The sequence below is a fragment of the Eubalaena glacialis genome, chromosome 2, assembly GCF_028564815.1.
Source record: "Eubalaena glacialis isolate mEubGla1 chromosome 2, mEubGla1.1.hap2.+ XY, whole genome shotgun sequence".
NCBI lineage: Eukaryota > Metazoa > Chordata > Mammalia > Artiodactyla > Balaenidae > Eubalaena > Eubalaena glacialis.
This window is the reverse complement of record NC_083717.1, coordinates 162,522,901-163,062,679: the sequence shown is the minus strand read 5'-3', so window position 1 is coordinate 163,062,679 and position 539,779 is coordinate 162,522,901. Positions and strand designations below refer to the sequence as shown.

Here is a 539,779-nt window from a genome sequence, read left to right as displayed (position 1 = left end):
TATTTCCTTCTGCTTTATATTGCCAGGATCAGGGATGAATCTCTTTTCTCCCTTTGTAAATGCTGGCTCCCCAGCCTCTCCTCTTCCGCCACTTCCCCTCCTGCCAGGTTCCACTGGCCTCCTCTATAGAGCTGAGCAAAAGCTCCTGTTACATTCTGCCTGTGGGCCTTGCTCGTCTCACCTGCAAAATGGGGATGGTACTCCCTAGCAGAGGTTAAATATTTTTAGGCCATTAAAGAGATAATTCCCAAGATGAGAGTTAAGAATAATTTAAATTTAGAGATTCTCAAGTGGGAGGAACAGTTGATTTTTTTTTTAATTTAAAAAATTGTTTTAAAATTTGTAAATATTTTTGAAAATTTAACAGCTTTACTGAGATATAATTCACATACCATACTACTCACAGTTTAAATATATAATTGTATATTTAAAATGTACAACTCAATGGTTTTCAGTATATTTACAGAGCTGTACAACCATTACCACAATCAATTTTAGCACATTTTCATGATCCCCAAAAGAAACTATACTCATTAGCAATCACTCCCCATTTCCTTCCACCCCAACCCCTGCCCTAGGCAACCAATAATCTACTTTCTGTTTCCATAGATTGGCTTATACTGGACATTTTTTATATGGAATCCTACAAGATGTGGTCTTCATAATTGATTTTGTTGTATCTTACACCTAGCATAATAAATTTTAAGGCCAGAGCTAATTTTTTAATTTTCACTTACTTATATAGCCCCTGCCTTGTACTAAAAGGACTTAAGATGGCTCTTCAAGCTAATATTCCTAGGTCCATCCAGATTTCCAGTACAAATCTTTATACTCTAAATCTAGGTACTGGAAAATGGCTTGGTGGCTAGACCCAGGTTGATGGTGAGTAGATCAATCATCCCAGTTTGCCTGGGGCAAAGGGCGTTCCAGGGACATGGACTTCCAGTGCTAAAACTAGTACAGTCCTGGGCAAACCAGGAAGAATCGGTCACTCCCATGGAATGAGTCAGAGGGCCTGGTATTCCTTCTCCCTCTCCCAGGAATCTAGGAGCTTGTGCCTCTACCACTTAGAGGGCAGGAAAGAGGAGCATGGCTCCGTGAAAGCGAAAGCGAGAAAAGGTTCAGAATTTGTACCTTGACCCTTGAACAGGGTGGGGTTAGGGGGAACCAACCTCTCTGCAGTCTGAAATCCGCTTGTAACTTACAGTCAATCCACCTTTATGCAGTTCCTCTGTATCCACGGTTTGACATCCCTGTATTCAACCAATGGGGATCATATAGTACTGTAATATTTACTGGAAAAATTCCGCATGTAAGTGGACCCAAGCAGTGCAAACCTGTGTTGTTTGAGGGTCAATTGTACTTGGTATCTCTGTTGCTATCACTATTACATATAACAGCAGGAATGACAGCTACTATTTATTGTGCACTTACTGTGTACCAGATACTTGATAGGGACTTAATACATGTAACCACTAATTTTGACAACACCCCCAAGTTAAATATTGTCAACACCACTTCACACGTGAGGAAACAGTCTCTGAGAGATTTCTGTGACAACAGAAACTACATAGCATTGCAAAACCAGAATCCATTCTTGTCTGTTCCAAAAGTCACACTTTTTCGGGACTTCCCTGGTGGTCCAGTGGGTAAGACTTTGCGCTCCCAATGCAGGGGGCCCAGGTTTGATACCTGGTCAGGGAACTAGATCCCGCATGTCGCAACTAAGAGTTTGCATGCTGCAACTTAGGAGTCCACATGCCGCAACTAAAGATCCTGCATGCCGCAACGAAGATCCTGCGTGCCGCAACTAAGACCCGGCGCAGCCTAAATAAATAAATAAATAGTAAAACAAAAAAAAATAACCAGACCTCGTAAGAAAAAAGAAATGTGAAGCCCTAATTTGTTAATTTGTTGGGCAGATACTACTAGGTCCCGGGTTTAAAAAAAAAAAAAAAGGTCACACTTTTTCAAATAAATCATATGCCTTCTCCTGTCCCCAATTTTTAAAAAGAGCAAATAATGACCCAAATGGTCTTTACATATTTCTTGATCTTTTTGAAAGGACTTTCTTGCACACCAGCTCATTTTATCCACACATCCTCCCCATAAAGTGAGACATTATTATCCTCCAGTTATACCTGTAAGGAAGTTGAGGCATCCAGCAGACTTCTGGCTTGCCTAACCTGAGGCGGGAATTAGCATGGGGTTTCTTGTTTTGATTAAAGATTCCTTGGGCAGCCTTCAAAGTAAACAAGTAAGCCCATCTGACCCCAGGGGAGGTGGAAGTATTCAAGCCACTGTCACCACAGCAAGTCAGAATCCAAGGTGGGTGGGCTAGGCAAGGCTGGGCACGCAGAGTTGAAGGGCAGTTCCCACTGCGGGGAAGGAAGACCCTGAGCTCAGGTGGTTGTGTGTCAACCATGGCACCTCTTCCCAAGCGTGTCAGGAACCTGTGAGAGTCAGGCTTGGTGGCCCAGTCCCTGTTGGCCACCGATCTCCGGGGGCTTTGCAGAGGTCAGAGGTCAGAGCGGGGCTTCCCAGCGCGGCAACTGTGATTCCCTGCTCACCCCAACCCTGAGCCCAGCCCTGGAAAAAGTATACCTGAGGCTGCCCGGTCAGCAGGTGTGTGTAAGGGGGTGAGCCAACCCCTCTTGTTGTTCTGAAGCACTGACAAGTCTTTGATGACATCTGTATCTCTGACACAGACCAGGTAAGCAGGGTAAAAGTATCAGCCCCATTTTACACTCAAGATAAGCCAAGGCAGAAAAGAGAGCATCTACCTGCTGTGTCTTCAGATGGGAACTGCCCAGATGCCGCCTGCACAGGTGCCAGCCAGCCTGATTTCCTGCTTCTTCTCCCTGGCCTTGGCCCGAGGGCTGGGCAGAGGCTGTGGGGGGCTGCCAGCAGGGAAGGAGGAAGGCCCTGGGAGCAGTGGTGTCCTGAGGCCCTTCCAGACACAAGTGGCCCTCCACCCTTGCTGCTCCTTGTCACTTGACACCCATTCCCTTTCTTTCTCAAGTCTGTCCTGACCATTCATTTTCAAGTGATTTAATGGTGGGAAGGCAGGTGGTGTGACTGACTCTGCTACCTCTGACAGCAGGTGGATGAGGATGGAGTGGCCCCCTTCCTTCAGATGGTCTGGGGAGGCAGAGGCAGGGCTGTGAAGCTCTGGTGCCACTGCCGATTTACTAAGTACCCCATACTGTCTGCCAGGCACCGTGCTAATGGCTTTACCTACGTGATCTCATTTAATCCCTGCAGTAACCTGTGAAGTTAGTATTAATGCTGTTATCCGCATTTTGTAGAAGGAAACTGAGGTACTGAGAGGTTAAAGATAAGGCCAAGGCTACAGTTACTAAGTAGCAGGGCCAGGCCTGCTTACCTCTTACGGAATACAACTGCAACTTGCACTGCAAAAAACAAATGTGATTTTTTTTTTTTTTTTTTGGTGGGGGTAGTTTTTTTGGCCTCGCCGTGCGGGATCTTAGTTCCCTGACCAGGGATCGAACCCGTGCCCCCTGCATTGGGAGCACAGAGTCTTAACCACTGGACTGTCAGGGAAGTCCCCCAAATGTGATTTTTTTAAAGGGAGACCAGAGCCAGTTACCTGCAGTGTTGTGCTGGAGCCTGCTCATGCTGTCTCTCAAGAACCAACTGTAAAATTCCCAAGATTTTTGTGCCCCAGTTGTTAAACATGGCCTTTATTAAGAATTAAATTATATATGTAAAACGAAATAAATTTTAGGTTTGGGAGAATGTAAATTGGTGCAGCCATTATGGAAAACAGTATGATGATTTCTCAAAAAACTGAAAATAGAACTACCATATGATCCAGCAATTCCACTCCTAGGTATTTATCTGAAAAAAAAGAAAAATGAAAATACTAATTCAAAAAGATACATGCACCCCAATGTTCAGAGCAGCAATATTTACAATAGCTAAGATTTGGAAGCCACCTAAGTATTCCTCAACAGTTGAATGTATAAAGAAGATATGGGTTTTTTTTTTTTTAGAAGTCGATTTATTTTTTATTGAGGTATAATTGACATATAACTTTATATTAGTTTCAGGTGTTCAACATAACGATTTGATATTTGTATACACTGCACAATGATCATCACAATAAGTCTAATTACCATTTGTCACCATACAAAGTTACAAAAATTTTTTTCTTGTGATGAGAACTTTTAAGATTTACTCTCTTAGAACTTTAAAATATGCAATACAATATTATTAACTACAGTCACCATGCTATACATTATATTCCCATGACATACTTATTTTATAACTAGAAGTTCGTACCTCTTGACCCTCTAAGAAGATGTGGTATTTAAATACAATGGATTCCTTCTCAGCCATAGAAAAGAATGAAATTTTTCCATTTGCAACAATGTGGATAGACTTGGAGGGTATTATGCTTAGTGAAAAAAGACAAATACTGTATGATATCACTTATATATGGAATCTAAAAAATAAACTAACTAGTGACTATAACAAAAAAAGAAACAGACTCACAGATATAGAGAACAAATTAGAGATTACCAGTGGGGAGAGGGAAGGAGAGAGAGGCAATATAGGAGTAGGGAATTAAGAGATACAAACTACTATGTATAAAATAAATAGGCTACAAGGATATATTGTAGAGCACAGGGATTATAGCCAATATTTTATAATAATATAAATAGAGTATAATCTTTAAAAATTGTGAATCATTTTGTTGTACACCTGAAATTTATATAATATTGTAACACATCAACTATACTTCAATAAAAATAAATAAATAAATAATGGCATTTACATTACACTAAAAAAATTATAAGTTTTAAAGTAATAAATACCCAAACTTATCAGTTCCTAACTGTACTACATTGTGCTTTTACCTATGCTTTCAAGTCTATTTACATCTATTATGTACGTATGGTGGAAATACTGTATAATATTATATTACTTAGAATCTCTTCCTAATTCCAGGTTCAACAACATCTCATTAAAAGCTTGAAATTAGACATGGTGGAAGTACTTACACCACAGAAATTAGCAAACACTACAAATCAACCCTCACCCCCAGAACAAGTTGTTAAACATTTACCAGCACGTGTGTCTGCAGAAGCTGCCATGTAGGAACAGTGAACCCAGCATAGGTGGCCTAGGGTTAGATACATTCACCAGTAAAGCCAGTAGGTGAATGAGGGCAGAGAATATGTGGGGTACCCCTAAGAGACAGCCAGACTCTAGAGATTCTCCATTTACCAGGGAATGTGTGTGAAAAAGATTTGATGCCCCAAAAGTATGTCGCTTCCATCACCTCCCCTGAGGTGCACTATGAAGATTTCTTTTAATTTCCCCTGGTAATAGACAGTAACACAATCATAGTAGGGGACTTTAACACTTCACTTTCACCAATGGACAGATCATCCAAAATGAAAATAAATAAGGAAACACAAGCTTTAAATGATACATTAAACAAGATGGACTTAATTGATATTTATAGGACATTCCATCCAAAAAAACAGAATACACTTTCTTCTCAAGTGCTCATGGAACATTCTCCAGGATAGATCATATCTTGGGTCACAAATCAAGCCTTGGTAAATTTAAGAAAATTGAAATCGTATCAAGTATCTTTTCCTACCACAATGCTATGAGACTAGATATCAATTACAGGAAAAAATCTGTAAAAAATACAAACACATGGAGGCTAAACAATACACTACTAAATAACCAAGAGATCACTGAAGAAATCAAAGAGGAAATCAAAAAATACCTAGAAACAAATAACAATGAAAACACAATGACCCAAAACCCATGGGATGCAGCAAAAGCAGTTCTAAGAGGGAAGTTTATAGCAATACAATCCTACCTCAAGAAACAAGAAACATCTCAAATAAACAACCCAGCCTTACACCTAAAGCAGTAAGAGAAAGAAGAACAAAAAACCCCCAAAGTTAGCAGAATGAAAGAAATCATAAAGATCAGATCAAAAATAAATGAAAAAGAAATGAAGTAAATGATAGCAAGATCAATAAAACTAATAGGTGGTTCTTTGAGAAGATAAACGAAATTGATAAACCATTAGCCAGACTCATCAGGAAAAAAAGGGAGAAGACTCAAATCAGTAGAATTAGAAATGAAAAAGGAGAAGTAACAACTGATACTGAAGAAATACAAAGAATCATGCGAGATTACTACAAGCCAAAATATGCCAGTAAAATGGACAACCTGGAAGAAATGGACAAATTCTTAGAAAAGCACAACCTTCTGAGACTGAACCAGAAAGAAATAGAATATATAAACAGACCAATCACAAGCACTGAAATTGAAACTGTGATTAAAAATCTTCCAACAAACAAAAACCCAAGACCAGATGGCTTCACAGGCGAATTCTATCAAACATTTAGAGAAGAGCTAACACCTATCCTTCTCAAACTCTTCCAAAATACTGTAGAGGGAGGAACACTCCCCAACTCATTCTACGAGGCCACGATCACCCTGATACCAAAAGCAGACAAAGATGTCACAAAGAAAGAAAACTACAGGCCAATATCACTGATGAACATAGATGCAAAAATCCTCAACAAAATACTAGCAAACAGAATCCAATAGTACATTAAAAGGATCATACACCATGATCAAGTGGGGTTTATCCCAGGAATGCAAGGATTCTTCAATATACGCAAATCAATCAATGTGATAAACCATATTAACAAATTGAAGGAGAAAAACCATATGATCATCTCAATAGACGCAGAGAAAGCTTTCGACAAAATTCAACACCCATTTATGATAAAAACCCTCCAGAAAGTAGGCATAGAGGGAACTTACCTCAACATAATAAAGGCCATATATGACAAACCCACGGCCAACATCGTTCTCAATGGTGAAAAACTGAAACCATTTCCACTAAGATCAGGAACAAGACAAGGTTGCCCACTCTCACCACTATTATTCAACATAGTTTTGGAAGTTTTAGCCACAGCAATCAGAGAAGAAAAAGAAATAAAAGGAATCCAAATTGGAAAAGAAGAAGTAAAGCTGTCACTGTTTGCAGATGACATGATACTATACATAGAGAATCCTAAAGATGCTACTAGAAAACTACTAGAGCTAATCAATGAATTTGGTAAGGTTGCAGGATACAAAATTAATGCACAGAAATCTCTTGCATTCTTATACACTAACGATGAAAAGTCTGAAAGAGAAATTAAGGAAACACTCCCATTTACCATTGCAACAAAAAGAATAAAATACCTAGGGATAAACCTACCTAAGGAGACAAAAGACCTGTAGGCACAAAACTATAAGACACTGATTAAAGAAATTAAAGATTATACAAACAGATGGAGAGATATACCATGTTCTTGGATTGGAAGAATCAACACTGTGAAAATGACTATACTACCCAAAGCAATCTACAGATTCAATGCAATCCCTATCAAACTACCAATGGCATTTTTCACAGAACTAGAACAAAAAATTTCATAATTTGTATGGAAACACAAAAGACCCCGAATAGCCAAAGCAATCCTGAGAAAGAAAAAGAGCTGGAGGAATCAGGCTCCCTAACTTCAGACTATACTACGAAGCTACAGTAATCAAGACAGTATGGTACTGGCACAAAAACAGAAATGTAGATCAATGGAACAGGATAGAAAGCCCAGAGATAAACCGACACGCATATGGTCACCGTATCTTTGAAAAAGGAGGCAAGAATATACAATGGAGAAAAGACAGCCTCTTCAATAAGTGGTGCTGGGAAAACTGGACAGCTACATGTAAAAGAATGAAATTAGAACACTCCCTAACACCATACACAAAAACAAACTCAAAATGGATTAGAGACCTAAATGTAAGACCAGACACTATAAAACTTTTAGATGAAAACATAGGAAGAACACTCTATGACATAAATCACAGCAAGATCCTTTTTGACCCACCTACTAGAGAAATGGAAATAAAAACAAAAATAAACAAATGAGACCTAATGAAACTTAAAAGCTTTTGTACATTAAAGGAAACCATAAACAAGACGAAAAGACAGCCCTCAGAATGGGAGAAAATATTTGCAATGAAGCAACTGACAAAGGATTAATCTCCAAAATATACAAGCAGCTCATGCAGCTCAGTATCAAAAAAACAAACAACCCAATCCAAAAATGGGCAGAAGACCTAAATAGACATTTCTCCAAAGAAGATATACAGACTGCCAACAAACACATGAAAGAATGCTCAACATCACTAATCATTAGAGAAATGCAAATCAAAACTACAATGAGGTATCACCTCACACCAGTCAGAATGGCCATCGTCAAAAAATCTACAAACAATAAATGCTGGAGAGGGTGTGGAGAAAAGGGAACCCTCTTGCACTGTTGGTGGGAATGTAAATTGATACAGCTACTATGGAGAACAATATGGAGGTTCCTTAAAAAACTAAAAATAGAACTACCATATGACCCAGCAATCCCACTACTGGGCATATACCCTGAGAAAACCATAATTCAAAAAGAGTCATGTACCACAATGTTCATTGCAGCACTATTTACAATGGCCAGGACATGGAAGTAACCTAAGTGTCCATCGACAGATGAATGGATAAAGAAGATGTGGCACATATATACAATGGAATATTACTCAGCCATAAAAAGAAACGAAACTGAGTTATTTGTAGTGAGGTGGATGGACCTAGAGTCTGTCATACAGAGTGAAGTAAGTCAGAAAGAGAAAAACAAATACCATATGCTAACACATATATATGGAATCTAAAAAAAAAAAAAAAAACAATGGTCATGAAGAACCTAGGGGCAGGATGGGAATAAAGATGCAGACCTAGTAGAGAATGGACTTGAGGACACAGGAGGGAGAAGGGTAAGCTGGGACGAAGTGAGAGAGTGGCATGTACATATATACACTACCAAACGTAAAACCGATAGCTAGTGGGAAGCAGCTGCATAGCACAGGGAGATCAGCTTGGTGCTTTGTGACCACCTAGAGGGGTGGGATAGGGAGGGTGGGAGGGAGGGAGATGCAAGAGTGAAGAGATATGGGGATATATGTATATGTATAGCTGATTCACTTTGTTATAAAGCAGAAACTAACACACCATTGTAAAGCAATTATACTCCAATAAAGATGTTAAAAAAAAAAAAAGAGTCATGTACCACAATGTTCATTGCAGCTCTATTTACAATAGCCAGGACATGGAAAAAACCTAAGTGTCCATTGACAGATGAATGGATAAAGAAGGTGTGGCACATATATACAATGGAATATTACTCAGCCATAAAAAGAAACAAGATTGAGTTATTTGTAGTGATGTGGATGGACCTAGAGTCTGTCATACAGAGTGAAGTATGTCAGAAACAGAAAAACAAATACTATATGCTAACACATATATATGGAATCTTAAAAAAAAAAAATGGTTATGAAGAACCTAGGGGAGAACCTACCAAATGTAAAATAGATAGCTAGTGGGAAGCACTCACATAGCACAGGGAGATCAGCTCGGTGCTTTGTGACCACCTAGAGGGGTGGGATAGGGAGGGTGGGAGGGAGACTCAAGAGGGAGGAGATATGGGGATATATGTATATGTATAGCTGATTCACTATGTTATAAAGCAGAAACTAACACACCATCGTAAAGCAATTACATTCCAATAAAGATGTTAAAAAAAAAAAAAGAATATTAACAGAACCGTTATTTGCAATAGCCCAAAACTGGAACAACCCGAAAGTCCACCTACAGCAGAAGGGATAAACACGTGTGGTACGTTCATACAATGAAATAGTATGCAGTGACAAGAATGAATAAACTTCCAAGTCACACAACATGTGGCTGAATCTCACGAACATGATCTTGACTGAAAGAAGCCAGACACAAAAGAAGTATACACTACATGATTCCATTTATATAAAGTTCAAAGATAAATAGGCAAAATGAATGTAAGGTGTTAGAAGTCAGGATGGTAGTTACCTTTAGGGGGGCATTGTGACTAGAAGGGAGTATGAGGGGACTTCTGGGGTGCTGAGAACCTTCTGTTTCTTGACCTGAGTCCTGGCTACACAAGTGCTCGTTTTGCAAAAGTTCATAAGGTTATATTCTTATGATTTGTTCACTTCTTTGAAGTATGCAGTTAGTTAATAAAAAATTTACTTAAAAAAACCCAAAAAATCAATCAATCCAATGCTTGCACCTAGAATCACCATGACTTTGGTAACTATAAACACAGATGGATGTAGGTATGTAGTTTTAGTGACTCAAATGCCTTAAGCATTGTTGCTGCCTGTTGCATGATTTTTCTGAAACGGTGAGCTCTTGGTAAAGTGCTGAAAAATAAAGCACACTCTTCCTGCAATTGTTGTGATTGTTGTATTTCTGATTGTTATACAAAGGGGCTTTTTTTTCTGCATAAACATCCAGCGGGGCATACAAGAAGCTGTGGAACACAGGGTGGTTCTTTGACGTGCAGGGCTGTCCTGTCCATTGCAGACCTACTAGCATCCCCCCACCCACCCTGCCGTCTGTGAAATGGGTATGATGGCAGTATCTAGCTTGTAAGACTGTTGTAAAGATTAAATAAATTCTTTTCAATAAAGTGCTTGGAAGAGAGCCTGGCACACAGTGAGCACAAAGCAAGTGTTTAAATATTATTTTTGTCCTTCTGACCACTCCCACCCATTAAATGCCAGTGGTGCTGTTAATCATCATAGCAATCAAAAATACCCTCACAGGTGTCTAAACAACCCCTAGGAGGTGACACTGCCCATAATGAACCATGGCTTTAAACCCACCAGATGACCAGGGCTCACAAGAAGTAGCACAAGAAGTAGCAGCAGCATCCACTCATTCATTCATTCATTCGTTCACTCACCAAATATGTGTTAAGGACTACTTTCTTCCAGGTCCCACCCTCAAGTTGCCACCAGGCTGAGTGGGAAGACCAAGATGTCCACAAATAATGACAACGCAGGATGGAAGTGTTTACATAGACCAGCAAACTGTCTATCGGAGATTCTAGCCTCCTGTAGAGGGCTGTGGTCAGCCTTCAGTTTGTTTTAATTTTTTATTTAGTAACCAGTATTTGAAAAGGAGAAGATTTCACATAAAAAGCAAGACTTCCTGCTTCTCTTTAAAAATCCAAAGCTTTGTACAGGCTGGGCCTGCATTTACAAGGTCGGGGGCTCTGCGTATACCACAGTCTCCAGCTGGCCCTCATTTACCTTCCCTGTCTTGAAGACCCTGGAGCTTGGGGCCACTGTCACAGATCTGTCTGCTGGTAACTATGGGGACCCTGAGGAAAACGGAAAGCCTCCAGGATGAGCAGGTGAGTGAGCCTTGAACCCTCAGCGGGAGGCAAATAAAGAGGGAAAGGAACTGTCACTGGAGGAGGAAACGGTGCTCTGAAAGCAGGGGCATGCCTGCGGACCAGTCGCTAAGACATGGAGGCATGTGGCAGAGCCCTCGGGCCCACTGCAGCAGAGGGAGGCCTGGGACCAGCTGGAGTCAGGCCAGCACTTGGAAGTTCCGAGGTCTGAGACCAGCCTGCTGTCTTTCTCTGCGTCCTTGTTTGACAGAGGTGCGAGGTCAAAATCCGAGTCAGTGCCTGGGCTGAGGTGCTGCCAGACACTGCTCACCTTGTCCTTGCACCTGGGCCTACCCGTCACACGTCTGGGGTTGGGGCTTGGGAGATGAACAAGAAGCATGAAGAAAGTGGCAGGGGGCTTCCCTGGTGGTGCAGTGGTTGAGAATCCGCCTGCCAATGCAGGGGACACGGGTTCGAGCCCTGGTCTGGGAAGATCCCACATGCCGCGGAGCTACTGGGCCCGTGAGCCACAACTACTGAGCCTGCGCGTCTGGAGCCTGTGCTCTGCAACAAGAGAGGCCGCGATAGTGAGAGGCCCGCGCACCGCGATGAAGAGTGGCCCCCGATCGCCGCAACGAGAGAAAGCCCTCGCACAGAAACGAAGACCCAACACGGCCAAAAATAAATAAATAAATAAATAAATTTTAAAAAGAAAAAAAAAAAAAAGTGGCAGGAACAGTGTGGTCCTTAGGGCCCCTGCAGGGCTGGCCTGGCCTGGCATGACTGAAGGGTCAGAGACACCTCCTCCCACATCTCTAAAATACACCATTAGAGATTCACATCCCCTAGCTCGGCGCTTCTCAAACTTTTCTGTGCACACCAATCACCTGGGGGAGCTTGTGAAAATGCAGATTCTGATTTAGCAGGTCTGAGGTGGAGCCTGAGAGTTTGCCTTTCAAACAACCCACCAGGGATGCTGTTCTGCGAGTCCAGAATCACACTTGGAGACTGGATCGGGGTTTCTCAACAGCCCCACTACTGATACTGTGGGCCGGGTAACTCCTTGTTGTGGGCCCGTCCTGTACATTGTAGGATGCTGAGCAGGATCCCTGGCCTCCACCCGCTAGATGCCAGTACCAGCCCCCTAGCTGTGACGACAAAAAATGTCTCCAGATACTGCCGCATGTCCCCTGCGTGAGGGACAAAATCGCCCTTGGTTGAGAACCACTGCCCTGGAGTCTGGAGAAACTCTTAAAATGTAAGAGTTTATATGTCTATGGGCTTTGCTGGAATTTAGAGAGCCTTCAAGGTACCGAGCAGGGCAGACTGCATAATCTGTGGGTCCAGTACAAAATTAAAATGTGGGAGCCCCTGTTCAAAGAGCAGGAAAAATGTGCCACTAAAGGTACTAGAATATAAAGGTTTTGCCCTTGAAATATTTTTATTACTTGTAGAATCTATGAGGGGTAATAGAGATATATGAGTAACAACATAAACTCACAAATTGTAAAAACGTATTTTTGGTAACTTATTTTACATAATTCAATATGTAATAATAGTTCATTAGTGTTAGATCTTGATTGATTATAAAAATTTTCTGGCTTGCTTTTCTGCAAATTCATTTATTAGGTCATAAAAATGTATAATTTTAGCAACTTTATTTTCAGTCAGTATAATGGAGAGTGATGTTAGTTGCTCTTGGCAAATGTAAGATTGCAATATTTTCAATAATTTTTTAATTTTGAGACGGAGCTTTCTGCTGATGCAACTGTTACTGAAGCTGTTAAGAGTATTTTATGGGCTGTGAATACATTTCTGATGAATTATTTCAAAATATAAATTATAGTACATTTAGAGCTGAAGATTCTCATGGAAAAATTTTTCTAGGCAGATTTAATTCTTCATACAAATCAGTTTCATTCAAGTCTGAATTTGATTTTAAATGTAAACTTACACAATGGCCTTTTAATGTTTCTTCTGACATTTCCTGTATCTTGAGGTCATATAAGAAACTGAAAGTGGCTTCATCTTTTGTATATAATTTAAAACACCTATTTCTTCATTCTTTCATTGTATCTTCAATTACAAGAAACATTAATTTTGAAATTGTCTTGCTTGTTAATGATTGGTTTAATCCAAGCTTCATATGAATACAGTGTTCTTTTTCATTGAATGAGACAATTCAATTTAAATCTAATTCTTCTTTCTAAGCCTGTGAATACTTGCTTTGCAATTTTTCAGTAGTCTTTAAAGAGTCTAAACTCCTTGAAGAATTCTAATAATTCCCTGATATGCTCTATTACAATGTCTATATATATGTTTTTATTCTGTAATAATTTACTGACAAAGTCTACTGCCTGAAGGCCAGGAATTCCCGTCTGGGAGCTCAGATCCAAGAGTTATTTTTTGTATGGACACTGCAAGGATGGGCTCCAGGGACACAAGTAGGCCTCCCAGTGGGGTATCTAGTGCTGCCTTCCTGTAGAGCCCCTCCCCGCTCCTGTGGTTGCTGCTGCCACCACTCTCACTGCCACCAATCTGGGCCCAGGTCTGGCCCAGCGACATTGGAGCCCAGTGGTGCCCCAGACTGTGCCAGGCATGCATGTGCACGTGAGGCCACTAGGCCCATTGTTTTGTGTTCCTGTTGCCTACCCACCTGTTGTCTTGTCTCATGTGTGCTCCATTGATCCACTGGATTTCACTTACAAAACACTTATCTATTTCAAAGGTTAAATTATTAAGAATTTCAAAATGGAGACAGAAGAAAAGCATTAACCAAGGCAGATTTTGGGAGTTCCCTGGTGGCCTAGTGGTTAGGATTCCAGGCTTTCACTACTGGGGCCTGGGTTCAATCCCTGGCTGGGGAACTGAGATCCTGCAAGCTGCATGGCACGGCCAAAAAACCAAAAAACCAAGGCAGATTTAATGCTCTTTTGGAGCATAGGACCTGGTATAATCACACAGGTGGCACACCCAGGAAGCCTACCCCACAAAGGGTAGTGATAGGTAGTGAATGAAAGGGGGCTTAGTGAGAGCAGTTACTAGCAGAATCCATGGGCCTCTCAGAGGCAGCAGGAGGGCATATGGAAAGGAGAGCTAGAAGACTCTGAGGGCAAACGAGATGTTTTGTTTTGTGTCTTTTTAATTTATTTTATTTTTGGCTTAGTTGGGTCTTTGTTGCTGCATGCGGGCTTTCTCTAGTTGCCGTGAGCAGGGGCTACTCTTCGTTGTGGTGCGCGGGCTTCTCATTGTGGTGGCTTCTCTTGTTGTGGAGCACGGGCTCTAGGCGCGCGGGCTTCAGTAGTTGTGGCGCACGGGCTCAGTAGTTGTGACTTGCAGGCTCTAGAGCGCAGGCTCAGTAGTTGTGGCGCATGGGCTTAGTTGCTCCGCAGCGTGTGGGGTCTTCCCGGACCAGGACTTGAACCCGTGTCCCCTGCACTGGCAGGCGAATTCTTAACCACTGCCCCACCAGGGAAGTCCTGAGATGTTGATTTTAGAATCTACACATAAGCATCCCCTGCACAGCTCCATGGAAGCAGGCTGCTCTGGTGGGGACAGGAGTCCCTGGGAGAAAGCATGTCCATGGGGACTGCTGGTTCCCACAGTTACTCAGGGAGAGACCCTCCAGGTTCAAGGCCCCCTTCCTCTGCCCTCTGACTTCCTGCACTTTCTCTATTTGCTGCTCTCACACCATTCCTTTTCCCGACTTCACTCCAACTTTTCTCCAGCTCTTCCTTCTCTGTCCTGCTCTCCTTTGTAAATGTGTCTGGGGGCAGGCCTAGATCTTCCTTGGTGGTAAGAAATACTTCCAGAGAAAGATTAATTTCAGAAAGATGAAAACTTTTTCCCTGAGGCTGAAAATAAATGGAAAAAATATGACAAAGGGAAACCAGCCTCAAAATGTAAATACCTTTTAAGGCTTCGGTGAAATCCAAGCTGCCAGCCTCTCAGCAGCTTGCAGGGAATGTCACCACAGCTTCTGTAGTAACCGCCCCAGAACAAGCAGGGGTCTTGGGCTGAGAAGAACAATCACAGCAGACAGAATCTGCTCGGCTAACAGAACGTCCCGGCGCCGGCAATGCCAGTGACACTTCGGGGCCGCCACTGCTAATAAATTACACATGTGCTCAAGGTCTCAGTAAGAGAGCGTGTTCACAATCACAAATCTGTGAGGCAGAAATCAATACCCTGCTTTAGTGATGGGAAATGGGGAATCAGAGAAGTCAAGTAACAAGTTCAAAGTCACCCAGCCAGTAATTGTCAGAAGCAGGATTCAAACTACGGTCTACCTGACTCCAAGTCCAATGCACACCGTCAAATAATACGTCTTTGTCCCAAAGCTGCCCTTAAGCAGATTAGCACAGTCAGCAAAGTGTATCTTTCACCACATCTTTTTAGGCCTCCTGGTCTCACCTTTTGGGTCGTCGTTGACCTGACTCAGCCACCCACTTCTTCCGACTGGCAGTGGCAGAATTTCAGGCATGGTAACATGCCCATGGAGAGAGATGTCCTCCGGTTGGCATACCTCTCTGGTCCCTCATTCACTTATTCCAAAGGGCAAGATCAGCTTTGTCTGAGCCTCTGGGCTCCGTGTACAAAACACATGGTTTATGGATATGGTGCCTACATTATTCCTACTGTTTCTCAAAGCCTGACTCCTTTGCTGAAAGCAAAATTCAGGCATTAAGTTTTTCCCATTTTCCAAATGGAGAGGCTGAGTGTAAAGCTGCAAGAAGGAGGAATATCCATGGAGTACCGTGTGGGCATGGTATCGGGGAGGTGCTCATAGGAATGCCTGTTCTGTGCCCTTTCTTTCTGTCTGAAATGAGTCACTGCAATTCCAGTCTCTTGAGGCACTGAGCGGGGCTCTCCTGGGGACCCTGACAGCTGACTCTCTCTCGGCCTGTCCATCGGAACAGCGTCTCCAGGGCTTTGCTCAACAGTTTTGTGAGCCAGCCAAATCGCCGTCCATGCCTACCTCCCGCTCAGCTCTCTGAATGCTGGCGATCCACAGGCAACATCTGCTCCAGAGGCTTAATTCAGCCTTTGGAAGGTTTCCCTTCTGAAATCTCTGGCCTGGCACCACTCCCAGCCCCAGTCATCAAAGAGCTGCTGCATTGCTGTGGCTTTTCCAGCAATGGCTTTGTATGGTCGAGGGAGCGGCTTTGATCTCCATGGAGCTGGGAAGGGCTGGGGATGGAGGAAGGAGGCCAGAGATGAGAAGGCAGGAAGGCCTGCACACACTTGCTCAGGACCTTCCACCCAGCACCTGCAGGCTCTGCACAACCCCGAGGACTCAACAGATGTGACTTACACTTTCACAATTCAACTTTGATACTAACCTTCAGGCATAAACAGTTGTCAGTTCTAGCAGTATATCGTGGAATTTGGAGTTAAGAAGGATGTCTCTGAATGCACCGTTTTATCTTTCGGAGTTAAGAAGTACCTATGAATGCACTTTTCCATCCAGTTATGGGACATTTCAGTATTTTGTAATCATATTAACAAAGACACTCTGTCTACAGTACTGCTCTCTGGGTTCCCCAGCTTCACAGATTATTCTGAAGTATTGCTCTGTAATATGGCTTGGAAGAGGACAAGGCTTTTGTGACAAGTGATGACATAGATACTCAAAAACAAGAAGTAATTTGACAGAAGTCACAGGAATTTTGCAGAGAAAACCACATCATGAACAATCCAATGACCTCAAACAATTAACTAACGCAGGGTCCCAACATCCCCATGGTCTCTCTGGTCTCAGAGCCCTGCAGAAGGTCCTCTAGACCCCTCTACCCGGCCCCAGCACCAAGAGCCCTCCTGTCCTTTCCCAGTGGGCCCCTCGGTAGCATTTGTGGAAGCAATGAGTGTTCACTTTGTGAACCATCTCTTAGGCTTCTCCCGACCATAGCAGTCCTGCAGCGTGCCTCAGGCTCCACCCTCTGACTCTAGACGTCCAGATGTGCAGTCCTCCCCAGAACCACTCAGAGCCAAGGCTCTCGCAACCCCCGACCCTCGCCCCACCCTAACCCTCATAAGACTGACCCTCTCAGGACTTGTTGGGTTCAGGAACAGGATTAGATGAAAGCCCATCACCACTGACTGATCATTTTCTGCAAGTCTTCCAGGGGGCCAAGGGCCCCTCCTGGGCTCTTATACTCCCACCCTAGAGGCCTCATCCCTCTCTCCCTGAAGCTAGCATCATTGGTTGGAAAATTGAACACCAATAAGATTCCTGAGTGCTTCTTTCCCATGGCAGGAACTCAGGCTCAAATGGAAGCTGAGGGGATACCAGCTCACTCCTTCCTTTTGGGCTGTCCTTAACATCATCAGAACATCTCCATGGGTACCACATCTCTTCTTTTGTGCTCTTATGGACTTTCTTGACACTTATAAGCCTTCAGACTTTTTATTAGGCCATTGCTTCAGTTAGTATTACCTTTAAAAGATATCAAACTGTGGCTTAAACACACTCAAGATGGCTGCTGTAGCTCCAGCCATCCCATCCATATTCAGGCAGTAAGAAGATGGGCTAGGACATATACCTGGAGAAAACTATAATTTGAAAAGATAAATGCACCGCAATGTTCATAGCAGCACTTTTTACAATAGCCAAGACATGGAAGCAACATAAGTGTCCATCAACAGATGAATGGATAAAGAAGATGTGGTACATATACACAGTGGAATATTACTCAGCCATAAAAAAGAATGAAATAATGCCATTTGCAGCAACATGGATGGACACAGAGATTATCATATTAAGTAAGTCAGAAAGAGAAAGACAAATACCATATGATATCACTTATATGTGGAATCTAAAAAAATGACACAAATGAACTTATTTATGAAACAGAAACAGACCCACAGACATGAAAAACACACTTATGGTTACCAAAGGGGAAAGAGGTAGGGGAGGGATAAATTAGGAGTTTGGGATTAGCAGATACAAACAACTATATATAAAATAAACAAGGTCCTACTGTATAACACTAGGAACTATGAACCCTGTAATAAACCATAATGGAAAAGAATATGAAAAAGAATAGATACATATATGCATAACTGAATCACTTTGCTGTACACCAGAAACTAACACAACATTGTAAATCAACTATTCTTCAATAAATAAATAAATAAGAAGACAGGCCAGGAGAAAAGAGGTGTTTTCCTGGAAGCCCCACCCAACCACTTCCAATTACATCTCATTGCCCACTTTTATTTGCAAGGAAGACTGGAAAGCAGTACTTCAGCTGGGCACATTTCTATTCTTAATAAAATCAATCCGGGTTCTATATTAAGCAAGACGATAAGAATGGATATTGGGTAAGCAATTAGCAATATCTGCCCTGCTATTTTTATACCTTATCTTTCTTGTCACTGTTGGGCTAGATGTGTTTTGGAAGTCAGAATTCCTTGGATTTTATAAAGGTGATATGGAGCTTATACTGCGTGTTATATAATACCCCCACTGGGGTCTGGTACAGCACTATGTAGCCCACACATTAACTTTTCCATAGTGAAATGTTTGATCAGTCACATTAAGTGTGATAAATAAAACTATAAATGGCCTCACATCAGCCCAGGTCAGATTTCATCACCTAACCAGTTTTTATAGCCAAACTTAGTGGAAAATTCAATTTTTAGAATTTCTGGGATTTTGCAGTTATGAGTGAGGAATTGTGGCCCTGTATCCTCATTTTACTTAGGGAGAGAGCAAGGCTCTTCTTCCTTAGAGAAGTTAAGTAACTCACTCAAGGTCACACAGCTGTAAGTGCGATAGCCAAAACTGGAATATGGGTTTTCTAACTCTAAGGTGAGCACATAGGGAAAAGAGGCCTATGGGAAGCTGACTTTTTATGATGATGCCCGGAGCCACGTTGAAACAACACAGGAGTGCCTGCTTAGATTGAGGTCTGCTTCGGGGAGGTAATATTTAAAGCGAAGGTTTATAAACACATTTTAAGCGCACTGTGGATGAGCTTAATTTAAAAAGAAACCACCTGTTATATACTCCAAACAGTCCAAATGACAAGACTTCTAATTTATTTCTTATAAAGTTCAAAGAGCCTATTCTTTACTATTATTTATATAAAATAATACATTTTTTATGTTACATGTACATGGTACAAAATTCAAAAGGTACCAAGGTGAGAAGTAAAACCAGTCTCCCACCACTTCTTCGCAGAGACAGTTGCAGTGACTTTCTTGTGTACCTTTCCAGAGGTAGCTCCTAATTTAGAAATTACCAGATATTATCAGTGGTTGCCTCTGAATCATGGGATTAGAAGTGTTTCCTGTTCTTTGTTTGTTATACCTTTATACTGTTGAGATTTTGTGCCAATTATTTAACCCCATGGAGCCTCAGTTTCATCCTTGGTAAAAGAGATGTAATATTGTCTGTATAGTGCATGTATCAATATAATGCACTTATCCCAGTGTCCAGCCCAGAGCAGGCACCCAAGCCCTTTCCCTTCGGGTTTTGGATCAGACCAAAACACAGCCAGGCTCAGACCCTAAGTGCATCGGTGTGTGCTGGCTGCTGACCACATTTTTCCCCTGGGTACCTCACCTTTGTGTAGGGGTGAAGAAAGCGGATGAGATTTCAGGGAGGGCGGGGCACAAAACCTTTCCAGGGTTCTCGTCCACCTCCTCCCGTCCTCCTCCCCCTTTATCTCCAGGCAAAGCACTCTTGGGCTCACAACTCCGCTCCAAGACGGGAGGCCTAGGAGCCTTCCAGGCAGATCCAGGGTCTTGCCTTTGCAGGGTTAAGGCAGCCAAAAATTGTGTCACCACTCTCCTATAAATGAGAGGGACAGGATTGGCTACATAATTTTTTTTTTTTTTTTTTTTTTTGGGCTGCGTTGGGTCTTCGCAGCATGTGGGATCTTCCCGGACCAGGGCTCAAACCCATGTCCCCTGCATTGGCAGGCAGATTCTTAACCACTGAGCTGCCAGGGAAGCCCCTGGCTACATAATTTGCAGGGCCCAGAGCAAAGATAAAAATCTGGGGGCCCTTGGTCAAAAATTAAGAATTTCAAGTTGAAAACAGTAAACCATTAAACTAAGGGCAGAGTTATACTAAATGTGGGACCCTGGGAGACTGCACAGTTCTCATGTCCAGGAAGCTGGCCCTGGATGGGACCGAGATAGGCTCTGTCCCCCCAGGAATGTCCTCTGTAGGCCACTCTCCCTGCCACTTGGGGAAGGCATTCACCAGCATTGCTTCCTCTCCATTCTACACCTGAGAGGATTTGCAAGAAGACTCAGACCTCAGAAAAGATACTCAGGGTTCTCATGGAGGTCGTGTCCACCTACCCAGACAGCCAGCCACATGCCCACACAGAGCTTGCTGTGTTTGCTCTGTTTTGCACAGTTTGATCTCTTTGCCATCCTGAAGGTCTCAAGCTGACATTGCCCAACATAGTCTATACATGTGTTTGAACATGAGCGCCTTTAGGTAGAGCAAGCCCGTTCTCACACAGCCACGGGCCCTCCGCTCTGCACTGCAAGCACCTGCTCTAAGGATTCAATTATCTGGACGGTATCCGATCATTTTTTTTTTTAAACGGAAGGCCTTACACCTCATGAGTCGTTTTCAGTCAGATCTTCTCTGGGAGGCATGAGGAAGGTATTCTCCCACAACTGGTTCCCCCTCCAGGACCGTTAGTCTTTGAACATCTTTGCAGAGATAGCATGGCTTTGAGCTGATCTGGATTTCAACCCTGGTTCCACTAATTAGCCAGGGTTATAGGACTTTTCTCTCTTGTAAACCAGAGCTCACTTCTGCTGATTCATTGATATGCATCAAACATCTTTAAAACACCCATATCCCTAGCTAAATTATCGTCTATCCTTGAAAAGAAATACTATGCAACTATTAATATGAATGAGGAAGCTCTTTATGTAATGATAGGAAACATCTCTAATTTATACTATGTAAAAAGGTCAAGATGTGCTTGTAGTATACCAATTTTAGTTTTCTAAAACAATGTGGGTTAAACAGACATATATCTGATGTTACACTCATCATCTCTGGAAACATGCACAAGAAAGCAATTTTGGTGCCACTGAGTGGGAAACTGGGAGACAGGAGTCTCAGGTAGACCTCCTTCTCACTGTATATTCTTATACCGTCTGAATTTTTTTTTACCACTTGTACGTTTTCCTGTCTAAAAATAAAAAATTTAATACAATAAAAAGTAAAAAAAAAAACAAAAAAGTCCACATCCTTTATCCCAGTAATTCCACTTCTGTAACTCTATCCAAATGAACTAATTGAAAATATAGACCAAATGACTGGCACAATCACTGGCACATTTATAATAGTGAAACATTAGAGATAAACAATGTCTAATAGGGGAGCGTTTAAATAAACGATGGTAAAAATAAGTGATGGAATTTTATTCAGACAGTAGACGTTTACATAAAACATCTGATGCCAGTGTATAGTGTTTATGACATAAGGTTAAACAAAAGAAGGGTGGTGTTTATTTATCAAACATTATGTAACTTTGGTATGTGCTGGCACTCTTTTTAGTGTTTACAAATAATTAGCTAGTTTACACCTCAAACAACTCTATGTGGTAAATGCTAATATTATCCTCATCTTACAAATGAGGTAACAGGGATAAGAGGTGGAGTGCTTTCTTTGCTCACGGTCAGACATCAGATGAGGGGCAGAGCCAGGATTCAAGCCCGGGCCGAGGGCCCCAGAGTCCACCCTCTGACCACTCCGCTTCACTGCTCTCTAGACGTGTATACACACACAAACACGCACACACAGACACACACACGCGCGCATCAACAAAATTGTGTGTCTGCACGGTATGCTCTCACTACATCTTGTAAAGCCTAGAAAAAGTGTTACAAGGAGTTATGGCAAATGTTATCGATGATTACCTCTGGATAATGGAAGTAAAAGTGGTTTTTTTCCTTCTTTATACTTTTTTTCTACTTTAGGGAATGTCTGCACAGATTCATTTTATCAGCAGAAAAGAAAAGAGAAAAAGAAATCGGATTCCCTTAAAACTCCTTCCCACGGACCCCAGGTTTTTCTGGAAACAGCTCTTATGCCTCCCCAGACATCTCCACCTGGGATAAATGGTGTTTCTGGCCCATCCTGCTCACTGCCCCAGTGTGGCCATCATCAAGGTAAGACAATCTAGTTTGTCTGTTAGGGTCCAGGCAGGGTCTGACCAGCGCCAAGAGCAGAGGGCCCATTCCCCGACTCTACCCCTCTTTCCTCAGAGCAACTTCAGATTATGTTGACTCTACCAGATCAGCTGAGACTCCAGCCTCTCTCATGCCAGCCCAGTTCAGGCAGCGTCCTGGACTTAGGCAGCTGCTGTGCTGAATCCAGGTACAAGACTCTACACGTATCCTAATCAATTTCTTGAAACTCAGTCCAGAATCACAGCTCCCTTGGTACCCAGTAAAGTCTGCTGCTCTGTTTCTCAAAGGTGCCAAACCTGCTCCACCTTGGGGTCTTCCCCCAGGTCCTCCCCACCATGGTTCCTTTTTGCACAGATGTCACTTCTTCAGAGACACCTGCCCTGACCATTCAACCTGAAGTGGCCCTCTCCTTTTATCCCACTTTATTTTTTATAGCACTTCTGTGAAATCATCTTTTTAATTTGTTTACTTCTTTATGCCCATTCTCTCCACTAGGATGTAAGCTCCAAGAGAGCGGGATCTTGTCTGCTTTACCTCACGTACTGCCTGGCACGTGGAAGGACCTCAATAAATATACATTGAATGGATGGATGGATGGATGGATGAATGAACAAATGAATGAATGGAGTTTGTCAGTGCTGATGTGAGCTTTAAAGGGTTTTCCAAGCCCGTCTCACCACTTGCTAGCTGTGTGACCTTGGGCATTTTGCTTAGCCCCTCTAAAACTGCTTCCTCATCTGTCTACTGGGGACTGTAATAATCCCCACTTCTCCAGAACTATGACCATTAACTAAAAAGTAAAAATTATGTGACAGGGTGAAAAGTTCCTGGCATAGAAATCTAGTTACAATTACTTTTATTATCTCTCTGCCCAGATTAGTGTCATCTTTGATCACCCCGTCTACAACCAAGTTGTGGATAAAACCCTTGAACAGCATTCGGGAGGGCACTGCCACTAGAGATGACAGCAGAAGGCTGGAGTCTGACCGGGAACACGCTTCCCCATCCCATCCACAAAGGGTGTCCAGCACCTTGCCTTTGATTGCCAGTGTTGCCCTGATCTGCCAACCTAGTCAAGAAAAGGAAATGAAAGCACCCTGGTTCTGTTTTTGGTGATCCTTCTTTTCCTTTTGAGGCTCACAGACCATTTGTTGGCTGACCTCACCCAGGGCTGATGTCAAGTTCACTTTTTGCCCTGGGCTGGGCCGGGTCGTGTTGCCTGGCAACAGAACACCTGCGTGTCCTAGCCTGATCCCCTGGGCTGCCCAGGGCTCTGGCCTCTGGCTGTACCAAAGCAAGGAGGACAGGCTCCGGGGGTTGCTGGTTTGCTCTGTGGGGGAGAAGCTAAGGGGTGCAGTGATGGAGAGAAGAAGACAGAGGAGGGAAGCCACTTATGATTTCCCAAAACACTAGGCACAAAGTGCCTGAGATGCTCAGTATTTGGAATCTGTTCTTTAAAAACAGTTCCTCTGTGTGCTTCCTTGAGTATACGGCAAGTGCTCCTTGAATGGACATGTTCTCAGCTGTCATCTTAGGGAGACTTCCTTGGGGAGAAGGAGACTCTAGTTCCTGCAGCCACTTGAGAAGAGGGCCACACGGGCTGAGCTAGGAGGTTTGGGAGGTAAGGCTGAAGTAGAGCTGTGTGACAGGGAGCTCTGGGGGTGGGGAGGTGGGTACCCACCTGGAGTGCCCCACAAGTGGATGGGGAGAGTGGATGAGCTAGGGGTGGAAGGATGGAAAGCTTCTCTTCTCCCTACACACTTGGGCCTGGCTCACTCCCATTCGTCTTTTTTTTTTAATTTTTTTTAATTTATTTTTTATTGAAGTATAGTTGAATTACAATGTTGTATTAATTACTGCTGTACAGCAAAGTGACTCAGTTATACATATATATATATTTTTTTATATTCTTTTCCATTATGGTTTATCACAGGATATTGAATTTAGTTCCCTGTGCTATACAGTAGGTCCATGTTGTTTATCCATTCTGTATACACCAGATTGCATCTGCTAATCCCAAACTCCCACTCCTGCCCTCTCCCACCCTCCTTCCCCTTGACAACCACCAGTTTATTCTCCACGTCTCTGATTTTGTTTCTGTTTCATAGATAGCTTCATTTGTATCATATTTTAGAGTCCACATATAAGTGATATCATATGGTATTTGTCTCTGACTTACTTCACTTAGTATGATAATCTCTAGTTGCATCCATGTTGCTGCAAATGGCATTATTTTGTTCTTTTTTATGGCTGAGTAGTATTCCGTTCATCTTTTATGTCTCTGTTTCAACGTCACTTTCTCAGGGAAGCCTTCCCTTCCCCCAGACTAGGGTAGATCCCCCTTCTCTTCCCTCTCATAGCCCACACTCTTTATTCACAGCCCTTATCCCTTGTTGCAACGTGCACCTGTCTCTCCCTCCACCCCAGCCACGAACACCGTAAGCTCTGTGAGGGCAGCGGCCACCTCTGCCTGTTCACTGCCAGTCCCAGCACCTCACCCCGTGCCTGCACACGGAAGGCACTCAAGAGCATGGAGTATCAGATGAAGGAGTAAACGAATGGAAGAAGGGACAAACAGAACAGGAGGGCACTTGCAGAGGCCCTGCTGCCCTGGTCATTTGCCTCAGCCTGCCTGGCCTTCCTGGTCGGATACAGAGGGCTTGGGAACACAGGCAGGCTGACGTTCTGTTTCCTATGCCCGGGAAGGGGAAGCCAGCGTTTCCCAAAGATTCTTGTTGTCACTGCTCCACCTGCATAATGAATAACAGCCACTCTTCCCCAAGGATGAAGTCATTTCCCTGGGATCAACATAAAACCCACAGGAAGGAAACTAGCATTCATTGCACACCTACTATGTGCCAAGCCGTTGGGTATCTTACTTGACTCTCAAAACAGCTCTGCAAAGCAAACAATTTCTGTTTTAACCGAGGCTCAGAGATGTTCAATAATTTGTCATGTTCATAAAAAAAGATCTGAAATTTGGACAGTTGTGTGAGTGGCCCTGAAGCCCATACCAAGCCTCGGTGGAGGATGGTGTCATGGTGAGCCTTAGCCCTGAGTGCTGCTGGGAGTGCCCGTGGCTGCCTCTCCCTGCTTGCCTCTCAAAGACCAAGGCGATGATGGGGAGAGCCTCCCCAAAAAGGAGGAAAGAGGGGGCAGAGTATGAATAGAGAAATGAGACCAAGTATGCATCAAGTGTCCATTTATTCCTCAAACCTTTTGAGTATCGTTGTCAGGCACAGGAGTTTGGGGACAAAATGTCATAAAATACAGGCCCTTTCCTCACAGAGGTCATTATCTAGTGGGTAAACCGAATAAGAAAATCAGACATTACACTTTAGCAAAATTGATGTTATTAGATCACTCATTCTAATTTTTTAAATACTTGAAGTTCTCTACAATAAAATGTTTAAAAATACGTATTGTAGCTCCATTCAAATGCAGTGTTCAGGGTGTGGAGAAAGCCCGGTAGAGGGGTGTCCAACCCAGACTGAAGGGCCAATCAGGGAAGGTGTCATTGAGGAGAGGACATCTGAGCTGAGTTTTGCTAGACAAGAAGGAATTCGTGAGGCGAAGGGGCAAGAAACAAGTATTGCTGGCAAAGGGCACATGCAGAGAGACGCCGAAGCATGAAATGGCATGGCCTGCTGAGAGAATTGTAGGTACCAGTCAATTCCTATGGCCAAAATGAGGAAGGCATTTTCTTTAAATTCCCTTGTAGAACTGTCCCTCAAGTGCATTTGACACCCCTCGGGTTTTAGGGGTTTGGTGTGGTGTTTTTGGTCCTGGTTTCTCACTTTAGAGGACAGCACCAGAACCACCAGCAGGGACTTCCCTGGTGATGCAGTGGTTAAGAATCCGCCTGCCAATGCAGGGGACACAGGTTGGATTCCTGGTCTGGGAAGATGCCACATGCCACGGAGCAACTAAGCCTGTGCGCCACAACTACTGAGCCTGTGTGCCACAACTACTGAAGCCCACGCGCCTAGAGCCCGTACTGCACTGAGAAGCCGGCGCACCACAACGAAGAGTAGCCCCCGCTCGCCACAACTAGAGAAAGCCCGCCCGCAGCAACGAAGACCCAACACAGCCCAAAAAAAAACAAAAAAAAAATCACCAGCAGATGAACAGAGGAGGGGCACCACCTGGTGGCCAGAGTGTGGAGCGTTCCCTCCTCAAAACTTGCCTTCAGTAAACACAACAATCCTGCCTGCCATCAGCTCTATTAAAGAGCTGAGCATCAGGGAAATCCTCTGATCTCCAGGAACAAAAGGCAAAATAAGTAGAGGGCAATGTTTCCAAATGGAGCCGAGGAACTGAAATCCAAGTTAGAGGCATAAAGGAAATTAGCCAAAAGAAAGCTTGGATTTGCTTGTCATTTCATCCAAATTCAGTAACCATATAGTGATACTATATTTGTGGAGTGTTTTTGTTTTTTTTTTAATATTTTCTGCTTTTCTGGCCTTTAAACTGATTTTTTTAATTAAAAAAAATTTTTTTTGGCTGCACCACTCATCATGTGGGATCTTAGTTCCCAGCCAGGGACTGAATCCGCATCCCCTGCGTTAGAAGTGCAGAGTCCCAACCACTGGACCACCAAGGAAGTCCCTATTTGTGGAGCGTTTACCATGTGCCAGCGACATGGGTACACTGTGCTATGTGCTGAACATATTTCCTCTCATTTAATTCTCAGCAACAACCTTATAAAGGAGATACTACTATACCTATTTTATAGTGAACAAAGGGCAGTTCAGAGAGGTTGACTAACTCTCCCAGGATCACACAGCCAGGACACAGACAAGCTGGGATTTGAACCCAGGTTTGTGGACTCAGAAGCTCATGCTCTCAACCATTGGGTTAGACGCCTGAGGGATATGGCCATTAAACAGGTCCAAAGAAGAACTCATCATATTGGCCCCAAACTTCTTCCTCTTCCTCCTGCATTCCCCATCCCAGCAAATGGCACGACCCTCTGCCCATCCAGTTGCCTAAGCCAGCATCCTGAGAGTTTTGACCCCACACCTAATCACTCACCAATTTATGATGCTCATAAATATCTTTAACATTTTTCTATTCTCTCTGTCTTCACCGCTGCTGCCTTAGTCCAGCAGCCAGGGCCATCTCTTGCCTGATTTGATGTTCTCCCAGCAGTCTCTCTCCTTCCCAGCAGTCTATAATCATCTCTCCCATTATAGACTCCATGACAATAGGGCTCCACCACTATAATCCCAGTGCATAGCACACAGTAGGGAACTCAGTCAATATTTGAATGACTGAAGATAGCCTGGAATCATTATTTCCATTTCGCCAATGTTACAGGCTGAATCGTGTCCCCTCAAAACTCATATATTGCAGTCCTAACCCCCAGGACTTCAGAATGTGACTGGAAATTGGACCTTTAAAGAGGTAATTAAGTTAAAGTGGGGTCATTAGGGTGGGCCCTAATCCAGTATGACTGGAGTCCTCATAAGAAGAGATTAGTCCACAGAAAACACCGACAGAGGGATGACCATGTGAGGACACAGCAAAAAGGCGGTCGTCTACAAGCTGAGGAGAGAGACCTCAGAAGAAACCAAATCTGCTGACACCCTGATCTTGGTCTTCTAGCCCCCAGAGTGTGAGACAATAAAGTTCTGTTGTTTAAGCCATCCAGTCTGTGGTATTTTGTATAGCAGCCCAAGCAAACTAATATAGTCAAGAAAGGAAATCATTCTCAGAGAGGTAGAAGGACTTAGCCAACACTGGATAGTAAGTAGTAATAACTAATTAGTAATACACTCAATAGTAATGTTAATCACATTCTGTCTTGTGATCACTTTTTTATGTTGTTTACCAACTCTTATAACTGACTGATCTCTTGTATTATTTAACTTCTTGAATATTTGGGTACTGTTACTTCAACTGGCACCCAGGACCAGGACGGTCTTACCCTTCTCAGTATTCCCAGACTTCCTAGCTCAGCTTGGTGCTTTTTAACAATAACTTTTCAATGCATTCTTTGTTCTGTGTGATTGATTGCCACATTTGGATGGGTAACAAGGAGCTTAGTGGAAGATTCCTGATCCTCAAGAGAAACATGCAAAAAAGGGGCCACCATTTCCAGTAGTGGAATATGACTCATCTCTGAATCTCCAAATACAAACATCAGGATGACTGTCTCAGACATTGTGGAAGGCAGTGATGCACAATGTTTGGTGTTAGAATTTCCATCTTTTGAAAAAGGAGTGTGTGTGTGTGTGTGTGTGTGTGTGTGTGTGTGTGTTGCCAGATAGTGGGGGAAAAGGCCTGTGGGAACAGGAGCTATACCTTCAGAGTAGCCCCTCTGAAAACAGAAAGGGCCTAAGGCACTGTGCAGGCAGGTGGCTTCCTGCCAGAGACAGACGACCCAGCAAGAGAGGCAGAGACCGAAGACAAGTCTGGCTCCTGAGCAGTAGCCCCTCTTTTGAGTAGACCTATAAACATTTCATAGTCAAAATACCCAGGGGGCCCCCAGGGCCTGGCCATACTCAGGAATGAGGACACTTCTCCAGTATCATACAAAATGGAATGAGTATGGCCCTTCCAGAAGTGAGAGAAAACCCCACTAGATTAATTGTAAGACTCCCTCTAGATTTCCTTGCTGACGCACCTCCATGGTTTAGTGCAGGTTGGGGTCTCCTGTCCCACAGGACAGTCCTCAAACATGAATATCACCTGCTTAAGATACTTAACTCTAAAGATTCATCCAAGTGGCCTAATAGCTCAAAATATCTTGGCAAGGCCAGTTTCATGGGACATACGGTGGGCAAAGTAGCACCAGTTAGACCCCGTTCCCTCTCGTTGATGCGTTCAGCAGGAGGGCCCGCAATGTACCAGGCCCTAAGCAGTTGTAAGCAGCAACAGACACGGACCTGTCCTCCCATAACTTATAAGTCCCTGCCACCTACACACCAAGCTGTGTAACTGAGCTGGTGGGCTTTGGGTGATTATTTATCTACAGGTAATTTTTTTCCTTCTTATTTTTTAATTTCCCACTCTGATGAACATATATTATTTCAATAAAGTATGAAAGAGAACACTTTACGTTTAATAAATATTACCTGTACCTGCTGGCTTGGTTCATAAATTTCTTCTTAAGGCCTTAGTCTCAAGCACTGGGAACGGTTACACTTTACACTGTGTATTACCCTGTGTCTAATCAGGAGACAGGAACCACGCAGTAATTTAAACAGAGGAAGCTTAATATTAAAAGTTACTAAGCTATGAAAAGGGAGTAAATAAAAAGATATAAAGAGAACGCTCAAAGGTTCCCTAAGGCTGAGGGAGAGTCCTCAAGGAAGGACAACTGGGAAGGGGAGCCCCTGCCTCATTGGAGAGGGTGTGGTTACAGCCCGCTGGGTTGCAGAGAAGAAGTCTGGGGCAGAGCTGCTTCGCAGTTGTTGGGCGAACAGGAAACAATCGTCACGGGCACAGGTGTACAGAGGCTGGTGAGAGGGAGTAGGGGGACAGTACAGGCTCAAGGCTCAGAGCACATGGTGTCCGCCTCAGGAAGGCACGGGAAAGCGGTCAGCGGGCCTGGGCCAGGGCTGCGAGGTTGCCAAGGGACTGCTCTGAGTATGCAGGTGGAGCAGGGGGGGCCACAGGATAGTCCCACACACCTGCACCACTCACTATGGAGCAGGAGGAAGAAAAAGCAAAAAGCACAGCACACAGGAACCAAGAAGAGAAGCCTCCTTCCTCCGGCAAGGACCCTGCAGGTCGCTCTGCTGGCAAACCTTAGCACTGTGTTCACTGTTAAGTAGAAAATGCTTATAGACCATTATCCCAGAGCAAGTACTGATGGGTGAATCTGGAGGTATAAGGCAATAAATTCATAACCAGCACAAGCTGTTATCAGTAATTAGAATAAGGGTTGCCAAGTTTTTTCTATAAAGAGCCTGATAGTAAATACTTTAAGCTTTCTGAGTCATATGATCTGTCAAAACTGTTCAATTCTGTCATTGTTGCATGAAAAACAGCATAGACAATAAGTCAACAAATAAGCCTGGCTTGTTCCAATAAATCTTGATTTACAAAAATGCCTAGTGGTTTTGACCCACAGATCATCATTTACCAACTCCTGATTTAGAACTTTACATTGAATCATCTCTGTTCTGTGAATGGGATTACATTGAAAGGAAGGGGGATGAATGCACAGAGCTGAGGTGGGTGGTGGAGACTAAGAAAAAGGAATTTAAACGGAGATAATGTCTATGTTATATTTTTTTGGTCCAAATTAGATGAGTGCTATGTACTGAGTGTTTGTGTCCCCCCCCACCACCAAATTCATACATTGAAACCCTAACCCCCAATGTGATGATGTTTGGAGATGGGGCCTGTGGGAGGTAATTAGGTCATGAGGACAGAGCCCTCATGATGGGATTAGCATCCTTATAGGAAAAGACAGGAGAGAGCTTGCCCTCCACCATGTGAAGATACACCAAGATGGTCATCTGGAAACCAGGAAGTGGGTCCTTACCAGACACCGGATCTGCCAGTATCTTGATCTTCCCAGTCTCCAGAATTGTGAGAAATAAATGTTTGTTTTTTAAACCACTCAGTCTATGGTAATTTGTGATAGCAGCCCAAACTGACTAAGACAGTGAGCTATTATATTAAAGGATCTAACGGGGTACTTAATAAATTATTATCTCTAAGGGTCTTTGCAAGACAAAATAACAGTCCATATTGTGCCTTCTTTTCAGGAAGCTGAGACTCAGAGAGGTTAAGACACTTGCCTCAAATCACAGAGCCTGGCTGAGCCAGAATTTGAATGATTAATCTGTCTGACTCTTAAACCCACCATGTCTACTACCCCACTCATAAGGGACAGGTGGGTGTTCCCAAACTGGGCTGCTTTAATAAAGTTGGATTTAACACCCTTGATCTTTGGCAGGCTGGGATTCCCGATCTGGAGGAAATCAATGCTTAACCTGTGTGAAGCCCATCTCCTGAAATGTCCAAGGCACATAGAGATGAGAGGTGAGAGATATCTGACTGTTCAATGGCACCCCATGGATTGCCAAGTCAGTTTTGCTGAATTGGCTGGCTAGGTCACTGTCTTATTTTAGGGCCCCCTTCCGATGACCGCTGCTTCCACGACCCTCCCAGATGAAGAATCGTTTCTTAATCAAGGATGGAACATTTGTTGGGCTTTCCCTTAAAATCTTGCAGACACTACACGTATCCTTATTCTGATCACACCTATTAGATGAGCTTTATCAAAATAAATAGTAACAATTTTATCACTGTTTACTGAAATGTGTTGGTCTAGGTACTTCGCATATAGTCTTTCCAGTTCTGACAACAACCCTGAAAGGTACCTAATACCGTCTCTATTTAATGACAAAGATGACATTTACATAGCAGACATTATTAATCCTTGAGGTAGGCAATTTAGTGGGATCTTCTGTAAAGAAGGGAAAACCGAAGTAAAGAGGTTTGAAGAGGTTGACTTGCCCACCCCACTTATCTCCATCTGAATCCACATCTCTCCAGATGTTCAATTTGGTGTAGAAATATAATACATGGGACCCACTTCAGGGTTAGACAGAGCCAGGTCCAAATCCCAGCCCCATTTCTTACTGGCCATCTGACCAATTGCTCCTTTTCTCTATTGAGAGCAATTCATGGCATTTCTGCATGTCTTGTAAAGGCTTTTATTCTGGACTACTTTTCAAGGATGTTTGTGCAGCAAACATCCTTGGAAGACAGAGATAGAGTCTCCCTCCATGTCAGGGGGAAAATTTGTTTTCTCCCAGGATAATAAAGATAATGTCTCCCTCTGGGGAAAAGTTTAAACAGGTTTGCTAGCAGTCCCCTTTAAAAGGGTAGGATCTACTAAGCTAATTAGGGTCACTCAGCTGTGACACAAACCCATTATATGTAAAATATCTATCTCAGCCCACCTCTCCATTGCCCCACGGGACTTGGGGAGCAAGGGGGACCAACAAGAACATAAACCTCATGCTGCCTGCTGTACCATGAGTAACAAAGTCCTTTGTTTCTGCCCCACGAGTTTCACATCTTCTGCCAGCATCAATGAACCGGTGGCAGGCTAACTTGTTAGCATGTAAGTAGGATAAAATCTCAAGTCCTTCACAGTCTTTAACACTCTCATCCAAATGTCAAAAGAGTCAGTAACTCTCACTTTCTCGTCTCCCGCTGCACCTCAGCCTCCTGTGGTTTGGCATCAGCTCCTAGGACAATACTGAAACTATTTTTGCCGACGTCACCAAAGACCCTCTCACTGCCAGTTTCAGTGGGTATTTGATTCTGGCAAAATCTTTCTGGACCTCTGCAGCCTTAACACTAGGGGCACACCATCCTTCTGAAGTGCTCTATCATTAGATTCCACGAGACCACACTTGCCTGCCTGTCCTTATTCATCCCTTTCATGGGCTCCTCTTCCTTTAGCAGCCCCATCAATGCCCTGCCCACCTCCCTATTGCTCCGCTTGCCCTCCCTGGATGATCTCACTCACACTCCTGGTTTTAGGATCCTCAAATATGGTGATGACGTGCTAAACTCTAGCTCCAGTCCAGACCTGTGACACAACTTACCCAGCCACCTGCTGAGGGGCTCCACCTCAAAGTCAAGTGATCCTAAAAGGAACCCATCCTTCCTTGGCCCTCCACACCACCCAATCCTCCTTCTTGGACCCACACTCTCAGTTTGTGGTACACCCAGCCACCTCATCGCTCCAGGAAGTCATCCTTGCCCCTTCACCACTCCTCACACCCCAGAGCCAAGCTCCCTTTGAGTATTGCTTCTTTTACTCTCTATTTCAGGAATCTGTTCACCCTTACCTCCCACCAGACCCAGGCCTCCTACTGTTGTTCCCCCTCAGGTCCCAATCCTTCCTGCCTTGGGTGACTGTAGTGTCCATCTAACTGGGTTTCCTGCCCCCCTTTGGCCCTCCTATAGCCCTCACCCCATGGTTGCCAGAGTTATGTTCCTAAAGTATAAGCCAAATCATGTCATTTCCCTGCTTTAAGCCTTTCACTTGCTCCTCACTGCCTATCTGACAATGTCCAGGTTATTAAGGACAGAGTTCACAGTGCTCTCTAAATGTTATGTCCCACCCACGCTCCAACCCCCTCCCTTAAATATTCCTTCCATCTGTCTGCTGTGGCCACTACCACTCAAAGTGGAAGAGGTGGGGAGGAGGTATCTCAAAATAGCACTCATTACCTAGTACTGATTGGTTTTAATTTGTATTGTCTGGAACCAGGAAGTCCTAAAATGTTGCATTAAGCAGTAGGCACACATCTTCTGCTTGCCTCAAACCTATCTGAATGTGTTTGGTTGGTTTTTCTTAAAAAAATAAAGTCATGGTTTGGATCAGGAGCCAGAGTTCTACCAAATTATTGCTCTCAAGTTTGTTTGCTTCTCAGGGTCGCCTTGAGAAGGAATGAGCTATTCCTTCATTCTACCTAGTTAAGGTGCTGCTAGAACAGGGTTTGTTGATGAGAGAGAATATATACATCCCTCCCCCCCCCTCCTTTGCCCTATAAGCAAGCAAATCAACACCCTTGAGCGTCCACCAGGAGGCGCCCGTGGGGGGCCCGTCGAAAGACCTGCGGTACCTTCACGATTGGAGAGGCGGCGGTGGATGCAGCAGCGATGGAACCCGGCTTGCTTCCTTTTTTAAGAATCAGTGTGAAGGAAGGGAGCAGAGCTGCGTTATTTTAGGGAGACCTTGTCGCACTCCCCCTCCCGCGGGTAGGTAGCGTCTGGGGTGTGCGCGGGCCCCATGGAGAGACGCTGGCGTTGGCTGCGGTGGCAGCTGGGGCTCCTATCGCGGCTGCGGCCGGCAGTAATCCGACCCCGCCGACGCAGGGACTGAAGAGGCGCAAGCGAAAGCGGCAAGCTGCGAACAAAAGCCCGCCGCGCGGGACGAACGGTAAGCTAACCGGCCGGGGGACCCGGGAGCGGACGGGCTCGCTGAGCTCCAGTAGCCCAGCTGGATACGGTGGGGGGACTCGGAGGACATCTGGGGGCAGGTGGGTGTCCGAGCCTAGACTGAGGTGGATGGCGCTTTTAGCATGGACTTAAGAGGGGATTAGGTGCATCTGGGAGGACCCAAGCTCCTTCACCATCCCTAGCAAACACCCGGTGGGGGGGGGGGGACGGGGTAAGGCGGGCACAGCTCCTAGCAAGCCCTGTCCAAGAGGCAAGAGCAAGAATCGATCACCCGTCCCAGGGAGGTCTTTTCGGACTGAGGTATTTCTCTGCGCCCTTCCATCACCCCTGGGCCCCGCGCCTGGGTCTCCTTTGGCAAATGGAAATCAACCATAAACTTCTTCCCTAGGCAAATGGGGTCTTCACAGCAGTGCACTCTGGGGATGAACAGACCTCTTCCTTTTTGTTCCTGCAAAGCTGCATCCCCGATCGCCCGCCTAAGCTACAAACAAATACGCTAATCCTCCCGGGAATCCTCCAGAGCCTCTCTGGTCGGCTACTGCCTCTGCACCTCGATCTTTTCATTTTAACTCGCAACAGGGAGGAGATGCATCTAACGGGCCAGACGCCCAGGGGAGCTTGGCCACAGGCCTCCGCCCAGCACTCCGGCGCTGAGGGAGACTGAGGCTGCTCTCTGTGCACCCTCCCGCCCGCTGGGGTTTCAGGGCATCGGTATTATGATTTACATTCCACCGGGCCTCTGAGCCTAATCCCAAAGCGGATTAAGTTTGGGGGGGGCGGTGAATATGAACGGGGAGGGGGAAACTGCTTTCAAATGTATTCTTCGATGTCCTCCCTTGTCATCCGCAGAGCCTCCACAAAGGGACAGGGCTCAGCCATGGTGGATCCCGTGCCTGTAGAGGAGAAGGCGGGAGCCGAGCCCGGAGGCTCCGGAGGGGACGAAGCCGCCGCGTCCGTGCCCCCTGACTCCCAGGGCGCCCCGCAGCCCGCGGCGTCTTCGGCCTCGGCCTCCGCCGCGGTGCCCCGCAAGGCTGAAGTCCCGTGCGCAGCAGAAGGCGGGCGGCGGGAGCAGTCCCCGCTGCTGCACCTCGACCTCTTCAACTTCGACTGTCCGGAGGCCGAGGGCAGCCGCTACGTACTGACCAGCCCCCGCTCGCTAGAGGCCTGCGCCCGCTGCGCCGTTAAACCTGTGGAGCTGCTGCCACGGGCCCTGGCGGACCTGGTGCGCGAGGCCCCCGGCCGCTCTATGCGAGTGGCCACTGGCCTGTACGAGGCTTACGAGGCGGAGCGGAGCGCCAAGCTGCAGCAGTGCCGGGCAGAGCGCGAGCGCATCGTGCGCGAGGAGAAGCGGCGCCTCTTCACGCCTTTGGGCCCCGCGGCCGCCGCGTCCTCGGCCCCGAGCGCGGGCAGCAGCAGCAGCTGCAGCAGCGCCAGCCTCCCGGCCTCGCCCGCACCGCGCGCCGCCCGCAAGTCCTCCTCCAGCCCGTCCCCGGCCCGGCCCCAACCTACGCCCGCGGGGTCGCGGGCAGGTAGGAAGAGCCACTCACTAGACTCCCTGTCCCGCCGGCGGGAGGGCGCCCTGAGCTCCGAGTCAGGCGCGTCATCGTCGTCCTACAGCGGTGAGAGCCTGCGGGAGCTGCACTGGCCGCCGCGGGCCTCGGCCAGGAACAGCTGCCCGGCGGGGTCGGCGTCCTCTGCTCCCAACCCTCTGGGCCGCCCATCCGCCCTGGCCCTGGCTCCCCTCACCGGCCGCAGCTTCAGCCTCGGCGACCTGAGCCACTCGCCGCAGACGGCTCAGCACGTGGAACGCATCGTGCGCCAAGTGCGCGCCGAGCGGGGTCTGCGCGCGGTGCCGGAGCGCGACCGGAAGATCGCGGCGCTGATGCTGGCGCGGCACCAGGAGGAGCGCCTGTTGCTGGAGCAGCGCGCCGCGGCCCACGGCCAGTGGGAGGAGCAGCGCGTCCGCGCCGAGCAGCGGCGGGAGCGCGAGGAGCGCGAGAAGCAGCGCGCCCTGGAGCAGGGCCGCCGAGCCTGGGCTGCGCAGGTGGAGGAGCGGCGCGGCCGCCGGGGCCGCGAGGAGCACGAGGAGGCGCGGCGGCGGCAGCGGCAGTGCGAGCGCAGCGAGGAGCGGCGGCGGGAGCTGGCCGAGCGCCAGGGACTGCTGCGGCGGGAGCGCGCGGAGCGCACGGCCCGGGAGGACCGACTCCGCAAGCTGCAGCAGGAACAGAACCTGAAGCAGCGAGAGGAGGGGCTGCAGGAAGTGCGCGAGCGGGCCGAGCAGGTGCGCAGGGAGCGCGCTCAGCGCGCGGCCCACGCCAAGCAGAGTCAGGAGGGCCAGTTGCAGCGAGAGAAGCGGGAGCTAAGCCGGGCGGAGCGGGCGCGCCACGAGGCGTTGCTGCAAGGCCGGGCCCGGCTGGAGCGCCAGGAGCGCGAGGGCCTGCGGAGCTCCCTGGAGGCCAGCTTGGGCCGCGCGCAGGAGAACTACGAGCAGTTGGTGGAGCAGCGCACCCGGGAGCTGCGCGAGCGGGCCCGGCGGGAGGAGCTGCAGGGCCGGCGGGCCAAGGAGGCGGCCGAGCGCAAAGGGCGCGAGCATCAGGCACACCTGGAGGCTCTGGCCCGGGTGGGCGAGCGGCGGCTGCAGCACGCGGCGCAGGCGGCCGAGGAGGCGGTGCAGCAGAAGGCGCGGCGCGTGGGCCAGAGCCGGATGGAGAAGGAGCGGGCCCAGCGCGCCAACAAGGAGAAGGTGGAGAGGGACGAAGACTGCCGCCGGCGGGAGCTGCTCCAAGCCATCGGTCGCAAGCTGGAGCGCAGCGAGCAGCTGTCTCGGGACCGGCGCAGCGCGCTGGAGAGCGCCCGCTCCACAGCCCGGGCCTCCTTCCACGTGCGCGAGAAGGTACGCCAGGAGACCAACACGCGCTCCTTCGATCGCATGGTTCGCGAGGCCCAGCTGCACGCCAGCCTGGACCGTAAATGACCGCCGCCGTGCGCTGGCCAGAGTGCCATGCTCAGCCCCGCGGGGCCTCTTTTGGCCATTTTGACCAGACCGTGGGAGTCCCCAGTCTGGGCGCGGCACCGCAGCGTCGCCAGGCTTCTGACCAATGACGCAATGAGAGGACCGACGTGTGAGACCTTTCAGTTCGCCGCCTTTGTTTTTAAAAACTGACTTCGTTTGGAAATGACATAGCACAGTCTTTGACCACATCCAACCTTGGTGGCTCCCGCACCGGTCCTTGCCAAGGTTCCCATTGTGTCTGTTGAGTTGGAAAAGAAAAGTGCTGGGAGAAAGGGTCTGGGTCGAGGCTGGGGAAGGGGAGGGCAAGGAGACAGTGCAGAGGTGACTGCCCCCTCCTGCAGTAGTCACCCCAGGCATCTTTCACATACTGGTGTCTGAGGCGACTGCGGGAACTGCAGCGGACGAGGCATCTCCTTGGCTCCCCTCCCTCTTTTAACATATGGCAAGTTGCACAAAGCTCGGAGGCCTTGCAGAAAAGCACAGCTCTTCCAAGGTATTAGGCCACACTCAAGTGACCCAAAAGCTATTGATTTTTGTGTGCTAGACTTTTAATCTGCCTCTCGCGCAAATTCTGGTCTTACTTCTGACAGGTTTTCCCTTTATTCCCCTAGGTTTTCTAGTTAGACAATCATCTGCAAATAATGATCAATTTGGGTTTTTTCCCCCTCATTCTCCCAAGTGACACAAGAAATCAGTTGGTTTGGTGATGCTGTGTTGCTTTAGTGGGAGCCCCCAGCCCCTCGGGGGAGGCGGGTTCCTTAGGCAACAGTGTTTCCCCCGATTGAGCTTTCCTGCAGGGTATTTTCAGGGGAGGCAGTGTCTGATGGCCACCTCCCAATGTGGAGCCCACTCCTCGCAGACAGCAGCCATGCCTTAAGAAGCAGAGCTACCTTATGTGCCTGCCCAGGCCAATTCTGCCTCAACCTCCAGCCCTGGATGCAGTCCCAAGAGTGGGCCCCAGAGAGTCTGGGGTGTCGGATTCCCTCTGTGAAGGAATCATCACAACTGCTCTGAGGGCAATTACTTTACTGTGGTGGCAGAAGAGCTGGAATTGCCTCTTTGCTGTGAGGGTCGTGCTCACTACGGTTGGCAGTGTATCTTCATCTCCTCTCCTTCCCCACGTGAGGAAAAAGAGAATCTCCCTCTGACATTCCTGTGTCCCTCTCCCCTACAACTGAAAGTATTTAGTCAATCTCTCTGTGCCTCACCTTTCCTATCGGCCAGATGGGGCCATCAGTACTCTTCTCCTGGTACCTCAAGATCTCCCGGATCCAAAGCACCGCCTCAGTATTACTTGTTGGTCTTCTTTGTGCCTTTCTTGACCTGGAGTTGGGAGGCAGGAGGGCTGCAGTTGGCCTAGTTTGTTTCTGGGAATATGGATTCCTGGCATAGGAAGGGGCAGTGCGTCAGGGACAGATGGTCATTTAGCCTCTGGGGGAAAATGCACGCAAGACCAGGCCACTTTCTGGTCCAAAAAGTCCCATTCAGTTGTCTTCAGGCAACTTTAACCTTTAGAGTGCTTCCCTTCCAGGAAGCCGAAATCAGCCCCCAGCCATGTCCACCCAAGGACTCTACCTTCATCAAGGAAGGTGGGAAGTAAAACATTTCTTTTTACATTAAGTCAGGATCAAGAAATAACAGTTACCAAAAAAAAAAGAAAAGAAGAATCAGGGTAGAGAACTACTCTACTAGACATATTTCATGTATATTCTGTTGGGCAGAATTGTCCCTAAAGTGTCTGGTGTTATACACACACACACACACACACATTCTGTTAGCCCCACCCCCCCTGCAATCAAATGCCAGCAGGTACAGGAGTATTGTGTAGAAGGAAGCAGTGCTTAGGTGTTACACTTCAGATGATGTGAAACCAGAAAAGGAGCTGTGCCAATGCTTACTTCTTGAATGGGTGAATTTTTCCTTAAATTTTCATGTTGGTAACCAGGTTGTCAGTGAGCTATAATAATCGGCCTTGTCTGTGAGTCAGGGGCATTTAACTAAAAATGTTAATGTGATACTGGTTCTTACCTTGTGGTTCCTGATTTGATAGAGGGGCCTTTGAGACCTTAATAGAAAGTTCCACCTAAAACTACTTCCTTCCAAAGTATATGCATTCATTTGAGAAGGACACAATCTGCTTTTTTGGATAAGGCGCTGAAAGGTACATAGGTGATCTTCCTCGGCCCTTTAGTCAGTTTGTTTTCTGACTTATGAGTGACTTTGGGTAGATCACCTCTCTGTGCCTCGGTTTCCCCACCTGTAGAATGGGGATCATGATTTCTGCCCTCCTCACACAAACACTGTGAGGATGAATCAGAATCAAAGTGGTGCTCTCAGTTCTAAGACTTTGGAACGGCAGGTGCAATCACTGTAAACAGGAAGGATCATGTGACTGCACTATGCCTAGAGTGTAATGTACCATCGTGACCTAGTACAGAAAGGAATCTTCTGGAAAAGCACATTGTGGATCATAATGCCACATGTGATGCGAAGGCCCAGGTCTGAATGTCACCAAATTAGACGTTTGCACTTAGAGAAAAGCACAGTGTAAAGGAAAAAAACTTTGGATCCTTTAAATATATGTATATAGCTAAGTAGAATTCAAGCAAAAACAGAAGCCAAACTTGGTAATAGTAAAGAAAGGTTCTTCCAAGTGTCAGACCATCTTCTAGAATGTAGAGCATCTCTGTATTCTAGGATAAGTGGTCATGTTGCTCTTTGAGGAGGAGCAATTTCCAGGATCCTTTTTTGTGCCCTTTATTTATAGTCTTCTCTTTGAAGTGATGCCAGAGAGGAGGAGTGTTTCTTATTCTGAAATGCAGCAAGAGAAAATCAGAGGGGTGGGGGCGGTGGGGATGATGGACGGAGAAAGTCTTACTTCTCCTGATGTGAACATTCTCACAAGTGCCCAGAATTTGTCTCCACGCACCACGCTGGAACTTCTTACCATCCAGGAAAATGCAGCCTTGACATGACCCCAGGCCTTCACATTTACCCCTTGGAACATCCCCTTGCTCAGAACAGAGGGAACGTGAAGTGGGATGAAGAGGAATGGAAAGGGTTGGAAAAAGCTTTCGTTTGGTTCATTACCAAGGAAACAAGCAAGACAAAACCATTTCAGATGGAATCATCGGTGAAGCTAGCCCAGTGTCCTGCTCGGGCAATGACCAGTGCCTACACCACATCTGGACAGGAAGATGGAAGTTTCCTTTCAGAAGCACACAGACTGTGAGTCTTCAGTGGAAGCAGTAAGCAGGATTTTCCTAAGGCAAAGAGTCTGTAGGGGAGTGAAGGCATGTGAGAATGCCGTTTGTGTTCAGGCCATTCTGTAAAGCCTACCACTTATCATCCCCCTTCCTTTAAAAAGTCCACTGAAACAGAGGAGTGATCAACTCTACATAAGGGCCTGTATCTTATTTACCATTGAATCCCCTGCAGCCCATGGTTTAGCACCTCGTATGCGGTAAGCACGTAAATACTGGATGGAGAGAGGGATAGACGATGGATGGATGATGGACAAAGAATGGTAACCAGAGGACATCTCTATAGAATGGATTGAATGGAGGCCTCGATTCATTTGTCAAATTAGTATTGAGCTGTACACCAGGCATTGCTCTTGGTGCTGGGGAGACTGAGTCTCTCTGACCCTTGACCCTGGAGAACATCTGTGCTGCAATGTCATGAGATGAGCAGATACCTCTGTTTCCCCATTGGGCTTAACTACCTTCCCATCCTGGTATCCAACCACAGGCAAACCTGATGGTCCTTCAAGCACTGATTTCAAGGCTTTTCAGTTTCACGGGGACACGCAATCCGCCAACCAACCATCATCTAGTCACTGTTGTTCTCTTTCCCTCAGAGGAGCCTTGATTAATCAGGTCAAATTCATAAGGTCATGTACTTAATCAGCTTTAAATTACAGTAAAAAGAGAGAGAGATTAATTACCTTCAAGGGCATTATCTGTGTTGCCTTTAACAGAGGCAGCGTAAATAATGATCGTCAACGTAGAGAACCAAGCCTCAGGCCGTGCAGAGTCCCAGATCACCAAAACAGGGTACCACCTCCATCATTCGACTGTTCTTGCTGAGACAAGCACCTCCACACTTCAGAAGCATTTCCAGCTTTAAAGTCCCAACAGAAAGAGACTTCTGATTAGTACCAAATTGATAAGAACGTTTAGTGAACCAGAATATCCCATTTCTTAAAGCTTCCAGGTGATTGAGCTTACCCCCAGGTTGCTCCGTAGACTTGCCTTTTTCCACTGTTTGACTGCATCTCTACCCTGCATGTCCCAGGAAAACGTTAGGCACAGGAGCATAAGGAAATCTGGCATTTCTCAACACAGCCTGGAAAGGGGCTGTCAGAGACCCAACAGACAAGTCTCTGTTCTAGAAATGTTACTTAGGCCTTAGATATGACACACTGGCTTTGGGTATCCGATGCAGCACCTGCAGCATTACTCCTGATCACACGCTTCGGTTACGTGACTCTACGCAAGAGCACTTCGTCTGCTCACATACGTGCTCTGTTCCACGGAGCTCTGGTGCTCTGGACACACACCTCCTCCCAGCCCCTCATACTCTCCCTGGTGCTGCTTTGGCTTCACATAGGTCGGGGCTGGGACAGAGGGTGCGGTTATTAGCAGGTGTTAGGATATAGAAGTGGAGGCGGTTTCTTTCTGAGGAGCACTGGTAATCACTGTTCGCAGTATTGTTACTTCCTGATTCATCAAATGCCGTCATGTCAGTATTTGAGCACAAAAACCTAGTCTGCAGTGATTTTTAAATTAGCTGCCGCTTTGAAGTGTTCATGCCTTTCTTCCTCTCCACTAGTACAGTATTGATGGCATGTTTTTTGTGTCAGACACTTGAACAATCCACAGGACTGTCAGAAAGATGATCCATCTCTACTCCTGTGTTGGAGTGTACACGTGCATGCACACACACGCTCCTACCCACCCCAGCATCAGCGTTCTTGCAGAGGGAGGGGACGTGTAGCCATCTCATTCTTTCAGAGAAGGGTAAGCTCTGGGAACAATGAGCTGCCCCCTGGTGGGGGTCCAATGATTCCACCTATACCTCCAGTTCCAAGGCTGCTTCAATCTCTGGCTTGTGAGCATGGTATCCATATTTCCCAATTCCACCACTGAGCCACATGGGTGACAAAGGATTTTCATGTTGCCACTACACCTCTTCCCCCTACTTAGTGTGAGAGACTGACTGGGAAATGGAATTTAGATGCCAAAATGTTGACATTTGGAACATCTCAGTGTGACAGAATGATTGATATCTACAGAATTCTGAACGTCCGGTCTGTGTGGCTACCATACCTTCAAGGCAAAGTTTTTGGCAAAGGAACAAGCTTTGTTGACTTATTCAAACTATTACCTACTATTCCACAGGCCCCTCCTGTCATCTGTAAAATGAGGACAATAAATCCTACTTGGTAGAGAGTTCCTAAATAGAGTTAATGCTTGGAAAGCAGCACAGTCCTTGGCAAATAGCACTCAATTTGTGGATACCGTTATTCTGAACTTGGGAAGGTGGCAAAGGAAGGAATGGGGTAGGTTGAACCTTAGCCAGGTGGTACTGGTGGACCCCAGGCTCAGATAGCAGCCCTTTGCAGTTGTGTGTATCCCTTGCTGTGTGGCAATCCCTCAACCATTCCAAAGGAAGGGGCTCTAGAATAATGGGTCCCCAGTAATGTGTCATAGTCTGGGGCTGGGGGGTGGGATTACCATGTTTACCAAATATTTGGCAATAAAATTGATGTGCGATGATAATTTTTGAAATTTTATTTTAAGACTTGACTAAAATGACAAAATGTTTTTAAATTTACATCTCTTTCTTGGGGAAAAGAGGGTGTGCTGCTGTCCTGGTTAGACTCAAATGCTTTGGTAGCATCTTTAGCAGAACCAAGTAGAAGAGGGTGTGGGAGAACCACTGTTCTGGGGTGCTCTGGTAATGCAGGATGTGGTACCTGGCAGGAATTCTGAGATATGCAGCCATCTCTGCTATGGCCCCATGGGCATGAGGAAGAGGGTCTGGGACAAGCCCAACCCGGGAGAGCGCTGATGGGCTCACTGTGGGAACCGATGTTGGACCAGGAAGGAGAGAGGTGGGTGTGCATTAGCATTGCTTCATCCTCAACAAATGACATTCTCTGATGAGGCACAGAAAATGCCCCCATCTTCTTCCCTGCCCCCCAACCCTGCACACAGTTGCATGGAGGTTAGCTGCAGGACTGGATCTGCAGAAGTCCATTCCCCACTCTGGATGTACATCAATGCACAGAGATGCTGAACAAGCCTCCTGGCCCGTGCTGGCCTGCACTGTGCATCGGGAAGTGAGGACCACAGGTGAGGCGAGCTGCTAGGAGCTCTCCTGCATTGTCACCTTTCTTCTGCCCTTGGATGCCCTAGAGGGAGGCCCCAGTGGACCTTAGAGGCCTCCTGAGCCCTCATCAAAATCATAGAGTAGGCAGAGCATGCCTCCCAAGAACATCTGCTTGTTTGAAGAGAACCCACAGGGTGAGCAAAACACATAGCCAAAGGAAAAAATTTGCTAATGTTGTGATTGCAGGGGTAATGATAGCTAACGCACGCTAAGCACTTATACTGGGCAGCCGACTGCTTTTTGGTTTTGGTTTTTTTTTTTTTTTTTAAGCACTTAATCCTCACAAGGGCTTTAGGAGGAAAGTACATTATTATTCCCATTTTACAAATGAGAAAATTGAGGCACCGGGTTTAAGTGACTTGCCCAAGGTCACACAGCTAGTGTTGGGCAGAACTGGGCTTGGGGAATTGAGTTTAAGTGGGCTTAACTTCAGCTGATACACATGTCACTTACTAGACCAGCCCTTCCTGCCTCTTGAGATTCACAGCAAAAGGATATTAGGAGTGGAGCAGTTTAATTGTTTGATCCAGGCTCAGCCAAAAGCTCTGGCCTTACGTTTCATAGTCTGCCTCGGTTGCCATATGTGGGTCAAGAATTCTGCCTGGGCTCCTACTTCCTGCAGCCACTAAAATAAGTGGAAACAAATGACAGGGAGGGAGGAAAGTGAGCTTCTTTGGGAAAGGAAAGGGCTGAATTATGAAGGGTCATTAAAATAAGTAAGAGCATCATTATGTCCAAGAAAGGAGAAAATGCAGTGAGAGTGGAGGAAAAAAGGAAGGGAATCAAAAAAGGGAGAGGCTGGGGCATACTAGGAGGAAGCCAGAGACAGAAAAATTCAGCTGGGATCTATATCTTGTGAGTCTGAGCACAGCTAAATAAATCAGTGCCTCAACAGAGGAACAACAGGCCCACCACTGGAGCCGCCTTAAGGCAGCTGAAGCAAGACTCAGGGAGGAGAAAGGAGAGAGCAGGTGCCTTAGACACTGATAGTTGCTATAGGTCCCAGTTCAAAATTGTTCATAGTCTAGATGTGTCAGATCTACAAAGATAAGGCTAGGCAAGCCATCTCTAAAGGGCTTTCCAAAAGTCGCCAAACTTCTAGCAAAAAGAAAGTACAAGTAACGAAAACATACATAATTTCTTGTGCTGGTGATTAAGCCAGTTACAAAATCCTTGGAATCCATTCGAAGGTACTTTTGAGATACCCCTTCTCTATGTGGGCCCAGAACAGATATAGTTTCTACCTCAAGTAGCAGAAAAAGTAAACAAAGCTCAAGGCAAAGACAGTATGCTTTGTAACGTTGAGGACATGATGGGTAGCAGTATTTGGAAGGTGAAGAATTGAAATGTACACAGAGCACTAGAATGTAGAATGATTTAGAAGGCAATAGATCATATTTATTAGGCAAGAGAAAATCTATTATTGATTTTCTTTAATGTTCTTATCATCTAATCCCAATGAAAGATGCCAGATTGCCCTGAAGCTTTCAGTTTGGCTGAACAGTATGAAACCATTGATATTCAACTGTTTTTTGCCCTACGAAGCAACGAACAGCGGGATGACTTGTGCCCTAAATGGGCTGTCTGAAGCACCTACCGGAACTGGAGGTGGGGGTTGTGGGTGTGGGTAGAGGGCCAGATGGCTGGGGCATCCAGGTCTCATGCAGAGAGAGATGTCCCTTAAGGAGCTGGCACAGGCAGGTCAAGGGCAGCCTGCTGGCCTGCATAGGCAAAGGGCAGCTTTTCTGCCTGCAGGAAGCGTAAATTTACATCAGCACGTCTAAATGGGAATCCATTTGGTCTCCCCGCACAGATTGGGCTGCACGGCCCTTCATTTTCTTAAAATCTGCAAACTTTTCTGCAGAGGCTGTGGCCTCCTGGCTGACTGCACGCTCCCAGGAGTCCTGCAGGGAGCAAGTTGATCAGCACTGCTGCCTGCCCAGAATACCAAACAGCAAACAGCAGTGCAGGGCTCCCAGTCCTCTGCTGCAGCCGGCTACCCCGGCACAAGCTCCACCCTCCAGGAGCCCTTTCTCTCTCTCCATTGTCGCTTTTCTACAAGCCCACTTGTTTCCAGGTGGCAGAAATACGTCTGCAATCCAGCAATATATTTCTAAAACCTTCTCCATGACAACACAGGGCCGTGAGCAGACTGCCAGATCCGAGCAGCCAGAGAACTGCCCTGGGAGCAACGGTATAAAGACAGCACAGGACAGCTGGGGATGCTAAAAGTCTGCCTTAGCAGTGTTGCAGTTTGGGGATAACACTCCCCATCTTCTGGGGAAGCAGTTAGCCCGTGTCTCCAGATGCCCAACAATGATAATTCATAAACCCTGATGTTAGCACAGAAGCCAAATAGTCCAGGGAAGCTTGGACGTCTTTTCTTCTTGAAAGATCTTTTGCAGCAGAACAAGAAGAGAGAAATGCAGCAAAGAAGGACCTGGGTTTTTTAATGGGTTGCCAGTGTTTTGTGATTGTACAAATTCTTTATACATCTCAAGTGCCATCCAGATGGTATGTCTCACAGATGTCGCCTCCCCACACCCGCCCAAATCACCCCTAGCCCCAGACAATCTCACAGTGGCCAGAGCCTAAGAACCAAAATCTCTACTTTCCCTCCCCAATATTGAATGACATTAACCTTGGGGCAGAATGCCAGGCACAGCAGAGATGGCTCCTCAAGACCCAGCATCCACAAAGAAGCTTCCTAGGAGCTTGTTGTCAGGAGTATGGAGGTCATCAAACAAGGGAGAAAGCCAGAGGAGCAAGGCAGGGACATATCTGTGAGTTGGAAACAGGGGTGAAGACAGAAGCCAAACCAGATGGCACCGATTCTCCTTCCCAACTCTGCCCTTCAATCTAGCTTCTTTATGGCTAAACCAGAGGCAGGACCTCCAGACCTCAGGGTATCCTTTAGTGAGGAGCCAGGTGCTTTCCCTGCTACACTCACACTGCACCCTTCCCCAGCCTGCACCCCACCTGTTTAAGCAAAGCGCTCTCCAATGGTGTGGTGGTTTAATAGTTTGGCTTCAAAACAAGGGGTACCAAACCTCTGAACTCCGATCTGGGTTCAGAAGGACATACTCATGTCAGAGGCATTGAAATCAGACCATTTGCCACCAGTCAGGGCATCAAGCAAACCCAAACTCAGGGAACCTTGAGCCACCTACCCCCATTCTCCTGGGGTTTTCAAATAGGATCAGGGCTCCCTCCACCTCCGTTCTTCTGATGGGGTCAGTGCTGAGCTCCTGCTCTGCGGTCAACACCAGCCCTCGCTGCAGGGCAGGGGAGTGGACGTCTGCTCTGGGTTGTTTCCTGTGGTCATTTACTCTCTACACAGAGAGTGAGTTGACAAGGGGGTGCCACAGGCATGTCAGCTTTGGCTCTGGGGTAGTTTACGGCTACGGCTACTCTGTGTCATTAAGTATGTTATTTTTATCTCCTAAATTACAGGACTGGCAACAAAACTCGCAGTGCCCAGTGCAAACTGAAAATGCATGGCCTTTCATTCAAATATTATTAACAATTTCCAGACGGCTACAGTAGAACATTCAACAAAGCACAGGACCCTTCTACAGGGCCCCGTGAGCTGCACAAGATCTACCCCCATGAAGCCAGGTCTGCCAAATCGCTATCCTTGGTAGAAGAAGCTGTAGCCACACACCAGGAGATAACACTTCTGGAGTTTTATTTTATTTTATTTTAATTTTTGGCTGTGTTGGGTCTTCGCTGCCGTGCGTGGGCTTTCTCTAGTTGCGGCGAGCGGGGGCTACTCTTCGTTGCGGTGCGCGGGCTTCTCGTTGCGGTGGCTTCTCTTGTTGCGATACGTGGGCCCTAGATAGCGCGGGCTTCAGTAGTTATGGCTCTAGGGCTCAGCAGTTATGGCTTGCAGGCTCTAGGGTGCACTGGCTTCAGTAATTGTGGCGCACGGGCTTAGTTGCTCCACAGCATGTGGGATCTTCCCGGACCAGGGATCGAACCTGTGTCCCCTGCATTGGCAGATGGATTCATAGCCACTGTGCCACCAGGGAAGTCCATTTCAGGAGTTTTAAACTTTAAGAATGATAAGGACTTTTACAGTTGCAAAACTAGACTCAGAGAAAAGAAATTCAGACATCCTATTTTGTTGTTTTCCTTTATCTAATTCCCATTCAGATCTTTCCCTACACATGAGTACAAGGGTTAGGGAGTGTTTTTCTGGGCCCATCAGATGTGGGTGGTAGGACACAGCCTTTGCCAAGGTGGAAGAACCTGGTTTCTGCCCATTTCATTAACAATCAGCCTTTTTTACAAAATTATGCAGTGGTTAAAACTGTAGTCAGACAACCTGGCCTTCAGATCACCTTGAGCAAATTATATAATTTCCCTGAGCCTCAGTTTCCTCATCTGTAAAGTAGAGACAGTAATGGTACCTACCTCACAGGTGGTCGTAAGAACTAAATGAGATAAAAAGTGAAGAGAGAAGAGCACAGTGCCTGGCACGTAATATGAGTGCAATAAATAGCTTTTAGGATTAATCTCATCATTATTTTTTTTATTTTTTATTTTTTTTTAAGATTTAATTTTATTTATTTTTGGCTGCGTTGGGTCTTTGTTGCTGCACACGGGCTTTCTCTAGTTGAGCGGTGGCTTCTCTTGTTGCAGAGCACGGGCTCCAGGCATGCAGGCTCAGTAGTTGTGGCGCACGGGCTTAGTTGCTCCGCAGCATGTGGGATCTTCCCGGACCAGGGATCGAACCCATGTCCCCTGCATTGGCAGGCGGATTCTTATCCACTGCGCCACCAGGGAAGTCCCCTCATTTTTTTTAAGTAGGTGCTTCTAAAAGATGAGCTCTGTTGAAACAGAGGTAACCATGAGCTGAACTATTTCTCTTAACCTCACTCTCAGGGAGAAAGTGCTAGAAGGGATACAGAGAGACTGGCTGGAGGTGTCCATGTTCAACCCAAATTGTCTACCCTAACAGCCCATTAGGGTGGGATCATGGACCCTCAACTAACTTCCTGAGGTTTCTCCCCCAAAGCTCAGTTAAGGCAGTTCTCTTGCCAACTCACAGACAAAATTAAGTCAAAGCATAAAACTGCTTTAATTTTAGATTCCCACCCCCACCATGAGGTTTTTCTTAAGACTTTGGTGTGTGCTTCTGGATATCTAAACTAGAATGTAGACTAAAATGGCAACCGTTTAAAACCAACGTATAGTGAGTATTTTAAAATTTAAGACCACAAAGATTCATGACTTCCACATGATTTGTCACCTGAACATATTTAAGTAAGGTGAACATGAACTTTGGAACAGTGACCTTGCATCAACATTAGCTTATGTGAACTAATCCCAGGCCCTAGGGGATTCCCCTGCTTGATGACTTATTTGAGGGTGGCCTCCCCTCCGACCCCTCCTCACCCTGTGCTCCACTAGGGAGGAAATCTGAGCATGGCCCATCAGGGGATGAGCCCTAGGAAGCTCAGCCCTTCGTATCCCTCCACAAACATGTGTGATTCTGGCTCAAACACCAGGAACAATTAAACCACCATCATCTCCTTGTCATGGTCAAGGACAAGTCTGAGACAAATGTGGGGTCTGAATGCCCCGCTCTGAGGCAGTACTCCCCTTCTTCTCAAAAGCTCTTTTTTAGGCTAAAAAGAGTTTGCTCTGGGGCAAACTCAACCCCTTAAAGACTTGCTTACACCCCAGGCTGGGGCTCACGAGACCCACGGAGCCGTCAGGAAAGCTGACATTATTTCTGAGCCTCCTGGGCTGCGGGATCACAATAGTGCATGTGTGGAAGTTTGGGAATGTGGATGATGCTGTGCGTTTGATCCCCAAAGCCAAGGCTGATGGACAGTGAGGCAGGCCAACTGTGCTCTTCCGAACCCTCAGGTCGCAATGAAAGCCGCGGTCCACGCAAAGCACCCCAAAGAAAGTCTGGCAAAAGAGAAGGAAGCGCTAATAAAAAGCAGCAGCATCTAACTGCTGCCAAGGCCAGTGCTCTTGGGAACTGTCTTCAAGGAAATGCTGGCGGGAGGCCGGAGCCCCAGCTTTCAGAGTCAGCTTCCAAGGCCTTGGTCCATTGGATGGTGCATAGTTCCCTCCATACAGTGACCAGAGAAATCCGCCAGGGCTGCCCTGCCCCAGATTTGTAAACAGGCCTCCATAGCTGTCTATAAATTGAAAACAAATTACAAAAGAGTTTGCATACCTTTTCCAATTAAATTTGATGTATGGATTTTTCCCCTTTTTACTAAGAGACTATTTTTGCCCAGTTTTTCAAGGCAAAAATAATCTAGTGAAACCTAATCAAAATGCTCCCAGGTCTCATATTAGGGTGGAGCTTTCCTGATAACAGGGGTCTTATGGTAATGTACCCCATGGACTGGGGTCCAGCACTGGGCTGCACTTAGGCCATAGTTAACAAGCTCCCTGGGGAGCACTTCTCTCCGGAACCTAGACTGGCTGACTGGAGGTGGAAGAAAGCCCTGGGTGTGTTTGGAGGAAGGGAGAGAAGAGTGGAGATTGTTTTTCAGGTTTTGCTTGGGATTAAGCAGTGGAAGTGTTTAAGATCCCTTTAAGCAAGAACCAAGGCAGTTTGCAAGCGAGTGGCACTACCATTGATCTAATCAACATTCACTTAATTCTGACTGTATTCCAGATCCTGAGAACAGAGGGCAGGTGAGATCGTGGTCCCTGCCTTAAAGCTCTGCCAGTCAGGTAGGGTTGCAAATAAGCCAATAAGTTTTTATAAGACCCTGTGATGTGTGTGCTCCAGTGAGGGCACGGGTGAGAGCTCACAGGAAGTGCTGGTCCTGGGAGCAGCAGAGACGGCTTCCTAGAGAAGTGACGTCTAAGCTGAGACCGGAGGGATGAGTAGAAGGCTGAGAAGAGGCTTGTTTTTCTCTTGCATGATATTCCATAGGCAGGCAAATGGTCCAGACTGGGTAGACAGCCCACAGCACGAGGTCATCCAGGGCGTGGCGTCCTTCTATCTTACTTTGCCATCTTCTATGGCATTTTCCTCGCTTGCATAATCAAAGCTAACTCACCAACACTGCTTCCATATTCCAGGGAAAGAGAGAACGTGGAAGACAAACAATTTCCTCTTGTGGGAGTTGCATGCATCACTTTTGCTTCCATCTCACTGGCCAGAACTTAGTCATATGGTCACTTTTTGGCTACAAAAGAGGCCGGAGAATATAATCTCTGGCTAAGTTGCCATGTCTCAAGCTAAAACTAAGAGGGAAAAAGGGGGGAATGGACACTAGTGGACAATTAGAAGTCTTTGTCACAGTGGGAGAGAGAATGGTCTTTGCATGTGTGCCCTTGTCAAGGGCAAGAGGTAAAAGAGAGTACAGTGGACTTGGGGAGGAATATGCCATACACTATACTAAGTACATTATCTACATGATTTCATTTAAACCTCATAATCCTACAAATAAAAAGTGTTACCATTTTAATTTTAAAGGAGAGGAAAGTGAAGGTCAGAGAGGTTGGGTGATTTTCGCAAGGTCACACAGCTGTAAAGGTGAAGCCAAGATATTGATCTAGGTCCACCCGGCTCCAGACCTGCTGGTCTCTCCATGAGGCTACAGTGCCTCTCTGTGAAGCCACCTAGAAGGTAGAGGAGGCTATGGGAGACTCCAGGAGTCACTGGCTGAATGGTGCCAGTGGTGGGGCACTGCAAGGAATGAGTGAAGACTAGGAGGCAGGGAGGGGACTGGCAACAGTTGGCAAGTGAATCCAAGAAGGCACATCTGATAAAGCCAACTATGTCTGAGTCTAAGAGAATCAGTGTTTAGATTCTGCTTTGAGATCAAATTATCCCTAGTAGTTGAATTCTAGAATCTCAAGGCACTCAGATATAAGGATCTTGTTCCTCAAACTGATCAACAGGATAGTTTTGAATGATCATCCACAGACGTCTAGTCCTATCCCACTCAAAGCAGGAGCCCCTCCTGCAGCAAGCCTGGTGGTTGCTCATCATTGGCAACTCAAAGACTTTCAGGGCAGGGGAGCTCACCACCTCCAGCCAGTGTCTCTGTCAGAAAACTCTGGGTACCCTAAGCCCCTTCTGAATGGTCCAGCTGAGGCGGAGATGGATTCTACACAGCTGTAGAGGTTGGGTGAGGCCCAGCTATCTGCTGGTGCATTTAATCCATCAGTCCACTGATTGAAGAGTTCAGGGAGTCCAAGGCCAAGGTTATGTGAATCTCTACACAGGACATTTCTCTTCACTATGCTTGTCCTAGGGCCTTATGAGACAGAGATCCTGGACTATCTGATTTCTGATGGCTTTTCTGACCTCCATGAATGTTAGGCATGTTCATTAATCCTTTTACCCGTAGCCTCACAATCACAACCTTGAAGAAAAATCGCTTTGAAATTTGCAACAGATTTGGCCTATGAATAATTCAGCATGGCTCTGACTCAGGGGAAGTATTCAGTTTCTGAAGCTTCTTAACCTACAGGAGACAGTAGATAGGATGCTGCAGGGATGCGTCTGCTTAGATTGTAGTGAATGGATGGGAGGAAGGATGGAGGGAAGGAAAGATAAAAGGAAGGAGGACAGGGAGGGTGGGAGGGAGTGAAGGGGGAAGGGAAGTTAGATAGAAAACAAATTTCCTTCTTCAAGCAGTCTTAGAAGCTCCCAAGAACTTCAGCTCATGTTGGGGAACAGGCACTGGGGGAAGAATTGTGGTCAGGCTGTGGTGCCAGGCCAACCTGCCTCGAGAGCAGCTACAGGAGAGTAACCATTGAGTGTGGAGCTTGTCCAAAATGGAACCAAACTTGAACCCAGGTAGGAACCCGGCACCAGCGTGCAGAGCTCCTCCCTGGAATGCCCAAGCCTGTGGGACCATCCCCCATCCTCCTATTTTGTCATGGCTTTGTCTCCAGACTAGAAGAGATAGAAGGAAATAGATGGGGACTTGGCTGAGTTTCAGCCCTGGTTCTACTTTTCATGACAGTAGGACCTCAGGCGGGTCACTAATGTGTGGTGTCATCAGGGTAACTTTATCTGGCTAAGGATGACCGTTATCTGGCCAGAGACCCTCCCACTTCCATCACAGGTGGGGTCTCAGCTTACTATCTTGGAATTCTTTTGCTTTTTAAATAAATGCATTTTTTACTATTCACCTCCCACTCCAAGGAGGTGAAGTGGATAGAATTTTTTTTTTTTTAAATCCTATCCTATCACAGGTCAAACAAATGCAAACTCTTTACTACTGAAGCTCATTTGCCCTGGTGGACCAGGTTGCCCCATGTAAGGGACTCCCTAATGCAGGCTGAGGGCTCACTTAAGAAGCCTATTTTTTTCTCCTGTATCCCCAAACTACTTAACACTGCCATAGAAAGGAAAGGTGAGTCCCAGGAAAAGCATGCCAAGGAAAAGTGAGCAAGAATTTCTGTCCAAGATCCAGACAGCAGGTCCAATCCACACACCTCAGGCTCACTCAGGGAGGGAAGTCCCCAGGCGTGGAGAAGAGCCCAAAGAGGCACCCTTCCCCATCTTGTGGGCCTAGAGTGATGCCTCCTTCCCCAGGCCCTGGATCACCCCTGATATCATCCTGTTCCTTGGGGATGGGAGGAGAGGGTGGGCAGGGCTAGGAAGAGTGAGATTTCAAGCTTCTCTTGGAGCCAGCAGTCTCTGATCTCTGTTTCTTCATCTTTAAAATGGAAACTGTAAGAGCACCAGCCCTGTTTCTTCATGGGCTGAGGCAATGGGGGTGAAGGTATCAACAGCGAGGAGCCTCACAATACTGGCTGTCATTGTGGGGCCGCCAGTCCCCATTTCAGGAAGCCCTCGCTGGACTGGAGATAGACCACGAGCATACTCCGGCTGCAGCAGGTTCCTTGGAGGGACGCACACTGTGTATGAAATATAGTCCCTGCCTGCAAGTTGCCTAAATGCTTGTCGGGAGCAGAACATACTCCTGCAATACCCTGAGGACCCGCCCTGCAATGGTAGACAAACTGGTGCAGGGTCTTTGCTGCAGGTTGATGATTGTATGCAGTTAGCATGCTTGTTCTAGCATCTGAGTCCCATGGCCTCCCTCCAATCGGGCTCCTGGCATCCTCCACACCTTGGTGGAGTCACCAGGACTCCCAGCCTGGTCCTTTACTCAGTAGTTCCAAAACCCTTTCAGGACCTAATCCACCCTGGGAAAGAGGTTCATATCAGCCTGGTCCAGATGTCAGTGCATTGTTTACAATGGAAAAGCAGCCCCTCATTTGCACAGAGCCCACATCCTTCCGAGAAGGCATAAATCCACGTAAGGGACCCGGTGAGAGACCGGAAGTTTTCCTCATAAAAAGAGTGAAACCAGAGGGTACTGGGCAGCCTCACGAGGCATCATCTATTACTCCATCACAGTTGCATGGTGACTGCATCCTATGCCCTTCTCATCCACAGTCTGTTTCTCGCTGGGTATCTTGGGAACCCTCACTCTCCTGACAGTCCGTTGCCTCTCTTTTTTCTGTCCTCCATGAACCGTTCTGCCAAGAAAATAAGTTAAATCACAGTTTTTCTGGTGCTGTTCGCACATTGGACATGGACCTCCTTAGTAAGACTCACGGTGAGCCAAACCCCCAAGAACTGCCCCACCCTCGCAGGCTGCCAGCCCCAGGGAGCAGCAGTTCCTTCCGTGATTGGCTGCACTGCGGTCACTGTCCCAAGGACCAGCTCTATTTTTCAGGAGAGACTTCATCCCCACAGCCAAGGAACTTACTAGCAAACAATCTCTTAGGCCCTGATTCTCGACATTTTTAAACTCATAATCCACAAAGATTCAAGCAAGCTTTACTACTATCCGTGGTTTGAAGGACAAAATGCTGGAAGATGACAATGACGATGACGATGTTTAAATTCTATTAGAACATTGGGTGTATTTTCAAACTCTGCCGCCCCCAGTCCACGTGCTGACACCCTACCGCCTCCCAGAAGGAGGCTCCCTTCTACTCCCCACGTTGCTGTAAATTACTGTTTGGGGGTCACCTCTTCAAATGGACCTTCTCACTTGTGCTGCAGGAATCAACTCTACAAGCGTTGGGAGTGCCAGGCTCTATGCTGGTATCGCCAGCCTGTTTGTGGGTGGGCGGGGGGTGGGGAGAGGCAGAGTTTCAGATGGAATAGCCCAAAATTCAATAGTGAAAGAGTGTTGGTTTTTTTTTTCTGTGTTGGAGTTCTGAGAGTGGATCTGGAGGTGAGGGGTGGCATCTCACGGAATGTAGGAAGATCTTTTCAGCTGTAGAAGGAAAGATAAGGACCCTCTGCAGGGAGCCAAGGGAATACTGGAGAAGGCTGTCTGGTGCACCTGGCTGGACAAGGTGGTGCCGCAAACGGAGAGGTAAGGGTTGGGTGGGGTGACCCAAAATAAATAAAAACCCCTCTCCTCGGTTCCTTTCACACCTTTGAAAAGGTGACTCAACCTGGCCACTCCTGGGCTCCGCCTCTACAGTCTATGCAAAGAGCGGCTTTTTCCCAGTTTCCTGCGGAGGACCTAATGGTCTCTTTGCTGCGGTGCTGGGAGGGCAGGTGGAGCATCTCCGGGAGTTTTCTCATTATTAATTATCCCATGAAGCCTCCAAGGCTTTGTCTCTGCTGCGAGTGAGAAAAATGAGCCGTGAGCATCCCCAACACTGTGTGAGTCATGGGGAAGAGTGAGGCTATTTTCCCATGGGTTGTTTTCCTGGGTGGAGCCACCCTCCTGTACCAGTGTGCGCTGTGGGGAGCTGGGAAGGCTGACTGCCGCTCATCTGGCCCGAGTAGGTGAGAAGATAAGGTCCTCAGGTGCCACAGCAGTAGCCACGGGGAGGAGAGAAGCCAGGGAGTGGGGTTGGGTGAGGCTGCAGAGGGGGCTCACAGGGAGGGGCAGCGGCAGCAACGCCCCTCATGGAGTGGATCAAAATGGGGCATGGTGGTAGGGGAACCTCACAGGTGTTCCTTCTTCTCCTGGAGGCTGGAAATCAGCGGATGATCAAAGTAAAAACTTTCAACTCTCATCTCAGATTTTTATGCTTTTTTTTTTTTAAGGTCAGAGATTTGCAAGCATTGAAAAACTCTAGGCCATGGAATAATAATCTTAGAGGATAGCCTGGGATGCAACCTTGTAAGGAGGTTAACACTGGTGAGATTGGAAACCTGTCCCTGGGAACCTACAGGAAGTGGTCTCTAGTTCTCTGTCTCCCCTTTGTCCTCTCCTGGAATGCTGGTTCTGAGCATATCAGCCTTGTTCTCAGTCTTTCTGGCAGGTTCCTCCTCTTGTTGGGGTGCCCCAGGATCAAACCTTTGTCCTGACCTTCACTCACTCCCTTGATGGTCTCAACTAGTTTCACAGTTTTAAATACCAGCAGGATGGGATGACTCCCAAATTTATGTCTCCATCCCAGCCTCTCTCCCAGCACCAGGCTTAAATATCCAATTACCTTCCTGATACATCCACTTGGATGTCTAGCAGACATCTCACATTCAATATATCTAACATGGGAACACCTGATCCTTTCCCCTAAACCTCCTCTACCTGCAGCCTTCCACATCTTAACTAATGGTGACTCCATTCTTCCCACTGCCCAAGCCAAAATCTTGGCGTCATCTTGACTCCTTTTCCTCTCCCACTCCATATCCAATTTGTTAGGAAATCCTTTGGATTTTCCCTTGCAAATAGATATAGAATCTGACTGCTTCTCACTGCCTCCATTCTCATCATCCTGGTCCAAGCCACTGTCATTCCTTATCTGGATTTCTGTAAGTGCGTCCTAACAAGTCTTCCTGTTTCTACATGGTCTAGTCTCAATACAGTACCAGGTGGTCATTTGAAACGTAAGTCTGATCATGCCGCCCCTCAGCTCAGCCTCCTGAGATGGCTCCCATCTCTCTCCCAGGAAAAGCCAAAGTTCTCACATGGCCCACAAGGCCCTGCATGATCTGGTCCTGTCAGTTCTCTAACTTCACCTCCTACTGCTACTGTCCCCTTGCTCACCCCACTCCGGCCACACTGGCCTCCTTGCGATTCCTCTAACACCTGGGCACGTTCCCACCCCAGGCTCTTTGCGGTAGCCATTCTGTTGCCTGGAATGCTTCCCCCAAGATATTCCAATTCCCTCACCACCTTCAATCCCATCTTCAAATTTCGCCTTCTCAGTAAGGCTTGTTTTGGACTGAACTGTGTCCCCCGCCCTGCCCCTGAGTTCATATGTTGAAGCTTTAACCCCCAATGTGATGGTATTTAGAGATAAGGCCTAAAAAAGAGGTAATAAAGATTAAGTGACATGACGAGGGTGGGGCCTTAATCCAATAGGGCTGGTGTCCTTTTAAAAAGAGGCAGAGACACCAGAGATCTCTTTCCTTGCACACACAAAGAGGTCACGTAAGCACGCAGAGAGATGGCGGCCACCTACAAGGAGAAAGAAGAGGCCTCAGAATGAAACCTAACTTGCCTGCACCTTGATCATGGACTTCCCAGGATCCGGAGCTGTGAGAAATAAATTTCTGTGGTTTAAGCCACCTGATCTGTGGCATTTTGTTATGGCAGCCCTAGCAGATTGATCCTGTTTCTCTATTACTATTGCAATCTGCCCACCCTTCCTTCCTGGGGCTCCCAAACTCCCTTACCTTGTTCTACTTGTCCTATTTACCATAGCCCTTAGTGCATTTTAATAAATTATATAATTTATTTTTCTCTTATATTTACTGTTTACTGTCTGTCTCCCCTGCTAGAGCATAAGCTCCATGAGGGCAGGAACTTTTGTCTGTTTCATTTACCAGTGTATCCAAGTGTCTGGAATAGTGCCTAGTGAAACCGAAACTGTGCAACTCAGATTGGGACTTGAACCCATGGTAGGGACTCGGACCCAGCCAAAACCCAGATTGGGACTTGAACCCATGGTCTTCTAAGGAATTTTTTATATATATATATAAGTTTATTTATTTATTTATTTATTTTTGGCTGTGTTAGGTCTTCGTTGCTGTGCGCGGGCTTTCTCTAGTTGCGGAGAGCGGGGGCTACTCTTGCTGTGGTACGCGGGCTTCTCATTGCGGTGGCTTCTCTTGTTACGGAGCACAGGCTCTAGGTGCGCAGGCTTCAGCAGTTGTGGCTCGTGGGCTCTAGAGTGCAGGATCAGTAGTTGTGGCGCACGGGCTTAGTTGCTCCACGGCATGTGGGATCTTCCGGGACCAGGGCTCAAACCTGTGTCCCCTGCATTGGCAGGAGGATTCTTAACCACTGCGCCACCAGGGAAGCCCAACCCATGGTCTTTTAACTGAGATTATACACCTGGTCTCAGGACTTAATGAAGCTCAGGTTCTTGATGTCTCATCACAGAAAGAATTCACTGAGAGACAAAGTGATAGGTAAGAAGTGGATTAATTTAGAGAGAAACACTCTCCACAGAGTGTGGGCCATCTCAGAAGGCGAGAGCAGCACCTGGGTGTGGGGTTGTCAGTTTTTATAAGGGTGGGTAATTTCATAGGCTAATGAGTGGGAGGAATATCCCAGCTATTTTGGGGAAGGGGTGGGGATTTCCAAGAATTGGGCCGTCACCCACTTTTCGACCTTTAGTAGTCAGCCTTGGAACTGTCATGGCGCCTGTGGGTGTGTCATTTAGCTTGCTCAAGGTTAGTGGAAGTCACCATCCACCATCTTGGGCCTAGTTGGTTCTAACCAGTTTATGTCATGTCCTCAGGCTAAGTCATTCTTTTAAAGGTCGTGCCCTGCCCCCTTCCCTCCTGTTGCACTAGTACATAAGGGATATTCACCAAGTCTTCGTCAAATGAAGGGATGAGTCACCTTTTTTGAAGGCGCAAAAGAAACCAGGGAACCAAGGAGAGGGTTTTTTATTTATCTTGGGTTTGCTTGTCTCTAAAGAGAAAGCAACCCAACCTGGCCGGGGTGGGGTGGGGGGGCGCGTGCGCAGATGTGCTGGGCAGGTGTGGCCGTGGCCTCCGGCACCCAGAGGGACAAATGAGGCTCAAAAGGCTCAAGCATGGCCACTTGGCTGGTGCTGTCCTAGACTGAGAGTCATGCAGATGGGAGGAGCCGTCACCCACTTTGTTTAAAGAAGGAGCCAACATTCTCCAGTGGAAGCAGGAAGACAGTCCAAGCACACAGCATGTGCAAAGGCACCGAGGCATGAAGCCGTCTGGGAATACAGATTTGCAAGGAGTATGAGTGGAGGAGAGTGAAAGCAAAGCAGAGAGTCCAGAGAAGACGCGGTCATGAGGACAAGGAATGTCAGGTTCAGGCACTTGAGCTTTATTCTGTCAGGAATCAGGGACCACTATAGGACTTAAGGCAGAGAAGCAGCCTGATAGGATTTACTTGCTAGAAAGATCACTTGGGCAGTAGCTGGACTGCCCTGCACTCCCTGAGTGCAGAACACGAGTCTTTGTTAACCGATAACAGTCAGAGCTACCACCAAGCCTCCCTTGCAACCTCAGGGAGGGAAACCTAAACCCCACTCCAACCCCCTCTACTCAGAGTGAGACAACCCACATAGCTGGGCTCTGTCTTTCTTTGGCTCTTAGCAAGAGAGGGACTTATCTATAGGCAAATACCACTCAAAACACTCTAGCCTCAGTCTTTTCCTTAAAACACGCCCATCAGGCTGTTGCCATGACAACCATCGCTGACCCAGCCTTCAGGAAGCTATTGGAGTCCCGAGAGGATGTGGTCCTGCTGCTGCCTCTGCTCATCAACCCCTCAACAATGCTCGCCCAGTGTTGCAACGGTCCCGCTGGCTGCAGTTCACACACACCCCCACAACCCCCTCCCCCCTCCCACTCCTCTGCATCTGTCCTGTGCACATATTCTTCCCACTCACCTCTGTACTGGTGGATTTCCTGACCAATCACAGATCCAATTCTTCCCACCTACAACAATGATTCAGCCAAGAGGTGGGCATATGACCTGAGCTGCAGGACCAATTCATTCCTTGGGATGAGTACAGGGAACCTCAAAAAAGGAGCTCCCCTTCCTCTAGGGTGCCAAGCTGGGGCTGGCAGCGGCCATGCCCTCTCCCAGATGTTTGCAGTGGGAAAGCGAGGTCAACACACAAATAGAAGCAAAGATAAGCAGAAAAGAGAACCAACATCCCGGTGGCAGAGTCTCCAGTTCTAGGCCCTAAGCCCTGGTTCCTGTCACTCATGCTTTGATTGAGTCCTTCCCAGCCTCCAAAGCCAATATGTTCTGTCACAGGAACCAGAATTGTCCCAGATGGGCCCTCCCTCTTTCCAAGTGAATTCTTCTCAGTCACCGCCCATCCACCTCTTTGCCCCATCTGAAGAAATCCCCTCCCTCTCTGTGCCTTAATTTGCATAGCTCTACAATGGAGACAATTCATCTTGTTCCCAACCTCCCTTCATTCTAAGAACTGTTAGTGGAACAAGAGGAGACAGAAAAGGCTTGGAAGGCTCGGAAACTCAGGAATATGTCACAGGATTCAGGAAATGACAGAAATGGTTCATGCTGAAGAGAGGTGGAGGGACAGAAAGGGCCCAACCCTGCCAAGCTGGCCTGAGCGGGGTGACAAAACTGTGGGCCTGGCACTGGGCGTGTGGGATGCTCCTGGCATCCCAGCCACTGCCAGGCTGCTGCCAGCGAAGAAGGCATCCGGTTGCCACACAGGGTGAGAGGACAGCACGGCCCGCAGCTTTCCTCACCTTCCCAAGGATGTCCCGCTCACATTAGGCTTCAGTTCCTCAGCCCTGACCCAGAGGCTTTACCCTGAATACCAAGGGAACAAGTTCCTCTGCGTGTGTGAGTGTGTGTGAAGGACAGGGAGAGACTTTCAAACAAGCAGCGTAGAAATGCTGAATCCGAGGCAGAGAGCATGCGCAAGACCATCACAATTCACTCAAGGAGCGTTCACGCGGTCCTTCCTAAGTGCGGAGGTGGCCCTCTCACCTCAACACAACACCTGTTTGCAACGGTTTACAGTTCCCAAAGGTCTCCCTTACTTCAGCTCTCTGGATCCTCTGAACAACCTCTGAGGTAGTAAGGGCAGACATTACAGCTACAGTTACTAGTGAGGAATGTACACTGACAACTGAGGAATCCAGCGCCTAGAAACGTTAAGTAATTTGCCCAAGTCACACAACTTATATCTGGTGAAACCTCAACTCCGCCACGGGACTCCATTGCTCTGTTCTACATCCTGGAGGCTGGAGCTGTGTGTCCCGAGACACTAGCATATACGTCACTGAGCAAGCGAAACTTTCCCCGCCAGCCCTCTGGGCAGGCAGAGTGGTGGTATGGGCAGTGCTAAGTGACGGGGCTTCACAGACACTCCAGAAAAACATCTGCCCCAAAATAGCTCAAGTAGAGATCCATGGTTTAGGATAAGCACCACAGCCTCCATTAACCCCATCAGCTCATAGCTGGTTACCTATGGGGCTAATATTCTGAGTCATGAACACCTTCCTATTTGACAATGGGTCTGATATTCAGGACCAGCGTCCCCAGACAGAATGCGGTAGGATAAGCAGGTTGGTGTTTTGTTTTGTCTCCTTTTGGGAGGCTCTGAGCTGCTGGGACTCCCCCCGACCTCCACAATGTCGCTTACCGTGAAGGGTACCGACCACTGGCTGCTCATCAGCATCCACATTCACCTTTTTCCTGGTGCTCAGCCAGGCTACGTTTCCCAGACTCCCCTGCAGGGGAATGTAGCCGTGTGATAGTTTCAGCCAATTAAATGAGGACAGAGGTGCTCTGAGCCACTTCCAGGCCCAATGAAAAGGCGTTAGGGATGGCTGGAGACTATGACACCAGGGCAACTTTGGAAGCCTTGGGTTGATAGCGAAAAATTGGCCGCTATGCTGTTTCCTGAATGACATATACAGGACTCTCCACAGTCAACCTGCACAAACAACCAGGCTTTGTCTCTTGTTCCCTGTCATCTCCCCAGCACCAGAGCAGGGCTTGGCACATAGTACATACCATCCAACATAAGACATCATTAAATATAGGGCACACCATTATTTCATGTACCACTAAGAAGTAAAGGGTGGGGACTTCCCTGGTGGTGCAGTGGGTAAGAATCCACCTGCTAATGCAGGGGACACGAATTTGATCCCTGGTCCGGGAAGATCCCACGTGCTGCGGAGCAACTAAGCCCGTGCGCCACAACTACTGAGCTCACGTGCCTAGAGCCCGTGCTCCACAATGAGGGAAGCCACCGCAGTGAGAAGCCCGCACACTGCAACAAAGAGTAGCCCCTGCTCACTGCTGCAACTAGAGAGAGCCCGTGCGCAGCAACGAAGACCCAACGCAGCCAAAAATAAATAAATAAATAAAAGAAATAAAGGGTGTTGTCAAACTATGACACTATACTTGCACTCGGAATTTTTTAAATTACATTTATTTACTTGGTTGCACCGGGTCTTAGTTGTGGGATGCAAACTCTTAGTTGCATCATGCATGTGGGATCTAGTTCCCTGACCAGGGATCGAACCCTGGCCCCCTGCCTCGGGAGTCTGGAGTCTTAACACTGCGCCACCAGGGAAGTCCCCCCACAATTTTTATTTTACACTTATTGAAAGAGCTTTTTTAGATTTGGTTAGTCATAGGTTTTCATAAGATATCACTCTTGTGCATAATAAAATGGGAAATAGAAGTGAAATAAGTGAGCTAAGGCATTTCTAGAACTTCTCATCCCAAATCTGACTCCTCTCCCTTTGACTAAAAGTGACGATGACCACATTTTTCTCACACAATGCCATTTTCTGAGGCATCAAGAGTGTCAGTGATGCAGCATTTCTCAAAAGAATCTGTAAAAGAACTAAGTGTCATAGGTGCTGGGTTCTTAAGCCGGTTTTACAGTTGTGTGGATCAGCTCTATCTCAAGCACTGCCAAACAAGTCTGATTCACCACCTCTCCGGCAACCATCTGATTCTTATCTGTTAAGTGCACCTCCATGAGTATTTCGGGATTTTTTTTTCACCAAACTGTTGATGCGCATTCAGCACATTTTGATGCTGGGACTTCTGATGCCCGCAAAGGCAATGACAACCTCATCAAGACTGCTGTACGGCCAGCAGCAATCAAAAGCTGCCATCGACTTAAGATACATCCCAATTTCAGGGATTTTGAGTTGGGGTGCGTGTGTCATAGAATTTTAAAGAATATGATTGTAGACTCTCAATAAATATTTGTTGAATGAATGAGTAGATGAATTCTAGTTCCCAGTCTGACTGAAAAAAATGCCTTGACTTTCTTAGGAAAAGGTCTTCAGACTTTGGGATCACACAACAAGCCTGATAAAGCTAAGGTGATTATGTTCTTTTCTTGCAAATAACAGAAAACCCAAGCAAAATGACCTAAACGATAAGGAAAGATACATCAGCTCACATAACGAGGAGTCCTGAAATAGGCAGATCTAGTGTCAGTTAACTCAGTGACAACTCAGCAGGCACCAAGGCTCCTTGCCATCTTTCTGCTCAGTTACCCTAGGCACGCTGGCTTGGGCCTCAGGTCAGCTACCCCCATGGTCACAAGTTGGCTGCCTTAGTTCTAGGTGTCATATCCAGCCATGAAATGTCCAGTGGAGGAAAAGGGACTGTATCTTCACTATGACTCTCTTTGAAAGTGAGAAAACCTGTCCCCCAGCAGACTTCTCATCTCATTGGCCAGCCTGGCCCACACCTAAAGCAGTCTCCAGCAGAGAAGTGTGGTCACCAGAATTCAAGAAGCGTGTTTTTAAAAAATTTTTATTTTATAATGGAGTATAGTTGATTAACAATGTCGTGTTAATTATTTTATAATGGAGTATAGTTGATTAACAATGTCGTGTTAGCAAAGTGATTCAGTTATACATACACAAGTATCTATTCCTTTTTCAAATTCTCTTCCCATTTAGGTTATTACAGAATACTGAGCAGAGTTCCCTGTGCTACGCAGTAGGTCCTTGTTGGCTACCTATTTTATTTTTTAATAAATTTATTTATTTATTTTTGGCTGCTTTGCGTCTTTGTTGCTGCACACCGGCTTTCTCTAGCTGCGGTGAGCAGGGGCTACTCTTCATTGTGGTGCGCGGGCTTCTCATTGCGGTGGCTTCTCTTGTTGTGGAGCACGGACTTTAGGCACGTGGGCTTCAGTAGTTGTGGCTCGCAGGCTTAGTTGCTCCACGGCATATGGGATCTTCCCAGACCAGTGCTTGAACCCGTGTCCCCTGCATTGGCAGGAGGATTCTTAACGACTGCACCACCAGGGAAGTCCCTGATATCTATTTTGAATATAGCAGTGTGTACATGTCAATCCCAAACTCCAAATCTATCCCTCTCCCACAAGAAGGATTTTGAGAGCATCTAATTTCACATCCTCATTTAATCAAGGGAGGTCAGATGGCTTGCCCCTCTCTCAGGATTAATCACTGGCTTTACAGGAACACACGGGCCTCTAGATTCCCAGCCCAGGGCCTTCCCATTGGCTGCTTACTCCCACCCTGAGAGGATTCTTCTGTTCCAGATGACACTGGGCTGGGGAGAGGGAAGGGCAAAGGAAGGTGAAGGTCAGGAGACGGCCAGCCTGGAAGTGGTTGGAGACAGCAAGAAAAGGCCTCGCTGCTTTGCAAAGCCCTTAGGATGAGAAGCTCTGACCCTCAGGACCTCCTATACTGGACTAGCCAGACTTTCAGGAAGGAAGAATTCTAGGGAGACTGTCAGTTACCAAGCCCCTGAATCAATCCCTTAAGAACCCTTGATAGAAAATATCTGTGTGGAGACTCGGGGCCTAGAACATAGAGGAGCTCAGTATATTCGTTGAAGGAAGGAAGGGAGGGAGGAAGCTCACTGAAAATAATTTACATGTAACAATTTACATCTTTACACATAATATTTTACATACTAATATTCCACATTAATGTTTACATATGCTAGAAAGAACACTGGCCATGAACTCAAATACCTGAAACTCCACTTAGAAGCTGTGTGACCTTGGGGTTCATTTTTCTGTAAATCAAGGAGAGGGATGTTGTGAGGACAAAAAAGAGAAATCAGTGTGAAAGTGCATCGTTCACAATAGACTGAATACATGTTGGCTGTAGCAGAGACTTTTGTTTCATATCTTAAAGGGGAGAACAGCTGGGAGACTCACACCAATAATGCGGAACCTCGGCCTTGTCACAAAGCCCTCCCTTTTCTTTGAGAGCCTCAGTTCACTTTCCCACTGGAATTTGCTGGCCCAGCTCAGAGCATGCTGCCATCTGCCGGGGAGAAGGAGGAGGTGAACACCAAAGCATCCCTCAACACAAAGCCACCACAAGGAGCAACCTGGAAAAAGGGAAGCATAGGGACCCAACTTCCACTCAGCTGTGACTCTCTTACACTTTAAGAAGGGCAAGGTCCTCACCCTTGGACAGCAATTTATAAGAAAAATAAGATGTCTACCCTTTTTTTTTTTTTAAAGTAAGTGATAGGATATTATTCATCCTTAACAGGGAAGAAAATTCCTACACATGCTACAACATGGATGAATCTTGAGGACATTATGCTAAGTGAAATAAGCCATCACAAAAAAGACAAATATTGTACGGTTCGACTTACACGAGGTAACTAAAGTCATCACATTCATAGAAACAGGAAGTAGAATGGTGGTTGCCAGAGGCTGGGGGGGAGGGGAAATGGAGTGTTGTTTAATGGGTGTAGAGGACTTCTCTGGTGGTCCAGTGATTAAGACTCCAGGCTTCCACTGCGGGGGGCACAGGTTCGATCCCTGGTCAGGGAACTAAGATCCCACATACTGCATGGCACAGCCAAAAAAAAAGGGATGTAGAGTTTCAGTTTTGCAAGATGAAGAGTTCTCGAGATTCGTTGTACAACAATGTGAATATACTTAACACTATTGAACTATACACTTAAAATGGTTAAAATGGTAACTTTTATATATATGTTTTTTAATTAATTAATTTATTTTTGGCTGCATGTGTCTTCGTTGCTGCGTGCAGGCTTCTCATCGCAGTGGCTTCTCTTGTTGCGGAGCACGGGCTCTAGGCACGCAGGCTTCAGTAGCTGTGGCTCGCAGGCTCTAGAGCGCAGGCTCAGTATTTGTGGCGCACGGGCTTAGTTGCTCCATGGCATGTGGGATCTTCTCAGACCAGGGATCGAACCCGTGTTCCCTGCACTGGGAGGTGGATTCTTAACCACTGTGCCACTAGGGAAGTCCCCAAAATGGAAACTTTTATGTTATGTATATTTTACCACAATTAAAAAAAAAACAACAGTAAGTGACAGGGATAATAAGCACATAGTAGGTGCTTGACTTCATGCACTAGAATCATAATAAATATTTGTTGAAGAAAGATAGGAAGAAGTGATGCTGACAGGTGATCTAGATACCAGGGTGAACATGAGAACAGACATCTTCCCTTTCCCAGGACAGCCTTCCAAGTGACCTTCTCCTTGGGGTGATAAATCAGTTATCCTTCCTGTTCTCATCTCAACCCTAAACTTTCCTCTCCTCATCCCTTCTGATAAGAGCATGGCTCCAAGTTCAACCTAAGCTGGAACGTCACCCCTGAGAACTGTATCTTCCTGGTCAGTGCTGTCGGTGGCAGCCATGTCTTTGTTGATTCCATGGCTGCAAGTTCTCAGATCATAGAAATTCAAAACTACAAGGGCTCTGAGCAGCCTCGTGAGATTTAAGAGATTTATGTCCTATCTAATAAAAATATATAAGTATAAAAAACTTTTAAACCAGTGGCTTATCAAAAGCTCCAGAACAGGAAGCAGTGAGACAACACTAACGACCCCCACCCCGTGGGGAGCAGCAGGCGGAGTGTGGGACAAGTTCCTCCCCTCAGCGCCCTGTGATGGGGCCACTGCCCTGCAAGAGGAAAGGCTCTCCTGTGGTCAGTGTCACTCCAAGGCCCATCGGTCCTAGTTTTTGCCAGGATAACAGGGCAGGTTGAGTCTGTTCATAGCAGGACTCTCGGCCCAGAGGTAGGTGTCAGATCCTCCAGGGCAAGCAAGGCAGAGAACCTGAGCCCCAAACTCACTGAGCTGGCTCTGCAACTGCCCGGACAGCTCCTGGAGCCCCTGTGGCCGATCACTGGCCTTTTAGCAGCCCTGACTCACAACAACTTCGCTGCCTGATTGTCAAGGGTCACACAGAGGGAAAGCCAAAGGACACACAGAATGCTGGACTGCATTGAAACATTTGGTGGCAGTTGCAGGTAGAATTCATCACAAGGGGATGGAGTTTATTAAGACCCTCCCGCCCCCAGGATTTCTGGGCTTGGAGTGCTTCCTGAACTTCCCCTGAACAACTTTAACCCAGCAGGATGGAGAGGGAAGCTCATTTCTGGGCCAGAGGAGCTGGTAGCAATGAGTGGAAGCCCAAGTCTAGGGAAGAGAAGGGGAGATGCGATGTGCAAAGAGTCAGGAGGACCAAACCTGGGGCGCTACACCGCACCCGTCCACACCCACGTGGATGTTTGAACAACCAGTTTCTCCCAGTTGCTTTGGATGTCTGGGACCACTCCGGACCTCTATTTCTAAGCGGCAAGAACAAAAGGATACCACTGTATCCTCTCCCAAAGCCTTGCAAAGGACACCCCTTCACCTCTGCTCCCGGGTGTGGGATGAGATAAGAGAAGTCAGCATCTTTCCCCCCAACAGTCAAAGCCATAGGGTTTCTGATCTTGGGAAGCCCTTGCTGCATCCTGGGGGTCTGAGTGGCTTCATCCTGGCTTAACGCAGAAGCACAAGGATCCCCAGGGACTGCTGGCTTTTACCCGAGGGCTCCTTTGTTTGGTGGGTTTAATAACTACTTCCAATTAGACCAAATCTGACCCACCCTGGGCTCGAGCAAGTTTCAGTTTCATCTTCATCATTCACTGTGGGCTCCAAATCTCATGTGGATGGTACCCAAGCACCCACAGGCTGCCCAGGTCATGCTGGGCTGGGTGAGATAGGAATGGATGGGGGCAAGAATTACACCCCTCCAGGGACAAATACAGGCAGTGGATCCTTCCCAGGGCCTGGGAGCTGGGGAGTAGATCAGAACACAAGTGTTTTACACTTTACAGATCTCTTGCCTCACCCATTAACATTTCACTGGGGAAAAGCACTAAAGCTAAGATGACCATGGAAATACCATCCAAACTGGGACCCTTGTGATAGCAAAAGGGGGAGTCATTAATAATTATGCTGGGAAACAACATATAAAGGGCTACGATATAGATCATCCATTCCCCAGTGAAGGAACAGATCCAATAGGAGGAGAACCCAGTCATCACCATTTCTCTCCCTCCCTTACATGATTACAAAACAAAAGCATAAACCTCTCCTCCTCAGAGCAGATAGAACTGTCAGTTTCCAATAGGGACACCAAAACTAGCAAGCCATCAAACTAGGTACCCTTTGCCTGCCTGAGGCTCTTCCCGTGGGCGCAGTCAGCTCTGTCCCTTTGGTCCGTGCTCAAATCAGAAGAAAATCTGGCTGGTAGTCCTTGTTACAAGGGGACAGCCAGGACCTCAGGGCGAGAACACAGATTTTTCAGTTAATTATTGAGAAGCCACTCCCTGGAGGTGCAGCAATGGGGAGTACTTCCTCATAGGGAGGGAAACGTGTGTGCAAATGAGCACAAGCAGGCAATTCCATAATTCCACATTCAGCCTGCAGGGGGCAACATCTCTCTAGCAATGACCACAGTGCAAGCGACACTGCAGGAAACACTTTTAATCGGCCAAGGAATAGGGTTTTGTTTTTGTAAAAAATCAGATCCATATATTTCCAGTAAGTAATTTTCACCCCTACATATTTTCACATAGAGATGTTACTCTTTTTCTATTTACAGTCCTAGGTACAGAGTAAGTTTTTAACAAATAAATACTTATGGACTGATCAGTTGGTTGAAGACTTGCCTGAGGCGTGGAAAGTACAGGGTGAAATAAGAGGAAAGAAATTAGAGATTGGTGAATGTGCGTGAGAAAGCACTTTCCTCTCTGGTTAATAGCTTGCCCAGGCGGGGAAGTGCGTTTGAAAATTTCAGAAAGATCTCTCTCCAAGAACAAACCATTATTAATTTAATTCTTTAAAAACAGAAAATAAAATAGTAATCTTGGTTTCTAAAGCTTCCTCATTTTAAAGTCCATCCTACATACATGTTAGATCAATGAGTTCCAGGTTTATTCAGGTTTCTACACGTTTAAAGCTTTTACATTTAGACTCATGCCTTTCAGATGCATTGATTCTGAAGCACCTCCACCCCTATTCCCACCTAGGCTCGTAAGAGACTGGCTGAGGCCATCCAAGTCCGCCCACCGCTGAGAAGGGACTGATGAGGCTCATTTCACCAGGCAGTCCTGACCGCAGAGCAGGGCAGCCTGCCTGGCCTTGGCTGGCCCAGCCGTAGACACGCCCATGTTTTGAGTCAGTAACATTCCTTTTCCCACAGAACAGGCTGCAGGCCCCTGCCCTGCAGCCATCTGTCCAGCTCTCAGACTGGGCTCCATTGTCCAAGCAGCAGAAGATCAGCACCTTTAATACTACCCGTGCCCCTGAGCACCCTGACCCCAGGGAGACCCCTTTTCTGGAGAGACCAACAGACTCAGGCAGTTTCGGAGGGAAGGCCTGGAGGGAGAGGAGCCAGCCAGACAGTCTGTCCATGGGTGAGGGACACACAGTCCTTAGCACCCTGGAGGGCAGTGTCTCCCAAAAAAGCTGCGAACAGATGTTTCAGCTTCGCCTCTGATGACCCTGGGCCAACCAATGGCCCCCCATCTTCCAGGGCTCGTGGTCACATTGTTTCACTGGGTAAAGCCTCTGCAGGAGAGGAGGCAGCAAGGTGACCGAAGGAGGGGCAGCTGGGAGGGAGACCTCTGGGGTCCCGCAGCCAGCAGGGCCACGGCAGCCAGAGGGAGCCGCCTCCCTGCCCAGCCAGGAGTCGAGATAATGCAGGAGCCCGGCCGCCTTCTTCCACTCCCTGACTTGCTGCCTGTCTTCTGGGAGAGACCTCAGTTTCGCTGCTGGCCACAGCTCCCACCCGCCCAGGGCCCTCGGTACGCGCACCAGGAGGAGGAATGTCGGGGCCACATCTTCCCCGGAGGGCGCGGAGGCTGCAGGTGGGCGAGTCCCCCTGAGGAGGGCAGTGAGCGGGTGGTCCCACAGCCAGGGTCCGGCCCCAGGAACAGTGTGTCTGGCCAGGGTGGTAGGCCACGGGCCCAGAAGCGGCTGTGCCAGGTCCCTTTCTTCCCTGCCCCGCGGTGTGGTCAAAGAGCGGCCTTGACCGAGGAACGCCTGTGGATCTCAGAAGCAAAGAGGGTTGGGAAGCCCTGGGAAGCAAGTGTCAAGGAGGGGAGGGCGGCAGAGTCACAGAGAAGTACAGCGGGCACGACAGAAGGTGGTGGGCCCTGCCCACCCCACTCCCCGGCCAGAAAAGTCTCTCTGTACCGCCAGGCCCCATCCTTGCTTTACCATGACAACCAGGAGGCACCCAGCTTGGGCCTGACCTGACCCAAGGGTAGGGTCTGGGGTGAGGGTGAAGGAGGTGGCACCTTTGAGGGTGAGGCTGGCCCCCACGTGGAGCGCTGGCAGAGAGGAGCCACATAGAGTCAGGCCTCCCCCTCCCACTCCCTCCTGCCCCCAGTGAGGAAGGACCTGGGGGGCGGGGAGGAGCGCCCATCACTTTCCCCCCGGGGGAAGCGCAGAGGGGGCTCCAGGCTGGGTCGCCATGATGTGGTAGATGGATTCGCGGAAGCGCTGGTCCCGGCTGAGCCGCTGGGCCACCTCCTTCAGCTCCTCCATGCTGTTGGCTTCCAGCTGGGAGGTCATGAAGGACTGGGACGGCTTCACTGGGGATACGGTGGCCCCACGGGCCGGCCGTGAACAGCCCTCCCTCCACTGGGGCACAGCCCTGTCCCCCACCCCAGCCCCCCTCCCTCGCACCCCATCCTCCAGCCCCTCCCGGTCCATGGGCTCCCATGACCCTGGGAGAAGCCCAAGGCTGGGGAAGCCGGCTCGGGTCACACTCAGGGCTGGGCCAGCCCCTCTCCCTCCCCGCCCTGCCCTCTTCCTGCCTTGTCACTGACAGCCCGTGAGTGACCGTCCCACCCGCCAGGGCCCGGGGACAGCCACACCCACCGTCATTCCAGGAGGTGCTGGACCGGCGCCGGTGGAAGCGGCAGCTCTTGATGCGGCGAGTGGCCGCCTTGTGGATGTACACGGAGTTTTTCATGATGACCGGCATCTTGGCCTCCAGCTCCGCATTCCGGATGCACTCTTCAAAGAACCCTGCGGCCGCAGTTCCACTGCACCCTCCCCTCCTGCCCGCCCCTCCCCTCCCCAGGATCCTGGTGGGGTCGAGAGGGAAATACACTGACCCCCATCCCTTTGGAGACCTGAGTCACCTGCCAAAGCGGGCAGAACTTCAGGCTTTCCCCCCACCCCGGATCCAAGAGCCAAAGGCAGCCACGCCCAGGAGATGCCCATCAACACCTATGGGTCACCTAGTGCACACCAGGCCCCAAGTGGCGCTCCAGCCCCAGGCCGGGCTCCGCAGGTCCTGGGCGCCTGGGCAGAGCTCGAGGGCTGGGCCGGCAGCGGGGGCAGGGCTTACTCTTCAGGTGGCTCACGTCAGCCCGCATCCTCTCCTCCTTCTCCTTGTTCCGCACCTTGGAGTTGAGCCCTTGTTCCAGGCTCCGCAAGGCCCCCTCTGCCTCCCGCAGACGCCTCTCCAGGTCCACGCGGACCTTCACCTCAGCCTGAGGGGAGAGGCGAGGAGAGGGAAATGGGTCCTGGCGGGGCAGCTACCATCCCTTGGAAGCCTTCCCTGATCACCCCTGGCTCAGCGGGCTTTCTCGCCTCCAGGCTTAGATGGAAGTTACCGCATCCTGCTTCTTGTCTTATGCCCTCCACCCGATGGCCTGGACTCAGCCCCTGCACGGGACAGGTGTCTCCAATGATGCCCCACCGCAGGTCAGGCTCAGGGCTTCCCGTCGTGGTGGTTGCACTGCCTGCTCCTGGCTGGTCAGGTTGGCAGGGCTCATTCGGGAAGTTGCCCGGTGAGGGCAGGGATGTGAGGGAAGTGTCGCCTCCAGGTGAGGGGAGGGCCCTGAGCACCACACGCTCCCAGTGGCCCAGCACCTTGAGCTCGCGCTCCGCCTGCTGCTTCTCCGCTGTCAGTTCCTGCAGCGAGTTCTGCAGCGCCTGGGACTGGCTGGAATAGAACTCCCGCTCCTCCTCCAGGGCCCGTGAGCGCTCCTCGTTCTCCTTCATCCTGCCCCGGGGAGAGGTGCTCACTCAGGGCCCACTCACCAACGGGGCTTCCCGTGGGAGGGCGGCCCCTCTTAGGGACCTGGGAGACCCTGCTTCGTGAGCCCCAGAACTGGCTGGGTCCTGTCTCCCAGGTGGTGATGGGGGTAATGTGGTCAGGGAGAGGAGTCCTGGGTCCACGTCTCGCTAGTTCTGTGGGCTCGGGGAGGTCCTCCAACCCCTCCAAGGCTCAGTTTCCTCATCTGTAAAAAGGGGCTGAGAGGACCTGCCCAGCCTGTCACAAAGCTCTGTTAGACGGGCCTAATGACTGTCTGGATGGGTCACACCATTGCAAGAGACAATTATCAAGTCAGCTTAGGATAGTGAAGGATTGCTTCCCATTTACCTGGTGGGGAAACTGAGTCCTAGCCAAAAGGAAGTGAGTGACCCATTTGATCAAGGCCAACTAGAACCCAAGAGCCCAGGTGTCCAGTTCACGGAGAGTTACCCCTGTGGACTCAGGGGTTTAGGGCTCCCTCACCGCTTCTCCGCCAGGAGCTTCTCCTCTAAGAGCTGCTGCATCTTCTCCTCTATCTGCCTCAGGTTGCTATGGAGACCCCCACTGGGAGGGGGCTGCTCGCTCTGATTGGCCAGTGTCTGCAGCTGGTTCTCATTCTCCTCCAGCATTTCCAGGGTTTTCTTCTTCTCTATGGAGAGTTCCTGGCATGGAGGGAGGGGAAGAAGAGAAAGAGCCTAAGTCAGGTTCTCCGCCATGGCTGCCCTCACCTGGATTTCAATTCCGGGAGGTGAGGCCCTCCTCACTCAGTCCTCTGAGGGACACCTGAAATGTCTTCATTCTTCCCTGAGGTAAAAGGCCAGCGAGGATCTCCTTCCTCCCACTGAGGCAAGGCTACTCCTCCACTGAGGAAGTCAGGGAGGAGCCCAGCTCGTGGCAGTGGACGTGGATGGGGCACCTACTACAATGGGGACCCAAGGCTCAAGGGCATCATGAGCTTCTGGGGTCCTAGTTCCTCCAGGAACAAGTGAGGGAGTGTGCTGGGCTTGTGTGAAAAACACCCGACAGGAACCAGCTCAAGAGCAGACTTAGACATTCTCCCCACTTATCAGACTGGGATCTTGCACTACTCAGAAATTCTGGAGTTGAAACTACCCATGAGAACGACCTCCTGTGGTAAGACAGGGAAAGATAAACAAATAAAGGCACCACAAAGCTGCAGTCAGTCAAGGGGGAATAGAAGCCTTGTAATCTGCAAGGCAGTTCATGAATCTGGTAACCATCACGGATCTCCCACAATATGCCAGGCTCACTCGAGGTGCTGGGTTTAGAGAGAACTTAAGATGCAATCTAGTGAAGCTCACTGTTTGGAAAACACAACCTCATGTGTCAAGTGCATTAACAGATGTACAAAGTGCCGTGGGGACCCAGAGCTCAGAGCAAATCCCTCCTTAGAAGAGTCGGGGAAGCTTGACTACGGTGATGTTTGAGCTGAGACTTAGAAGGATGAAAGTGTTCTCTAGGCAGAGAAGAGGTGAGAGCACATTCTGGGTAAAAGGAGCAGTGCGGGCAAAGGTGTGGAGGATGGAGGTCACGGCTTCCTCGGGGCACGTGTGCTCAGTGGTTTGAAGTAGATGTGGAGATGTCATTGTGCCGGGTGTGGAGGGGCAGCAGAGGGAGAGGGGACAAGAGGGTAGCAGAGGCTGGGGCCAGAGTGTGCACCTGGACGCCATGCTAAAGAGTTGGCACTTTGTCCTTGACACATGCCACCTCCTCCTCCTCCCTCACTGTTTCTGTGGTATCAAATGGAGGTGATCTGGCAGTGGATTTTCCCTCACGCTCAGTTTCACCAGGGAACAGCTAAGTGAATAAGCCACAAGAAGGAAGTGGTGGGTGGCCGTGCAGCCCACCCTAATCGATCCTCCATCGAGTATAAAAATATAAGCACTGAAGAAGGTGGATTTCCTAAGGCCACGGTCATAGCCAGGGCAAGCTTGAATTTGTCCTTCTGGGTCCTGCTTTGAGCCTCAAGTGTCAGCTGGAGTTCCCAATGGTCCACAGAGAAGAAACCCTTTAGATCAGCTCCCCTTCGTGCTCCGTTTCCCTTGCAGATAACTCTCTGGGGCAACACTGTTAGAAAAAACTGTATCACGTGGCCCAACCAACCATGGCTCCCTCCAGGCAGCCAGCCCACCAGTGGCCCCTCACCTCCAGTGTCTGCTGTAAGGACTCCGTGAGGTGCCTCAGCTCCTTTTTCTCTTGCTCCACACCCTTGAGGCATCTTGCAGTCAGTTCTAGCTCCCTGCAGGGACAGAGGGCTGGGTATGGCAGTGCCCACCCCTCCCAGGCCCCTTTGTGGCTTCTGCTTCACAGAAGCCTATACGGCTTCCCTATACGGCTCAGAGGGCTCTTTGGAAGGCCAGCCCCTCACATGGCTGGGTGCTGCCAGCAGCTGTAGGAGCCCAGGGCTGAACGGAGGAGATCCCGGCCAAGTGGGGCTGAAGTCACTTGCTCCAGGTGCACATGAATCTGTCAAAATAAACCCAGGGCCACCCCGAGGGCACAAGGGAGTACTGGAGAAACAAAGGCCTCACCCTGTCTTCCCTGGACAGTCCTTGCTACAATCTACTCACTCTGACATGGGACATGGCTGAGGCCCTTCTCTGGTGACAAACTCCTTGCTGCTGTCTTAACAAGCCTGGGTCCCCTTGGGCCTTTACACCCGGTTTCCCTTCCTCCTGCTTGTGATGCCTTTTCCTTCTCCCACCAATTTTCCAGCTCCTACCACCCTTCAAGTCCCAGCTCAATCTAACCTCTGTTGAAGCCCACAAGGATCACACATATATCTTAATTCCTATAAAACAGGGGGTCTGTGCTATGCCCTTGAGCACCTGTTTGTACATTATTGTAAACATTGTTGATGTTTCCTGGGTGTGAGTCTGGTTTTCCCAACCAGATCCTCAAGGGAGAGGGCTTATCTTCCATTCCAGGGTCTGGCACAATTCTGGAAGTGAGCAGGTGCTTGGCTATTAGTTGATGAGAGTCTCTGAGCTTCTCCCTCCCCAAAACACATGTCTAATGACTTTCTTTTATAAGGTTGTTTCAAGAACACTCTTTCTGGGCTATCATTGATAATCAGTAGTGATGATGGTGCTGGTGATGATAATGATGGCGATGATGATGGCGATAGTGACAACCAGCACCATCAACAGTAACCAGAGCAGTTGTCTCCAGATTCATGGATAGGCTACATAGAATGACCTGGAGGGACTTCCCTCATGGCGCAGTGGTTAAGAACCCGCCTGTCAATGCAGGGGACACGGGTTTGATCCCCGGTCCGGGAAGACCCCACATGCCGTGGAGCACCTAAGCCCGTGTTCCTCAACAAGAGAAGCCACTGCAATGAGAAGCCCGTGCACCGCAATGAAGAGTAGCCTCCGCTCGCCTCAACTAGAGAAAGCCCGCGAGCAGCAATGAATAACCAACGCAGAAAAAAAAAAAAGGAAAAGAAAAAATAATGATCTGGAGAACTTTTTAAAGTACAGTAAGTACCCTACATACGAACCTTCAAGTTGCAAACTTTCAAAGATGTGGACACACATTCGCATGTCCAGTCACGTAAGTTAGTTTACATGTCTGGCGTACATTGTCACGTGCGTGCATCCTCTACAAATGGTTGTGCTTTTGTGTACTTTACTGTACAGTACTGTATAGAGTACAGAGTACAGTATCTTTATCTCAAGCCCAGGAAAGAGCTACTACCCACACATCACTGGATCGTTTTTTCAAGAGGGTAGATAGAATTGAATCCAGCAAGGAACCAGAACCTGTGCCATCAGCGTCAGGTGTGAGTTAAATTGCAGCTTGTCCTCCGTCTCCTATTGCTGACGGTCCTTCAGCTCTACCATCTCCCACCTCCTCTCCCTCCTCCAGTCAGTAACTCTTCTTGCCTGTTCACTTGATGCCAGCCCCTGTATGTCAGCTGTTGTACTGTACTACTGTACTTTTCAAGGTACTATGCTGTAAGATCAAAAAAGTTTTCTTTATTTTTTGTGTTTGTTTTTTATGTATTATTTGTGTGAAAAGTATTATAAACCTATTACAGTACAGTACTATACAGCCGATTGGGTCAGTTGGGTACCTAGGCTAAATTTGTTGGACTTACAAACAAATTGGACTTAGGAACAAGCTCTTGGAATGGAACTCGTTCATGTGTAGGGGACTAACTGTATAGATTTCTGGGTCCTACCTTCAGCAGATTCTAATCCTCTTAGATGATTATAATATACAACTGGGTTTGCAAACCATACACAGACTAAAGATCCCAAGGGACAGACGTCATTAGCCAGAATGTGTAGAGACTGTGCAGGAAAGACAGGGAATGTTGGGGATTTTGGCCAATGGCACCTCCAGACCAGCCTGACCTGTCTGCCCCGGGTAAGGGAGGTTTGACCGAGGCAGGAGGGGGTCGTCGCTCGTGGGGATTTCTGATTGCACCTGCCCATGCCTCATGCTCCAGGGTGCAGAAGTGGCCCACTGGTGTGGGGTCTACAGCTTTTTCTGGGCACACCCCAAGGCCTGGAGCATTGGGAGGACAGATCCAAACCAAGTCATCAAGCAGTGAGGATCTCCTGGGGGGAGGCCTCTCCAGCCTAACGGGAAACATGGGTCCTACGTGTCCTAGCCTGGGTGCACCTTCCCCCCACCCCCCGCCCCCAGGCACCACCACCACCTCTTGATCTGCTCCTGCTCCATCTTCAGCTCCTGTACCACCTCCTCAAACTGCTGCTTCTCGGCCTCCAGCACCTGGTTCAGGCGCTCAAGCTCCTAAAGAGAATCAGAGAGGAAGAATAGAGTCACAGGCAGCAAAGGGCTCCTGAGGTCAGGAAGCCCCACTCTAACCCAGGGGACCCTCTGGGGTTTAGCACAGTCTGCACCAGACTTGGAATTAAACCCTGAGGAGCCCTGGTCCCATTCAGGGACACACAGTCTCAACGAAACCGAGATCTGTGATGAACTGGGCTCACTTAAAACACACTTAGAATATATATACATACGTGTGTGTGTGTGTGTGTATAGAAATGAATCACTTTGCTGTACACCTGAAACTAACACAACATTGTAAATCAACCATACTACAATAAAAATTTCAAAAATATATAAATAAAAAATAAAACAAAACAAAACAAGAACACACTTAGCATGCTGAGGCAAGGTTTAGAAATGATCCCAACATTATTTCCTATGACAGGATGTGATGATAATTCTAGATGTCTGCTGCACTGGGCAACTCCAGTCACTCACACCCTAAGGCGTGTTGGCTGGCCCCCAAGCCCTGGAGGGAAACGTGTGTGTGTATATTTCCATTAAAGATCCCTGGAGTGGCATCTGTTAGACGTGGCAAAGGAAAGCTATTCCCAATCCCAGAGTCAGAGAGTAAAGCCTTTTTCCTCAAGGCATCCGGGAAACAATGAGCACAGGTGGCTACAGCTTCCCCTGGACTCACCTCCAAGGGAACAGGATAGCCAGAAAGCCCAAGACAAGCTGGCCCAGGGAACCAGACCAGTCCCTTCAGGATTGCCAGAGAGCTCAAGTGTTTTCCCAGCAAGCAGGTGCCCCCCGGGGTTCTGTTTTCCTGGGACTCGGTGGCAGGTGGTATTGAGGGGTGCACTTCAAGCGAAGGGTGGTTAGAAGCATTTTGTGACAACTGTTTTGTTCTTCCACATTTTACGCTGTGGGAGGATATTATTTCTAGATCCACTTTCTCTCTCATCTTCTAGCTCCAAGTTACGCCCTCATTCTTCACCCAGGGCCTTTGTTCTCAAGGATAATGGAAACCCCACCAGGGAGTGGGGCTGCCTGTAGGGAGAAGTTGCCCTTGGCTTTGAGGAGAATCAGAGAAGGAATAAAACCCGAAGGAAAGGGAAGAGTCCGATTAGTGACCCTGGGGTCACTAAAACTAATGTTTTCAAAGAATGTTCAATGACATGGAAAACTGCTGAAGGTACAGTGTTAATGAAGGTAAAATGAAAGGTATCATGAAACAGGCTATAAAACTGAATATCTGATGTGATCCTATTATGTTTAAGATATATATAAGAATATTATATAGGAAAAAAGACCAAGGAAAAACACCAAAAAGTTGACAGTAGGGGCTTCCCTGGTGGCGCAGTGGTTAGGAATCCACCTGTCAATGCAGGGGACACGGGTTCGAGCCCTGGTCCAGGAAGATCCCATATGCTGCGGAGCAGCTAAGCCCGTGCGCCACAACTACTGAGCCTGCGCTCTAGAGCCCACAAGCCACAACTACTGAGCCTGCGCTCTGGAGCCCGCGAGTCACAACTACTGAAGCCCGTGGGCCTAGAGCCCGTGCTCCGCAACAAGAGAAGCCACCACAGTGAGAAGCCTGTGCACGCAACGAAGAGCAGCCCCTGCTCGATGCAACTAGAGAAAGCCCATGTGCAGCAATGAAGACCCAACACAGCCAAAAATAAATAAATAAAATAAATTTAAAAAAAAAAGTTGACAGTAATTACCGATCAGTTGTGGGGTTAAGGATAAAATATGTTTTCTTCTTCATGTTTCCCAAATTTTCTACAAAGATCACGATTTCTACCATTAGGGGTTAAAGTTCTATATTAAAGAGGAAAAAGAAAGAAAATCTCCTTCCTGGTTGCTCCCTTCCTTTCCACCTTCCATTTCATCTGGATGATTCTTAAATGAAGCTGATGTCCAGGTGGAGCCTAAGAATGCTGATTGGAGTGGAACACACAACCTGTAAAGCTGAAGCAGCCAGAATTTTCTGTTCATGCAGCCCAAGACGGCATGAGTGTTTGAGGCACCGCTGCCATGACTGAGGTCAGCTAAGACCCCCTGCAGCTGAAGACTTTCTCCACTACATCATGCTTGTGCTTCTGACTTGCACCTGACTTAAGTTGCCAAAGTATGAGGTTGGAAAGAAGGCACTAGACAGCAAATTCCAGCTCCATGGAAGGAAGAGCTTCCAAATAGTGGAGCAATAATGCAAAGGATACCTCCAGAGGTAGTGAGCTGCCCATGCCAGAATCAGGATCAGCATCCATCAGGGAGGTCGGCAAAGAGCCTCACCTTGAAAGGGTCAGTCCTTTCCAGCTCCAAGAGTCTGACTTCTGACTGGGAGCACCCCGCATGGCAGGAACCCTGCCTGACTGGCCCTGGGCATTTCTGATTTCCCGTGTGCCTGCCCACATGCAAGGCTGAGCTCTCACAGTTCAACCAGAAAAGGGAAGGTAGGCAGGCTGCCCTCCTCCAGGGGATAAGAGTGATGATAAGGGAGCCAGGGACACCTGAGGGACCTGCACCCAAGGAACGGAATTGTCTTCTGACCCCAGGGCAGAAGAGCCCAGGATGGCTCCCTTTGAACTCTTAGCTCATACCCCAAGAGTTCCCCGCCCTTTCTGCCAAGTGGGGGATGTCAGAGCTGCACCATCACACAGTGCGTATCTGCACAGGCCTTACCGGTCCACATAGCACTCCCTGGCTTCTATTTCACTGAGCCCCTCAGCAACCTGGGAGCTAGCCAGGCACAGCCATGGCTCTTACTGGAGCATCACAGAGCCGAATTTGTCCTAGGTCACACACTCAGTGATAGACTGGTACCAGACCCTGAGTCTCCTTTTAAACCAGACTGCCTCTTAGAGACCAGAGAATCTTCAACTTCTCACTGGGCCATTGTACCAAATGCCTTTCTAAGTGGCCCAAGCAAGGTACTCCCAGACCATCTCTGTGACCTGGAGTGGAGATGGGAAAGGTGAAGGGGGCAGGTGGATCCATAATATAGATGAAAAAGTTAATGAAGGAAAACCCTTAACAGAATGACTCAGTGAGTTCTATTCCCAATCTAGAGCACACAGCTGACACTGGAATGAGAACCTGAGCACATCCTCTCCCTCCTGCCAGCCCAGAGCAGCCTTCACCAAGGTGGACCCAAGCTGGACCCAAGTGAGTCTTGCTCACATTTTGTACCCAAAACCCAGGAAGTTCACAGCTGGCAGGTCTCCTTCCTTCAGCGTGCTATGGCTTTAAGCAATGTCTGTGAGCAGTGGGTCTCTGCTGGCCTCATTTCCTGGCTAAAGACCTAGATAGAGTGTCTAAATTTTCCTCGGGCTGACTGCTGTCCCAGATTTAGTCTCTCTGATGGATAAGTCTGTCTCTCTCTGTCAGCGGCTGTGTCTGTCACTCCATCCCATCCCCTGGCTTCCTAAATTACCTGCTTTTAAGTTGCTGACAATCCACCAGAAGTCTCACTTTTCAAAATGTACAGAACTGTAGGAAGAAAATGCCAAAATTCTAATGTGGGAAGAACCCAGATGACAGCCCGGACCCAGAGCCCCACATACTGCTGGCGGGGAGAAGGCTCAATGCCGTCATGATGCCAATCCTCAGATCCATGCAATCCTAATACAAATCCTCAATAGATTTTCTTTTTTGTTTGTTTGGGTTTGGGTTGTTTGTTTGTTTGTTTTATAATTGACAAAATGATACTGAAGTCCAGCTGGAAGAAAAATTGGGCAAGAATATCTGATAAATTTTTGGAAGAAGAAAAATGAGGGCGGATTGTCCTACTGGACTAAAATCAAGATGTAATGTAAAATTATAAGAATCAAAAATATTCATTCATCGAGTCATTCCACAACATTTATCGTGCACCCATCCTGGGCCAGAGGTGCTCTGCCAGGCCCCGGGAGGGTTTGGGTTGCTACAGGGCCATGATGCTTCTTGACTGTCGGGCCCGTTTCCGAGCCCAGTGATGGGTGGTTGGAAAGGGTGAGGAGTTTGCAAGAGTCAAGTCGGAGAGGCAGGCACTGAGCCCAGGCTGATGGACCCAGCCCTGGATTTGCCTGGGAGAGACAAGGAACAGGCACCAGGCAAAGAGAAGGGGACCAAATCAGGCCCTCCCTCTGCAGGCACCTCAGGGTATGCCACTCTGGGGCTTGGGGCTCAGGCAGTTCAAGTGCAGGATGGGCTAATTAATGATCGTAACACTAACAAACGTAGATGTTCATTAAGCACGTACTATGTGCTAAGCACTTTCTATGTAACACCTCACTGCATCCTCAAAACATCCCTGATAAGATGGGTTCTATTATTATCCCCATTTTTCACATGAGACTATTAATGTTCAGAGAGGTTAGGTAACTTTCCCAAGGTCACACAGCCAGAAGCAGTGAAGGTCCATTCCAGACACAGGCAGCCTGACTCCAAGTCAGCACCACTAACCACTACCCTACCCTGCCCTTCAGGGGTGGTCGTGATTTCTCAGAACAGGCAAGGCCCAATGCTGCATGGAGATCCCAAACGGCATGGACTTCAGCAGCCCCCGTCTTCAAATGAGGCAAGGGTCTCCTTCACGCCACAGCCTGCCCCCAGCCAATGCTTGGCCTCCTTAGAACTTGTATGTTGACATTTAGAGGATGAAGGAACCTCTCATATCATCCAACCCAATCACCTTTATGGTGCCAGAAGCCCCACTATGGATGAGAAAGGCCACCGCGGCCTCCTGTGAATATCACCAGTGACAAGCAGCTCACTACCTCCTGACACAGCTTATAAAATTTTTGAATGGCTCTTTCTCTAGAAAGTGATTACCCACCCTTTTTATCTTCCTCCCCCGGGACTGGCAAGGAGAAATACACTTCTTGCCAAGAAGCAACAGCAAGTCCCAAGCACTGTCATCTCATTGGCCTCCCTGCTCTGCCCGTCTGATTTCCCAGCAAGTTGTCTGGGTGCCCATCTCCCCTACACCACTCCCTGATGCCAGGAACACAAGCCAGCACACTGTGGCTGTGAAAGGGCCCACAGAGCGGGAGGCGGCGGGGAACAGCCTCGACGTGCCCCTACCTCTCTCTGCTCCCTCTGAAGGCAGAGTTCTTCAGTCTCTTCCATCAGTTTGTCTGCCAAAGCAAGCACACACACTCACGAAAAGCTCACTCCAGATCCAGTCCTGAGGGGTCAGTGCCTGCGATCACCTCCATCACCCCCAGCTCCCCCCAAGGAAGAGGTCGGCACTGCCGTGCCCAGGCCAGACAGAGGGGGTGGGGCAGCTCCCGGGGATGGAAGCCCCATGCTGGCCTGAGCTGCTACACTCCTGTCCCGGCACTGTCTCTGCTTTGTGCGTTCATAAGACAATGGCAGCTCAGCTTTGGAAGCTCAAGTGGGTCTCTGCACCCCTGGGGTGCTGTTAACCTCTGTGCTGGTGTCTGGCTCGTGAGGCGGGGCAGGTCCTGGGGGCAGAGGGTGTCTGGAGCAGGCAGAGGGGAACCAGTGCTGGGGCCCCACTTGTCTAAGGAAGCAGCAGGGGAGAGGGTCCCAGGCAAAGGACCGACCTCCCAGGCTCACCTTCTTCTTTCTCAAACAGAGCGTGCCTACCAGCCAGTCAGGAACATAGGGGCCTAGAACCTTAAAGTGGGCTGGGGGTCAGAACTGGGACCAAGTCCAGACCTTTGGGGCCCTGGGCAGGATAACATCAATTCCATTTGTGGGACCCTTACTGCATGCCTGACACAAGTGCTTCCAGGCATTTTCTTATTTAACCTGACCCTCATACCACCTCTAAAAGCTAGGAACAAAAATGTCTCCATTTTAAGGATAAGGAAACTGAAACTTAGGCTGAGCTGCCTAAAGATACACACAGCTGATGGATAAATGACAAAGCTGGGTCCAGAGGCCAGGCTCCTAACCACCAGGCTCTCCTGCCTCCTGTCCTGCTGGCCCAGAGGACATGTATCACGCCATAGAGCCCTCCAGGCTCCGAGCCAGTCTCTGGCTCCTCATAGCCTGCTAAGCCCCACCCAAGACACGCTCTCTCAGTCCTGCATCAAGCCCTGGGCTGCAGCCCCCGGCCCTGAAATGCTACCGTCAGGGAGCCTCAGTTTCCAGCCCATCCCTCAGCCAACCTAAATACTCCTGCTTCTCCTTGGCCAGCTGCAGCCCCTGGGCCTCTAGGCTTTTGATCATGGCTTCTCCCAGCTGGGCATTCTTCCAAGTCCTGGGGAGGGAGGGCAGATGGGACAGGAGAGAAGAGGAAGAAACACAAAATCGTTAAAACAGAAGAGTGGAGGAGAAAGAGAATGTGCATGGCGTGTACTCGCCATTCTTTCTCCTCCAGAATTCCAGCTCTCATTCACCGCGGCACCTGCGGCTCTGGGCACGCCACCAGCATCGATCAGCTACAGTCCCCGGAGGCCGGCCCAGGCTGCAAAGTGGGCCACCGTGGGCTGGGCCAACAGAACTTTGGGAGCAGGGAAGAGATTGCTTCCTGGGCTGCTTTCTACACCATTGAATGCCCGCCACCTGGCACAAGGCCTGGCACGGGACAGGCACTCAGCATTATTTGTGGAACTAAAAGCACGACCCAGCATGAATAGGCAGGTGCTGGGACAGGGGTTCGTGCGCAAATGGATACTGCTGGGCTGGAGGTTTCTGTGATCTGGATTCTAATGTACCAAGCACCAGCTCTGGTCTGAGCTAGGGTTAATTATGGGCCTGGGGAGATGAGACGGGTGTCAGGAGGCAGCCAAATCCTCCTAGCGATGCTGGATTTGCTCCTGAGAGTTGGAGACAAACGGTGTCCACGTCTGCCACCTGTGACACTAGACAAGCAAACTCACTTTGCTCAAAGCTCACTTAGGAGACCCCCCGAAGATGCTCGAAACCTGGTCTGTCTCCTCTCCCCACAATAACCAGCTCCCACAGCCCTTGTCTTCCCCACCCTGCCCTCTCCTAGGGTGCTTAGTGCCCACCGGGATCCCAGCAGAGAGGCAGGGAGATCAGGGTCGGCACAGCCCACACCCTTTCCCCTTCTGGACCCTCAGGCTGACCCCTCCTGCCCGTGCGCACTTACACCTTCCCAGACTCCTGCAGCATCTCCAGCCACTGGGTCTGCTCAAACTCCGACTCGGCAGCCAGCAAGATGTTCCCCTGCCAGGAAGAGGAGCCATGGTTGTGCCTGAGAGGAGGCCACCTTGAGGACCACGGAGGCCACGGCCAGGCCTCTGCAGGCCCTGTTCTGCTCTCCCACCCGACATCCCCAAGTCACTGACACTCTTCCCAGGCCAGCCCACTGGAGGGGTTGCCCCTAGGGAGCCTGGGGTCCCAGAGAAGCTGCTCTGCCCCTGCTGAGCCCAGGCCAAGGGGAGAGCCTTACTCACGTGGAAATCCTGGTGGGAGATTTTCATGGCATAGGGCATGCTGGGCTCTTCCTTAGCCTCCACCAGGCAGCCCCCCAGAGGGATGACACCCTGAGAAAGAATCAGAAGAGGCGCCCACCCCCCCGCCCAGCCCAGGTCACTCAAGGCCTCTGGGAGCCCTCAGCCATAGCCAGGTGTTGCCCAGGGCCCGAGAGGAAGCCAGACCAGAACTTTCCTAGAGGGGGCACTGGAGGGCGGGGACCCAGGCCAGGAGGGGGCCAGGGTGGCTTGTGCCCCCAGAAGGACTTGTTTTCCAGACTCCCTGTTAGACCAGAGCAGGACAACAGATGGTACCCTACCCTCAGAGGAAACCAGCCCCCGTTGTCCCCCCTGGGCCCTCCCCCGCTGTGGCCCTGGGGAGAGGCCCCCTCACCTTAGGATGTATATTGAAGTATTTATTGGTTTCAAAGCTCTTTTTTTCACTCTCAGAGTAGTAAAGAAGAAAGCTCTCTTTGATGATGAAAAACCTATAGCAGGTGGTGGGGAAAGAGGGGCAACAAGGAGAGAAAGGGTGAGGTTTCTCGGGACGACAAGAGTGACCTTGAGGGGCCCACACTCACATGGGGATCCCTTGGGGACACCAGCTCAGACTCATCCTCACCAACTCATGTGCCACATCTGGGCAAAGGCCTCAGCTGGTCAGTCACCCACCACCAGGCAGCCCAACCCTTGCACCAGTGGAAGTGGGCACAAGTGGCCTTCAGTGGCTTCCACAACTGGCTCCTCCAGCCCCCTGAGCCGCCACACAGGGGGTATCTGTGGTCCTTCCCCTCAGGTACCTTCAGCCCCGTGAGCCATCACCTTGGTCCCTTAGGGTCTACCCCAGGAGAGGCAGAAGGAGGGCAAGAAGACACAGGATCCCAAGGTGGGTCTTTTGACAAGTGGTCCTGAAGACTGGCAATCAGATGGGATGTGGGTACCAGGCTGGTGAGGCCAGGCCTGCCGCCTACATGTGACACCTGCATTGCCTTTGGGCTCAGCTGCTCCACAGCCTCCTTCTGGGATTTGGGTCTAACTTAGGATCTCTGGGCCCTTGGTGCTTTCTGACTTTGATGCCCACAGGTGGAGCACTGGACCCACCCTGGGGACTCTCACAGGACTAGTGCTTGGAGCTGACTAGGATAAGACACCAGGTGCCCTCCAGGGGAAGGTCCAGTTGGAACTGAGAGCCCCGAGGCTCTGGGACACTCAGAGTGGCTGGCTCCTTCCTCCCAGGGCCCCTGCTAATGTCACTGTTGGAGCCATGGGACTTGTGGGGGAGCCAGAAACAGCGCTCAGATGGGCTCATGACAGCCAACAGCACGACTCTCCCCGGCTCTGTGTTCAGTGACACCGTATTGGTAGCTGATATCAGTCACACTGTGAGTATTTACACCATGAAAATCATCAAATGCTACAAAGCGGTGCTCCCCCCCATCCCACTCCCAAGAGCGTCAGTTGTTAAATATTTATCAGCACATCACTGGTTGGATACACCCTCTTGGGAGGGGCTTGAAAAGTTGCTGGTGAATCTCTGAAGGTGCCACCAGCCATGGGACCCTTCCTGAGGCCACAGCTACAGCGGGAGGGTCGCTGGGATGGCTGACAGCTGCCGTCTCACCTCCCCTAGGAAAGCTCAGCTCTGTCCTCTGCTGTGCGCCTCACCCCAACCATGTTCTTTACTTGCACCGACCCTCTCTGCCCAGCCAGATACTGAGGGGAGCTGTGGACCTCAGAGGTGACATCCTGCTGATGCCAACTCTTCCCCCAGTGGAGGAAGAACACACGAATACCACCCTCTGCAGAACTGCAGGCACCTCCTGGGCCCCCCAGCACCTGACCCCTGCCCACCTTCCTGGCTTTCCCACCACTTCTGCCCTTCAGCCTCTCTGCTCCAGGCGAGCACTGAGCTCACTGCCTTACTACGTTTTGCATGACCCTGCGAAGGAGATTGTGCAGCTCTCCCAGGAGTGCCCACCCTCTCTCTCCATCTGGCTGAACCTGCCTCACCCTTGGTGACCAGCCCAGCCCACACTGCCGTTGGAGCTCCCCCTGCACTTGCTGACTGGCCATGCACTTGGCACTTGGCACTCCATAGCCACACTCCGTGTGCTCATCTTGTCTGGAGGGGACACTGGGCTCCTAGAGGGCGGGCCATGGTCCCTCAGTCCTGTGGGACGAGAGAGATGTCCCCAGACAGTTGCAAGGGAAATTCACAGAGTAGTTAAGAACACAGACCTGCCACTTCTCAGCTGCGGGGCCTTGGGCAAGTAAGCTCACCTCTCTGAGCGTCAGCGTATTCACCTGCAGGATGAGGGTGATAACGCCGACCTCGTCTGGTTATCGTGAGGATCAAGTGAGATTGTGCTCATCACTCCGCCAATTCACAGAAGACCCGGGACAGGGCTGAGTGACGCATTCCCAAGGTCCCATTACCCACAGGAAAATGGGAGGCAGCCGCCTCCTGGGGACCCTTCTCCTCCCTTTTCAATGGCTTCTGAAATACTGCTATGGACCGAACTGTGTTCCCCCAGATTCATATGTTGAAGCCCTAACCCCCAATGTGACTGTATCTGGAGACAGGGTCTTTGGGCGGTAATTAAGGTTAAACGAGGTCGAGAAGTAGGGCCATAATCCAACATGACTGTGGCCTTCCAGGAGGAAGCATTTGCTCTCCCACTCTGCCACTTGAGAACAAAGTGAGAAGGCAGCCGTCTGCAAGCCAGGAAGAGGGTCCTTACCAGAACCTGCCTATGTCAGCACCTGATCTCAGACCTCCAGCCTCCAAGAACAGCGAGAAAATAAATTTCTGTTGTTTAGCAGAAGGGTTTAACAGTTTGACTGTTTACTCAGTTTGTGGTATTTGCCTGAGCTGAGTAAGATAAATACCGTCGTGCCTTCCCGATACTTCTGGAGCATCTTCTTCACTCAGAGCAAAGCACTGTGTCAGGGATGGGTGCGGGCGGCAGGCAGAAGGTCACTAGACACACGGGCAGGGAGAGAACGGGGCTCTGGAGGCAACCAATCTCCATCCCTCAAGCCACAGCCTCAAGCAAGCTCCCAGCCTCACTGAGTCTGTCCTTCAAAGCTCCTCTATAAAATGAGGGTGCAAATATCTGTCTCTTGGGGCTGCTATGAAGATACATTCATTGATTCAGCAAAGAATCGCTGCACTCCCACCTATGCCAGACAATGTTCTGGGTGTTGGGGATAGAGTTGTGGACAAGAGACATGCAAATATCTGTCCCCATAGAGATTATACTTGAGTGAGTGTGTGTAGCGGGAAGGCAGATGGTAAATAAGTAAGAAAGAAATGCCATGTACTAGACGTCGATAAATGCTATGGAGGAAAATAAAGCAGGGTAAGTCACGGGGTGAGGGGTGAGTCAAGGAGGTTTTGATATTAAACAGAATGGTCAGGAAGAGCTGAAGGTAATATTTGCGGAGAGGTTAGTGTTCCAGGCAGAGGAACTGCGGGTGCAAAGGCCCTGGGGTCGGAAGTGTGCCTGGCTCTGGAAGGAACTGAGGCTGCAGCATGGCTGCAGCAGAGGGACCCAGGTAGAAAGCAGATTGTGTAAGAGCCTGTTGGTTACTGTAATAACATTAATGATAAAGCTAATGTTTACTTAGCACTTATCCCAAGCCATGCCTTATTCCAAGCAGTTACCTCTTAATTCATTTAATACTATTATCCTATGAGGCAGGTGTCTGCATTTCTATGGGCAGAAATGAAGCAGAAAGGTGACACAACCTGCTGAAAGTCAGACTGCTAGTTGTTAGAGGCTGGTTTTTCCTCTAAGAGGGACAGCCACTGAGGGTTTTGAGAGGGGTGACATGATCTGACTCACACTGCAAAAGGTTCAGCCTGGCTGCTGGGCTGAGAACAGATTGTTGGTGGGGTGTGTCGGGGAGGGGGGGAGGCACGGGGATCCATTAGTGGCCACAAGAGGGGCAAGAAAGGATCCGGTGGATAAAGGCACATAAAGTCCTCTGCACTTGTCTGCCACACAGGATGTGTCCCCAGATGTCACGGCCCTCCTCCCCTTGCCCTCTGAAGGAGGGCACAGAGAGGCAGGGGAAGACAGATGTCCAGGGTAGCCTTTGTTCCACGCCAGCCAGACTTCAGCAGGCCTCAGGGCCCCCGTGGCTGCAGGGGTTGTGAAGGGCCCATGCGCCACGCATGCCAAGACTGGCCCTGTTGTAGCTGCTCTCGGTTTGGTTTGGGTACGGGTGAGGGTCACAGGGAGGGGAGCCGGCACGGACCTGGAGGAGGAGGGCGACTCCCTGGATGGCAAGGAAGAGGATGGCCCAAGAAAGGGCATATTTGGCAAGCACACTTCGAGGACCCAAAGGGCTGGCTTTGCTTATAACCCCGCCTCAGTGCCTGCCCGCTGCTCCAGCAGATGACTCTCAGCTTCACCTCAGCAGGTGGGGACCCAGGGCCTGAGTGCCCCTGCACAGAAGGACACTTCCTCTTCCTGCCCCTTTCTCCGAAGTCCCCTTACTCCCAGGCCTCTCATTCTGACTGCAAGCCAGGGGCCGCCTCCTTCTGGGCCCTGCAGAGTTGGGGTGGCTGAGTAAGGGCCAGAGATAGTCACTGATTACTTAGCTGTTCTCATGTACTGGCTTCCATGTAGAACGTACATATCAGTATTTGATCCATCTAACAATCCTGGAAGGTAGGGCTTTTTGTTCCCATTTTACAGATGAGGAAACTGAGGCTTAGAGGTGAAGTAACACATGCAAGGTCACACAGCCAGGGCAGAGGTGGAGCTGGGACTGGAACCCAAAGACAACAGCCCCTGCTTCTACACCCACACCACACTGTCTTGGGAGCTTCCCTGGTCTTCGTGCCAGCACCTGGGCAGGAAACAGATGGGCCAAAGGCAGTAGGTGTTAAGGCTGGGGTAGCCAAGGGTCAGAGCTCTGCCACTTACCAGCAGTGTGACCAGGGCAAGTCCCCTGATCTCTCTAGGTCTCAGGTCCCCCAGAGTAACTCGAGGATAATAATAGTACGTACATCTCTTAGAGTTGTCGGGATAATGAAATGAGTTTGTTCACATAAAGACTTCAAACATTGTGAGACACATGGTAAATATTCCTTAAGTGTTTACTTTTATTACTACTATTTTACTTATTATTATTAGGTTCAATGTCTGCCGCAGCCTCCCCTGACCTCCTTTCCCATTTGTGCTCACAAAAGCTCCTACTGGCGGGAGCTCTTGGCTCCAGCCCAGCTGGCCAGCTCGCTGTGCTCCAAACACACAGCACTCTCCTGCATTTGCCCCTCCCTCCTGTCCAAGGCCCACCCCTCTATCCAGGCCAACTTGAGTCTTGGGTGAAGCTTTGTCTCCAGCCCTAGCCCTCAGGGCCTCCCTGTCCAGCCCACTGTGCTGTGGTGAAGCCCAGAGAGTGTGCGTGAGTCTGTGTCTGGGGGGTCAGTGTCTACCCTGGCTGCCTCTTCTCTCTGGTTTTATAGAATTTAAGTATTCTCACCTCTAGATTAAGGAGCATTTATGAGGTACCAAGACACTCATTTTTCTAAGTGTTTTATTGACATTATCTCATTTAAATCTCTCATAACAATTCTAAGAGATGGGGGTGTTTGTTTTTCCATTTCACTGGTGAGGAAACTGAGGCACAGAAAGATTCAGCAACTAGCAAAGGGCAAATTGGGAACTCAGCTCTGTCTGCCTGTTACTGAACCAGGTTCGTTTGCCTGACGCACAGAGGCCGAGGTTTGCAGCAGAGAAAGGGGCATCTGTGTAGTGGCTAGTAGCTCCTGTTATATATATATTAATACCACATTGGAAGTTAAAACCTACTGAGAGAAAATTAGACAACTTGGCTCCAACAAGGGTCATCAAGAGGACCTGGATTCGATCTCTTGGGAAATATCTTCTTATGGATCCCATCAGGAATAAGGTCTATATTTGAGGGATTACTTAAACCGTCATTTTTTGTGTGCTTGCTAGGACTTATACTCCTTCTTGCTAAAACTCTGTACTTGCTCTTTGCCACGCATCCTTAAGCCCCAAGTTCTAATCCATAGGATGATCACTCAACATAAAGACCCAGACCACCACCCCACCCCACCCCCGCCAAAAAAAAAAAAAAAGACAAGACCCAGACCCAAAGCCTTGGTCCCATATTTGCAATCAAATGCAAAACAATTCCATTCCTCAAATCCTCTGTAGGCCTTCGCCCCTTAACAGCAGAAAGTAGGCCTCTTCCCTCAAGATTGAGGAATTGGATGCCCCATAGGGTTAAAAACCCATAACAGAAACTGGTGACTAACAAACTCTTGAGCTTGTCTTACAGAACAGCAGATAAGGGAACGGCTTCTTTAAAACCCCTCTGCTTGTAACACAACAAAACCTGCTGAAACCAACCCAGCGGATCCCAGTCTGCACAGAATAGACTTGCTTGTCCCATAGGTGACCTTTTGACGTCACAGCCCCAAATTCCCCCGCGGTTCATACCAAACTCACCTGGAATTTGCACATGCGTCCCATGAAGAAGTCTGTAACTCAGATACGCCTGCGCAGAACACCAATTCCCTCACCTCCTTCCCTCCAATCACCTCTCCCCACGCCTCAGACCACCTTGCTTGTTTATACCATAAATACCCCAAGCTCCTCGCCTTCGGGGAGACGAATTTGAGATTTATTCTCCCATCTCCTCACTTGGCTGCCTTGTGAATAAAACTTCTCTGCTGTAAACCTGGGTGGCTCAGTGCTTGGCTTGCTGTGCGTCGGGCAAACAAACCTGGTTGGGTAACATGCTGACAGACCTCAGGTTCTCAACTGCTGTGCTCTCTGATGCCTGGCCCCCTCATCACTGCACTTGTCTCTCCTCATCGCTTCAGACCTGGCATTGTTGTTTGTCTTCTTAGAGCTTCTCTCTGCAAAGCGACTGTAAGCTCCTGGCCGGCTCAGGTCAGCGTGAATGAATCACCTGGTACAGCCTGGGCCCTGGGGCTTGATGATTTCCTGCCCTCAGGGAGCAAATGCAGGAGCGAGAGTTGTATAAATCAATAATTTGAGAACTACTCAATGCTAATCAAGCTCCTCGTTTGTGCCAGGCACTGTTTTAGTAACATCAGAATGTTTGTTAACTACTCACTCCTCACGTGAGCTAGATGAGGTAAGTGGAGAACAGAGAGGTTAAGTAACATACCCCAGGTTACACAGCTGGTAAGTGGGGAGCTGGGATCATTACAAAGCACCAGGGTACCCTGTGACATTGTAAGTTTGTATGAGACACCGGAAGAGTACAGACCAGTGAGGAACAAATGGTTTGGGTGTCCAGCCAAGGGAGTGGCAAGTGAGAGGAGGTGACAACTGAGCAGGGTTTGGAAGAATGAATAGGAGTGTCTAGGAAACTGAGAAGAGGAAAGGGGAGATGCATTCCAGACAGAAGGAACAGCAGATGCAACGAACAGTGTGTTCGAGGTTATCGGAATATGTCTGGCATTACTGGCAGGTAAGTGCCAAAGGGGTGGGCAGTGGTGTGGGGGGAGGGAGAGTATGGGGTGAGTCGAGGTCAAAGAGAGAAGTGGGGACCAGACCAGGGTGGGGCGTGTGGTCCTTGTGAGAAGGTGGGGCTGCTTCTTGCAGATGAGGGGAGCTGCCAGTGGGTTTCAAACAGGGCACTTGTGAGGTCAAATTGCAGTTGTAGACATGGAGACGGTGGCTTTGAGGGCTCCACACCCGGGCAAAGGCGCAGATTAGAGTTATTGGTTATAACAGAGTTATTGGTTATTGCTGATAGGAATCAGCAGGGCTTGTTGAATAGACAAGAGTGGGGAGAGCAGAGTCTGGGATGACATGAGGGCCAGGACACTAGCTTAGGTGACAGGGTGGACACAGGTGCAATCCAAGCTGAACTAGTGAACTTTCCTAAGCTATGCCTCCACCTTTACTCCCCTCCTCAGTGCTCTGAAGGTGACAAGGGCTCAAGCAGAGCTTGATAGCTAACATAGGCCTCACAGTCGATCCAGCTGGAAGTGAGGGAAAAAATGTTACTTAGACCCACAGGTACCTTCTAGGCTGGGTGGGTCCTGGCAAAGAAAGGCCCATCTACTCTGCCGAGCTCCTTAATGTTTGGAGATGCAAAAGCCAAGTGTGGGCATACGGGCTGGAAAGGGCTTTGCATCACAGAGTGAGAGAAACTTGGAGTTGGGGGAAATCCTGGAGGGCGGTGGGGAGGAGGGGTGATGGGAGAATGCAGAGGAGAGAGGATGCAGGGAAGATGCAAGAGCCCGGGTCCTACAGGGTCAAGAGACAGCAGTGAACAATCCCAGCTCTGATGGTAGTGAGATGCGGTGCCTGGAAAGCTCGAGAAACTAGGGAGCTGACCCTCAACTAGGTGCTTGCACCTCTGGGATTTAAATGCCTCCTCCACCCTGCTCTTTGCCAAACCTTCCCCTCAGCACAGTCTACTAGACCCCCAAAGACCTTGTGTGGAGGCTGGTGCATCTGTGTGACGGGGGGGATGGGCGTGAAGAGGGAGGAACGAGCCGGGGTCCATATCTGCTAGTGCAACAAGAAGCATCTACACTGGTCAGCCAATTCATCCACAGACAAGGAAACAAGAGTTTAGAGCCCCTCGGGGATTAGCAGAAACCCCGTGCAGGCTTTACACTTCCTCAAGTCTTCCTGTGGGACGAGACCTTGGGCCAGACATCTCACTCTCAAGAGGGCAGCCAGAGCCCAGCGGACATGCGAGCTGCCCAAGGGTTACATTTCACGGGAAGGCGGGATACCCAGCCTGGCTGCCCCTTCTTCCCTGGGCACAAACGTCCAGAACAGAACTAGCACACAGGCTCCCCCATCCCTGAGCCCCTCAGGCACTGAGAACGGGGGTGTGGGGTTTGAAGCCAGGTAAACCCTAGAGCCAGGGAAGGACAGCTTATCAGAAGTGTCCCTTTCAGAGGTGGCAGAAGGAAGGTAGAAATGACACAGCCCTCAGTGCGTGTCCCTTTTCATTCTGTCCGGGTGGCCTTCTATGCTCAGGGGATGCTCATCTTGGCCTCTGCCACTTGCCTGGCTCTAGGTCTGAGATGACAGGACAGGAGGAATCCTGCCTGTGAAGTACTGATACATGGGTGATGACAAGTTAGGGTTTATGCAGAGATCATCAAGTCCAAGGGGCTCCAAAAAATGTGAGCAGGATTCTTCAAACAACATAGCAAAGACAAGCTTACTAGGTCAAGCAGATAACAGTGCAGAGGCACTGGGTGAAGTGGGAGGGAGCCTTGGAGCCCCACCTTCTCTCCCCACCCCCCTGTGGTAGAGTCGAGGCACTTGTAGAATCACCATGGAACAGAGTTTAAAAGCCACAATTTGATCCATTTCCATTCTGTGGATGAGACACTGCCAGCCAGTGAGATGTGACACAGCCATGCCTCGGCCTGAGTCACGCGGCTGGTCACCGGCAGAGCTGGGACTGAACTCAGAGGTCCTGCCTCTAAGCATGGGTTCACCTGCCACCATGGCCACAGCTGCTCTCAAAAGAAACGGTTTTGTATTTCCAAGTCTTGGACATAAGGAAGTTGAATTGCCTGAAAGGGTTCTTGCTTGAGTTCTGGCCCCCATTTTCAAACAGGCCATCAACAGCCTCTAATGCCAGCTCCTTGGGAGCACGGGGAGAGGAAGAAGTGTGTCTTGTTTGCACAACCAACTCATTTAACTTTGGTGCAGGCGAATCATCACAGGATCGCAGTGAAGCCTGAAATAATAGGTGTTAATTTCATCTTACAGCTGTGCTGCGATCCGGAGAGTGTACCCATCTCCTCAAGCTAAGGACTCAGTGACCTCGATGCCACCACCTCAGAAGGGGCAGGGTGCGATGGACAGAGGGATCTGGGGAGATCCCTCAGCTGCCACCTAGCCACTGCCTACCACCAAATGCCGTCCTTCTAAAAGAAGTTCGGAGAACACAAGCTGATTATAAAAAGAGGGGCCTGCAGGCACCCTCCAGCTGGGATAGAACAAGCAGAAATGCTGCAGCTGTGCTGGGGGGACACCTCCCAGTCAGCTGTGAGAAACGCTACGTGAGCCAGAAAGTGAGACCAAATCCCAGTGTCACTAGCGTGAGGCAGAGCCTAGTGCGTGGAGGTGATATGCTAGCTCTTCCCCTCAGCCCTTTGGGACAGCTCAGTATCGCAGTGTCACCTTTAGGAAGCGGTGCTCAGAGCCAAAGGTGAAACTCCCGGACCCAAATCTCTGTGTGAAGAAAGTCTCCCCAAGTCTTTTTGGTATGATGACCACCAACTGCACAGGTCATCTTTCCACACCTGCGCAGGTTGTGGCCTGAGATTTGGGAAATTAGGCCACTGTTTCCATGGTTTCCCTGGCACTTAGTGGACACCGTGAGTCTCAGCTCCCTGAGGCAGGACCCACCGATGTTCCACAAGAGTGAGCTGCTGCTGGGCTGGGCTCAAGGCCCACTGGTCACCTTACACCTGGGGGGCTGGGGGAGGAGGGACGGGAGTGTAGACGCTTCTGCTGCAGGAAGGAATGGGCTGGGCCCGCCTCATCAGGAGCTCCAGCCTTGGGAGGTGTTGCGGGGGATTTGGGAGAGGGACTGGAATGCCGGGGAAAGCATGAAGCCCTGAGAGAGAGCTGGCCTGTCTGCTGGACCAGCCCTACCACGGGGCTGACACCAGCCAAGGCAGAGATGCTCTACTCCCTTCCTCCTTGTCTCTCAGCACCCGCATCTCCACTGCTCACAGGTTAGGGGGAGGACAGAGTCATCCACCTTGCCCTCTAGACACCTCTTCCAGATCCTCTTATCTCTGCTAAGGAATGTTTTTGATCCCTTTCTCTTTTTGTTGTTCATGGGAAAAAAGCTGACCCTTCAGCTCAAAGGCACCTTCCCACCCCGGGAAGGGCAGGACTGCTGGGGCACCAGGAGCTGGAGGCACAGCCCTGAAACAGACCCTGAGCGGAAGAGGTTTTACAGAACCCAGGAGGCCACAGCCGCTCCCATCCTGCTCGTTCGTTATTTATGTTATTTATGTGGCTCGGGAACCTTTCCAGGGCCCCTCCTCTTAGCTGCCCCCTCCCAGGGAATCGATCGCCCTAATGGCAAGGCTCTGCAGTGGCGGGCTTGAGCTGCCCCTTCCCAGGCCTTCCTGTGGCTGCTAATTAGCTGGAGGCCAGAGACTCCACTTCACAAATGGGGAAATGGGACCCAGGGGCCCCTGCTGGGCATTGAAAGGGAGCTAAGCTTAGCATCATGCCTCCCCCATCCCAGACCCTCTCTGGCTGGCTGTTGCTGATCCAAGGCTAAATCATGTGTGTGTGTGTGTGTGTGTGTGTGTGTGTCTGGTGTGTTCCCAGAACTGTGAACATGGACAGAGGCCTAGGGTGGGCAGGGGGAATGTTAGTTCTTTCCTGAGTCTCAGGGGAAGGGGAGTCTTTTCACAGTGGCAACTCTAGAATTCCCACAAAGGAAGGGAACAGAAGTGACAGTCTCCTTGGAAGGGGGCTGGAGGGCTTGACTTTGCAGGGCATGTACGCTGTTCTGACTTGGATTGGACGGTTTCTGAGTGGCTGTAGGGGTTACTGGTGGAGATTCTTGGGGTGGGGGCACTACAGCTCTCCAAGGCCCCCCTGGCTCCATCACTGTGCTTTTAGCTGGAGCTTTTGTCCCCAACACCTCCCAGCCCTGGAATCAACTGTGGCTGCAGGGGCCAGGTCCCCACACCTGTGGGTGAGGGGGGCTAGGGGACAGAACCTGAGGGTTGCAGACCCCTAGCATTTACTAGGGATGCAATCAGGTGAAAATGCCTGGAAAGAGACATCTTGGATGTCCGGAGGTAATACCAAGGACAGCAGCCAGACCCAGTGGAGGAGTGTGGGCTGCCTGGAGCAGCTGAGGTAGAAGTGGTGATGGGGCACTCTGCTAATGGTTCTTAAATTTATAAGCAGCCTTCCCACCACCACTCGGGTGCCCTGGTAGAGACAAGCTTGCTCCTGGCGCTCGGGAACTGCAGCTCAGACAGCACAGCCCTGGAAACCCCTCACAAGATGCTCTCCATGCTGCCCCAGGCCTCCATTCAGGGGATCAGAGATAAGTTGAACTTTGGAGGAACTCAAGGAGCCTACATCCCATTAAACCCTAGAGTGAAATCCAGCAGAACTAACAAAAGTATGCAAAACCGGGTATGTAAAATGTGAAACACCATCTACAGCTCCGTTTGTTCTGTGGTCTTGCAGACATATTAAATTATTCATCAAAACAGAACATCAGAACCAACCACTACCATGTCTCCGTGAACTGTGTTCCTGGGAACATATGAAGCCCCCCCCCTGCTCAGGGGCAGACTCATAGTGTGGGTTGGGAAGGGGCATCTAGACACAATCCTAGTTTCCTGGGCAGGATCATGCCTCCAGGGAGGGGCCGATCAGGGTCTAAGTTCACTAGGCCATTCCATAGCAAACCTCAGAACTGAGATGGCCTTGAAGGTGAAAGCTGTCCAGAACGTGTCCCATTGCTCCTGAAACCAGCATTGGGAGCTTCCTGCAAATTCAGGGCTGTGAACTCCCCCTTCCTCCAATACCTTCCAGGCTCATTTATGAGTGGAAAGTAGCTACTGATGTCTGGGGAGTGTGGCCTCTGAGTTGGGACCAGGAAGCTGATGCTGAAAGACCCAGGCTGCTCTGACCTTGCCAACCACCCCTTCCAAGGGATCCATCCTTCTAACAGGACCAGTCCATCCTTTCCCCCACTTTCCTCAGTCTCTGCCCCATCTCCCTTGAAATATACGCATTTCAAGGGGCAGTTGGAGGGGTTCCCAGCATCACTCCTCCAGGGGTGGGCACAGAGCCTTCTAGGCCCTTCTTCCTTCTCCTGGCCGGTGCCTTTCAGAAGCTCTCTCAGTGTATGTACCAGTTGGGGGTAGGCGGAAGTGGGGGGTGGGATGTAGGACACCCACGTCCCAGCTTAAGCGCACTTCTAGAAGCCTGGAGCAGGGGAGTTGTGAAGATTCTGGAACCGCAGTGGGGCTCCCAGGAGGCTATCTTTGGCTGGAGACAGGGCTTCTTCCTCCGCAGCACAGTATGGCCCAATCTGACCCAGCTGGGCTCCTACCACGGCCACCATCTCTTCAGCCCACACCCACTCTCCCCAACCCGACTTAAATCCGTTCCGCAGGGAACTCAGCGGTCCCACCCCAGCTCGACCAGCCTCGGGCAGAGATGACCCAGCCCAGGCTGGGATCCACATCTTCCAGGAGGAGCCAGCGTATAGTGAAATGGGGCGAGGCCAAGGTCACAAAGGAAGGCAGAGGTAGGACGGTAATGAAGGGTTTGGTAGGGGGTCCTTCGGCCCTGGCTCCCTCCCCCGGCGGTCCTCACCGGGCGCGGCAGGGGCACTCACCGTCGGGACCACTTGGCCGACGGCCTCCCGAAGGGCCGCTTCCACAGCACACCATAGAGCTGCACTTTGGTGCTGATGTCCAGCGCGTCCGAGTCAGCCTGCTCCAGAGACGGCGAGGGCGACACCGAGTTGGACTTGGACGTGAACATCCTGCTTCAGCGGGGCTGCCCCAGCCGGGCCCACCCGCTCCCCGGGGCCGGCACGGACGCGCAGCTCCGGGAGAGGGCGGGCGCGGCGGGAGGCTGCGGGGCGGCGGCGTCGGCGGGCGCCTCCGGGCGTCGTCGGGGCGCGTCGCAGCCGGCGGAGACGCGGGGCGGCCCCGACCGAGGGCTGCTGCGTTAAAGCGCGCCGGGCCCGGAGCGCTGCGGCAACTGGCGAGGGGCGCGCAGCCTGCGGCTCGGGCTGCGGGCTGCGCCGGGCCAGGCGGGAACTCGGCGGGGAGGGAGGCTCAGCCTCCAGCCAGCAGCATCGCCCACCCCCCTCCCTGATACAGCCCCAATTCTGGTGGCCCCGATTGGCTGGGAGGGGCAGGTGAGCTGGCTGGAGGCCGGCCGCGAGCGCCAATCAGTGCGGTCGCCGGCGGGAGGGCCGGACTCCGTGCGTCCGGAAGGTCCCGGCGGGTCGCCCGGCCCCGAGACGAGGCCCCAGCACCTCCCCACCCCCACCCCGCGTGCCCATTTCTCCCCCGGGCTCCCGCTCGGTTGCAGCGCCCACATCGAAACCGGGAACACGTCTGCTTTGTGACGGGCTTGGAGTCACCCCTGCAGATCCCTGCTCGCTCTGGGTGGGGGAGAGCAGATGATCGGGCTTGGAATCCCACCTCAGTCCTTACATGACTCCGTGAAGCTGCGGTGAGCCTCAGTTTTCTCTCCTGTAGAGCGGAGACGCCTGTCCCTTCTCGGGCAGGGCGGGGGCCAGGTAAGACTTCAGCCAGTGCCCGAGCGCCCGCCCCGAGAGGAGGCTCCATCGGGGCTGTCAGCCCCTCCCCGCCTGCTCTGCTGGGTCTCGCTTTGTACCACCGCTGCCGCGCCCGGATCGGATTTCTTTTCCCAGAACTTGGCTGCCTGCGTCGGCATTTGGCACTCAGTGCCAATCCCGAACGGTCAGTGCAGCTAGTGTCCGTGATTTATCTGCACGCCTGGCCCGTGCTCCCTGGGGCCTGGCGCTCCATCCACTTCCGCTCCTCTCGGCGCCTCTAGGTGACCGTCTCACTTTCCGGCGGGTGCAGACGTCTGTCCTGCCCCTGGGGACCGCCCGCGGAGAGGCTCTGTTAGCATCGCTGCGTGCAGGCACCGCTCCAAAGGCAGGGAAGTGAGTCTGCTCGGAGAGGCAGCCGGCTGGACCATGCTGCAGTCATCCTACTCTTGGCCGCGGAGTTGCAGGCCATCTCTGGACAGTCAGGATTCTTCCGCGCACTTGGGAAAACCACTTACCCCCTCAGGGGCTCTGATGCCTCAGCTGTAAGATAAAGAAGTCAGATTGGAGCAGAAGTTTGCAAATAGGTAGCCTGAGTGCCAAATCACTTTATAGATAGACGTTATTAATTTGACCAAGTAAAAGTAAAAAAGTGAGGTATAATTAAAATATGACAAAACGCACAGATCTCAGGTATTTATTTGATGAAGTTAATTTGATGAATGTAGTATACAAGTCACCACCACCCAAAGCAAGACGCAGAACATCTCCATCGCCCCAGAAAGTTCCCTCATGCTCCTGCTAGTCAACTTCCCATCCTCACTCTGACCCAGGCAAACCACCTTCAGACTCTTATCAACATTGGCACACCTTTTTAAAAGTTTAAAATTTTAATGTCTAAAATGGCATTCTCTACAGAGCAACCATCCCCTGTAGTCCTTTGCTAAGCCTGCTTCGCTCACTATTACCTGCCTGGCTTCTCCTTTCAGGCATTTGAATTTGTGATCCTCACTAGATGCTCCTCCAAGGCCTTCCCAGGCCTAACACGTCATGAGTCTAGTTAAGAAGGGGCTTAATAAAGGGCTTCCACACCCTGGCACCCTTCCCATAACCAAGTCTTGGGTTCCCAAGCCCAGGCAACATCCTCTTGTTTCTCACTGTCCAAAGGGGCCCACCTGAATTCCCTTGTGCCCCTCGTGGCTCATGTTTCCCTGCAGAACATCTCAGGCACAGCTTTAACACAGGGGCCAGGGCCTGGGTCCACCAGGTGGGAAGAGACAGGACTAGGAAGATGATGAGAGCCCGTGGAGAGCCTACAAAGTGGACGTTTCATACTTTGGGGGGTTATTTTTGACACATGTTTTCATGCTTGGAAAACTTCCCACTTTAGGAGTTTTGTTTTTTTCCAGATGGAAGCTAGAAAACTTGGGTCACAAGCTTGTGGTGTGGAGTTCACTGGTTGGGGCACCAGGACAGGACTAAGTTGCAGGTGACAAACATGAGGAAAGAGAATGCACAGCCATGAGGAAAGAGAATGCACAGTTTCTCAAGGGTAAGTACCGGAGGCATCTGACTTGCTTTGGGGGTCAGCTGTGGCAGTAAGGTTGTGTTCCCAACGCAGCCAGCAGCATTTGACTGGCCGCATGGACAGTCACAGGCAGCTGGGCTCCTGGCAGCACACACATGGCAGCATCAACAGCCTCCCCGTCAGGCTGCTTCTGCCGCATGGTTCTGGATAGCATTCCTGGAAGCTTCACCCCAGGTCAGCCCTGGTTCTTTAGCCCTGCCAATGTCCTTTTAATAAATTAATTCCTCTTCTGCTTAATCAGGTCAGTACCAGTTTTAGCTGCTTGTGATGAAGGACTGGGGATGAGCCATAGGTGGTAGAAAGGCAGGATGCCTGGAATCATTTTTAAGGAAGTCCTTCCCAAGGAGAAGGGCTGGGTGAGCCCAGATGGTTCCTGTTTCTTCCGTGGAAGAAATAGAGCACAAGTTCCTTCAGCAGCAAAGAGAAAGCAATCTTTGCCCATCCCTTCTGCAGACAGGACATCTGAACAGACCTTAGCTACTGGTAGTTAAGGAGAGGTGGAAAGACTGCCCTGAGACAAACAGCATGAGTTTGATGGTCCACTAGGTACTTAAGTGGCTTCTGCTTCCCTCAACTAACCAGTCCAGATCATGCTAAGTCAGCCTTGGGAGACGCCGTTTCTGCTTCCATTCTCTGCTGCAGTTGGTGGGAGTGCTGAATGCCTGGCAGATAGTTCTGCAGAAGACAAAGCAAGCTGGGTGCCAATCCACTGCCCCAGCCCAAGTGTGGGCCAGGGCTGCCCGATCTTACCGGGAAGTAAGTCGGGGTGGAAACTCAGGGACCTAGTGCTCTACAGGCTCAAATACAGAGATGGTGTTCTGAATATATGATTTACATCTTATCTATTTCATTTCATTTTTGAAACAGCCCCGATGAGGTGTGTGTTACTTTTAGTTTTCCAGATGAAAAAAATGAAGTTCAAAAAAATTGTCTACCTAAGGTCACCCAGCTGGTCATTTCCTGCAACATGATAGACCCTCAGATACGTGTTGAATGAGGGAAAGGCAGGATGGAGATACTTGATTTTGTCTGAATCCTAAGCCCACACCTGTCACACCGCAGCACACTGCCGAGTGAGGTGCAGTCTGGGAAAGTGCTGGACCTTTCTTTCAGTCTCTCCCCTTTTTTCTAGTAATTTCTCTCAATTGCCAACTCACCTAAGGCTCCAAGTTCCCGCAGAATTGAAGAGAAAACTCCTCTTACACTGTAAAATTCCAGCCTCTCAGCTGTGTTCAGGGATAGACTCCTAATAATGAACACACATTTTCTGATAGTTTCTGTTTTTTCGCCAGCTTTCCTGAGATATGACTGACAAATAAAAATTGTATATATTTAGTATACAATATGATTTTTTGAAGATGTACAATATGATGGTTTAATATACACATGCATTGGGCAATGCTTACCACAATCAAGTTAGTTAATACATCCATCAGCTCACAGAGTTACTGTTTTTGTGTGTGTGTGGTGAGAACACTTAAGATCTGCTCTGTTGGAAACAGACTCACAGACACAGAGAACAGACTTATGGTTGCCAAGGGGGGGGATGAGAGAGGGGTGGATTGGGAGTTTGGGATTAGCAGATGCAAACTATTATATGTAGGATGTGTAAACAACAAGGTCCTACTGTATAGTGCAGGGAACTATATTCAATATCCTGTGATAAACCATAATGGAGAAGAATATGAAAAAGAATGTACATATATGTATAACTGAATCACTTTGCTGTACAGCAGAAATTAACACAACATTGTAAATCAACTATACATCAATAAAATAAATATTTTAAAAAAGATCTACTCTGTTGGCAAATTTCAAGTATACAATACAGTATTATTAAGTGTACAGTAGATCTCCAGGACTTATTCATCTTATAACTGAAAGTTTCTACCCTTTGACCAACATCTCCCCATTTCTCCCACCTTCCAGCCCTTGGCAACCACTGTTCTACTGTCTGGTTCTATGAATTTGACTTTTTTAGATTCCACAGATAAGTGAAATCATACAGTATTTGTCTTTCTGTGTCTGACTTATTTCACTTAGCATAATGTCCTCCAGGTTCATCCACGTTGCTGCAAATGGCAGAATTTCCTTCTTTTTTATGGTAAAATAATATTCCAGTGTGTGTGTGTGTGTATGTGTGTATGAAATGTTCTTTTTCCATTCAGCCATCAACAGACACTTTCAGTTGTTTCCGTATCTTGACTATTGTAAATAATGCTGCAATGAACATGGGAATGCAGATAGCTCTTTAATACACTGATTTCATTTCCTTTGGATATATATTCCAGAAGTGGAATTGCTGGATCATATGGTAGTTCTATTTTTAAGTTTTTGAGGAACCTCCATACTGCATTCCATAGTGACTGTACCAATTTACATTCCCACCAACAGTGTGCAAGGGTTCCCTTTTCTCTACATCCTCACAAATACTCATCTCTTGTCTTAATGAGAATAGCCATCCTAACAGGTGTGAAGTGCTATCTCATTGTGGTTTTGATTTGCATTTCCCTGATGATTAGTGATGCTGAACACCTTTTCATGTACCTGTTGGCCATCTGTATTTCTTCTTTAGAAATATGTCTATTCAGGTCCCTTGCCCATTTTTTAATCAGGTTGCTTTTTTGCTATTGAGTTGTATGAGTTCCTTACATATTTTGGATGTTAACTCTTTATCAGATAAATGGTTTGTAAATCGTTTCTCCCATTCCATAGTTGTTTTTTTTTTTTTTCCATTTTGTTGATTGTTTCCTTTACTGTGAAAAAGAACATACATTTTCATAATGTTGCTTTTATCCATAATCTGCAGGCTCATGTGATGGTCATCATTGTTCCATGAAACAGGTATTAGCATGGCTGTTGTATTGACCAGCCCATGGTAGTTAAATGTGTGAGTGCCGACAGGGATCCAGCTCTCTGATCTTACACTTCAGCCACAGCGAGCCAGACATAGAGTCTTACTTAACCCACTCCAGCCAGGGATGGGCAGAAAGACATCCTCAGACAGGAAACAGTGACAAGGGTCTCCCTGGAGTCACATCCTGATTGGGCCTCAAAAGCTCCCAGCAACCTGGACAAAAGTAGCTCTTCCCATAGTGCCATCTCCTCAGCCCCCAGCCCTCTCTGTCCCTGACCCCACCCTCAGGCAAGCAGGCCAGGCTGATGCCAAGTGAAGGACCCAGGAACACTTCTACTCCAGGTCCCCTGAGCTGTCCCGGTGCCCGTGTCAGTCTGATGGCTGGGCCCAGCACAAGTATGCCTATAGGGCCAAGAAGCAGAAGAAACAGAAAAGATCTGGGCTTCAGGCCAGGCCTTGCTATAGTATCAAATCTCTTCCATAGAAGCTCTTTTCCTCCTCCAACCCTAATTCCATCATTCAGGCTCCTGCCCTGGATTCCACAGGGTATGGAACCAATTCAGCTGAAACTACACTCTCCTCTTGGTTCCTGTGGACCTTTGCCCATCCTTCCATCCTAGCACGTGTCTGTCTGCCTTGTTTGGAGTTTTCTCTCTGTGTATGTCCCTTCCAGACTGTCAGCTCCTTGAAGAGAGGGTCCAGGGCGTGTAGTAGGCGCTCAGCAAATGCTTACTGAACTGATTTGTCTTCACTTGGCCCCTGTTCAGACGCCGCAGTTTCTTGTTTCAATTTGCCAACTGAGTGGAGACTGACTTCTCAGGCCCTCAGCTGACCCTCATCTACAAAACAGAATCTGCGGGGTGGCTGAGAATGGCCATGAAACAATCTTTAGATGGCAGGCTTGTCACCTGCTTTTAGCGTCAAAGTGGGTTTCATTCCAGGTTCTGCCATTAGCTGCATGAACTGAGGACAATCACTGGACTTCTCTGGGCTTCCCAGCTTGCTTCATGTAGTCAGTCCTCTTCCACTTGTACCACTGAAAAGCCTTTTCAAATGACTCCCCACTTACAGCAGGATCCCCGAAGGAATCTCAGCTTGTCACCCTCACTCACATGATCTTCTCAAGACTCAAAGGTGATCGTATGAGCCTCCTGTTTAAAACCCTTGAATGGGTCTCCATTCCTTCAACTTCAGCTGCCAGCTCCTGACCTTTGACTAATACCCTCCACAATCTGGTCCCAACTTATTGTCAGGGTCAGCCCCTGTCACCTTATCCCACATTCTCTGCTCCAGCCACACCAGTTCTAATATTCTGAGGAGCTACCATGCGCTTTCACGTCTTCTTTTCACTTGTTCTCTCGGTCTAGAATGTTTTTCTTAACTTCCCCAAATTCTACTTCAAGATTCAGCTCAAATGACTCTTCTTTTGTGAAGCCCTTTCTGATGCCATCCCTTCTGAGGACTGAAACACTTACCTCTTTTTATCGAATTGTATTCCACTTTGACTGCATTTCCTATGACCAGGGGTAGGTCTCAGACGCCTATACTAAGGGGCAGGGCTTGGCTGCCCGCAGGGGAACCCGAGGAGGAAGGGAGGGGGGTAAATGGCACCACGGGTAAGGTCAAAGCCAGCAGCCGAAGGACGAAGGGGATGGGGGAGCCAAAGGAGAGCATGTGTGGGTGCAGACCGACTGCCCTGTCCCCGGGCAAATCCCCATTCTAAACGTCTTGAGACCGAGAGGCCATTGCACTAAACTAGATAGTTCTGTTCTCGTCAGCAGGGTCAGCCTCTTGCTAGGCTTCTACCCTCTCTGCCAAACAACTGCTCACACTCAAGGTTGCCAATGTGATGTATTTCTGGGGGTGGCCAAGGATCTCCTGCCCTGCCAGCCTTTTCACTGCACTGATGCGGCCTCTTGGTACCCAACAGCATTGCTGAGGACAACATGCTGCTCAGAAACACCGAAGGTACAAAGGGCTCCCCCTCGTGGGTGATGTGTGGATTTAAATGTAAACATTAATTTGGCTTCTAAGAACAAGTATTGAATATAATATTTTATTAGGGGATGGGGGGCGGTGTTCAATCTGACCAAAAAGCCCATAGCCATTTGTTGTCACAATCTCATACACTCCCAGAACGTCTGAGGGAGAGCCAGGATGCTGGTTCCTCCTCTAGAACAGAGCCAGCAGTTCATGGGACCAGGTGCCAGGGGCTTGGGTACCAGTGGTAGCTCCATCTTGACTCAATGAAAAGACCTTGGGCAAGTTACTTTGAAACGTTTGTGACTTCATATATATCATATATGATTATTTGATACATGAAGGGCCCCTTCATATATCAAAAGGGGCCCTTCCAACTCTCAGCATCACGTTATCCTTGGACTCTTTCTTCTAGGTCCAGTAGCATGTTCTTTTCTGATTTCTCAAAGTACTGAGCAGGGGAAAGGTGGAGACAGAAGAGGAGAAGGTAACACAGTTCTACTCACATTCCCAGTCCCACCCCACCGTCAGCGCAGGGGAAGACCCATTGCACACGGGCTGGAGGGGTGGAGGAAACAAAAGGTGGAGGGTGGAGGCTCTGCTGAGACAGTGGTAACAAAGGAAGATGGTGGGCAGGACACTTCCTGATCCAGGGCAAGTCCCTTTAAGTAAATCAGAGAGTTGGGGAGGGAGAAGCGAAGAGAGAAGGAAGATGGGGCACCCGTCCCAGGCCGGGTCAGGTCCTCTGAATATAACCAACACCGATGTTCAGAAGTGCAAGGAGGGAGTCCTTGGGCCCCAGCCAGGAAGTGGGGAAGACAAGCGGGGATGAGGGAGGGAAAGTCACCAAGCCCCACCTTGAGGTGCCAGCAGAGCCACCAGAGTGCAGACTTCTACCTCCACAAGGCATCGTGTTGTGACAGGAGCTGAGGCCAGCTGGACTGCACCCGGGAGTGGCAGTTGAGGCAGGGATTACAAAGACCCTGGCTGGGCCCAATTACCTGTAGGATTTCAAATCTGGAAGCTTCGAAGTCATCTAGGGAGCCAGCATGTCTTGCACACCAGCTCTCACCTCCCCTGTCCTCCAGCCGTGGCCCCTCCTAGGCAGAGTCCTGCTTCTTGTGCCACCAGGCCTCTGCCCTCGCAGGTCCTCTCTTCCCCACCTTCACTAGCTCATTCTGCTCCGCCTTTGAGTTCAGCACAGGTGCTGTCTCCCTCTGATGTTCTCCCTGAAGCCCACCCTGGGCTCCTTGCCCCCAGGTGTTCTCTGAGCGCCCAGCATTGCCTCGGCAACTGTTTCTTTGTTCAAATGCCTCACTGAAGCATGAGGTCTTTAAGGACTGGAACTGACCCTTATTGCCTTCTGTGCACTCAGCTCTGAGGAGTGCCTGGTCCATAGGAAGGGCTGTTAACCCTGCTGAAGGAAGAGGTGGGTTAGTGGAGGAGAGGTGGGGGGCTCAGTCTACTTCCTGTTCCACCCACTGGAGAATATGGTGTCCATACCCTCCTGCACCTGACAGCCCTTGAAGTATCTGGTGATGGTTATCAAATTCTGTCCCCAAGAGCATTCCAGACATAAGTAAACAATCCAGTCCCTTCTATACCGCCTCCAAGGCCCTGGCTTCCCATCCCCTCTCCACTGGGCTCCCTCCTCTGACGGCTCTAGAATTTGTCAGGATCCCTTTATGAATGAGGCAACCAGATTGGGACACATGCTTTCACTCATGTCCTTATCCAAAATTTACAGAAATGGGCAATGGCTATCATTGCAAAAGAAATCAGTAGCTAAGCCAGAAAGGAGATCCAGGTTTTCTGATCCCTAAATCAGTCACATAGTACCTTACTAACATTAGTTAGTACTGGATTAGTAACCTGAACCCAGTTAATTGCCCACCTATATGCTCAGTCTCCTGCCCTGACTCCCCGCCCCTTTGCTAACTCCCAAGCAGCCCTGGCTTCCGTGTGAGACAAAGGCGGAGCTACACATAACGCCAGCAGCTGATTCTGCCACGAATCAGGGCAGAAGCTGGTGGGGGAAAAGGAGGGGAGAGCACAGATCAGGAAAAAAGTGCCCCCTCAGGGCAGACCAGTTCATTTAACAATATATTTTTTGAGAACCTAGCTCCCTGGAGCTTATATTTCAGCAGGGAAGAGGGACAAAGCAAGGACATATATTATAAAGCAGATTAAAAGGGGATCAGTGCTACAGAAAAAGAAATAGCAGGGTAAAGAACACTGGGGTGGGGGCGAGCAGATTACAGTTTTAAATACGGTGGTCACAGGAGGCCTAATTGAAGGAGACTGGACCAAGACCTGGAGGAGGTGAGGGAGCTGGAGGGGGGGCATTCTCGACATGGAGCGACCAGAGTGGGACACAAAGCAGGCTCATTTCCTACATCATAAAAACTACACTGCAGGATGCAGCTCTAGCTTGTAAGAATTAGAAATTAAACAGAATAAGGATTGTTGGCTATTTTGGCTAAAACTGTATATAGACATATGTATAAATATGTATATATATATACATATATCTATATACATTTTGATCTCAGGGCAGTAGGATGAAAGGGCTGTTACTTAATAATGCTGGCTTCCGAAGATTTCACAACCACTGCTTAAGGCAAAAGAGGGAAGAGGCACTTCACCTGAAAGCTTCCGTAAGAGATGGCAGGAATCATAAATACCATGTCCTTTTGGCCTATTTTCTTATTTATGAGGAAAGGTTTTCAGGCAACATGTAACACTCTGGGCACAATCTTTGTAACTAGCTGTAGCACACGTGATACATATAGAAAGTCAGCACAAAGTAGACCAGTAATAATGAAATCTAATGAATAAACATAAGCTATACAGTTAAATGATACATTGCTATACAGAGCGTTTATCGGTATATCAGTTAAAAAATGAGATCTAGTACTAAAGTCTACAGAGGGAGAAAACACCTATAAAATTCACAAATTGCACTTCTATTGAAATCTCTATTTCCAGAGTCAGTTGTTCATAGCGTCTACACACTCATATTAGTAACTGTGCCCTTTGAAATGCACCCACTGTGACGGATCTATTGGCCTGCTTCTCTTTTCTGGGATTAGATGGCTACCTTCATAAATAATATTTGCTAACAACAATGGCCATGGAAAAAAACTGTCAATAAACTGCTATCTTTTGGGGCAGATGGTGTATTGAGTGCTTAATCTCCCCTCCTCCTTTCCTTCCCTCCTTCCCTAAAGGATGTACATATAGACACATCTTTCCACTGCCCCTCAAAACTTTTCATTACCTTTTCTGATGTTCGAATGTGGGAACAGTCTGGTCATCAAACAGAAAAAGAAAACTGCCAAGAGGATAAGTAATGAACCACTCACATAAGGTATGCACTAATAAAAATTTAATATCATAAAATAAATCAGAAAACAGCAAAAACATTTTTTTAAACCATTCACAATTAAAGTGGAAAGAGACAAAATTATAAGGCAGCCATCCATGGAATGATTTCATGTTTACAAAGGATCCAGAAAAGGGGACATTTAAAATCACTGTTCAGGCTACTGAACCAGGGGAACTGCAGTGTTGTCCCACGAGACTTCCAACTTGGTAGCAGATGCTATGAGAAAACAGATCAAAGCCAATCTCCTTCTGTTAGGCTGGGCATATCTAGAAAATTCCTAATGGTTGTCTAGCCCTTTCATGCAAGTCACACATTTCCCTCAGGTCTCCTCAGGTGAATCTAGATGTCTCAGGTACAAAGGAGCTACATCACTAGTTTTAATTTCATAGCATCTCCAACAGTGCTCTTTGGGTTATGTGGACCATTCTGTATTGAGCAGAAGTTTTGTAATGTAAGGAAGGTACCCCTGTGGAACACCTACAGAGAGTTCTCGCCTTGCCCTACAGCAGTTTTGGATGAATCTGGTCATTATTCTCAGTCTCCCAAGGGGCTCGGGGGCCCCATAGACAGGAACGTTCTTTGGGGGCTTGTGCTGTTGACATACATACAGTTCCCATGTTCAGTACCTAGCTACCGTGTGTCTGAGAGGCTGGCATGTCCTCCGAGTTCTAATCCTTGAAAAAGAGAAAAACCAGGCAGTGACACTTAGAAATAGGCCGGTAAAAAACACAATTACATTTTCTCCTTTCTACACAGAACTGACCACTCAAAACAGCCGCCTCTCTCATTTTTCTAATGATTCAAAATACAGGAACAGACTTGGCTGTTTTGAATAGGGAAATAAAAAGGTGACGAGGGGAAGAGAGAACACATAGCCTCTGTAGGTGGTACTGTTTCCAACTCTCTACACTCCAGTGCAGAACCTTTGCCTAAAAAATGAAATCTGGCAATAGCATGCACAGGAAAGCCATCAGACCTGGAACATCGCTACTTTGGGGATATGGGAACCGACAAGCAATTTGCTGGCGAACAAGTGATGGGAATGCATCAGTAGTGTTTTTCAACTTAATTTGCCATTTAGGAGAGCACTTGAAATCTGAAGAAAGTCTATCCCTACCGAGGAAAGGGAGTCAAATTGCAATTCAGATTCACTTTGGTTATGAGGAAGGAAGGACCATGCTTTTCATCATCAATTGCATCTCTTTGGTAGCCAATAATTCAATCTGTAATCACGGCGGCAACTTAAGTATTGCCAAGGTTTTCAAATGTGTGAGAGCATTAAGGCATCCACATCGAAGGAGGCAGTTTTAAACAAGAGGAAAATGGAACTGAAATGTGCCAATAAGTGACCATCAGTGTGACCTATCCTGGGACACTGCCCACCATGAGCAAGTTCTTCCCCCGTGAAGGAGGCCTCTGCCACGCTGCTCGGTTCCTTGCTGCCTGGAGATGCATTTGAGCCCTGTAAGATTAGTATGGCTATTTCTGCCTGCTGACCAGGAGGGAAATAAGTGGTTCCTAGGCAGCAGCTTTAAAATCTGGGAAAGCCCATAGCTCTTGAGAGCTGATAGGCCGTGAAAGGTTTGCTTGTTAATGTGAGGTCCAGAGGGGAAGGCAAATTTGGAAGTTAGATGGTCTGATCCTTGCCAGAGTTCAAGGCCCTACCCAGCAAGATATTCTAGCCAAACTTTTCAGTGTGATGGCAAGGCACTGCTGAAAGAGGCTTTGGCCAGCAGAACAAATTTCTGATCATTGCACACAACAATATGATAGAAAGTGCCACTATCCAAACCGAACCAGACACTAAAATGAGCTATTTACTTAACAAAGTAAATTTCCAGGGAGAATCAAGGCAACCATGTCATTTTGAAGGACCAGATGAAACCCTATGACTCTCCTAAGACAGAGTTGTTATCAGGAAAGTCACTTAGACTTTCATACTGTACCTTCTGTTGGTTTTAATGTTGTACACAGTGGCTGCCAGCCACTATCCAGAACCAGATCCTGTTTATGCTACTTTGGTCTACAGCCAGCAGAGGGCTCTCAAGTTCTTTTTCCCCAGCTGCTGACCCAGTAACAAATCTAGGAAGGAAATAAAGATATCCTGGGCATGCTGGCTTACGTGTCATATAAAATGTTTTACAAACTCCTAAATCCAATGCCCTGACGAAAATAGTCTTGGTTCCCCCTTTCTGTAACGTGTTTTGAAATGGTACAGAAAATCAAAATAAATTAACAATATATTATATACTTATTTGATAACACAAGGTTTACAGGGATTTTGGCAAATATGGAAAAATTATCCTAGTTTGCTTAACACTTTTACTATCTCAATTGTTTAAATTACCAGAATATTAGTGATTGTGTCATCTCACATATGAGGAAGTGATATTTTAAGGGCTTAATAAAGCTGCATTTGACACAAAGGTAACTTCACTGAAAGGAATAAAGAACAGACACGATACTGTCTTCATCATCACAGTTCAAGAAGTGGTTGTCCTGATGAGAGAACTCAACTCACAAATATTAACATCACCACCAGCAGTAAGCAGCAAATTGTAGGGAGGAAGGGCTGGAGGGAAAAGTTAGGAGAAAAGCATGGAAAAGATGAAGAGACAAAAGACATGATTTTAATAAGCTTTAAATCAACAGGCAAACACTTCCCATTTATGATACATCTTGACTTTCTGCACTGCTACAGGTGCTCATGTGACGCTGACCTAGCAGTCCCCAAGCGGCACCAAGTATTTTGCCAGAGGGACTGCTGGTCTGCTAAGATAAATACTTAAAGAGACAAAATAAGGACAACATAGGTTTTGGTAATCTTACTTTTAAAAAGGTTACTACAAAGATGTCAGTAACTATCCGAATTCACTTAAAATTTAACACCCCTTAATTTCCAAAGATACTTTGGGATCTGACTGTTCCTGAAGGAAAGCCTATGCCTAAGGAAAGCCTACCTACTAGAACTTGGCTCCTCTATAAAGAATGTGCTGTACAGGCAGCTACTCTACACAAAGGGGAACTTGAAAAGAAATGTTTTATAAAACACTAGTTGCCTCTTTAAAAGCTAGTCCACCTCTGTTCCTCCATTTGATGGAATGGCAGGCTCTCTTTAAAGAGACAAGTGCAGAAGGAGGTGTTTAAAAGACTCTCCAGACATACCCTCTTCAGTGGATCTCTCTCTCAAGTATAAAGTCAGCTTTCCATGTGTCTTGCCGTCCTTCTCCTGACTCTAGCCCCAAATGAACTACTTATCTTTAGCATCTAAGACAGTGGGCATTATGACCTTCATTCAAGGCATAGATGTGGCATAGATGCTAAAGCACCAGTCGTACACGGTGAGAACCATGTTAAAAATCAATGGATTAAAGTGGCAGAGCCTCTAAACTAGGAAAGAGATTTAGCTTAATTACAGAACACTGTACTTTCAAAATTATTTCATTATGAGTATGAAGTTCTCCACTTTTCCTTAAAACTAAATTCCATCTTCCCTGAGAATAGGGTTAAGGGAAACAACAAAGCTCAAAATGCCAAGGGCCCTTGAAAAGACAACACAACGGAATGTCTGTATCCTTCGCAGTGTGTTGTTTCTACTCAAAAAGCTTTCCATTACTCCAGGTTTTCATCTCACCTCCCTCCAGAATCTTTAGGGTTACGGGTGGAGATGCGCAAGGCGAGACAAGAGACTGAGGAAGTGCGCAGCTGTCACGTGCCGGCTGTTCTCACTGGATGGAAAACGGCCATGGCCTGAGGCTGGACCCTCAACAGTTAATGCTGGTGTCCTACTGACAGAATGAGCGGGATGAGGCAACCCAGAACCAGGGCTGCCACCTCCAGGCGGCTGAGGCCTCTCCCTCCAGCGGGGTCGGGTTTGTGGCTGTGCCCCATTCCGCCCACCTCAGGGAGGACGTGTACTGTGGCAACATAAAGAAATGTCCCAGCAGAGAAAAGCATGGCCACTCCAGTGGCATTGACCTCTGAAAGGGCTTCTTTACTGCTCTGTGAAGTAAGATAAAGAGAGAAGAAAAATTAAGTCAAGTAAAATTCAGAGGCAGGAAGAAGTCCCAATAAAAAAATACCCAATATTCATAACTCGTGTTATCTGGGGCACTGGGGACATCCTGCGATCAGAACGATCTTGTTATTTATGAGAAGCTTCCAAATAAGGGTTTAAGACTATTGGTGATGTATACAATTACTTTTTCAAACAAACTTCAAGTCTGGTTGAACAGGTTTGGCCTATATTATTAAGATGGAATCAACAGCATTAATGCAGATATCAAAGTTTATATATTCATTCATTTATTCTACTAATGTTAACAAATATGCCATACGCACCAGGCTCTAGGCCAGTGCCTGAGATACAGTGGTAATCGAGACACAGTACCTGCCTTCACAGAGCCTAGAAATATCTCATAAGCTAATCTTTATACAATTCATTTCAATTTTTTTAATGAAAAAAGTGGACCTACTAAGACAATTAATTGAAAATTTAAGAACATGCCATAAATGTAATATGTAACTCCATGCCTCCAAAATTATCATACCTTCCTCTCAAAAGTTCTAAAAACTTATATTGATCAATGCAGTAATAAATAGGGTAATATTTATTTATTTAGGCTGCACTGGGTCTTAGTTGCAGCATGCGAGCTCTTTTAGTTGCGGCATGCATGCAGGATCTAGTCCCCTGGCCAGGGATCGACCCCGGGCCCCCTGCATTGCCAGTGTGGAGTCTTACTCACTGGACCACCAGGGAAGTCCCAATAGGGTAATATTTAAAAGGGAACTACGTATTGCTCATTGACTAAAAGAAGATAAAGCTCACAATCAGGTGTTAGCAATCCAGATCAACTAACCCTTGATTAACAGGAACTTAACCATTCTTTAACCATCTCATTTCTCGTATGTTCCTTTCAATACAAATTTTACTATATCACATACGAATTGAATGACGCTCAGAAGAATCAGTGACCTTCAGAGACAGTGGGGGAAAGTGGTTTCCAGGAACTAGCTCTGAGTTGGTTTGGTTCTAAGATTTTCCTCCTGTTGCCTGCCAATTGATATTCAAGAAAAATGGGTAAGGCTGCTGCTAAGAACTGCAGCCCTAGTGGACAAAATTATAAAGCATGGAAAGGTCCAACTGGAGCAACAGAGCAGAATGCCCGGGCTCTGAGGTGACAAGCGACACATGCCACTTCAGGTCTGGAGCTACGTTCAGTGCAATGACGAAGACCTGGGTACGTAACATGCAGTGATATGAGAGCTGGGAGTAGAAGAATCTGAGTCTTAGCTGAATACAGAGATCTCTGCTCATCCCTTACTGCTCTCAAAGCTGCTGCAAGCTTGTCCCTCACACTTCCTGTGCCTACTGAAACATTAAATACATTCTGTTGTGACTTATTATGTATCTGTCAAATAAAATTAGCATGTCTGATAAGGTTTAAGTTGTATTATTTTAAAGATCATATGTTTGTGCAAGTATTTTTGGAACTGATGGGGAAGAAGTTTTCGAATTAAATGAATAAGGAAATGCTCTAAATTTATGAAGAGGATTGACTTGGAATTAAGATGTACACTTTGTACAGGTTTTTAATTCGAATTTTATCTTTAGTTTGAGGGGGTAATTTAACTGAAAAATTCAATATAAGAGACTATACCTTCTAGTAGATCACAAAGAATTAGATACTTGTCGAGATAAGCTAGGAATGAGTCAGACTTACCTTACTTAGTCCTAAGTATGTCACCATGGCCATAACTGGTGCTGCCAGTGCAAAGACCAGTAAGTGCTTTCTGATTCGATTCCGCTCGAGGCCTGCATGCATTAAGAAGGAAACCAGGCCAAAAGCAGCTGGTGCCTGGAAAAGAAAAACTATCCCTTATTACTCTGGAAGTTTGGATTGCTTCTACATTATGAAGTACCTATCATTTGACTGAATTCTCATACAAGAAAACTAGGCATAATAGTAAGTCTGGGCTTTGCCTTTTAGGAAGTAATGTTCTAAGCTAGAAAATATCCCATTTGTGTGTGTGTGTGCGTGTGTGTGTGTCTGTGTAATAGTTAAGAAAAGAGTATAAAGAAAGGAAGAATATTTATGAACAAAAATTACTACGAAATGTAGAAATCTGTAGAGGACTTAACAGTTTGTGTATATGACCATAAAAAAATAAAACCCCTTCAAGTATAAGGTTAAGAAAATGGTAGCAAAAGACCCAGCTATGAACAGACTTATTCAATTCTCTAAAATGAACAGCAATTACAAAAATAACTAAAAATACTTTCCATTCCAGAAAAACAGAATGACCAAAGAGAAATTTTAATTATAAATGTAGTCAATACCAAATCTTACACCAAAATTTTGCTTACCTTATGTAGCATTATTGCCACAAACACAATTAACTGGACACTAGTTTGTGAAGTAGAAGCTGCTGCTCCCAAAGCAACACCGTCAGCTGAATTTGGAAAAAGTGAAACATAAAACACTGTAACTATAAATAACAACTATAATAGTGTGGTGAGTGGCTGTGTGGGCTTTAGAGTCAGATAGAGCTGGACTGGACTCTGGGACGGTTACTTAACCTTTCTGAACCTTAGCCTTCTCATTTCTACAATGGGTTCAATAAAGTATGTATTCCTAGGGTTTTCATGAGGTAACATATGTGAAGAGCTTAGCATAGGTGCTATTCAATATTCAATTTGTCAGTTATTGTTGCTGTTGTTGGAAAAGTATGATGCTCAAAAATCTACTGATTAATCAATCAAACTGTAATAACAGAAATATCAAAGAATTTCAAAGGAAGCATCTCTGCATCTTGCAGATGAAGAAACAAAATAAAGACACCGCGACTTGGCATAGATGATTTATACGTAATGAGTAAATAGTGGTTGAAATGGATGAATTTTTTGTTAGAAAAGCATGTTTTACTAGAAAGTCCAGATAAGAGTGTTTCACCTTTCACATGCTTTTGTCATGTACAGAGCCCTACCACTGGGACTAGTTTTGGTTATGATTCTAAGGCATGCCCTGTCAGCAATGCTGAGACTTCGACACTCTACAGCCTACCTCTGCCCCACCTGGCACTTGGGTAGATACCCAGCACCAGGGCTACTGAGTACAAAAGTGAGCAGGCTCTTATGCAGATGAGATCCTACGGCAGAGGTCAGCAAAGTTTTTGTTAAAGGGATAGATAGGAAGTATCTTAGCCTTCGTGAGCCATTTGGTCTCTTGCAACTACTCAACTCTACCATTGTGTGAAAGCAGCCACAGATAACACGTAAACAAGTGGCCATGGCTGTGTTCCCATACAACTTTACTAAGGACACTGAAATTTGAATTTCATGTATTTTTCATGTGCCACAAATTATTTTCATCCATTAAGAAATACAGAACCATTCTTATTGCAACCCCAACACTGAGTATGCCAGGGTTCATGCTTCTGTTGGAGGACTTCATTAAGCAACCCTTTCCCCAAAAGGCCAGCCCTAGAGTATTTCATGTGGATGGTCCCTGTGTGACAGAAAAGAAAGGGGTTCCACTGCAATCTGACCCTACCTGCAGCATGGACGACCAGACCCAGCGTGGTGGTGATTTTGGAATTGCTAGGCCTTGCTGCTTCTGGATCTGAAGTAAAAATAAGCAAGTCAGCCATGAAGCAACATGAAGCAGAAACTATTAGAACATTCACCTGCGGCTGCAGGAAGTCTTTGAAAGCTCTTAAAGTAGAAGATTATTATTTTCCTCACTATTGTCTTTTTTCTTCTGCTTCAAACACTTGGAAGCTTCCCCTGTCCTGAAGAGGTGGGCAGGTGGAAACTCTTCATTTGACCCAGCCTTCCCTGAATAGACAAGATGTCACCCCAAACCGCCTCACACCTCTTAACGCTTCACCTCTCCAAGGAAAGTGCTCTGTGGCGTCTGACCACTTCTCTCTAGACCAATCTCATTGTCATTGCCTACCCCCTCCCCTTCCCCAGCCTCCTGCAACTTTATCTGTATTCTAACATCAAAACGTCGTTCACATTTGCCTTTCTCCATTTTATTGCCACCATCCTAACCTAAATTTTCATCAACTCAAACCTAAATTAGCAGTAGGCTCCCATCTGGTTGTCTCCCCTTACTCTCATTTCTCCCTAGCCTAATTCATCTTACACATCCTTGTCGGATTCATCTTTCTGAATCACCACCCTTGTGATGGGTCAGTTAAGAATCTGCTGCTTTTCAAATTCAGTCCAAACTGCTCTATTAAGTAGGTCTTGAGCCCTCTATCAACTGGTATCATCTTTTTTTTTTAAAAATAAATTTATTTATTTATTTATTTATTTTTGGCTGCATTGGGTCTTTGTTGCTGCTCACGGGCTTTCTCTAGTTGCGAGAGCAGGGACTACTCTTCATTGCAGTGTGCAGGCTTCTCACTGTGGTGGCTTCTCTTTGTTGCAAAGCACAGGCTCTAGGCATGCGGGTTTCAGTAGTTGTGGCTCGCAGGCTCAGTAGTGGTGGCTCGTGGGCTCTAGAGCGCAGGCTCAGTAGCTGTGGCGCACGGGCTTAGTTGCTCTGTGGCATGTGGGATCTTCCCAGACCAGGGCTCGAACCCGTGTCCCCTGCATTGGCAGGCAGATTCTTAACCACTGCGCCACCAGGGAAGTCCTCAACTGGTATCATCTTATTTCTTACTGTCCAGTCCAGTTAAACCAGTTTCTTTAACACCCTCTAACAAAACTGTCTCATTCTCCTTTCCCCAAATCTCCTCACCCCTAATTCTTGGCATGTACTAAATTGCCCAGCTCATCAATCCAAAACCAAGACATTGTTCAAAGTCTTAATTCTAGGACCGCTTACTATGAGAAAGAATCAAAGATTAATTCCAGCTTAGAACAACTCTCCCCTTGTCTAGAAATGTACAGCTCTATGCACAGTCTCTACATGCTACTTCAAGGTTTCTTCTGTATTCCACCTTAGATATACAAAACTGTTTTCACTTAAATATGTCCCTCCCAATTGACTGTGAACTATACAGAATTAAATTTTATACTTCTTTCCATTTTTTTATTTGTCTTATAGAATGTAGCATAGCACTGGTCACCCAACAGTTGCTTAATAAATCCTTGTTGGAGATTTAAAAAAGTATTTATCTGTATTACAGGTATTATAAGAAATATTTAAACAAGTAAATAATGTCCAAACAATGTAAAGTTCAAAGACATGGACATCAAAATGCCCGGTGAAATGACAGATGGACATTAGTCAAGTAAATTGCAAGGAATTTAATCTTTTGAGGGGTCTAGCCCACTGAAGGAATGGTTTACAATGGAAAGAGCATGCACAAGTAACGTATCTTTATCTTTTTACTAACAAAATTTATCTTCTAATTAAAATACTTCAAGAAGGGAAGCTAAAGCCCCTAATCACTCTGAGACAACACATATTTCAATATCACCCCAAACTGGGAAGAACGATCATATTACACTGTGTGACAAGCTTGTTTTGGTTTTTCTTTACACAGTCTTGTGGTCTAATTATAAGTAGCATCTTAAAAAAAATTAGAGGTTTTAAAATTAAAACACAATTTCTATAAATCTATAGGAAAAGACTCTGCTTCAGAATAAATTTAATAAACGAATTAACTTTTACTGATAATAATACCTAAAACCCTGCAGGTAATAGGTAAAGCGAGGTCATCAGATACATGAAAACCAGCAAAAACAGTGACCTCTAAGACAAAACAGGAGGAAAAATAAACACATACTACATTTAATTCTTTGTATGGGGCTACAGGACATTAATGCACCTATAAATGCATTTTAAATTTAAACTGACAAGAATCGCAAGAAAAATGTCATAAAGGCCACTGTGGACAACTATGTAATGTAGCTGGAGTCAGATTCCATCCAACAGAGGGTGCTTCTCATTTGCTGTTTGGAATAAAGCACATAAGTAAAACCTTTTACTCCAAAATCTATTTCCTAAAATAAGACTTGGTTAGTTAAAAAAAAAAAAAAAGTTGCAAGAATAGTTCAAAAAGCAATCATATACCCTTTTCCCAGAATGACTAATTGTCTAACATTTTGCCCCATTTGCTTTATCATTTGGGCTTATGCTCTCTTGTTCTCTATCTACACTACACAAATACACATATTTGTGTATATCTTTTTTTCTGTACCATTTAAGAGTAAATTGAATACATCGTAACTCTTTATACTTAGATACTTCAGTGTGTATTTCTGATGATAAAGGATATTTTCTTACACAATCACAGTAAAGTTATCCACTTCAGTAAATTTAACATTGATATTTTTTTCTACTCTCTCTTGCATATTCTAATTTGTCAATTGCCCAAGAATGTATTTCAGGGCATTTTTCCTTTTCCCGGAAGGATCCAGTCTAAGATCGTATGTTGCACCTAGTTGTATCTCTTTAGTCTCCTTTAATCTGAGACATTTTCTCTGCCTTTGACTTTTGTGACATTGATATCTCTGAAGAATACATTTCCTTCCCTGCGCCTTTCTTGTTTTTTAACAGAGTGGTCCTTCCTTTTGGATTTGTCTGATGTGTCCTTAGATGATGCATTCTTGGATGGAATACTACATAGGTGATGCTCCTCAGGCTATCACATCTAGAGGCACAGGATGTACATCTGCTGCTCACTGGTGGTGTGAATTCTGGATTATATATTGGATATTGTAAATGTTATCTTGTGGATACTATGGATTCTATTATATTCCTCCAAAGAGTGTTGATTTTTTGCTTTGCTTTACATAACTTGATTTGGCTCAAACTGCAAACTCTGTCTTCTGGGCAGCTGCCTAAATCTCAGTTTAGTTCTTTTATGTTTAGCTGAGCTGTCTAGAGTCTGCCCAAGAAAGCATGGTTCAGGGCTTAGCCAGAGACTTGGGCAGTTTATACATAGAATTTGGGGCTGAGTTTCTCTGTCTCTCTCCTTTCTAAGATTCTCCCCTCACTTTCCAGGGGCTGGGTACCTTGAACTCTGTCCTCCAGTTCCTTAGGCCAGAAAGACTGTGTCTTCTATCAGTTAGTTACCCCACAGGCACTGACTGCTAAAAGTAGTAAAAATAGGTTCCAAGTGTAGACTCCCTTCCAGAATTTGCCTCCTTTAGGTCACTTACTCTCCAATGTCTTCAGATAGTGGTTTTCAAAATTCTGTCCAAAGTTTACAGTTATCTGTACAGAGGCTGGTCTGGTAGGAACTTTCTGCCCACACTGAAAGCAGAACACCAGTGACATTAATTTTGATCATCTGATCAAGGTATTTTCTGATTTCTTCATTTAGTTACTTTTTTTTCCCTTGCAACTAATAAGCAAATCAAAATATACCCCCTAGATTTAACATTCATTGATGATTCTGGCCTGAGCCAATTTTTACTATGAAGGTTGCAAAGATGATTGTCCAACTCCAACTGCTTCCACATTTACCAACTGGCATTTAGCATTCTGCTGGAAGCAAATGCCCTCCCTTCTCCTTTTATCTTTCTCCCATGTGGATGTGCCCATTGATTCCCATTTTTTCAATGATTTATGCTTTATTGCTGTTCTTAATTATCTTGGTGCACAAACTGTCTGAGATCTGGCCAAGGGAAGCCCCTTCAAGCTGGTTCCTATATCCTGTGACATATTTCCATCTTCTTTGAGGACTAGATGTTCCAAGCTCATTTTATCCTTACCCTGTCCTGTCCTAGAATCAGCCATTTCTCTGAAGAGCCGTGATATGCTCATTGCTAGTGGGGTGTCTTTACTTCTAGGCCCTCTCTGCACACAGAACTAAGACATACATACATGTATACATAGACACACATGTATATATGCACACATACACATACAAGTTTTAGAAATCATGATTCCAATAGCTCCGATTCCAACCCATCCCTGTAGGGGTTCTTTCTTGCTTTCCCTCATTCCCTATTTGCATGTCCCTTCTTCCTCAGTGAGGACTCTGGTTCCACCAACAGCAACACATTTACTCATTTGCTCAATCTTGTAACATATCTAAACTAGTTTCAGAACTGTTTTGCCCACACCATTACAAAAAGCAAAGCCTACTAAAAAGAGTTCAGTACTGTTTATGCTTCTTCCCCAACTCTACTCACCACTAAAGGTATATAGTCAAATACTACATTCATAAGTTACTTGAATTAGTTTTTTCTACATCCCCTTCAGTGTAACTGTGTTATTCATTTGAAGTACAGTTCATCTGTTTCAGTTAGCTCCCCCATCCTTTGTTGATTTCATTTTATTTTTCGAATATGGAAAATATTAACATATTTCCCGAAGTCAAAACTATATCAAAAAGGCATGCCCGGGGAAGTGTCATGCCTTCCCCAAACCCTTCTACCTTATCCCACCCATGCCCTCACTCCTACAAGTAATCAACTTTGTTTTCTAGCTGATCCTTCTTATGTTTCTTTTTTGTAAAGATAAGCAAATATATACACGTATACTTGTTTCCCCTTCTTTTTTACACAAAACATAATATATGATGTATAATAATTTATTTTTGCTTTTTTTTTTTCCACTGAACAGTATTTCCTGGAAATCTCTCCTTATTGGTTCAGAGAGATCTGATTCCTTATTCTATTTCATGGCTACATAGAACTCCATTACATGGACACACCACACTACACTCAACCAATCTGCTGACTGGACATTGAAGTGTTTTTACAATGATAAACAATGCTGCACTGATTAGTCTTGTGCATATGTATTTTCATATTGGAGCCGATTCATCAGAACAGATTCCTAGAAGTGGGATTTTGGGGCTGAAGGGTAAATTCTCCTCTACAGGGGCTGTACCACTATGCACACCCACAGCAACAGATGAGAGTGTCTGTTTCATCACAGCTTTGCCAACAGAGTATACTGTCAAGGTTTTGAATTTTTGCCTATCTGACAGGTGAGAAATGGCTTCTCAGTGGAATTTTGATTTGCAGTCTTCTTATTTTAAGTGCAAGGAACATCTTTTCATATGTTTAAAGACCATTTTTATATCTTTTTATGAACTATCTGTTCATGTCTTTTGCCTGCTTTTCTACAGATTTTTTTGGTAGACCAGGGATTGTTAACCTGGGGTCTAATAGGAGAACACGGGGAGAATGCAGGGGGTGTCTGTGACCTTAACTTAAAAAAAAATGTATTTTTACTTGTACTAACCTCTAACTGAACTTTAGCATTTCCTTTAATTATAAATATAGACAATAAACTACAAGTAATAGTAGCACTACCTTTACCAATAGAATTCAGATAATTTCATATTATTTTATAGTTATAAGATATCATATTATCACTTTCACTCATCACTACTTTATTTATTTATTTATTTTTATAGATACAGATTTCACTATATTTAAAACTCAGTACTTGGTAAGGCCCTTACAATGTCCTTTACGCTGCAAACTATATAAAGGAAAATTTTAACTGCGTAAATGAGTTTAACATATTGACGCTGTAGAACAAAATGAAGTAAACTTAAACATTTATCACCCTCTTTCATCACTACTTTAAATTAAGGGCTTATAGAAGTGCTGCCACGTTGCATGATTACAGTCTTCCTGTTTGTAGATGCTCATGTGACGGAGCTGGGCAACTAACAGGCAACTCTACACCTAACAGTCATCAGCCACAAAACAGTAGAAGTCATGGGATCTCTTGCTGGTGACCAAGATATCTATGCTGCTTTCTAGCAGTTCCTATCTGCAAAATTCTCTGTCAATGTATTTGAAAAGAAATATCTGTAAACCCTTATGTCCATTATAACCCTTTCAAATGTATTTATATCAAAAAAGTTTATATCACGATGGCATCAAAGTTGTATCATGGATCAGAATCCTTTTTTATTTAATATAAACCATAACAAAGATATTGATCTAACCAAAGATGAATTCACTGATCTCAACACAAAAAAGTTACTATGACTGGAATTAACTTTAAAAGTCTTGGAGAATTCTAGTTGTCCTTGAAAGAAGCTTATCTTTCCCTGGAAAGCAAGCTACAAATGTGTTCAAGTATATTTGTAATAAAATATCTTTGTGAATCAGGCTCTTCTACACTAGTAACCATCAAAACAAAAACCCAAATCAACTGGATGTTCAACTTGACACTCTGTTGCCTTGTTAAAGCCCATCTCAGAATTTAATGTTCTTAGTCAAGCTACTCAACAATAGCTGTTATACTGATGTCCTAAACAATTAAATTTAACTCTAACTTGCTTATGATTTAAATATATTATCTCATTATTTAATGCACTGATAAAGAAGACATACATTACTATATCACAAATTTGTTTTAATGTTTTAGTAACTGTATTAAATTGATTTTCTCTGTAATCCTATACTGTGCTTTATGCATTTTAAAACATTATTCCAATAAAAGGTCCACAGGCTTTAGACTGCTGAAAGGCTCCATGGCACTAAAAGGGTTAAGAACTTCTGCCCTAGACCTCCATCAAATGAGCTTTAAAATAACCAGGGTAATAATCCAATAAACATTCCCTTGTGCCACATGTCACAACCCACTAGCTTTCTCAAATGAATGAAATGCTCACCAGAACCTGAGAAAGTTTTAGCACTAAATAAGACCACTGATACATATTGAATTATTCAATCATTTGTGATCACCTAAAATGCAAATGTTTTGCATTGCCCAGAAAACCTTGGAGCTACTTACCATCAGTAGAATGCACATGGGAGCTGCCAATCTGGTCCACCAGCAACATGAAAACAAAGCCCAGTACGAGGGAAACACCGATGTAGGCATGCAGCTGTGTGTGGTCATGGCTGTGCTCATGTTCGTGGGCAACCGGTATTTCTGCTTTGTCTGATGCAATCACATTCTGTGTTTGACTTGCTTGGTGGTGTTTCCCTAGAGCAGAATGAACCGTAAAGAGAAAATGTGTTTTCCCCCTCAAAACATCTTCATGTAGAAGCTTCCATTCTTTCGTATTTCAAGCTCTACAGATTTTACTGCAAAGACATTCACTTCCTATATTATAATCTAGCCAATCATAAACTCCCTTAACTTAAAGTTCATGATGAAAAAATTCCCAAGGGTCCTCTGCTTTTGGCATGCAGAGCTTTTAACTGCCTATTATTCCCAAAACCTAGGAAGTGGAAGCAAATCACCAAGCAAGAAAGCAGTCATTCCCAAGGGATATCATCCCCAAATCTTCCTTTCGGGCTAGAGAAATTCACACCAATCTTACCAGAAACCACAGTAAGGTTTATTTTGATGAAAATAGGCAAATGAAGAACAGTAACAGTGAAAATAATTACAATCAAATTTATCTAGTTTTACACTTAGGTTGATATAAAAATTGCAAATAAAGGGCAAACTGAGTATAAAACACTTTTAGCTTTAAAAATCTCAGGGGACAATCACTAATTAGAAACCAAAAGGGCAGAGCAGTTTAAAAGAGACATTTCCTTCTAGAAAGACGATTGTTCTAGAAATATGATTGTTCTAGAAATATGATTGTTGGGATACTCTGAATTACAGTAAATGACACCTGGCTAAGTAATACTGCTAGTTTATTATACTCATGTATTTGACACTCAAAACATAAACACTTCAAGGCCAGAATCCTGATCTTTGCTGTGTTTCATAAATACAGGCTAACACACTAAACACATTTATTGTTTATAATTAGATTAAGCATTTTAATCTTTGACCAAAGAAATTACATAAGTCTGTTGCAATATTTTAGAGCCTGCCTTAATTCTTTAAAAGTCATTTTTGAGAAGCACAAAGCACATACCATCTTAAGATAATAAAAACTCATGTATTTTTCTAATTCTTGAAAGATTTTTTGTTTGTTTACACAGCTTTTTCTTTTTTCTTAAACCTTTTTAAAAAATGTGGTAAAATACACATTACATAAAATTTACTTACCATTTTAACCATTTTTAAGCATACAATTCTGTGGCTTTAAGTACACTCACATCATTGTACAACAATCATCCATCTCTAAAACTTTTTCATCTTCCCAAAGTAATTTTTTAATCTTAAGATTTTTTTCCCTAATAGTGATTTCATTTACTTGTTTTAAAATGTCTAAATCTCTCTTTTTTTTTTAAAATCAACTTTATTGAGGTATAACTCACAAATGTAAAAACTCTAGTAACTACCACCAAGGTCAAGATATGGAACAGTACTTTAAAATATCAGAAAAGTTCCCTTGTGCGTCCCTGGAGTCAATATGTCACTCTTGGTCCCAAGCAGGCACTGAAGAGCTTTTTGTCCCCAGAGCTTTCCCTGTTCTAGGATTTCATATAAATGGAATTATGCAATATATACTCTTTTGCATAAGGATTCTTTTGTTCAGCATAATATTTTGAGAGTTATCTAACTCTGCATGTATCAGTAGTTTGGTCCTCTTTTTTGTTGAGTAGTGTTCCATTGTATGGCCATATCACAACTTGTTTATCCATTCAGCTGTTGATAGACATTTAGGTAATTTCCAATTTTGGTCCATTATAAATAAAGCTGCTATGAGCATTCAGGTACAAGTCTTTCTGTGGATACACATTTCCTTTTCCCTTGGGTAAATACCTAGGATCAGAACTGATGGGTGTATGTATGTTTAACGTTATAAAAAAAAACTGTCAAACTGTTCTCCGAAGTGGTTGTACCATTTTACATATCCAACAGCAATGTCTGAGAGTACTAGTTGCTCCATTCCATTGTCAACATTTGATATTGTGAGGCTTTAAATTTTTAACCATTTTTACATAGGTGATCATGTCATCTGCAAACAGATAGTTTTACTTCTTGCCAATCTTTATGCCTTTTCTTTCTTTTTCTGGCCTTACTGCAGACTAGCATCTGGCCAAGACCCCAAGTACAATGAATGTTAAGTACAAGTGGTTGAGGGGAGACAGCCATGTTTTGTTCCCAGTGTTAGGCATCTTATCTGTAGGTTTTTCAAATACACCCTTTCTCAGTAAGGAAGTTCTTTCCTAGTTTGCTGAGAATTTTTTTTTTTATATAAATAGGAGTTTAATTTTGTCAAATGTTTATGCTTTTCTGTACCTGTTAAGGATGATCAAATGGTTTTTCTACTTTATTCGATTAAGATAATAAATTAAAATGGTTTCTGGATATTAATCCAACCCCTGATTTGCATTCCTAGGATAGACTCCAATTGGTCAAAATGTATTATCCTGTCTATATATTGCTGGATTCAATTTGCTAATATTTGGTAAAGTACTGTGCCATCTACATTCATGAGGGATATCTGTCTGCAACATTTTTTCTTGTAACGTCTCTGTTTGAGTTACACTGGCATCTTAAAATGAGACGGAGTGCTCCTCCAAGAGACAGTCAGAAAAAAACTTCCTCCAGCCCCAAAATTTCCATTTTATTAATTTAAACAAGTTCTACGAGTATCAGCAGTTAATGTTAATGGTGCTAATGTTAAGCAGTTTTTGAAATTGCTGACATGAGACTTATGACAATGTTTTTTAAACTTTTAAGGACATGATCCCTAGTAAAAAATAAATTTTACATCATGATCTAGTAAACATACACACAGATGAAAAACTAAATAAAAAGTTGCAAAAAATAATACTTAGCCTTACAATGGTTACAATGCACTATTCTATTTCTTCATCTGTCTTGTCCCTCCTTTGTGCTCTTCTTAAATGCCAGTCACAAGTCCAACTTACTAAATTTATTTCAAGATCCAGAGTTGCTACCTTCAGTTTGGAAGCACTGCTGGAGGTAAAGAGAGACTTTCAGAGGAAGAAATGGATGATTTTAGAATAAAAGGTATTTCCTGGAAATCAGAAGCCTACGTTGCAGTGATCAATTAAAGAGAACTGAACACTAGACAGGTCTAGGAGGAAAAGGTGGGCAGACAGAATGTGCCTACCCTGTCCTTCATGCAAGCAAAATTATTGTTAGCAGTAAGGATTTTAAGCCAGAGAACTTACTGAAAGCTCAGAGATGAAAAATAATTAAGTTTATGAGAGAAGCAGTCTAAGAATTTTGATCAGTAGTGTTGGACAATTAAAATGTAGCCTCATGGTAAAAGGAGGGTGTTCAATGTGTGAAAAATCATTGAGCTATATACTGCCAATATGTGTACTTTCTTGTGTGTATGACATATACTTTTTTGTATGCAATATTTCAATAAAAAATTAATAAACTCAAAATGCAGTACCCTGATGACCAATACTGAGATGGCAGAACTCATTACTTTTCAAGTAGGTCTCTGTGCGCTGGGAGAATAGCTTAGCATGGCCTCAAGAATGTAAAATAAATAAACGAAGTAAAACACTTGACTTTCTCTAAAGACAAGGCAATTTTTGGTATGCTTCTGTTTTAATATACAAAACCAATTCTTCATATTTATAGATGTAAAGAAACTACACATGTGAAGTCAGTCATAAATTTTGGTAACTACAATTTTCAACACTATTTAGAAAGATGCTATTGGAAAGGATTTGAATGATTATCTTTTCATAAGGTACCCACTAAATATTTAACAAAATGGGCTCCTGTCTCTGCCTTTGCTTAGACTCTGCAGGAGTTAATGAATCCATGGGCCTTCCATGCTGCTTCTCCTGGATAACACCTTGTCTTTCAAGACTCAGCTCATAAGTCCCTTCCTCCTTGAGATTTTCTGTGTCCTCCTCTAGTCATGTATACACAGCACAGTAGTACGTGTCTACCATAGGTTTTATATCACTATACCATAATTCAGATAGCAGCAAACTGCAGGACAAAGGCTCATGCCTAGCTTTGTAAATAAAATTTGCACTGGAACACAGCCATGCTCATTTGTTCATGGACTGTCTGTGGTTGCTTTCATGCTATGACAGCAGAGTTGAGTAACTGCAACAGAAACCATATGGCCCACAAAGCCTAAAATATTTACTATCTGGCCCTTTACAGAAAAAGTTTGCCAACCCCTGCTGTCACTGACTGTTAATTTATTCATTTTCCATCGGCTGTGAATTCTTGAAGGCAGGGGCTATACTGTATATCTATGAACGGATAACAATCAATATAAGGCCATAAATTGAGTAGATACTCAACAAATTGATGTTGAAGGCAAAAAAATGGCCTTCACTTCTGTATTTTTTTAATGTGGCATTTCATCTCAAAAGTTATGCAATTAATTACTTCCTAAGCAAAAAGATTTTTTTAAATGGAAATAAAATACAATCTTTTAGTTGTATGTTTTAAGATAATTACGCACATGCTTCTTTATAAATCCAGACTTGATAGGTAACAGATGTACATGCTAAATTAGGTGAAAGGTTATGCTAAAGCGAGCTTAGGTACAAAGGTGGGTTAACACCTTATTAAAGGGTGCTAGTCATACTATTATTTGTGAACAGTTACATAATAATTTTTAAAGATAATTACTTTTGGGGTGTCCATAGTTCTGAAACTAAATGTCAAGCCTAATTACAACTTTCAAAGGGTGGGCAAAATTATTTCCCTTCATAAGGTATAACTATATCAGAATTTTAAAATTTAGATGAGTATAAGATCCTTCTATATCTTATCCTAACAATGCTTTCTTTATCTAAATAATTTTGGAACTCTTGGTACAGCATTTCAGAGTCAAGTTTATGAATCACAATAAAACTGTCATACTTTCTAGTATCACCAGCTTTTGATCTAAAATAACATTGAATAAACAGGTCACCTATCATATCAAACAGATTGGCATTGAATAAGTTGTATATTTCTCCAAACCTAAACTACTTTCAAGGAAAATTCTGCTGCCACTGATGATTCTCATCTAAGTGTGCTGCATACTCTGGAGGTAAATTAAAGAAAGAGTTCCAACATTTTTTGAGCATTCACTGATACAAGTACATAATTTCCTGACGTTCCCATTTTGAAGGCGTTAACACCTAATTTTATGTAAAATTGTGGCAAATAAGTAAAATGTCAGCAACATTATTTTATATATATATATATATTCACATACATATATATATATGGCTTGAAATAAGTGTGCTGTTGATTGAAGCTTTCCATAAAAGATCTGAATACTTATACTTAAGTGGAATTTAACTTTATATAAAAACATGAAATATTTACTGGATTATATACAATGAATGGTAGGCATTATTGGTTTTATTTGCAAGCATTAGCCAAAACAAAACAAAAAAAACTTTTTAAAGTGAGTGATAATCCCATGATCTTATTAGTACATAAACAGATTAGTAATGGGATCCAGATATTCAGTATTAACACATCCGTCCTTCCTTCTACTCTAGGACATGAAACTCAACCTAGCAAAAACTGAGATCTCAAAACCCAGCTATTTACTATTTACAATAGCCAAGACATGGAAACAACCTACATGTCCATCAACAGATGAATGTATAAAGAAGATGTAGTGTATATATACAATGGAGTACTACTCAGCCATAAAAAAGAATGAAATAATGCCATTTGTAGCAACATGGATGACCTAGAGAGTATCATACTAAGTGAAGTGAGTCAGAAAGAGAAAGACAAATATCAATACCATATGGTATCACTTACATGTGGAATCTAAAATATGACACAAATGAACTTATCTACGAAACAGAAACAGACTCACAGACATAGAGAACAGACTTGTGGTTGCCAAGGGGGAGGGGGGTGGGCAAGGGATGGATTGGGAGTTTGGGATTAGCAGATGCAAACTATTATATATAGAATGGATAAACAACAAGGTCCTACTGTATAGCACAGGGAACTATATTCAATATCCTATAATAAACTATAATGGAAAAGAATATGAAAAAGAATGTATATATATGTATAACTGAATCACTTTGCCGCACAGCAGAAATTAACATCACATTGTAAATCAACTATACTTAAATAAAATAAAAATTTTTTAAAAACCAAGCTATTTAACTAAAATACATTATGTTGTGGACATGTGTTACTCATTCTTGAAAGAACTTTCAGGTTGTTATCGTTGTGTCTGTTTTACTCAGGGCACTGGTTGGTAATTCATTAGCTGAGACATGTTCCACGTCACATTCCCCACTGCAAAGTATATAAACCCAGTATTATCATTGGATATTGCTCATCAGACATATATTTCTCGTGCCACTAACAGAGTGTTCAGCAAATCATTATGGGCTTAATTCTTTCCCTAGATATTCATATAGGAATCCTTCCAGTAAGTTCCATCAGTATAGTATGTAGCCTTTCTATGACACAGATACATACGTTAAATTAAATATAATAGAACCAATTTACCCTCTGAACAGATTTGTTGGAATTCCTTCTTCAGATTAACATGTACAAAGGACAAAGCATTCTAAGAATCAAACCTTCAGGTAATTTGGTATTTTTGTTGTTTTTTTTTTGAGGTGATCCCCAGTTTTGATTTTTTATATTTTTGGCCTTTACTGGTTGTTTTAAATTTCTTAACTTCTACTCACACCTTATAACCTTCACAGATTTTTACTATATACTTTTCTTTTTCTGGCAAAGACAGACAGTTCTCTACACTTGACGTGTTTTCAGTAATAGGGTGGTGTAGCTTTTAATAATGATGCATTCTGTTTCTCATGTAAAACAGAAAACTGACCATAGTCAAATGTATAAAGCTGATGTTTTAAAGGGATGTTAGTGAATCTCTTATCAAAATACTACCATGTTTCTGAAAGACAAGAATCTCATTACAAGGTAGGAAACTTAGATTTCTTTAGCAGATAAACAGTGTTTTGGTAATGTGAAATTCCTTACAAAGTCCACCATGTAGCAGAGTGTCATTAAAAGTGTAGGCTTCACAGAAACTAACACACCATTGTAAAGCAATTATACTCCAATAAAGATGTTAAAAAAAAAAAAAAAAAGTGTAGTCTTCCAAGTAAGACAGCCTGTGTTCAAATCCTGGTCCTGACGCTTACTGGCTGAGTTCCTTGGGCAAATTATTTAACCTCTTTGTGGCTCAAAAGCCTCATCTACAAAATAGTATCCACCTCAGAGGGTTGCTGTGATGATCAGGCAATATATTCACACAATACCTTGTATGTGGTTAAGTGCTCACTGAATATTTAGGAACACAGTTGCACATTTAATGGAATTAATTTGGGAGATTTATTTTTAAACATCTTATATGAAATAGTTGGCCTGATTATCTGGTCAGATACAATACTGAACAATAAAACAATGCTGAGGGGGAAGGGAGAGGAAGGGGCAGGGAAAAAGCAGAGACTAGACATTTTAGCAGACAGAATAAGAGGTAGATGAGATAGGTTGTATTAGTCCAGGATCATCCATGTTTCAGAATCCTGAAAGTAAAGTATAACAAGAGCCTTAAAGAGCTCCATTTTTATTAATGAATGATAGGATAAAAGTTAATTAAATATAATAGCAGATTTAACCCTCTACTTTAAGTGTAGAGCAAAATGACAGAGAAAGCCATAAAATGATAACTGTATCTCTCTAAAGAATCTGACACATGGCATTCTTGGAGAAATAAGTGGGATAATCTATACTGAACCATTTCTGACCACAACAGTTTCAATGATCATCCAGTTATGAGCACATCACATTTATATTTAGGTCTTTGACCAACAGTCTGCCTTCCTAAACATATCAATTCTCATGTTCCAAAGAATTATGGTGGTTTCAAACATTAGCTCCACAGTAAACAAGCACTGCAGTACTCAATAAACTATGTTCTCAAAACTTCTGTTTCTATAGAAAGATGGTTTTCTCACATGAACGCTGATAATCATCTAAGGCCAGTGATTTTAGAGCTATAAATACAGAAGAGTATGTGAGAGGCTCCTTTTTACATTAATTCATATTTAATAATGCTTATTAAAGTGTCAGAGCACTTAGTTAACATGGTACACTGAGCTCTGAAAAAATATGTTAATTATCATAATTATAAGGTTCACAGAAGAACTAAACCATAGGCTGTAGTTACATGTAAATAAACTCCTTTTTCAAAGTTTGGAGAAAAGTTGGTTTGATGTACAATAAAGAAAGAGTGGAAAAGGGTGGAGGGAGAAAAAGATAAAGTAGCAGAAACTAAAGTGATGTGACTTATCAGTATAGAGAGAGATGAGGAAAATTTGGAGATAGCTTAGTTTAAAACTAACATCATGGTCGAGCTACCTCAAAATTTAATAAAGTGGAATATTAACATTTTACTTTTTAAAAAGAATGATGGGGACTTCTGGTGCTGGCCAAGGTGGAGTAAACCCACTATAGTCTCAATCACACACTGATTACGACAAAAACTCTGGACAAAACACACAAAATACAACTACCTGAAGACTATAAAGAGTAATCAATAGCAAGAGGAGAGAGGGCAGCAAAAACTTCAAAAGAAACCCTGTCCTTCTAGCAGAGGACCAGGAAGAGGGACTGCTGAGAGGTGTTGGTGTGGAGGGAAGCCCTCCCCTTTTTTTTCCTTTTACCCTCCCTCTCTTTTCTTTCCCAGCCCTACCTTGAAGGCAGCCCCAGCTGCAGAACTTCATGGCAGTAACAACAGCAGTTACAACTCCAAGAAATACACCATCTTTCTGGCAGCAGTATCTAGGAAAAGGGCCCCAGTGGTCTGAAGAGTATGGGGGGAAAACAGGTTATTCTGTTCTCTTTTCTCCTGCCACTTTGCCCTGACAGCAGCTCAAGTTACATGGAGCTTCTCAAATTTCTAAATACTAGAATATCGGAAATTGACATTTTAAAAGTAACATTTACAATTGCATAAAAATATGAAATATTTAGGTATAAATCTAACAAAATATTTGCAGATCTGTATGCTAAAAACTACAATACTGATGAAAGAAATCAAAGAAGACCTAAATAAATGGAGAGATACATTGTGTTCATGGATTGGAAGGCACAATATTCTTAAGATGTCAATTCTCCCCAAATTAATCTATAGATTCAATTCGATATCAATCAGGATCCCAGCATGATTTTTTTTGTAGATACTGACAAGCTGACTCTAAATTTTTATAGAAAGGCAAAGGAACTAGTTTAACCAAAACAATTTTGAAAAATAAGAACAAAGTTAGAAGGACTTCACAATCTAATTTCAAAATCTGCTATAAAGATATAGTCATCAAGACAAATGTAGTATTGGCAAAGGATAGACAAATAGATCAATGGAACAGAACAGAGAATCCAGAAATAGACCAACACAAACATGGTCAATTGATTTTTGACAAAGATGCAAAGACAATTCAATAGAGATAGTCTTTTCAACAAACGGTGTTGGAACTATTGGACATCCATCCATATGCAAAAAATGAAGGACTTCCCTGGTGGTGCAGTAGTTAAGAATCCGCCTGCCAATGCAGGGGACACGGGTTCGAGCCCTGGCCCAGGAAGATTCCACATGCCGCAGAGCAACTAAGCCTGTGCGCCACAACTACTGAGCCTGTGCGCTCTAGAGCTCACGAGCCACAACTGCTGAAGCCCGTGCACCTAGAGCCCGTGCTGCTCAACAAGAGAAGCCACCGCAATGAGAAGCCCGTGCACAGCAACAGAGTAGACCCCGCTCATGCAACTAGAGAAAGCCCGCGTGCAGCAACAAAGACCCAATGCAGCCAAAAATAAAAAATATAAATAAATAGATAAATTTATTTTTTAAAAAAATGAACCTTTACATTGTGTTCAAAATTAACTCAAAATGGATCATAGACCTAAGTATAAAACCTAAAATTATAAAACTTCTAGAGGAAAACAAAAGAGAAAATCTTTGTGAACTTGGGTTTAGCAAAAGGTTTTTAAATATGACACCAAAAGCACAATTCATGAAAGAAAGAACTGATAAATTCACTTCATCAAAATTTAAAACTACGCTGTGAAAGATACTGTTAAGAGAATGAAGCCACAGACTAGGAGAAAATATTTGCAAATCACGTATCTCAGTAAAGGACTTGTATCCAGAATACATGAAGAACTCTCCAAACTCAATAATAAGAAAACTCAATTTAAAATATGGACAAATGATTGTATACCATCAAAGAAGATACAGCAATGGCAATCAAGCACATGAAAAGATGTTCAACGTCATTTGCCATTAGGAAATTGCAAATCAAAACCACATTGAGATACCACTACCCACCTATTAGAGTGACTAAAATAAAAAACTAAAACAAAATAGACAACATCAAGTGTTGGGAAGGGAATCAACTGGAACTCTCACACATTACTGAGGGGAATACAAAATAGTACCAGCACTTTGGAAACAAGTTTGGCAATTTCTTATGAAGGTAAACACACACTTACCATATAACCCGGCAATTCCACCTGTCAAAAGAAATAAAAATTCATGTTCGCACAAAGACCTGTACACAAATGTTTATAGTTACTTTACTGATAATCACCAACACTGGAAACAACCCATATGTCTTTCAACTGGTGAAGGAATAAACAAACTATGGTTCATCCAAACAATGGTTCATCCAAACAATGGCACACTACTCAGAAATAAAAAGGTACAAACCATTGATACACAGAACAACGTGATGACTCTCAACCTCATTATGCTAACTGAAAGAAGTCAGACCCAAAGGCTACAAGATTACATGTATATGACATTCAGAAAAGGCAAAACTATAGAGAGAGAGAAGAGATCAGAGGTTGCCCCAGGTTGGGGGAAAGGTTTGACTACAAAAGGGGATGAGGGTGACGGGACTGTTCTGCATTTTGACTTTATGCATTTGGCAAAATGCAGTCATTCACGCCAAAAAGAGTGAATGTAAAATATATAAATGAAAATAATTTTTAAAGTTTTTTTTTTTTCTGTTTTTTGGCAAGGCTGGGCGGCTTGTGGGATCTTAGTTCCCCGACCAGGGATCGAACCCACACCCCCTGCAGTGAAAGCACGGAGTCTTAACCACTGGACCGCCAGGGAAGTCCCTTAAAAGATTTTTTAATGATGGCTTAGGGCAGGAGAATAATCTATGGTGAAAAGGTTAAAGAGACCAGAATGCTTATTTTTGAAAAAACAGGTTTATACAGCACATTCATTTTCAAATGAATCCACAAAATTATTTTAGGACAAAACCAGGAAAACTGTTAAAATAAAGGAAAGCAACCCAACACATAGTAGCTACATTTAACTTTAAAACTATACCTGAAATATGGTATGTAAATTATCTCATAAACTGTTATTAAAAAACAAACAAACAAAAACTAAATCTGAACAGTTCTTTCCTCTACCCCAGTGTTTCCCAAACTTGTCTAATAAGAATCATTTGACAACTTGTTAAAATTAGACATTCCCAGGTCCCTTCCCTGGAAATTCTGATTCAGTAGTCTAGGTTGGGGGCCAGGAAACTACATTTTTAAAATGCACCCCTCCCTCAAGGAACTTTTATTATCAGACAAGTTTAGGAAATAACTGCCACCCATAATTCTTAGCACAAAGACAAGCAAAACAAATTTTAATTGTCTATTTAATCATAGTCTGAATGTTTCCTAGGATATCAGGATAGTAATGATCACATCCAGAAAAATTCAAGATGATCCACTAGAATATGAAAGGACTTTAAATCTCATATTCCAAAATTTTCTATTTAAGGAGCGCGTTTTATAATGTACAGAGTAAATCAGTACAGTAGCACATGTATATCTTTTTTCCCAATAGAATATATGATCAAAAAAGGGTGAAAACCACTGCTCTAAGGCTCCTGATTTATTATTTTTTCCCCCTAAGGCTGACCAATCCTCAGCTTCTGTCCTGTTTTGCAATAAAACCTCCACAATCCTCACTCTTTACCATTATGCCCATATTCATACCTTAGGCATAAGAGCATCATCAATCTGGATAAAAGACACAGTTCTTTTCCTCTACTGAGACCTGAAAGACTATTATACCGTAACTAGTAAGAAATTTGGAAGGTGTTTACCTCTTTATACTATTCTTAAAGTCCAACAGACTCTTGGCATTTGAAGATTCAGTTCACCAATTTAACATTTGTGGTCTCAGTCCTTCACAGGTATCTGTGAAGTTTCATGACAAGTAGGAATCTGATTTTGCTGAATCACAAATTTGAATCAAGTATGCCTTCCAGCTGGTGTGAAGGACCAAATCATTTAGCAGATGAGTGAACCAAGCTGACACTGCTCAGCATTTTCTCTTATACAGCTATACTGTTCTCTGCTTGTCAGGAAAGGTCTCTTTAATTTTTTAGTTATCCTTTACTACAGAGGTCCTCACTACAAAGTTTACCATAAAGCGTCCTTGAATCCAAATGTGTTTATCTATATATTTTTTTAATTAAAAAACACTAAAAATACAATCATTATCATGTAGGATCTTGGAAGTTTTTGCATGGACATTAAAAAATGACTGTCATACTTATAAAGCCCGGAATTCATGCATTATTGCAAATAAATCTTAAGTGGTATTCATGGATTGAGGCATTCAATCACAAACTGCTATTGATGTGTTTATTGTCAAAGACGTCAAAAGATATGTTTTGGCATATATTCTATGGCAAACATGAACCGTGTTCAGAAAAAAATAACACTAAGCTTCTCCTTTCAGCCCTCCACATCAATAACGTATCTCAAAGGCCTGTCTCTCTTTCTCACCCTCAAGAAAATCTTCATAAAGTGCATGTACTCCTTCAGGCACGATGACAGCAAGGGCAGTTCCACAGAGAAGGCCAGCACCCAAAACAGTCACCAGCTTTAGTCGCTCCTGGAAAGAAAACATAAGCTGTTGAAAAGATTGATGAATGAACGGGGTAAAGTTTCTGAAGTATCTGCAATGACGACTGTGAGCTGCTTATCTGTGAGGCCAAAATCTACAATGGCCACTGAACATGAAAAAGCGTCAGCTTCACGAATAATAATGCCAATTAAAACAAGGAGATGCCACTTTTAAGTTTACCAGATTGGCAATGATGTGGGAACACTTGTCTACTACCCACAATAGGGAGAAATGAGCATACTTGTCTAACACGAAGAAATGTGAATTGCTGCAACCTACCTGGACCCCAATTTGGCAATTTAGATGTAAAGCCTCAAAAATGTGAATTCTTTGATCCAGCGATTTCACTTCTAGAAATTTATCCTAAGAAAGAAAGAACTATGCAAAGATGACCACTGTACATATTAAGAATGCAAACCTGAAAATAACCTAAATGTCCAAGAAAGGAGACTAGCTAATAAACTTTAATACTTCATCACAGTAGCACAAGACTCAGCAATTAAAAATTATGATACAGGTCTATTCATGGATATAGAAAGTCATGATGTACTGTTATGCGGAAAAAGCTGGTGGCCAATAATATGCATTGATAATCTCATAATTCTTTTGAAAAGGTATACATACAAGTAGAACAAGTATAAATTACCCATTAACAAATTTTTTACTTTATAGATTATAAACATAATGTGTAATATATAATTTACAACACATTTTTAAAATTTATTTATTATTATTATTTTTTTGCTGTGTTGAGTCTTGGTTGCTGCATGCAGGCTTTCTCTAGTTGCAGCAAGTGGGGGCTACTCTTTCTTGCAGTGCGCGGGCTTCTCATTGCGGTGGCTTCTCTTGTTGCAGAGCATGGGCTCTAGGCGCACGGGCTTCAGTAGTTGTGGCACACAGGCTCAGTAGTTGTGGCTCACGGGCTCTAGAGCACAGGCTCAGTAGTTGTGGCGCACGGGCTTAATTGCTCAGCGGCATGTGGGATCTTCCCAGACCAGGGATCGAACCCGTGTCCCCTGCATTGGCAGGCGGATTGTTAACCACTGCACCACCAGTGAAGTCCCCATATTCAGTTTGATGCTAAAATGTCCTATAGCTTTTTAAAAAACACTTGACTAAGGTTGACATACTAGAGCTATAGATATTTAATGCATACAACTTTATGTGTTTGGAAATAAGTATACATCTGTGAAACCATCATCACAATCAATGCCATAAATGATCTATGGTTTTAATCCACTTAATCCCAGTTTTTTCTTTTCACTCAGATTTCTTTAAGAGACAGTATCCTGACATACAAGATACAAAAGATTAAGTTTCAAAATTTCTTGAAGCGGTGATGTACCCTATATGGCTTCCTGAAGTCTTAGCAGTATGAAAAATGATCTTTAAAACTACAGGAGGGTGGACTTCCCTGGTGGCGCAGTGGTTGGGAATCTGCCTGCCAATGCAGGGGACACGGGTTCTAGCCCTGGTCCGGGAAGATCTCACATGCCATGGAGCAACTAAGCCCGTGAGCCACAACTACTGAGGCCCGCGCACCTAGAGCCCCTGCTCCGCAGCAAGAGAAGACACTGCAATGAGAAGTCCGCACACCACAACGAAGAGTACCCCCTGCTCGCCACAACTAGAGAAAGCTTGTGCGCAGCAACGAAGACCCAACGCAGCCAAAAATAAAATAAAAAACAAACAAACAAAAAAAACCCTACAAGAGGGCATTTATGTTGCTTAGGAAAAAGTTTTAATAATTTAATAGTATATCATGTACTTAACTTTTCTGTTTTAGTTTCTTTTATGAGGTTAGCAAAAATAACAATGGTTGTATTAGTTGATATACTACTGAACTTGCAACTGTGAAGCTGTGGGAATATATATGTACAAGTACTGCCTCTATAGGAAAATGGGTTTTTAGCTGAAAGGCTGGTTGAAACATTACCCCCTCCTTGTTTGGGAACAAAGAAGGGATCTATACCTATTGTGTATCTATTGAAAATGGGGGAACTACAGTTGCAATGTCAGCACCAGCTAATACTTGCCCTATAGCAAGAGGGAAATCCCCTTAGCACCTACGCCAGGTCACCCCTTCATACATTCAGGATAGCCATTAACTACTTATAAACTGAGAGTGTTCTGAATGCATCCAGTGGTTGGGGCACTGGCTTGGGAGGCAGAACTGACTCCATGTTCAAATTAGTTAACAAGTTAGCACCTCAACTCTTCTTATTTTTTAATTAATTAATTAATCAATTAATTTTTCGGCTGCGTTGGGTCTTCGTTGCTGTATGCAGTCTTTCTCTAGTTGCAGTGAGCAGGGACTACTCTTTGTTGCAGTGCACGGGCTTCTCATTGCGGTGGCTTCTCCTGTTGGGGAGCACGGGCTCTAGGTGTGCAGGCTTCAGTAGTTGTGGCACGTGGGCTCAGTAGTTGTGGCTCGCTGGCTCTAGAGCGCAGGCTTAGTAGTTGTGGCGCACAGGCTTAGTTGCTCTGTGGCATGTGGGATCTCCCTGGACCAGGGCTTGAACCTGTGTCCTATGCATTGACAGGCGGATTCTTAACCACTGAACCACCAGGGAAGTCCCTCAACTTTTCTTCTGTAAAATAATATTTCTATATGTCTTGTGAAGATAGAGGAGTCAATAGGAGAAAGTGGCCGAAGCATTTTGGAAAAATGACACCAGACAACTGGTGTTACTATTTTAATGCTCAATACTGAGCTATTCTAAGAGTCTTTGTCTTTTCCAAGTTACTAAACTCACCAAAGTACTGCTAATCACAGCATTCATTTGAGACAAACTGTCAGAGCATGGAGAACACAAGATGGAAAAACAGCTCTATTCTGTGTAGAAGGTGACATGGTAATTAGTCTTTTCATCATTCTCTCTAAACAATTCATAAAAGTCACCTTTGTTTAAAAAAAATCATGAATGTCAAGTTTTACTGCTAAGGAAGGACAAAAATGAGGGTAAAACTGAACTGGACTGAGCATACCGTTTCATTTGAAGGCCTTGGTTTCAGAACTCCACAATTCATACTAATGAATAAATTACTAGGAAAGAAGATTGTCCTGTCAGCATTTTGACTATGCTCTACTCTGGGAAATGGAAATGAAAGATACCCCAGATTTGCAAATTAAGGGAAGATGAGAAGAGAGGAAAGGGATGTATGTACCGAAAAGAGAAAGAGCTACTTGCCCTCAAGAATTACTTGGGTTACCAGTAACCCAAGTTACACCTGTAACCCAGTTACAGGTGTTACTCCCAAGAGCACTCGCCAATAAACTTCCTGCATGCAAATCTTCTCAGAGTCTGTTTTCTGGGGAACCCAACCTAAGACACTGACAAAGCGCTTGTATTTGAAATATAAAGAATGAATACAACTCAATAAGAGACAAAATTAAAATTAAAAAATAAAAACCGGTAAAACACTGAACAGATACTTCACAAAAGATATACGAATGGCCAGGAAGCCCATGAAAAGGTGCTCAACATCATTTAAGCATCATGAAAGTGCAAATTTAAACTACAGTGAGATACCTCTTCACACCCACTAGAACGGCTAAAATTAAAAAGACTGACAACACTAAATGATGGCAAGGATATAGAGCAACTGGAACTCTCATACATTGTTGGTGAGAGCATAAAATGGTACAACCACTTTGGAAAACTGGTCATCTCCTATAAGGTTAAACCAGCAATTCCACTTTTGGGTATTTACCAAGAGAAATGAAAGCATATGGACCCACCAAAATTTGTATAAGAATGCTCATAGAAGCTTTATCCATAATAGCCATAATCTGAATCAGATGTACAGCAATAGCAGAATGGATAAACAAACTGTGGTATACTTACACAATGGAATACTAATCAGTAACAAAAAGGAAAAAAATGACTGCTTCATACAGCAACATGAATCTCAAAAACATCAGCCCGATGTTTGAAAGGCCTTACACAAAGAGAGCATGTACTGAGTCCATTTATATGAAGCTTAAAAGCAGGCCAAACTATCTATGGCAATAGAAATCAGAACAGCGGCTGCTTCTGGCAGGAGGGTTACACAGTGGCAGAAAAGACTAACTGGAAAATGGCACCAGGTTATTTCTTTAGGATGATGGAAGTGTTCTAAATCTTGATTGGGATGTGAGTTACATTTATATACATTTGTCACATTTCAGCAAACTATATTAAGATCTGTACCTTTTACTCTATAAAATTATCTGGAGAGTAATTTACTCAGCCAGGACCTCTGAAAGGATTCATTTCAGAACTATTCAATTTTAACAAGGCGTCTTCATGGCAGTTTTTCGAAATCAAGGTCAGAGGTCTATGAAGAATACCAAAAACCACTTTCAAAATGTTTTCTTGGGGAATTCCCTGGTGGCCTAGTGGTTAGGATTCTGGGCTTTCACTGCCATGGCCTGGGTTCAATCCCTGGTTGGGGAACTGAGATCCTGCAAGCTACGTGCTGTGGCTGAAAAAAAAATTCTTTTTTTCTTAATCTAATTTGTCATTCAGATAGTCCTTAAAAATCATTCACCAGAATTTTATGTAAAAAACTGCATGCAGAAACCAGTGGTGTTTACAATTGTGGATCAATCCACAAATTCACAAGGCACTTACCAGGTGCTTCATTATATTCTACACTGGAGTCACATGAAGCACTAGATTGAGACAAGTTTTAAAAGCAGGAGCAGAAGAGTTTTTGAGGCTTGCATACCACAAAATTAAGCTGCTGAAATAGTACCATTTAAGAGAACTGAGGGATACATACCATCCAGAATAACTATGGACACTACAAAAAAAACAAAAACAAAAACTTCAAATCTATAAAGTAAAAAATAAGTCTCCTAAAATGCTGCCTTTTAAGTTTTAAGTAATTTAAAATAATCTAATATTTTTAGATATTCTTGTTTCCAAGATGAAATTACTTATAATTCCATTCACTTATTTACATGGACCAGATTTCTGAACATTATCTATCACAACAGATTTTATAAGAATTTCCCAAAGGCCCAAGCTAGAAAACAGTCAAATCTCCATGTGTAGCTAATATCATTACAAAAAAATTATGGTAAATCTTTAAAGTACATAGTCATGAAATTACACTTCTTCATTAATCATGTATGAACAATTAAATGCTCTCAGCTGAAGGAATGTGAACGGGAGCCTGGTCCAAATTTTTAGAAAGACAGTAAAAATTTTTATTAATCTTTAGACACATACTTTTGAAAGTGTGATACTAGCTACCAAAGTTATCAACATGGAATCCAAGTTTAAGAACTGGAAGAAATTTAAGAAATGATCCTCGCTCTATGAAGATGGAGAATCAAAAGCCAAAAATGAGGGATGATTTGACCAAGACCACACAGCTAGGCTAGTTAGTGTAGAGGCATGATTAGATTTGACATCGTACTCTGCTGCCCTGTGCATTCCAAGACAATGTCCCTCATATGGCACAAGACATAAATCCATTATATAAAATTTACCTCTAAAAAAAAAGATAAAATCCAATCACACAACCTCTTTAAATAGTGTGTCAGAAAAATCCCTTAGCAACATCAAGAGGAAAACCAAAATTACAATTAGTTATAATTGTTCTCTGTTGACATTTTCTAAAGGTCTGTGGCAAAATGAGAAATAAGGACAATGTAATGAGCTTTTCATAACATTTTATTTCTTCAATGTAGAGGACTATTCTGTACTCTAAGATTATGTCCTACATACTCTTTTAAAATGTCCTTTCTTTTAAGAAATGATGGTGACAATAGTTTTTGTTTTTTAGTGTCCTTACTTGGCAAAATTAAAGCAGGCAATCCTTTATCAATTCTCCTTAATTTCAAATATATTACTGACCTGTGAAATCCAAAAGCCTGGAAAACCCTGATCTACAACAGTGTAAGCATGAGATCTGTATTACAATACCATTTAAAAAGTCAGAAAAAAAAGAATTTGAGAATTTGTAAAAAAGAGATCATTGAGGTAAACTTGAGTAAATCATCTAGCTTTGTAATATTTCCTCTGAGGAAAGGCAGTGTGAGGTAAAATTACTGTATTATGTTTTCAGTCTATTTTGAAATTAAAGCACATTTATTTACCAAATGAAGTTAAACTAAGTTAACTAAATTAAGCAAACCTATGTTTGTTCCTGGAACTCCTTACCCCAAAACTGTAAGTTCTATGAAGGCAGAAACTTTTTTTTTTTTTTTTTATGAAACTCTCTAGGAGTTAAGCCAGCATTTTATTTATTTATTTATTTTTGGCTGTGTTGGGTCTTCGTTTCTGTGCGAAGGCTTTCTCTAGTTGCAGTGAGCGGGGGCCACTCTTCATCGCGGTGCGCAGGCCTCTCACTATCGCGGCCTCTCTTGCTGTGGAGCACAGGCTCCAGACGCGCAGGCTCAGTAGTTGTGGCTCACGGGCCTAGTTGCTCCGCGGCATATGGGATCCTCCCAGACCAGGGCGCGAACCCGCGTCCCCTGCATTGGCAGGCAGACTCTCAACCACTGCGCCACCATGGAAGCCCAGAAACTTTTGTTTTTAATTTCCTGCTGAATACTCAGTTTATAGAACAGTATCTGGCACATAACAGATTCTCCCCTAAACATATACTAAGAGAATGAATTAAATGCCCAGCATCATGCAAGGCACTGGGGACTTGGTACCTGCCACTCCACTGGCCTTTAATATCAACAAATATACGAATGCACTGGAACCTCTTTAGAATACTTGTGCTGGGAAATAGGCCTAACAAGTCCCTTAAAAGCATAACCATATCTAGAATTTTCAGTGGTTATTTGATTCAGAATTTATCCTTTGGCTCAAGGGGTATTAAAGTACATATAATGAAGAACCATAATAGGATTCCATCATAGAAAATGTGAGGCAATGCTGTCATCTGTCTCATTCATGCAAATACCTTAAATGACAACTGTTTTATTTCCAAGGAGCTCAAAACCTTGTTTCAATCTTCAGCACTGTTTCAATCACTGTTCAGTCGCTGTTTCAATCTTCAGCAAAGCGATATAAAGATTATTTATTCTACATAACTTTCATCAGCTTGATAAATGTGTACTAACTTTCTTACAGCAACCTAATTATAGAGGCAACACTTGTGATTGAAAAAAAAAATCAATAGTCAAAAAAATAAGCATAATTGTCATGGGTTATAGTTTCAGTTTTTCTTAAAAAAATTTTTTTAACTACCTGAATCATTTTAGACTCAATCTTACTTATTTCAAGCACTTGAGATGTGGCTCCATGTTATTTGTACAGCTGTATTCTTTCACACAACTTCACAACTTGGTATTTAATCTCAAAACTATGTACATGTCAAAGTTAAAATGCTGACATTTTGCTTATGGTTCCCTCCTTTGCTTATGGTAAATCACTAAAAGGGTGTATTTAAATGAAGAACTACAAATTCCAAGTGTTGGTCCAAGATGAAAAGAGTTCCCAAAGCAATAGTTTCTGGTGGAGAAATGAAATATTTGCTCAAGAGAGGCATGAACTGTGCAATGCCATTCATTTTATGGTATCTCATTTTACAATTTCACATCTGTAGCCTGACTAAGCCAAAGGATTGACCAGAAATATTAATTAAAACAACAGTTTGTATTCAATGCCATTAGCTATCAGTGCAGTGCAAAGCTTTGAAGTCAGTTTAGTTTTCTTGGCAGACACCAAGGTAGTTAAATGGTTTTTCTTTCCTTGCTCATAGAAACAGTCAATAAATTGTTTGGTTCAACTAAACACATGCTGATAATTTTAAAAGCTTTTAATACTGAAGATTGTTTATTTCAATCTCCCTTATACCATGTTCATGTTAGTTCTGAAAGCATCAACTATAGTTTCCTAAAAAATCAAAGATGCATCTCATGTTATGAGACTGATCCCTTCAAAGCTCCAGGCACTGAAGAGATGAAATATCATAGGGCACAAAGTAACTCTTGTTCAAGCAACAAAGGCTTTCTCCATATTCTTACAAATAAGCCTGCTTCAAGGAGATACTTCCTAATGTCAATTTAACTACTACATTATCTGCTGCTAAGTGTCAGTAACAGATAACGAAGAAAACTCAAATATGAACTTGATTCTTCAAGTCCTTACAACTGAGGCAAGATGCCAAAAAGCTTCCTGCCTCTAGGTAGTGGCTCTGTGATACTGAGCAAGTTCAATATCCTTCAGGGCTGCCACTACTACTGCGATCATGTAGGAGTATGATGTTAGCACATTTAGCACAGAGTAGCTGTCATTATTACTTATCTTCAGCCTCATCAGTAGCATGCAATAAATGTTTCTAAGCCCCTCCTCCACAAGAATCACAAAACAAAACCCAGATACTTGGACAGAAGTTCAAGTGAACAATGCTACCACAGTTGCCATTACGCCAGTGGCATATAGGTGTCCCCTTTCCTAATTCATTTGACATAGAGGTAAGAACAAGCAATACTTTATTGATGCCACTTCCTTCAATCTTGGAAAACAAGACTAACTTGTCTTTTTGTATAAGAGTCCTTTCTAAAAATAAAAGGAAATCTCATAAGATTGTTCGATGTGACTACAAAAACAAACAAAAACCCGTTGATGCATGGGAAAGACCTGGGAAAACACTGGCAATGAAATATTATATTATTAATACATAAGAAGTTTGATTGAACTGAGAAAATTAAAATAATAAACTACATTTTCTCTATCAAATTAGCAAAGTTTTAAAAATTAAAAATGATAGTACTCAGTGTTTGTGAGAACACAGTGTCATTTGCATTTGTTGAAAAAAAATGCGTTTAAAAAAACTGGTAATATAGATTGAGAACCTTCTTGAAGGTGTTTACACTCCTTAATCCTGTCATTCGACCCCTGAGGAAATAATCTGAAATATGGTCATAGCATTAGACACAAAAATATTCATTCAACACTATTATCATAGCAAAAACTTGAAAACAAATTAAATGCATAGTAAGAATTTCTGTATATAAAATAACTGAACGTAATGAAGACATTAAAAAGTGCCTATAGGGGACTTCCCTGGTGGCGCAGTGGTTAAGAATCTGCCTGCCAAGGCAGGGGACACGGGTTCGAGCCCTGGTCCGGGAAGATCCCACATGCCGTGGAGCAACGAAGCCCGTGCGCCACAACTACGGAGCCTGCACTCTACAGCCCACGAGCCACAACTACTGAGCCCACGTGCCACAACTACTGAAGCCCGCAGCGCCTAGATCCTGTGCTCCAGAACAGAGAAGCCACCGCAATGAGAAGCCTGCGCACCGCAACTAAGAGTAGCCCCCACTTGCGGCAACTAGAGAAAGCGTGCACGCAGCAACGAAGACCCAATACAGCCAAAAAAAAACACGTGCCTATAGGGAATTCCCTGGTGGTCCAGTGGTTAGGACTTGGCACTTTCATTGCCAAGGGCCCAGGTTCAATCCCTGGATCCCACAAGCCACGCAGCATGCCCCCTGCCCCAAAAAAGTGCTTAGAACATGTTTTTAATAATAAAGGAAAATGTTTATAATTACCAGGTAAAAGAACGGGAAATGTAAATTTATACATATACCACATAATCCACCATATTAAAAATGCAAACAAATAGAAAAAAAAATGAAAAGAAACAAAAATGTTACTAGTGATTCTCACTGGACAGTGGGATAATGGATGATTTTATTTTCCTTTTACACATTATCATATTTTTTAAATTTGCCACAAAGAATCCCTATTATATAGCCAGGCTTAAAAAATTTTTTTTGTTCATTTAATTAGAGGCTATATAAACAGTGGCTTTGAACTTAGTAAACCTTGAGGCTCAGTTTCCTCATCTATAAACAGGATAAGAATTCTTCCCTTTCAATGTTACTGTTAAAATCAGTGCAGAACTTGACACATGAGTTGATACTGTAGCTACTGTTATTATTAATTATTATACTGTGGTGGGATTAGAGAGCACAGTGCCCTTAATACGCACGTAGAGATGTTTTCCCCTTTACCAAGCGGTTCTAAACACGTAGTAACACTTCAAATTACTACAAAACACTTAGGTTTTGTAGTAATTTGAAATGTTTTTCAATCTCCCCCCTTGTTGTCATACTGTGACTTATTTCCTCTACTTGTTGCCCCACCCCTTCTAGTTTGCTCTTTCTACTTTACAGAGAGCTTAGAAATCAGACAGTCCAGCCCAGAGGATTGAGACTGGCATTTCAAAACATAGGGGTTTTTTTGGTTTTGTTTTGTTTCGTTTTTGGCTGTGTTGGGTTTTTGTTACTGCACGCGGGCTTTCTCTAGTTGCAGCGAGCGGGGGCTACTCTTCATTGCAGTGCACAGGTTTCTCATTGCGGTGGCTTCTCTTGTTGTGGAGCACGGGCTCTAGGCACACGGGCTTCAGTAGTTGCAGCACATGGGCTCAGTAGTTGCGGCACGTGCGCCGTAGAGCACAGGCTCAGTAGTTGTGGCACACGGGCTTAGTTGCTCCGTGGCATGTGGGATCTTCCCGGACCAGGGATCGAACCCATGTCCCCTGCATTGGCAGGCAGATTCTTAACCACTGCGCCACCAGGGAAGTCCAAAACACAGGTTTTTTGACCCACACAGTGACACAATAATATTTGAATTAGTAGCCAAAGTATAAAATTTAGAAGATTCATATAAAAATCCAGATTTCCAACTTCTGAAAAGTAGGAAGATTTGGCAACAGCAGAGCTGGTGTCATCAAATGGCACATGCTCTTCTGTGCCACAGTTGACCACGGTTCTCACGACTCCCTTAGACTCCCAGGCACTGACACTGGAGGTTAGCTGCCACACATCATGACACTTGGACCATTTTATCTTCCTCCAGGCCTGATTCACTGCTCAGCCTCAATATTTATATGATTTTATGACCCATTACCTAGCTGTATTAGTCAGGGTTCAGTCAAGAAATGGAAATCATAAAGTAATTTGAACCAGAAAAATTTAATACAAAGAGTAACTATAAAAGGGGACTGGAATAATGAGAAATTAGCCAGTAAGAAAGAACTCTAAAGAACATAAGAACTGCAGCTAAAAGGAGCAGTGACTACCTAGGACCAAAATAAGATCTGCTCAAAGAAGAGGTCTCATAAGGGTTGAGATCCAAACTCTGCTGGAGAGGGCATGGCTGGGGCTCAATGAACAGCAGTAAAAGGTCTGGGACCAATTCCGAGGTATATGTGTGGTGGTGGGGTTTCCCTAGACCAAGCAATGCTTGGACACCAGTAGGGTGTCCCACAATTCAGTTCAATTCTAACACTACCCGGAAATAGCATCAGGTCCTACAAGACTGGCCCCCTGCCATTTCAGATGCCAGTTCCAAGTCCAGGTTGTTACCAGTGTTTCTGACCAACTAGCTATAGATCGGAGGTTCCTTGGGTTCAATTAATTGAACAGAACTCAGAAAAACATTTTACCTACTAGATTACCTGTTTATCATAAAAGAATATAACTCAAGAACAGCCAGATATAAGAGATTCATAGGCAAGGTATGGGGAAAGGTCACGGAGCTTCCATGCTCTCTGAGCATGCAACTCTCCCAGCACCTCCATGTGTTCACCAAACCAGATCTCCAAACCCTATCCTTTGGGGTTTTATGGAGGCTTCATTACATAGGCATGATTGATTAAATCACTGGCTACTGACGATTCATTCGACCTCCATCCCCTTTCCCCTCCCTAGTGGGACTGTTAAGTTCCAACCCTTGGAATCATGTGGTTGGTTCTCCAGGTGACAAGCCCCCATCCTTAGGTTACCTAGTGGCTTTCCAAAAGTCACCTTATTCACATAGTAAGACACCTTTATGGCTCTTATCATTTAGGAAATTCCAAGGGTTTTAGGAACTCTGCCAGGAAAAGGAGGAAAAGCAAATACATACTTCTTATTATAAATCACAATATCATAAGCAGAGAAGTTTCTGTGGTGCCACACTGGAAATCTGCACTCTAGGGTATTGGGAAAACGGTTCATGGGAAAGTGTCTCACCAGAGAGACTCTCCTATAAAACCACCCAAGACGGGGTTGCCAGTGGGAACTACTGACTGCTGGGTGCTGGAGAAGCTGTGTGTTCAGCAGAAGGGGCTTTGAAAGCCACCTGCAGTGCAGAAGCTGGACACTGGTGAGGCTGGCTGTGCTACAGGAATCAAGTCGCCTAGGAGGCCTGCTGAGCAAGCCTGCCAGAACCAAGAGGGAAAACCCCTTCTTCTTACAACTTCTCTCTAGTATCCTCTACTGACAAAGCTTAACATTGTGCCAGCTGGCAAAGGAAAAATATTTAAAGGGCCCACATCCATTTTTGCAGCGTAGCTAATGAAGAGTGAATTTGGAGCTGAGAGGCAATAAATTGATAACTGGCACACCAGCTTACTAAAATTACATAAAAAGATACACAGGAGCCAAGTGAGAGCCAAGAACAGTAGAGAGCAAGTAAAATGCTTGCTCTTAATGCTATCTATTCAGCTAATCAGAGACTTTTCCGGTCCTTTAGATTGCTGAGGCTTCTGGATGGACAAGTTCTACATAACAGAGGTGCTATCAATATTCTTTTCCTTCACCTCTATTAATAATAATATTCACTAAGTACTTACTAAGCCAGGCACGTTCAATTATAATCACCTTACACATATTAACTCATTTAATCCTCACAATAATCCTGTAAGGTAGATACTTCTATTATCCCCACTTTGTACAACAGAGGCAGCGAAAGTTCAAGTAATTTGTCCAGGCTCACAAAGCCAGCAAATGGCAGAGCCACGATCTGAACCTACACAGTCTAGCTCCAGAATCTATACTCTTAAGCACCATGCTAAACTGCTTCTCTATAAAACCTATTTCATTGTTTCATCTTTTGCTTTTAGCACCTGTCTTCTTTCCCCAACTTGCCTTTGTCAAATGCATAAAGAATTAATGAAAGGAACATACAAAACAAGGTGCAGAAGCTAGGGTATAATTTTTTGGTTAATAGAAAATTGACCTCCAGATAAATACAGGGTTCACAATCAATTGTTTAATGTAATTATCTAGTAGTTAACCCCAAGACCCTGTCCCTTAAAAATCCATATAATCAGGGCAGAGGAATTTGCAGACCAACTAATACCTGCTTCTATTGCAATGAAGTTAGACATTGAATATTAGTATTACAGGAGAATTGAGATTTTTATAATTCCATCATAAGTTTTAAGAACTACCAGTAGTCATGGTTAGCATTACTACTTATTACTTGGAATTCCAAACTGAGCTACACAGGCTCTTAAACTTCACTGTCATTCAACAAAGTCTCACATCTGAATTCTTCAATGAGAGGCGAGGTTAAGACTGTCATACAGAAGCATTCTGAATCCATTTCAGGTCTTCTTCCCTCAAAAAGGATGTCAATTCTTGAAGAGCACAATTTAGAATTGACTAAACTATGAAGATATCGAGATATCGAGTGTGACGTTAATCTTGGATAGTTTAAAATGAGAACTGCTTCAGCTTCCAATTTGGCAGGTGCTAATTTAAAGGGCATCTAAGACATATTCAGTCTTTCTTATAGGTTTCAATGGTATTCAGAAATTGTTTACCTCAGTAGTTTTTGTTTTTGTTTTTGTTTTTTAATATTTCTTTTTTGGCTGTGTTGAGTCTTCATTTCTGTGCGAGGGCTTTCTCTAGTTGCGGCAAGCGGGGGCCACTCTTCATCGTGGTGCGCAGGCCTCTTCACTATCGCAGCCTCTCTTGTTGCGGAGCACAGGCTCCAGACGCACAGGCTCAGTAGTTGTGGCTCACAGGCCTAGTTGCTCTGCGGCATGTGGGATCTTCCCAGACCCGGGCTCGAACCCGTGTCCCCTGCACTGGCAGGCAGATTCTCAACCACTGCTCCACCAGGGAAGCCCAACAAATTCGTTCTTTAGACACAAACCTTTGATTTGGTGGTAACTCAAAGAGTCAAAGAGATTTATTATGAATGAGTCAGTTATTATCATTAGACACAAAATAAAAACTTTAACACATGAAAAACAAAACAAAGCTTAAAATGAGAATAAGTATAATGAAAAAAAGAAAGTTAACTACTAAGAAAAATACTATAAAGCAGGGAGACCAAAGGAAAAGCCCTGGCCTCTCCAAATGAAACATTCATGGTGAACAGGAATGCCAACCCCTAAACAAGACTTTTTGGATTCCAAATTGCTGAGAAGTTTCATGATTTGGGGTGGGGGGGGGAGTTTACCCCTTAATAGAAGTCTGTTCCAAAATAAAAGGTTTAAAAATTATAATTTAGAACAAAGTTATAAAAATGAAAATCTTAAAAAAGTTTTCACAATCAGTACTGAGAATAATCCTCAGTGTTTTTTAAAGTTCTTATTATGTTCTAGATACAGTGTTAAGCCCTGTGCTTATGTTATTTCCTTACATCCTCACAACAATCCTATAAAGTCATTTAAGACAAGAAGAGTTGGATGTTAAACAGCTTGCTCAAGCAGTGACACTGATTTTGACCTACACTACCCGTCTCAGACAGTTCCTTTTGAAATTAGTGCATTACTAATTACCTTAAAAACTTTATAGGGACTTCCCTGGTGGCCCAGTGGCTAAGAATCCGCCTGCCAATGCAGGGGACACGGGTTCCATCTCTGGTCCAGGAAGATCCCACATGCCGAAGAGCAACTAAGCCCGTGTGCCACAACTACTGAGGCTGCACTCTAGAGCCCACGAGCCACAACTATTGAGCCCACGCTCTGCAACTACTGAAGCCCATGCGCCTAGAGCCCGTGCTCCGCAACAAGAGAAGCCACCGCAATGAGAAGCCCGCGCACTGCAACAAAGAGTAGCCCCCGCTCACCACAACTAGAGAAAGCCCACACGCAGGAATGCAGCCAAAGCCCAATGCAGCCAAAAATAAATAAACTTCTAAAAAAAAAAAAAAACTTTATTGAAGTAAGAATAGCACTACTTTCATCTGCATATCTATGGATCTATACTGTTTCAACACATGAAAAATGTGGCATTATAATCCAAACTGGTCTGTAACAAGAAAAGTACAAAATGAGAGAAAGCCTTCAAAAAGTTTTATAGCAATATGATATTTACAATTATAGGAGTAATTGTATGTCTGTTAAATCTCACAATACTGCCTTTGGGCTTGTATTTTGTATGCTTTTTTTAAAAAAATTATTTGTTTTATTTTTGGCTGTGTTGGGTCTTCGTTGCTGTGCACAGGCTTTCTCTAGTTGCGGCGAGCGGGTGTTACTCTTCGTTGCGGTGCACGGGCTTCTCACTGCGGTGGCTTCTCTTGTTGCGGAGCACGGGCTCTAGGCGTGCGGGCTTCAGTAGTTGTGGCACGCAGGCTCAGTAGTTGTGGTGCACGGGCTTAGCTGCTCTGGGCGTGTGGGATCTTCCCAGACCAAGGCTCGAACCCGTGTCACCTGCATTGGCAGGCAGATTCTTAACCACTGCACCACCAGGGAAGCCCTGTATGCCTTTTTTCCACTTCATTTTCTTAGTATTTCATTTCCACAAGTATATTGCTCTGCAATGGAATGGAAGTTAAACAAAAACTGGCATGCACCAGAGAATTTGAGGAGTGCTGCCCTAGAGCTCTGGTGCAAACACTTTGCTTTCCCAGCTCTGTGACAAAGAGGAGACGTGCTCAGGTAAATGACAATCCTCAGACCATCAATATAAAATCTCACTCTGGCCATCATTTATATCTGAACTTCATTCCTCAGTCAGAGCTCCTGATACGCTGGGTTTATCCTAGGTAATGTTAAGTTGCAGGCTCTCAACCTACTTATGTAGCATTTTCATTTAGAGTCAAAGAAAACTGCTCATTAACAACTGAATCTTAAAAACACAATATAGTGCTAAACTAGTGTGTCCAACTCTTTTATCCGACAAAACCTCATTTGTGTAAAGCATGTTTTGGCTGCCTTTTACAAGTTTAATTTTTCTCCTGCCCGTATGCTGAAGAAGAAAGCATCTTGATTATCAGTCACTTATAAATGCATTTGAGAATCAGAGATTTTGTTCCTTTGTTTTAGAAGTCATTTAGGCATAAGGAAGTTACAAAAGCATCAAGAAAGTTGGTTGGGGGGCAAGGCAGTGGAGAAAGTGACAAAAAAATCAATGCCACACAAACCTCTTGATGATCAGATATGGCAGCTAGACACCACTGCTACAGCAATTTCAGACTACTTGATTTTAACTCATTTCTAAATACTAATCCTGCCATAATTAATGGCTTTATTGATCTTTTATTCCTGCTTTGAGAAATTCTGAAGAAAAAAGTTTTGCATGACAAAGCAGACAGATTAAGAACATGAATAAAAAGCGTTATCTTTTCATATAAATGAAAGCGAACTGCAAAATAAATTAGGTTTATCGGTCCTTTTATTTATAATAACTCCAGTCCCCAAGAAAAGCTAGACTTCCTTAAAAAGAAAAGTTGTTTAGCCAATGTAGGAGTTTGGGGAACTATTCTCTAAGGGTAGAAACTGTGCTTCCTAGTCTCCACGAATGAAGTTTATTTTTTACACATTTATCACCTCACTAGTTTCGCAATACATTGATCTATAATAATAGTATAATTTGTCTAGAAAAAAATGCTAATTCCTAGGAGATAAAAATCACCAGTTGAGGGGCTTCCCTGGTGGCGCAGTGGTTAAGAATCTGCCTGCCAATGCAGGGGACACGGGTTCAAGCCCTGGTCTGGGAAGATTGCACATGCCGTGGAGCAACTAAGCCCGTGAGCCACAACTACTGAGCCTGAGCGTCTGGAGCCTGTGCTCCGCAACGGGAGAGGCCGCGACAGTGAGAGGCCCGCGCACCGCGATGAAGAGCGGCCCCCGCTTGCCGCAACTAGAGAAAGCCCTCGCACAGAAACGAAGACCCAACACAGCCAAAAATAAATAAATAAATTTAAAAAAAAAAAAAGAAAAAAAAAATCACCAGTTGAATTCTAAAATGTCTTTGACTAAGTTATACATAACTTTTATTTTTGTCCTAACAGCTCAAAATGCAGTTACTGCTGTAATAATGAACAGATATTATGAATGATGATTTATAGCATTTCAAGACCTGCATCTGGAAAAAAACCATTCGATCATCCACTTAGAAAGCCATAAGTGACATATCATACTAATTATCTTTATTAATAGCCTAGTTAATTACACCACTCATGTACACATTTCCTTCAGAGAGAAAAGAAGATAGCGTATACCTGCATATTGCAAAAATCACGCAAGACAGTTTGAGAAAATACTGAAACTGGAAAAGGTCTAAGAATTTTATAGAAATAAAAAGTTCTATCAGTTCTTCATTTGAATTAATTATAACTCTTGATAAATGTTATCTCAATAAGTTTTAAAATATACAAACCAACTTAAACTTCACAAATGTCAGCCCTAATAATATCAACTCAATTCTACTGTAGTTATAAGAAAATATGATTTATGCCAGAGGAGAGATAGCAGGCTCACAAAGGACTGGGCAGGCAGGTAGCCCAAACGAGTGAAGTAGGCTTCACAGCCAAGAAGGACCATGACAATCTATCACTAACTCAGCTCTAGCCAACTGTTACCTTGAGGAATAAGACAAAAACCAATAACAATAAAATTAACATTCTGCTAATCTAATAAAGTAAGTCTATGGGCTAGATTTGGTACATGGGCTACCAGTTTGCTACCTCTGCCACAAGGGACAGAGTGGCTAAGAACTGCTCTGAGTCAGAAAAACTGAGATTGAAAAAACGGCTCTGACTCTAACACACTTCATGAACTCGTCCAAGTTACATGATCTAAGTGTTAGTCTCCTCATCTGTACCTCACTGGGTTTTTAAAATGAAATTAGGTAATGTATATGTTCAATCATTAGATGCTGAAAGGAACGGATAAAAAAAGGAAACAGAAAAGGAGCAGCAGCAATTCAAGTCCCCCTTCTATCTGGCTGTGGGCTTTATTTCTCAAACTCATAATGCCTAGTTCCGCCTTCTTTCTCACCCACAGGTTATTTTCTTTACCAGCAATAAATGCCTCCTCTTTCCTCAGGTTTCAAGGCCTACCTCACACCTCACCTATACCTTTCCTTTATATCAATACTTCAGGCCATTCTCCACTCCCCTTTTCTTTGAAAGCACTTTCAGGACTGGCAGTGAAACTATCTTACTGCTGAACCCCAAGGTATACTCAAGAAATCCTGAATGTAGTAGTTTTTCTCCCTCAATCTTTGAGCGCTATGCATGTTGTGAACTCCTTATGACAACCTGAAGAACCTATCTGCACTTTCATCGAACAATGTTTTCATCATTCTTCCCTGTTAATGTTTGTCCAAGTAATGATAAAGAATCAAAGAAATTAAACAAAATGTCAAACCATAGTAACAAAAAAATTCATTTCTAAACAAACATTTGAAAACAACTTCAAAAACCCATTCAATGTTCTCCTTCTTGAAAAGGAAATGTGACTTAAGAACAATCTAATTTAGTGTTTTTCTTACTTCATTCTTATTACAGGTATCCAAAAAAATACCTTTCCCCAAAAAGCTATGCTTGATTTTCTCAAAAAGAGAAGTTACATTGATTTCAACTCATATGGACAAACAACATTCTCCATTTATATTTTGATTGCAATCCAGAATCTTGATTCTTTGGAACTTCTGGGTATCAAAAGAACATTATGGTGCCTCTCTCCCATAAAATGCACAGAGTCCCAAATTTTGGTATGCAATTTCAGCGAGTTCAGAGTATTCCAGAATCTTCAGTGGATCCACCCACCCCCGTTAAGAACTCAAGTGATGAAGAGGAGGTTTGTTTCTATTATTACATGTTATGCATCTTTCGAAAAGATAGTCTTCCTTAATAAGACCTTTAGCTCTGATATTAACTGGGGAAGCAGCTTCCCTTTACAACTGTCACTACTTCCCAGCTGCCATCCTGACAGCTAACAGAAAATTGAGAACTTCTTACCTCCGAGAAATTAACAGCCAAAGGAATGATTCCAGCCACGTAACATCCCACCAACATAGCCAGAGACAGCAGACTAATGGAGATGAAATCATCCATTCTGCCCTCCTTTATTCACCCACAACCAGACTACAAATTCTCGAGGCTTCGAAGGGTGCTTAGGTTCTTAAACGCGTGTGGTTGTTCAAAGATAACAAGTGGACTTTCAGTTCTTTGGTCCTCCCCACCGGCAGATGTGTTCACGAGGCACTTTTCTCTTGAACGTACCTGGAAACAGCCCCTTTTTGCTGATACTAGCACCAGAGAGAACGTTCAGCAATTTTAGGTCCCTGCCCGTAAATTTTCCGATACCAGTCACTGGATTCCCGTGGGTTAACAGATGAGAAAAGTCAATGGGAAAATATGCGAGTGAGCGATTTCTTCAGTCGTCGGAATAAGGGTAGCACAATGGGCCTACTTCCTCCACCAACAGCGTTCCAGACGGCAGCAGAAAAGGACGAAAACCCAAGCGAACTTGTTCGTTCTTCCAGCGGCCCTATCTCCCTGGGGCCGCCCCGCCTGTGATCCTCCCAGGTCTGGGACCAGCCCACCAATCCCGGCAAACTCTCTTCCGAGTCTAGAATGAGGAAAGGAGTCCTGCAGATGTCTAACGATGGGCCTTAGGGGTTCAGCAGCGAAGCTGATACAAAGCTGTCTCTGCCCTATACCCAGTGCTGCCCATGTTACTCCACTCCGCTGGGCCTTGACCCGGAGCCACCGATACTACAGCTGCCATGGCCGCCAAGTGGCACCTCTTCATTACTCCACTTCCGGATTGCCTTACCACCCCCTCCTTTAGAAGGGTACTTCCGGGTTACAACTGACCTATGCCCCGGGAATTCTTATACTGCCGCCATTTTTGAGTGGGGCCATTGAAAGATGACTTGTATCACCCTCTATACCAGTGATCAATTTAGCCGCATGCATAATAACGAGAGTACGGAAGACAGCGTCTTGAAAAAAAAATGATTCTTTTTCAAGTTCCGATACATTCCCCGTGGGTCTCGTCGCCCTTTTCCAAGATGGCTGAAACAGAGTCAGTATCTGCTCTAGCTGCCGGAAATATGTTAGTCTCTATGGTCCGAAAGGTTCTTTCGCGGTGTCTTTCTGACGACTTCCGGCGGCTCCTCTCGCGGGCATTGGCTGTTGGCTGCGTTGCGGCCAAACTCGTGTGCTGCGGCGGAGTCGGCGGCGGAGTCGGCAGCGGAGTCGGCAACGGCTGCAGCGAGAGTTTGGCGCGATGGTGAGAAAGGCCTAACCGGCTCCCCGAGCCCCCAGCCCCCAGGGTGACCCTAGCCCATACATCTTCTCCCCACCCAGTCCAGCGCGAGCATGCTGCTGCTCGGCCCTCCGGCATGTGGGTCGACCCTTCCCCTTCCCGCCGCGGAGACGCTGGGCCTGGCGGTAGGCCCCGGAGCCAGGGTCCGCCCTGCGGTCGCGCGCCCGCCGGCTGGCTCGGGCAAGGCGTGCGGTGCGGAGGATGCGCTTTCTCCGGATTGCTGCTTGGTAGAGGCAGGCGTGGGGAGGCTGCCCTTTCCCTCCAAACTCTCTAGCTTCCTGTGGGAACAATGGCCGAGGGATGTATGACAATCCTGTCCCAAAGCTGACAGATTGAGTCTACTGCACCCAGCATGTGGGCCAGGAGGGGTCGTCGTTGCTTTGTAGCGTGCTCTCTCAGCTATTCGCTTTTGTTTTTCTGTGCTCTGCCTTTTTGGAAAAATATGTAATATTTTTCCTTTTCTCTAAGACCTCCAGAGGCCTGGTTTGGTGTGGGTTTTTTGGGGGTTTTTTTGTTTTTTTCAGCCCTTAATCCTGTGCTTATCGTTATTTATATTCTCTTGGGGCTGGAGGCTGAAAAGATAGGTTCAGCGGAAGGTCCAGGTTCCTTAGAATCTGACCGGGTTGGTAGTGGAGTGGGTGGGAAGGGTTGTTGGTGGTTTTTTGTTTTTTGCTTGTGTGTGTGTATTTTGTAATCCGCAAAAAGGAGACGCTCACAGGGATTCTGAGGAGTCATGGTTACTTCCACACTTCAATTTTCGTTTTCTGGTTGCTGCAGTTATTAACAGATTATGCAGCTATTGTTAACAAGGAACTTTTTTCAGGTTGTCCTCTTCTGAATTTCAATGTTTGACCCAACATAATCTCCCAAAGAGGACTAGGAATTAGAAGACTGGGTCTCCAGTTTCCGTTTTGTTATAACTAGCAATGTGACCTTGGGCAAGTCGTTTCATCTCTGAGTTTCCTTCTTTCTCTGCCTTTTATGTCACTATTTGGTATTATATTAAAATGCTTAGATCAAAATCTGGGAAAATGACAGCAGTTAATATCAACAACCCATTCTCGTTGAACAAATATCAGTGATAATTCCTTATCATTTCAGATAGAATTAAAAATTGGAATTTGTATTTAAAGTGAACAATTGTTGGTTCAAAAGTCTTAAGTACTTTTGCTTTACTGAAGATACCAGCTTCAATTTCTTTTTTTTTTTCTTTTTGGTAGTTGGGGAGAAGCATTTGAAGCTAAAGAGCCAATGTTATGCACTGTAGTATTTCTGCAGCAGTAGAATGACTATTCTTAGGGTTCATGTTTGTGAGACTTTAAAAAAGTTAACAAAGCCAGATTAACTATTCATTAGAGTGAATCAAAGCCACTTGGTAATCAGAATAAGGATTTTATTAAGGTAATTCTGCATAAATTTTATTTTTCTGATTTAGGTTTCACAATGTTATCTTCCTATTGTGGCAAATATAAATATATATGTTTGCCTATATGTACTTATGTTTTGTATGTGTGTGTGTGTGTGTGTATGTGTATATACATATATATATATGGAACTGGTCATTCCCCTGAGAAAGAGTACCCTAAGGAAAGCCAGGACCAAATCTGTCCAGAAGAAGGAGAAAATTGATAGGGCAAATATATTTGGATTTTTAGTAAAACGAAAGGGTTCCAAAAATGGCTCCAATAAGAAGAAAGTGACCAAAATTGGTTTGAGAGGTATTACGATCTTAAACTGGTGACAGAAGGGCACTGCCACTTAAGAATAATAAGCATTTTGACTACAGTTCTGTAAATTTAGTCATTTCTTGTTCTTAATTTTTAAGCCTTGTCTTTGGGCAGTAAGTACTGAAAACAGTAAACTTCGCTCAGGTTCACTTTAAGGGTAGATATAAAAAGCATACTGTATAGCCATTTCCATATCTTTACTCTCTTAAGTGACTTAATCCTTTATTTTGCATTAGAATAAGAACAAAATTAATATAGTAGCAACTGGTATGGCTAGTGTATGGGGCAGGCCCTTTTGCAGGAATGCTAATGTAGTTTATAAATTAATTTTCTTCTCAACATATGACCTATTGAAACTACTGGTGACTTATAAAAACTTATAAATAACAAGTAATCTAATATACTGCTTTCTTTAGCTTTTACTCACTATTTAAGAAAGGCCTTGATTGTGTTCAGGTCGTTATAGGTGAGAATTACTTTTCATCTCTTGTCATCAAGTTCTGTTTTATTTCAAATCCTCAAACTTTTAATCAGAATGACTCAGTTCTTGATGGGGAGGGAGGAGTACGATAAATTCCTTTGTTTTTCATATTTTGTTCAAAGTACTATTTTGGGGGTGATTTATTCAGAAAGTCTAGGCATCAGCTATTTCAGTTGCAGATTGTTGGTGGTTAAAAATTCTGATCATTTCAAAACAGTTTGGTTCCTGTAATTAGGAGATTTTGTTTTTTACCCAAAAATAATAGTACAGCAGAAGAGAAGAGAAAAATATGAATAGTTTGATTTAGGATTGGGTTTACAGTGAGGTTACATCATACTTGAATTTAATTAATAAGCCTTAACACACTTGGCAAAAAATTAGAAGGGGTTGTACCCTCAACAGACCAGTGTTCTGGAGGCATTTTTGGTTGTCACACCTTGGCCAGGAGAGGGGAGTGCAGGTACTACTGGTATTTAGTGGGACTAGACCAGGGATACTGCCGAACATCCTGCAATGCACAGGACAGCCTCTGCAACAAGGAATCTTCCAGCCCCAAATGTAATAGTGCCAAGGTTGAGAAACCCTGAAATAGACCCACTAACAAAAACGTGCTCCCCAGTGAGGGTGAGATGGAAGATAAAAGTCTATCTGCTGTTCTTTAGGCCTGTGCACATCTCCTACCATGTGATCCTCTAGCTATTTTGTGTGATTCTAGAGTTTAAAAATACATTATTTTGGTACAACATAGCCCCTTAAGGTGAGTCATCTACTAGGTGAATAATTTAATGGATTTTCTAGGGTAATGTTAACTATATATACTAATTTTATATTGCCAATTTATCTTACGCCTTAATGCTTGAATCTAATCCCTGGATAAGATGTGACTTCACTGTTGTGCTAAAGTTAGAAAAAGAACATAGATTGATGCAGTGCTTGCAGTCATTATAGTGTCTTCCTTTTTCTCTCCTTTCATCAGCCCATATCTGTTTTTATTAGGGACTTAGTAGAGCTAGAGCTAGAAAGTGACCAATGGAGATAGAACACCTAAGCAGGTTTATAATCTGGCTAGGAAGATAGGTGCAAAAGAGAAAAAACAGTACAGGGTAGCTTATGCTGAGTACTTGCAGTCAGTAAGTGCAATAAAAGTTTGAGAAAGCACTCATTAAGGACTGGGAGGCTAAGAGAGACCTTACAGAAGGTAATGCAGCTTCTGGTGCTACACTTGGGCAAAGGCATAAGTATTGTAGAAGGAGCACCCTGATTAATAGTGTTTTAATAACCAATGATCATTTGTCATGAATGGAGATTCTATCTCATACTATGAATTTCTCAAATATGAGTTGGAAACTTATATTGAAATCACTTTTCCCTCCACAGTCTCACACCATTTTGCTGGTACAGCCTACCAAGAGACCAGAAGGCAGAACTTATGCTGACTATGAATCTGTGAATGAATGCATGGAAGGTAAGTTTAAACACTAGTCGAGGGGTAGAAATCTTTGAGTTTGTTTTGGGGGTGGGGAGGTGTTGGGGGGTGGGGGGGGCCGGGCTGTAGAGACTCCCCACTCCCACGCTAGCGTCCACACCGGCTTGTTGACGCTGGCCCGGGGTGAGAGTGGTAGGTGCTGCAACTCTCAGGTGTCTTGGGTTTGTTTTTTCTCCAGATTTCTTGCATTGTTAATTTGAGCAAGGAAAGTAGATATTTAGGACCGTATTTGTTGAATATTTGAAATATAAATTATATATACTGTCTTTTTCTGTTGCAAATATTACTTTACTTTTTTTTAATAAAGCTCATTATATAATGACTTTCCCAAGCCTCTGATTGTTATGTAAATGTTCTGTTATTTGTTATGTTATTTTGTTACTGTGTTATGTAAATATTTTACAGGTATTCCTTATATATTGTGGTTAAACTCAAGCACTGTAGAGTTGTTAAGGCAGGCCTGAGGAACCTAATAGTGCCTACAGAACCTAATGGTCTGCTTATTAAACAAATAAATGTTAAAAGCTAGTCCATCAGAATGTTAAAAAGTAAAAAATTAGCTCAGTGAATAAAGGCAGATGGAACCAAATCAGTATACTTTCCTGTACATTTGATAAGCTGGCACCACCCTGAAGGGAAGTGTTAGCCCTCAGTAAACCATTAGATGAGAGCACATAGATTGGATCATCACAAATTGGATTCATCTTTACATTTAATCATTACATCAAGTAAACCACCCTGCACCCTGTCTAGCAAATTGCACATTCTTCACTTCTTCCTATAAAGATTTTATAGTCCGTGTTTTTGCTGCGGGCATGTCCCTGAATTTGTTGATTATCTGAAACTAACAGGGTTAGACTTAAAATCTCTTCATTTAAAACCAACAATGGGTAGACCTGTGGGGGGAAAAAAGCTACTTGTAGTAATTAGAGACAGCTTCTAAGCTTTCCTGATCCTGCCATCAGATTCTGCTCTAGAAGAGCAAGGCTCTTGTTCTTTTCTCAGGTCCCTTCCTCTGCTGATATCCTTACTTGCCATTAAGGTAGACTTTGTACATACACTGTCTTTTTAATGAATACACTTTATTTCTAGAGCAGTTTTAGGTTTAAAGAAAAATTGAACAGGAAGTACAGAGAGTTCCCATATACTTCTCCCTAAACCCAGTTTCCCCTATTAATAAATCTTGCATTGGTATGGTACATTGGTTACAGTTGATGAACCAGTATTGATACATTATTATCAAAGTCCATAGTTTACATTAGGGTTCATTCTTTGTGTTGTGCAGTTCCGTGGGTTTTGCCAAATGCATAATGTCATGTATCTACCATTACAGTATCATATAAAATAGGCTCACTGTCCTAAAAATCCCCTGTGCTCCACCTGTTCATCCCTCTTCACCCCATCCCTGCCGCCTGGCAACCACTGGTCTCCTTGCTGCCTCCATTGTTTTTGCCTTGTCATAGAATTGGAATCATTGCCATATGTAGCCCTTTCAGACTGGCTTTTTTCACTTAGCAGTATGTATTTAAGGTTCTTCTATGTCTTTTTGTGGCTTGATAGCTCTTTTTTTTTTCTTTCTTTTAAAATTAGAAATGGTGGTTTATTTTCCATTTTAAAAGTTAAAATGGAAATACTGGAATCAGTTCTCACATGGTGGTTGCCAAATGGTAATTTTCTTTGTTATAGTAGTTAATATTCCTCTGGAATACAGAGCTTTCCCTCCCCGCATCCCTTTTTTAAAATTAATAGATTTGGGCTTCCCTGGTGGCGCAGTCGTTGGGAGTCCGCCTGCCAATGCAGGGGACACGGGTTCGAGCCCTGGTCCGGGAAGATCCCACATGCCGCGGAGCAACTAAGCCTGTGCGCCACAACTACTGAGCCTGCGCACCTAGAGCCCGTGCTCCGCAACAAGAGAGGCCACCGCAGTGAGAGGCCCGCGCACCCCAACGAGGAGTGGCCCCTGCTCGCTGCAACTAGAGAAAGCCCGCGCGCGGCAACGAAGACCCACCGCAGCCAAAAACAAAAACAAAAAAACAAACAAAATTAATAGATTTAGTTTTTTTAGAGTAGTTTCAGGTTTACAGGAAAATTGGTTAGAAAGTACAGTTCTATCATACCGCTGCTTCCTTCCCACCCCCTCCCAGTTTTCCCTATTATTTACATCCTGTATTAGTTTGACACGTTTGTTCCAATTGTAGAATCAATACTGATACATTATTAACTAAAGTCTGTAGTTTACATTAATGTTTGCTTTGAACATTCTGTGGATTTTGACATGTGTAATGACCATTTACTACCCTAAAAATCCCCTGTGCTCCACCTACTCATCCATCTCTCCCCCCAAACCTCTGGCAACCACTGATCTTTATAATATCTCCATAGTTTCACCTTTTCCAGAATGTTGTATGGTTGGAATTATAATATGTAGCTTTTTCAGATCGGCTCTTTCACCTAGCAATATGCTTTTAAGGTTTTTCCATGCTTTTCGTGGCCTGATAGCTCGTTTCATTTTATTGCTGAATAATAGTCCATTGTATGGATATAGCATAGTTTGGTTATCCATCACCTATTGAAGGATATCTTGGTTGCTTCCAAGCTTTGGCAATGAATAAAGCTGCTATAAACATTACTGTGTAGGTTTTTGTGTGGACCTGAGCTTTCATCTCCTTTGGGTAAATACTGAGGAGTATGATTGTTGGATCCTATAGTAAGGCTTTATTTAGCTTCGTAAGAAACTGACAGTCTGTCTTCAGATGTGGCTATATCATTTTGCATTCTCACCAGCAGTGAATGAGAGATCCTGTGGCAGCATTTGGTATTGTCAGTGTTTGGGATTTTTTTGCCATTCTAATAGATGTATAGTGATATCTCATTATTTTAATTTGCAATTTCCTCATGTCGTGATGTTGGGCATCTTTTCGTAACGCTTGTTTTCCTTCTGTATATCTTCTCTGGTGAGGTGTCTATTCAGATCTTTTGCCCATTTTTTTAATTGAGTTGTTTGTTTTCTTATTGTTGAATTTTAGGAGTTCTTTGTATATTTTTGATAACAGTCCTTTATCAGATATATGTTTTGCAAAGATTTTCTCCTAGTGTGTGGCATGTCTTTTCACTTTCTTGATAGTGTCCTTTGACATACAAAAGGTTTAAATTTTGATGAAGTCCAACTTATCTAAGAAGCCATTGCCTTATCCAAAGTCAAAAAGATTTGTGTCTATATTTTCTTCCAAGAGTTTTATAGTTTTGACTCTTACATTTAAGTCTCGGGGCCATTTTGAGTGAATATTTATGCATGGTGTGAGATGGATCCAAGTTCTTTCTTTTGCATGTGAATGTACAGTTGTCCTAGCACCGTTTGTTAATAAAACTACTCTTTGTCCATTGGATTGTCTTGGTCTCTTTGTCGAAAAGCAGTTGACCGTAGATGTGAGGGTTTATTTGTGGACTTTTGCTTCTATTCCATTAATCTGTGTGCCTGTCTTTATGCATAAGCAGTACCACACTGTCTTGATTACTGTAGTTTTGGAATAAGTTTTGGGATCAGGAAGTGTGAGTCTTCCAACTTTGTTCTTTTTCAATATTGTTTTGACTATCCTAGACCCCTGTATTTCTGTATCAAATTTAGGATCAGCTTCTCAGTTTCTGCAAAAGTACCTCAGATTTTGATATGGATTGCGTTAAATTTATAGATCATTTGGGGGAGTATGACCATCTTGATATTGAGTCACCCATTCCATGAACATGAGATAGCATTCCATTTATTTAAATCTTTACTTTCAGTGACATTTTATAGTTTTCAGTGTGTGTCTTGCGTCTTTTTTATTAAATTTACTCATAAGAATTCTTTTTTGATGCTATTTATTTCATTTTCAGATTATTTATTGTTGGGATATAGAAATATTGATTTTTGTATATTGACCTTATATCATGCAATCTTGCTGCACTCATTTATTAGTTCTAATAGTTTGTGTTTTGTAGTTTCCTTAAGATATTCTGTATATAAGATCGTGTCATTTGTGAATAGAGATAGGTACACTTCTTCCTTTCCAATCTGAATGCTTGTTATTTCTTTTCCTTGCCAAATCAACCTGACTAGAACCTCCAATACAATGTTGAATAAGAGGCAAGAGTGGATATTCTAGTGTTCTTCTAATCTGAGTGGGAAAGCATTCAGTCTTTCACCGCTAAGTATGATGGTAACTGTGGGTCAGTGCTACAATGAAATTTCCTTCATTGTAAAAGGTTTTTACTTCCTTTCCATTTCACCCTTTCTATGAAGGAACTTATGAGTGATGTTTCTGATCACAGTGTGTGTACCAGTACCAATCAAAAACCCTTACTAAGATGGCTTTTGACAACTCTGTGGTTGAATATTACTTTTTCTTAGGAAATTTATGAAGTCAATTTAGAGGTACATGAAGACCTGTATGTACAGGATAGAACATATTTATTTATTGAAAAACCTGCTACGACACACACTGTCGGAATTCCCCGGCGATCCAGTGGTTAGGACACTGCGCTTCCACGGCAGGGGGCCCGGGTTCAATCCCTGGTCAGGGAACTAAGTGCCACAAGCTGTGCGCGGTGCAGCCAAAAAAAAAAAAAGTTTTATTATTAAGGCACAAGATACCAACATTCTGGTGAATTTATAAAATTTTTAAAAATTTGCTAGTGGCAACAGTGAAAACAAAAGTGATCAACTTTTCTTTTCCCAGCCCAATTTTATAAAAATAAATATTATGATATTAGCATATAACACTACTCATATCTAAAGTTCATACAATTGTAAGATCTTGGTTTTCCCCTCCCTCTTAGGTGTTTGTAAAATGTATGAAGAACATCTGAAGAGAATGAATCCCAACAGCCCCTCTATCACATATGATATCAGTCAGTTATTTGACTTCATTGATGACCTGGCAGACCTCAGCTGCCTTGTGTAAGTATTAGCCGCCATATCTCTTAAATTGTATTTTTCTGTTTGTTTGTTTGAGGCAATTTATGGTACTGGGAACTCACTCTGCCTGACACTGATCGTTGTGTTTTGCTTACTATGTATTAATTAATATTTCTTCTGCATGTGGCTCATAAATTAAGTTGTCAACATAAAGCTAAAGGCACAGGAAAATCTTAAGAACTTTGCTCATTGATGCAGTTAGTATGCATCAACTTTGAACTGAGAACTTTGTTCCTTAAACTTAATAATCTTTTTCTTAGTTTTTTTTTTTCCCATTATAGTCTTTATCCTAAAGCAGTTGGCTTTGGATTAAAACTAAGATTATTCTGTTTTCATGACATTATTTTTAGAATGTAAATATATGTAGGACTGAAATGGAATTTAATTTTAATTCCACCCAGTGTTAATCAAGTATATTTTGGCATGTTAGAATGAGATTTTTTTTTTTATAGACCCTTATGTTTTCTATTCGCAGAGGTTTGTCAAATTAAAAATTTTTTCCTAACATATTATGCTTGTTATAATTTATTTCAATAATTACTTATCACCACTATTATTAAGGAGCAAGTGAGTCTGTAATACTTACTCAGTCTCCTCAACATTTTGGGACAAGAGCCTGAGGATAAGTACAGCTAATTTTAAAGAGGAAAATGGAAGTACCTTACAATGAGATCTTCAGTCACCAGATGCCTTAATGTTTATTACATGCCAGACACTGTGCTAGAAGAAAAAAATATTTTTCAGTGGTGAAAAACATATAGGTCCTACTCTGAGGCACTTCCTGGATCACAACTGGAGCCAAGCCTGGACTTGCTGTCTCACCAAAGATTGCTGGTGAAAATAAGCATCTTCTTGCAATTTTTGAGTTTTGTTTTCTGCATCTCTTCATTGTGTTTCAGTTAAGCCATTTCATTTTGTTCACTCAGAACATTCAAGTGATCCAGTTCTGGTCTTTAATGAAATGTGTTTATAATTTTATTATTTTAATATAAAAACTCAGAAAACTGTTGAGGCCAATAGAGCTATATATATTATGCTATGTTGGTTTGTAATGACTATAGTTGATCTGTTTATTGCCTGATGCACACAGAGACACATACATATTCATTTAACAAATATTTATTAAGTGCCAACTATGTACCATGTGTGTTCTAGGCACTGGGGATTGAGCAGTGAATAAATTAAGTTAAAAGGAACCCTGTGAAGCTGCAGAATAAGTGAGGGGGAGAGTAGAGGGAGATGAATTTGGTGGGGCAGAGAGGGTGATATCCTAGAAGCCAATTCAAAAGTACTTCATATTATTGGTAGGTCAAATTAATGAGGACTGAGAACTGACTCTTGGTTTAGCCGTGTGGAAGTCTTTGGTGACTTCCAGAGCAGTTTTGGTAGTGTGACAGGAGTAAAATCTTTATATATTCCAGTGAGTTTAAGTTAATGAGAAGAGAGAAATTGTAGGCAGCCAACACAGACAACTTTTTTGAAGAATGTAGCTCAGAAGGAGGGCAGAGAAATGGGGTTATAGCTAGAGAAAGGAATACCTTTTTTTTCGCTTTAATTTTGTTTTTAAGCTGAGAGAAATAATGGTAAGTTTGCAGGCTGTTGGGATGATGTAGTAGAGAGGGAAAAATTGATGGCTTTAGGTAGGATCTTGGACAGTACATTAATAGTAAAGTAGGAAGGATGGGCAGATATGGTGGAAGCTTGGGGAAGTTGTTTTCTAATTGCTTTAGTTACCTCAGGAAGATAGGAAGAAGGACGCCATTTGAAATTAAGGGTGAGGGAGGAGGTGTCGGAGGCTTGTGAAAAGAGGTAAGAAATTATCTAGGAGGGTGAAGGGATTAGGGAATGTGTGGTTTAAGAGGTACTTGATAATGAATTTAAAGTTAAATTAATCATGTGATAATAGTTTTTTCCTAGTCACTCTTAACCTGAATGGTTACAGGTGAGTCTCTACAGGTAGAGAATTAGCAGAGATTTTGCTAACAGTTGAGGATGTATGCAAGGGACTGAATGACCATGTAGGGGTTGGGATGGGGTGGGGACAGGTAGGATCAATTAATTACAGGTCACAGTGGGGTCAAAGGATTGTTGAAGGTGGGGTATTAGGAAGTAGTGATGAGAGAACAAGGTGCTTGAAATTGGGAGATTGAAGTTGCTGGTAATGAGAAGGTATAGGGATCTGGCCAAGGAAGGGCAGGAGATGAGATCATTGGAGGAGAGGAGTTCAAGGAACTGAGAGGCCCAGATGTTGGCAGGATCATCTAGTGGATATGAAATCACCAATAATGTGTTTATTTACTTTCTAGAATTTGAGAACAGGGAGCTTTGTTTTTGTTCACTGCTCTATCCCCAGTGCCTAGAATAGTATTTGGCACATAGTTGATATTGAGTAAATATTGGTTGTTAGAATACATGTCATCAATATAATATGATTTGAGGCATAGCTTTTTAAAATTATTGGTAATCTTCCTTTTCTCTCATTTGCATTACAGAGCTATAGTCAGAAATGATAGGTTGGTCTAAATAAAAGTGAAAGAATCTAATATGACTTCTTTCATGCTAAATTTTGCAGTGTCTTATATTCTCAGAAATCTTGGAAGTTATTTATCTGATTAAGCTGTGGGTATTTTATTTTATTTTATTTTTACACTGTGATGGAGGGTTTTGTTTGTTTTTTGTTTTTGTTTTTTAATATATCTTTGTTTTAGGTGTATTTGGGGAAATAGTCACACTTGAACTTAAACATTGGATGTTTCAGTTGGAACTTAAAATTTTAACAGAGCTAGTGTGCACATTCTCACTTCATTCTTTAAATGAATTGTTGATTTTATTTTAAAAATTAATGGCTGTTTTTCTGATTCTATAAAAATCACTTATTGAGACATTGGGTATCTAATCCTGATGGATTGGGATGTGGCACTCATTCGCAACAGATGGGGAATTACTTACAACCTTGGGAGGTTATGGTTAAGATCTAACTGGAGTTTTAGGATTAGACATAGCTGAGTTTGAATCCTGGCTCTGTCATTTGCTAGCTCCCTTGGGCAAGTTAGCTTAATACTGCTGAACCTCAGACTGCTTATTTGTAAAATTTAGATACATCTACCTCACAGGACTACTGGTGAGGATGCAGTGCTTACTTAGCACAACAGTATCGGGTAGATGGCAGGAACTCCCTTTTTAACTAGGTTGACTTCAGGCAGGGTTTCATTTTTAATTACAGTGAGTAGGTTGGTTCTTTAAAATTTGCCACAAGTAGAATGATAGTTTCAAATTTCACAAGTGAGTTAAATTGTACTGTTAACGAATAAAGAGGTGTTATGTTGGTTTTTTGACAGTGAAAGTTACACAGAGTAAAATAGTAGCTTTTATAGGGACATACTACAGGTATGTCATTAGTGATAGAACATAACATTTCTAACTTTGTGGCGTTAAGTGTAAACCAGAAACTACGTCTAGCATGCTAAAATGATTTCTAATACTTGTATTATTAAAGCAAAACAGAGGAAAGACATCTTTAATTATATATATTATATACAATTATATATATTACAGTAATTAATTATTATAGATAATTTTTTCTATGCTGTAGTAGTTCAGGTAGTATAAAAGAGAGATTAATGGTAATCTATAGTTTTTACTTGTCTGAAAAACTGTAAACTGTAGCTACTTATGTTTCTATCTCTAATGTTGAACTTTTGGCCTTTGAAAACTTTCAGAATCGAATTTGGATTTAGAACCATTTTGCCCATATGACTTTGTTATTTGAATGTTCCAGAGAAATAAGATTTCCAAAATTGCTTCCAAAGAGGTCACCTATTACCATGGCATTTCCTATGACAGCACATCCTGCCCCTCTCCTTAATCAGGGATTGTGACTTGGCCTGTTATTCCTCAGACCAAGAATTGAGTTCATTTTTGGTTTGTAATTGTTGTGTACTCGTTGCTTGTATTAAGTTTAAATGGCAAGACATTTTTTATTATTTATTCTTAAACCAGTAGAGGAAGAATGGAATAAGTAAGATACTTTGTTGACATAATTAAACCCAAAACAAACTGACCATGCATTAATAGTAAAATTTATTCATGAAGGATTTGTATTTCATATATTTGAAATCAGAGTACAAATTTCTTCACAGTTCTGTGATCTGTTAGGTGGGTTTTTTTGTTTTTTGTTGTTTCGGTTTTTTTTCTTTTTTAAATAGGCTTTTTTTAAGATTAAGATAACAGTCTTTTGGCCTTTCAAGATGAGGGCTTTTCTTGTTTGCTTAGAGACAGAGGGATATTTTTATCCTTAGTTATTGTAATAAGGAAGGTACTCCTTCCTAATCAGGAAGACAGCTTGATATCAGTGAAGACCCCAGCTGATTTCCCTGCTCAGATCCACAGCTTCTGTTCTTGCATAAACCTGCACTTATTTTTATTCTTTTTTGGCCACGCTGTAGGGCATGTGGGATCTTAGTTCCCTGACCAGGGATCAAACTCGCACCCCATGCATTGGGAGCGTGGAGTCTTAGCCACTGGACCACCACTTTAGGAAGTCCCTAAACCTGCACTTACTGATCATAACAGTAGGCTAAAAGATTTATCTGTGCCAACAGCTAGGGATTTTATTAATGTACTTAACATTTAATTGTCTCATTTTCAAGTGTCAGTTAACAGCCATCAACATACAGCTTTCCATAAAGAAGGCATTATTAACTATTTCTTAAGTTGGAAAATAGCATGCAAGTTGATGGATTCTAAAGTGATCTTGGTGGGGGGAATGATCTAAATAAGCCTGTCCCACCCAGATATTATAGTTCTGAAAAATTCTTTTCCTTTTTTATTTCTGTTCCAGTGTTAATATAAATATTGTAGTCTAGTCTGCCCTACCTTGGAGTAGACTAGATTAGCACTTATTTAATCAGGACGTATGAACAGAGGATAGTCAAAGAAAATTGGTTTACTTTTTAGAGTATTTCTCATTGTAACAAAAGGACATTAGTAAAAAACCAAATGTTTTGTAAAAGTAGAAACCTTATGCATTTTTAATAAACCAGATTCTGACCTTACCATTCAGGGGAAGGATATGATAATGGTGTAAAGCATTCCTACTTTGGAATTTGTTTCTCTTCAAAAATTGGGTCGTAGGTTTCTAGCTTAGTGGTTCACAGTAAGGACTCTGGTCAGGAATGTTTAAGCTTTCACTCCTTGCCTGAAGTCACTTAGCTAATAAGTTACTGAACTTTTTTGAGCCTTGGTTTCCTCCTTTATAAAACAAGGATAATAATTTTATCTACTCACAGCGTTGTAAACAGGATTAAGTGAGTTGATTCAGATGAGTGCCTAAAGCAATACCTAGCAGTTGGCAACTTCTTAATAGGTATTTACTATCATTTGTATTTATATGTATATAATTTTTTGCTGAGAAGCTAAAAAATGAGACTTCTGGGTAAAATGAAACAATAATTGATAAATTAGATATTTCATTTTTCTAGGGCATCCCTAAGGGTTTTTTGTTGTTTTTTTTTTTAAGGCAAGTTGCATCCTTCGCCTCTCTTGAATGCCATGCGGTGTTTCCACCAGATGGTGCACATGGCTTTGAAACACTGTGATGTGCCTTGTATTTGTGCAATCTCTGCTTACTTATTGTCTGCTTTTTTTATACTATAGCTTTAGTTTTTTTTAACTCCAAAAAAATGAATTTATTGCTTAACCAGCTAGATTTCAGTTGTAGGTCAGCTGGAATGTTTCTGTTTTTTGAGTCCTCTAAAGATACCTTGAGTGATTTGGCTATTAAGTTGATGCCTTATACTCCCAAAACCCTGGAATCCTATTGGAGCTTCATTGCTAATGCTACTCCTTGTACTCCAGACCCTTCCCAGCCTCTAGCATTGTTTATATTAAAAAGCAAATCCTAAAATATTGGATATATATAAAAGTATTTCCTTCTGTTAATACTTTTCAGGGAAGAAATCTTTTTGGCAGTAACATGTTAAAGGTTTTTTTTTTTTAAGTTGATTCAATGTAAATTTAGCAAATTTGAATTCGTGTTCAATTTTTGTTTTTTAATCACTAAAAGAACCATAAAAATAGTAACTATGTAGGAGAAAGAACACATGGTTTCTGGTCATACTTTGTCAAGAAGTAGATGTGTAACATTACACATTTAACTTAAGATCTCTAGGCCTTGGTTTCTTTTTCTGCTGTAAGATGGTACTAGGTGATCTAAACTTCATATCGCTTAAAATTCAAGTTATGTAATCAGCTCTTTTATGTTTTCATTAAGTTCATGTGTGAACATGTGCACATCTGTGCCATCATTGGGCAGTTATGATTTCAGGTTTTAAAAACATGACAGTAATTGACCATTGTAACTTTGCTTATTACCTTTCTGTTCCTCAGTTACCGAGCTGATACCCAGACATACCAGCCTTATAACAAAGACTGGATTAAAGAGAAGATCTACGTGCTCCTTCGTCGACAGGCCCAACAGGCCGGGAAATAGTTGAGTTTGGAAGCGTTAGGGGGATGGGGGTGGGCTTGGAACACAGGTGTGTACAGTGTGCTGTAGTAGAAGTTTTGTATTATAGTAATCCTGTTTCCATTTTGGTACACTCTAGCCAGGATTGAATGTATTAGATAAATATGAGGATCTTGTTCAATCTGAAACCCCCTTTGCCCCCTTCTCTCCACTCCTTTTTTTTTTTACTTAAACATTTTTATGATGATTTAGATGGAAGTTGGTTTTTGTCAGTTAATGTTGGTTCCAGTCCTTCAGACTGTTCATATCTGCTTTACAACATTCACTGTACTAACCCTTCTTCAAATCAGGGTGGGGGTGGTGACGCGGTTTAGTTATGTCATCAAGACGAAGTCGTAGTGAAAAACAAATAAATGTCCTTTAGTTATATTTTCCCCCTGAGTGATTTTTTTTTTTGGTCTCTGAACTGAATTGGATTTTCTTGCCAAAGCATTATCAGTTTCTAAACCAGTAGCCTGCTACACAGTGAATTTGAAGAAAACCTATATATGTGCTGAGTATGTTTTGCTGTGGCTTATATGAAGCTAAAGAGCTGTAAGTGAATCTCAGTTGTATCTCCAAGGTTTGTACCTACTGTTGATGCAAACATTATGAAGCTCTTTCTGGGGACATAGCTTATCTACAACAGCAGCCAGGTTAATTCCTTAGCTTTGGTGATGTACTTCTTCTGGAAGGTCCTTGTGCCTTCTCATAGCCTTCAGCAGTTGAATGCTGATTACCACCCCTGTATAGAAGCTATGAGGATGAGGGAAAGACCACAGAAAAGTACAAGATAATCTTGGTTTTAGTGTAAAGATTGTGGTCACATTGTGACTTGAAATGCACTACATTGTACCTCCAGTCATATATGAGAACATTCCCTGATTCTACTATTATCACACTTCACCAATAGCTAGTAATATCTTTACACACTATAAGATTGGCAGTTTTTTTGGAGGCTTCATGACTGGCCTTATATTTCCCTTGTCCCCGCCCTCACTTCCACATTAGAGCTTTAACTGTTTTGATTTATGCAGAATGAAATTATATGTGTAGCTGTAGTTAATATTTCACTGTGAATCAGCTAATTTTTAAAGCTAAAATGTTCTCAGGAAAAAATATAGATCCAAAAGTAAGTCAGATTGGGCTTCCCTGGTGGCACAGTGGTTAAGAATCCACCTGCCAGTGCGGGGGACACGGGTTCAAGCCCTGGTCCAGGAAGATCCCACATGTTTCGGAGCAACTAAGCCCATGCGCCACAACTCTGAAGCCCTCGCACCTAGAGCCCATGCTCTGCAACAAGAGAAGCCACCACAATGAGAAGCCCGCGCACCTCAGCAAAGAGTAGCCCCCGCTCGCTGCAACTAGATAGAGAAAGCCCACGTGCAGCAATGAAGACCCAACACAGCCAAAAATAAATTTAAAAATTTTTAAAAACCCAACAGATTAGACACTGCAGAATAAAAGTGTAATGAACTTGAAGTTAGAGCAATAGAAACTTAAACACTGAAGCATAGAAAGAAATTGGAAAAAAAAAAGCTTCAGTGACCTGTAAGATAATGACAAATTGTCTAAAATGTATAATTGAGAGTCTCAGGAAAAAGGAGGATGTGGAGAGAACAAAATGTTGAAGAAATAATGCCAGAAATTTTCAAATTTGATGACAACTCTAAACTCAGATTCACAAAGCTCAACTAACGCTAAGTATGATCAATAAAACACACACATATCATAATTAAATAGCTAAAAACTAGTGATAAAGAAAAAATCTAAACAATAAATGCTGGAGAGGGTGTGGAGAAAAGGGAACCCTCTTGCACTGTTGGTGGGAATGTAAATTGATATAGCCACTATGGAGAACAGTATGGAGGTTCCTTAAAAAGTAAAAATAGAACTACCATATGACCCAGCGATCCCACTACTGGGCATATACCCTGAGAAAATCATAATTCAAAAAGTCATGTACCACAGTGTTCATTGCAGCACTATTTACAATAGCCAGGACATGGAAGCAACCTAAGTGTCCATCGACAGATGAATGGATAAAGAAGATGTGGCACATATATACAATGGAATATTACTCAGCCATAAAAAGAAATGAAATTGAGTTATTTATAGTGAGGTGGATGGACCTAGAGTCTGTCATACAGAGTGAAGTAAGAGAAAAACAAATACCGTATGCTAACACATATATATGGAATCTTAAAAATAAATAAACAAATAAATAAATGGTTCTGATGAACCTAGAGGCAGGGTAGGAGTAAAGATGCAGACATAGAGAATGGACTTGAGGACACCGGGAGAGGGAAGGGTAAGCTGGGACGAAGTGAGAGAGTAGCATTGACGCATGTACACTACCAAATGTAAAATAGATAGCTAGTGGAAAGCAGCTGCATAGCACAGGGAGATCAGCTTGGTGCTTTGTGACCACCTAGAGGGGTGGGAGGGAGACGCAAGAGGGAGGGGATATGGGGATATATGTATACATACAGCTGATTCACTTTGTTATGCAACAGAAACTAACAACAGTGTAAAGCAATTATACTCCAATAAAGATGTTAAAAAAAAGACAAAAACAAAATCTTAGCAGCCAGAGGAAAAACGCAGATTACATATAGAGGAACAAACATAAGAATGACAGTAGAATTCTCATCTGAAACTATACAAGCCAAAAGAATGGAATGACATTTTTTTGATGCTAAGAGAAAAAACTGTCAACCTAAAATTGTATATTCATTGGACATATCATTCAAAAATAAAGGCAAAATAAAAGATTCTTCAGACAAACAATCTGTGATAATTGGTTGCTAGCATACTTGTACTACAAGAAATGTTAAAGGAAGTTCCTCAGGCAGAAGGAAAATAAAAACAGAAACTTGGATCTACACAACAACATGAGAAGCACCAGAAATGGTAAATATGTGGGCAAATACAATAGACTTTTTTCTCGTTTTTAAATTTTCTAGTAGATAATTTACTGTTTAAAGATGTACTGTGTGTTTATAACATCTAGAATTAAATAATTGTGTAAAGGACAGTAGGGCGAAATGGAATTACATGCTTGAGAGATTTTTAACACCAACATGAAGTGGTATAATTGAAGATGTACTGTGAAAAGTGAAAGATACTGTAAACCTGAGTGCAATCACTTAAAAAAAAACCACCCTCAATTCAAAAGAAGGCAGGATAATGTGGAAGCCTGGAGTTGGAGGGGTTGCCATGGTAAAGCTAACTCCCTCTCACCCACATGCATTTGTTGTGGAGTATCTACTCTGTTCCAGGACCCGCAGAACAAACAACAGGTGGTCAAATAGATAACAAATAGCAAAATGGTAGATTTAGATCCCATCATACTGGTAATTACATTAAATGTAAATGGTCTTAGCCCTTAAATAAAAAGATTGGGAATGTCAGACTAGATGAATAAAGTAAGACACAACTATATGCTAAACCCACTTTAAATATAAAAATATAAAAACAGGTTAAAAGTAAAAAGATGGGGAAAAAATATGCCATGCAAACACTAAGCTTAAGAAACTGACAGATATAGTCAGTATCAGACAAAAGCAGACTTCATAATGAGGGATGTTGTATAATCATAAAAGGGTAAATTTACTAAGAGACATAATCTTAAATATGCCACTCAATAATGGAACTCAAAATATATGGAGTGAAAAACTTTTCGGGAGATTCTGATGTGCTAGCACTACCTCTCATTCTGAATGTTGCATACCTCTTGCACCTAAATCTGCACCTAAAATGCAGATTTAGGTCAGTGGACTTTGACATTCTGCATTTTTAACAAACTTCCAGGTGCCTACACATTGAGAGGCAAGATATCCTACACCACACTGCTTTCCAGGAGATAACATAGGAAAGTGCCTGGTGTGTATTAGATGTACAGTAAATAGTGAATCTGACTAAACATTGGGAAGTACATAGTTGACTACGAAAATGAACAAAGAATGATCTTAGGCAGTATAAATCTCACCATCTAGTAGAGGGTAGATAAGAGCATAACTTTAGTACAAGAAACAATATAAAATTGTTATGGGAGGGAATTCTAGGGTGGGGGAGGGGAGAGTTAAGGTGACAAGGGATCACAGGTAACAAGCATACTATCAGAAGGCTAACTGGGGACTTGCCTGGTGGCGTAGTGGTTGGGAGTCTGCCCGCCAGTGCAGGGGACACGGGTTCGAGCCCTGGTCCGGGAAGATCCCACATGCCGCGAAGCAACTAAGCCCGTGCGCCACAACTACTGAGTCTGCACTCTAGAGCCCGCGAGCCACAACTACTGAAGCCTACGTGCCACAACTGCTGAAGCCTGCACGCCTAGAGCCTGTGCTCCACAACAAGAGAAACCACCGCAACGAGAAGCCCGTGCACCGCAACGAAGAGTAGCCCCCGCTTACCGCAACTAGAGAAAGCCCGCGCGCAGCAACGAAGACCCAACGCAGCCAAAAATAAATAAAAAAATAAAATAAATTTTAAAAAAAAAGGCTAACTGAGCTCTGGACTAGACACAAAGGCAAGTGGAAGATGGGCTAAGAGATAAGGAGGGGCTGAGAGACTGAAATCAAAAGGACAATTGGGAGATGGAGAAGTTGGAAGAAGCTAGTTGATGGTCTGAGGGGAATTTCAGTGAAAGAAAACAGAGGATGATAATTTCTTAGTGATTCACTTTCCTGTCTCTTCCACTACATAGTTTGACCTGTAAGCCTGAGCTAAGAAAGATATTTTACCTTTGGAGAAAATAGTAATCCCTTCAGCTACATTTAGAGGTCCTGTGTCAATTTACCTAGCATACTCCTTTCTGTTTTGTAATTCAGTGCTTCAACAGGATGTTCAATTTAAGGCATATTGTGAAGAGCTTGGTTTTAAAAGCCTCTTCTGTGCCAGAGGTAACTTTATGCTTTTCAAGAGAGTAGGGAGAAGGCTAATGAGAACTGATTACGTCACGTAACTGAGATGGGCCCTGTGTCCTTGTCAACAGATGTTTGAATTTAAGGTCTCTGGACTGTAATTTAAGAGATATGGGGTAGATCATGGTTTCTTCCTCAGAAGCCTGAGGTTGGAGGGGTTGCCATGGTGATGCTAACTCCTACCTTCACTTACTAGCATTTGTGGTGGAGTATCTCCTCTGTTCCAAGACCCACCCAGGCTTGGTCAACTATATTGCCCCCTAGTCTTTGAGGGAAAGAGTATGTTTGAGTCTTTTAGTACTGCTTCAGGATGAACAGTTTGAAGAGCACCAGACAATGCTGGGCCCCTTCTCTCCAAAGTCCTGGCCATTGATTGCAGAGATTGCTTTGTCCTTGACACTGTCCGTGAACACAGAAGCCTGTTAGAAGCATGGTCACCTGCTTCCTTTCACCTACAAAGCAATTCCAGAAAGGATTACCATAATCTTCCCAATGATTAAGCAAATCCCAGTGGGAGGGACTTCCCTGGTGGTCCAGTGGGTAAGACTCTACACTCCCGATGCAGGGGGCCCAGGTTCAATCCCAGGTTGGGAAACTAAATCCCACATGCATGCCTCAACTAAGAATTTGCATGCCGCAACAAAAGATCCCGTGTGCCACAACTAAGACCTGGCACAGCCTAAATTAAATAAATAAATAAATAATTTTAAAATCCCAATGGGAAGTGGCAGTTGTACTGACAGAAGGGGAGTTAGCCTCATTCTCCCTTCAGAGGAGTGTTACAAAAGGATTTGAAGGTACAGGTACTAATGAGGGCAAATGCTCTTTAGCATGAGGTCTTGATACAACGCTAAGGGATTTAAGACAGAAAGCCTTGATACCCCAGTATTTGGTAGCTTCTCTGAGCCAGGCCCTCTGGGTCTATTCAAGTACTTGGATTGAGAAATTACATCTTTCCTTCATGTAAAAGGCTGATGATCACTACTTACACAGCAGAGCATTTGAGGCCTATGTGACCTGTACATGAACAGTGACCATCTCTGTAATATTGCCCAGTAATTCCTGCAACTGACCATCCTAGATAGGGGGACTCTGCAGTTTGTATAAAAGATTCTGTAGCAGTGCTTCAAGGGACCACCCAACATTGAGCCGGTGTTGGTATCAGCATGGAGCATGCTGTCCTGAGAGCCCATGCCTAGGACGGTCACTCAGGCTCCCCACGTGGACAGAGTCTTCGCCCCACTGGGCTCTGACAGCCGCCACCTGACTACCCTCTGCACAGACATCTCCCCACTTAGCTCTGATTCCCACCTAGGCCACTCATGGAGAGGCCCCTCTCACGCTGCTCTTCCACAAAGATGATTTCGCATGGTAAACACATGACCAGCTGCCCTAATAGCTGTCATGCTGTTTACATCCCATTTTTAGTGCCATTTTTAGTGTTTAACTTAATCCTCAAGATAAATGTGGAGCTCAGTAAGTAATAACTGTTACTACAAAACAAACTCCTAGAGTTTTGTGCACTTTTCTCTCTATATATATGTTATAGTTTAATAAAATGTATTCCCCAGAAATATTTAATACTGTTACTAAAACAATACTTCCAGAAAGAAGTCTAAAAAATTCACGTTACCATGAAGTTATCCCTGTACCTTAGTAGAGGCCTGGGACCCTATGGCAGCCAATCAGACAAAGAATCTGGTTCACCTCCCAACACTTCTTGGTTCTCTAATGGGCTGTCCTTGCAGCACTGGGAAATGCCAAAAGGTCTGATAAAAATGTGAGGGCTGCTGTTTAACTTCTCTTTTAGCGTATTTCAAGAAATGTTTTAAACATACTAGAGTTGCTAAGACATCGGTGATGATCCTGGTGTGGGCACAATCTTGCTTTGCTTTGATCTTTTTCCTTTGCATTTGACACATTATTCCTTGAGGGATGAAGGGTAAAGGAGATGGGAGTGCAGGAGCCTCCTTTGCTCACTAGTATACAATTCCATCAGTGTTAAGGAGTTGTTGTGAAGTTCCTTAGGTTTGTTAATGGTATTGTGCTTATTTTTTTTTAATTGTTATCTTTTGGAGCATGTACTGAAATATTTACAGATAAAATGATGTAATATCTATGATTTTTTTCAAAATAATCCAGTGGAATTATGTAGAAGAAATAAGGTTAGTCATAATTTAATAATTGTTGAAACTGGGAGATGGGCATTAATCGCTTTGCTTTTTTATATGCCTGAAATTTCCCATAATGAAAAGCTTAAAAGAAAATTGATAACACAGTTACAATCTTGCCACTACTGTGCTGGCGGGCTATAGGTAGCTGTAATGCTGATCGTTTGTGAGGCTGGCAATGAGCACTCGTCCCTTACCCCTGTGTAGTGCTTGGCCATTTACAGCACCTCATGTTCACTACTCCATTCCACCTGCCCAGCTCCCTCCTTGAAACCTGAGCTCAGAAGAGGGCATGCTGAATTCTTAAAGCAGGACATATTTGGGTCACAAAAGAAGGCTTTGCTCTGTACATTTTGGCCACTGTGGCAGGAGGAGCATACAAGGAAGCCTAGCCAGCTATGCTGTGTCAGGCTGGCGTTCCCGCAAGCCCAGGAGCAGCTTGGGATGTTGGGAGCCACTGAAGCTGCATTTCTGACACGTGTTAATGAGCTTTGCTCAGGGATGTAAACAGAGTCAGCCCTTCAAACTAAATTCTGGTGGAATTTAACAACCTTTGCTTAACCATCTCCCTAGACTGCTTCTGGGTGGACACAGAGTGTCAATCTAAAAGGGGGCATTTCCCACCTCTGACAGCTTTCCAACACCAGTTTTTAAAAAGCTGCCAACTACACCCAGCCTGAGTGTGGGTATTTGCATTTGACACATTGTTCCTGTTAGAGGAAAGCAAATGTGTTTTCTGAATACCCAATTTCAAGCTTCTTGACTGCCTCCATAATCTTCCCCAGTCTGGCTGGGAGTAAGCTGTCATACAGGGGACGCTGGAGAATCATGCTGGGAGTCAGAAGGACTCATTAGGCTGACACTTGACAGCTGATTTTTGTCATGCTAATTTTAGACCATTCCTATTCAAGGACCACCAGGTCCCAAGGCAGTTGTGGTCACTGCCTATTTGCCAAATTAGGTCTTTCTCTAGCCGAGTAAATAGACTTTGAGTACATGTAGCTGCGTCCCTCAGTTACATGGTCAGAGCCAAGGAGGCCAATGACAGAGATGAACTCATGTAGACAGGTTAACATCTCTCTTCCCTAAGACTAGCCGCTCCTCTTGAAAACACATGCCAGTAATTCAAAACCAAACTCATCACCCTTCCCCTTGACCCCATCCAAAGCAGCATTTCCTGTCTTGAATAGGACTGCCAGCCAGCCAGTCATTCAAGCCTGAGACCCGAGTACGATTTATTTCTCCCTCTTTCTCATTTTGTATATCCTATCAGTCAGCAAGTCTTGCTTTTCTTTTGTCTCCCTGCCTTCATTCATCATTTCCACTACTATGTGCCAGACACAGTGTTAACGTCTGGGGATACAATGATGAATAAGGTAGTCCTATGTGATCCCTGCTTTCAGTTCTTATATGTTCTCCTATTTGGGCCCTAATCACCATTCCCAGTGCCCTAGGTCTGCCCTAAGTCAGCTGTCAGCTGACTCACTCCAAGTTTCCTAACTTGCCTGCCTAAGTGTGACTCTGCATCTGTTAGTCAGTTGTCTTCTTTCTTGTTACAGATGACAAAAACCCACCTGAATTACCTTAGGCAAAACTAGAGGAGGTGTCGTTTATTGACTTGTATAACCTAACTACGAGGATGGCCGGAGCACAAGTGAATCTCAGGGTCAGATTCAACCAGAAACATGGACAATCAGGAAAGCCTACTATTTCCAGTCTCTGCTTCCCTTTCAGTGTCAGCTTCATTCTTGCCACAGACCAGCTTCTACTTGGTGGGGACCATGGCTGTCCACAGTCTTCAAGCTTCACCACTTTAGAAAGATTTCTTCTTTCTGGTTGAGTGCACAAATCCCAAGGAAATGTTCAGGTTGCCCCAGTTTGGGTCACCTAGCCTAAGGAAGAGGCGGGGTCTGTGTGGTAGACAGCCCCTGAGATGGTCCCCCATGATCCCACCTCCTGGTAGTCGTGCCCTTGAGTAAACCCCTGCTCTTAAGTGAGGGCTGGACTTATTAATGACGCTCTTCTAATAAAAAGGATACAGCTGAAGTGATGGACTCTCACTTATATTAAGTTATGAAAAGGCTGTGGCTGCCATCTTAGGCACACTCTCTCGCTCTCTCTTAGGCTGTTCACTTGGGGGGCAGCCAGCTGCCATGTTGTGAGACAGCCCTGTGGAGAAGCCCTCATGAGTGGGCTTGGAAGCAGATCATCAGAGGCCTGCCAGCAGCCATGTGAGTGAGCTTGGAAGTGAATTCTCTAGGCCTGGTTGAGCTTTGAGATGCTTGCAGCCCTGGCTGACGCCCTGACTGCAACCTCATGATGTCTCTGAGCCAGAACCGTCAGCTAATCCGTTCCTGGATCCCAGATCTACAGAAACTGTGAGATAATAAATATGAGTTGTTTTCAGTCACTAAATTGTGAGGTAATTTGTTACACAGCAATAGATAACTAATACAGTCTCTAACAAAATGGAAGCCTCTATTCAAGCCACAAGAGAAGGCGCATTTCCCAGGAAACGGAGGGGGCCGTTCTGCTGATAAAAGAACAGCTTCTACCACTACTCTCTCCTAGTCTATCCTCTTTCTTGCTGTGGAAGAGAGATTTTTCTATAATTAAAGTCACTTTCCTGCTTAAGATTCTTAAAGCTGTCTATGACTCTTAAAATAAAACCCAAGGTTTTAGCCTGATGCCCAAGGCTTTTTATGATGAGCACCTTGCCACCTGTCAAACTTAGCTCCCACCACACTTCTTAAAGTCCCTTGAGTACACCACGTGACCTCTGGCTTGCCTTTGCACAAGCCCTTCCTCTTATGGTCATGTCCACAAGGCCCACACACTCTAACCCCTAATCTCAGGTTAAGGTTTGACTCAGTATCACCACCTCCAGGAAGCCTTCCCTGATCACCTGATCGCTCCAATCCTCTATCTTCTGAGCTCTAGTAGCATCCTCTGTCATGGTTCTTAATCCCACTGTGTGGAATTGTTGGTGTGATTATCCACCTCCCTCGATATTCTCTGCTCTTTGAAGGAGGAACCAAATCTTTCGTATTGGAATCCCTAGTTCCTTCTAAATAATATCAATAGGCTCTCAAGATGTTTGTTGATTAATTAATCAATTAGCTAATTACTTGAGTTATGGTATCAAGGAGTTACTCTCACCTGCACTTGCCTATTAATCTGGTTCCATTATAAAAGAGTGTGGGCCTTGGGGGTCAACTTCATTTTATTACCTCAACTAGGGTTCATAAATGAATGAAATAGACATGATCCCAATCCATGATACCTTCATGATGCTTACAGTCAAAAGTAAAAACTAGTGTGGTTACGGCGATTTCCCTGGAGGTCCAGTGGTTAAGATTCCACACTTCCCCTTCAGGGCACAGGCTCGATCCCTGGTCGGGGAACTAACATCCTGCGTGGCGCTTGGCACGGCAAAAAAAAAGCAAAACACACACACACACACAAAAACTAATGTGGTGACTATTATAAAGGAAACCATTAGGGTTTTTTTGAGAGAGAATAATCTTTTGAGTTATTTGAGCTTGCAGAGGCAGAGGCCCCAATAAGCCTTGACATTAAGCTGAGATTTGAAAAATGAGAAGGAGCCAGCCAGCCAGAGTGGGGCAGAAGCATGTTACAGGCAGAGGATCTGCTGTGCAAAGGCCCTAAGCGGGGAAGAGGTTGGTACATTTGAGGAATTCAAAGAAGACTGGCGCAGTGACGGCAACGGGGAGCAGAACAAAATGAGGAGGGACAGGTAGGCAGGGGGCAGAGCTCAAGACTCCAGCTCACCACACAGGAAAGCCCAGTACGGAGGCACCCGCCCGGCTATGCGGTTCTTTCATTCTGGCCAAGGGCGTCTCCCGCGAGGCCTTGCACTCACTACTGCCTCTGCCCGAATGCTCTTTCCCAGGCAATCCTCTCCTAGCACTCAGGTCTTGCATCAGTGCCAATTCCTGCCCCATCTGAAGTTAGCCCTTACCTTCCTAGTAACTCAGTCACATAGGCACCATTTACTTTCTGCATAACACCTTTTAGTATCTCAGAATAATCTGGTACATCTTGTGGGTTACTTTTTTTTCTCTCCCTCTAGAATATATGCTCCATATCAGGACCTTGTAGGTATTGCTCACTGCTATATCCCCTGTGCCTAGAGCACTGCTTGGTATGTAGTAGTAGGTGAGTATTTATTGTTCATTCAGTTAGCCAACAGTTTTTTAATGTCTGTCATGTGCCAGACCTAATGCCTTGTTCCAAGACAAAACAGACATGTTTCCACCAGGAACCCTGACTCAGGGCCGGCTTCTCAGGTGTGCAATGTGTGCAGTTCAGGGTGTTGTGCTTAGAAGGGCCCCATGCTGCTGTGATTGCTTTGAAATTCTTAATAGTTTATGCATTAGGTGACCCATATTTTCATTTTGCACCAAATCCTGCAAATTATGTAGCCAGCCGTACCCTAAAGATAACTCCAGAAATCTCCTCAGCACATTCAGATTTGAAAACAGTTTAGGGACAAATCAGTAGATTCTGCACATCACTGTTAATAATTTTGACAAGACTGCCTTGTATATTTAACGCTCTGTAAAGCGTGAGTGATTTACAGAGATAGTGTGGCTCAAGAATATAATTCTGGGAGCCAGACATCCTTGGAGTCCTGGTCCTGCCATTTCCTAGCTGTGTGACTTTGAGCGACTCACATAACATCTGCTAACCTTGATTTCCTCGTTACAGATGGAGATAATGATAATGTCTACCCCCACAGAGCTGGCTTGAGAATTAAATGAAATAATACTTAAAACCCTTAGGTCCGGTTCTGCATGTCCTGAAAAGCAGGTTCAGTGGCCCAGCTGCCCACTCCCTTCTTTGCTCCCCCTCCTTTTGGCTCCTCCCGCTCTCCTATATAGTCCCAGGTGGAAAATCTGGGTCAATGTGAGTGACTGCTAAGTGAGAAGAATACTGAGGAGAAAAACCAAGGAATTATAGCCTTTAGGGAAGCAATAATATTTTACTTAAAAATTGCTTGAGCGGGGGGCTTCCCTGGTGGCGCAGTGGTTGAGAATCTGCCTGCCAATGCAGGGGACACGGGTTCGAGCCCTGGTCTGGGAGGATCCCACATGCCGCGGAGCAACTGGGCCCGTGAGCCACAACTACTGAGCCTGCGCATCTGGAGCCTGTGCTCCCCAACAAGAGAGGCCGCGACAGTGAGAGGCCCGCGCACGGCGATGAAGAGTGGCCCCCACTCGCTGCAACTAGAGAAAGCCCTCGCACAGAAACGAAGACCCAACACAGCCAAATAAATAAATTAATTAATTAATTAAAAAAATAATTGCTTGAGCGAAGACTTTGTAGATGTTTGCAATTTGTATGCAAATACTAAAGACTCCAACACCCTGAGCCGGGACATGGCCCTGGGCAGAAACTTCAAGAAGACCACGGCTTGGACCACAGAGAAACCTTCGTCAGTTTCTCTCTGCTGCCAGTTTAAACTAAAACCTTAGATAATCGCAAAGCTGCCGTTTTCACTGCCGTAGCCTTTAATATATTCAGTAGTATATAAGGCAGTTTTCTAACAAGGTAGGTGCATCCCCGTCTGTATTTACTGCATCATCTCTGCTGTATTATCCTTGTTCTCACATTCATTGTCTGTTTAATCAGGCACTGATTTGGCATTAACTTGCAAATGCTGGGTCTCCCGTGCCTGGTGAAAAAGTATTTTCACTGGTCAAACCTCACCTGATTCCTTGAAAACCCAAATCAATAGCCAGTTTAGAAGAGAAAGCTGAGAAAAAATTGACATGCACCCCAAACCCTGCTTTCTAAGGCTAAAGACTCTCAGAACTGAGAGAACAGAAGCTTTATTGCACTCATTCAGTCATTCAACAAACATTTATTGAACACCTACCATGTGCTAGGTGTTTACCAGGTGCTGTGGATATGTCTTTATCTTCCTGCAGTTTGCATTCTAGTGGGAATGTAGAATACAACCCTGATTCAAGGTAAAAGGGGGAAATATGGACGCTCAGGGAACCTTTAGGAAGACCCCTCCCCCAGTGGCTAGGGATGGAGGTGGAGAATCTCAGGGAAGCTCCCAGCATTCTTGCCCACGAATTACATCCATTTGTCCATCTCTCAGATCCGGGCCTGCCAGGACTCCTCTGTCTGCAAAGTCATCAAGCCTGACATGTACTGATCTTGAATACATGCCCCCTTTTGGAGTCCTGGGGACCCTGGACCAGGGCTGAGGCTAAGGTTGGAGTCAAGGCCTTCCTAAGGAGACCCGTTTGCTTCCCACCGAGCTACACATTCATTCGTTCATTCATCCACGGTTATTGAGCACATCCTCTGCGTCAAGCTCTGGGCGTCCAGCTGCAAACGAGACAGATACTTCCCCCCTCACAGAGTTTGGGCACCCCTCTAGGCACCATGCCCCCTTTTCTTTGTTTATTCCTGTCCATTCACAAATGCCACCTCGTTCAGCTCTTACTACATCGCTAAGAAGCAGGTAGTGTTTTCCCTGTTTTACCAGGGAGGGGACTGAGGTTCAGTCAGTGAGGTGAGGTGACGCTGTAGGTTGTCCAGCTAGTCAGAGAGACAGCCGGGCCACAGCTTTCAGTGTGGCTCCCCAGCCTCTGCTTTTTCTGCCCCACCAGGCAGAGCGAACCCTGGGCTGGGAAGGGGCCTCCCAACAATGACACAGGGGCTTTCTCTGTGTCATTGATTAATATCTGTGGGGCCTTCTCAAAGTGTGGCTTTGTCATCCCCCCCTCAGGCCTGCTGAGAGTGGCAAGGTCGTGCCTGTGTAGCCTCCAAAGACAGAGGCCGCTGGCCTAGGACAGTCATCACAGCCCCCATCTCCTCTGCTCCAGGGGGCGGGCCCAGTGAGCCCTGATCCATGTCAGGCCGGGGATGCAAATGAGGGAGGACCCCAGATGGAACCACGCTTCTGCCTCGTAACCCTCCCTCCTGGCTCCCATCCTGGCCCTCCCCACCAGGCTGAAGCTTTTCAAAGCCTTGTTGGAACATCAAGTCCCCTGCTGAATCAACTTTCTCTGCTTCTCAAAGGTAAAAGCAAGTGCCACCAACAAAGTTTCAGAGCCAGATCAGCAGTCTCTAGCTCAGGAACAAAGTGGACACCAAGACTCCCCAACTCTTCTTTCCTGGTCGGCTTCCCTCTCCCTCGGGCCCCTATGTCTGAGCTGAGAGGCCTTGTCCTGATGGCTGGAGAATGTCCTTAGCAGCTGGGAAACCCACAGCCTCAGGGTCTGGCAGCTCTGGCCTGCCCCAGGGTCAGAGAAACCCTCCCTGATAGTTTCCGGAAGGCTGCACGTGCTTTCCAGTTTCTGACCACAGACATTTTCTCATTTGACCTTCGCCCACATCACCCCCGTTTTTCAGGACGCTGAGGTTCAGGAAGCCTAAGTGGCTTGCTGGAGATTACCTGGCTCATAAAGGGCTGGGCTAGAGCTGGAGCAATTGTTCTCTTACTGCCAGGCCAGAACTCTCCTCGCCACCCCTGTTGTCACATGATAAAGCAGGCAAGAAATAACTGGGATGGACACATTTGGTTATAAATTTAAAATAAACCCAGGTGCTTGATGAGCATACGAAGACCACCTAGGTGCCTGGTGAAAACTGGGTGACTCTCCCAGGCTCCACAAAGAACCCTCAAGTCCCCACCCGAGCTGGACAAAGCCACAGGGGCTAGTGTGCAAAAGGAGATTCCACCTGAACAAGCACAAAACTAGGGTCTGAGGAGAAATAATGCAGAGCAAAGAAACTTATTGCCAGGAAGGTGTGTGGAAAACAACAGCCCTGGCCAGGCTGCAGGAAGAAAGCAGACAATGTAGCAAAGAACCTTGGCCTGCGGGGCCGCATCACTGGGGAGCGGGGGAATGTCTCACCTTCCAACACCTGGCACCAGGAAGAGCCATCAGCAATTGCCTCTGTTACTGCGTCACGGAAGGTTACGTTCTCGGGGCTCCTGGGGCTCCCAATATCCCGCTCTGTGACTTTGGGCGTCTCGGCCTCCCAGCCTGTTTCTACATCTGTAGAAGATGATAGTAGAGCCAATCCTGGCCCACCCTACCTCTCAGGCTTCTAAGAATCAGCCATGGAAGGAACTGGGGTGTAGGGGGACAAACCTTGGGCCCTGGAATAAGACGGAGAGCTTTGCACAGGGCCTCAGTTTCCTTAAGTGCAAGATGGGGAAATAACAATACAGAAGTGTCAGAGTTAGTATGAGGATATGAACTAATATATGAAAGGCAATGAAGGGCAGTAAGGAGCTTGGACCCTGGGTCAGACTTCATGAATTCAAATTCTGACTCTACCTCCAGCTTAGCTGGGTAATCTTGGGCAGGTGTGTTAACCTCTCTGGGCTTCAATTTCCTAGTTTGTAAACGGGGTGATAATAAAACACCTACCTGATAGAGTTGTTGTTAGGATTAAAGAAGTTGAAATGTGTGACTATCAGTGACTGGTGGATAAGTGATAGTACTAGCTATGAATGTCATCAGTTGGATGACCCATAAAAAGGACTTAGTCATATAACTCATGGCAAAATGTATGCCCATCCTGTGGGCTTGGGAGGTACAGCACTGATTCCTTGATTCACGAATCTTCTGGGGTAGAAACTCTTCTATAACCAAGTCAGCCATCTGTGGCTGGTATTGGGGAAGAAACTCATAAATCACACAAAGCAAAGTTGGCATGTGACATCTGGCTCAGCAGCAAACCTTGGCCAAGCCCCCTGCCCACCCACCCTCTGCCCCGGAGATATCTGGCAGCCTACTAAGCAGAGGCCAGGTCTGCCACACACAGCGTCAGCTCTCTGAGCCCTCTGTGCCAGGTGGTGACCCATGCCCTCCAGTAGGAGACCAGGACCCATCTCAGTCACCAAACCAGTGAGTGACTCTCAAACTTGAGTGTGCATCAGAATCCCTGGGGGCTTGTTAAACTCAGGTGGCTGAACGCCACCCCCAGTGTTTCTGATTCAATAGGTCTGGGTGGAGTTCAAGAGTTTGCATTTCTAGTAAGTGCCCACATGATGCTGAGGCTGCTGGTCTGTGGGACCACACTTTGAGAACCACTCACCTGCACCTCTGTGGGACTGAGTTTACACCTTGCTGTTTGTCCTTGGGCAAGTTTCTTCTCCTGACTGAGTCTCCACTCCCTCATCCCTAAGATGGGCACACCAGAACCTGCCTCATGGGGGTGTGGACACCAAATGAGATAAGGCACATGGTAGCCCTCTTCAGTTCTGGGATCCCAGGAAATGCTCAATCCATTAAGCCCTCAACATCACCAGTGCATTGTTGTTGAGGGCTCAGAGACAACTAATAAGTAGGAAGGATGGAGTTTTGAAGATCCTAAGCTTTTAAAGACAAGTGAGAGGGAAAATGAACTAATAGAGATTGGGTGCTTTCTGAATGCAATGTACTGATTCCTAAATGCAAAAATGCCTTATCGCTCAAAACAAAAACAAACCAATGAAATGCAGCTAGAATCTTTCATTTCATTCATTCGACAAGCCAGCACTTATGGTGAGTCTGAGAACTGGGCTGTGTGCTGCAGCTGTGTTGTACGGTGCTGGGAAGTGCTGTACGAAGCTGGAGCAGACATAGGTCCTGTAATCAAGGGGCTGCAGTCCAGCAGAAAAGAGAAAAGTCCACCTCCCAGCATAAGGAGGAAGGTGCTCACTTCAGCTGGAGAGGAACATTCAAGATGAGGAAGAAACAGGCCAGAGAGATGCTTTCAGGCAGGTGGGAGATAGGGCAGGTTTCCTTATGGAAGCAGCATTTGCCTGGAGAATGGGTAGCATTCAACCCTTGGAGATGACAAGTAGAGGGTGGAAGAAACACAAAAGTACGGACAAGAGAAGGCAGACCGCAACTTCCAGAAACAGGACGCAGAGCAGTTTGGCTGGATTGCAGGGTGAGGAACGGAGGGTGGGAGCTGAGGTAGGCCTGGCTGCCTGGTGTCCAGGGATGGATGGCCTTGACTGTCGGTGGTTGACACGGCTCCTCTGAGCCTGTTCCATGCCCTCTGTGGGGTCGGCGCTCAGCACATTATGGGCTTGGTGACATTCACGGTGAGGATACCACAGGTGTGAGAGTCTGCATGACCCAGGAGGGGTATCCACAAGGAGCCCAAACCGCTGCCCAGAGCCTGCTCGCCTGCCCAGCATCCGTCAGTCCCCTGCCCTCCCCCTGACAGCCGCAGGACATGAGCCCAGGGCTGAGGTCACGCACACACCCAGGAGAGGGCCCCCAGCACCACTCTGCTGCCCCACCTGCTGTCCCCCACTGCTTACTGTGACCTGACTTAACCTTAACAACCCCCCACTCTCCCACCCCTGTGGAGAAGAGGCTCTGGAGAGCAGAGTCATCCAGGCAAGGTCTGCCCTTGCCCGTAAGCAGAGGAGCCCGGAGCTAGGCAGCTACCCCAGAGGGCTGGGGCCAAGGGCGACCCGTGCTGCAGCCAGCCTCCTGCTGCGCTGGCAGCCGCCTCTCACCCGGACGGTGGCAGAGGTCCCGACGAGGCCCTGGAGACTCTTCCCTCCTGGTTCTGGACCCAGAACCCCAGACTCTCCTGCCAGCCCTGGTTTCCCCTCCCAAAGAGGGTTTCCCAGCGGGGGGCATTTCTCCTCATGGGGGTGCCGTTTCTGGCTCTGATGTCTGGCTCCCAGATCTGGTCCCCACATTCATCCAGCTCCCCCTTGGCTTCTCCTTCTCGCAGTGGGGTCGAGGGCCAGTGTACCCAGTGTACACAATCCGGAGCCGGCCCGTGTGCACTGTGTCCTGACTCTACCCTGCGCGGCTTTCTCTCCCTCCTGCTTCAGAGCACCGTGGACTCAACATGCGTCGTATCAGCCGGGCCACCTGTCATCACGCAGATGAACTGGGAATCAGCAGGTCTGGGTGGGAGCCCAGGCACAAACGCGCTTACAAGCACCTCAAGTGATTCCAGCAGGTTATCTGGACGCACCTTGAGAGACAACTTACTTGAAAGAAGAATTGTTGAAAGACAGGCCTGCTTTTCAGACGGCTTGAGCGGTCAGAGATAACCCAAGCCGGGGAGCAAGAAGAAATCGAGTCTTTCTGAACACCTGCTGGTCATTTGTATTCATTCTCTCCAGATAAGAATCACTGAGTTTTCCAGGCCATCTCATCCCACCCTTTCTTTTGCCCTCCCCACACTAAGAAAACTGAGCCCTGGAGGAGTGGTCACTGGCTCAAGGAGCAGAAAGCCCATCTGTCTGGGTTTAAATGGCTCCTATATTTTCTATCTATAACTATTCTATGATTACAGCCTGGTCCACATCACCACCATGCTGCAATGCACTGGGGTAGAAAGTCAAGGCCACTCGGCAGTTGTCCGCTGAGCCTCCAGCTGGGCTAGTATGGCCAGCTGGCCTCACCAGGCCTCATCCAACCCGCCCTTTACCCGGCCCGAGACAGGCATTGCCCAGAATGTCATTTCCAGCTGCCCTGGAAGCATCATGACTCCCTGGCCCCCAGGCCACAGTGAGAGGCCCCTCCGTGTTGCTCCCATAGCTCCTGCCTTCCCTGTAGCTTTTCTCTTCTGGTATTACGGTTGCCTGTTTATCTGTCCATCTCCCCTGCTAGAACATTAGTTCTAGAACATTTGTCTTGTTTACATTTGTGTCCTCACCCCTAGGAAAGTGCCTGGCATGCAGCAGGCACTCAGAAAATGCTTGTTAATAACAGCAATAACACACACTTACTAAGCATTTAGAAAGGGCTGGGTGCTTCGCAGTAGTAGTTAAGCCAGTCCTCACAAAAACCCTTGAGAGCTATGAGTACCCCCATTTCACAGGTGAGGAAACCAAGGCTGAGAGATGAAATGACTTTCCAGCTAGTAAGTGGCAGAGCGGGATGGACCTGGCTGATGGGGTCTCCGGATCCCCACTCCTGCTACACCCTTCCCCACACTCTGTGGGGCGGAGTTCCACAGCAGAGGGCTGTCCTCAGATGGCTCTGAAGCCTCAATCCAGCTTGGCTGCCCACAGCCTGGCTGCCAGGTCAGGAGAGAGCGGCCCACCCTGCTCCATCTCAAGGTCTTTGCTAAGGGCCTGGCAGCAAAGACTTTTAAGATGAAAGAAGCTGCCCTGGTCCCCCTCCCTCGTTCTGGAGGAAACTGACTCAGACTATCAAGGGGGACACACAGAAATACCACAGACATTGAGAACATTGTCGGGAATGAAGTTGTGGACATTGTGAACTCCAGCCCTTCCTCTCCAGGTTTCCTTTCCTGTCCCATGGTGGGAGAGGACCACACCCCTTCAGCGCTGGAAGACATCTTCCCCAGGCCTGGGGGTGCCAGACCCCCGGGGGGGACAGAGATGTTGCCTGGGTTATGTTCTCCCAACTGTGAGTGGGGAGACCCATACCGAGGGGCTGGGAAGAGCCTTTGTGAAGGCAAGTCACAGTGCCCAGGGACAGGGGGGCCCCCTCCCTGCTGGACACATGGGAGGTTGGCCCCATTCAGACACCCCTTCCGCCCTCCCCTTCTCGTGTGCTCTGGAAGACTCTCTTCTGCTGCATTAGGGTTACGTAAGGCCCAAGGCCATGGTTAATTGCCAGCCCCAGGGCTTTTGCTGATTCCTCCAGGGGCTGGCTAAGGGCAAAGAGTCTTCGTTCCCAGGAAAAAAACTGGGGGAGAGAGAGAGAATGGGCCTCTGGAGAGGTAGGCTTGGAGGAGGGCAAGAGAGAGCACGACTCAGGAGAAGCCAGCACCAGAGCCCTTCAGGCTGGGAGTGAAAATAGATGCCAAGTGGAAAGCTGGCTCAGCCTGACTGGGAAGGAGGCCCGAGAAGGCGGCAGGCAGTGCGCTGTGCTCCTTGAGAGGACGGACGGACAGACAGACTTTGCAGCCACGTTGTGTGCTTGGAACTGTCACCAGCCAGGGCTTTGCTCCGGGCCCCTCAGGCCTGGGGGTCAGTTCTGGAGAATCCCGTATGAGCAGTCCTGAGGCCAGGCGGGTGCGGGGGTGGGAACGGCTGTGTTCAGGGAGGCTTAGTGGCACGCTGGCCTGCCCACTACAGTTCACGTGCGCACCGAGGCAGTGCTTATTTTTACCTGGGTAGGTTCAGCTTCTGATCACAGAAATGGTGGAAGCTTTCCATTGGTTTCCATGGAAACATTAGAGCATCCGCTACCCCATCAAACAAGGCTAGGCTGGTAGGACTCTTTCTGGAATTACTTCGCTATTTCTACCTAGGAAAATCGTCCCACCTGTGTTTTTACCACTGCCGTCTTGTGTGGCAGAGGAAAGGAAGGGCAGTTCAGAGGGAGCAGGCTGGTGCCTGGGAGCCTGGGCTCTGGTCCCAGCCTGCCCCACCTGATGGCTGCCCCCCCAGAGCAGCCAGCCTGTCGTCCAGGAGTGCCTGGGGTCGTATGGGGGGCACGTGGGCCAGGGAGCAAGGTACCAGGTGCAGGAGGGGTGAGAGCTGAGTGTGCTCAGTTTCACTTTTCCAGAATAGAGGGAGGGTGGCACTGAAGGCCTTGGCTCTGGAGTCAGAAAGGAAGGCGCTGGTGCACGTGTGCATGTGAGAAGTGGCTTTATTCCAGGAGTTTTTCGTAAAGACGAGGTCCTCAGGGACAGCGAGTGGCACATGCTTTGGTCAGGAAGAGGAAAAGCAAAACAGAATAGGGCTGAGTCCCAAAGGACAGCTGACAAGTGCTGAGCCTGGTTTGATCACAGGGAAGGAGGGGGCCGTCTCAAAGGCTCTCTGAGCAGCAGTCCTCTTACATTCATTGAGAGATGCCCATGTTCCCTGTCCCCAAAGGTCCACGCTACCCGCTGGGGTGGACACGCACAAGGGAGATGGTGGTGGATGAAGCATCACACAGAGGATGGGAGAAGTGTTGCCCTGGGGGCCAAGGGCTCCATGCTGGGGAGCGCAGGGGTTCAGGCTAGGGCACAGGAGCACTGCTGAGAGCACGCCAGCGAGAGCCAGGAGGTGAGAGGAAACCACTGAGAGCCCTCCAGGGTGGGTGTGGGGACCACGGCCCCAAGGGCTGCATGGAGGGAGCAGGACCACAGCAGTTGAGGCACAGCAGGGAGGGGGAGGGGCATGGCAGCTCCAGTGACTGGTAGCTCCAATCCAGAGCAGAAGTTCAGACCTTTTGGTGATCAGGGACCTCTGTAAGAAGCTGGGGAAATCCATGGACCCTCTCCCCAGGAAAATGCATATATGCACACAATGCAATATTTGGGGGACCATTTCAGGACATTCCTAGGCCTTCTGGAATCCATGAACTCCCTAGGGGTTCCAGGCTGATTTGCTTTGGGTGGGAGACCCACCAGGGTTCCCGGTACCACCAGTCTTTTCCCTAAGATCACACTGCCTGAGCCAGTGGGGCGGGGGGAAGAGGAACGTGGGAAACAGCAGAAGCGGTTCCAAGACCAGGCCCTGGGGGAGGGAAGAGACTCCCAGCAGTTGTGAGAAGGAACTGGGAGCTCTGCACAAACTGGGGCCTCCAGCCAGCCTCCAGGCCACTGCAGCAGCCGAGCCCCAAGGGCCTCCCTCCTGCAGTGGGGAGGGGTGAGGACAAGTACCAGCCTGGATGGCTTAGCCCCCATGACCTAGGGATGCTCCAGAATGGAGGTCCCGTTCTTACCACCCTGCCCACGACCCTGTAACGCTGTGTTTACAGAGGCAAGGGCTCTTGAGAAGGCAGGAGTCAAAAACGAGGAGGGAGGATGGGGCTGTTCGGTGGTGTCTGTCCTTATGGGGTCCACGCGGTGCGACCGGGCAGGGGTCCAGGGCACCCGCTGGTCTTTAAGGTCCAAGGGAGAGGTCTTGTCCTGACACGTGTCCACACAGAAGTGGGATCTGTTTAATAAACTGTGTCCTGAGGCTGCCCCTGGAGATCCCCCTTCAGCCCCGTGCTGAGCCGTGGGAACCAGAGCGCAGGACCGGAGGCACCGGCCCTGGGGCTGGTACGTGTGGGAGGAATTAGGTCCCTGGGGAGAGACCCACTCTTTTCAGTGCTTTGCTGCTCTTCCGTCCTCATCTTTCTGCAGATCACCCATCCTTTGCCCTGGATCCCCTCCCTCCCGCCCCCAACCCAGCAACCTGCCTGGGACAGGCCACTGAGCTGCTCACCTCTTGCTGTTCTCCACCTGCCCCGCAGGCTGCCCCTTCCTCCGCCTTCAGCCTGCCCCCCGTCCACACTGCCCACATTCTCCTCTCGTGCCCGATCCCACAGGCAGACCCCTGGCCCAGCGGGACCCGTGTGGGCTGCTGCCCTTGTTCTCCCCAGCCAACAAGGGGAGGCCCCCAACCACTGTCCAGACCTCGGGGGGGGGTGGGTGGAGGGAGGTAACAAAGGGCCAGGGCTCCTGCCCACTCTCTGCCCAGTAGCAGTCCAGCATCCTGACCTGCTCCTCTCCCCAGGCAAGGCCGGGGTGGCGGCCAGGGCAGCAGGGCATCACCCCTGCGTCCTCCCCATACAAGCTTTGGAGAATCGTGTGTCGTGGCAGTGGTGTTTGCTGATGATTCCGGCAGAAATGTGAGGAGATGGAAACGGCCCGCTTTACACTCCCCCACCCTAACCCCCTTCCGGTCCCAAAGTCTCATGCAAAAGGTACAGGAGGCCCCAGGCTACGGTCATGTGTGCGGCAACATCTGCCACTGCTGGGCTGGGACGTCGGCCTGGCACTTGCTGGTCACCAGCTGGGTGGTCTTGGCCTCCAGGCAGAGGCCGCTGACCGAATGCTGGATGAAAGAGGCTTTTCTCCTCCATCTCTGTGGGGAGAGGCAGGAAAGGAGGGGAAAGAGAAAACAATGATTAATAATAATCATAATGTTCATCCCTTTATTACACGTGTATGTAAGTGGCCCTAGGACACACCCCCATTTAAATGGTCTGTGTGTCCCTTACAGAAGAGGTGCCCCCCACCCCACGTGCAAGCCTGAAGCCTGTTCCTCCTGAACACTCTGGCTTCTGTAGGCTGGCATGAAGAAGTCACTGTCTAGGTCAGAGGCCCATGGGCTGAGTCTAGCCCAGAGATGTATGTTGTCTGGCCTGCACGTGCTTATTTAAAATTTGGCTTAGTCGTTGCATAAAAACCTGCATTTCCAACTTCCCTTTAGACATGGGCCTGGTTTCTTTGGTGGCATCAGTTGGTTGTGGCTGGAGACCTGCTCTCTGCTTGTCAGCCTAGTTCCTGTTCACCATAGTCCCACCTGGGCCCGACTTTTCTCCTCTAGGGCTTCCCCACTTGCACTCTGTAGGCCCTTGAGTTTGAGTCCTGGACTAGGTGAATCTTTTACTCCTTTAAACAAGATTTCTTCTTCCTGCAGCTCTAAGCTTCTGCCTGTAGCTGTGCAGCTGGTTACCTACACCCTTTAATGGGAACTGGTCGCCATCCCTGCAGAGATGAAGAGTGATGGGATGGTGAGAGCACTTGAGTCCCCCTATCAGAGTCATGAAGGGGCTCCTGAGGCAGTGCCTTCACCTCCTGGTGCCTCCCCTGCCCCAAGCTTGACAAGGGGGACAAGAGTTGTTCCTGTAGACCATTTTGGAAGTGGCTGGATGGAGGATGGAGTGTGGTCTGGAGAAGGGATGAGAGGCTGAGACCCAGGTTTCGAGGCTCAGGGAAGAGTAAACAGGGAGACAGGTCTATTTTTGGTTTCTCTCCTATTTCCCTCCCTTGCATCCATAGCCCCTCTTCCTATATCTACCTCGTCCTCTGTCCTCCGAAGAAGTGGGGAATGCTGGAGCCGCAGGGCTCTGAGGGGGAGGGGCCCTGTTCTCACTGGAGCAACTGGGAGAAGGGAGATGAGCGGCACCAGCTGCAGGGCCAGGGCTGGGGCGGCAGGGGAACGTGGGGTGGCCAGAGAAGGGAACCAACTGGGAGGTGCAAACAGGGTGGAAGGCAGCGAGGGGGCGTGCTGCAGAGCCCAGATTCCCCTTAGGAATGCGGGGCTGAGAACCAGTCTCTCTGGCCCATGTGGTCCCAGCAGAGAGGGTTTCCTGGTTTAAAGGTCCCGGGCAGTGGGCAGGATAGGGCCTTTGGTCCCTCTGGAGCTCACAGCATCCTACTGCCTTGTGCTCTTCCAGTCTCTGACCTCCTGGGAAGGGTTGGCCACACACTCCCCAGCTGGGCATTGCTGGGCCACACCCTTCTTTCATCCTTATGGCCAATGTGATCTGCACCTTCCTTGACACAAGGTAGGCAGTGAATGCAGTTTTGTTTTATGAAGAATGAATGCATGGGTGAATGAATGAATCACCCAGTCATGAGGAAGTGCTCTGCAAATCACGGGATTCTCACTTCCTACCGGTGCCATCAGGCACAGTCTCGGGGTCTCCACGACTCTCCTGGCCATTATGTTTTGGCCTGGCCAAGGAAACAATATCGCCTCACAGCGCGCTCCCATCGCCACAGTCTCGGTTCTTGCAGATTCTTTATAAGGCAGACAGGGAGGGAGCCCCTCATTTTATAAGTGAGGAGACTGAGGCCCAGAGAGGTGGGGGGGGGGTGACGGAACTAGGACCTGCTGACATCTTCCCAGCAGCTCTACGCACAGGTATCTCTCCCATAACTGATACCCAGGTGGCCTCAGAAACGGGGCCAAAGGGGGACCAGGAAGGGAGGTCTAGATTTGAGAAGGCACCGGCAGTGGGAGAGCTGCTCACCCTTCCTCCTGGAAGAGAGGGCTCAGCTGTTGGGACCCCTGCAGGATTTGCAGGGGCAGAAGGAATGGGGCCAAAGGAGATTCCTAGGAGCCCTGGGTCAGTGTGAAGGGGAAAATGGATGCTTCAGCTCCAGAGAAGTATTTGAGTGGTGGCTGCCCTGGGAGCTACTTCCCTGACTTTGGCCTCAGCAAGGATGGGGTTGGGGGTGGGCTCAAGGCCTGACCCTCAGAGAGGCTGGTACTCCAGGTAAAGGGGAGCCTGGGGACCCACCTAACTGCAGGGAAGGGGCAGAGGGCAGGCGCAGAGGGGGCAGGCAGGACAAGCTGCAGCGTCCCAACCAGGAAGTGCTTCAGATGTGTCCCACAGGCCCAGCGAGCAGGCCTTGGCACACAAATCTCTCTCTCTCCCTCACTCACACACACACACACACACACACACACACACACACACACACACACGGAGGCTGAAGGGAGAGGAAGGATTCGGCTGCTTTTCCAGAATAAAATAGCAAACTGCCAGTCATCCCTAAAGAAAGAGCCGACCCAGGCAACAGAAAAGGGGTGGGAGGAAAAGCCGGTGGCTGAATCAAAAAGCCAGGCACTCTTCTGCCCCTTGCACTGCCCTGCAGGCTGGCCAGGGTCAGGCACAGTGGGAGCTACCAAGAAGGTGTGGGCAGAGGAAGGACTGGAGCAGAACTCTGGCCTTTGTGTCCATTCCTGGGCAGAGGGGCAGCCCTCCCAGCCAGGAGTGGAGTGGGGCTGACTGTCACTGGCTGCTGTGTGCCCTGAGCGTCCGTTTCTTCCTCAACAGGCAGGCCTGACCTGTCTCCCAGGATTAATGAAAATAGGGCAGGTGAGAGTGTTTGACAAATGGAAAAGGCAGTGCTCACATGAGGCCGGCGTGCCAGCTTGGAAAACACTGTGGCTGGATCTTAGTTTCCCCAATCAGCCAGCAGTCAAGAAATACTTACTGAGCACCTACTATGTGCTGGGGCAAGACTGTGGGCTTAGGAGTCATGCTGACCTGGGTTTGAACCTCAGTTCCACCCCTTCCCAACTATGTGATCTGATATGTTTCTTAAATTCAGTGAGCCTCAGTTTTCTCACCTCTAAAATGGGGTTAGTACTAGGGCCCACATTGCTGGGTTGCTGGGAGAATTAGATGAGATGACCTATGTAAAACCCCTAGCACAGGTTCTCAGTAAAAGCTCACATTTATTTTGGCTGTGCTGGTTGTCAGGGGCTAGGGATACAGTATTGACAAGATAAATAGTCCCTGCCCGCATGGAGCCACAGGATGCAGGATGGACATTTAACAACTATTTACCGTACTTCCTCATGAGGAAAACAGTAGACTTGACCTGGATACTGGCTTAGGTCCCCCAAATCCTCACTCTGCAAGGCTTATTTGAGTCTGTATGTCAAACCCACACTGTGTTCCCCGGGGCAGCCGCCATCCCGTGCCCATGGGCGAGAAGGCTTACCTGCCTGCCTTCTCTCGGGTTGCACGCCTGCAGTACGACCAGGGACCCGGGGGAGATGGAGGTGGAAGCGGCAGCCAGGCACTTCCCCTGCTGCTGGATGAGATGGTCACTGAACAGCCACGCCTGCAAGACAGGGAGCAGAAAGGCCAAGTCCAAAAAGTACAGCAACGGATGGATGGATAGATGGGTAGATAGATGATAAAGCAAATACCCTGTGTATTTTGGTAAAATTTTCTACAAATACTAGGTATGAGTGTATGGGTAATCACTGTACAATTCTTTCAATTTTTCTATGTTTGAAATTTTTCATAATAAAATATTGGGGTGGGGGAGCTTAGCTGGAGCTGGCCAGAGGATGTACGAAGGGATGCTCAGGGGATGGGGAGAAAGACAGGACATGGGAGCAGGGCAGCCAGGGAGCCAGTCCACGCCGGGGTCTCCATGACCTGCTCTAGTTCGACATGGTGCATGAACACTCATGTTGCGCACGTGTGTACACAGGCGTCCTGGATGCCCCGTATATACAGGCGGACCACAGCTGCATCCCAGGAGAGAACTGGGCTCTGTTTGGGCAGCATTTCTCCCTCTGCAAGGAGAACGCAGGTGGTGCCCATAGGGCGACTGTGTGACAGGCTACAAAGGCGACCGAGTATGGCGGGAGCAGACCTAAGGAGCAGAGTGTGAGGGGACAGCTTGCAGGGTCCTTGGGAAAGTGGGTTTGTGGAAGGTGTAGGCAGAGGGAAGATGAGAACGGGCAGAGGGAGGTCCCCACCCGTGCCCGGTCCTGACCCGGGGGCCCTAAGCCACTTACCTGAGCCGCCGGCGGGCTCTTGGCAGACCCTCTGCAGGTCCCCATGCTGAGCAGGAAGTTACCAGCCGTGTCCTGGCCCTGGGATTCTAAGCAATTAGCCCCCTGCTTAATGATGCCGGGGAGCACTTCCTTCACGGGGATGCTGAGAGAAAAGGCAGCGGTCAGGCTTGTCCTCTGCCCTCCCCGGGCTTACCCACACTTACCCAGAGGGCAGCGCCCTGCCAGCTCTCGGGGCACCCAGGTGTCCGTGGGGAGGGGAGCCGGGGAGCAGGCCTGGCAGCAGGGGGAGGTGAGCAGGGGATGGGGAGGGAGCAGGGGTGCCTCTGGGAAGACTGGGCCTTGCCCTACTGCGTTCTGGGCAGCTCCGGGAGCCCCAGGGACTGCCCTGGAGGCCAGGCCTGAGAGGGTTCAAACCAGAAACCAGGGCTCCCCAGTCCAGAAAGAGGACAGGCTGGGGAGAGGCTGAGGCCCAAATGTGGGCTCAATAAACAATCTCGAAATGACAGGGAAGGGGTCACTTTGAAGAGGCAAATGTAAAATACACAAATATGAAAATGTGTTCAATCTCACCAACGATTAAAGAAATACATATTAGAGAGGTACCACTGTTTGTTTACCATATGTGTATATATATATGTGTGTGTGTGTTTATATAATTTATTTACATATATAAAATTATATATTTAAGTGTATGTGTGTATATTTATGTATATATACACACATATACATATATATATACATATATATATATATTTTAAAATATCACTACCTAGTGTTGGCAATAGCTGTGGGATTGGGTGAGAGCATAAATTGGCCCACCTTTTCTGGAGGGCAGTGTAGTATTATGTATCAAAGGCCTTAAAAATGTGCACACCTTTGTCCCACTTCCAGGAACTTAGTATCCTAGGGCAATAATTAAAGATGTGTGCAGAGATTTAGTTTAAAAGATATTCATTCAGAGTGACTGCTTACACTGAAAACATTGGAAATTCCTAGATATCCAACAATAGGGATGGGCTAAGTAAATTCTGATTCAGCTGTAGGATGGAAAAAACCTTTAGCCATTAAAAATGACTCTGGTAATGTGGGAAAGTGTTCAAAAACATACAGTTAAGTAAAACAGGCATGTTTCAAAATAGTGTATTATTAAAACATTTTATATGCACAGGAAAAATATGCTTAAACACACACACAGATATAAAACACACTGTCTTACCCTGTGGGTAATAAACCTAAGGGGGATGCTGGCCCCAGCTGACGTGGGCTGTATTCCTGGGTTTAGAAGGTTATACACGCACTTGGCTTACGGACCCACAGGGCGTGACGGGGAACCAGGAGGGTTTAGAGTCTGACCACATGCTAATCCTATCTGCCTCTGTTACCTCTGTCAGGAAGATAACCTGGGCAGGGGGCATGGATCAGAACATTTCCGGCACTCTCTTGTCTCATGTGGACACCCTGCAGGACCTCGACCAAACCAAGGAAGGTCTTCCTTCCTCAGGGCTGGTTGGAAGCCCCCGGATTCCCAGAACCTACCCGCTCTCACAGAGCCTCAAGGAGAGCCCTTCACTTTCCCTCCACACTACTGGTAGCAGTGCCCCTTCAGAACCCCACACCCCCTTGTAAGAGGTCGTGCAGTTCTAGAACAGAGGCTGCAAACTGTTGGCCCCTAAGCTGAATCTGGCCCTGGACAGTTTTTTTCTGACCTGCATAGTGTGATTATTGGTGCTTTTAATTAGTTGGCAGTATTTTAAGATTTCAAGTTTACACAGAAAAATCCAGCTTCTTTTTTTTTTGAACTTTAGAATTTTTTGTTTTGAATTTTAGAATTTTATTTATTTTTTTATACAGCAGGTTCTTATTAGTTATCCATTTTATACGTATTAGTGTATATATGTCAATCCCAATCTCCCAATCACACCAAAAATCCAGCTTCTTTGGAAAACATAGGAAGGTCAGGCCACACCGAACTTGCATTCCAGCACGGCACTAACACACTGTCATGAGCAGCAGCTGCCCCCTTATGGGTGGAGCTTGTGCATTTCAGTTTGCCACAGTCCCCTCCACTCCTTACTGTCATCCCCACCCACTTGACTTATTGACATTGCCTGTCTGATCACTGTAGGATTTAAGTTTGCAACCTGCTAGGTGCAAGGATATTGGGAGGCAAAAGCTCCACCCCTTTGCTTCATCCAGGGGCAACGTGTTATACTTCCCCTCTATACAGAGACAAGGTCCTGCGGAAGCCTCTTTGAGAAGCCAAGGTTGTTCCAGACCCTTCTCTTCTCTTCCCCTCCTTACCCGCTGTTGCTTAGGAAGATGTGCAAGACAATCAGTTTTCAGAGGTGAGGTGGGTACTGTCCAAGTGTGGCAATGTCACTGACAACAAAGGCCTGCCCACTGATGCTTATGGAGGAAACCCGGGGCTTGGGCAGCAATCTCAAGACCAGATGCAGCTCCTGAGGTGTCTGAGTGGTAGCAGCCCTGCAGCAGCTGGGATGGCCATCACCACCCTTCCTCTGCTCTCTGGCAGAGCCAGGCTAAGCTGTCCTATTTGTTGGTAGCCCTCTTAAGTCTGCATCTGCTTTCCTCTCTGTGGACCACCTCGAAGCTGGGCTGCCATTAGCCCTTATGATGCCTTTGTAGAAACAGCAATAGGCATCCCTTTCTTGAGACACTTTACTTCCATCTGTTAGAAAATCATCATAATATAGATGATTTTCTACATTATGAAAAAAAAGACAAAAAAGTCTTTTGTTAGAAGACTTTTACTGTCATTTGCCAGGAATGGTAGTAATAAATGTACAATACTGTGTGACCAGCACCCTTCAAATATGGTGTGCTTGTGCAATGCACAGCCTGCACAACTGTTCTGAACATCCTAATAAAAGTAATACATTAGCAATTGCTGAGGCTAGCCACAGAACTCTGATCTGGAAAAGCAGCAGCACTGTAGCAGTACTGCAGGCAGGCCTAGAAAAGCAAAGGCCTCTCCGTTCAGCCTCCTAAGTTTCTCCACTGACCATCTGCAAGTGTGGCCCAACTATTAGGATCCTGTCTGGAGGAACATGGTATCATTTGGGCCTATAGATCTCCTTTCTAATTAACAACCTGATCCACTCCGGGCCCCTCGCCCTGAGAACTGAGGCAGAACATGAAGGAACAGACCGAGGATGAATAAACTGGATAGGAATGAGCTGCAATTTCTACCTTAACAACAAAAAATCATTTTTAAACGTCCACACAGTGACAAAACAAACGGAAGATGACTTATGCTCCTCATATCACACGGCTGGTTTCATCCACTCTCCTGTCTTTGTGATAGATCCAGACTTAGGGTAGTTATAAACTACTTCTTCCTCTTGGTCCTCAGGGGATGACATGGGACACTGCGTGGGGACTGGGGTGTGGGGGGGAAAGGCACATCCCCGATCCTCCCAACTCTTCCCCCAGCTCCCCAGCTCCTGTCTGAGGCCTGGAGGCCATGACTCCAACCGGATAGCATGAAGTCTGACAGAACATAAAGGACTATGCTTTTTTCCCTCAGAAATGACATGTCTGAATGAGACTGTCCCCTTAAAAGTGGCCACTTGAGGAAGCTGTTTATTTATTACAAGTTTGTAAATTAATGTTCTTCCATGCACAGCCATCATCTGGGGAGCTGGGGTTATCCAGGCTGCCAACTTCTTCCAAGGATGCTGCCGCCGCTCAGACTCTTTTGGAATTCCTTGAACATTGCTTGCAGAGTCAGTTTATCCTTGTTACTTGTTTCAGTCTTGTCACCCTGTATTTGGGACCCAGGATTGTATTATCTGGGTTAATCAACCAGCTTATTCACTGGACTTGGCTACAACTTAACTACGGCTGTTTTCCAAAAATCAAATCTGCCCTTGAAGGACAAAGATTTGCCTCCTTGGAGGATCTGCAGGCTCTGAGAGATGGAGTGTTCTGGAAAGCCATGATAGCATCCTTGGGAGACAGCAGTGGAATAACCCGTTCCCCGAGGTGACATTTCTAGAAGAGAGAATGCTCATTTCAAAGTTATTACTGACGCTTATTGACTACGCAATTTATTCAGTTAAAAATATTTATCGAGTGCCCATTTTGTGACAGGCACTGTTCTAGGGGCTGGAGATAAGGCAGTGAACAAAACAGATAAACATCTCCACCCTCACGAAGCTTCCTGTCCAGTGTGGGGAGATGACAATAAAATTAATTGGCCACATATATGCTGAATGACAATAAGGGTGACAGAGGAAAATAAGCAGGGAATGCTGGGGAAGGTGCAGTCAGCCAATGCAGAGTTCGGGGGAGCCTCACGTAGCGGGGACAGCTGAGTCAAGACCTGGAGGAGGTGAGGAATGATGTAGCCAGGATGCTGAGAAGGATTTTGAAATGAGGAAAAAAAGAACCAGCTCTGCCCTCCCCACCCCTGTCATTACAGCTACTGCCCACCGTCCTGTAGCCCACACACATACACCATTTGCATGCTGCTTCCTCATTTGCTGGAGCAAACATTTCCCCATGTTTTTTCACGGTTTATGATTATAACATTAATTGACACATATTTGTTTAGATCGACGCATCATGATTCACTAAACCCAGCCCCTATTGTTAGTTTTTTCTCGATTTTTTCACAGCAGAGAAGCCTACAGTGGACATGTATTTGTCAACAGGTTTTTTGCTTTGGTTGCTTTATTTCCTTAGGATAAACTCCCAGAAGGGAGAGAAGAGAGTCAAAGGAAATGAGTGTTTCTGCAGCCTTTGCTACATAATGCACTGTTGCTGTCCTAAGGGGACAATGCCCATTTCTAGCTCTAAGGCCCAGTCTGTTAAACTTTGGTTCCTACCACACCTCACTCTCAACTCCTGGTAACCTCCTCCCGGTTCCTCCAGACCCTTCACATGACAACTAACACCGACAGCTAGAAAGAGCCAGATTGCCTGGGCTGGGGAGAGATCAGGGTGAAGGGTCCCCAAGCTGCCGGCCCCGACCCAGGCCAGATGCACGAGCTGAGGGCTGCACTCACGTGAGCTCTGGGTAGACGTTATCCAGGTACCAGCGGAAGGACTTGCAGTTCATCTTCCTCCTCTGCTCGATCCGCGTGGCCACACTGGAGGAGAAGGCAATGCTCAGCGGGCGTTGAGAAGGCCCGGGAGGCCGGCCCCCTCTTTCCACCTACCCCAGGAAGCTAAGGCCAGGAGCTGTCCAAGGCTGCCTTCCAGCCTTGGTCCCTGCCTTAAGTCATTCTCTGACCTGCAAGCTCGTCCCAGGGTTCTTGGTCGCGCCTTATTTCTCTCCTCAAATTCCTGCTCACCTTTCAGGATCTGCCCAGCCCACGGGGGCCAGGCTTTAATCTCGGCTTCTTACTCCTTGAGACCTCATGTGAGGATACCACTATCTGGTCCTTATTTTCACAGAGAGAGCAGAGCCTTAATGAACTAGAAGTTTTCCTTTCCTGCATTCCAGTTGAGCAGCAAGTGTCTACCAACAAGAAAACCACGCTTTAAACATCTTTCCAAAAAGTTGGCAAATAAAAACCATCTGATGTGCCCATGGACACCTTCCTCAGCGCCACTGACCATAATGGCCACTGACAGATGACCCTCACCGCCTCTCTGAGCCTGTTTGTTCTCAGTAAAGTGGGGACACAACCATCTATCTCCAAAGGTTTTTGTGAGAATCAAATGAATAAAGGGGACATAAGTGCCTAGCACAGGGTAGGTCCTCAGCAGATGTTACTTCCCCACTAAAAGAAATAGTGACATAACTTCTTTTTTTTTTTAACTTTTTTTTTAAGGGATAAATACAAACAGAGGGAGATTCATTGATGATCGCTAATGATGTTTTCAAACATATCTGACCACAACATTAAGTAAGAAATAAATACATCTTACACTGTGACCAAGTATACCCATGGGCATATATGGCTACAAACATACAACCAAAATAAGAGTTTTCACGAAACAATATCTATCCATAACTGCAATCAACTGTTATTTTCTGTTCTGTTCTGTACTAATCTGTAATATTCTAGTTCTCTATCATTTAAAAAAAAATACTGGTCACGACTCTCTAAACTGATTTCACAACGAATCCACATTTTGAAAATGCTTAACTAGACTGTAGTCATAACAGTCCAGGGCAGAAAAATAAGCTAACAGATCACCGTCAGATTTTGAACAGCAAGGGGTGGAGCCAAAACCCCGTGTTTTCTACAGAGAGCCATCCTTAAGCACTTCCACAGATGTCCGTCCTGCAGGCAGCTTGTGGACCGGCAGAGCTCTCATAAGCGAGCCCTCCCTGGTTATTTCTCCCTATGAGGCTGCATCCTCCTCAAGGACCAGAACCTTGTCTCTGCGTCGTATACCCTACAGGCCTGGAAGAGCCCAGCGGCCTGGGGCAGCTCAGTTGCTAAGGAGACCCTGAGCGCTTCCCTGGCGTACACACAATTTTGTATTTTGCTAAGGTTGTGGAGGGAGGCCAAGGGGGGCTGGGAGAGGGGCCCACCTGCCGAAGGCCTTCCCTATGGCCGAGGGCCGGGCCTCGTAGTAATACTGCTTGTATTCATCCATCCACACCTCTGCAGTGCGCTTGGTATTCCTAAAAGGGTAGGAAGGAGCAAAATAAGGTCACCCGGGGGGTGACAGAGTTAGGGTTAGGATCAAGATCAGCTCTGTGCAGAACAGGGTGCGGAGAGTCTCAGGAGGGCACGCGAAAGAATACTGATTGGGGTGGTATCAATGAGAACAGTCTTTTTGGAGGACAATCTGTCAGCATCCATCAACTCTGTGGGTATGGATACTCTTTGACACTCCACTTTGAGGAATCTATTCTACCAAAATACCAGCATGTGGGCAAAGGGACATGTACAAGAATACTTGTGTCATAAAACATTGGTGACAACCTAAATGCCCATCAATAGGAGAACAATGAACTACGTCCACATGATGGAGTAATAGGCAGCCTTGAAAAAGAACACCAAGGTTAGTACATACTGACGCTGAAGGATGTCTACAATTTAGTGTGGAGTGGCAGAAAAGCATGCTGCGGAAAAATCATGCAGTGCGACCCCATTTATATAATAAACACAAAAAGAATAGATACATGTATATGTATAACTGAATCACTTTGCTGTACACCTGAAACTAACACAACATTGTTAATCAACTATACTCCAATATAAAATAAAAAGTTAAAAAAATGTAAAAAAAAACACCCCACTAACACATGCATCTCTATACAGAAACTATATATATATATGAAAATAAATTAAAAGACCTGAAATGATAGGCTAGAAATCTATTAGCAGTAGTTACTTTTGGAGAGACAAGTGGATAGGAGTAAGACTGGGTGAAAGGGACTTTCACTTTTTTCTCTCTATGTGAAATGAAGAGTAAAAATTATAATGTATGATTATAATTATAATTATATATTATAATTTTTACTCTTATACTCATTATATAATTATATAATTATAATATAATTATATTATATATTATATATATAATATATAATATATAATATATAATATTTTATATTATATAACATTATATATTATAATTATATAATATAATTATAATATAATTATATTATATATTATAATTTTTACTCTTTTACTCATTATATAATGTATAATGTATAATTATAATTATATATAATGTATAGTTATAATGTATAATATAATACTATATGTACAGATATATATATAATATATATGATATAGTTTGAATTTTTACAATAAACATGTATCACTTTTACAAGTATAAAAACAATTAAAATGGGATAAGGGGAAGCAAAACAAAAAGGCCATTTGATGAGCTAGACCTGGGGAGCCACCGCTGGCAACAAGGGAGCCTGAGAAGATGAAGACTCATCCCTGGGAGGGGGGTGCTCATGACGCTCCTCCCACCCTCCCCTTGCCACCAGCATCAGGGGGGCGGGTGATGGGGGTGGTCTTCTAGGACCCTGCCCACTGCCCCTCAAGATGAAGTGCACGCTGTGACTGGGGACACGGATGGGCAGACGCTGACCAAGTCAGCGTCAGGACATGGTGTCTATGACCAGTACTTGGGACCCAGTGAGTGGAGGGCAGCTTCCAGTTGGTCATTTGGCTGGTTTTCCAAGACCCTCATGGACAAAGACAGTCAAAACAAGAGAGGCCTGGTGGAGACACTCCCAGCTTCATCCTTCCAGCCTGACAGTACCGGGATCCCAGAATGGGGGGCAAATGGGGAAACCGAGGCCCAGAAAGGTGGGGTAGCTACCCACAGTCCCTTGGGTAACTGACAGGGCTGGGGTCTAGGTGTCCTAGCTCTTAGCGCGGTGCTCTTTGCTCTGTGACCTACCTGATGTAGGTGAGGGCGTTGCCCTCAGGAAAGTTGTAGGGGTGCCGTTTCCTGAAGACGTGGCCCACCCGGCTGCAGGGCACGATCTCCAAGCTCCCACCGCACATCCACACCCGGAAGGAGAGCTCTGCAGAGACGGCAGCCATCAGGAGGGGGAGGAGCCACTTGGCAAGTTCCCACGGAGTGAAAGTGGGAAGGAGCTGGCTTCCCTTGCCTTTGGTGTCTCCTTGGAGCCATATGCTGGTGTCAGAGCTCCTGGGCCTGTTTACACGGGGTGCACCCACTCCTTGCACGTGTTCCTGACTGCTCTCTCCATGCGTGTGCACACACACATCCCACACACACACCCCCTCCTCACACACACTCCACACACACACACTCCACACAGACACCACACACCCATCCCACACACGCATACCCTCCACACACACATACCCGCTGGCATCTTTCTGGCTGGCCCAGACCTCCCTCATGGCCCTGGTGGTCTCCATTTACAGCTACCACTGGGCCTACTGAGACATACTTCCTTTGGTGGTGGTGGTGACGCTGAACGAGCTTTCACAGATGACTGTGGTCCCTAGTAGTGCTGGGAGAGGCGAGCTGTGGCCATCCTGCCTCCCAGAAGGGGACGTCACAAGTTGCCCACTCTGTTTTCCACTCAACAATCCTCACTTCCGACAAGGACCCACTTCGGCAGCTGGCTGAACTTCACATAATCTCTTCTGATTTTCTACTTTCTTTCATTTTAACCCTGAAGTTGGACACCCTTTGACATTAAAACACCTCCCTCCTGTCCCAGAAAATTTGTAGCCCTTGTTTTTTTGTTTTTAATAAAAAAAAAAACAAAAAACAAACGGAAAGACCATTTATTTTCATGAGTTCCAGCCTTGGTTCTTCTTCCCACTCCCCAGTTGGCTATAAGGACACCTGTGGTCCCTGGCCAGGTCTGGGGGCTCTCATCTGGAGCGACTGCTCAGGGCCCTCCCAGGGACGAGCAGAGTGGGCAGCGGAGGTGGCAGGACTAAGGCCCCCCTCCTGGCCAGCCTACGTGCACCAGGTGACTTCCCAGTGTGGTCCACGACTGGACGTTAGGCATATCTGGACCCGCACCCAGGGTTGGCTACGTTAATGGGCTTCCCTAGGTCTGCCTGCAAACTGCCAGGCCTCTGTCCCTTCTCCTGGTCAGAGCTCTGCAGCTGGTTCGGCAACTGAGATTTAGAACTGGGGACGGAAGATCTGCATTCTGGTACCATTTCTTCCAGATTAACTTTGTTATGCTAGTTAGGTCATTTCATCCCACATGGTCCATATTGCCCACATTACTATTACTTATTGTCATTTTTATCAACAATGGCAACGACAGGGAATTCCCTGGTGGCCCGGTGGTTAGGACGCTGCGCTTTCACTGCCAAGGGCGCGGGCAGGTTCGATCCCTGGTCAGGGAACTAAGATCCCACAAGCTGCATGGCGCAGCCAAAAACAACAACAACAATGGCAACAACAAAAGCGGTAACCGGGGCTTCCCTGGTGGCGCAGTGGTTGAGAATCTGCCTGCCAATGCAGGGGACACGGGTTCGAGCCCTGGTCTGGGAGGATCCCACATGCCGCGGAGCAACTAGGCCCGTGAGCCACAACTGCTGAGCCTGCGCGTCTGGAGCCTGCGCTCCGCAACAAAAGAGGCCGCGACAGTGAGAGGCCCGCGCGCCGCGATGAAGAGTGGCCCCCGCTCACCACAACTAGAGAAAGCCCTCGCACAGAAGCGAAGACCCAACACAGCCAAGGATAGATAGATAAATAGATAAATTTATTAAAAAAAAAAAAAGCGGTAACCATCATCCATTTACTGAGCACTCACTCTGTGCTCTTTATGGCTGATGTCTAATTCTCACAGCTACCATGTGGCATTGGTGTTATGATCCCCACGTTTTTAATAAGGACTGTGAAGCTCAAAGATGTTAAATAATCTCTCCAAGGTCACCTCCACGCTCAGGTGCAAACCTGCAGTGTAAAGTTCACACTTTGTCCAGCAAGTCCCACTGTTTGAACCAGATCATGATCTGTCAGACGCCGTTGTAGAATCCCTTACACTCTAGTTGGGGGAGACAGGAACTCAGTAAAAGAAGAAACCAAAATACAAGTAGACAAGAAAATGAGTAGAATACTTCATCTGCGAAGCAGGCAGGAGACTGAAGCAGGTGAGTGGAGTTGGGGGTGAGGCTGCAGTTTTAATGAGGCTGATTAGGGATGTTCTCGATGAACGCGGGGGGGGACATTTGAGCCGAGGCCTGAAGAAGGTGAGGAAAAGGCACGTGACTCTTAGGGATGAGCGTTCCGGCCAGAGGGACAAGCAAGGGCACAGAGCTAGAGGTAAGAGCACCGTAGGCAGGAGTGGAGCGAGGTGCGGGGAGGGCAGGAGGAGCTGAGGGCGGAGCTGGCGGTGTGTGCTTGCGGGGGAAGGGCAGATGGTGTAAGGACTTCGGGTTTTGCTCTGAGTGATGCGGGAGCCCTTGCAGGGTCTTGAGCAGCTAAGTAACATGATCTGACTACCTTTTAAAAGGATCCCTAATGAGAATCCCAAGGATTTCACGTTGGCCACCCTCAATCAAGGCGGCCTCTGGGTTCCGGTGTTTGGCTCTCTCAGGGGAAACAGGAACGAGTCTCGGTTTGGGCACCTCCCTTCCTTCCACAAATGAACAGTTCTGAAAGGCCCAAACCCATCAGTGACGAGAGTCTCCTGGCTCAAAACTGGTCCCAGCAGCTGAACGTCTGAGCACCACAGCTAGCCTAGGAATTTCTTTGAATTTTTTCGAAGAAACAAAACCCTCCCTAGAACCACTGTGTGGTTCACCTTTCAGTTCCGCAATCACTGAGCCCTGGCCTCAGGCAGAGTTTGAAGCTATTTGACCATTCACTTGTTTCTCCATCAGGCCCCAGCCTTAAAAAAAAAGAAGGAAGGAAAAAAGAAAAAGGCCTCTGGATGCAGCAGAGACCGTTACTTTCCCAGCCCTCTGAATCTTTACAGGAAACTGGATTTGCCAAAGCTCCCTTCAGGCTGAGATGGAGAACACAAAAGAGGTCACTTAGGCCCAAAATACATAAAAGGAGGTCAGAATGGAAGGGTCACTGCACCCCAGTTCCCAGAATTTACTCCTCTGAATGCCTGCCTGGAAACGGTTTCCAAGAGTAAGTTACAAAGGGGAGAAAATCCCACGCCTGTTTCCACTGCGGCTGGTCCTGAGTCGGAGCCCCACTGCCCATCTGTCCCACTGCCCCAGTCAGAGAGGGAAGAAAGACCTGGTCCTTGCCTCCCAGAAACACGGACTCTGACTTGGATCACACCTCACAACACTTAAGTGGCTCCTGTAAAGGCACTACCTACACCTGTCAGACGTGGAGTTTCCCGGCTGAGATCTGGAAGGCGGCGTCTACATCAGTTTGCCCATCTGTCAGATGGGTGAGATACCACCAGCCTTATTTACTTTGCAAAAAACCTGGTCCGGTTGAAAAAGGAAGCAGTGAGAAAGGGCTCTGCAAAGGACTGACTGGGTCCACTGCCAGAGCAAGGACAGGCTTTTGTGTTTCACAAGCCTCAAGGTACCTGCCCCCAAAACCCTGCCCCACTCCTGGATCCCTGGGATTGATCGCCACCCTCCTCCACCACGCTCCTCATCTGGGAGGCTGCCTGTGTGGGCTGCACCCCTGGGCTTCCTTCCTGTGTGAGGAAGTTCAGCCAGCAGGTCGGGGGAGAGTGAGGGTGGGTGTTTATCCCCTGACACCTTCCACCTGGCACAGTGGACTGGCTGCAGGCGCCCCAAGACCACAGCTACTGTTGGGGAGCACTCCCTCCCTGTCTTTCAGACCCGGGGGTGGCTACACCTCCCAGCGGTCACCAGCCCAGCCCTACCCTGGCCCTTGTGGTTCCCTGTAACTTGCCCACGCCATGTAAATAGGCCCTTTTATAAACCCCCCTTAAATTACCCACATCAGATGTTCCATCTGTACCCAGCCTTTATCTCACCTGAACCTCACCAGCGACCCTGGGGGTTCACTGGCTCTTCCCTTTCCTTGTGGGGCTAAAGGGTTCCTATGGCCTCATAATAATAATAATGGCTGCCAGCATCTTCACCCCCCTCATCTCACTGAGTGCTTATAACAGCCTCTTGGGGAAACTGAGGCTCGGGGAGGCTTTCACTTGCCCAGGGCCAAACAACTTATAGGTGGTAGGGCCAGGATTTGCACCCAGGCCATCTGACCCCATTGCTTACGTTTAACCACCACCCCCCACTGTACACACCACCCCAGCCTTTCTTGTAGGGAAGCAGCCATGTGCTTCCTCCATACACGTGTCTAGCCATGTGGCCACAGGTTCTCCCTGACCACTTAATCTCTTTGTTGACTCGCTGTGTGGCTCTGGACAAATTACTTAATCTCTCTGTGCCTCAGTCTCTTTACCAGTAGAATGGAGATATAATAGTACTTACTTCAGAGATTCATTGCGAGGATTTAAGGAGTCAATATGTGTAACATCCTTAGGGCCTTACATATAGAAAACACTCAATCCGGGTTACCTATTATTATTATTGTGGTTATTTCCCAACTTACCAAAATTCTCTCCCCCCCAGATGTCCATCTGGGCATCATACTTTCCCAAGTGGTTAAACCAAGACTTGTCAATCACGAAGATTCCTCCAGCTATGACAGGCGTCCTGGGAGCAAGCAGAGGAAAGAGGTAACACATGAGCTGGAAAATCTGAGCCCCTCTAGACGGCCCCAGGGCCCAGGCCATTTGCCCTAGCATCCCCCACTTGCAGAGTCACTGGGGTCGGATATCTGGGCCGCTTGTTGGCCTCTGGCCTCTCTCTCCCCAGGGCCCAGAACAGAGTTAGCCCTTGGATCGTGCACCCCTAGGAGCCCTGACATCTGAAATGGCCCTCCCAGGAGCCTCCAAAGCCCCTGACTCAGGGAAGGAAGGGGTCTCTGCAGAGCCCACAGCAGTGCTGACCTTATGGGCTTGGTGGGGTCTGTCCGGGCAATCTTCTGCTCCAGAGGGATCTGCTCCCACTTGAAATGCAGGCTCCAGTCAAATCCTAAGGGACAGACTGGGGTGAGGATGGGGCTCGGGGGCTCTTGTCCCCTCACTTCACCACCCCTGAGAGTCTCCCTTGATCAGAACCCAGCTTGTAGAGGGCCCTGGGCAATTCATGTAGTCATTCCTTCATTCAGAACGAGACAGGTCCCTGTCCTCATGGAGTTTCAATCTACTGGGTAAGACAAAGACTTACAAAGATAAATCAGTAAATGGATAATATGTCAGTTGGGGTTGAAAAGTGCTAAAAAAAAAAAAGAAAGAAAAGAAAGGAGGGGTACCCATGCCATTCTAGTAAGGATAGCCAGGAAAGGCTCTCTGAGGAGGTAACATTTGAGTAGAGACCTGAACGAAGAACTGATCCATGCAGACATGTAGGGAAAGGGAATTCCAGGTGGGGGAACAGCAAGTGCAAAGGCCCTGAGGTGATGTCCCTAAGGAGAAATGCCTGGCTCCCTTCAGAATCCCACTCAGCCTCAACATCTAACTAACGACTCTGTCCATTTATTGGAAACCTGAGCCCCAAATAGGAAATCCACTCTGCGCATTAGCTCCTGGCAACAGATTCTCTGGAGCAGCCTGCCCAATAGAACTTGCTGCAATGACGGAAATGTCCTATATCTGCACTGTCCAACATGGTAGACACTAGTCACATGTGGTTATTGAGCACTTGAAATGCTGCTAGGACAATTTAGGAACTGAGTTTTGAATTTTACTTAATTTTAATTAATTTAAATTTACATAGCCAAAAGTGGATATTATCTACTGTATTGGACAGTACAGTTCTAAAGTCTAGACCAGAGCTGCCCAAAAGAAATACAATGCAAGCCGGAGACGCAAGCCACACATGCAATTTAAATTTTTCTAGTAGTCATATCAAAAAGTAAGAAGAACATATGAGATTAATTTGAATAATGTATTTTTAATGCAGTATATCCAAAATACTATCATTTCAATCATTATCATTGATGAACATATTCATAATCAATACAAAAAATTATTAATGAGATATTTTATATTCTTTCATACTAAGTCTTCAAAACCTGGTGTGTATTTTGTCTTACAGCACATCTCATTTCAGACTGGTCACATTTCAAGAGCTCAATAGCCAAATGTGGCTAATAACTACCATATTTGGCCAGGTCTAGACCATTTCCAGGCATACAGGTTAGGAAACCGTGCAAAGTTGAGGGCTCCCCCTTCCTCACCCCCAAGACAGTAGTCATATCATGTTCTTCTGCCAGGACTTGTGGCCATGGTCCCTGGGCTGGCAGTATTTGAGAAGGATGTGTCAAAGTTTGGGGGGAGGGAAAGATCAGAGGCTAGCTTGGCTCTGTCCCTGATTGTGCCAGGAGCCTGCAACTGCCAGCTCTGGCCCTTCGTCCCCAACCCCACGGCTCTACACAATCCCCTTTGGTTTTCTAGAGGTAAAGGGGGTGGGGGTGTGAGACGCTCTGGCACAGTTGGGAAGAAGAGCACCAAGCCAGGGCTTTTGCCTGCCCTCACCTGCTTCCTTTCAGGTCTAGAGCCCCTCCCCTGGGAGCCGGACCCACCTCCCCGAAGGTCAGCAGATGCAGCAAGGTAGGCGAAATTATCCAGACTGATGACATCAATGATGGGGCTCACCACGCGGGTGTGATCCTAGGAGAGGACACATGAGATGGCGTGAGGCCAGGGACTCTGTGAATAAAGGCCCAACTGCCTGCTCTGTGAAGAAGTTCTCTTCGAGGCATTGGGCACTCAGCACCTCCTGCAGGACACGTCAGGCTCCCAGGAGCTGTCCTGCATCACCACATCTAGGCTCCCGGAAGGTCCCTCTTGGGTCTCATGGGCACGATGCTCTCCCAGCCTCTTCCTCTCACATCATGTTGAGCCCTGCCAGGATCTCACCTCCTCAGTAAAGCCCTCCCTGATTGCTGCAGGCTGAGGACTTCTTCCTCTTTTGCACTGCTCTCACAATTATAGACCAGACAATTCCTGGGACAGTGACTCAGATGCTGCCTGATGTGGATCTTCTGTTGCTGGTTTGAACTGTTGTTTTACTAATTGTCGTCCATCTTTGTACATGTTGAGGTTGAGTCTTCCCAACTGGACAACTGGCAGCTTAAAGCAGGGACCCTGCAGTCTCTGTGTAACCTGTGTGGCACTCCTCTCATGCCACATCCACTTCAAAGTCAGACTCACACTCCCTTCATCATCTCCCAGACACAAATCCACCTCCAAAACATTGGTGGGTAATACGCCAACTTTACTAAAGGTTTTTTTCTGGGGGTGAGGGGTGGGGGGATAGTGGTCGTGGTGGATTTTATCATATACCACGTGCAAAACTTAATTGCCCTCCATCAGCAGGATGTCTGTTCTCTTCTTTTCTCCCTCCATGGAGGGACATGGAACAGAGCTTCTTCCCCCTCCTCTCTCTGCATTCTGTGCTGACCCTCAAAATCCTCTTGTCTGCAACTTGGAATCCAGCTCTGCCCCTCAGTTCACACTCCGTCTCAGGACGACAAAACTCTGGGACGTGGCAGATCAGGGGAGACCATCCACGGTCTCCCACAGTGTTCTATGGGGGCCTCACCTTATCCTTTTTATAGACTTTTTGTATTGAGATATAATTCACATTTTTATAACAATTTTATTAAATATAATTGATATACCATAAAATTCACCATTTTAAAGTGTACAATTCAGTGGTTTGTAGTATATTCACAAGGTTGTGGCACCATCACCACTATCTAATTCCAAAACATTTTCATCACCCCAATAAGAAACCCTGTACCATTAGCAGTCACTCCCCATACCCCTCTCCCTCCAGCCCCTGACAACCACTAATCCACTTTGTATTTCTACGGATTTATTTATTCTGGACATTTCATATAAATGGAATCATATAACATGCAGTTTTTTGTTACTGGCTTCTTTCACTGAGCATAAGGTTTTCAAAGTTCATCCATATTGTAACATGTATCATTACTTCATTCTTTTTATGGGTGAACAGTATTCCACTGTATGGATATATCACATTCTGTTTACCCATTCACCGTTGATAGACATTTTGCTGTTTCCATGTTTCAGCTATTCTGAATAACACTGCTCTGAACACTCAGGCACAAGTTTTTGTGTGGGGTATGTTTTCATTTCTCTTGAGTATATACCTAGCAGTGGAATTGCTGGGTCATATGGTAACTCTATGTTTAAACTTTTGAGGAAGTGCCAGACTGTTTTCCAAAGTGGAAAACAGCACAATTTGACATGCTCCCCAGCAATGTATAAAGACTCCTATTTATCCACATCCTCACCAGCACTTGTACTGTCCATCCTTTTGATTATAACCATCCTGTAGGTATCAAGTGGTACCTCATTGTGGTTTTGACTTGCATTTCCCTAATGACTTAACGTTGAGCATCTTTTCACGTGCTTGTTGACCATTTGTCTATTTTCCATTGCGGTGCGCGGGCTTCTCAATGCGGTGGCTTCTCTTGTTGCGGAGCACGGGCTCTAGGCGCCCCGGCTTCAGTAGTTGTGGCACACAGGCTCAGCAGTTGTGGCTCGCGAGCTCTAGAGTGCAGGCTCAGAAGTTGTGGCACACGGGCTTAGTTGTTCCGTGGTCTGTGGGATCTTCCCGGACAAGGGCTCGAACCTGTGTCCTCTGCATTGGCAGGCGGATTCTTAACCACTGCGCCACCAGGGAAGCCCCTTTGCTCATTTTTAAACTGGGTTATTTGTCTTTTACGGTTGAGTTGAAATCACCTCATCCTGTGCTCCATATGTCCAAATCCTCCCCATTCTAGAGAACAGCAGGCACATGGGAGGGCCCCCTGCTTGAGAATACCATCCTCTCCTCCCTCCTTCTCAGGCTTCCCAGCCTGACTCACCCTCACTCCTCATCACTCCCTCAGGGGGAAAACAACACCACCCATTCGTAGTAGGAGCTTTGTGGCTCACCCAGGCTTTCAGCCAATTTAATTCTCACCACAACCCAGTGGGACAAATATTACAATTATCCCTGTTCTCAGATGAGAAAGCTCAATGAGGTGAAGTTACTCAGGAAGGAGCAGATCATTTAGGCTTCCTACTCTGCCTGCCCAGCTCCAGAGACCGTTCATCATCCCCCCTCATGCCAAGGACATGTGGGCACGTCCAGGGCTCCCCCAGGGACAGACAGACTTACCTCCTTCACCCGCTGCAGCATGGGCTGCAGCCACTCGGTGTTCACTTCGCAGTGGCTGTCCAGAAAGGTGAGGACAGCAGCTGTGGCCACATCTGCCCCGCGAACTCGGGACCGGATCAGCCCTGCAATGGGAAGGGACAAAGGATGGTGCTGGGACTGAGCCAATTTGCTCAGCCGTCCCCCCAAAGTCTCAGGGCTCTCCGCCCCTTAGGGCTGAGGTTTCCTCTGAGTTATTGTGATTTAACTTTACTTTGTATTTCTTGATTTCTTCCCTCCCTCTTTTTCTTTCTCTCAACCATCCATCAACCATCATTACTCCAAGGTTATTCTCTGAGTGCCCGCTGCATGCCAGACACTGGACTCTGGGGACACACTGATGAACAGTCAGAGTTTAGTGAACAGAAGTTGCAATAAGGTGTGGTTTGGTACCAAAGGAGAGCCAGAAACCATCACTTAGGAACCGCAGGGTGGTCCCCTCCAGCTGCACTATCCTCTATGACATGCAAAGAGTCTTCTAGACTAAGACAAGCTGGAGTTAGTATGCCAGCCCCTTCACTAACTGTAGCATATTATTTAACCTCTCTGAGCCTTAGTTTTCTTATCCAGAAGATTCAGAGAGAATAATCCCTGCCTCTTGGGGACAGTGCGTGGTGCCCAGGAAGCCGACATGTGCAGAGATTCTACTCTGCTTCCACCTCATTCCCCAGTCTCGCTGAAGGCTCGTCGACTGTCAAAAACTGGCCTCGCTTTTGGCAGCACCCTGGTCGGAGCTGGGGACTTGCCTGATCAGGAGAGAACCCAGATGGTTCTGCCCCTGACAGAGCAGCCACTGGTGTGGGGAGATTTCCCTGGCCACACCTCTGCCTGGCACTCTACTGCCCCATCCTTCTACTCCATAGGGAGCTGTAAAGCACCTAATCATAAATTTACATCTATGTTGGGTAAAACCCCAGTGAACAGCATACTCCCAGGCCTAAAGGCACCTGCAACCCAGTGCTTGGGAGAGATCTCTCTCTGGCCTCTTCCATTCCAGTTTGAAGGTCCCCTCGGCCTGACTGGACTTTCTTAAATACACTCATCACATCTCTTTCTTTCCTTCCTTCCTTCCTTTCTTCCTTTCCTCCCTCCCTCCTTCCTTTCTCCCTTCCTTCCTTCCCTTCTTCCTTCCTCTCTCTCTCCCTCTATTTTCCTCTCTCTCTCCCTCTCTCACCTTTCAGTGGCTCCCTATTCTCTGCTTTATCAAGTCTAAATGCCCCCCATCATCTATCCTCACCCCACTCATTCCTCGTGCTGACCAGGCCCAATTCTCCCAGGAAGGGAGACCAAGTAGAGGGAGGTTAAGAGGCTGGGCTCTGGGTGGGCCCCCTGCCCCGGGGTGCAATCCTGGTTCCTTTATTCATCACTCTAGGCAAACTACTGAACCTTCTTAAACCCCAGTTTCCTTATTTGCAAAACAGAATGATGGTCTGTTATGAGGACTGAACATGAGAATGTGGGCAGAGTGAATGCTACAGGGTGAGAATGCAGGAAACGCAGGAAGAGGCTGTTAGTACTTCCTGTACCCAGGCCGGACTGATGCCTTTGCTCGCGGAGTCCCTGGGCCTGGAACGCCCTCCCTTGTGCCCTATTCATCTGTCTCACAACCCCTTCACCCAATCCAGGCCCCTCTCCGGTCATTCCCCTCTCCTTCGGCTCCCTCTCCTCTATCTCCTTTCTTCCCCCATATAATTATAACCAGCCTCAGCTCCATAATAAGCTCTCCGAGGGCAGGGACCATATTTATACTTCTTTTGTGTCCCCTAGAGTGCCGTGTACAATCCTATGCTGTAGTCGGTGCTCCAAAACACCTCTTGATTGGAAGTGAGGTCACATCTGCTTTATACCGCCCTGTGGTTTTCTCAAAGCATTTAAGCCTTACAATAACTGTGCAGGATAGAAAGGGTACTATTATTATTCCCATTTCTCAGGAGAGACAACGAAGGCAGCCGGAAGTAGAGCTACTTACCTACAGTCACACTGTGATAGGGGCTGACCCAAGATAGCAAGAGGGTCTTTCCCCAGACCTTGGTCCTGGCCACCAGGAATGCAGCAGGGCCACACTGGCTTGGTATGACATGGCACCAAAAGGGAGTGGGGAGGTGCAGAAGTCTAGATCAAAAGAGGTCTGTGGTGGCACCTAGGGTCCAAGAACTTACCTTCCCGCCGGTCATTGCGCAGGCATTTGACCTTGGGGATCCTGGTCAGGAGAAGGCAGTCTTCAGCTGAGGGTGGAGAGAAGGAAGCAAACTCATTCAGATATTGACATCAGACCACATGTGGTTCGACCACTACTGGAACTTCCCAGGAGCTTCTCCAGACCAGGCCCAGGGGAAGGCGAGGCATGGAGGAGAGTGGTCATCTCCACTGGCCAAAGGATCGCCCTGTCCTCCACTCCCAGGCCAGACTGAGGACTGCCTGTACTTGTGGCATTACCCCCCAGGGGGCACCAGAGAGCACCAGCGCTGTCACCAGTCCAACAGCCTCGGAGCTAGATTGTGGGGACAATACTCTGCACATGGCAGTTGTGATAATGAAGGATGCTGCTGAGGCAGTTTAATTTTTTTTTTAATGTCATCTCACTGGTGTCCCATCAAAGCAACACCACTCCTTTTGCACCAGGGAGCAGAGCCAGGGAGGGCACCTAGAAAAGACTGAAGATCCCCGTGGGGAGCAGAGGTCAGCCTGTGATGGCCAGAACAACCTCAAGAGTGCTTCCCTTGGCATTCTGGGGAAATGGGGTGTGAAGGGGTGCAAAAAAAGAAGGTGCATACTTACGATCTGAACTGAAGTCATCCACTAGAATGATCTCCTGGATCAGGCTGGCAGGAGTTCTGTTCAGGACGCTGGAGCAGTGACGGGGACAGAGGAGCCCAGATTTAGACGCCACCTTCTACTTCCTTCTTCCTGCCATGGGTTCCCCCACCGCCCACCTCGGAAGCCAGCACACTGGCCACGGGCAGCTGCTAGCAAACCTTCCGGGCCCTGGTCAATGGCTGAGGGGCAGTGTGATCCTCAGGATCCTCCAAGACCCTGCTGACCCTGCTGCCTGGACCCTCAGGTACTTGGGACCCACCCCAGATGGGGGGGTGGGGACTGCCCTAGTTTAGCTGTTGAGGCAGGACCTTAGCTTCTCTGGCTACCTGGGCTTAACAAGCCCACCTGAGGACAACCCCCGCTGGCCCCGAAGCTGTCTGCTTGGAAAGCTAGCGAGGCTCCTTCTGGCCTGATGGGTCAGGAGGGGTGTTCTCAGAAAGCTCCCCCGCCAACTCTTTCCCTCCCACCATCCCTCCTCCTCCTTCACTCCCTGGTGAAGGAAACCTAAACTTCTTTAATCCCTGCAATATCACTGGGTACTCCATTCCGAATCCTATTCTTATCTAAGTTCATTAAGAAATGAGGTGAGTAGAAGTCAAACTTGACCACGGGGCCAAGCTTAGGAGAACAGGAGGGGCACCGCTCTCTGAATTGCTGACACGTGCCTAGTGGGCTGGCATCCATCCCCCTGAGGCCTCACGTCCGTCCCCACCGCCCTGGGCTCCTGACCCCTGCATTTCTGCCCGAGTCCTGGGGACCTGACCTTGTGTTTGTGCATCTCGCTAACAGTTGGACTTCTTGGGTCTCCCTGACGCTGATGCACCAGCCTCAGCCTCTCAGAAGGGCAGATCCCCCCCCTGCCAGTGCCCGCTGGTCTTCACGCCATCTGGCCACAGCACCCAGTCTCAGTGTCCTCCCCTGCCAGGGCCCAGCAGATCCCCGAGGCCTGGGGGAGCTGCACCACTGAGATAAAAGATCCAAGGTGGGGCTCACCTTTTCACCGTGCGCAGGAGGGTGGAGCGGGCTTCGTTGTGGAAGGTGATGATGACGCTGGTGGCCGGCAAGTCCGAGGAATAGGACACGGAGGGGCAACTGAGAAGAGAGCAGAGAGGTCAGAGGGCAGCTGTGAGAGTGTTCTCAGGGCAGGCTTAAGCATCTCTTTGTCCTGCCTGCTGCCCCCTGAAGCCGGGCGTGGGCCCTGGGCCTCCACACCCATGCCCAGCCCACTCAGGCCGCCCAGCCTGGAGTCCTTGGAGGGAAGCACAGGTTGGGGGCCCTTCCCAGGCCTGGATGCTCTTTACAAAAGACCTAGAGCACTCGGAGCCCCACAGTCACTGAAGTGTTGAGGAGGGATCGACGTGTGTAGGCACCGCACAGGCCCCAGGATCAAGCCCCGGACCAACAGACAGAACTCCCTGCCTGATGGGGCAGCCAAGAGAGACAAAATGGCGGAGGGGAGAAGAGGGAAGATGGCCTCTCTTTGTCTCTGACACCCTGTAGCTTCTTCCTTCTCATCTCCTGGCGGCTCCTGACATCTGGTGGGATCTGGAGAGGAATCGTTCCCATCCTGCCCTCCCGTGAACTCCTCCCTCTCGCTGCCACCACTAACAGCCGCCTGGTGACACCGGGCAGGGGAGCAGCCTCACTCTTCCCATGGGCCCTGGGACACCTGGGGAAACCAAGTCTCTGAGGAGACACCAAAGGCAGCTCCCCCTACCTCATTCCCTCCCCCAGCAGCTCTGCGCTCCCCCTTCTCCAGACACCACATTTTGGGCCCATTGGCTTCCCCATGCTCAGAAAAGGGAATTAAAATGATCCATCCCTGCCAGGCTTCATCCTTATTGGTTCTGCGAATGCTTCTGTGAATGCATTTATTGGTGCTCCTGGGGCCGCGGCGGGAAGGCAGCCGCAGTGCTAGTTTTCATGGCAATCTTCTTTATTACAACTGCTCTCTGACTATTCCAGTGGTGACTGTTTTTTCATTATGGCATTCATTCCACTGACAGCGGCTTACAGCCGAATTCCCAGGCCCATTGCCTGCCCTGCAGAGCAGCCCAGGTCAGACAGGCAAGTTCCACTAGCCTGGGACCCCCACCAGAGAAATCCTGAGAGGCCTTAAAATAATGCTCCTTGAGAGAGGATGTCGGGGAGTGGGAGGGGTAGAGAAATTCACCTCTGCCCTGGGAAGCCAGGCGTCCCAAGTGCCTCTCCTCCCAGAGGCTTGTGGGTTTGGGGGTAGGAGGGGGCTTGGTCCGCTGAGATGGGGAGCCCTGGGAGAAGCAGTCACTTCCTGGGCACCCAGACCCCCTGCACTGACCTCTATGGCCCCAGGTCTCTGTCTTTGAACCCCAACGATCTAGCGCCCAGGAAAGATGCCAAGCCCACTGGACTTCTGGTCTCCGTGAGTGACAAGGAATGTGCTAGAAGCAGGCCCCCATCTGCACCTTTATCTCACACACATCCGTTGTGCTGCAGAGTAGCTGCTTCAGAAGGAAAAGCAATCTTTTTTTTTTTTAATTTTATTTATTTATTTTTGGCTGTGTTGGGTCTTCGTTTCTGTGCGAGGGCTTTCTCTAGTTGCAGCAAGTGGGGGCCACTCTTCATCGCGGTGCGCGGGCCTCCCACTATCGCGGCCTCTCTTGTTGCGGAGCACAGGCTCAGCAATTGTGGCGCACGGGCTTTGTTGCTCCGCAGCATGTGGGATCTTCCCAGACCAGGGCTCGAACCTGTGTCCCCTGCATTGGCAGGCAGATTCTCAACCACTGCGCCACCAGGGAAGCCCAGGAAAAGCAATCTTGACCCAAGTCACCCTCGCCTACCCTCAAACCAAGACCTGCCCGGCGCTGGGCACACAGCCGGCTCCAATGCAGCCCATGTTGGCCATTAAAAGCTGCAGGCGCACCAGTGGGTCAGCTCCAACCCCGCCTCGCTGCCTTGATCGATGTCTGCACAGAGCACAGAGGAGGCCCCCAAACCAGTCTGGGTTGGCAAGGAACCTTCCCCGGAGGAGAGGATGCTGAGGAGAGTCGTAAGGGTGTGGCGGGGAGGAGTTCAGGCAGAGGAAATGGCCTGTGTGTGGAAACAAGGAGGGAGGCCAGAGGAGTCCAGGACTGAGGGAGCACCAAGGGTTAGGTGCAAAGGAGCAGAGGCTCGGAGGGGACCAGATGGCTTGTACTTCAGGGAAAGGAGCTTAGACTGTTCCCATAGGTGAGGGCAGGGAGAGGAGAGGTTGAAGGTGGAGACTCGTATCATCCAGATGGGACACGACAAGGGCCTGAACCAGGGAGGGGGCTGATGACTTGCCCACTCACACTGAGCAGAGCCCAAGCTGGGATCCGCGTGGAAGGTGTCCTAGATCCTGGTCTAGGGCCTCTCCCACCTACCACTGTGGGAGAACAAGGAGCAAGACTGCCAAGCATTCCTGGGAGCTGCTGAGGAAGTGGCGGCAGCGGGACAGGAGGAGAGGAAGGAGAGGGAGGCCAGTGGGGCGGTGCACAGCACTCTACTGTTGGCACAGTGCAGGCAGGGCTGGCGGCCCCTCTTCACCTCAGACATCACCAGACGGGCCCCAAGAACGCCAGGCTAGCCCACCCCCTTCAGACCTCCCCATGGTCCCCTGGCAGGTCACTCTTGCTGGGATTCCAGCCTGAGGTACTTAGGGGCCTCTCTGGCCTCGCTGGGAAGTCTCCTTGGACCTCTCGGTCTCTCAGGAGGTCAGTGAAATAAAGATGAGTCAGGAAAATGACAGATGGTAAGGGTTTGAATGTCTCAATAGCTGGACCGAGTCTGAGGAAATCTTCCTCATTTCTTAAATCCACATGACTGAAAGAAAAGCCAACTGGTGCTGGCCCTTCCCTCCACCTTTCTTTCTCCACCGGCACAATGGAGGCCACACCTGTAATGGCGGGTGTCCCGGATGGGCCGGTCAGGGCTCAGCTTGTCACTCTCCAGCTGGTTGAAGGCATGCTGTCTGTAGGGGTCCTCTCCAGGCTTCAGCTGCTTGGCTGCCAGGTACGCCTTCTCATCAAAGCCTTTCGAGGGTGTTCCTGTCACCTGAGACAAAGGTCAGCATCAGAGGGGCCACAGGCAAGAGGATAAAGAAGCCACTGTGTGGTAAGCACTTACGACACGGTAGGACCCAACTGCATTACCTGATTTGTACCTGTGAGCAGGAGATTGTTATTTCCCCCATTGTACAGATGAGGAAACTGAGGTTCGTGACAGTACCCCCATGTGTGGGGGCAGGGAGTACATGGGAACTCTCCGTACTTTCCACTCAATTTTGTGCAACTAAAACTGCTCTTAAAAAATAAAGCTTATTAATAAAAAAGCTCAAGGTCAGAGCTAGTAAGTCACAGGTTTCTGGAGTCAAAATGGTTGTTCTGACTCTGAAGCCCACACTCTTGACCAGTGCTCTTCGCTGGATATGGAGATGGTGACACCTGGAGGGCACCTGACCCCCAAAATGAGGTGTCCTGAGAGGTCACCAAGCAACCTGCAGATTGACAGTCTCCTAGGGATAAACTTGGGCCTGAAACTGGGCTAGGCATGCAGGAGGTGCCTGATCAGTAAAACATCCAGCGCTGGGACAAGCTGCTGCCCAGAGAACCACCTGTGAGGTCAGGCAGGCCCTCACAGGCTAATGCCAGAGCTGCTAGGACGCAAATGCACAGGCAGTGATGCATCTTCTCCGGGACTTGTGTTTGCTGCTGAAATAGCCCACATCAGGCCTCCCGGGCACCCCGGTGCTAAGTGCTGGGGAGTGATGGATGACAGATGCCATGGCCCAGCCTCCCTCCTCTTAGCCACACCCTGCTTTGTGCTCCCAAACTCCCCCCATGAAAGACACTGGGGAAAGATACATCTGAGATGAATGGATGAGTGGATGGATCCTGACATCTCATTATCTGAACCACACTGCCAGCCGGATGTTGCCTGGAAATATCATCAACGGTGAGCGCATCTCGACTCCGCCCCTTCCACCTGACCAGCAGCCCGGGCAGGAGCTGTGGGCCCACAGGGGCAGCAGGAAGGCGGGTGAGAGTTGTCCAGGCACAGAACCCCTGCGTGAGAACTCCATCACAGGCCTAGTCTCTAGAGGGACAGTCCCAAGAAGACAGCTCGACCTGTGAAGAGGAGATGGATGTGTTGGGTGATCCACCAGCAGCCCAGGGCCTCCACATTCCCCTGAGAGCCTAGCTCCCAGCCTCATGGGACAGGAATGCAATGGTTCCGGGGAGTGCCTGTCTCCTAAGGGCTGCCTCTCTGTAGTGTTCCTGCCTCCTAGGAGCCAGTCCCTGAGCTCCCTGAGGTCAGAGCCAGTGAGGGAGGTTTCCTCATGTGTACTGAGCCCAGCCCTGTGCCACACACATTCTCAGGATGGTGACAACAGCTGCACTGCTGCGCTGTGATATTCTTATTTGGTGCCATGCCAGGGACTGGACAGATGGGTCAGAGTCCCCATAGACTCGCAATCCATTTCAGAAAAGAGAGAACGAGTGGAAGGAGGGGATTGGTTCAAGATGGTGGAGTAGAAGGACGTGCTCTCACTCCCTCTGGCGAGAGCACCAGAATCACAACTAACTGCTGAACAGTCATCGACAGGAAGACACTGGAACTCACCAAAAAAGACACCCCACATCCAAAGACAAAGGAGAAGCCACAATGAGATGGTAGGAGGGGCGCAATCACAATAAAATCAAATCCAATAACTGCTGGGTGGGTGACTCACAAACTGGAGAACACTTATACCACAGAAGTCCACCCACTGGAGTGAAGGTTCTGAGCCTCACATCAGGCTTCCCAACCTGGGGGTCCAGCAGCGGGAGGAGGAATTTCTAGAGAATCAGACTTTGAAGGCTAGCGGGATTTGATTGCAGGACTTCGACAGGACTGGGGGAAACAGAGACGCCACTCTTGGAGGGCACACACAAAGTAGTGTGCGCATAAGGACCCAGGGGAAGGAGCAGTGACCTCATAGGAGACTGAACCAGACCTACCTGCTAGTGTTGGAGGGTCTCCTGCAGAGGCGGGGGGTGGCAGTAGCTCACCATGAGGACAAGGACACTGGCGGCAGAAGTTCTGGGAAGTACTTCTTGGCGTGAGCCCTCCCAGGGTCTGCCATTAGCCCCACCAAAGAGCTGGAGTAGGCTCCAGTGTTGGGTTGCCTCAGGCCAACCAACCAACAGGGAGGGAACCAAGCCCCACCCATCAGCAAACAAGCGGATTAAAGTTTTACTGAGCTCTGCCCACCAGAGCAACACCCAGCTCTACCTACCACCAGTCCCTCCCATCAGGAAGCTTGCACAAGCCTCTTAGATAGCCTCATCCACCAGAGGGCAGACAGCAGAAGCAAGAAGAACTACAATCCTGCAGCCTGTGGAACAAAAACCACATTCACAGAGAGACAGACAAGATGAAAAGGCAGAGGGCTATGTACCAGATGAAGGAACAAGATAAAACCCCAGAAAAACAACTAAATGAAGTGGAGATAGGCAACTTTCCAGAAAAAGAATTCAGAATAATGACAGTGAGGATGATCCAGGACCTCAGAAGAAGAATGGAGGCAAATATCAAGAAGATGCAAGAAATGTTTAACAAAGACCTAGAAGAATTAAAGAACAAACAAACAGAGATGAACAGTACAATAACTGAAATGAAAAATACACTAGAAGGAATCAATAGCAGAATAACTGAGGCAGAAGAATGGATAAGTGACCTGGAAGACAGAATGATGGAATTCACTGTTGTGGAACAGCATAAAGAAAAAAGAATGAAAAGAAACGAAAACAGCCTAAGAGACCTCTGGGACAACATTAAACGCAACAACATTTGCATTATAGGGGTCTCAGAAGGAGAAGAGAGAGAGAAAGGACCTGAGAAAATATTTGAAGAGATTATACGAGAAAACTTCCCTAACATGGGAAAGGAAATAGCCACACAAGTCCAGGAAGCACAGAGAATCCCAGGCAGGATAAACCCAAGGAGAAACATGCTGAGCCACATAGTAATAAAATTGGCAAAAATTAAAGACAAAGAAAAATTATTGAAAGCAACAAGGGAAAAACGACAAATAACATACAAAGGAACTCCCATAAGGTTAACAGCTGATTTCTCAGCAGAAACTCTACAAGCCAGAAGGGAGTGGCATGACATATTTAAAGTGATGAAAGGGAAGAACCTACAACCAAGATTACTCTACCCCCCAAGGATCTCATTCAGATTCGATGGAGAGATCAAAAGCTTTACAGACAAGCAAAAGCTAAGAGAATTCAGCACCACCAAACCAGCTCTATAACAAATGCTAAAGGAACTTCTCTAAGTGGGAAACACAAGAGAAGAAAAGGACCTACAAAAACTAAACCATAACAATTAAGAAAATGGTAATAGGAACATACATATTGATAATTACCTTAAAAGTGAATGGATTAAGTGCTCCAACCAAAAGACTCAGGCTCGCTGGATGGATACAAAAACAACACCCATATATATGCTGTCTACAAGAGACCCACTTCAGACCTAGGGACACATACAGACTGAAAGTGAGGGGATGGAAAAAGATATTCCATGCAGATGGAAATCAAAAGAAAGCTGGAGTAGCAATACTCATATCAGATAAAATAGACTTTAAAATTAAGAATATTACAAGAGACAAGGAAGGACACTACATAATGATCAAGGGATCAATCCAAAAAGAAGATATAACAATTGTATGCACCCAACATAGGAGCACCTCAATACATAAGGCAACTGCTAACAGCTATAAAAGAGGAAATCAACAGTAACACAATAATAGTGGGGGACTTTAACACCTCACTTACACCAATGGACAGATCATCCAAACAGAAAATTAATAAGGAAACACAAGCTTTAAATGACACAATAGACCAGATAGATTTCATTGATATTCATAGGACATTCCATCCAAAAACAGCAGATTACACTTTCTTCTCAAGTGCACATGGAACATTCTCCAGGATAGATCACATCTTGGGTAACAAATCAAGCCTCAGTAAATTTAACAAAATTGAAATCATATCAAGCATCTTTTCTGACCATGCTATGAGATTAGAAATCAATTACAGGGAAACAAACATAATAAACACAAACACATGAAGGCTAAACAATACATTACTAAATAACTAAGAGATCACTGAAGAAATCAAAGAGGAAATTAAAAAATACCTAGAGACAAATGACAATGAAAACACGATGATCCAAAACCTATGGGATGCAGCAAAAGCAGTTCTAAGAGGGAAGTTTATAGCAGTACAAGCCTACCTCAAGAAACAAGAAAAATCTCAAATAAACAATCTAACCTTACACCTAAAGGAACTAGAGAAAGAAGAACAAACAAAACCCAAAGTTAGCAGAAGGAAAGAAATCATAAAGATCAGAGCAGAAATAAATGAAATAGAAACAAAGAAAACAATAGCAAAGAGCAATAAAACTAAAAGCTGGTTCATTGAGAGGATAAACAAAATTGATAAACCATTAGCCAGACTCATCAAGAAAAAGAGGGAGATGACTCAAATCAATAAAATTAGAAATGAAAAAGGAGAAGTTACAACAGACACTGCAGAAATACAAAGCATCCTAAGAGACTACTACAAGCAACTCTATGACAATAAAATGGACAACCTGGAAGAAATAGACAAATTCTTAGAAAGGTATAACCTTCCAAGACTGAACCAGGAAGAAACAGAAAATATGAACAGACCAATCACAAGTAATGAAATTGAAAGTGTGATTAACAATTTTCCAACAGGGGCTTCCCTGGTGGCGCAGTGGTTGAGAATCTGCCTGCCAATGCAGGGGACACGGGTTCGAGCCCAGATCTGGGAAGATCCCACATGCCGTGGAGCAACTAGGCCCGTGAGCCACAATTACTGAGCCTGCGCGTCTGAAGCCTGTGCTCCACAACAAGAGAGGCCGCGATAGTGAGAGGCCCGCGCACCGCGATGAAGAGTGGCTCCCGCTTGCCGCAACTGGAGAAAGCCCTCGCACAGAAACGAAGACCCAACACAGCCATAAATAAATAAAAGAAAAAAAAAAAAAAGCAACAGTCTTTAAAGATTATCTTTAAAAAAAAAAAAAAAAAATCTTCCAACAAACAAAAGTCCAGGACCAGATGGCTTCACAGGTGAATTCTGTCAAGCATTTAGAGAAGAGCTAACACCCATCCTTCTCAAACTCTTCCAGAACATTGCAGAGGAAGGAACGCTCCCAAACTCATTCTATGAGGCCACCATCAACCTGATACCAAAACCAGACAAAGATACTACAGAAAAAGACAAGTACAGACCAATATCACTCATGAATATAGATGCAAAAATCCTCAACAAAATACTAGCAAACAGACTCCAACACCACATTAAAAGGATCATACACCATGATCAAGTGGGATTTATCCCAGGGATGCAAGGATTCTTCTACATATGCAAATCAATCAAAGTGATACACCATATTAACAAATTGAACAAGAAAAACCATATGATCATCTCAATAGATGCGGAAAAAGCTTTTGACAAAATTCAACATCCAGTTATGATAAAAACTCTCCAGAAAGTGGGCATAGAGGGAACCTACCTCAACATAATAAAGGCCGTATAAGACAAACCCACAGCAAACATCATTCTCAATGGTGAAAAACTGAAAGCATTTCCTCTAAGATCAGGAAGAAGACAAGGATGTCCACTCTCACCACTATTATTCAACATAGTTTTGGAAATCCTAGCCACGGCAATCAGAGAAGAAAAAGAAATAAAAGGAATACAAATTGGAAAAGAAGAAGTTAAACTGTCACTGTTGGCAGAGGACATGATACTATACATAGAGAATCCTACAGATGCCACCAGAAAACTACTAGAGCTAATCAATGAATTTGGTAAAGTTGCAGGATACAAAATAAATGCACAGAAATCTCTTGCATTCCTATACACTAATGATGAAAAATCTGAAAGAGAAATTAAGGAAACACTCCCATTTACCACTGCAACAAAAAGAATAAAATACCTAGGAATAAACCTACTTAGGGAGACAAAAGACCTGTATGCAGAAAACTATAAGACACTGATGAAAGAAATAAAAGTTGATACAAACAGATGGAGAGATATACCATGTTCTTGGATTGGAAGAATCAATACTGTGAAAATGACTATACTACCCAAAGCAATCTACAGATTCAATGCAATCCCTATCAAATTACCACTGGCATTTTTAACAGAACTAGAACAAAAAATCTTAAAATTTGTATGGAGACACAAAAGACCCCGAATAGCCAAAGCAGTCTTGAGGGAAAAAAACGGAGCTGGAGGAATCAGACTCCCTGACTTCAGACTATACTACAAAGCTACAGTAATCAAGACAATATGGTACTGGCACAAAAACAGAAATATAGGTCAATGGAACAGGATAGAAAGCCCAGAGATAAACCCACGCATCGATGGTCAACTAATCTATGGCAAAGGAGGCGAGGATATACACTGGAGAAAAGACAGTCTCTTCGATAAGTGGTGCTGGGAAAACTGGACAGCTACATGTAAAAGAATGAAATTAGAACACTCCCTAACACCATACACAAAAATAAACTCAAAATGGATTCGAGACCTAAATGTAAGACCGGACACTATAAAACTCTTAGAGGAAAACATAGGAAGAACACTCTTTGACATAAATCACAGCAAGATCTTTTTTGACCCAGCTCCTAGAGTAATGGAAATAAAAACAAAAATAAACAAATGGGACCTAATGAAACTTAAAAGCTTTTCCAAAACAAAGGAAACTACAAACAAGACAAAAAGTCAACCCTCAGAATGGGAGAAAATATTTGCAAACGAATCAATGGACAAAGGATTAATCTCAAAAATATATAAACAGCTCATGCAGCTCAATATTAAAAAAACAGACACCTGAGTCCAAAAATGGGCAGAAGACCTAAATGGACATTTCTCCAAAGAAGACATACAGATGGCCAAGAAGCACATGAAAAGCTGCTCAACATCACTAATTGTTAGAGAAATGCAAATCAAAACTACAATGAGGTATCACCTCACACCAGTTAGAATGGGCATCATCAGAAAATCTACAAACAACAAATGCTGGAGAGGGTGTGGAGAAAAGGGAACCCTCTTGCACTGTTGGTGGGAATGTAAATCGATACAGCCACTACGGAGAACAGTATGGAGGTTCCTTAAAAAACTGAAAATAGAATTACCATATGACCCAGCAATCCCACTACTGGGCATATACCCAGAGAAAACCATAATTCAAAAAGACACATATACCCCAATGTTCATTGCAGCACTATTTACAATATCCAGGTCATGGAAGCAACCTAAATGTCCATCGACAGATGAATGGATAAAGAAGATGTGGTACATATATACAATGGAATATTACTCAGCCATAAAAAGGGACAAAACTGGGTCATTTGTAGAGATGTGGATGGATCTAGAGACTGTCATACAGAGTGAAGTAAGTCAGAAAGAGAAAAACAAATATCGTATATTAACACATATATGTGAAACCTAGAAAAATAGTACAGATGAACCCGTTTGCAGGGCAGAAATTGAGACACAGATGCAGAGGACAAAAGTATGGACATTGAGGGGGGAAAGTGGTAGGGGGTGTTGGTGGTGGGATGAATTGAGAGATTAGGGTTGACATATATACACTAATATGTATAAAATGGATAACTAATAAGAACCTGCTGTATAAAAAAATAAATAAAATAAAATTCAAAAATTCAAAAAAAAAAGGTAAGGACATCTAAAAAAAAAAAATAGAGAGAAGGAGTGAAGGAAGGGGGGAGAGGGGAGGAGAGAGAGAGGAAGAAGGTTCTGGCTTGAACCCTGGATTGCTAGAAGGACCCAAGCTGTCAACTGTGAGAGTGAGGATGAGGGCTCCTTTGTGCCCTTCCCACCAGAGAAAAGAGTGGGTGCTAACTCTGCCCCCCACTTCCACCCAGCCCGGGATCAGGCAAATGGAAAGCGGCCTCCAGCTGATGGTGGAGGAGCTAAAATAAGAACAAAAATTGCAGAAGCTCCCAAAGGGAGAGTATGCCACTGAATTACCCTGCCAGTCAACTGAGGGAAATAACCATGCTTATTTATTTAGGACTTATGGCCACGCTGTGGGCTCAGGAAACCTCTGAGCTCTCAACCCACACTCACCCATCGCCCAGTAAACATTGATCGAGAGCCACCAGCTACCGGGCACTGGGACACCCTTCTGCAAGTTCCAAGGATCACCTGATCATTCATTCATTTGTTTACAGAGGCTTGACTCCACTTGCTCATTCATTCATCCACCCATTCATTCAGCAAAACTCCGCCAAGCACCACCTATGTGCCAGGAAGGGGAAGGAATGGTTCTGACACTGTCCCCATCCCCAGCCTGCTGCCTTCCTGCGCCTCATTCAAAGCTTCTTCAGGGCCACAGAGAAGGCTGTGGAAGAGCATCTCTAGAGAAGTTCCTCTCAGGACCTCAAAACTGAGCTAGACATCCTCAAAGATGTGTCTGCTTCTCCCTCCCTCAGACCCATAGCCTCTGATGGTCCAACCCTCCTCCGAGGTTAGACCCTTCACCTGTGACACACCTTGTGAAGAAGGGCACAAGGGTCTGCTCCCTCCCAGAGGTCTCAGCTCTGCTTTCACGTTGACCCAGCATCCCCGGGGTTTAGAGCTGAAACATCAGCTGGCCCTGCGTCAGCCGAGTGGAGACGATACTGAGGAAGGGTAGGATGTGACCTCTCTATCCAGTCCCTCTCTGGCCTCACCCCAGTCACTGCCCTGAGCTCTTCTACCTGATATCTATCCACACACCCACACCACAGCTCATTTCTCTCCAGCTCTTGAACTCTCCTTTCCCTTTGGCCCTGGTCTTTGATTCTGAGATTTCCAGGCCTTTGAGTGTCCCCGTGGCTACCACTAACTCAATGCCTCAAAATGAATTCTTCATCCATCCCCAAAGCAGCTGCTTCTTCTGTGCTGCCTGTTGCAGAGGTGGGCAGTCCCACCCTCCTGGTCCTCCAGGTGACAAATCCCGGGGTCACCCCTAGTGCCCTCCCCCATGCTCCACAGCCTGATGCAGACCCCTGCCCTGGGTCTCACAGGCAGTGTCCTATGCACATGCCACTAGTGTTAAATCAACAGATTATTTACTGAAAGTCTAGTTTGTGCAGACACTGTGCAAGAAGCTGGGAGGATGGAAATAAACAAAAAGTATGGCCCCCAGAAGAGAAATCTAGGAATCTAAGTCACTCCCTTTTTCTCCCCCATCCCATGCCAGGCATGGCCATGGAGGATCATGAAGAAATGCCCACTCTCAAACTCAGATCACGGGTAGCTGGAGAACTGGCCATGGAACCTCGCCCACCCCACCCCAGCTGGGGCAGGAGTCCGGTGATGGCACAGGCACCAGGCACTGGTGGCCAGTGAATGTTGCCTCCCTGCTCCCCTCTTCCAAAGGGGAAGTGTGTTGTGCTATCCTGTTCTCCCAGCCACACTGCTTACTAAGCATATCGGTGAGGGACCTTTGGCTCTAGGCTGCGGGACCATAAGGGGATATATCTGGATCAGCCTGAGAGACCCGAGATCCTGGGCTTGGAGCCAGTCGGAGCCACTGGATAGGAGGACTCGCACTGCTGTCCTTTCTGGAGGGGGTGAGGGCACTTGGGGCTGTCTGTGGAATTCTTATACCACATGGCACTGACATCTGTGCTTTACTTCTCTTTCTTTTCCACTAGATAGTGAGCTCCTAGCACCTGGCACATAGTAGGTATTGAGCAGATGTTTACTGAATAAAGGAATGAATGAGTGAGTGAATGAATGAATGGATACCTAGATAGTGTCCCTGCTCTCACCTTACTTATAATCAAGTGGGGAGAAAACCACAGCGGGCAAATGGGATCCTCTGACACCACACATGACCTCCGGTGGCTTTCACTCTCCCTCAGGGCACAAGCCCCAGAGCTCACAGTGGCCCAGGAGCGGATGCCCTGTCACCTCGCTGGACTCAGCTTCTACTGTTGCCCCCTGCCTAGCTCTGCTGCAGCCACACTGGCCTCCTGATGTTCCTTGAGCCTGCCAGCACCTTCTCCTTAGCCCCTTTGTTCCTTCTGCTTCCTTTCTGGAAGGCTTTTCTCCCAGTTGTCTGCATGGCTCCCTCCTTCACCCCCTGCAGGGCTCTGCTCAAACCTGGCTCCTCTGTGAGCCTTCCCCAACCACCATCTGTGAAACTGTGGCCTCAGCCCCACCCTCGCCTTCCCCATCCTCTCGCCTGCTTTGGTTTTCCTTATAGCATGTAGCATCATTGGATGTTCGATGTGCACTTTTGTTATTAATGTTATCTTTTTGACTCCTTCTTCCCACAAGAATATAAGCTTCACCAGGGCAGGGATTGTCTGTTTTGTTTAATGCTGGATCCCAAAGCCCAGAACAGTGCCCAATGGGACTGAAAAACAATGGCTAATGAGTATGTGAGTGATGAGTTGTCATGCCCGCAAGCATCTCCTGCCGCCCCCCTCGCAGGCTCCCCACACTCAGCTAACACACGCTTGGAGTTGAAGTGGACCAAGAAGGTGGCAGGGTAGTTTTGCTCGTCTTAGGGACCTCCTCACTCACATGCTCCTGGCAGGGCTGTTAATCACTGTCTTCCCATCCCACCAACACCTCAATCACCACCATGGGGTGGGCACAAGACCCAGGCTAGGGTGATCTTGTCACTACACTCCCAGATGCAGGGGACTGGTTCAGGAACGGTCATTTGACTCAATCGGGGCCAATCAGAATCCACCCTGAGACTTTTCTATAAACTGAGCTCTTTTTGTCAGCACTGGTCAGCTTGGGAGGTGAGAGTCTTCCTGCCCCTCACATGGAGGAATCTTGTCTGGAGAATGAAACCAAGAAGAATCAGAGCCAAGAGACGGAAAGAAAGAGCTCTAATGATATTGTTTGGGGTCCCTGGAGCCAATTATATCTGATCCAAGTTCACTTTGGGGTTTTTCTATCTCTCTATATCTGTCTATCTAACTACTTACCTACCTATCTGTCCTTTTTTTTTCTCTTGAACTAGTTTGAGTTGGCTGTTCTTCTCTCATAACCAAAAGTTCTGAGATGTCAGTCCTTCAGTCCTTTCAATGAAAAGCAAACCATTCTCCAGAAGTAAGACACAAAAATCAAAACCAAAAACCGACAAATGAGCCACCAATGGCAATGACACAGCGTGGGTGAAAGCCATCCATTCCAAGATTTCCAGGCTGTTCTCTGGCATCGGGCCCAGGGACTTGAGCCCAGAGCCGGGTGAGGCATTCCTAGCCTTGTCCAGCAGACAGGGCTGTGGTCAGGCTTTGGGAAGGGCGGGGGGCAGGAGGGGGTTCCATCTGGACAACGACTTAAGAGGTCCTTGGGTTGCCATGGTGAGGAACAAGGGTTGGGAAGATGGTGAGTGACAGCCTGATGAGGCTCCCACAGCCCTCCAGCCTCCTGTCGAGAGTTCTTGGTGACGTTTAGGCAGCTGCCTCCTAAACGTCACCAGTCTGTCTTTTCAGGAGGTGCCAAATCCAGCACTTCCATGTCCAATAAGGTCAATCACATCTGAAATTTTTTAAGCTGAAATAATGACTCTGCTTTATAAAATGGGAAGAATTATTTCTCATCTTAGAGACTTTTTATCTTCAGTCAATCACTTCGATTAAACTTTGAAACCTGCCTGACTTGTATCAGTTTTTTTCCAGCTAGATTTGCTTATTTCTTCTTGACTGCTAAATTTAGGAAACAAACAGCCAAGGGGAAGGTTGAAAATAAGAAAGGAAAATATTTTCCAAGTCATTTTCATCAAAAACAGTTCAACCCAAATCTCCAAGCCTTGTAAACTTTCTTTTAACATATATGCACATGTACCCCTAAATTTCAGATTTAAACAACTCGAACTCCTTTTAAATACCTGCTGCCCAATTTCCTTTTATTGCCAGTAAAACAGGTACCTGCTGGGTTTGCCTTTCACTAAGCTCACTGAAACTGCAAATAAAAAGGCTCTGGTCCTATTTTATGGATGACTCCTGACTTTTTTTTTCTGAGTCTGCTTTAAACGCCAAACACCTGGCGAACAAAATGTGATTCCCAACCACTCCTGACTCCCCTAGGACAAAAATTTCATCTGATGCTGTGTCCCAAGTTGAAAGACTGCCATTCATTAGGAGAGCTGGGAAACAGTGCATGAGTCACCATCTCTGAGAGCACAGGCTTGGGTTCCACCCCTCCCAAATGAAAAGGCGGGTCCCCTGGGTCTCCCCGCAAGCTGCTGGGTTCTGGGGAGGCAGCCAACCCCGCTTGGACAGCCAGTGCTCCTGCTTAACCAGACAAGATGCCAGGGGCGGCACCGGGCTGGCAACCTCAGCTTGGGCACAGGCGAAACTCGCCTAGGTTACCAAGGGCCTGCCCCAGATACGTCCCCATCGTCCTTTACACATTGCCTCAAAAGTAGTTGTCATAGGGGTTACCAGCCTGGGCTTTGAAATCCTATGGCCCTGGGATAAAATGTCAGTGCTTATTGCTCTCTGGCCTTGGAAAGTCACCTACCCTTTCTGAGCATGCTTCTTCATCTGGAGAATGGGGATTAGGGTGAAGATTAAAGGAGATAATGTAGATAATATATTTAGCACGGTAACTGGCACATAAATTATATATTAATTATCATTAGCTTGCCTGTCTTTTTAGCAGTGACTCTCAACCCTGGCTGTACCTTAGAATCATGTGGGAAGATTTTTAACATCCTGACGTCCAGGCCCTACCCAAGACTAATTAAATCAGAATCTCTAGGGGTGGGTCACAAGCATCAGGGGTTCTTAAAGCTCTCCAGGTGTTCCAATGTGCTACCAAGGCCGAGCAGCTGCTTCGTATGGATGCAGGGTGGTGAGCGACTGCTAGTCATGGGCTGCTAAAATCACAGGACCGAGAACAAGGAGGGACCTAGGCCATCTCCCCTGACCCCTTCCCAGGAGCCTCACTGTGAGTCTGGTTTTCTGGCCTCTATTTGTACTGACCCAGAGCTTCACCATCAGCAGAGCCAGCTGCAACTCAGCTAGAGCCTCCAAGGCTACTATAGAAATCCCACCTTGCAACACTTATGCTCACAGGCCTGGGAGGTTCTAGTTCAATTTCATACCAAGGAGCACAAGGTAGGGGCTGCCTGGGAAGCCCACCTTGAACTTCCAGTTAGATTTCCCACCATGACCTGACTTCTCCAGGGTGCTGATGACTGCACAGCTTTATGATACCAGTGGTCTCACCAAGAAAGAGTTCTAGTGGTTATGGTGATCTCACCAAGAAAGAGAGGGGGCGCGTTCCCCATTCCCTTAGATATCTGAGCCAACTAGGATCCTCTATTTAAGGCTGGGACAAGGCATCAGGCCCACTGTTCCAGACCACCTGTGCTCAGATCCAGGAAGATTCCAGGCCCAATCAAGCTCTCTGAGTCTCATTTCCCACTCTCTACCCAGCCCAGAGGCCATCTAGGGGTGGAGGGATTCTGAGGGTGGTCCATGCTAGGAATACGTGGTGTGATAGCTCAGTTTCCACCTGCTTATCGGTTTACCCAGCTTGAGTAGAGCATTCCTGGGTCTGTGAAGGGTACTAGAACTCTGCCTGACCCTCCCAGCCACAGCTGCTGCAGAACATGAGGGAAGATTAGGCCTCTTCTAATCTGAACCGATACTGTCTGCTCACTGAGGGCCTACAATAAGCTGGATGCTATACGAGGTGCTTATTTCTATCTTCAAGTAGTCTTGCCAAATAGGTGCTCTTCTTACCCTTATTTTACAGAGGTAGAAACTGAGGCCCAGAGAGGTAAAACAACAAGCCCAAGGTCACACAGCTGCTGAGTGGCTGGGCTGGGACTAGAATTGAGGCGGTCCATCTGGAAAGCCTAAACACAAAGCTACCTCTGTGTGCCTTCAGACTACTCTGGGCCAGATGTGCTTGGCACCCCCCTTCCAACTCTGCGTCCCTCAGCTCCAAAGCAAGCTGGCCTTCAGTGCCTGGACCACAACCAGGCCCTGACAAGTGCAGGCCGGAGGCGGCCTCCCTCCTGGGCTCAGGGTTCAGAGCATCAGTTCGTGACTCTGATGGGGACCTGCCCAAGAGTGCTGTCATCTCTTGGCCTGACATGAGCATGGAAATACTTCTCTGCTTACGGCTAGAAAGAAGACAGAAAAATGAAAAGTCTAAGAGTTTGTATTACTCAGACCAAAACAGCACATAACCAGATCTCCTCAGGTCAGCCCAGGCCCTCCTTGGTCTTTCCAGCCAGGGATGCCTTCAGGGTCCTGGTGACCTTGAGCTGCAGTCACATCAAAAGGGGGACAAAGCTGATTCCCCTTCAGGTTCTTGTCTGCTGGATCGTTATCAATCCCCCAAACAACACTGCCACGCTCTGCGGCTGAGAGAAAGGATGCCAGTGGAAAGAACTGCTGTGACAGCTCTCAGGGCTCCCCAGGCCCAACACACACCCTCTTGGCCAACATACGGTGTGGGTCACCACCCCGTTCTGCTCTAGTCACACAAGTGTAATATGTCAATGGTTGTAAGTTATCGTTGCACTTCTGGTGTTTCATATTCAGAATCTATTGAACTTGAACCTGTCAGATATTAACTGAAAAAATAAAAGCAATAATGGGCCATGTAACACATAGAACATAAAGAGTATGACGATGTTGAAGGCGGCAATAGCCTCCTGTCTCAACACTGAGGTCGGGACCAGCTGGGCCAGGATAAAATTCAACACATTAGCACTCAGCAAGGCCCTGATCATGGGCTGGGCACCTCAGTTTGTAACACTTTTCAGAAAAGAGAGCCAAATCTGAGTAGTGGCTGATGCAGTACATTATTGGCATTGTGGGTCACGTTCAGAAGTTCTTTACTTGTGGTTCATGACTAATGTAATTAAACAATTAGGTTAGACCCATCAATAGGATAAAGCATGACAGAGGCAGACATTTTTTTTCTGGTCACACCGTGTGGCTTGTGGGTTCTTAGTTTCCCGACCAGGGATTGAACCCAGGCCCTCAGCAGTGAAAATGCAGAGTCCTAGCCACTGGACTGCCAGGGAATTCCCAAGGCAGACTTTTTTTTTTTTAACATCTTTATTGGAGTATAATTGCTTTACAATGGTGTGTTAGTTTCTGCTGCATAAAAAAGTGAATCAGTTATACATATACATATGTCCCCATATCTCCTCCCTCTTGCATCTCCCTCCCTCCCACCCTCCCTATCCCACCCCTCTAGGTGGTCACAAAGCACTGAGCTGATCTCCCTGTGCTATGCGGCTGCTTCCCACTAGCTATCTATTTTACATTTGGTAGTGTATATATGTCCATGCCACTCTCTCACTTTGTCCCAGCTTACCCGTCCCCCTCCCCGTATCCTCAAGTCCATTCTCTAGTAGGTCTGTGTCTTTATTCCCGTCTTGCCCCTAGGTTCTTCATGACAATTTTTTTTTTTTTTTAGATTCCATAATATATGTGTTAGCATACGGTATTTGTTTTTCTCTTTCTGACTTACTTCACTCTGTATGATTGACTCTAGGTCCATCCACCTCACTTCAAATAACTCAATTTCATTTCTTTTTATGTCTGAGTAATATTCCATTGTATATATGTGCCACATCTTCTTTAACAAGGCAGACTTTTAAAATCAGGTTAAACATAAAGAAAAAGGAGGCTGGGAAGGGGAACTGGAAAAAGCAGCCTGCCTCGTGGGCAACTTTCTTCAAGGGCCACCACTGGGACAGGTACAGCTTGTCCCCTCCACAGGACCATGCTCTGGACTGGCACCTCCCCTGCAGCCCAGCATTTTATCTAGGTACAATATACAAAGTGGCCGTAAAAATCTGGAAACAGGGATAATACTAATATTTTTTAACGAATAGAGCCCTTTTGATGACTTCTTCTGGGATACGCTAAAGATGCAGTTTTATTCAATGAGAAATCAGAGACACAGATCATCTGAGCACAGCGTATCACAGATGCATGTGCTGGGATCCATGGAAATGTGATCTTATGTACCGCATTCACTGCAGTTTTGCACAATGCATCGAACCATACATTGTTAATGAGCAACAACAAACAACTATGTCATGCGTTGTCATGTAATCTAAATAAGCCACGTATTATATATGCTCATCCGTGTTTTCCTTGATGGCCAGCCTGTAGCTAAACAGAATCTTAAAGGGAAGACATAGCTCGTTCTTGAAAAAGTTTTAGTGATATTAAGGTATGAATCCTCCCTGACTTAATCTACAAACTCAGTGCAATCTGATTAAATAACAAAAAACAACTGTGTTGGCAGTGGGAGGGGCGGTGGTGGGGACAGTAAGGATTCAGCTGGGAGCGCTTAAACATGAGTGAACAATCAGGGAAAATCTGAAAAAAACTAAAGATAGAGAAATAGACCTACAGATATTAAGACACAGCAAAGACTGCAGGCTTTATGTAGCAAGATACCACTGGCGTAAAACCAAACAGATCAATAGAAGAAAATGGAGAGATCAGAAACAGACCCCACGTAAATATGAAGGGTTGGCATAAGATATAGTTGCAATTCAAATGGCAGGGGGGAAGGGAATGATGTGCTATTCAGTGAATGATGTTAGGAAAAATGACTAGACAAATGGAAACAAATAAAGCTGAATTCATTTCTTAAACCAAAATTAATTCTAGGTGGCCCAAAAATTTTAATTTAAAAAAGAAACTAAGAAGTATAAAGAAAAAACTGTTTACTTTTTATTCTTGTTTTTTGGCAATCTTGGACATGAAATTCAAATGTTATTTTTAAAACTACATAAGGCTTAAAGATTTTATGACTAAAAACACCAGAAAGTCAAGATACAAATATCACACTGGGAAAAAGCATATTAGCCAAATATATGCCAAACAAAGAACTAACTTCTTTAATATACAAACAGCTCTTACGAATCAATAAGAACCAAGAATTCAAAAGAAATGTAGACAAACTACAAACAACAAATGCTGGAGAGGGTGTGGAGAAAAGCGAACCCTCCTTACACTGTTGGTGGGAATGTAAGTTGGTATAGCCATTATGGAGGTTCCTCAGAAAACTAAAAATAGAACTACTGTATGACCCAGTAATCCCACTCCTGGGCATATATCCAGACAAACTATAATTCAAAAAGATATATGCACCCCTGGGACTTCCCTGGTGGCACAGTGGTTAAGAATCCACCTGCCAATGCAGGGGACATGGGTTCAAGCCCTGGTCTGGGAAGATCCCACATGCCATGGAGCCACTAAGCCTGTGCGCCACAACTGCTGAGCCTGCACACCTAGTGCCCATGCTCTGCAACAAGAGAAGCCACCGCAATGAGAAGTCTGCTCACCCCAACGAAGAGTAGCCCCTGCTTGCCACAACTAGAGAAAGCCTGCACACAGCAACGAAGACCCAACGCAGCCAAAAAATAAATTTTTAAAAAATTAAAATAAAAAAAGATATATGCACCCCTATGTTCATAGCAGCTCTGTTCACAATAGCCAAGACATGGAAACAACCTAAATGTCCATCAACAGATGAATGAATAAAGAAGATGTGGTACATATATACAGTGGAATATTACTCAGCCATAAAAAAGAACGAAATAATGCCATTTGCACAACGTGGATTGACCTAGACATTATCCTACTAAGTGAAGTAAGTCAGAAAGAGAAAGGCAAATACCACATGATATCACTTATATGTGGAATCTAAAATATGACACAAATGAACCTATCTATGAAACAGAAATAGACTTACAGACATAGAGAACAGATTTGTGGTTGCCAAGCGGGGGTGAGTGGGGGAGGGATGAACTGGGAGTTTGGGGTTAGTAGATGCAAACTATTACATATAGAATGGATGGACAACAAGGTCCTACTGTATAGCACAGGGAACTATCTTCAATGTACTGAGATAAACCATAATGGAAAAGAATATAAAAAAGAATGTATATCTACATATAACTGAGTTGCTTTGCTGTACAGCAGAAGTTAACACAACATTGTAAATCAACTATACTTCAATTAAAAAAAAAAAAGATGCCACCTAATTTCCAGGGCTCAGTTTCTTATAAATTAAAAAAAAAAAAAGAAATGTAGCCATAAAGGATATGAACAAGTAGTTCATAGAAATATGACATACTGTGACTTCCTTGGTGGCACAGTGGTTAGGAATCCGCCTGCCAATGCAGAGGACACGGGTTCGATCCCTGGTCTGGGAAGATCCCACATGCCACAGAGCAACTAAGCCTGTGCGCCACAACTACTGAGCCTGTGCTCTAGAGCCCGCGAGCCACAACTACTGAGCCCGAGTGCCACAACTACAGAAGCCCACACGCCTACAGCCCGTGCTCCACAACAAGAGAAGCCACCATAATGAGAAGCCCGTGCACCGTAACGAAGAGTAGCCCCTGCTCGCCACAACTAGAGAAAGCCCACGCGCAGCAACGAAGACCCAACGCAGCCAAATAAATAAATAAATATTAAAAAAAAAGAAATATGACATACAAATGGCCAATAATAAATGACAGGTGTTCAACATCACTGAGTATTAAATAAATGCAAGTTAAAACGATACAATTTCTTACTAATTTGGTAAATTTGCAAATAATTATTACTATAATGCTCAGTATTTTGAAAGTTTGAAGAAACAGAAGCCCTTATATGTTGGTGGATTTTAATTGGTATGACTAAGCCTGACAACATCAGCATTTTAAATGCTACTTTTTGGCTCAGGAGAAGTTTCAATTTTGTATAAACACATAACTGGTTTTCCTGAGACAGTCCCAGTATATACCTGTGCTCTCAGGAGCCCCTCTGAATTAGAATCTGTCTTAGTTTACGTGATAGATTATATGATCACCTTACATTTCTAGATATTAACTCTATAATTAAACTCACATGAGTATTTTAAACGTACAAGTATCTTAATTACAATAGTATTTATTTAAAATGCTGGAAATAATTTAAATGCCCATCAGTAGAGAATTGATTAAATAAATTACAGTTTATCCTTACAGTAGAATTCTAAACAAATGTTAGAAGGAATAAGTTATGTATGAATATTGTGATTCATTTCCTATAAAGAGTTCATAAATACATGCATATCTAAATGCATAGATTTGTTTGCAAAAATACATGGCAAACTGCTAAACAGTGGTCACCTCCAGCAAGTGGCACAGGAGTGGGCTGGAAGACTAAAGAATTTTACCTTTCCCTTTATACAAATCTGAATTTTTTTGTAAATAAGTACTTATTCTTTTACAATCAAAATATTTTTAAAAACCAAATGAAGCTTAATTCTTCTCTACCTAAAAGAGTTGAGCTAATTACTGTCATCATCAACATTAACATCTTCAAAGTGAATCTCAGATATTAATAAATTGATGAAAAGTAAGCCCTTCCTCAGCTGTAGCATTTGGGGGCAGAAGTACCAACCAGGGGCAGAAGTACCAGATGGAGAGGATGGGAAGGGAAGTTTAAGGGAGGAAAAATAATTTTCCTTCTGCCCTTCTGAATTCTTAGCTGAGACCCCTGTAATAAAGACAGATAAAGGGTTCTGGGACCCAAATCCAAGGTGTGCTGGGGTTTCCCCCAAACCACCAACAAGCAATTCTTGGACACCAGCTGGGTGTCCGATAATTCAACTCAATCCTGACACTATCTACCTAGAGGTAGTATCAGATTCCACAGGTTGAGGGCTCAGTCCCACAAGACTGCCTTCCACTTCAGATGCCAATTGCAAGCCCACACTGTTACCTGTGCTTCTGACCTACTGGCTAAAAACCAGAGGTTCCCACAACCCCCTCACTGGGTTCAATTAATTTGCTACAGCAGCTCACAGAACTCACTAGGTTACCAGTTTATTACAAAGGATACTGAAGGGTACAAATCAAGAGCCAGATGAAGAGAGAGTATGTAAGGTGGGGGGAGAGCAGGGATAGGGGTGTTGTTGCAGGTGAATCCATCATTCAGGTAATGCTTGAAACCCAGCTGGGTTTCTCCTGATTTCTCCCCAAAGCGTGTGTCTAAGAACTGAAAATGGGGTGCAGGGCAAATCCTGGCCAGGGGCCATTAACCTCACCTCAGGTACCGACCAGAGAAGTACACTCTGAAGAGGTTGGTAGGGAGGCTCACGGGCGACTGGTGTCATTTCCTTTTCATTTTGTCCATTTTAAGCTTTTGTAACCTTTCAAAAGTGCCTGGTGTTGAGTGCTTAACTTAGTAACTTGTTTGAAAGGAGCAGGTGGGCCAAGGAGGGCTGTGAAGGGCTGTCAGTGGAGTCCCTCAGGCTAGCTAGCCCACAAGCCATTCTGCAGCGCCTGGGTTAACCTCTGAGCATAGCAGCTTTCTCACCTGCAGAAAGGAGGTGATGATACTTACCACCCAGAAGTGTCAAGCGTATTCAATAAGATACATCACATCCGGGCCATGGGAGGCCCTCACTAAACGATTGTATAAAAGGAGGAGGGTTGAACAAGATGGTCTCTGAGGCCTCTTCCATCTCGAACATTAAATGAACTATAACTACATCCATTCACCTCATCATCGTTCAAGACATATTTATTGCAGCTCATGGAGGCCCTCTAAAGAACCAAGAGCATCTTCTCATGTGACCTTGATACAGGTAGGTGCTCAGGGGGCGTGTTTGTCACATTAGGAAGGTGTGTACATTGTTCCCCAGAGACCCAGGTTCCAAGGGAGCTGGAGGAATGGTCAGCAGCTCTGATTAAGTGTCACCAAAATAGTACTTGCTCCTTCTGGGGCCTCGGGTTTGGACAGGAAGTAAGACTACAAAGGACCTGTAGAATGGGGGAGCTGCAGGAAGCGGGTGAACCTGAGACCCCCACTGTGCATGAGCTAGGCAGATGGGCATGCTAGCTTTGGGTCCAGGAGGGACAGAAATGTGTGTTTTATTGTGGTTTGAGAGTCACTGTGGTTTGAGGAAATGACATTACAGTGGGTTAATGGCAGACAGTGCTTTTCTCCCTTGACTAATATCTTTGAGGATTATATTAATTTTTAAGTCAACAGAATGGTTATTAAATTAGTACCCTTTTGGAAAACAGTCTGGCAGTACATTTTTAGTGCTATATCTTTTGGCACATGGCCTTTTCTATTTTATTCTGTCCATTATCTTCCCCTAGTCATGGCAGGGTACCAAATAGGCCCCAAATCTCCCACATACCCAGAAGGTTTAAATTTAACCTTTGGAAGAAGGGAGTGACGTGTAAATATGCCTTCTCATCTAGGATTCTTATTTTAATCACATAATTAATTATAGACAAATACTGGCATAAAGATGTTCATGACAGTCCTATATATAAGAATGAAAATTTGGAAACAATCCAATGTCAACAGCAGAGAAAAGATTAAGTAAATTACGTTCCATCAACTAAAAAGAATATTTGGCAACCATTTACTATGACTGTCATAGGCTGGGGGGAAATAAATACACTCTTTCATGTTATTAGAGGGAGTATAAACTGGTACAAATCTTCTAGAGGTAAACTTACCAGTATGTATCAAGAGTCTGAAAAAGATGTGCACATATGATTTAATTTTAGAAATCTGTCCTAAGGAAATGATTAAAAATGGATTCCATTTACAATAGCAAAAGATGGTGGGGGAAAATCCCATAGACTTCCAGTAACAGGGAATTGGTTCAATAGGTTTTGTTATACCCCCCCACCAACAGTATACATTACAATTATCTTAAAAGATGTAGAAATGTATTTTTTTAACATGGGAAGATGTTTGCCATACACAGTTAAGTGAAAAAACAACAACAACAACAGGCTACAAATTAATATGTGCATTGTAATTCCATTTTTGTTTATCTAGATGTTCTAATTTGTCTTAATGAATAATTATTACTTGTGAAATCACGAAAAAATAACATTAGCAATATTAGCTATGAAAGCTGTGTAGCAGCACAGAAAATTACTTGCACAATAATGGGAGGAAAGGGGTTTCCCTGGTGGAGCATTGGTTAAGAATCCGCCTGCCAATGCAGGGAACACGGGTTCGAGCCCTGGTCTGGGAAGATCCCGCATGCCACGGAGCAACTAAGACCATGTGCCACAACTACTGAGCCTGCGCTCTAGAGCCCGCGAGCCACAGCTACTGAGCCTGCGTGCTGCAACTACTGAAGCCCGCGCGCCTAGAGCCTGTGCTCCGCAACAAGAGAAGCCATCGCAATGAGAAGCCCACGCACCGCAACGAAGAGTAGCCCCCGCTCACTGAAACTAGAGAAAGCCTGTGCGCAGCAAGGAAGACCCAACACAGCCAAAAATAAAAATAAATAAAATAAATAAATTTTAAAAAAATAATGGGAGGAAAGAGCAGGATAAAAATTGTATATACTCTGTGATTGCAGTTATGTAAAAATTATGGAGCTTGACAAGAAAAGCATATCAAAAAATAAAAACAGCTATTTGTTAGGATGGGGAGATTATGAGTGATTTTCCATACTTTCGGTTATTACTATGTTTATGTAATTTTTATTTTTCAAGTAGAAAAAACTCCTTTGAGACTTTTTCCTCTGTAGCCTTTCCCCAGCTTGGAATGGTTGTCTTTAGGAAACGCAAGGCTACTTACTAAAAATAATGCCTTACAATGGGCCTAGCTCTTTGCAGCTTCCTTTACTTCTGTTGGGTGAAGTCTATCATAGTGACCCCTTCTCCTTTTATAGGCCTGTACATCTCTACCCTATTGCTATCAACTTGGACCCCTGACCCCAAGCACCCAGATGCTATTGAGCTAACCAGCCCCTTTTGGCTATCCCAGAGCCCATGGATCAAATTTGCCAGCTTTTAACCTTAATGTCTCAGGGTCTTGCAGGGGCAGAATGACCACCTAACATACACCACTAATAATGGACTGACGCATGTTTAACCCCTCCTAAAACGGGTGCTTGCATACACAGCCCTCGAGAGTACATTCCTTTGGGGGAAACAACTTGGCAAATGTATGCAAAGACTTTAAAATGTTTACAGCCTTTGGTCTAGTAATTCTGATCTTAAGGTGTTATAAAATAATAAATATATAAAGATATGGGTACAAGATATACCGCTCAATATTTTTTATACTAGTAAAACATTGGAAATAATCTAAATGTCCGACAGTGGGATCTTGGTTAGGTAAACTACGGCACATGATAAGCTTGCCATGTAAAATACAGGTTGCCCAGTTAAATAAGAATTCCTAAATTTTTTTAGTATATCCCAAATATTGCATGGGATATACTTATTCTAAAAAAGTATATTTGTTGTTTATCTGAAATTTAAATTGGAACATAGTTATGCTAAAAAATTATTCATTGTTTATCTGAAATTCCAATTTACCTGGACATCTGGTATTTTTATTTGCTAAATCTGGCCACCCTACACATTCATATAATAGAACACTATGTAGCCATTAAAACTCGTGTTTTTAGAGCAGGGGCTTCAAATTGTGCTTCTTCTCTCCCTATGCTTTAGCTAGAACATCGCATCTTTTATTTATTTTATATTTTAGCCTTCCGCATAAGATTTGGTTTGAAAATAAGGGTTCCATTGCTAAAAGAAGGTTGAAAAACACTGTTTTAGAAAACTATTTAACAACAGGAGACAGTGCTATAAAATAATAAGTAGAAAAATTCATGTTAAAAATCGGTATGATTCTAGGTTTGCATATACACACGCACATATGTGAAGAGAGAGAATGGGAGAGTGTGAGAGAAAGATGCAGACACTCTGGAAGAATCCTTTTTTTGGCTGCGAGGCACACGGGATCTTAGTTCCCTGACCAGGGATCGAACCCATGACCCCTGCAGTGGGAGCGCGGAGTCCTAACCACTGGACTGCCGGAGAATTCCCAAGAATCCTTTTTTTTTTTTTTTTTAAAGTTATTATCTCTGGATGTTGGGATTATAGGTTATTTTTAGAAGATTTCTAGAAGACTTTTTCAGATTTTCTATGATGAACTAAATGCATTTATTTTGAAAAAATTACTATTAGAAATATCTAGCCTCTCAGATGACATTAGTACTTTAACATCATTAAGCCTCTATGTCTGAGATTCTTCAATTTGGGAGTTATGAACTCTTTGGGGATCTAATGAAGTCTCTCTGTCCTAGACTCAGAAGGTATTTTCACAGAAAATTCTGCATACAGTCCCCCCTCTCATTCCTTCTTTTTAAGAACCCCTCCTTAGATTCTAGAATGCCATTCTTTTATTCTGCTTGCTCATAAAGCTACTTACTCTGTCCCTGTGGCAGTTGTTCTTAACCTTTTTTTGGGGGGGTGGGCAGTGGTCTCACACCTGCTCTGAGATCCTATTTAAAGCTATGGACTCGCCTAAGAAAAAAAAGCACACATGAACCCAAATGCCACTGCAGGCGGTTTCTGAGGCTCACAAACTCCCTGAGGTCCATTCTCGGACTCCAGGTCAGAACCTCTGGTGTAATCCCAAGCCTCTGGCACTCACTGGAGCCCTGACTTGGTTAATTCCCTTTAGGGCCAAACTGGTTAAATATAGACTTTGAAAAAAGGAACAGAGCCAGGGATAGAATCTAGCTCAGCATTCCCAGGGCACCATCACACAGCAAGCACTTCTAAAGCTGTGTGTGTGTGTGTGTGTGTGTGTGTGTACGAGAGAGAGAGAGAGAGAGAGAGAGAGAGAGAGAGAGAGAGAGAGAGAGAGAGAGAGAGAGAGAGAAGGATGCAGAGGAAGAGCTTTTTGCACCCTGAGCGCTGCTGAAAAACATTAGAGTTGAGAGAATTCCTTGGACGGGAAGAAGAACCAGAGGGAGATCCAAAGCTGGTACCTCTTGCTTTGTATGATCTGTGCCTGGGATGGCTGAGTGGGGCGGGGAGAGGGTGTGGGAGTGGAATACAGAGTACTGTATCAACTCCAAGTTGGCCGCCCACTCCTTTTAATAGCTCTTAAGCAGCGACTTAAGTAACATGAACCAACCTCTTTTATGGCCCTGAAAACCTTGACAAGGGTTGACAAGGTGTGGGAGAGGGCTGGAAGCCTGGGAGGACAGCCCCACGGAGGGCGGGGTAATTTGGTAGTAGCTATTGGAATGTTAAACGTGCACACCTTCCTATCTAGCAGCTCTACATCTTGGCATCTCTTAAAAAACAAACAAACAAACAAACAAACTTAACCTACCTACCCAAGGAGGAATGAACAGGGTATTTTTTTGGAGCGTGGTAACTGACACAAAGTTATCTCTGATCCATTATACATTTTAAACCAAAACATAATCACCAAACCCTATGAACATAACACAGATTTATGTTTCTTTTCCTAGGGAAAAACACAACAATATTCTGCATAGGGCAAGTTCCAAGCTCGGGCTAAAGCTGCCTTTATCTTCTTCACCTCATTCCTATGTACTCAGAGGATCACAAGACCAGCAAGCGCCTACGACAGCCCTGTACAGCGGCAGGAGCCTGGGCTTGGAAGCTCATGTGAAGACTAAAACGGATGTCCTTCCAGTGGGAACACCAGTTGCTTTTTCTCTTTGCTTTCACCTTGACAAAAAGATCTTAAAGTTTATCTGGAAGAACATCTGAAAAGAGCCCTGGGCTCTCTAGAATAGACCTCTCCCCTGCCCCACACCCCCAAAAGAAGGCAAATAACAGTGGAAGAGATTTGCCTTGCCAGTTATTAAAACTAACTCTAGGACTTCCCTGGTGGTGCAGTGGTTAAGAATCCGCCTGCCAATGCAGGGGACATGGGTTTGAGCCCTGGTCCAGGAAGATCCCACATGCCGCGGAGCAACTAAGCCTGTGCGCCACAGCTACTGAGCCTGCGCTCTAGAGCCCACGAGCCACAACTACTGAAGCCTGCACCCCTGGAGCCCGTGCTCCGCAACAAGAGAAGCCACCGCAATGAGAAGCCCGTGCACTGCAACGAAGTGTAATCCCCGCTAGCCGCAACTAGAGAAAGCCTGCCCGCAGCAACAAAGAACCAACGCAGCCAAAAACAGATAAATAAATAAATAAAAATTAAAAAAAAAAAAACTAACTCTAAAGCCACTTAATCAAAACAATATGGTAATGGCTGAGGAAAAGACAAAACAGATCAGTGGAACAAAATATGATCTAGAAATAATATATATGAGATCTCAGTATGTGAGACATATGAGCATTCTAATTCAATAAGGAAGATAGCTTGGCATAAATAGTGTTGACATAACTGGCTACTCATATGGAAGAAAACAAAATTAGGTCCTCACTTCATAACAGGTACTAAAATAAATTCCAGATGAATTTTAAATATAAATATTTTTAAAACAATAAAAATATTATAATAAAATTTAGAGTAACTGAACGTTGAGGAAGATCCTTAAGAAAGGCAGGAAGCCCATAAGCCATTAAGGAAAAAGTAAATAGATTGGACTTTACAAAAATTAAGAATTTTCCTATGGCAGAAATACTATTAAATTCAGAAGACAAATAATATCCTATGATTTAATAACTCATTATTTATTCCACATTTGACAGATAAAAATTAATCTCTGAAATATGAAAAAGACAACCCAAATAACTGGGCAAAGGATATGGACAGTTCATTAAAAGGGAAATACAAATTGCCAATGAACATATGAAACAACTGTTGGTAAAAAATCAAAATAAAATAAGACGCCATTTTCATCTATCAGATGGGCAAAAATGAAAAAAGAATAATAACATCCAGTGTTGATAAGGCTGAGGAAACACAGCCAGCGGAGGTATTCATTTCCACCACCTGGGGGAAAATAATTTGGCAAGGTGTGTTTAAATTTAAAATATACAAAACTTTGACCAGTAATCCTAGTTTGGGAACTTTATGCAACAGAAATAAAGGCATGAGTGCAAAGCCTATGTATAAGAGTGTTTATTATAGCATTGTGTATATTGGCAAAGATTTGAAACACCCTGAATGCCGATTAGTGGGGAATGGGTAAACAATTGTGTTAAGGCCATTCCAAGGAAGAGGTACATCTAAGCACACTGTTCTGAAGAGATGTCCCCAATATTTTAAGAGGAAAAGCAAGTTGAGGAATCACTTATAAGGTTCCATTTTCTGTGTTAAGAGAGAGCAAGGGAGAGAAAGCTAGCTATGTATAATGTGTATATGCATTTCTATGACCATAGAGAAAAGAATAGGAAATTCCATAGTAGGCTGTTAATATTTAGCTCAGGGAGATGGGATTGAAGTGGGGTGGGGAGAAGGGGCACGAAGAGAGAGTTTTAACTTTTTCTTTAGATAGCTCTGTATCACTGCACGTGTTAAAACAGGCATATGTTGCTTTTGTGACTTTTAAAAATCTAATAATCCTTTTTAAAGAAGAAAGAATATGGGTTTTAATTCTTGGTTCCACCCCTCATGAACTGTCTGACCTGACGTTCTTGCTATAAAATGGGCACAATTCCTGCCTCTACCTCAGGCTCCCAGGAGGATTAAATGAAGTCACGTGAGCAAAGAGCTGTTCCCAGAGAAAACAAGGCCCAGAAAATAGAGGTACGTCATCTGAGGCTATGAATGAGATGAGGGAGCGGAAATGGGACTGTCAGAGTCCCCTGGTTCTCAGGGGGGAGCCCCCCCACCCCCCTGTCCTGAGCAGCTCTTATTGCATTGGAGGAGTCTGCCAAGCTCCAGTCCTTCCGGCGTCCTCCAGTTGGACCAGTTAGGGGCACAGCCCACAGCCCTGAAACCAAGCACTGCTAATCGGCCTTTTCAGGGATGGGCCAACCAATGCTCTTGGCCTCTGCCACTGGGCAGTCACTCCTTCCCTCCCCTGTCCCAGGAACTCCACAGTGGACCAGCCCCTCCTCTACCTTCAACTCCCACCACCCACCAAGAGCCTAGCCCTCAGCCCTCCTCTCATGGGCCCCAAACTGACGCCCAGGACTTCAAAAGTCAGTGAAATCCAAGGGGTCACATCTAAAGCCAGCCTACGCCTCTTTCCCTCCAGCCCCACAGTGGATGCTGTGAACGTTCTGCAGATGCCTCAATGGCCATCCCCCAAATCTACATGCAAAGTTTCTCCTGCAGGCTTCAAACATCACCCTGGGCTCTGAGTGGGCAAAGGCAAGAATGGTTTTCCGAGAGATCGGAGAATGTCACCTCGATCCCTGGTGACGCCAGGGACAGCAAAGGAGAGAATGGCTTCGCTCTAGTCAGACTCTGGTCAGGGTTTCCATTCTGAATCTGCATGTTTGTATGAGTACATGGGTGCATATGTCTGTCTGCACGGGTATGCTGGTGGGTGGCACAGGTATGCTTACGTATATACATGGGCACAAGCTTTTGTGAGGACGTGGGCATGCTGTGTGCATCAGGACATACGTGTGTGTGTGCATGCACAGATGTGGCACATGCACGTCTACTTTAAAGGTTTAAACATAAAAGCTCTTTAAGAAGGCAGAGGGGTTCACCCCAAAGATTAGAGATTTGCTTATTTTGGCATTGACTTTTTTTGTGTGCAAATTTCTGAACCATTTGTGACATATGGCAGCACACTAAGAAACGTCCCTCCCTGAAGTTTGCACACGTATGTGCTGAAAGCCACCACCTGGGCAGGTCTTCATCCCTTCATTTTGCTTCTGGGGCTGATAGAATTCTTTCATCAACTGCGAACAGCTCCATCAGACCCTGAAACATGGCCACCTTGGTGTCTTAGGGACGGAACCCAGGGGAGGCCCCTCTGGCACCACCTCTACCACCCTCATCCTGACAGCCACACAGAGAAGCTGGAGGTTCTCGGCAGCCAGCCCAGGGTAGTGTGAGTCACCGTGACTGATCAGGGAGGAAAGAAAAGAAGGATGGCGGGAGGAGTATAGTTGCTCCAGGACCAGGTGGGGGGAAGGGAGAATCTGCCCACCTGCCCTCATTCTCAGAGCCCACGTCAATTAAGTAAAGGCGGACGTCAGTGCTTATCAAAGGAAGGCCCATGAACCTCAAGAATATGAGGTAATCCAGCCAAGGATACACAAAGACATGAGATAATCACAGAGCATCTTCCTTTTGTTCAAAGATCTGGGAGCTAGCTATTTTTCTATTACACAAGAAGTAGGTACAAACTTCTCGTACATCTTTAAATGAAACAGGAGACTCCCACAGCTCTGTGGGCCTCAGGTCCTGCCCCAGAGCCCCGGAGGGATGTGTCCCCTCTCCTCAGGAAGGTGACAGGCTTTGGGAACAGGCCCTGGGAGCCCTGCAGGGGTGCATCCCAGGATGCCAGTGGTGAGGGGAGTAAGTGGCAGGGCTGCAGACTCTGGCAGGACCTCCAAGGGACCTGGCCCAAGAGTTTTACTCAATATGCTTATTTTTTTGTAGTTCTATTTTATTAATTTTTAAAAATATTTTTATTGGAGTATAGTTGATTTACAATGTTGTGTAAGTTTCTGCTGTACAGCAAAGTGGATCAGTTATACATATACATATATCCCCTCTTTTTTAGATTCTTTTCCCATATAGGTCATTACAGAGTATTGAGTAGAGTTCCCTGTGCTGTACAGTAGGTTCAGTATGCTTTTCAGAGGCTCTGTGTAGGGTTCCGAGAGGCAGCCAGACTGGGTCTGAGTCCCAGCTCCTCGTAGGGGGCACGTTGGATAACTTTACCCAGCCTCAACCTCTGCACCTGCAGAATGGGGACACTGACAAAATCTGCTCCACGAGGGCTTTATGAGAGTTCACTGAGATAATTCCGCAAAGCACAGTGCCTGGCACTCCCCGGATCCCAGCCCTGTTGGCTGAAGCCTTTGTTGCAACAGCATCACTGTGCAACTTCTCCCTCTGCGCCCGCAGCATCCCTCAGTCCCTCACAGGGGTTCATCCCCAGGCACTCCCAGTGAACCGGCTCCACGCAAATCTCTGTCTCAGAGCCTGTTTCCTGGGAACCTAAGAATCTAGGTGAGATTCCTTAGGGAGCCAGAGAAGACAGAACAAACAAGAGGACCAAGCCCTGAGTCCTGGCCCTCCAAGGTTTAAGGGTCAGGGAGGAGGAAGCCCCAGCACAGAGAGGGGAGGGAATGGCCGGCCGAGTGTGGTCTCTCAGAAGCCGAGAGTGACAAGGAAAAGAGAGAGTGACCGACAGTGTCAAAAGCAGCTGATAGAAAAGAAGGATGAGGACCCAGATTTAATGATGGGATCTAGTCACGTGGAGGTCATTCGTGACCTTGACAAGAGCATTTCAAAGGAATAGTAGGGACAAAAACCTGATTGAAGTAGATCAAGAAAGAATGGAAGCATAGACTTTCCAGTTTGTTATTTTAATCATAGCACGGAGACCCAGAAACAGCATTCTGCTTCCCCAGGGCCGCCGCACACACCGAGATGGATCCCTAGGGGTGGACACCTGCCCTGTCCACCTCAGTCTCGACCTCACGCAGAAGGTCTGCATACTCTGTCCAGATTTTCCAGTTGTTCCCAGCGGTAGGGCTGCTCTGATACCTCTTAGCTGGAAGCAGCAGTGCAAGGCCTCAGCCGGCCGCTCATGGGTGACGTCTAGAGCTGAGTCTCAGGATCTCTGAGGACACAGGATGTAGTTCTCATCACTGGGCCTACCTCTGCAGGACAAAAGCTTCCAGCCCTCCTCCAACACATGCCCTGCTGCAGCCCCAGAGCCACAGAAGGTACCCAGTAAAGCCTGTACCAGATCTTCCCACTGGGGCCCCAAATTTAGTTTAATAAATTAAATCTTCTGCCACAGAGACCACTAACTCACAACAGCTGTTGCCATGGCAACCAAGCAGCCAGCCTGCTGTTTGAGCTAACAGCCACAAGCCTCCCGCTGGCTATTTGGCTTGGTGAACCCAGGGGAAGATACCCCTAAAGTGTCTGAGAGGCTGGAACATGGTGGGGGGATGTGGGAAGTGAGGGGGGGACGGGAGGGTGTTTGTGAGGTGCAGCGCTCAGTGCTCTTGCAATTGTTCCATAATTCTCCACCAACAGGTTGGGGTTGGGAGAGCTATAAAGAACTTGTGCCAGAGGGGTCCCCAGTCTTCCTGTGATGTAGGCCATTTCTCCAGCAATACCCACCTACCCCCTCCACTCCTTTTCTGAAAGGTGAAGGAGGGAGGGGGACTTCAAGGGGCAGAGAGGGGACCACACACAGCCAGGAGAAAAAAGGGCACTGGACCTGAGACAACCCCGCTCCAAACAGAGTGTGTTGGCAGGCCCCACGGTTGCTCTTGACAAGGGCGCTGTAACCCCTGGGTCCTCCTGATTGGTCTCGAGAGAAGCCGTTTGTTTGAACCAATTCTGAAAGTCTTTAATCTGAAGTATAGTTTAGTGACCAGGGGTTTTGAAGTCACACAGATAAGAGTTCAAGCCTTGGCTCCTTCTCTTACTGTTTAATATTAGGCAAATTAGTTAACCTCTGAGCCTCGGTTTTTTTCAGCTGTAAAATGCAATGAGCATAAGACCAATGTCATAAAATTATTTCCAGGATTAACTGAGATTAAGCCCAAAAAGTATGCAACACACAAGTGCCTGGCACACAGCAATCTCACAGTAAGTGGGGAGTACTGTGGTTATTATTGCTATTGTTATCATCATCAATGATAATTATGTTGATTAGCAGACCTAGAATCTTGAAGACATAATTGAGAGACAAAAGAACTGAGAAGGATAAAAGCAAACCCCAGCACAGTATATACATTAAGTATCATTTTTGTTTAAAAAATGTTAGCAATGGAAAACAGCATGGCAGTTCCTCAAAAAACTAAAAATAGAGCTGCTGTATGATCCAGCAATCCCACTTCTGGGCATATACCCAGACAAAAGTATAATTCAAAAAGAGACATGCACCCCTATGTTCATAGCAGCACTATTACAATAGCCAAGACAAGAAAACAACGTAAATGTCCATTGACATTTACATATATGTATATATACATTGTCCATTTATATATATGTATATATATGTATGTAAAATGGAATATTACTCAGCCATTAAAAAGAATGAAATAATGCCATCTGCTGCAACATGGGTGCATCTAGAGATTATCATACTAAATGAAGTAAGCCAGAAAGAGAAAGACAAATACCATATGATATCACTTATATGTGGAATCTAAAATATGACACAAATGAACATATCTATGAAACAAAAACAGACTTACAGACAGAGAGAACAGAGTTGTGGTTGCCGGCGGGGCGCGGGGGTGCTGGGGGAGAGAAGGATTGGGAGTTTGGAATTAGCAGATGTAAACTATTATATATAGGATGGGTAAACAACAAGGTCCTACTGTATAGCACAGGGAACTATATTCAATATCCTGTGATAAACCATAATGGAAAAGAATATGAAAAAGAATATATATGTATAACTGAGTCACTTTGCTGTACAGCAGAAATTAAACACATTATAAATCAACTATACTTCAATAAAATTTAAAAAACTGTTAACAATGTATATCTTTAGGTGATGGCACTATGTTTTCTTTTTTTCTTTGATTTTTGTCTTTCCAAGTTTTCTGTATGGAACAGGTATTACTTCTGTAACTAGAAAAAAAACCGCTTTTATAAAAGGTCAGAGATGAGCATTAAAAATGAGCTACAGACTGAAAACCATCGAAGGGTATACTTTAAACGGATGAATTGTATGGTGTGTGAATTATATCTTAAAGAACTGTTGCCAAAAAAAGCCTTAAAAAATGACTCAAGGTGGTCAGGCAATAACTCATTCAAAAATTCTTAACATAAAAATGTATAAACTAAAGCAAAATAAGAAGAGCAAGAAAGAAAGAAAATGAGGCAAGAGCTGACAAACAGAACTATTATGTAAGGTTAAAAAACTGGATAGCTCACGCTATTGGCGAGGCAATGGGGAATCAAATCCTTGCATAGATTGCTGGTGGGTATAAAATGGTACAACTGCTAAACAGGACAAACCAATGAAAACCACAAATGCTACAAATGCATATACTGTCTGGCCCAGCAGTTCAATTTTAGGAAATGTAGCCTATAGATACTCTGTGTAAGTGACAATTGATGTATATACAAGTTTATGGACCACAGCATTGCCTATAATAGGAAAAAACTGGGAACAGCCCAGATGTCCACCAGTAGGTGGCTGTTTGACTAAGCTATGGTACATACATACAATGGAATAGTATAAGCTGTAAAAATAAAGATAAAAGAATAAGGAAACTATCTATGTTCTGATATGGGAAGATTTTTAAGCTATATTATTAAGTTAAAAGCATCAAAGTACAAAACAGTATTATAGTAAACATACTACCATTTATGTAAAACGCGGGCAAAGATTATATATTCCTATTTTCTTACATATGCACTCTGGAAGAATACATGAAAATAACGGAAGTTGGAGGGCACTGAGTGAAAACTGAGCAGATGGGGAATAGAACTTTCCAGAATGAAACGTTTCACTGTATACCTTTTTATAGTCTTTGGTCTTAGAATCTTATGAATATATAACTGATTAAAGTTAAATAAAAGTTTATACACTTAAAGGAAGAAGTTAAGGAGTGCAATGATATGTTGTCTGGGAGGGATCTAGATCAAGCAACGATGGTGGATGTTAATGCTAAACGTTGAAGCTCGCAGATGGGTCTGTGGGGGTACACTGTATGTCTGAGAATTTTTCACAATAAAGTATCAAAAATGTAAAAGGTATTCATGGGACTTCCCTGGTGGCACAATGGTTGGGAATCCGTCTGGCAATGCAGGGGACACGGGTTCAAGCCCTGGTCCGGGAAGATCCCACATGCAAGATCCCACAACCAAGCTGGTGCGCCACAACTATTGAGCCTGTGCTCTAGAGCCCGTGAGCCACAACTACTGAGCCCACGTGCCACAACTACTGAAGCCCGCACGCCTAGAGCCTGTGTTCTGCAACAAGAGAAGCCACCACAATAAGAAGCCTGCACACCGCAACAAAGAGTAGCCCCCGCTGGCTGCAACTAGAGAAAGCCGGCACACAGCAACAAGGACCCAACGCAGCCAAAAATAAATTAATTAATTAATAAAATAAAATAAAATAAAATGGGCTCCCCTGGTGGCGCAGTGGTTAAGAATCTGCCTGCCAATGCAGGGGACATGGGTTCGAGCCCTGGTCTGGGAAGATCCCACATGCCGCAGAGCAACCAAGCCGGCGCACCACAACTACTGAGCCTGCGCTCTAGAGCCCACGAGCCACAACTACTGAGCCTGCGTGCCACAACTACTGAAGCCTGTGCGCCTAGAGCCTGTGCTCCGCAACAAGAGAAGCCACCGCAATGAGAAGCCTGCACACCGCCAAGAAGAGTAGCCCCTGCTCGCCACAACTAGAGAAAGCCCGCGCACAGCAACGAAGACCCAACATAGCCAAAAATAAATAAATAAAATAAATAAATTAGGGCTTCCCTGGTGGCGCAGTGGTTGAGAATCTGCCTGCCAATGCAGGGGACACGGGTTCGAGCCCTGGTCTGGGAAGATCCCACATGCCACAGAGCAACTAGGCCCGTGAGCCACAACTACTGAGCCTGCGCGTCTGGAGCCTGTGCTCCGCAACAAGAGAGGCCGCGACAGTGAGAGGCCCGCGCACCGCAATGAAGAGTGGCCCCCGCTCGCCGCAACTAGAGAAAGCCCTCGCACAGAAACGAAGACCCAACACAGCCAAAAATAAATAAATAAATTTTAAAAATAAATAAATTAATTAATTAAAAATAAATAAAGTAAAAGGTATTCATAATAGTCAAATGTTGGAAATAATCTAAATGTTTATCAACTGGTAAATGGATAAACAAAATGTGGTCTATCCATACGATGGAATACTAATCATCAATAAAATGCAACAAACTACCAATAAGCAAACTGAAACCTGGATGAACCTCAAAAATATCATGCTAAGTGAAAGAAGCCAGACACATGACCGTATATTGTATGATTCCATTTCTGGGAAGTGTCCAAATAAGGCAACTCCATAGAGACAGAGAGTAGATGAGTGGTTGCCTAGGGCTGGGACTGGGAAGGGGAAGTGACTGTAAATGGGCAGGAGGGCTCTTTCTGGGATAACAGGAATGCTCTATACTTGCTTATGGTGATGGCTGCGCAACTCTATAAATTTAGTAAAAGTCATTGAATTGTGCACTTAAAATGAATGAATCTGGGGAGTTCCCTGGCAGTCCCGTGGTTAGGACTCCGTACTTTCACTGTCAAGGGCGTGGGTTCAATCCCTGGTCGGGGAACTAAGATCCCACAAGCTACGCAGTGCGGCCGAAAAAAAAAAAAAAAAGAATGTAATTTATGGTGTGTAAATTATACCTCATTAAAGTCACTTTAAAAAGTGAAGGAGAGGGCTTCCCTGGTGGCGCAGTGGTTGAGAATCTGACTGCCAATGCAGGGGACACGGGTTCGAGCCCTGGTCTGGGAAGATCCCACATGCCACAGAGCAACTATGCCCGTGAGCCACAACTACTGAGCCTGCGCGTCTGGAGCCTGTGCTCCGCAACAAGAGAGGCCGCGATAGTGAGAGGCCCGCGCACCGCAATGAAGAGTGGCCCCCGCTCGCTGCAACTAGAGAAAGCCCTCGCACAGAAACGAAGACCCAACACAGCTAAAAATAAATAAATTAATTAAAAAAAAAAAAGTGAAGGAGAAATAGAGTCACAGATGTAGACAATAAGCTTATGGTTACCAAGGGGGTAAGGGGGGGATAAATTGGGAGATTGGGATTGACATATACACACTACTATATATAAAATAGATAACTAATAAGGACCTACTGTATAGCACAGGGAACTCTACTCAATACTCTGTAATGACCTATGTGGGAAAAGAATATAAAAAAGAGTGGATGCATATGTATATGTATAACTGATTCACTTTGCTGTACATCTGAAACTAACACAACGTTGTAAATCAACTCTACTCCAGTAAAAATTAATTTTTTAAAAATGTGAAAGAATTGGGGCTACCAAGGAGTGGTAGTGGTTAAGTGCAAGGGTCTTGGCATTAGACTCGTTAAAATGTCAGCTCTCCCAGTTCAGCTGAGCAAGCTACTTCCTTCCAATGTCCACACCGTAAAGTAGGTCTGTAATAACTAATGCTTACTATAATGCCAGGCATTATTCCAAATTCTTTACATATGTTTACCCATTTAATAAGCCTTACACTCTTCTATGGTGATCATTTTAATCATTTCACAAATGAGGAAACCGGGCACAGAGAGGTTAAGTGACTTGCCCATGGTCACACCAGGTCGCACAGCTAGCAAGCAGAAGAGCAGGTCGCCTGATTTTAAGCGCCGAGTGCTGAACCACCTGACTGCAATACCTCACAATGACACCACCTAACTCAGGTTATTATGAGAACTAAATAAAAATAATTAATACAAAGTGCTTGACCTACATTAAGTACTCAGTAAATGCTAGCCAGGGAAGAAACCACCATCTAATTGACTCAAATGGCTTGTGTTTGTCCAATTGCATTTTGAAATGTTCAGAGAATAAAGAGCCAAGCCTCTTTAAGAAACAGTCTGAAAGGAAAGTGCTAAACCCTACAGAGCAGCCATAAAGAAATCTCTTTTCTTTAAAATATCTGGTTTAGATATTAAGGAATGGAGAGAGTAGGGAGAAGCCAATGCTATTCCTAATATGTACTTAAGTGCCTGGGTTTCTTTGCAAGGCGGTGGGACAGTGTGCTGAGGAGTCTGGAGCCCAGTCTTTGGGGCAAAACAGAACCAGTTTAATCCCAGCTCCTCCACAGATTTGGCCATCCAATCAGTGACAAGATACTTAACTTCTATTGAGTCTCAGCTTCCTCATCTGTAAAATGGGTTGAAAAAAAAGAAGAGGACCAGCTTGGGGGTTGAAAGGATTGCATATCGTAATATGTATAAAGTGATCAGCACAAGTTCACGACACATACTTAGGGCTTAATAAATGGAGGCGCTTGTCTTCTATCTAATTTTCTTATCACCTACGGGTATATTTCTCACTGTAGATCATTAAGGAAGCATTGCACTTGTAGAGGAAGATTAACCAAATGTCTTGTGGTCGCAACACTGTGATTCGACATTGGGACAAGGCTGCCCAGTGGGCCAACCCTGTCCTCACCCTGGAGGGGAGCCGGGAACTACGGTCACTGTCCCCAGGAGGCATCTGCCAGCCTCTCCACAGGGCCTGCAAACCAGATGGGTGATGGGAAGCCAACCTCACCAGACTAAAGACCAAAGGAAGGAGGGGCTTTACTTAGATCTGTGAGTTTGGTAGAAGATTACTGTGGGTAGGATGGAATAATTCTCCATCTCCCCAGAGAGCAGAAGAAGAGCAGCTGGGTCTAGGCTGGGCCAGGAGGCTGGCCAAGTTAGCCACAAAGAAGGACTTCTGTGGCCATAAGACCAATGCAGGGTGTGGAAGGAGACAGGGGACAGCTGAGGGGCAGTCAGAGCCCCTGGGCTCTGGAATGGTGCTCCCACGCCCTGCCCTGCCTGCCTCGGCTTCAGTCTCCTCTCCCAGGAGGAGCAGGGCCCAGCACGAGCAATACCATCAAGCAGCTGACCCACCTTTTCCCTCCATCCCAGGGCATAGGTCATAATGGGAAACAAAGAGGTGGTCTGGCCAACGGGCTAAGAGCACTAACTGAAGAATGAGACAAGTTATGTGGGGGTCCCAGTTCTGCCCCTGACTAGCTGTGTAGCCTTGGGCAAGTTACATAACCTCTCTGTGCCCCAGTAACTATGCCACAGGGATGCTGGGAGAAGAAAACAAGATCATGTGTGTAAAATGCTTAGGCCGGTGCTGGGCACAGAGTTACTGCTCCACAAATAGCACTATTATTAAGCTAGCGTTGAGGCTGAGAAAAAGCCATCCACAGGTCCTCTTTCCCACCCCAGGTTCCTGTCTTAAAGAGGGACACAGCAGGATGCCATCTGGTCTGTGCCCAGGAGGGGCATCCAAACCCCTCTCAAGTTAGCAGTTCCTGTGGGGTCCCACTTACCATACCCACTACAGTGACGACTGTGGTTCCTTATGCTTTTATGGCACTGGACAGTTTGTAAAGCAGTTTCACATGCACTATCTCATCTAAGCCCATGTGTATTATAATTGCAGTTCTACAGATTGAGAAATGGAGAGATTCAAGGGGGGATTGCACAGCTAGTGAAGGGAGACTGAAGCCCGGGGCACTGGGCTTTCTGTTCCATATCATTCTTGCTCATCGTGGCAGAGGTGAGGGTTTGTCCTGCTCCGGCATGTACTCACTTTCCTGCCTGAGCTTCTGTGCCCCATGGTCTGCGACCACAGGCCTGGCAGGCCAGAGTCAAGGTCAGGGCCTGGCATATGTCCGTGGGAGGAAAACCCCCTCCCACCACCCTGACCAAGAGCAGGCGAGGTGGGGACAGGCCCTGGTCTCACTGGGTTGTATCCTCACCAACCCAGCTGGTCTACCTGGGATCACCCCGTGTAGAGACATGGGAAGTCGAGTCGGGTCCTTCCAAGAGATTTTGGGGACCAACTTCAAACATTTCTATATAAAAAAAATTGTTGATAGAATTTTAGGTGATTTTATTTTCCTGAATTCATTCTGCATTTTAAAATATTTACAGTGACTATAATTTTTCTATTGAAGTATATTTGATTTACAATATTGTGTTAGTTTCTGGTGTACAGCAAAGTGATTACGTTTTATATATACATATATATATTCTTTCTCAGGTTCTTTTCCATTATAGGTTATTACAAGGTATTGATCTATGTAAATTTTTAAAATATTAAGTCTTGTGGAAAAAAAGCAAAGACCAGCCCTTCCAAAAAGAATCTCCCTTATGATTTAACCCTAAGGTAAAGGCCACTGAAGTTGAGAATTTGGGTTGGAAGCCCCTCTCTCCCTCCCTGTGGGCACAGGGCCCTCCTCCGAGAATCACAGGTGCCCCAGGAGCTCCGTGGGCCCCGAGAGCTGTGTGTGGGGTGCCTTCCCAGCTGACGTATGCGTCTCTAACACAGTTTAACTGTCATCAATAATGAAACTGGGATGGAGGGTTTGTGCATTTAATTCTTTCCAGATAGGGCTGAAATAGCATTTTCATTCTCCGTCCTCATTTCCAAGGGCTGGTAATTTTCTGGGACCATTACCACTGGGGCTGAGATTCTGTTCCCAGACCAGAGGTGAAGTGTGCAGGGAAATTTCCTCCACAGGTCTGAGCGAAGGAAGGTCCTCTCAGGAGCCACATTCTTAATGTGAATCTTTCAATCACTCTCCACCGCAGCATCTGGGGGTCAATGAGAGCCTTACTATTTTTATAACTTTTTCATTTGCTTCTGTCATTTTAAAATCATCAACAGTGAAACCAAAGGGTAAAGCCCAGGCCCATGTCTCGGCTCCTCTGGGGAGGCACCAAGGACAGATGATTCTGGGATTCCGCCCCTGCAGAGCTGTTCCCAGTGCAGGAGGCCTGGGTTCAATTCTCATGTCTTGAGACAATTTTCTCTTCCCCCACCTTCCTGTTTGCCTGCAAAGCCATCCAAGATGTTGGTTTCCTGAAGCAAAGGGTCATTCTCCTGGGAGCACTGAATCCGGTAAAACTGCTTCCCAGGGATCTTGCAAAGATCAGACGAGATGGTGTGGGTCAAAGTGCAAACAAGAGTGTCTACAAATATGAGTTCTGAGGACAGAGATGCACATATGGGTACGTAGCAATAAAGCATTGTGGCATTGTCTCTCGCTTTTAAGAATCTTACAGGTTAGATCACTGACAATGACCAACAAACCATATGTTCATATTAAATTAATTAACAAAAATAGCTCAGAACAATTTCTACATTGGGCTTGGGAGACAGCCTTTGTTTCGGGAAGCCCAGCATCCATTTCCCCTTCTGAGGAGCACCCTGGTTTCCTTTTAGAGAAATGCCTCTTGTCTCTGAGGGCAAACTCAGTGGGAAGGTAAATCCAAGGGTCTCCTCCCACCCCACCCCCCAACATTACCACGGAAGCCAGAGGGGTCCTTTCAGGCCCCTTTGGAGACATCCAACTTCTTCCCACCAAAGGGCAACCACAGGACTTAAGTGGGCCAACAAGGCACTCCTGGGCCTTAGGCTTGAGACCAGCAACAGAGAAGTGCAGAGGGTGAGCCTTCTAACAAAGTAAAGCCTTCGGAGGTTTTGATCACCTGAAGCTGGTTCCCAGCCTCCCAGGTATCCCAGCAGTACATTCACCTACGACTGAAGTCTGTCATGCTAACTTAAGACCAAAGACTCCAAAATGGCGATCCCATCAAAGTGATGACTTCCACGTGGGCTTAGCCACTAAGCCTCTCCAAGGCCTCCAGCACCTCAGCATCCCTCAGAGGCCCCAGAGGGAAAATAATTAATGACCTCTATCCACTGGCCGAGAAAAAAGTCAGGTCGTCATCAGACCCAAACATGAGCCTGGGTCACGTACACACTCCCTCTCTCTCTAGGTGCTGACTTTTCCAGACCCTGGGTTGAGTTTTTGAGTTTCTGAGGCTGTGGAGACTGACTATTTTCCAACCTATAGAGTTCTGGGTTGATGGAAACCTGCTGGAACCTTCTGGTCCTTGAGGATGTACCCCGTGAAAAGCCCATGAACCTCATTATCTCCAAGTGATTCCAGGTGGGAAACTAGTGAGGCCTGGGACCACAATTCACTAGGCCAGGCTAGGTGCTCACTCAATGCAGGAATAAAGTCAATGCCACCAGCCACGCTGGGTCTTGGGGATGCACTGGTGCTGGGGTTATGGGTAGGAGTGCTGTGGTCTCCTGGGCCTGACATGTTGGTGCCGGTCCGATTTGGTAGCATCTCCACTAAATTCATCCACCACCAACTGCATCAGAGGCTTCTTTGAAGTCGGTTGTCAACCCGTTCCAACCGCCTTCTGGTTCACCCTAATGCAGAACAACTGTTCTGTGGCTTTGTGAAGAGGCAGTGTGATATGGTGGGAAGAGTTGTGGCTGGGATGCCTGGAGGCCTGCATCCCAGCCCTCGTCTGCACAAACAAACTGTGTGGCTTTAAACAAGGGATGGTCTCTCCGTCCTTCAATTCTTCCATGTAAATCAGGTTACCAGGTGGCCTGCCAGGTCCTTTCTTCAGATCTGACTGGCCCTCCCTCCCGGCGCAGCTGGGAAGCAGGGTGTGGGGACCTGATGGAGGCAGTGGCAGACACCTTTGCTAGTTTGCTCTGGACGTGCAGGGTCACTGATTCCAAGAAACGTTTTGGCTTCTTAGCACCACAGTCTTCCAGGACTCAGGAGACTTCAGGGACAATCCAGAGCTCCTGGTGCTATGGAGGGCTTTCTGGGCGTCCTGAGAATTAATCACTCAATACCCAGAAGAGGATCAAGTGGAGAGTTTTCTGCTGGTTTGGACCCTACCCAGTTAGGATTTTCGGCTAGTGTATCTCATTTTAGAGGCAGTGGCATCATTTCCAAGCTGTAGTTTCGCCTCCGATCTGAATACAAGAGGCAGTGTGATCCAGGAGAGGCTGGATCTGTGTTGGCTCTGCTGTCCAGGAGCCTGCTGTTCACCTTCAGGCAAGTCGCTTAACCTCTCTGAGTTGTTTTCCTCAACAGCAAAATGAAAGAATTGGACTTGACTTTGTTCATTTATTTATTATGTATTCCCTGTAGCGTTAGACACAGGAAGACAAAAAAATCCAGAGTCGTAAAAGGGAGGGAGTGGGTAGCTTTCCCACTCCTAGTGAGGGACCCCAGGCTACAGGAGCAGTTATAATTGCTATATTGAATTTCTAGCCACACCAAAAGGGAAGCACTGCGCGCTGCTTAGTTCTCACTCTTTGCTTAAAGAAAGCCTATCCATCGGTCAAGAGAGAGATGCTTCTTTCCTCCACTGAATTCTGCAATTCACTCAATCTTGCATTTAGCCGATAAACATTTACTGAGCATCTAGGAGAGGCCTACTGAGCTGGGTCTACAGCAGCAACCAGACCTGAGGGGATTTTATCTTGGGGATTCTCACACAGTGGAAATACAACAATGATGCCAGTGCTGATGGTACAAAAGATGCTGAGAGGGGGTCTATAAAAGTGAGGGTGTGACGCAGAGTTGTAATTCTAAAAAGACTTGTCAACAGCAAGCAAAATTGCAAATCAGCACCAGCTATGCCACTTCCTGGGGACCTAGCTTGATGTGGGGACCTGATCTGGAAAACCAGGAGTGGTGAGCGACCCACATATCCTGGAGACTCTCTCAATTACTCATCAACTCATTTCAGCTTTTGACAGGAGTTAGGGGCTGGACAAGAGATGCTCAGCCTTCTGTAGCAGGCCCGGGGCGGTAGTGTCCTGTGTTTCTAACTGGAGGAAGAACAAATCGTGTCAGGCAGCGCCTGTCCACTCACACTCCCTTACTTTTTTATTAAAACTTATACACTTTATTGTAAAAAATTTCAAATGTACTGAAAAGTTGAAGGAATTATACAGTGAATAGTCATGTACCCACCACCTCGATTCTATAGCATTTTGCTGTGTTTGCTTTATCGTGTATCTATCCCTCCGTCCATCCTTTCATCTGTCAATCAATCCACCTTAATTTTTTGATGTATTTCAAAGAAAGCTTTGAAATACATCACCCCTCAACACTTCAGCATGAATATCATTAACTAGAGTTCAAAACATGTTTAAGGTTTTGTGTGTGGATGTAAAATGCACAAATCTTAAGCGTACCTTTAGATGAATTTTGATAGTGCATACACCTGTGCCATCCAAATCCTTGCCGAGAAATACAACATTAATATCCCTCCAGAGAGTTCCCTTGTCCGCCTCCTTCTTAAGGGACCCACCGCCCACCTCATCCCCATAGCCCCTGCGGCCGTAATCTGTGTGATCTGCGCCCCACGACTCTGGATGCTTTGCCACAGCCATTTGGCCAGGGTGGACACAGACCCAAAGGTGGCCCATCTAGGCCTTGGCTAGTGACATTTAACCTCTGTGGCCGGGCTCAGTGGGAGGAGCTGGGCCGATCAGAGGCTCTCTCAGGAGGTAGTAAGGTAGGAGGTAGATGGGGCCCTGGGCTGCTCAGCTGGTGTTTGTCAAGTGGAGTAAAAGTGAAGCGTTGTTCTCCCCCAGACACTCCAAGGACAAAGCTAGTGGCAGAAGCTGAGCTCTGCTGAAGTAAAGATATAAGATGACCACTCCTGAGGTCAGGGAAAACGTCCCTGTCTGCACATGCGCAGGAAGGCTCCTTGGGGGTCAAAAATGGAGGGGCGCCACCCCCTAATAATCTGTGGACATACATACCCCCAGGGGCCTCTGCGGTGGGATCCATCTTAGCAAAAAGTTGCCCACGCACGTTGGGGAGGGCCCTAGGGCAGGTCAGGTGTGAAAAAAGAAACCAGATAATTGGCCAAAGGTAAACAAAGACCCCGCAGGACTGTCCTGTATAAGTGATTTAAATCACCTCTTTCCTGTGCTTGTCCTCATTAGAGAGGATGCCCACACCCTTTCTCTCCGGGTATGTATTTCTGCCTTGCTTCAGTCTTAGATAAATAAACTGTTTCTCTGCGTGCTCTCCCCCTTGTTGTACTGTGTCTCTAATGATAAACTTTGTACCTGTTTTTACAGTTTTTGCCTCCTTGAAATATTTTTGCTTTCAAAGGGTCGGGGGAGAGCCAGGGGAACTTTGCTTCTAGCCTGTAGCCCCTGGTGGTCTAGTGGCTACGATTCCTGGTTTTCATCCAGGCTACCCAGGTCCGATTCCTGGGCAGGGAACTGAGATCTCGCTTCAAGCCACGGTTCACTGCTGTCCCCCCGAGATCAGTAGAACGCTGAGAGACTGCACTGGCTGGGCAAAGACACGGAGGTGAAGGCCACAAGGCAGATCTGGGGCTGGGTCACCACAATCCCGGGCCACATGCCCGCAGAAGGACAGAGAAGCCAGGGCTAGTGAGGAACACGAGTGTGTACCCAGGAGACACAAGCCTCTGTGTGAGGACAACACGGTCCCTGAGGGAGGACGGGAGAGAGGGCCTCAGTTCCCTTCGATTGCAGCTGCAACTCCAGGTGTCCGGTGTCTGCGGAAACCTGGGGGCCTCTCCTTCCTACAAACTACAACAGCCTCCCTAGAATGTAAATGCAGACAATGGTAGGTAGGACAGTTTGTTAGGAAAACGAAAGGATCTTTCTTACATGAGATCCTGTTTCCACGTGGGATGGGCAGTAGGCGTGGCCTAAATGTCCCTGGAAAATGATGCCAATAATAAATGACACCAGCATAATAAAGCCAAGCCCAGTACCACACGTTTTAACACGTAATCTCACCTGATCCTCCACATTGTCCCCATTTTGCAGTTGAGGAAACAGGCACAGGACAGAGATGTGATCTGCCCAAGTTCACGGTAAGCTGAGGAACCAGAGCTGTGGTACAGAGCCAGGAGTCCCGGCATTGGCTCATGTGCCTGCTCAGCGGAGGCCAGGTGGTAAGTTTTCTGCCCTGGAGCATTTGTCACAAGTGAGCAGCCCACGTGAAAAGAACCTCCTTGCTCTGGCTCCCAACCATCACTTCCTTGGAACACACCAGGCAGGGCGAATTACCTGAAGTGGCAGCCCCAGGAGCTGACCCGGGGCTGAGGGTTCCTCAGTTATACCTATCTGTGTGCCACCATCCCGCCAACCCCACTCCCCGACATTTGCGTTCCTCTGTCCTTGCTGACAGTGATGGTCCAGGGTCCTTGAGGTTGGAAGGTGGCAGGATGGCCCCAGTGCCAGCATCAAGGAGGTGGCTTTGCTCCCTGTTCCCTGTGGCCGAAGAGCCGACAGCCTTTCCTGGAGGAACTGAAGCGGGGGTTGGGTGGGAGAGAAGGAAGAGATGCAGGTCTCCATGGCCCCTGACAGCTCTGAGAATTCAGAATGAGTCTAGTCCCAGGAGAGGGTCGGAGAGATGTTCAGCAAGGCAGGTGTGAGCGCCCTGAGGCAGGAATCTCTTTTTCCAAACCAGGAGGGGGCACGGCTGAGCGGAATCATTCTTTTTTTTTTTTTTTTAATTTTTGGCTGCTCTGGGTCTTCGTTGCTGCGCGCGGGCTTTCTCTAGTTGCGGTGAGCGGGGATTACTCTTCGTTGCGGTGCGCGGGCTTCTCTTGTTGCAGAGTATGGGCTCTAGGCACGCAGACTTCAGTAGTTGTGGCGCGTGGGCTCAGTAGTGGTGGCTCTCAGGCTTTGTTGCTCCACAGCATGTGGTATCTTTCCAGACCAGGGCTCGAACCTGTGTCCTTTGCATTGGCAGGTGGATTCTAAACCACTGCGCCACCAGGGAAGCCCTGATCATTCTTCTTAGGTCTGTCCTCCCCTGGTATCTATCCACACCTCTGTCATCATGTATTCTCCCGCCTGACTGTAAGCACCTTGAGGACAGGGGCCAGGATGCTGGTTTACCTTTGATTCCCTGGTACCCTGCACAGTTCTGGATGCATTGTAGGTGTTTAATGAATGTATCTTACGTGAGTGAAGACACAACACAGGGAAGCAGAGAAAACAGAGGGATAATAATAATAACAAACTTAACATAGCACTTACTTACTAAGTGCCAGGCACCATTCTAAGAGCACTACTTAGAGTAAACAGTCAAATCCTCAAAACCACCCTGTGGTGTAGGTACTGAGACACAGACAGGTTAAGTAACTTGCCCAAGATCACATAGCTAATAACCAGTGAAGCTAGATTTAAACCCAAGGCAGTTAGACTTCAGGGTCCATGGTCTTAACTCCTGTGATGACCATCACCCCATCTTTCCTACCCTGGAAAAGCTTCCTGGAGTATTACACCAAGCTCCTTACTTGCCTGAGCCCAAGAATCAAAACCTGTAAGAGGCCAAGTGTGAATCTGGCAGACACTCTGATGTCCTGGCAACCAAGACACAGGTGATACGGCCCACAAAGGGCCAAGTTGTGAGCAAAGAAACAGCAGCCTTACCAATAATGGTCAGCTTCCTGCTGATTCGGTCAGTGTTTACTGGTAGGTTACAGGCACTCTCCGGCACAATGAGATAGACGTGCTCTTTGCTCTCAAGGAGCTCAAGTGAATGACATTAGCGATTCACCATTTGTGATGTGCCTGCTCTATGCCACCCTCCATGTGTATGGTATATCTCCTTTAATGTAGCCCTCATGACTAATTATGCCTACTGAACAGATGAAGAAACAGTGGCTTAGAGAGCTTAGAGAGGTCAGGTCACTTGCCCCATGGTAACTACATGTATTTACAGGTAGCTGCATGGCAGGTCTTGCTCTGGTGGTACAGAAGGGAGCTCTCAGGTAAAGGGGGTGAGTTGGAAAGCAGTAAAGAACACATAAACAAGATCATTTGCAGGAGTGATAAGTGTGGGGAAGGCAATAAAGCAAGGTAAAAGGCAGGAGAGATGAGCCAGTTATGGTCAGCTCTGGGGTGGGGGTGGAGGCTCTCGGCAGAGGGGACCACCTGTGCAAAGAACCTGGGGCAGAACAACTTGACTTCCTGATGTTAAGACAGGAGGGCAGTGTGGCTGGGGCGCAGTGAACAGAGGGAACGTTAAGAGATCAATAAAGTAGGGGATTTGACCCTGGGCCTGGCTGACTTCAGGCCTGTGTGCTCCAACATACAACGTGTCCAAGCTGGTAGTGTGCAAAGTAACAATGCAAGGAATCGCCTCTAGAGGACAAGGGTGGTCCCAGGTTCCAAGCCCCTGTGAAGGGTACTGACCTCACCGTGCAGCTTGAATTGTCTGCATGTAAAGAAAAAAAAACTACCAAGTGCAAACATAATCTTTATCAATTCTGCTGTCTCTCAGAGGTCCTTTGGGGCAAACCGCCACCACGTAACTTATGGAAAATCAATAGTCCTAACACCTGGTCTTTGACATGCTCTGTGTATGCAAGTACTCACCAGCAGGAAGTAATTTTAGAAGGAATATCATTTCTCTAATGACCATCGTGGTGGCTTGGGGTTTAGATGGGCCCTGGGGACAGGCTCAGCTGCTACCAACACCCCCATGCTGGGGCAGAGGACTGTGTCTGGAGTGATGGGGGACTTAGTGGGGCTCCCCAGGCCTGTGAAATATTGGGCCTCAGAAATGCCACAGGCCTGCGTCCTGAGAGAAGACAGTGATGTCAGTGTGTTGAGCAGTCAGGGCTCCCCGGCTCACGGGAGCATGTGGAGCCCAGGAGGATGGAGGGCTGGGCTGGTGTCATGACCACACAGCCCTGTTCGCAACAAAGGAGAGCCCTTTCCACCTCCGGAGCTCACAGAACCCTGCAAAGAGGGGAAGGCAGACAAGCAGGGCACAGGGGTCCACCAGGTTTGGAATCACCCCTCTTTTCCTCCCACCTACTCTAGGGATTCAAGTGGGGGCTTCAAGTGAGACCTCCCAAACCTAACGAGTCTGGGGCTGACATGGATTTCCCCTCCCCTGTATGAGTCTGTGGTGAGGAGCCCCCTGCTGCATATCCCAGCACTGCAAAGGATTGGCTGGAACAGCGAACAGGTCGCTCGCTATCTGAGCCATAGTTTCTTCATCTGTCAAATGGAGACACTAACAGTCCCTAGCTCACAGAGTCAAGTCAGAGAACATGGGTAAAGTTCTTCGCCCTGGGCCCATCACACAGGAGGCCCTGCAGGTTCAATCATCCCAGAATCAGAGTGCTCACCACATACCAGGCCCCGTGGAGGTCAGGTACAAATGCTAACCCTGTCCGCTGGGTGTGCAGGATCAGCTAAGGAGGAGCAATCTCTAGCTTGACTGGGTTGATGACACAGTAGCAGGTGCCTGGGCCCTCGAGGAGTGGCATGGGCATGGGGCGAAGGCTCCAAGTTTTCATTAGTCATGAGCAGCCCAAGCTGCTCTTTTTCTCCTGAACGTGGGTGACTGAAGCTGGACCGGCCTGCCCCTTTCTTTTCCTAAGAGTCACAGTTATCACTGGCAACTTTGCAACTAATTGCTGCAAAGGGTTCGGGGGCTCCCTAAGGGCTGTATCCTCAGCTTCTGCCCCAAAACGAGGGAAGGGAGAAGGGAGGGTGAGACTCCTCCCAGGACTGATGGGAGCCAGGCCCTCTCAGGAAATGGGAATAGCCTGGAGATAAAGAGCCTTTGGCCCCTGGGTTGGCCCCTGGGTTTGAATTTGTTCTGACCTCACTCGCCCACCTCTAGCTGTGGGGCCTTGGGCAAGTTACTCGACCTCTGGGAGCCTCATTCAGTCAACCAGCTTCACTAGGGGCAGGCAATGTACTGGGTGCCTCAGCTCTCTTATCTGGTAAAAATAATAAGAATAGGAAAACAGTATGACAGCTCCTCAAAATATTAAACATAGAATTACCATATGATCCAGCAATTCCATTTCTGGGTATGTACCTGGAAGAACTGAAATCAGGGTCTCGAAGAAATATCTGTACACCCACGTTCATAGCTGCATCATTCACTGTAGCCAAAAGTTGGAAACAATCCAAGTGTCCATCAACAAATGAATGGATAAGCAAAATGTGGTATATGCATATGATAGAAAATGTTCAGCCTCAAAAAGGAAGGAAATTCTGCGCTCCCTCTTGCGAGAGCACCGGAATCACAACCAACTGCTGAAAAATCATCGACAGGAAGACACTGGAACTCACCAAAAAAGATACCCCACATCCAAAGACAAAGGAGAAGCCACAATGAGATGGTAGGAGGGGCACAATCACAATAAAATCAAATCCCATAACTGCTGGGTGGGTGACTCACAAACTGGAGAACACTTATACCACAGAAGTCCACCCACTGGAGTGAAGGTTCTGAGCCCCACGTCAGGCTTCCCAACCTGGGGGTCCGGCAACGGGAGGAGGAATTCCTAGAGAATCAGACTTTGAAGGCTAGCGGAATTTGATTGCAGGACTTCGACAGGACTGGGGGAAACAGAGACTCCACTCTTGGAGGACACACACAAAGTAGTGTGCACATCGGGACCCAGGGGAAGGAGCAGTGACCCCATAGGAGACTGAACCAGACCTACCTGCTAGTGTTGGGGGTTCTCCTGCAGAGGCGGGGGGTGGCTGTGTCTCACTGTGAGGACAAGGACACTGGCGGCAGAAGTTATGGGAAGTACTCCTTGGCGTGAGCCCTCCCAGAGTCCGCCATTAGCCCCACCAAAGAGCCGGGTAGGCTCCAGTGTTGGGTGGCCTCAGGCCAAACAACCAACAGGGAGGGAACCCAGCCCCACCCATCAGCAGACAAGTGGATTAAAGTTTTACTGAGCTCTGCCCACCAGAGCAACACCCAACTTTACTCACCACCAGTCCCTCCCATCAGGAAGCTTGCACAAGCCTCTTAGATAGCCTCATTCACCAGAAGGCAGACAGCAGAAGCAAGAAGAACTACAATCCTGCAGCCTGTGGAACAAAAATCACATTCACAGAAAGATAGACAAGATGAAAAGGCAGAGGGCTATGTAGCAGATGAAGGAACAAGATAAAACCCCAGAAAAACAACTAAATGTAGTGGAGATAGGCAACCTTCCAGAAAAAGAATTCAGAATAATGACAGTGAGGATGATCCAGGACCTTAGAAGAAGGATGGAGGCAAATATCGAGAAGATGCAAGACATGTTTAACAAAGACCTAGAAGAATTAAAAAACAAACAAACAGAGATGAACAATATAATAACTGAAATGAAAAATACACTAGAGGGAATCAATAGCAGAATAACTGAGGCAGAAGAACAGATAAGTGACCTGGAAGACAGAATGGTGGAATTCACTGCTGCGGAACAGAATAAAGAAAAAAGAATGAAAAGAAATGAAGACAGCGTAAGAGACCTCTGGGACAACATTAAATGCAACAACATTCGCATTATAGGGGTCCCAGAAGGAGAAGAGAGAGAGAAAGGACCTGAGAAAATATTTGAAGAGATTATAGTCGAAAACTTCCCTAACATGGGAAAGGAAATAGCCACCCAAGTCCAGGAAGCACAGAGAGTCCCAGACAGGATAAACCCAAGGAGAAACATGCCGAGACACATAGTAATCAAATTGGCAAAAATTAAAGACATCCACGTCTCAACACGTGGATTGTTGAGACGTGGATGGATCTAGAGACTGTCATACAGAGTGAAGTAAATCAGAAAGAGAAAAACAAATATCGTATATTAACGCATGTATGCGGAACCTAGAAAAATGGTACAGATGAGCCGGTTTGCAGGGCAGAAGTTGAGACACAGATGTAGAGAACAGACATACGGACACCAAGGGAGGAAAACTGCGGTGGGGTGGGCATGGTGGTGTGCTGAATTGGGCGATTGGGATTGACATGTATACACTGATGTGTATAAAATTGATGACTAATAAGAACCTGCAGTATAAAAAAACAAACAAACAAAACAGCTAATACTAAACTTTCATTGGGTTATTTGTATGGAAATATGTTAATATAAATGTTTCAGACATTAAAAAAAAATTAAAGACAAAGAAAAATTATTGAAAGCAGCAAGAGAAAAACAACAAATAACATACAAGGGAACTCCCATAAGGTTAACAGCTGATTTCTCAGCAGAAACTCTACAAGCCAGAAGGGAGTGGCATGACATATTTAAAGTGATGAAAGGGAAGAACCTACAACCAAGATTACTCTAACCGGCAAGGATCTCATTCAGATTCGATGGAGAAATCAAAAGCTTTACAGATAAGCAAAAGCTAAGAGAATTCAGCACCACCAAACAAGCTCTAAAACAAATGCTAAAGGAACTTCTCTAAGTGGGAAACACAAGAGAAGAAAAGGACCTACAAAAAGAAACCCATAACAATTAAGAAAATGGTAATAGGAACATACATATCAATAATTACCTTAAATGTGAATGGATTAAATGCTCCCACCAAAAGACACAGGCTGGCTGAATGGATACAAAAACAAGAACCATATATATGCTGTCCACAAGAGACCCACTTCAGACCTAGGAACACATATAGACTGAAAGTGAGGGGAAGGAAAAAGATATTCCATGCAAATGGAAATCAAAGGAAAGCTGGGGTAGCAATACTCATATCAGATAAAATAGACTGTAAAATAAAAAATGTTACAAGAGAAAAGGAAGGACACTACATAATGATCAAGGGATCAATCCAAGAAGAAAATATAACAATTATAAATCTATACACACCCAACATAGGAGAGCCTCAATACATAAGGCAACTGCTAACAGCTATAAAAGAGGAAATCGACACTAACACAAAAATAGTGGGGGAGTTTAACACCTCACTTACACCAATGGACAGATCATCCATACAGAAAATTAATAAGGAAACACAAGCTTTAAATGACATAATAAACCAGATAGATTTCATTGATATTTATAGTACATTCCATCCAAAAACAGCAGATTACAATCCTTCTCGAGTGCGCACAGAACATTCTCCAGAATAGATCACATCTTGGGTCACAAATCAAGCCTCAGTAAATTTAACAAAATTGAAATCTATCAAGCATCTTTTCTGACCACAATGCTATGAGATTAGAAATCAATTACAGTGGAAAATAACGTAAAAAACACAAACACATGGAGGCTAAACAATACGTTATTAAATAACCAAGAGATCACTGAAGAAATCAAAGAGGAAATCAAAAAATACCTAGAGACAAATGACAATGAAAACAAGATGATCCAAAACCTATGGGATGCAGCAAAAGCAATTCTAAGAGGGAAGTTTATAGCTATACAAGCCTACCTCCAGAAACAAGAAAAATCTCAGATAAACAATCTAACCTTACACCTAAAGGAACTAGAGAAAGAGCAAACAAAACCCAAAGTTAGCAGAAGGAAAGAAATCATATAGATCAGAGCAGAAATAAATGAAATAGAAATCAAGAAAACAATGGCAAAGATCAATAAAACTAAAAGCTGGTTCTTTGAGAAGATAAACAAAATTGATAAACCAGTAGCCAGACTCATCAAGAAAAAGAGGGAGAGAACTCAAATCAATAAAATTAGAAATGAAAAAGGAGAAGTTACAACAGACACCGCAGAAATACAAAGCATATTAAGAGACTACTACAAGCAACTCTATGCCAATAAAATGGACAACCTGGAAGTAATGGACAAATTCTTAGAAAGGTATAACCTTCCAAGACTGAACCAGGAAGAAATAGAAAATACGAACAGACCAATCACAAGTAATGAAATTGAAACTGTGATTAAAAATCTTCCAACAAACAAAAGTCCAGGACCAGATGGCTTCACAGGTGAATTCTATCAAACATTTAGACAAAAGCTAACACCCATCCTTCTCAAACTCCTCCAAAAAATTGCAGAGGAAGGAACACTCCCAAACTCATTCTATGAGGCCACATCACCTTGATACCAAAACCAGACAAAGATACTACAGAAAAAGACAATCACAGATCAATATCACTCATGAATATAGCTGCAAAAATCCTCAACAAAATACTAGCAAACAGAATCCAACAACACATTAAAAGGATCGTACACCATGATCAAGTGGAATTTATCCCAGGGATGCAAGGATCCTTCAATATATGCAAATTAATCAATGTGATACACCATATTAACAAATTGAAGAAGAAAAACCATATGATCATCTCAATAGATGCAGAAAAAGCTTTTGACAAAATTCAACACCCAGTTATGACAAAAACTCTCCAGAAAGTGGGCATAGAGGGAACCTACCTCAACATAATAAAGGCCATATATGACACACCCACAGGAAACATCGTTCTCAATGGTGAAAAACTGAAAGCATTTCCTCTAAGATCAGGAACAAGACAAGGATGTCCACTCTCACCACTATTATTCAACATAGTTTTGTAAGTCCTAGCCACGGCAATCAGAGAAGAAAAAGAAATAAAAGGAATACAAATTGGAAAAGAAGAAGTAAAGTTGTCACTGTTTGCAGATGACATGATACTATACACAGAGGATCCTAAAGATGCCACCAGAAAAGTACTAGAGCTAATCAATGAATCTGGTAAAGTTGCAGGATACAAAATTAGTGCACAGAAATCTCTTACATTCCTATACACTAATGATGAAAAATCTGAAAGAGAAATTAAGGAAACACTCCCATTTACCACCGCAACAAAAGGAATAAAATACCTAGGAATAAATCTACCTAGGGAGACAAAAGACCTGCAGAAAACTATAAGACACTGTTGAAAGGAATAAAAGATGATACAAACAGATGGAGAGATATACCATGTTTTTGGATTGGAAGAATCAACATTGTGAAAATGACCATACTATCTAAAGCAATCTACAGATTCAATGCAATCCCTATCAAGTTACCAATGGCATTTTTTACAGAACTAGAATAAAAAATCTTAAAATTTTTATGGAGACACAGAAGACCCTGAATAGCCAAAGCAGTCTTTTTTTTTATAAATTTATTTATTTATTTTTGGCTGTGTTGGGTCTTTGTTTCTGTGCACAGGCTTTCTCTAGATGCGGCGAGCGGGCGCTACTCTTCATCGCGGTGCGCAGGCTTCTCATTGTCGTGGCTTCTCTTGTTGTGGAGCACAGGCTCTAGACGCGCAGGCTCAGTAGTTGTGGCTCACGGGCTTAGTTGCTCCGTGGCATGTGGGATCTTCCCAGACCAGGGCTCGAACCCGTGTCCCCTGCATTGGCAGGCAGATTCTCAACCACTGCGCCACCAGGGAAGCCCCCAAAGCAGTCTTGAAGGAAGAAAACGGAGCTGGAGGAATCAGACTCCCTGACTTCAGACTATACTACAAAGCTACAGTAATCAAGACAATATGGTAGTGGCACAAAAACAGAAATATAGATCAACGGAACAAGATAGAAAGCCCAGAGATAAACCCACGCACCTATGGTCAACTAATATATGACAAAGGAGGCAAGCATATATAATGGAGAAAAGACAGTCTCTTCAATAAGTGGTGCTGGGAAAACTGGACAGCTACATGTAAAAGAATGAAATTAGAACACTCCCTAACATTATACACAAAAATAAACTCAAAATGGATTCGAGACCTAAATGTAAGACCAGACACTATAAAACTCCTAGAGGAAAACATAGGAAGAACACTCTTTGACATAAATTACAGCAAGATCTTTTTTGATCCACCTCCTAGAGTAATGGAAATAAAAACAAAAATAAACAAATGGGACCTAATGAAACTTAAAAGCTTTTGCAAAGCAAAGGAAACTACAAACAAGACAAAAAGACAGCCCTCAGAATGGGAGAAAATATTTGCCAACAAATCAATGGACAAAGGATTCATCTCGAAAATATATAAACAGCCCATGCAGCTCAATATTAAAAAAACAGACAGCGGAATCCAAAAATGGGCAGAAGACCTAAATAGACATTTCTCCAAAGAAGACATACAGATGGCCAAGGAGCACAGGAAAAGCTGCTCAACGTCACTAATTATTAGAGAAATGCAAATCAAAACTACAATGAGGTATCACCTCACGCCAGTTAGAATGGGCATCATCAGAAAATCTACAAACAACAAATGCTGGAGAGGGTGTGGAGAAAAGGGAACCCTCTTGCACTGTTGGTGGGAATGTAAATTGATACAGCCACTATGGAGAACAGTATGGAGGTTCCTTAAAAAACTAAAAATAGAATTACCATATGACCCAGCAATCCCACTACTGGGCATATACCCAGAGAAAACCATAATTCAAAAAGACACATGCACCCCAGTGTTCACTGCAGCACTATTTTCGATAGCCAGGTCATGGAAGCAACCTAAATGCCCATCGACAGACGAATGGATAAAGAAGATGTGGTATATATATACAATGGAATATTACTCAGCCATAAAAAGGGGCGAAATTTGGTCATTTGTAGAGACGTGGATGGATCTAGAGACTGTCATACAGAGTGAAATAAGTCAGAAAGAGAAAAACAAATATCGTATATTAATGCATATATGTGGAACCTAGAAAAATGGTACAGATGAACTGGTTTGCAGGGCAGAAATTGCGACACAGATGTAGAGAACAAACGTATGGACACTAAGGGGGGAAAGTGGCGGGGGTGGGGGTGGTGGTGTGATGAACTGGGAGATTGGGATTGACATATATACACTAATAGGTATAAAATGGATAACTAATAAGAACCTGCTGTATAAAAAAATAAATAAAATTAAAAAAAAAAACAAAAAAAAGGAAGGAAATTCTGACATATGCTCTAAAATGGAGGACCCTTGAGGACACTATGCAAAGTGAAATAAGCCAGTCACAAAAAGACAAATACTGTATGATTCCACTTATAGGAGGTACCTAGAGGAGGCACATTCCTTGAGACAGAAAGTAGAATGGTGCTTTCCAAGGGCTGGCAGGAATGGAGAGTTAGTGTTTAATGGGTGCAGAGTCTGAGTTTACGATGATGAAAGTGTTCTGGAGATGGATGGTGGTGACACTTGCACAACAGTGTGAATGTACGTAATGCCACTGTGTACATTTTTAAATGGTTTATATGGTAAAGTTTATGTTATGTGTATTTTACTGCAATTAAACATAGGAAAATAAGAAGAAGAAATCAATATTAGGCATCAATATTGCCATTTCTGTTACCCAGGGAAAGCGGCACCCCTGGGAGTAGGAGTGGACCATTCTAGGCTGAGCTCTCCTGTAGTCAGTGTGACTTGGGAACAGAACGAATGCTCGGCTCAGGGTGGACTCCCAGGGTCTTCCCCCACCCACCCAGTCTCATTCTTGACCTACCCCCCACCCCCCATTCCAGGCTACAACCTTAGAAAATGACCTGGAATTGGGCATAGCATACCATGCCTTTGCTCAGGCCACACCTCCTGCCTGATATTCCTTTCTCTCCATGTTCAGCCAGCATATGCTCATCTTTAAAGTCTCGGCCACCAGAAGCCCTAAATAGACATTTCCCCAAAGAAGACATACAGATGGCCAACAGGCACATGAAAAGATGCTCAACACTGCTAATTATTAGAGACATGCAAATCAAAACTACAATGAGAATGGCCATCATTAAAAAGTCTACAAATAACAAACGCTGGAGAGGGTGTGGAGAAAAGGGAACCCTCCAACACTGTTGGTGGGAATGTAAGTTGGTGCAGCCACTATGGAAAACAGTATGGAGGTGCCTCAGAAAACTAAAAATAGAGTTGCCATATGATCCCGCAATCCCACTCCTGGGCATATATCCGGACCAAACTACAATTCAAATAGATACATGCACTCCTATGTTCATAGCAGCACTATTCATAACAGCCAAGACATGGAAACAACCTAAGTGTCCATCGACAGATGAATGGATAAAGAAGATGTGGTGTATATATACAATGGAATACTACTCAGCCATAAAAAGATTGAAATAATGCCATTTGCAGCAACATGGATAGACCTAAAGATGATCATACTGAGTGAAGTAAGTCAGAAAGAAAAAGGCAAATATCGTATGATATCACTTATATGTGAAATCTAAAACATGACACAAATGAACCTATCTACGAAACAGAAACACACTCACAGATGTAGACTTGTGGTTGTCGAGGGGTGGGTGGGGGGGGAGGAGGGATGGATTGGGAATTTGGGATTAGCAGATGCAAATTATTATATATAGAATGGATAAACAACAAGGTCCTACTGTATAGCACAGGGAACTTTATTCAATATCCTGATATAACATAATGGAAAAGAATATAAAAAGGAATGTATATATATGTAATAAAAATTTTAAATGGAAGTTGTCTTGTGAAATAAATAAATAAATAAAGTCTCAGCCACATCATCACCCTCTCAGTGAGGGTGGCAAAGACTTTGCTCTACTCAGCACATGCCCTGTGATGGCACCCACAGACTTCCCCACCCTCATCAGCTCCCTTCCAAGCCCAAGCAACTAGAGAGCAGGAGCCGGGGCTCATTCACCTTTGCACCCCAACTTCTAGTTCAGTGCTTGTCACGCACTAGAAAACAAATGCTTTCTGAGTGGAAATGCACACAACATTTATTGTGCTCACCATGGACGCTGTTTTGAGAGGTTTACGCACGAGTCACTCATCATAACAATTCAAAAAGGTAAATACTACTGTTATCTAGGGCTGGGATTAGTGTGAGGGAAGTGAGGAACTCAGGTGCCAAATGTAAAGGGGCACCAAAAAAACTCAGGAATCAACATAGATTATATATATATATATATATATTTTTTTTTTTTTTTTTTTTTGGCTGCGTTGGGTCTTCATCGCTGTGCGCGGGCTTTCTCTAGCTGTGGCGAGCGGGGGCCGCTCCTCGTTGCGGTGCGCCGGCTTCTCACCGTGGTGGCCTCTCTTGTTGCGGAGCACAGGCTCCAGGCGCGCGGGCTCAGTAGTTGCGGCTCACGGGCCCAGCCGCTCCGCGGCATGTGGGTTCCTCCCGGACCAGGGCTTGAACCCATGTCCCCTGCATTGGCAGGCGGATTCCTAACCACTGAGCCACCAGGGAAGTCCCCATAGATTATATTTTACTGAAATATTTTCTTAAATCAAATATTAAAATTTTAAAGACAGGATCCAGCCCTACACTTACAGCGCCCACCTCACTCACCTCACCCTAATCCCAGCCCTATCAGATTATGTCTTTATTTTTTGATATTTTATTCAACAACTCCATTTCCAGGTATTTATTCAACAACTCCATTTCCAGGTATTTATCTAAGGAATTAATCAAGGCTATGTGTAAAGATTTACCTGCAAGGATATTCATTGTTGTGTTGTTCACGAAAATAAAAAACAGGAGAACATTTGGTTGAACCATATGAAACTGCCAACATTTGACTATTTTTGACCTAAAAAGAACAGTTTCATATTGTTCAGTCTAATGTAAATATCCATCATTTATGAACTGTGATTATATAATCTGTGGAACATTCACCCACTGAGATTCTAGGCAGCCATTAAAAAATATTTGGAAGAAGACAATGACATAGAAAGGTGACATAGAAAGATAAAGTGTTATATGAAAAGAACCAGGTACAAAGCAGGATAAAATGTATGATTTCACTAAGAAAAATCCACCAAAAAAGATCTGAATTGATTATTCACCAAACTGTTAATAGTGGTAAGCCTGAACGGTGGGTTTTAGGGTGATTTTCAGGTCCTTCTTGATTTCCCATCTCTTGTATATTAAACATGTACCATGTCCAAAGGGAGAAAAAAGAACAATAAAGAAAAACCTGCCTGTCTTTGATCTCATACCTTTCTCCCAAAAGACTTCATCATCCTCTTACCCTGAGAGGGGTGTAGACACACCCATTTTTACTATTCCTGCCTTTTCACAGATGGGACTCCCAGTCTCTGGCCCTCAGTTCTCTTCACCTGACCCTTTCTTCCTTTGCTGACCCTTCTTTTCCTCCACCACCTGCACCCCAACGCTTAGACCTTGCTTAAGGAAGCGCTTCCTCTACCACCACTGCTACCACGCCAGCGCCACCTCCTTGCCCTCCACCCTCCGGATCCCCATGCCTGCCCCGAGGCTGGTCTTCGGGTGAAGATCACACGAACACACACACCCAAGCACCAAGCACAGAGGATGGAGAATCGCTCTGCTGTCCCCCAGGCAGGTGAAACGGTGCTGCGTGGGTGACAGGCTTTATGGGGAGGGGGCGTTGGGGGAAGCAGGGATCTTGCCTTCAGTTGTCCACTACCCTCCTTCTCCATCTTCATGCAGTTGAGACCCAGCAACCCTGGGGCACCAACTCTTTCTTTTCCTTTTAATATGTTTTTAGAGTTAAGAGGGTTTTTTTTTTTAATTCCAAAAAGTACAAAGACTAAGAATCACCTGCATTGCGCCCCCCACCCCCGAATTAACAACTCAATATTTTATCAGATTGGCTTTAAGTCTCTGTCTCTTATTTTAAAAAAAAAAATACAACCTGAAATGACATGTTGCAAAGACAGTCAAAACTCCCTGTTGGTCCCCTCCCCCATCTCCTCCAGGAACACTCACTGTCCTGAGTGTGCTGTGTATCCTCTTTGGTCCATTGTTACACTTCGAGATATATAGGCACACATACACACACACATCCAGGAACAATAGATGCAATTGTTTTCTATTACTCTAATTTGCATAAATGTATCATACTACATCATCTGCCATCGGGTTCTCTTTCCCCCTCTAACGTCATGTTTTTAAGTCTTATTCGTGCTGATAGGTATTGATCAAGTTCATTTATTCTACTACCGCAAGTAGTAGCCCATCCCAGGTGGGTGGGCCTGATGCCTTGGCATGGTACTCTCTGGGGCACAGGTGACACCAAGGCTTCCCCTGACCTCAGAGGTTCTGCTAATCTGGAAAACCTAAGCCAACCAGAGGGACTCTCCCCAGCCTTCATCCTTCTAGTCCATAAAACCTTCCGAACCAGCCCCAGCCCCTCATCTCTCCCCCAGCTCCGACAGGTGCCAGAATCACCTGGTCCCTACCCCACTCCTTTGTCTGACCTGTGAATATCTCTTAGCCTTCTTAGGTTTCCCATCCTGATTTCAAGAAATAAGGGAATTAAGATCCTTCACAACATCTGCTTTCCCCTTGTAAGCCACACCATCAGGTGCTGGGCATCCTGAGAAGTCAGTGTTTCCTCAGGCTTTGTTGCCAGGCTAACCTGGTCACATCCTGGCTCTGTTGGCAGGTAACCGGCCCTCTCTGAGTCAGGTTCCTTATCTGTAAAATGGGGATAGTAATACTCAGCTCACAAGCCTGCTATGACAGTTAAGGGGAAAATATATGAAACACAATTGGCAGGCTCCGGGTACATAGCAGGCAGTCAAAAAATGCTTCTGCCCTTGCCCTTCTTCTGTCTCTTCTCAAACCAGCAACCACAGTGGTCTCTCAAAATGTAAGTCAGACCTCATTACTCCTCTGCTCATGTGAATTCCCAGGTTAGGTCAAGAAAGCTTTGCAATATGCCTCTTGGGCTCCTGGTTTGCTTGCTCTGGGGGAAGCCAGCCACCACACCGTGCAGACTCTCAAGCAGGCCTGTGAAGAGGCCCATGTGGGGAAGAACCGAGGCCTCCCACCAACAGCCAGCACCAAACTGCCAGCCATGTGAGAGAGCCACCCTCCATCCTTCGATGACTGTATCCCAGCTGACATCTGAGTGCAACCTCACTGAGAAACCCTGAGCCAGAACCACCTGGCCAAGCCCCTCCCAGATACCTGACCCACAGAAACAACAAGAGACAATAAATGAGTATTGTTGTTTTAAGCTATTACTTTTTAGGGTAATTTATTATGCAGCATTAAATAAATAATACGCAAGTGAACAAATAATGACAACTTGTTATCATTAACTTGTATGCTAACACTAGTATAGCACTTAGTATGTGCTCGGCACTATTCTAAACACTTTATGTCTCTGAAATCCAGTGTGTATTTTACACTTACAGCACATTTCATAGCAACTATCTGAAATCGGGACGACTCGTATCCCCACTTTACAGATAAGGAAACTAAGGCACAGAATGCTTAAATAACTTGCTAGTGAGCAGCAGGGCTGGAACATGCACCCTGACACTGGCTCCAGTGGCTGGGCCCATAACCGCTACCTCATGATGCATCCTGAACAAAGCCATAACCAAAAATGTGGCACCAAGAAGCGGGAAATGTTCTCAAATTCACAGAGCCTGCTTTCAAGGGATGGAAGAGGAAGGAGAGAAAAAAGGAAAGAGCCAACCCTCTTCTCTTCCCCCAGACCCTCCAGGCTTTACCCTTCTCCTTCGGTTTCAGCTCTAACCATCTCCTATGCCGCCTGTACAGTGGTCTTGGACCACAGCCAACTCACCTCCACTGAATAAGTGAAAAATGTTACTAAAACTTTGCACAATGTTTAAAGCTCTTGTCACATCTTTTTAGTTAGGCTTCTAATCCCTGGAGATGACCAGGTTTTCCTCTGCACATCTGACTCAATACAAGCCTCATCCCTGCTTCTTCAAAGTGGTCAATGTCTTAAAGCATATCTTTCTTTTTATTTACTTATTTAGGCTGCGCCGGGTCTCAGTTGTGGCATGCGGCATCTTTTAGTTGCAGCATGCAGACTTCTTAGTTGCAGCATGCATGTGGGATCTAGTTCCCCGACCAGGAATTGAACCCAGTCCCCCTGCATTGGGAGTGGGGAGTCTTACCCATTGGACCACCAGGGAAGTCCCAAAGCATGTGTTTTATGTGGAGAAAAATCGCTCAGATAAGGCAGCTTCATCAATGCAGGATCAGTAAATACAACGTACATGTTCTACAGTCCTCTTCCTTGCCCTTTACAGACATGGCTAATCAACTGCCTCTTTCCCACTCAGTCTGGATGTAGTTTCAGAATCCTTCTCACCACAATGCTCCAGGACACCACTTCCACAGGTTCTGAGTTGGCAGTAGAGCTGAGACCTATTTGTCATTCTGGCTCAAACAGGACAAAGACAAAACACCAAAAGCTACAGACTGGAACTAATTCCTCTAGTTTCCAAGGGAGTAAAAAGGCTCCCTGTCTCCACTGCTCTTACCTCTCCTCCCAAACCGATTTTCATCACAGCAAGAGATTAGAAAGGACTTTTTTTTTTCAATTATACCTCAATTTTATTTTTTTTGAATTTTTGAATTTATTTTATTTATTGTTTTTTACAGCAGGTTTTTATTAATTATCTATTTTATACATATTAGTGTATATATATCAATCCCAATCTCCCAATTAATCCCACCACCACCACCCCGCCCCGCCACTTTCCCCCCTTGGTGTCCATACGTTTGTTCTCTACATCTGTATCTCTGTTTCTGCCTTGCAAACCAGTTCATCTGTACCATTTTTCTAGGTTCCACATATATGCGTTAATATATGATATTTGTTTTTCTCTTTCTGACTTACTTCACTCTGTATGACAGTCTCTAGATCCATCCACATCTCTACAAATGACCCAGTGTTGTCCCTTTTAATGGCTGAGTAATATTCCATTGTACGTATGTACCACATCTTCTTTATCCATTCATCTGTCGATGGGCATTTAGGTTGCTACCATGTCCTGGCTATTGTAAATAGTGCTGCAATGAACATTGGGGTGCATGTGTCTTTTTGAATTATGGTTTTCTCTGGGTATGTGTCCAGTAGTGGGATTGCTGGGTCATATGGTAATTCTATTTTTAGTTTTTTAAGGAACCTCCATACTGTTCTCCATAGTGGCTGTATCAATTTACATTCCCACCAACAGTGCAAGAGGGTTCCCTTTTCTCCACACCCTCTCCAGCATTTGTTGTTTGTAGATTTTCTGATGATGCCCATTCTAACTGGTGTGAGGTGATACCTCATTGTAGTTTTGATTTGCATTTCTCTAATAATTAGTGACGTTGAGCAGCTTTTCATGTGCTTCTTGGCCATCTGTATGTCTAGAAGGGACTTTATTTATTTATTTATTTTAATAAGTTTATTTATTTATGCATTTATTTTTGGCTGCTTTTGGTTCTTTGTTGCTGTGCACGGCTTTCTCTAGTTGTGGCAAGCAGGGGCTACTCTTTGTTGCAGTGTGCGGGCTTCTGACTGCGGTGGCTTCTCTTGTTGTGGAGCATGGGCTCTAGGTGCGGGGGCTCAGTAGTTGTGGCTCACGGGCTCTAGAGCACAGGCTCAGTAGTTGTGGCACATGGGCTTAGTTGCTCCGCGGCATGTGGGATCTTCCCAGACCAGGGCTCAAACCCGTGTCCCCTGCATTGGCAGGTGGATTCTTAACCACTGCGCCACCAGGGAAGCCCTAGAAGGGACTTTAAAAAGAGAAGACACTGAAAGAAAACATTGACTTTGGTTTTAATGATGGTATAAGGATGAGGGCCCAGACTGGGAGGTGTCTGTGCCCAAAGATGATGGTGAATTAGGAACTAAAGACTCAGCAGCAGCTGGACCAGAAAGGACTCATCCTGAAGTCAAGGTAAACTAGGAACATAGCCACATTTTTTACTTTATATATAACCTTCTGCTGACAACCTCCTAGTGCTTTAGAAAGGGGTCATGAACACATGAAAGGACGAGCGATGTCCGAAGAAACAGGATACAAGCCACATATATAATTTTAAAATTTCTAGTGGCCACATTAAAAAAAGGAAAAAAAACAGGTAAAATTAATTTTAATAATATATTTTATTTAGCCCAATATATCCAAATATTATTTCAACACAGAATATAAAAAATATTAGTAAAGTATTTTAATTCTTTTTTTGTACTAAGTCTCTGAAATCCAGTGTGTACTTTACACTCATAGCACATTTCTTTCCTTCCTTCTTTCAGGGCCTTACAGGGGGCTACTCTTCGCTGCGGTGCACAAGCTTCTCACTGTGGTGGCTTCTCTTGCTGCGGAGTACAGGCTCTAGGCGCATGGGCTTCAGTAGTTGCAGCACTTGTGTCTTGCGGGCCCTAGAGCACAGGCTCAGTAGTTGTGGAGCACGGGCTTAGTTGCTCCGCAGCATGTGGGATCCCCCCAGAACCAGGGATTGAACCCGTTTCCCCTGCATTGGCAGGTGGACTCCCAACCAGTGCGCCACCAGGGAAGTCTGCACATTTCAATTAAGATACTAAATTTTCAGGACTTCCCTGGTGACACAGTGGGTAAGACTCTGCGCTCCCAATGCAGGAGGCCGGGTTCGATCTCTGGTCAGGGAACTAGATCCCACAGGCATGCCGCAAGTAAGAGTTCGCATGCCACAACTAAGGAGCCCATGAAGCCGCAACTAAGGAGCCCACGAAGCTGCAACTAAGGAGCCCACCTATTGCAACTAAGACCCAGTGCAACCAAATAAATTAAACAAATAAATAAATATTTTAAAAAATCAAATTAAAAAAAAGATACTAAATTTTCACCAGAAATATTTTATCTATATTGAGATTTCATAAAATTTACAGCTGAAAATGTAGATTCCATATACTGAAGTTCTTCTAAACACTCCTAGAAGTTTTCCAATAACTGAAATGAGTGTCTGCTTTTAAATTTAAATCAATTAAAATTAAATAAAATTAAACATTCAGTTTCTTCTGTTGCACTAGCCACGTTTCAAGCACCCAATAGCCACGTGTGGCTGGTGGCTGCTGACCTTGGTCAGTGCAGGTCTGACCCTGCAGGGCTCTCCCTACCTGTGGGCAGCTGCCGTCTCCCATCAGAGCCCCTGTGACTATGCTCAGGGAACCTGTGGCCTGGCTCTTCTGAACACTCTTGCTCAGGTGTGGGACTCACAACTGGTTTCATTCTCTGACCAGGCCCTTTCTTACTCTCTCAGCTTGGCCTGCCCTCAGCTTTGTCCCAGCACAGGTGTTCAGATCTCCCAGGCTCCATGCTCTGCAGTTCTTGGGCTAGTCCACACCAACCTGGCTCTGTACCCCTGCCCAGGTGTGGTTCAGGGGCCCTGCTTGGCTGGAAGGGTTGTCTAGGTGATGCTGTGTTTCTGCTTTGCAAAAAACCAGGGGTGGGCAATTTGGGGGTGGGGGTGCATCCAGGGGCAAGTCATTTCCTTTTGGTGTTTTGGAAGAAGGCCCTTGCCATTTTCATGCCCATACAAGTGGCACCAAGATGGTACTAAAACATTACTATGGGCACCTCTGCTCCTATCTGGAATCCCTCTTGGCCTGTGGCTCCAAAAGGTCCTCCATTGCCTTCCCTGGTCCCTGTAGGGTGTGCTCTGTCCCATGGTTCCCTTTCTTCCTCTGGCCTCTTGGGTTGGTGAACTATCTGGGGGCTGTGACTCAGCCCTACCACTTTACTCCTTCAAGCCACCAGCACCACAGCAGACATCACTAATCAATCACAGTTTCTTTCTCCTTGAGCCTCAGGCTGGGCTCTACCCCAAACTCTGGGATGATGCCTCCAGCCTCCCATACCCCCCGCCAGCTGTCCCCCAGCACCCAGTAAGGGATTTCACAGGAAGGGGGAAAGATGGCTTCCAAGCAAAGAATCTGGTCGCAGACTTATGAGGCAGCAGAAGCTAAGCCCCCTGGAACTGACTTGGCCACTTTGGAAGGCAACGTGGGTTCCCTCTGGCTGTGGCATCAAGGCCAGACCCCCTTGAAATGAAAGACCTTGAAATGTCAGAAGCCCTTCCCAACAGTTAGTTTAAAGAAACTAAAAGCCAGAGCTGCTGTAAGAAGATAAAGGGATGGAAATCTGAAGTCTGAAAAGCGGTGTCTAAAAGGGCATGAATGACAGGGCTCTGGGACTGAGGGTGTGTGACCTGAACCACAAAAATAGAGCGCCTGCAGCTTGCCGGGCACATGAAGCCCCATCATACCAGTCTCCTGGGCACTGGGAAATCCACTAAACATCAGTGCACATGGCCTCAGACAGGCCCAGGCACAGCCCACGTCCAGAAAGCAGCCCCTCTCACCCACCTCCTGCCTGAAAAAAAAGTTGTGTGGGGTCATTGATTCTGCCAGGCCTCAGGTGTCCACCCAGGCATAGGTGCCAACCTCCCTGTCTGCGGGAAGGCCCTGGATGCTTCAGCCTCCAGGGTCTGTTTGTACAGAAGAGGGCAGGAAAGGGCAAGAATTCCAAGTTCCTGCATTGCCTGAAAACATCCTTTTCGGAGTCCCGAATGCACCTGAAGAGAACACAACGAACCAGATGAAGAAACAAAGGGGTGCTTGATCAGGTACCACCGCACAGAGGAATTCTCCTTCCTGCACAAAACTCTCCCCCAGAGCAGTCTCCCGTCCTGCCCTACTCCAATATTTCAACAAGGGCTCCATTATCTTTTGTCTTTTAAATCTCTTCAGGCACTAGCACCCTCTGTTCCCCCTCACCAGCCTCCTCTCACAAACACACACACACACACACACACACACACACACACACACAGGACACACAAGTACCTCACTGATCTCACATTGTGGGGAAATGAAGTGTTCCAGCCATAGAACATTTTTCAAAGAACCTAGTTACCTCTTTAAGAACCAACACTTACTAATATATCTGACGACACTGCTGGAAATCTTTCTGAACTGAATGACATAAGCTCCCTGACATCCCAAGCCAGTACACTGAATGTAATTGATCACTTCCTGATGACTCAGAAACATGTTTCTGAGCCCATCTTTGCCATGGTCTACAAGGCCTAATGATCTGGACTTTCACCTTGGGCCACTTTTACCCTTGCTTACCCTGTAGAGATAGTGCCCTGGGCTTTGGCTGCCTGGAACACTCTCTCCCTAGATGTCTGCACGGCTCACTCTTTCCATTCATGCTGCAGCTCAAACACCATCTTAACCAACAGGCCTTTCCTGGCCATCCTTCTCTCATCTTCTGTCCCCTTTTGCCGCTTTATTTTATTTTCATAGTGTTTGCCATCACCTAACACATTGTATATCTATTTATGGTCTGTCTCCCCCACTAGGATGTGAGCTCTTTGAGAGCAGGGATGTTGCCTGTTTTGTTATCCCCAGAGCCTATAACAGTCCTGGCACACAGTAGGTACTCAGTAAATAATTGTCAAGTGAAGGAACAAACGATGCCTTCAGCACTTCTGACCAGTGTGTGCCTGTGGGAGGGGGGCTGCTCCAACCTCACATGGCTGGTTGGTCCTTTGCTGTCACCTGTCACTTCTCAGTGTATCAGCAGCTCCTAGCTATGCCCTCATCTTGCTTCTTTTAATCTGCTGTATATGTAACCTACGAAAACCTGAAGGTTGCCAGGAGATGGACAACCTTCTGAACTCCTTAAACTGATTTTTACAAAAAATGTGGATTTCGGGGACTTCTCTGGCAGTCCAGTGGTTAAGACTGTGCGCTTCTACTGCAGAGGGCGCGGGTTCGATGTCTGGTCGAGAAACTAAGATCCCACATGCCTCACGATGAGGCCAAAAAAAAAAAAAAGTGGATTTCTAGGCTGTGGCCTAATTCCATGTCTGTCTTCTGAATAAAGTCCAAGAGCTTGAGACTATGCATTCTCTACTCAGGGGTCTTTGCAGCCTCCTTCTGGTCTTCCCGGATTGTTGAGAGTCTGAAGTCCACACAGAGACACTCCTGCATATGTGTCTGCAGGCCTCCCAGACACGCACAAATACAATGGGCTTCTCATTCAGCAGAAGGTGAGCTGCGTCACTCCATCAGACAGCGTTTCAAGAGAAGAGAATGGGGTGGGTTTGGTACAGTTTATTCCTTTTGAGAACTGGTTTCATGCTCTTCTGAACACAAGTGGTCTGGTCCTTGTACACCTCACCCCCGGCCTTATTCTCCTTAATCCAAGCACCATCAGACCACGAGCCCTGGCTTGGGGCCACCTCACTTTTGCAGGAATGGGTCAAAAAGGTCAAAGATGATTTGAGCTGGGAGGGACCTTGGAGATCCTCTAGTTCAACCCTCATCTGACAGATGAGGAAACTAAGACCCCGAGAGTGGAAGTGACTCACTTAAGGAAACACAGCCCCTTGGGAGCAGGGCTGAGCCTAGAAGGGGGATCACTTGGCCTTCATTCTGCATCCTCTTTCTATCCCCTCACCTCCTCATCCCTGGCAGCCAACATCTGTTTCCATCCTGAGCTGTTTCCTTCTGCCTGGACCTGGCCTAGCCAGCGCCTGGGGGAATCGCACAACGTCAGGGCTCAAAATTCGGAGCATGTTAAGAGATGTGGTCACCCCCCCTCCCCCCACAACCCCCGTGCTCTGAGATGATGTTGTCCTCATCTCCACGGAGCCACGCCTCATTTCATGGAATGGCAAGGAAGTGGCACTGGTGCCCTTAAGCTAAACTTGCAGCTCTTCCTAATAGGTCCAGAAAAGTGGAAAGGCCATACCTGGGGCAGACTTGCCTCGGTGTCTCCCCAGGTGTGGCCTGAGCCTTATCTTGCCTACAGAGTATAATGATGGCCCCCTCTGTCCCCAAACACCCCTTGTCTGCCACTTCTACTGGTTCTGAAATGTTCACAGAAGTCCTCCGGTGGCCTTACTGTCTCTAACCAGATACTGGCAAAGGGTGTGGCTGAAATTCAGGGTGTTGGGGAGCCAGGCAGGCCTGGGCTTCAGCCTCCTCCATGAACACAGCTCAGGGGCACTGCCAGCCGGCGCCGCCCTGGAAAGCATTGGGCAGGGCCCCGGGACGCAGGACAGGCCACCTGGAAACTCTCCCCAGGCTGGATGAGGGAAATAGAAGTGGTATATGGGAAGGTCAGACTCAAGGGGCCTCAGGTGGGTGGAAAACTTTTGTGGGCCTCGTTCTGGGGAGCAGGAAAGAGCCTGAAGACCAGCACTTCTGGCTTTGCAGCCTTGCCTCTGACCAGCCTTGGCCCCCTCTCCTTCCCTGCTTGGCAGCTCCAAAGGAACAGGGAGGGGACAGCACTGTGGCAGTTATGGGTTTCTTTTGCATCACCCTCCTCCCTGGCCTCAGTGTGTTCAGCCAGCCTTGCTTCCCAGGGTGCCAGGTCTCTTGCAGTATCATAATTGGGCCCTATTTCAGACTCGGTTACAGAGCTGCCCAACATCTTCCGAGACAGTCAGGACCACGAGCCTTTTTCTCCTCCTCCCACTGCTGCTGGAAGAAAGCGCCGACCTGACCACAGGGAGTGTGAAGGGAAACCCTGGTCAGCCTTCGGACTATTCCAGTGACAGTCAGCTCAGCGAGAAAGTGTTGCTTCTGCTAAAAACAAATCTCTCTCCCTGCAACTTTTACCCGCTAGCCCCAGTTCCATTCCTTGGAACCCTACAGAGTAATTCAGTGATGCGAAATCAAGCCCTTTCAGTTCAAACATTTTGGCAAAGGGAACTGGGGGTGTTTGTGGGGCAAAGGGAACTGGGCACCTACACAAATTAAATATAATTTAATTTATATTTATTTTAATTGAAGCCTCTGCTCTCAGAGAACAGTGCTGGAAAAGTCATCTTCTTTGTTCCCTTCTGCTAGGTAAGTGGGGATCCCTGTGCGGCCTCAGGGGTTACTACAGGACCAACTCCGGACAGGGGTATCCCTCAACTAGCCATAACTCTCACAACACCATTCGAAAGAACTCTCTTAAAGCCATTTATTTGCTTCTAGAAAGGAAGTTATCATCAGCTTATCCAAGGATCAACACACCTAACAAATCATTTCACCCAAATTTATTTATTTATTTGGCCACACCGTGAGGCTTGTGGGATCTTAGTTCCCCAACCAGGGATCGAACCCGTGCCCTGGGCAGTGAAAGCGCAGAGTCCTAACCACTGGACCACCAGGGAATTTCCCTCACCCAAATTTAACATATAAAATACCCAAGGTCCAGAGATGTAAGTTTTTGTCCATGCTCACTCAGCAGTATCCCAACTGTAGGATAAAAAAACTCCAGTTTAGGAAAACTCTTGCCTAAAACTTTCATGGTTTCAAATAGGAGACATTGCAAATGAGTACACCTATCCTGAAGATACCCACAATGGATAGTCTTTTAAAAATATGTCTGTAAAGTGAAATTCCATGTAACACCTTAGCATCCCACCCATGCCTATTAGCATATGGAAAACCAAACCAATCACAAATGTTCTTCCCGACTGTGAGTCCTAAAGACTGAAGGCCAGCTGTGTCTGCTCTGCCTCCTGCTTTGGCTGCTGTCCAGAGCCAGCAAGCATCAATGTAGATTCAAGTGGATATCCCCGTATCCACTGCCTTGCCCATAAAGTACAGCATGGAAAAATCACAAACCCTGCCACATCGTAAGCAGCCATTTATGGATGAAGTCAGTATCTCCCTTTAGTTTTACAGATTCTATAACCAATTTTTCACATCAAAATTTAGGACACATGGGCTGACAACAGGACAGAATATTAAAAATTAGGACCTCCCTGAGATATCTGGGCCATATGGTTGCCATGCCGACACCCCGCAATGCCAAACAATTGCCTCCAAGGTCCAGAAACAACTTGGCTGGCTTGGAATCACCCAGACATTGTGAAGACGGAGCTGCCTCCTGGCCCAGGCTGTTATGCAGACCCTCCCTTTTCCAGCTCAGCTCTCTGATTCCCCAGGGGAGTGATGATGACGCTTGTCTGAATTTTCTCGGCCTCTGTCAGCCGGACTAGCCACATCATTCCCTAAGAATCTGAAAATCCACATGCAGCACGTTCTGGCCCAACTAGACAGAGACGTGTTTTGGAATGGCAAGAAGACCAGTGAGAGGTCAACCACAGATTTCAAAGAGAAATTAAATCTTCAGCTGCACCTGCCCCTTTTAAGTTGAACAAAGGGTTTACCTCCCGGAGAAGCTGAACACACATTCCCCTGGCTCTCTAGTTATAGTCAGCTGGAGCTGGAATAAAGTATTAGTGGGATATGAAGCTTGGATCATTGCTCCCAGAGATGGGCAGAAATCCTACTTCACTCATGTAACAGTACTTACTAAGTCTTGCTGTGCTCATCAAGGTGGGGATGCAAGAAGCTTCCTGCATTGTCCCTGCATGATAGCTTCCATTCAATGAGGAGACAGGCCAATGGCTGAAAGTCCCACTGAAGCAAAATACCCGGAATATGGGAATACAATGCAAGGCTGTGTCAAAGGCAGGGTGTGACTGGGGATCAATGCCTATGGAACAGACATCCAGGGCTTAAAGCCTAAGAACAACGAGGGAGCTGGCTATGCCCGGAGTGGCCAGAGAAGGCTCGCGGCTCACTCCCTGGAACTTCTACTCTCCCTCTCTTCCTGCATCTCCATTCCTGGCTCCTCGATACTCCTTCACACTTTAAACTTGGCTTCCAGTTCACAGCCCTCTTCTAATCTGCAGCAAGTCAAACCCCATGGGAACAGGGAGAGGGCCGAGAGGATGTTCACTGCAGCCCCCACGACCTCCCATTGCCACCCCTCAAAACGAGTGCCGCCCACCTCCAGCAATGCCCCCCCAAGCCCCCAGCACCATTCCCAGGCTCTCAGTCTGAGTGGCTTTCCCGGATTCTGAAGCAGAGGCACCTGTGATGAGACCAGCCTCAGGCTCTGAGAAGCAGTTAGTATCTCTGTGCTCTTCCCTTCCATTCCCCCTCCTCTCTCGCTTCCTCCTCCTCTTCCAGCTCAGACCCTCCTTCCATCACGTCACCACAGAGAAGGACAGAACATCTGGGCAGCCTGCCTCTCCCCTGCCACTCCAGGCCCGCCTACCCTGGACCAGAGCTGGCCCTCTCAGAGTGTAAGAACAGGGCAGCTTGGATGAGTCCCTGCTGTGGAAGCTCCCTGGGGGTATGGGGCCACTCATGGTTTGCCCAGTTCCGACTTGAATCTGTCCACCCAGATCCCAACATTCTGGGATCTTTACACAGGAGGCTTTCCCTGATCAGCCTTTCTGTCCAAACATCCACAAGTGCTTTGGAAACAGTGTCTTAGTGGCAGGGACCCTCAGCCCAGAAGGGAACACTCCACCTAATCAGGCTCACCCCCAGAGAGCTCAACCAGACGGGGATCTGGGAATGGGGGAGTGGGGCTGGGGAAAACCCACAAACCCCAAGGTCTCCTCAGGCAAAGCCTGGAAATATGGTTCTTTTGCAGGGGATTTTCACTTCTTTCCGGGTAGGTAACAAGAAAGGGAATCTGGGACAGGATGGGAATATGAGAGCACTTCCACACCTACAACCACCACTACAAACAACACACCATATTCCTGGGGCTCAGCTGCCTTGGCACAAAGATCTCAGAGTCTACTCCACACAAGCCTTCGCCCTCCTGACCCTGCGCCTCTCCAGGAGCTCCTCACCCCTGCCTCCCCAGACCCAGATCTTTCAGAATGGCCACCCTGCTCCACTCCCCCACCTTCAGCCACTCACTCTGCTTTCCTTCTTTCCGGCCCCCGCCGGCCAGGCTGCCCCCGGCCCAGCAGTCGGTCCTGAGAGTCGGGTCGCCCAAGAGTCTCGCCCACCATCCGCCCCCATCGGAAGACTGCGGCCCGCCTGAGCGCGCCTCTCGCGGGTTCCAGAGCCTCCCGTCTCAACAGGTGCCCCTGCCACACAGAGCCGGCTCCCGGGGCCCGGGCGGAGGCGGCGACAGGCACGCCCCAGCCCAGGTCTCCGGAGCGCCTGGGGGGCTCCCCCGCACCTCCGCCGAGGCCCCAGCCGTGCCCCGCCGCCTTGGTTTCCCCGCTCGCATTGAGATCGCGGGGCTGACCTCGTGAGAGGCAATCTCCGAGCCTGGGCGCAGACACTGCTAGTTCGCGCGTCGTGATGGACTGGTGTTGGGGCGTGGGACGCCTTCAGGACGAGACCTTTCCCCGACCCGGAGAACCCCGGGGGTGATAGTGGGGAGTCCTCCGTGCCCCCCAAAAAAGCAGGTTCAAGTTGACCCGGGCTGAGAAGGGAGCTCAAAGTCCAGCAAGCCCCTAGCGACCCTGCCTCACCCAGCGCTCCCACCCCACGTCCTTTGCCCCCGAGAAGCTGAAGCGGGGTGCGCACGACCACCTACGCGCTTAGCAGCGAGTGGTTCCCACTGCCGGCTCGCCGCGCGCAAGGTCCAGCCGCCTTCGGGGGCGGGTGAGGCGCGGGCAACCCCTAGCCCTCGGCCCCGGGCCCTCGGCCCCCGGCCCAGGCTGCGCAGCGCCCAGAGAGCCGCCACGTTCCCAGTCGCGCGTGCACGCCGGGCCCACCAAACTTGCAGTACTTTCTCCCAGCCCCCACCCGCTGTCACCCTCCCTCCATTCGTGCGCCCTGGCCCCGCTAGCCCGACAGAGGTTGCCATAACAACGGACAGGAATGCTCCAACGTATACAAAGCCGGCGGGGCGCGGCGGGCACGCAGCCCCCGGCCCGGTCCCTCGCCCTCTGCTGCCGCGCGGGGCTAGGACGCGCGCCGCGGCTCCCCGGCCGGCCGCCCGGCTCGCAACGCGTACTCACAATGAGCGGGATGGTGCGGTCCTCCCGGAGCTGTTCCGGCCTCCCGCCGGCCCTCTGCGCGCCCCGGCCGCCGGAGGATGCTGCGTGGGCTCGGTTGTCCTGCCATAAGTAGTAGAAAGTGCCCAGGATCCAGGCTACGGTCAGAATGGCGATGGCATTGGCGCGGATCTTCCTCATGGTGGGCGGCTGGGCGCCCGGAGTAGGGGCCCGGGCCGGCGTGCTCTCGGAGCTGGGGCGGGGGCGCTCGCAGCCCCAGCTGTTTGTTTTCGCTCGCGCCGGGCTGCTCAGTCCCGCAGAGCAGAAAAAGGAGAGAGGTGGGGGGTGGGGGGCGGGGGTGATAGGGAGAGACAGGAGCACGGAGCGATCCTCACGGTCCTAATGCCCTTCAGCCCGAGGCGCGCGCCTCCCGCGGGCGCCCATTCATTCGCGCGCAGAGCCCGCCCCCCGCTCCAGCCCCGGCCGGCTGCGGGGCCGCTGCGCCCCGGGAGAGGAGCGTAGCGGGTGCAAAGCGGCGCCGGAGGAAGGCCCGGCGAGGCAGACGCCCGCGGCGGAATGGCGACGGGCCAGAGCCAGTCTCGGCTCCAACGGCTCGGCGACCGAGCTCCTGGCGGCTGCCGCCGCCCGGCCCTGGTCTGTCCCGCCTACCTCCACCCACCCCCGGACCGAGCGGCCCTGAGTCACCGGTTGGAGATGCGCGACCCCGGCCCGGGCCCGCGCTGCGGAGCTGCCTTTGTGGACTGCGCTCTGAACTGCGCTCTGGAACACGGTTTAAGGTGTGTTCAGCGAGTCTTTGGATAGGGCCGGCTGGGCGGGAGGAGAGTCTGGAGTTTGCACCGGAATCCTCCGCAGCCTAGGATTCCGACCGCCGGAGGTCCCGCCCCGAGGAGGGATTGGAAGCTGGTGCACTTGACATTCGAAGAGAGCGAAGGGGAAGAGACGCTGCTTCATAGCCAGTGAAAGGAGAATGGGGGTACAACCACCCCACCTCTTCCGTTGGCCTGGGGCTCCCAGCTTTCATGATGCTTCCTTCCACCCCGCCTCGTTGTCCCCTGGACAACCCTGGGGTATTATCATCACCATTTCATCAGGAAGAAGGGAGGCGGCCAGAGAGGCTGGAAGATTCGCCGGAGACCACACGACTAATTAGTGGGCAGAGCCCAGTCTAGAAACCACCTCTCCGTCTGACACTTTGAACAAAGTGCAAAACACGGTGTTGAGAGACACGGACACAGAAATTATTGAGATTGTGCCCCAGCCCTGGTGGCATTGAGAATCTGATGTGAACTACTCTCACTCCGGGCAGGAGGCAAGGTGGGCTAAATTAGTTCTAGGAGATCAGCACAGTATCAGGCACAGAACAGACACTCAGATGTTAAATAAACAAACCAAGCAGGGATCACAGAGGAAAAATATTGTATTGCAAGGTGGTCTTAGGGGAAGGCTTCTCACAGAAGGTAGATAAATCCTTTGAATAAATTCTTAAGAGGCAGGAAAGGGAGGACAGGGCAGGATGTGCTGCATGAACAGCATGAGCAAAGGTCCAGAGGATGAAAGTACTTGATGTTTTCAAGGAAGAGATCTACCTGGCGGTGCCAGGGCCCAGGATGCTGGGAAGTTATTGGTGGGAGTTGAGGCTGGCCAGGCTGGGCGAGTTTGGACTCAGGAGGCCCTTTCATGTGAGAGACAGGGTTGTCAGGGAGCTTGCATCCTGCTGGGGCTCCTGGACACTGGCTCATCTGAAGAACCACATTGGGTCCTGGCCTCTAAGTGAAGCTACCTCGGGAATCAGGCAGGTGGTGAGGTCACAGTTCATGCTTTCCCCCAACCACCCCATCAGCATTTCCCTGTTTCTCTAGCACTCAGGACTGAAGCACTTTTGTAATAGATGCTCAGTACACTTCGGTTGGAGTGAAGTGAATTGAAGGAAGAAAACCTGAATGGGTTTTTTGCTGCAGAAAAGTCATTGTTTTAACTGCAATATCCTTTCCTCACTCAGAAGACTAACCACGAGGACAGGTCCAAAAATGGCCCTACCAAGAATGTGACCCTAGAAAGAAGGGGACGCATAAAAGAGGGCCTCACAAAGAGATCTGTAAGAATAGCAGGGAATCTGAGGCATGAGCTGTGTGGCAGTCAGGAGCAATAGGAGATGGTGTGGAGATGCAGGCCAGCCTTGCTCTCCCAGGTCTCCCTTGCCTGGGGAGTTTAATTAGACTGCAGTAGGGACCAGGATTCATTTCCATAGACCAAGATAACCACTGTCAAGCCACTGCCTTGTTTCTGCAGCAATCATGGGGCAGACCCAGTGGTCATGTCCTCTGTGGGAAGCTAGGGAGACTTGCTCCTTAGGAATCAGGCCCCACAGGCATCTCTAGATGATGAGAAAATGTAAGGGCACTGCCCTTCTGGTGTCCCTACCCCCATACAGGCTCTCAGGTCAGCCAGGTGGGAAGACCTGGGGAATGACCCTCTGTTGATATAGGCTGCTTCTCTCATCCCAGCCTGGTCTATTATGTCTAGCTGCCTTTGGTCTTGAAAGAACCAGGTGAGAGGATGTGGGATCCAAAGACATCACATCAACCCATAGTGAGAAGCTCCAAAGTCACCCTTAGGCATGGAGGATGAAGCTGGACCATGCCAAACCGAAATCAGGCTGATGGGTTACTGATGGCTCCAGAAGGAGGGCTCCATGAGGAGAGGGAGGGAAGGAGGAGCTGGAACTTGGCAGGTTTCTACAAGTCTTACCCCTTATTCCTCAGGGTTCAGTGGTGAGGATGCTATACATCTGCACCAAATTGTCACTGCCTGGTAGCTCTGTCTCAAAGAGAAGGCTTCTCCACTCACCCCCCCACCACCAAAAAAACCCCCCAAAAAACCCCTAGGGGTGTAGCCTTTCTGGAAGGTGTTAGACTTCATAGCTAGCCCTTCCTTAAATGAGCACAATAAACTTCCCTGGGGGTGGGTGGTGGAGGTAAGGGGGCAGGTGATTACCTCGCTCACTGGACTCACAGAAATTTGATATAGACAGAGGTTGCGTGATGCGTCTCAAGCCACAGGCACACTGGAAGAGCTGGGAACTTGCAGCTGCCACCTCGGCTACAGCCCATGGTCATTCTTCCAGATTCTAATCCCAAAGAGGCACAGAGCTGAGCCTTAGCCCTCCCTGAGATGGATTTCAGTGTTCAGAGGTGACTGTGAGCATTGTTCCCTCTCTGGGCCTAGCTAGCAGAACCACAGAATCAAAGCAACACCTAAGAGACGTAGTGTTGCCTAACATCATTGAACTCCGAAACCGACAAGAGTGATAATAATAGCTACAGTTCACTGAGTACCTAGCAGGTGCCAGCTGCTGTGCTGGCATCTCACACACATTATCTCTAAAGCCCCCACAACCTGCAGGAGAGGACGCTGAGGTTCAGTGAAGCCCTCGATTGCTGAGAGTCATACAACAGGTGGGTGGAGGGACTGGGTTCAAACCCATTTTCCATGCCAGTGTTTGGGCACCAGTGCCGGGCTTCTGAGGCCACTGGGCAGTCTGCAGGTTGGTAGAAGTTCTGCATGTAGGGACCTCACTTCCCTCTCTGGACCTCCGTTTTCTTTTCGGTAAAAGAAGGGTTGCCGAGAGATGACCTCCAAGGTCCCTCCAGCTGTGCCATTTTGGACTTCCAGTTGTCTCCCTTGTCACAGTGCTCTCAGGCACGGTCCCCTTCTCTTTAAAGCTGCTGAAGCCAGCACTCAGGTAAGCTGGGCAAAGTGCCCTGTGGCCCTGGCGCTCCCAGAGGTCCCAGGGAACTGTCTGCCCCTGTGAATTTGATGTGCGGATTTGGGGATTGGGGTTGGTAACAGAGGGCAGAAAGGGTATAGGTCAGTGTGAAGCCGGAGCTCTGGAGCTGGACAGCCTGAATTCACATGCTGGTTCCGGCACATATTAGAGTGGCTTGGGCAAATTCTTACTCCCTCTCTTAGCCTCGGTTTCCTCAACTGTAAAATGGGGCAGTGACAGCCCTTAACTTGCAGCATTGTTGGGAAAGGTAGGATGAAATGAAGCAAGTAAAATCCAGTGCTTGGTAACCACCGGCGTCCCCTGGAGGCCCTCTCTCACAGGCAGTGCTGCTGGCTGCCGGGGTGACGGGGACTCCCGAAGGGCCCGCCAGGGCACATGCGGGGGACTGCTCACCTGGGCCGCGGAGGAGAACAGACCCCAGACAGGCCTCTTCAGCCACACCCAAGTTCCGACAGGGATGACTGTCCTGCCGCACAGGCGCGTGGCTGCCTCTTCCAGAGCCGCTGCTCAGTGGGGCTGGGGGGGAGGGGAGAGGCAGAGTGTACGGCCCCAGCCTCTGCTGGGTGTCCATTCTCGCCGGCATACCCATTACCCTTGAGACTCTGGGTCACCTCAGGAGCCTCTTGTCCTGTCTGCACCTGCAGCAGGGGTCCAGAAGGAGGGTGAAGGGAACTGATTAGACTCCCATGTCTGCTCGAAGCAGGAAAGAGGAGGCAGGGATGGTGAACAGAATGTACGTTACCATGAAACAGACACTGTGCCAATACACGATCTCAGAATACTCACGATGACCCTGTGAGGAAGGCTCGGCCCTCTCCATCTCACAGATGAAGAGACTGATGCCTGCAGAGGTCACCTAGCCATCAGGTGGCAGGTATGCTACCCACTGCCAGCTGTCCCCACTTAATGCACCAGCGTATCTAAGGGAAAGTTTTTTATAAGTTAAGTTTCTACAAACCATTATAGATCAAGTTGAGGATCTGGCTCTTTGAAAGGAGCTCAGAGAGTTCTTTATTAGTCGTCATTCTGTTTGTCTGAGAACCGTGGCTTTTTATATCAGTTTCTGCCACTGGAGTGTAAGCTCCATGAGGGCAGGGGTTCTTGTATGTTTTGTTCACCTGTCTCCCCAGTGCTTAGAACACTGCTTGGTGTATATAGTCCATGCTCATTGAGTATTTTTTTTAATGTAAATTTATTGTTATTTTTATTTATTTATTTTTGGCTGCATTGGGTCTTCATTGCTGCACATGGGCTTTTTCTAGTTGCAGCAAGCGGGGGCTACTCATCGTTTTGGTGTGTGGGCTTCTCATTGCAGTGGCTTCTCTTGTTGCGGAGCATGGGCTCTAGGTGCACGGGCTTCAGTAGTTGTGGCGCATGGGCTCAGTAGTTGTGGCACATGGGCTTAGTTGCTCCGTGGAATGTGGGATCTTCCCGGACCAGGGCTCGAACCCATGTCCCCTGCATTGGCAGGCGGATTCTAAACCACTGCGCCACCAGGGAAGTCCCTCATTGAGTATTTGTTGGTGGAAGGAAAGAGGGAAGAAGATGGGCAGGGTACTCAGTGCAGCATGCATTTCTGTCTTAAGTCAAGCACCTGAGAGATGGTGCAGGACTAGCACCCAGAGAAAGGGCGCAACTCATCTGGGTCAGTGTGGGCCGGTATAGTGAGTAACCCAGGTTCCCTCCCAGCGCTTCCGCAGGAGCAGCTGGCGGCCCCCCAACCATGGGGCCAGGAGCCAAACCCCGCTGCCCCAGATGAGGGGGTGAGAAAATCCTCTGTGGTTCCACCAGAAGTCGGGGAAGGAATGACCCCGATTTGGTGAATAACTGCAGGAACTACAAAAGTTATTACTGATCATGAAATGACCCAGCTGCTACATTTGGGAATAATAGGATTGCAGAGTTTGAGGGCTAATTAGAAATGTGTCAAATCCTTTTTCTTAACAGCAAGGAATTCCTACAAAGGAGAAATGCATAAATAAAGCCATCTGGTCAGCAGAACTGGTCCCGGAGGCAAAGCCCTTTGCAAGGCCTACCTGACCTCCCTACCTCACTGCCTGTCTCCTTCGCCCCTTCCCCTCCTCCACAGCCTCTGTGGAGCTGAGTGGCAAAGATCCTCAGAGCAGACCAGCTGGCGGAAAATGTCAGGCCACTGCCTGTTACATGCCTGTCTCTCGCCCTCGAATGGGAGTTCCTCTGGGCCTGGCAGCCTTCTTTTGTGTATCACCAGATTCTAGCACAGCGTGGGGCATCATGGCAGCTCTCACTAAGTATCTGTGCAATGAGTAAATGAATGAGTAAGTATCTAGGGCAGCAGGCTGCTGCTACTCCCCATTCTGTCCCACCAAAATGCCACCTAGCCCACTCAGATGGTAAGCCAATGCCTGTTTGCCCATTAGGGTGGTATTTCCAGTCCCTTTCTTCCCTTTCCTTCTCGAATGCCTACCATGCCAGGCACTTCTAGGTTCCAGGAATACAAAAACGAACAAAACCTGATTCCACCGCCTGAGGAGCCCAGTAACTGATAATGGGGAAATAGGCACAAATGGTCACAAAAGGGTATAACAGAGCTCTATTCAAACACAAAGGGGACTTCATCACAAGGAAGAAGTCATCTGAGAGCTGAGTATTAAGGATAAGCAGGTGGACAAGATGTGGAAGGGCATTCTGCCCAGAGGAAGAGCAAACCAGGGAACTAACGTGTGGAAGTGTATGGGAGGGAGCACAGGAAATGGTCAGCGGTTTGGTGTGTACTGGGTAGGGAGTGGTGATGGTAACGAGATTAGAGAGGTAGGTGGGCCAGTTAACAGATGTCTTGTATGCTTTTGTAAGAAGTTTGGACTTATTCTGGTAAGCCATGGAGAGCCACCCAAGATTTTGTAACAGGGAATGACATGATCAGTTATAAATTTTAGTGAAGAGGCTGGAGACTAGTGGTGGGGGATCACAATGACTTTGCAATAGTCCCAGCAAGCAATGCTGTGGGCCTGGGTTAGGGCAGAAACACTGGAGCAGAAGAGAAAGAGGGTAGGCTCAAAGGATTTGGGGATCAGTTGGAGGCGGAGGTGAGAGAAAGGATTTGAGAATAACATGTACATTTCTTGCGTAGGAGACAAGTGCTTTGGTGTAAGGTAACCACTAACTGAAATGGAGAACACAGGAGGAGGAGCAGATTTGGGAGACTTGTTCAATTGAACTTGAGTTCTCTGTGGTCTGCCAAGGAAGGGAGCTGTAAATCCAGGTCTGGTCCTCAGGTGAAAAGCAGAAGAGGCCAGTCAGGTCAAGAAGAGAAAACCAGGACACAGCTGGGGCAAAGACGTAGCTGGGAGGCTGCCCGTGTACCCAGCACCTAAGCATGGGGGAGAGGCCGTGTGCACCAGAGGTCAGGACTTTTGGATCCCTCGTGTGAAGATGAAGAGACAGAATTGGCTTTTTTTTCCCCCTGCCTGTCAGATGCCCTGATTCAAGCCCTGGACCCAGGCTGTTAGACATACTCGTCTTTTTGTCAAGGAACTCATCATCTTGTACATGTTAGGATGGACCTCTACACCTAGGGCCGGAACAAAATTTGGCTCAAAAATAGGTCAGGTGATAAGACCAGAGAGCATTTGAATTGAAAAGAGACCCGTGGTCCTGGTCCTGCATTTCCTTCCATCTAATGGTGCCTATAATCGAAACCTCCATTTTCCTTGAGAAACTGGGAAGTGGAAACTAAGGGAATGTTCCCAGGATTGGTATATAATTTGAAGCTCTCAGCAAGGCTGAAAATACCCATCGATATATTTTGAAGTGTAATTTCCACTCCCTTACCAGCCAAAATAATTGAAGAGGAAGAAAAAGCTGTTAATGCAGGAGGCGTGTGACATCAGATCCACTTTGCCTGGAAATTTACCATTTCAAAGCAATTGAGGGTTTCTACAGCCAATGTTTATAGTCATACATGTCCCCTCTCACTGGAGCCACCCTCTGAAGCGATCAAAAGGCCCATCAGTCTGGCTTGGACACTGAAATTGTACACAGTGTCTGGAGCTGATGTGAAAGCAGAGAGAATTTTAAAAATTATGCTGCCGTTTTGTCAGCACATAAATCTTGGGGTGTTTCATCCTGGTAGGTGGTAGAAACAGTTGGGGCTGCCAGTGCTCATGCGGCCAGTGGTGGCAGGGCTCCATGGTGGCCTGGCCAGGCACAGCTTCTGCTCTCCCTTGGCATCCCTGTCCCCGTGTCCCTGCACAGACTGTCCTCTTCCTCTAGTCTAGGTTGGCATTTCTTCCTCTTGCCCAACCAAAGAGGCCTGCCTCTGCCTGCATCCCAGTGACAGTGGGTCCGAGGGCCGCAGGTTCTTCAGCAGAGCGGGGGGTCGTGCCACCTCTCACAGCCTCTGCTGGGCTCAGCAGGAGAGACAGACAATAGACTTTACGGACGTCCGTCTTCTGTCTTCTGCCAGTGCCAGTGTGTGTGTGTGTGTGTGTGTGTGTGTGTCTGTGTGTGTGCGTGTGCGCGCACATGCTATTTTTCAGTTGGAATTGGACTTCAGGTTTTTCCTGGAATTACTGATTTCTTTCCCTATATTTGTGTCCAGTGGAGGAAATTTCTAAATCCGTGTCCAAGCATTTGTCTTTCCTTCCATTTCTGAATCACATACCTTTACAAAGGCCACTACCTAAAGACAGAGCATTTAGTATGTTCTTGGGCAACTGGGATGACTAGGAGGTAGGGAACCTGGGTTTTAGTCCTAGGTGTGCCATAGGCTAGCTTGGTGACCCTGGAAAAGTCACTTATCTGGACCCCTTACTTATGTTTCAAGTGAGATCTTTGGTACAAAAGAATTTGGAAGGTCCTTTCTAGTGCTGGTATTTTAGGATTCTGTTTACTTATTTTAATTTTTTAAACCATTCCCTGCCCCAGCAAGAATTATTGGCAATAAACCGAGATACAATTCTTTATTATCATTGGGTCCCCCGGCCCATATTACATACATACATATACACCCAGACAATTTAAAATGTTCCACTGCACGAAGAATCTGAAAATTCCCAGAATACAGCAAACTAAAAAGGAGAAATTGGGAGAATGTTCAAGAAATTGTTACATCCAGGGACACCTCTGAGGAGGGGAACCTGAGGTGAACGGGAGTGGGAGATTTCACTGCATATATTCTTTTGTACCTTTTGAATTTTTTGCCACATGCATTTATTACCTCTTCAATTAAAAACTTTTTTAAGCAAGAGTTTTCCTTTCTCTTTCTTCGACCACAGGCCCCTCTGCAGCTTAGTTCCTAGCTGGGGAGGAGCCCATGATGGGGCTGGCATCATTCTCTGGAAGCCACCCCTCAGCCCAAGCCCTCTGGCTGGGTTAGCCAACATCCCTGCTCCCCTGGCTGCCCTGTGTGCCTGGAGGGGGTCTGTGGATGCACATTACTGCTGGCTGCCCTTGCTGGGGAGTGCCACCACTCCTACTGTTGGTGGCACTCCAGCTGGACTGTCAAGCTGGTACAGGGCCTCTATTCAAGGTGCTCCATTAAGGGGCTGGCCTTCATGGCCCCAGCAGCCAGACAGGCAAAGGGCCTAAGAGTTCAGCATAGGCCGAAGTGCATCCAGCCTTAAATCCTCCAGATCTCGCCATTCCCTTTCAAAGACAGACTGCCTTTTCCCCCCCCCCTTTTTAATATTTATTTATTTATTTAGTTGCAACAGGTCTTAGTTGCAGCAGGCAGGCTCCTTAGTTGCGGCACATGGGCTCCTTAGTTGCGGCAGGTGGGCTCCTTAGTTGCAGCTCATGGGCTACTTAGTTGAGGCTCGCCAGCTCCTTAGTTGGGGCATGCGAACTCTTAGTTGCAGCAGGCATGTGGGATCTAGTTCCCTGGCCAGGGGTCGAACTCAGGCCCCCTGCATTGGAAGCGCAGAGTCTTATCCACTGCGCCACCAGGGAAGTCCCCAGACTGCCTTTTGTTTTGCGTTGTTGTCTGCTGCTAATATAACATGAAGACAGAAAAATGAAAGAGAAAGAACAAAAGGGCCAGAGAAGAGTGGGGAGAAAGGGTCTCTAAGGTGCTCTCTTCTCCTGGCCCCAAGCCCACTCTGCCTGCCTCTGCTCAGCCGAGCTGGGCTGCAGCATCTCTGGCAGGGTCCCACGTCCCTGGTTTTCTCCCCCGGTGCCAGCTCCTCAGATTTCCCTCACGACATCCAGCTTCCACCTGGCCTTCCTCTTCCACCTCCTTTTCTGATTGTCACCTGCGATGGGTGCTGGGCCATTCCACCCCTCCTGTCATCTCTGATTCCTCCTCCTTTGGCTTGCCTACTGCACTGCCACCCTGCCCAGAAACAGCTGCCATCTTTAAGGTCCACTTCCCAGACTGGAGCCGCTACCTGCCCTACAACTGGGATTGCTCAAGGTGGATTCCTCCACCCTCCATTCTTTCTTTCCAGGGTCAATAAAGCCCAGGTTGGGGCAAGAGGACAATTGAGAAGCCATGACAGAGTCAGACAAGGAGCAGCAGACGGAGATGTGCTCTTGAGAGAGTGGACGGAAACAAGACTCCAAGAGATGGAAAGATACAGCGCGTGAGGAAAAGCAGCTTCAGGGAAAGGAAAAGCAGAGAGCGAAAACCAATAAAAGTGTAATAGATACTAAAACCAGAAAGGCCTGAACAGAAACCATCCAGAGAGCAAGGGAGTTAGGTCAGAGAGGAGGAGCAGGAGGGGAGGGGGTGGTGGGCACTTGCGGGGCTGGAGGCCGGAGAAATGGTGCAACAGAAATCTCTCAGGAAGGGTCACTCACCTCCCAAGCTGTTGGGCTTATTGGCTGCAGCAAGCAGAATCTATTTAAAACACACCAGGCGTTTTGCCTCATTCTGTTTCCCTGCCCAGAAAAAGCTGGAGCCAAAGGCTTAGGGAACCATTCCAGCGTTAGGACCCTGCATGGACCACAGGGCTGAGACCATGAAGATCCACTGCTCCATCTAGGAATCACCCACCTCTCCCTGCACACACGAGCTGCCAGGCCACTCAACTCACAGCATCCTATCGCAGTCCCAATGGTTACTTGTGTCTTGCACTTCCACCGGGAAAGACTCAGTGACTTCCTTCATTCTGTCTTCAAGCTTGTCAGAAAACAGATGCTGCTCAAATGTGACAGCTGCTCTAAAGGGATGCTCAAAGGGAGCTCCCTGACCAGTGGGAATATACTTAATGATAACTGGAGAGGCCTTGGGTGATTAGATTACAGCAAGACAAAGTAGAGAGCATGAAAGGACATCAAGGATAAAATGGCCCTAGGGAAACCATATGGGATTTGAATTGGAAAACCTTTCCCCGGGCTGTGTATCTTTTGGGAATCTCTGATCTGGAGAAGACCTGACCCCTCATCCACCTGTCACAGAGGAGTACAAAATAAGGTGGCCGCTAGGATATGCGGCCAAACCATGTAAGCTATGTTTTGTCCCCAGCTGAGAGGGTGGGTCTGAGAGGTTCTTCCTTCTCTGGCTCTTCAGCCCATATATTGTATAAACTACTTCTCAAGGCTGAATATAAGTCCTCTGCTTTGCATGAGATTTACATTCTTGAGAAACTTAGTGTACAGATCAAATGAAATTTTGCCTGCCAGAGAAGTTGGCTTTTCAAAATAAATTTGAGGTCAACCTTATGTTTAAAAAGAAGGATGGCTTTTGAAGGTGAATAATCATCCTGGTTCATGTTTGTAACTTTGGAATTTTGAATGACTGATTTGGATGGATGTAGGGGGTGGAGGATGGGACTATCTAGAGATCCATCTATGGTTTGCTTTTAGGTTGCAATTTAAACCTTACTTTAAAACAAATGCAAAACTTAAGCAGATAGGTGTGTTGCAGGAGCTACTGCTAAAGAAATAAGAATTAAAAAAAAATTTTTATTACAGAAAATTTCAAATATATATTAAAAGAAGTAGAAAGCCTAATGTAAAAAACCCAGCCCACTTCTTTTCGGCCAGAACGGCCATCTTCCAGTAATTTGCCAAAATGATCAACACAAAGGGAAAGAGGAGGGGCACCCGCTACATGTTCTCTAGGCCTTTTAGAAAACATGAAGTTGCTCCTTTGGCCACATGCATGCGAATCTACAAGAAAGGTGATATTGTAGATATCAAGGGAATGGGCACTGTTCAAAAAGGAATGCCCCACAAATGTTACCATGGCAAAACTGGGAGAGTCTACAATGTTACCCAGCATGCTGTTGGCATCATTGTAAACAAACAAGTTAAGGGCAAGATTCTTGCCAAGAGAATTAATGTGCATATCGAGCATATTAAGCCCGCTAAGAGCCGAGATAGCTTCCTGAAACAGGTGAAGGAAAATGGTCAGAAAAAGAAGGAAGCCAAAGAGAAAGGTACTTGGGTTCAACTGGAGCACCAGCCTGTGCCACCCAGAGACGCACACTTCGTGAGAACCGATGGAAAGGAGCCTGAACTGTTGGAGCCCATTCCCTATGAATTCATGGCATGATGGGTGTAAAGAAAATAAAAGACCTGTGGAAAAAAACCCAAAAAACCCAGCCTAGACAATTATCAACTCATGGCCAATCCTGTGAGAACCATGGACTTTGGAGCCAGATGACAGATCCAGAGTATGAACTTTACAGTACAAGACAAATAGGATTAATTCTACTGAGGCTGCAGGATCCAAGTTTCTGCACAAATGCCCTAGACTAGAGCCTAGAGTATGGGGAGAAGGGCAGAGAAATTCTTATTTAGCAATCAAAGAAGAAACCTGAGACTTAAAAAAACCCCCCAAAAACCCACACACATTCACATTCTGTCTCTGTCTCTCTCTGAAGGACGCACAATGCACAAGTAACAGTAACAGTGGTTATTGTCAGGGAGGGAAAGGACTGGGGAGGAGATTCCTTTTTCATTATACCTTTAAAAAGAAAGTTTGTACTATGTGCACATATTACCTATTCTTAAAAGTAACTTGTTAAAAACAAACATCACGAAGCTTTGCAGCACCTAAGTCCCCTAGGTGTGACAAAAGGGCAAACTGCCTGGACTCAGACCACCAAATGTTATCACATTTTGACCTGGATATGCTGTGTTACAGTAATCTGCTCAGTTAGATGAATGGACAACCTCCCAACCCCAAGCTGTACATCATCAGGATGTATGTTTCATGTAATATAAAAAACTCCAGGGCTTCCCTGGTGGTGCAGTGGTTGAGAATCTGCCTGCCAATGCAGGGGACACGGGTTCGAGCCCTGGTCTGGGAAGATCCCACATGCCGCGGAGCAACTAGGCCCGTGAGCCACAACTACTGAGCCTGCGCGTCTGGAGCCTGTGCTCCGCAACAAGAGAGGCTGCGATAGTGAGAGGCCCGCGCACCGTGATGAAGAGTGGCCCCCGCTTGCCACAACTTGAGAAAGCCCTCTCACAGAAACGAAGACCCAACACAGCCAAAAATAAAAATAAATAAATTAATTAAAAAAAAAACTCCAGCCCTTAATAATTACACGGGTGTATCCATTTGTAAAAATTCACTGAGCTGTACTTTTAAAATTTGTACACTTTATTGTATGTTCATTATATTGTACTCCAATAAAGTATTATTAACAGCAACAAAAATCCCAGCCTTTGTGTACAAATAAACCAAAGAATCACTATTTGGGGGTTTATTGGGTTGGCGGTTTGGAGAAAACTGTTGTTTTAAGAAAACAGCACGCTGCAGACTTTCTGCAAAACCTTGCTCTTTGGAAACTACCACTACAGCATGTGCTTTTGGTTAAGCATTCCATGGCTGAAACGCAACTCGATGCTAAAATGCCGAGAGGATGAGGCAAAATCTTGGCCAAGGTCAAGCTCTGCTGATGGTTTGAGAGGGGGATGGCAGCCAACTCTCTGCACTTGTATAACATTTAAAAAAGGAAAAACTAACCCCAAGTCATCTTCTGTCCCTTTTCTGAGCCAACTTTAGTCTTGCTCATTGTATCCAAGAACTCAGAGGGAGCCATGTGTGCTACGGCTCAGGCTGACCAAACCTCCAGGGCCAAACATACAGATCTTGATTAGAAAGGAAGCAAGCCAGCTGACTGGGGCTCCAGTTGGCTCTATGAGATTTAACAAAAGATGTCAACATTTTAGATAAAGTTAGGGTCCATCTAGGAGAGGGCAGAGAAATATTACTTTAGCCTCTCTTTTGGCTATCTGGTCATTTTTTCTGCAACATCAACAAAATGACCCCAATTTGGTAGAAAATGGGGGCTCATGTCTACATCGAAGTGATTATTGTGAAAAGAGCCTCAAGTTTAGCACACTTGGTACAAATAAATCTGTGCTACACAAAGAAAAGCCAATACACTATACCTCTTTGGGACTGAAACTAAGCACAAGGATGGAATGGAAAATGTATTTCCTGCCAGGTCACAGGGAATGGATATATAGGAAATGGGAAAAATGTCTCTCAGCAGCTTATAAAATACAAACTTTACATTTTGCACATGTCCCGTCTCACTGGTGGCCAGGCAAAGGTAAGCAGGACAAAGTCCCAGGCAGGTCAGGGTTATACAAAGACAGGCCCCAGAGACTTCTCAAGTCTCCCTGGGAGTTAATCTTGTCTCAGGACTCACGGATGGAGAACAATGTGTTAACACAGTGGACCCCTCAAATTTTCTTAGGCAGTCCTGACAACATAAAAAAAGAGAATATTTTTAACTTATTGGTTTAATGTTTTCCTTTTCAAGTATCCAATTCTATTCAATTCTCTCTCTATGGCACAGCCTTAATTCCTCCTATCTTTAAACTGAGAAACATTCTTCCCCTCCTCACCCCCCGCCAACATCCTCCCATTTACAACACTTGGCAAAAGTTGCCTCATTTCTACTCTGTGCTTTTCCCTTATTAAGCCTTACAGCACTGGCGATGTGAGTGAAGATAAAGATTTCTCTTCTTTCTTTACTGTTAAATAGTGAACTGAATAGAAATGTGAGTTTCCTAAGGCCACACACAGTACAACTCTGGTGAGAAGAGTATTTTGACCTCCAGTGGAGCTCCAGATGGAGGGAGCAGGCTTCTCCCTAGTCAACGAGGCCAGGAGGACACCGTGTGTCATCCTGCTTCCCTCGCCCCCTTCCTTTCACGCACAGCCTCCATTCCCAGGGCTGGGGATGGGATGAGAGTGTGCGACGAAGCAGAAGGTACACAGCACCCCAGGGAAAGGGCCACATAAAGAAAAGGTGGGGGCTTCCCTGGTGGCGCAGTGGTTGAGAGTCTGCCTGCCAAGGCAGGGGACACGGGTTCGAGCCCTGGTCTGGGAAGATCCCACATGCCGCGGAGCAACTAGGCCCGTGAGCCACAACTACTGAGCCTGCGCGTCTGGAGCTTGTGCTCTGCAACAAGAGAGGCCGCGATAGTGAGAGGCCCGCGCACCGCGATGAAGAGTGGCCCCCGCTCGCCGCAACTAGAGGAAGCCCTCGCATAGAAAACGAAGACCCAACACAGCCAAAAATAAATAAATTAAATAAAAAAAAAAAAAAAAAAAAAGAAAAGGTGGGGGGCTTCCCTGGTGGCGCAGTGGTTAAGAATCTGCCTGCCAATGCAGGGGACACAGGTTCGATCCCTGGTCCGGGAAGATCCCACATGCCGCGGAGCAACTAAGCCCGTGGGCCACAACTACTGAGCCCACGCGCCTAGAGCCCGTGCTCTGCAACAAGAGAAGCCACCGCAATGAGAAGCCCGCGCACCACAACGAAGAGTAGCCCCCGCTCTCTGCAACTAGAGAAAGACCGCAAGCAGCAACGAAGACCCAATGCAGCCAAAAATAAATAAATAATTTTTAAAAAAAAAAAAGAAAGAAACGGTGGGATGTATTACAGAATGCTACACTAGTAGGGCCCCTACAGCACATCTAATTCAAACTCCTAATTTTACAGGTACAGAAAGGAGTCCAGAAAAGTTAAGTGATTGGTCCAAAGACACACAGCTGATGACCACAACCAGAACCCCGGTCACCAACCCACTCCTCTGATACTCCAACACACTATACAACTGAGTTTAGGAAAAAGCAAAATACGAAGTCCATAGATGATACTCCCATCACCCCCACCAACCAAATATATGTACCTTCTTTAAAACTACCTGTGTCTCAATCTCCTATTTCTTTTCAGCCCTGTTAGTTTACTAAGCTCAAATTTTGGATTCTTATCCGGGACTTAATAGATACCCTGGTGGTCTGAGTAGTCAGAATCCCAACTCTGCCCCAGCATGTTGCAGCCTGAGAAGGGAGATCTCTGGGAAACAGGAGTAGAATACAAGTAGCCTCTCCTACTCAGGAATATCTGAACCACACATCACGCTTATAATAATGCTGACTGTAATCTCAGCAGCTCTTGAAGCTTATGCTGGCAGAAAGGCAACAGGCTACCCATCGAGCAAGAGAGAAAAATTCAAGAATTAAAAACAAGGAAGTTGCAAGGAGGGCAAATGCTTTGAGTTCAATCTGGAGGGTATGAGATTAACTATCTCCATTCAGTCAGAGCACAGAATGACCTTTTAAGGCAGCAAGTACCACTGCCTTGGAGGAGGGAACAGCCCAGGATGTGTGAACTAGGTCCTTTGACATTCCCTATTCCTGTGCACAGCAAGTCAGCTCTTGGTTATCTCTCATGTGACTGCCCATTTGGTCCAGTACCCACAGCGTCTAGGGACTGCCAATAACCAGAGCTGGCCACAGGCAAAGCTGGTTAGAAGGAAACAATGGTCTAATGTACTTCCCACCTTCCCAAATAACATGTTGCCAGTTAAGTAAGGACCTTGGTGCCACAGGCAAAGACATCTCCCTGGTAGGGTAGGTGGAACAGGTACTTTTGAACAAGTGGAACGAACATTTGGCTGCATGTCAGCTCTGCTCCATCACCTGATGCAAAACTGTCCCAGGACTGGGGAAAGACAGAAGGTATTTGGCTCCAGCACGAGGGGGCAACTTGGTGAATACCTAAAAAGAATAACTGAATTCGAAAATAAGAGTATTCTGAGGATTATGTATTATTTTTATATTACTCAGATCAAGAGTTAACTATACGAGAATCATTCTTATACCCTCTTACAGCTTATTTCATCCAAGAAAAACTGATTCTCGCTGTATTCCTGAGGGATGAAGTACTCTAAAAAAATGACCAGGTAAACCACAGAAAAGACAAGAGACCAGAAAGAAGGATCCTTTTAAAATATGTAACAATTAGCAAACTAGTAAACTGAGAAACTCTGATACCTCTCAGAGGATGAGACACAATGAAGAAAAAAACAAAAAAAGGAAGAAAAGGTAAATGAATGAATGAAAAACTCAGAGAGGCAAGGTAACAAAGAATTTAAATTATAGTCAAATGTTAGGGCCCCCAAACATTAGAATACAAAGATGAACAAAAGCTCTTTCTGCTTGCTGGGTCCCTAAGAGTCTAAAATGAGGGATTAAAATGGCTTTATTTCAACAGAACACATTTTGTCATCTGATCTCTGTCCGTGACATGGATAAGAATAAGGAACTTATGGCTGCACTCTTAAGAGGCAACAAATCCCTGAATATTGTGCCTTGTTCACTTAAGGATGGCAAATCACTAATTGCTTGTCAATCAGGAAAAAAAAAGTCTATAGCTTTTATTTTAAAATAAATTTTTTTATTTTTAATTAAATTTTTTTACATTTTTATTTTAAAACAAACAGTATTTCCAAAAAACACTGCTGCAAGGGGGACTGAGGCAATAAAGGATGGGAGACAGACAGAAGGGAAGCAGAGAAAAGACTCTGAGCCTGCAATCGTAATGATCAGGCACATTCAGAGAGGCCTTTGCTGTGACACTGTTCACTCACCTCTACTCACAGGGGAGGAAGCTCAGCAAATGCACTGGGACGTGAGTTAAAGGGTCAAAGGGAAGCATTCCCTTCACAGAAATTCCTAAAAGGTGATATCAATTTGTACTCACTGCAGCAATGTGAGTCCCCCTCCTCGCAACCCAATTTCTAGGGTTCTAACCTAAAAAAGTTAGCAAAGATATAGTCAAAGATTTATACACAAGAAAGTTCATCACAACATCATTGATATTAACAAAGGATCTGAAACAACCAAAATTTAACAGCGTGGGAATGGATAATAAGGTAAGGTAGAATTACTGCAAATCTACTTTCCAAGATTTAAAGACACAAGAAATTACTTGTGACACCATGTTAAATGAGGGAAGCAAATTGTATACCAAGCTGTATATATGACTCTCAAGTTTGTTTAAACACCTTACATGTTATATGCATTTTTCAATACTGAAAGGAAATTCATAAACATACCAGCAGAGATTAGCTCTGTGCTACATGGAGGGAAGATGGATTTTCATTCTTTCTTTAGATTCGTCTCTAACAAGCATACACATTACTTTTGTATCAGAAAAAAATTTTATGTTAAAATATGCCCGCCCTAAAATAACTCACTAGAGATACCGATTGTCAGTCTTAGAGAAAGGCGTCCAAGGCTGACTCAGAAAACAAAAAGATTCAAACCTACACAGTCACTGTTCTGAAAAGGATGAGAAATCGAGGGTGCCACAGTCTAGATGTTTCCTCTACCGTGGCTGCTGGCTCTACATTACTAAGCTTTGCAGGGAGCTCTACTGGAGAAGCCATTCCTCCTTCCGCAGTAACCACAGCGCCTTAAACGACCTGTTAACGTGGTTCTCACCTCTCAGTATGAGGATCACAGGGAAAGAGAAAGGAAGAGCCCTACTCTCGTTTCAGAGGAAGACGTTTTTCTTGTAAGGCTGTCAAAATGACTCAAAGTGAGACATAATCTGAAACATAAGTCATGAGTTATGTTTAGAAACCATGTTATCAAAGCCCCTTACTTCTCAAGAATGAATATAAAGCAAGATCTACCACGCCCCCTTGTGGCAAGCCTGACTACGACAACCACTTATCCGTCTCCACGGTTCTCTGCCCCGGGCTGTGGGCAGTAACAGCCCCTGAGGAACCTGCCCCACAATAACCTAGTGTGTTGAACAAACGGTCCCCAAAGCAGCTGGTACTATTTGTCTTCAAGACTTTCTAGTTTAGATACCAGAGACACCTATTCGAGGATGAGTGGGGATGAAAGGGCAGAGGAACAAACTGCAGGGTGTGCATGTGTTGTGGGCTGCTGTCGGCAGGCCAAAGCTGTTGGCGGAGGCACACGACGACACCTGCACACATATCATGGGCTGCCACACGGCAGGGACCTATAGCATAAAGATCTCCTTCCCCAAGAGTATTTGCCGATTCTATAAAATTATGAAGAAAAAGGTTTTACATTTACAATCAATGAACTTTGTGCTTAGAAGCTGTTTTATTTATCAGTGTTAGAGCAACCATCACCAACTCCGGCACAATTCCGAAACAACAGAGCTCTTGTTGAATTCTGGCCATAAAGCTCTTTTTTTTTTTTTTAATAAATTTATTTATTTAATCAATTTATTTTTGGCTGCGTTGGGTCTTCGTTGCTGCGCACGGGCTTTCTCTAGCTGCGGCGAGCGGGGGCTACTCTTTGTTGTGGTGCACGGGCTTCTCATCGCCATGGCTTCTCTTGTTGCAGAGCATGGGCTCTAGGCGCGCGGGCTTCAGTAGTTGTGGCACGCGGGCTCAGTAGTTGTGGCTCGTGGGCTCTAGAGCGCAGGCTCAGTAGTTGTGGCGCACGGGCTTAGTTGCTCCGCGGCATGTGGGATCTTCCCGGACCAGGGCTCGAACCCATGTCGCCTGCATTGGCAGGCAGATTCTCAACCACTGCGCCACCAGGGAAGCCCCATAAAGCTCTTTTTTAAGCTTGTTAAGATCTTGTAAGGTAAGAAAGTTTTCCTAATACTTTATAAAAATACTAACCACTAAGAAGTTGATTCCGTGCTCCAAGTGGTGGCCTCACGTTTGGAAAGATGAAACACCACCGTTTTGAACACTGAAATGTATTAATTAGTCTTGACGTCCCAGGCATGAAGGGAGATGGAGAAATCCTCTCAACCTAACCAAATGACTCTGGGAGAGAATTAAGAGCTTAAAAGAGGTCAGTATTGCAAACCTGATGGAACACTGAAGGGACCAGATACTGATTCTGAGAAAAGATAACCTTCCTCTCAGAAAGGGATTAAGCTAAAAACCTTGCCGTTCTGGGCAGGAGGCTTGCAAGAAACAGCGAAACGGAAAGCTGAGCAAATTATCCAAGTTCTCTTGGGAGATGGTTCTTGTGCTTCTCTGTGCCCCACCCAAGCTGAAGGCCTCTTTCCAGAAAAGAATTCCCTCCAGCGTTAGGGTGAAAACATATGGGAGGAAGTTGCTGCTTTGGTCCTGAATGTGTAAACGGGAGCATTTTCAAGCATGTGAAATAAACCGAAGCAACCCAGATGGGCTGGATCCCAACCAGGTGAATTACCGCAGAGCATTAAGCCAAAGAATTTCTAATTATGAAGTTGAACTGGGAATATGAATCCGACCCCTTTTCTCCTCTACAACCTCTAGAAGAACGTTTTTTCCCCTCCTAACCTGATGGGCTTGAAATACTTGACAGCTCCTGTTTGAGATGAACCAACATGCTGCACAGGGAGGAAAAGCATTAAAAACCGAAGTGTCTTGACAAGACACTTCAGGGAGGACCCCTCATTTGTCGCCTGTACAGGGAAAGCAGAAGAGGGAGAGTAAAATGAAGGCCAAGGCTCCCATTTGTCCAGAAAAATAAAATAAGAGGGTGGAGTAAAGAGCTCTCCCCCTGCCCAACTAAAATGCAAGACCATAAGCTCCCCCTGAAAACAACACCTTGCTCCACCAGAAGCATCCTGGGATCAGTACAGGTTAGTATTGTGAGTTGTGTCACCAGGCTTCGACAATGACATTAAAACAGGAAGAGGTGACTTTTCACCCCTGGCTCCAGCTTCCCAGCTGTCCCAACGTGGAAGGGAAGCAGCTGTCACGACAGCTTGATGGCAAGGTCCTCCCCGTACTTCCGGAGCAGCTTCTGGTGGTTGTGGTCCACCGACCACTGCTGGGGCAGGTGCTTGGGCTGCATGGAGTCCAGGAAGTGCTGCCGCCAGCGGCTCTCCAGCTGCATGAGGGAGCGCAGCCCGCCCTGGGTGTGGCGCTGAACCACCTTCAGCCCGTGAGGAATGTAGTTTTCATTGGAGATCCTGTCAAGACACAAAGGACAAGGGTCTGAGGGAAACAAGCTCAGGACAGTATCACAGTGGCTCCAAATGCTATGGGCCAAGACGCTTCGACAGGGGTTTATGGAGAGGTTGCTTGACTCCTAAAGGGTTGGTTATTTTGATGCTTTTAAAAACATCCTCGTATTGTATTGCAATTCTTTTTTTTTTTTTTAATCAGTCATCGATTTTATACACATCAGTGTACAAGACATTTAATGAAATGTGCCCTAAAAGCCTTATATTGCGATTATTTGTTTGCATGTTTTATTGCCTTATGGATGAAGGTGGTCTTACTAATATTTGTGTTTGCTAAAGTAGTTACTGCCAAATGAAAGAACAAATATGAAATGCTAGTTCAAATTGGGGTACTGACCACATTACTTACTATTAATAATAAACGAAACAGAACTGACAGTGAAAAGGAAGTGATTATTAGCAAATGAAAACTTGGAAGAATTTCTGAAAGGTAGATAAACAACTCACATATAAGTATTGACTGGTGAGCATTTCAGAACTCCACAAAGATTCTAAACTTTCTTTTAAAAAAATAGGAGCAAGTGTTAAACAAACACTAGACTTCTCATGAGCAAAATCTAATGTTTAACAACAACGGAGTAACAATGGTATGAGGAAAACCACATTAGCATTCAAGCATGTGGGCAAAATTAGGTGCTTTCCAGCACAAAAAGACTCAGCAAGTTTATTTGGTCATGCACCTTTAAAAAAAACTATAAACAATTAAAAAGCATAAATCCAGGATACAAATCCAAAAAGAAATCTGAGAAAGAAGAGGATATGAGTTTTAAGGTAGAACTAATATATCCCTGGAAAGAAAAGATAAATCTCAGAACGACTCCTTTACTGCTGGCATAGAAATAATCGTTCCAAATTAGAACATGAAGTCTGAGGGCTACATGAAAATGTCTTTAAGAAGAAAGTAGATAGTGTCATACAAAATGAGTGATTATTTTTCCTGTCAAGAAAAAAGAAAGGCAATTACAAAGTGAGGTTAAAAAAAAACAAGATGAAAATAAATCATGCTCCCCAAATGAAATTTTGACATAATTTTTTAGGAGTTGATGGGGTTTAAAGAACAGTGCCTTTTGAAATAACAAAGTCAAACAAACACTATTCAGGTAATTCATAGGAAAAGAGAAGGCTGACGGACGTTCTCAATTCAGGTATAATCACTGTGGATTTATGATAGCCACAACCATAATTACTTTACCGGGATTTTCTTTCCTAGAGAGTGATTTATCACTTTTTATATAATGACCCACTTTCCAAAGGTTTTGAAAAATGTTAAACTTTATTGGGATCTTTAAGAATTTATATATACTGTTGAGAAGAAACTTTTATTCTAAGTTTAGCAAGCTCTTCAGTTTTGTTTCTTTTTTCCAATAAATTTTTTAAATGAAATATAATATTTAAAAATTGAAAAAAATAAAATAAAAATTAAAAAATAAATAAATAAATAAATAAATAAATAAAAACATCCTCTTTCCCATATCTGCCTTTTTAAAAATAGTTTGGACATATAACACACAATCCAGCAGAAGCCATTTGGGGATTCTGACCTATACTTATGGGAAGGCCACTGCATAACGCTCAGCCCCCACTAGAGAGGCCCCGCTGTCTGGCTGATGATGGGTGAAGAATGTTGGTCTTTCATTTACTCCAGGGTTCCCCAGTTACTTCTTTTAAGTTACTCATTCTGAACCATACTCAGTCTCTATATTAGCTGTTCAGTCAGCCCGCGTGTTCCAGGTTTTCGCCACAGTATAACACCTGAATGTAAAATGAAGGTGGTAATATTTCTTCGGTGTCTTCCTTCTTATACAAAGAATGCCAAACCACATCCACAGGACGTGCTTCTGTTGCGATGAAATTCTACCGTGGTTGCTCGGTTGCACAGCTAGTGCTGTTTAATGAGAAGATGAATCCCTGCCTCCTTTCTAACTAAGATACCTTGTGGACAGTACTGTCAGCTCTTATGAATAAAGGAAGCTCCCTGCCCGGGGCTCAGTTCCTCTCCCTACAATCCATACCCCACTCTCAATCCTCACTAACTAGCAGTGTTCGTGCCCCCTGGGTATTTGCAGGGCATTTTCTTATTTAGCTCACAAGCATCCCACTAACTTGCCTAACTTTCCCCAAACAGCTGTTCTTCTCGGTCCTAGATATCCAAGCCCAGCACCCTTCCATCCAAGTCAGCAAGATGAATTTGTTAGAAAGGTCTGTCACTGAAAGGGCAAGTTTAGCTGTTTTAGGAAATACATTTGGGAATTGGTTAAAGGAGCCAGTCTCATTAATCTGTAATATGACCTTGGCAAGTTACTTAAATTTAACCTCGGGGCATCTAATATAAAACTTGGAAAATAGTTTTAAGAATAAAATTTAAGAATAATTTTTTAAAATTTTAAAAGATTTTAAAGATACAGGATATGTTAGCAGTTACCAGTAAGAAACTCCTACCTCATAGGGTTGTTATAAGAAATAATTAAGGCAATTTATATAAAGTTTATTAACTTGGTGGAATAGATTAGGATATCTATAAAAAATTTGTTCAATAAATATTTTTTGCTATAATTAAGTTTGTGGGGGGGGGGGTTTGTTTTCATAACAAAACACTAAGGCAACCAGCATAACTACCAGGATTTGCGACCTTATCAGTTCAATTATTTCAACCCCTGTTACCATTGAAAGAAGTGGCAAGTTGGGAAGCAAAACTATAGCAGGTAGCCCAGAGTTTTTATCATCTGGGCCGTGTGCCCATTTATTTCTCAGGACCAAAACATGCTTCTCATTTAGGGACACTGAATTAAATGATATTAATTCAACTATGTACTGACGGGGAAAGAGAGAGAAAGCAAGCAAGGAAGGAAAAAGGTAACAAGTAATTTAAATAGTAACAGCAATTCTGGCCAACATCCCATTCAGTAGGCCAACACCCCGGAGTACAGGTGAGACAAGAAACATGAATCCATTTGTCTCAATTCCCACAGACCTAGAGAAGGGAAGAGATGCAAAACCACACACATTGTACTTCACGGGCAACTCCAGAGATTGAAGGATATTTTTTGACTCTTATTTTCCTCTTATGAGCTGACCTGAGGATTTACTTCTGCAGAGAATGTATAAGGTACAACTCCAGTGCCTCTGAACTCTCCTACTAATCACGAAAATGGCTGGACATAAGTATATGACCTCGAAGGGTCAAGGATAGAAGGCAAGTCTCCTGTGGAAAGTAAATTAGCAAATAGATTGCTCTATCCCACCCGCATGGCGTCTTAAGCCACAGAGACTCAATGGGGTAAGCACGAGGCTGCGCACTGCGCCTGGACGACCACTGCTCCCTCCCCGGCAAGCATTCTCACCGAGTAGTCGGGGTTAAGTCACCGGACTAGTCCTCAGCCCCCTCTGAGCAGGACTGTGGATCGTACCTGGTCTCCAGGCCGGCAGCCTCCTGAAGCATCTCCTCCGTGACCGTGTCTGTGCGATAAAACTCTCTGAGCGCCTGCAGCAGCTCCTCCTTGCGGTGCGCGGGCAGGCCCTCTGCGTTGAGCAGGGCCCTGGCCCCAGAACGCACCTGCCGGCGCTCAGGATCTTCCAGCAGGCGCAAGCCCTCCTCGGAGCCAGTAGGGGCCTGGAACTCCCTGGCCAGCTGCTGCTTCAAGTGGTTGTCATAGTAGTTGGAGATGGCGTGGCAGGAGGTGCAGAGCAGCAGCACGTCGTGGGAGTTGTGGTCCTTCATCTCGATGGGAAAGTGCTTCCGGTACTCATGCGGAATCACGTTCTTCCTAAACAAGCCCACGCAGAAGGCAATGCTCGTTAGCACACGACACAGAACATGCACGGAGCCGGCAGGCAGGCAGGCAGGCTACTAGGGTTCTGATCTGGGCCTAAACACAACTGAGGAGCTTGGGTTCCACAGCCCAACAGAGGTGACATAAAGGTCATACCACCTATTCCACTCTTGGCCCACCTACCTACGGGCCTTGGGTTCCCCTCTCCTTGAAGTGAGTGCAGGCCACCGGCGGTCAGACTCCTCTGGCAGGCCAGGGGCAGGGAGAGGCTAATAACCACCTTTGGGAAGGCTGTGTTCCCAGAAGGAAAAGTATCCGAGAAATGAAAAGAAATTCTAATGGGCTTCAACATCTGGAAAACAACTCTCTCAAAGCACACAGCAGGTAACTGCTACTCCTGAAACTTTGGAAGCCTGGTGACCTGTAAAAGCCCATTTCCTTCACCTGAAGAATCTCTTACTCTAAAATTGTTTCCCTGGTTCATCAAAGTCCATCATTATTGTCTAAGGAGAACTAAGCTCTCAGGGAAACCTCTTGGCAGCAACAACCATTTGTCACACTTTGCAAGCGGAGAAAGGAGGCAAGCGAGTTGCTACACAGAAGCTAGGGAGAAAGCCAGGGGTCTGGGCACCCAGGCCCAGTGGTAACTTCACCTTCACTGCCTGGGGACCTTGACGCAGCATAATCTTCTGAGACTATTCCGGAGTGTGCCTTCGGGTCATCTGGATACCCATATATCAAGGGTCACAAAGCTTGTGAGCCACTCAAGGGAGGATCATAAGGACACAGAGAGAAAGGCAGCTTCCTAAGGAAGGAAGGTCTCCATTCCTTCATGATCAAAGGGAATGACTCTCTTCAGGGCAAACTGTTATCGAGAAGAGTGTTTCGTTCCGGAAACTAAGAACTGGCTCAGGAGGGGCAGGAGCCACTACAGCAAGGCCAGGTGGAGTGCTGAAGCTCTTGAGGACACTGGGATGCCCCCTGGGGACAAGTCTCCCAGCCAAAGTCGGCAGACTCAGTCAAGCCCGCCAAGGGCTCTGCGTGTGGCTTGAAGGGCAATTTCCATCAGAGGCAGACAACAGGGCAGCCCAGCCCACACTCACCGAATGTATGAGTCTTTCTTGCCACACACTACACACAGGTTTTCTTTAACCATCAAGTAGTAGTCTCCCGGGGATTCAGGTCTCCCCGCTGGTTCAAACTGTAGCTTGACCACAAAAGGCTCTTCACTCACCAGCTCTTAGAGGAAAGAAGCAGTGTTAGTGTATGCCTGCCCACCTCTCCCCCAAGGAAGAAGCACCACCTCAGTTGTTCTCTGCTGTATCCTGGCAGAGATCACTATTTCTGGGTTCTGAACAGCCCCATCCCACGTGTCTCTAGGTCTCTCTGCCTTCTATCCATCCCATCCCTCTGCTTTATCTCATGCCCACTCCGGTCAGTGCCCGCATGCACCGAATTATAGATCTAATATGACAGTGGAATCTCAAACCTCCAATGCCTTTGTCCAGGTACCACTGAGCTTTTCTTCGATCACAAGTGCAGAGGGGCTGTCCATCAGGTGCGTGGAGAAAGCAGTTATCATAGAGGGGTGATTTTCTGTGGGGAACGGAGAGAGGAATCTAAAACTGGGAGCTAACTATTGATCAAGGTACCAGTTGCCTTCCTAGATTGAGTGACCCGAACTATTCAACACTAGGGTCAAACATTACGTTTTTGAAAAAAAAAAAAAAAAAAAAAAACACGGCAAGAAATCATGTTTATTCCTCCATCTGCAATGGGCTAGGAAAGAGAAATTAAAATGAATCAGTTTATACTATTAGTTTTTATATTTATAGATTGGAACATTAGGGAGTGAGTTGGGTAGTGTTTACATAGTTCTATCATGAAAGCAAGCAGGAACAGAACACCAGGAAAACTTCCCTGTAGAGTAATCACTGGATTAACAAAGTAAATTAAAATTAAAGAACTTCAAGCTAAAGTAATGGGTGCCACGTGGATTTATTTCTGGCTCACATGCAATAGTTGCTTCAATTTAATCACACAATTCCTAAAGGCACTTTACTATAGGGACCAAACTTCCACTCCAAAGTACTTATTAGTCATCTTTCTGCAATAGAGGCATAAGCTGTACAGGATAATTCCCATTGGCTAGAGAATAACATCAGCTTAGGACTGGATGCCATTCTAAATAATCAAATACCAAATGAACAAGAAATCAGATGATGCATTTCTCCTGAAAAGTATGAGGCACTTCATGTTACCTTCACAGCTATCCTGAAGCAAGCAAGGAATAATAATTACGCCCTCACTTATAATTGGAAAAGTACAGGTCTAAGGTCACATCAAGGTCAGTGACAAAGCTAGGTTAAGCTCTCCTCCTTTTCACTCCAACTGCCCACAAATAAAAAAGTAGAAGAAGGGCAAAAGGAAAAAATATACAAATAAATCAAAGGATAGCGCCAAATGTCCTTGAAGGAAAGGAAAAATAGAATTAATCCTTGGAGAGCCTCTGCCACCTTACCGCACTAGCCTTCTCCCCAGATCCAAGGTAAGGCATCATGCCTTTTGCTGGAGGCTGGGCCTTGGACTCTACTAGACATGGAACAATTCAGTTACCTGGCAGAATAGCCCACTCCAAGGGGCTTTCTTTTATGTTTTCTGGGGTCTCTCCCTTGGTGGTTGCCTGGCATCATTCCATTGGTCTTCGACTTCTTATTTCTTGGCTTCTGCTGAGATTCTGTTGCTTCCCCGTTAACCTCCTCTCCCAATCTGCTAATTCCTTTGCTTCGGAATGGGATATCTACCACATCCTGACATTTCTCCAAGACTTTTCTCCAGCCAATGAAGTCATCATTTTCTTCTAGAGTTGAATTCCTAGAGAAAGGGTATCCAAGAAGATGGAGAAAGAGAGCCACTGAAATCTGGGCATCCCTGGCAGCATAAATTACCTGAAGAGAAAAGTCAGAGATCAGTGGAATCCGGAAGGCAAACCAGAGAGAGCAACTTCAAAATCAATCGCAAAGACAGAGACAACTTTTAGGTTCCAATTCAAGATGTACAGTAACCCAGGCACCATGTACTCCTTAAAAACTTTTAATTACAAAAAAATTCAAATGATACAAAAACAAATCAAATAGTATAAGGAATCCTCACGTTCTCTATGTTTTTAACTAACATAGCTAAAATAATGACCTACTCTACGTGCTCAAAATTCCTAATCTATATAAATCAGTGAAGTTTCTTTCTATCTGCTACCAAACCTGCTAGACATATTTTTCTCAAGTTTGAGGTAGGGTAGTTACCACAGGTCTGACAACTTCACTTTGGAAACTGTCATCATCTACAAAACTGAAACCAAGATTCATTAAGAGGCCTGTGTGACCATTGATCAGAAACAAACTGCTGTACATATTAATACAATGTGTAAAACAAGGAAAACAGTTTCAAACATGGACCTCAAATCAAGTCACAAGGGCCCACTTCTGGAATTTATGTATTTATTAATAGTAAGTCATTCTCCCAAGCAACTAGGCACAGGCAAGCTGGTCATAAATAAAAGTAGTCAAAACTATAATTAATAGCTCTTCCCAACAAAGCATGTGAGGACTTTAAAATTCCTTTAATTCACCTTTAATAATCAAGCCTTGTAAATAACACTATTAGTATGGATTTTTTTTGTGCTTTTAGAATAATAGAAAAAAAGAATAGAATAATAGAAAAATAAGGTTTGGGTAAAATTTTCCACCTAGACCCAACCATCTACATCTCTGTCAGCAAGTTGTCTCCCACAGGAAAAGAGGGTGCTTGAACGTGAAGAGTTCAGAACGCTTTTTAACAAATTATTTCCAAATGATAAGGAATCCAAGGCACTTTTCAACAAATGGTGCTGGAACAACTGGATGTCCACATGCAAAAAGATAAAGTTGGACTCTTACTTCACACCACACACAAAAATTAACTCAAAATGGATTATGAACCTAAGTGTAAGAGCCAAAACATAAGACTCTTAGAAGAAAACATAGGAGGGACTTCCCTGGTGGCACAGTGGTTAAGAATCTGCCTGCCAATGCAGGGGACACAGGTTCGAGCCCTGGTCTGGGAAGATACCACATGCCGCGGAGCAACTAAGCAACTAACCATACTGAGCCTGCGCTCTAGAGACTGCAAGCCACAACTACTGAAGCCCGCGTGCCACAACTACTGAAGCCCGTGTGCCACAACTACTGAAGTCCGCATGCCTAGAGTCGGTGCTCCACACAAGAGAAGACACCGCAATGAGGCCCGCACACCACAATGAAGAGTAGCCCCCGCTCGCCACAACTAGAAAAAGCCCACGCACAGCAACAAAGACCCAACACAGCCAAAAATAAATAAATAAATAAATTTATTTAAAAAAAAAGAAAACAGAGGAGTAAATGTTCACGACCTTGGGTTAGGCAATGATTTTCTTAGATATGACACCAAAAGCATGAGAAATAGAAGAAAAAATAGATAACTGGACCTCATCAAAATTAAAAGCTTTCGTGCTTTAAATGATCCCATCAAGTAAGTGAAAAGACAATCTGCAGAAAATGGGAGAAAATATTTATAAATTATATATCTGATAAGGGATTAGTATCCAGAATATATAAAGAATACACACACACACACACGTCTCTTAAAACTCAACAATTTAAAGACAAACAACACAATTAAAATGTGAGCAAAGGATCTGAACAGACATTTCTCCAAAGAAGATATACCAATAGCCAATAAGCACATGAAAGATGCTCACCATCATTGGTCACTAGGGAAATATAAATCAAAACCACAACGAAATACCACTTCACACCTACTAGGATTGCTCTAATCAAAAAGATGAATAATAATAAGTGTTGGTAAGGTTATGGAAAATTGGAAACTTCATACATTGCTGCTGGGACTATAAAATGGTATGGTTACTTTGGAAAATAGTTGGGCAGTTCCTCAAAGAGTTAAACACACAAGTTACCATATGACTCAGCAACTCCATCCTAGGTATTTACCCAAGAGAACTGAAAATGTATGTCCACATAAAAACTTATACACAGATATTCACAGTGGCTTATTCATAACAGCTAAAAAAATGAAAGCAACCCAAATCTCTACCAGTTGATAAACGAATAAACAAAATGTGGTCTATCCATACAATGAAGCATTATTTAGCAATAAAAAAGAAATGAAGTACCGATAGATGCTACAAAATGGATGAACCACAAAAACATGGTAAGTGAAGAAGCCAATCCAAAAAACCACATACTGTATGATTCCATTTATATGAAATGTCCAGAACAGGCAAATTTATAGAGACAGAAAGTAGATTAGCGGTTGCCTAAGGCTGGGGTGTTGGGGAGATGAGATGGGAAGTGACTGCTAATGGGTATGGGGTTTCTTTTGGGGTGATGAAAATGTTCTAAAACTAGATTGTGGTGATGGTTACACAACTCTGTAAATATACTAAAATCCATTGACTTGTATACTTTTTTTTTTTTTTTTTGGCCGCATTGCACGGCTTGCAGGATCTTAGTTCCCCAACCAGGGATCAAACCCGGGCCCCCAGCAGTGGAAGGGCGGAGTCCTAACCACTGGACCGCCAGGGAAGTCCCTGACTTGTATACTTTAAATGGGTGCATTTTATTGTATGTAAATTATATTTCAATAGAACTATTAAAAGAAAGGAAGGAATGAACCAACCAAGGCACAAAGAAGTACCTTACTCAGGGTCGCAGCAAATGAAATAGCTTTAGAAAACAAAATCAGATACCTTGATTCCCAGAACTCTCTCACAGGATAATAATAATCCTAAGATACTAACTATTGCTAACTCTTTCCATTAACAATGTTTTGGGGGACTTCTCCGGCGGTCTGGTGGTTAAGACTGCGCTTCCACTGCAGGGTGCGTGGGTTCCCCCTGGTCGGGAACTAGGATTGCTGCATGCCATGCAGTGCGGTCCAAAAAAAAAAAAAACAACAACACAATGTTTTAGAAGGATGAACAAACAAATGGTAACGAACTAAGAAAACAAGAGAAGGTTGAAACCTAGGCCTGTAGGGGGTAGTAAGCAAAAAATCCAAAAATCAAATTAATCTGAGCCACAAAGAATGGCAAAGTATAAAGAATGCGAGGCACCAGGTATCTATAAAAGCAATGATACAAGCAGGGGTGAAAACAGGAGGATCAGGTGACAGTCTCTGTAAATTAACACTTACAACCCCAGATCTCCTCTCTTACAGCACAGGGACAGGCAATTACTCCTTCCCTGACCCAAAAGAGTAAAAGTTTGTAGAACCAAAACTAAAATGGAGTCACTTATGTCAGAGACAAAATGGAGGTGGCCAATGCAGGCACATTAAAGAAAATGAAACTTTATTTAACATAACTTGCAGGAATTTACAGCTCTCCTCAGAAATCAGCAGAGGATGTCAGTCAATCTCCAAACACTGAGTCTGTTCATGCCATCTTTGGACTTCCTTATTCCCCTGTCTCAGCTATCCTGATCCAAAGAAGGAAGAAGACCACTAGGCAAACAATCAGCTGAAAAAGCCAAAAATCTTCCACATTTACCCAATGAAAACCCTTTAGTCCGTGAGCAACTTGAAACTCATTGCTCCCATGGCCTTGAGTTTCCCAGCTTGCAGGTCAAAACTGTTGCAATAAACTCATATTTCTGCTTTGTTTTACTCGGTGTACAGAGTTTGGGTTTTGACAAGTTTAAGTCATATAGTGGCTAAATCACAGAGGATCTGGACCTAGTAACACCAGGCATGGCAGAGGTTGGGGGCAAAGTGTCAACAGGAAAAAGGGGGATTATGGGAAAATCTACATATTAAATGATGAGACTACCAGCACCTTCTCTTCCACTCAGCTACCAGAATATAGGCTGTGGGGCTGATACCTCTTGGGCAGAAGAGTAGGAGATTCATGTCTGGAGAAACTGAGTGGCCTGAGAGAAAAGACTTACAGTTACTGACATTTGACTTTAATTTATATTAATAGTTACTGATAATAAAACTCGCTAGTCAAAAATACCTGGCCATATGCTCTGTGCTCTCATTCCATTTTTTTTAAATGTCAAATTTAAATATTATTTTCTGTATTTTACAAAATCTCATTAAGCATTATGTTTATAATTGGAAAAACAATAAAATTTTTAAAATGAAGAATGAATAAGAGTCTTTGGAAATTCTGAATTCTCACAATAATATGGATCACAAATTTGGTTTCAAATTTGGTAGCAATTAACTTTTTCTTCCCAATGTTTTATTTGAAAGTTTTCAAACCTAAGGAAAAGTTAAAAGAATGACAATTGACATTCACAATTGTCAACATTTGCTTTATCTCTTTAAAATACAATACATACACCACACAAATACTTTTTTCTTTTTTTTGCGCTGAACACTTTTCAAAATTAAGTTGCAGCTATTATGATATTTACTTCATCCCTAAATACTTTAGTGTGTATCTTCTAAGAACAAGGACACTCTCCTACATAATCACAACACCATTATCACGCTCAAGAACTTTAACATTGACAAAATACAATAATACACAGTTGTATCCTAATGTCTCCAACAGTCCCAAAGATGTCTTTTACAGATGTTGCAGGATTCAGAAATTTTAGAATTTTATTTAGAATTTTTAGAATTATTTACAGAATTATGCAACCTTCATCACAGTCAATTTTAGAACATTTTCAGCAGCCCAGTAAGAAAACTTATATCCTTTACCAGTCATCCCCCACTTCTTCCAGTCCTAGGCAGCCACTAATTTATTTTTTGTCTCTATAGATTTGCCTGTTCTGAATATTTCATATAAATGGAATCATACAATATGTGATCCTTTGTGACTAGCTTCTTTCACTTAGCATAATGTTCTCAAGACTCATCCATGTTGTAGCTTTTTATTGCTGAATAATATTCCATTGTATGGCTATACCATATTTTATTTACTCATTCATTAACTGATAGATTCAACTGGAGCTTTAATGTCTCCTTTGTAAACAAAAATGGATAGCCAAGGATCTAAACATTTTAGAAAAATCTTTAATGTGTAAGACAAAGACCAAATCAAACATTTAAATTAGAAATTCAGAGGAAAGAGAGGCAATGCAGGAAGGAGAAGAAAACTTCAGAAATCTTCAATACTCTAAGATAACAGAAGATATGATATCCATTAAACAAAAATGCAAAGTTATTTTAAAAGCGAATATTGAGAGAAGACCAGGAGCTCTTATAACTTTATATGCTAGGAATAATTAAAAGTTGATTGGAATACTGAAAGATAAACTTGAGGACATTTCCCAGAAGGTAAAATAAAAAATATAGAGATGGAAAATCAAAGAGAAAATATTTTACTAAGAAAATGAGAGGATCAATTCAAGGGATCCAATATACAAATAATATGAGTTCTAGAAACAAAAAAGAGGGAAATTTTCCAAGAAATAGTATGAGAATAATTCCCTGAACTGAAAGACTGAGCTTCCAGACCGAAAGGGTCCACTGAATTCTAAAACTATAATGAAAAATGGCCCACACTATCATCATGAATTTTAAAAACTAAGAATAAAGAGAAGATTTTCCAGAAAGAAAAACAAGTCACATACTCAACATCAACACCGGAAGCTACAAGGAGCATTACCTTCAAAGTTCTGAAGGAAAATGATTTCCACCCTAAAATGCTATCCCTCAGACAAACTATCAGTTAATAGAGAGGGAAACTAATATCTTTTCAGACATGCATGGTGTCATAAATTAACTCCCCATGCTCCTTTTCTCAAGAAGCTATTTTGAATGTACTCCACCAAGATAAGAAAGTAAGAAGACACAATATTTTTAAAACAGAGGATCTACTATAGAAGAGAGGTGAAGGGAATTCCCAGGTTGATGGTAAATGCGAATTTCAGGATGAGAGTTGGGCAGCAGGGCTGGAGTGCAACCAGTCCTGAAAGGAGCAGGATGACAGAGCTCTAGCAGGGCTAGCTCCAAGGGAAAATGAAAGGAGTAGGTTACCTGACTGTGTCTGAAGCAGCAGAAAGGAGATCTCTACATAGTTCTGTTAAAGAGTCTGGGGTTGAAATAGTTAATAGGTATATAGAAAACTAAGCAAACAAAAATATAAATTACTACTCCTGGGAAAACAAAAAGTTGTATAAGGAAAAAACATTTACTTTAGTCAGTTTACTATGTGGAGCAGCTATAAATAATATCAATATAAGTAGATATTAATCTGATAAAAATGATGATTTACCTCTATTGGGAGCATGGGGAAGGGAATAAGTATCTGTCTGGGGATACAGGAATTGCAAGAGTACTATACTAAATCATGTCTTCCACAGCAAGAAGTCAAAAGATAATATGTAGAATAAGAAAGAGTAATATATGCATGTAATTTTAAAATATAATGGTAATTACCAGAAAGAAATGAAATCAGTTGCCTCTGAAAAGAAGGAAGAGTAATTAGGAATGGGGGAGGAAGGCAGGGAACTACTGGCTGTTTCATATAATAAGTCTTATAACACTTTGGTTTTTTAAATTATGCATTTGTATTCATGACAAAAAAAATTACATTTTCTGAAATGCCTGGCATATAGTAAATGCTCCAAAAAAATAGAATAGGGACTCTTACCCTTTTATTTAAGTGGCATCTACATTATTATAGAGCATTTTTCTTGGGTATCATCAATGAGGCTATTTTAAGGCATTTCTGCCCAACACATATCATCTTTGAGGATTAGAATTTTTAAAATAATTGTATTTCACAAGCAATGACTCTTCCACTCTTCAACTACTCTGATAAGAAGTACCTGATCCTCAGTAAGATTCTCAGCATCCCAGTTGCTGCAACGAAGCAGAAGGGACTTGTCAAGGGGAAAGTTCAAAACAGTCTCAGCGAGTGATTTCAGGCTAAGCCCATTAGAGAGCAAATTGTTTCTACAAGAAATAAATAAAATCATGTGTCAAAAATGGGAAAGGACAAGAACAGGCAAATCAAAAAAGGTATACAAATGGCCAATAAACAAATGACACATAATCTCACTACATCAAACCAAAGTATATACAATTTTAAAATCTATCAGATTACAAAGATTTTTTTGAAATAACTATATCTAGTATTGGTGGAACATGAAGAATCACCATCTAATCTAAAATTTGTGCACTGAACATTTGTATAACCTTTATGAAAAACAGTTTGTCAGTAAATAGCTATCAAAGTTTTGAACATGAAAATTCTGTGATTCAATAATTCCACTTCTAGTAATTTATCCTAAGACAAATGTACATAAAACTATCTTCATTACAGCACTATTTATAGTAGCAAAGAACTGGAAACAACCTAACATCCTCAATAGAAGACTGGTTAAATATCCATGCAATTAAATTCCACATAGCTATTAAAAATAAGGATGTAGATCTATATTGATGTGAAAAGATGTCCATGATGTATTAGTTATGTAACAAGAGATTATGAAAGAAAACATGTTATGAACTCTTTATATTAATATATATATACACTACACAATAAATGTGTGTATGTGATTCTAGGTATGTGAGAGAGAGGAAGCATAAAGAGTTAACTAGAAAGATATTAATCAAATGGTAGTGATGTTATCTCTGGGTATGGGGTTTGGGGTGATCATAAATCTTTACATTTTATATATATACATATATATATATATATATTTTTTTTTTTTTTGGCTGCGTTGGGTCTTCGTTGCTGTGCGCAGGCTTTCTCTAGTTGCAGCAAGTGGGGGCTACTCTTCGTTGCGGTGCGCGGGCTTCTCATTGCGGTGGCTTCTCTTGTTGCGGAGCACGGGCTCTAGGCGTGCGGGCTCAGTAGTTGTGGCACGCGGGCTCAGTAGTTGTGGTACACTGGCTCAGTAGTTGTGGCTCGTGGGCTCTAGAGCGCAGGCTCAGTAGTTGTGGCGCATGGGCTTAGTTGCTCTGCGGCATGTGGGATCTTCCCGGACCAGGGCTTGAACCCGTGTCCCCTGCATTGGCAGGCGGGTTCTTAACCACTGCACCACCAGGGAAGTCTTACATTTTTTATATTTGAATTGGCTAGTGTTTGTGTATTACTTTTCAAATTTGAAAAATATGATAAGGCTACTTTCATTGAGGGCGCGAAGGTACAATAAAATCAAATAATCTTCTGCTCTTCAAACACTTTCTGATTCAAATAGCTGCAGAGTGGTGAAAAAAATTAATTTACCCAAGGATTGGAGAGTCCAAACAAAGGCTAATGTAAAATTAAGAACACACCAGTCTACAAAAGTGGAGCTGACTTGCTGGTTACTAAGTGAGAGACGAGAGGTTTTAGAGGAGGAAGCTTGGAGGTGGAGGTTCACATCAGTGTTACTGTTACAACATGCACGATTCCCTCAGGTACTGTGGAAAATGAAATCATTATAATGATGAAGAAAAGGAAGTCCTTCCTTACAAAAACAAGCAGTAACTTGATGGATTTCATCACCCCCAAAGGGCAGCACTGACTAAAAAGTTAAAAAAAAAAGGTCTAGACACACTTAGGTAAAATACGTAAGGTCGTGGTTCAATTAATGGAAATTAAGAATTTGGGGGAGACAAACTTCTTCCCTTTTATTTTAAATTTTTAAAATCTTTTTATGCTTTCCTTTATATTAGTAATTGTAATAGCAATGAATGTTTATTGTTAAAAATTCAGACAACAGAGAAGAGTAATGGGTGAAAAGTGAACGCCCTCCACCCCCAACTTCCACTCCTCAGGAAGAATGACCCTTATGAGTATATTGTGGCCCCTTCAGACCTTTTTTACAGACAAACAAAAAAACAGATGGTTAGATGGAGGAGCAGATATAGTTTCTTGGTATTTGTTTTGTTTTTTATTCTGCAACTTGCTCTATCACTTAATGTATCAGGGACCTCCTTCCCTGACAGTAAGCACAAATGTACTTATTACATTCTTTCTAACAGCTGTGCAATTTATCAAGCCTGGGTATTCCATAATCCTTGAAATCATTACCCTCATTGAAAGACAGCACTTAGTTTTTTGTTACTTAATTCCATTTAGGTCATTAGTCTTTTTTTAAACGTCCTATTTGGGAAGGTTTCACATTTCTCGAGGATGGATTAAAAACAAGATGCCACCTTTGCTACTTCAAAGTTTCACTAGGAAAAGCTCCAAAATCATATACAACAATCTCAATAATAAATTATCTTCTGCTAACATATAATAAAAATATAGAGAGTATGAAGAAAAGAGGACAGCATTACCAAGAAAACCTGTGCTCCTCTCCAAAGTCAAACGAAAGTAACTACTTACAGCAAACACCAGGAGCAGCCTATAGCTAAAAGCTGAGTATAATTCTTGCACTATAATGTCAAATTTCTTCTACTATATGTCAAAAATTCTTAATTTTACTTCTAAAGTATTCAATAATAAAATAAGAATGTTTAAAATTTTAATAAGATTTCATTAAAAATGAAGAAGCCTGATAAATGCTTCATTCTTATTTCTAGAGAAGTTCATGGTCATATTCAGCTTTGGCCAAATTTTGTATTTTGACACTTGGCCATTCCGCATTTAGCCAGATAAGTAAGGGCACTTCTGATTTCTATATACTCATAGAGAGGACTGTAATTGGATAGAAAGAAATCTGGAAGGACAAACCAATCAGATCATGGTGGTGCTATAGGAGGTAGTGATGATGATGATGATGATGGACAGTAATAGTTGAAATTTACACAGCACTCTCTATATGTCAAACACCATTTCTAAGTTCTTTACATAGTTTAACTCGTTTAATCCTCACACCAATCCTATGAGATGGGAACATTATTATTTCTACTTTTCAGATGAGGGAACTGAGGAACAGTGAGGCTTAGTAACTTGCCAAAGGTCACGTAGCTGGTAAGAGGAAGACTGGGACTCCCACCCACACAGCCTGCTCTGGAGTCAACTCCTGGCCACGATACACATGGCCTCTCATAGCAGAGTAACAGCAGGCAGCTCTGGGGAGGCGGCACCAAAGGAAGGAGGGCCTGACGAAAGGTGGCTTTTGCTGCTACACTCCAAATACTTTTACAGAGCTAAAGAAATTTTACAGTAAATATTTTAATGTATTACTTGGAAAAAAATGGATACTTCATTTATAAGAGTTTCTTTTTTTTTTTAAATAAGAGTTTCATTTACACAAGCCAAACTACTAAACTAAACTAAAATTTCATTTACTACTAAAAAATTATAATAAGCATAGATTTTATTAAAATATATAAGCATAGACTTTAATCAGGCCTTCTCTTAGTTTACCAAATCCTCCAACCCTTCAATATCAGTAGCAGGGAGAAAGGCAGGGAGAGAGGCTGTTTCAGTCCACACTATTAAAATGAGGACCTGCATATATACATGAGAAGGTGACTGCCGCTTCCTTAAAAAAGGTAGAATTTCCATAGGAATAGAATTCCAAAGGAAAGGAAAATCTCTTCCTCTCAGTAAAGCATTAGGTCTACCACCATTCTGGGCCTAAAGCAGGGTCTGCACATTCACATGTTGATCAGGATGAGCTGGTGTGACAGTTGGGAGGGCTGGGGATTCTGGCAAATTGAACAAAGCATGCTCATCTAAAGAGGATGATGCTTCCAGCCAACTGCTGCCATCTAGGACTACTGACCTAGTGTAGTCAAATCACCTAATTTTTCAAGAGAAGCCAGAAATACAGACTTTTACATTAAATCTTCTGAATTTAAACTAAAATCTCCCCAAAATATCATGCAGGACAAAAACAAAAACAAAAAAATCTGCAACTCTAATTTGCCCAAGGAGCCCATCAGTTTACAACCTGTAGCTTAGAGACACCTTATTAATGTTTCATCTAAAAAGACCAATTCTAGGTAACTAAAGTTTTCCCAGAAGTTGGAATATTTCCTCACAAATTCAATATGCATCTCAGAAGCCTCTAAGCTTCTAAAGAATTTTAGAGGCTTCATTACTGAGTCTCAGTAATCTACAACTCTTGCTAAAATATTTGCCCCACAGCTACAGGAGTTCCAGTATTCATACAAACCATACCTCTGCCTCAGGGCTAGGTATCTGAGGTCCACGCACCCCTTAACGACGAGGCCATAATCTTGCAGAAGCTTGCTGGCATCTTCTGAACATCCTACTCCAACTTTTAAAATTGTGCCGTCTGCCAAAACGTCCAGTAACGTTTTTGGTAGTGTCCTTCCTCCACAGATCAGCTTGGGCAAGCGAACTAAGACACAGAAGCCACTTGGAGAGGCCATTTGAAGGAGTGATAGAGGACTGGCTTTGCCTTCCGAATTCACCTGTAACAGAGGAAAACAGGGCCACAGTTCACACCCCAGCATAGGACCAAGTACAACATGAAAGTCTGGCAAAAATGTCTAAGAGGTACAGTCTTAACTTCCCAGAGGGAACAACTGACCAGAGTTTGCCTCAAACCTAAGGATGAGCCTTTGCTAACAAATGCAATGGATTCTAAGAAGCAGGGCCTAAACAGAGGTTACTGGGGGCCCAAACATGAGCCTGAAATGAGCAGGCCATAAATAGTGACCAGCTGACACAGAGCAGCGCTGGGACACACATTGGCAGAGTCATGTGAGACACACTGGTTTTAAAAAGCTAAGGAAATAAAAGGCTAAGGAGCAGACTGCCAAATGATGATGTACTCTTTTCATTTTCTAGACTCTTTAACATACATGTTAGTAACTTGACTCACTTACTTGTCATCACTGCCTCAAGATCCGATTTTTAAAAAGAGGTAGGAAATACAGTACTATCAATAAGTGGTATCTGCCAATATACTAAATCGTAGTAGCACAGAGTGCTTTCTCAGCATTTTATGGTCACAAATGCTGTTCATAAAAAAAATGTATATTGAGCATAAGCTAGGATTCTGATATCTTAAGAAATGAAAATAACTTTATATTTTAACTGATCTAGTTTTAATCTTTTTGATGTAATAGATAAATTGGAGAAAGTGCTTAAAGCTAAGGAAATTATTCCCAGAAAAATTTACATACAAAATTCACATTAATTAAAGGTTCCCTAAAGCTACCCACGGAACCCAGGTTAAGCATCCAATAAATTCCAATCCTTCTCATTTTCCAGGAGAGGAAATTTAAGGGCTACAGATTAAACAGTTTGACTAAACATGCAGAGATAATGGCAAAGTCAGAAGTGGAACCCAAATTTCCCAATCTGTAGAACAGAGAAGAAACAGTCAAGATCAAGATCACGAAGAGTTGCTGTTAAAAACAAAATTAGGAGGGACTTCCTCCTCGACTTCTACTTCAGTGCTAAGTAAAACCACGGTTTAACTCAGAAAAGCTTTAGGATTCCCCTTCTCAGGCATTGCTTTATCATATCCTCAAATGGAAACATGCCAGTTTGATTTCCAAAGTGTCTATTTCTTGGAAGGTCAACAAGACCCAGAAGAAACTTGACTACTGGTTCCTATTCTGTAACAATTCATCTGGATGTGGCCAAATCACTTTTCTTTTTATTAAAGCGTAATTCCCTCCCTCTATAATACTGGCTCTCTCCAAGAAAAAGCAGAAAATCTCTACTTCTAATATTTAGCACTGCTAATTCGACATAATACTCACTGCTAATTCCTAAGGCCAGATCTTTGAAAATCTTTTCAGTCACGTTCCGTTGTCTAAAATACATTAAATAAATAGCTAGCTAGCTAGATAAGTTGTCCTTTTAATACTGTTTCTGGATTGTGCTTAAGATCCACTGTATTATAATTAAGGTTTTTCCACTAGGAATCCAAATGTTTATGATTCCAATAGGTACCCAATTTATACTGAACGTATGATTGGAAGAATATTGCTTCTAGCAGACTCAATTTGGCTTAAAGAATAAGATATCTAGTCTTTTTTTGGGGGGGGGGCTGTGTCAGGTCTTACTTGCAGCACATGGGATCTTCGTTGTGGCATGCGGGATCTTTAGTTGCGGCATGCAGACTTCTTAGTTGCGGCATGCAGACTCTTAGTTGTGGCATGCAAACTCTTAGTTGTGGCATGCATGCGGGATCTAGTTCTCCCACCAGGGATTGAACCCGGGCTCCCTGCATTGGGAGCGTAGGGTCTTACCCACTGGACCACCAGGGAAGTCCCAAGAATAAGATATCTAGTCTTAATTTCTTATATTTCCCCCTTTTCCCAACATCTTTTTGCCTTGACATCACTTACCACCCATGGAAAATAATGAAACCCTTGGCTTACCAACATTGTATTTAATAGGAAAAAAAAACACATTTTAATTTCGTTAGCATTATGTAATCCAGGGGTCACTGGGTTTTTTGTTTGTTTTTTGATTAGTCGACTCATAAGAAATGTTTGGGACATACACAATATATGTACATATGCATTTATAAATCATATAAATGTAGTACTATACTAATGTGTTAAGACATTATGAAATACACACGAAAGTAAAAATTTTAAATGAATGATGCCATCAATCGTTGTAGACAAAATTTCTAACACTTTTTCTGTATTTCAGTGATTCACTCACAGAGGACTGGTTTAGGGATCCTCCTTCCTGAGGGCCAGTCATCATCCATTTTAGCTTCAGGGATCTTACAAATCCAGAGCAAATAAAACATTATGGAAAAGTCCGTGATTCTTTAAATGACCCCACAATGGCAGCAGGGAGCAAAAAATAATCTGAGACCATATTCTGGGCTGGAACAAGGTTAACTAATAAACATCCCTATCTGTGGAGTTTATGTGTCAGTTAAATTAGACCATGGCTTTGAGACAGGAATGAGCTTGTCCTGTTCAAGTGACAGAATGAAGGCTCAATGAGGCCGGAAAGTAGTAAGAGGAAGAGAAAAGGAGACAAAATCAGAGATGCTGAGAGGCAAGAGCATGTGAGCCCTTAAGAACACATAAGTAGGGCTTCCCTGGTGGCGCAGTGGTTAAGAATCAGCCTGCCAATGCAGGGGACACTGGTTCGAGTCCTGGTCCGGGAAGATCCCACATGCCGCGGAGCAACTAAGCCCGTGCGCCACAAGTACTGAGCCTGTGCCCTAGAGCTGGAGTGCCACAACTACTGAAGCCTACGCACCTACACCCTGTGCCCCGCAACAAGAGAAGCCACCGCGATGAGAAGCCCATGCACCGCAACGAAGACTAGCCCCTGTTCACCGCAACTAGAGAAAGCCTGCACACAGCAATGAAGACCCAACGCAGCCAAAAATAAATAAAATAAATAAATTAAAAAAAAAAAAAGAACACATAAGTAATTAAGACATCTTGGTTTTATAAGAAGCAATGGAGGCTTTTCAAGCAGGGGACTGAGATGATCAGATTAGCATTTTTAAAAGATCACTTTGCTTACTCTATGGAGAAGGGATCATAGGTATATGAGTCCAAGCAGGAAGGTCAGTCAGGAGGCTACTGCAAAGGTCCAAATAAGAGACTCTTGAGGGTTGGACTAGGAAGGAAGTAGAGGAGATGTAGAGAAGTATATGGATGCAAAATCTATTTTGGAAATAACAAGGGTAATACTTCCTAAACGGAAATGAAGGGTTAATAGTAAGGAAAAAGGAGGGGACTTCAGGCAAGCCTGAAGACTGGGCCTGCAGAAGGATGCTCTTGGGAAAATGACCTTCACTTCATTCAGTCTTTATTACACCAATTACTTTGCACCTGTTAAGCAAGGCAGTCTATAGCCAGAGACTCCAGAAAAAATCAGGCAGGAGTCAGGGGCCAGAAATCTATATAACATCTCCCTCTCTCCAGGAGAAAGGCAATAATAGCTTCTAAAACATGGCAGAATCCTCATTTTATACAGGTGATTTATCCATAGTTACACATCACCATGGGTAACTCGGGGGAATCTGGAAACACATACCTCTATCTGGTAGAATGCTGTGTTATTTCCTGCTTTCTATAAGCACTTCTTTGAATTTCCACATATTTTGCCATTAAAGAAACTTAACATATTATAACTGCCTTTTTGTGTCTGACTTTCAATCATATCACTTCTGTTAGACAAACCTTAGAGAGGAGGATGTCTCTCTTGATTTTAATCTTAAAGGTGGAGAAGACTAGGGATAATACAGGTTTGGGAAGAAAAATCGAGAGGTCTGTTAGGAACATGTTAAGTCTGAGATGACTATTAGACATTCAAGGGAGATGTCAAGTAGACAGGTGGATGTAAAGGGCTGGAGTTCTAATTTTGAGAGTCTTCAGCCTATCAACGATATTTAAAGCTACAAAATTAGATGAGGTCACTTAGAAAAAGAATATAGATTAGAGGACATAAATTAGTGGTCCTTGGACCTGTCTGCTGACCCACAGATGTTTAATATTACATATTTTTTTGATCTCCACATTTTAAAAACTTGTGCCAGAACTTTTAAATTGCAGTGGAGTTCACATTTTAAAAAAATCTATATATCGAGTTTCTTTTTAAAGAACTGGACAATCTAGCAACACTTGGCTTGAACTGTATAGCAGCTTCCTCATTTATATAAGGCATGAATTCTCTAATTCACCATAATGTCTTCTCAACACTGAAGCCAACTGTCATTTCCCATTTATCATTGTATTTGTAAACCACTGTTTTTCCAGCAAAGAAATATTTCTCAGGATCCATGTCTCTATCAAAACTAGGAAAATGGAAGATAGATCACAGAGGCCTTGTGATTAAAGAAAAAAGGGAGGGAGCATACTTCTTTATGAAATTGAAGAATATTCCTATGCATTCGAAAATGCAAACAATCACTCTACATTGTGCATTTACATTTCCTGTCTGGACCTTGTAGGCATCTGAGTTTGCAGTCCCTGGGGTGGATACAGAAGAGACCAAGCCTAAGTCAACTCAATATTTGGATGTGAGGTAGAAGGGGGATCAGAAAAGGAAAAAGAGGAAAGAACAGTAAGACAGGAGATAGAAGAGTATGATGGCATGAAAGCCAAAGAGAATGTCTCGTGCAGGAATTATGCAGATGCTTTTGAGAGTTAGAATAACATGAGTCCAAATAAGTGTCCACTGGACTGGAAAACAAGAAAGCCATCAACTTCATCCGTTTCAGTGGAGTAGTATGGTAGGATGTCAGATTAGAGTAGGTCGAAGAATAAATGGAGAATAGCAAATTATACCCAAACAAGTAGATGAAAAGAAATAATAAAGAGCAGAAATCAGCATAATGGAACATAAACATACAATAAAGATCAACAAAGCCAGAAGCTGGTTCTCTGAAAAGACTAATAACACTGATAAACCCATAGAAGGAGTAATCAAGAAAAAAAAAAGAAGCAAATAAGCATTGTCAAAAATGTCCTTACATATCCATCAGATAGGAAAAAAAAAAAAAAGTCACTGGATATTATAAACAAGTATATGCCTGTAATTTAAAATTTTGAAAGAAGACATATTTAGATGAAAAATAAAATTTATCAAAACAGACATGAAGAAATAGAAAATATGAAAAGCCCCAACACTATTTTAAAAATTGTATTCATAATTCAAAAACTTCCCTCAAAAGAAAACTCCAGATGGCTTCACCAGTAGATTCTAATCAAACATTTAAGGAAAAAAGAATGACAATCTTACACAAACTCTTCCAGAGAACACAAAAACAAGGAACAGTCCTAACTTGTATGAGGCCAGCATAACATTTTTATCAAAATCTGACAAGGTCATTTCTAGAAAGGAAAATTATAAACCAATATCACTCATGAATATAGATTATTTTTAAAACACTAGTAAAGTGAATTCAGCAGTGTATAAGGAGAATAAGACATCATGACCAAGTTGGATTTATTCCAGGAATTCAAAAATCAATGTATTTTCACCACAAGAACAGAATAAAGGAGAAAAACTACATACTCATCTCAAGAAATTCAGAAAAGGCACTTAATAAAATTCAACAACTATTCATAATTTTAAAAAACTTTTAAAATTGAAGTATAATTGATTTATAATATTGTGTTAGTTTCAGGTGTACAGCAAAGTGATTCAGTTTTATATGTATATGTATATATATATTACAAATTATTTTCCATTATAGGTTATTATAAGATATTAAATCTAGTTCCCTGTGCTATACAATAAATACTTGTTGCTTATCTGTTTCATGTATAATAGTTTATATCTGTTAATCTCATACTCCTAGTTTATCCCTCCTCCACCCCCTTTCCCCTTTGTTAATCGTAAGTTTGTTTTCTATGTCTGTGAGTCTATTTCTGTTTTGTATATAGATTCATTTATCATTTTTAGATTCCATATATAAGTGATATCCTATTAATATTTGTACTTCTCTGTCTGACTTACTTTACTTAGTATGATATTCTCTAGGTCCATTCTTGCTGCTGCAAATGACAATATCTCATTCTTTAAAAAAAAAAAAAAAACTCTTGGGAATTCCCTGGCGGTCCAGTGGTTAGGACTCCACACTGATCACTCCACTTTCACTGCCAAGAGCCCGGGTTCAGTGCCTGATCAGGGAACTAAGATTCCATAAGCTGCGTGGCGCAGCCAAAACAAAACAAAACAAAACAAAAAAACTCTTAAGAAACCAAGAATAGAATTGAATGTATTTAATCCGTAAACAAACCTACTGCAGATATCGTACTCAATATGAAAATGTTGAAAGCTGTCATTCTGAGATAGAGAATAAGTCAAGGATGCCTACTGTCACCACTCATACTGAGCACTATATTGAGATCCTCACCAGTTCAGCAAGGCAGGAAAAGAAATACAAAGTGTAAGGACTGGAAAAAAAATTGTCACTTCACAGATAATATAATAGTTTATATACAAACCCAAAAGAATCTACAAGTAATTAGAATTAATAAGTGAGTTTAGTAAGTTCCTTAATATAAGAGAAATACATATAAAGTTACATTTCTATATACCAGAAAGAAACACAACTTTTTAAAATAATTAATTTATTTACTTATTTATTTTTGGCTGCGTTGGGTCTTCATTGCTGCGTGTGGGCTTTCCCTAGTTGTGGTGAGTGGGGGCTATTCTCTGTTGCGGTGCGCAGACGTCTCATTGCGGTGGCTTCTCTTGTTGCGGGGTACGGGCACCAGGTGCGCAGCCTTCAGTATTTGTGGTGCATGGGCTTAGTTGCTCCGCGGCATGTGGGATCTTCCCGGACCAGGGCTCGAACCCGTGTCCCCTGCATTGGCAGGCGGATTCTTAACCACTGCACCACCAGGGAAGTCCCACATCATTTTTTAAGATTTCATTTATAACATAATTTTTTTAAATCACAGAAAACTACAAATATATTATTAAGAGAAGTTAAAGATCTAAATAAATATTCTTAGATTATAAAACTCAATATTGGAAAGAAGTCAATTCCCCACAAACTGATCTATTGATCCAATGCAATCTTAATCAAAATATCAAGAAATTATTTTTGGTAGAACCTGAAAAGCTGATTCTAAAATGTATAAGGAAATGCAAAGGACCAAGACTATCCAAGACCCTCCGGGAAAAAAACAAGATAGAAAGTCTTGCTGTGGCAGATATCAAGAGTCATTATAAAGCAACAGTAACTAAGACAGTTTGTGATCACTGGTGGAAGAATAGAAAAATAGACTACTAGAGTGTCCAGAAATAGATCTATTCATATAGAGATACCTGTTTTGGGACTTCCCTGGTGGCGCAGTGGTTAAGAATCTGCCTGCCAATGCAGGGGACACGGGTTTGAGCCCTGGTCCGGGAAGATCCCACATGCTGCGGAGCAACTAGGCCCGTGAGCCACAGCTACTGAGCCTGCACTCTAGAGCCCACGAGCCACAACTACTGAGCCTGCGTGCCACAACTACTAAAGCCCGCGTGCCTAGAGCCCGTGCTCCGCAACAAGAGAAGCCACTACAACGAGAAGCCCGTGCACCGCAACGAAGAGTAGCCCCGGCTCGCCACAACTAGAGAAAGCCCGCACCCAGCAACAAAAACCCAACGCAGACAAAAAATAAATAAATAAATAATATATTTTAAAAAAGAAAATGAAAAAAAGAGATACCTGTTTTATAGTAAAGTGGCATTGCACAGCAGTGAGATTTATCTTTTCAATCAGTGGTGCTAGGACAATCGGATATCCATAAGAGGAAAAAATGAAACTCAACCCTACCTCACATCACACACACTTACAAACAAAAATCAATTCCAGATAGATTATAAATCTAAATATGCAATGTTAAAACCACAAAACTCGGGCTTCCCTGGTGGCGCAGTGGTTAAGATTCCACTGCCAATGCAGGGGACACAGGTTCAAGCCCTGGTCCGGGAAGATCCCACATGCCATGGAGCAAATAAGCCCGTGCGCCACAACTACTGAAGCCCGCACACCTAGAGCCCGTGCTCCGCAACAAGAGAAGCAAGCCACCGCAATGAGAAGCCCACGCACCATAATGAACAGTAGCCCCCGCTCACCGCAACTAGAGAAAGCCTGTGCGCAGCAACAAAGACCCAACACAGCCAAAAAAAAAAAAAAAAAGACTGGTAAGAATCTGAAAAAGAATTTATTGATGTCTCTCTGTAAGTGAATCAAATGGATGTACAGCAGCAAGAAACACAGCACTGAAAATCAGATATACACCATTATAAAAATAAATTCAAAAAAAAAAAAAAAAAGACAGTGAGAGAGAGAGAGAAATTCTTACAGAATTCGTTCAGGGGCTGTGATGCAACCTGGACAGACCACATCTAGACCCACAGCTGGATGGGACCTAAGGCTGGACACTCGTGGGGCTGAGAGGCTTGGTGAGGATGGGCCAGCAAATGCAGCCGCTTTAGAGTAATACTGCCTGGTCCCCATTCCATGGGTCCCAAATCTCCAGGTGCTGGGGACCCTTCCTACAGCTAAAACATGCATGGGACACCCAGAGGATGGTACACCGGCTGATCGGGAAGAGTTTGGAAAAGGCACCTCATCTCCTCATCTCCTGGTGGTCGGGTTCCCCCCTCCAGCCTCTTTCCTAACAATCTCCCCACCTGGGGAAGTCAGCACCTTCAACATCCTGTTTCGCACAGTTTGGAATTTGTCCGGAGGATGAAGCAGAAGGGGGGAAACCAATGAGAGACAAGCCCTAATTGTTTGGACAGGCACATGCCACTCTAATTTCCAATCAGGAAGAGGAACTGACCAAAGGCTCAGCTTGCCCCCGGAACCAGAATAGGGCTTGAAGCAATCCTGTTGTTTTGTGGCCAGTTCCCAAAACAACAAGTTGAAAAATGGAGCTCAGGGGCACTGCAATTCACAAACCTGCAGGGTTGTAAATGATACCTATCGTCGAAAAATGTCTTGAGGTAAGTCATCGAAAAGGACTTGTAAGCAAGGCAGAATTGCAGGAAAGGGATTTCAAGAGGTAGATTGAACCCGCCATTAAAGCACATGAAAAGTGGCTGAACTTTGCCAATGATGCAGTTGGCCAAAAAGGGCGTATGCGTTTTTCCTGAATATCAGGAAAAACGCATACGCCCTTTTTGGCCAACCAAACAGGCGGACAATGCAAATCAACACTACAAAGAGGTATCACTTCGCATCAGTCAGAAGGGCCATCCTCACAAAGTGTAAAAACCAGAAATGCAGGACAGTGCGTGGAGAAGGGGAAGCCCTGCTATGCTGATGGTGGGAATGTAAATTGCCAATGGCCACTCTGGAGAAGTGTATTGTGTTTAATAAAAAATCTAAAAAACAGAGCTACAGGGACTTCCCTGGTGGTGTAGTGGTTAAGAATCCGCCTGCCAATGCAGGGGATATGGGTTCGAGCCCTGGTCCGGGAAGATCCCACATGCCGCGGAGCAACTAAGCCCATGCGCCACAACTACTGAGCCTGCGTGCCACAACTACTGAAGCCCACGTGCCTAGAGCCTGTGCTCTGCAACATGAGAAGCCACCGCTATGAGAAACCTGCGCACCGCAACGAAGAGTAGCCCCCGCTCGCCGCAACTAGAGAAAGCCCGTGGGCAGCAACGAAGACGTAGCGCAGCCCCAAAAAAAAACAAAAACAGAGCTACAGAGCATACGGCACTTCCACTCATGGGCGTTTATCTTGGGAAAACCAAAAATCGACAGGACACAGGCATCCCAACGTTTAGTGCTGCTCTGTTTACAAGAGCCTCGACTTGGATACAACATAAATGTCCTTGGAAGGAAAAAATGGATAAAGAAGATGTGGTACTTATGTACAATGGAATATTACTCAGCCATGAAATCAATGAAATAAGGCCAGTTGCAGCAACTTGGGTGGACTTAGGTACGATCATTCTAAGTGACATAAGTCAGACAGAAAAAGAGACTTATCATAAGTTATCACTTATAGGTGGAATCTAAAAATGGCTACACGTGAACTAAATTACAAAACAGAGTCACACATTTAGGGTTTCCCTGTTGGTGCAGTGGTTAAGAATCCACCAGCCAATGCAGGTGACATGGGTTCAAGCCCTGGTCCGGGAAGATCCCACATGCCGCAGAGCAACTAAGCCCATGCACCACAAATACTGAGCCTGTGCTCTAGAGCTTGCGAGCCACAACTACTGAGCCTGCGTGCCACAACTACTGAAGCCTGCATGCCTAGAGCCCGTGCTCTGCAACAAGAGAAGCCACTGCAAGCCTGCACACCACAACGAAGAGTAGCCCCCCGCTTGCCACTATTAGAGAAAGCCTGCGTGCAGCAACGAAGACCAAATGCAGCCAAAAATAAATAAATAAAATAAGTAAATTTATGTATTAAAAAAAAAACCCCACAGAACTCCAAGAAAATAACATAGGAGAGTATATTCACGATTAGGGATAAGGTAAGATTTGTTACACAGCACTATACAGATCTTCTGATCATCAAGCTTTAACAATAAAAGAATGTAAAGGCAATCCACAGAATGGGGGAAGACATTTAACTCACAAAGGGTTCATAACCAAAATATATAAAGAACTATAAATCAGTAAGAAAAAGACAACTCAATAGAAAAAGAGGCAAGAGACTTGAACAAGTACTCCATAAAAGAAGATATCAAAATGATCAATAAAATATAGAAAGATGCTCAATCTCAGTACTGGTCAGGGACATGCAAATTAAAACCACAATGAAATATTACTACACATCCATTAGGATGGCTAAAATTTTAAAATCTGACAGTACCAAATGTGGACAAGGATATAAGACAAAGGGAATTTTCATACAGTCTTGGTGAGAGATTAAATTAGTAGAACCACTTCTGAAAACAGCTAGAAACAATGGGTACACTCATTACTACTGATGAGGGTAAACTAGTTAAAACCACCTTGGAAAACAATTTGGCATTATTTATAAAAGTTAAAGATATATATATATACGAACTCTATGACCTAGAACTCCACTCATAGATACATATGCCCAATAATAATAAGTGCATTTGTTCACTGCAGCATTCTTTGTAAGAGCCCCAAACTGTAAACAACCCAAAAGTCCATCAATATTAGAATGGATGAATAAATCATGATATATTTACACAATGGACATATGGCAATGAATCACAGTCACACAGAACATGGGTAAATCTCACAAACATAATGTTGAACAAAAGAAGCCAGACACAAAATACACACTTGATAGTTTCATTTACATTAAATTTAAAAAGCAGACAAAACTCAATTATCGTGCCTAGGTATGCATGTTTAAGTAGTAAAAGTGTAAAGAAAAACACGAAAGTAAATACCATAAAATCAGGATAATAGTAACCCTTGGTGGGAGGACAGTGATTACTAGGGGTCACAGGGGAGCTTCTGGGGTACTAGCAAATTCTGTTTCTTGACCTAGTTTCCAGTTACACAGCTGTTCTCTTTAGTGAAATCATTTAGCTCTTTGTTTTTGTTTCAGGCACTTTTCTTGATGTGTTTTATTTCACAATAAAAAAGGTTAAAAAAAAAAAAGACTCAAGGGGTAAGTTAAATAGCAGATTACACAAAACTAAAGAAAGAAAAAGGGAACTATAAAAGACACCTGAAGAAATTGTGCAGAATGAATCCAGAGAGACTAAGATACATTAAATATAAAAGACATTACCAGACATGTAGGAGAGCAGAAAAAGTTCAGAATATAGCTGATCTAATTCCAGCAAGAAAGAAGAAGGAAAAAAAAAAAAGGAAGAAGAAGAAGGTGAAAGAGGAGGGGTAGGAAGAAGAGGAGGAGGAGGAGCAAGAGGAGGAGAAGAAAAAACAGGGTAAAGGCAATCTTCAAAGAGAATTTAAAAATTGATATATGATACCAATCCTTACATCCAGGATATCTCTCTGAATCCCAAGCAGGAAATACAGAAAGATAACAACACTAGTCTCATGACAGCGAATCTTCAGAACCAGCAACTCAAAAAGATCTTAAAAGGAGCTACCAAAAATTAGATTACCTATAAAGAATCAACATTTACACTCACAGTTATTTTCAACAGCAACAATGGAAGCCAGAAGAAAGTGGAATGTGATCTTGAAAATAAGTTGCTAAACTAGAATTTCATATCCAGTGAAAATATCTTCAAAGATCAAAAGCAAAATAAAGACACTTTCAAAACAATAATAATTAAGTTCACTATCAATGACCCCTCAAGAAATGAACTTCTAAAGGACAACCTTAAAGAGAATGATGCCAGAAAGTTCTGAGATATAAGGAAAGATGAGCAAAGAAAAAGGTAAACACTTTGGTAAATTGAAACAAATACTGACTGTGTAAAACAAGAACAAAAACAATAAATAAGCACTTACACAAAAGTGAATGAAAGAGAAAACAAATCAGAAATGGAAGAATGAAAAGGAGGATGGATGAAAGTTCTTCTGTGGCAGCAATCAGAGAAATGCAATCACACCTGAAGGGAATGTGGCATCAGAAGAAGTTCAATACATTCCAAAGCCATAAGGAACTGGGTTTTGGATTATTTGCCACTTTAACTTACTCTGCTACAGTGATTAAACATATTATTATTAAATCGATTGCATTACTATTCACTTCAGACTACCCCGTTGTTGCTGCAGCTATACTTCACTTGGTAGGATAATCAAGGTGTTTGGCAAATGTGAATTTTCCTAATCTACTAAAGCTCACTGTTTACTAATGTTTTCTTTTATGGTTGTTGGTGTAAATATGTCTAAAATGATATAGAAATATGTTTATTTCTAAAATGATATAATTCTTATACACAATAAACAAAAGGTGCCCAATCCTTTCCTGATGGCCCAAGGTCATTGGTATAAACTACTACTGCTATTGCTGATATAAAGAAATACCCTCGAGAACTCCCTGGCGGTCCAGTGGCTAAGACTCCACACTTTCAAGCAGAGGGCGCAGGTTCAATCCCTGGTCAGAGAACTAAGATCCTGCAAGCCGTGCACTGCACGGCCAAAAAAGAAAAAAAAGAAATACCCTCAGTAGCTCCATAAGGCCTTATGTGACTACTAAACTTTTCCCACACTGTCAGGTGTTCTCTTCTTGGTCATCATTGTATTGGCATCTTTAGTTCCTCCTACCAACCTGTGATCTGATTTTGTGGCAGCAATTCTGCTTAGGGCCTCTTTCGATTACATTTCCTGGCTCTTGACTGTATTCCAGATACCCAGAAGACACAGATCACAGAATTTTGGCAAGGTATTATGCTGAATTAATAAGAGATGATAACTGTGACTTATTTATATTTTGTAGTATCTTCTGTTGCAAGGAGATTAAAGTTCACTCTGCGAATCAGAATGACAGAAGAGTAGGTGTACCATATTATCCTCATCACAACTATGTAACAACTCCCCCAAAGTAATAGCTATTAGAAAAATTAACCCATGGTTAAGGAAGACCAGCTCAAATGCTGGTTACTAGCTTCATAGCCTTGGGCAAGTAACTAAACCTTTTAACACTTCCTATCTGTAAAGAAATAATAACAGTATCTTCCTACAAAGGATTATTGTCAAAATTAAATGAGATAATGAAAAAAAAACAACATAATACCTGGCTTAGAGTAAATAGTGTCTAGCATTTAAACTATTATCTTTTTAAATCCCAATTTGTGTAATAAACACATTTAACTAGACCTCCTTAACTATCTTCTCCATGGCATCCTATGAAAATACTACTAAAAATATTAACAGTAGCTAATATTTAATGAGCAATTACTCTCTGTTAAAATTGTGCTGAAGCCTATATAGGGATTATCTATTTGAATCCTTAAAAAAGCCCTGGGCGGTAGATACCATTACACCCCTGCTACAGATAAGTACACTGAGGCTCAAAGAGGTTAAATACTGTTCAAGTTCACAGAATAAGTGGTGAAAATGGACTCATGTAGCTCAGACTCCAGAATCCATGATTATAAGCACTCCCCTACCCTGAGAAGAGAAGCCGCTTCTCCTTCTGCTAAAATCTATTTACAAATAAGTTGAGAACAAGCTAATTCTCCTTTAATCTTATCCTCTATTTGACTATTCAAGGTCCCTAGCTGGAAAAGCAGAAAAGATACGTTTCGCTTTTGCTTTTTAACTTACCCACTCACAGTCGATTCCAAGCACTGGAAAATCTTCTAACTCACTCCTAAGCAAGGGCTCAATTTGATGCCACTCCGCCTCCTGAGACACAGTCACCACCTTTGCTCCAAGGATCCTCTCTTCCCACGAGGCTCTGGGGGCACTGGAGTGCGGCTGGTCCTCTACTGGAGTGGGCTGCTCTCTCCTGCCTGGCACTTTCTGCTGCTGCTGTGGCAGCTGCTTCTGGGTTACACGACTTGCTTTACTCCTCCGGCGCTGGATGCCTTTCCACAGGACAAACCCCCCGACAGCCATACCAAGAAGGGTGGTCACTGTCCAAGCCACTAAGTGTTTAGACATCTTCAACTTTTCTGTTGTTTAGGAAAGCATATCACTAATCCCACAATCTGCAAAACAAATGGCAACAATATATTCACATACAGAACTTAAAGCTCCACGGACACAAGTCCCCCACCACCACCCCACAAAACATGTTGCATTCACAATCCACATGCTCACAAACTAAAAAAATTGCAACAAATTTCCACATGAAACAGTGATATTTTAAATTTCTTCCCCCTTTTGTATGTCCTGTACTCCACCTCTGTCTCCATCCAAGAAAGACCCCCTGCCCTCTACCAGTTGCCCAGGGCTCTCTTAATCCTATAAAATCACATCAATCAAAACAGAATAAACTAGACTCTTACTTCCACTTGCTGATTTACTGTGAGTAAATTTTAGTTAATGGATCTTCCTCAGGGTGTTTGTGTTTGAACCTTCAATCTCTAAGAGTTGAATGGAAACGTCTGCTTTGCAATTTAAAAAAAATCTAGGGCTTCCCTGGTGGTGCAGTGGTTAAGAGTCTGCCTGCCAATGCAGGGACATGGGTTCGAGCCCTGGTCCAGGAAGATCCCACATGCCACGGAGCAACTGGGCCTGTGCGCCACAACTACTGAGCCTGCTCTCTGGAGCCCGCATGCCACAACTACTGAGCCCACGTGCCACAACTACCGAGCCTGCGAACCTAGAGCCCGTGCTCCACAACAAAGAGAAGCCACCACAGTGAGAAGCCCTCGCACCGCAACGATGAGTAGCCCCTGCTCGCCACAACTAGAGAAAGCTCGTGCGCAGCAATGAAGACCCAACGCAGCCAAAAAGAAAGAAAGAAAAATTTTTAAAAATCTAATCATCAGCAAGTGGTAGGGGGACTTTTACTTTTCTAGGAGGCGTGGCTGGTGAGGGATGGAGCAAACAGGCTTGAGTACACATGGATTTTCCGTTGCTCTAGACGTCTCGGTAGTTCTCCGTGGAAACACACTCAGTTATTGAGGGTAAGCTAGGGCAGTACAAAAGGGAAGACAGGACTAGAAAAGAAAAAGAAAAGAACAGCACTTAGAAATCCAGGATGTTCAGGAGGAGGTTGCAAATTGAAATGTCCACAGGGTCCAAACAGGATAACATAAATAAGTGAAGCAAGCCAAGTGCAAGAGAAAACTGACACAGACATCCTATTAAATATGTAGGAAATGTCTTCCTTTCTATCACAAAATAGCCTCTTTTCCATTTTTTGTACGTGAAATAAAATTCATATTTTATGGCAAGACAAGAAAAATTTAAACAAAAAAATTTTTTCTGTCCTTTGGCCTCCTCTCTCCTCCCACTGTGCACTGTGTATCTACACTATGCATTAACCTAACCTTCCCCACTGACAGAAATACCTGCTCAACCATAAAGAGCAATATTCTAGCATCAATAAGACAACTCCTTGTTGTGTAAGGAAAGATGCCATTCCTTCTTGATCTCATAAGGGGTCACATGGCACTTAGATCTGGATTATGTAAACTGCCAATAATACAGCATTTGATGTACAGCCTCTGTCTCAAAAAACTTACATAACTGCGCCTTGACTTCTAAGGGGTGGAACAGGTCTCAGAGCTTTCTGAGATGCTCTTCCTGGGTTATAATCCTCAAATTTGGCTCAAATAAAATCTTCCATTTCTTTCTTAGACCAATTGATTAATTTTTTCATCAATGCTTACAATGTGGTTTTTCTCCATCTATCTCGTTTTCCTATTTTTGACAGAAAAATAGGCATATACAACTATTTCTGTACTATTTTAAAAAACAACAGTAAATGTGTAACAATAAATGGTAAGTGGCCTTTGGCCTCAATAATGGAGAGAAAACATGGCAGAGCAACCATTCAGCACAAGCTGTTGATCCTGTTTGTGAAGAAGGCCCAGTGTGGTCAGATTATCCTGATTATCCTGATTACTCAAGAAAAGTTAGTTATCTGAATTTTATGTGAAATATCACCATTTTTAAGTGTTAGCAACAAATTTAGAGTTTTTGAAACATTGTGCCAGCCAAATAAAAACATTTTGGGCTCTGGGTTACCCATCTGTAGGCTCTGACCTAAAATCTATACTGCCCAAAGACACAGTGACCTATTAGAGCCTGCCTACACTTCTCTATGGCTGAGGGTTTCCCATTCAATGGGAATTCCATTTTTTTTTTTTTCTTTTTGGACATGCTGTGGGGCATGTGGGATCTTAGTTCCCTGACCAGGGATTGAACCCGGGCCACAGTGGTGAAAGCCCGGGATCCTAACCACTAGACTATCAGGGAACTCCCAATGTGTACTATTTTTATCAATTTTTAAAAGCGTCAACAACAAATTTTTAAAAATAATTTAATATTTACAGCAACCCTGGGCTATAATTATGCCTACAGAGATATTCAGCAATGGAGAGGAAAAATGGAATCACAACAATTATTACAGTACTAATGAAAACAATAAAATGGCTATGCTGTTTTTAAAATATTTACTTTTTTGCAGAAACTATGCTTAAGTATTCATATGTACTTTCTCCAGCACTTTTATTGAAGAGGAAACTGGGACTTAATGAGATTAAAGAACTTGCATAGAGAGATTTCTAGTTAAAATACTCTGAGAAGACATAAAAACCCTTCCCTTTCTCACTCTAAACAATACAAATGTTGGAGAAAACATTGAAAAGATAATAAGGGGCTTCCCTGGTGGCACAGTGGTTAAGACTCCGTGCTCCCAATGCAGGGGGCCCAGGTTCAATCCCTGGTCAGGGAACTAGATTCCACATGCTTGCTGCAACTGAGTTCGCATGCCACAACTAAGGAGCCGGCAAGCTGCAAGTAAGGAGCTCACCTGCCACAACTAAAGAGTCCACATGACGCAACTAAGACCAAGCACAACCAAATAAATAAATAAATAAACAAATATTTTTTAAAAAAAGATAATAAATGTTTAATACACAGTTAAAAAGAAGAAAGGGAAATCATCAAGTGTCAGAAATGGAAGAAGGGAACCCACAGTGGGTAGGAGATAAAGCTGGGCAGAGACCAGAACTCATACCAGCCCCAGTGCTGGAGAATATCACCAGCCCAGGGACAGAAGTCTAGGCCACAGGCCCAGGGCACAGTGGAGATGCAGGAGAGTGTTGCCTTGTCCATGAACAAGAACCTGTAAGTGTTCACCTACTATGGCCCAGGCAAGCCACCTGCCCAAGGCTGAGAATATGAACACAGTCCCTTGAAGATCGGCCAAGGTGGTGGAGTAGAAAGACCCTGAGCTCACTTCCTCTCACAAGCACACCAAAACCACAACTATCTGCAGAACAACCATCTATGAAAAAGACCAAAACCTCCCAGAAAAGATCGTCTACAACTAAAGACACAAAGAAGGAACCACAAGATGCGTAGGAGGGGACATGATATAATCAAGTCCCACACTCCCAGGTGGGCAACACACAAACTGGAGAATAATTATAGTGCAGACGTGGGAATTCCCTGGTGGTCCAGTGGTTAGGACTCCGTGCTTTCACTGCTAAGGGTGTGGGTTCGATCCCTGGTCACAGAACTAAGACTCTACAAGCCATGTGGTCAAAAAAAAAAAAAAAAGTTATAGTGCAGAAGTTCTCCCACAGAAATGAGAGTTCTGAGCCCCACGTTAGGCTCCCCAGCCTGGGGGTCCTGCACCAGGAAGACTAGCCCCCAGATCATTTGGCTTTGAAGGCCAGCCGGGCTTAATTTCAGGAAGGACTGTGGGAAATACAACTTTACTCTTAAAGGGCACACACAAGATCTTACATGCACCGGGACTCAGGGCAAAAGCAGTAACTTGATAGGAGTCTGAGTCAAACCTACCTGCTGGCCTTGGAGAGGCGGGGAGCCGGCTGTAGCTGACAACAGCTACATTTGGCAGCTCAGTCATATTTGGAAGCCAGTGCTGGTGGGCGTGATCTTGGGCTCCTCCCTCTAGCTCATTAGAGCCAAGACCTAGCCCCATCCAATAGTCTGTAGACACCAGTGCTGGGATGCCGCAGGCCAAACAACTAACTGAGGGGGGACACAGCCCCACCCATAAGCAGACAGGCTTCCTAAAGTCTTCCTGAGCCCACAGCCTCCTCTAGACGCTCCTCTAGACAGGGCTTTGCCCACCAGAGGGCCAAGACCCAGCTCCACCCACCAGTGGGCAGACATTGGCCCTGCCCTCCAGGAAGCCTGCACTAGCCTCTAGACCAGCCTCAGCCACCAGGGGACAGACACCAGACACAAGAAAACCACAATCCCACAGCCTGTGGACCTAGCCTGCCCACAGCAGGCTACACCCTACCCTGGGACCAGCTGGGCCCTGGCCCTGTGCACTAGCAGGCCAACGCAAGCTTCAGGACACCCCAGAACCCATACCAACTGTGTCAGAAATCGCCACCTCCCCCCCAACCAATGATCTAAAACAAGCTCTGGGATCCCTGGACCCTGCAGCCAGACTCCAGGAACTGGCTCTGCCTGCCAGTAGTCCAACAGTAACCTCAGGGCCTGGCTTCACTCTCCAGGGGGCAGGCAACAGCTCTGGAGTCCTCCGGACCCTGACTCTACCCACCAGTGAGCCAGCACTAGCCCCAGGTCTCCCTAGGGTTCTGAAGCCAGTCGCCTTGTTACCAGGCCCTCTTAACAGCACCCAGCAGCATCCATACAAGGCAGGATCTGGCAACCAACCAGACTAGGGACCAACCAGGCCTACCAGACCCCCACACAGTCAGCCCACCACAACAGAAGGACCCACCCAGCCCTCTTAAGGGGAACCCCTAGAGCATATAGCTTGGGTGATGAGACAGGAGCGCACTGCTGGAACACACAGGACATCTCCTACAGAAGGACACTTCTTCAAGGTCAAGAAATGTAACTAATCTACCACATACATAAAAATAAAAATAGCAACTTAGACAAAATGAGGCAGCAGAGGAACATGTTCCAGATGAAGGAACAAGACAAAACCCCAGAAGAAGAACTAAGCGAAGTGAAAATAGGCTATCTACCTGAGAAAGAGTTCAGAGTAATGATTGCAAAGATGATCAAAGAACTCAGGAGGAAAATGGATGCACAAAGTGAGAAGTTAGAAGTTTTTAACTGAGAATTAGAAATTATAAAGAACAACCAAACAGAGATGAAGAATACAATAACTGAAATGAAAAATACACTAGAAGGAATCAATAGTAGGCCAAATGATACAGAGGAATGGATCAGTGACCTGGAGGACAAAGTAGTGGAAGTCACTGCCACTGAACAGAAAAAAAAAGAATGAAAATAAATGAGAACTGTTTAAGAGACTTCTGGGATAACATCAAGCCCACTAATATTCACATTATAGGGGTCCCAGAAGAATAAGAGAAAGAGCCTGAGAAAATATTTGAAGACATAATAGCTGAAAACTTTCCTAACCTGGGAAAGGAAACAGACATATAAGTCCAGGAAGCACAGAGTCCCATACAGGATTAACCCAAAGAGGAACACACCAAGACACATTGTAATCAAAATGACAAAAACTAAAGATAGTATTAAAAGCAGCAACGGAAAAGCAACAAATAATATACAAGGCTATCAGCTTATTTTCTGCAGGCCAGAAGGAAGTGGCACTAATTCCACTCATGAGGGCTCCACCCTCATGATCTAATCACTTCTCAAAGCCCCCCCAATTGGGGTTAGTTTTCAACATATGAATTTTGAGGGGACACAAAACATTCAGCCTACAGCACTCTTAAATATGAAAAGACATCCAAGAATCACCAGTTATTGCAGGCATGTCTCCAACATCATTAATTAGCATTTTCTAAGGAACATGTATAGAATTCTTCACCCAGCATTTTGAGAATACACATTCTTTAAAAACATACAAAGAAATAGATGGAACATGCCTCAACATAATAAAGGCCATAAATGACAAACCTACAGCTAACATCATACTCAATGGTGGAGGCTGAAAGCATTTCCTCTAAGATCAGGAACAAGACAAAGATGCCCATTCTCACCACTTTTATTCAACATAGTTTTGGAAGTCCTAGCCACAGCAATCAGAGAAGAAAAAAAAATAAAAGGAATCCAGATTGGAAAGGAAGAAGTAAAACAGTCACTGTTTGCAGATGACATGATACTATCCTAAAGATGCCACCAGAAAACTACTAGAACCGATCAATGAACTGGGTAAAGTTGCAGGATACAAAACTAATATACAGAAATCTGATGCATTTCTATACAATGACAACAAACTATCAGAAAGAGAAATTGAGGAAACAATCCCATTTACCATCACATCAAAAAGAATAAAATCCCTAGGAATAAACCTACCTAAGGAGGTAAAAGACTTGTACTTTGAGAACTATAAGATGCTGATGAAAGAAACTGAAGATGATACAAACATATGGAAAGATACATAGTGTTCTCGGATTGGAAGAATCAATGTGAAAATGACCTTACTACCCAAGGCAATCTACAGATTCAGTGCAATCCCTACCAAAATACCAATGGTATTTCTTCACAGAATTATAACAAAAAATTTTACAATTTGTGTGTAAACACAAAAGACCCTGACTAGCCAAAGCAATCTTGAGAAAGAAAAATGGAGCTGGAGGAATCAGGCTCCCTGACTTCAGACTATACTACAAAGCTAGAGTAATCAAAACAGTATGGTACTGGCACAAAAAACAGAAATATAGATCTATGGAACAGGACAGAAAGTCCAGAGACAAACCCATGCACCTCTGATTACCTAATCTATGACAAAGGAGGCAAGAATATACAATGGAGAAAAGACAGTCTCTTCAATAGGTGGTGCTGGGAAAACTGGACAGCTACATGGAAAAGAATGAAATTAGAACATTCTCTAATAACACATACAAAAATAAACTCAAAATGGATTAAAGACCTAAATGTAAGACTGGATACTATAAAACTCCTGGAAGAAAACATAAGCAGAACACTCTTCGACATAAATTGCAATATTTTTTTGGATCCATCTCCTAAAGCAAATAAAAGAAGAAATAAACAAATAGCATTTAGTTAAATGTAAAAGCTTTTGCACAGAAAAAAAAGAAAGAAAAAAATTTTTATTTAAAAATATATATTTTTTAATTTTTTTAAAAAAGAAAAAAAAGGGACTTCCCTGGTGGTGCAGTGGTTAAGAATCTGCTTGCCAATGCAGGGGACACAGGTTCAATCCCTGGTCCCAGGAAGATCCCACATGCTGCAGAGCAACTAAGCCCGTGCGCCACAACTACTGAGCCTGCACTCTAGAGCCCATGAGCCACAACTACTGAGCCCACACACCACAACTACTGAAGCCCAGGTGACCTAGAGCCCCTGTGCCGCCAACTACTGAGCCCGTGTGCTGCAATTACTGAAGCCCGCGTGCCTAGAGCCCATGCCCTGCAACAAGAGAAGCCACTGCAATGAGAAGTCCATGCACTGCAACAAAGAGTAGCCCCCGCTCGCCGCAACTAGAGAAAGCCCGTGTGCAGCAACAAAGACCCAACACAGCCAAAAGAAAAAAAAGCTTTTGCACAGCAAAGGAAACCACTGACAAAATGAAAAGACAATCTACTGAATAGGAGAAAATATTTGCAAATGATATGACCAATAAGGGATTAATATCCAATATATATAAACAGCTCATACAACTCAACATCAAAAAACAAAACAAAACAAACAACCCAATTAAAAAGTGGGCAGAAGAACTGAATAGCCATTTTTCCAAAGAGGAAATGCAGATGGCCAGCAGGCACGTGAAAAGATGCTCAACGTCGTTAATCATCAGGGAAGTGCAAATCAAAACCACATTCTCACACCTGTCAGAATGGCTATCATCAAAAAACCCCACAAATAACAAATGCTAGCAAGGATGCGGAGAAAAAGGAACCCTTGTACACTGTTGGTGGGAAGGTAAATTGGTGCACCCACTGTGGAAAACAGTATGGAGGTTTCTCAAAAAACTGAAAATAGAACTACCATATGACCCAAAAATTCCACTCCTTGGTATATACCCCCAAAAAATGAAAACACTAATTCAAAAAGATACATGCACCCCAATGTTCATTGCAGCACTATTTACAATAACCAAGACATGGAAGCAACCTAAATGTTCATCAACAGAGGAATGGATAAAGAAGATGTGGTATATATACACAATGGAGTATTACTTAGCCATAAAAAAGAATGAAATAATGCCATTTGCAGCAACATGGATGGACCTAGAGATTCATACTAAGTGAAGTAAGTCAAAGACAAATATCATATGATATCCCTTAAATGTGAAATCTAAAAAAATGACACAAATGAACTTATTTACAAAACAAAAACAGACCCACAGACATAGAAAACAAACTTATGATTACCAAAGAGGAAGGTGGGGGAGGGATAAAATAGGAGTTTGGGATTAATGTATACACATTACTATATATAAAATAGATAACCAACAGGGACCTACTGTATAGCCCAGTACTTAAAATATACTCAATATTTTGTAATAACCTATAAGGGAAAAGAATCTGAAAAAGGATGTATATATCTGAATCACTTTGCTGTACACCTGAAACTAACATAACATTGTAAATCAACTATACTTCAATAATTTTTTTAAAAAAGAAGTTACAGTATATACAAAGGAATACTACTCAGCCATAAAAAAGAATGAAAATTTACCATTGCAGCAACATGGATGAACTTAGAGGGCATTACACAAAGTGAAATGAGTCAAAGAAAGACAAATACTGTATAATATCACCAACATGTGGAATCTAAAAAATACATCAAACTAGTGAATATAACAGAAATAAGCAGACTCACAGAGAACAAACTAGTGGTTACCAGTGGGGGGAGGGAAGGGGGAGGGGCAATATAGGGGTAAGAGGAAAAAAGGGGGTTATTTTGGGATTATATGAAATCATGTGTGTGAAACTTTTGAAAGCTGTAAAGTATTATAGAATATAAAGAATCTTTCATTCAATTAAAAAAAAAGAATATGAACAGAGTCCCTCATGAAAGGACAGCCCCTCAAACCTGCACTCCGGACAGATAGAGGACCCAAGTTCACATTATCCTTGAAAAAGGAAACCCTCAGCCAAGAAACTAAAACTAAAATGCTTAGAATTGGTCAGTTCTGTTGGAACCAGGCAGAGCTGATCATAAAACTGTTTTACCATGCAATGGTAAAACTGCTTAATCATGCAGGAAACATGCAGGACTCCCACGGAAGATCACTCCCTAGAAGAGTGCTCACAACGAATGAAAACAAAATAAAATCCAAAACCCTAAAATCAATAATAATAGCTCACAGAGCCAGCAAAAAAATATCTATAACTGAGATCTGAAAGAGACTTCAAAGTAACAACCAGGGAAATTCAGGAAAATAAAATCCCAAACATGAACAGGAGGCAACAAAAAGTAGAATTTCTAGATATGAAAAAATCTGTTAAAATTTTTAAAAAACTCAATAGACAGGTTAAACAGCAGATCAGACATACAGAGAGAGAGAAAAAGTTACTGAATTGAGGATAAATCTGAGGAAGTCACCCAGAACGCATCACAGAGATAAAGAGGTAGAAAATATAAGAACAGAGACACAGAGGATGGATTGAGAAACTCAATATCCACATAATGAAGATTTGGAAGATGAAGGAGGTCAGATTTGGTACAGTTCTCTGAGTCCCAAGTTGGAGAAATTAAATATATCCACAAAAAGACTTGTATAAGAATATTCATTACAGCTGTATTCATAACAGCCCCAAACTGGAAACAGCCCAAGTGGTATACCTACATGGAATGCTAACCAGCAATAAAAAGGAACTTATTACTGATACATGCAATCTGGATGGATCTTAAATGACGTAACACTGAGTGAAAGAAGTCAGATATAAAAGAGATACTGTATAATTCTATTTATGTAAAGTTCTAGAACAGCTAAAACTAATCTACGGTAGAAAAAAATATGAACAATAGTTGCCTCTGGGAGAGGTGGGTACAGGGAAGAGACATTTAAGCTGAGCACCGAATGACAAAAAAAGCCAGATATGACAAATTCTAAGGAAGAGCATTTCAGGCATGAAGAAACTTTCTGGAACTGTGGTAAAGTTTCATGTCTTGATGGAGGCTTGTGTTACACAAGTGTATGCAATTGTCAAAATTCAGGGATATTTCTGATTTTTCTCCTGTTGGCCCAACTGAAGAATTAATGACTGCTGGTTCATTCACTGCCTATCTTTCCCACTAGAATGTAAACCTCATGAAAATAGGGACCTTAACTGGCTTCTTCATTTATATATAAATATCTCCAGCACGTATAGGGACCTTAACTGGTTTCTTCATTTATATATAAATATCTTCAGCAAGTAGCACAGAACTGATAATAATAAATATTTATTGAATGAATAAAACTCAATTCAAGGTATTATATGTTAACATTTTATGATAAATATTTCTTTTTTAAAATAAATAAATAAATAAATGGATTTATTTATTTTTTTTTGGCTGCATTGGGTCTTCGTTGCTGCACGCGGGCTTTCTCTAGTTGCGGCGAGTGGGGGCTACTCTTCGTTGTGGTGCACAGGCTTCTCATTGCAGTGGCTTCTCTTGTTGCGGAGCACAGGCTCTAGGCACGTGGGCTTCAGTAGTTGTGGCTTGCAGGCTCTAGAGCGCAGGCTCAGTAGTTGTGGTGCACGGGCTTAGTTGCTCCGCGGCATGTGAGATCTTCCCGGACCAGGGCTCAAACCTGTATCCCCTGCATTGGCAGGTGGATTCTTAACCACTGCGCCACCAGGGAAGTCCTATGATAAATATTTCTAATTCAATTATCAAAATTACAAAAATCCATTTATTCATGTGAAACAGAATTTTTTTCCCTTTATTGAGCCTTCATACTATAAAGAAGCAGTATGGTTCAATACTGGGTTAGAAGTGAGAAAAATCAAATCTTGTGTTATAGACTGCATGTTTGTGTCCCTCTGAAATTCACGTGGAAATCTCAACCCCCAATTTTTGGTATTAGAAATTGGGGCCTTTGGAAGGTAATTAGGATCAGATGAGGTCAAAAGGGTGGCACCCTCGTGAATGGGATTAGTGCCCTTAAAAAGTCACGAGAGACCTTGCTTCTCTCTGACCTCTGCCATAAAAGGATACAATAAGATGTTGTTGGCAGTCTGCAGCCCAGAAGAGAACTCTCATCAGGACTCAACCATGCTGGCAATCTGATCTCAGACTTCTAGCCTCCAGAACTGTGAGAACTGCTGTCTATAAACCACCCAGTCTGTGGTATTCTATTACAGCAGCCCAAACGGACTAAGACACCTTGCTAAGGACTTGCTTGGGGATCCAAAGCTTTCAGTGCTTCACTATCTTCAGTGACTGAAAGGATCTGCCATTCTTTAAAAAAAAAAATTGTATAAAACAACAACATCAAACCGATAACAATGGTTACCTAAGGGTAGTGGGGTTATAAATAGTTTTGATTTTTCAAATTCTATATGAGTATGTATATATTCATAATTAGAAAAATATAAGTTTTTTTAGTGGTGCTTTTTAGAGATAGGCAAAGTAAATATCCCACTTAACATTTAAGACATATGATTATATTCCTGAAATAAATCTCATTTTAATGAATTTAACAAATATGTTAAAATGTTTAGAGAGTAGCATAAAGTAGAGGATAACAACATGAGCCCTAGAGTCAAATATCCTGAGTTCAAATCCAGCCTCTGCCAATTGCTAGCTATATAAACTTGGGAAAATTACTGAACTTCTCTAAGCCTCAGTTTCCTCCTCAGTAAAATGGGAAGGATAGTACCTACCATGTAGGATTATTGTGAGACTTAAGTAAGATGATCAAAATACTCAGAATATTGGCTAGCACATTAGGGTTAAAAAAATGTTAGCTATGACTACTACTGAGGTTCTATAAACCACAGAACTATTAAAGGAAAACAAAGAATCATAGAGTTAAAATTTAGAAGCCAAATTCAGCTCCCACACAATTCAAGATTTCTTTCCATGGTAATCCTGACAGATCATGACCTTATCTCTACCTGAATACGTCCAGGAACAGAGTTCATCACCTTAAGAGGCAGTTTTTGTTGAAAAGTCCTTGCATTCTGTAAAAGTTCCCTATATAGAAACTGCTCTCTTTGATGTTCAGTCTGGCCTCTGAAATGACAAGTGTTTACTCCCTCCTTAGAACTTGTGAAATATGTGAAGATAGCTCTTATGACTCCCCTTAGTACATTCTACTTAACCCAATCAGCTTCCCGTGACCTAGTTTATAGACCACTTGCCATTATGGCTAGATCTTTCTGAATGGCTCCAAGCTTGTCAAAGTATCTCTTAAATGTGGCACCCAGGTCTGTATTCAATACTTGAGACATGTTCTAATTGATGTGGACTACATTGGTACTATTACTTCCCAGGGTCTGGACCCTATATTTTATTAATGATGGATGAAATGATAGGTTTTTGAACAGCAGAATCACACTGACGACCCTCATAGAGTTTGTGGTAAATTAAAATTCACTGAAATCATATTGAGTTCCCCATTTTATATACTTGTAATTTATACTTTGCACTTAAATCCAAAATTTTACATTTCTTTCTTCTAAATTTCCTGTTTGTTTCAGCCAAACATTTTACCCTTTGAGACCAATTTTCATCTTGATTGTGCCTTCCCTCCCAACTTAAACATGTTTTTGTATAGAAAGTGAATTTCTGTTTTCAAAGAAAATAACAGCATCTAACATGTGTTTTTATTAATTCATTTTTCAAATTTACTTTTGTATTTCAAACTATCTCCATGGTTAATAACACTAAAATGAGGTTACGTTACAGTAGAAAAGTTGAAAAAACAGAGTATTATTGATTTGCTTCCATTGAGAAGGGCTCCCTCAGACCTAGAATTCGGAGGCTATCAGGTTCCTACTTATTCTTTATCACGTGTGGCCTGAGAAAAAGAAAGGCCTCACAGGGAGATTGAAGGAGCAAGTGGGGTACCTCCATATGAGAGAACTGATGGCAACATTCAAAAAACTTACTAATTCATTTTTATATGGAGAGATTTTGTGTGGGTTTTTTCCCAGCCAAGGGATTCATTCAGCAAACATGTAAATAGCACTTTCAATAAACCAGACATTGTGCTAGACTTTGGGTAAAAAGAGTTAAATGGCACAAGCTACTTTCAAAAATGCAGGATTCAGAAAAGGAGAAATGCGTGTATTGAAGAAGCTGCAATTTGGTGAGGAAACACCAACAACAGAAGCACACACGAGTACAGGGATGGCAAAGAGGAAAGAGTAGGGGGATTATTAAGAGAAACACTCGCTGAGAGCGATGAGCACTGAGACTGGTACTCGTGTTAAAAAATGAGCAAACATTCTCCAGGTGCACAAGGCAGAGGGAATAGCACGTGCAAGGATACAAAAGGCACGAAGCCTCGTGGTACTGGTGAAAGAGTACAAGCAAATTTAACACATACTGTAAGTGTAAAATACCGAATTTTGAAGAATTACTCTTTAAAAAAAGTAAAAAATATCTTACTGATAATTTCTATATTGATATTTTAAGGTGACCTTTTTTTATTGTAGTAAAACGTACATAACACAAAATTTACCATTTTAATCACTTTTAAGTGTAACATTCAGTGGCATTACTGCATTCACAAGGTTGTGCAACCGTCACCATCCATTTCTAGAACTACTTCATCATCCCAAACAAACTCTGTACCCATTAAACAATAACTTTCCATTCCTCTCTCCCCCAACTCTTGGTAACCTCTATTATACTTTCTATCTCTATTAATTCCATATTGATTTTTTATATCTTTTTTTTTTTTTTTTTTTGCCATGCCACGTGGCTTGAAGGATCTTAATTCCCTGACCAGGGATCAAACCTGTGCCCCCTGCAGTGGAAGCACAGAGTCGTAACCACTGGACTGCCAGGGAATTCCCGATTTTTTACATCTCATATTGAAATAATATTTTGGATATACTGGGTTAAATAAAACCTGTTAAAATTAAGTTCACCTGTTTCTTTTTATACTTTTAATGTGGCTACTAGAAAGCTTTAAATTATTTATGGGGCTCATATTATACTTCTACTGGATAGCACTGTGCTAGAGCACAATGTGCAAGTAAGGAAACAGAGAGGGATGATGCTAGAAGGAGTAGATATAGGTCAAGTTGTGAGGAGCCTTCTATTACCCTGAAAGATAAAACCTTATAGGTAATGGAGAGCCAATAACAGACTTATAAGGGAAGTGACAAGTTCAGGCTCCTATTTCAAAGAACACCATGGTGGCAGTGTGGGTGCTGGACTGGAGGAGGGCAAGGCTAGAGGCAGGGAGACCCGTTAGAAGACTCACGATAGCACAGCCAAGAGGGAAAGAAGATCCAAATCAGGGCAGAAGAAGGCAGAATGGAAAAGGACAGTTCCTAACAGAATGGTGGCATTGGAATCACCTGGATTAATAAACAAGTCACAACTTTTACAACTTAAAATTTTGAAAGTTTGATGAATATAAAATCAATAGCTTTCCATACCCATTACAAAAATATGAAGAAAATCCCATAGCAATATAAGCTGTTTTACAACTACAAGCCACATGTTTTTTGTTTTATTTATTTAGTTAGTTAGTTAGTTGCTCCAGGTCTTAGTTGCGGCATGCGGGGTCATTAGTTGCAGCTTGAGGGCTCCTTAGTTGCAAACTCTTAGTTGCAGCATGCATGTGCGATCTAGTTCCCTGACCAGGGATCGAATCCAGGCCCCCCGTGTTGGGAGTATGGAGTCGTAACCACTGTGCCACCAGGAAAGTCCCACAAGCCACATGTTTTTAAACAACAACCACATGTACACACACACAAACCTAGGTGTAAACTCAACAAGAAATGCGTAAGATCAATACGAAGAAAAACAGAAAGCTTTACTGAAGATATAGAAGAAGACTTGAAGAGCAGAGATATATTATAGCAGCTGTCACTTACAGAGCACATATCATGTGCCAGGCTCTTTACGTGCATACTCATGTATACTCATATATACATTACTCATTGAATCTTTTCAACAACTCTCTACAGAAGGTACTATAATTACCCTATTTTTCTTTAATAAAGAAGAGATTGTTTTACAGAAATACCCAAAATAATGTAGTAAATTAAATGCACACTTAATTTTAAAAAAACGTTTTAAAAAATGAACTGACAGCAGAAGCAAGAACTACAATCTTGCAGCCTGTGGAACAAAAACCACATTCACAGAAAGACAGACAAGATGAAAAGGCAGAGGGCTATGTACCAGATGAAGGAACAAGATAAAACGCCAGAAAAACAACTAAATGAAGTAGAGATAGGCAACCTTCCAGAAAAAGGATTCAGAATAATGACAGGGAAAATGATCCAGGACCTCGGAAAAAGAATGGAGGCAAAGATTGAGAAGATGCAAGAAATGTTTAACAAAGACCTAGAAGAATTAAAGAACAAACACCTAGAAGAAATAAAGAACAAACAAACAGAGATGAACAATACAATAACTGAAATGAAAAATACACTAGAAGGAATCAATAGCAGAATAACTCAGGCAGAAGAACGTATAAGTGACCTGGAAGACAAAATGGTGGAATTCACGGCCATGGAACAGAATAAAGAAAAAAGAATGAAAAGAAATGAAGACAGCCTAAGGGACCTCTGGGACAACATCAAATGCAACAACATTCGCATTACAGGGGTCTCAGAAGGAGAAGAGAGAGAGATAGGACCTGAGAAAATATTTGAAGAGATTATAGTCAAAAACTTCCCTAACTAGGGAAAGGAAATAGCCACCCAAGTCCAGGAAGTGCAGAGAGTCCCAGGCAGGATAAACCCAAGGAGAAACATGCTGAGACACATAGTAATCAAATTGACAAAAATTAAACACAAAGAAAAATTATTGAAAGCAGCAAGGGAAAAATGACAAATAACATACAAGGGAACTCTCATAAGGTTAACAGCTGATTTCTCAGCAGAAACTCTACAAGCCAGAAGGGAGTGGCATGATATATTTAAAGTGATGAAAGGGAAGAACCGACAACCAAGATTATTCAACCCAGCAAGGATCTCATTCAGATTAGATGGAGAAATCAAAAGTTTACAGACAAGCAAAAGCTAAGAGAATTCAGCACCACCAAACCAGCACTACAACAAATGTTAAAGGAACTTCTCTAAGTGGGAAACACAAGAGAAGAAAAGGACCTAAAAAACAAACCCACAACAATTAAGAAAATGGTAATAGGAACATACATATCGATAATTACCTTAAATGTGAATGGATTAAATGCTCCCACCAAAAGACACAGGCTAGCTGAATGGATACAAAAACAAGACCCATATATATGCTGTCTACAAGAGACCCACTTCAGACTTAGGGACACATACACACTGAAAGTGAGGGGATGGGAAAAGATATTCCATGCAAATGGAAATCAAAAGAAAGCTGGAGTAGCAATACTCATATCAGATAAAATAGACTTTAAAATAAAGAACGTTAAAAGAGACAAGGAAGGACACTACATGATGATCAAGGGATCAATCCAAGAAGAAGACATAACAATTATAAATCTATATGCACCCAACATAGGAGCACCTCAATACATAAGGCAACTGCTAACAGCTATAAAAGAGGAAATCAACAGTAACACAATAATAGTGGGGGACTTTAACACCTCACTTACACCAATGGACAGATCATCCAAACAGAAAATTAATAAGGAAACAGAAGCTTTAAATGACACAATAGAACAGATAGATTTCATTGATATTTATAGCACATTCCATCCAAAAACAGCAGATTACACTTTCTTCTCAAGTGCGCACAGAACATTCTCCAGGATAGATCACACCTTGGGTCACAAATCAAGCCTCAGTAAATTTAACAAAATTGAAATCATATCAAGCATCTTTTCTGACCACAACACTATGAGATTAGAAATCAATTAACAGGGGAAAAAAACGTAAAAAACACAAACACATGGAGGCTAAACAATACGTTACTCAATAACCAAGAGATCACTGAAGAAATCAAAGAGGAAATCAAAAAATACCTAGAGACAAATGACAATGAAAACACAATGATCCACAACCTATGGAATGCAGCAAAAGCAGTTCTAAGAGGGAAGTTTATAGCAATACAAGCCTACCTCAAGAAACAAGAAAAATCTCAAATAAACAATCTAACCTTACACCTAAAGGAAATAGAGAAAGAAGAACAAACAAAACCCAAAGTTAGTAGAAGGAAAGAAATCATAAAGATCAGAGCAGAAATAAATGAAATAGAAACAAAGAAAACAATAGCAAAGATCAATAAAACTAAAAGCTGGTTCTTTGAGAAGATAAACAAAATTGATAAACCATTAGCCAGACACATCAAGGAAAAGAGGGAGAGGACTCAAATCAATAAAATGAGAAATGAAAAAGGAGAAGTTACAACACACACCGCAGAAATACAAAGCATCCTAAGAGACTACTACAAGCAACCCTATGACAATAAAATGGACAACCTGGAAGAAACGGACAAATTCTTAGAAAGGTATAACCTTCCAAGACTGAACCAGGAAGAAATAGAAAATATGAACAGACTAATCACAAGTAATGAAATTGAAACTGTGATTAAAAATCTTCCAACAAACAAAAGTCCAGGACCAGATGGCTTCATAGGTGAATTCTATCAAACATTTAGAGAAGAACTAACACCCATCCTTCTCAAACTCTTCCAAAAAATTGCAGAGGAAGGAACACTCCCAAACTCATTCTATGAGGCCACCATCACCCTGATACCAAAACCAGACAAAGATACTACAGAAAAAGACAATCACAGACCAATATCACTCATGAATATAGATGCAAAAATCCTCAACAAAATACTAGGAAACAGAATCCAACAACACATTAAAAGCATCATACACCATGATCAAGTGGGATTTATCCCAGGGATGCAAGGATTCTTCAATATACGCAAATCAATCCATGTGATACACCATATTAACAAACTGAAGAAGAAAAACCATATGATCATCTCAATAGATGCAGAAAAAGCTTCTGACAAAATTCAACACCATTTATGATAAAAACTCTCCAGAAAGTGGGCATAGAGGGAACCTACCTCAACATAATAAAGGCTATATACGACAAACCCACAGCAAACATCATTCTCAATGGTGAAAAACTGAAAGCATTTCCTCTAAGATCAGGAACAAGACAAGGATGTCCACTCTCATCACTATTATTCAACATAGTTTTGGAAGTCCTAGCCACGGCAGTCAGAGAAGAAAAAGAAATAAAAGGAATACAAATTGGAAAAGAAGAAGTTAAACTGTCACTGTTGGCAGAGGACATGATAATATACATAGAGAATCCTAAAGATGCCACCAGAAAACTACTAGAGCTAATCAATGAATTTGGTAAAGTTGCAGGATACAAAATTAATGCACAGAAATCTCTTGCATTCCTATACACTAATGATGAAAAATCTGAAAGAAAAATTAAGGAAACACTCCCATTTACCACTGCAACAAAAAAGAATAAAATACCTAGGAATAAACCTACCTAGGGAGACAAAAGACCTGTATGCAGAAAACTATAAGACACTGATGAAAGAAATTAAAGATGATACAAACAGATGGAGAGATATACCATGTTCTTGGATTGGAAGAATCAATATTGTGAAAATGACTATACTACCTAAAGCAATCTACAGATTCAATGCAATCCTTATCAAATTACCAATGGCATTTTTTACAGAACTAGAACAAAAAATCTTAAAATTTGTATGGAGACACAAAAGACCCCGAATAGCCAAAGCAGTCTTGAGGGAAAAAAACGGAGCTGGAGGAATCAGACTCCCTGACTTCAGACTATACTACAAAGCTACAGTAATCAAGACAATATGGTAGTGGCACAAAAACAGAAATATAGATCAATGGAACAGGATAGAAAGCCCAGAGATAAACCCACGCATCTACGGTCAACTAATCTATGACAAAGGAGGCAAGGATATACACTGGAGAAAAGACAGTCTCTTCAATAAGTGGTGCTGGGAAAACTGGACAGCTACATGTAAAAGAATGAAATTAGAACACTCCCTAACACCATACACAAAAATAAACTCAAAATGGATTAGAGACCTAAATGTAAGACCGGACACTATAAAACTCTTAGAGGAAAACATAGGAAGAACACTCTTTGACATAAATCCCAGCAAGGTCTTTTTTGATCCACCTCCTAGAGTAATGGAAATAAAAACAAAAAAACAAACCAAAAATAAAATGAATTGACCATCAAAAAAGTGAAAAAACTCATGGGATGGGAGAAAATATTTGCTAATCATAGATCTTGTAAGGGCATGTGTCTGGACTATATAAAAAACTCTTACGGGACTTCCCTGGTGGCACAATGGTTAAGAATCTGCCTCCCAATGCGGGGACACGAGTTCAATCCCTGGTCCACGAAGATCCCACATGCCATGGGGCAACTAAGCCCATGCACCATAACTACTGAGCCTGCGCTCTAGAGCCCACATGCCGCTACTACTGAGCCCATGTGCTGCAACTACTGAAGCCCACACGCCTAGAGCCCGTGCTCCGCAACAAGAGAAGCCACCGCAATGAGAAGTCCGTACACCACAACTGAGAGTAGCCCTTGCTCACCGCAACTAGAGAAAGCCCATGGGCAGCAAAGAAGACCCAACACAGCCAAAAAACAATTTTTTAATAAAATAAATTTAAAAAATTAAAAAACTCATAACAATAATAAAAAGACAAACCAATTTAAAACAGGCAAGAATCTGAATAGACATTTCTTCAAAGAAGATATACAAATGGCCAATAAGCACATGAAAAGATGCTCAACATCATTAGCTATTAGGGAAATGCAAATCAAAACCACAATGAGATACTACTTCACACCCACGAGGATGGCTCTAATTAAAAAGACAGCTAATAATTGCTGGCAATAATATGGAGAAATTAGGACTCTCATACATTGCTGATGTTGACAGAAAATAGTACAGCTGCTTTGGAAAATAATCTGGCAGTTCCTCAAATGATTAAACATAGAGTTGCCATATGACCTAGCAACTCCACTCCTAAGTATATATCCAAGAGGAATGAAAACACATGTCCACCCAGTAGTTCATAGCAGCATTATTCATAATAGCCAAAAAATGGAAACAACCCAAATGTCCATCAGCTCATGAATGGATAAATAAAATGTAGCATATCCATAATGGTATGGGTTGAATTGTGTTCCCCCAAAAGATATGTTAAAGTCCTAACCCCCATTACCTACAAATGTGACTTTATTTAGAAAAGGCCTTTGCATACCTAATTAAGTTAAAATGAGGTCCTGCTGGAGTAGAGTGGGCCCTTAATTCAATATAACTGGTGTCCTACATGAAGGGGAGAAGAGACACAGAGATAGACTTGTACAGAGAGAATTACGATGTGAAGATAGACACTGTGGGATGAAGGCCATGTAAAGAAAACAGAGGCAGGGCTTCCCTGGTGGCACAGTGGTTGAGAATCTGCCTGCCAATGCAGGGGACACGGGTTCGAGCCCTGGTCTGGGAAGATCCCACATGCTGCGGAGCAACTGGGCCCGTGAGCCACAACTACTGAGCCTGCGCGTCTGGAGCCTGTGCTCCGCAACAAGAGAGGCCGTGATAGTGAGTGGCCCCCGCTTGCCGCAACTGGAGAAAGCCCTCGCACAGAAACGAAGACTCAACACAGCCAAAAATAAATAAATAAATAAATAAAGAATTATAAAATTGCAACCTCCCATCCTCCTTTAAAAAAAAAAAAAAGAAAACAGAGGCAGAAGTTGTAGTTACACAGTTGCAAGCCAAGGAATGCCAAAGAATGCCAAGGATTGCTGGCAACCACCAGAAGCTAGAAAGAGGCAAGAAAGCATCCTCCCCTAGAGCCCTCAGAGAGAGCACAGTCCTACTGACACCTTGATTTTGGACTTTATAGCCTCCAGGGCTGTGAGAGAATACATTTGTTATTTTAAGCCACCCAGTTTGCGTTACTTCGATACCATATCCCTAGGAAACAAATACACCATAGGATACAATTTTATTCACCAATAAAAAGGAATGAGTACTGACACATGCCACAACATGGGTGAACCTTGAAAACATTATGCTAAGTGAAAGAAGCCAATCACAAAATACCACAAATTGTATGATTCCATTTATACAAAATATTTAGATCTATAAAGGCAGAAAGATTAGTGGCTCTCTAGGGCTAGGGTGTTGGGGAATGGGAAGGGGAGTGACTGCTAATAGGTATGGGATTCTTTGGGGGATGATAAAAATGTTCTAAAATTAGGTTGTAGTGATGGCTGCATAACTGTGAATATACTAAAAATCACTGAATTGTACACTTTAAACAACAAATTATGTGAATTACATCTCAATAAAGCAACTTTAAAAAAAACTACTTGAGGACTTCCCTGGTGGCACAGTGGTTAAGAATCCACCTGCCAATGCAGGGGACATGGGTTTGATCCCTGGTCCAGGAAGATCCCATGTGCCGCAGAGCAACTAAGCCCATGAGCCACAACTACTGAGCCTGCACTCTAGAGCTCGCGAGCCACAACTACTGAGCCTGTGTGCCACAACTACTGAAGCCCGTGTGCCCTAGAGCCCATGCTCCACAACAAGAGAAGCCACCGCAATGAGAAGCCCGTGCACCGCAACGAAGAGTAGCCCCTGCTCGCCACAACTTAAGAAAGCCCGCACACAGCAACAAAGACCCAATGCAGCCAAAACAAAACAAAAAAAACTACTTGACAAGCTGATTCTAAAATTAATCTGGAAAATAAATTGTAAGACTACCTCCAAAACACTGATTAAATAATGAGTATATGAGCTGATAAAGTATATGACGTCCAATAAAATAACAATAAAAATAATCATGAGGACTATTTACACTACTAGATATCAAAGTATAATATATATTTGATATAGAATGTTATGGTATTGGTCCAGCAAAATAGAAAATTAGGACATAGAACAGAAGAGAGTCCAGAAACAGACACTATGTGGGTGAGAAATTAGTACATGATAAATGTGGCATTTTAGATTAGTGGGTCAAGAATGGACTGATATTCAGAGTGACATTGTTTGGAAAGAATAATGAGGCACACACCATTTTCTCTCTCTCTCTCTCACACACACACACACACACACACACACACACACACACAGGAATTAGAGAAAAACTCTACCATATAACAACTTACAGGAGAAAACATACTCATAAGAGAAAACTCTGCCTCAAGGTAGAACAGGGTTTTTCAACCTCAGCACTGCTGACATTTTTAGGCCAGAAAAATTCTTTGTTGTAGGGGCTTTTCTGTGCATTGTAGGATGTTTAACATCATCCCTGGCTTCTACCCACTAGATGACAACCAAAAAATGTCTCGTGACATTGCCAAGTTGCTCCTAGAAAGCAAAATAGCTCCCATTTGAGAACCACTGGGATAAGGAATGAAAGCCACAAAATACACATAGTAAAAGACTGATACATTTAAACATAAAATTTACAACTTTTGTTCTACAAAGATGCCATATGGTTAAAAGATAAGTAACAACTTTAAAATGCAGTATGTTGGGAATAAATATTTCAAACATATATGAATGATAAAAGATTAATATCCTGAATATATAAAACACTACCATATATAAAAGACAACCCAATAGAAATGAGACATTTCTCAAAAGAGGTAATACAAATAGCCAACAATCATGAAAAGATGCTCAATCCCACCAATGACTAGGGAAATACAAATTAAAACACCAAATTAGAGTCATTTTCCACCCATCAGATTGGCAAAAGTAAAAAAGGTTGATACCATCAAATGTTTAAAAGAGCTGGGGAAATAGGTATTATTATACACTGTTGGGCAGTTTGGCATTAAACGTCCACACCCTCCTACCCACTAATTCCACCTGCAGGTTTCTATCCTTGACAAACGCTCACACAAGCACACAGACGCAGGTGGAAGGATGTTCTCTGCGACACCGTGCCTAATGGTGAAAAACTGTAAGCAACCTATGGTATCTCACATACAATGGGATCTTAACACACTCTGGAATTTACAGAGCAGGTAGAACGAATATGCTAGATGTCTACATATTGACAAAGAAAAAGTTCCAAGACCCATTTTTAAGCATAAACGTCTAGTTGTTGAAGAGGTACAATATGCCACATTTGTAAAAGTTTAACACAAAATCTTACATGCTTATATGTACAAACACATATCAATAAATGTAAAGACAAAGAAATAGAAAAAACACCCCAAACTGATAACAGTTTTTACCTGGGGTCAAGAGATTAAAGAAGAAAAGATGGAGATGTAAAGAGATAGGTCAAAGAGGATCTATTTTGTTTAAATTTTTGATATGATTGTATCCATGGACTACAACCAAAATACATATAGAAGAATAAATACATTTTTTAAAACAAACTCAACTTGACCATAATTTATAATTCCTTCCCCCTCTTAAACCTCTTTGCTCCCGTACCTCGTAACTTAGATATTAACAAAACCTTTCAGTGCTGTTCCTTCTACCCTTGCAATGCAACTAAAAAAATACAGTATAGTGTTTTCAAGGAATGGGTATCTAAGGGAGTTTGCGTCCATTAATATATTAAAAGTTTATAAAGGTTTGGGTTTTGTTTATATTTTAACGAGCAGATATCAATTTTGTAATAAATAATCATTAACGTTCTGGTTCTGATCTATTCCAGGGATGCGAAAAGGGAAAGAGGTGGCTCCCAGCAAGGCCCGGAGCAGCGGGTGTGGTCTGGGAGGAAAGAGGTGGTAACAATGCGGGCGGGGGACGAAGGAAGGGGACCAAACTCTAACTGTGGACGCGTGCAACACGCAGCGCCCAAGGAGTTGCCAGATGCTGCGAGCGGTGCTTCCGTTTTAGCTAATTGGGTCAAGAAACCACGAAGGCGAGGGGCGGGTGGTGGGGGGGTGGTGGTGGGATGAATTGGGAGACTGGGATTGACATATATACACTAATATGTATAAAATGGATAACAAGAACCTGCTGTATAAAAAATAAATTAAAAAATAAAAAAAGAAGCCACGAAGGTTTGGTATGTATTCCTATAGAGAGCAAAAGGGGGTCCGAGAAGGCGGCCAGGGAAGGGCGTGGGAGGCCGCGGACCGAGGTGAGAGCCCTCGGATCGCACCTGGGTGCTGAACCGCCCCCGCCACGGGCGAGCGGGGCGGGGAGAGGGGCAGGGCCAAGTCGCTTGGGGAAAACGAGGTCCCCGCAAGCAGTCGCCCCCGCACACGGTGACATCGCCAGCTTCCTGAGCCCTCTCCTCAATCCGCGCTGGAAACCCCCTCCGCCACTCGCACAAGTCTGGAGAACAGCCTCGCCGGCCCCTGATCCTCGCTTACCTGCGGCCCTGGACCCCACCGGAACACCTGCGGCGCCTCACGTTGAAGAACTGGAACCTCTGTGGCCACCTGCGCGCACCCACCCGGATCCACTAGGACCGAAACCACTTCCGGTCCTGTGACGGGCTAAAGGGACAACCCCAGTCGGGGTGTACAAATGGACGACGCCATCTTGTACGGAAGCAGTCGGGGGCAGCTGGTGCCTCCCGAGTTTCTCCACTGTTGAACAAAAGATTCGTTAAAATTGGAAAGCCTTAACATCTTTTCAGATAAGTGGTGTTTTTGTTTTTGTTTCCGGGTGATATTTTTGTTTGTTTTGGTTTTAAAGAAAGAAGCCTCTGGAACCCTTACAAATGCAATCTGGGACATCTAACTGTCCTTACTAATTAGCTCCAGTAGTGTTTCTCCACTGCATAGATTTTCTTAACTGTTAAATGATGAAGGTAAATAGAAGAGACACTTGTTTAAATAATGTATTCCTCATTAGCAGCGCATTTTATACTATAGCCATTATAATAATTTATGCCATCTTTTACAACAATAACCACAATACCTTCCATTTATATTTAAAAACTTTCATTCACTCAGTCTTTATCAGCAGCTGTTATTTGTGAGGCAGCTAATGTGTGCTATGTGCTGTTGCTTTGTCATAGAATGTGTAAAATAGGAGAAATGAGACGTGCATAAACAATATAAGGGATAATAATAGCTGCCATTTGATGACTGTGATCACAGTGTGCTAGGAACTTTGCAAAACGTTTTACATATTTTATCTCATTTAATATTCATAACCTCATGAGACAGTAGTATTATTAGTACCTCATCACCAACCCATCTGAAGAATGTCCACAAGCTGATCACTCACACCCACAACCCCTTTCCCACACCCTGTCTTTAAAAACCTTTCCCTGAAAGCCATCGGGAAGTTCAGATCTTTTGAGCCCTAGCTGCCTGGACCCTTGCTTGGTGTCTTGCAATAAATGCTGCACTTTCCTACACCACAATCCAGTGTCAGCAGATTGGCTTTACTATGCGCAGGTGAGCGGACCCAAGTTTGGTTGGGTAACAAACGTAGTGATTACTCTTAGTGGAGTAGTGACTCTGGAAGAGAACATGGGGAGGTTCTTGAAGTGCTAATAATGTTCTGTTTCTTGATCTGAGTGCTGGTTTACATGTGTGTTCAGGTTGCATATTTATGGTGGTTTTCTGAATGCATACAAACATCAATAAAAAGTGATGGTTTTTGGGGGGGTTTTCTTTGGTTTTTTTTTTTTTTTTTTTAATGAAAATAAAGGAGTGAAAAGTTTATAAGCCCAAAGAAGAAAAAGAACAGTAGAGGAGATAATAGCAGTCAAACAAATATCAGTATAATTTTAGAGGATAGAAATTAGATTAGAATGGAAGGATATATCATTTGAGAGATCCCATAATAAACTGTCTACATCCATAAGTAATTACCCTACATTTAAGGCCCAGTCAACAAGCCCCATCTATGCATAAATAATTTGCAGTCAACTTTTTAGTACTTCACTCTGTCTTAGTCCCTTTGGACTGTAATAACAAAATACCATTGACTGGGTGGCTTATAAACAACAGAAATTTATTTCTCACAGTCCATGATCTAGGTGCTGACAGATTTATTGTCTGGTGAGTGCCTACTTCCTGGTTTATAGACAGCTGTCTTTTCACTGTGTCCTCACTTAACCAAGGGTAGGGAGCTCTCTTGGGCTTTCTTTTTTTTCTTTTTTTGCCACACCACTCAGCATGTGGGATCTGAGTTCCCCAACCAGGGATTGAACCTGCATCCCCTGCATTGGAAGGATGCAGTCTTAATCACTGGACCACCAGGGAAGTCCTCTTGGGCCTCTTTTATAAGGCAATAATCCCACTCATGAGGGCTCCACCCTCATGACCTAATCACTTCTCAAAGGCCTCTGCCTCCTGATACCATTATGTTGGGAGTTAGTTTTCAACATATGAATTTTGAAGGGACACAAAACATTCAGCCTATAGCACTCTTAAATACGAAAAGACATCCAAGACTCACCAGTGATTGCAGGATTGTCTCCAACACCATTAATTAACATTTACTAAGGAACATGTATAGAACTCTGCACCCAGTATTTTGAGCACACACATACTTTAAAAACAAAGATTTAAGAAAATTAATTTTGATTTAGGCCATTGAGCAACTTTCTACATACTGAAACAAAAATGCTATCATATGGATCTCATTTTCTGACCACATTACAATTAAGTTAGAAATCAATAATAAAATGATTGTTTTTAAAGCTCCATATATTTGGAGGATTCTTTTTAAAAAATCTTAGTAATTTAAAGCTCAGAAAAGAAATCCCAATGGAAATTTATATTAGATTTGAGAAGTAATAATAAATACTATACATATATGAAAATTTATAGGATACATGTAAATTGATAACCTTATATGCTTTTTACACTAGAAAATAAGAAAGACTAAAAATCAATTACATAAGTGATCAGCTAATACATTAGAAAAAACAAAAGAATAAATTCAAAATACTAGAAGGAAGAGAATAACAAAAATCAGAGAATAAATTAATAAAATAGAAAAAGATGCTATTCATATGGCCAACAAAACTAAGGTTAGATCTTTGAAAACACTAATGAAAAAAGTTATGTGAGATTGATCCAGATAGAAGAGCAATAACAACAAATAAATAATACTAGGATTAGAAGGGGGAACATAACAAAATACAGCAGAGATATAAGAAATTAGAAAATATAATGAACGACTTTATGCCAAAAATTTATTAGACAAGAGAATGAAAAGACAAGCCACAGACTTGGAGGAAATATCTGCAAAACACATATCTAATAAAGGACTGTTATACAGAATACAGAGAGAACTTTTGAAACTCAACAACCCAATTAAAAAGTGAGCAAAAGATCTGAATAGACGTTTCAAAGAAGTTATATGATATCCAAAATAAGCATGTGAAAAGATATTCAACATTGTATGTTATTAGGGAATTGTAAATTAAAACAATAATGAGATACTAGTATTTCATTGATTCTCTAAATTCTGTTAGAATGGCTAAAATCCAAACACTACAATGCCAAGTGCTGACAAGGATATGGAGCAACAGGAACTCTCATTCATTGCTGGCTGGAATGCAAAATGGTACAGCCACTTCTGAAGATACTTTGTCAGTTTCTTAACAAAGCTAAACATAGTTTTGCCATACAATCCAGCAATCATGCTCCTAGGTATTTACACAAATAAGTTGAAAACTTAATCCACACAAAAACTTGCACACAAATGTTTATAGCAGCTTTAGTCATAAATTGAAAGCAACCAAGACTTTCTTCAATAGGTGAATAGATAACAAAACTGTATTACATTCATACAATGGAATATTATTCAGTGATAAAAAGAAATTAGCTATCAACCCATAAGAAGATGTGGAGGAACCTTAAATGCATATTGCTAAGTGAAAGAAGCCAGTCTGAGAAGGGTACATACTGTGTGATTCCAACTACATTATATTCTGGAAAAGGCAAAACTATGATGACAGTAAAAAGATCAGTGGTTGCCAGAGGTTCCTGGGGAGGAAGAGAGGGGTGTATGGGTGGAGCACAGAGGGTTTTTAGGCCAGTGAATCTATTCTGTATGATACTGTAATGGTGGATACATGACATTATGCATGTATTAAAACCCATAGAACTGTGCAACACAAGGAGAAAATCCTAAACTATGGACTTTAGTTAGTAATAATGTATCAATATTGGTTCATCAATTGTAACAAACATACCACACCAGTGGAAGATGTTAATAGAGAAACTGTGCGTGTGTGGCAAGGGGGTGGGGGTGGGGGATTGGGGGGAAGGCATATGGGAACTCGTGCTTTATGTTAGAATTTTCTCTGAACCTAAATCTGCTCTAGAAATAAAGTCAATTAATTACAAAAAAAAAAAAGAGAGAGATCATGCTGTGAGCTGCTTGATTTATCTAAAAATGGTTTATTCATTTATTTATTGATTCCAAGGACAACTTAATGCCAAGCATTAGGACATCATGTACAGAAAATTTAAGAGGAACAGTGGCAGAAGTGCTAGTGGCCTACCCAATATCCATTCTCCTCTCTACTTAGTAACAGAAGTCAGGGTATTAAATGCACTAAAAAATACATTTTTCTGTCTCCATTGTGAATAATTATGGTGGCCACGTGACTACGTTCTGGCCAATGAGGTATAAACAAGTTTTTGCATTGGACTTTGGGTAAAGTTACTAAAAAGGGGGGATTTTTTGGTGGTTTTTTTTTTTTTTTTTTGCCTTTTTGTCATTACCCTTCTACTTCTTTCTTGCTGAGACTAGGACCTGATGGCTGGCACTCCACAGCCCTCTGCCACTGCAGTGGCACCTTGAAGATGGAAGCCAGGTACCTAGAAAGGTGAAGTGGAAAGGTGGAAGAAGCCTGTACCCCTGATTCCCTCTGTAGTCTGTACTAACCCTGAACTACCTACCTCTGGACTTCTTTTACATGAGAAAATAAATTAATTTTTTTATGCCATGCAGTCAAGTCTTTGTTACTAGCAATAGAACCCAATCCCTAAGTGATACAGGAAATGAAAGATACTAATAATGAATGCATGCCACACAGGTCAACTTAAACCTGCTGAATACAGTGCCCAGTAGATGTACAATAAAGGTGGATACCCTTTACTGGATTTGTTTAGTGTCTTGAAGATAAAGGTCAAAACTTAGAGGAACCACTAAATAGGCTCTTTCTGAATATCCTGTTTCCTTCCATTGAAATTCTATTGCTCCTTTCTGCCTGCTGATCACATCTATAAACTTTTGTAATATTATTAGGTACTATACAGATTATAAAAATATGTAGCTATGCACTCAAGAAGCTTACAAGCTAGTTGGAAACACAAAAAGACTATTTGTCAGCAAGTGAGAAAAGGTATCCTTTTTTGGTGGTTTAGAGAATCAGAACTTTTTTTTTCTCTTCAGGAGCTGGAATGAGACTACCTCTTGGGAAAGATGCCTGAATTCATTTAGAAGAAATTCATGAAGCCTCCTTAGAGTGAGGGTGAGACACATACATCCCCCAGTGAGACAAGTTCATCTAACAATAGGGGCTGAAAGGCTGAAAGGCTGAATCTTCCTGGGAGAAAGATACCTCGGAGGAGACACTTTGGGAGAGAAAGTGTTTAAAGTGTTCGGGGATGTGAGTTTAAGTTCTTTATGCGGGGTCGGGGGGTGCGTGTTATGCAACTTCCTCTTCTCTCCCTCCTAGGTAGGTTTCCATTAAGTCTATATTATTCTCTAATGCTTTTGTTCCAATAGATTCTTTGGAGGAATTTGAATAGGTGTTGAATTTTGCATCCAGGTTTGCAAGACAAAAAGACAAAGGTTATTTTGGGCTTTCTGGAGCTGGGGGAAAAGTGTAGACTCTGGCCTCTAGGTCACAGAGAAAAGAGCACAGAAAGAGAACACCAGTTAAAGGTGATGGACTGAGCCACATATAAGTCCACTTCCTCCTGAAATCCCTCTTAAAAAATGGGAAAACACAAAGCTTCAAGGTAAAAAGATATAGAAAAAGATGAAGTCCACCCAAATGAGAAAAAACAGAAGCTATTTACTCAGAACTTGCTGTGGCAGGGAGTCAGCCACCATCACTTGTGTTTGGCAAAGACTCAAAGGCAGGCAGAGAAGTGGGAAATCTTTATAGTGAAAACAAGGGAAGGCTTTAGATATTCTCTGAATGGAGTTCATTGTCACGGGGAAGCTGGGGATAGGCTAAGTGGAAGCCAGGCTTCTTCTGTGATTGTTTTGGCTTTCTCTGTTTGGTCCTGTGTTGGAAGTGGGGGCAAGATACAAGGAAGCTGACTCACTGACACTTCTGGGCTGACTGCCCCAGAGGCTGGTTGCCGCAGAGGTTAGGGGTCAGTGTTCTGTTGTCATACGTGGTATGGCTATTTGTCCATCTGTATAGTCAGTCTCTCACAGAACAGGACATAAAATCACTAACATTTTGGAAGCTGGAAAGCAGAGGGATGGTGGGAACTGACTTAGCCGACTCATCATCTGTCAAAGGACAGGCTAAGAGCAGGCCTGCTTTGTCCCAGAGAACCACCAAAAGACTCTAGAATTGGCAGCACCAGGTACCTCAAGAAGCAGGTGAAAGTTGGGACTAAAAGCACAATAATTGGTTAAAAGTCTACTTCAGAAGCAGACCACCAGGTCCTCCCTAGCTCCCAAGTCACTCCCCTACGGGCCCCTGCAGAAGGTTTAGGATTGATTCCCTGGAGAGGGTAGAGGTTACCTTATCTAGTTAAGGATAGGGGTGCCATGCTAAAAATATGAGAATTCAGTGAAAATCACTTCTTTCGAGACTCCTGCATTACTCTCCCACATCAGCAACCAATGTTAGAACCAAGTGTTGAAGAAAAATTTTCAGATAATTTTGATATGAGCATATATCAAAATTTCATTAAAAATTTCATTAAAAAATTTTAAATTCATTAAAAATTTTTCAAAATTTCTTGCAATAAGGAAGAAGCTCTGTAGTAGGATATAGGAGAAAGTGTGAAATACTTTTAAATGGACCAAAAGATTACTGGGAAAATGGAAACTATGCATTGTTTTAAATATACTCTTGCCACTTATCAGATTCTATGGGATTTATGCCTTTTACTGGCTTTGAACTGTTGTACAAAACTGAAGAGATATAAGCTAATTTGTAAAAAAAAAAACTAATAGTAATGCAAATAATTATTGTCTTTAGATTTGCAAATAAATTTGTTAGGTGAAGCTTCTATTGACGTCCCTGCCCCCCACACCCTCCAATAAGCGAGCTTTGCATCTATTAAGAAAATTGGTTTCAACATTTCCCATGGGCTTAGATACTTGTCTGGTCTTTGGATTTTCCTTTGAACTGATTGTAACATCTTTTCCAATTCCCTCATTAATTAATGAGTTAAATTAAATCTTTGACACATTCATTTCATATCTGCACCTATCATGATTTTTTAAAAACTATTATCCTTTAAGAAGTCAAATTCAAAGATTTACTTTTGGTAGGGATATCTGAGAGGAAGAGACTGGTTAGAAAATCATTTTAGACTAGATACAAAAAAGAAAAGTATATTTGGTAAAAGTCACTATACTCTTAACTGAAGGGTGAGTGGGTGCATAACTGGTTTCTCAGAAGTTATAATCCCATTAGTTGTGAGCATTTAATCAGAAATTCTAATTTCTTCCTGGAAAGAGGCTGTAAATTACATTATGCAAAAATTGCATCTTGGTCCTAGTTTGGACTTTTTTCTTTTACAGATGTTGATTCCCAAATCTCCAGTCCAAAGCTGTGTCTCTAAATACTTATTTTACCAATGCTACTCAAAATACTGGGGTGAAATGAGCAAATGACCTTGCTATGGAATGTAAATCAGCATTCTGCTTCCTTCACTGAAAAATCTTCCAACAAAAATGTGAAGGGAACTTAACATGGTGCTTGCTGACATAGGTAGTTTACACTTTGGCACAAGCTTTTATCTTGTTGAGGATTGATAAAAACAGACTGCACAAAATGGTGGTATGTACCAAAAATGGAATATTATTCAGCCTTAAAAAGGAATTAAATTATAATACATGCTACAACATGGATGAACCTTGAATACATCATGCTAAGTGAATAAGCCTAACACAAAAGGACAAATAATGTATGATTTCACTTATATGAAATAGATAGGACAGTCAAATTCATGGTGGTGGCCAGGGGCTGGGGGAAGGAGGAATGGGGAGTCATTGTTTAATGGTACAGAGTTTCAGTTTAGGATGATGAAAAAGTTCTAGAGATAGATAGTGATGACAGTCGCAAAGCAATATGAGTGTAATATAACTAATGCCACAGAACTGTACACTTAAAAATGGTTAAAATGGTAAATTTTATATATTTATTTACCTGCCACAATTTAAAACATGATTAAAATGATAAATTTTATCTTGCGTATTTTGCCACAATTTTTAAAAATTGCATACTAGCTAATCCAGAGACTACACTTTGAATTATACTATATTAGACGCAGGTTTCTCAAACTAAATGTATCATCAATCCCAACAGATTTTTTCACTCACTACAAGCTACCTCCTCTCTACTCCCCACTCCACATATATTCTACCTCTTTCTCCACTATTCATTTGGTTACTAATACTAGAAACCTGTGAAATGTTCTAGGCTCCTTCCTCTCCCTCATCTTTTTGTATGTAATCCAATAATGGCTGTCTAACTATGCTGATTGTAAAGAAATTGTTCCTCAGCTTCAAACCCTCCCACCTCTGCTCTCTCTTTTGGTGCTGGGCTAGGTCTCTGCAATTCACATATTTCCTTTGCCAGCCTGGCTCTCCGTGAGGTTCTGCCAATAGTGGGAGATCAGAGACAGAAATAAGGGAGAAAGGACTTGCTCCTTCCTGTTCACTTCCTGTTACCCAGGCAACAGTTCTTCGTGCCAGCAGCAGCGGTTGGTTCCAGCTTTGGACTTCTTTCCATATTCCCAGAAGGAGGCTTATCACATTCCTCAGAGATACCAGTACCAGCCAGCCAGCCACCCTCCTCAGCGGTCTGAGTCCTGACAGACCTCGGGACTCAGGTCCCTCCTCTGAGCCACTGAGGTACCAGTATAAGGTCAGTACAAGGCAGCATGTTCTCCTCAGGGTCTGGATTCCACCTCTCTAAGACCCTTCCTTCAAGTGCTTGGTCCCAATAACCGCAACCTTGACCTTTTATTTCTCCATCTACTGCTTGCAGTTACTACTTTCTCTGTTTCACTTTCCCTTTTCAATTCTGCAACACCTGTGATAGCTCTAATAACTCTTTGTGTTAATTTCCTCAGATAACTGCTGCAGTTTCTGTTTCTTTATTGAATCCTGATTAATACAGAAAATAGTCTAAGAGTGGTTCTAAGAAACAGACTTTCAGATATAGGATTTCGGGTTGATTTGGTCATATCCTTAAATTCAAACTCAATGTTGAGCAACTCATCAACAGGAAATGAGACGTAGTGACGTCATAAATAATCAATTTATCACGTTTAGTCATTTGTGTTGAAGTGCCCACTAACGCAAATGCTTTGGAGCCATATTTGACTGATGGTAATGGTGACTATAACAACTGTAGGTTGGGAGTGACTTTATTTGCACGCACTGAAGAACTTACATAAAGAAATGAAAAGTTCAAGTCATTAAACATTCAGTTCAAGGCACGACAAAAGCTTCTATGGCAGCCCTAAAAGAACCCCTTAGTTTTTGTACCTGAAGGCTAAATCAAACATAAAATTTAATTGTGCAGGTTTCAGAATTACAACAGAAGTTGATTTCATAGCCTTGCCAAAACTCTAGTGAAAGATGGAGCATTGTTTGGGAAGGGTATGACACTGAAACCTGGAATGGGGACATTAGGAACACAAACAAAGCTAAGATTCTAGAATGCCCAAATCTCTCCAGTAGAAACAGCCCTTCATCCCTTGCTTAAAAGTCCTGTAATTATATCATCTGCAGGATGTCTATTTTCCCCAAGTTTCACTCCAACCACTCATTGTTAGCTGTAGATCAGGGTTTCTCAATGGCTGTGGATAATTCTTTGTTGTGAGGAGATGTCCTGTGCATTGTAAGATATTTAGCAGCATTCTTGACCTCTATCCACTAGATCCAGTAGCAGCTTCCCCAGCCTGAGTTGTGACAACCAAAAATATTTCCAGACATTTCCAAATGTACCCTTGGAGGAAAAATCATCCCCAGTTGAGGACCACTGCTCTAGATCCATAACCAGGGTCAGATTGCAACATTTTCCACTGTCTGACTGGGAAGAAATGACTTGTACTTAATATTGCAATACTTTGCTGATTTATATTTGCAGAAACTTGGAGAATATGTGGAAGAATGGATTCTTCCTTTCCAAGAAGGAAATAAAGAAGACAGAATGTAATATTAGATTTGGTTGAATTGTTGATGTGGGCACTCATCACAGTTCTAGATTTCATGTGTTATCTGTGCAGCTGGAAATGACTCTTAACAGTTGGTTGACTGAAACTGCATTTTAGTAGTGGCCTATATTCAATAAAGTTGAGATGCAAAACCTTCCTGGCATACTTAGAAGGAATCCAAAGGCTTAAGGAGATAGAAATGTTGGAGTGGATCTATCATGTATGAACTGCCACCCCCTCACTGTCTCATCTGAGAAATCCCAGAGGACACTCCCTTCTCTAAAGCATTGAGAAATACATTAGTGAATGGGCACCAGTATCCTTGTAAACTATTTGGTGACTGTTTTCTGTAGACAGGTTTCACGAAGGGAGAAGTTATAGTTGGGATGGGTTCCCTGATTGCAGTGGAGATGTTGGGATCCTGAAGTAGCAGAGGTCAAAGACAGTGTGAGTGAAGAGACAATGTGTGGACTTCCTTCCAAAGAGTACAGCAAGGAACGAGGAGGAAAAAAGAGTCACTTTACAGTGTTGAAACTTGACAAACGCTACCTCAGCCAGGTTATCAAGGCAGTAAGTCACGCTGACAGTACCTACTTGCCTAAATAAACTAGGGCTGCCATAACAAGACAGCTTAGACTGGATGGTTTAAAGAACAGAAATCTATTTTCTCACAGTTCTGAAGGCTGTGCCAGCCAATTCTGTTTCTGCTGAGACCTCTTTTCCTGACTTGTATATGGCCACCTTCTCACTGTGTCCTCACATGATGGAGAGAGAGAGCTCTCTGGTGTCTCTTCTTATAAGGGCACTAATCCTATTGGATCAGGGCCCCTCCATTATTACTTCTTTTAACCTTAATTACCTCCTATAGGCCCTATCTCCAAAAACAGTCAAATTGGGGCTTAGGGCTTCAACATATGAATTTGGGGAGAGGGGACAGGGGATGACACAATTCAGTCCATATAATACCCTTGATATAATTTGATGAAAATGCACTTTACCTCTGTGGCCTTTCTCCCAAAAACACATAACCCCAGTGTAATCATGAGATAAACATCAAACAAATCCCAGTTGAGTGACGTTCTACAGAATACTTGACCAGTATTATCTTTGAAACTGCCAAGGTCATCAAAAACAATGGAAAGTCTGAGAAACTGTCACAACCAAGAGGAACGTAAGAAGACATGTCAACTGAATGTAAAGTGGATCCCCTGATGAGATCCTGGAACACAAAGGTAATCTGATGTATGGATTTTAATAATAATGTAATGATATTGGTTCATTAATTATGACAAATGTACTGTACTAAGATAAGATGTTAATAATAGGGGAAATTGGGTATGGGGTGTATAGGAACTCTTTAATCTACCTTCACAAGTTTTCTGTAATCTGAAATGTTACTGGAGTTCCACTTATGGTATGTCCTAGTAAGCTCCTGTACTGGACTAGACATGGACTCTAGACAAAATACACCACAAGCCAACTCTCTGAAGGCACTGGGAGTGAAAAAAAAAGCAGACAGATTCTGACAGGAGGTCAACACCTACAAGATAGCAATATCATGGGATGAATTTTCTATCTTTTATAATAGTCTTTAACCTGAAGGCAGGCTTCATCCAGAGTTACTTAGAGTGCTAAAACACTGATAGAAAATTCACAGTCTTTCTGAAAAACCAGAGGAGAGAGTTGGAGGGACCCACAACTGCTGGACAGTGAGAGGAGAATCCAAAAAAGGAGTGAACCAGACAGAGGGAGCCACATAATTTGTGTTTAAACACTGTTCAACTTCTGGTAAACCGCTGAATTGCATATTTTCAGGGCAGACTGCAAGCAGCCCAACCAAAGATAAAACAACTGAACTGAAATTTGTGCTGCAGCCCAAAAACAGTTTGCAGTTTGAATCATCCCTAATGGCATGCTAAAACAAACAACCACCACCACAACAAAACTGATACTCTTTAAAAAAAATTAACTATCTGACATCTAATAGAGACTAGATAGAATTCAAAATTACTTGACATATGAGGAAATACGATGATGTATTACATCTTCTTCTCAAAAGACAATCAACAGAGAGGGATACCAATATGATACAGTTGCTGCAATTAGCAAAGATTTTAAGCCAGATATTATAGCCATTTTAAATGATATAAAGGAAAAATGTCCGTAATGTATAGAAGGATAGGACATCTCAGCAGACAAATTGAAATGACAGAAAAGAACCAAATGGAAATTTCAGAACCAAAAAAAAAAATTTCTGAAATAAAAAATTCACTGTAATGCTGTGGAGCAATTAAGCCCGTGTGCCACAGTTACTGAGCCTGTGCTCTAGAACCCGCGAGCCACAACTACTGAGCCCACGTGCCACAACTACTGAAGCCCGCGCGCCTACAGCCCATGCTCTGGAACAAGAGAAGCCACTGTAATGAGAAGCCCGTGCACCACAACGAAGAGTAGCCCCTGCTCACTGCAACTAGAGAAAGCCCACGCACAGCAACAAAGACCCAACACAGCCAAAAATAAATAAATAAATTTATTAAAAAAAAAATTCACTGGATAAAAGTAACAACAGAGTAGAGCTGACCAAAGAGTCAGTTTAACTTGAAGACAGGTTAATAGGAATGATCCAATATGAAAAACAGAAATGAAAAATCATTAGAAAGAAAATGAACAGAGCTTCAGAGGTCACAGAAAACATAAAAAAAATCTAATGTATATTAAACTGGAATCTCAGAAGGAGAGGAGAAAGAGAAAAAGAGACAGAAAACAATATTTGAAGATACAATGATCAAATGATCAAAAATTCCCCAAATTTGTGGATGGACATACACTTACAGGCCCAAAGATTTCAGTAAATCCCAAGCTGTGTAAATTCAAAGAAAACCATGCCTAGGCATAGTATATTCAAACTGCTGAAAACCAGAAAAAGAGCATGTCCTGAAAACAGCAAGAGAAAAATGACTCATTACATACAAGAGAATAATGAATCAAAAAACTACTAATTTTCACCAGAAACAATGGAGGACAGAAGACAGTGGACATTTTTTAAGTGCTAAAAGAAGACACTGACAACCCATAATTCTATACCTAGGGAGAACATCCTTAAGAATGAAGGCAAAATAAAAACATTAAGATTTAAAAAAAAGTTTTAAGAATCTATCACCAGCAAGACTGTACTACAAGAAATACTAAAGGAAGATCTTTGGACTAAAAAGAAATGATACCTGGCATAAAATCAGCTCTTTAGGAGGAATGAGGGGCATCAAAAATGGTATATATCTGGGTAAATAGACAAGAGATTTTTTCCCACTCATAATTAAAAAACAAAAACAAAAACAAAATCGTATGACTGTTTAAAGCAAAAATTGTCTTGTTGGGTTTATAACATTTGTAGCTGTAATACATAAGATAACTATAGCATAAAGGATGGGGAATAGAAAATTGATCTGTAGACTTGCAAGTCTTCTACATTCTATGTAAAGTGGTAAAATATTAACTAAGTAGACTGGGAAAAGTTAAGGATGTAGGGCTTCCCTGGTGGCACAGTGGTTAAGAATTTGCCTGCCAATGCAGGGGACACGGGTTCGAGCCCTGGTCCAGGAAGATCCCACATGCCGTGGAGCAACGAAGCCCGTGCACCACAACTACTGAGCCTGCGTTCTAGAGTCTGTGAGCCACAACTACTGAGCCAGCATGCCACAACTACTGAAGCCCGCGGGCCTAGAGCCCGTGCTCCGCAACAAGAGAAGCCACTGCAATGAGAAGCCCATGCACTGCAATGAAGAGTAGTCCCCATTCGCCGCAACTAGGGAAAGCCCACATGCAGCAATGAAGACACAACGCAGTCAAGACTAAAAATAAATAAAAATTAATTAATTAATTAATTATTTTAAAAAGTTAAGGATGTAAAGAGAAATACCTAGAACAGGGACTTCCCTGGTGGTGCAGTGTTAAGACTGGCGGAGTTAAGACTCCGCACTTCCAATGCAGGGGGCCTGGGTTTGATCCCTGCTCAGGTAACCAGATCCCACATGCATGCTGCAACTAAGAGTTTGCATACCACAACTAAGGAGCCTGTCTGCCACAACTAAGACACGGCACAACAAAATAAATATTTAAAAATAAATAAATAAAAATTAAAAATTTCTAAAACAAAAGAAATACCTAGAACAACTTTTTAAAAATATGTTTATTTTAAAAATTTATTTTTATTTTTATTTTTTTAAATTTATTTATTTATTTTTGGCTGCATTGGGTCTTTGTTGCTGCGCGTGGGCTTTCTCTAGTTGCGGCGAGTGGGGGCTGCTCTTCATTGCGGTGCGCGAGCTTCTCATTGCGGGGGCTTCTCTTGTTGCGGAGCTTGGGCTCTAGGCGCACAGGCTTCAGTAGTTGTGGCTCGCTGACTCTAGAGCGCAGGCTCAGTAGTTGTGGCGCAGGGGCTTAGTTGCTCCATGGCATGTGGGATCTTCCCGGACCAGGGTTCGAACCCGTGTCCCCTGCATTGGCAGGCGGATTCTTAACCACTGCGCCACCAGGGAAGCCCCAAATATGTTTACTTTATTCATTTATTTATTTGGCTGTGCCAGGTCTTAGTTGTGGCACATGGGATCTTTGTTGTGGCATGTGGGATCTTTTAGTTAAGGCATGTGGGATCTAGTTCCCTGACCGGGGATCGAACCTGGGCCCCCTGCATTGGGAGCACAGAGTCTTACCCACTGGACCACCAGAGAAGTCCCTAGAACAACTATTAAAAATGTAAAGAGGTATAGCTAAAAAGTCAATAGATAAATTAAAATTAAATTTAAAAATATTTAAATAGTTAAAAAGAAGACAAAAAGGAAAAAAAGAGGCACAAATAATCAGAGGAGACAAATAGAAAACAAATGATAAAATAGAAGGCCAAAATCCAAACATGTTAATAATTACATTAAATGTTGATGTATTAAACACTTCAACTGACAGGCAGAATTGCTTCATAAAAAGGCAAACTACGGGGCTTCCCTGGTGGCACAGTGGTTGAGGGTCTGCCCGCCAGTGCAGGGGACACGGGTTCGAGCCCTGGTCTGGGAGGATCCCACATGCCGCGGAGCAACTGGGCCCGTGGGCCACAATTACTGAGCCTGCACGTCTGGAGCCTGTGCTCCGCAACAAGAGAGGCCGCGATAGTGAGAGGCCCGCGCACTGCGATGAAGAGTGGCCCCCGCTTGCCGCATCTGGAGAAAGCCCTCGTGCAGAAACGGAGACCCAACGCAGCCATAAATAAATAAATAAATAAAATTTTTTAAAAAAGGCAAACTACACTACTGACTACCTATAAAATATACACTTAAAAATATAAAGACAGATAGTTTGAAAGTAAATAGAAAAAGACATGCAAACAGTAAGTGTAAGAAAGTGGAGTGGCTGTATTAATATCAGATAAAACAGATTTTAAGATAAAAAGTACTACAGGAGATAAAAGGGGGCATTTTGTAATTAAAAAAAGGGTCAATATATTGGAAGTCATAACAATTATAAATGTGTATATGCCTAATAACAGAGCTTCCAAATATATGAAACAAAAATTAACAGAATTAAAAGGGAGGGGACTTCCCTGGTGGCGCAGTGGTTAAGAATCCACCTGCCAACGCGGGGGATATGGGTTTGATCCCTGGTCTGGGAAGATCCCACATGCCGCAGAGCAACTAACCCATGCGCCACAACTACTGAGCCTGCACTCTAGAGCCCGTGAGCCACAACTACTGAAGCCCTTGCGCGTAGAGCCTGTGCTCCGCAACAAGAGAAGCCACTGCAGCGAGAAGCCCGCGCACCGCAACGAAGAGTAGCTCCCGCTCACCACAACTAGAGAAAGCCTGTGCACAGCAACAAAGACCCAATGCAGCCAAAAATAAATAAATAAAATAAATTTTAAAAGGGAAATGGACAATTCCATAGTCTTAATTGAAGATTTTAACATATCTCTCTAGGCAACTGATAGTCCAACCAGGTAGAAAATCTTCAAAGACATACACGAACTGAACAACACTATCACCTATTTTGTCATAATTGATATTTATAGAATGCTACACCCAACAACTGCAAAATACACACTCTTTTCAAGTGCAAATGATATGTTTACCAGGAGAGACCGCATGTTAAGCCATAAAACAAATTTTAAACATTGACATTTTAAAGAGTATTTCTCTAACAATGGAATTAAATTACAAATAAATAATAACATTCTAAGAAAACTCAAAATATTTGGAAATCAATCTACACACTTCTAAATAATCCACAAGTCAAAAAAATCAAGATAAATTAGAAGATAATGAAAATAAAACATTTGATATTTGTGGGATACAGATAAAGGAGTTTTTAGAGGGAAATTTATGGTTTTAAATACTTTACATTCAAAAAGAAGAAAGAGAGACTTCCCTGGTGGTCCAGTGGGTAAGACTCCATGCTCCCAATGCAGGGGGCCTGGTTCGATCCCTGGTCAGGGAACTAGATCCTGCGTGCATACCACAACTAAGAAGCCCATGTGTCGCAACTAAGACCTGGCACAGCCAAAATAAATAAATATTAAAACACACACACACACACACACACACACACACACACACACACAAAAGGAAGAAAGAGCAAAAATCAACAATCTAAGTTTCCACCAGGAGGAATTAGAAAAACAAGAGCAAATTAAGCCCAAGGAAAATAGAAGGAAATAATCAAGATAAGAGTAGAAATCAACAAAATAGAAAATGGGCATATAATCCATGAAAATAAAGGCTATTTTTAAAAATTGATCCATAGGAACCACAAACCTCTAGTCAGATTGATCAAGAAAAAAAGAGAGAAAAGAAAAGAAAAAAGGGAAAGGACAAAAATTATCTCAGGAGTTGAAAGTTGGCTTAACACTTGAAAATCAACCCATGTAATTTACCTGAATCATGCCTGATTTACAGATAATTCTGCGCCAAACAGAAGACACAGCTGTAGCATTACAGCCCCCAATAGGAGTATCCTTAAAAGACAGTGGTGAAGTAAATCCTCCCAGTGGGCAGATCGTCAAGAAATACACTTGGTTGTCCACTTTATCTGAACTGAAGAATGGCCAGAACACACCTACCCTGACTAATGGGCAGTTGCTTACAGCTTCACAATATGCTTAGGGAACTGGAAAGAACAGCAGCATTGGAAGATAAGTAGAAGGAAGGTATGGGGAAGAGGTATGTGAATGGACCTCTCAGATGAGCAGAATGTAATACATGTCTCATAAAAATGCTCACAAAAGGGCATCCACTGCAGAGGAGGCTCTCAGTCAGGTGGACAAGATGACACTTAGTATGCATATCACTTCATTTCTTTCTCCAGACACAACAGTGTTTGCTCAATGAGCTCAAGTACAATGTGGCCAAGTCGTGTGGACTCAGCAACATCAACTTCCCCTCAATAAGTCTGACCTAAGTAAGCTCCTCAGTAAGTCTAACACACCTATGATAAAGACTTAGACTGGACCCTCAATACAACACTCCTAGGGGAAGCAGTCAGCCAACTGGTAGCAAGTTGATTACACTGGACCCTTTATATAACAGCAATTGTCCTTCCCAGAATAGACATATATTATGGGTATGGATTTGTCTTCCCTGCTTATATGGTGCTTCTGCCGGCATCACTATCCAAGACTTGAACAGAATGCCTTATTTACTGTAATGGTGTTTCATACAGGGTTGCTTCCAATGGGAAGCATATTTCACTGTAAAAGAAGTGTGACAATGGGCTCATGTCTATGAAATTCATTGATCTTTCCATATACCTTATTATCCAAAAGCATGTGGCCTGATGAAATGCTGGAATAGCCTACTAATGGCTTGATTTCAGCACCCTCGCCAGTGGGGAGATAGCATCTTGAAAGACTGGGATCATCTTATAAAATTCAATATATTCTTTAATATATAGTGCTATTTCTTCTACAGCCAGAATGCATGTATCCACAAATCAAGGCTTGGAAGTAGAAATGGCTTTTCTCTTTCTTACACCTAATAATCCCCTTCCAGAATTTTTACTTCCCATGTCTGCAACTTTGAGTTCTGTTGGTTTGGAGGTCTTAGTACCCAACAGAGTAATGCCTCTACCATGAAACACAATAATAGTTCTTTTGAATGGGAAGTTAGATGCCGCCCTAGCCATTTTGGGCTCCTCATGCCACAGAACCAACAGCCAAGAAAGGATTACTCAAGGGAATTCCCTGGCGGTCCAGCAGTTAGGACTCAGCGCTTTCACTGCTGGGTCCCAGGTTCAATCCTCAGTCAGGGAACTAAGATTCCGAAAGGGGCGCAGCCAAAAAAATAAAAGGATTGCTCAACTGGGTGACGTGACTGATCCTAATTACAAGGGGGAATTGGGTATCTGTTACACAGGTACCCAAGAGTTTCTCTGGAACCCAAGAGATTCTCTGGGAAGCCTTTCAGCACTTCCACATCTAATAGCAAAGATTAATGGAAAATTAGAGCAAACAGAAAAAAGCAGGACCCTGAAGCGCATTTAGATTCTTCAGGAATGAAAGTTTGGTTCATCCCAGCAGGTAAAGAACTCAGGCCAGAAAAAGAGGTTCTAGGTGAGGGAAAGGAAATAATGAATGGATGGTGGAAGACAACATTTATAAATGTCAATTATGGCCTTGTGACCACTTACAGAAATGAGCACAGTAATAGCTATGCATATTTTCTTCCAGCTTTTTATGTGTGTACATAAAAAGAATCTCTCTCCTGATTTTCCCTTATTTTACATAAGGACTGCTGATGGTTGTTAACTTTACGATTCAGTCTTCTTTTTTTTTGGCCGCGCCGCATTGCCCTCGGCAATGAAAGCACAGAGTCCTAACCACTGGACTGCCACGGAATTCCCTACAATTTAGTCTTTTGGTTTCAATATATGCGGATAGGACCTTGGACTGAATATGAGAAGTAAATAACATTGCCTATATATAGACACTGTAACTATAACTCCATGGCAAGCATTCTTCCTGCCTCAGGACATTTGCATTTGCTATCTTCTCTGCTTAGAAGGCTCTTTCCCCAGATATCCCTGAGGGCTTCTCCTTGACCTTTTAATCTTTATTCAAATGTCACTTTTCTCAGCGATGCTTTCTCTTTCCACCCTATTTAAACCTCAAAGTAGTTATCATCGTTTAACATATTATATATATTTACTTGTTTACCTTATTGACTTTCTGTGCTCCACTCCCTTTAGAAAGTAAGCTCCTGAAGGGCAGGGAATATTATCCAGCTTGTTCACTGCTATACCCTCAGTACCCAGAACAATGTAGACATGCAAGACGTATTTGTTGACTATGCAACATTATGTTATGCAGGAATTTTAAACAATGAGGTAGAGTTATAAATACTAAACAAAACTGTTATTCATGGTTTCCTCTCAGACATTTGGGGAGAGCATAAATACGGATTTTAACTTATTATCTAAGTTTAAAAATGTTTTTCAATGTTGGGAGACACTTGAACATATTTGTCAACTTAGGGGGAAAAGCCAATAGAATTGGATGGTTTGGTTAATATATAGGAGAAAGGATAATTAATCGAACAAAGTATGTGATTAGGTAACATGAGATGGTTCTACTGCACAGTGAAAGCACTGTGCTTGGATAAGAGGAGTGATAAGAGGCCTCCATGAGGAGGCCTGAAATTGAGGGATGGCCTCCGTGATCCTTGTGAAGCAGACGGGTAGGCCAAGGCTGAGGGCAAGGGCTTGGGGAGTAGGCTCAATTTGTGAGTGTTTAGGAGAGGTGGCATGGTTATGTTAACATTATTTTATTTAATCCTCACATCAGTCCCATGAGGTATTATTATCTCCACTTTACAATATTATTCCATTTTACAAATACAGAAACAAGCACAGAAATTATGTAATTTGCACAAGACTGCACAGCTGATGAACGATGGAGCCATTTTAGGAAGCTCTAACCCAGGTCTCTCTGACTTCAATCTGTCTTGGCCTCACATACCTCACCAAAGAAGTGGAAATGGTCTCAAGCTACACCATCCTCTAACATAATGGTCCCCACGGTGGAGTAGGATGGGCACATCCTGGGTGTGCGTGATGGTATACTGGGATATTAACAAAAAATGTTAGACTTCTATTTATACTTTTTAAGACTAAAACAATAATAAAGAAAATCAGCTTTGCTACTATTTAATATACAGCTGGACACTGGCATCCTTATTTGGTCTGGATGCCAGCTGGCTATGAGTCATTTGGTATCTTCAGGGAGACATAGGAGCTCCACAGTGCAAATGGATTGATAGTGCTCACCCATATTATACTTTTTGTGCTTAAGCGATGACATCAGTATGTTCATTTTTATAGAACCAAGACTTTTATGTAGCAGAATCTTCATAATACAGTGGTCTATGGTGAAAAGGGGATTGCTGACAAAGATATCTGGCTTCGCTCAGAGATTTGCTAAGTGTTTCTTGTCAGAGTATTAAAATAGTTGTCAGAACCTACAAATAACTTACACTTTTCTTTTTTTCTGCTGGGGAAGACAGTGGTGAGGGATAATATATACTTTTCTTTTACAAAAAAAATGAGCATTCGAATTTGCTAACTTTTTCAAATGTTGATGATGTTAATGATGATAAGGCGGCTGTCAGTAGTATGCAATTCTATAGATACTAAAAAACAATGTTTTAAACTCTTTTCCTTCAAGATAAAGTTGATAGTGTAATGAGTGACAAACAACTGCTTTTTGAAAGCTACTGTAAACGAATATTTTGAAAAATGATATTTAGAAGTCTTTCTATTTTGGTAGGGTTTTTTTTTTTTGCCAAAAAACATAGAAGTATGTCACTTATAAAATGTTCATATTTGCATGCATAAAACCTTGGAAATAGTTTTCTACTGTGTTTAAGAATCTTCCAAATAAAAGAGATTCAGTGAATTTTAAATATATTTGCTAAAAATATAACATCTTCTGATTAATTTGCAAGTGTAACTGATTGGTATCATAGAAGATAAAAATTAACTAGATTGGGCTTCCCTGGTGGCACAGTGGTTGAGAATCTGCCTGCCAATGCAGGAGACACGGGTTCGAGCCCTGGTCTGGGAAGATCCCACATGCCACGGAGCGACTAGGCCCGTGAGCCACAAGCCTGCGCGTCTGGAGCCTGTGCTCCGCAACAAGAGAGGCCGCGATAGTGAGAGGCCCGCGCACCGCGATGAAGAGTGGCCCCCACTTGCCGCAACTAGAGAAAGCCCTCGCACAGAAACGAAGACCCAACACAGCCATAAATAAATAAATAAATAAATAGATTAATTTCAGTAAAATTCAACGGGACTGAAAAATTAATTTCATGTTTGAGTAAGCCCAGCCAGCTATTTTCCGTTTGGATCCTTTATAGTTTTGTGATTTCATTTCCATTAAAATGAAGTAATAAACAGATCATAGAGGCAAACTTCTGAAATCATAAGATCATAGTGTGTTAAACCACCATTTCAAAAATAAAGCAAAGTCAATCAGATTGCTCTTGCTTAAAAAAAAAAAGTTCATGGGAGCAAAAAGCGCTTTTCGTATAGAAAATAAATAAAATTTATATTTTAAAATAGTGTGTTTATTTCAGCTTCATCTCATCCTTTAGTTTTTAAATTTTTAAACTTTTTTGTGATTTAAAAATGTACATAATATATTAGGACAGTATTACATTATATACATATAACATGGGTGCATGTTAAATGTTTAAAGGAGAGTTTGTGATAAAAAATTTATAGATCATTGTTCAAATACATGGTTTCTCAACTTGAGCACTATTGACATTTTGGGCTGGAAAATTCTTTCTGTGGGGGCTGTCCTGTGCATTGTAAGATATTTGGCGGCATCCCTGGCTTCAACCCACCAGATCCCAATAGCACCCTTCCCCCCACAGTTGTGACAATCAAAAAATGTCTCCAGACATGACAAATGTGCCCTTAGGGTAGAGTTACTAGATTTAGCAAAACAAAAAAGCAAAATAAAAATAAAAACAACAGGACATATATTTTTCAACCCCTATTCTTTATTTATCTGAAATTCAAAAATTAACTGGCTTCGGGCTTCCCTGATGGCTCAGTGGTTAAAAAACTGTCTGCCAATGCAGGGGACATGGGTTGGAGCCCTGGTCCGGGAAGATCCCACATGCCGCGAAGCAACGAAGCCCATGCGCCACAGCTACTGAGCCTGCACTCTAGAGCCTGCGAGCCACAACTACTGAAGCCCGCGTGCCTATAGCCCGTCCTCCGCAACAAGAGAATCCACCACAATGAGAAGCCCGCGCACCGCAACTAGAGAAAGCCCGCGCGCAGCAACGAAGACCCAATGCAGCCAAAAAAAAAAAAAAAAAAAGAAAAGAAAAATTAACTGGCTTCTAGTGTTTTATCTGACAACCTTAGGGTGGGGCCTACCTTCCAAACTCTTCCACTGTGCCCTCTAGAACTTATTATCCACAGCCTGCAAAAGCCCTTGCATTGTCAAGCTTTCTCTTCAATTTCTTATCTTTATTAAAATCTGACTCTCCCTTGAGGACACTATTTTCCTGTTGCCCCACCCAAATGGTGCTGTTTATACTCTCAGGTTCCACATACCTCTGGGATGAGAGGCGTACTGAAATTTGGAAGAAGCAAAAAATATAACTGGTGTTTCCAATGGAAAACTATGCATTCTTTAGAACAGACCTTTCCACGTTATCTGATTCTAGCCTTTTATTGCTTTTGAGGTATTTTACAACTTATGTAAACTGTATTTAACTGATAACAAGGCAAAATAAATTCTGTCCAGTGGAAGTTCAACTTTCCTGAAAAAATAGAAACTATCCCATTCTCCACCTTCTTAGTACTAAACATATAATCCTACTTTCACCAGTACCCATCCTGTTTTCCTTCCCTCCTGTTTTAATGGAGGAGCTGTCTTTCCTCCTAATTAGGGCCAAATTCGTTTCCTGTGTTTTGGATTCCCTCAACCCTGCCTTCTCAGAACTCTTCCTTATACAGTCTGGTTTCATCTATGTATCTTTTTCAATTTTTTTTTTTTCCTCTGAATAGGATCCTTCTCAATGGTTTTAAATATTCTCTTTTTTCTTTTTCTGTTAAAGAAAACAAAACAAAACCCTTCCTGGATGTTAGCTTCCCTTCTAAGTACTCCTCTAACTGCCTTCATTTCCTTTCCTTCCACTCACTGTTCAGCCAATTCTCCTCTGGGGTCCTGCGTTACCAAACCCATGAAGGACCTCTGATTGAGATCACTTATGTCTCACTGATAAAATCTTAGTGTCAACAAATCCAACATTTTTCAGTCATCTTATTGACTTTCCAACAACAACTGACACAATTTGACCACTCTCCCTTCTTGAAATGCTCTCTTTTCCAGCTTCCATGACAGTACTCTCACAGTTTTTTTCTTATCCTTCTGACCATGCCTTCTGACTCCTTGTAAGTATATCCTCCTCTATCCATGCATTAACCACAAGCATCTCTCAAAGCTCGGTTCTAGGCCTTCTTTTCTTTTCTTTCCACTTAATACTTCTGAATATTCTTGTGCATGCCTAGGACTTTACCACCACCTCTTTATCAATGACCTCTGCCTTGACCATGCATCTGAACTCAGGTTACTTATCAATTCTTCTTGGAAGTCTCAGAGGCATCTCAAATTCAATGTATATATAACTGAACTCATGATTTTCTCCCTCAAAACTTAGACTTTTCCAGGAGTTTTATTTCAATGAATAGTTATACAAAAACCTAGGCCCTGATGTCTTGTCCCTCAACCCCTAATCTCTCCAATCCATCACCAAGTTCTATCTTTTGATATTAGATCCATTTAGTTCTAACTCTACTTTCATCAGATTTGTCTAAGCTACCATCTTCTCTCCCTGTGTACTACTGTAAATCTTCCTAATCATCTACTCTAATCCACTCTCAGCCCCCTCTGATCCTTTCTCCTCATAGTAGTGAAAATAATCTTATAAAATGCATATCTGATCATATAAGCCCCTGTTAAAAACCCTTCGGTGACTCTTAAAGACTAAAATCTTCAACATGGCCAGGCCCCTGCAGAATCTAGGCTGCATCCTCATCTGATATCATGTTCCATTCCAGCTGTGCTTCAGCCACAATGAGTGCCTTCTAGGTCTCCCTCCACCCCCTCTGCCCCCAGAGCCTTTGCATGTGTTGTGTTGCCTTTGCTTGGAACACAGCCACCCAACTGCCCACTTGGCCACATTCACACCTGCCTTTCCTTCAGATCATAGCTCCCCTTAATGTCTCTAATAAGATTCTCCCATTTTAATCTCTCACCATCATCATCATAATAGCTAATACTCAGACATGTTTACTACACGTCAGTCACTGATCTAAGGGCTCTACCAATAAGAATTTGTTATATATGGAAACTGAGTTACCACACACTTTTATGTACCATAACTGTAATCTTCCTCATGTGTAACATAGAATAATAATACTTTCTTCATAGGGTGGTTGAGAACATAAAATGAGTTAATATCTGTAAAGGACTTGGAACAGTGCCAGCCACATAATAAATGCTCAATAAATGTAAATGTTAGCAGTTGTTAGTATTGTAATCTTACATTTACTGCATGATTATTTGATTAAAGTCTGTCTCTGTCGCATAAGTACTATGAACATTGGTCAGGGTCTTCTTTTTTTACCCACTATTATATTCCTTGTGTCTTCCTAGGGCATTGGTACATTGTAAATGCTCAAAAACATTTCTGGAGTTAATGAATAATAATTTGTGTCCAACCACACAGAATTGTTACAAAGCTAAAAAAAGTATGTGAAGTACTTTTTAAAACTACACAGGCATATAGAAATATTAAACATTTAAATGGTAAACTGTGATGCTAACTGTAACCGTAACAGGAATCTTAGAAAAGGAAAACTAATGTGGCCTAAAATTGTCAGAAAAGAGGCTCGTGGAAGAAGAGGACCTCAAAGTATATATAGGATTTGAATGGATGAAATGGACCTCAAAATATGTATAGGATTTGGTAGAGTAGTGTGAGCATATAGGTATGTAGGGAAGAATGGGCTACCAGCCTACTTGGTGGATGTGTGATGAGGAGTAACAGGAAATATAATTATAGATATGGTGGAGACAAATCATTGAGGGACTTGATAGGCAGATAAAGGAGTCTGGACCTGATATGACAGAGAAGAGAGTCTCGAGCAGGGACATTTCAGGAAGATTCGTTCACCTAACAACTAGTGACTAGGACCTCTTCTTGATGCTGTAGATTCAATGGTAATCAAAACAAACCATGAGGGACTTCCCTGGTGGCACAGTGGTTAAGAATCTGCCTGCCAATGGAGGGGACATGGGTTCGAGCCCTGGTCCGGGAAGATCCCACATGGCACGGAGCAACTAAGCCCGTGTGCCACAACTGCTGAGCCTGCGCTCTATAGCCCGCGAACCACAACTACTAAGCCCACATGCCACAACTACTAAAGCCCGCGTGCTTACAGCCTGTGCTCTGCAACAAGAGAAGCCACCGCAATGAGAAGCCTCTGCACCGCAACAAAGAGAAGCCCCCAGTTGCTCGCGGCAACTAGAGAAAGCTCGCGCACAGCAATGAAGACCCAACACAACTCAAAGTAAAATACAAATAAATTAATGTAAAAAAAAGAACATGAAATAGAGACACAGATGTAGAGAACAAATGTATGGACACCAAGGGGGGAAGGGGGACGACGAATTGGGAGATTGGGATTGACATATATACACTAATATGTATAAAATAGATAACTAATGAGAACCTGCTGTATAGCACAGGGAACTCTACTTCACTTCGCTGTACAGTAGAAACTAACCCAACATTGTAAAACAACTATACGCCAATTAAAAAAAAAAAAACATGAATGGTGAAGGGGTTTGACCAGGTGATTTCTGAGATCCCATGGGCTTTATCATTTTGTGATTTGAATAATGATTATCTTTCAGCAAGCTCATACTTCCAGCTCCAACTTAAGTGGGATCTATAGTCAAGAATACTGATGATACTATTTACATCTTGAGTTCATGTGGTTTGTTCAGAAGGGAGGGGAAACAAGTTTACAAACACATGCTGTGATCAGTTCATTTTCCAGGAGCCTGTCCTCGATTACCACTGAACCCACAACGACAATTTATATTCGACATCTTTATCAAAGAATCTTCTTGCTTCTCCTTCGGTATATTTTACTTTGGGGAAGGGGCATTGCCCAATTTTATTTTCTAAATGGTGTTTAGCAGACTGAAGATGCTCAATAAACATTATATATCCATGGAACCATCTCTGGAAAAGAAATCTTGGCTATGTGACTACATACCCAGTGCAATAAACAATAACTGTTTTAACCCACTCACCAGGGGTAATTCATGTGGAAACCTAAAATTAAAAATAAGTGAAAACAGCTGGCTCATGATGATTTTGTCAAGAAAACTTCAAATATACAAAACCCAGATGGTTGGCATAGAACAGCACAGAAGATACCACTGAGTAAATATCAAATGAATAATCCTGGCCATTGAGAATTTCTGTTCACTTTCACTCCATAAAGGTTATTTCAAACTGGATTTCTTTATTCATCATGAAGAATTATGCATGGAAACTGACAAAGGATTAATCTCCAATATTCACAAGCAGCTCATGCAGCTCAATATCAAAAAAACAAACAGCCCAATCCAAAAATGGGCAGAAGACCTAAATAGACATTTCTCCAAAGAAGATATACAGATTGCCAACAAACACATGAAAGAATGCTCAACATCACTAATCATTAGAGAAATGCAAATCAAAACTACAATGAGGTATCACCTCACACCAGTCAGAATGGCCATCGTCAAAAAATCTACAAACAATAAATGCTGGAGAGGGTGTGGAGAAAAGGGAACCCTCTTGCACTGTTGGTGGGAATGTAAATTGATACAGCCACTATGGAGAACAGTATGGAGGTTCCTTAAAAAACTAAAAATAGAACCACCATACGACCCAGCAATCCCACTACTGGGCATATACCCTGAGAAAACCATAATTCAAAAAGAGTCATGTACCACAATGTTCACTGCAGCTCTATTTACAATAGCCAGGACATGGAAGCAACCTAAGTGTCCATCGACAGACGAATGGATAAAGAAGATGTGGCATGTATATACAATGGAATATTACTCAGCCATAAAAAGAAACGAAATTGAGTTATTTGTAGTGAGGTGGATGGACCTAGAGTCTGTCACACAGAGTGAAGTAAGTCAGAAAGAGAAAAACAAATACCATATGTTAACACATATATATGGAATCTAAAAAAAAAAAAAAAAATGGTTATGAAGAACCTAGGGACAGGACAGGAATAAAGATGCAGACGCAGAGAATGAACTTGAGGACACAGGGAGGGGGAAGGGTAAGCTGGGACGAAGTGAGAGAGTGGCATGGACTTATACACACTACCAAATGTAAAATAGATAGCTAGTGGGAAGCAGCTGCATAGCACAGGGAGATCAGCTCGGTGCTTTGTGTCCGCCTAGACGGGTGGGATAGGGAGGGTGGGAGGGAGATGCAAGAGGGAGGAGATATGGGGATATATGTATATGTATAGCTGATTCACTATGTTATAAAGCAGAAACTAACACACCATTGTAAAGCAATTATACTCCAATAAAGATGTTAAAAAAAATTTTTTTAAAAGAATTATGCATGGAAAACTTGAACGAAATGTCTGGAAAGTAAGTTGGATTGTGATTTGAAAATTCTAGTAACAAATGATACTCTGACTTTAATTACTGAATTCAATTACTTCACAGACTGGAAACTCACTTCAAGACCTGTGAAAAATGCCCCTTTTAAAAAATGTATTAGAGGGAATTCCCTCACGGTCCAGTGGTTACAAGGGGCACAGTTTCCATCCCCGGTCGGGGAACTAAAATCCCGCAAGCCGCACGGTGTGGACAAAAAAAAAAAAAAAAAAAGGTATTAGAAATTAATAACAGAAGGAATTTTAGGAAGTTCACAATATGTGGAAATTAAACAATATATTCTTAACTAATGGGAGAAATCGCAAGGGAAATCAGAAAACACCTTGAGATGAATGAAAACACACAACATACAAAAACTTATAGGATGCAGCTAACACAGTGCTTAGAAAGAAATTAATAGCGGTGAATATCTATATTAAAGAGAAAGATCTCAAATCAGTAACATAACCTTCCAATTTAAGAAATTAGAAAAAGAAGACTAAACCCAAAGCAAGCAGAGGGAAGGAAATAATAAAGACTAGAGCAGAAATAAATAAAATAGAGAAGCAAAAAACAATAGAGAGAATAAACAAAAACCAAAAGTTTGTTCTTTGAAAATATCAACAAAATTGACAAGACAGCTGGACTGACCAAGAAAAAAAGAGAAGACTCAAATTACTAAAATCAGGAATGAAAGAGGTGCTATTACAACTTTACAGAAATAAAAAGAATTCTAAGGGAATATTATCAACATGCCAACAAATTAGATAAGCAATATGAATTCCCAGAAACACCCAAACTACCAAAACTGAATCAAGAAGAAATAGAAAATCTGAATAGAACTATAACAGGAGATCGAATCAGTAATCAAAACCTTCCCACAAAGAAAAGCCCAGGCCAGGCGACTTCCCTAGTGAATCCTACCAAATGTTTAAAGAAGAATTAGCACTAATCCTTCACAAACTTTTCCAAAAAATAGCTGATGGACTTCCATCTCATTTTATAAGGCCAGTGTTACCCTGATACCAAAACCAAAGACATCACAAGAAAACTGAAAACAAACATTTCTATGAATATAGTCACAAAAATCCTCAACAAAATACTAGCAAAGTGAATCCAGCAACATATAAAAACGATTAAACACCATGACCAAGTAGAATTTATCTCAGGAATGTAAGATTGGTTTAACATATGAAAATCATATTAATAAAGGACAAAAACCATATGATCATCTCAGCATACAAAGAAAAAGCATTTGACAAAATCCAACATCCTTTCACGATAAAAACATTCTACGACTAGGAATAAAAAGGAAGTTCTGCAACCTGATAACAGAATCACGTAAAATCCACAGCTAACATAATATTTAATGGTGACTAATATTAGGAACAAGACAAGATGTCTGCTCTTACTACTTCTATTCAACATTGTATTAGAGGTTCTAGACAAGGCAATTAGATAAAAAAAAAGAAATAAACGGAACGTGGATTGAAAAGGAAGATGTAAAAGTATTTCTATTAGCCCGTGACATGATTTTGTACATAAAAGTTTTAAGAAACCTACCTACCAGTTAGAGCTAATAAATGAGTTAAGCAAATTTGCAGGATACAAGGTCAATATACAAAAATCTATTGTGTATCTATACACTAGCAATTTTTTAAAATTTATTTATTTATTTTTGGCTGCATTGGGTCTTTGTTGCTGCACATGGGCTTTCTCTAGTTACGGCGAGCGTGGGCTACTCTTTGTTGTGTTGCATGGGCTTCTCATGGCAGTGGCTTCTCTTGTTGCGGAGCATGGGCTCTAGGCACTCGGGCTTCAGTAGTTGTGGTATGCGGGCTCTGTATTGTGGCGCACGGGCTTAGTTGTTCCGCAGCATGTGGGATCTTCCCGGACCAGGGCTCTAACCTGTGTTCCTTGCATTGACAGGCAGATTCTTAACCACTGCGCCACCAGGGAAGCCCATACACTAGCAATTCAATGAAGGAAAGAACAGTCTTTTTAAAAAATGGTGTTGGGATGATTAGATGTCCACATGGAAAGGAATAAAGTTGGACCCTTAGCTCACACTATATACAAAAATTAACTCAAAATGGATCATAGACCTAAATGTAAGGGTTAAGACTATAAAGCTCTTAGAAGTAGTATAGGAGTAAATCTTTGTAACTTTGGATTAGGTGGGTTTTTCAGATATGGCACCAAAAGTACAAGTAACAAAAGAAAAAATACGTAATTAGACCTTATCAAAATTTTTAAACTTTTGTGATTCAAAGGATACAATCAAGAAAATGAAAAGACAACTCACAATATGAGAAAACATATATAAAAATTATAATCTGATAAGGGACTTGTGTCTAAAGTATGTAAAGAACTCTTACAACTCAGCAATAAAAGGACAAATAATTTTTAAATGGGCAAAGGATCTGAATAGACATTTCTCCAAAGAAGATATACAACTGGCCAATAAGCACATGAAAATATGCTCAACATCAAAGGCCATCACAGAATTGCAAATCAAAACCATAATGGGAAACCATTTCACCCACTTGTATGGCTATAATTAAAAAAAAAAGATAGACAATAACAGGCATTGGCAAGGATATGAAAAAACTGGAACCATGTTACCTTGCTGGTGGAAACATAAAATGGTCAGTTGCTTTGGAAAACAGTTTGGAAGTTCCTCACAAAGTTAAACATAGAGTTACCATATAAGCCAGCAATTCCACTACTAGGTATATATACCCAAGAGAAATGAAAACATGTCCACACAAAAATTTGTACACAAATGTTAATAGCAGCATTATTCATAATGGCGAAAAAGTGGAACCAGCCCAAATGCCTATCAACTGAAGAATGGAGAAACAAAATGTGGTATTGTCCATACAACTGAATATAATTTGGTCTAAGAAACAAATAGAGTACTGACACATGATACAACAAATATAAACCTTGAAAACACTGTTAAATGAATGAGGCCAGACACAAAGACCACATATTATATGATTCCACCCATATGAAATGTCCAGAATAGGCAAACCCAGAGATAGTAAATAGATTAGTGGTTGCCAGGAGCTAAGAGGGAGGAATGGGGAGTGACTACTAATGTGAGTGGGGTTTCTCTTTGGGGTAATGAAAATGTTCTGAAATTAGATAGTGGTAATGGTTGCACCACTTTGTGAATATACTAAAAGCCACTGAATTGTGAACTTTAAAAACGTGAATTTTATGGTATATCAATTATATCTAATACAATTATTATCATTTTTAAAAATTTATTTATTTTAGGCTGCGTTGGGTCTTCGTTGCTGCATGCAGGCTTTCTCTAGTTGCAGCAAGTGGGGGCTACTCTTCGTTGCGGTGCGCGGGCTTCTCATTGCAGTGGCTTTTCTTGTTGTGGAGCACCGGTTCCAGATGCGCGGGCTTCAGTAGTTGCAACATGCGGGCTCAGTACTTGTGGCTCGCGGGTTCTAGAGCGCAGGCTCAGTACTTGTGGGGCACAGGCTTAGTTGCTCCACGGCATGTGGGATCTTCCTGGACCAGGGCTCGAACCCGTGTCCCCTGCATTGGCAGGCGGATTCTTAACCACTGTGCCACCAGGGAAGCCCTTAAATTATTATTTAAAAAGAATGGATGTATGTCCTATAGATCTTGTTGGAGGAATTTGCATTTAAATAGATATTTCTTTTTTTTCCCAAAATTAAAATTGACTGTTGTCTGTTTGAAATGACCAATAAATAACTTATCCTTTAAAATTTAAATGACATTACAGTTAAATTATACATATATTTGACGCATTGATCGTTGTCTAAATTAATATCTCTTATCTATGAGTAGCAGTTTATTTTATTTTAAAGTTGAAAATATTCTGAAGTGAAAAATTTCTGAGATGCTAGTATCCATACATAGCCCTTAATATGCTAAAATTTAGTAAATGTGTGAGAAAGGGCTTAGCATTTTCTTAGGTTTTTTTTTTTAAACAAACAATTTCTAATGTTTGAACATTTCCTTAGCATCTAGTGCTTTTAAAGATTCTTTACTTTTTCTTTAGTGATATCAGGGCCAAGCAAAATAGAAGTCAAAGAGTAAATGAATTTCTGGCAATTCTATGTTTAATCAGTATTCAACTCATGGTGGAGCAATTAATTAAGACTTTCCATGTTCAGTAATTTCCATATCTTGGTTTTTCCAGAATGAATTTTCAAAACAGTGTTTCCAGGCTTTCTGAATGTGAATGTTAATATACAGAAGTTTCTTGGCCTAGGTAAGAAAAATATGAATTTTTTACTTTTTCTCCCTCTTCCTCCACATAGTCTATGTACTGGAGAGATTACTCAGGAGTCCAATTTCATTTGCTATTTTTAAGCTAAGTACACTGGCTTTTTTTTTTTTTTTTTTTTTTTTTTACAATAAATGCCTATATCAAAAAGGCCAAGCTCATATGGTCATTGAAGTTAATTAAATGTTTGTGTTATATAGTTATGTACAACATTATTAGTTTGCAATAAATGACACAAGGGACTATGTCAAATTCATAATAAAAGGAAACAGCTATGGTGGGGCTTGATCTTCTGAAGCTGGGTTATATTATAGTTAGGGTTGCCAGATTTAGCAAACAAAAATACATGATGCCCAATTAAATTTGAATTTCAGATAAACAATGAATAATAATTTCGGTATATCTCAAATACTACGTGGGACATACTTATGCTAAAAAATTATTCATTGTTTATCTGAAATTCATACAGAACTGGGCATCCTGCATTTTATCTGGCAACTCTAATTACATGAATAAGAGAGATTTTCTGCACTCTCCTTACAAAAAGCTGCCCAGACTAGCAGTAGGATATAAACAGACTGAGAGGTCCCTACATTTCTGTCCTGGCTGGTCACTGAACAGTTAAGGAAGTTTCCAGCAAGGTCCTAGAATTGGGCTGGCTTGTGATCGGATCCTGGTCTATTTTTAGGCTGAGATAAATGGGACAGTTATTCCAGGGATTGGGGAAAAGCGAGTCATATTTAAAATTGTGGAGAAGAAGTATGTGCTTGAGAGGGGAGAGGAGAGTGTCATATATTGCCACAGTAAAGGCCACTTCAACCACATCATTACTGTGCACATCCACCCCACCCCAGGCAAAATAAAGTAGGTATAAATGATGTCCTATTAATTGGAAGGAGCCAGAGGGCTCCCTGTTTTTGAATGTGTGGATTGAGTAGGTCAAGCAAAGGAACAGTGAGATGGGAAACTGGCTTTGAAATCATCTCCACTGGAATGAAGCACAGATACCTCAAACCCAATGCATCTGACACTGATGCATTACCTTCCCCTCCTAATTATTCCCCTTTCCCTGACTTCATTTATGTATTCAACAAATATTTGAGTGGCTACTCAGTTCCAGCATGTGCTAGCTCTGGCCATATACCCATGAGCAGAATAGGCATGGTCCCTGCTCTCAGAGAACTTATAGGGGGAACATGCTGATATAGTCACAAAAATACATGTTTAATTACACATTAAGACATTGCTATGAAGAAAAGATGTTGGTTATAATCAAGCTGGTATACCACTACTGATCTTTATGGTGCTATTATGATGAAGAAACACTATGAAGCCTCCTGAGAATTAAACTTTTTAAAAGAAAGTATTACACATTTTCCTGTTTAGGGAAATAATATTCCATTAATATTCCAAGGCACTTAACACCCTGTCTCCTCACTGGGGTCACCACGGAGGCTCCCAGACGACTGTAGTGCAGCTACTTCTGGCCTGGAACGCAGCTGCTGGTTAACAGCTGTACAGCCTAAGAGCTCCACACTCAAGGCCTTGAAGAGGGGCTCACCGCACCCAATTAAATAACATATATTTCTATTTTCGAATAATGCATCTTGTGTCTTGCAGACGTACCTGGAACTAATGAACAGAAGTACTTTCTGCTTACCTGAGCTTTCTCTACTCGGTTTTGGCAATTTTCTTTTCAGTTAAAAATTCCTCCCCCCCCCCCCCGCTTTTTTCCCCATATACCACTTCATCACCTAACCGATGGAACCCAGTTTAGCCTTTTTCACTGAATGGCTGGAAGAAGGGAAAATTAGGAAACTGGATGGGGCGGGAGTAGTGTCAAAACTTTCTTTGGGGGGCCCCAAGCAACCTTACCCCGAGTGTCCAGTCCTAACTCCTGGTTCCTTTCCCTTGGACAGGGCTCGGGCGGGCCAAGGATGAGGCGAACTGAGGGAGAACAACCGGAGCCTCTGCCCGCAGTCCTCCCTCCACCTCTTTGCCACCTCGGGCTGCATTTTCCGGACCGGAAAAAAAAGAGCCGGGAGCACACTCGCTGCGGCGATGGACAGCCGGCCTCCGGTGGAGGAAGGCGAGTCCGCAGCCCCGCGGCCACTTTGATCGTTGCGCGCCTCCAACTTCACAGAGTGCACCGCTCAGGGGGTGCAGCCCGGCCTCCGCCCAGAGCGACCCCGCTCCTCGCGCGGGGAGGAGCTGCGGCGGGAAAGCCGAGCCGCCGCCCGCGGTCTAGAGGCCAGCAGCCCGAGTTCTTCCGGCCCTCAGCCCGTGGCGGGGGAGGGGCCGCCGCCACCCGCGTTCCCTGGCCCCCGCCGCCGCCGGCGGAAGGGCCGCGCGCTTCGCGGAAGCGCGGCCGCAGCTGAGGATCAGCTGCTGGAGGAGGCGGAGAAGGAGAGGGAGGAGCCTAGGGGAGGGGGAAGGGGAGGGGGGGACCGTCAGGAAGCCGCGAACGCCACCGAGTGTCTGCACACCTCGCTCCGTCTGCTATGGCTGGTTAAAGAACCATCCGGATCGCAGCGCAGGGGGAGGGTCGGGTGGGGGGAGAGCGCCGGCCGCGCGTGAGGCCGAGGGAGGGGCGGCGGCGCGAGCGGCGGCGGCGGCGGTTCCAGCATGAAGAGGAGAGCTGGCCTGGGGGGCAGCATGAGGTCAGTGGTGGGCTTCTTGTCCCAGCGGGGCTTGCATGGGGACCCCCTGCTCACTCAGGACTTTCAGAGGAGACGCCTGCGAGGCTGCAGAAACCTCTACAAGAAGGACCTCCTGGGCCACTTCGGCTGTGTCAATGCCATTGAATTCTCCAACAATGGAGGCCAGTGGCTGGTCTCAGGTAAATCAACCCCCTTCCCCTCCCCGCGCCTCCCGGCCCCCTTCCAACCTCCCCTTTCCGCTTTCCCTCGCCACCCTCCTCCTGCTCTCCGTCCCCACCCCCTCCCTCCTCAACCCCCCCTTCGGCGGTGGGAAGGTGGGTGTCAAATTAAAACCCTGGCGGGGGAGGGAGGGAGAGAGGGGAAGGAGAGGATGTCTTCTATAAAAAAGACCTAAAATGGTTGACAGGTCCTTAATTCGCTTTATCCCAAGTGTAAAGTGATCTCTCCTCATGACTGCGGTGGAAGTGTGGGTCGGGGAGAGGGGCGAGGTTACCGCTTGACAAAGTTTGATGGGAAACTCTTCCTCCGCGTACTTTAAAAGGTGCTGGGGGCATTTGAGCGATTTGGTGGGGGAGGAGGCCGAGGCACGCTGGATGCCGGGGGCGGCGTGGGGGAGCTCGAGCCCCTGTCTCCGGCGTCCCGGGAAGGGGCCTTGGGGCCGGGGGCCGGGCGGTGACAGGGCCGGCCGCCGGAGGGGTCGGGGCTGCGACTCCGGGTGAACGGAGGGGAGGTGACGAGCGGGTTCCCTTGGGCCGCCCCCTCGTCGCCCTCAGGGGCCCAGCGCCATCTCCTTGGGTCCTGGGGTGGCCTCTTCCGTGTCTTGTTTTTCTTATGGATTTGGGAGTGCCGAGGGCTCTGGAGGCCAAGGGGCACCGGCCTGAACTTGAATGCGCAACTTGCGAGGCAGGGGGTGGGAGGGGGGGGTGGACGACCCCGGGAGACTTGTTGGCTGGAGCCCCGAGCCCGCACCCCCTTTCCCCGCGCCTGCCGTTGCAGGTGGTCTCTGCGCCTCCTCCTCCCGCCCAGCTGGGCTTGGTTGCCCCCCGGCTCCCCCTCCGGTGTTGGGTAAGTGGCGAAATCGAGGCCGGCGCTCCGGCCGGGCGGTGTAGGCCTCGCTCTCCCGGGGCTCCTAGCGACAGGCAGCTGAATCGATAGCCTATTGCTCCCGGGGAGGCCGGGGCCGGGCGGGTGGCGGCGATAGCTGCTTCGGGGGAGGTGCGCCTGCCACCCGTGGGGGCGCTCGCCGCCGCCGCCCTCATCACGGGGGTCGCGGGCCCACGGCTGGCGAGTGGGGATGGGTTACGCTGGGGGCGGCTCCCCGAAACCCGGCTCAGGGGAGGAGGGCGAAGACGGCTGATCTGGCGTTCCCGCTCGCCTTCTGCCCTCCCTACCCCGTCCCTTTTCCTATATCAAGAGGGAGGAAGGGGGAGCCCAGCGCTGGACGTGGCGCTTCGCTTCACCCAGGCCGGTCCCCGAATGGTTTTCTAATTTACGTCAGTGGGCAGCTCGCCAGAAACTTCTGGGATCATGGCAAAGCATCCGTCTTCTTCGCGAGTAACATTCGGAAGTGACACGGGGCGTGCAGTCCAATTTGGGGGTAACAGAGATAAGACTTGTGATCATTTCATGATAAACCTTCTGGGGTTTCTCCAGGACTGACTTGACTTTTCCACTTCAGATCGTTTTCTCTTTGACTAGGTAGATTTTGGTCCTAGATCATCTCCTGAAGAAATCTGATATTCCACTTCGAGGCATACCCCAAACAAAAGCTTCCTTCCCCCACAGGGCCAAAAATTCCAGGGGCAAAGATGGGGGAAGAGCTCTTTACAGAGCTCCCAGTTTTTTCCCCTGCTGCTACTTCTGTATTCATCATACTCCTGTCTCCTTCCCAGATTGATGTATTCCAACAGACATGTTCCCAGACACAAGTAAATGCACCCTACAGGGTGAGGGAATTTGGGGGGTGCTATTACAGACTGAGCTAATCGTGTTGATTAAATCATAAATGCGGTCATACATTGCTCAATTTAACACACTTCTTATTTATTTTAAACATCTTTATTGGAGTTTAATTGCTTTACAGTGGTGTGTTAGTTTCTGCTTTATAACAAAGTGAATCAACTATATATATACATATATCCTCACATCTCCTCCCTCTTGCATCTCTGTCCCACCCTCCCTATCCCACCCCTCTAGGTGGTCACAAAGCACCGAGCTGATCTCCCTGTGCTATGCTGATCTCCCTGTGCTATGCGGCTGCTTCCCACTAGCTATCTATTTTACATTTGGTAGTGTATATATGTCCATGCCACTCTCTCACTTTGTCCCAGCTTACCCTTCCCCCTCCCTGTGTCCTCAAGTCCGTTCTCTACGTCTGCGACGCTTTTTAAAAATAACAGATTTATTAAGATATAATTCACATGCCATACATTTCATCTATTTAAAGTTCATTAACACTTTTAAAATATATATATTTGTTTATTTGGGCTGCGCTGAGTCCCAGTTGCCGCTTCTAGTTCCCCGACCAGGGATGAACCCGGCCCCCTGCATTGGGAGGGTGGAGTCTTACCCACTGGACTACCAGGGAAATCCCCATTAACACTTTTTTAAAGGTGCTGAAAAGTTGCCTCCATTCTCTACCAGTTATCCTTGTGTAGTACCTTCCCCCATGTCTTAAATGAACCCAATTTTCTCTAGACTTGACCAGTTCATTTCCTTTATCTTAATTTTAGTCTATAGAGGAGCAGGGTCCTTTCCACAGGCAGGCTCTGGTAAACCTTCTGGTTCTAGGCATTCATTTCCTCTTTTCTAGGCTTGAGTTGCCCATCTCCATCAGTACTTCCTGGGTTCCAACTTCCTTTGCCCCTTACTCCTCCTCCTTCCCCTCACGCTTCCTCTAGCTTAGTTCTTCCTGTTTCCTTTTTATCTACTCCTGTCCTTGTTCCTAGTCTTCCAGTAGGCTTTTTCACCTGCCCCTCCAGTTTAGCTCAGCTATTGTTAGCTTTTCTTACTTGTTCTCTGAACGGTAGAGTTTTGGTTAAAAGCCTTATTAGCTTATTCACCGTCTAGTGTGAGTACAACTTATGCAACAGAAAGTTCCTCCTGTTCGCTTCAGATAAGGAAGCCCCCTCTGGGAGTCATAAATACACCTTTACTTGTTAAAGCTAATTAAATTTTGTTCTGGGAAGTCCTTCAATAATCTTCCCAAATTTAAAACTATTTAAGGTGTTTACATCTTATCTATCATTGTCCTTCTTTAACACCTGAGGGGAGGAGCACATGGTATTTTGAGGCTAATGCTATCAATCCCTAATGTTTCACCAAAAATGTGGTGGGAGGCCAGACTCTAGGATGGTAATGAGATTACTTTTATGCATTTTGTTGTAGTGCTTGTATCTTGTCTGGATTGGTTAAAGCTCTTGAAAGTGGTGATTGAAGTGATAGTTTGTTCCACAGAAAAGGAGATCAGATTTGTGGTTACCAGAGGAGGGGGAGGGGGGTTGGGCCGGTGGCAGGGGAATTGGATGAAGGCAGTCAGAAGGTACAAACTTCAGTTATAAGACAAACAGGTACTAGGGATGAAATGTATAATGTACAACATGATAAATATCATTAACACTGCTGTATGTTATATATGAAAGTTAAGAGAGTAAATCCTTCGAGTTCTCATCACAAGAAAATTTTTTTTCTATTTCTGTAATTTCATATCTATGAGAGTGAATTCACTAAACTTACTGTGATTATCATTTCATGATGTATGTAAGCCAAATCATTACGCTGTACACCTTAAACTTATACAGTGCTGTATGTCAATTATATATCAAAACTGGAAGAAAAACAGTTTTTTAAAATGATAGATTGTCCATAGTTTGCTCACTGTTTTCATTTTCTAATTGTTTGGGCAGGCTCTCCTTTCTTGTAACTGACACACTGTTTGGGGTTTTTTGTTTGTTTAGTTTTTGTTTTTGTCTTTTTTTTGTTCTTTTAATTTTATTTATTTAGCCGCACAGCTTGGTCTATGGGATCTTAGTTCTCCTATCAGGGATTGAGCCCAGGGCCATAGCAGTGAAAGTGCCGAGTCCTAACCACTGGACTGCCAGGGAATTCCCTGACACACACTATTTGATATAATTAACTTAGACCTAGGCCAAAAATAATATTTGCATGATTCCTATGGCCTTATAAAATGCTGTTTGTTAAGGATACATCATTGCTTTTTTGTTCTAACAGCTAGCCCCTTTTCCAGGGCACAATGAGGCCAGCAGATATTAAGAGTAAAGCAGAGAAAACCAGGAAGGAGAAAAGGTGCTCAGCTGGGAAGTGAGTGTGGGAGGATGTTTTTTTGTTTGACATTTTGAAATACAAAAGTATTTTAACCTAAAAAGTATTTTTCTTTATTGCTGAAAGGGGCATTACTGTGATATCATGTAAGGCAGTATGGTATAGCATACACATGGTTAAAATCACTGCTGTGTCATTTAATGTGTGACCTTAGTCAAGTTGCTAAGCCCTCTCTTTCCTGATGTAAGCAATGGGAATACCAGCACCCACCTGATGGGCTGTTGTGACAGCTACATTAGGCAAAGTTTAGATTGGGTACTGAACAGAGTTCCCAGCCTCTCAGAAAAAATGCTGAGTTTGTTTTCTTTCCCCTTTGTACTTATAACTTGTGGTTTCATTATTAGCTGACACTTGTTCTTACAGTGCTGGTAATGGACATGTGCAAATGGGGCAGACAGGATAGTTTTGTGATTTTTTGATGTGGAATGAGGAGGCACAATATGGTGGGGAAAGAGCCTGGGATTTGGTGTCACGTGATATGTTGGAGGCTCTACCAGTCACAGATTGTACAAATTTAGGCAAGTTCCTTCATTCCTCATCAGTAAACGGGATTAACAAATTGCCCTCACTACCTAACAAGGAGGTCTATTCAATGAAATGTCATATGTGAAGGTACTTTGTGAACTATATGGGTTTGAGTGAACATTACTCTATAAAGGACAGCTTATGCCTGATGCAGTCTTATCTTAGAATATTTATGGGTGTTAGTTCTTTGAGAGATAAGGAACAACATTGCATGTTGAAGTGATACTTACAAGAGATCCTAACACCATCAAGGAGGTTATGCTAGTACACATATTTAGGGGATAGCCTGGGTTTACCTTTTAAGTCTTTGGTTGCATCTGATTCTTTCTTTAAATTGCCTCCATTGCCTCCTCTTAGGTTTCTCCTTTTCCCTAGAATGGAAGTATGTTTGCTTAAAAGTCTTTTTATTTTCTCTTGGGGAAGAAGATGAACATCTTCTTGCGATCTGACTGCTAGACCAATCAGAATGTAGCTCTGGGGGAATTCCCTGGCGGTCCAGTGGTTAGGACTCAGCGCTTTCACTGCGGGGGTCAGGTTCAGTCCCTGGTTGGGGAACTAAGATCCCACAAGCTGCGAGGCACAGCCAAAAAAAAAGAGTGTAGCTCTGTATATGTAACTCTCTGCTTTCTTATATCTTATAAATGGTTTTTGTAAATAGAATCTTAGCAGTAAATAAAAATATTCAGCTCTTTGGGATAAGAGTTGCTGTAATATTATTTACCCTGAATTGATGTTTAAGGCATTGGAACTTGTAGCACTAGCAGATTAATAGCCCATAGTGTGAAGTTTTGAGTTACAGTGAGAGATTATGATTTCTTTTTTAATGCTTATGACTAAATGTAGAAAAAGCACCCTCAGAAGCTTTACAGATAGCATCAGCAACTATACTATTTCAAAGTGTTAATTAAGTAGGAGTTGTGAATGGGGAGAGGCATTCAATTACTTGGGCATAATATTTATAATTGGACTCACTATTTAGTCCTATTTCTATTTCATATGGGTCTCCCATATTCATATGGGATATAAGTATCCACAGTTATATAGAGAGATTGAGTCATATAATAAGGACAGTGATACATCTCACAGGGTTGTGGTGAGGATTGAATGAAATAACACTTGTAAAGTTTTTAGCACAAGGGCCTAGACCATGCTGTTGCTCTGGTTGCTACTGCTGCTGCAACTGTTATTACTGTTGTTGTTTAACTTGAACCTCACAAAACGCTTATAGGAGATTGACACTTGAGCATCTAACATTCATTGCACATGGCACAGTACAATGTGAAAAATTGAGAATGATCTCAGTGAGGGGAACTGTTAGAAATGCTTTGTGAATAAACTTAACCCTAGTACTGTCATCAAAGCATAATTTTAAGCATCAAATAATAGCTATGATAATAACTATATGCTTAATTGGAACCCATTAACTAATGATCATTTCTTGTCACCCAATCACTAGTTATATTTCATTTTATGGAATCAGTTTTTAGTAAGTAAACTCACGTAAAAGCGTATTATCTACAGGTAAAGTGTTTGACTTTAACCAGTTAAATGAAGTCTGACTATTAAAACTTCTACGTGTTTAATTAGAATGAATTTATTCGTCCAGGGGTTAGTTTATCAGGAGAAATATGGCCAGTGGCAAGGTAGATTTCTGACTTTAAAAAGCTTTTGTAGTACATACGTTTTGACATGGTGATTAGGGAATCAATTCTTGGATTTTCTTCTGGGCTTTTCTGTTTACTGATAATGCATTGCTGTGAAGGTGTTAAATTTTATTCTTTGGTCTATTTATTAGTTCAACAAATAGTTTTTGATCGCATACTGTTTATAAGACAGGAGCTATGCGAAGTACAGAGATGATGAATCAGATATAAATCATACTCTTAAGCTTGTATTTTTGGAACATTTACTTCTCAATTCTAACAGTGCATGATCCTTTAAAAATTTTCTCTTCTGCTTTATGATACTTTAATAGATACTGGATTTTTGTTTGGTTTGTAGTACTTAATATAGCAAAAGTCCCCTTGTCTTTGATTTTTAGTGGGAAAGAAAGGTCGCTTGTAGAGATGGCCTTGGAGGACATTGCTGTGATAAATTACAGAGATCATGTCATAAGGATAAGGTAACATGGATATTTACAGATACACATTATTTTTCCCACTTGTTCTTCAGTCAACTAATTGACATCTATCAAAAATTGGCAAATTTAGAATTATGCCTGGGTTTGTCACTTCCACTTTAAAAAATACCTAGTGAGGTTTAACTGATGACCACCAGTCTCATTAGACATTATAAGTACCTCAAAAACTTGTCTTTGTGTTCAGTGTTGTTCAAAGGATCATCACTGACTTGACTTACATTTGTGATATACTAAGAGTTCTGAAGAAGAGCAGTAGCTCTCAGTTATGTATCCTGGCCACACATTGAAGGGAGGTGTCAGTCCAGGTACAAGTGTGTGCTCATTCACTGATTATTGATAGATTTGGTTGTAAAGTACAGTTGGAATCATTTAGATCAGGGAAACTTTATTCACCAGTAAAACTTGGGACAAAGGGGTACTGCTTTCTGAATTCTGAGTTAAGAAGTGGGTGCATTTATTTTCTCATGCATTGAGCAAGGTGAAGAGCACTTTCATTGCTTATAAACAGTGCGTAATTTTGATTTTTTTTTTTTTCTTTTTCATGGTTTCAAGAAAGAATTGCTTTTCCTACTGTTTTAGTCTGAATTTAAATACTCAAAGGTGGAATTAAAGACACCCTTAAAGGAACCAAAATCCTAATTCAAATAAAGATTATGTAGGTTAAGAAGGAATTGATTTTGTTTTCAGTTTTTGGTGCCCCACATTATATTAAAAGTATTGTCTCTTATAATTTAAGAACTGAATATTGATCTATTAGGATTAACTCTTAGATTATTGTGGCGATGTGAAATTACACTTCTTTTCTACTTAATTCTGTTTTCTCTAAAATTTTTGATTTTAAGTTATAAGGATTAGGTTACTGTTTGCCGAAGTGTGCGTACATAAGCTGATTTTAGGTGATCTTTGAATGAATATTTACATTTTAATAGTACATTTATTTTATACATGTTAGAAAAGTTAACTAGCATATATAAAATAGCTTTCATGGATTTATTGCTTAAGGCAAGGCTAAATTTTAAAAAGTCAGTTTAAAGTAAAATAATGGTGACTGTGTTGTGTGGATATGGCAAAAATCAAAAGGTGAGCACGATTAACTGAAGCTTGGGAAATACTACATTAGGTAACCTTTTTTTATTTCTTCTTTCTCATGGAATCAGAGAGATGGAAAGATCTTCATTTTATGGAAAAGGGAGTGGAGAAGTAGAAAGGTGACTTGTTCAGAGCTGCTTGGTTAGTCTTTGGCAGTGAGGACTGTTAAGTAGGGCTCATTGCTTCTAGGCAAGTGCTGTTTCCAGGTTGCCTTTTTATGTTTTTCTGTCCCTTTTCTTATAGGACAGGCAGCCTTTTTAGAGCTCTTCTGAAGAACTGAAAACTGACTGTTAGCAGTTCCTGAGCACATGTCCAACTCTAGTTGCTCCTCTTAGATGATAACTTGTATTTCTCTGTTTTGCTGTGAATAACTTGCTTTACATAGGTATCTTATGTTTATTCGTTAAAAATATTTAATGAGAACTCACTATGTCTGCCTCTTTAATCTCAATAATAACTCTAAGGGTTATTTTTTTTTCACACTTATTTAGCAGATAATGTGCGCCAGGCCCTCTGCTAAGCACTTCGTATGTCTTATTTGCCACTTGGAAAATAGCCAGTGTTACCTATTATCTAGAAAGATAAGGGGATTTGAAGGTTTTGTATTAATTGCATTAATTAACTGCTAAAGAATCAAGAAAGGGCATTGATAAATGACTGCTGAGAATTCTGTTATGAGAACAGGTAGGGCATTAGTGGAAAAATAGAAATTGGAATTCATTGTTTCTGGTTAAAATGAAGTGAAATGGAATTCTAGGAATGAAAAAAGATTTTTTATTACCTTGTCTATTACCTTGGTCTTTGTAGAAAACTTGGTTCCAATAGCTGCTTCCCAAGTTTTTGTTCTTTTCAGCTTTAATGCTTATTAATCACCACTGCCAACATAATATAAGCTCCCTAAAGCTTAACTCATTATCTCATATCCCCTGCTGATCCCTCAAAAATCTACAGTGCTCCCCAGTGCCTACCAAATTAACTAGGAATGGCTCTCCTGATGTTCGAGACATTACTGTTTATAAAAATAAATGTTTAACAATAAAAATAGCTAATATTTGAGCATGTCATTCCTATATCAAATATTATTTGGGGGGTGTTTAATATGTGTCAGGCACATATACATACATGATCACATCTAATACTTATAAAAGAATCTTTCCTAAGGTACAGATAGTAAGTACTGTTATCCTTATTGGACATATGAGGAAAGTGAGGCTTAGAGAAGTTAATTTGTGAAACCTGTAGTTTGTGGTGGAGCTGCATTTCCAGCCTGGGTCTGCATGAGCTCTGAGACATGCTGCTAACTGCTCTGAAATTTTTAGAATGTTACATACATTTTAAAAGGATATGACCTTTTCCTTATATTCTCATCTCCCTGTGTTATCACTCTGATTTGCTAATTGTTTTTTTCCACCGTTATGTGGAAACAGAGGAAGGGAGTGCGGTTGAGGGAGATGGATCATGGGCTTGGAGCCAGTAAGCACAGTTCTGGTCACAGCTGCAGTACTCACCTCTCAAGCAGGTCTCTCTCAGGACTAAAACTCACTTCACCTGGATTTTGGTCTTGGCTGTCTTCTTTTTTTTTTTTTAAATATTTTATTGATTGATTGATTGATTGATTGATTGCTGTGTTGGGTCTTCGTTTCTGTGCGAGGGCTTTCTCCAGTTGCGGCAAGTGGGGGCCATTCTTCATCGCGGTGCGCGGGCCTCTCACTGTCGCGGCCTCTCTTGTTGCGGAGCATAGGCTCCAGACGCGCAGGCTCAGTAATTGTGGCTCACGGGCCCAGTCGCTCCGCGGCATGTGGGATCTTCCCAGACCAGGGCGCGAACCCGTGTCCCCTGCATTGGCAGGCAGACTCTCAACCACTGCGCCACCAGGGAAGCCCTTTTTTTGAATTTTTGAATTTTATTTTATGTATTTTTTTATACAGCAGGTTCTTATGTTATCCATTTTATACATATTAGTGTATATATGTCAATCCCAATCTCCCAATTCATCACACCACCAACCCCCACCCCTGCCACTTTCCCCCCTTGGTGTCCGTACGTTTGTTCTGTACATCTGTGACTCTATTTCTGCCCTGCAAACCGGTTCATCTGTACCATTTTTCTAGGTTCCACATATATGAGTTAATATACGATATTTGTTTTTCTCTTTCTGACTTACTTCACTCTGCATGACAGTCTCTAGATCCACCCACGTCTCAACAAATGACCCAATTTCGTTCCTTTTTATGGCTGAGTAATATTCCATTGTATATATGTACCACATCTTCTTTATCCATTGGTCTGTCGATGGGCATTTAGGTTGCTTCCATGACCTGGCTATTGTAAATAGTGCTGCAATGAACATTGGGGGTGCATGTGTCTTTTTGAATTATGGTTTTCTCTGGGTATATGCCCAGTAATGAGATTGCTGGGTCGTATGGTAGTTCTCTTTTTAGTTTTTTTAGGAAGCTCCATACTGTTCTCCATAGTGGCTGTATCAGTTTACATTCCCACCAACAGTGCAAGAGGGTTCCCTTTCTCCAAACCCTCTCCAGCATTTGTTTGTAGATTTTCTGATGATGCCCCTTCTAACTGGTGTGAGGTGATACCTCATTGTAGTTTTGATTTGCATTTCTCTAATAATCAGTGATGTTGAGCAGCTTTTCATGTACTTCGTGGCCATCTATGTCTTCTTTGGAGAAATGTCTATTTAGGTCTTCTGCCCATTTTTGGATTGGGTTGTTTGTTTTTTTAATATTGAGCTGCATGAGCTGTTTATATATTTTGGAGATTAATCCATTGTCTGTTAATTCGTTTGCAAATATTTTCTCCCATTCTGAGGGTTGTCTTTTTGTCTTGTTTGTAGTTTCCTTTGCTTTGCAAAAGCTTTTAAGTTTCATTAGGTCCCATTTGTTTATTTTTGTTTTTATTTCCTTTGCTCTAGGAGGTGGATCAAAAAAGACCTTGCTGGGATTTATGTCAAAGAGTGTTCTTCCTATGTTTTCCTCTAAGAGTTTTATAGTGTCCAGTCTTACATTTAGGTCTTGAATCCATTTTGACTTTATTTTTGTATATGGTGTTATGGAATGTTCTCATTTCATTCTTTTACATGTAGCTGTCCAGTTTTCCCAGCACCACTTATTGAAGAGACTGTCTTTTCTCCATTGTATATCCTTGCCTCCTTTGTCATAGATTAGTTGACCATAGATGCGTTGGTTTATCTCTGGGCTTTCTATCCTGTTCCATTGACCTATATTTCTGTTTTTGTGCAAGTACCATACTGTCTTGATTACGGTAGCTTTATAGTATAGTCTGAAGTCAGGGAGTCTGATTCCTCCAGCTCTGTTTTTTTCCCTCAAGGCTGCTTTGGCTATTCGGGGTCTTTTGTGTCTCCATACAAATTTTAAGATTTTTTTGTTCTAGTTCTGTAAAAAATGCCATTGGTAATTTGATAAGGATTGCATTGAATCCATAGATTGCTTTGGGTAGTATAGTCATTTTCACAATATTGATTCTTCCAGTCCAAGAACATGGTATATCTCTCCATCTGTCTGTATCATCTTTAATTTCTTTCATCAGTGTCTTATAGTTTTCTGAGTACAGGTCTTTTACCTCCTTATGTAGGTTTATTCCTAGGTATTTTATTCTTTATGTTGCAGTGGTGAATGGGATTGTTTCCTTAATTTCTCTTTCTCATTTTTCGTTGTTAGTGTATAGGAATGCAAGAGATTTCTGTGCATTAATTTTGTATCCTGCAACTTTACCAGATTCATTGATTAGCTCTAGTAGTTTTCTGGTAGCATCTTTAGGATTCTCTATGTGTAGTATCATGTCATCTGCGAACAGTGACAGTTTTACTTCTTCCTTTCCAATTTGTTTTCCTTTTATTTCTTTTTCTTCTCTGATTGCCATGGCTAGGACTTGCAAAACTATGTTGAATAATAGTGGCAAGAGTGGACATCCTTGTCTTGTTCCTGATCTTAGAGGAATTGCTTTCAGTTTTTCACCATTGAGAATGATGTTTGCTGTGGGTTTGTCGTATATGACCTTTATTATGTTGAGGTGGGTTCCCTCTATGCCCACTTTCTAGAGAGTTTTTATCATAACTGGGTGTTGAATTTTGTCAAAAGCTTTTTCCGCATCTATTGAGATGATCATATGGTTTTTCTTCTTCAGTTTGTTAATATGGTGTATCACTTTGGTTGATTTGCATATATTGAAGAATCCTTGCATCCCTGGGATAAATAAATCCCACTTGATCATGGTGTATGATCCTTTTAATGTGTTGTTGGATTCTGTTTGCTGAGGATTTTTGCATCTATATTCATCAGTGATATTGGTCTGTAATTATCTTTTTCTGTAGTATCTTTGTCTGGTTTTGGTATCAGGGTGATGGTGGCCTCATAGAATGAGTTTGGGAGTGTTCCTTCCTCTGCAATTTTTTGGAAGAGTTTGAGAAGGATGGGTGTTAGCTGATCTCTAAATGTTTGATAGAATTCACCTATGAAGCCATCTGGTCCTGCACTTTTGTTTGTTGGAAGATTTTTAATCACAGTTTCAATTTCATTACTTGTGATTGGTCTGTTCATATTTTGTATTCCTTCCTGGTTCAGTCTTGGAAGGTTATACCTTTCTAAGAATTTGTCCATTTCTTCCAGGTTGTCCATTTTATTGGCATCGAGTTGCTTGTAGTAGTCTCTTAGGATGCTTTGTATTTCTGTGGTGTCGTAACTTCTCCTTTTTCATTTCTAATTGTATTGATTTGAGTCCTCTCCCTCTTTTCCTTGATGAGTCTGGCTAATGGTTTATCAATTTTGTTTATCTTCTCAGAGAACCAGCTTTCAGTTTTATTGATCTTTGCCATTTTCTTTGTTTCTATTTCATTTATTTCTGCTCTGATCTTTATGATTTCTTTCCTTCTACTAACTTTGGGTTTTGTTTGTTCTTCTTTCTCTAGTTCCTTTAGGTGTAAGGTTAGATTGTTTATTTGAGATTTTTCTTGTTTCTTGAGGTAGGCTTGTATTGCTATAAACTTCCTTCTTAGAACTGCTTTTGTTGCATCCCATAGGTTTTGAATGGTCGTGTTTTCATTGTCATTTGTCTCTAGGTATTTTTTGATTTCCTCTTTGATTTCTTCAGTGATCTCTTGGTTATTTAGTAACGTATTGTTTAGCCTCCATGTGTTTGTGTTTTTTACATTATTTTTCCCTGTAATTGATTTCTAATATCATAGCACTGTGGTCAGAAAAGATGCTTGATATGATTTCAATTTTGTTAAATTTACTGAGGCTTGATTTGTGACCCAAGATGTGATCTATCCTGGAGAATGTTCCGTGTGCACTTGAGAAGAAAGTGTAATCTGTTTTTGGATGGAATGTGCTATAAGTATCAATTAAATCTATCTGGTCTATTGTGTCATTTAAAGCTTGTGTTTCCTTATTAATTTTCTGTTTGCACGATCTGTCCATTGGTTTAAGTAAGGTGTTAAAGTCCCCCACTATTATTGTGTTACTGTCGATTTCCTTTTTTATAGCTGTTAGCAGTTGCCTTATGTATTGAGGTGCTCCGATGTTGGATGCATATAGATTTATAATTGTTATGTCTTCTTCTTGGATTGATCCCTTGATCATTATGTAGTGTCCTTCCTTGTCTCTTTTAACGTTCTTTAAAGTCGATTTTATCTGATATGAGTATTGCTACTCCAGCTTTCTTTTGATTTCCATTTGCATGGAATATCTTTTCCCATCCCCTCACTTTCAGTGTGTATGTGTCCCTAAGTCTGAAGTGGGTCTCTTGTAGACAACATATATATGGGTCTTGTTTTTGTATCCATTCAGCCAGCCTGTGTCTTTTGGTTGGAATATTTAATCCATTCACGTTTAAGGTAATTATCGATATGTATGTTCCTATTACCATTTTCTTAATTGTTATGGGTTTGTTTTTTAGGTCCTTTTCTTCTCTTGTGTTTCCCACTTAGAGAAGTTCCTTTAGCATTTGTTGTAGAGCTGGTTTGGTGGTGCTGAATTCTCTTAGCTTTTGCTTGTCTGTAAAGCTTTTGATTTCTCTGTCGAATCTGAATGAGATCCTTGGGGGGTAGAGTAATCTTGGTTGTAGGTTCTTCCCTTTCATCAGCTTAAATATGCCATGCCACTCCCTTCTGGCTTGTAGAGTTTCTGCTGAGAAATCAGCTGTTAACCTTTTGGGAGTTGCCTTGTATGTTATTTGTCATTTTTCCCTTGATGCTTTCAATAGCTTTTCTTCGTGTTTAATTTTTGTTAATTTGATTACTATGTGTCTCTGCATGTTTCTCCTTGGGTGTATCCTGCCTGGGACTCTCTGCGCTTCCTGGACTTGGGTGGCTATTTCCTTTCCCATGTTAGGGAAGTTTTCTACTCTAATCTCTTCAAATATTTTCTCGGGTCCTTTCTCTCTCTCTTCTCCTTCTGGGACCCCTATAATGCGAATGTTGTTGTGTTAACGTTGTCCCAGAGGTCTCTTAGACTGTCTTCATTTCTTTTCATTCTTTTTTCTTTATTCTATTCCGTAGCAGTGAATTCCACCATTCTGTCTTCCAGGTCACTTATCCGTTCTTCTGCCTGAGTTATTCTGCTATTGATTCCTTCTAGTGTAGTTTTCATTTCAGTTATTGTGTTGTTCATCTGTTTGTTTGTTCTTTAATTCTTCTAGGTCTTTGTTAAACATTTCTTGCATCTTCTCGATCTTTGCCTCCATACTTTTTCCGAGGTCCTGGATCATCTTCATTATCATTATTCTGAATTCTTTTTCTGGAGGGTTGCCTATCTCCACTTCATTTAGTTGTTTTTCTGGGGTTTTATCTTGTTCCTTCATCTGGTACATAGCCCTCTGTCTTTTCATCTTGTCTATCTTTCTGTGAATGTGGTTTTTGTTCCACAGGCTGCAGGATTGTAGTTCTTCTTGCTTCTGATGTCTGCCCTCTGGTGGATCTTGGCTGTCTTCTGAAGTCTCCTTCTTCCTTAACACTGCGTGTTCTATGCTTACTTACGTCAACCATGTGACTAACTTCACACCTTCTTTAGTCTAATTAAGAGTGGGTATACAAACTCTGGTTACCAAGTTGGTTCCTCTTCTCCGTTAATCTAACTAAAAGTACAAATAATATGTATGTGTTTACTAAGCCTGTGGTTTTGAGTTTGATTTCTGTTGAAAGTATGCTGCTTGAGTGTGGCTGAATTTCAGCCAACAGAAATAGTTATCTTTCCTCATAATTATACCTGGGGAGAAAATATCTATGCCTGGGGCACAGATAAATAATGTGCTTCAGAATAAAGTGCCTTTTGGAAGAAGGTTTAAACAGTGTAACATGGGCGATCTACCCAGAGAGCACTGTAAGTCATTTGGAAGCACTTTTGACACTTGGAAGCACTTTTGACACTAAAATGAAGCATAGTGTTATTGCAGGTTAAGTTTACTTCTGTCACCAGCAGCTTCACTCTGCTTCTGTGAAAAAGAAGGTGTTTTCTTTCCAAGGTTGCACACTGACTGGATGAACAAGGAGGGTTACTCTTCAGGTTCTGGTCTTGGATTCCACTTGCTCTTCACCTCAGTTTTTCTAGGTCAGGGATTTAGGGAAAGAATTGACAACAGTAGATCGTCACTTTAGTTGCCTGCTCTTCCCATGCCTGCATATTCGCACTTCCTTTGCCACCTTGCTCACTCCTTGCACTTTGCAATGTTAGATGCCCGAGATTCTATCATGTACCTCTCAGGATACAGAGTTGATATGCAATGGAGATCAGGTCTATGTGCTTTGAGTACTATTTTCCTGTTAGGGCCAATCTTAAAGGAATTATATTCCAGAGGGCTGGGGCATGTAGGAATCAATGAAAAAATGGCATCTGAGGTAGCTGACAAGCTTATAATAAATATATCCAAGTAGCAGAGATGATATTGGCAGCAAGGGAGATTTCCATCTTCCCTTTTGCCTCTGCTGGGGCTCCTGCGGTTGATAAAGTGAGGTAAGATTACCTTAAATGGTTGATCAAGTAACTCCTTAGGTCCCCTGCCTTTGCTGGGGTCCTTTATAACTAAGATGACCATATATCCTGGTTTACTTGGGACCGTTCCAACATCCTAGTACAATTGTTAGTGTTTCTTTCATTCTTAAAAAGGTCCTAGTTTGCATTATAAGTCATATGGCCACCTGCTCATGATCGTCCGAGTTGTCTGGCACTCAGGTAGAACCAAAGCCCTTGTCTCTTAACTCCTCCCATTCACTGTTGAATGCCTCTGCTGGAAAAGCTTCCAAGCCCCCATTCTCCCCACATCAGGTCTTTCAACTGCCACTTTTAAAGTACTAAATTGAATCTGAGAGGCAGAGTGGTTGGTTAGTCATTTGTCTCCTCCTTGTCCTCTTATTACAAAGAAAAACAAACAAACAAAAAAGGCTAAAACCATTAAGAAAATGCTAGATCCAGAGGCTAGTAAGTTACCCCTTCCTTTCTGTATACTTCCTCTTATAGTTCTTGTTCTACTGTTCACTTGCTGTACATTCTTTTTTCTTTCTTTTTTTCTTTTTAAGTCTTCCTGTGGGTTGATGTTTTTTGCAGAGTTGATTTTAAGGAAAGATGTTTTGACGAATGATTCTCCACTGAGTTGGAGTTTTTTTCCTAAGGTGTTTTTAACCCAAAGTGATATAATATTAAAACCATGCTAAAGGCTTAGTTTTGTGGAGTATCTATCTAGCACCATATACATTTGGAATAAAATTTGGCCCCCTCAAGTGTATAGGTTGGCCCTGCGAAGAGTTTTCAGGGATTGTAGTTTTTCAGATATGTGGGCAGTTGGCTGTAGAATATCTTTTGTGTTGTGTAATGTCATCATTAAAGAAGTTTAAGAGATCTGGACTAGAGTCCTGATTTCACCCTTCTTGTGATCTTAGGCTGCTGATGTTCTCCCTCTGTGGAATCATACAGTTTTATTGCTGGAAAGGACTAATGATCATCTAATTGAAGCCTTTAATTTTACATATAAGGGTATAAAGGAGCAAAGAGGTAAAGTGATTAGCCCAGTAGCTCACAGCTAGTAAGTAGTACAAGCAAGATTAAAATCTGGGTCTTCTGACCTGGTCCCTCAGTAGGGAAAATTATGAGGTTCTGCATTTATAAAGGACTTACTCAAGTAAGTGGCTTACTTCACCAGTACATTCTGTCTGCAGTTTTATTGTCTCTGAACATGATTGTTTTGATTAAGTTGGTGGTGCCTCATTATTTTGCAGATGAGTAGGAGAGATTTTCCAGGGTGGAGGCAGACTGTCACTGTGGCTGACTCTCCAGTTTTAATTCTTAGCCTGCCTATACTTCCCTTCTTTAAAAAGTTTTCCAAGAACATTACTCAGAGGAAGGAATTTTTTGCAAATCCAGATACCCGTCAGAATCTTATTACACAACTTTCCTCATTCTGAATTTCCATTCAAGTCTTGTATCTAAATTCCAGTTGTATCTTTCATGTTACTCCTTAAAGCCAAGTGACTAATTGGAGTCTCTGAGGATTGTTGTTTCTTTCTTTATAGGTGTCTTAACCATGTTTGATGGCCTAGTACAGATATCTTATCGCTTGCTGCCATAGGTGGCTGAAGCATGTTTTGCCTTAGACATACTGGCAAGAAACAACTGAAATTGGCATGTTTGGCAACCAGGTTCAAGCAGCCCTTGATTTTAGTCTCAGAGTTGACCTCTCTGTTTATACCTACTCTTGGGTGAGTATTGTGTACCTTCTGGAAGGACTAAGCATTGGTGCCTGCTTTGGTTCAATTTTTAGAAATTGCCCAAGAAGAGAAAAGAAAGCTTTATTATGTTGTTACTGTTGCTTATGCAAGGAATTTTGCAGAAGTTATGCAGGCAATCTTCTTATTTTAAAAAAGAAAAACTTAAAAATCAGAAACTTCTCAGATTGAATGAAGAGCATCTGCTTTAATGAGGAGAGTGTATTGTGCAGGTTAGTTCTCTATGGCAGAAGAAGTGAGACTGGACATGAAGACAGTCTGTGGTCTGGGAGTACCTCAAAATAAATGCATCGTCCACTATCATAACTTCCCTGTAAATCCTTACTGTTGTTGAGGATCTGTTTTTAGCCCTAGCTCTATTTGAGGATCTTTTGTTCTTTGGTATTTCATGAATTCCATACTTTACTATTGAGAATTTCCTGTTGAATCATACAAGTTATCAGAATATGGCACTTAAAAGACAGACTTCCCACTTATTCAGAAGTTTTTAAAATGTCATGTATTAATTATGGGAAATTTGGAAAATAGATATTTAAAGAAAGAAGTATCCCACCTACTCAGGATGACCATTTTGGACACCTGGGACATATTTTATTTAGACTTTTTTGTATTTAAATGTACATATTTTAAAAATAAAATTGGAATTAGGCCATCTCTGCTGTTTTATGTTTTTTCCTTAATATTGACATTTTTTTTCGTATGTCATTGAGTATTTTCAAAAGCAGAGTTTCTCAACCTCAACACTATTGACATTTTGGGCCGGATAGTTCTTTGTTATAGGGGGCTGTCCTGGGCATTGTAGGACATTTTGCAGCATCCCTGGCCTAAGACTATATGTGTATGCCAGTGGCAGCTCCCCAGTTGTGACAACCAAAAATGTCTCCAGAAATTGCTAAATGCTCCCTGGGGTGGGCAAAATCACCCTGGTTGAGAACCACAATTCTAAAGCAAAAATTCTCAAACTCTTTGGCTTCAGTGAAAAAGACAAATAACATTTTAGTGTTATTGTGAAAGTAGTTTTGACTTAGCAGGCCTCCTGGGGTTCGTGGAACATACTTTGAGAACTGTTCTAAGGTATGATATATTATGGCAGCACTGTATCCTGTCAAGGGCCTACATCAGAATTTAACCAGTTCCCTCTTATTCTATTTATTTTTTGCTTTTATCACAATTCTTATAACTAAACCTTTGCAAAAACTTTTTTTTTGCCTGAGAATAAAATCTTAGAAATGGGATTCTGGATCAAAGTTTTTTTATAATTTATAAAATACATTTGATATGTATTTGTCCTCTGAGATGGTTGAATTAATTTATTTATACTTGTACCACTGTATTATTAGACTGCATTATGGCTATTGTTGGGCATCATTTAATCTTTGCAATTCAGTCAATATGTGAAGATGGTATTACTTAAAAATTTTTATTATTACTGAAGTTCTCATATAACTAGACTTGATTATTAGTGAGGCTGAATATTTTTGTCTTAAGTTTTAGCCATTTTGTAGTCTTCCTTTAGGCTGATTACAGTGTAACTGATAAGATTGCAGCTTTCTTTGTTAAAATGGTCACATTCTCCTAATACCTTTAGAGATTAATCCCTAGTTACTCTGTTTGTGTTTGAGTGTGTATCAAATCACAACCTCAGGTTTAGAGTCCCCCTCTTAAGGAGGTAGGTAGTAGAGGTGCCTGGTAAACTATTCTCTAAATTTCAGAAGTTTGAGCCCCACCCTTTTGACTTCTGTCACATTTAAGGGGTATCATCTGTGCTATTAAACATTTTTTTCTAAATTTACTCTTTAAAACAATATTTGAAAGGAAACTTTATATTATTTAATGTCTATGAAATCATGGGTTTAATGTGCTAGGTTTCTTTTTCCTAATACACATTAAAATACATGATTGTTAAAATCATTTCTTTACTTTCTGAAATCATTCAGTGGCTTCTGCTTACTACACTTTAGGAAGAACAGGTGCTTTGGAATCAGACATCTTGGATTTGAATCTCACTTTGCCTCTAACTGATGGTGTGCTCTTGGATAGGCGAGTTTACCTCTTTGTGCCTTAGTTTCTTCATTGGCAGGAAGGGATGTTGGAGAAGATGATCTGTTAGGTGTCTTCCAGCTCTACTCTGTGATTCTGATGTGTATTCCTTTCTCTATTTCTGCTCAGGAATTAGAGACATTGTCTAGGGATTGGTGTGCTGGCTTAGGATTTAAAAACCCTAGCTCTGTTAAACCCCACTGCTACTAGTCATCTAATTTTAGAGAAACTATTTTATTTCCTAGGGTTCTAGCTATCTCTTTAGGGTGTTGCTGCTACTTTAATTTCTGCTTCTCATTTAATGTCAGGTGTTTCAAGCTAGGAGTCAAGGCTTCCATCATTGAGGCACACCAGTGCCTCACTCTTCACATCCTTAAAATGGGGATAATGTTTCTGCCTTACTTACCTAATTGGACATGTGGAAAAATGAGATAATAGGTAGATGAGTAGAATCAGTTTTCAGGAAAAAGGTACTAGGTAAGAGCAGGGTATTAGCAGAAGTATCACTCCTGTGGCTACTTCTTTAGTGAAGAGCAAAACTTGTGTGATACCACCTCTCCTTATCTCTCCATACCTGCCTGCACTTGCCATTTGATTTTTTTTTTCATCCTGATTTAGGAAGTACCATTGGACCCCAGTTTTGTGACCTTGGGCAAATCACCCAATTTTAACTTATCCATGGGCTAATTGCAGCCTGCACTGAGGCCTGCATTCAGCCTGCAAAAATCAGGTTGCTATCTTCTCTTAAAAAATTGGAAGATCTGGCTGACTTAAGCCTGTACTCTGCTGTGGCAGTAACTGGCTGGAGCTGAGTAGTGGCTTTCCTTTAAAAAGGGTTGTGTAATCTCTAGTCTGCTATTTAATCTGGCAGGTTTCACTCATTTGCTTTGCTACCTGGCCCCTGTTGTACTTGAGAGGCTGGATTGTATTGTGGTAAGGAGCACCGTCTCTGGAGACAGATTACCTGGATTCAGATCCCAACTTCCATTCTTGGTAGCTGTGCACCTTCAGGTTATTTAGTTTTTCTGTAGTTTCATCTGGATAATAAGGATAACACTACCTGCTTCATAGGGCTGTTAAGAGGATTTGAAGAGCCACTACATGTAAAACCCTTAGGATAGTCCCTGACCCAGAGTAAATTTTAGCTATTGTTGGAGTTCAAATAGCATAATAATTAGCTAACATTTATCTAGCTTGTATTGTGTATCAGGCAGTGGGCCAAGCCCTTCACACAGATCTATCATTAATCCTAACATAACACTATAGAATAGGGAGTTATTTTTTCAGTTTTGCAGATGAGAGGGTACAATTTAGAGAGGTTAAGTAACCTGTCTAAAGGTACATAGCTAGTAAGTGGGTAACAACACTGACAGTTGAACCTATGTTTTTTTTAATTAATTTATTTTAAATTAATTTTTATTGGAGTATACTTGCTTTATAATGTTGTGTTAGTTTCTACTGTAGAGCAAAGCTAAGCCTGTGGTTTTGAATGCTATGCTGTGCTGCTTCACACTACATTCATCTCTAAAGTAGGTTTAATTGCAGAATTGGCATGCTTGGGTAAACAGAGGTTAGTGCTCTTAATGTTTTTGTAAGTGATTTGAGGAGAGAATGCATATAAATAGCCCCAATTTATATATGACATTAGTTCCTTCAAGTAGTGGAATGCCAAACCAATGGAAATAAACTGCAGGCAACTCTTCGGGTGGAATGAGTGAGCAGAAGAGTGGTAACTGAATTTCAGGGTAGGTAAGTATAAAACAATACATAAAGAAAAGTAACAGACTACTTGTAGAACGATGTGCCCCAAGATACTCAGTAAGGACTTGAGAATCATTTTAGTCTATTATTTGAAGGTAGAAATGGCCAACAAATATTTCATATCCATTAGGATAGCTATTATCAAAAAACCAAAAAATCAAAAACAGAAAATAACAAGTGTTGATGAGATGTGGAAAATTGGAACCCTGTGCATTGCTGGTGGGAATGTAAAATGATACAGCTGCTGTGGAAAACAGTATGGCAGTTCCTCAGAAAATTAAACATAGAATATTACCATACAGGAATTTCATTTTTGGGTATATACCCAAAAGAATTGAAAGCAGGAACTTGAACAGGTATCTGTACAGCCATGTTCATAATAGCACTACTCACAATTGCCAAAAAAGTGGGAGCAATCTAAATGTCTGTCAACAGATTAATTGATAAAATGTGGAATATACATCCAAAAGAATATTATTCAGCCTTAAAAAGGAATGAAATTCGTGACTTCCCTGGTGGTCCAATGGTTAAGAATCTGCCTTCCAATGCAGGGGACGTGGGTTTGATCCCTGGTCAAGGAACTAAGATCCCACATGCTGCGGGGCAGCTAAGCAGCGCACTCTAGAGCCCACGCGCCACAACTAGAGAGAAGCCCACGCACCGCAACAAAGATCCCGCGTGCTGCAACTAAGACCCTATGCAGCCAAATAAATTAATTAATTAAAAAAAAATCCAGTCTTTTTTTTTTTTTTTTAATTTTATTTATTTATTTACTTATGGCTGTGTTGGGTCTTCGTTTCTGCGTGAGGGCTTTCTCTAGTTGCAGCAAGCGGGGGCCACTCCTCATCGCGGTGCGCGGGCCTCTCACTATCACGGCCTCTCTTGTTGCGGAGCACAGCCTCCAGACGCGCAGGCTCAGTAATTGTGGCTCACGGGCCCAGCTGCTCTGCGGCATGTGGGATCTTCCCAGACCAGGGCTCGAACCCATGTCCCCTTCACTGGCAGGCAGACTCTCAACCACTGCGCCACCAGGAAAGCCCAAAATCCAGTCTTTTTAAAAAAAAAAAAAAGGAATGAAATTCTGGTACATGCAACAACATGGATAAACCTTGAAGACATTATGCTAAATGAAATAAGCCAGTCATAAAAGAACAAATAGTGTATGAGTCCATTCATATGAGGTACCTAGAGTAGTCAAATTCATAGAGACAGAAATGGTGTCTCTAGAGGTTGAATGGTGGTTGCCAGGGGAGGGGGGAGGCAGGAATGAACAGCTGATATTTAATGGATATGGAATTTCAGTTTGGGACGATGAAAAGTTCTGGATGGATGGTGCTTTTCTTCCCTGTGTAAAGCTGTGAAACATCCTCACTTGGAATTGTAAGTAGTGTTCTGGCCTCTTGCACTTTGGTAGAAAGGATACACCTTGGTTTTAGGCTCCAGGCCTAGCTTCTTAGATTGTTAGCAAGTCATTTTGTCTCTCTGATCCTCATCTCGAAAAAGGGTTATATAATCCTTACCTCGCAAGTGAAGATATATGTGAATAAACTTTTATACAAAAGTTAATTATTTTCAACTTTGGGGAAATAACAAAAGACTTATTTCTCATACACTGATGTAGCTGGGCTGTATGGCACATAGGCTGCACCTCTATATCTCCATGCTTCCTCTTAGAGCTCAAGGAGAGGTATGGTTGTCACAAAAAGAGGTTTGGCTCCGCAGAGTGGCGATTACACACATGGAGAAGAAGGAATAAATAGGCTGAGAAGAAAACCAGCTGCGTGATTTCCTTTAAATCTTTGCAGGTTAAAAAAATAAACAAAACTGCAGCAGTATAAAAGGGCATTAAGTAAAATTGCTATCCCCAAGAGTAACTTCTGTTAACCATTTTACATTTGCCCTTCCATGTACAAATTTGTGTATTCTTTTGTTTTATTAAAATACATCATGCTGTTCATACTCTTATGCCACCTAAAACAAGAGTTTGGAAGATTGGGACAAATTCATGGATGATACTTAAGAGAAACTAGGATGTTTTAAGGAGTGTATATACCTAATAAATGACACACTGGGCTAAGTGCTTTTATATTTATTATCTCACCCAAACACATAACAACCCTGGAAGATAGCTGGCATTTTCTTCATTTTACAGTCATAAAATTGAAGCTAGAGTAGTAGAATAACTCACCCAGGACACATGGGTGGTGAAACCAGGATTTGGATCCAGACACTTTTATTCGAAAGCTTGCACTTCCTGTACCACCTTTGCTGCCTACAAAGATGGAACCCTAAACCCTGAATGTAATCCCCCTGTGTCATTTTTTAAACGAAAATGTTTTGAATAGTTAACACAGTCACTAACACTGCATCTTAGTGATTATGCCATATCAGAAGAGACAGAGCTGCCTCATGCTTTTTTTTTGCCTGCATAATACATAGTATATATATGCACAGTAAACTTTTTGCATTTTTAAAATTGTGGTAAAATATATATAATACAAAATTTACCATTTTATTTTATTTTTTATTTTTTGGCCCTGCCACGCAGCTTGTGTGATCTCAGTTCCCCGAGCAGGGATTGAACCCGGGCCACCTCAGTGATAGCCCTGAATCCTCACCACTAGGCCACCACGGAACTCCTTTTTTTTTTTTTTTTTAAATTTACCATTTTAACCATTTTTAAGTGTACCGTTCAGTAGCATTAAGTACATTGACATTGTTGTACAACCATCACCATCCATCTCCAGAACTTTTTCATTTTGCAGAACTGAAACTCTGTACCCATTAAACAACAGCTCTCCATTGTTCCTCCCCCAGCCCCTGGCCACCACCATTTCTACTTTATGTCTCTATGAATTTGACTACTCTAGGTGCTTCATATAAGTGGAATCATACAGTTTTTGTCGTTTTGTGTTTGGCTTATTTCACTGAACACTATTTAATGAGACTTAGTTTGATGGACATGTAAATGTCTTTTGCTCTGCAAACAATGTTGTGCTGCAGGAGCATTTGATCCCGAGTTTCAGAGTGCTCTCAGATCTGTCCTGTGCTTGGCTGACTTTGAGGAAACCCAAAGCAAATTCTTTCCTTCTGTGCCTCAGCTTTTCTGGACTTCTCTTATTTTAACAAGAATGTTAAATAATTTCTTTTGTTAACAGCACGGTGTGAGAGCTTGCAGACTTTCTGCTTATAGCTCACAACCCACTGGAAAAGAGTAATATTTAAATATAAAGTCTTCCTGTAACTACAGAGCTGCTGCCACAATGTGATTATAGTACATTTTAGGATGAATTGGTGAGTTTGATACAGAATTAAATCAACCCAAGATGACCAGCATAAGTAGCTGTATTCTCGGGATTCTCAACTGGGTTGAAGCTAAGCAGTGGTTTGTGAGGAAACCAGGCTTAGAAGGCCTGGCCTCTCCTTGTCCCTTGCCTGGCACTGGCACTAAGCAGAAAGGCCTTGCCTTCCTAAGAGGTCCTGGTGCTCCCCCTGAAGTGTCTGAGAGGCTGGGGCCAACCCCACAAGCACCCAACTGCTGCCAGACTCACAGAGCTGGCTTAAAGGATCATACTCTTCACTTGGATTGTTTGCAGGTCAGACAGTCTCTCTCTGTGGGATTCTACAATACATCTTTGGTTTTTTGAACTGACCAGGTGACTCACAGAGACAGAACTGTAGAGCTTTTTTCATGTTCTAAACTGATTTATCCTTGCTTCACCAGCCCTCCTTTGCTTTGTGGGGTCAGAGTTTTGGGCACAGCTATTCTGCTCTCTCTACTGGCTTAAAAGCAGCCCAGCAATTTCAGATTATGCCTCAGTTTGCACCGTTTGTGTTTTTTGACAACACATGGTTGAAAAGTGTCATCTTTACACAGGGCTCTTAATACCTTGCCTAAGGAAATGGGGGTGGGAGGGGCATGTGCACCTTACATCTTTTTTTTTTTTTTTTTTTAATGAAATTGATACGGGCTAAAGTCTTTTTTTTTTTTAAATTATTATTTATTATTATTATTTTTTTTTTGGCTGTGTTGGGTCTTCGTTTCTGTGCGAGGGCTTCCTCTAGTTGCGGCAAGTGGGGACCACTCTTCATCGCGGTGCGCGGGCCTCTCACTATCGTGGCCTCTCGTTGCGGAGCACAGGCTCCAGACGCGCAGGCTCAGTAATTGTGGCTCACGGGCCTAGCCGCTCCGCGGCATGTGGGATCTTCCCAGACCAGGGCTCGAACCCGTGTGCCCTGCATTAGCAGGCAGATTCTCAACCACTGCGCCACCCGGGAAGCCCCGTACCTTACATCTTCTGACACTGACCTTGAGGGCAAAGCAGAGGAAGCAGGCCCTGCCATAACGATAGTTTCTGCCTCAGTGATTCCAATCTTCTGTGGACTTGGGCTGTCATCATCATTTTAGGTACTAAGGACACATCATTTTATTTTATTTTTTTTAATTAATTTATTCATTTATTTAATTTTTGGCTGCATTGGGTCTTTGCTGCTGCACACGGGCTTTCTCTAGCTGCTGAGAGCAGGGGCTACTCTTTGTTGTGGTGCGCGGGCTTCTCATTGTGGTGGCTTCTCTTGTTGCGGAGCACGGGCTCCAGGTGTGCGGGCTTCAGTAGTTGTGGCTCACGGGCTCTAGAGCACAGGCTCAGTAGTTGTGGCGCACGGGCTTAGTTTCTCCGCAGCATGTGGGATCTTCCCGGACCAGGGCTCGAACCTGTGTCCCCTGCATTAGCAGGTGGATTCTTAACCATTGCGCCACCAGGGAAGCCCCAGGACACATTTTAAATGATCCCAAGGCACTCTACAAATAACCATTCATTTAAAATCATAAAGAATTTATTTGGCAAAATTAAATGTAGAATGAGTATTAAAGATAATGCTGTCTGGGTGATAGGGCAAGATCCTTTGGCTGAGAATGGTTATGACGTTGAGTGCATAGGTATAGATATTCTGTTTTCTTTTTTATTGAACCTTTTTTTTTTTTTTTTTTAAGCTGCTGCAGTTCAAGAGAGGTTGTACTGCCTGCATAGGTCTTAATGAACAAACACAGAGGTGCCCTCAGTTATATTTCTTTGCTATGGGTATCCCAGCACATCCTGGAGAGTCTTATTTTCTTTTTCTATCATGAACATTAAAAATATATATATTTTTTTATTTTATGGAAATGTGCAAGCATATACAAAAATGTAGTGTGCCCCTCTACAACAATTATCAACATTTTATTAATCATCTATCCCCCTACTTTTTTTTTTCTGGAATATTTTAAAGGAAATTACAGATGTTCGCCATTTCACCCACTTCAGAATGCATCCCTAACTGATAAGAACTTTTTTCTTTTTTAACATGACCACAATACTGTACTATATCTCATAGATGTAACAATGTCATGAAATATTTAAACATGAAGAAGAGAAGTATCAATCAGATTTGACAAAGTTTTGACAGTTTGTTAAATTTTCTTCCAATGTGTTGTTTTTTTAAAAAGAAATAAAACTTTACAGGTACATTTGTAATCCCCTTTTGTTATTTGTGTGTTTATTCATAAATAACATGGTATTGTTTTGCATATTTAAAACTATATACTTAATGTTTTCCTTTACATATCCTTCTGAAACTTGTTTTTATTACTTAATACTAGGTTTTCAAGATGTATTCATTTCAGTACACGTATCTGTAGCTCATTTTAAATGCTGTATAGTGTTCCATTGTGCTTAGATTTCATTCGTGTTTGTATTCCAATCGGTTTTATCAGTTTATATATTGATGGATATTTATGTTATCTACCTTTTTTTTTTGCTATTATGAACAGTGAGGCAGTGAACATTCTTTTGTACATTTCTTTGTGCCATTTTGTAAGAAGGTATCTAAATTATAATTTACATTTCCCTGATTACTACAGAGGTTGAGATCCTCTATAATCTCTGTTGGCCATTTGGTTTTCCTCTTCTGTGAGTTGTCATATTTGCCTCTTTTCCTAGTTGTTTTCAAAGTTGATTTGTAGGAATTCTTTGTATGTTCTTTATAATAAGCCGTTATCGGTTTTGTGCATTGCTAGAATCTTTATAATTTCAGGCAAGCCTTTCCTGGTCCCTGTCCCTGCTCCCTCCGTTTACTCCAGTTAAGTTGGTTTCTGTTTTTGTTCCTGTTGTCCTTTGTTTTATTCTTACCTACTCTTTTTTGAGTTGTGCTGCCAAGGCAGAGAATCCCTTCAGTTGTCCATCAGCTGAATTTGCTTTGTCAGTCATGGTTTATTTTTCATTCTATAAGGCAAGCAATCCAGAGTAGTGGTTAAGAGAGTGGGGAGTCTTAACTGCTTGCTTTTGAATCTTGGCTCAACCACTTTACTTACTGTTGTGACCTTGGCAGATTACTTAACTCTCTTGTACTTGACTTTATAATCTATAAAACCCATGAGAGTAGAGCTGTTATGATCCCAGTTTTGTATTTGATGAAACTCAGGCTCAGGGAGATTAGATTAGAAACATGAGTAAGTTGAAGAAACATGTGGGCCTCTTTATCTTTTAATTTTTCACTTTTGATAGAGACATGGGCACAGAGAAATATTTCTCTAAATATAAGATATAAAGTAGCAAAAACAGTGCCAAGTCCCTGACCTGTGGCCTCAAGTGTTGGGGAAAAACAGTAAGAGTAGAGACTATGTAGAACTGAAGTGCCCATGACCTGTCTAAATCTATTAATAGGGAGGAAAACCCCTTTATGCCATTTTTCATTAAAATAAAACAACAAAAACCCAAAGCTTATTTTCATGACCTTAACTTATAAGAGACATAGAATTTAAATAACCATCCCAGGCCAGAGAACTCATAGTTGAATTAGGCAAATCATAAACACAGAACATTGTGGGCCATACTTAAGGGATCATTCCCTTAAGGGTAGACAGTGAAATACTTTGGAGGAGGACACAGAACTTGATTTTGATGGACAATGGAAGGAAGAAGGATCTCAAGAAACAAAAGAACTCAAGGAATGAAGGCAACTTCTTTCTAGGAGAGGGAGAATAAGTATGATTTGGCTACTATGTTTTCTACTGATTTTTTTTTTCTACTAAAAGAGGAAATATGTTTATGGCAAAATGTCAAGTAGTAAAGGAAGGTATAAAGTAAAAATTAAAACATAAAATTTTCTAATGGTATATACCCAAAGGAACTGAAAGTAGGGACTTGAACAGATATTTGTACATCCATATGCTCTTAGCAACGTTATTCACAATAGCCAAAAGATGGAAACAACCTAAATGTCCATAGATGGATGAATGGACTAAAAAAAATAACAGTATGTATGTAATGAAATATTACTCAGCCTTACAAAGAATGAAATTCTGATACGTGCTACAATATGGATGAACCTTGAAGACATTACGCTAAGTAAATAAGCAGACACAAAAGGACAAATGTATGATTCCACTTATATGGGAGTACCTAGAGTAATCAAATTCATAGAGGCAGAAAGTAGAATGGTGGTTACTGAGCACTGGGGAGAACAACACTGCAAATGTACTTAACGCCACTGAATTGTATGCTTATAAATGGTTAAAATGGTGCATTTTCTGCTATATATGTTTTACTACATTGTAAAGTCTCCAAACAATTCTAGCCTAGAGGTGGTGTCCACTAAAAACTTCTTTTGTAGCCATCTAGATATGCAAATACAAGCATAGATATGCAAGCATAAGCATATTCATTCAATGTCTACTCTTTGGGACATTCATTTAGGTGCTGGGAATTCTGCAGTGAACAAAACTGACAAGGTTCCTGCTGTATTGGAGCTTTTTAAAAATTTGTTTTACACAAATGGATGTTGGTATGCATACTGTTTTACACCTCGTTTTTTCCCCTAACGAAGACCTTTGGTCATCTTTCTGAGTTAGTTCTTACAGATCTACTGATTGAGTGGTTGCATGGTATGCCCTTGTTATGGATGTGATATAATTTGTGGCTATTATATTGAATGGAGGAGGGGAGGCAGAGGTATAGAGCTTACGATGGCTTGCTGCCCATGTTTGCTCCTGTTGTAAGTTAAATTTTTATTCGGAATATAATATAGGTTTGTTGTAAAGAGTCAAGCAGTGCCAAATCTATAAAGTAAAAGTAAAAACCCTCTTAATCTGTCCTCTACCTCTCTTTTAATCCTATTCCCTGGAAGTAGTAACCACTGTTTACAGTCCGTTGTTCATCCTTCCAGATGTGTATAATGCATTTGCAAATGTAAAGAATATGTAGAACATGTATCTTCTCATTCTCCAGGAGCTGGCTCATGCAGTATAATATTGCTCATTCAACTCAGACTATTGAGAATTATGCAGAGGAAAGAGCTGGACTGAGCTTCATGAGAGCCAAGTTCTGTCTTGATCCTGCTACTGTGACAGGCAATTCCTCCTCAGTTGTCATTTGTCTGGTGTCCCATAGTCAGTGAGATCACATCAAGGAGAGTGCTTTGGAAACTGTTATGCTATAAATACTAGCATATTTAGAGTTCTTGGATTGCAAGCAGTAGAAACCAACTCAGGTTCTGCTAGACAAAAAAAAGGTGGGGGGACATTAGTGGAAGGATTTTAGGTAGCAAGTGAAGAAATCTTTAAACAACTGGGTCTCTGGAAATTCAGAAATTTCTCTGTATCTGTTCAAGATGTAATTTCTGGGGAAAAGTGAGTGGCTTAGAGGCCATGTGTCTACTGATGGTTAAGGGGGTAGAGTTCTGGGTTTATGTGTCCCATCAGAATCTCACAGAGTTGGGGAGATGCAGTTTTGGCAAGTATGGGATTCAGGCTGGCAAAACCAAATGTCAGCCTTGAAATGTCAGCTCTTTTAACTCTAGATTCTTACTTGCCTCTCAAGGAGGAGATGATCGCCGGGTTCTACTATGGCACATGGAACAAGCTATCCACTCCAGAGTTAAGCCCATACAGCTGAAAGGAGAGCATCATTCCAACATTTTTTGCCTGGCTTTCAACAGTGGGAACACCAAAGTATTCTCTGGAGGTGAGAAGAAGGAGATTTCCCCTTGGGAAATTGTGGCTGGGATTTCAGATAAAGGAGTGCTAAAATTATTCCTTAATTTTCCTTCCTTTATCTCATTGAGTTGTGGAATTACTGGTTTCCCATAGCTTGTCTTCTCTGCATTACAGCAGTTTAGACACATGTATTAGACTAATGTCTGTCTGTCCTTTCTCTCCTTTGCTCTTGTTCTTTCTCTCTTTCTTTTTTGGTAGAAGACTTTTCACATTGCAGTCTGGTACACAGAAACATGTTAGAAAGAGTACTTAACCTTAGTATGTGTGGTACACTCTGATTTTTTTTTTTTTCTATTCTATTCTGTTTTGTTTTTAAAGACTTTAAAGGTTGTGACTCAAATTGGTGTATGACCCATGGGTGGCTCCTGTTTGAAAAAACGTTGTGTTGGGGTATAATTGGAATGGCTTTTGCTCAAGCCAGCCTCTTGATGATGGTGTCCATCAATCACACTCCTTTCTGACCACTACATTTCTAGCCCTGACCTCTCTTCTGCACTGCAGATTTCCCCACTGAATATTTACCTTTGTTTTCCAAAAGTAATTTAAATCCAACAGATTTAAAACTAAGATTATTAGTCCTTCTCCCCTGCACAAATATTTCCTCTTGTTTCCTGGTTTCCCTTTCTCGGTTATTATCACCATTCAACTAATTATGTAAGTTGTTAGGTTTAACTTTTAAGAAACTGCTGACATTGGAGCATTTTCAGCTTACAAAAATGACAATTTCATGTGGTTCAGTCTAATAGAAATCTCAAAGTCAGCCTCAGACCTGCCTTTCTTTGATTTTCACATCTTGTAAGTCACCAACTACACTGTCAGATCTATTTTGAAAGCCTCATATCCATCCTTTAGTTTCTGCTCTCTTGCTATACCCACTGCTCTGATTCAGGTCCTCATCTTTAGCCTGGACTACTGCAGTGTCCTGCTGTGACTTCTGCTACCGGTATCTAACTCTCCTTATTCATTGCTTATACGAGTTTTCTTCAACCATGTGAACCGTTGACCCTACATGTCCATCCACAGGATAAAGCCTAAATCCAGTCTACCTATCGGGCCTCATCTTCCTCCCCTGCATCTAGTGCTCTAGTTCACTAAATCACTTGTCATCTTAAGTGCCCTGTGCCTTTTGCCCATACTGTTCCTCCATAGGCCATGATTAATTGTCCAGACCCCACCAATTCCCATAAGTCTTCCATCAGTAAGAGTTTTGAGTTATTTGAGTTTCTATTCAAGTGTCTCCTTCCCCATAAAAATATTCCCACTTTGTACCATGTACTTTCACCCTGCTCATAAAGGACACAATTGCTCCTTTATCTGTGTCCCCATTGTAGAGCATATCGCTACAATAAGATAACCCGTCTTGTCACTATTAGTTGTTTGTGCAGGTGGACTGTGAATTCCTCAATCTTATCCATTCCTCTCGCATCCTCAGCACCTCACACTGTGCCTGTTACCTAAGAGGCATTAGTATGGGTTTGATTTACTTGGTATGAACCCACAATAGAGTTACAGTGAGGACTTTAAGATGACCTGGTCACATCTCTACTGCTTATGCTTTTAGCATAGAGTGGGAATTTTTTTTACTGTCTTCATTTTGGGATTTTTATTTTTTGGCTATATAAACCATTTGAAGGCAGGACTACACATATCATGGATGCAGTATTTTTAGATTCCTTGAGCAATGCAAGAGAAAAAAGTTGTGGATAAAAACTTTCCCATTATTTAGGATCACACTATCATTAGATTTTAATGCTATAAAAGATGATGAGGGTATGAATAGTAGTAAACGTTTGTTGGGGGCTTAGTCCTACTCCAAATGCTTTTATATTCTTGTCTTCGCGATAACTCTATGAAGTAGATACAATTGTTATTCCTGTTTTACTGAGACATAGAAAAGTTACAGATATTTTTCCAGGGCTCACAGTTAATGAATGTTTTGTTTAAAAAAAAAAAAAAAAAAAGCTAGCTTGAATGAATGGATTGATTTGCCCATGATCATTTATTCTTTTCCTGAATAGCCACAGTTTTTTGTTTTTTTAATCATCCACTGGATAATGCATTTTGGAAACTGTTATTATGTTATATCTACATGCTATTATGCTTTTTCAAATTCTCTATAAGAATATCCTATCCTTCTTCATTATTTTTATAAACCTTTTTCTAATTAACACTCCTAATTTGTAAATATTAACATTGACTTTGTTCATTTGTTTTCCCTGAAATCTTTAAAATACTGAATTGTAATATGAACAGGATCACTTTGCAGGAATTACCAAATGTCTGCTTTTTCCCTTGCAGGAAATGATGAGCAGGTTATCCTCCATGATGTTGAAAGGTAAATAGATTGTTGGTTTATGAAGGTAATTAACTCCATCTTTCGTATGAAGAAAGGCAGGTATGTCTTTAGACCGAAATAGTTCTTGTTTTTTGAAGAAAATAACATGAAATCAACTGTCCTTTGCTGAAAAAGATTTCTGTAATAGTTCTGAAATAAAATTTTGATTTAAAAAAGATTTACAAAGTTGATATAAAATTATAGTTTTCAGGTGAAAATTTAAAGGGAGAGGTTGGAAGGGAAGGAAACATAATATTTAACCCTCACAATAATTTTATGAGGCAATACTATTATGCTCTCAATTAGGAAACCGAGGCATAGCGATATTAGGTAACCTAAGGTAAAGTGATGTTAGGATCTGAATCTAGGCAGCCTGGCTTTGGAGCCATGCTTTTACTCACCATGCCAGACTGCCAGGAATCCCTCTTCTACCCCTGCTGGCATCAGGGCTGCTTTAAAGCTTTCCCTCGCTTTTTGGAAATCCAGCACCACCCCCAAGACTGTACACAAGCAGATGCAGTCTGTAGTAAGTGAAAACATGAAAGTCATCAGTTGAGTCACTTTTTTGGGGGTGGGGATGTTAGTTCCCCGAACAGGGATTGAACCCGGGCTCCAGCAGTGAAAAGCGCTGAGTCCTAACCACTGGACCTCCAGGGAATTGCCTTGAGTCACTTTTAAATATGCTTATTTAGTGCAAAAAACAAACTTGTCATGAAGTCTTATCTCTTTAGTAATACTTTTTTTTTTAACCTGGAAGTTGAATACCTACTTTTTAGTAAATGTAAACCTTTGGGTTTAGCTAGGTTGACTTTCTCCTGGAAATGAAAGAGAACTCCATTCTAGGAACTAGAGGGCTTTAACTCTGCACTACTTTTGTGTGTATGTGTGTGCCTGTGTGCCTCTCTCTGCTCTCTGTCTCTCAGCAGTGAGACCTTAGATGTGTTTGCTCATGAAGATGCGGTGTATGGCTTGTCAGTGAGCCCAGTGAATGACAACATTTTTGCCAGCTCCTCAGATGATGGCCGGGTTCTCATCTGGGACATCCGGGAATCTCCCCATGGAGGTAGGGTCACTGTGCAAAAGGTGGTTGGATTGTGTTGAAGAGTTTGATGTCAGGTTCATAGCAGATCCAGTCTATGACTTGAGTAGCCTGGGTAGAAGTGCTATAAAGGGAGAGGAAACTCACATAGGGACATAAATGTATCTCTGGAGGTCCCACCTTACCCCTGAGTAGTCAGAAGTGAGGCACCTTTGCCAGTCCTCCTCCAATCACTTGTGAATCTCCACAGACCTTTGCACCTGGAGTAAACACCACAGTATCTTGCTGTGTATTAGCCCCAAGGAACAGAACATGTGGTGCCTCATTTGTGGAGAGTAGCCACCAAGCGCCAGCTTTGTGCCTGGTGCTGACATGCACATATTCTTGGTTATTTACAGAGAATGGGGGTGTTGTGCACTTCGTTACATCCTAGATCCAGGGTTGTTATTTTGCTGAAAGAACCACAGAACCTCACCTTCACTGTGCGTAGGAACTTAAAATGATAGCAGATACCCTCTGTTTAAGGGGGATTGTCTGGGTGAGTTCCTCTTCCAAATGTGTTCTTTGGGTCTCTGAAATGTAAAATGAAGAATTTGTCTTGTTGAATTTCTCTGAAGTTCTTCAGGAAATGCATCTTTTCAGCTCATTTCCTGCAGAGAGACTTCTGTCACTCTACCTTCAAAGGCTCTTTCCTCCAGCATACCGTCAGTGCCACCCCCAGCCCCACTCTTGGTGCAGCTTTGTCATGACCATACCTATGTACATAGAGTTACTATCTTGCCTACCTTGTCTGGCAGGCTCTGAGTCTTTTTATTCTTCTATATTCTGAGCATTTAATATGCTGGTCTGTGCTCATTATTGAGGTTCAGGCTATAAGAGAAGTTTGTTCTCAGAGTCAGGCAGGTATGGTAGCCAAAAGCAGCAGCTATGGTTGAGTGAAATGGTTTGCTTGGTACGTGAACTTCTCCTTTGTCTGAACTGCCTCGTGGCTGAGATTATTGAGCACTCCCTGTGCCCAGAGGCCTGTGAAGTATCACATATGGAAATCATAGACTGAGGAGTGCTTTCTGTCTGTTGCTTCTAAACAACTTCCATAGGAGTATGTCCCCCACAGGCAGCAAAGTGATTCCTTCCTCACCTGGAGCCAGCTAGTATATGCAAGAGGCTGCAGGGTTTCTAGGTGAAGTTGATTAGAAACTGGCTGGATGCAAGAGAAGTTCAAGTACTAGATGCCTTTATTTTTTTTTTAAGTATTCCAACATTGGAAATGAAATCTTAAAATTCTAGACTGAGGCTATTCTCTTTTCAATTTAGGGAGCAATATTACCAGAAGGAAAAACTGCACTATTGTTTTATTTTGTCTTCATTAAATCTTTGTGTAGTTTTAAAACTTTCAATTTCTAAAGCTAGTAAATTTGGATTAAGGTATAATAATCCTACCAGTAATTGACTGTGAATTTTTTTAGCTCATGAGGAATTCAGTTTTACTTACTGTAAAACAGCTTAACTTCCCATTTACAGTGACCATTTCTGTTTTGTTACAGGATCTGAATAGGTACTATGTTTATTTCTCGGCATTATAGCTTAAAATTTGTGTATATGTGTGTAAGTTGCTGTTTGCAGACTTTCTGGTGCAGAAGATGTGTGCCAGGACTTGTGGGGACCTTGTGAATAAGCGTGGCTACAGGAATGATGTACTACACTGGCTTCCAGCCCACTGGGGTGATTGTTAACGACTGTGCTCCTCTTGCTTTCACATTCCTGCTTGTCTGCCTGCCACAGGCCCAGGAGTGCCTGAAGTGGACTGATCAGAATTTCTGTCTTCACAGAGCCCTTCTGCCTGGCCAACTACCCATCAGCCTTTCACAGTGTCATGTTCAACCCTGTGGAGCCCAGGTTATTGGCCACAGCCAATTCAAAGGAAGGAGTGGGACTCTGGGATATTCGAAAACCTCAGAGGTGAGCCCCCTTTACTCAGAAGTTGTTAAAACTTTCCCCTGACTCAACTCTCAGGTAATGTCATCAGTCAGCAACAGTCTTGAGAACCTGGTTGGCAGTTGATCTCAGTTGGACATCTCCCAACATATCCCAGTGTCTCTGAAGCCAGGGAGACCCTATTTCCAAGGGGCAGGCAGTGTGAGATACCCACACTCCTTGCTAAGGAGGAATCATAAATTATAATCTGGACTCTAGACAGGATCAGTTCTAGGCAAACTTTGCAATGGCAGAGCTCTCTTCAGCACTACCTTCTATCTTTAGGTCCAGGGTTCCCCAAATGCATGGGAGGTCTTCTGGGGGAGTGATGGTGATTTGTTAAATGCATTGCCCCTGAACTGGGGATTCTTAACCCTGGGCTGAAGGGGATATGAGCTTCAGGAAGACTGTGAACCCCCAAACTGCATGGAAATTATATTGTGTATTCATCTAAGTATGTTTTTCTGAGAAGGGAGTTTAGTTTTTTTCACTTTCACAAAAGGACCAGTGACTACAACAATAAAGGTTAAGAGCCACTGCACTACAGTGTTAGGGACCTAATGTGTTCCCCTTCTGTTTGCATTATTAAAGAGTACACTTAGGACAATTCTGAGCTGATGGTCCGAATCACTAATGGGGGAATTTCAGACATCATTAAGAGAAGTATGTGGATGGGGCAAGTAGGAGCCTCTTTCATGTTCCTTAAATCCCATGAGGGAGAGATGACCTTTTATGGCATCTGTACATGAAGCCAAACCTTGCTTTATGAAAGATTTGCATGCATTGCTAGCTCCTCTGAAAATTCTACATGGAGGTAACTTCCCACTTTAAGGTACTATTGCAGAAAAGTATCATGGAAAGTAAGCGAGGTTATGACTTATTTCATGGGCCTCGGATGAACGGGGCAATTGAGTACAGAGGATTATCTTCCTTGGTGATTTTTTGTTCTAGCTAATTCTCTCCATGGGGCAGTCTGATGAGGTTGGATCTATGGCAGATCTGTGTAGCCCAGAAGGGGATCCCTGGTGTTGAGCAGGGCTCCCTGAGGCTCCATAGGGCAGCAGAGATTTCTCCTGCTCTCTGTTGCCTTTGCACCTGGCTCTTCCTTTTCCATGTGGCTGAAATGCGTGTAGTAGCAGGACCCCTATTGTGTCTTTACGCTGTGTGCTGAGGGAGGCTTGTTCTCTGCCAGGAAGACAATCTCCTGTGTTCGGCTCTAGCCGCCTCTGCCACTTTGGGCTCTTCAGGCACAACTGTTCTGCCTTGTCCTTATCACAAAAGGCAGAATTTGGACTAAAGATGCCAGCTTTCTCCCAATTTGCTGTCTCCCATACTGAGAATGAATAGCTGGCAACTGGAGTGAGCCCTGAGCTATTCATCGGCAGTGGAAAGCTTGAGTAGTTCATGATGTCAGCAGTGTCTTGAGAGAAGAGGGGGGTTGAATGTTTACGCTTCTCCCAATTTTCCTCTACCAGCTTCCTACTGTGCATTATATTTGGGCCCTCCTCCCCCTTCTACTTGTCTCCTCACTAAACATGGCTTCTTTCTTTTTAAAAAATTCTAAGTGAGATTTCTGCTTTACTTTTATAGTAACATTTATTAGATTTAAGGTCTATATCCAGAAAAGTGTAATGAAAAGAAAAAAAAGATAGAAAAAGAAAATCCCATCTCAAGATAATCTCTGTTGCTTGTATATTTTTTAAATGTTTTACATCAATACAGTACTTCTTTTTCCTGGTCTCTAGTCACTATCTCCAAAGGTAACTACAGTGAACAGTTTCTTATGTATCTGTCCAGAACATAACTTAATGCGTGTAACTCGCATAAAGAATATATATCCTTAAAAGAATTTAGACTAAAGGAACCACATAATAATACCACTGTGCTCAGCTTCTTTTTTCAATTAATAATATGTCTTGGAGCTTTTTTCATATAAGCACTTGCAAATCTAGCACATTCTGTTAATGGCTACATGGTATTCCATTCATAGCATGTACCCAACAACCAGACTTCTTGTTTCCTGTTTGGGCCATTATAAACTATGCTTCACTGACCCTGGTCACACATCTATCTTGGCCTACCTTTGCAAAAATATCTAGGTAATTGCTGCATCAAACAAAGAGTGTACGTTTTTACATTTTTTATAAAAATTGTCAAATTTTCCCACGACCACAAAAGGCTGCACTGATTTATAAACCTACCAACTGTGCATGAGACTACATGCATCTCCAGACCGTCATGAACACTTAAACTGTTGCAAGTCTTATGGGGGAAAAATATCTTCTTGTTTTGATTACTTCTTCATTTATGGGTGAGGTTATGTGGTTTCTTTGGTAACCTATAGTTTTCAAAGCCCATGTGGGAGAAAAGTCATCTAGTAAAGCTAATTGGCAATCTTGACTGATTCCTTTTTTGGAATAAAAGGAGGAGCACAGTGCTGTGGAGACTAGGATGTTTTTACCTGTTTCTTTCAACTTTTCTAAGGTTTTATGGATATGAGACAGAAAAAGGGTATGAAATATTCTTGAGGTCCTGTTCTTCACATCCACTAGTGTTTGGGGGTTAAACTGCAGATCTTTTCTGTTTGAATTTTCTCATTGCAAGTTGGTGTGGGGAGAAAAAGACAGCCCTTTGTCTTTTCTATGCAGGATTAATTATGCTGAGTTGCAATGGATGATTTGTCTCCTAAACACAGCTGCCTAGAAACCCCAACCCAGACCTTGGGACAATTCTGAATTGCCTGGGAGGACAAGCCTGGAACAGGAGAGATGATCTATTTCAGGGATACTTAAAGTCTAGGGAAAGATTTTAGGGAATTTGTGAACCCCTTGTAATTGCAGGTAAAATCATGTGTGCTTGTGTATCTGAGTGAGCACACGTGGCATTTTTTTCTAGGGACAAGGAGAGCTTTTACCAGGTTCTCGTAGAGACCCTTGAACCCCAAGAGGATGAGTCGCTCAGTGTTCTAAAGATTCTTGATTTAGAGCCTGTTGTGGTTCCTTAGCAGGCTTCTAAGTAACTTCCAGCTTGTAGTAACTTGGGCACATGTGTGAATTCTGGGCCTATTCAAGTGGCCCAGTGGCTCCCTAGAAACAAATAAATCTCCGTGGAACAATAAGGGGGGCTCACATTGAATATCTTTTCCTTCCTCGCTTACCTTATGGGTGGTTCCATGCTGGAATGGTTTCCCTGCCCTACCCCAAGCCTAAGCTGTGTCTCTCCACTTTAGCAGGTAGCCCATAGGAGTGTGAACAGGTTCATATTTGTCCTACTACTGCCCTGAAATAAGCTGACTAGAGGGCTGGCTGGTAGAATAAAGTGTCAGCTCTAGAAGGGACTTCAGTTATCATCTGATATGACTTCCTATTGTACAGATTGTAAAGGGAGGCAGAAGAGCTTGATGGTTTAGAGTGTAGGATCTGAAGTACATCCTGGGTACGGAGCCAGGCAGTATACCTTAATAGCCATGTGATCTTGAGCATGTTACTTCACCTCTCAGTGCCTCATAATAATAAATAATAGCTAACATTTATTAAGCATTACATGTTGAGGATAATGACAGTTATATGAATAATTCCGTATTTAATCCTATGACAACCTTATGAAATAGATTCTATTATTCCTATTTTAATGATAAGGAAGTCAAGGTACAGAGGTGAAATAACATGCATATATATGTATTATATCCTCCCCTGTATGTTCTAGTTTTCTTTCATCTATGCCTCCTTGAAATAAAACTTTGTCAGAATTCCTCTCAAATTTTTTTAATACAGGCCTGTCCAACTCTAGAGTCTGAGGCCTTTAGAGTTTCTGCCTCCCTTTTCACTGTCTTCTGGCCCAGCCCCAGTCTTCATGCTGACTTCCCATGTTTCTTGCTCTCCTAACCCTGGAAACCTGCACATGCTCTTAATTTTTCTTTTGTAAAGCTTTAGAACAGAGGTTGTAAACTAGTTGCGCATAGGTCATATTCAACCCACGCAGATATTTTGCTTGGCCTACATGATGTAATAGTGTTTAGAAAATTACACAGAAATAAATCACAGTTTCTAACATCTCTTGAAAAAGTCAAAAGATCTGATATCATTGGACCTTTATTCTCACATGGCAACAGTCAGCCGAAGTTGAATCATGGGTTCCTCTTTAAACCTTTGGGACGTGTTACAGGTTCCACCACTCCTTGATGTCTTAATCCAGGTGTGCTTCTCTCATTTATGTTACTTCCCTGGTCATGTAGTCATTGGAGTTTGAGGGTCTGTTTTGGGGATTTTAGTGGAAATGAGGGGGCCATAGCTGGGGAACTTGAGTATAAGTGACTGGATAAGAAAAAACTTCACATATAGAAGTATACATTGCAAGTTTGGGTGAGGTTTGGTTTATTTCATTTAGATTATTTCTGCCGATGTCTTTTCACAACGATCCTCTCCTTTATCACTGCCAACATCCCAGTTATGATGTCTTGCTTGGACTATTGCAGTAGCCTCTGAACAGTTTTCAAAACTGAACTCCTTGAACATCCAAAGTGTTCAGGAAAAGTGAAGTTTTCCCTGCTGTTACTCTCCTTGTCTCACCGTTTTCGTTGCCTGTTTTAGCTGTCTGCTCACTCACCACCTCTCTCCCGTCTCGTATCTTTAGTTTGTCAGTTTTTGTCAGGAACCGTTAGTTCTGTGACAGGTAACAATGTCTTGCTTTGACAAGGATAATAAAGAGAGTGGTTCTTTCCCACTCAATAATAAAACTAGGGCAAGCCAGGAATTCCTGTAAAGACTTACCTTATAAGCTGGTGCTTTTACGTGTTGTGTAAATGACACATTTGATAATGGGTAATGAGTTCAAATTCCTGCTATCAGAAAGGAATTGCTCTTAGTAACTCACCTGGCTTTGGGGCCTAAATGTTCTCTCGGCCTGTGCCAATCCTACTTCTGTAGAGACCAAATTAAGTGTAACTCCTTGCCTTCTGAACAGCTAGGCAATCTCTGCCACATTGCATTTGTGGGCTGCTCATACTATTATAGGAAAATAGAGCCCAAGCGTTCAACTTCAAAGGCCCGAAAAGGCATTTATACTCTGCTTTCTCGCTCTCCTCTCCCACTCACCCATCTTTACTGTTTATATGAATATATCCAATACTCAGGCAAATGTCCCATCTATTGAAGACTATAATAAAAGCTTGTTTTTTTCCCCTAAAACTGTATACCTTTAAGTTCTGTATTTTTATTAATGTCGCCATCACTCTTGTACTCATCCTGGCTAAAATCCTAGAGTCCCATTTGACTCTTCTGTTTCTCCCTCCCTCTGCCATGACCAGCCTTGCTCTGTGTTAGTGCCTGGCCACTATTTTCAGTTCTTAAAGCCCCTGCCCTATTTCAGGTCCATATCACTGTTTCCATAAGGTGTTGACTACACTGGCTTCTTAACCTGCCTCTTGCTTCTGGCACATAGCACATGTCCTTAAACATCACTTTTGCCATTCCCCTACCCAGGAGCTTTAGTGGCTGCTTTTTATCTTTGTTCATGGCCACATCCCCAGAACCAATTATGCGGGATGCTCCAAGAAAATGGTTTTTTTTGGAATGAATGTATGACCTAGTTTACTGGATGAAATAAAAACTCGTTACGCAAGCAGTCAATCCCTTCACTGGTACCAGTGTCCCTTCTCCCCTTGTAACTCCTCCTCTACATACAAACACACATAGAGGAGAATTTCTTCCTTTTTCTTGATTTTTCTTTTCCTATTCAAATCCTAGTTACCCTTCAAGGTCCAAGATCAAATGGAAGCCCATCAGTGCAGACGTCCTTGCTGTGTCTCCCTGTTACATACTCTTAAAGCTTACTTTACTCACTGTGTCCCCAGCATCTAGCCCAGTTTTGGCACAGAGTACCTGCTGAATGAATGAAGCTTTCCCTCACTTCTAGCAGAAGGGATCGCTCTCTCCAGAGCCTCTGTAAAGTATAATGCTTATGGCCTGTGGCATTCATGTTGCATGTCTCAGTCACTGCTTTTGCCATCATTGATTATCTTTACTGTGACTATGTTTTATCTCCAGACAGACCAGTATTATGTCTGTTATTTCCTTCCAGTGCTCAGGAATTACTTCTCAGGAAGGAAGCACTTGTCCTAATCTGTACTATTAATTCTCATGTTTTTCTGTGGATTTTTAAGGACAGAGCCATGGTTTATTTATTTTTAATCTCTATTGCCTAGCACAGTGCTTAGAATGTTATGGACCCTCAGTAAATATTGAATGAGTACAGTGTTACACTCATCCCAAAATAGTACGTATTCTCAAAGCTAGCTTTCTGTAATGTTTTCATTAACTCCCTGAGTGTGATGGCATGGATCAAAATCTCATCTGCAGGGAATAAATCCTTAGAGGAGGTTGTAAGGGTTCTTCTGGGGCTTTGGATACTTGTCAACTAGTGATGTATGGAAGTCAAGGATTCTGGCAAATTTCTTTCTGGCTTTTGGGCCACAAGGTGGAGCTCTAGAATCAGCTTTGTCCACTAGAAGATACCAGGGCCCCAGTATGCTAACCCAGTGATCCTCAAACTTTAGAGGGCATCAGAATCACCTGAGGAGGTTGTTAACGTGCTGCTTCCTGAAGCACAGACCCAGAGATTGAACTGTTGATCTGGGGCAGAACCTGTGAATCTGCCATTTTTTAATACATGCCCCAGGTGATCTGGCAACTTTGCTTATCCTTCAAGGTGGAAGCTGTGATTATTCAGAGGTCTGCTGAATTTGCTGCTGTGTTCATTTGGACCCAGGGTCTTTGGGCTTCAGGCCAGAGCTTCCCTGTGTCCATTCATTCTCACCAGTGTGCCTTTTTATAGCAAGAGACTTAGCTTCAGACCAGAGTGTCTGGGGAAGGCCTGGTGAATGGATGGGAGTTGTGGAAGCATGTTCCAGTTCATATCCTCCCTTTAATTCTCCCCAACTCTTGTTATTTAGGAGGAGGTGATATCAAATTCCTAATTCAAGTACACTTTGTTTTAAAATCAAATCTTGACTTTTTTTTCTTTTTAAAAAGCTTTTTATATTAAAAAATTCACATACACATATATATATATATGTAGAATTGTAAAATAAACTCCATTATACCTAGCACCCAGCTTCAATTAACCCATTGACAATCTTATTTCATTTATTCTTCCTCTGTGACCTCCCTTCCCAATTATTTTGGATCCATTTCCATGTAGCATTATATCATTTCCTCTGTAAATACTTTAGTATGTATCTCTGAAAGATATCCTTTTTTAAAAATTGAAATAAAATTTACATAACATAAAATTAACTATTTTAAAGTGAAAACTTCAGTGGCATTTAATACATTCACAGTGTCGTGCAACTACCACCTCTGTCTAGTTCCAAAGCATTTTTATCATTCCAGAATAAAACCTATACCCATTAAGCAGTTACTCCCCCAGAATACTTCTCCCCTAGTTTCTGGCTACCACCAATCTGCTTTCTGTATCTATGGATTTACCTGTTATGGATATTTCATATATCATATAACCTTTTGTCTGGCCTTTTACTTAGAATAATGTTTTTGAGATTCATCCACATTGTAGCATGTATCAGTACAGTACTTCATTCCTTTTTATGGCTGAATAATTTTCTATTGTATGGATATATATACCACATTTTGTTTATCCACCCATTGATGGACATTTGAGTTGTTTCCACCTTTTGGCTATTATGAATAGTGCTGCTCTTAAGATTCATGAATAAGTATTTGTTTGAGTACCTGTTTTCGGTTCTTTTGGGTCTATACCTAAGAGTGGAATTGCTGGATCATATGGTAATCCTGTGTTAAACTTTTTGAGGAACTACCAGATTACTTTCCATGAAAAGATAATTCTTGGGCTTCCCTGGTGGTGCAGTGGTTAAGAATCCGCCTGCCAATGCAGGGGACACGGGTTTGAGCTCTGGTCCGGGAAGATCCCATATGCCGTGGAGAAACTAAGCCTGTGTGCCACAACTACTGAGCCTGCGCTCTAGAGCCTGCAAGTCACAACTACTAAGCCCGCATGCCACAACTACTGAAGCCCACGTGCCTAGAGCCTGTGCTCCGCAACAAGAGAAGCCACCGCAGTGAGAAGCCCGCGCACCGCAACAAAGAGTAGCCCGGGCTCGCCGCAACTAGAGAAAGCCCGATCCCAACGCAGCCAAAAATAAAAATAAATAAATAAATAAAAAATAAATTTATTTTAAAAAAGATAACTCTTTTAAAAAACATAATCAATATTATTATCATACCTAAAAAATTAACAATAATTCCTTAATACCATTGCATATTTAGTGTTTACATTTCGTTAACTGCCTCATGAATGTTACAGTTGGTTTTTATGAATGAGGATTTAAATAAGGTCCGTACAAAGCAATTAGTTGACATGGCTTTTAAGTCTTTTTTAATCTATAGATACTCCTACCTTTCATTTTTTCTCTTGTAATTTACTTGTTAAAGAAACTGGATTATTTGCTTTATGGAATTTCTCACATTTTAGGTTATACAGTCGGCCCTTTGTATCCTCAGGATCTGTATCTACGGATTTTGGTATCTATGGGGGGTCCTGTAACCAATCCCCCATGGATACCAAGGGACAACTGTACTGATTGCATTTTTATACCATCATTTAGCATGTTGCCTCTTATCCCAGTTTTTTCCATAAATTGGTATTAGATCTAGGGGCTCAAACAGATTCAGGTTTGATTTTTTTTTTTGGTTACAAAAATGTTTCCTAGATGGTGTTGTGTATATCCATAAGGAAGCCAAAAATATCTGGTTTTGTCTTTCGTTTTAAAATACATTGACCGGACTTTCCTGGTGGCGCAGTGGTTAAGAATCCGCCTGCCAGTGCAGGGTACACAGGTTTGATCCCTGGTCCAGGAAGATCCCACATGCCGCAGAGCAACTAATTAAGCCCGTGCGCCACAACTACTGAGCCTGGGCTCTAGAGCCTGTGAGCCACAACTCCTGAGCCCGCATGCCACAACTACCTGAAGCCTGCACGCCCTAGAGCCCGCGCGCTGTAACTACTGAAGCCCGCGTGTTCTAGGGCCCACGTGCCGCAACTACTGAGCCTGTGTGCTGCAACTACTGAAGCCCACACACCTAGAGCCTGTGCTCCGCAACAAAGAGAAGCCACTGCAGTGAGAAGCCCAGGCACCGCAACGAAGAGTAGCCACTGCTCGCCGCAGCTGGAGAAAGCCCGCGTGCAGCAACGAAGACCCAATGCGGCCCAAAAATAAATAAATAAAATAAAATACATTGACTGACTTATTTATTTGGCTGTGCCAGGTCTTAGTTGTGGTGTGTGGGATCTTTAGTTGTGGCATGAGGGATCTTTTAGTTGTGCCATGCAGGATCTTTTAGTTGGCAGCACACGGGATCTTTAGTTGCGGCATGCGAACTCTTAGTTGGGGCATGTGCGATCTAGTTCTCTGACCAGGGATCGAACCCAGGCCTCCTGCTCTGAGAGCGTGGAGTCTTAGCCACTGAATCACCAGGGAAGTCCCCATTGACTGACTTCTTAGCTTAGCTTTTTAAAATACAAGTAATGGGACTTCCCTGGTGGCGCAGTGGTTAAAGAACCCGCCTGCCAATGCGGGGGACACGGGTTCGGTCCGGGAAGATCCCACATGCCGCAGAGCAACTAAGCCCGTGTGCCACAACTACTGAGCCTGCACTCTAGAGCCCGTGCTCCGCAACAAGAGAAGACACCGCAATGAGAAGCCTGCACACCGCAAAGAAGAGTAGCCCCCGCTCGCCGCAACTAGAGAAAGCCCGCGCGCAGCAACAAAGACCCAGTGCAGCCCAAAATAAATAAAAATAAATTTAAATAAATAAATAAAATACAAGTAATGCTGGTGAAGATGTGGAGAAACTGGATCACTCATACATTGCCGGTGGGAATGTAAAATAGTACAACCACTTTAGAAAATATTTTGGTAGTTCCTTTATAAATTAAAAATGAACTTATTATCTGACCCAGCAGTTGCAATCTTGGGCATTTATCCAAGAGAGAGGAAAACTTAACTTTCATACAGAAACTTGAACATGAACGTTCATAACTGCTTTATTCATAATAGCCAAAAGCTGGAAACTACCCATATGTTTTTCAATGGGTGAATAGTTTAAAAACAAAAAAAACTGTAGTACATTTATACCATAGAATACTACTCAGCAATAAAAAACAGTGAACTATTGATACATGCAACAATTTGGATAAACCTTAAGTGAATTATGCTACATGAAAAAGCCGATCTCAGAAGGATACGTACTGCATGATTCCATTTATATAACATTCATGGGATAATATAGAGATGGAGAACAAATTAGTCATTGCCAGGTGTTAGGGTTAGAGGTAGAGGGGGTGGATGTGACTATAAAAGGGTAGCACAAGGAAGTCTTGTGGTGATGGTACAGATAAGTATTGTGGTTACATGAAGTTATACAAGTGATAGAATTGCACAGAGCTACACACACACACACACACACACACAAATGAGTGCATGTATAACTGACAGAATCTGAGTAAGCTCTATAGATTGTACCAATGTAAATTTCCTTGTTTTGATATCATACTGTAGTTATGCAAGGTGGTAACATTGGAAGAGTCTGGGTAAAGGGTTCAAAGAACCTTCTTGATTTTCTATGTATAGTAGTATCACGTCATCAGCAAACAATGACTGTTTTACTTTTTCCTTTCCAATTTGGGTTCCTTTTATTTCTTTTTCTTCTCTGATTGCTGTGGCTAGGACTTCAAAACTATGTTGAATAAAAGTGGCAAGACTGGGCATCCTTGTCTTGTCCCTGATCTTAGAGGAAACACTTCCAGCTTTTCACTGTTGAGTATGATGTTAGTTGAGGCTTTATCATATTTTTATGTTGAGATATGTTCCCTCTATGCCCACTTTCTGGAGAGTTTTTGTCATAAATGGATGTTGAATTTTGTCAAAAGCTTTTTCTGCATCTCTATTGAGATGATCATATGATTTTTATTCTTTGCAAATTCTTTTTACAAGAAAATTTATTTGCAAATTCCTCTGAATCTAAAATTATTTCAAAATAAAAAGTTAAATGCAAGTAACACATAATAACATTCTCCTTTTTAAACTGTCAGTAAGGCTAAAGTTCCTTCTGACTACCTCTTCCAGTCCTGGTCCCCTGCCCCCTCTGGGGGTAATGAGTGTTAGGAGTTTGTAGTATATGCTTCCAGAACTTTTTCTTTGCTTTTATATGCTTATACATGTACCCATAGAAAATATATGATTTTTGTTTTCTATATGCATGTATGCTTTTCACACAAATGATGTACTACTATGCAGTTATTCTACAACTTGACTATTTCATCCATCAGTGTATGTTGGGGATTTATCTATATATTAACATATCCAGATTTATCTTGTTTCTTTTGCCAGTTAAGAACTTGAGTCAACTCTCTGACTCTCTCTGTTAAGAGTCAGCTTAGATTTTTCTTCTATGAAGTCTTTTGTGACTGCTCCCCCTCCTGTGTACCCAGTGGAGGGTAGATACTCTTCCTGTGTCTCTCACAGCACATATTCCCCTTATTAGAACACTATTCATGTTATAGAAGGAAATTGTTGGTTTTCTTGTCCCTGATTAGTTCTTGAAAGTGTCTTTTCATCTTATTTCATCTTTAAATTCGTGTGCCTAGCATATTGTCTAGAATAGTTAGCAGGTATTCAATAAATGTTTATTCAGTAAAGGCATGCATGAATATATGAGTTACTGAACTACAGGGAAGGGTATGAAGTGAATTACTTAGATGAATCCTTCTGGCCCTGATGCATTGTTATATGATGCTATTTTTTTTTGCTGGGTGAAATAATCCATCTCCACAGTGTATTCTGTGAAATCTTGTTGAACCAAGAAGCAAACAACAACAACTTTGTTGGCCCTATTTCTGCTGCTTATTTGTTGTATGGTTAAAGCCAGGTCACATAAGCATTCAGGACCTAGGTCTCCTCCAGTTTGAGATGAGAATAATGTTACCTTCACTGTCCACCTTATAGGATTAATGTAAGGATTAGATGATACAATTTACACACAGACATCTTGGAAATTAATTTTTTTATACATCTTTATTTTTTTTAATTAATTAATTTATTTATTTATTTTTGGCTGCATTGGGTCTTCGTTGCTGCGCATGGGCTTTCTCTAGTTGCGGTGAGCACGGGCTACTCTTCGTTGTGGTGTGCGGGCTTCTCATTGCGGTGGCTTCTCTTGTTGTGGAGCACAGGCTCTAGGCATTTGGGCTTCAGTACTTGTGGCTTGCGGGCTCTAGAGTGCAGGCTCAATAGTTGTGGCACACAGGCTTAGTTGCTCTGTGGCATGTGGGATCTTCCCAGACCAGTGTATATATGTCAATGCTTCTTTCTCACTACGTCCCAGCCTCCCCATCCCCCTCAAGTCTGTTCTCAACGTCTGCATTTATTCCTGCCCTACCACTAGGTTCATCAGTACCATTTTTCTAGATTCCATATATATGCATTTAGCATACGGTATTTGTTTTTCTGTTTCTGACTTACTTCACTCTGTATGACAGACTCTAGGTCCATCCACCTCACTGCAAGTAACTCAATTTCGTTCCATTTTATGGCTGAGTAATATTTGGAAATTAAATTTAATAGAACTTGTCGCTTCTTCAGGGGTATCTATTGTGATTTGATTCCTTGATGAATTCTTCATAGTTTGAACTTTTTATTTTGTGACCTTAGGTTTGACCCCTTGTATTTTATCTGGTGTGAGTCATGTGTTTTAGATGGGGATGTCTTCATACACTCTTAATAATCTTGGCTTCATTTATCCATGAATTTGCCTACGTATGGAAGACTTTCTAAGAACATTGCTAATGTTTCTGAATTCTACATTAAAAACTTTGTGTTTTTAATCAGTTTTTTATTCCAGTAATACAACTTTGCCATTTATTTATGGGTACTTGGGAAGTGGAATGGTGGATCTGCAGAAGGAAATCAAACTAGGTGTAGTTTCAGATCTAACCTGGTACTATGTCCAGTGCTAACCAAGGGAGGCCTGTTTAGTACTTAAAAACCTTTCAAAGGAGGGAGATTATTTGCCTTCATTGAGAAAGATGGTGAGGGACACTGAAATTTTCAGAGTCCTTTGAAAATTTTTGTTTAACTATCATTATATGAATTTAAAACAATGATTTAATTTCAGATTTGCATCTACACCAGAATGCTGTGGGGCAGCATATTATTTGAAGTTTCAGTTAAGAAGCTTTTTAAATTCCCCACTGTCATACTTTTCTCAAAGCTATCTTCTGTGGTCCCTTAATTAAAGAGGGAGTATGTTTGAGATGACATTTTAGAATGATGTATTTTCCTCTGATTACAGAAGTTCATGTTCATTGTAGGAAAACTTGGAAAATAAAATGAAAGGTATAAAAAAAATTACCTAAATGCTGTAGTCTAATTAACATACCTTCTTGTTGGTCTCAGTACATCCATCAATCCAATTGTTTATCACTATCTATTCTTAGATATAATTGGATAGGGCATGTATTCAAAGCCTATAGAATTCACTGTCCACCTTCTGAAACCTGATAAATTTTCTTTTTTTAGCTTGTAATTGACTTCCTAAAGTTTAACTATTAATTTTCCTTTTGAACTTTTATTTTGCAAATATCAGAAACTTGCTTTAAAATACAAGATATAATTATGATACCTGTTTACCTGTTAAAGTCTTCCTTCTTGTTGGCTGCTTATTAGCAGGTAGATAAATTTAACTCATTTGAAGGACGTGTGGTGGTGTCAGTGAGGAGGAGAAGACCTAAGTGGTCATTGGCAAATCATTTTACTTTCTGGGCCACAGTCCTTTGCCTGTGAAAGAAAACTTTGACTCAGATGATCTCCAAGCCTCCTGCTATTTCTCTGATTTTTATGTTGCTCTTCTGCTTGCCTCTCAAGATTAGATTTCGTGAGCAGACAAATGTCAGGAGCCAGGTGAACCTTTGTGGAGCCTGTTTTGTTTAATGTTCTAAGTCAGGTTTTTCAGATTGCTACTCATGATCCATTAGATCATGCAGCATCTACTTATTGAATGCCTATTATGTGTCTGGCACTGTTTAAGCACTTGGGATGCACAGGAAAAGACATAAAAGGTAATACTCTAGTGGAAAAGGACAAATAAGAAACAAAATAAGTACTTAAAAATATATGGTATGTAAGATGGTGATTCATGTAGTAGAGAAAACTAAGCAGGCAAGGGAGAGAGGGAGCATTGGGGAAGTTGCATTTTTGCATAGGGTATATCAGGAAAGGCTAATTGAGAAGGATATTTGAATAAAGAGATAAGTGAACGAACCATGCTCATATCTGGGGAGGAACGTTCCCTCAGGATTTGCAAGTGCAAAAGCCCTAAAGCAGAAACATGTCTGACGTATTCTAGGAGCAGGAAGGAGGCATCATGTGGTTGAAGCAGAGTAAGGTAAGAAGAGTGCTAGGGGGCAGAGTCAGAGACATAGGGATTGAGGGGCTGTCTAGGGCATTGTTGGCATTATAAAGAATTTGGGTTTGGGGGACTTCCTGGCGGTCCAGTGGTTAAGACTCCGCGCTTCCAATGCAGGGGGCGCGGGTTCCATCCCTGGTCGGGGAACTAAGATGCCACATGCCATGTGGTGTGGCCAGAAAGTTAAATGAGTAAGTAAGTAAGTAAATAAATAAATAAATAAATAAATAAAATTTAAAACCTTAAAAAGAAAAAAAAGAATTTGGGTTTTAATCTGGTTGAAATGGGAAGCCACTGGCAGATTTTCAGCAAAGGAATGATGTGATCTTGACTCATGGATCAGCATGCCTCTGGCTGTCTTGTTCAGGATGAAATGAAGCATGGGCCAAGAGCGGAAGCAAGGAGATAGGATAGGAAGCTCTTTCAATAATCCATTGGGCCATGAAATTAATTTAGATGGTCGCAAGTATTTATTAGATAGAAAATGGAAAACAGAAAATCAGTGCATTGCACACAGCAGACAGTAAGTTGTTTAATGAATTTATGCTAAATAAATGTGAGTGTACTGGAATGCAGTATAAGATGTACTTACTACAAACGTTTACTATAAACAAGTTTGAAAGCCATTATCCTAAGACATTTATATTATTGCCAACTAGAGGTGACTTTGGTTTTTGGACACATTCTCAGTAAGTGGCTCCTGTATGAAGTAAGCCATCTTCCTATAATCGTGTCTCATCGGTCAGCACTTTGGCCTTCTCTCCTCTTTCCTTTGCATTCCTCTCTTCTCTTGTTTTCAACTGTTTGCATAAGTGTTCTTGTAGAAGATACCAAATTGTAATTTTTGTTTTCAGACCCTCTTCTGCTTAGGATTTTTTCTAGACTTTGCCTCTTTCCCCTTTAACATTCCTCTAGCTTTGTGGCCTTGTACCCTGACAGTCAGCACACGCACCCGGTTTCTCCTCCTGCCATCAGGGACTGCCTGTTTATCTGCCTGTATTCCCACCCACTCCTGCACTGTTACTGTTGCTGTAGCAACTGCCATCTCAGTCTCCCCCTTCCCCGGCTTTTTTCTTCCTCCTGCCAACCAGTATTCATTAAACTCTTCCTCTCCAGTTTTCTACACTGTGAGGTCAGGGCTGATGCTATGTAACGTCTGTCAGACGGTAGGGCCAAGAATAGCTTAAGATAAAGATTAAATGGCTGCTTACAAAACCCCTCTCTATTTTTCACAGCTTAAAGGGGGGTTTTGAATAAGCAGGTCATCTGATGAACTGAGATGACTAAATGCTGAGTCCCTAATTCTGTAGAAAAGTCATGAGTGTCCTAGAACAAAACTGTTATGGCACTGCCTCTTAATTTATTTTGAGATCTTGCATAGGGTTGAGATCTTAGTTGGTTTTATGTGGCTTTTGGGATCCTCTGAGCCAAAGGCAAAAACGTGGACTGTATGTATGTCACTTCAACTCTGGGTATGTCCCTGTTCTGGAAGGTGATGATTAGAGGCACTGCAATACCTACCATCCATGTTTGCTTCATGGAGGGACTAGATATGCCATTTGATTACCTGAAGATCTTTTTATCAGAAATTTAGTCTAGCACTTCTGCTGACCTCATTCAAACTTAAATTTCTGGATGTTCAAAAAGGGAAGGAAATTTTACCATGGACACTGAACCTGTATCTATATTTCAACCCAGAGAGGCTTGGCAGTGGATCATGTTCTGAAGAAAATAAGTTTGTTTAGTCACAGATGACAGTGTGTCTTTCTTGGGCTTATTGTCCAATAGTTCTGGTTTCCTCTAGAGAAGTCTCAATCTTGGAACTGAGGACTGTGTTAGAAAAAAACAAAAGAGAAAGCCCAGGTTCTTCTCCTTCCAACTCACATAAAAGAAATGGTTAAGGAAAATGTGGCAGGGACTTCCCTGGTGGTCCCATGGTTAGGAGTCGGCGCTTTCACTGCCGTGGCCACGGGTTCAATCCCTGGTCGGGGAAGTAAAATCCCACAAGTGCACGCAGGGCACAACCATTTGAAAAAAAAAGGAAGATGTGGATATATATGCAATGGAATACTACATAGCCATAAGAAAGAATGAAATAATGCCATTTGCAGCAACAGGGATGGACCTAGAGATTGTCATACTAAGCGAAGTAAGTCAGAAAGAGAAAGACATACCATATGGTATCACTTATATGTGGAATCTAAAATATGATACAAATGAACTTATTTACAAAACAGAAACACACTCACAGACATAGAAAACAAACTTATGGTTACCAAAGGAGAAAGGGGGTGGAGGAGGGATAAATTAGGAATTTGGGATTAGCAGATACAAACTACTATATATACAATAGATAAACAACAAGGTCCTACTGTATAGCACAGGGGACTATATTCAATATCCTGTCATAAACCATAATGGAAAAGAATATGAAAAAAAAAAATATATATATATATATATAAAACTGAATCACTTTGCTGTACACCAGAAACTTACACAATGTTGTAAATCAACTATATTTCAATTAAAAAAAGAAAGAAAGAAAGAAAAAGGTTAAGTGATCACCAAGATCTTGAACACACTTGAAGATGTGGGCTGTGACTTTTTGAACTTTTTCACTTTTTACTTAATTCTAGTATCTTCTAGGATTTGTCATGTTCTCTGGGTTGTGTTATAGGAAGTACAGAATGCCCCTGTATTCCTTATAGGTCATCCTGTCCTAAAGCAGAAACTGGAGGGGAGAGATTTTCCCCTACCCGTGAGACATTGAATTTGCCTCTCTGGTTGTCTGATACCAGGTCTGATGCCTGTGATTTGGAGTAGCAGTGCCTTGACTCCAAGTGTTTCACAGGTGTTAGGAAACTTTCACATAGAAACTCTGAGGAAATTCATGCCAGTGGGCTTTGGAAAATCTTGTTGGCACCGTCGATGAATTACTTAATCATGGACTTATGGAAATCTAGGTTCATGAAGCCAGATCTTGGAACGTTTACCGATGCTCTGTCTTGTGCAGGACTTGATACTCCTAGTCCGTTTTTCCGGAAACAGCCTTGGCTTGTTTCTCTTCTGTTCCAAGACTTTAGCCTTGGCCAAAGACTTTTTAAATTTTTCTTTTTATCCCACCAAAGCAATAAAGAAGTCCAATTGAATATTTTTGAGGGGCCAAAAACCAAAAAGCAAAAAACCAGGGGAACACACTAGTGAGGAATATTTTCCTGATGTTCTGAGGTTCTCTTGCTTTTTGTCCTGCGTCTTTTGCATGCTGACCCTTGGATCACCTCCTACCCCATTCTTGTTGCATTTTATGACAAATTCTTGGTTGAAGATAGGCTGGGAATAGATTTATTGCTTTTATTTTTCTTATAAGGATATTTTGTTTTTCTTTTTAAATCTAGTAACAATCATTTTATTTTACTTTTATCTTATTTATTTTTTTAACATCTTTATTGGAGTATAATTGCTTTACAATGTCGTGTTAGTTTCTGCTGTATAACAAAGTGAATCAGCTATATGTATACATATCCCCCCATATCCCCTCCCTCTTGCGTCTCCCTCCCACCCTCCCTATCCCACTCCTCTAGGTGGTCACAAAGCACCGAGCTGATCTCCCTGTGCTGTGCAGCTGCTTCCCACTAGGGATATTTTGATTTGAACTCATTTTAACTTGTTGCTAGTCCTTTCAAGATACTGCTCATCTCATTTGGGTGTGTAATGGTGGCCATTTCTCTGGAGGAGTGGAAATGGTGGCACCTCCGCTGTCAAGATTGAGGCATTCTTATGCACAGGTACCATCAGTTCTCCAAGAGGAAGTAAGAAACTTCTCCTTCAGGGAATGTGTTGAGGGCAGGAAAAAAAACATTTCAGGCATTGTTGGTAGAGTGGAACTCTGATCTTAAAAGGAATTAGAGTCCTTTCTGCTGTTAGACATGGGGCTGTAAAAAGTGCCATATTGTGTGGTTGGTTTTTTGCTGAGCCTCTAGTAATCTGCTTTCTCTCCACCTTATTTTCCCCCGTACACCCGCCGCCCCAAATTCCAAAATGGAACCATATTTTTCAAAGTGTGGTTTGAAAGTCACATGCATCATAATTAATTAAGGTTGCTTGTTAAATTCAGATTCCTGGGCCCACTTCTCAGACTGAATTAGAATATCTGGGGATGGATCCTGAGAATCTGCCTTGTTTTTTTTTGCCCATGTGGCTTGTGGGGTCTTAGTTTCCCCGACCAGGGATTGAACCATGCCCCCTACCATGGAAGTGCGGAGTCTTAATGACTGGACCGCCAGGGAAGTCCCAATCTGCCTTTTTTAAAAGTCCCAGTTGATTTATCATGCATCTTAACAACAGGATAAACAACAGGATCTTTGACATTATCTTTATATCTTGACTGTGCGGGGAAACTGCTTCTAAGCCTTTTCTTCCTGATGAACTAGATTATTCTTACCATTCTCAACAGGAGGCGCCAGCTGCAGAATCCCTGCTGAGAAATTACAGTTAATGTAGCTCAATTTCAGGTGTCAGTCTATCCCTCTGAAAGGATTTTTGCACCCAAACATGAAGTATTCAGTTTTAGTAGCCGCTGCTACAGTTTTTTGGTAGCTGCACCCCTAAACACTCTAGGAGCAAGATTCCTATGTACCTACCTCCCTGTGTGAGAGATAGGAGTTCCCTGCCCAGAAACTAAGAGAAAAGTTAGTGACTCTCGTGGAGCCCACAAACAGACCCCTGTAGAGTGGCCAGATTGCCGACATAGGAGCTTGGGTGGGAATGGGATGGGCCCAGATGCCTGTCCTGGGCAGACTCCTGCAGGCCTGACTAGAATCTGCAGAGGAAGTTCCTGTTAACAAATGGAAAGGGTGTTGCCAGAGGCCCCAGCTTTCCTGTCAGGGATGCCTGAGCTGATGCAATCCCCTGCTGCTGTGGCTGACCAAGTTTCTTTTTGTTGAGTCTTGTTCCCACCCCCAACTCCTCTTCAGTCCTACAGATACTGGTTTATTTGCACACTCCGTGCTGATCTTGAATTGAAAGGCTTTCATTGTTTTTGAGATCAGTGTTTAGATAACACCACATGCCTGTGGCAGCTAGGACACCCTGTAAAGGAAATGCCTGGGCTCTAACAGCCCCATCATTCATTCCCTGTATGTGAATGACTGTGGCCTGTGTTTAGGACATTATAAGAACATTGCTCTGCAGGGGTTATTACTTGGGGCCTGCAGGAGTACCAGGCTTCTCCTTGATGTTTAGAGTTCTAGGGACCGTTTTCTAAGTCACTTCTCTCTTTACTTCCCTTCCAAACATAAGAGGATTAAAGTCTGTTTTGCCTAAGCCTTGTTTCCACACATACCTGCGGTACTAGAGCGTTCTTCCCTCTGGTGAGAAGACTGCTTTGGGGGACACAGGACTCACTGTGGCTAGTGGTGGTGCAGAATGTTTTTATGATTAGGCCAGGTTGGCAGCTTCCTTTGCACTGTGGTCCAGGGCCTCCTTTTCCCATGGGATATCTGCTTTCTTTTTTAAAAAACATTATAGTAATAATCTCTTTAATTTGTATAGCGCTTTGCCAGTTACAAAGATTTACACCACATATCATTTCATTATATCTGTATAATGATATAAATTTAACTGTATATAAAGAATATATTAAAGAGTCTTCAGAACCAAAATTAATATCAGAGTTTCAGAGAAAAGATGACTTCTTGGATTTATGTTTAATACAACAGCATGTTGAAAAAACTAAAGTTGTGAATTCAATTATGTCAAATGGTCAAACATGTTAACACTAATAGCAGGAGTAATTTATTCTCTATAAAACCTATAGACACTATTATAATTGTAAATTACTTTTAATTCCTTTTTTTCACATTTATAAACCTTTTTTTTTTCTCTTTTGGTTGTTTGCAGGTGTTTTTTTTTTTTTTTTTAGTTCAGTTTAGTTTTGTTTCTGAGATATCTCCTTTCTTGTCCCCTTAAACTTCTCCATCACGCTCTTGCCAGAAAAGAAATAAAAGAAAATGTTTTATATTCATTCAGTGTTAAATCTCTTCTGGTAACATACAGCTCTTTAAGTTTTCACTTAGTAAAATGCTATTAAAACTTCTTCCTTAAAAATGTTTCAAATAAGTCTGGCAGGCTCTAATTTATGTATCTCAAGGCCCTTTCCAGCTCTGATTCCCTAAATTTATAAACTTTTTTTCTTAAACTACTAGAATCTCTTTATATGACCACAGTGTCTTGTGAAGCAGAGTGAGTTAATAGCACTGATGTGGCCCTCATTTCTATAGCATTCTCCAGTGCATATACTTTTTTTTTTTTAATAAATTTATTTATTTATTTTTGGCTGCGTTGGGTCTTCACTGCTGCGCGTGGGCTTTCTCTAGTTGTGGTGAGCGGGGGCTACTCTTCATTGCGGTGCGTGGGCTTCTCATTGCAGTGGCTTCTCTTGTTGCAGAGCACGGGCTCTAGGCACACGGACTTCAGTAGTTGTGGCGTGCAGGCTCAGTAATTGTGGCTTGTAGGCTCTAGAGCACAGGCTCAGTAGTTGTGGTGCACAGGCTTAGTTGCTCTGCGGCATGTGGGATCTTCCTGGACCAGGGCTCGAACCTGTGTCCCCTGCATTAGCAGGCAGATTCTTAACCACTGCACCACCAGGGAAGTCCCTCCAGTGCATATAGTTAATCTCACTTTCTTACCAGTAATTTGGTGTTCCAAGAATTAAAGAAAGAAAAGTTGGTTGACATGGACAATGAACAGACATCCCTCTATAATAAAATAGTGTCCGGGTAATCATAATCAAGGAGACTGACTACTAGAAAGTTAAAACACACACCCTTTGTTACTTAGTACTGTATAATTGTTAATGTTCACCGCCATCCTAGTTAACACATTGTAAGTATCTTCTGAGTCATCAAAATAAATTATTTGGAACCATACTGTGTGACTTTTTAAAAATGTTATGAACATTATGAAACTACAGAAGAATACTGGGTGAACCAGATCATACCACTCTCTAGTAGAAGCTGGATAAATGGAATTATATATATTAGCCAAAGTATATTTTAAAGCTAAATATAAACTCTTTGGGAATTGTAAAGGGAAACAAGTCATCTTGCTTTTCTAATTGTTGTAACTGCTTGCTCTGTGTTTAATTTAAATTTTTTCTTTAATATTTATTCTTGAGTCGTGCCATATGGAATATAAAAATTCTCTGTAAACAGATTGAAAATTCAAAAATAAATGTGTAAGCAATAGAGTGATTATTATTAAAAAAAAATCCAGAATAAACTAGAGTATCTTTTCTTGGCTGATGGTTCTTGTATAGCTAATTCAAAGGACAAATATATTCCTTAAATACCATCCATGATTAGCCAGTTAGTGTGGACACCACTGACTTCCCAGAGTCTTGACAAGTATCTATTTGCTTATGTAGCTCAGGTAGATAAAAGAACTAATCATTTTAATATGTCTCTTCTTTCAAGGTGCTTGTATTATCCTTTTCCTATAAATTTACTGGTAATTTGCCTTTCGGAGATTGAAGAGGGGAACCACCAGTTTAAATAACTTGCTTTAATGTAATCAAGGAGTCATCCCTGTCCTCTTTATTACCTTCTAGCCCACTGCATAAAAATAACTTTCTGCCAAAATTCAGATGTGCAAGCCTGACAGGAGGTCCTGGTGCAAAATGCAGTGTTTTTTGCAGACTCTTGTCCAGCCTGCCTCATGCCTGATCCCTGTGCTTTCTGCCTTCCAGTTCTCTCCTGCGCTATGGGGGCAACCTGTCCCTCCAAAGTGCCATGAGTGTGCGATTCAACAGCAACGGGACCCAGCTCCTGGCCCTGAGACGTCGTCTGCCCCCTGTGCTCTATGACATCCACTCCCGCCTGCCTGTGTTCCAGTTTGACAATCAGGGTTACTTCAACTCATGTACCATGAAAAGCTGCTGTTTTGCAGGAGATCGTGACCAGGTAAGTGCCTTCTGCCGCCTGCATCCCACACTCATGCTTTCGTCTCAGATTTTTCTTTCTGTACTGGTCTTTATTTCTCTTTAGCCATGTCAAGTAGAAACAGTTGAGGGGAAACAGTAAGTGTCTGGAGACATTCTGGCTTAATAGTGAGTTTTTCCATCAGAGCTGCCTTTGGGTAATATGAGACACACACCATAAACCACAATATGGTTCTGAGCAACCTAGCTCTGCCAAGTTTGTGAACAGATTTTAAGATTCTAAGAGTGTGTCATTTCACAAGAAATGAGGAAGTCCATGGAAAATTAGCCTGCCAAAAAAAGACACCTTTTTTTTTGTATCAGTGAAACACAATGATGAATGAAACACTGTAAGTACCCTCCAAGAGACATACATCCTGAATAGCCCCTTTGAATGGCACCTTTTTCTTGGATGAAATGGGCTGAGCAGCTTTGTTTGAGAGGAAGCCAGATGCTGACGTTTTTCCTTTTTATTGCCAGCATCACAACTGGGAAGGAGAACCCAAGCTGTGAGTTTCCAGCCTTTTCACAGTCTTACTGGGAATCGAGATACTGATGTTGACTTAGAGCTGGCAGTTTAAAAACATACCTATACCTTTGCTATACCTGTCTCTCTTGGCCATAGAAGTTCTAAAGTGGGTGTCAGTGAATGGATCAGTTGGACTGGTCTGAGTAATCAAGCTGAGTAAAGACAAATATAAAGAAAGATTGATCAAATAAATGGATAAATTTTTTTTTCTTCTCAAACACAACAAATCTTATTGCCGTTTCACATCTAGATTGGAAAAATAGAAACCTTAGTCTTGCTAATTCTTAGTGTTCTCTTTGGATCTATCAACTCTGTTAAACTTTGACATATAATTCTCACATGCTGTACTCCACTGCTTTAAAGTTATTTGTGGGCAAGGGGCATAAAAGAAATAGTTCTTTGAGAACTTGTGAAGACCCTGCTTTTTGAAGGCAGTAGCTAGGGTTTTTCTCCCTAGCTGAGGTAGAGGCTCCCCAACATCATAGCTTAAAGATGAGCATATGTAGTAGGAGCACAATAAATGCTTTTTTAATTGAGTTGCATGTTAAAGAAACTGAGAATATCTTTTAAGTTGTCCAGGCTAGGAATTTCCCCTTTTACAAATAGAGAATATATACCTAAATTCAGAATTTATATTTGTCAGAGTCCTAGGGCCTACTTAGCTGCAATCTACACTTAAAACCACTAGGTGGCCTCAGTTATATAAGCGATATCTCCTTGGAGAGGCCACAATGCCTGATAGACTTAGTTTTTATAGGCAATTTGTTTCTTGGGTGGAAAAAAGCAGTTTCTAGAGATGATCTGACTCACAATAGAATAGGTAATTTTTTTGCTCTGCAGAATGGTTGATTTAGTTTCATTTAGCTATGGAAATGACAACCAAGCCCCTGCCTCCCTCTCTACCTTTCTTCCTTGCTTTTGTTGATCTTCCGTCTTCTGTCAAACTTCTTATGCATGTGATTTTATTTCATTGAACAATAAAGAGCAGGCACTAATTGTAGAAATGTAGTGGTTTATTAGGTTTTATTACCGGAGACACAGGCCCTGAGAGAAAGGAGAAAGAGGTGAAGGAGAATGGACGTTGTGTTTTCTTTTAGTTCCTATGTTAGCAGCCAGAACCTGCCTGCGTGGAGTCCTTAAAAGACCCAGAACAAAGGCCTCTAACCAGTATGTAAGAACACATAGGCCATGGTTTCTCCACCTTGGCACTGTCAACATTTTGGTCAGATAATTCTTTATTTTGTGGGGCTGTCCTGTGCGTTGTAGGATAATTAGCAGCATCCCTGGCCTCTCCCCACTAGATGCCAGTATCATCTCCCCCAGCTGTCACCCAGACAACCAAAAATGTCCCCAGACATTGCCCCTGATTGAGAACTTCTGACCTAGGTTATAATTACCCACTTTGAGATACAGGGGGACAGGTACAGATACTGCCATAGGCAGAGCCACACAAGGTGTTTTGTGGTGGTCCTGGTTATCTACATTGACAAGATGTAGTTGTTTTGGCCTTTCAGGTTATATATAATGATAAAAACATTGAATGGCTTTTGATTTTCTCTATTCAGATTTGACTATTATGTATGATTTTTGTCCTATGGGAAGAGTTTGTGGGTAATATATCCTTTCTGACAAACTAGACTGCTTTTTGGTTGGGATAAGTGGTTTGCCATGGATAGAGGAGGATGGGAAGTCATTGAGTCTAACTTCAAATCCATTTCAGAGTTAAAGTCTGGTTATATTCCCTATATAGATTATCAGAAGTATATAACCTAGGGAATAGGAAGTACAGAGATTTATGTTTGGCTGTTTTCTTCACTCCTTAGGGACTAAGAAATGTAGCTAATTCATCATTATCTTGTCTCCAATGCCTGGCACACTGAGAGCACAATAAATATTTGTTGAAGTGAATCTTGAGTACTTTGGTCAATGTGTGGTTTTTAGCTTTCCAGGCCTAAGCCTTGTATAACTGTAAGTCAGGATTGATAAGTACCTGTTTTCCTGCTCAACTTCCAGGAGCTTTAGGAGGATGAATTAAATAATGGATTTTCAGTGAAACTAATCTGTTGAGCTTATACTTTCTAAGTGTAGCACAGGAGGCCAAAATTATTGGCTCATTCCTGAAACATGTCTCTCAAAAGTGATTTATGGGCTCTGACTTTCCACACTCAGGGCTAAAGCAGCAGCTGCCACAGTTATAGTATGATCTGCAGGACTGATACGTATATTCTTTGACTGGTTCAGACAGGATCTTTTTAGCTGCTTTCAAATTCCAAAGCCTACCCTTTGCTTATATCGGTCTTTATATTTGATCTTTTTCTTGTATGCTTTGAGTACGCCCACAGCCCGAGGCTCTGTGCTCTGGAACTCTTCATTTAGTCCTAGGCTGGGTAAGTAACCATCCCAGAGAGGAATCTGCGAATTTCCATAATAGGAATGAACATGGTCAAGAAAGGCAGTAAGTGACCTATCTATCTGAGACAGTCTTCTGGCTTTTAATTACAGTATTACTCAGTCCACACAAATCAAACCATTATGCCAGAGAGCCTGTACTTCTTATAAGACTGTCCTAGGTTCACTAGGTAATTCATTAGCCCCAAAATGAAACTAACATTTCAAGATCAGAATAAAGCATAAAACCGACTGAGCCTACTTTGTGTCTTCCCCATGCTCATTGCCACCATTGTAGATCAATTCTAATTATAGAGCTATTAGAGATCATTTTGTACAATCCCTCCTTTTACAGATGAGAAAACAGGCTTAGAGAGGGTAGGTATACAAGTTAAGACATGTACAAGTTTGAGTAGGACTAGAACCCAGATTTTTGAGCTGTCAGTAGAGACTCCTTTTCACTATACAGAAGGTCACAACGTAATGCCTTAAGCAAGGCAAGCAGCAAAAATGAGTGAGTTGGGCTAGAAGTAAACAATAGTGAGTAGTGGGGACCGTGGCCAGCTGGAGAGCCCACCCCATCCTAAATCTAAGTGAATGCCATATAAATGAAGCTTTGACTCAGCTTCAGCCCACTGTTGCCAGAAGGGCCTTTGGTTTTTTCAAGGGAAGCCAGAAGTAGAGATTTGTTACGTGAAGTTTCCTGATTTTTAAGTATTGCAGCAAATTCATACTTCATTGTATGAATTAAACAAACCTGTGTACCATAACACCTATTCTTTTCTAGAGCCACCAGTTTCAAACCTCTGTGCTTCAGCAGGATGTTTTTCTGTCATGTTTAGTTTCATGGTCTGTCACTAATTCATAGGTGAGTGGAGACGCATTCCTTTTTCCTGTTTCCTACTGAACCTTTCCTAACTTCATGCCTTTTCATCCCCTCCATCTTATAAAATAAGAAAGCAGATATTTACTGAGCATCTACTGTGTGCCAGACGCTGTGGTAGACACATTCACGTGACTGCCAGTTCGTACCCTCTTTGAGATTTTCATTCAAACCCCTGTATATACACTCTGTCATCCCCACTTTTGGCTAAAAATACATGGTTTGTTTATTGCTAGTATAATCTTATTCAAGTTCGATAACTTCTATCATCAGATAAGGTGACATGAGTGACATCAGATTGGTTGGGCATCAACAGGAACAATTAGCCCCAAATAAAGCCTTAACTTTTTTTTTTTTTAAAGGCAGCCCACCTTCTAATCTTGCAATATAATGAGGAATCTTTTAGTAAAACAGCAAACAGCATTCCTTCCTCTGGAGGCTGCCTGAACCCAAAGGTTCTCCTCCTTGCTTTTGTATCATACTTGGATTTTTTTGTTTTTCATTTTCTCCCTGAAGCCTGACTAGGTACATTCTGTCTCCCAAGCTTCACACTCCCCTCTGTATACTTAGTGAGCCAATCTCTTAACAGGGTTAAAAAAGAAGGCCAATTTTCCACCTGCTAGCTTTTCTGGCACACACTTGTAAGACAGCACCCAGCTTTTGTTCCCTTTCTTTCACAATTCCTTAAACGGCTCTTGCCCTAGATTGCGAGAGTCCAGCAGAGCACCTCAGGCTTCTGGGAAATAAGTCTTTCAGGCTAACTGGTTTGTGTGGCCTGGAAATGGACAGTGTGGTAATTTAAGTCTTCTCTTTCGTTAGTCTCATCTAACACCTGGCCTGGTAATCCCTACATCTTGCCGAAAGTGGGATAGGGAAGGAAGGAGAAAGAATAATAAAGTTTTCTTGAAAGGGCTGAGCCCTGGAGTGTCTGAACATTGGGATCACTTACAGAGGTCTTTCTTTTGAACTTGACAGATGGCAGACCCCTAAAATCATGATAATTACATCATCATATCTCATCCCCTGGAGAAAAGAGCTGACTTGTACCCTGTGAATCCAGCAAAACGGCCTTGAATACATGGCTTGGCCTCAGACATTACGTCACCACTCAACCTTTCTGTGTTGACATTATACGGGTATAATAGAGGTGTAGGAATTTGCCAGGAAGTGCACTCCAGGCCAGTAAAGGAACCTAGAAAGTTATAACTCCGCTTTTTTTTTTTTCTAATAACTCCATGCAGCCCTGATTAAGCTCACGTGGGGGCCTGGCATGCCATATGTTCTCCTGAAATAAAGGCACACTTTTAATAGGGGAGATTCAACTCTCAGATTCTATCCTTTGACTTGCTTTGTGTCTTTAAGCTAACTTTTTCTTCTTCTCCTTGCCTTTCTTTTATATCATATATTTTTTGCCCTTTAGCTTCTAAAGCACTTTCATGTCATACTAATCCTCCCAGGAACCTTTGGGTATAGTTGAACAGGTTTCATCCCCATGTGAAACTAAGGTCTAGAGTAGTTTGAAACTGCAAATCTAATCAGTAGCTGAACCAGGACTAGACTCAGTCCATTGCCTATGATTGTACCCTCTTCCTCGTAGGCCTGCTGCCACCTGTGTTTTCAGATCAAGTGGCAATAGCCTCTTCCATGGGCTGATGAGGAAGAGCTGAACACAGAATGTTATGGCAGAGGAATTCCTTGTTGTATGTATTTTTTAGGTGAATATTTTAGGAGACTCTTTACTTTATAAAGAGAAGGTAGCATGAAGATAACTTGTTTATTAAATCAGCTATTTGTAAATCTTTTTGACTCCTGAACCTCTTTGAAAGTCTAAAAGCTTTGAACACCATTTCAGAAAAATGTACATATGCACATCGTTTTGCATGTAATATTAAGGAGTTTATGGAATTCCTGAAAACTAGGGGTTTCAGGTATTAGCAATCCTGGATTAAGATTTTACTCAAGGATTAAACCGTCTTTTAGTTCATTTACTGATTTAGAACTTAGAAAGCTTACAAGGTTTTGGAGTATATGCAGACCTGCTAGATATAGTCTGGTTTTTAATTGTTAAGCTGAAAAGGACCACTAGATGACCTGATTTCCTCTTAGGAACAAATGGAATTGATGTGATCTGATGATACAACATGGCAGTGCTCCTTTAATATATAGTTCCTGACTAGGAGTTTGGGCTCCACTAGGAAATCCCCGGTAGATATTAATGATGGGAACAGAGTATAACCTGCTCTACCTGCCCCATTTTCCTTGTAGAGTTTAAGTAGCTTTACCTCTTTTTTGGGTATCTTCAAAAAAGGGAAAAGGGAAATAATATTCCTTCCTCTGAAAGACTGGAGACCTTTGCTTGAATAAAGAATATAAATACACATTTGCAGACTGAAATGAGTGATACCATCTCCCCACTTCCCAGTCCCCAAGTATAAAAACTAAGGCCCACAGAGGAGAAATTGATTGTTGAAGGCCGTTTGGTTGATGACCCCTCATCTTGCCCAGGTTTCCAAAAGAGTTTTGCCAAACAGAGATTCATCTTTAAGTAATGCAGCCTACTTTGTTACAAGCAGCTGTTAGAGATTTAGAGCATTTTTTTTTATTTCTTCCCTACTGATTATTCAACAGTTATTGGCTGTCTTTATGGAACTTTTTTATTATTATTAATAGAATTTTTCCTACTCAGAACCCATAAAAGTTAGTTATTTTAATAAACCAAAGAATCCAGGAGCCTAGTGGAGCTGAAATGGCAAATGATCCAAAGAAGCAAAAATCATGTAACTTCACGTGCAAAAAATAGTGTTAATCTTATGGGTATGCATATTTGTGTGCTTTTATTGGTAGCCAATGGAATTGTATTTTCTCTTACCACAAATAAAATCAAATAAACCTATGGCTTTGGCCATTTCCAAAGACAAATTTTCCTGTTTGCTTTGGATAGTATTTGTGACAGGCTCTGGGTATAAGTGATATGATCAAATGTATATTATATACCAATTGGCAAACCTTTTACTGAAAATAATCTTATAGAGAGCGTATCACAAAATGGTTCAATCATTTTTTTTCCCCTTCTGACAGAGGTCAGGGAGAAATGAGAGCTGTGTTTGATTTAAATGTTAAATAGCAGTTTCTCTGCTGTTGCTGATCCAGGCTAGAGAGCCATCTGGTTTTTCTGTCCTATTCAATACAGTTAATTAGACAGGCGTGCCATTTACTGGAGAATAATTAATCAATTACTATGGGAGGAACCTTAGAGAGAACTGTGTAAATTGATCGGTACTCAGTGAATAATAGCTGATTGATATGTCTTTCTCCATCAGCAGATATTGGGGAATATTAACTGCTGTGCACACACACATACACACACTTTACACTTACACACACGTATCATATACCTATATCTTACTTAGAGAAGTGGAGTGGAGAAATTGAGCAGAAAGAGATTTCTCTGTTAGCAAAGAACCTAAGACATATTCTGGGTTATTTTTGGAGTATATCAGTAGATAGCCTGTTCCTCCTGCATGCTAGAACTTTTTCCTCTTTTTAACGTGGATTTTGGGTGGGTGAGAAGTGGGAGGCATTTTTTTGGTTTCAGGAGTTCTTGGAGGGGACACTGGGCATTATAGCAGTCTACCAGAGTAGGGAGTATTATGTGAGTGACTGTTTTCTCTAAAGGTTAATAGATTGACAGAGGACATGTGGGCAAATAAGATAGTGACAGGGTGCTAATATGGTTTTTTTTCTTTTTGGTTGTTGTTGTTGGTGGTGGTCATGGTGGTGGTTCCTTGAAATCTATTAAGAGAAGCAGTTGTTGCTCTGTCCCTGTGCTTGAACAAGTTAATATCTCCATATTGACAGTGGATTAGATAAAATGCACTGGCCTCAGGTTAGCTCTACTTAAGATGACTGGGCTGCATCAAGATCAGTAAACAGGCTGCCCTCTTGGGCTACGGAATGAATGAACAGTGAGAGATGGGGTTAGAGTGTAGCCAACCTTTAACCTTTGTGGCCAGCTGGGAAGGATTGTGGATGGTGTGGATCCACACAACAACTTATGCTCATTTTTGCATTGGTATCACCCATCTTACCCACGAAGCCAAGTTAAAATTAAGTATGTCTTCCACTCTCTGATCTGAAGTAGGCTGTGGGTCTCCTACCTCCTCCTATCCCCCATACCTCAAAGCATTTGGGGAAGTGGGGCTTCTATTGCCTAGATAATGGACTCCCTAAAACATTCTTTCTCATTCGGAGCCCTGCCCTATCTATCTCTATTAGGATACAAGGTGAAACACTCATGTGAAGTGAGTTGGTTTTTTTAAAAATTATTTTATTTATATTTTACTTTTGGCTGCGTTGGGTCTTCGTTGCTGCGCGTGGGCTTTCTCTGGTTGCGCGAGCGGGGGCTACTCTTCGTTGCGGTGCACGGGCTTCTCATTGTGATGGCTTCTCTTGTTGAGGAGCACGGGCTCTAGGCACGCCGGCTTCAGTAGTTGTGGCTTGTGGGCTCTAGAGCGCAGGCTCAGTAGTTGTGGCGCATGGGCTTCGTTGCTCTGCGGCATGTGGGATCTTCCCGGACCAGGGCTCGAACCCTTGTCCCCTGCATTGGCAGGCGGATTCTTAACCACTGCACCACCAGGGAAGCCCCCTGAAGTGAGTCTTTAATTTGTCACTCACCCCTCAGTCAGAGGCTTCAGCCTCCTTCAACCTGGGAGGAGAGGAATCTTTCCAGCTGCTCTGATGATGTTAAATGTATCTCTGGACTCAGTCCACTTGAAATGATGTTTATTTCTGCAAAGGTTTAAAAAGAAAGAAAGGGAAGGGAGGGGAGGAGGGAGAGAAAGAAAGAAAGAGAGATAAAGGAAGAAGGAAAGAGAGGAAGGGAGGGATGGAGGGAGGGAAAAGAGAAAAGAAAAAAGAAAAGAAAAAGAGCTCCTTTGGCTACCTTGTGGTTTTTTTGTTGGTGGTGTTATTTGTTTGTTTGTTTGCTGCTGCCACACGCATGCAGGATCCTCAGTTCCCCAACCAGGGATCAAACCCGTGCCCCCTGCAGTGGAAGCACGGAGTCTTAACCAATGGACCGCCCCTACCTTGTATTTTAAAATAGCCCAGAGCTCTGTCCCTTCTCCTAGAATATTCTTCTGTTCTTCTTCCAGATAGCCATATAACTTGCTCCCTCATTTCCTTCAGGGCTATACTCAAAATGCCATATTATCAGAGAGGCCTTCTGTGACTACCCTGTATAAAATGAAACTAACCACCCCCAGCACTCCCTACATGCCCTAACCTGCTGTTTAATTTTTCTCTGTAACACCACCACTGGACACATTACATACATATATTCTTTTTAACTTTTTTTCCCCTACTTACTCTTCACTCACATTATATATGCATAAAATTCTTTTCCTCTCCCCACCCAATAAAATGTAAGTCACATGAAGGTAGGGACAGGGTCTTTTTGATCAGTCCTTTCCCTGGGACAGTGCCCAACACTGTAGACATAGTAGACATTCAGTAAATACTTGTTTAATGAATAAATGGATGAACTCATTTTTATTTCACTCTCTCAGCGGTATCCTAGGCAGCCAACTTTTAATGTTGGAAGGGGCCCAACAGACAACCAAGAAATGCCATAAATGAATTCCTCAGGGCAGTTTTGTGATTCCGGTGTGTGTGAACAGTTAAACAGTCTGACTAGCCGGCAGTGGGTCGAGACCCCCTCCTTGGAAATTATCCTGAGCTGTTCCCTTGTGGTGGCTGCAAGAGGAAGAAAGGGTCAGGAGTTGCCCTTGTCCCTGAGAGGAAGCCTGTACATTGTACTCATTTTCCACCTATTTCTGGAGCTGTCATACTAAATCCAAGAGGCCTCAACTCTGGGGGAGTTTTCTTCCTTCTAAGGCAGCCTTGTGCATCAGCTTTCTGTCTGGGAGCCCCCTTTTACCTTTTCATGGCTTTCCCTGGTGAATAGTTGAGCAAATGGGAAAGCACTGATGCTTTGCAATGAAATAGTAAAACCTCTGATAAGCCCAGCCTTGGTTCACTCTTTTTTTAATATTTATTTTTCATTTGTTTAGTTTGGGGAAGATATTGGGGAGGGGTGTGCACAGGGTACCAGGAATTCTCTGTATGAAGTTTTATAGCCTCTTTTAAACACAGAGCATGAAATGAGGAGCTGTTGAGCAATAAATATGTTTTATATATAAATTATTAGTGACAGTTCTTTTGTGTTCCCTCCCGCATGTGTCTTAATTTGGGTTCAGGTTTCAGGTGCAAGTAATTTATTTGGAAATGCAGTAAATATCAGAGGAGTGGAAAAGTGAGATAGGGAAAAGAAGGATGATTCAGTGAGCCAACTACAACTGTGGGCAATTGGAGTTTGATTCTGAGGGGAAAGGGTATAGAACACACACTTCAGGGTTATTCTACCTGGGATCTAGGCAGCTGGGATATGAGTCATTGCTGGAGCCTGCTCTCAGGGAGTGTTCATTCCCTAGAGTACCCTGCAGCCTCCTGAGCTTTCGAGAAGCCCTTAGGCAAAGAGATATGGATACTGGCAGTTGGAGATCAGGTACACTAAGCAGTAAGGCCTGAGGGACATGAGCAGGGTATGAAGGAGTGCTTCCTGTTTCTGTTAAAACAGTAGACTACATGAGCACCATAGCTTTATCTTTCCTCTTTCCTTTGCCTTTTTCTACCACATCTTTACCTGTGGGTAGCTCAGGGCTCAAATCTGTCTTGCCTTGACTTTTGTGGATCAGCAGGCACCTTATTTCTCATAATGGCACCTAGTGATCTCGACTTCATGGCAGGGTAGCTGTGTACCTACATGTATATTTTCTACTTGGTTTAAGCTCCTTGAGAACCCAGGTACTACCTTATATATCTTTGTAAACACCAGAGTGCCTGGCATATAAGTGCTCGGTTCGTGTGTAATTAATGAATTTTTCCCCCTAACTATTGATAGTAGGTAGTTTTGCCAAACAGCCTGTGAGAGAAAAGCCTTTGGGCTCCTGAATTCCAACTTCCTAACTTCAAACAAGATAGTGTCATAAACTGCAGGGAGTTACTGGATGAACCCTAAGTCAAGAAAATGAGGGTTCATCTTTTCTTTTTTTCTTCTATTTTTAAGGGAAAAATATTTAAGTATATTGTAGTGATAAGTACATTAACATTGTTGTGTAACCATCAGGAGCATCTATCTCCAAAAGTTTTTCATCTTGCAAAACTGAAACTCTGTACCCATTAAACACTAACTCCCCTCCCTCCCCTGCCCCCAGCTCTTGGTAACCACCATTCCACTTTGTCTTTATGAATTTGACTACTCACTTACTCTAGGAACCTCATAAGTGGAATCATACAGTATTTGTCTTTCTGTAACTGGCTTATTTCACTTCTCATAATGTTCAGGATTCATCCATGTTGTAGCTTGTGTCAGAATTTCCTTCCTTTTAAAATCTGAATAATATTCTATCGTGTGTATGCACCACGTTTTGTTTATACATTCATCTCTTGATAGACACTTGGGTTGCTTCCCTCTTTGGCTGTTGTGAATAAAGCTGCTATGAACATTGTTACATAAATATCTCTAAGAGATCCTGCATTCAGTTATTTTAGCTATATACCCAGAGGTGGAATTGATGAATCATATAGTGACTTTATTTTTAATTTTTTGAGGAACTATTTTATGTTTTTTTGATAGTAACCATCCTAATGAATGTGAGGTGGTATCTCCTTGTGGTTTTGATATTAATTTCCCTAATGATTAGTGATGTTGAGCATCTTTTTGTGTGCTTATTGGCCATTTGTATATGGCCATTATACATTTCTTCGTTGGAAAATGTCTGTTCAAGTACTTTGCCCATTTTAAAAATCCTGAGGTCTTTGGTTTCTGTTGTTGAGGAAGCTTTTAAGTTGAAGTGTAACACGATTAGACTTTGAATTTCCTTATTTTCAACATACTTATGTAGTGACTCGTCAAGCAACCGTGAGCCAGCAGTTTAGGGACTTTCAGCTCTGATCTGGCTTCCATCATTCCTTCACACAGTAATCATAGAATCTTAGAACTAAATGAGCCTCCGAGGGTATCTTAGTCTGTTATGGCTGCCACAACAAAATACCATGGACTGGGTGGCTTATAATGTCAGTAATTTCTTTCTCACGTTGTGCAGGCTGGAAGTCCAAGATCAGGGTGCCAACCTGATTGGGTTCTGGTGAAGGCCGTCTTCCTGGTTGCAGCCTGCTGACTTCTCACTGTTCCCTCACATGGTGGAAGGGCCTAGGGAGCTCTGCTGGGTCTCTTTTACAAGAGTGCCAATCCCATTTATGAGGGCTCCACCCTTAAGGCCCAATCACCTCCCAAAGGCCCCACCTCCTAATATTATCACATTGGGCATTAGGATTTGAACATGTGAATTTGGGGGGACACAAACATTCAGACAATAGCAACGAGCAACCAGATGAGGAAACTGAACCCACTTCTTTTTCAACTGTGCCCTGAGCCAAATCACCTAGCCCCTGTGGATAGCATTTTCTTCATCTTTGAACATGAGTTTCTTTCCCTCCTTTCTCATGTTATTACTAGTGTATTGAAGACTGGTAAATTGATTTTTAATGATTACGAAGTATTTAGTAATGTATTCATTAGGCATGAGGTTGTGTATATGTTGGACTTACACTTTTTGGATGTTCGCAGTGTCATTTTTAAGTCAGAAATGTTCTTTAGAAAACTGTAGGCCTTTATTTTTCTAGGGGAATAAGCAGATGGGACCAAACGGCAGGAAGTGATGCTGACCTAAACTTAAAGCAAAGCACTTTTGTTAATCTTTGGAAATAAATGAACTCTCAGAATTGCTCACTGGTTGCTATTAGACAGTGCTCTTATGAGTCCTAATTAAAATAGATCTGGCTTAGTGTCCTCTCTTTCTGAGATCAGGCAGTTTGAAGCTGCCTCATAAAAGGGGATTGCTTATGTCTCTGGCATTAACTCATAGCTGGGTTGGCAATGGCTTCCTGCTCAAAGATGTAGATGACAACAGGGAAGTTCAGGATGCTTGGGCTTGCATAAAAGATCTCTGGGAAGCTCCTAAATTTAAAAAAATTTTTTGAGAGATTGGTTCAAGATGGCAGAGTAGAAAGACGTGCTCTCACTCCCTCTTGCGAGAACAACAGAATCACAACTAACTGCTGAACAGTCATCAACAGGAAGACACTGAAACTCACCAAAAAAGATACCCCACATCCAAAGACAAAGGAGAAGCCACAATGAGACGGTAGGAGGGGCGCAATCACAATAAAATCAAATCCCATAACTGCTGGGTGGGTGACTCACAAACTGGAGAACACTTATACCACAGAAGTCCACCCACTGGAGTGAAGGTTCTGAGCCCCACGTCAGGCTTCCCAACCTGGGGGTCCAGCAACAGGAGGAGGAATTTCTAGACAATCAGACTTTGAAGGCTAGCGGGATTTGATTGTAGGACTTTGACAGGACTGGGGGAAACAGAGACTCCACTCTTGGAGGGCACACACAAAGTAGTGTGCGCATCGGGACCCAGGGGAAGGAGCAGTGACCCCGTAGGAGACTGAACCAGACCTGCCTGCTAGTGTTGGAGGGTCTCCTGCAGAGGCGGGGTGTGGCTGTGTCTCACCATGAGGACAGGGACACTGGCAGCAGAAGTTCTGGGAAGTACTCCTTGGCATGAGCCCTCCCAGAGTCTGCCATTAGCCCCACCAAAGAGCCCAGGTAGGCTCCAGAGTTGGGTGGCCTCAGGCCAAACAACCAACAGGGAGGGAACCCAGCCCCACCAATCAGCAGACAAGTGGATTAAAGTTTTACTGAGCTCTGCCCACCAGAGCAACAGCCAGCTCTACCCACCACCAGTCCCTCCCATCAGGAAACCTGCACAAGCCTCTTAGATAGCCTCATCCACCACAGGGCAGAGAGCAGAAGCAAGAAGAACTACAGTCCTGCAGCCTGTGGAACAAAAACCACATCCACAGAAAGATAGACAAGATGAAAAGGCAGAGGACTATGTACCAGATGAAGAAACAAGATAAAACCCCAGAAAAACAACTAAATGAAGTGGAGATAGGCAACCCTTCAGAAAAAGAATTCAGAATAATGATAGTGAAGATGATCCAGGACCTCGGAAAAAGAATGGCAGCAAAGATTGAGAAGATGCAAGAAATGTTTAGCAAAGACCTAGAAGAATTAAACAACAAACACCTAGAAGAATTAAACAACAAACAAACAGAGATGAACAATACAATAACTGAAATGAAAACTACACAAGAAGGAATCAATAGCAGAATAACTGAGGCAGAAGAACGGATAAGTGACCTGGAAGACAGAATGGTGGAATTCACTGCTGCGAAACAGAATAAAGAAAAAAGAATGAAAAGAAATGAAGACAGCCTAAGAGACCTCTGGGACAACATTAAACGCAACAACATTCGCATTATAGGGGTCCCAGAAGGAGAAGAGAGAGAGAAAGGACCCGAGAAAATATTTGAAGAGATTATAGTAGAAAACTTCCCTAACATAGGAAAGGAAATAGCCACCCAAGTCCAGGAAGCGTAGAGAGTCCCAGGCAGGGTAAACCCAAGGAGAAACATGCCAAGACACATAGTAATCAAATTGGTAAAAATTAAAGACAAAGAAAAATTATTGAAAGTAACAAGGGAAAAACGACAAATAATGTACATCCATAACATCCTCTTATGTTAACTCTCATAAGGTTAACAGCTGATTTCTCAGCAGAAACTCTACAAGCCAGAAGGGAGTGGCATGGCATATTTAAGCTGATGAAAGGGAAGAACCTACAACCAAGATTACTCTACCCGGCAAGGATCTCATTCAGATTCAATGGAGAAATCAAAAGCTTCACAGACAAGCAAAAGCTAAGAGAATCCAGCACCACCAAACCAGCCCTACAACAAATGCTAAAGGAACTTCTCTGAGTGGGAAACACAAGAGAAGAAAAGGACCTACAAAAACCAACCCATAACAATTAAGAAAGCAGTAATAGGAACATAATATCGATAATTACCTTAAACGTGAATGGATTAAATGCTGCAACCAAAAGACAGGCTCGCTGAATGGATACAAAAACAAGACCCATCTATATGCTATCCACAAGAGACCCACTTCAGACCTAGGAACACATATAGACTGAAAGTGAGGAGATGGAAAAAGATATTCCATGCAAATGGAAATCAAAAGAAAGCTGGAGTAGCAATACTCATATCAGATAAAACAGACTTTAAAATAAAGACTGTTACAAGAGACAAGGAAGGACACTACATAATGATCAAGGGATCAATCCAAGAAGAAGATATAACAATTATAAATCTATATGCATCCAACATAGGAGCACCTCAATACATAAGGCAACTGCTAACAGCTATAAAAAAGGAAATCAACAGTAACACAATAATAGTGGGGGACTTCAACACCTTACTTAAACCAATGGACAGATCGTGCAAACAGAAAATTAATAAGGAAACACAAGCTTTAAATGACACAATAGACCAGATAGATTTAATTGATATTTATAGCACATTCCATCCATAAACAGCAGATTACACTTCTCCTCAAGCCCGCACAGAACATTCTCCAGGATAGATCACATCTTGGGTCACAAATCAAGCCTCAGTAAATTTAACAAAATTGAAATCATATCAAGCATCTTTTCTGACCACAATGCTATGAGATTAGAAATCAATTCCAGGGAAAAATAATGTAAAAGACACAAACACATGCAGGCTAAACAACACGTTACTAAATAACCAAGAGATCACTGAAGAAATCAAAGAGGAAATCAAAAAATACCTAGAGACAAATGACAATGAAAACAAGACGATCCAAAACCTATGGGATGCAGCAAAAGCAGTTCTAAGAGGGAAGTTTATAGCAATACAAGCATACCTCAAGAAATAAGAAAAATCTCAAACAATCTAACCTTACACCTAAAGGAACTAGAGAAAGAAGAACAAACAAAACCCAAAGTTAGTAGAAGGAAAGAAATCATAAAGATCAGAGGAGAAATAAATGAAATAGAAACAAAGAAAACAGTAGCAAAGATCAATAAAACTAAAAGCTGGTTCTTTGAGAAGATAAATAAAATTGATAAACCATTAGCCAGACTCATCCAGAAAAAGAGGGAGAGGACTCAAATCAATAAAATTAGAAATGAAAAAGGAGAAGTTACAACAGACACCGCAGAAATACAAAGCATCCTAAGAGACTACTACAAGCAACTCTATGACAATAAAATGGACAACCTGGAAGAAATGGACAAATTCTTAGAAAGGTATAACCTTCCAAGACTGAACCAGGAAGAAATAGAAAATATGAACAGACCAATCACAAGTAATGAAATTGAAACTGTGATTAAAAATCTTCCAACAAACAAAAGTCCAGGACCAGATGGCTTCACAGGTGAATTCTGTCAAGCATTTAGAGAAGAGCTAACACCCATCCTTCTCAAACTCTTCCAAAACATTGCAGAGGAAGGAACACTCCCAAACTCATTCTATGAGGCCACCATCACCCTGATACCAAAACCAGACAAAGATACTACAAAAAAAGACAATTACAGATCAACATCACTGATGAATATAGATGCAAAAATCCTCAACAAAATACTAGGAAACAGAATCCAACAACACATTAAAAGGATTGTGTACCATGATCAAGTGGGATTTATCCCAGGGATGCAAGGATTCTTCTATATATGCAAATCAATCGATGTGATACACCATATTAACAAATTGAAGAAGGAAAACCATACGATCATCTCAATAGATGCAGAAAAAGCATTTGACAAAATTCAACACCCAGCTATGATAAAAACTCTCCAGAAAGTGGGCATAGAGGGAACCTACCTCAACATAATAAAGGCCATATATGACAAACCTACAGCAAACATCATTCTCAATGGTGAAAAGCTGAAAGCATTTCCTCTAAGATCAGGAACAAGACAAGGATGTCCACTCTCACCACTATTATTCAGCATAGTTTTGGAAGTCCTAGCCACGGCAATCAGAAAAGAAAAAGAAATAAAAGGAATACAAATTGGAAAAGAGGAAGTAAAACTGTCAGTGTTGGCAGATGACGTGGTACTATACATAGGGAATCCTAAAGATGCCACCAGAAAACTACTAGAGCTAATCAATGAATTTGGTAAAGTAGCAGAATACAAAATTAATGCACAGAAATCTCTTGCATTCCTATACACTAATGATGAAAAATCTGAAAGAGAAATTAAGGAAACATTCCCATTTACCATTGCAACAAAAAGAACAAAATACCTAGGAATAAACCTACCTAGGGAGACAAAAGACCTGTATGCAGAAAACTGTAAGACACTGATGAAAGAAATTAAAGATGATACAGACATATGGGGAGATATACCATGTTCCTGGATTGGAAGAATCAATATTGTGAAAATGACTGTACTACCCATAGCAATCTACAGATTCAGTGCAATCCCTGTCAAATTACCAATGGCATTTTTTACAGAACTAGAACAAAAAATCTTAAAATTTGTATGGAGACACAAAAGACCCCGAATGGCCAAAGCAGTCTTGAGGGAAAACAATGGAGCTGGAGGAATCAGACTCCCTGACTTCAGACTATACTACAAAGCTACAGTAATCAAGACAATATGGTACTGGCACAAAAACAGAAATATAGATCAATGGAACAGGATAGAAAGCACAGAGATAAACCCACGCACCTGTGGTCAACTAATCTATCACTGAGGAGGCAAGGATATACACTGGAGAAAAGACAGTCTCTTCAATAAGTGGTGCTGGGAAAACTGGACAGCTACATGTAAAAGAATGAAATTAGAACACTCTCTAACACCATACACAAAAATAAGCTCAAAATGGATTAGAGACCTAAATATAAGACTGGACACTATAAAACTCTTAGAGGAAAACATAGGAAGAACACTCTTTGAGATAAATCACAGCAAGATCTTTTTTGATCCACCTCCTAGAGTAATGGAAATAAAAACAAAAATAAACAAATTGGACCTAATGAAACTTCAAAGCTTTTGCACAGCAAAGGAAACTACAAACAAGACGAAAAGACTACCCTCAGAATGGGAGAAAATATTTGCAAAAGAATCAATGGACAAAGGATTAATCTCCAAAATGTATATGCAGCTCAATATTAGAAAAACAAACAACCCAATCGAAAAATGGGCAGAAGACCTAAATAGACATTTCTCCAAAGAAGACATACAGATGGCCAAGAAGCACATGAAAAGCTGCTCAACATCACTAATTATTAGAGAAATGGAAATCAAAACTACAATGAGGTATCACCTCACAGGAGTTCGAATGGGCATCATCAGAAATGCTATAAACAACAAATGCTGGAGAGGGTGTGGAGAAAAGGGAACCCTCTTCCACTGTTGGTGGGAATGTAAATTGTTACAGCCACTATGGAGAACAGTATGGAGGTTCCTTAAAAACTAAAAATAGAATTACCATACGACTCAGCAATCTCACTACTGGGCATATACCCAGAGAAACCCATAATTCAAAAAGACACATGCACCCCAGTGTTCATTGCAGCACTATTTACAGTAGCCAGGTCATGGAAGCAACCTAAATGCCCATCGACAGACCAATGGATAAAGAAGTTGTGGTACATATATACAGTGGAATATTACTCAGCCATAAAAAGGAAGGAAATTGGGTCATTTGTAGAGATGTGGATGGATCTAGAGACTGTCATACAGAGTGAAGTAAGGCAGAAAGAGAAAAACAAATATCGTATATTAACACATATATGTGGAACCTAGAAAAATGATACAGTTGAACCGGTTTGCAGGGCAGAAATTGCGACACAGATGTAGAGAACAAACGTATGGACACCAAGGGGAGAAAGTGGCGGGCTGGGGCGTGGGGGGTGGTGTGATGAATTGGGAGACTGGAATGGACCTTATATACACTAATATGTATAAAATGAATAATAAGAACCTGCTGTATAAAAAAATAAAATAAAATTCAAAAGAAAATTTTTTTTGAAAACTTGTGGTAAAATATACATAACATTAAACTTACCACTAAAACCATTTTAAAGTGTACAGCTTCGTGGCATTAAGTACATTCACATTGTTGTGTAACTATCACAACTGTCCATCTCCAGAACTTTTTCATCTTCCCAAAGTGAAACTCTATACTCGTTGAACAGTAGCTGCCCATTTCTCCCTTCCCCCCAGTCCTTAGCAACTACCATTGTGCTTTCTGTCTCTATGAATTTGACTACTCTTGGTTCCTCATGTAAGTTGAATCATACAACATTTGTCTTTTTGTATATGGCTTATTTCACTTAGCATAATGTCTTCAAGTTTTACCCATGTTGTAGCATGTGTCAGAATTTCCTTTTTAACGCTAAATAGTATTCCATTGTATGGATATATACCACATTTTGTTTATCTGTTCATCCATTGATGGACATTTAGGTTGTTTGGCTGTTGTGAGCCTTCTTCTCTGAACATTGGTGTACAGATATCTCTAGTCCCTGCTTTCAATTCTTTGATATATACCTAGGAGTAGAATTTCTGGGTTATATGGTAGTTCTATGTTTAACTTTTTGAAGAACCTCCATACTGTGTTCCACAGTGGCTGCACCATTATGCAGTCCCACCAGCAATGCGCAGTGGGTGCCAACTTCACCTCCTCACCAGCACTTGTTTTCTGTTTGTTTGCTTTTGGTAATCGCCATCCTAATGGGTGTGAAGTGGTACCACATTGTGGTTTTCATTTTCATTGCCATAATGATCAGTGATGTTAAGCATCTTTTCACATTATTGGCCATTTGTATATTTTCTTTGGAGAAATGTCTGTTCAAGTCCTTTGCCCATTTTTAAATCAGGTTGGTTGGTTGTTGCCAGGTTTTAGCCAATTAGCCTTTTGATTTGCAAATACTTTTAAGAGAGTGTTTGCTGTGTGGTGCCTTACGAGTGAATATATGTACATTTATCTTGTTTATTTTTTAAAAACCTTTTTCTGTATAGATAGATAGGTAGATAGATTATCAATCAATACATAAGTAATAAATGGATTTTTTTTTGTCCCAACAGTATATCCTTTCAGGCTCTGATGACTTCAACCTGTACATGTGGAGAATTCCTGCAGATCCAGAAGCAGGTGAGTGTATCCCGAGTATGAACCTGCTGCTAACATTGGCTCTATTGACCTCCTGCGTGCTGTGCCCTGAAAGGGCAGATTTGTAGCAGTAGAGGAAGGTATTTCTCTTTTAATACAAAAAATTTTTTGGAAAGTGACCAAAGTAAATTTTGAAATAAAAATTAGAAGCCAGATTTAGCTATAACCTTCATGCATACCCTTATCTGACATAATCATGCTCAGATTTTTTTCCTCCGAAGAACTTTTCTTTAGACTTCATAGATGTCCTTTATGTCCATTTTCCTCTCTCCTGTTTCACACTTGGAGTATTATTACCTTGCTTTTTACCTGCTTTTCCTTTATTATTCATGTGCACATTCCTGCTTATTACTCTACAAACAGTTGTTAGGGCCTCTGCCTTTCTTTTAGCCTCCCTGGTGATGTTAGGTAAAGGGAAGCTTTCTTTGTTGATGGACAGATGTACTCCCTGGAGTTTGGCTAACCCCAGACATGAGAGAAATTAGGAAGAAATATTTCTGCTTTTGCTCTAGATGTATTCTGAAAAAGAGCCTGCTGCTTTCCATAAATTTGGATGTAGGCCATCTGAGCTTTCAGGCAGCGCAGACCATTCTTCATTCTTGATAATAGTGTCTTCACGTGCTCAGATGAGTGTTACACTGGTTGCTTCCTACTGGTAGAAAAATGTCTATTTTTTGTTCTCAGGACAGCTCAATACAGCCATCTGCTCCAGGTGATACATGGCATCAAACTGGAAAATGGCCATCAGGAAAGTAATAGAGGACTGTGCTGATTATATTACACAAAATGTGTCTAGTGCTCAGAGTTTAGGAAAGTTGTTGACTTGCCTATTGCTGAATTAACAATATTGTTACCAAACATCTGCCTTTCAAAACTTGTTGAGGCTTACTTTTGGAAACTATCCTGTTGCTGTGGTCTGGTTACTAAACAAGTTACAAAAGGCCTTTTTCCCCTTCTGTAATTTGGAAAGCATGAGTGAAGCATCTTACCTTTGAAGCACAACCAGACGGGACAGCAACAGTCTATCTGAACAAAAAGTGATGTTCCAGCACTAGAGATACTTCTGTATTAAGTCTCCCACCCCCGTAAGTCCTAGATTGATTAGCTGAGAAATAATCTTTGGGCTTAATTGTATCTTTTACCTGATCTTGAAAAGCTTTTCATTATTAAGTCAATGTGGCTTTTAAAACAGAAAGTGGATCATCCCCTCCCCCAGGACTGTTCTCTGGAATCTTTTTCATGTTTGTATTGAGAGAAGGGGGAAGAATTAGCAGTAGTATTGTAGATTTTTTCACCTCCTGCTGATTTCTGTACTGACTTAGGGTACGGGCCACTGTTAGGCTGTCTTTATATGTAGATGGGTATGCAATCTCTGGGTTGGCAGGGACCCTCATAGCTGATTTAGGATTCCAGTATCAAAACTGGGAAATAGGTGCCTGAACCTTCCAAGGATTGTATAGGCACAGCTGGTTTAAAGGAATCCATTTCTAGATTCTCAAATTCCGTATGTATTGTCCTTTCCCACCTCCCCTTTTCCCTTTGTCCTTCCCCCACTTTACAGAAAAACAAACAAGCAGACAAACAAAAAACACCAGAAAATCGGAAGTACTCCAGAAATTTCTGGCCATTTGAACCTTGGCATGGTGCATTGCCCTTAAGGTGTAAAAACCTGTAAGGTGCCAAAAAAGCTGAAGTATCCTTTAATCATAGGGCTATAACCCAACCCTCCACCATCTTCTACCTTATCTTCTTACGTACTTACAATAAATTGCTCCTTTTTATAATAATTGGTTTTTATAAAACATTAAAAGTATATCTGTTTTGATCAGTTGTGTTCCAGTAAGTATTGTAATGGTAACTCAAATCCAACACAAAAATGTTAACACTTAGAGCCTCACAGTCACAGTAAATAAAGAAAATTTTAAATTTGTAATTATATTTTTATTGGTGAAACTATGATAGATTTTCATTAAAATATATTAGGTTGAAATCTGGGGGGAGGTAGGTAAAGTAGAAATATTATTTCAAGGAGGAAAAAGGAATGATGTAAAATTTCTATTAAAAAATAAATTGTTAGATGTCAGATTCCACGTAGGATGCAGTACGTAGCTCCCATTGCAATAAGTACAAAAATCAAATTACAATAGCCATATTTTTAAAGATGTCAGAGAGCTGTGGTTACAAAGTGTGTGAGGAGAACTAAAGTTCAGAAGAAGGAAGAGCCCTTCCTAACTGAGCAGAAGGTGCTGGCCATGTTCTTTCCTGAGGGCATCTGTGCACAGGCTGTAGTTTGGGCTGCCATGGACAGACTCTACCAGGGTCAAAAGAAATCAGAGTTTTCGATGGCCACATGCGTTGATAGGATAGACTGGATTCTAGAGGAACCTCAAACACATGACCAGTCTTCCCTATGGGACATTTGCTGGGTGCTGGGGTTGCCCTGGGAGCTAGGGGGCTAGGCTGGGAAAGCAGGATGAAATGCCCACAGTATACAGTGCTTAGGAGACAAAGTTCCCCTAGTGGGAGGGTCCTGCTCCACAGGGCATTTTGAACCTACTTGGGAAAGGATGATAAAGAGGTAAGATTAAAACCTCCAAAGAACAGAATGTTCAGAGCAGAGAACAGAGGTTTGACAGGCTCTCCATCAAAAGCCCAAAAGGGCTACACTTGAGGATGGAGCTGGGCCAGAAAGGCCAAGTGTAATATCCTACAATCTCCTGGTACGTAAGTAGGATACAAACTTCCATTAGTGGAAGAGATCTGCAACAAGCACCCTACAGGTCTTGCCTTTGAGACATTTGAAACCAGAAGTAGACTTGGGACTTCCCTGGTGGTCCAGTGGTTGAGAATCCGCCTTCCAATGCAGGGGACGCGGGTTCAGTCCCTGGTCAGGGAACTAAGATCCCACATGCCACAGGACAACTAAGCCCACGCGCCACAACTAAAGAGCCACCGTGCCACAACTAGAGAGAAGCCCTTGTGCCACAACGAAAGATCCCGCATGCCGCAACGAAGATCGCGCATGCCGCAGCTAAGAACCGATGCAGCCAAATAAACAAATTTTTTTTTTTTCAAATAAATATTTTTTAAAAAAGAAGAAGTAGACTTATTCAACCCAGCGCTGACCTGGTTCCTTCTGATTGGATTGAGGGTGATCAGCCCCTTCTTTTCTCAAGAGTGGAATGGGTAAATGCCATATGGAGGAAACGGCTTTCATCTCTGTATTAGTTTGCTAGGGCTCCCATAACAAAATCCCACAGACGGTAAACATCAGAAACATATTTTCTCACAGTTCTGGAGGCTAGATGTCCAAGATCAAGGTTCTGACAAGTTTGATTTCTCCTGAGGCCTCTCTCCTTTGGCTTGCAGATGACTGCCTCCTCATTGTGTTCTCACATGACCTTTTCTCTGTGTACACACATCGCTGGTGTCCCTGTCTCTTCTTATGAGGACATCAGTCTTATTGGATTAGAGTCCTTCCCTTATGACTTTGTTTAACCTTAATTATCTCCTTAAAGCCCCTCTCTCCAAATAGTCACATTGGGGGTTGGGGCTTCAACATATGAATTTGCAAGACACACAGTTCAGTCCATAGCAATCTCCATGGTTCTTTATCCTCAATGTCCAGCATACAATAAAAAAATTATGAGACATGAAAATGTGGTCAGTAATCAAAAGAAGCCAACCCACAATATTATCTAAATATTGAAGTCAAACAGTCAGGAACTTGAAATATTGTAAATGTGATAAAGAAAATAGAAATGAGGGATGGACAAAATGGATAAAAAGATGGAGAATTTCAACAGAGAATTGGAATCTGCCTAGAAAAAAAAATCATGTAGAACTGAAAAATATGTCTGAAACTAAGAATTTTTTGGATTTGTTTAACCTTGAAAGGACAGGCTTGGTGAATAGAAGACAGGTCAATAAAAGACATTCAAACTGAAGGACGATGAGAATGGAGAATGGAAAAAGCAAAACAGTGTAGGAGACAAGTGGGACACAGGTGATCTAACATATATGAAATTGAAATCCCAGAAGGATAAGAGAGAGAAAGTGAAGCAGAGCAATATATGAAGAGATAATGGCTGAAAGTTTCCAGAACAAATGAAATATGCCAATTCTCAGATTCAAGAAACTTAGTAATCACAAGCAGAATAAATACAACACACCTAGGCATATCATGTCAAACTATTGAAAATGAAAGATAATGAGAAAAAGCCCAAAAGCAGTCTGAGAAAATGGACAAATTACCTGTAAATAAGCAACAATAAGATTGATGGTCAAATTATGGAAGCCAGAATATAATAGAATGATATCTCTAAAGTGCTTAAAGAATTAAAACCTGCCAACCTAGAATTCTAGGGAACCTAGAATCCAGGGAAAATATCTTTCAAAAATATAGGTGAAATAAAAGACATTTTAGAAAAAAGAAATTATAGAATTTTAATATAATCACTTAGCAGCCCTCAGTGAATTAATGCCTCTAAACATTGAGCATCTACAGCTGTTCACATCACAAAAAGAAAGGCAACTAGACATTAAGAGTCTCCTGATGAAGAAACACAATGGTGCCTAGGGTCTTGCAAAATAAAACAACCCTGAATCTAATCAGACCTCAGGATCCAGCTTTCAGTTTGCAGGTAGCACAGAGGACAGAGGAGTGTCCTGTACTATGTTGCGAGGATACAATCCATAAAGTCCAGACTGTCAGAAACTATAGGTCAAATGATCTGTGTTCTTCAACAAGTATTTACATTTTGATGAGAAAAGGAAGGATGGACAGGAGAAAATCTATTGTATAAGAAACCCAAAAGATATTAAAACAAAAAAACAGGCAAAACTAAAGTATTTAGAAGGGAATTCCCTGGCAGTCCAGTGGTTAGGACTCCAAGTTTTCACTGCCGAAGACCCAGGTTCGATCCCTGGTCAGGGAACTAAGATCCCACAAGCTGCACGGCGTGACCCAAGAATAAATAAATAAAGTATTTAGGAATGCATACTTGGATGAATAAAATTATTTTAAAAAGCAGGGAAGTGATTAATGTACAAGTCAGGATAATGATTTCTTTAGGGGAGGGAAGGGGTTATAATAGGAATGAAGCACATAGAGGCCTCTGAATGGCCAGGAAAAATTCCATTTCTTGAGACCTGGGTGTTGGTTATACAGGTGTTCACCTTAAAAAACTTCATTAAGCTATACTTTTTATGCTGTTTTCTGTATCCTTTTTATACCCCTTGATGAAAAAAGAAAAAAAAAAATTAGTGAATAAACATTGGTGAAATAAAATTTTCTTAAATGAATAAAAATGAAAACATGATATCCCAGCAGAGGCATTCACATACTGCACGTATTTAGCCCAGATCAGTGGTCTGTAGAATTTTCTGTTCACATACATATCCCCACAATAATTTTTTTTTTAGTTATAACTTACATATATTAAAGTACACTTTGATTTAGGAATAACTTAAACCCTCTGCTAGGTTGCCCCCCATGATAGGGTGCTTGTTGCCCCAGGGCAACTCCAGTGATTAGAAAGTTCTTATATGTAAGCTCTCTATTTTTAAATGTTGGCAATTCATAATTTTTAAAAACATTTAGAAAGGTTCAGCAAGCCAAGCATAACATAAAAGGGCTAAATGTGGCCTTGAGTTCTAGCTTTGAATGCTTAGATAACGAAAAGTCTGTCAGGAAATTCCTCATCTAATCTGCCATTTTGACTTAAACAAATCTGGAATAAGGCTGAGCTCGCTCTCTCTGTTCATGCCAGTTGAAAGTAAGATACTGAGGCAGGCTATGGGAGGAAGCTGGCTTGTTGTTACATGCCTTAATGGCATAATCAGATGACACGCAGTCTGCATTTATTGAATACCTGCTGTGTGCTTCTCAGTGTGAGCCAAAAGCAAGAGCATCTTTTTCTTCTCCATTCTCCTGTTCAGAAAGACTGACAATCACTGGAGAAATTTTTTTGCTACACAGACTCCAAAGAGATGAAGTTTATTTATTATATAAACAACACAGAATTAGCCAGTTGGCTAAGTAATTCACATAGGGCTTCCTAGTGGGCCGAGGAAATCATTTCAAGATGTAAGACCTAATACCCACTGTAAAACTTCCTACCTGGAAGATTAGGATCAGTTTTTTTAGTTGATGTCAAAGAATAACTCATTTCTCAAAACCTCTTTAAAAATCAGAGGAAGGAACTGGGGATTTTGCTGTAGCAAAGAAAAAGCCCATCAGAATATGTTTTACACCTATGAAGTACGTAGGAAGAGCATCTGTTTCTATGTGATAATTCTGAAGATAAAATAAACAGGCTGGCCGTTATGTATAGAGCCAGTATGGTGTATGGGAAGGAGCATTAGGCTTAAGATCATACCTGGATTCAAGTCCAGTACTTCCAGTAACCAAGTGATTGAGTGATTCTAGGCAGGTTATATAACAGCAGTTGTCTTGAGTCTCAGTTTCTTCTGTAAAATTGCTACCTCCACCCCCCACCCTACCACCTCATATCATGGATGATTTAACAGCCTTGGAGGCTTTCTGAAAACTAGGTGCTTTCAAAGGTAAGACATTGTTATTGCTGTGTGTAAGATCAATGCCCATAGATCCATAATTTCCAGAGCATTGCTCCCTAGTAACCTAGGTAATAGAAGTAATGGATTTACATTTGGTAGAGGTTGGTGTCTCTGGAAAATATTCATATGGCCTTCTCCTTCCCTTTTCCCTAATTCTTGTTGGAAAGGACTTTAGGGTTTTCACTGATAGAGTTGCTTCCCCTGAGATATGCCTCTACACTAAGACCTTACTATTTATGGAAAGAAGCATAATGTAATAGAGTTGGTAGGCCTGGGTTTAAATTCCTGATGCATTCGTCTCTTAGTTGGAGGCTTTGGAAAAATTGTTTAATCTTGCCAAACTTTCTTCATCTGTAAAATAAGAATATTAACAGTGCAAACAATAACAACAGTAGTAATATCTACTTTATTAGGGATATTGTGAGGGTGCTCAGTAGCTACTAAATGTTGCTATTCCTCATTTTAAAAGCTTTCTCCCTTTTAACTTTCCTCTGAAAAACTCCTTAGAGACCAAGCCATGGTGCTCATCTGGTGCCTTCCTGAATGGTCAGTTGAGTTTTTCTTGCATGAAGGCTGCTCTTGACTCATCGGTAGTTTAAGAGGGGGGAAGTTATACGACAGACTTTTCCCTGAATAGAGGGGAAAACATGCAGCTTCACTGCCAGGTCACTGCAGCCACCCCCCACTGCCAGTAGGCTGATGAAGTCGGCTGGAAACAGCTGTAAATGCATTTCCATGGGCCTGCATATGTGTGCCTACTCTATCTCTCCTCCTTTTTCTAGACATGCATTTACTCTCAGTGAGTTAGGCCTGGGCATCTGCTTTTTCCTCCCATGTAATAGGAAGAACAACTGTTTTTAATTGGCCACAAGTAGTTGGTTGCAAACACATGTGAAGTACAGATGAAAGAAGAACTTAGTGTAATTGACTTTTTTTGTACAATTAAGCGTTGCTGTCTGTGGAGCTCTTTGAGCTTTACTGACAGCACTGGCTGTCCCCATCTGGCTTTTCTTAACTCTTAAGTGGTTACAGGATCCCCAGGAGGCAGCCACTGCTCTCTCTGTATTGTCAGTACCCTGATTGTATTTCTCTTTATGGTTTGAAACTTGGAGCCCTGGGAGTGTTCACTCGGGCCTTTTGGAATTACTAAGAGGTTGTTTGGACAACTCTTTCAGATATGTGAGGAAAAGAAAGAGTCCCTTGCCCCTCATGGCTCCTCATTAATTCTGCCAGTGGAGTCAGGAATGAAATAGATTAATTGCCTGGACAGGTACTTACCAAACCTCATTTTAGTAGATAACAGCTTTAGCCTTCTGCTTCAAGCCTTGTTCCAGAGGAAATAATGAGATTTACTTTAATTTGTTCACTTACTGAGTATCCTTAGATAAAACATTATGCCAATCCTATGGGTGATTGAAAAATAAACACTTTCTTGCCTTCCAAGAACTTCCAATCTAAGAGGGATGAGAAAAGGGTATGTGTGTATGTGCACACTAAATTTAAAAATGGATTCCAAAGCCTATTAAAAAAAGATAATTAAGGAGGGCTTGAAGAGATTTTGGGGATCAGTAAAGTTTTCATGGAATTAGCATTTCAGAGGACCGTGAAGGATAAGTAGGGTCTTAGGTACTTTATTTCTCTGCTCTTAACTACAGTCAAAACACTATAAAAGAAACATACAAAATTGACAGCAGGAAGATGGAGAGAGACACTTGGATAATCCACATGTTGGATGGTGAAGCCCACTAATGGAGATTGGGTTCTTTCCTGCATGCTTATATTCCACAGTCTAATACACTCATACCTTTTCATTCATTCATCAGATACTTGTTGAAAATTTACCGTGTGCTAGGTAGACACTGTTCTAGAGGCTTAGGATACAGCAGAAAAACAAAAGAGCCCTGCCATCATGGAGCTTACATTCTAGCAGGGGAAACAGACAATTAACAATAGATACAGTAAATTATATAGTATGTTTAAAAGGTTAGAAGTGCTTTGGAAAAAGAAAAAGTAGAGCAGAATAAGGGGGCTAGGAAGTGGTATGGGGACAGAGTCAGGGAAATGTAATTTAGGTAAGATATTCAGTCTAGTCCTCATTGAGAAGGTCACATTTGAACAAAACCTCAAAGTGGTGAGAGAGCCTTGCAGAAATCTGGGATAAGCGCATTTCAGGTAGAGCCAGTATGAAGGTTTTGAAGTGAGAATGTGCCTGAGGGGAGAATAGTAGGGCTTAGTCATAGAGGTAAGTGGGGTATAGGGGTGTCCAATCATGTAGGCTCTTATTGTGAGTGACGTGGGGAGCCATTAGAGAATTTTGAGCAGAGGAGTGACATGATCTGACTTATTTTAACAGCATCACTCTGACTACTGAGTTGAGGGTAGATAGTGGGAGTGGGGCTGCCAAGGGTAAAAATGAGGAGTACTAGTAGGATTCTCTCATACAGGTGAGCTGTGGTGGTGGCTTGAACCAAGGTAATAGGGGTTGAAGTCTAGATATATTTTGAAAGTAAAGCCAAAAGGTGGGGGGGCAGTACTTCCCTGGTGGTCCAGTGGCTAAGACTCCACACTCCCAATGCAAGGGGCCCGGGTTCGATCCCTGGTCGGGGAACTAGATGCCGCATGCATGCCGCAACTAAGAAGCCCACATGCCGCAGCGAAGATCCCACGTGCCGCAACTAAAACCTGGCACAGCCTAAATAAATAAATAAATATTTTTTTTAAAAAGTAAAGCTATCAGGATTTCCTGATAGATTAGATTGGGGAGAAAGGGAGAGCAGGTAGAGTTTGAGATGTCTCTTAAACAACCAGGTAGAGTTGTTGAATAAACACTTTGGTTGTAGAGGTATGGCGGTCTGGAGTTCAAGAAAGACCTGGACTAGAGATAAAAATTTTTTTGGTATCATATAGGTAGTATCTAAAGCCACAGACTGGATGAGAACACCAGTGACTGAAATCAGCAGTGAGTGAAGTAAGTATAACTAGTTTAAGAGAAGAGGACCAAAAACTGAGCCCTAAGGCATTCTCATGTTTAGAAGCCAGGGCAGGGACTTCCCTGGTGGTCCAGTGGTTGAGACTCTGCACTTCCACTGCAGGGGACATGGGTTCAATCCCTGGTCGGGGAACTAAGATCCTGCATGCTGTGCTGAGTAGCCCCCCAAAAAAAAGCCAGGGAGAAGAGCCAAAAAAGGAAATCAACAAGGAGTCACCAGTGAGGTAGCAGGAAAACCAAAAGAGGGTGATCCTAGGAAGGCAGTGAAAAAAGTGTGTCAAAGGGGAGGCAATTCTGTTGAATCTTGCTAATAAGTCAAATAAGACGAGTAGGATGGGAACTGAATTAACCATTGGATTCTTTGGTGAATATCACCAAGCCCAAGTCTTATTGCTTAGGGAAGGACTAGGTAATTACAGAGATTTGAAGTTCATTGCATCATTGCAATAACCGTTGTTACCTGATTTTTTGACTTCTTTCCCTGCAAAGTAGTACCACTCCTTTATGTCCTTGCTTCCCATCTTGCCCTATCGGTCTGTTCTGCAGGCTTTTGTTTGCTACTCGAGTCTAGAGCTACCAGATGAAGTTTTCCCATGCTTCCAGCATTTCCTATACCAATATCTGTCTTTTTACCTGAGTATTGAGTTTTTCAAAATACCACTCTTAACAGTGTTCTCCACTAATTTCAATTTAACAATCATTTGTTAAGTCCTTGTATGCCCAACTCTTTTCTTATTATCTTGGATGTATCAGCATATAAATCTTGAAAGATCAGGGATATTTACCCTCTTCATGAGGGCCAGTGCTCTATTTCTTGGAAACACAAATTTATCTCCTGCCGTCAGAATTTCTTATCTTCCAGCAGACCCTTCCAGTCATATAGTCCCTGTTTCTGGTTCCTCACTACTGCTTTCAGACTTCCCCCTCCTTAATCTCTGTGTTATTCATTGTTTCTCCTTCACATTCTCACAAAGGTGTTTGTCCTACCTGTTAATTAATGGATTATTAGGGAAGGGGTAGAAATCCAGAGACTCTGACAAGAAAATCAACACTGCCATTTTATCCAGGTTGATTTGGGGTTTGTTTCAGAAAAAAAGTATTTAAGTGTCCTGTTCTATAGTCCCAAGTGCCATTGAGGATCACTTCCCAGGCATGATTGATGCCTGTTAAACCAAGGCATCTAGAAATCCTGACCAGGTTGCTTTTAGCTTTTGAGTTGAAAACATCCTCATTCTTGGAGGACTTTGTTAAAATGAATGAAATTGACAAGAAACAGAAGTAACTGAAGTTGGCAAGAAATGGGAGTGGTGTCCTGACCCTCTTGAGAGGCTTCAGCAGACAGATCTCTGGCTGAATGTTATGAAAAGAGGAGCATAGTTAAGAAAAGAGGGGAATGAGGACTTGTAGGCTTAGCCCTTTGTCTTCTCTGGGGGAACATTTGGCTGTGGCATTTTAGAAAGGTCTTTATCAGGGTTCTGAGCAAGGTGTTTTCTCTGGGTCCCTTGTGTTTCCTGGGATCCCAAGATAGTAAGTGAGTTACTGATGCTGAAATCTTATGAGATGACCCACTCATTTTCTTTTCTGAGGTCTTGCAGTAGAACAGATAAGATATAACATTTCGCCACCTCCCTAGCATCCCTTCTGAATCAAAGGAAAGATGGAAGTATGGGAACTTTGACCTCGACTTAGAAAAGAAACCTACAAAGTGATGCCAACATGTTTGGCTGAGCCAGCCAGAGCAGTTGTCCAGAGAAATGACCATTGGTTTGTACAGAACTGTATAAACAAATGGACAGCTCAAGGATGAGTAAGGTGCCTATTCTTGGATATGTACTATTTTATTCATTGGTACCATTATTACTGATTAGGTTGTGACTCAGCTCAGTAACCATGGGTGAGGTTGATCCTCACCAGGCCCCTCACCCACAGATGAGGAATGACCCCGGAGGGAGATTATGTAGGTTATATAGTTCTTGGCAAAAATATTCCCCACCTAACTTTTTCCAACTCGATTCTGCTGTTGATGAGCAGGCTCTGGTTAGATAATGGAGGAGAGGAGGCCCCAAGGTCTTACTGGTATTGGCGTCTTGACGTTAGCCATTTCAGACTAAAGAAATTTATCTGATATATACAAATCTCCAGAACTGATGAAAAATCTATTCTCTAAAAATCATTGTATGTGAACTGTACAGTAGCAGCTGTATTCAATTACTTGAAACCTGGAAACCAGGAGAGGGACTATAGAGAACCTCTCTGAAGCCCATTCATTGTTATGATTCTGTGTACGCAGCCTGGGTTACCTTATACAGATGGCAGCAATAATTCTTCCTGTACCTGTTTTCACCTTCTGTTTCTTGGCTCTGTTGACTTCCTCTTCATTTTCAGATTTTCTGGGTACACATTTGGGTAGGAAGAAGGAGAAATAATCTCTTATTAAAACTGTTGCCAAGGGACTTCCCTGGTGGCTCAGTGGTTAAGAATCCGCCTGCCAGTGCAGGGAACACGGGTTCGAGTCCTGGTCTGGGAAGATCCCACATGCCACAGAGCAACTAAGCCCGTGCGCCACAACTACTGACCCTGCTCTCTAGAGCCCACGAGCCACACTACTAAAGCCTGCGTGCCTAGAGCCCGTGCTCCGCAACAAGAGTAGCCACCACAATGAGAAGCCCGCGCACCGCAATGAAGAGTAGCCCCGCTCGCCACAACTAGAGGAAGCCCGCGTGCAACAACGAAGACCCAACACAGCCAAAAATAAATAAAATAAAATAGATTTATTAAAAAAAAAAAAATTGCTGCCAAGAAGAGAAACCAGATGAAGTCACAGTGCTTGAAAGAGCAATAGAGACAGTTTTTCCATGGTCTGAATTTTCAAGCATTGATACCCTTCAGTTATTCCTTAGATCTGAAAGTTATCATAATTGTATTCTAAGTCATCTTTGACAGAAAGTTGGTAAACTTTAGTTCTCTGGTAGCTGATTAAGACATGAGACCTTCTATCTGTCCTCCTTTGGTGGTACTTATTCTAGAATTGCCCTCTCCTGAAACACTATCCATTTAACAATGGATACCTGCTTTAGTTTTTTTTTTTTTTAATTTTTATTTATTTATGGCTGTGTTGGGTCTTCGTTTCTGTGCGAGGGCTTTCTCTAGTTGCGGCAAGTGGGGGCCACTCTTCATCGCGGTGCGCGGGCCTCTCATTATCACGGCCTCTCTTGTTGCGGAGCACAGGCTCCAGACGCACAGGCTCAGTAGTTGTGGCTCACGGGCCTAGTTGCTCCGCGGCATGTGGGATCTTCCCAGACCAGGGCTTGAACCCTTGTCCCCTGCATTGGCAGGCAGATTCTCAACCACTGCACCACCAGGGAATCCCCCTGCTTTAGTTTTACTAAGTTCCTGCTTTAGTTCAGGCGTTGCACCCCAGGTTCTAGGTGTGCAAGAGATCCAGTTCTACTCTCATAGACTATTCAGTGTTGGCAATGTGATGAAATGTCCTGTGCTGATACTGTAGAGCTTGCACTCACGATACCATTGGATAGAATCTTCTTCTTCCCCTCTTTTAAATTTAGGACTTAAAAAGAAAATCAACTTGTATAATGACTGCCAGAAGGATTTAGAAATCAGTTATGACCTTTTGACTCCACCCCTATTCAAACCTTTTCATCTCTTAAACGCCACTATTACAGAGGGAACGATATTAGGCATTAAAACCAAACAGACTCTGGTTCAAATACTGGCTCTGCCATTTACAAGCTACTTGGAAGAAGTCACTGAAATTCTCTGAGTCACTTAAATTCTTTTTCTTAGAGGCAGAAGGATTAAACAAGAGATTGGTACTAGGTTCAACCGTAAGTTTCTTTGCTAGTGACCACCCCAGTGGGGGTATGAATAGGAGTAGGATGTTGGAAACATAGAATTCAGAAGAGATCCATGAGCAGGACTGCTACTTGTTGAATCAACCATATGTAGAAAAGAAACTCACCCAAAGGAACTCCTTGGGATGGTGAGATCACTGTATTGAGACAACTGTTTTAGATTCCCATGGATCCCTTTTCCTTAATTCTCTCAAGTTTCTTTTTATTTTGACTAGGCTCAAGTTACCTTCCCCTCCTCCCACTCCACCCTAGGAACCTAGTGCACTCAGGCTGCCTCGGGGTTCCCATCAAGGCAGCCTACCTTTGGTGCTTAAACCTTTCCTGATCCTTTGTCTCCATAAAAACACACCTATGTCCTAGTTACTTTCTTCTCCTTTACAGTTTATTAGCAAACATGATGATGTTGGGCTGAAATATGAACAGGTCTAAATACATTATCCATCCTGAGTAATTCAAATATTAATAATGTCAAACATGGGAGAAAATTTAGGCAAAGGATATTTTTGTCACTCACAATGTAGAGTAAGCACCTGGTGCTAGCCAAGGTGGCACCACCAACGAGCAAATCAGTACAGTCTGAAACCTCTTGCTGTCATAAAAAAGATATGTACATGTCAATAAAGAGGGATATCTTTCATGAGGCAGAAGAGGTGAAGGAGGAATTGTGTCAGGAGGCCAAAAGCAGAAGACACCTTCTGCAGAACCAGATTATTTCTGGAAAAGGGATGTTGTTCTGGCCATTTTCCCTCCAGATACTGAGATGAGAAACGTTTGGAATAAATGTTTGAACAAGGTAGAGTTGGGACTGGGATGGAGGCATGTGGAGCTGAGATAGTGCGTGATGGTACTTTGTGCCCTAGTGGTGCCGTGCTCCTGGTAGGGTCTAAGAAGGCACTCATTGCTTAAATAAATGAACACTCATTTGTTTGTGTCTGTATGCATCACATTTTTGCCAGTTGGTGTGTACTGAGCTGTTGATGGCTGCTCAGAAGTGACCTTAATCAGAACTTGGGTGCATCTGTTCTGTGTGAGTGTGATGCCCTTACCAGTGAAGTTGAACCTTTGAGATTGTCCCGAGTTCATAAATGATGACATTTTCATCTATAAGTTCTAGGCCTCTGGTACTTTTCGCCATCATTGAAGAAGAAAGCCTACAGGATGGTCCTTAAGATACAGCTTTCTATCAGTGGCCTCCATACATGGTGTATTTAAGGCCCACACTCTCTAATTCGCAATACCTGGGCTCTGCTTATTATGAAAGTGACCCATATCTCCTTTCTTTATCCTTAGTTCTCCCTGCTATCAGAGTGAAGAAGGGATTTTCTCCATTATTTTCCCAGAGGTTTTTGTTTGTTTGTTTGTTTTGTTTGCTATTTTCATTATAGAAATTGAGGGCAACTGGATCAGAGATTTTTTTGCGCATTTAAGTAATTACATGCTTCTGGTTCTGCATGTCCCTGGCTCAGCTGCCAACTGTTCTCAAGCAGTTCAGTCTCATTTTGCTTATGACTGGCCTTTTTTAAGGTAACACTTGGATTCTATCTTGGGGATCAAAACCTTGAGAAATGTTTTAAGTGGCTGTGGCTTCATTGACAATGAAATTGCAGTGGGTGGGCGTGGGCAATGCTTAAAGACTAAATAAAGGCTCTTGGTAAGAGCACATATGCTGAGAGATATTTCATCTTCCTTCTTTCCATAGCAACTTTATCTGTAAGATTAAGCATTCTGCTGGTATAGTTAATAAAATATCTCGGCTCTGGTTCAGAGCTGTTTGTTTGCCATTACTGGAACCTGTTTACTTCCATCTGTTTCGTCATCTGATTTTTGTTTCCTTCTGTCTTCCCAGGTGGCATTGGTAGGGTGGTCAACGGAGCCTTCATGGTGCTGAAAGGGCATCGGTCTATTGTGAACCAGGTCCGATTTAACCCCCACACCTACATGATCTGCTCTTCTGGTGTAGAAAAGATCATCAAGGTGAGGCACCTTCCCCTTTTGTCCTTTTAGAGAAATTATTGCAATTCGTAAATGGAAGAAACTAAAACAATGTATGTAGGACCTCATAGCTAAACATACCGAAGGTCTATCAGAATTCTCAATTATTTTGACATATTACAAAATATGGAAAAATTGATGTTAAAGAGGGTGGTTTTAAAACCCTCCTTTCAGGGCCATTTTAAAAAATAATCACTAGGCTTTGAAACCAGATACTACCTGTATGCCACTACATTTCCATGGCCTCTGATCTGGAGTCTGATGAATTCTGCTTTCCAAACCCCATCTGGAGGTAAAGAAGCTATCATCCCCAAAGTTACTCTGTGTGCACTTTTCCTTAATTGCTGTCCTCATAACTAAGTGACTACCGGAACCATAGCTAACTTGTCTCAGGACATATCAAAATATCATAACCACATGCATATCAACCACTGCATGTGGTTGTGATTGAGGCTAAACACTTGCATCAACTGCACATTGACTGAATGAACTTAACCCTGCCAAGGAATATTTTTAGAGCTTGCAACTGAGAGACCCAGCCTGGCCTGCGTCCACGGAAGGATGGCCCACTGCCCATCACTCACATTCCAGTCGCTAGTAACCCTTTTCCACATCTGAGAAAATGAGGGTTCAGGACAAATGATGAATTCTTGAGGACCCTGTGATAACTTGACTATTAAATAAGGATAGATGATATCCCCCCCTCCCCAGCAAAACATAAAACCCCTCTTTTTTTCCCCCAAAACGACATTGAAAACCTGACAGAGGTTTCAGGGGAAAAGTAAAAATTGATTTGTAACAAATTGATAGTTTTCATTTTCTTTCATTCTTTAAAAAAAACCAAAAAACTATACAACTTGTGTCTGAGGCAGAGGAAGCTATCAAAAATGTAATGTTGGAGTATGGGTCAATATTTTTATTTGTCCTTATTCCAACTTCCTTTGTTTAGTTTTATTGGTCCTGTGGATCAGGGCTGACTTTCATGATTGCATACATTTATTTACCCATAAATAAACAGGGCTAGAACAGGACTTCTAGATCATTTTTACTGACTTTTCCTTTTGTAGATGATGAGGTTTAAATTATAAATTTACTGTCTGGGGTTAATTATACAGCTAATTAGTGGTAAGGCTAGCATAGAGCCCTGTTCTTTGTTCTTCCCAGTATACTGCCACATTTACCATGCTAGTGGGAAGGCAGCAGGCAGCCTGATGCCCCTGCTGGGTTTGATCATCTCAGTAGTCCTTCACTTGGGCAGTCATTGAATTGCCCCTGTCCCTTGCATTGTTTTCCCTTCTCCTTTAGCCTGTGACTCATGGGTTGGCACAGTAGCATGTCCTCTCTGGGCCCATTGACATCATTCTCTCAGGGAGCTCTGCTTGAGCATCTCCTTTAGAACAGAGATTCTTGCTTGGCTGTACACTCTGGGATGCTTCTGTGCTAAGTCTCCCCAATTATTGTTTAGTCAGCTGGAGTCCTTACCCGAAAGGTCATAGGTTGGAAACTAGCCAAGTTCTCAGAGAAGAAGGAGAAGAAAATATTTTCTCTGTGAAAATATTCAGACTAAACTATGGAGCTCACTGCTTCCAGGTTCCAGTGAGGTCTGAACATTGCCTCACCAGGAGGCATGTTTAGCCATTTGAAACCTTAAGTCAGTACAGTTAGTACCCTTGGGCAGCCCTTCGAGTCTGTCTCCCATCTGTCAAGTGAGGACGCTAACAGTGACTTGACACCTAAGAGTGCCTTGTAAGTTACCTGTGCCTGACAATTTCTGACTATTTTAATAAAAGTCACTTTCTTATTTGCTGTTTCTGAGAGGATCAGTGGCTCAAAGAGCATCATTCCACCATATTCTAATGCAGCCTGCTTTTCTCTCTCCACCTCTCTCTCTACTCACTCCACCTTCCCCCTGACTTGTCCTTCACTGATGCCTTTCTGGCCTGGAGGAGAAGAGTCCCTGTTGTCAGGGCCAGCCTCTTCTCACCCATAACAGGTCTTCTATCCCCTTGAATGCCCACACTTAGCAAAAAAGGGGGTTCATTTTGTAGTTAAACATAAGAGAGAGCAAGATGGAGCACATGCTGGCATTTTTTTCCTCAAAGACCAATATTCATTGACTCGCCTGTATTTGTGAACCATACCTACTGTGTGCAATTTGTGCTAGGCCCTGTGAGGAACACAAAGAAAGAACGGTAATGCAGGTCCCCATAGGAATTGGTGACCCAGTAGGAGAGACAAGAAATAAAGGTAACGAAAAATGCAATAAGTACATAAGAGATAGAAACAGTGCTGTGTGGGGAAGGAGAAATTTTTTTCCCCATCTGGGGTAATCTTAGTGTAGGTAATACTTGAACTAGATTTTGAAGGAAAAAGACTGCAAAAGAAAAGAAAGGAGTAAGATGGGAAGACCATTCTAAGGAGAGAGAATGGACATCAATAAATATTTATTGATCACCTACTGCATTCCAGGCAGTGTGTTCATGAATAAATGCTCAGAAGCAGCAAAGTGTAGGACCAGTTTAGAAAATGATCGTTTGGCCAAAGTAAAGAGCACAGAAAGGGAGGGCTAAGATGTAAGGCTGGGAAAGTAGGCCAGAGGTGGGCCCAGGAAGTCTTGGAATCCGGATTAGAGAGTGTGGAGCATCCCTGAATAACAGCTTAAGTCTCTATCTGTGTAGTTTTTCTTGGTAGGGGGGCAAATGTCTAAATTTAGTGTAATAGCGCAAAGAGAGAAGAGGGCTTAGAGATGCTACATCAAGCATGTCATGGTCACCTGTGTAGATCAGAACACTTGTTACTTAAATTGCTTTCCATTTTGATGATGTTTTGAATAAGAATTGAACTGCATCCTTTTCCTCAGCAGCCTCTTGTGCTAAACTTTTAACATGCAACAGGAAAGTTGTGTTTTCATTGCTTCACTTCTGAGTTGTTGACTTTCAGTGTAAGAAAAATAACAAACAATTTCACAAATGTTTGAAATTGATATTTTAGGGGTGAGGAAGGACTGACATAATCGGGGTGGTCAGTGCTCCTGCTGTTCAAAAGTCTCTTTGAGGATGAGTCTAAGACCTTCTAGTTGAGGTATTCAGTTGCCAAACGAAGGAGGAAGCACCACAGTTATTGGTGCTTTGGTATACGTTGTATCATTTTATCATTCTCATTTCTACAGTTGAGAAAAGAGGTTTCAAGGATGAAGTCATTTGCTCTGGGCCATGTGAAGTGGTGAGGCTCGGGTTCCTACCTGTTCTGCTAGCTCCCACAGCTCTGTGCTGCAAGTCCCTTGAGGACTGAAGACTGGCCGTCTGGGATAGGGTTTTTGTTTTGCTCTGAATCTTAGGATTGCATGAGACCCATCTAATTTCACTGTTTAGATAAGGAAACTGAGCTTCACCCACGGTTACCAGCGAACTAGAGCTGTGTGGGAACCCACATTCAAGACTCTTGCCTCCTGATCCAGCGTTTTGTTCCATTACTTCAAGCTTCAGGAATGAAAGTCTACCTCAGCTTAATACATTGCAGAGCGCGTATAAATGCCAACTTTCAGTATTTTGATTTTCATTCCTGAACTGAAGATATAGGAGGCTGGGTAGTAGATTAAAATCTAGGCTTGTTGGATAGTTGGGCCAGCAAGCATCTCACCATTAATATTTTGTAATTCTGTTAAATTCTGAGTTTCTGGGAAGTACATATAGATTTCATATTATGCAACATGGTTAGTAACATTTTCCATTTTTAAACTGGGGGAGTGAGAAATTTAGCCCAGAATATAGACTAAGACCCCAAAACACCCTAAGGGCTTTGCCTATTGGACCCCTCAGTCTCTCTCTTTTTTTATTTATTTATTTATTTATTTATTTATTTATTTATTTATTTATTTGGCTGTGCTGAGTCTTAGTTGCAGCAGGCGGGATCTTTGTTGCCACATGCGGGATCTTTAGTTGCAGCATGCGAACTCTTAGTTGCAGCATGTGGGATCTAGGTCCCTGACCCGGGGATCAAACCCGGGCCCCCTGCATTGGGAGCGTGGAGTTTTAGCCACTGGACCACCAGGGAAGTACCCCCCTCAGTTTTTTTCTAAGCCACCAAACTTTTACTCCCAGAGACACCTGTTTGCAGAGATAGTCATTTACAGCTTGGGCCGTTGCTGAAGGCCAGGTCTAAATGTTTCCCGAAAATTGAGTCTCACAAAGAATTTGAGAATTGCTTCAGACTGAGCCTTTATTTTCTGGTACTTATTTTATGCTAACTATATTCCAGTGTTTCTTAAAAGTTGGTCCCCCCACTTACTCACCCCTTGAGCGCTAATTAAAAGTGCATAGCCCTGGTAACCTACCCATGACTTAATCAGAATCTCTAAGGGTGGGGCTCAGGAGTCAGCATTTTTTTTTTCTAAGATAAACACCTTGATTTTTTTTTTAATTAATTAATTAATTTTTGGCTGCGTTGGGTCTTCGTTGCTGCGTGCAGGCTTTCTCTAGTTGCGGCGAGCAGGGGCTACTCTTCGTTGTAGTGCTCGGGCTTCTCATTGCTGTGGCTTCTCTTTGCTGTGGAGCACGGGCTCTAGGCGCGCGGGCTTCAGTAGTTGTGGATCGCAGGCTCTAGAGCACAGGCTCAGTACTTGTGGCACACGGGCTTAGTTGCTCCATGGTATGTGGGATCTTCCCAGACCAGGGATCGAACCCGTGTCCCCTGCATTGGCAGGCGGATTCTTAACCACTGAGCCACCAGGCAAGTCCCAGGAGTCAGCATTTTAATTATTCTTCAGGTAATTCACGTGCATGCCAAAGTTTGAGAACCACTGCCTTAAAACTCCCCTGGGTAAGATTATGAAGTTGTAGATGGGAGAACACCCGAGGAGTTGCGGGCAGGGAACAAAGTTGAAGGAGGAATGAATCTGAGTTGGGAACTGGTGAAGACACTTAGCCTAGAAGGTATCTTCAGCCCCTCTTGAACTGGGGATCCTCCAAAGAAACACTGTCTCCCCGGAGATCAAAGTAAAGCACGGAGGGAAAGGGCCTCAGGAACAGGGCTTACAAGAAGGCGAATTTGTCCTTGGACAGCTTTGCCGAAACAAAGCCATTGTCTTGATAGAGGATAGGGAATGAGGAGCTACTGTTTTCTGGGTTGGGTGCCATCTAAAGATAGACACCAGCCTGTCAGGGCAAGAAAATCATCTGGAATTTCATCTGAGTTGCCATGACTACCAGCTGATGTAACTGAGCTTCTCTGTGCTGCTCTGGACCAGTCTGGCAGTCAGGTGAAGCTCATCGTTCTCATTTGCAGTGACAGCTTAATTACCTTGAACATCATTTTTGCATAACTTATTCAACTTGTAAAGTTGGGCTTTTGCATTCAGACAGACCTTAGTTTGAATCCTAGTTCTGCCACCTTTTGGCTATGCGCCCATGTTTCTGACCATGGAGTGGAAGGGTATTAAGGGATGGGTCTGTGGTCTTAGAAGGTGTGTCCTACCTATTCCTGCAGCTAACAGAAGGGTTGGGGAGCAAGCCAGCAGCTCCCTGGTTAAGAGAACCCAGATTCCTGGGTAACTGATGCCTGCATGTCCAAGAGGGAACTGCAGTGTAGGCAGCTGGCTATTCTTATCAAGCTCCAGTAAGCAATTCCCATTAGTTAAAAATAGAAATGTTGCAGTTGGGGAGAAGTAGAGTTATAGGCTGAAATATTAACTGTCGCAGAGGACTGACTGCTGGGTCTCTTTTCACTTTGGAAAAGCGGTACCTCTCCAGTCTTCTGAGAGTTTTGAACACATTGGCCAATCTTCAAGTCATCCTCTGTCCTCTGAGATTATGAAGGGGGTTATTGTAATTTCCAGGTTACTAATAGAGGAAGCTAAAGGGAAGAGGGGTAGTGGCAGACAGGGTGTGTGTTTATCCTGGGCCTAGAGACAGGACTTGGGTCTCCTGAAACTAGGCTAATGCTGTGTCCTAGACCGTGCTTTGTCCCACATTTGAATCTGGAAGCTTCATTTTCATATGTGGCCCACATAATCCAGTCTGGATTGTATTTTTAAAGTTGGTTAGCAAGTCCTGGCTCAGTGACGGGGAGGGTCTGGGGAAGCTCTGCCTTAGTGTTCTTTATGGCCGACAGCTTTAGAATAGAATACATTCTGATCCACCCTCATTGGTTTTGTTTTCGCCTTCTGTGCAGATCTGGAGCCCATACAAGCAGCCAGGATGTACCGGAGATCTGGACGGTCGGATTGAGGATGATTCTCGCTGTCTCTATACCCACGAAGAGTACATCAGCCTTGTGCTGAACAGTGGGAGTGGCCTGTCCCACGACTACGCCAACCAGTCTGTGCAGGAAGACCCCCGGATGATGGCCTTCTTTGACTCCCTGGTGCGTCGCGAGATCGAGGGCTGGAGCTCCGACTCAGACAGCGACCTCAGCGAAAGCACCATCCTCCAGCTGCACGCAGGGGTCAGCGAGCGTTCGGGCTACACCGACTCTGAGTCCTCGGCCTCGCTGCCCCGCTCCCCTCCGCCCACAGTGGATGAGTCTGCTGACAGCGCCTTCCACCTGGGGCCCCTGCGGGTCACTGCCACAAATGTGGTGGCTTCAACTCCGCCACCGCCCACGTGCGAGGATGCTACCGCTCGCCAGCAGCGCCTGTCTGCCCTGCGGCGCTACCAGGACAAGCGCCTCCTGGCCCTTTCCAATGAGTCCGATTCAGAAGAGAACGCCTGCGAGGTTGAACTGGACACAGATCTCTTCCCCCGGCCACGGTCTCCCAGCCCTGAGGATGAGTCCAGCAGCTCCGGCAGCCCCAGCAGCTCCGAGGATGAGGAGGAGCTGAATGAACGGCGAGCGTCCACCCGGCAGCGGAACGCCATGCGGCGCCGGCAGAAGATGCCTCGAGAGGAGAGGCCTGGTGCCCCGACCAAGCCCACCGACACCTGCATTGGAGAAGACAACTATGATTACCCCCAGATCAAAGTAGATGACCTCTCTTCTTCCCCCACCTCCTCTCCTGAGCGGAACACGTCCACTCTGGAGATTCAGCCAAGCCGAGCATCGCCAACTTCCGACATAGAGTCAGTTGAGCGCAAGATTTATAAAGCTTACAAGTGGCTCCGCTACTCCTATATCTCCTACTCAAATAACAAAGAGGGAGAGAGCTCGCTTGTGTCTGGGGAGGCAGATGAAGGGAGAGCAGGAACCAGCCACAAGGACAACCCAGCCCCTTCTTCCAGTAAGGAAGCCTGTCTAAACATGGCCATGGCCCAGAGGAACCAGGACCTGCCCCCCGAAGGCCACGGCAAGGACGCTTTTAAAGAAGGGACTTCTGCCATAAATCCCAGCAATGGCCCAGGCCATGAGCCCAGCGGTCACCCTTGGGCTGAGGCACCAGAGGACACCTCTCAGGACACGAGTAACACTGGTGGCTCTGTAGAACACTCTTTTGAGACCAAGAAGCTCAATGGAAAGGCCCTAAGCAAGGCCCTGAGCAGCCGGGCTGAGGAGCCACCCTCCCCTCCTGTCCCCAAGGCATCTGGCTCCGCTCTCAGCAGCGGGTCTGGCAACTGTCTGAGGACCCAGTCTGATGACAGTGAGGAGAGGAGCCTCGAAGCCATCTGTGCCAACCACAACAATGGGCGCTTACACCCCCGGCCCCCTCATCCCCACAGCAACGGGCAGAACTTCGGGGAGCTGGAGGCGGTGGCCTGCTCGTCCCCAGGACGTTCGGACACCGATCGTGATAACTTGTCCCTGACAGGGATGCTTCTACACAAAGATTGTTGTGGGTCTGAAATGGCCTGTGAGACCCCCAGTGCTGGAACGAGAGAGGACCCCACTGACCCCCCAGACACAGACAGCAGCAGGGCTGTTCATGGCCATAGTGGCTTCAAAAGGCACCGAATCGAATTGGAAGACACAGATTCGGAGAATTCCTCCTCAGAGAAGAAATTAAAAACATGATAAATACAAAGGGAAAACAAAAAGCTATGAAAAGTAGCTTTATAAAAATTTTTAAATCCTGTTTAGTGAACACAGAGGAAAGGAAAAATAGTATTAAAGGCACATAAAACCAGGGCCTGAAGTTTTGTGTCTGATGCTGCTCCCTTCTATTCAACAATGGGTCTGATGTTTAGCTGGCCATTGGCTGTGCTGTGTTAAGAAAGGGAAAAAAAATCCAAGTGACTCCTTTCTAGTAAGACTTGAGCATAGTGTACCTGTGCAGATTCTGTTAAAGTAAATCCTTGTTGAGATGTTTGACTTGTTCTTGTGTGTGTGCACTGGCACATGTGAGCTGATTGTCTCAGACTTTTCTTTCCATTCTCCATCAGAAAGGATCTATGGATCTGTATTTTTTGCCATCTCACCCCGTTTACATGCCATAGGTGTTCTGGTCTTAATAATGAGTGCCTGCTAAATCAGGTTGTGTTGCCAGTGAGTAGTGGATTTATGCTGAAAGAATGGAGACGAGAATGGAAATAGGTCTTCAGCCCACTGGCTGTGCTGGAAAGGAAAGCATGGTTCCTTTCTTAAAGAAATCTTCCATGTTTTCTCAGTAGCACGTCTTCATTGAGCGTTTAATGTAGATGTACTAAAAGTGGAGCGTTTTTAATGCTAATGAGAGGTTAGCACTTAAGATCAGATTTGAGAGAACATAGATAGATCCCTGATAAATTTCACTGGTTGCAAATTGAGCGATGGCGCAATACCAAACTGTAGGGAGGCCATAAAATATAACTAGTTGTGGGTAACACTTTAACAAGTTAGGTGCTAGTTCCTACGAGGGACTCAGAAAGCCAGCAGGCTCTTCCTGGCCCCATGTGGTGGCATCTAGGCATCCTGAAAGAAGGGGAAAGACAGCTCTCAAGAGATTTGTGCTCAGACTACTAAAGTGAATGTTATAGGTGTGTTAATGAAGAAGTATAGGAAAGAGCAGAGTATGGTACTGCCTTCATTTAATTCAACCCAAAATGGTCAGAATTGGTGGGACTGGCATCTTCCCTCAGACTTGCTGTCCACAGAGACTGTGGTGTTCTGACTGGATCTTGCAGAGCAGGAGGCATCTCGAAGTAACAGATTCTTATTGAGTAGGTCTGTTAGGAGGCAGAGAGTATGGAGAGAGGAGTCAACTGGCTCTGTTTCATTAAGGTAGATAAAGATTGAGAGAGGAAAAAGACCAGGAGCTTTTCGGCATTGCAGTGGTGGTCACACTCACTTGGTTATTAATGAAGGCCTGTACAAGACAGGAAGACCTAGGATGACAGATACCTTGTTGGCGTGGATGTCATGAAAAGGCAGGAGAATACTGGGAAGAAATGAGGGAGAGAGAGAACACTACAACTTTCTTGAGCACAAAGGTGCTAGACAATTAGGAGACCAGCGGCACTGGCTTAGAGAGGACCTAGCATGTGACTGGTGTGGCCTCACTGATCCAGCGTTCTTTTTAGGGAAGGACCCGTCCTACTGGAACTGGGACCAAGGGGAGACAGCCTGTGGAGGATGACGACTTGGATGCATTTAGTCACTGGGGGAAGGGGGGTTATTTATAAAGGAAGGTTATTGATCTAAGCCAAAAGGAGATATCACCTTGCTAAGCTTTGTGAAAAGAAAGATGTGCCTGGTGTGTGTGATGTGACTTGGGTGTAAAAACATTGTCTTAGGAGGAGGAGACGAAGGAGTGTGAGTAGCAGTGGGGCTGCTTACAAGTTAACAACTGTAATCTCACCGGGGAGTGGGAAAGTGATTCTGTAACCATTAGAATTACTTTAATCTGTAATCAAAACGGTTCTATGATTTGTCTTTGACTATTCACAGATAATTGTAAATTCTGGTTTTATAAGCCCAAGTCATTTTACATTTGCTTTTCCAAAATTTATTAAATTGGAATTTTTTAATCCTTTATATACAAAAAAAAAAGATATAATCACTCAGTGTGTGTTTCTCTTCCCCTTCCTAGTCAGCATTCCCCTTCCCAATCTTTTTGTTTTATATTATTTAATCTAGTCAGTAGCTAGCCACTTGTGACTTCTCTAAGGACAATCCGCATGTCTTTCTGGAGAAGAAGTAAAGTTCCGCCACTTGGTAGTTACTGTTCCCAAATGCAGAACTTGGTCTTTTCATGTTAAGAGCCGTTATCTCATTTGGGTACTCAAAAGAGAAGTCAAAGTTCATTCTGGTTCAACTTTAGTATCCAAGAAAGACATTTTTAGCAAGGATGGCTTCCATCCTTGGGAGACATCTCAGGTTCAGCTTGCCAAGAGATAGGCCCCGCAGCATACCCACAGAAGCAGGCTGAGCAATGCTTGTCTCTGTAGCCATTCCACTCTCATTGCCAGAAATCTCCTGTCTGTGATCATGGCCTTGGAAACCTGGCAGGAGCTACCACTTCCAGGGTCCCTTCGCCTAAACTTGCAGAATTGAGGCGCCAACTTTGGAGGCACATTTAATCCTCAGATTCTTCCATGATAGGCATTTTTACTAACAGGGCAGATGGCACTGATTAGGTTATGAACTATTCAAAAGTGCCTCTTACGGTTTTTTTCCTGCATCCTGTACATAAAATTTTAAGTGGCTGGTCCAGATTTATAAAACCTTCCCTCCACTTTATTTTCCACCTGGTTTTGTAAATGATTCCCATGTCTCTAGGACAACAAGGTAAATGAGTTAAATGAGTAGTGGGCTTGGGGCAAAAGAAGGTTGCAACTGCGCTTGATTTACTAAGCCCGGAGTCCCTTGTTTGTCAAGGTGCCTTCCTCTGCTGAAGCCTTACCTCCTCACAAGCCCCGCCTCTCTCCCGGCAACGCTAGCTCTTCTCTTGTGTATATGCAAATAAACCTATTATTCACTTCTAATGGCTTCCTCTTCTCTTCCAGGGAAGACTTGGTTGCTTAGACACCCCTCCTCCTTCATTTCTTTCCTGTTTTAATTCTTGCCTAATTGAAAACTTGATTCAGAGCCACACTGAAGACTAGAAGAAAAACTGTGGTGCACTACATCTATGCCAATGATCATTGTCACTTCTAGGTGTTGGGACAAAGGTTACATCGGGACAACAACATTTGGGGTAGGAGGAGGTACCTAATTGGTCTCCTTCACCAGACTTAGACGGCCTCAGGATAGTGAAATCCTGGAATTGACTCTTTTATTAGCTGGAACTGAGGGAATGATGCAGTGAAGTGACATTACAAACAGCCTCCAAAGAATTATGTTTTCTCATGTTTCCAAATACCAAGTTGCTTTTCCTGCCCTGTCCCAGACATGCATTGCAAACTCTTTTTCTTAACAGAAAAAAAAAAAAAAAAAAACCCACCTTATATATATATCCTGTCTGTAAAGCTGCCTCCTTCAGTTAACTGAAAACTTCTGGCCAAGCAAGACTCTTGTGAGGAAAATCTATGCTTCCAAAGGAAGACTGTCCTTCACTTAGGACCTAAGCAAGGCAATGTGCCAGCGTTGAAATACTAACGTGAGGTAAGGCTCGGTGAGTCCAGACTTGCCCACAGCAGCAGGATAAGGGCTTCGGACAAGCTGTGTGGTTTCTCTCAGGTGGGATATTTCAGTCTAAGTGCTCATTTGTCCTTGAGCACTCATACTAGAGTAAAAATAACATTAAGTGGCTTGGAAGTAAATTTGAATTCTTCAAAGAACAGTGCTTCCCACATGCAGCAGAAGAAAAACGTATATGAAAAGAAAATCTAAGCCATCTGCACCCTAATTGCATTTCACTGTTAGTACAAAGGTGGTAAGATGCTTCTCAGAATGGAGGCTGACAGGCAAAGATAAACTTCACTGGGGCCAGCACTAATGTGGCCAGGGACAACAGGAGGAGTTGCTCAGTTCTGTTCACTCAACAGAGTTTACTTGAGCTGTGCAGAAGGGTCCTGCAGTGCTTATCTACAAGGCAGTCACGTTGTAAGGAAATCGGGTATCTAGTATTTCATATTACTAAAATTGGGAAGTGACTCTTTTCTGGAGCCCAAAGCCATGAGCTAATGGAATATTCCAGCTGAAGTACAGAATGCTAGCTTTCAAGACTCCCTGTGTCTGGCTTTGTTAGTACCTCCACCAAGGCTGGAGAAAGGCAATAAAATACTAAGATATCTGGGTGCCCACCCAGATCCTTAAGCATGAGAGATGTTCTTGGGAACGTCTAGGGAAGCTGGCATGGAAGACATTTGGAGGGAAGGAGATTAGGAGGACTGCAATAGAAGGAATGAAATGCTAGATGCCTTCAAACTGCTTTCCAGATCCACAGAGCTAGCACTGAACATGCCATGGATTGGCCTCTAAAACACTAGGTCATAAAGATTCTTGAAAATCCCTAAGTAAGGGAATTCCCTGACAGTCCAGTGGTTAGGACTCTGCTCTTTCACTGCTGAGGGCCCGGGTTCGATCCCTGGTCGGGGAACTAAGATCCTGAGAACTGTGCAGTACAGCCAAAAAAAAAAAAAATCCCCAAGTAAAATCCCAAGTTTAAAATGGAAGTCAATAAAAATGCAGGATTGGTTTGGGAGAAATTCCCTTTGCTGGAATGAATAAATTCCATGAAATAACAATCATATAATGACCTGAGCACCAGCACACTTAAACATGTACCTAAAACAGGTGAGTGTGTGTTTGTTGGCGATTGGCATAGGCTTTCAAAGGGTAACATCTCCCTGTGGGACTATTCCTAGACTCTATGGCTAGCGACACTATTTGGGGCCTCCCCCTACCACTTTTTTAACTTATTTTTTCTTCATGTCTCAGAGTCAGTATTTTCTAACATTTCTAGTCTCTCCAAGACCCCACCTTAAATTGCTAAAGCTAATGTCTGTTCTTTTCTCTTCCTCCTAAGAGAGACCTGTGAGTCGGATGGAAATGGCATTGAAGTAGCAAAAGAAGTGGATTCTGTACTGATCTCTTCAGTGGAGTAGCTTCATGAACCTTGGGCAAATCACTCAGACTCTTTGGAACTGTGAAATGGAGGTCCCTCTTAACTCTAAACTCTCATTCTTTCCATTTCATGGCCTGTCTACATCCTGTTCCGATGAGTTCTCATACCTGAGACGTCCCTGTAGTGCCCACCAGAACCAGTCTGTGAGCCAAGATCTTTGCAAGTGTACAACTGCTCGGAGCCTCAAGCTCCTCATTTGTAAAATGGGGGAAGAATACCTGTCTCAGCACATTGTTAGAGGATTAAACATGTGGGCACACGTGTGTGTGTGTGTGTGTGTGGCTTAGAACAGAGCCTGATGTATGGAAAACACTAAAGTGCTTGCTGTCATTAGCATATCCTCTCTATTCTGCTCTCAGTGCTTGTTGATAGCAACGTGCACACCACAAAGAAGGCTTTTTTCGATGGGGTCTGCCAAGGAATATAGAAACAGAGAAAGAACTTACTGTTTATTAGCAAACCTTACTCTGAAACCACAGGAAAGAGTAAATTATCCCCATTATAGTGGACCTGACTGGAGCTGAGTTGGGGGCCTTGGACACCACCTCCAACTTGGGGAGCCAACTGTCTAAAGGCTCTTGTCTGAGAGCTTCAAAAAAAAGCCAGGCTTGGCTGACAGGGCCCACAGATCCTTGCTTACTACAGCAAGTCTTTAGGGGATGGGGGAGAACTAGCAGATTTCATTAAACTACAGTCTTAATATGGTGGTACTGGAGATGACCCAGACCTCAGGAGCTGGGACAGCAAACTTCTCTCTGGCCTTCAGAGTTAAAATTCCCCAATCTGGCATTGGGCCAGCCCTAGAGAATCAGAAAAGTGGCAAGCCATGGACATGTTCCGTGTTTGTGCCCGAGAGAAGTTTTGACCAGAGTTTTCCATGCAGGACTGTCTCGCATGTGTATGTGTGTTAAATATTCTGTAACATCTGATTCAAGAAGAAGCTAAACCGTAAAAAAGCCAACAGAAGTCTGACTAGGCCAAGGGGAAAAAGGGTCAAGAGTTCAGTCCCGGCCCGCTAAACCCTCAGGACAGATCTGGAATAGAGATTTAAGAGCACATGTGCGGCCTTGGAGAGGGCAGACAGAGGAATATGAGAGAGGAGGGGTTTGAATTGCTGGTGGAAAAGAGGCAGTGGAATTATACTTGGGGGTGGGGAAAGCTTTTCAAATAAAACACATCTGCCAGAAGAGAAGCGAGAACAGGCTAGGGAAGAGTGGTCCTGAAGGAGGTAGGGATGCTTAGCTGAATCATCTAGTCCAGTGCCCTCGTTTTTGAGATGGAGAGCCCAAAGCCAGTTAGTGGCTTGGCCTGGCCACTGAGGCTAGTGCTCTCCTCACATCTTGCTGTTTCTAGATGTGGTTCTTTGGTTGGAGGGGGCACTTACCTTCTTTCCTTGATCCTCCTACCCTCAACCCGTGTGACTCCAGCGGGGGCTCTGATGACAATATGCAGCTGTAGCAAGGGATTGAAGATGGCCTGTAAGCAGGCGGCGCAAGGAGGAAAGAGCCTTGTGCAAAGGGAACCCAGAGTCCGCTGAGCTGGGACCACCCTCACCCCCAGAAAGTCAGCACCAGGGCCCTTACACTCAGACTAACGTGACTCGTCCCTGCACCTCTCAGCAACTCTGGAGGCTCCTAGGTTGCTGAATGCCGTCTTGATGTTTCAGCACCGAGAAATGTCAACAAATCTCTTGGGTGAATTTCAGAGGGGAGCAATAAACATGTTGGGAGACGAAGAAAAGATCAAAGGGATCAGAGTGTGGGAACTGAGGTCATTAGGTTTTAGGTACACCGGCGCTCAACAATGGGAGAAGACTTTTCCAGTTGTAAGCACCCAAGGACCAGAAGAGGAAGGAACAAATTTTAAACGGAATCTGCCCAGTTGCAGGCCAAAGAAGACTGGTTCAAACTGCTGTGTTCCTCTTGGCTGCTGGGTCCTGGTAAGATCTTTTTCCTAAACTAGCTCTGAGAAGCAGCTCACGGTTCAGATCCCTTCATCTTTATCTGAGTTTTAAACTTCCCTGCTCAAAGGAAACTCCAGCACTTTGTTCCTCAAGCACCTGCCTGGGTTGGAATTCCATGGGCAGGTGCTACCTAGTTTAGCCTTACTGGGGAAGGCTGGGCAGCCCCAGTAGGTGGAAGAGCTGGCAGAGACTCTGCCTCATTCCAATCTGGCTGACCATGGGGGCAAGAGTTGACACAAAGGCAAATTTGTCCTTCTCTTCAGGCCAGTGTCCAAATCCTGCAACTTCCCCAGCTTGTCTTTCTGCCGAGAGACCAGAGAAGATGTCCTAGGCTTGGGCTCCTACTGGGTCGGGGCGCTCTGTGTCTCCCTCGTGAGGTCAGTTGAGTCCAGTCAGCAGCTACATCTGACCTGCTGACTTCCTCTCTCTTCTCCCCTAATTTGGGATCCAGTCAGCAACCTCGCTTCCCCCTAGGACAGGAGAGTACACTGGAGGTATCCCTGAGGGGTGGGGGTTAGGACCCCCTGCCCTCTAAACATCTATGCTATTTTTACCTCTTCATCTCTCAGGTTAATATGTATGAAGAATTCGGGGAAAAGACAGTTCTTGGATTCCACTCAGAGGGGAGGGAAGAGGAGGGTTGGCTGGGTTGATACTGATGTTGGTACCCTGGACAACAGGAGCCAGGGGGAACCAGGAGGAGGGATGGGGACGTGAAAAGACAGAGGACCACTGGTTAGCATGCCTCTGGGGTCTCCTTTGGAAAACAGTCGAACTTAGGAAATAGATGGAACCGTTGGAGCAGCAGGCTTAAGAGGCAAAGCTCTGACTTCATTCAAGAGGATTGGCTCATGTGTGTCCGAGATTACTTAGACTGACTTTATTTATTTATTTATTTATTTATTTTTGGCTGTGTTGGGTCTTCGTTGCTGCACACGGGCTTTCTCTAGCTGCGGTGAGCAGGGGCTACTCTTTATTGTGGTGCACAGGCTTCTCATTGTGGTGGCTTCTCTTGTTGCGGAGCACGGGCTCTAGGCACGTGGGCTTCAGTAGTTGCAGCATGCAGGCTCAGTAGTTGTGGTGCACGGGCTTAGTTGCTCCGCGGCATGTGGGATCTTCCCGGACCAGGGCTCGAACCCGTGTTCCCTGCATTGGCAGGTGGATTCTTAACCACTGCGCCACCAGGGAAGTCCATAGGCTTTCTCTTTTTAATGGGGATTGGCTCTTGTGATTGCTGATGCAGGAAAAGATCAAGGACTCTACCATTTCAGCCCTGGGTGCCTTTGGGGCCAGGGACAAGGCCTTGGCAGTCAGGAAGGTCTCTGGCCAGGCCATTGCCAGTAACACTTGACCTTATGACTGATGACGGCCTCTTCGGGAGGTATCTTCAATTCCTGGACGGTGCTCAAGTCCGAGTGTTCCCACCTTCAAAATCTAGAGTAGCCGGTAGCCTCTGTAAGATGTTCTCTAGGCCCGGAGGGCAGGACTTCTATACCCTGCAGCCTGTGGAGTGCCTAACCCTAGGGGTTGCCATTCACACTGTGGTCTACGTGACTGGCACCTCCCAGCGCAGTGGGAGGCACCACCTGCTCCGCTGCACACCATGGTTCTGCCAGCCCCATCCAGTGGAGCTCCCAGTCCAGAAAAGGAGGCATGTGAGCCCCGGGGTCTCCTCCTTCATGCTCTCCTTGCCGCCACACCAGGTGCCCTATGGGCTCCCTCCCCAGAGCATTCCCCTCCCCAGTCTCCCTTCCTTCCCCCTCTTATGAGCAGCATTTAGCTCAAGGACCAGGTCATTGCAGAGGAGGGGTGGAGGGAAAACTTGAGCTCAGCACACATCTGTGACACCTGCTGAGCTGACAGTCACAGGGATTTTCTTCTTCTCAGTCCTCAGTGTGACTTCAAGGCCTAGGAGAGGTTCAGCTGCCCAGTTTTCCATGCTGCTTCTGGCATTCAGTCCTCCCCACTTGGACACACTGTGGGTCCTGCTCTGTGAGGGGCAGTGAGATCAGAGGGTGAGATTTGAGAAGCAGCTTCTGCACCATCCCTGCCTTCTGGTGATCAGACCCTCCTTTGCCCCTTTCCGCCCACTTCTGGGCATTTCTCTCCTGCTGCTGCTTCCCCTCTGTCCCAGCAGAGAGGGAACTAACAAGCTTATTCTAACTCTAAACTGTCTCCTGAGCTCTGCGTCCCTTGCTGGTGCCAAGAAACCTCCGTCCCCCATGCTCTGAGTCAGAGCCCAGCCACCTTAGAATAGCAGAAGAGTGAGTCAGGGAGAGATGAGGGCCATGGTAGGGGGGACTGTGAGGGTCCAGGGTAGCCTGGGGTTGTAGGCTATACAAAGTAGAGATGAGGCTTACCTTGCAATGTTACTGTCTGGGTTAGTGGGGAAAATATATATATATATATATATATATATGTATATATGTATATATATATAAATAAATACATATATATATATAAATACATATGTACATATATATGTGTGCGTGTGTATATATGTATATATATATATCTCATCTAGCACAACATCCATCATGAAGTAGGCACTGGGTAAAGAGAGCTGCTATTATTGTCATCATAATCTTGTCTTCTTCCAGGTCCAGTGACCTGCTGACCTTTGGCTTCATGTCCATGGTGCCGGTATTAAGTGAAATGTCAAGGAAAAATGGAAGTAGGAAGTCCTGGTGACTTCTCCAACTGTGTCATCTCCTCTTCTATTCCCTCTCAGCATTTACGAGAAAGTGACATGGAAATAAAGCTCAGTGTTTTGAAATGCTGGGTTCTTTCTTTGTCCTAAATACTTCCAAATAGAGCCAGCCACAGAAGCCGCTCCGCAGAGCTAGAATTTGAAAACCAGAAGCCAGTGAGGGGAACGAAGTGGCCACAGGCAGAGGGAGCCTAGACCCTCACAGCCACCGCGACCCCTCCCCGCTGTCCGCCCCACGCTTCCAGTGACTTACTGGGATTGTCCAACAGAGCTTTGGTCTGTCTGGTAGGAGTATGGCCTTCACTTAGGAAAAGACAATTATGAGAAATCCAAACTTAGCAAACCAAAATGAGGACAAAGGGATTCACATTACATACAAATGGATTCTTGGCAAAAGACTTCGGATGACGCCTATCTGCTGTGTGAAAAGAGGCACCCCTGGGTGTAGGGATGTAGGGTAAGCTCTGAGCGAGTCCCTTAAAAAGAAACCACTCCCGCAGGAGACCCACAGTGATGTGTTAACCCTGAGCTTTGCCCAGATGGTTGATCCTCCCAAAATGTAGGAAGTTTCCCCAGGGAAGAAATTTCACAGTTTCCACTATCCATAGGGATTTTAATCTCTCTCTAGGAAGTCACCAGAAATCCGAGGGAAAATTCCCAGCTGATCCCTTGAATCCTCCCTTCTCTTCCCAGTTCCTTGGTACTCCTAGTGCTGGGGAGGGTTTAAGGAGCCAATTCCCTCCCAGCATTTCGTCCCCAGTTACAAAACACGAAAATGGTCATTGTAGGGTCAAAGATCTTTGCATCCCAAGAACAAAAGAAAGTTTTTGGAACAGTAGTTTTTCTTCAGAATTTTCATCCACAAGGGATAGATAAAGAACAACTTCACCTTATGAGACCAGGATGTTTAAATGGAGACAGTATCCTAGAAACTTAGCAAAGTGATGTGAGACATGAAATAAAAAGATGTGTCTATCTCTGTCCTTCAGTAGGCATGGTGCATCTCAGTACTGGTGTCCTGAGGCTTTGCAAATCAGGATGGCGAGTATCTGATCTGGCTATTATTTCCATGTGGGGAAAATGGATGAAAAGAACAGCTCCGATTCCCTGCAGCCCCAGTCTTGTTGGCTGCCAGCAGTGGAGACCGTTCACAGTCGGGCACTACTCAAAGTAAGTATGCACATATTCTATTGATATGTCCCAGCAATCCTCTCCTGGACATACGTTCTAGACATTCTCACCGACGTTCTGAAGGGGACACATACCAGATTCCACTGTGGGTTTGCATGTGGTGCCAGGGAAGTGGGCAATAAAGTGGGAGTGGAGGTCCAAAATGTGGTAGTAGCCCATCCCCCAAGGACCTACAGCAGACGGCACAATGGACCAGATGTAGTGCTCATGGCAACATAGATGGATCCCAAAACCACAGAGCTGAGTGAAGAAAGTACAGAATAAGGACTGCAACATAATACCACCACACGTGTAAATTAAAAATGCACGCACACAAGAGGAACACACATTTATCATAAACACATAAAACAAAAGATACACATTATGTAAACTGGAACGGTTACCTATGTGGGAAGGAACATGAGATTGGGGAACAGAGGTGAATACATAAATAAACCAGGACCACACTAAAACTTGTACATGTATGTTCATAGCAGAATGATTCCTAATACCCAGAAATTGGAAACAACCCAAATGTCCATGAACTGATGGATACATGAAAGTGGTATATCCATACAATGGTATAATATTTGGCCATAAACAGGAATAAAGTGCTAATTAATGCTACAACGGCGGCGGATGACCTTTGAAAACATTATGCTAAGTGAAAGAAGCCTGCACAAAAGACCACATATTGTGTGATTCCATTTTTATAAAATGTCCGGAATTAGCAAATCTAAAGAAACAGAAAGTAGATTAAGGTTGCCTAGCCCTAGGGGGAAGGGGGGGTTGAGGGGAAATGGGGAGTGACTGCTAATGGGTGTAAGGTTTCTTTCTGGGGTGATGAAAATGTTTCAAACTTAGATTGTAGTGATGGATGTACAACTGAGTATATATGTCAAAAACCATTGTTTTACACATTAAATGGGCAAGTTTTATGGTATGTGAATTATATCTCAATAGAGACTTTTACAAAGAAAAACAGGAGGGGGAGGGTATGCTTAAGTGGTTGCCCGTGGGTCCTTCCTCTTTGTGCTTCTGGTTTCATAGGGAACTGGGCGAGGTTCACCTACCTTAACCCTGCCCATGGGCCATTGCCCTCAAATGTGCGCATTTGCCTCTGGCCCTTCTGGCTCAAAAACCCAGCACTGGCCAAAGGCTCCCTGGAACTGAGTCAAAGCTGACTCCAGGGCAGGACTGACCAGCTACATGCAGACCATGTCCTCCACTGCCCAAAGAGGCTCACTGCCAGCCTGGGGTGGAGGGTTTCCTCACAGTGGAAGTTGGAAGGGACATTCAGGGCCTTTGGTGTTCTATTAACTAAAAGTAAGTTTATCATCAGTCAGCAGTGTAACTCTAAGAAGACATATCTTTCCTTCCTGGCTTTGTCAGTATTAGCTGGGTGACTTTAACATGCTACTTAACTTCTCTGAGCCTCAGTTTCTCTCTCTGAGAAATGGGCATAAAATTACCTAGAGCAGTTTGGGATAGTAAATGAAGTAATGTATGTGAAAACACCTAGCACTGTACCTAACACATACACAGTACTTGAGAGATGTTTGCTGAACCTGCCTTCCAAAAATTTGACCTGCTCCTCCAAAGAGACAACCACATATACTAATACAGTCTTGAATTTGGCAAAATTGGTAGAAGGCTCCAGATCATGGGAAGTAAAGCATAATCTTAATTGAGAGTCTGTTATGTGCCAGACAGTGGTGGGTGCTGGGAAACAAAGATGGGTGGAATGGTTTTAGGAGTCAGGTATCTTGGGTACAAATGACAGAAACCCAGCTTAAACTGGCAGCAGCAGAAAAAGGGAATGAATGCAGTGGCTCAGTAATGAGCTGAGTGGTAGAGACTCCCTCCTTCTCCTCCTCCTCCTCTGCATCATTTTCTGTGGATGGGCCGAGAAAAATTCCTATCCCTCCTAGCTTACTGACCTAGGTGGGAGATGAGAGAATCTCTCAGCAGGTTCCTAGTCTCCCTTCCTTTGGAAACAGAGTGGGTATGTCCAGTGCTGTAACGACAGTCGCATGGAAATGCAGAGAAGCCGATATCCTATTAGGAAAAATCTCAACACTTTTAAGCCTGAAAGGAGTCTCTGCCCATTAGGAGACTAGTAGTGGCAAGTGACAGAAAATGGGGCTTAAACTGCATGGAACAATGATGGTGATTTATTGGCTCTCCCGTAGCTGAAAAGTTCTGGGATAGAGTGGCCTGCAGGTTTATCAGGGCTCTATCCCCTTCCCTGCAGTTCTCTCGGCTCTGCCCTCCATGTGTGTCTGCTCTGTCTCAGGCTGGCTTCCTCCATGGCGGTGAGGTAGCCCTCATCATCAGTCAGAGCAACACACTGCCTTGTTCCCATCTGGGGATAAGGCAAGAGCAGCTTCCTGCAGTTGCTGAAGGAAAGTCTGAAAAGGGTGGCTCTGCCTGGACCACCACGGCCTGGGCAACGCCCACGTCAACTCCTGAGACCGTGACGGGCTGATGTGCTTCTATGCGTCAGAGTGCACCTGGAAAATTACAGCTCACTTCACAGTGGGAGAGCGTGGAAGGACACGGAGAACACGAGCACAGTGCTTCCCGCAGGGTCGCAGATCTCATTTACAGGAGAGGATATGGGGGCCAGAGCCTGCCCAAGGCTCTACATCTGGTTTGTGGCAAATCTATGACCAGATGTCAGTGGTTTTGCCTACAGTTGGCTGCTTTTGCATCAATAATGGAATAGAAGACCTTGATGGGAAACAAACACCCCATCACTAAGGAGATTCAAGCCGAGGCTGGATGGCATCCTAGCTATAAAAGGAATTACCACACTGATTTCCAAGGGAGGACAGAGGCCTCTGTCACTGGTGCTCCGTGGGAACAGCATGGGGATGAGACAACTAATCTCAGGAAGGGATAGTGGAGATGGGGCTCTGCAGCAGGGCTGGGCTCATCCTGTCTGCTTTCTTGGATTTGTAACTTCCTGAGAGAGGCTGACTCCCCTCTGCCTTCCCCTCCTCCCTGCCCTTTTCCCAGGTTGAGATGGACAAGCTGGGGCTGGTAATTGTGTTAGTTCAGTTTCCTCCCTGGCCCTGCCAGCCCAGTAATCTGATTTCCAAGGGACGAGGGATGGCAGGGCCCAGGCTCAGGAAGAAATCTGCTCCCTTGTGTCCATTGGGCCTGTTAATTTGATAGAACTACTTGCTGAGCTTCCACAGAACCCTCATTAGGAACAAATTTCATCTGGTTCCCACAGCCCTGGCCCTGAAGAGCTCTCCAACTCTCAGCCCAGAAGAAACTTCAGCTTCCAGTTTAATTTCTGCATAAGGAAATTGTCTTTATTATAATAATAGCAACCAGAGATTGAGCACCTACTGCGTGTCAGACACAGTACCAGGTGCTTTGTATCTGATGACTCAATGTGTGTGCTGTTAGACTTGTGAATTCACAGGTGCTCCAAGCTAGGCCCTTGGCTAATGATCGCCTTTGTCACATGATTCTCCCTCCATTTGAATGGATTTGCTCTTGGGGCTGGGACCTTTGGCCAAATCTGAGGATCGCGTGATCCTCAGTGTTTCCAGGGCAAGATGGCTGTCTGAGTGAAGCAGGATCCGACCCAAGTCTCCTCTTCTGCCCAAGGGTTCCTGGTGTCTAACAGGTGCCAGCAGCCACTCAGGACACCCGTTGGAGCTCACCCTCGCCATCCCGCCCCATCACCATAGCAACCACCCGTGGCTTCAAACCCTATTCTAGAGCTCATCCTGCCAAGCATCATGGAAGGTATGTAGCTCAGTGGAAAGAAAGACCCTGGGCCCTGGAGAGAAGCAGCTTTGCCACCTATCAGCTACGTGACCTTGGACAAGTTATCTAAACTCTGAGCTGGGGCTTCCTCATCTGGGAATGGTGAGAGTGTAATCTACCTTAGAGGACATTTGTGAGACTTAAATGAAGTAAAGGATATGCAACCTAGTCTCCAATTTCACTGTGTGGGATGGGAATTATTAATCACCCCTGGCTCAAGTATTTTCCTAGGGCCTGAACCACCTCTATGCCTGGCCATCTGGCCCTACACTTTGACTTCCTCCCCAGGAATCCCAGGATAATCACAGGGTTGGGGGGCTGTGGAGGGATTGCCAGATTGCTCATCACTTGGAAACTGCAGTCACCTGCTTGTTCTTTGAGCTCCCTGTCCCCATGGAGCTCATGTTTTTATGACACAGATGACAGATAAGTAAATGAATATATAAAGTATCATGTTGTGACATGCTCTGTCCCAGTGGACATCAGGGAGGCTACAGGGACCCCAGCTAGGGTGCTGGTGTCACTGCCACCCTAGGAAGTGACAAATGACTTTCTGTGCACCACTCCACCCAGACAATCGGCACCCGCTTCCCCAGGCCATCAGCCTGCTACCTAAATCAGTCTTGGTGCCCACAGTTACAGCCTGCATTGCCCTCACCCCAAAGAAGCCTCTTCTCTCAGGCTGTTTCCAGGGTCAGACCTGGGCTCAGCCCCCCGCTTCTGCTGCCAACATTGTCATGAGTGCAAATTCTGGGCAGCTCAGGGAGATACCGACTCCCCCTCTCAAAGAGCGCCACGACTGGCTCCCCTGCCTCTTTTGAATCTATTCAGATGTCACCTCTCCCAGGAAGTCTTCCCTGACCACCTGTTCTAAATTAGCCAGCCTCACACATGACCCCCACCCCACTTTCCCCCATCCTAACTGCCCATCTCCTTAGCCAAAACTAACAAGTGAGTCCAACAAGGTCACATGATACAAAGTCAATATACAAAAATCAATTGTATTTTAGGATTCATTTTGAATTAACTTTTGTATAAAGTGTGAGGTAAGGGTTGAAGTTAGTTGTTTTCATATGGATATCAGGTTGTTCCAACACCATTTGTTGAAAATGTTATTGTTTCTCCATAAAATAACCTTGGCACTTTTGTAAAAAATTTCACTGACTATATATGTATTGGCTTATTTCTGGCTCTATAATGTTCCATTAATCTATATGTCTATCTTTATAGCAGTACCACATTGTCTTGATTATGTAGCTTTGTAATAAGTCTTGAAATCAGATAAGTCTTCCAGCTTTGTTTTTTTTTGTTTTTTGGCCACATTGCACAGCTTATGGAATCTTAGCTCCCTGACCAGGAATTGAACCTAGGCCCTCGGCAGTGAAAGCGTGGAGTCCTAACCACTGGACTGCCAGGGAATTCCCTGTTCTTCTATTATAAAGTTGTTTTGATTATTCTAGGTACTCTCTATTTCCACATACATTTTATTTTTTATTTAATTTTTAAATTTTTGTATTGAAGTATAGTTGATTTACAACACTGTGTTAGCTTCTGGTGTACAGCAAAGTGATTCGGTTATATGTATATATATATTCTTTTTCATTATGATTTATTACAGGTTATTGAATATAGTTCCCTGTGCTATACAAGTAGGACCTTGTTGTTTATCTATTTTATATATAGCAGTTTGTAAATTTCCACCTATATTTTAGAGTCAGCTTGTCAATTTCTATGGGAAAAAAAAAAAAGAAAAAAGCCAACTGGCAGCTTATTGGGATTGCTTTGAACAATTTGCTTTTGAAAAATAGCTTAATTTGAGGAGAATTGATATCTTAACAATATTGTGGCTTTCGATCCATAAACATGGTGTATCTGTCCATTTAATGTTCATTTACTAGGGTCTTATTAAAATTTTCATAGGAATATTTTATAGTTTCCTGTATAGAGTTCCTCACATATTATGTTAAATCTATCCCTAAGAAATCAAGTTTTTGTGTTATTGTAAATGGTATTTTTATATTTTCATTTCTAACTATTTATTGCTAATATATAGAAATACATTTGATTTTTGTATATTGACTTTGTAGCATGTGATCTTGCCAAACTTATTTATTAGTTTTGATAGCTTTTTGTAGGTACCTTAGGACTTCCAAAGTAGGCAATCATGTTGTCTTTTTTTTTTTTTTAATTATTTATTTTTATTTATTTATTTATTTATGGCTGTGCTGGGTCTTCGTTTCTGTGCGAGGGCTTTCTCCAGTTGCGGCAAGTGGGGGCCACTCTTCGTCGCGGTGCGCGGGCCTCTCACTATCACGGCTTCTCTTGTTGCGGAGCACAGGCTCCAGACGCGCAGGCTCAGTAATTGTGGCTCACGGGCCTAGTTGCTCTGCGGCATGTGGGATCTTCCCAGACCAGGGCTCGAACCCGTGTCCCCTGCATTGGCAGGCAGATTCTCAACCACTGCGCCACCAGGGAAGCCCCAATCATGTTGTCTTTGAATAAGGATAGTTTCCTTTTCAATCTGTATAGCTTTTATTTGTTTTACTTTCCTTATTGCACTGTCTAGGACCTCCTGTACAGTGTTGAAAAGAAGTGGTGAGGTGGTCATTTTTGTTCTTTACCCAGTCTTTGGGGGAAAGCATTCAGTCTTTCACCATTAAGTATTATATTGGCTGGAGATTATTCATAGATGTCCTTTAACAAGTTAAGAAAGTTCCTGTCTATTTCTTGTTTACTGAATGGCTTTTGAATTTTGTCAAAAAATTTTATAACTCAAGTGAGATGATCATATAGTTGTTTGGGTTTTTTTTTCAGTTGTGCTAGTATGGTGAATTACATTGATTAATTTGCAAGTGGTAAGGAAACCTTTCATTCCTGGGATAAAACTGATTTGGTCATGCCTCATTTCCCTTTCTATCTATTGCCAGATTTGATTTGTTAAAATTTTGTTAAGGGTCTATGTTCATTAGGGATTCATTTTTTTTCTTGCGATCTTATAACCAAACCTTTTTTCTGATTTGGGTATCAGCGTAGTGCTGGCCTCAAAATATGAGTTAGGAAGTGTTCCTTTTTTTTTTTTTTTCATTTTCTGTGTAGAATTGATTCAATTTCTTCCTTAAATGTTAGGTCTGATTTACTATTAAAGCCATCTGGACCTGGAATTTTTTTATGGAGAGATTTTCTTAAAAATCAATTTACTGATGTATTGTTTATGGCTGCTTTCACACTAGAAAGGCAGAGCTCAGTAAATGCGACAGAGAACATATGGTCCACCAAATCCAAAAGCACTATCTTTCCTTCCGCAAAAGAAGTTTGCCAACCCTGCTCCACAGCAATGCCCTGCCCATACAATGGCTGCTTGACTTAATTCAGCTTCCTTGAAGAGGCCGACTCTGAGATGGAAACTGAGCCATGTGGCTGACAGGGTCTTGGTGCTCCTGCCGGGTTTCAGGCCTGAGCATCTGAGGTGGGAGAGCCGAGTTCAGGACGTTGGACCACCAGAGACCTCCCGGCCCCACGTAATATCAAATGACGAAAGCTCTCCCAGAGATCTCCATCTTAACACTAAGACCCAGCTCCACTCAACGACCAGCAAGCTATAGTGCTGGACACCCTATGCCAAACAACTAGCAAGACAGGAACACAACCCCACCCGTTAGCAGAGAGGCTGCCTAAAATCATAATAAGGCCACAGACAACCCAAAACACACCACCAGACGTGGACCTGCCCACCAGAAAGACAAGATCCAGCCTCTTCCACCAGAACACAGGCACCAGTCCCCTCCACCAGGAAACCTACACAACCCACTGAACCAACCTTACCCACTGGGGGCAGACACCAAAAACAATTGGAACTACGAACCTGCAGCCTGCGAAAAGGAGACCCAAAGCACTGTAAATTAAGCAAAATGAGAAGAAAGAGAAGTACACAGCAGATGAAGGAGCAAGGTAAAAACCCACCAGACCAAACAAATGAAGAGGAAATAGGCAGTCTACCTGAAAGAGAATTCAGAGTAATGATAGTAAAGATCCAAAATCTTGGAAATAGAATGGGGAAAATACAAGAAACATTTAACAAGGACCTAGAAGAACTAAAGAGCAAACAAACAATGATGAACAACACAATAAATGAAATTAAAAATTCTCTAGAAGGAATCAAGAGCAGAATAACTGAGGCAGAAGAACAGATAAGTGACCTGGAAGATAAAATAGTGGAAATAACTACTGCAGAGCAGAATAAAGAAAAAATAATGAAAAGAATTGAGGACAGTCTCAGAGACCTCTGGGACAACATTAAATGCACCAACATTCGAATTATAGGGGTCCCAGAAGAGGAAGAGAAAAAAAAGGGACTGAGAAAATATTTGAAGAGATTATAGTTGAAAATTTCCCTAATATGGGAAAAGAAATAGTCAAGTCCAGGAAACACAGACAGTCCCATACAGGATAAATCCAAGGAAAAACATGCCAAGACACATATTAATCAAACTATCAAAAAGTAAATACAAAGAAAAAATATTAAAAACAGCAAGGGAAAAACCACAAATAATATACAAGGGAATCCCCATAAGGTTAACAGCTGATCTTTCAGCAGAAACTCTGCAAGCCAGAAGGGAGTGGCAAGACACATTTAAAGTGATGAAAGGGGAAAACCTACAACCAAGATTACTCTACCCAGCAAGGACCTCATTCAGATTCGACGGAGAAATTAAAACCGTTACACACAAGCAAAAGCTAAGGGAATTCACACCACAAACCAGCTTTACAACAAATGCTAAAGGAACTTCTCTAGGCAGGAAACACAAGAGAAGGAAAAGACCTACAATAACAAACCCAAAACAATTAAGAAAATGGTAATAGGAACATACATATCAATAACTACCTTAAATGTAAAAGGATTAAATGCTCCAACCAAAAGACATAGACTGGCTGAATGGATACAAAAACAAGACCCATACATATGCTGTCTACAAGAGACCCACTTCAGACCTAGGGACACATACAGACTGAAAGTGAGGGGATGGAAAAAGATATTCCATGCAAATGGAAATCAAAAGAAAGCTGGAGTAGCAATTCTCCTATCAGACAAAATAGACTTTAAAATAAAGACTATTACAAGAGACAAAGAAGGACACTACATAATGATCAAGGGATCAATCCAAGAAGATATAACAATTGTAAATATTTATGCACCCAACACATAAGGGTGCATAAATACATAAGGCAAATGCTAACAGCCATAAAAGGGGAAATTGACAGTAACGCAATCATAGTAGGGGACTTTAACACCCCACTTTCACCAATGGACAGATCATCCAAAATGAAAATAAATGAGAAAACACAAGCTTTAAATGATACATTAAACAAGATGGACTTAATTGATATTTATAAGACATTCCATCCAAAAACAACAGAATACACTTTCTTCTCAAGTGCTCATGGAACATTCTCCAGGAGAGATCATATCTTGGGTCACAAATCAAGCCTTGGTAAATTTAAGAAAATTTAAATCATATCAAGTTTCTTTTCTGACCACAACGCTATGAGACTAGATATCAATTACAGGAAAAAATCTGTAAAAAAATACAAACACATGGTGGCTAAACAATACACTACTAAATAACCAAGAGATCACTGAAGAAATCAAAGAGGAAATCAAAAAATACCTAGAAACAAATGACAATGAAAACACGATGACCCAAAACCTATGGGATGCAGCAAAAGCAGTTCTAAGAGGGAAGTTTATAGCAATACAAGCCTACCTCAAGAAACAAGAAACATCTCAAATAAACAACCCAACCTTACACCTAAAGCAATTAGAGAAAGAAAAACAAAAAACCTCCAAAGTTAGCAGAAGGAAAGAAATCATAAAGATCAGATCAGAAATAAATGAAAAAGAAATGAAAGAAACAATAACAAAGATCAATAAAACTAAAAGCTGGTTCTTTGGGAAGATAAACTAAATGGATAAACAATTAACCAGACTCATCAAGAAAAAAGGGAGAACACTCAAATCAATAGAATTAGAAATGAAACAGGAGAAGTAACAACTGACACTGCAGAAATACAAAGGATCATGAGAGATTACTACAAGCAACTACATGCCATTAAAATGGACAACCTGGAAGAAATGGACAAATTCTTAGAAAAGCACAACCTTCCGAGACTGAACCAGGAAGAAATAGAAAATATAAACAGACAAATCACAAGCACTGAAATTGAAACAGTGATTAAAAATCTTCCAACAAACAAAAGCCCAGGACCAGATGGCTTCACAGGCGAATTCTATCAAACATTTAGAGAAGAGCTAACACCTATCCTTCTCAAACTCTTCCAAAATATTGCAGAGGGAGGAACACTCCCCAACTTATTCTATGAGGCCACCATCACCCTGATACCAAAACCAGACACAGATGTCACAAAGAAAGAAAACTACAGGCCAATATCACTGATGAACATAAATGCAAAAATCCTCAACAAAATACTAGCAAACAGAATCAAACAGCACATTAAAAGGATCATACACCATGATCAAGTGGGATTTATCCCAGGGATGCAAGGATTCTTCAATATATGCAAATCAATCAATGTGATACACCATATTAACAAATTGAAGGAGAAAAACCATATGATCATCTCAATAGGTGCAGAAAAATCTTTTGACAAAATTCAACACCCATTTATGATAAAAACCCTCCAGAAAGTGGGCATAGAGGGAACTTACCTCAACATAATAAAGGCCATATATGACAAACCCACAGCCAACATCATTCTCAATGGTGAAAAACTGAAACCATTTCCACTAAGATCAGGAACAAGACAAGGTTGCCCACTCTCACTGCTATTATACAGCATAGTTTTGGAAGTTTTAGAAACAGCAATCAAAGAAGAAAAAGAAATAAAATGAATCCAAATCAGAAAAGAAGAAGTAAAGCTGTCACTGTTTGCAGATGACATGATACTATACATAAAGAATCCAAAGGTGCTACCAGAAAACTACTAGAGCTAATCAATGAATTTGGTAAAGTAGCAGGATACAAAATTAATGCACAGAAATCTCTTGCATTCCTATACACCAATGATGAAAAATCTGAAAGAGAAATTAAGGAAACACTCCCATTTACCATTGCAACAAAAAAATAAAGTACCTAGGAATAAACCTACCTAAGGAGACAAAAGACCTGTATGCAGAAAACTATAAGACACTGATGAAAGAAATTAAAGATGGTACAAACAGATGGAGACATATACCATGTTCTTGGATTGGAAGAATCAACATTGTGAAAATGACTGCTACCCAAAGCAATCTACAGGTTCAATGCAATCCCTATCAAACTATCAATGACATTTTTCGCAGAGCTAGAACAAAAAATTTCACAATTTGTATGGAAACACAAAAGACCCTGAATAGCCAAAGCAATCTTGAGAAAGAAAAACAGAGATGGAGGAATAAGGCTCCCTGACCTCAGACTATGCTACAAAGCTACAGTAATCAAGACAGTATGGTACTGGCACAAAAACGGAAATATAGATCAATGGAACCAGATAGAAAGCCCAGAGATAAACCCATGCACATATGTCACCTTATCTTTGATAAAGGAGGCAAGAATGTACAATGGAGAAAAGACAGCCTCTTCAATAAGTGGTGCTGGGAAAACTGGACAGCTACATGTAAAAGAATGAAATTAGAACTCCCTAACACCATACACAAAAATAAACTCAAAATGAATGAAAGACCTAAATGTAAGGCCAGACACCATAAAACTCTTAGAGGAAAACATAGGCAGAACACTATATGACATAAATCACAGCAAGATCCTTTTTGACCCAGGTCCTAGAGCAATGGAAATAAAAACAAAAATAAACAAATGGGACCTAATGAAAGTTAAAAGCTTTTGCACAGCAAAGGAAACCCTAAACAAGACAAAAAGACAATCCTCAGAATGGGAGAAAATATTTGTAAACGAAGCAACTAACAAAGAATTAATCTCCAAAATATACAAGCAGCTCATGCAGCTCAATATCAAAAAAACAAACAACCCAATCCAAAAATGGGTAGAAGACCTAAATAGACATTTCTCCAAGGAAGATATACAGATTGCCAACAAACACATGAAAGGATGCTCAACATCACTAATCATTAGAGAAATGCAAATCAAAACTACAATGAGGTATCACCTCACACCAGTCAGAATGGCCATCATCAAAAAATCTACAAACAGTAATTGCTGGAGAGGGTGTGGAGAAAAGGGAACAGTCTTGAACTGTTGGTGGGAATGTAAATTGATGCAGCCACTATGGAGAACAGTATGGAGGTTCCTTAAAAAACTAAAAATAGAACTACCATATGACCCAGCAATCCCACTACTGGGCATATACCCTGAGAAAACCATAATTCAAAAAGAATCATGTACCACAAAGTTCATTGCAGCTCTAGTTACCATAGCCAGGACATGGAAGCAACCTAAGTACCCATCGACAGATGAATGGATAAAGAAGCTGTGGCACATATATATAATGGAATATTACTCAGCCATAAAAAGAAATGAAATTGAGTTATTTGTAGTGAGGTGGCTGGACCTAGAGCCTATCATACAGAATGAAGTAAGTCAGAAAGAGAAAAACAAATACCGTATGCTAACACATATATATGGAATCTAAAAAAAAAAAAAAAAGGTTCTGAAGAACCTAGGGGCAGGACAAGAATAAAGATGCAGACGTAGAGAATGGACTTGAGGACACGGGGAGGGGGAAAGGTAAGCTGGGACAAAGTGAGAGAGTGGCATGGACATATATACACTACCAAATGTAAAATAGATAGCTAGTGGGAAGCAGCCGCATAGCACAGGGAGATCAGCTCGGTGCTTTGTGACCACCTAGAGGGGTGGGATAGGGAGGGTGGGAGGGAGACGCAAGAGGGAGGGGATATGGGGATATATGTATATGTATAGATGATGCACTTTGTTATAAAGCAGAAACTAACACACCATTGTAAACCAATTATACTCCAATAAAGATGTTTAAAAAAAAAAAGAAATTATGAAAACATAGACTATGGGAAATTTTAGGAAAAAATGTGTAGAAAATTATACAGATCTACCAGCAAAAAAAAAAAAGTCGTTTACCACAACGTTCATTGCAGCTCTATTTACAATAGCCAGGACATGGAAGCAACCTAAGTGTCCTTTGACAGATGAATGGATAAAGAAGATGTGGCACATATATACAATCGAATATTACTCAGCCATAAAAAGAAATGAAATTGAGTTATTTGTAGTGAGGTGGCTGGACCTAGAGACTGTCATGCAGAGTGAAGTAAGTCAGAAAGAGAAAAACAAATACCATATGCTAACACATATATATGGAATCTAAAAATATATATATATGGTTCTGAAGAACCTAGGGGCAGGACAGGAATAGAGACGCAGACGTAGAGAATGGACTTGAGGACACGGGGAGGGGCAAGGGTAATCTGGGACAAAGTGAAAGAGTGGCATGGACATATGTACACTACCAAATGTAAAATAGATAGCTAGTGGGAAGCAGCCACATAGCACAGGGAGATCAGCTCGGTGCTTTGTGACTACCTAGAGGCGTGGGATAGGGAGGGTGGGAGGGAGATGCAAGACGGAGGAGAAATGGGGATATATGTATATATATAGCTGATTCACTTTGTTATACAGCAGAAACTAACACACCATTGTAAAGCAATTATACTCTAATAAAGATGTTTAAAAAAATCAATTTACTTAAAATTTTTTATATTGAGATAAATTCCACATAACATAAAATTCACCATTTGAACCATTGTAAGGTGTATAATATATTGGGTTTTTACTATATTCACAGCATTGTGCAACAATTCCCACTACCTAATTCCAGAATATTTCCATCACCCCAAAAAGAAACCCCACACCTCTCAATTCCCTCTTTCCCCCATCCCCTGTTGACCAGTAATCTATTTTCTGTTTGTATGGATTAGCCTATTCTGAACATTTCATATAAATTAAATAGTACGCTATGTGGCCTTTGTGTCTTGTTTCTGTCGCTTAGCATAATATTCTCAAGGTACATCTATGTGTATCATGTATCAATACTTCATTCCTTTTTATTGCTGGGTAATACTCCATCGTATGGACATACCACATTTTGTTTATCCAGTCATCAGTTGATGGAAACTTGGGTTATTTTGACTTTTCGTCTATTACAAATAATGCCACTATGAACATGTTTTTGTGTGAACATATGTTTTCAATTCTCTTGTGGAATTGCTAGGTCATGTGGCAACTCTGTTTAACTTCTTGAGGAACTGCAAGGACTGTTTTCCAAAGTGGCCACATGCACCATTTTACATTCCCACCAACAAAGTATGAGGTTTCTGAATTTTTCATATCCTTGCCAACACTCATTATTTTCCACTTTCATTCTTTCTTTAAAAAAGAGTGGGCTTCCCTGCTGGTGCAGTGGTTAAGAATCTGCCTGCCAATGCAGGAGACACGGGTTCAAGCCCTGGTCCGGGAAGATCCCACATGCCGCGGAGCAACTAAGCCCGTGCGCCACAACTACTGAGCCTGCGCTCTAGAGCCTGCGAGCCACAACTACTGAAACCCACGCGCCTAGAGCCCCTGATTCCAACAAGAGAAGCCACCACAATGAGAAGCCTGTGCACCACAATGAAGAGTAGCCCCTGCTCGCAGCAACCAGAGAAAAGCCCGCGTGCAGTAACGAAGACCCAACGCAACCAAAAATAAAATAAATTTATAAAGAAAAAAAGAGTATTATAGTCATTCTAGTAGGTGTGAAGTGGTATCTCATTGTGGTTTTAAATTGCATTTTCCTAATGATTAATGACATTGGCAACTTTTATATCTTATTTGTAGAAATGTCTATTCAAACCCTTCAAAGCCTATTTTTAAATTGGGTTGTTTGTCTTTTTATTGTTGAGCTTAAGAGTTCAATATGAATTCTGGATACTAGCCCATTATCAGGTACATGATTTGTAAATACATTATCCCATTCTGTGGCTTTTCATTTCACTTTTTGATGGTGTCCTTTGATGCGTAATAGTCTAATTTACTCTTCCCCCCTTTGGTTGCTTGTGAACTTTTGGTGTCATAATTAAGAAACTATTACATAATTCAAGATCACAAGCATTTGTATCCAAGAATTTTATAGTTTTATCTTATATTTAGATCTTTGATCCATTTTGAGTTAATTTTTTATTATAGTGTGAGGTAGGAACCCAACTTCATTCTTTTGCATATGGATATTCAGTTGTCCCAGCACCATTTGTTCTAAAGACTGTTCTTTCCCATTGAATGGTTTGACAACCTTATAGAAAATCAACTGACCATAGGTGTATGAGTTTATGTCTGGACTCTCTCTGGCCCGTGTAACTGTAGCCGAGTGAGAGGAGAGTGGTGGGAGATGAGGTCAGAGGAGTCAAGACCTGCATTGTTCAGGGTCTTGCAGGCTGTAGAAAGGATTTTGCCTTTTGCTCTGAGTGAGATAGAGCCACTAGAGCATTTTGTTCAAAGGAGTGTCATGATCTGACTGACATTTTAGCAGAATCATCCTGTGTGTGCTGCTGTGTAGAGAATAAACAGAGGGGCAAGGCCTGAAATAGGAAGACCGGCTGGGAGGCTATAGTAATAATCCTGGCCAGAGAAGCATATCAAGTGTGAAAGCAAAGAGCATGGCCCAGCAAGTGCCTAATGCATGGACTCTGTCAGGACTGGGTTAGTTTCCAGGAGCAGAAATCCACCACCTAGTTGGTTCTAGGTGGTGGTTAATAGGACAAAAGGGAATCTGGATTTGGGAACCAGCTGGTCAGTGGGTGACCCGCCTCCATAGGTCTCAGTGGGCCATCGTCTCTCACCTGCTCTCTCAGTGGACCAGCTTTCTCTGCTTGATCAGTATTGGGCTAGAGAGAGGAGCTGCCTTTCCCTAGTGTCCAAGGATGGTGCCCCCTCCCCTTTTAACTGGCCTAACTTACCACCATTAATTAGACAAAAGCAGCTGCTGACAGGCCCAAGTCTCAGCCTCTCAAAGGCCCTCTGTCCAGTGCTATTATTAATAATGATAAAAATACTTTCCATTTCTGTCTGTGCTTCCCAGTTTTTAAAGCCAGAAAATAGCATATTCTAGGAGGCCAGAAAGCATTATGGTTAAGATGTGGTTCTGGAACCCAGTGACTGGAGCTGGAATCCCAGTGTTCCATCATTTATTAGTTCTGTGACCTCCGGAAAGTTGCTTGACCTCATTTACAAAAAACATTTAATGTGTTTGTTTGAATAGTTAATCCATGCACATGTGTAATATTCAATAGGCATAAAAAGATATAGAGTAAAAATAATTATCCTCCTACCCCTGTCTCATATGTCATCAGTCCCCACACTGATCAGTTTCTTACTTAATCTTTTGGAGCCTCAATTTCCTCTTCTGTACAATGGGAACAATGATGTTTGCCCAACCTCCCACCCAAAGCTTTCATAGAAATTAAATTAAACAACCTGAGAAGAAGTGCTTCATTAGTAAGCTGTGAGCCTATACAAATGGAAGGAGACAGTTTATATAAGCCAGGGGTATGACTTTGAAACTTTAAATAACCAAAGTCCATCAGGTTGTCCTCATTGATCCCGGGTCTGGATTTTGTTGAGATAAAACAAACTGATTTTATGGAGTCTTCCCATAATTTTTGAACTGTCAACATCCTACTCTTTCAAAGTCCAGCTTGGGTGTCACCTGTTCTGAGAGGCTTTCCCTGTTCCTTGTGTGGATCCCTCACCCCAACTCAGATGCACCTGCTGTTTTTGAGGCCCACAGTCTCTCCTTTTAGAGCTCTCTGTGCTGCAGGAGGCCTTTCTCTTGTTTGCCAATACATGGCAATGCAGCCCTGCATGGTGGAGTGAACAGAGCTTGGATATTGGTGTCACCACCTAGGGGCTATGTGACCCGGGCAAGCGATTTAATCTCTAAACTTCAGTTTCCTCAGCCACAGATTTTGGTTAATAACTTTACCTCTAAGGCAGCAGTTTTGGTCTCAGGACCTGCCACTTCAAGGAAAACAACAGTATGAACACAGAGTATAAAGACCATAGAACTTTTATGTGTGTAGGTTATAGCTATATATTTAGATATCCACATATTTACCATATTATTTATACCTATATATTTATTTACTCATAGATTTACCATATTAAACATTAAAACTGAGAAATTAAAACATCTTTATTTATTCATTTAAAAATAACAATAGCTTTGTTGTACACCTGAAACTAATATTGTAACTCACCTAAACCTCAATAAAAAATAATAAAATAAAAATTTTAAACATCCAACCCATTACATGTTAACATGGTTATTTTTTATTTTTTATTTATTTATTTATTTTTGGCTGTGTTGGGTCTTCGTTTCTGTGCGAGGACTTTCTCCAGTTGCGGCGAGCGGAGGGCACTCTTCATCGCGGTGCGCGGGCCTCTCACTGTCGGGGCCTCTCGTTGTGGAGCACAGGCTCCAGACGCACAGGCTCAGTAGTTGTGGCTCACAGGCCCAGTTGCTCCGCGGCATGTGGGATCCTCCCAGACCAGGGCTCAAACCCGTGTCCCCTGCATCGGCAGGCAGACTCTCAACCACTGCACCACCAGGGAAGCCCAACATGGTTATTTTTAATTTTTCAAAGTTATTTGTACTTTCCAAAACAAAAGATTTACTGAGAAAAAAAAAAATGTTCTTTTATATTTTTGCAAGTCTTTTTAATAGAAGATAGCTGGATTTTCATATTTGTTCTACCTTCATTATGCTGCAATATGTGCTTTTGGTTGAAATATATGAAGACAATCTAACCTCATGCAAAAAGTAGTTGGAAAAGGGAGAAGTACTGATATTTTAGTGGCCCTTTCAAATTATTGTGGATAGTCTTCTTTGACACTATACCAAAAATCAACAAGTGATAGTTTCTTAAAGGTCTCCTACAACATGAAATCTGAACTACTCGATAATCTTTTCATAGTCTGTCATATTAAAATCCATGGGTCTATCTTATACTTTAAGTGGATCTTTTTCCTATGCATGATTTCATAACTTTGTGCATTAGTCATTTGGAGAGTATTTTTTATAGAATATGTAAATCTTCCGAAAGTTGACACATCTCATTATCAACCTAGAAAAATCACATGCCTAATATCACTGCCGATTTCATCAGAAAAGTCTTTAAGCATGAGAAGCTGTCAAGACCATAGTGGCAGATAAAAGTTTTCCAAAATTCTATCATACTGTTGTTTTCCTTGAAGTAGAGGGCTCATTTTGTCTATTTTCAACAAAATGTCTGCCAAACATCCAAATATGAAGAACAATGGTTTGTCTGTCAAGCATTCTTTAGAATAAAAATGATGTTCCAGGAAAAAGATGGCTAATCTAGCTCACAACTCAAACAGTCATATGAGTACTAGTCCCTGAGACAGTCGTTGAAAGGCAGCAGAAGTGCTTTCTGTGTACTTCCCATTGTCACACAGAATAGTAAAACATGTACTTGGGGGAGATTTAATAAGATGGATAATGTTTACCACTTCATCAAGGACATTCTTCAGTGAAACTGGAATCTTTTTGCTGCAGCTATGTGGTGGTGAGGAAAACAATGACCATGAGTACAGTTTGGTGCCACTGCCTTGATTCGTGCTAAGGCATCAGCAGTCTTGCCCACCATAGCTTTTGTGCCATCAACGAAAATGTCAACACAGTAAAAAAGCAAATAATATCTTAGTATTATAATGAAAGTACTCTAAACCTTTCAGGATCCCTTGAAAGGGTCTTGGGACCCCCAGGGGCCAGCAAACTACACTTTCAGAACCACTGCTAAAGGGTTGTTGTTAGGATTAGATAAAACGATGTACGTAAAGCAGTTGCTATGGTGCCTGGCACACTCCAAGTGCCTAAATGCTAGCAATTCTGTTTATTATTCAAAATGACTTCACATACTTTATCTCACAATGACCTCTCTGTACCTACCACATCTAGCCCAGACTGCCTTTGTAGTATTAGCTTCACTGGATTATACTTATCCATGAG

General features: G+C 43.7%; 8 protein-coding genes across 13 annotated transcripts; 4 read left to right on the top strand and 4 right to left on the bottom strand.

Moving 5' to 3' along the window:
- Positions 1-35,295: 35,295 nt before the first annotated feature.
- Positions 35,296-37,392, top strand: CCDC177 (coiled-coil domain containing 177). The gene has a single exon (XM_061182695.1). The coding sequence runs from the start codon at positions 35,296-35,298 to the stop codon at positions 37,390-37,392; it is 2,097 nt and encodes a 698-aa protein (XP_061038678.1).
- A 31,213-nt stretch (positions 37,393-68,605) lies between these two features.
- PLEKHD1 (pleckstrin homology and coiled-coil domain containing D1) lies at positions 68,606-97,779 on the bottom strand. The gene is made up of 13 exons (XM_061182694.1): positions 97,611-97,779; positions 84,616-84,709; positions 84,204-84,293; positions 83,897-83,973; positions 82,950-83,041; positions 81,895-81,947; positions 76,748-76,842; positions 74,224-74,317; positions 72,541-72,719; positions 71,892-72,024; positions 71,365-71,509; positions 70,890-71,039; positions 68,606-70,600 (listed from the first exon to the last, which is right to left on the bottom strand). The coding sequence occupies exons 1-13, from the start codon at positions 97,757-97,759 to the stop codon at positions 70,431-70,433; spliced, it is 1,521 nt and encodes a 506-aa protein (XP_061038677.1). The 5' UTR covers positions 97,760-97,779; the 3' UTR covers positions 68,606-70,430.
- Positions 97,780-108,321: 10,542 nt separating this feature from the next.
- On the bottom strand, positions 108,322-155,729 carry SLC39A9 (solute carrier family 39 member 9). Of its 3 annotated transcripts, XM_061180963.1 has the most exons (9): positions 154,928-155,729; positions 135,878-135,986; positions 133,565-133,585; positions 131,772-131,882; positions 123,011-123,205; positions 115,892-115,960; positions 114,706-114,791; positions 114,062-114,196; positions 108,322-112,340 (listed from the first exon to the last, which is right to left on the bottom strand). In XM_061180963.1, exons 1-9 carry the CDS (start codon positions 155,021-155,023, stop codon positions 112,110-112,112), a joined length of 1,053 nt encoding a protein of 350 aa, XP_061036946.1. In that variant the 5' UTR covers positions 155,024-155,729; the 3' UTR covers positions 108,322-112,109. The 3 variants fall into 3 exon arrangements, with proteins under 3 accessions (XP_061036946.1, XP_061036947.1, XP_061036948.1); XM_061180964.1 differs by lacking the exon at positions 131,772-131,882; XM_061180965.1 differs by lacking the exons at positions 131,772-131,882; positions 133,565-133,585.
- A 363-nt stretch (positions 155,730-156,092) lies between these two features.
- Positions 156,093-171,790, top strand: ERH (ERH mRNA splicing and mitosis factor). The gene is made up of 4 exons (XM_061182693.1): positions 156,093-156,206; positions 159,828-159,915; positions 164,752-164,872; positions 171,278-171,790. The coding sequence occupies exons 1-4, from the start codon at positions 156,204-156,206 to the stop codon at positions 171,378-171,380; spliced, it is 315 nt and encodes a 104-aa protein (XP_061038676.1). The 5' UTR covers positions 156,093-156,203; the 3' UTR covers positions 171,381-171,790.
- Positions 171,791-193,619: 21,829 nt separating this feature from the next.
- GALNT16 (polypeptide N-acetylgalactosaminyltransferase 16) lies at positions 193,620-295,959 on the bottom strand. The gene is made up of 15 exons (XM_061182692.1): positions 295,608-295,959; positions 222,806-222,963; positions 219,904-220,002; positions 218,872-218,939; positions 218,253-218,318; positions 216,058-216,179; positions 213,443-213,530; positions 211,806-211,890; positions 211,406-211,509; positions 206,804-206,930; positions 204,966-205,058; positions 203,485-203,568; positions 198,455-198,596; positions 197,644-197,766; positions 193,620-194,263 (listed from the first exon to the last, which is right to left on the bottom strand). The coding sequence occupies exons 1-15, from the start codon at positions 295,782-295,784 to the stop codon at positions 194,126-194,128; spliced, it is 1,674 nt and encodes a 557-aa protein (XP_061038675.1). The 5' UTR covers positions 295,785-295,959; the 3' UTR covers positions 193,620-194,125.
- An 11,422-nt stretch (positions 295,960-307,381) lies between these two features.
- LOC133085568 (large ribosomal subunit protein eL21-like) lies at positions 307,382-307,888 on the top strand. Its single transcript, XM_061182691.1, has one exon. The coding sequence runs from the start codon at positions 307,385-307,387 to the stop codon at positions 307,865-307,867; it is 483 nt and encodes a 160-aa protein (XP_061038674.1). The 5' UTR covers positions 307,382-307,384; the 3' UTR covers positions 307,868-307,888.
- A 5,206-nt stretch (positions 307,889-313,094) lies between these two features.
- EXD2 (exonuclease 3'-5' domain containing 2) lies at positions 313,095-407,821 on the bottom strand. 4 transcript variants are annotated; one of them, XM_061180960.1, is made up of 9 exons: positions 407,477-407,821; positions 348,844-349,229; positions 334,419-334,675; positions 330,178-330,304; positions 322,973-323,304; positions 321,846-321,952; positions 321,460-321,595; positions 319,994-320,350; positions 313,095-316,532 (listed from the first exon to the last, which is right to left on the bottom strand). In XM_061180960.1, the coding sequence occupies exons 2-9, from the start codon at positions 349,180-349,182 to the stop codon at positions 316,316-316,318; spliced, it is 1,872 nt and encodes a 623-aa protein (XP_061036943.1). In that variant the 5' UTR covers positions 349,183-349,229; positions 407,477-407,821; the 3' UTR covers positions 313,095-316,315. The 4 variants fall into 4 exon arrangements, with proteins under 4 accessions (XP_061036943.1, XP_061036942.1, XP_061036945.1 ...); XM_061180959.1 differs by lacking the exon at positions 407,477-407,821 and adding an exon at positions 373,611-373,662; XM_061180962.1 differs by lacking the exon at positions 407,477-407,821 and adding an exon at positions 373,611-373,662 and having other exon boundaries at positions 334,455-334,675.
- Positions 407,822-408,160: 339 nt separating this feature from the next.
- Positions 408,161-511,931, top strand: DCAF5 (DDB1 and CUL4 associated factor 5). The gene is made up of 9 exons (XM_061180958.1): positions 408,161-408,440; positions 438,761-438,904; positions 441,235-441,271; positions 442,195-442,334; positions 444,140-444,269; positions 466,524-466,737; positions 486,655-486,721; positions 502,026-502,153; positions 508,340-511,931. Exons 1-9 carry the CDS (start codon positions 408,227-408,229, stop codon positions 510,110-510,112), a joined length of 2,847 nt encoding a protein of 948 aa, XP_061036941.1. The 5' UTR covers positions 408,161-408,226; the 3' UTR covers positions 510,113-511,931.
- Positions 511,932-539,779: the final 27,848 nt, after the last annotated feature.

What these genes read in the sequence shown, in the direction of transcription:
- CCDC177 (XM_061182695.1), top strand. Translation starts at nt 35,296, where the DNA reads ATGGTGGATCCCGTGCCTGTAGAGGAGAAGGCGGGAGCCGAGCCCGGA.
- LOC133085568 (XM_061182691.1), top strand. Translation starts at nt 307,385, where the DNA reads ATGATCAACACAAAGGGAAAGAGGAGGGGCACCCGCTACATGTTCTCT.
- PLEKHD1 (XM_061182694.1), bottom strand. Translation starts at nt 97,759, where the DNA reads ATGTTCACGTCCAAGTCCAACTCGGTGTCGCCCTCGCCGTCTCTGGAG. An exon ending in TCGGCCAAGTGGTCCCGACG is followed by an intron (nt 84,710 to 97,610) that starts GTGAGTGCCCCT and finishes CACCTGCTATAG; the next exon opens with GTTTTTCATCATCAAAGAGA. An exon ending in TCTCCCACCAGGATTTCCAC is followed by an intron (nt 83,974 to 84,203) that starts GTGAGTAAGGCT and finishes TCTTCCTGGCAG; the next exon opens with GGGAACATCTTGCTGGCTGC.
- ERH (XM_061182693.1), top strand. An exon ending in TGTGAATGAATGCATGGAAG is followed by an intron (nt 159,916 to 164,751) that starts GTAAGTTTAAAC and finishes CCTCCCTCTTAG; the next exon opens with GTGTTTGTAAAATGTATGAA. An exon ending in GCAGACCTCAGCTGCCTTGT is followed by an intron (nt 164,873 to 171,277) that starts GTAAGTATTAGC and finishes TCTGTTCCTCAG; the next exon opens with TTACCGAGCTGATACCCAGA.
- DCAF5 (XM_061180958.1), top strand. Translation starts at nt 408,227, where the DNA reads ATGAAGAGGAGAGCTGGCCTGGGGGGCAGCATGAGGTCAGTGGTGGGC. An exon ending in AGGCCAGTGGCTGGTCTCAG is followed by an intron (nt 408,441 to 438,760) that starts GTAAATCAACCC and finishes TTGCCTCTCAAG; the next exon opens with GAGGAGATGATCGCCGGGTT. An exon ending in CACCAAAGTATTCTCTGGAG is followed by an intron (nt 438,905 to 441,234) that starts GTGAGAAGAAGG and finishes TTTCCCTTGCAG; the next exon opens with GAAATGATGAGCAGGTTATC.
- EXD2 (XM_061180960.1), bottom strand. Translation starts at nt 349,182, where the DNA reads ATGTCTAAACACTTAGTGGCTTGGACAGTGACCACCCTTCTTGGTATG. An exon ending in AGAATCTTACTGAGGATCAG is followed by an intron (nt 323,305 to 330,177) that starts GTACTTCTTATC and finishes TTTTCTCTTCAG; the next exon opens with GTAATTTATGCTGCCAGGGA. An exon ending in CCTGGACAAAGGCATTGGAG is followed by an intron (nt 321,596 to 321,845) that starts GTTTGAGATTCC and finishes CTTTCCTCTAAG; the next exon opens with AGCTGGTGAGTGAAGAGCCT.
- GALNT16 (XM_061182692.1), bottom strand. Translation starts at nt 295,784, where the DNA reads ATGAGGAAGATCCGCGCCAATGCCATCGCCATTCTGACCGTAGCCTGG. An exon ending in ACCGCACCATCCCGCTCATT is followed by an intron (nt 222,964 to 295,607) that starts GTGAGTACGCGT and finishes CCTTTGTCTCAG; the next exon opens with GTGACAGGAACACCCTCGAA. An exon ending in AACGTCTACCCAGAGCTCAC is followed by an intron (nt 198,597 to 203,484) that starts GTGAGTGCAGCC and finishes CTTTTCTCTCAG; the next exon opens with CATCCCCGTGAAGGAAGTGC.
- SLC39A9 (XM_061180963.1), bottom strand. Translation starts at nt 155,023, where the DNA reads ATGGATGATTTCATCTCCATTAGTCTGCTGTCTCTGGCTATGTTGGTG. An exon ending in TGGAATTGCCGGGTTATATG is followed by an intron (nt 131,883 to 133,564) that starts GTAAGTGTGTGT and finishes CATACTCTTCAG; the next exon opens with ACCACTGGGGCCCTTTTCCT. An exon ending in CCATGTGCATTCTACTGATG is followed by an intron (nt 115,961 to 123,010) that starts GTAAGTAGCTCC and finishes TTTTTACTTCAG; the next exon opens with ATCCAGAAGCAGCAAGGCCT.